The sequence below is a fragment of the Erinaceus europaeus genome, chromosome 2 (genome assembly GCF_950295315.1).
Source record: "Erinaceus europaeus chromosome 2, mEriEur2.1, whole genome shotgun sequence".
NCBI classification, from domain to species: domain Eukaryota; kingdom Metazoa; phylum Chordata; class Mammalia; order Eulipotyphla; family Erinaceidae; genus Erinaceus; species Erinaceus europaeus.
In genome coordinates, this window is record NC_080163.1 from 4,286,566 (window position 1) to 4,692,568 (window position 406,003).

General features: G+C 53.0%; 13 protein-coding genes and 2 long non-coding RNA genes across 51 annotated transcripts in view; 9 read left to right on the forward strand and 6 right to left on the reverse strand.

The window, feature by feature from the left end:
* Positions 1 to 718: 718 nt before the first annotated feature.
* CPT1C (carnitine palmitoyltransferase 1C) lies at positions 719 to 31,564 on the forward strand. 4 transcript variants are annotated; one of them, XM_060174379.1, is made up of 19 exons: positions 722 to 846; positions 1,354 to 1,506; positions 6,785 to 6,924; positions 9,471 to 9,642; positions 10,916 to 11,017; positions 11,107 to 11,244; positions 13,063 to 13,140; positions 13,335 to 13,442; positions 13,647 to 13,731; positions 20,283 to 20,478; positions 20,580 to 20,762; positions 24,137 to 24,242; positions 27,137 to 27,289; positions 27,863 to 28,027; positions 28,269 to 28,403; positions 29,546 to 29,698; positions 30,702 to 30,815; positions 30,935 to 31,027; positions 31,126 to 31,564. In XM_060174379.1, exons 1-19 carry the CDS (start codon positions 766 to 768, stop codon positions 31,312 to 31,314), a joined length of 2,544 nt encoding a protein of 847 aa, XP_060030362.1. In that variant the 5' UTR covers positions 722 to 765; the 3' UTR covers positions 31,315 to 31,564. The 4 variants fall into 4 exon arrangements, with proteins under 4 accessions (XP_060030389.1, XP_060030362.1, XP_007531401.2 ...); XM_007531339.3 differs by having other exon boundaries at positions 723 to 846; positions 27,173 to 27,289; XM_060174398.1 differs by having other exon boundaries at positions 724 to 934.
* A 3,540-nt stretch (positions 31,565 to 35,104) lies between these two features.
* TSKS (testis specific serine kinase substrate) lies at positions 35,105 to 52,821 on the reverse strand. Of its 7 annotated transcripts, none has more exons than XM_060174435.1 (11): positions 52,511 to 52,821; positions 50,205 to 50,430; positions 47,243 to 47,338; positions 45,287 to 45,370; positions 40,358 to 40,468; positions 39,084 to 39,373; positions 38,100 to 38,294; positions 37,567 to 37,740; positions 36,839 to 36,974; positions 35,383 to 35,582; positions 35,105 to 35,281 (listed from the first exon to the last, which is right to left on the reverse strand). In XM_060174435.1, exons 1-11 carry the CDS (start codon positions 52,678 to 52,680, stop codon positions 35,128 to 35,130), a joined length of 1,836 nt encoding a protein of 611 aa, XP_060030418.1. In that variant the 5' UTR covers positions 52,681 to 52,821; the 3' UTR covers positions 35,105 to 35,127. The 7 variants fall into 7 exon arrangements, with proteins under 7 accessions (XP_060030418.1, XP_060030427.1, XP_060030456.1 ...); XM_060174444.1 differs by having other exon boundaries at positions 40,358 to 40,441; positions 52,511 to 52,820; XM_060174473.1 differs by having other exon boundaries at positions 35,383 to 35,539; positions 40,358 to 40,441; positions 52,511 to 52,819.
* An 8,662-nt stretch (positions 52,822 to 61,483) lies between these two features.
* On the forward strand, positions 61,484 to 77,076 carry LOC103120853 (sialic acid-binding Ig-like lectin 5). The gene is made up of 9 exons (XM_060174210.1): positions 61,484 to 62,357; positions 62,435 to 62,785; positions 64,696 to 64,968; positions 67,860 to 67,907; positions 71,195 to 71,452; positions 71,706 to 71,987; positions 72,172 to 72,268; positions 73,888 to 73,972; positions 76,447 to 77,076. Exons 1-9 carry the CDS (start codon positions 62,321 to 62,323, stop codon positions 76,726 to 76,728), a joined length of 1,713 nt encoding a protein of 570 aa, XP_060030193.1. The 5' UTR covers positions 61,484 to 62,320; the 3' UTR covers positions 76,729 to 77,076.
* Positions 77,077 to 81,331: 4,255 nt separating this feature from the next.
* Positions 81,332 to 120,987, reverse strand: VRK3 (VRK serine/threonine kinase 3). Of its 2 annotated transcripts, XM_060174232.1 has the most exons (16): positions 120,915 to 120,987; positions 118,053 to 118,110; positions 112,646 to 112,782; positions 110,630 to 110,776; positions 110,109 to 110,198; positions 108,600 to 108,791; positions 106,175 to 106,239; positions 101,897 to 101,963; positions 100,063 to 100,147; positions 99,859 to 99,964; positions 97,726 to 97,818; positions 93,603 to 93,735; positions 91,567 to 91,687; positions 89,077 to 89,135; positions 86,322 to 86,470; positions 81,332 to 81,686 (listed from the first exon to the last, which is right to left on the reverse strand). In XM_060174232.1, the coding sequence occupies exons 3-15, from the start codon at positions 112,779 to 112,781 to the stop codon at positions 86,322 to 86,324; spliced, it is 1,443 nt and encodes a 480-aa protein (XP_060030215.1). In that variant the 5' UTR covers position 112,782; positions 118,053 to 118,110; positions 120,915 to 120,987; the 3' UTR covers positions 81,332 to 81,686. The 2 variants fall into 2 exon arrangements, with proteins under 2 accessions (XP_060030215.1, XP_060030206.1); XM_060174223.1 differs by lacking the exons at positions 118,053 to 118,110; positions 120,915 to 120,987 and adding an exon at positions 112,945 to 113,067.
* Positions 120,988 to 121,532: 545 nt separating this feature from the next.
* On the forward strand, positions 121,533 to 164,601 carry ZNF473 (zinc finger protein 473). Of its 7 annotated transcripts, none has more exons than XM_060174336.1 (7): positions 121,542 to 121,662; positions 122,483 to 122,616; positions 124,213 to 124,394; positions 135,239 to 135,411; positions 136,003 to 136,129; positions 141,105 to 141,188; positions 142,698 to 145,387. In XM_060174336.1, the coding sequence occupies exons 4-7, from the start codon at positions 135,403 to 135,405 to the stop codon at positions 145,070 to 145,072; spliced, it is 2,595 nt and encodes an 864-aa protein (XP_060030319.1). In that variant the 5' UTR covers positions 121,542 to 121,662; positions 122,483 to 122,616; positions 124,213 to 124,394; positions 135,239 to 135,402; the 3' UTR covers positions 145,073 to 145,387. The 7 variants fall into 7 exon arrangements, with proteins under 7 accessions (XP_060030350.1, XP_060030302.1, XP_060030312.1 ...); XM_060174348.1 differs by having other exon boundaries at positions 124,307 to 124,394; XM_060174367.1 differs by lacking the exons at positions 122,483 to 122,616; positions 124,213 to 124,394 and adding an exon at positions 161,681 to 164,601 and having other exon boundaries at positions 121,533 to 121,662; positions 142,698 to 142,823.
* A 3,136-nt stretch (positions 164,602 to 167,737) lies between these two features.
* Positions 167,738 to 178,932, reverse strand: IZUMO2 (IZUMO family member 2). 3 transcript variants are annotated; one of them, XM_060174710.1, is made up of 6 exons: positions 178,701 to 178,932; positions 178,522 to 178,596; positions 174,333 to 174,419; positions 171,636 to 171,716; positions 168,710 to 168,833; positions 167,738 to 167,866 (listed from the first exon to the last, which is right to left on the reverse strand). In XM_060174710.1, the coding sequence occupies exons 1-6, from the start codon at positions 178,930 to 178,932 to the stop codon at positions 167,824 to 167,826; spliced, it is 642 nt and encodes a 213-aa protein (XP_060030693.1). In that variant the 3' UTR covers positions 167,738 to 167,823. The 3 variants fall into 3 exon arrangements, with proteins under 3 accessions (XP_060030693.1, XP_060030701.1, XP_060030690.1); XM_060174718.1 differs by lacking the exon at positions 174,333 to 174,419; XM_060174707.1 differs by lacking the exons at positions 167,738 to 167,866; positions 168,710 to 168,833; positions 171,636 to 171,716 and adding an exon at positions 171,766 to 174,140.
* A 13,785-nt stretch (positions 178,933 to 192,717) lies between these two features.
* Positions 192,718 to 219,451, forward strand: LOC132536898 (uncharacterized). Of its 2 annotated transcripts, none has more exons than XR_009548432.1 (3): positions 192,718 to 193,176; positions 208,415 to 208,555; positions 219,410 to 219,451. It is a non-coding gene; the product is annotated as an uncharacterized LOC132536898 (long non-coding RNA). The 2 variants fall into 2 exon arrangements; XR_009548431.1 differs by lacking the exon at positions 219,410 to 219,451 and adding an exon at positions 216,041 to 216,250.
* A 1,454-nt stretch (positions 219,452 to 220,905) lies between these two features.
* On the forward strand, positions 220,906 to 315,469 carry MYH14 (myosin heavy chain 14). Of its 6 annotated transcripts, XM_060174749.1 has the most exons (43): positions 223,040 to 223,166; positions 228,951 to 229,352; positions 241,308 to 241,464; positions 245,751 to 245,778; positions 245,900 to 246,002; positions 246,922 to 246,945; positions 250,149 to 250,241; positions 250,625 to 250,688; positions 251,061 to 251,159; positions 252,454 to 252,594; positions 258,951 to 259,046; positions 262,121 to 262,239; positions 262,717 to 262,869; positions 263,582 to 263,755; positions 263,822 to 263,995; positions 267,697 to 267,811; positions 270,774 to 270,872; positions 271,450 to 271,637; positions 273,411 to 273,532; positions 275,737 to 275,806; positions 275,881 to 276,041; positions 277,239 to 277,347; positions 277,791 to 277,922; positions 278,721 to 278,927; positions 280,248 to 280,385; positions 284,728 to 284,851; positions 286,016 to 286,187; positions 287,708 to 287,920; positions 288,307 to 288,451; positions 291,329 to 291,535; positions 292,504 to 292,608; positions 292,703 to 292,855; positions 294,926 to 295,174; positions 300,688 to 300,900; positions 302,524 to 302,736; positions 304,285 to 304,446; positions 304,581 to 304,709; positions 305,989 to 306,077; positions 306,161 to 306,284; positions 309,667 to 309,875; positions 311,021 to 311,129; positions 313,390 to 313,562; positions 314,713 to 315,469. In XM_060174749.1, exons 2-43 carry the CDS (start codon positions 228,954 to 228,956, stop codon positions 314,870 to 314,872), a joined length of 6,114 nt encoding a protein of 2,037 aa, XP_060030732.1. In that variant the 5' UTR covers positions 223,040 to 223,166; positions 228,951 to 228,953; the 3' UTR covers positions 314,873 to 315,469. The 6 variants fall into 6 exon arrangements, with proteins under 6 accessions (XP_060030719.1, XP_060030728.1, XP_060030732.1 ...); XM_060174736.1 differs by lacking the exons at positions 223,040 to 223,166; positions 270,774 to 270,872 and adding an exon at positions 220,906 to 220,927; XM_060174727.1 differs by lacking the exon at positions 270,774 to 270,872.
* On the forward strand, positions 263,047 to 263,549 carry LOC132533428 (uncharacterized). Its single transcript, XR_009545306.1, has 3 exons — positions 263,047 to 263,175; positions 263,248 to 263,361; positions 263,456 to 263,549. It is a non-coding gene; the product is annotated as an uncharacterized LOC132533428 (long non-coding RNA).
* A 4,825-nt stretch (positions 315,470 to 320,294) lies between the features above and the next one.
* On the reverse strand, positions 320,295 to 336,705 carry KCNC3 (potassium voltage-gated channel subfamily C member 3). Of its 9 annotated transcripts, XR_009545300.1 has the most exons (6): positions 335,827 to 336,705; positions 330,007 to 331,108; positions 327,493 to 327,684; positions 327,148 to 327,273; positions 322,268 to 322,327; positions 321,382 to 321,460 (listed from the first exon to the last, which is right to left on the reverse strand). XR_009545300.1 is itself a non-coding variant. In XM_060174806.1 (5 exons), the coding sequence occupies exons 1-5, from the start codon at positions 336,457 to 336,459 to the stop codon at positions 321,324 to 321,326; spliced, it is 1,968 nt and encodes a 655-aa protein (XP_060030789.1). In that variant the 5' UTR covers positions 336,460 to 336,599; the 3' UTR covers positions 320,295 to 321,323. The 9 variants fall into 9 exon arrangements, 8 of the variants coding, with proteins under 8 accessions (XP_060030789.1, XP_060030746.1, XP_060030774.1 ...); XM_060174806.1 differs by lacking the exons at positions 322,268 to 322,327; positions 327,148 to 327,273 and having other exon boundaries at positions 320,295 to 321,460; positions 330,007 to 330,859; positions 330,956 to 331,108; positions 335,827 to 336,599; XM_060174791.1 differs by lacking the exon at positions 322,268 to 322,327 and having other exon boundaries at positions 321,322 to 321,460; positions 327,148 to 327,243.
* Positions 336,706 to 340,427: 3,722 nt separating this feature from the next.
* LOC103120847 (napsin-A-like) lies at positions 340,428 to 353,813 on the reverse strand. 2 transcript variants are annotated; one of them, XM_007531332.2, is made up of 9 exons: positions 353,687 to 353,813; positions 348,434 to 348,566; positions 348,224 to 348,347; positions 347,927 to 348,045; positions 346,656 to 346,855; positions 343,266 to 343,388; positions 342,002 to 342,146; positions 341,413 to 341,511; positions 340,430 to 340,904 (listed from the first exon to the last, which is right to left on the reverse strand). In XM_007531332.2, exons 1-9 carry the CDS (start codon positions 353,752 to 353,754, stop codon positions 340,674 to 340,676), a joined length of 1,242 nt encoding a protein of 413 aa, XP_007531394.2. In that variant the 5' UTR covers positions 353,755 to 353,813; the 3' UTR covers positions 340,430 to 340,673. The 2 variants fall into 2 exon arrangements, with proteins under 2 accessions (XP_060030814.1, XP_007531394.2); XM_060174831.1 differs by lacking the exons at positions 347,927 to 348,045; positions 348,224 to 348,347 and having other exon boundaries at positions 340,428 to 340,904.
* A 1,636-nt stretch (positions 353,814 to 355,449) lies between these two features.
* Positions 355,450 to 363,346, reverse strand: LOC103120846 (napsin-A). 2 transcript variants are annotated; one of them, XM_007531331.3, is made up of 9 exons: positions 363,252 to 363,346; positions 361,603 to 361,735; positions 361,391 to 361,514; positions 361,094 to 361,212; positions 359,701 to 359,900; positions 356,915 to 357,037; positions 356,567 to 356,711; positions 356,009 to 356,107; positions 355,450 to 355,863 (listed from the first exon to the last, which is right to left on the reverse strand). In XM_007531331.3, the coding sequence occupies exons 1-9, from the start codon at positions 363,317 to 363,319 to the stop codon at positions 355,630 to 355,632; spliced, it is 1,245 nt and encodes a 414-aa protein (XP_007531393.3). In that variant the 5' UTR covers positions 363,320 to 363,346; the 3' UTR covers positions 355,450 to 355,629. The 2 variants fall into 2 exon arrangements, with proteins under 2 accessions (XP_007531393.3, XP_060030835.1); XM_060174852.1 differs by lacking the exon at positions 356,009 to 356,107.
* A 12,630-nt stretch (positions 363,347 to 375,976) lies between these two features.
* On the forward strand, positions 375,977 to 384,497 carry NR1H2 (nuclear receptor subfamily 1 group H member 2). The gene is made up of 9 exons (XM_007531298.3): positions 375,977 to 376,113; positions 376,501 to 376,562; positions 376,635 to 376,766; positions 377,024 to 377,314; positions 377,405 to 377,673; positions 377,826 to 378,005; positions 379,001 to 379,100; positions 383,498 to 383,706; positions 383,942 to 384,497. The coding sequence occupies exons 2-9, from the start codon at positions 376,520 to 376,522 to the stop codon at positions 384,086 to 384,088; spliced, it is 1,371 nt and encodes a 456-aa protein (XP_007531360.1). The 5' UTR covers positions 375,977 to 376,113; positions 376,501 to 376,519; the 3' UTR covers positions 384,089 to 384,497.
* Positions 384,498 to 385,571: 1,074 nt separating this feature from the next.
* Positions 385,572 to 404,589, forward strand: POLD1 (DNA polymerase delta 1, catalytic subunit). Of its 3 annotated transcripts, none has more exons than XM_007531296.2 (27): positions 385,572 to 385,676; positions 392,086 to 392,291; positions 392,374 to 392,487; positions 393,078 to 393,224; positions 393,291 to 393,416; positions 393,506 to 393,674; positions 393,766 to 393,847; positions 393,981 to 394,110; positions 394,831 to 394,997; positions 395,122 to 395,226; positions 395,315 to 395,455; positions 395,545 to 395,655; positions 396,098 to 396,289; positions 396,373 to 396,461; positions 396,553 to 396,669; positions 396,753 to 396,866; positions 397,398 to 397,545; positions 398,332 to 398,427; positions 398,494 to 398,631; positions 400,976 to 401,151; positions 401,560 to 401,712; positions 401,798 to 401,900; positions 402,233 to 402,365; positions 402,927 to 403,040; positions 403,210 to 403,262; positions 404,015 to 404,112; positions 404,430 to 404,589. In XM_007531296.2, the coding sequence occupies exons 2-27, from the start codon at positions 392,090 to 392,092 to the stop codon at positions 404,533 to 404,535; spliced, it is 3,324 nt and encodes a 1,107-aa protein (XP_007531358.2). In that variant the 5' UTR covers positions 385,572 to 385,676; positions 392,086 to 392,089; the 3' UTR covers positions 404,536 to 404,589. The 3 variants fall into 3 exon arrangements, with proteins under 3 accessions (XP_007531358.2, XP_060030866.1, XP_007531357.2); XM_007531295.2 differs by having other exon boundaries at positions 385,601 to 385,676; positions 392,089 to 392,291; XM_060174883.1 differs by lacking the exon at positions 404,430 to 404,589 and having other exon boundaries at positions 403,210 to 403,368.
* A 730-nt stretch (positions 404,590 to 405,319) lies between these two features.
* Positions 405,320 to 406,003, forward strand: part of SPIB (Spi-B transcription factor) — a 14,232-nt gene continuing 13,548 nt past the window's right edge. The window contains 2 exon segments of the mRNA XM_060174951.1: positions 405,320 to 405,358; positions 405,975 to 406,002. Coding sequence (XP_060030934.1) covers positions 405,336 to 405,358; positions 405,975 to 406,002 — 51 coding nt within the window. The 5' untranslated portion in view covers positions 405,320 to 405,335.

Consider the following 406,003-nt stretch of genomic DNA (forward strand, 5'->3'; position numbering starts at 1 on the left):
GCAGGGTGAAGCAGGGTTGCAGGGGTCTCTCTGTCTCTCTCCCTCACCATCTCACCCTTTCAATTTCTGGCTGTCTCTATCCAATAAGTAAGTAAAGATAATAAAAAAAATGCAAAAAGAGGGAGTCGGGCACACATTGCACGAAGCCCAAGGACCCAAGGACCAGCGTAAGGATCCCGGTTGGAGCCCCCGGCTCCCCACCTGCAGGGGAGTCGCTTCACAGGCGGTGAAGCAGGTCTGCAGGTGTCTCTCCCCCTTCTCTGTCTTCCCCTCCTCTCTCTGTTTCTCAAGGTCCTGTCCAACAATGACGACATCAATAACAACAACAAGGGTAACAAGGGAATAAAAAAAATCTTTTTTTAAAAAAACAGGATGTGGTCTGGGAGGTTTCGCAGTGGTTAAGGCACTGGACTTTCAGGCATGAAGTCCCCGGCAGCACATGTACCAGAGTGATGTCTGGTTCTTTCTCCTGTCTTTCGCCTGAATAAATAAATCTTAAAAAAAAAAAAAAAGGACACGGCTCAAGTAGTCAGCGCGGTTCAGGCTCTGCCTCCCAGCCCCCAGCCCGGCTGTCCCGTCGCTGCAGACAAAGAGGCGGAATGGCCAGGATGGAGGCAGGGGTCCAGCGGAGGTTGGGGACGGGACCCGGACGTCGGGATGGGGGTGCGGGCGGGCGGGGCGGGGCGGAGATTGCAAGGGGCGGGGACAAAGCCGGGGCTCCAATACCCCGCCTGACACCCGCCAGACAGAAAGCGGGGTTCCCGGATGGTGGGGGGGTTGGGCGCGGGCAGGAGCCCCGGAGGCCCATCGGCTCAATCGTGGGGTTCTGGCCCCCGGGTTGCCCGGGTGCGAGTGGCGGGCGGGGGTGTCCGCGCTCTAGGCTGGGGGGTCCCCGGGGCAGGTGCATCGGGCTGGTCTCCGGGCTCCGAGCGCGGTGAGTATGCTGGGGGGCGGGGGGCCCGCTCGTGGGGCGCTGGGCGTGCGGCCTCCATCCTGCCCCCCCGCACCCCCCCGAGCAAACGCGTCTGTGCACCGCGCCCCCATCCCCCCTGCACCCCTGCACCCCCGCCTCCGGACGGGAAGCCGAAGTGGGGTGCACCCGGCCAACGTCCTGCAGGTGCTCCTTTCAGAGGGGCCTGGGGCGAATGCAAGCACCCCATCTTCAGCGCAGCCCGGGGGGCGGCCAGGCCAGCGTGCGCTCCCTCCACCTCCCCCCTTCTCTCCGGCCGTTCAGAGCCCCCCAACTGATGCACCACCCGGCCAGGACCCTTATATGCACCTCGGGGTGCTCAGGAATTGGGTGTCTGGGGTCTGGGAGGAGGGGCCCGGGGATGACCCCTGTCCACCCCCCAGGACTCCGGCGCCATGGCTGAGGCGCGCCAGGCCGCGGGGTTCCCGTCCTCGCTGAGCCCGGACGGGGCGGACGTGCTGCTCAGCGCCCCGGTGCTGCGGGACATCTGCCTCTCGGGGCTGCGCTCCTGGCAACGGCACCTCTCCAGGTTCTGGGTGAGCAGGACCCACCCCTGAGACCCTCACACCGCCCTACCTGGGCATGTCCTCGTCCAAGACACCTTAAAGACACTCATTTCAAGGTGGGGAAATTATGCAGACAGACTCGATGGCGGGAGGCTCCTGGGTCTCAGGTTCAATCCCCAGCACCACCATCAGCCCGCGCTGAGCAGGGCTCTGGTAATGACAATAAATATGAAGCCTTTCGTTTGTCTGTTAGTCCAGGTGTACCAACTGGGACCCCCTGCTCTGCCCCTGCACCCACGTCCTGGCCACCCACCCACCCGCCTCCCCTTTCTCTACACTCCTGAAGCCAAGCCCCTCCCTCCCACTCCAGGTCATAAACACAGTGCTTCCCTTTGGACCTGATCAACATCTTGGGGAGACAAAAGACTTTTTTTTTCTAATTTCCTTTTTGTTGCTTTTGTTTTTATTGTTGTAGTTATTGTTGATGTCATCGTTGTTGGATAGGACAGAGAGAAATGGAGAGAGGAGGGGCAGACAGAGAGGGGGAGAGACAGACAGACACCTGCAGACCTGCTTCACCACCTGTGAAGCGACTCCCCTGCAGGTGGGGGGCCGGGGGCTCGAACCAGGATCCTCCCGCCTGTCCTTGTGCTTTGCGCCACGTGCGCTTAACCTGCACTACCACCTACAAAAGCCTTTCTATCAGGAAAAGGGGGGGGCAGGTGGTGGTGCAACTGATTGATCGCTCACGTTACAATGTGTGAAGACCCAGGCTTGAGCCCCATTCCTCACCTGCAAAGGAAGAGCTTCACAAGTGGCGAATTAGGGCTGCAGTTGTCTCTCCCCCTATGTCCCCCTTCCCTCTTAATTTCTGACTGTCTCTATCCAATAATTAAAGATTAAAAAAAAAAAAAGCCAGGAGCTGGGCAGTAGCGCAGCCATTACACGCACATGGTGCACAGCGCAAGTGCCGGTGTAAGGATCCGGGTTCAAGCCCCTCAGCTTCTCACCTGCAGGAGAGTCGCTTTGCAAGCGGTGAAGCAGGTCTGCAGGTGTCTATCTCTCTTTCTGTCTTCCCCTTCTCTCTCGATTTCTCTGTCCTATCCAACAACAACAGCTATGACAACAATAACAACTACAAGTGCAACAGCAAAGGCAACAAAATGGAAAAAATGGCCTTCAGGAGTAGTGGATTCCTAATGCAGGCGCCGAGCCCCAGCGATAACCCTGGAAGCAAACAACAACAACAACAAAAAACCTTCCTCCTACAAAGATCTTGGGAGCACTTGTTGGATCTGGCATTGTTGGTGGCACCAGGGAAACAGACACAGCAAGGAGCAGGACAGGCAGATTCCTGCTGTCCCGGAGCTTGTGATCAGATCAGATGGAGGCAGAAGACAGGATAGTCAGTGCCTGCAGGGGACACATGGCCCCTGGAGGAGGCAGGCTGGGGGGCAGGGCACAAGAGGTCCTGAGGTCCATCCAGGCATCACAGGTACCAGACAGATGCTCTGCTTCTCTGGCCTTTCTCTCGCTAAGAAAATATTTTCTGGGAGTCCCGGCGGTAGTGCAGCGGGTTAAGCGCAGGTGGCACAAAGTGCATGGACTGGAGTAAGGATCCCGGTTCGAGCCCCCGGCTCCCCATCTGCAGGGGAGTCGCCTCACAGATGGTGAAGCAGGTCTGCAGGTGTCTGTCTTTCTCTCCCCCTTTTCTCTCCATTTCTCTCTGTCCTATCCAACAACGGTGACGTCAATAACAACAATAATAACTACAACAATAAAACAAGGGCAACAAAAGGAAATAAATAAACAAATTAAGAAAACATTTTCTTTAAAGATTTATTTACTTATTTTTATTGATTATTTAAAAATATATATTAAAATATTTATTAATGAGAAAGATAGAAGGAGAGAGAGAAAGAATCAGACATCACTCTGGTACATGTGCTGCCAGGGATTGAACTCAGGTCTTCATGCTTGAGAGTCCAGTGCTTTATCCACTGCACCACTTCCTGGACCACTATTTAAAAATATCTTATCAACAAGGGCAACAAAATGGAAAAAATAGCCTCTAGCAGCAGTGGATTCATGGTGCAGGCACTGAGGATCCCTGGAGGAAAAAAAAAAATCTTACGTATTTATTGGATAAAGGAGACTGAGAGAAACTGAGAGGAAGGGGGTGGGGGAGAGAAGGAGAGACACCTGCAGCTTCATCGCTCGGGAAGCTTTCCCCCTGCAGGTGCAGGGCAGGGGGCCTTGAACCCGGGTCCTTGAGCATTGTAACAGATATGCTCTGCTGGGTGTGCTACCCCCAGGTCTCTTATTTAGTTGTGAGGGAGAATCTGCATCATTCTGGCAGACCCAGTACTGGGGATAAGGCCTGGCACCTCATGTTTGAGAGTTCAGTGCTCTAGCCACCTGCCAGCTCCTGGGCGGCTAAACAAACAAACAAGTATTTGTTTTCCCAGAGCACTGCTCAGTTTTGGCTTATGGTGGTGTAGGGAATTGAACCTGGGACTTTGGAGTCTCAAGCCTGACAGTCTCTTTGCATAACCATTATGCTAGCCACCCCCATCTTTTTTTTTTTGTCTCCAGGGTTATTGCTGGGGCTCGGTGCCTGCACTACAAATCCACTGCTCCTGGAGGCTATTTTTTCCCCCTTTTGTTGCCCTTGTTGTTGTTGTTGTTATTATTGTTGTGTTATTGCTATCGTTGTTGGATAGGAGAAATGGAGAGAGGAGGGGAAGACAGGGAGGGGGAGAGAAAGACAGACACCTGCAGACCTGCTTCACCGCTTGTGAAGCGACTCCCCTGCAGGTGGGGAGCCGGGGGCTTGAACCGGGATCCTTAACGCTGGTCCTTGAGCTTAGCGTCGTGTGCACTTAACCTACTGCGCTACCGCCTGGCCCCCTGCCCCCATCTTTTTTTTTAATGTAGAGTATGGTGGATGGTGACCCCAATAAAGCAGGCAGGGAGGAGGGAGCGGGGAGCCATCACTCAGTGAGGAGAAGGCCGGGGTCCAGGATCAGCTCCTGAACCTGTACCAGCTGCAGGTGTCATTTTTGAAGAGACGCGTCTGCTGTCGGGGTCAGGTACCCAACCCTCCAAGCCCTCAGAGAGCCTCTTCACCCTTCGGCCCAGGCGCTGCCGCAGGACCTCTTGCCGGCTGGGCCGAGCTCAGCCTGCGTGGCAGCAGAAGACACGCGCCTCCTCAGCAGCACATGGGGCAGGGGGTGGCTCTCTCGGTAGGGTGGCCAGGACTCAGGATCCCTGGAGACCTGCAGGAGGGAAGCTTCATGAGCAGCGGAACCACAGCCTGGCATCTGTCTCTGTCTCCTTCTTAGTCTCTCGCCCTCAATTAATTTAATTCAATATTTATTCCATATTATTGTTCTTATTAAATCTTTATTTGTTGGATAGTGACAAACTGAGAGGGAAGGAGGTGATAGGGGAGAGAGACAGACACCTGCAGCCCTGCTTCACCACTTGTGAAGCTTTCTCCCTGTAGGTGGGGATCGGGGGCTGGAACCTGGGTCCTTGTGCGCTGTAACATGTGCGCTCAACCAGGTGCGCCACCACCTGGCCCCAATTCATTATTATTATTTCCCCCCAAAACGCTCAGCTCTGGCATATATATGGTGGTGCTGGCGATTGAACCTGGGACCTTTGGTGCCTCAGGCAGGCATGAAAATCTTTTTGCATAACCACTATGCTGTTTCCCAGCCTTAATGTATTTGTAAAATATTTTATTTATTATATTTTTAGAGAGAGAGAATCAGAGAGAGAGAGAGAGAGTGTGTGTGTGTGTGTGTGTGTGTGTGTGTGTGTGTGTGTGTGTGAGACACCAAGCACTGCTGAGTTCTGGCTTCTGGTGCTGCTGGGGATTGAACCTGGGACCTCAGAGCCTCAGGCATGAAAGTCTCTTTGCAGAACCATTACACAGTCTCTCCAGCCCTAATATATATATTTTGCCTTCTGGGTTATCTCTGGGGTTTGTTGCCTGCACTATGAATCCACTGCTCCTGGAGCTTATTTTTTCCCATTTTCTTGCCCCTGTTGTTATTATTGTTATTGTTGCCATTGCTGTTGTTGCTGTTGGATAGGACAGAGAGAAATAGAGAGGAAGATGGGGGAGGGGAAGAAAGAGAGACATTATTTATTTATTATTTATTGCTTCCAGAGTTATTGCCGGGGCTCGGTTCCTGCACCATGAATCCACTGCTCCTGGAGACCATTGTTTCCCCTTTTGTTGCCTTTTTTTTTTTTTTTTTTTTATCATTGTGGTTATTGTCGTTGTTGTTGTTGCTGTCCTTGGATGGGAGAGAGAAATGGAGAGAGGAAGGGAGACGGGGGGAGGGAAAGACAGACTCCTGCAGACCTGCTTCACTGCCTGTTAAGTGATTCCCTTGCAGGTGGGGAGCCAGGGCTCGAACCGGGATCCTTATGCCGGTCCTTGCGCTTTGCACCACGTGTGCTTAACCCGCTGCGCTATCGCCTGATTCCCTATTTATTTACTTCTTTTGAAAAATTTTTTAAATTACAATTTTTTATATTTATTTATTTTCCCTTTTGTTGCCCTTGTTGTTTTATTGTTGTAGTTATTATTGATGTCATTGTTGTTGGCTAGGACAGAGAGAAATGGAGAGAGGAGGGGAAGACAGAGAGGGGGAGAGAAAGACAGACACCTGCAGACCTGCTTCACCGCCTGTGAAGCGACTCCCCTGCAGGTGGGGAGTCGGGGGGCTCGAACCAGGATCCTTCTGCCGGTCCTTGTGCTTTGCACCATGTGCGCTTAACCCGCTGCGCTACCACCTGACTCCCTTTATTTATTTTTTCACCAGAGAACTGCTCAGCTCTGGTTTGTGGTGTGGGGGACTGAACCTGAGACTTTAGAGCCTCAGGCATGAGTCTCCTTGCATAATCATTGTGCTGTCTACCCTGCGCCCAGTGCTTTTTATCTTGACCACCAACATTATCTGTCACAGAGACTTGGTGTCTGCATCACTTCTGGTAGCTAAAGTTTTCTTTCTAATGGAGACAGAGAGAGTAAAAGAGACACCTGTGTCACTGCTCCACCGCTCCTGAAGCTTCCCCCCTGCTGGTGGGGACTGGGGGCTCGAACCCTGGTCTTTCTGCATGGTGGTGTGTGCACTTGATTGGTGTGCCGACAAGAATCACTTCATTCCAGACTTCATCTCTGTTCCCCACAGGGTCTTGAGCACCCAGCTCAGGACTCAGCCCACACTGGGGACTCTGAGCAGTGCTCAGAGAAGGACGGAGTGTTTGAAGGACCTTTTTCTCCTCACAGAATGACTTCCTCACCGGCGTGTTCCCCGCCAGTCCCCTCAGCTGGCTGTTCCTCTTCGGTGCCATCCAGCTTGCCTGGTTCCTCCAGCTGGATCCTTCCCTGGGCCTGATGGAGAAGATCAAAGAGTCACTGCCAGACTGGTGAGCCCCCAGTAAATGTCTCCATTGGTGTGCTATGCCTGCTGATACAAGGTCACCTTGGAGGTCTAGTCTGATCAGGGGCCGGGTGGTGACGCCCCTGGTTAAGTGTACGTATCACCACGCTCAAGGATACAGGTTTGAGGCCCCAGTCCCCACCTGCAGGGGGCAAGATTCACAAGTGGTGACGCAGGTCTGCAGGTGTCTCCTTTTCTCCTCCTTTTTCATCTCCCCCTTCTCTCTCTATTTCTCTCTGTCCTATTAAAACAAAAACAAAAGGCCACCGGGAGTGGTGGACTTGTAGTGCCGGCACTGAGCCCCAGCAATGACTCTGGTGGCAACAACAACAACAACAACAAATGAATAAAAAGAAAAAAGGTAAGAGCATTGTCACTACAGAGGCGGTGATATCTTGAGTCCCACCCTCTGTCTCTGTATTTTCCATCCTGCCACCTCCCTGCTTGGAGGCGTGTGAACAAGCTAGAAAGCGCCCAGAGGGAGTCGGGCGGGAGCAGCGGGTTAAGCGCACGTGGCACAAAGCACAAGGACCAGCGAGAGAATCCCAGTTCGAGCCCCGGCTCCCCACCTGCAGGGGAGTCACTTCCCAGGCGGTGAAGCAGGTCTGCAGGTGTCTGTCTTTCTCTCCCCCTCTCTGTCTTCCCCTCCCCTCTGCATTTCTCTCTGTCCTATCCAACAACGACGACATCAATAACCACAACAATAATAACAACAATAAAACAACAAGGGCAATGGGAATAAATAAATAAATTAAAATAATAAAAGAATAAAGTAAAAAAAAGAAAGCGTCCAGATAGGGGCCAGGTAGTGGCGCACCTGGTTAAACACACACATTATAGTGCACAAGGACCCAGGTTCAAACCCCTGGTCCACCCACCCGCATATACATGCGCTTAACCAGCGGTGCTAGCGCCCGACTACTCCCGACATTATTATTAATTTACTTGACAGAACAGAGAAATGGAGAGAGGAGGGGCAGACAGAGAGGGAGAGAGAAAGACAGACACCTGCAGACCTGCTTCAACGCCTGGGAAGCGACTCCCCTGCAGGTGGGGAGCCGGGGGCTTGAACCGAGATCCTTAAAGCCGGTCCTTGTGCTTTGCGCCACCTGCGCTTAACCCGCTGCGCTACCGCCCAGATCCCGTTTCTTATTTTTTAATCACATTTATTTATTGGATAGAGACAAGCAAAAATCAAGAGGGAAGGAGTGATAGAAAGGGAAAAAGGGGAGTCGGGCGGTCAGCTGCAGCCCTGCTTCACCACTTGCAAAGCGTTCCCCCTGCAGGTGGGGACCCGGGGCTCAGACCCTGGTCCCTGTGCACTGTAATATGTGCGTTCTACCAGATGCGTCAACACCTGCCCGCTCTATTTATATTTCTTTATCGCATAGAGACAAATTAAATGGGAAGAGGGAGATAGGGGGAGAGACACCTGCAGCCCTGCTTCGCCACTCATGAAGCTTTCATCCCTGCAGTGGGGATGGGGGCTTGTACCTGCGTCCCCATGGGGTAACACGTGGGCTCAAGTAGGTGCGCCCTGCGCCAGCCTCTAACCGCAGCAGAGGCAAGAGGAGAAATAGAAACCAGAGCACCACTTCGGTGTTTGTGGCGCCTGGGACCAGGAACCTCAGGCATAAGAATCTTTTTCAGGGAGTCGGGCGGTAGCGCAGCGGGTTACATACAGTTAGCACACAGCGCAAGGATCGGTGTAAGGATTCCGGTTCAAGCCCCCGGCTCCCCACCTGCAGGGGAGTCGCTTCCCAGGCGGTGAAGCAGGTCTGCAGGTGTCTGTCTTTCTCTCCCCCTCTCTGTCTTCCCCTCCTCTCTCCATTTCTCTCTGTCCTATCCAACAACGAACAACATCAATAACAACAACAATAATAACAACAATAAAACAAGGACAACAAAAGGGAATAAATAAATAAATAAATAAATAATTTTAAAAAGAGTCTTGTAGAGCCATGATGCTGGTTCGCGCCCCCCCCCCCCTGCCCCCCAGTCCCAGCCCAGGGATCTGAGTTCTGTGGTGGGGAGGAGGGGGACAGCATGGTGGAGGGTGACTGTGTGACACCTCTCCTGGGGAAATATACTCCTGTGACAGGGAACACAAGCAGTACGATCAGATGCCCCTGTAAAGTGGCAGTGACACTGAGAAAGAAAAAAGAGTGGTCTGGGAGGTGGCGCAGTGGAGAAAGCACTGGACTCTCAAGTATGAGGTCCCGAGTTCAATCCCCAGCAGCACATGGACCAGAGTGTTATCTGGTTCTTTCTCTCTCTCCTCCTATCTTTCTTATTAGTAAATAAATAAAATATTTAAAAAAGAAAAGAGAGAAAGAAAAAAGAAAGAAATTCAAGGTAAAGCAACGTTGAAGAATGGGGAGGCTGAGTATAGCTAACGGGTCGTGTAAGAGCTACCTCTGAAGTCAGAAGATCAGGGTCAGAGAAAGTTAAGAAGGACAGGCTGGGTGGGCCGGAGGGGAGGGGGTTCTGAGGCAGAGGGGCCTAGGCCCACCCAGCCTTTCTCTCCCCCAGTGGTGGGCAGCACCACCGGCTACGGGGGCTCCTGGCAGCTGCGCTGTTTGCTTCGTGTCTGTGGGGAGCCCTGGTCTTCACGCTCCACGTGGCCCTGAGGCTGCTCCTGTCTTACCACGGCTGGATCCTCGAGTCCCCCAGAGCCATGTCCTCAGCCACCAAGACCTGGCTGGTATGTGAGCGGCTTTGGGCTTCTCTGCCCCGTCTCTCTGAGCCCCTCCCTGGGTCTCTGTCCTTCCTCTCTGGGTCTCTGCCCCCCTGGGTATCTATCTCTCTCTGGTCTCTGTTCCCCTTCCTCTCTGGGTCTCTCTTCCTGGGACTCTGTCCCCCTCTCTCTCTGGGTCTCTGTCCCCTTCTCTCTCTGTGTTTCTGTCCCCCTTTCTCTGGGTCTCTGTCCCCCTCTCTCTCTGGGTCTCTGTCCCTCTCTCTCTCTGGGTCTCTGTCCCTCTCTCTCTGGGTCTCTGTCCCCCTCTCTCTCTGGGTCTCTGTCCCCCTCTCTCTGGGTCTCTGTCCCCTTCTCTCTCTGTGTTTCTGTCCCCCTTTCTCTGGGTCTCTGTCCCCCTCTCTCTCTGGGTCTCTGTCCCTCTCTCTCTCTGGGTCTCTGTCCCTCTCTCTCTGGGTCTCTGTCCCTCTCTCTCTCTGGTTCTCTGTCCCCCTCTCTCTCTGGGTCTCTGTCCCCCTCTCTCTCTGGGTCTCTGTCCCCCTCTCTCTCTCTGGGTCTCTGTCCCCCTCTCTCTCTCTGGGTCTCTGTCCCTCTCTCTCTCTGGGTCTCTGTCCCTCTCTCTCTCTGGGTCTCTGTCCCCCTCTCTCTCTCTGGGTCTCTGTCCCTCTCTCTCTCTGGGTCTCTGTCCCTCTCTCTCTCTGGGTCTCTGTCCCCCTCTCTCTCTCTGGGTCTCTGTCCCTCTCTCTCTCTGGGTCTCTGTCCCTCTCTCTCTCTGGGTCTCTGTCCCCCTCTCTCTCTCTGGGTCTCTGTCCCCCTCTCTCTCTCTGGGTCTCTGTCCCTCTCTCTCTCTGGGTCTCTGTCCCTCTCTCTCTCTGGGTCTCTGTCCCTCTCTCTCTCTGGGTCTCTGTCCCCCTCTCTCTCTGGGTCTCTGTCCCCCTCTCTCTCTGGGTCTCTGTCCCCCTCTCTCTCTGGGTCTCTGTCCCCCTCTCTCTCTGGGTCTCTGTCCCTCTCTCTCTCTGGGTCTCTGTCCCCCTCTCTCTGGGTCTCTGTCCCCCTCTCTCTCTGGGTCTCTGTCCCCCTCTCTCCCTGGGTCTCTGTCCCCCTCTCTCCCTGGGTCTCTGTCCCCCTCTCTCCCTGGGTCTCTGTCCCCCTCTCTCTCTGGTTCTCTGTCCCCCTCTCTCTCTGGGACTCTGTCCCCCTCTCTCTGGGTCTCTGTCCAATTTTCTCTGTGGGATGTCTGCCCCCCTCATGTGTTCAGCCCCCCGACTCCTGCCTCTTCCAGGCCCTGGTCCGCATCTTCTCGGGGCGCCACCCCGGGCTCTTCAGCTACCAGCGCTCCCTGCCTCGCCAGCCGGTGCCCTCGGTGCAGGACACGGTGCGCAAGGTGGGCCTCGCACCCCGGGCTGGGCGGAGGCGGCCGGAGGGCTGCGGGAGGGGGGCTTGACCTCCCAGCTCTTGCTGCCTCGCCGTCAGTACCTGGAGTCTGTGCGGCCGGTGCTCTGCGACGAGGACTTCCGCGGGCTGTGCGGCCTGGCGCAGGACTTCCTGAGGCTGCAGGCGGCGCTGCTGCAGTGGCACCTGCGGCTCAAGTCCTGGTGGGCGTCCAATTACGTGAGTGCCCCCAGCCTGCGGCCAAGCCGGCGCCCACGCCCCGCCCCCAGACACGCCCCCAGGGCCAGGCTCTGCGGTGATTGGAGCAGCGGGCAGGCGCCCGCATTCTAGCCCCGCCCATGCCAGTCATTCTGGCCCCGCCCCCGTCCCCAATGCCTTTTCCTATTTGTTGTTGTTGTTTTCATTTCTGGGTGGTGTGTGTGTGTGTGTGAGCGCAGCTAGAGCACTGCTTTGTCATTTGCGGTGGTGCCAGGGCTTGAACTCGGGCCCTCGGCATATAAGGAATGTGTTTTCCGGGGGCCGCGTGGTGGCGCACCCGGTTAAGCCCACATATCCCCTTGCCCAAGGATCCGGGTTCGAGCCCTGCCCATCCTTCACATGCAGGGGGGACGCCAGTGAGCGGGGAAGTGGGTCTGCAGGTGTCTTTCTCTCTCCCTCTCTGTGTACCCTTCTCTCTCAATTTTTCTCTGAGTTGTCAAAGAAAAACAGTGAAGAAAGAAGGGGAGGAGAGTGCCCCCCCTGGGAGCAGTGGATTTCTACTGCTGGTCTGGAGCCCCAGCGATAACCCCCGTGGAAAACAGAAACAGACAAGCTTGTGCGTCCCCACTCCTAGTTATTTGTTTATTTATGTGTGAGAGAGACTGAGAGGATCACTCTGGCATGTGTGACACCTGGGAGTGACCCCATGCTTGAGAGACCAACACTGTGCCCCCTCCTAGGGGCACTCCATCCCCTAATTCTCTTCTCTTTTCCACTCTATTCCTCTTCTTCCTCTTCCTCTTCCTTCTTCAGTTTATTTATTCATCAATGAGGAGGTGAGAGAGGGAGAGAGAACCAGAGCATCACTGTGGCACACACAATGCTGGGGATTGAACTTGTGACTTCCTGCTTGAGAGTCCAATGCTTTCTCTGCTGCACCACTTCCTGGGGCACTCCCTTCCCTAATTTTTTCAAACGTCCACCTCCCTTTTCCTCCTGAGATGGAGCCAAGAACCTCAGACATAGAAGTCCTCTGTTCTGCCAGCTGAACTATGCTAGTTTCTCTTTTCTTTTAATTTATATTTATTTCTTTTCCTTTTTGTTGCCCTTGTTTTTTTATATTCATTCATTTATTTATTCTCTTTTGTTGCCATTGTTGTTTTATTGTTGTTGTCATTGCATAAGACAGAGAGAAATGGAGAGAGGAGGGGAAGACAGAGAGGGGGAGAGAAAGACAGACACCTGCAGACCTGCTTCACCGCCTGTGAAGCGACTCCCCTGCAGGTGGGGAGCCGGGGGCTCGAACCGAGACTCTTACGCTGGTCCTTGCGCTTCGTGCCGCGTGCGCTTAACCTGCTGCACTACCGCCCGACTCCCACTATGCTAGTTTCATATATAGATATTATTGGATAGAGAGAGAGAGAGACTGAGAGTAGAGGGAGTTAGAGAGGGAGAGAAGTAGACACCTGGGGGCCAGGTGGTGGAGATAAGGGCTGGCTGGTGGTGCACTTGGTTGAGCGCACATGTTACAATGCACTGGGCTCCAGCCCTTGGTCCCCACCTGCAGGGGGAAGGCTTTGCAAGTGGCGAAGTAGGGCTGCAGGTGTCTATCTCTCTCTCTTTTTTAATTTCTTTATTGAGGGGTTAATGGTTTATCTTTTTTTTTTTTTTTACCCGGCCCCACTCTGGCCTTCACTCGTGATGGACTCCAACATCAAGCTCCAGACTTTCCTGTTTGACCCAGCAAGGTGTTGGGGGGGCCTCACCCCGCCACGGCCCCTCCCCCCAGCCTTTGGCCCCAGGCACCCCAGCTGAGTGTCTTTCTACCCCCACATTCAGGTCAGTGACTGGTGGGAGGAATTCGTGTACCTGCGTTCCCGGAACTCACTGATGGTGAACAGCAATTATTACATGATGGTGAGAAGGGGAGGTTGGCTGGTGAGGGGGTGGGGCTCTTAGCTCCTGGTGCTCTCTCGTTGGGGATGGGTAGCAGGTGGTGTCTGGGGGCAGCCATCTGAATCACTTACCCTCTAGGGGATCAGGACGCGTGCTGGACGGTCAGTGCTGGCCTCACCCCCATGTGTTTCTCTCTTTCCCCCACGGACACCCAGGACTTCCTGTATGTCACCCCCACACCCCTGCAAGCTGCCCGAGCGGGCAATGCCGTGCACGCCCTCCTTCTGTACCGCCACCGCCTGAACCGTCAGGAGATTCTGCCGGTAAGAGGGATGCAGTCAAGGCTAACGAAAATGGGGGGGAAGTGGCCTCCAGGAGCAGTGGATTTGTAGTGCAGGCACCCAGCGATAACCTTGGAGGTAAAACTAAGTAACTAACTAAAAGGAATGCAGTTTGCAGGGGATGGAGAGGTGTGTATGGGGGGGTGGCCCTGGAAGGCAGGTCCCCCCAGCCCATCGTCTCCTCAGACCCTGCTGATGGGAATGCGGCCCCTGTGCTCTGCGCAGTATGAGAAGATATTCAACACCACGCGCATCCCTGGGATCCAGAAAGGTGAGTCCGTGGCAGGGGAGATGACATAGTGGTGGCACAGATTGCCCGCGATTCTGAGGTCCTGTGTTCAACCCCCAGCACCGCCATAACCAGAGCTGAGCAGTTCTCTGGTAAAACAAACAACAAGAAACAACACTTCTCCGGTGAGAGACGGAAGGGTGTAGAGACTGAGGACATGCTCCTTATTCTCTAGAGCCATCCCACATGCATTCAAATCCGAGAGCCAAGGCTCCCTAGATGTGTGGGCAAGTTAGAAACCCCTCTAAGCTGGGAGTTGGGCAGTGGTACAGCGGGTTAAGCGCACGTGGCGCCAAGCGCAAGGACCGGAGCAAGGATCCCGGTTCGAGCCCCCGGCTCCCCACCTGCAAGGGAGTCGCTTCACAGGCGGTGAAGCAGGTCTGCAGGTGTCTGTCTTTCTCTCCCCCTCTCTGTCTTCCCCTCCTCTCTCCATTTCTCTCTGTCCTGTCCAAGGACAACATCAATAACAACAACAACAATAATAATACTACAACAATAAAACAAGGGCAACAAAAGGGAATAAATATATAAATAAATATATATATATATATTTTTTGGAATTATATTTATTTTTATTTGTGATTTAATGTTTACAAAATTACAAGATAACAGGGAAACTATTCCACACTGTTCCCACCAGCAGAGTTCTGTGTTCCCATTCTCCTTGATTTCCTCTTTGACCCAGAAGTTGTTAAGAAGTGTACTGTTGAGCTTCCACATTTTGGGACTGTTACTAATCTTTTGTTGATTGTTAAGTGTTAGTTTAATTCCACTGTGGTCTGAGAAGATGCTTGGGATGATTTCAGTGCTCTTGAATAGGCTGATGCTGTCTTTGTGGCCTAACATATGGTCTATCCTTGAGAATGATCCATGTGGACTTGAGTAAAATGTGTATTCCAGTTTCTTGGGATGAATGACTCTGAAAATGTCCAATAGTTCTAGTTTATCTATCTCTTCATTTAGCTCCCTTATGTCTTTACTGATTTTCTTCCTGGATGATCTGTCAAGTTGAGATAGTGGGGTGTTGAAGTCCCCCACTATGATTGTGTTACTGTTAATATATTGCTGTAGCTCTTTCAGTAGAAGTTTGATGTATTTAGATGGCTTCTCATTGGGTGCATAGATATTAATAATTGTTAAGTCCTCTTGATTGATCCTCTGAGCATTAAGTAGTGTCCATTCCTATCTTTTTTAATCTTATCTATTTTAAAGTCTATCATGTCAGATATGAGAATAGCTGTTCCTGCCCTTTTTTGTGGGCCATTGGCTTGAATGATAGTTTTCCATCCTTTCACTTTAAGTCTGTGTTTGTCTTGTTGCGTTAGGTGAGTTTCCTGTAGACAACATATTGTTGGGTTGTGTTTTCTGATCCATCTTCCTACTCTGTGTCTTTTAATAGGTGAATTCAGGCCATTGACATTTATTGATATCAAAGATTGAAGATATTTTAACGCCATTCTTGTAGAGTTTTAGAGTGTTTTGATATATGTCCTATTTGTGGTGGTCTGACTATTTATAGGAGACCTTTCAGAACTTCTTTCAGGGCAGGCTTGGTGATGGTTGCTTCCTTCAACTGTTGCTTGTCTGAGAAGGTTTTGATGCTTCCATCTAGTCTGAATGACAATCTAGCAGGATATAGTATTCTTGGCTGAAAGCCTTTCTCATTGAGCACTCGCTAGATATCTTGCCATTCTCTTCTGGCCTGTAGTGTTTGTATGGAGAAGTCTGCTGCTAATCTTATGGGTTTTCCTTTGTAGGTGACTCTTTGTTTTTCTCTTGCAGCCTTGAGGATCCTTTCTTTATCCTTATTCCTTTCCAATCTAAGTATGACATGTCTTGGTGTCTTTAGGTCTGGGTTAATTCTGTTTGGGACCCTCTGGGCTTCTTGAATCTTTATGTCTTTGGTGTTGTCTAGACTAGAGAAATTTTCAGCTATTATGGCCTGGAGAATGCTTTCTTCCTCCCCTTCTCTTTCTTCCTCTGGTAAGCCAATAATGCGTATATTGTTTCTTTTGAAGTCATCCCATAGGACTCTGTTGTTGTTTTCAGCATCTCTTAATCTCTTTTTGAGATCTCTTACTTCTTTTTTAGTTGTCTCTAATTCATCCTCAATCTTGCTAATTCTGTCTTCAGCCTCATTGATTCTATTCTCTCTGCCCTCTACTGCTTTCTGGAGTTCATCTATTTTGTTGCCCTGCTCTGATACTGTTTTAGCTTGTTCAGCTAGTTGCCTTCTTAGCTCAGCGATTTCAGCTTTCAGTTCTCTAATAACCATGAGATTATTAGAATTTTCTTCCATATTCTCATTTGTTTTTCCTGCATTTCTGATTACAATTTTTTCAAATTCTTTACTCACTCCTGTTATTATTTCCTTGGCTAATGTTTGGATGTTGAACTCGTTGTTTTGTGCTTCACCCTCTGGAGGACTTTTAGCTGGACTCTTGTCCTGGTTCAAGTCTCCAATATTTTTTCTTGTTGTTTTAACCATTTTATATAAGTTAACAGTTTTTTCAATCCCTGAGTTGGAGCTCAGTGGTGTAAAAGCCTTTTTTTTTCCCCCTGTAGGCTATGGGAGCCTGAGGGCTTTTAAACTATCAATAGGCTTCTTAGCTTAATCACTGACTCCTGACCAAGAGATAAAGCAGGGTGTGGCAGAGATAATCTAGTGGTTATGCAAAGAGACTTTCACAGCCCCTCAGCTATGCCACCAAGGTATAGGTCTTCTTCTGAGTTTCTCGGTTAGATCTCTATCCCCTGGTGTCCCTCCCTGTTGCTGCTCCAGATTCTGAGGGTAGTAGCAATGGAGACTCAGAGTTGCACTTGGTGAGTCTCTGGGGAGTCCTTTCCTCCCTTCAGCTGTCCCCTTGTTGGTGGAGCAGACTGGAGGTGGTGTCTCCACTGACAAACTGTCGAACTGTTAGCAGTCACTTAATCTCTCCTTAGGCCCCTCTCTCCTCTCTGTCACCAGCCACGCGTGTTTGTACTCACGGGTGATTTACTGGGTTTCTGTGGTCATTCTAGTCCTGTCTTGTTTCGGTCCGGGTGGTCTCCTTTGGTATTCCTAGTTGATCCGGGAGAGGAGAGGAGAGGAGAGAAAGCGATCTGCTGCTCGTAGCTCCGCCTCCGGAAGTCCATAAATAAATATTTTTTTAAAAAAAGAACCCCCTCTAAGCTTGGGGGCTGGGCATTGGTGCACCCAGTTCAGTGCACACATCCTCTGGGCAGGGACCCAGATTAGAGTAATGAAACAAGTCTAAATCTGTTTGTCTCCCTCTACTCCCTCTATCTCCCCTCCCCTCTCAGTTCTCTCTGTCCTTTCAAGTATAATAGAAAGAAAGAAAGAAAGAAAGAAAGAAAGAAAGAAAGGGGAAAAAAAAAGGGGGGAAATGGGCATAGGGAGAGTTGGCAATACAAAATAAACAAACAAGAACCCTCTCTAAGCCTTGATTTCCTCATCTCTAAAATTGGGTGATTGGGCTGGGGAGCTAGCACCATGCCGGAGGCTCCAGTGTCCCAGGTTCAATCCCTAGCCCTACCATAAGCCAGATCTGAGCAGTGCTCTGGCTAGTAATAATAAGTGATGAGATGGGATAGATTACTTTGGGGCTGGGAGGTAGCTTACCATGCCCAAGAGGCTGAAGATTCCAGCCCTGGCACCACATGGGAGCACCGTGAATAGCACTAGAGGAAGCCGTGAGTGGTGGTGGGGTGCTGTGCTGCTTCTCCCTCTCCCCCTCCCTCCCTCTCCCCTCCCCCTCCCTCCCCCTCCCTGCCCTTCTCTCCCTCTCCCCTCCCTCCCTCCCCCTCTCTCCCTCTCCCTCTCCCTCCCTCCCCCTCCCTCCCCCTCTCCCTTTCCCTCCCTCCCCCTCTCCCTTTCCCTCCCTCCCCCTCTCCCTTTCCCTCCCTCCCCCTCCCTCTCCCTCCCTCCCCCTCCCTCCCCCCCTCCCTCCCCCTCCCTCTCCCTCCCTCCCCCTCCCTCCCCCCCTCCCTCCCCCTCCCTCTCCCTCCCTCCCCCTCTCTCCCTCTCCCTCTCCCTCCCCCTCCCTCCCTCCCCCTCCCTCCCCCTCTCTCCCTCTCCCTCTCCCTCTCCCTCCCCCTCCCTCCCTCCCCCTCCCTCCCCCTCCCTCTCCCTCTCCCTCTCCCTCCCTCCCCCTCCCTCCCCCTCCCTCCCCCTCGCTCCCTCTCCCTCTCCCTCTCCCTCTCCCTCTCCCTCTCCCTCTCCCTCTCCCTCTCCCTCTCCCTCTCCCTCTCCCTCTCCCTCTCCCTCTTAAACATACTGAAAAAGTTAGCCCAGGAATGGGCGTATTGTAGATTTGTATGGCTCTGGCTCTGTTTGGCTTATTAATTAGTTTTGGGACAAGGGGCCAAGTGGTGGTGCACCTGGTTATGTGCACACATTACGGTGTACAAGGACCCCGAGGTTCAAGCCCCTTCTCCCTACCTGCAGAGGAAAATCTTTCTCTTTTTATTTATTATTTATTTATGTATTGATAGAAACAGCCAGAAATCAAGAGGGAAGGGGGTGATAGAGAGGGAGAGAAACAGAGACACCTGCAGCCCTGCTTCCCCACTCGCAAAGCTTTCCCCCTGCAGGTGGGGACCAGGGGCTCAAACCCGGGTCCTTGCACATTGTAACGTGTGTGCTCAACCAGTTGCGCCACCACCTGGCCCCAGAAAAATTCTTTCTATATATATAAAAAAAGTCTGAGGCTCCGAAGTCCCGGGTTCAGTCCCCCACAGCACTAAAAAAAGAAGACAGACAGACAAAGAAACGGAACAGTAGGCTGGGGACATGGCTCAACTGGTAAAGCAGTGAACCTGGACACCTGAGGTTCCCGGCTTCATCCCTGGCACTGCATATATGAAGCCTCTCCTCCACTGTGTGTTCTCTCTATCTCTTGCCCTTTCTTTAATATTTTATTTACTTATCTACCGGGCTAGCTTTGCGGGCGGGAGAGAGAGACGACCAGAGACTCATGGCTGAGTGGTACACAGTTCAGTCTTTATTCATGTGGAACGCAGGGCAATCTAAGCCAGCTTTAATCACAACCCTGTCCTTATATATATACTCGCCAAGTAGGGTGGAAACAGGATGTGTCGTAGAGAGGCTGAGCGAAAAGAGACTGGTGCAAATCAGGGTGACAAGAAGAGGGGGCGGAGCAAAAAGACATCATGAACCAGTGAGGATTAAACCAATGCCCTGCAGGCAGGCGGTGCTTAGTTAACAGTGGTTATGTAAATAGAATACAGTGTTAAGCAGGGGGGATTAAACCAATGAAACAGAAGGGGTTTTAGAAGCAGAATTAGAAGCAGACCAACATTGGGAGTCGGGCGGTAGCACAGCGGGTTAAGCGCACGTGGCGCAAAGCGCAAGGACCGGCCTAAGGATCCCGGTTCGAGCCCCCAGCTCCCCACCTGCAGGAGAGTCGCTTCACAGGCGGTGAAGCAGGTCTGCAGGTGTCTGTCTTTCTCTCCCCCTCTCTGTCTTCCCCTCCTCTCTCCATTTCTCTCTGTCCTACCCAACAACGATGACAATAAGAATATCTACAACAATAAAAAAAAAAAAGAAGCATACCAACAATTATCAGAGACAGAGAAATTGAGAGGAAAGGGGGAGATAGACCAGGAGAGACAGGGGCCAGGTGGTGGGAGACCTGGCTGAGACCTCACATTACCATGTGCAAGGACCCAGGTTCAAACCCCAGGTCCCCACAAGTGGTGAAACAGGGCTGCCAGTATCTGTCTCTCTCCTCCTCCTTCTTTCCCTGCACCTCCCCTTCCCCCTTTTCCTCTCTCCCTCTCTCTTTCTTTATTAGTGATTTGATATTGATTTACAAAATTAGGAGAAAACAGGGGTATAATTCTTTTTTTTTAATTAAAAATTTTTTCAAAGATTTTTAAAATTTATTTATGAGAAAGATAAGAGAAGAGAGGAAGAACCAGACATCACTCTGGCACATGTGCTGCTGGGGATTGAACTTGGGATCTCATGCTTAAGAGCTCAAAGCCTTATCACTGCACGACCTCCCGGACCATAAATAAATAAATAAATAAATTTATTTATTTATTCTCTTTTGTTGCCGTTGTTGTAGTTATTATTGTTGTTATTGATGTCGTTGTTGTTGGATAGGACAGAGAGAAATGGAGAGAGGAGGGGAAGACAGAGAGGGGGAGAGAAAGACAGACACCTGCAGACCTGCTTCACCGCCTGTGAAGTGACTCCCCTGCAGGTGGGGAGCCAGGGGCTCGAACTGGGATCCTTATGCTGGTCCTTGACCTTGGTGCCACATGCGCTTAACCTGCTGCGCTACAACAGGGGCACCATTTTACATGGTTCTCACCACCAGACTTCTGTATCCCCATCCCCTCTGTTGGAAACTGCAGTAGTTCTCCCAAGGCCACGGATAAGGGCTGACTCCGTATCTATAACTGTCCGTCTCTGTGTGTATAGAGATTCCTGCCCTCACTTCCATTCGCCCTCTTCTTTTTTCCACCGACACCCTTGCGCCCCGCTTCTGCCCACCTGCCCCTAGACCACATCCACCACCTGAGTGACAGCCGCCACGTGGCTGTCCTGCACCGGGGCCGCTTCTTCCGCGTGGGGACCCACTCCCAGGGCGGCCTGCTCCCCCCGCGGGCCCTGGAGCAGCAGTTCCAGCGGATCCTGGACGACCCCTCGCCCGCCAGCCCCCAGGAGGAGCACCTGGCCGCCCTGACCGCGGCCCCCAGGTGAGAAGGCGGGTGGTGGGGAGTGGGGTGCGCGCTTTAGCGCGGGGGTGCGGGGAGCAGGCGGTGCAGGGCCAGTCTGGGCTCAGGAGTGTCCCCCACAGGGACGTGTGGGCCCAGGCGCGGGGGGCCCTGAAGACGCAGGCGGAGGCCACGCTGGAAGCCGTGGAGGGCGCCGCGTTCTTCGTCTCCCTGGACTGCGAGCCCGCCGGGCTCAGCAAGGAGACCCCTGCCGCCTCCCTGGACGCCTACGCCCACGCCCTGCTGGCCGGCAGGGGTCACGACCGGTGAGTGAGCTAGCCAGGGGTGTCCCCCACCAGAGATCCCACAGCCTGGGAGTCTGGACCCCCTCCCCCCAGGCCCCAGAACTCTCCAGATCCATCTTCCCCCAAGACACCCAAGGACCCCAGACTCTTAGTCCAGAAACCCAGACCTGGCGACCCCAGGTCAGAGGACCATCATGATCTAGACTTGGATTTAAAAAAAAAATTATTTGATTTTATTTATTTTAATGAGAGAGAGAGAACAAGAGCAAAGAGCCAGGCGGTGGTGCACTTGGCTAAGCACACACGTTATAGTGCCCAAGGCCCTAGGTTCAAGCCCCTGGTGCCACGTGCAGGGGGAGCAGCTTCATGACTGGCGAAGCAGGGCTGCAGGTGTCTGTCTGTCTGTCTTTCTATATCTCCCATCCCTCTTAATTTCTCTCTGTATCTGTCCTACAACAAATACATAAGATGTTGAAAAAAATACAAAAAGATCAAGCAGAGCCCTGCTCAGGTCTGGCTTCTGGTGGTGCTGGGGATGGAACCTGGGACCTTGTAATCTCAGGTATGAAATTGCTTCTATAGTCATGATGCTCTCTCCCCAGTCACTGGGCCAGTCTTCTTTCTTTCTTTATTGGATAGAGACAAATAGGGGAGGATGAGACAGAGAGAGAGAGAGAAACATCTGACAAGCAGAGGAGACAGCATAACGGCTATGCAAAAAAGCCTTTCGTACCTAAGACTCCAAAATCCCAGGTTCAGTCCTCAGCACCACTGTAAGCCAGAGCTGAGCAGGGCTCTGGGGGAACACACACACACACACACACACACACACACACACACACACACACGACTTTAGAAGTCGCTCACCTGCTTGAGTGCACGTTTTTTTTTTTTTTTTGCCTCCCCCAGGGTTATTGCTGGGGTTCAGTGCCAGCACTATGAATCCACTGCTTCTAGAAGCCATTTTTTCCCTTTTGTTGCCCTTGTTGTTTATCATTGTTGTTATTGCTTTCGCTGTTGGCTAGGACAGAGAGAAATGGAGAGAGGAGGGGAAGACAGAGAGGGAGGGAGAGAAAGACAGACACCTGCAGACCTGCTTCACCGCCTGTGAAGTGACTCCCCTGCAGGTGGGGAGCCGGGGGCTCGAACCGGGATCCTTATGTCACCAATCCTTGCACTTAGCGCCGTGTGCGCTTAACCCTCTGCGCTACTGCCCGGCCCCCTTGAGTACACATGTTATGATGCTCAAGGATCTGGGTTCAAGCCCCTGTCCCCACATGAAAGGGGACCACAAGGCAGGGCTGCAGGTGTCTGTCCCCCCTTTTCTCTCCATTCCTCTTCTGTATGCATTAAGTAAATAAATAAAATATTTAACAAAACAGAAACAAACTTGAAGCACTGCCTGGACAGTTGTGAAGCTTCCCCCCTGCAGGTGGGGAGGGGTTTGGACCCAGGTTCTTGCGGGTTGTAGCATGTGCACACAACCAGGTGTGTCACTGCCATGCCCCGACTTACATCTTTAGATCCTGAGACCCCACTGTTCCAGAGTCAGAACCCCACGCCTGGGAACCGCAGACCTGATTCTGCAGTGTGCTGGGCTTGCCTGGTAGGGTGTGTGCCTGCCTTGTCATCCGTGCCTGACCCGGAGTCGAATCCTGGGGCTTCATGGGAGGGAGCTGTGGTGTTATGGTGTCTTTTCTTCTGTTAGTGTGAAAAAAGCAGCCCAGAATGGTGAAATGGTGTATGTTTAAGGCCCGGTTCCGCAAGGGAAAAAAAAAGGGGTGTGTGGTGGGGGCTCCTTAGTTTTTATTTCAGGCCCTCCAAGCCCAGAGGTCTCTCACAACTAGTGATCCTCAGACAGCTTCTTAGATGCCCATCAGGGTCACTCAACTTTCTGAGGCCCCAAGAAGAATCCTTGAAACCGGGATGAAACCGGGAGTCGGGCGGTAGCACAGCAGGTTAATGGCAGCGGGTTAAGCGTATGTGGTGCAAAGCGCAAGGATCGGCATAAGGATCCTGGTTTGAGCCCCCGGCTCCCCACTTGCAAGGGAGTCGCTTCACAGGCGGTGAAGCAGGTCTGCAGGTGTCTGTCTTTCTCTCCCCCCTCTGTCTTCCCTTCCTCTTTACATTTCTCTCTGTCCTATCCAACAACGATGACATCAATAACAACAACAACTACAAAAACAATGAAAAACAACAAGGGCAACAAAAGGAAAAATATTTAAGTATTAAAAAAAACCTTGAAACCTCCTAGCACATTATAAACTCCCCTTCCTTTCTTTCTTTCTCTCTCTTTCCTTCCTTCCTTCCTTCCTTCCTACCTTCCTTTCTTCTTGTCTGTTGTCACTGGGGTTTCACAACTTCAGACCCACTATTTCAGATAGAAAGACAGTGACCGGGCTGGGTGGGGGCACACCCAGTAGAGAGCATATGCCCTCATGTTGGAGGACCTGGGTTTGAGTCACCTGAAGAGGGGACGCTTCTTGAATGGTAAAGCAGTGCTGCAGATATCTCTCCTTCTCTGTGTCTCCCTTCATCTCTCCTTCTTTCAAAAAAGAGGGAAAAATGACTTCTGGTAGCGGTGGAGTCCTGCAGGCACTGAGCCCCAGCAATAATTCTGTTAAAAAACAAACACAACGGAGTTGGGCGGTAGCGCAGCGGGTTAAGCGCAGGTGGCACAAAGCGCAAGGACCAGCGTAAGGATCCTGGTTTGAGCCCCCGGCTTCCCACCTGCAGGGGAGTCGCTTCACAGGTGGTGAAGCAGGTCTGCAGGTGTCTATCTTTCTCTCCCCCTCTCTGTCTTCCCCTCCTCTCTCCATTTCTCTCTGTCCTATCCAGCAACAACGACACCAATAACAACAACAATAATAACTACAACAATAAAACAAGGGCAACAAAAGGGAAGATAAATAAATAAATATTTTAAAAAAGAAACACAAATCAAAGAAGAAACGTGAAGGGAGTGGCACTGGAGAGAGAGACAGCACAACACTGAAGCTTTCTTCAGTATGGTGGGGACCAGGCTTACCCCTCATAAACCTTACTGCTTTATTGCCTTATTTATTACCACAGCCCTGCTCAGCTCCGGCTTATGGTGGTGCGGGGGATTGAACCTGAGACTTTGGAGCCTCAGGCGTGAAAGTCTCTTTGCATTACCTTTGTGCTATCTCCCTAGCCTGAACCTCAGAAACGTTGGACCTTTCTCTGTACGCTCTTGAGAAATTTACCAACCCTCCAGTCTCCACACATCATCTTTCTTATCCTCCTAGACAGCCCCAGTGCAGGACCCCAACCCTTCTCCCCACTCTGAAGCCCCCCCCCCCCCCGAGAGCACCCTGGCCTGGAGCCCTCCTGCCCTCCGTCTTTGGTGACCAGTGTGCCCTCTCCCTCGGCAGCTGGCTCGACAAGTCCTTCACCCTGATCGTCTTCTCCAACGGGAAGCTGGGCCTCAGCGTGGAGCACTCGTGGGCAGACTGCCCCATCTCAGGACACATGTGGGAGGTACGGTGCTCACCCCTCAGCCAGCTTTTCCACGGCTTAGGGGTCAAAGTAAAAGAAGGCTCAGAGAAAGGCGGAGCCCAGCCTCTGGGGTCACCAGCAGAGAGATGGGGCTGGGGGTTGGGAGACAGTTCAGCTGGTGGAGCTCAGACCACGCGTGATGCCTGGGTTTGAGCTCCGACCCCAGATGGGAGCTCCTGGATGGTGGTGTAGTGCTATGCTGTCTCCCTCTCTCTCTCTCTGTGTGTGTGTTTTGTTCCTCTCTCTCATTCTGTTTTTTTTTTAAAAAGATTTTATTTATTGATGAGAAAGATAGGAGGGGAGAGAGAAAGAACCAGACATCACTCTGGTACATGTGCTGCCAGGCCTTGAAATCAGGACCTCACTTCTGAGAGTCAAGCACTTTATCCACTGCGCCACCTCCTGGACCTCTCTCTCTCTCTCTCTCTCTCTTTCTTTTTAAAGATTTTATTTATTTATTCATAGGCGGAGAGAGAGAAAGGACCAGGTATCACTTTGGTACATGTTCTGCCAGGGATTGAACTTGGGACCTCATGCTTGAGAGTCCAATGCTTTATCCACTGCGTCACTTCCTGGACCACTCTCTCTCTTTTTTTACTGTCACGGGGTTATCACTGGGGCTCTTTGTTAGCACTAAGAGTCTTCAGGTCCTGGTGGCCCCCCTTTTCTCTCTCTCTCTTTCTCTCTTTCTATTTATTTATTTTTTAAATATTTTATTTATTTTATTTTTGAGAGAGATGCAGAGGGAGAGAGAGAGAAACACCAGAGCACTCTTCAGCTCTGGCTTATGGTGATGCGGGGGATTGAACCTGGGACTTTGGAGCCTCAAGCATGAGAATCTGTTTGCATAACCATTATGCTATCTACCCTCCGCCTATCTACTTTATTTTTATTTGACAGGACAGAGAGAAATTGAGAGGGAAGGGGAGATATATAGAGAGAAAAATAGACACCTGCAGGCCCGCTTCAGCGCTTGTGAAGTGTCCTCCTTGCAGGTAGGGAGTCGGGGCTTGAACCCAGGTCCTTGTGCATGACGATACGTGCGCTTAAGCGAGTGTGCTACTGCCCAGATCCAAGTTCCTTTCTCTTAGGAAAAAAAAAAAATTAGGGAATCTGGGTTGTGACACACCTGGTTGAATGCATGTTCCCATGCACAAAGACCTGGGTTCAAGCCTCACGCCTTACCTGCAGGGGGCACACTTTACAGTGAAGCAGCTCTCTCTCCTCCCTCCCCCCCCCACAATTTCTCTTTTTCTTTCTTTTTTTTTTTGGCCTCCAGGGTTATTGCTGGGGCTCGGTGCTTGCACCACGAATCCACTGCTCCTGGAGGCTTTTTTTTTTTTTTTTCCCTTTCGTTGCCCTTGTTGTTTATCCTTGTGGTTATTATTATTGTTTTTTGATAGGACAGAGAGAAATGGAGAGAGGAGGGGAAGACAGAGAGGGGGAGAGAAAGACAGACACCTGCAGACCTGCTTCACCGCCTGTGAAGCGACTCCCCTGCAGGTGGGGAGCCGGGGTTCGAACCGGGATCCTTATGCCGGTCCTTGTGCTTCGTGCCATGTGCGCTTAACCCGCTATGCTACCACCCGACTCCTGAAAGATGTATTTTACGTATTTCATCAGTGAGAGGGAGGGAGAGAGAAGCAGAGCATCACTCTGGCATATGTGATGCTGAGGGTCAAACTCAGGACCTCATGCCCGAGATCTCGTCCAGTATTTTATCCCCCAGGCTACTTCCCAGGCTGTTTATTTCTTTCTCTCTCTCTCTCTTTTTTTTTTTTTTTAAAGATTTTATTTATCCCCACCTATGAAGGGGGGAATGGTTCACAAGTGCTGAAGCAGGTCTGCAAGTGTCTGTCTTTCCTTCTCTTTCTCCCCTCTCAATATCTTTCTGTCTTATCAAATAAAATAGAAATGGAATTTAAAAAAAAAAAAAAAGGACAGAATAGTGGTCCGGGAGGTGGTGCAGTGATAAGGCTTTGGACTCTCAAGCATGAGGTCCTGGGTTCGATCCCCGGCAGCACATGTGCCAGAGTGATGTCTGGTTCTTTCTCTCTCCTCCTATCTTTCTCATTAATTAATAAATAAAATCTTTAGAAAAATGCTTATTAAAAAAAAGGGAGTCGGGCGGTAGCGCAGCGGGTTAAGCGCATGTGGTGCAAAGTGCAAGGACCGTCATGAGGATCCCAGTTTGAGCCCCCGTCTCCCCACCTGCAGGGGAGTCGCTTCACAGGAGGTGAAGCAGGTCTGCAGGTGTCTGTCTTTCTCGCTCCCTCTCTGTCTTCCCCTCCTCTCTCCATTTCTCTCTGTCCTATCCGACAATGACGACATTACAACAATAACTACAACAGTAAAAACAAGGGCAACAAAAAGGAAATAAATAAAAAAAAGGACAAAATGGTCACTGGGAGTGGTGGATTCCTAGTGCTGCCACTGAGTCCCAGTCATCACTGTGGTGGCAATATTTTTTTAAATTTGTAAATAAGAGAGATAAGAGGAAAGAAAAAGAACCAGACATCACGCTAGTACATGTGCTGCCAGGGATCGAACTCAGGACCTCATGTTTGAGAGTCCAGCACTTTATCTGCACACCCAGTTAAGTGCACATAGTACTAAGTATAAGAACCCGCACAAAGATGCAGGTTCAAGTCCCCGGCTCCCCACCTGCTGGGGTAACACTTCACAAGTGGTGAAGCAGGTCTGCTGGTATCTCTCTTTCTCTCCTCCTCCCTCAATTTCTCTCTGTCCTATCCAATAAAATGGGGTGGGGAGGAATGGCCAACAGGAGCTGTGGATTTGTAATGCTGGTACCGAGCCCCAGTGATAACCCTGGAGGCAAAAAAAAAAAAAAAAAAAAAAGCTGTCTCTTGCTGTAGAGGGTGAGGGAGGGACTCTGGCCACACTGTGCGCAGTTCACTCTGGCCACTGAGTGCTTTCAGCTGGGCTACGCTGCAGACGGTCACTGCAAGGGAGACCCGGATCCCATGCTGCCCCCGCCCCAGCGGCTACACTGGGACCTTCCAGAGAAGGTGAGGCCTGGTTCGACTCTCAGCTCACACCCCGACACCGATCTCAACCTCAGATCAACCCTACTCCTGCCCCGCGTCCTTGCCTCCATATTGAAGCTGACTCATGCCCAGCCTCAACCTCGACTCTAACCCTGTTCCAACCATCAGTTCCATCCTCGCTATCATCCCAACCTGATCCGACCCCAACTTTATTCCTGCCCCAGACTAACCTCCAACATCAGCATGGCTAACCTCAAGCCCACCCTCAGCCCGATCCCATCACCAAGCCCACCGCATCACTGCCTCTCACCCGGTTCTGTGCCATGACCGATTTTAACGCAACATCAGTGTTAAGCCTAACCCAACCCACCTCATACCCAACTTCACCCCTGACCCTTTCCCCTGCCAAACTCCAATCCCACTCCGCCCTTCCTACCATCTCTGTCTCCATCTTGAATCAAGCCAGCCTCCTCTCTGTCCTCATTTCCAGATTCCACTCCCAGCTCCACTTCCAGCCCCGATCTCAGCTGACCCCAGCCACCCCACCCCGCCATCTGTAACACGAGCCACTCCTCTTCCCTCCTTGTCTGGCAGATCCATCGGTCCATCTCTCTAGCCCTGAGTGGAGCCAGGACCTTGTCTGGAAACATGGACTGCCACGTCTTCCCCTTCTCCCACTTTGGCAAGAGCTTCATCAAACACTGCCACCTCTCCTCAGACAGCTTCATCCAGGTGGCCTTGCAGCTGGCCCACTTCCGGGTCAGTTGGGGGTCCCAGAGCCTGGCTCCTTCTAGGTATCTTGGTTGCTCCCAGCCCCCCCCCCCCTTCCTCTTCAGCTCTTTCCCTGGTTCCTCTCCGTCATTGCCATTGTGGGTCCGCCGTCTTGATTCCTCTCTCCCAGCCACACATTCCTGCGTGGGAGGAGGCTGGAGGTCAGGGCAGAGGAGAGGCTTGCTGAGCCCAGCTGACAGACTCCTTTCTGTCCTCCTTGCCCCTCCAGGACAGGGGTCAGTTCTGCCTGACGTACGAGTCAGCCATGACTCGCTTGTTCCTAGAAGGCCGGACAGAGACTGTGCGCTCCTGCACCAGGGAGGCCTGCAGCTTCGTGAGAGCCATGGAGGACAAGGAGAAGACGGTGCGTGGGCCCTTCCTCGGCAGCCCCCCTCTCCTCCCCGGTCTCACTCCAGTATTTGCAGTCGCTTCCAGTGTTTACTGAGGGCCAGGTTCCCGGATGGGCAGGAAAGAGAACTCCCTGGAATGGACCACACGGGAGGTGCCGTGGTACAAGGGGAAGTTCTGGCTCCCTTATCTTTGTCTCTCTGCTTGATATTTTATTTTATTGATTGATTTTTTTTGGGGGGGGATAGAGACAGAAACAGAGAGGAGGGGGAGGTAAGGAGAGTGAAGGAGAGATACCACCACTTGTGAAGCCTCCCTCCCTGTAGGTGGGGACCCCGGGGCTTGAACCTGGGTCCTTGTGCATTGGAGCATGTGCTCTCTACCAGGTGTTCCAATGCCTGGTCCTCTGCGTCTCTTATTTGAATGAAAACGCAGCCTGGGAGAGGCCCCGGGAGACAACTTTACCCCACAGAGCACTCGCTTTACCATGCGCGAGGATCTGGGTTTCAAGCATCCCAGAAAAGGGAAAGCTTCGCTATCTGCTTCTCTCTATCTCTTATCTTTAAGAAAAGAAACAAAACGGGCTGGGCAGTGGCACCACACCCAGTTGAGCGTACATAGTACTAAACACAAAGACCCAAGTAATGACAAGGGTTCGAGTCCCTGGCTCCCCACTTGTAGGGGAGGGGGGCAGGGAATGCTTTACAATAGGTGAAGCAGGTCTGCAGGTGTGTCTCTCTCTCCCTCTGTCGCTCCCCCTCTATCAATTTCTCTGTCTTATCCAATAAAATGGAAAATTTGGCTGCCAGGAGCAGTGGGTTTGTAGTGCTGGTACCGAGCCCCAGCCATAACTCTGGAGGCAAAAAAAAAAAAAAAGGAAAAGAAGCAAGCCAGGGTCAGTTGGGGAGCTGTGGAATCGTGTGTGTGTGTGTGTGTGTGTGTGTGTGTGTGTGTGTGTGTAGGCTGCAGAGTCAGAGCTGGAACCCTCCTGGTTTTGCTTTGCTGTGTGATCCAGGACAAGTTCTCCTCTCTGAATCTCAGCTTTGTCTGCGCTGTGCAAGCTGGACTGACCCCAGGGGTGTGACCGATGCCAATTGCCAGTCCATTTCCTGACCTTGCATGACCTGTGACCTCTTCCCCCGACCCGGGGACCCCCAGGTTTCGCAGTGCCGCGCCCTGTTCCGCCTGGCTGTGGACAAGCACCAGACTCTGCTGAAGGCGGCCATAAGTGGACAGGGGGTCGACCGCCACCTCTTCGCGCTCTACATCGTGTCCCAGTTCCTAGGCCTGCAGTCGCCCTTCCTGGCCCAGGTCGGGGCGCAGGGGAAGGGATAGGGACAGAAATAGGGGCCAGGGGAAAAGGGACACTCTTCAGGGCATGGAGGAGGGGCTGGATTAAAGGAGGCAATGGAGGAGGGGCTTGAGGTGGTGGGGCCAGAGCAGGAAGCAAGGAGAGGGGCAGGGAGGGGGGGAAGGCGGGGAGAGTTGGGGCTGGGGAGACTGCATCATGGTTCTGCAGGTCCCAGGTTCAGTCCAGGTTCTGTCCCCAGCACCGTCATAAGTCAGTCAGTCTGTCCGTCTGTCTTATGTATCATATATCTGTCTGTCTGTCTATCTACCTAATCTACGTATCTAATTGCTAAAGTAAGATAAAATATTGAGGGAGTCGGGCGGTAGCGCAGTGGGTTAAGTGCACGTGGAGTGAAGTGCAAGGACCCGCATAAGGATCCCGGTTCGAGCCCCCGGCTCCCCACCTGCAGGGGAGTCGCTTCCCAGGCGGTGAAGCAGGTCTGCAGGTGTCTGTCTTTCTCTCCCCCTCTCTGTCTTCCCCTCCTCTCTCCATTTCTCTCTGTCCTATCCAACAACAACGACATCAATAATAATAAGCACAGCAATAAAACAAGGGCAACAAAAGGGAATAAATATTACAAAATTAAAATATTGAACAAGAAAGTGGAGGCAGGGGCGTGGCCAGGGAGCAGTGAGAAGCCGTGGGCACAGTGGCGAGGTGTGGTCACATGTGATTGGATGGTGCTCAAATGGGCGTGGCCAAGAAATTAGCTGAAGTGACTGTCGGGCGGTAGAGGGGCGTGGTCGAGTAGCTGATTGGGTGGTGTCAGGAGAGGCGTGGCCATGGAGGTGCGAGAAGGGGTGGGGCCCCAGGAGTATAGCCCAGGTGGAGGGCTGACTGCGCTCAGACGGGGCGGGGGGGGGGGGGGTGGGGGGGGAGTAGATTTAGGGGAGTTGGGACAGGGGGGTTCAGTCCAGGCAGTCCCGACCATGGATGGGGTCCGTGTGTCTTTCTGTCCCGCAGGTTCACTCGGAGCAGTGGCAGCTGGCCACCAGCCAGATCCCAGTTCAGCAACTGCACCTGTTTGACGTGCACAATTTCCCCGACTATGTTTCCTCCGGGGGCGGCTTCGCGCCGGTGAGTGGAGCCGGGCACGCCTGGACCTCCCCTCGGGGTGCGGAGGGAGGAGGAGCCCGGGGGCTGTGGGGTCTCAGGGAACCAGGGCCTGTCTGGGTGCATTCGCCCCTTCTCTCCAGGCCGATGACAACGGTTATGGCGTGTCTTACATCTTCATGGGAGACGACCTCATCACCTTCCACATCTCCAGCAAAAAATCAAGCACAAAAACGGTGAGGCAGACCACCACGCCCCTGTCCCCTCCTCGCTCAGACCCAGGGGTCCTCCCACCCCCCGGCTGTCCCAGGACCTGACGCGATTCTCCTCCCAGGATTCGCACCGACTGGGGCAGCACATCGAGGAGGCCCTGCTGGACGTGGCCTCCTTGTTCCAGAAGGGGCAGCGGAGTCTGGCTTGTGGCTTCCGAGGGCGAAGCGAGGACGACTCGGGGACGGGGTGTGGACCTCCGCCCGGCCTCCACAGCGGCTCCCCAGCAGCTGCCACACCCACCGGCTGTTGACCCCCCTCCATGGGGAGCTGGCCTCCCCGGACACTTAGGTCTCTGTGGCTGGGCTGGTGCAGCGGGAGCAGCCCGAGTCTGGAATTCCTCCCTCGGTCCAATAAAGACGTGTGAGCGGGGTTTGTGTGCCGTGTAGCCGAGGTGGACGGCTGGCCGTACCAGCCACACTTCGGGATATTGCACAGGGCCCAGCAGCCAAGCAGGACCTTTCTCAGAACGTTATTGAGTAAAAGTTGATTTGCTAAAATCAGTCGGCACCACAACATCTTTTTCTTTTCTTTCTTTCTCTTTAAATTGTATTTATTCCCTTTTTGTTGCCCATGTTTCATTGTAGTTATTATTGATGTCATCATTGTTGGATAGGACAGAGAGAAATGGAGAGAGGAGGGGAAGACAGAGAGGGGGAGAGAAAGACAGACACCTGCAGACCTGCTTCACCACCTGTGAAGCGACTCCCCTGCAGGTGGGGAGCTGGGGGCTCCAACCGGGATCCTTATGCGGGTCCTTGCACTTCACTCCACGTGCACATAACCCACTGCGCTACCGCCCGACTCCCCCCTTTTTTTCCTTTTAAAAATATTTTATTTTTTGGGAGCTGGGCGGTGGTGCAGTGGGTTAAGCACACATGGTGGAAAGTGCAAGGACCGGCACCAGGATCCCGGTTCCAGGTGAAGCAGGTCTGCAGGTGTCTATCTTTCTCTCTCCCCCTCTGTCTTACCCTCCTATTTCTCTCTGTCCTATCCAACAACAATGACAGCAACAATAATAATCACGATGACAATACAAGGGCAATAAAAGGGAATATTTTTTTATTTTATAATTTTTTTAATTAAAAAAATTTATTCCCTTTTGTTGTCCTTGTTTTATTGTAGTTATTTTTTAAATTTCTTTATTGGGGGATTAATGTTTTACATTCAACAGTAAATACAATAGTTTGTACATGCATAACATTCTCCAGTTTCCCAGATAACAATACAACCCCCACTATGTCCTCTATCATCCTTCATGGATCTGTATTCTCTCCACCCACCCATCCCAGAGTCTTTTACTTCGGTGCGATATGCCAATTCCATTTCACATTCCACTTGTGTTTTCTTTTCTGATCTTGTTTTTCAACTTCTGCCTGAGAGTGAGATCATCCCATATTCATCCTTCTGTTTCTGACTTGTTTGACTTAACATGATTTTTTCAAGGTCCATCCAAGATCGGCTGAAAACGGTGAAGTCACCATTTTTTACAGCTGAGTAGTATTCCATTGTGTATATATACCACAACTTGCTCAGCCACTCATCTGTTGTTGGACACTTGGGTTGCTTCCAGGTTTTGGCTATTACAAATTGTGCTGCCAAGAACATATGTGTACACAGATCTTTTTGGATGGATGTGTTGGGTTCCTTAGGATATATCCCCAGGAGGGGAATTGCAGGGTCATAGGGTAGGTCCATTTCTAGCCTTCTGAGAGTTCTCCAGACTGTTCTCCACAGAGGCTGGACCAATTGACATTCCCACCAGCAGTGCAGGAGGGTTCCTTTGACCCCACACCCTCTCCAGCATTTGCTGCTGTTCCCTTTTTGATGTATGACATTCTCACAGGAGTGAAGTGATATCTCGTTGTTGTCTTTATTTGCATTTTTCTGACAGTCAGAGACTTGGAGCATTTTTTCATGTGTTTCTCAGCCTTTTGGATCTCTTCTGTGGTGAATATTCTGTCCAAGTCCTCCCCCCATTTTTGGATGGGGTTATTTGTTGTCTTGTTGTTGAGTTTGGCAAGCTCTCTATATATGTTGGTTATGAAACTCTTGTCTGATGTATGGCATGTAAAGATCTCCCATTTTGTGAGGGGTCTTTTGGTTTGGGTAGTGGTTTCTTTTGCTGTACAGAAGCTTTTAAATTTGATGTAGTCCCATAGGTTTATACTTGCTTTAGTCTTCTTTGTAATTGGATTCATTTCATTGAAAATGTCTTTAAAATTTATGCGGAAAAGAGTTCTGTCAATATTTTCCTCTAAGTATCTGATAGTTTCTGGTCTAACATCCAAGTCCTTGATCCACTTGGAATTTACTTTTGTGTCTGGTGAAATACAGTGATTCAGTTTCATTCTTCTGCATGTTTCAACCCATTGTTTCCAACACCATTTGTTGAAGAGACTCTGATTTCCCCATTTAATAGTCTGGGCACCTTTGTCAAAGATTAGATGTCCATTGGTTATTGTAGTTATTGATGTTGTTACTGGACAGGACAGAGAGAAATGGAGAGAGGAGGGGAAGACAGAGAGGGGAGAGAAAGACACCTGCAGACCTGCTTCACTGATTGAGAAATGACTCCCCTGCAGGTGGGGAGCCGGGGGCTCGAACCGAGATCCTCACGCTCGCCCTTGTGCTTTGCACCACATGGACTTAACCCGATGTGCTACTGCCCGACTCCCAATTTTTTATTTTAATGAGAGGTCAAACTACACACACCAGAGCAGTGATGCAGATCACATTTTGACGCACCTTCAGGCATGAAAGTTTTTGTTGTTGCATAATCATTATGCTCTCTCCCCAGCTCTGTTTCTTTCAGTATTTTTAATTTTTTTTTTTTTTGCCTCCAGGGTTATTGCTGGGGCTTGGTGCCTGCACTATGAATCCACTGCTCCTAGAGGCCATTTTCCCAATTTTGTTGCCCTTATTTTTTGTTATTGTGGTTATTGCTGTTGTTGTTGCTGGATAGGACAGAGAGAAATTGAGAGGGAAGTGAAACATAGACACCTGCAGATCTGCTTCACCTTCTGTGAATCGACCGATTACCCCCCCCCCCCCCCCCGCAGATGGAGAATCAGGGGCTCAAATCGGGATCCTTACACCAGTCCCTGGGCTTCGCACCATGTGCTCTTAACCTGCTGCAGTACTGTCCGGCCCCCATTTTTTAAATTTGTTTTAATGAAACAGACCAGAGCACTGTTCAGCTCTGGCTTATGGTGGTGCTGGGTATTGAAGCTGGGTCTTTGGAGCCTCAGGCAGGACGTCTCTGCATAGCCATTATGCTGTCACTTCTGGCCTCTTTTAAAGTTTTTTTTTAAAACCAGAACACTGCTCAGCTCTGGGTCATGGTGGTGTGGGGGATTGAACCTGGGACTTTGGAGCTGCAGGCATGAGAGTTTCTTTCCATAATCATTATGCTATCTACCCCCACCCTTTTTTTTTTGCCTCCAGGGTTATTTCTGGGGCTCGGTGCCTGCACCATGAATCCACTGCTCCTGGAAGCCATTTATTCCTTTTTTTGTTGTCCTTGTTGTTTTATGGTTGTTGTGGTTAGTATTATTCTTGTCATTGTTGGATAGGACAGAGAGAAATCGAGAGAGGAGTGGAAGACAGAGGAAAGAAAGAGAGACACCTGCAGACCTGCTTCACCACTTGTGAAGCGACCCCCCTGCAGGTGGGGAGCTGGGGCTCAAACCGGGATCCTTAGGCCGGTCCTTGCGCTTCATGCCGTGTGCGCTTAACCCGCTGCTTAACCTCCTCTTTTTTTTAGATTATATTTATTCTGTATGTTTTCCATAAGATGCATGTGGTACCCAGGATGGAGCTGAGGACCTCACACACATGCAAGTCTGACGTTCCACCAGTGCAGCCACTTCCCCCAGCGCTCTGCCTTCTTTTGCATGAGCTGCGCCATCGCCCGGGCTTCTCTGCAAAGCAGGACACCCACCTGCTGAGGGCTGAGCACCGAGGCCGCCAGGGGTGGTGGTGGTGGTACCGGTGGTGTGTGTGATGTATTTTTCCTCTTTGGTGTCACGAAGGAGACGGAATTCATGCCAGCATGAGGGGCCATTTATTGTTCAGGGGTTGGGCCCCCACGTTTTGGAGGGGTCCCCCCGCCACTCCCTCCCATTGTCCCAGTGGACCCCTCAAGTGGCAGGCTGCTGAGTTGATCGTGGAGGGAACACATTTTCAAATGCAGATAGTCCAGAGTGGCCGCCTTCTCCCTGTGCGGGGCGGAGCAGAGTGGGGAGCTGGTGTTGATGGGACCCACTTCGCCTGGGTCAGAGTTGGCGGCGGGGGTCAGGCCCTCTCCCCATGACCTCACCCTCCTCCCATGCCCTCAGCCTCCTTCCTCACTCCGGCTTCATCTTGTCCGTCAGCAGCAGGTTCTTGGCCCGCACGGCTTCGTCTTGGGCCAGCCGAAGGGTGGAGCTCAGGGCCTCTGCCCTGACGTGTTTGGCCAAGGCCTGCCGCTCCAGCTCCTGGGGAGAGGAGTGTAGGCGCAGCTGGGCTTGCCTGACTGGGCTGGGGGGGTGGAGGGGGAGCTGGATCGCGGAGGGCAAGGGGCAGGGTCCCGTGGGGCCCATCTCCCCCCACCCCAAGGACATCCCATCAAACCTAGAGTCTGAGACTGACCCCAGCACCCCACAATGCACTGGTGCACTAAACCTGTGTCTGTCCCCTGGCGCGGTGGCCTCCTGCATTCCAGCAAGCAGCGCACTCACTACCCACCAGCATCGGGTATGTGCCAGGCGTCTCTGTGTGTGACCTACCTCCCCTAACCTACTGGACCCCATGTTCTTGTCTGTGAGACCCGAAGCTCTGTGCTGACACCTGTCCTAAGTGCTTTAGTCTCTAGATCCCAGAGTGCGCCAAGCCCAACATTCTGTTTAGCTCATCAAAGTCCCCCGTGTTAGGTCAATATCCCATACAAAAGCTTTTTTCCCCCCACTATCACTCCAGGACAACTTTTTCATATAGAAGATGAGGCCAGGGGGATAGCTCCAAAGTCCCAGGTTCAATCCCCAGCACCACCATAAGCCAGAGCTGAGCAGTATTCCGGTCAAGGTCTCCTCTCTCTATCTCTGTCTCTCTCTCCTCTGATGCAAGGAGGACAGGTTTGAAGCGAACTTAAGCGTATGACAAAGCATGTATACTAACCAGGTGAGCTAACTTGTCTGCCAGGACTGTCTGCTTCTGGTCTATAGAAAATTAGACTCTCGGGAGTCGGGCGGTAGCGCAGCGGGTTAAGCGCAGGTGGCACAAAGCACAAGGACCAGCCTAAGGATCCTGGTTCGAGCCCCCGGCTCCCCACCTGCAGGGGAGTCGCTTCACAGGCGGTGAAGCAGGTCTGCAGGCGTCTGTCTTTCTCTCCCTCTCTCTGTCTTCCCCTCCTCTCTCCATTTCTCTCTGACCTATCCAACAACAATGGCATCATCATCAACAACAATAAAACAACAAGGGAAACAAAACAGACTAAGTATTAAAAAAAAAATTAGACTCTTGTTCTCAGAAGTCTTAGACTTGTTCTGTCTCTTGTGTCTCACAGTGCATCAAAACCAGGGTCCCAATACGCTGCACCCCCAAGTCTATACGGCCCAGGACCCCATAGTGATTGACCTGTGTCTCACCACCCCCCAAGCTGCTAGCCCTGCCTTCCCAGCCCCTGCAGCCCACAGCTCCGCCTGTCCCAGTCGGCCACACACCAGCTTTACGCCCGGGGCTCCCCTCCCTCTGCTCTGATAGAAAAGTGGGGCATGGTGACCCGTGGTTCCTGGTACCAGAATCTTCTTGTGGAGCCTCTGGCAGCTGGGGCAGGCGGGAGCCAGGCCCCTCTGCTTCACCTCGTCCACCAGCGGCGTCAGCGCTCGCTCTAGCAGCTGCTGCAGGGACTCTGTGGACAGCTGCTGCCCTTGGCTGAGGGGAGGGATAATCACTAGATAAAAGGGTGCATACTCACTGCGCCCCTGGAGCCCCAAACCCGCCAGCCCAGGCCTCCTTTCCCACCAGCACGGGGTCCCACCCAGTGCATCAAGGAATCACTGGTGACCCCAGTATAGGGAGTTTTCATTCTCAGAGGACACGAGACAGATAGCCTTTAACTCACCAAACATTCCTTTGATTCTCCAATGCATTAAGGTCTAACAATGCAACTGAGAAGCCCGGGCTCCCACCAGCTACTGCACTCCACCCCGTCCCATAATGTACTGGAAAATCTAAGATATTTGAAGTGGCATTCCCCCAAGTTTGACCCCTGGTGTTGCATATAGCAGAGTGATACTCTGGTTTTCTCTCTCCTTCTTTCTCTCATAAGTAAATAAATACATGGAGGCAGAAACGTGGGTCCCACAATGCATTATGATTGGTCCAGGGCTACAAGGTTCAGTGGCGACCCTGTTCTCCACACTGGGCCTCCCCCATTCTCTCCAGTGTCCCAGCATCTTCCTTTCAATGCTTTGTCCTCGGTGGGACCCTTGGATGCCCTTGGAGGCGGCCGGCTCCCTCTTACCTGGCACAGCGGGCACAGGACCCCTGGGAGCCCCGGTCCAGGTTTACGGAGAAGTCAGACCCCCTCCGTGAATTCTGAAATTGCCGCCCCAGTTCCTCAAGAATCGGTTTCACTGGGCCCAGCCCTTCCAGCTCGCTCCTCAGGGAAGCCACAGACACCGCGGACCGCTCCACCCTGGCGTGGAAGCAACCCGCAGGTCACCCGCAAGGTTCCACCTGCTGTCCAGCCTGTCTCCACCCCATCTGCCCAGTCCCGCCCTCCTCTACCCTGATTGGCTGGAGTGCCCCCTGCCTGTCCTCCGATTGGTTGCCCCTCTTCCACTCGCTGCCTCCCAGGCCCATTCCCAAGGGGAGGGGTTCAGAGTGGCCACGCCCACGATCCCTTATTAGGCAATGCCCGCCCCCTCCTCCTCGTTCAGTGGAGCTTCCTCCTGTCAGTACACGCTCGGCCCCCGCTGATTGGCCCAGCCCTTTCCCACCCGGGCGGCTCTCCTGCCGCATGTGCCCCGCAGGCGCACTCGCCTTGGCGCTTACATGGTGCACAGCTCGTCCGCCCGGCCCCGCAGCTCCTGCAGGCCCCGCGCTGTCTGCGCCTGCTCGCGCTGCGCCCGCTCCCACTGGCCCAGGAAGCCGTCCAGTCTGCCTCCCAGGCCCCCGAGCAGCCGCAAGGCCTCCTGCACCGCCCCTTCCTCCTGATGCCACCGGGCGGTCAGCGAGGACACCTCCCTCCTGGGCCAGCAGAGGGAAGGAACAGGTCAGGGCCGCCTCTCCTGGCCATGGGGTCCCGCCTCTGGGCCCGTGATGCCTTCCTTCTTCCTGCCCTCCAGCAACACACTAGCGCTTGCACACAGGGCAGCTCACTCCACCAACCTGGTCCCATGGAACTTCCAAAGGAACTGCACCCCTGCCCCCTTTTTTATTTCTCCGCTCAAAGCCACTCTCCCTCCGGCCAGCCCCCAATTCAGTTCTTCACAACTGCCACCTTTCCGGGTAGCTCGCTCCAGGCCTTATGGGGCTCCCTCCACCCCGGCCGGCTGCCCCTAAGTGGCCCAGCGCCACTTAGGTCCTCGCCACCTCCGGATCCACCTCTACGCCCGGAGCCCACCACCCAGCCCGAGGTCCCGCCTCTCAGCTCAAGATGCAACCCTGATCTCACCACCCCTTGCCCTGCAGACTCCACCCCGGAGGCCCTAGCTCAAGGCTCAGTCTCACTTCTCCTCCAGGTTCCACCACCAGGACCCCGCCTCCCCTCGATGGTCCACTCCTGGGATTCCCCTCCTGCCCCCAGGCACCTCCAGACTCGCATCTCCGGACGCCCTTCCGCTGGAGACCCCACCCCCAAGACCCCTCCTCCCCTCTGGATCTACCGCCTGAGCCCCCTGGTCACCTCCAGACCCCACCCCCCAGCTTAGGCTCCACCCGCAGGACCCACGGAGGGTCCAGGCTCCGCCCCCTGGGCCCCCTGCTCCCCCCTCCCCCCAGTTCCAGGGTGGCCCCGGCCCCCCCCCACCCACGCACCTCAGTTCCTCCAGGCCGGTGGAGACCTTCTGCATCTCCTGCTCGCTCACGAAGGGGCCGGGGCCGGGCCCCTCTCCTCCCCGGGGCCCGGATCCCCAGCCTCCGGGGGCCAGGCTGCGCTGCCTTGGGGCGTCTTCGGGATTCCCTGGGGTGCCGGCAGGCTGGGTGTTGGGGCCCAGGCCTTGCCGGGAGAGGCCGGCCTCCAGCTTCTGCTCCAGCTCCTGCAGCTCAGCCTCCTGCCGCCGCGGCGTCTCGTCCTGCAGTTGTTGCTGGAGGTAGCGCAGCTTCTCCTGGGGTGTATGGGGGGGAGGCTGCGGTTCCAGCCAGACCCAGCCCCCCACCACCAAACACTTGCACCCCCAAACCCACCCAGCCCCGAGGTGTCAGGGAGTAGATATGGAGGGAGTTCAGCTGGCTGGGATGTCCAATTTGAAGTGGAATGGGGCCTAACTCCCCTTCACCTCCGAATGTCACCTCCTGGGCCCCAAAATGTCCTTCAAAGTGTCATTCCTCCCCCCACCCCCCACTGCTTTAGAAGAACCACTGAAGCCTTTCCAGTTTTAGACATGAAAATAAGTGGGCCGGTGAGCAGGGCATTGACGTCCGACCTGAGTCCCTCTGTCATGTGAATGTGACATTGCACAGGGAGGAGTAAATATGACAGGGGGGCCGGGTGGTAGAGGCCCTGCTTGAGCGCACATGATACAATGTGCAAGATCCCGGCTTCAAGCCCCTGGTCCCCACCTGCAGGGGGCAAGCTTCACGAGTGGTGAAACAGGGCTGCAGGTGTCTCTCTCTCTCTCTCCCTCTCCATCTCACCGTTTCAATTTCTGGCCGTCTCTATCCAATAAATAAGTAAAGATAATAAAAAAATGCAAAAAGAGGGAGTCGGGCGGTAGTGAAGCAGGTTAAGCGCACATGGCACGAAGCCCAAGGACCAGCGTAAGGATCCCGGTTCGAGCCCCCGGCTCCCCACCTGCAGGGGAGTCGCTTCCCAGGCGGTGAAGCAGGTCTGCAGGTGTCTGTCTTTCTCTCTCCCTCTCTGTCTTCCCCTCCTCTCTCCATCCTATCCAACACTGACATCAGTAACAACAACAACTACAACAATAAAAAACAACAAGGGCAACAAAAGGGAATAAAAAAATACATTTTTAAAAAATGTAAAAAGTATGACAGGTAGGAGGGATGGGGACAGGGTGGGAGGCCCCGGCTGAGTCTACGCCTTACCCCTCAGCCTCCCTGACTTCCGAGGGAACGCACCCCCAACCCCTTACCTCCAGTAGGGCAGAGTTCTGTTTCAAGACATTGGTTTTGATCTCAGCATCTTCCACAGAGCGGGTGACCTTCCGGCAGTTCTCCTGGGTGGGCACACCAGGGCGAGGGCCCTGCCTTCCCATTCCAGTCCCCCCTGCACCCCTGAGGACCCCTCCTACATACAGGCACACCCCCAACCCACTTCTCCCCAGCATCCTCCCTCTACTCTGGTTCCCCCTAACCAGTCCGGTCTCCAGGGGCTAAACACCTGACTTCATTTACTTATTTTTACTTTTGTTGTACTGGGACTTCATTGCTCTGGGATGACTTTTTTTTCCTTCCATGATAGAGACGGAGACAGAGAATGAGTGAAAGAGACCACAGCACTAAAGCTTCTTCCAGGGAGTCGGGCGGTAGCGCAGCGGGTTAAGCGCACGTGGCACAAAGCGCAAGGACCGGCCTAAGGATCCCGGTTCGAGTCCCCGGCTCCCCACCTGCAGGGGAGTCGCTTCCCAGGCGGTGAAGCAGGTCTGCAGGTGTCTGTCTTTCTCTCCCCCTCTCTGACTTCCCCTCCTCTCTCCCTTTCTCCCTGTCCTATCCGACAACGATGACATCAATAACAACAATAACTACAACAACAATAAAAAACAAGGGCATCAAAAGGGAAAATAAATAAATATTAAAAAAAAAGAATACTCTTTAATAAAAAATAAGCTTCCTCCAGTGCAGTGGGGTCACACACGTGGCAAAGCAACACGCTACCTAGGGGAGCTTTTTTGCCGACCCTTAATATTCATTTATTTTTATCACATAAGTTTAAAAGATTTATTAATGAGAGAGAGAGAAGCAGAGCATTACTCTGACATGTGATGTGCTGGGGACTGAACCAAGGACCCCGTGGTTGCAAGTCTAGTGCTTATGCATTAGGCCACCTCCCAGCCACTTATTATTGCCATCTCCAGGGCTTAGCACTCTGAGCCAATTTTTTTTTTCAGGTAGAGAAGGGGGGGCAGTCGTGGGTGGTGGCGCACTGGGTTAGCACACATTGTCCAAGGACTCGGGTTCAAGTTTCTGCTTCTCACTTGCAATGGGGACACTTCACAAGTGGTAAAGCAGGTCTGCAGGTGTCTTTCTCTCCTCTGCTCTACCTCCCCCGGCCCCTCAATCTCTCTCTGTCCTATTGAATAAGATGGGGGGGGAGAGAAAAATTGGCTGCCAGGAGTTGTGACTTCATGGTGCCAGCACCAAGCCCCAGTAATAACCCTGGAGGCAGAGAGAGAGAGAAAGGAGTCAGAGAGACAGCATAATGTCCGTATAAAAAGACGTTCATGCCCGAGGTTATGATGCCCTAGGTTCAAACTGTAGCCCCACCATAAACTAGGGTTGAGCAGTGCTCTGGTGTCTGTCCGCATGTCCATATAGAAGGGAGGGCCTTGCACACCAGTGCTTTCACAGTTCCTGGACTGACTGCCATCTATTCTTTTTTCCCATTCAGACAGACTGAAAGGTGACACAGTGAGGTTCCAAGTTTGGTCCCCAGCTTCTCATGTGCTACAGTGATGCTCTGGTTCCTTCTCTCCTCTTTCATAAATAAATAAGTGATCTGGGAGGTGGTGCAATGGATAAAGCACTAGACTCTCAAACATGAGGTACTGAGTTCGATCCCCGGAAGCACGTGGACCAGAGTGATGTCTGGGTCTTTCTCTCCTCCTATCTTTCTCATGAATAAATAAATAAGTTTTTAAAACATTAATTAAAACATTTCCCCATTTGTTACCCTTGTTTATTGTTGTTGTTATTGCTGTCATTGTTGTTGGACAGGACAGAAAGAAATGGAACGAGGAGGGGAAGACAGAGACGGGGAGAGAAAGATAGACACCTGCAGACCTGCTTCACCGCCTGTGAAGCAACCCCCCTGCAGGTGGGGAGCTGGGGGCTTGAACCAGAATCCTTGTGCTGGTCCTTGGGCTTCGTGCCATGTGCGCTTAAGCCGCTGTGCCACCCGCCCGGCTCCCATAAATAAATAAATACTAAAAAAAGAAGATAGGAGAGAGAGAGGTGGAGACAGACAGCAGTACCAGAGTTTTCACTGGTGACACGGAACTCCCTCAAGGATCTGGGGAGCTTTCTCTCCAGCCCTTCTTCCTCTTTCCATCTCTCCTTCCTCCTCTCTCATGCTGACTTCTCCCTTTTTTTTTTTCCTTTTAAAATGATAAACCACAGAACTTGCTGCCTGAGTGTTCCATTTAAGAAAATGTTTCATTTATTTGATCTTAATGAGAGGAAGATACAGAGACAAACAGGCAAAGCAAACAGAGCTCTGGCTGATGGTGGGGCTGGGGATTGAGCCTGGGAGCTCAGAGCCTCAGGCAGGAGAGTCTCTTTCTTTGTAATATATAATTTACTGGGGGTTGGCTGGTAGCACAGTGGGTTAAGTGCAGGTGGAGCCAAGTGCAAGGACCAGCCTAAGGATCCCAGTTTGAGCCCCCAGCTCTGGCTGCCCACCTGCAGGGGAGTCGCTTCACAGGCGGTGAAGCAGGTCTGCAGGTGTCTTTCTCTCCCTCTCTCTGTCTTCCCCTCCTCTCTCCATTTCTCTCTGTCCTATCCAACAACAATGACAGCAATAACAACAACGATAAACAAGGGCAACAAAGGAGAAAAATGGCCTCCAGGAGCAGTGGATTCATGGTGTGGGCACTGAGCCCCCAGCAATAACCCTGGAGGCTATACATATATAATTTACTTAATGAGAGAGTTAGATGATAGATGGATAGACAGGAGGGAGGAGGAGGAGGAGGAGGAGAGAGAGAAACAGACACCAGAGCCCTGCTCAGCTCTGGCTGATGGTGGTGCTGGGGATTGAGTCTGGGAGCTCAGAGCCTCAGGCAGGAGAGTCTTCTGCAGAACCACAATGCTGTCTCCCCAGCCCACTTTCTTTTTTTAAACGAACATGTGTTTATTATTTTATAGGAAAATCACTGAACTGGCTGTGTATCAGACTTTCATGATGGAGGTTCCTGGCTCCGTCCCCAGCAGAGCTTTGGCTTCTCTGTCTTGTGTGACTCTCTCTCTTCCCCCTTCCTGCCTTCCCTCCATCTGTCTCTCTCTCTCACTAAGTAAAGCAAATTTATTTATTTATCTATCTGATTATTATTAGGTAGAGACAGAAAAATTGAGAGGGGTGGGGGTGGGTGGGGAGATAGGGAGAGAGACACCTGCAGCCCTGCTTCACCACTCGAGAAGCTTTCCCCCTGCAGGTGGGGACCAGGAGCTTGAACCCGGGTCCTTGCACACTGTGATGTGTGCTTAACTAGGTGTGTGACTGCCTCGCTTCAAGTAGAGTAAGAAAGATTTAGGCCAGGCCGTTTTGCCCCTGGTTAAGCGCACGTTACTCTGCAGGACTCGCACGAGGACCCGGCTTGAACCCCCACTCCCACCTGCAGGGGGGAAGGCTTTATGATGGTGAAGCAGGTCTGCAGGTGTCTCTGTCTCCCCCTCTTCTCCCAATTTTTCTCTGTCATATTGAATAAAATAGAAAAAAAAAGGCCACCAGGAGCGGTGGATTCATAATTCCAGCACTGAACCTGGCTATAACTCTGGAGGCAAAAACAAACAAACAAACAAACAAAAAGATTTAGGGGCCATGCGGTGGCACACCTGCAGAGTGTACCACATGCAAGGGCCTGGGTTCAAATCCTTGATCCCCCCTGCAGGGGGAAAACATCATGAGCGGTGAAACAGGTCTGCAGGTGTCCCTCTCCCTCCCTTTCTTCTTAATTTCTCTGTCTATATATAAAAGGAGAGGGTGTGGCCAGGCGGTAGCGCAGCGGGTTAAGCGCAGGTGGCACAAAGCACGAGGACCGGCGTAAGGATCCCGGCTCGAGCCCCCCGGCTCCCCACCTGCAGGGGAGTCGCTTCCCAGGCGGTGCAGCAGCTCTGCAGGTGTCTGTCTTTCTCTCCCCCTCTCTGTCTTCCCCTCCTCTCCCCATTTCTCTCTGTCCTATCCACAACAACAATAACAACAATGATGAAAAAACAAGAGCAGTGGATGCACAGCGCAGGCACCGAGAGCCCCAGCAATTACTCTGGAGGCAAAAAAAAAAAAAAAAGAGAAAGAAAAATGAAAGAGAGAGAGAGAATGAGGGAGAGGGAAGACAATAAAGAAGAAGGGAGGGAGGGGAGGAGGGAGGAAGAGAAGAAAGAAAAGAAAAGGTTGCTGGGAGTGCTGGCAGTGATAACCCTGGGGGCAATTTAAAACAATTAAAATAGGGGGGCCGGGCGGTGGCGCACCTGGTTGAGCACACACATTATAGTGCGCAAGGACCCGGGTTCAAGCCCCCGGTCCCCACCTGCAGGGGGAAAGCTTCACAAGTGGTGAAGCAGGGCTGCAGGTGTGTCTCTCTGTCTCTCTCCCTCTCTCTCTCTATCTCCTCCTTCCCTCTTGACTTCTGGCTGTCTCTATCCAATAAATAAATAAAAATAATTTTAAAAATATTAAAAAATTAAGATACTTCAGAAAGTATGTGTTACCTAAATACCCCTCATCAGATGACTGGCTAAAGAAATTATGGGATACATATTCCATGGAATACTACTCTGCCATCAAAAAGATGTATTGTGTCCTTTGAGACAAAATGGATGGAAGTGGAGGTGATGGTGATTAGCCGAATAACGCGATGAAAGACAACTACCAGATGGTTTTACTCATATATGGACTCTAGAGATCTGATTTACATGAACTTGCCAAAAAGAAAAGAAAGAAAAAAATATATATATAAGCAAACAAATTGTTTGTAAAACATGTAAGAACTCTGGTGGGAAAAGTAAGTATTGATGAGAGAGAGCAAGACAAGCTTTACTCTGGCCGCTGCAGGGCCTGGGTTCCGACTGGCAGCTCGAGCTTGCACGCCCTCACCACCGGCCCAGCCCGCAGCTGCGCCCAGGCTCACCTTGAGCTGACTGCAGTACCCTTCCAGCTCCTCAGCCTCTTGGCGTCTTCTCTCCAGGTTCTCACTCAGCACCGAACACTCGCTCTGGGGAGGGAGGGAGGGAGAACAGACGACAGCCCATGGGAGTGAGAGAGTGGAGCCTCAGGATGCCCCTTTCCCTCCTGTTCTCTCTCTCGTTTATAGAGTTATTTACTTATTATTTTTAAGTTTTATTTTATTTCCTTCTTGACTTCTGGCTGTCTCTATCCAATAAATAAATACAAATAATTTTTTAAAATATTAAAAATTGGGAGTCGGGCGGTAGCGCAGCGGGTTAAGTGCCCCTGTCACAAAGTGCAAGAACTGGCTTAAGGATCTTGGTTCGAGCCCCCGGCTCCCCACCTGCAGGGGAGTTGCTTCACAGGTGGTGAAACAGATCTGCAGGTGTCTATCTTTCTCTTCCCCTCTTCTCTCCATTTCTCTCTGTCCTATCTAACAAAGACGACATCAATAACAACAGTTAAAAACTAAAAACAACAAAGGCAACAAAAGGGAAAATAAATAAATGTAAAAAAATTTTTTTTAAAATTAAAATACTTCAGAAAGTATGTGTTACCTAAATATCCATCATGAGATGACTGGCTAAAGAAATTATGGGACATATATTCCATGGAATACTACTCTTTTTCTTTTTTTTTTTCCTTTTTTTAAAAAAAATTTATTTATTCCCTTTTGTTGCCCTTGTTTTATTGTTGTAGTTATTATTGTTGTCACTGTTGGATAGGACAGAGAGAAATGGAGAGAGGAGGGGAAGACAGAGAGGGGGAGAGAAAGACAGACACCTGAAGACCTGCTTCACCGCCTGTGAAGCGACTCCCCTGCAGGTGGGGAGCCGGGGGCTCGAACCGGGATCCTTCAGCGGGTCCTTGCGCTTTGCGCCACTTGTGCTTAACCCGCTGTGCTACCGCCCGACCCCCAAGGCTATTTACTTATTAGGGAGACGGAAATAGGGAGAGACTGGGAGACACACCGGCAGTCTGCTCCACTGCTTGTGAGGCTTCCCCTCTGCAGGTGGGGACCGAGCTGGAACCTGGGTGTGAGTGTGGCCACTGATTGCCCACTGCCCTCCGCTGCGTGTGTTGTTTTGTGTGTTGCCAGCGCTTCGGCGGCCCAAACTAACTTTTTCAGATAGAAACAGAGTGACAGAGAGAAGGGAAAGAGATCACAGCACCAGGGCTTCCTCCAGTGCAAATCAAGGGCGTGCATAAGACAAATCGGGTGCACTGACCAGGTGAGTTAGTGGTTTTTGTGTTTTTTTTTTTTTTTGCCTCCAGGGTTATCGCTGGGGCTTGGTGCCTGCACTACGAATCCACTGCTCCTGGAGGCCAATTTTTTTTTTTTTGAGCCCTTCTTGTTTATTGTCCTTGTTGTTGTTGTTGTTGATGATGTCGTTGTTGGATAGGACAGAGAGAAATGGAGAGAGGAGGGGAAAACAGAGAGGGGGAGAGAAAGACAGACACCTGCAGACCTGCTTCACCGCCTGTGAAGTGACTCCCCTGCAGGTGGGGAGCCGGGGGCTCGAACCGGGTTCCTTACTCTGGTCCTTGCGCTTTGCACCACCTGCGCTTAACCCGCTGTGCTGCCGCCCCCGCCCTTTTTTTCCCTCCAGGGTTACTGCTGGGATTTGGTGCGGCATTACTCAATTCATCTCTCCTAGCGGCCATTTTCCCCCACCACAGGTTGGCTGCAGGGGCTTGAATCCTGGTCCTTACTCGGGTCCCTGTGCACAGTACTATGTGAGCTTAACTGGGTGTGCCACCATGAGCTAGCTCTGCACCCCTTCCCCTTTCCCGCCGGAGCCTCGACCTCCCCAGCTGGGCTTGGGGTACCCTGTGCTGGCGGGAGGCTTGAAGAAGGGTGCTTGGCCCTGGGGAAGAGGGCGGGGGTGGGGTGGGGAGGGTGGGGGTGTCCTCACACCTGCAGTGTCTGCACGTGCTGATTCACTCGGGTGGTCTTTTCTTTCAAGCTGGTGATGGAGTCTTTGGCCCGGACCAATCCACTGTTGACCCCATTCTGGGGGAGAGAGAGACATGGGGAGAAGGGGGTGGCCCAGTGTCAGGGGTATGAGAGCAAACCCTGCCCCAGAGCTGTGCGGAGGCTGGGCTGACACCTCGGTTCTGTCGGAGAAGAGCTGTGTAGCCGACTTGAAATCAGAGATGTGGCCTCTTTGGTGTTCGGTTTTCCTGTTAAAACCTGGCTGGGCTGGCTGGGGAGACAGTGCAGTGGTTATACAAAAGACTTCCATGTCTGAGGCTCTGGGGGCCCAAGTTTAGTTCTCAGTACCACCATAAGCCAGAGCTGAGCAGTGCTCTGGTCAATAAAATCAGTAAATACACTATTTTAAAAAATTAAGAAGAGGGGGTCTGGTGGTGGCGCAGTGGGTTAAGCGCATGTGGCGCAAAGCGCAGGGACCTGCTTAAGGATCCTGGTTCGAGCCCCCCCGGCTCCCCACCTGCAGGGGAGTCGCTTCACGGGCGGTGAAGCAGGTCTGCAGGTGTCTGTCTTTCTCTCCCCCTCTCTGTCTTCCCCTCCTCTCTCCATTTCTCTCTGTCCTATCCAACAATGAACAACATCAACAACAGCAGTAATAATAACCACAACGAGGCTACAACAACAAGGGCAACAAATGGGGGAAAAATGGCCTCCAGGAGCGGTGGATTCATGGTGCAGGCACCGAGCCCAGCAATAACCCTGGAGGAGAAAAAAAAATTAAGAAGAATGAGAGAGAGAGAGAGAGAGAGAGAGAGAGAGAACTAGAGCATCCCTCTGGCATCTGTGCTGCCGGGATCGATCTCTGGGCCTCATGTTTGGGAATCCAGTGCTTTATGCACTGCACTACCTCCCGGGCTGCACCCAGCTGACTTATTTTTATTTATGTTTTTACTGAGGGGGTTAATGCTTCACAGTGCTTTCACTGACATATAGATACTGTGTACCAGGCCTTCCTCTCCTCCTCCCCTTCCACTCTCAAAGTCCTTTGCTTTGGTGCAATACCCAGCTGACCTTTAAAGATTTAGTATATTATTTATTTACTGGACAGAGACAGATAGAAATCAAGAAGGGGGAGTAGGGCGGTAGTGCAGCTGGTTAAGCATAGGTGGTACAAAGCGCAAGGACCGGCGTAAGGATCCCGGTTCCAGCCCCCGGCTCCCCACCTGCAGGGGAGTCGCTTCCCAGGCGGTGAAGCAGGTCTGCAGGTGTCTGTCTTTCTCTCCCCCTCTCTGTCTTCCCCTCCTTTCTCCATTTCTCTCTGTCCTGTCCAACAACAATGACAATAATGACTATAACAGTAAAACAAGGGCAACAAAAGAGAATAAATAAATATTAAAAAAAGAAATTAAGAAGGAAGGGGGACATAGAGAAGAAGAAAGGGGCAGGTGGTGGCGCACCTGGTTAAGTGCACACAGTACAGGGCACAAGGACCCAGGTTCAAGCCCCTGGTCCCCACCTGCAGGGGGAAAGCTTCCTGAGTGAAGTAGGGCTGCAGGTGTCTCTCTTTTTTCCTATCTCTGTTCTCCGCCCCTTTCAATGTCTGTCTCTATCCAATAATAAATAAAAAGCTATAAAAGAGACAGAGGGAAGGGGGAGGAGAAGAGGAGAGACCTACAACCTTGCTTCACCACTCATGAAGCTTCCTCCTGCGGGTGGGACTGGGGCTTGAACCAAGGTCCTTGTGCATCTTTAAAAAAATTTTTTTATTTATTCTTATTTTTGTTACCCTTGTTTTATTGTTGTAGTTATTATTATTGTTGTTGTTGTTGTCATTGCTGTTGGATAGGACAGAGAGAAATGGAGAGAGGAGGGGAAGACAGAGAGGGGGAGAGAAAGACAGACACCTGCAGACCTGCTTCACCGCCTGGGAAGCGACTCCCCTGCAGGTGGGGAGCCGGGGGCTCGAACCGGGATCCTTAAGCCGGTCCTTGTGCTTCATGCCACCTGCGCCTAACCCGCTGCACTACCGTCCAACTCTCCAAATATTTTCTTTCTTCCTTCCTTTCTTTCTTTCTTTCTTTCTTTCTTTCTTTCTTTCTTTCTTTCTTTCTTTCTTTTTTCCCTCCAGGGTTATTGCTGGGGCTCAGTGCCTGCACCATGAATCCACTGCTCCAGGAGGCCATTTTCCCCCCTTTTGTTGCCCTTGTTCTTGTAGCCTTGTTGTGGTTATTATTGTTGTTGATGTCATTCCTTGTTGGATAGGACAGAGAGAAATGGAGAGAGGAGGGGAAGACAGAGGGGGGAGAGAAAGACAGACACCTGCAGACCTGCTTCACCGCTTGTGAAGCGACTCCCCTGCCGGTGGGGAGCCGGGGTCTTGAACCAGGATCCTTAAGCTGGTCCCTGTGCTTTGTGCCACGTGCGCTTAACCTGCTGCACTACCGCCTGACTCTCCAAAAATTTTCTTTAAAAAAGGAGACAAAAAAAAAAAAAAAAGGAGGGAGTCAGGTGGTGGGCCCTGGGTTAAGCGCATGTGGTGCAAAGCACAAGGATGCCTGTTCGAGCCCCCAGCTCCCCACCTGCAGGGGAGTCACTTCACAGGCGGTGCAGCAGGTCTGCAGATGTTTGTCTTTCTCTCCCCCTCCCTGTCTTCCCTCCTCTCTCCATTTCTCTCTGTCCTATCCAACAACGACATCAATAATCACAAGGGCAGCAAAAGGGAAAATAAGTAAATATTAAAAAAAAAATAAAAGGAGATATCACAGCTTCCTCCAGTGCCCTGGGGTGTGGTCCTGAGCCATGTGCACAGAGCCGAGTAGGTGCACTCTGCACGCGAGCTATCTGCCCACCCTGATCACAAACTCCCCTTTCCCCACCCTCAGAACCTCCTCCCCCACGTGAGATCACTTTTCTTCCCGATGGTGGTAGGTGGTGGAGGGGCCCTCACCAGTATTTCTGTGATGTCTGGGTCATCGGCCGCCCAAGGCGGCGTGGGGAAGGCGGGGGGCCCGGGCAGTGCGAGGGGGGTGCTGTCATCGGTGATGGAGTCTGTCCCTGAGGAGTCTGTGGGCTCCACGGCCGCCAGGTTGAGCAGCGACACGTTGGTGCAGGCTGAGGAGCGTTTGAGGTTCAGGCACCAGTGCATGGGCTCATGGGACATTCGAGGCTCGACCCTGGGGGGGGGGCAGACAGGAGAGTCCAGACCAGACCCACCCCCAGCTTTGGAGCCAGGTCCTCCTGACTCCTGCCACCCCCAGTGTGCTGAGGGCAAGCTCTCTGCCCACCTCCTCCCTCCTCTGCCTCTCTCTCAACCTTCCCCATCCCTCCTGATTTCTGACTCTATCCAACAAATAAATAAAGATATTTGGGGGCTGGGCGGTAGCGCAGCGGGTTAAGTGCACATGGCATGAAGCCTAAAGATTGAGTAAGGATCCCGGTTCGAGCCCCCGGCTCCCCACCTGCGCAGGAGTCGCTTCACAAGCGGTGAAGCAGGTCTGCCTGCAGGTGTCTGTCTTTCTCTCCTCATCTCTGTCTTCCCCTCCTCTGTCGATTTCTCTCTGTCCTGTCCAACAACAGCAACAATGGCAACAATAACAGTAACAATGGCAACAAAATGGGAAAAATGGCCTCCAGGAGCAGTGGATTCCTGGTGCAGGCATCAAGCCCCAGCAATAACCCTGGAGGCAAAAAAAAAAAAAAATATATATATATGATTAAAAAGCGATATGTTTTTAAAAAGAAAGAGATCACAGCATCACAGCTTCCCCCAGTGCCCGCCTTCTCCCCTTTCACACTGCTCCCTTTCTTCCTCATTCATCCTACTGCCTGCTTTTTTTTTTTTTTTTTTAAATGATAGTGGTCGGGAAGTGGCACAGTGGATAAAGCATGGGACTCTCAAACATGAGGTTCTGAGTTCAATCCACGGCAGCACATGGACCAGAGTGATGTCTGGTTCTTTCTCTCTCTCTTCTGCTATCTTTCTCATTAATAAATACAATATTTGAAAAAAAAAAAAACCCTCGAACATTTAAAAAATGATAGAGACAGAAACTAAGAAGGGAGGGGGAGATAGAGAGGGAAACAGAGAGACACCTGCAGCCCTGCTTCAACACTCGTGAAGCTTCCCCCCTGCAGGTGGGGACCAGGGGCTTGAACCTGGGTCCTTGTGCACTGTGATGTGAGTACTTAACCAGGTGCGCCACCGCCTGGCCCCTTACTGCCTTCTTTCTTGTTCATTTTCAATCTCTTTTGTTCTTTCCTTCTATCCATCCTTCATTCCCCTCTTTTTTTTTTGCCTCCAGGGTTACTGCTGGGGCTCGGTGCCTGCACTACGAATCCACTGCTCCTGGAGGCCATTTTTTCTCTTTTGTTGCCTTTGTTGTTAACCCTTGTTGTTGTTGTTGTTATTATAGCTGTCATTGCTGCTGTTGTTGTTGGACAGGACAGAGAGAAATCGAGAGAGGAGGGGAGACAGAGAGAGAAAGACAGACACCTGCAGACCTGCCCCACTGCCACGATCCCTAAACCTGTCCCTGTGCTTTGCGCCATGTACGCTTAACCTGCAGCGCTACCACCCGACCCCCCCCCTCTTTTTCTCTTTTATTCCCCTCCCTTCTTTACTTATATTTTCTTTTTGTTAGGACAGAGAGAAATGGAGAGGAAAGAGGGAGAGGGATAGAGAGAGATCTCCAGCACCACTTGTGAAGCTCTCCTGACAGGTGGGGACCAGGGACTTGAACCCAGGTCCTTGCGCATGGTGATGTGCGCGCTCTCCTGGGTGTGCCACTGCCCAAGCCCTTTCTCTCTCTCTCCCTTCCCTCCTCCCTCCCCCTCTCCCTCCCTTCCTGTCTGTCTTGCCTCCAGGGTTATCACTGGTGCTTGGTGCCAGCTCCAGGAATCCACTGCTCCCCACAGCCACACTTTTCCATTCCCCTCCCCGTTCTCTTTTATTTGATAGGATAGAGAGAAACTGGGGGGGGGGAGACAGGGAGAGACAGAAAGACGCCTGCAGCACCACCTGTGAAGCTTTCCCTCCTGCAGGTAGGGAGCCGGGGCTTGAACCCGGGTCCTTGTGCATGGTAATCTGTGCCCTCAACCAGGTGCGTCACCGCCAGCCCCCTCAGCTGCCTTTCTTCCTCCATCACTCTCCCTCCTCTGACTTTCCCCCCTTCCCCGTATCCCCTCTTCCTTCCGCCCGTTCTCCCTCTCATCCTCAACGCCGTGAAGTCCTGCTCCCAGGGTGCCCGGACCCACCCGTGGAACGACACGGCCTTCTTTTTCTTGGTGATCCCCTTGGGTGGGCTGGCCACTCCCCCGGGAGCCTCGGGGACCAGCTGGGGGCGGCTGTCCATCCCCGCGGGGGGGTCCCCGGCCTCGTGGATCTCTTTGGACTGCCAGATCGTCTTCACCACCACGCTCGCCATGGTGGGTGGGGGGGTCCTGCTCCCAGGGGCTCCTTCTGAGACTGTCCACCTACTCTGAGCTCTGGCTCTCCACGGCCCAGTCCCCTCACGCCTGCCTCATAAAGGACCCAACCACTGGGCCCCAGGGTGGGGGGCGGGTGAGGAGAGGTACCAGTCACCCCGAGGGGGTCTCAGAGAACTCTTGTCTGGGATTCTGCTCCCCACCCAGGGCCCCCCCCCCCCTAAGAATGGCAAGGGATCCGTGCATTCCAGCACAGAACACGCAGTGGGCGGCCCACTGGGTCTTGGGAAGGGTCCCACTGCCCTCTACCCCAGGCCTAATGTGGAGTCACCAGCACCAGCCCCCCCTCCATACTCTGCTTTATCTGTTAATTTTTTAAAATTTTATTTATTTATTCCCTTTTGTTGCCCTTGTTGTTTTATTGTTGTAGTTATTATTGTTGTTGTCGTTGTTGGATAGGACAGAGAGAAATGGAGAGAGGAGGGGAAGACAGAGAGGAGGAGAGAAAGATAGACACCTGCAGACTTGCTTCACCGACTGTGAAGCGACTCCCCTGCAGGTGGGGAGCCGGGGTTCGAACCGGGATCCTTATGCCGGTCCTTGTGCTTTGCGCCACCTGCGCTTAACCCGCTGCGCTACAGCCCGACTCCCTATCTGTTAATTTTGTCGGAGCTTGGGACAGACACCTGACAAGGCAAATAGGGTGAGCTAGCTCTTCAGGCCCCATACTTAAAACAACAAAAAATTATTGTGATGGGGGATGTGGTGCAGTGGGTAAGCTGTTGGACTTTCGAGCATGAGGCTGTGAGTTCGACCCCCAGCTCTGCATGTGCTGGAGTGATGATTTGGTTTTCTCTCTGTGTGATAAAGAGACATTTCTTTATCTTTGAAATGTTTTATTGACTTAGAAAGAGACAGGAAGAAATTAAGAGGGAGCGGGACAGACATCTGCAGCACTGCTTGACCACACAGGAAGCTTCCCCTGGAGGCTTGAACCCAGGTACTTGAACCCAGGTACTTGAACCCAGGTACTGTAATGTGTGTGGGCTTGTTACAACCCTGCCCTTAAGCCTTTCTGCCTTTCTTTCTTTCTTTCTTTCTTTCTTTCTTTCTTCTTTCTTTCTTCCTTTCTCTCTCTCTCTGTCTCTCTCTCTCTCTCTGTTTTTAAAGATTTTATTTCTTTAGGGGGCCAGGTGGTGGCACATAGTTAGGTGCACAGAGTACTAAGCTCAAGGACCTGTGCAAGGATCCGGGTTTGAGCCTCCAGCTCCCCACCTGCAGGGGAGTCGCTTCACAAACAGTGAGGCAGGTCTTTCTCTCCCCCCCCCTCTCTCTCTTCCTCTCTCAATTTCTCTCTGTCCTATCCAATAAAATGGAAAAACTGGCCTCCAAGAGCAGTGTATTTGTAGTGCCGGCACCGAGCCCCAGTGATAACCCTGGAGGCAAAAAAAATTGTATTTGGGGGTTGGGCTGTAGCGCAGCAGGTTAAATGCATGTGGCACAAAGCGTAAGGACCAGCGTAAGGATCCCGGTTCAAGCCCTCAGCTCCCCACCTGCAGGGGAGTCGCTTCACAGGCTTCAGGGTGAAGCAGGTCTGCAGGTGTCTGTCTTTCTTTCCCCCCTCTCTGTCTTCCCTCCTCTCTCCATTTCTCTCTGTCCTATCCAACGACAACCACCGCAATAATAACTACAACAATAAAACAACAAGGACAACAAAAGGGAATAAATATTAAAAAAAATTAAAAAAAAAGAAGAGGCCTGGCATCTGTTTCTTTCCTTTTTTTTTTTTTTTTTTTTTTCCTATTTTCTCTCTCTTTTTCTGTGGTTCCAGGACCACATGCAGGTGTGATCTCATTGCTCTCAGGCTAACTTCTTCTTTTATTTTTCTTCCATTTCTGTCTAACAGTTTCAGGTAAAGACAAAGATATACCACAGCCCTGCTTCACATAGGGGTGCTGGGGGTCAAACCTGGGGCTTTGAGTATGGTCAAGGGCTGTGTCTTACTGAGTCAGCCATTCTGGGCCTATGGGATCCTCCAGAGAGAGAGAGAGAGAGAGAGAGAGAGAGGACATCTGCGTGTGTGTGTGTGTGTGTGTGAGAGAGAGAGAGAGAGAGAGACAGAGAGACAGAGAGAGAGGGAGAGGGAGAGGGAGATGGAAGCAGCAGAGCAGTGGGGCTGGGTGGTGGCGCTCTTGGTAAGTGCTTGTGTCACACTATGCAAGGATCTGGGTTCGAGCCCCTGGTCTCCACCTGCAGGGGCAAGGCTTCACAAGTGGTGAAGCAGGTCTGTAGTTGTCACTTGCCCTCTCTATCTTTCCCTTCCCTCTAGATATCTGGCTGTCTCTATACAACAAATAAAGACAATAGAAAAATAAATAAAAAAAAAAGCCACAGCAGTGAAGAGCTTTCTCTGCCAGAGAACAGCCATGTGGTGTGGTGCTGGGGCTCAAATCGGAGCCGTGGTTATGGCCACGCAGACGCTGAACCTGGTGAGCTGTCTCTTGTTCTAAGATCTGTTTGTTTTCCTTCTGCTTCAGAGATGGGGGGTGGGAGGGAAGAGAAGGGGAGAGAGAGAGAGGAGAAAGTGAGAAGAGGGAAAGAGAAGGAAAAGAGGGAAGAGAAGGGGGGAGAGGAACGACAGGGGGAAAGAGGGGAGAGGGGAAAGAGAGGAGAAAGGAGAGGGAAGAGAAAGAGGAGAAATGGGGAGAGGGAGACAGAAGGGAGAGAAAGGGGAAGAGGAGGAGAGAGAGGAAAGAGAGAGGAGAGGTGAAGGGAGAGGGAGGAGAGGGAGAGAGAGAAGAGAGAAAGAGAGAGAGAGAGAGAGACCAAAGTTTCTTCCAGCACGGTGGGGGCCAGGCCTGAACCGGTGTCGTTCACATGACAAAGCAGTGCACTGTTCCCATGAGGCATTTCGGCGGCCCCGAAATCTGTTTCTTACACTTGCTGGTTCATGGCGTCGGCTTGCCAAGGGGTTGAGGTCCAGGTGACCTAAGGAGCTCACAAGCCTCCACAACAAAGCACCCACAGCCCCAGCAGTAAACGGGTAGGAGGAAGAGCTGCACCAGCGCTGCACCGAGAGGACGTGACGCTGAACAAGGGAACAGAGCATGTGGACTCAAGGCAAATGCAGAGCCAAAGCCACAGAGACGTGACTCCCTGGGGGACGGCCTGTGGGAGACTGGGAGACTCTCCACAAATACAAAGGGAATTTCCTGATGACCCTGCAAAACTGCTTTTGGGAATTTATCCAAAGGACATGCAAATACTAATTTATTTTGCTGTTTTTGCCTCCAGGGTTCCCGCTGGAGCTCGGCACCAGCACAACAAATCCACTGCTTCTGGAGGCCAGATTTTCCATTTTATTGGATAGAACAGAGAGAACTAGAGGAGGGGGAGATAGAGAGAGAAAAAGATAGACACCTGCAGAACTGCTTCAGCACTTCTGAAGCGACCCCCTTGTAGGTGGGGAGCAGGGCTTTGAACCTGGATCCTTGCACGGGTCCTTGCACTTGGTACTATAGGCACTTAACTGGGCCCCAAAACACTAATGAGAACCCCATGTTCATAGCTACATTATCCAGAATGGCCCAGAGACTGGAAGCAGCCTAGATGCCCATCAGCAGATGACCGACTGCAGGAGTTATGGGCTATATATATGCCGAGGAATACTGACTACTTTGCAGTCAAAAAAGATGATATTGTTTCCTTTGGGACGAAGGGACTGGAGGTGATGATGCTTAGTAAGTAAAGAGATGAGAGACCGCTAGCAGGTGGTTTCAGTCCTTTGTGGGACCTAGCGTTCTGAAACACCCAGACCCCAGATGCTCAAACACAAACAACTCAGGAGGAAATCAGTGTCTCAAGGACTTTGTGAGGACTCTGGTTGCCAGACTTGCTTCGTGGGCGGGAGACAGAGACTCCTGGCTGAGCTGAGAGCGCAGTTCAATCTTTATTCACGAGTGGGGATGTAGTTCAAAAAACTAATCTCTTCTAATCACAACACAATTCTGTCCTGCATCTGTCTCCTCCAGCGGAAGAGTCAGGAACAAAGGAAGTAGGTACGATAGGGGCGGGGAGAAGGAAAAAGCAGGAACCCTCGAGGACTAAACCAAATGTCCCAGAGGCAGGGGGTGCCCAGCCCACAGTGGACATGCAAACAGAACACATCGCAAGCAACACAAGCGAACCCAATGTGATGATAAAAACAGAAGGTCTCACAAGCAGAATCCAGAAGCAGACCGACACTGGTGGTCACCTTTGGGAAGGTGGGGCACAGAATTTTGGTGGTGAGTGTAGGGTAGAAATGCACAGCTATAATCTACAGTCTTGTAACCCACTATTAATCACCAAAAAAAAAAAAAAAGTGACTCGGGAGTCAGGTGGTAGCACAGCAGGTTAAGCACAGGTGGCACAAAGCGCAAGGACCAGTGTAAGGATCACGGTTCGAGCCCCCGGCTCCCCACCTGCAGGGGAGTCGATTCCCAGGCGGTGAAGCAGGTCTGCAGGTGTCTGTCTTTCTCTCCCCCTCTCTGTCTTCCCCTCCTCTCTCCATTTCTCTCTGTCCTATCCAACAACAATGATATCAATAACAACAATAACAACAACAACAAAAAGACAAGGGCAACAAAAGGGAATAAATAAATATTTTTTTAAAAAAAAGGCCAACATACTCTACCACTCGAGGAAGATGGGTCCTGCAGTGAGTGCAGCCTGGAATATTCCCAGCTGTGAACACAGACTGTGAGCTCCGCCCTACAGGGATGCAGAAGTTACACAGCCTCCTGTGCTGAGTATGGGCCCCAGATCAGGTTGATGGGGTTTACAGTTAACAGCATTCATAGACTTTTCCCATATTTGGGAGCTACTCTTCTCCCTGATGCAGCTTTCTAGTCCTGTTTCCAACTCTGACACCATTTCCCCAGACAATATCATTATCCCACCTGCATGTTAGCTGTTGGGCTCAGGCAAAAATTAGTTAAGTCATGAGCCCCTTGGAATATACCTAAAATAGCTTTTTCCAAAATGGAGACCCCCAACCTTCACTTGCTATATTCTTACCTTTAGGTCCTTAATTATTAAACTATTTGTTCTGCTTTATGTATTAATGCTTTTCAGCCACCAAGTTGCAGATGCTACCATGATGCCAACCTGACCCTCTCTCCCCGGCAGACGACCTCACCAATGTGTCCTGGAACTTCACCTGCCTAGATCCCCGCCCCACTAGGGAAAGAGAGAAGCAGGCTGGGAGTATGCATCAATCTGCCAATGCCCATATTCAGTGGGGGAGCAATTACAGAAGCCAGACCTTCCACCTTCTGCATCCCACAGTGACCTTGGGTCCATACTCCCAGGGGGATAAAGACTAGAAAAGCTACCAGGGGAGGGGATGGGATACGCAGTTCTGGTGATGGGAATTGTGTGGAGTTGTGCCCCTCTTATGCTACGGTCTTGTCAATCATTATTATTTTTTTTTTTTAGAAAAAAAGGTTGGAGGCCGGGCAGTGGCACACCTGGCAAGTGCACATTGTACTAAGCACAAGGACCTGAACAAGGATCCAGGTTTGAGCCCCCAGCTCCCCACCTGCAGTGGGGGGAGGGACTCTTCACACAAGGACAAACAGGCCTGCAGGTGTCTGTCTTTCTCCCTCCCTCTCTACCTCCCCCTCCCTGCTCAATTTCTCTCTGTCCTATCCAATGAAATGGAAAAACTGGCCTCCAGGAGGAGTGGATTTGTAGTGCTGGCATCAGGGCCCCAGGGATAACCCTGGAGGAGGAAAAAAAAAGGTGTGAAACAGAAGGTGTTGGTCAGGCTGTGGAGAGACGCAGAGCTGCGTGGAGTTACTCTATCTTGGCATCCAGCAGTTACACACTTGGGACATCAACCTGCAGAGCACAAAACACTCAAAAGGGAGGCAAAGGGCACTCATATGCTGCTCACAGATGTGCTCTTCCCAACAGCCGGAAGTCGGGGATCAGCCAAGCGTCCGTGAGAGCTGAATGGACTAATGCCCTGGTGGGCCAGGCAGTGGCCACACTTGTAGAACACACCTGTTACCAGGCGCAATGACAAGGGCTCAAGCACCCACCCACCCAGTAGGATGGAAGCTTCATGAGCTGTGAAGCAGGGCTACAGTTCTCTTTATCTTTCCTTCTCTGTCTCCCTATTCCCTTACAATTTCTTTGTCCTGTTTTGTTGTTAGTCTTGTTGTTATTGTTATTATTGTCATTGCTGTTTTTGTTGTTGGACAGGACAGAGAGAAATCGAGAGAGGAGGGGAGACAGAGAGGGGGAGTGCTGGTACTCGTGTGGGTGTCCTCACAGCAGAAGTAAGCCATTCTACTGGCCTCTCGTGTTAGCTCCGGTGGCTAACAACAGGAAAAGACCAGGAGACCACTCAGTCACAAACGATCTATCTATTGTACAAAAGGCAGGGTTTAAACAGCAGAAGGGAACGAAGGACATTTTTCACATGTGGCGGTAAGGGTGGGCTTTGGAAGGTCAGAACCCCCATGGTGAAGCTTCCAAGGAATTGATAGTGGTAGAGGGCAATTGGCTAAGAGTCAATTAGCTGAAGGTATTTAGAAGAACATGTTAATTATCTCAGCAAGGGAGAAGTAGACAGAGAGGAGCCTTGAAGGAAGGTAGAGGAGTTAGATCAAACTGGAGGAAGGGTTTAAGGACATAGGAAGGAAGAGCCTTTTGGTCAAGGCAGAGTGGTGATATATAGAGTATGTGTGATCACAGCAGGTGAACTGTAGTGAACTTTAAGCAGGCAAACCATCTAGTTTATAACAAGGAAATGAGTTAAGTGTTAGGGGGTGTAGGTTCTTGTGATGCTTGGGAGACTGACAAGGGGAAACTGAGTCAGGAAAGCTTTTCCCTCCATGCTCGACCCCTGGAAGGGAGAGACTGACAGGTGGGGTATCTTTTCAGACCTCTGTCTTTATGATGGGAGTTCCCCATGCTCTTATCATGCTTTCACAGTTATCCCCACAGGGGAGAGAAAGACAGACACCTGCAGACCTGCTTTACCACCTGTGAAGCGACTCCCCTGCAGGTGGGGAGCCGGGGGCTCGAACCGGGATCCTTATGCCACGGGTTCTTGCGCTTTGCGCCACGTGTGCTTAACCCACTGTGCTATCGCCCGACCCCTGTCTTTTTTTTTTTTTTTTTAGAAAGTAGTAATCTTTATTTTTTATTTTAATTTATTTGGATAAAGACAGAGGAATTGAGAGGGAAGGGGGAAATGGAGTGGGAGAGAGACAGAGAGATACAAGCAGTGAAGCTTCTCCCCTGCCGGTGGCTGACCGGGGCCTTGAACCCGAGTCCTTGCACATGGTGATATGTGCACTCAGTCAGGTGCACCACCACCCACTCCCCTCTCCCCCATCTCTCATTTGATTCATACATCTCCGAGGAACAAATGGTCAACACGCGATGGACCACTCCTCAGCTGTGAAAGGAGATGGTACCTGGCATTTTGCTGCCACAGCTTAGGGCTGGAGGAAGTTGTGGGGAGTCAGGGAAGCCAGAAGAAGGACAGATGCTGCGTGAGCTCACACTTGTGCATGTGATGAAGAAACACACAAAAGGAACAGAGCTGAGGGAGAATGAGGCTTGGGGTTCCGGCGGACGGCAGGCTGAGGCCCCGAGGGGCTGTCACAGCAGACTCGTTCTCTCAGGACGTCACTGTCTCAGGACTGCCTTTTCAGGGAGGGAGGATCAGAGAGAGAGAGAAGGAGAGACACCGACCCACCGGAGCTTCTCCCAGTGCTGTGGTGCTCCCATGTGGTGCCCGGGCTCAAACCCAGGCCCTGCATGGCAAGGCAGGCGTCCTCCCAGGTGGGCTATTTCTCTGGACCTGACTTTGATGGTAGGCGTGGTGTAGTGACAGATATTGGGAGGAGGTGTGACACTGTGCCTCTGAACGTACAGCCTTATAAACAAAATTCCTTCCATGAAAAAGAATAAAGAGGGAGTCAGGTGGTAGCACAGCGGGTTAAGCGCAGGTGGCGCAAAGCACAAGGACCAGCGTGAGGATCCCGGTTCGAGCCCCCGGCTCCCCACCTGCAGGGGAGTCGCTTCACAGGCGGTGAAGCAGATCTGCAGGTGTCTGTCTTTCTCTCCCCGTCTCTGTCTTCCCCTCCCCTCTCCATTTCTCTCTGTCCTATCCAACAACAACATTCATAACTACAACAATAAAACAAGGGCAACAAAAAGGAATACATAAATAAATAAATAATTAAAAAATAAACAAATAATAATAAAACTTAAAAAAGAAAGAAAAAGAATAATAAAGGTAAGTATGCCTTGGAGCCCCGCTTCCCCAGATCCCTGCCCCACTAGGGAAAGAGAGAGACAGGCTGGCAGTATGGATCGACCTGTCAACGCTCATGTTCAGCGGGGAAGCAATTACAGAAGCCAGACCTTCCACCTTCTGCATCCCACAGTGATCCTGGGTCCATGCTCCCAGAGGGATAGAGAATGGGAAAGCTGTCAGGGGAGGGGAGGAGATATGGAGTTCTGGTGGTGGGAATTGTGTGAAGTTGTACCCCTCTTATCCTATGGTTTTGTCAGTGTTTCCTTTTTATAAATAAAATTTAAAAATTATGATAAAAAAATTAAAGGCAGGATGGGGAGAGAGCTCAGCCTGTTAGGACTCACATGCCTGAGACTGCAGGGCCCCAGGTTCAATCCCTGGTACCACTTTATTCCAGAACTGAGTATAGTCCTCTCTCTCTCTCCTTCTCCCCCTCCCCCTCTCCTGCTCCCTCTCTCTCTCTCTCCTGCTCTCTCTCTCTGTCTCTCTCTTCACAGCACTGCTCAGCTCTGGCTGATGGTGGTGTGGGGGATTGAACCTGGGACTTTAGAGCCTCAGGCACGAGAGTCTTTTGCATAGCCATTACACTGTCTCCCCTCTGTCCCCCTTTCTTTTTCTTGCTCCCTCTCTGTCTCCCCCTCTTCTCTCAATTTTTCTCTGTCCTATCCAATAAAATAGAGAAAATTTAAAAAGAAAGTAGCTACCGGGAATGGTGGGTCTGTAGTGTTGGCATCAAGCCCCAGAAATAATTCTGGTGGCAAAATACATGTATTTTAAACATAAAAAAAATTCATTAGAGACATAGAAGATAAATAAATTTAAAAAAATTAAAAAGAGATATAGGGGGAGAGAGAGAGAAAGAGAACCAGAGTATCACTTTGTCCATGTGCTGCCAGGGATTGAGAGTCCAGTGCTTGACCCACTGTGCCACTTCCCAGACCACAAGAAAAAAAATGAGTATTTTAAAAAGCACACAACACTTGTTTAAAAACCCCATTTTGGTTGGGCAGGGGGTTCAGTGGTAGCACAGGGCTTGGCTGTGTCAGATAGCTCCCTGACCCCATATCTCTGCCTGGTCTGTCCGGACAGACAGCTGGGCGTCAGAGCACAGGCCTGCCAGAGCTGGTCGCCTCTCCCCTTTGCACTTGGGGGAGAGCCCCGCACCCACTCTGAGAAAGGGGAAGTAGAGAGAGGGGACCTTCCAGGACATTCAAGGCGTCCAGTTCCCCCTTCTCTGGAGGTCATTGCCCAGAAGCTTCCTGCAGTTCCTCACTGGACCCCGGGACACACACACACACACACACACACACACACCCAAGATGTTGCCATTGCTGCTGCTGCTATTGCTGTGTGCTGGTGAGCGGGTGTGGGCTGGGGTCCCCGGGCGGGGTATGGGGCTGGGCTGGAGCTCGGCTGAGCCTGTGTCCCCCCAGAGTCTCTGCAGAAGAAGGAAGAGAAGATGCTGTGGCTGAACGTGCAGAGGTCGGTGACGGTGCAGAAGGGGTTGTGCCTCCGGGTCCCCTGCTCCTTCATCCCCCCGGGAGACAGCTCCGAGCCCACCTCTGGCCACTGGTACCGGATGCCCCGAAAGAACATGATTGAGCAGACCAAGAGTGTCACGACCAATTCTTCACTGCAGCTCCTCGGGGACCCTGGGGCCGGCAACTGCACCCTGGGTATCATGAGTCCCAGGAAGAGGGACACTGGCAGATATTACTTCCAGCTGGACAGGGGTCCTGCTAGATACAGCAACAGAAATGACTCTCTCTCTGTGCAGGTAACAGGTACGGAAGGTCCCAGAAACAGACACCAGAGAGCAGTGGGCTGGCCTCTAGGGGCAGGGGAGAAGCCCATGTCCCCTCAGTTTTGTTTTGCTTTTTAATTTTTTTTCAGATTTATTTATTTATTGACTGATTGATTAATGGTAGGGAATTGGAATAAAGGGAGCTAGCAGGGTGACAGCACCCTTGGTTGAGCACACACATCACCAGGTCTTTCTGTCCCTCCCTATCTCCACCTCCCCTCTCAATTTCTTTCTTTCTTCCCCCCCACCAGAGCACTGCTCAGCTCTGGCTTATGGTGGTGCAGGGGACTGAACCTGTGACTTTAGAGCCTCGGGCACAAGAGTCTGTTTGCATAGCCATTATGCTATCTACCCTCTGCCCTCATTTTTTTTTCTGTTCTATCAAGTAAAATAGAAAGAAGAAAAAAATAATAAAAGGGAAGGGAGGCAGTCATTGGTGCACCCAGTGAAGCACATATGAACTAAGCATAAGGACCCAAGTTTGAGTCTCCAGTCCTCACCTGCAAGGGGGAAGCTTTCAGGAGCAGTGAAGCAGGTGTTTATCTTTTTCTCTCCCTCTTTATCTCCACACCCAATTTCTTTCTGTCCTATTGAATAAAATAGAAAAAAGAAAAAAGAAAGAAAAAGTGGCCCCCAGGAGTGGTGGATTTTTATAATGTCAGCACCAAGCCCCAGTCATAACTCCGGTGGAAATAAGACAGTAAATCAATCTTCTTCTAGCGTTTGCCCTTCTTCCGTAGCCAGTCAACAGCGTCAGGTTGAGCCTGATGTCAAGTTTCGAGACCTCCTTTGAATCTGGAGAGGTGGCAGTCGTTGGCTATATGGGTCATAGTCTGTCTGGAGCCGCAGGGGCAGTTCGGGTCGTCTCTGGCTCCCCAGCGATGGAACATAGCGGCGCACCGGCCATGGCCTGTTCGATAGCGATTGAGGAGGGCCCCATCATAACGTGCTAGGTCAAAGCCGGGTTGACGCTTGCAGGGATCTGTGATGAGGTGTTTGTTCTTTACCTCAGCTGACTGCCAGCTCTGTTTCCAAGAGTCTGGAACAGAGAAGTTCAGTGTAGGCGTAGGGGACCAGATTGGGTGACGAGACGTCAAGCATTGGACAGGGTGGGCAAAGATATCGGCGTATATTGGCAGGTCCGGTCGAGCGTAGACGTGGGAAATGAACTTAGATGATGCCGCATCCCGACGAATATCTGGCGGGGCGATGTTGCTAAGAACTGGCAGCCATGGAACTGGGGTGGAACGGATGGTTCCAGAAATGATCCTCATGGAGGAATATAATTTGGAATCGACCAAGTGGACATGGGGGCTACGGAACCATACTGGGGCACAGTATTCTGCAGTGGAATAGCATAATGCCAGAGATGATGATCGTAGTGTGGAAGCGCTCGCGCCCCATGAGGAGCTGGCCAGTCTTGCAATGATGTGATTCCTCGCGCCCACCTTTGCTGCAGTTTTTATGAGATGTTCGTGAAATGACAGGGTGCGATCGAGAGTAACGCCAAGATAGACTGGCTGGGCTTCATGCCGGATTCTCATATCGCCAAGCTGCACATTAAGCTCACGCGAGGCCGAGGCATGGTGTAGATGGAAAACAGATGATACCGTTTTTGCGGTGCTAGGGATTAGTCGCCATTTTTTACAGTAATCAGATATCAGACACATGTCTTTTGTAAATCAATAAAAATGAGAGAGAGGATAACACTAGAGCATCACTCTGGCACACACCATGCTGGGATTGGAACTCTGGACCCCATGCGGGACAGTCTGGGGCTTAATCCACTGACCCCTCCGCTTTTCTGCAGTGCTGACACACAGTGGTTCCGGGTTTCGGTGTCTCTCTCCCCGACAGGTACCTAACCCGCTTCCCCCCTCTCCTCTCCAGAGCTGACAGAGCTCCCCGACATTCGCGTGCAGGAGCCCCTGCAATCGGGTTCCCCCAGCCGCCTGACGTGCTCCCTGCCCGGAGCCTGTGATGGGGCGTGGGCCCCCACCATCTCCTGGACGGGGGCTGCCCTTGGGCCCTCGGGAGTCTATGAAGCCAGGGAGATCCAGCTCACCCCCCGCCCACAGGACCATAACACCAACCTCACGTGCCGAGTCGCCTTCCCAGGCACAGCTCCCAGCAGAGAAAGGACCTTGCGGCTCCAGGTCTCCTGTGAGTGACAGCTGGGCGGGGACCCCGGGGCCCTGGGCGGGGGGTCTGCAGACACCTGCTCTGCGCTGTTTCTGATTCTTCTCTCTCTACCTCTCGCTTTCGCTTTCTCAAGACTTTTAAAAATAATTTTTCTGGGGAGTCGGGCTGTAGCCAGCGGGTTAAGCGCAGGAGGCGCCAAGCACAAGGACCGGCGTAAGGATCCCGGTTCGAGCCCCCGGCTCCCCACCTGCAGGGGAGTCGCTTCCCAGGCGGTGAAGCAGGTCTGCAGGTGTCTGTCTTTCTCTCCCCCTCTCTGTCTTCCCCTCCTCTCTCCATTTCTCTCTGTCCTATCCAACAACGACAACAACAATAACTACAACAATAAAACAACAAGGGCAACAAAAGGGAATAAATAAATAAAATAAATTTAAAAATAACAATAATTAAATAATAATAATAATAATTTTTCTGGGGGCGGGGCGGTAGCGCCGCGGGTTAAGCACAAGAACCATGAGCCCCCGCCTCTGGTTCCCCACCTGCAGGGGAGTCGCTTCACAGGCGGTGAAGCAGGTCTGCAGGTGTCTGTCTGTCTCTCCCCCTCTCTGTCTTCCCCTCCTCTCTTCACTTCTCTCTGTTCTATCCAACAATGACAAGAATAATATTAACAACAACAACATAGACAACGAGAGCAACAAAAGGGAAAAAATAGCCTCCAGGAGCAGTGTATTTGTAGCGCAGGCACCGAGCCCCAGCAATAACCCTGGAGACAAAAAAAAAAAAACTTTTATTTATTTATTTATTTATTTATTTATTTATTTATTTATTTGATAGAGACGGAAATTGACAGGGGAAGACAGAGAACGACGCCTGCAGCCTTGCATCTCAGCTGGTGAAGCTTACCTCTCCCCCAGCCCCTAGCAGGTGGAGACCTGGGAACTTGAACTGGGGTTCTCGGCTCAGCTGAGGGCACCACTACTTGGCCCCTCCCATTTCTCTCTATTTAAAAAATATTTAAAAAATATTTATTTACTTATTTTCCCTTTTTTGTTGCCCTTTTTTTATTGTTGCTGTAGTTATTATTGTTATTATTGATGTCTTTGTTGTTGGATAGGACAGAGAAATGGAGAGAGGAAGGGAAGACAGAGAGAGGGAGAGAAAGACAGACACCTGCAGACCTGCTTCACCGCCTGTGAAGTGACTCCCCTGCAGGTGGGGATCCAGGGGCTCGAACCCGGTTCCTTACTCTGGTCCTTGCACTTTGCACCACATGCGCTTAAGCCACTGCGCCACCACCCATCTCCCCAAAATATTTTTTATTATGCAGGTGGAATATTGAATATTTTCAAATTTTAATACAGTACAAACTTTTAAAAATGTATTATTTTATTTATTTATTGGATAGACAGCCAGAAATCAAGAGTGAAGGGGAAGATAGAGAGGGAGAGAGAGGGGAGGCAGTGCACCGGGTTAAGCACAGGGTGTGAAGTGCAAGGACCCAAGGAGCCTGTTCGAGCCCCGGCTCCCCACCTGCAGGGGAGTTGCTTCACAAGCGGTAAAGCAGGTCTGCAGATATCTTTCTTTCTCTCCCTCTACCCCTCTCAATTTCTCTCTGTCCTATCCAACAACAACAATAATAATAATGCAAAAAATGGCCACCAGGAGCAGTGGATTAATAGTTCAGGCACTGAGCTCCAGCAATAATCCTGGAGGGAAAAAAAAAAAGGAGAATTAAACAAACAAAAAACAAAGGGAGAGAGACAGAGAGACACCTGCAGCCCTGCTTCACCACCTGAACCAACTCCTGGTCCCACCTTCCTCTTCCTTCCTTTCTTTCTTTCTTTCTTTCTTTCTTTCATGTTTTTATTTTATTGAGAAAGAGTAGACACAGAGGGAAAGATACAGAGACAGAGACTAGAGCACGGCTCAGTTCTAGTTATGGTGGTGCTGGGGATTGAACCTGGGACTTCAGAGCCTCAGGCTTGAAAGCCTTTTGCATAACCATTATGCTGTCTCCCCAGCCCTTGTTGTTATTTATTTATTTATTTATTTATTTATTTATTTATTTATTTTGCCTCCAGGGTTATTGCTGGGGCTCAGTGCCTGTACCATGAATTCACTGCTCCTGGAGGCCATTTTTCCCCTTTTGTTGCCCTTGTTGTTGTAGCCTTGTTGTGATTATTATTGTTGTTAATGTCGTTCGTTGTTGGCTAGGACAGAGAGAAATGGAGAGAGGAGGGGAAGACAGAGAGGGGGAGAGAAAGACAGACACCTGCAGACCTGCTTCACCGCCTGTGAAGTGACTACTTTGCAGGTGGGGAGCTGGGGGCTCGAACCAGGATACTTACACCTGTCCTTTTGCTTTGTGCCATGTGCGCTTAACCTGCTGCACTACCGCCCGACTCCCCGCCTCCTTTTTCTTTAAAGAATATTTATTTTTTTGAGAGTGAGAAATGGTGCCGGGCGGTAGTGCACCCAGTTAAGCTCACATGAAGGAAAAGGACCTGAGCAAGGATCCAGGTTCAAACCCCCAGCAGGGGAACACTTCACGAGCAGTGAAGCAGGTCTGCAGGTGTCTTTCTTTCTCCCTCCCTATCTCCCTCTCCTCTCTCAATCTCTCTCTGTCTTATCTGATAAAATGGAAACAATGGCCTCCAGGAGCAGTGGATTCATTGTGCTGGCACTGAGCCCCAGTGATAACCCCGGAGGCAAAGAAAAAAAAAAGTGAGAGACCAGAGCACTGCTCAGCTCTGGTATAAAGTGGTACCAGGGATTGAACCGGGGACCTCTGGGACCTCAGGCCTGCAAGTCTGGTGTTCTTCCCCCAGTTTCCACGTCCCACCTCTGCGTCACCTGGGGGTGGGGTGCTCTGACTTCTAATCTGACCCCACCCCGAGCATGTCTCTCTGTCCTAGACCCTCCCCAGAGCCTGACCATCCACGTCTGCCAAGGCAACCGCACAGGTAGGATGGGGTGTCTGCACCTCCGGGCTGGGGTGGGAGGGCGGGGGTGGGCAGAGCAGCAGAGCACGGGATCAGCACCCACCACATCCCGGTTCAGTCACGCACCAGAGTGGTGCTTTGGTTTCTCATAAAAGTAAATCTTTTATTTTGGATAGAGATAGAAACTGAGAGGAGACAGGGAGAGAGACAGAGAGACAGCTGCAGACATGCTTCACTGCTCATGAAGCTTCCCCCCTGCAGGTGCGGAGTGGGGGCTTGAACCCTGGTCCTTGCATCTGGTAATGTGTGTGCTCAATGAGTGTATCACCACCATGCCCCAAATTAAGTATTTATTTTATTTTTTAAATCTTTTAACCAGAGCACTGTTCTGCTCTGGCTTATGGTAGTGCAGAGGATTCAACCTGGGACTTTGGAACCTCAGGCATGAGAGTCTGTTTGCATAACCATTATGCTATCTACCCTCCGCCCAGTATTTTTATTTTTATTGAATATTTATGGGATAGAGACAGAGAGAAACTGAGAGGGGGTGGGGACATAGGGAGAGAGACCCCTGCAGTCCTGCTTCACCACTCATGAAGCTTCCCCCCTGCAGGTGGGGAGCAGGGGCTTGAACCCGGGTCCTTGTGCTCTGTAATGTGTGAGCTTAACCAGGTGTGCCAGTGCCTATTCCCCTTCCCCCTTTTTTTGAGTGGTGAGCCCCTCCCCACCTTGCCCTCTAATAGCTGGGTCTGACTTCACTAGTCACTCTGCACAGAGACTGAGTATTACGTAAGTGGTGATGGTCCTTATAAAACCAACACAATCTGATCCCCACCACCCAACTTGAGGACAGAAACTCTGTCTTGGGAATTTTTTTTTTTTCATTCTTTTCTTTCCTTCTATTTGCTTATTTATTTCCTCGCCACTAGGGTTCTCGCTAAGACTCTGTGCCAGCACTTATGAATCTGCTCCCAGTGGCCATTTCTCTCTCTCTCTCTCTCCTTTTTATTTGATAAAGACAGCCAGAAATCAAGAGGGAAGGGGAAGATAGAGAGGGAGAGAGACAGAGAGACACCTGCAGCCCTGCTTCACCACTCGCAATGCTTTCCCCCTGCAGGTGGGGAGCAGGGACTTGAACCCAGGTCCTTGCACATTGTAATATGTGCGCTCAACCAGGTGCACCACCTCTCTCTCTTTCTCTCTCTCTCTCTCTCCCTCTCTCTCTTTTCTATGTTTTTCCTCCAGGGTTATTGCTGGGGCTCGGTGCCTGCACTAGGAATCCACTGCCCCTGGTGGCCATTTTTTCCCCCTTTTGTTGTTGTTGCTGTTATTGTTGTTGGACAGGACAGAGAGAAACCAATGGAGGAGGGGAAGACAGAAGGGGAGAGAAAAGTCCATACTCCCAGAGGGATAAAGAATAGAAAGCTATCAGGGAAGGGGATGGGATATGGAATTTTAGTTGTGGGAATTGTGTGGAGTTGTACCCCACTTATTCTATGGTTTTTGTCAGTGTTTCTTTTTTTTATAAATAAATTAATTTTTTTAAAAAAGAAAGATAGACACCTGCAGACCTGCTTCACCGCTTGTGAAGTGACCCCCCTGCAGTTGGGGAGCTGGGAGCTCAAACCAGGACCCTTGCGCCAGTCCTTGCAATTTGAGCCATGTGCACTTAACCAGCTGCACTATCGCCTAACCCCCTTTACTAGTTCTTTTTTTTAATTTTAAAAATTATTATTACTTTTTAAAATTAATTTATTTATATTGTTGCCCTTGTTTTTTATTGTTGTAGTTACTATTGATGTCATTGTTGTTGGATAGGACAGAGAGAAATGGGGAGAGGAGCGGAAGACAGAGAGAGGGAGAGAAAGACAGACACCTGCAGACCTGCTTCACTGACTGTGAAGCGAGTTCCCTGCAGGTGGGGAGCTGGGGGCTTGAACTGGGATCCTTCCACTGATCCTTGTGCTTTTCACCATGTGCGCTTAACCCGCTGCGCTACTGCCAGACTCCCTTAAATGATTTTTTTATAGGGAGTCGGGCGGTAGCCCAGCGGGTTAAGCACACGTGGCAAAAGCACAAGGACCGGCATAAGGATCCCGGTTCAAGCTCCCGGCTCCCCACCTGCAGGGGAGTCGCTTCACAGGTGGTGAAGCAGGTCTGCAGGTGTCTGTCTTTCTCTCCCCCTCTCTGTCTTCCCCTCCTCTCTTCACTGCTCTCTGTCCTATCCAACAGCAATGACATCAATAACAACAACAATAATAACTACAACAATAAGACAAGGGCAAAAAAGGAAATAAATAAATAATTTTTTTAAAAATTATTTTTTATATGTTTTTTTGCCTCCAGGGTTATTGATGGGGCTCGGTGCCTGCACTACAAATCCACTGCTCCTGGAGGTCATTTTTTCCCATTTTGTTGCCCTTGTTACTCTTGTTGTTGTTATTATTGTTGTCATTGCTGTTGTTGTTGTTGGATAGGACAGAGAGAAATGGAGAGAGGAGGGGAAGGAATGTCGGTTTATAAGGCTGTACATTCAGGGGCACAGTGTCACACCTCCTCCCAGTGTCTGTCACTACACCATGCCTACCATCAAAGTCAGGTCCAGAGAAGTAGCCCACTTGGGAGGGTGCCTGCCTTGCCATGCACGACCTGGGTTTGAGCCCGGGCACCACATGGGAGCACCACAGCACTGGGAGAAGCTCTGGTGGGTCGGTGTCTCTCCTTCTCTCTCTCTCTGATCCTCCCTCCCTGAAAAGGCATATTGATGGAGCCACATAAAAGGAAATTGGGGAGGGGTAGGCAGTGGCGCACCGGGTTAAGCGCCCATAGTGTGAAGCATAGGGACCAGCACAAGGATCCTAGTTCAAGCCTTGGCCCCCCACCTGAAGGGGGGTTGCTTCATAAGCAGTAAAGAAGGTCTGTAGGTGTCTGTCTTTCGATCTTCCTCTCTATCTCCCCATCTCTCTCCATTTCTCTCTGTCCTATCCAACAACAACAACAGCAGTAACAATAATAACACTAACAACAAGGGCAACAAGGTGGAAAAGGTGGCTTCCGAGAGCAGTGGATTCATAGTGTAGGCACCGAGCCCCAGCCATAACCCTGGAGGCAAAAAAAACCAAACAAACAAACAAACAAAAAAGACAGAGAGCTGTAAATGCAATTGTATGATATGCAGATTCTATCTCAGTGACACCACGTAGACTACTTGAGGGGACCTGGCTGAGACTGTCAGAGCCACAGGCTCAGTGGTGGCCACCAGTGGATGGATACCGAGCTGAAGGGCGTCCTGGCCTCTCTCTCTCCAGGACCAGAAGCTCAGGGAAACAGCTCATCTCGCCTGGTGCCGGAAGGGGCGGCCCTGTGCCTGGTGTGTGTGGCTGACAGCAACCCCCCCTCCAGGCTGAGCTGGGCATGGAGGAGCTGGGCCCTGAACCCCTTGAAGCCCTCGGGCCCTGGGGTCCTGGAGCTGCCCGGGGTGCAGTGGGACCAGGAGGGCGAGCTCACCTGCCTCGCCGAGCACCCCAGGGGCAACCTGAGCGCCTCCATACACCTCTCTGTGTTCTGTGAGTTGGGGACGGGGCCTCTGAGCCTCTGCTTGGTCTGTGGGTGAGGGAGGGACCCTGGGGGACATCAGGGTTCTGGGGGAGCCCTGGGGTGGACCCTGAGGTCCCGGGAACAGATGGGGGCTTACCTTGTCCTCTGAGCTTCTCTGTGGTCTGTGAATTGGGGGTTGGGGATGTGGGGAGCCCCGTGGTGGCGGAAGACCTGAGGCCCTGGGGAAGGAAAGGGTGCCCTGACCCCCCTCTCTCCCCACAGCCACCCCCCACCTGCAGGGCCTTTCCTGCTCCTGGGAGAAGGAGGTTCTGCACTGCAGCTGCTCCTCCCGGGCCTGGCCGGCCCCCACCCTGCGCTGGCAGCTGGGGGACTATACGCTGGAGGTCACCTCCAATGATACCGTCCAGGTCACCACCAGCTCCGGGGGGCCCTGGGCCAACAGCACCCTGAGCCTCCACGGGGAGCTGGGTGCCAGCCTGAGACTCAGCTGCGAGGCCAGGAACGCCCATGGGGAGCAGAGAGCAGGGGTCCTGCTAATGCCAGGTGTGGGCGCTGGGGACAAGGGGGCGTCCTCCTGAGGGGGCTGGGGCAGAGAGGGGCAGGTCTGGGTGAAGAGCTGTGTGGGGGGCTGGGGTGGCAGCTGACGACCTGAGTGCTCTGGGCCAGTGGGATGGAGGGGGCACGGGGTCCTGGAGGGGAGCCCCCCTAAAACCTCTCTTACTTACAGGGAAGCGGGAGCTCAGAGGTGGATTCGTTCTGGGCTCCATGGTGGGAGCTGGGGTAGCTGGCCTGTTGGCTCTCTGCCTCTACCTGACCTTCTTCCTGTAAGTGTGGGTGTTGGGGAGGGGGCACCCTGAGTCCTGGGGTCCCTGGAAGGTGGGGTCTGGATGGCGCAGGGGTCGCTGTTGAGAGACTGCGACTTAGGCTCCTGTACCCAGCCTGCAGCTGAAGTCAAACACAGTAGCAGGGAGAGAAGGTGTGTGTGTGGGGATTGGGGGTGGTTGAGCCCCGTCTAGAGACAAGAGTTTCTCAGAGATGCCGTCTGAGCAGTACCTTGGTCTCCCTCCTCACAGATGAATAAAGCTATAAAGCTTTTTTGTTTTGTTTTGTTTATTTAATTTGATAGGACAGAGAGGAAGTGGGAGGGGAAGGGGAGGGAGAGAGGGAGAGAGAGAGACACCTGCAGACCTGCTTTACAGCCTGTGAGGCATCTCCACATGACGGAAGTGAGTCATTTTGCTGGCCCGTCATCAACCCTGCAAACAAGTGAATGGGGCCAGAGAGAAAGCTCACCAGCAGGGCACATTCACAGCCCAGCTGGGAGGCTCGGTACCCACATGGCAGAGCTGCTGGCACCCTACCCAGACAGCTGGAGTGCTGGTCCTAGGTTCTTAAAAAAAAAAATCAGGTACCAATAAAACGGTTCACTTGGACAGTGCGCTGCCTGCCTTGCATGTGATCCAGGCTCCAGCTGGCCCCCACCACACTGGAGGAAGCTTACTTAGGTGCTGTGGTCTCTCTCTCTCTCTCTCTCACACACACACACACACACTTTCTCTCTGTGTCTCTCTGCCTGTCTCTATCTAAAAATAAGCAAATAAATAAATAAGATTATTATCACGAGAGAGAGAACCAGAGCATCACTCTAACACATGTGATGCCAGGGCTCAAACCCAGGAACATGCTTGAGAGTCCAATGCCAAGACTCTGAGAATTTTTCCCTTTCTTTTTAGAGAGAGAGAGACAGAGAGAGAGAGAGAGAGAGGAAGAGAGAGACCAAGACCAGAGCACTGCTCAGCTCTGGCATATGGTAGTGCTGGACTTCTGCAACTCAGGCATGAACTATGCTGGTCCTGTGCTAGTTCCCTGACCCTTACTTTTATTTTTAAAAATTAGTTATTTTTCTTTTAATGAAATAAAGACGGAGGGTTGGGAAGAGACCTGAACACTGCTCAGCATTGGCTTCTGGTGGTGCTGGGGATTGAACCTGGTTGACCTCAAAGCCTTAGGCTTTCGTCTTTTTTTGCAGAACCTTGATGCTATGTTCCCAGCTCCTTATTTACTGTTAATGGGAGAGAGAGAGAGAGAGAGAGACAGACATACACACAGAGAGAGACAGATAGATAGACACATGCACGCACACACAGAGAGACAGACAGACAGACAGACAGACAGACACACACACACACACACACACACACACACACACACACACAGAGAGAGAGAGAGATGCCTGAGCACTGTTCAGTTCTGGCATACAGTGGTACCCGGGATTGAATGTGCAGTCCTGGGGCCTCAGACATGCAGGCCTGGTGCTCTGAGAGGCTGAGCTGCCTCTCCTCCCAGGCTCTTAAGCAGGAGCAGCAGTCAGCGCTCTCTGGGCTCTGATCAGCCAGGCTGCTGCTCCCGCACCCCTTTGCCCTCTGTCCCCCGTCCCCCTCAGAGTGAAGACCTGCAGGAAGAAGGCCCCCAAGAGGGCGGCAGGCCTGGAGGAGGCCCCATCCACACAGCAACGACACGTCTCCTGGGTGAGCCCCTCGGGCCCTCGGGGGCCGTCCACTCTCTGTACTGTCAGGCACTGTGCACGGCTGACTCTCTGTACCGTCAGGCACTGTGCATGGCTGAGCCTGTGCTCAGGTCTCTTCTCCGTAAAGCGAAAACGGGGGCTGGGCGGTGGCGCATCTGGATAAGTACATATATCACTATGCGTAAGGACCCGGGTTTGAGCCCCAGCCCCCCACCCGCATGGAGGACACTTCATGAGTGGTTAAGCAGGTCTCTCTATCTCTCTCTGTTACCCCCTCCCTCTTAATTTCTCTCTGTCCTATCAAGTAAAATAGAAAGAAACAGGAAAAAAGGCTGCCAGGAGCAGTGGATTCATAGTGCTGGCACTGAACTCCAGCGATAACCCTTGGGCAAGAAAATAACAACAGTAATAATAATAAGTAGAATAAACCAAAAACAGTTGGGAACAGCCGAGGGCCAGGTGGCAGGGCTACCCTGTCATGACTCACTTTATAAAAAATATTTCATTTTTATTTTTTATTTTTTTGCCTCCAGGATTATTGCTGGGTCTCGGTGCCTGCACTACAAATCCACTGCTCCCGGAGGCCATTTTTTCCCCCATTTTGTTGTTGTTTTTATTGTTGTTGCTGTTATTGTTATTGTTGTTGCATAGGACAGGGAGAAATGGAGAGAGGAGGGGAAGACAGAGAGGGGGAGAGAAAGATATAGACACCTGCAGACCTGCTTCACCGCCTGTGAAGCAACCCCCCTGCAGGTGGGGGGCTGGGGGCTCGAACCAGGATCCTTGCACTTCGTCCTTGGGCTTCGCCCCACGTGAGCTTAACCTGGTGCACTACTGCCTGACCCCCCAAAATATTTTAATTTTATTTATTGGTTAGAGAGAGAAATTGAGAAGAAAGGGGTAGCTAGAGAAGGAGAGTGGAAGAGAGAGACATCTGCAGCCCTGCTTCATCACCAATGAATTTCTGCCCTGCAGATGGAGACTGGGGACTTGAACCGGAGTCCTTGAGCATGGCAACATGTGTGTTCAACCAGTTGCGTCACTGCCTGACTCCAGACTCCCTTCTTTAAAAATAAAAATTTGGGGAGTCGGGCAGTGGTGCAGCGGGTTAAGCGCATGTGGCGCAAAGCGCAAGGACCGGCGTAAGGATCCCGGTTCGAGCCCCCGGTTCCCCACCCACAGGGGAGTTGCTTCACAGGTGGTAAAGCAGGTCTGCAGGTGTCTGTCTTTCTCTCCCCCTCTCTGTCTTCCCCTCCTCTCTCCATTTCTCTCTGTCCTATCCAATGACAACAACATCAATAATAACTACAACAATCAAGCAACAAGGGCAACAAAAGGGAAGATAGGTAAATATATGTATATATATGTATATATATATAATAAAAATAAAAATTTGGGAGGCAGTTTGCCAACAGGCCTGCCTCTGCCTCAGCTTTGGGCAGTTATCTTCTTTTTACTCTCCACCCTTCTCCTCTCTTGGTCATTTTTTTTTTTTTTTTGTGCCTCCAGTGTTACCACTGGGGCTCGGTTCCTGCACTGTCTACTGCTTCTGTGGCCATTTTAAAATTCTTTTTTATAGGACAGAGAGAAATGGAGCAGTTAATTGGATGTGATACTGCCTGGCCCCCACAACTTATTCTTGTTTATTACAATATACTTAAAAAAAATAAAAATTTTGGGGGTCTTCCCAGAGGTAGTTCACACGGTAGAGTGCTCACTTTACAAAGCCTGAGGACCCAGGTTCGAAACCTCGGCCGCCACCTGGGAGCACTGTGCAAAGGGGAAGCTTCGTGAGTGGAGGAATAGTGCTGTGGTGTCTCCCTCTCTATCTTCACCTTATGTCTGGGTGGGGGGATTTATCTGGACTGATGGTTTTGCGCAGGTCAGAAACCCCAGCAGGGACCTGGGAGGTGTTGCAGCAGGTGGTAGAATCCAGTCCGGAGTTCAGTCCCTGGCCTTGAATGTGCCAGAGTGATGCTCTGACTCTGTCTCGTGAGATAAATATTTAAAAAGTTGCCTCACTGAGGGGCTGGGCGGTGGTGCACCTGGTTAAGCTCACACATTCCCATGTGTAAGGGCCTGGCCTTGGGCCTGGCTCCCCACCTGCAGGGGGAACCTTCACAGGCAGTGAAGCCAGAACTGCAGGAATCTCTCTGTCTTTCTCTATCTCCCCAGCCCCTCTTACTTTCTCTCTGTCCTATCAAAGGGGGGGGGGGGAAGAAAGAAAGAAAGAAAGAAAGAAAGAAAAAAGAAAGAGCATTAATTCACGGGTGGTGAATTAATATCGAAGGCACTGAGCCCCAGTGATAACTTTGGTGGAAAACAAAGCAAAACAATAAATAAATACATAAAAATAGGGAGGGAAAGAAGGCTCGCGGGATGGGACCCAGGGAGGGCCTCCTGGGGGTGAGGCCGTCTTTCCACCTGAACTCCATCCCCAAGCCCTACCTGACTCCCTTCTCTTCTCCCCCCCAGGACAACCAGCTCAAGTGCTCACCTAGCAGCCAGAAACACCCCCCATCCCCTGCTTGGGCTGCCCTCACCCCAGCAGAGAAGGAAGGGGAGAAAGAAAAGGAGGAGAAGGAGAAGGAGAAGGAGGAGGAGGAGGAGGAGAAGGGGGAGAAGGGGGAGAAGGGGGAGAAGGGGGAGGGCCTCCACTACGCCTCCCTCAACTTCCTGGAGCTGAGGCCCCGGGAGCCTCCGGGCCAGGACGCCCTCAACAGCACCGAGTACTCTGAGATCAAGACCAAGCAGTGAAGACCTCCAGCCGCAGCCACACCTGCCGCTGTGAGCTGTGAGCGTGGGGGACCTGGCCTTGCTCTCAGCCCCAGCAGGTGATGACGTGGGCCCAGCAAGGCCCTGTCCTTCTCAACCTCCCCCCTTAAAAATGGGGCTGGGGAGCGTGGGCGTGTTGCATCTGCTTAAGCAGACATAGTACGAAGTGCAAGAACCTGCTCAAGGATGTGGGTTTGATTCCTGGCCTCCCACCTGTGGGAGAGGGGGGGTCACTTCACAAGCGGTGAAGCAGGGCTGCAGGTGTCTGTCTGTCTCTCTCTCTGTCTGTCTCCCCCTCTCTGTCCTATACAATAAAATGGAAAAAATGGCTGTCAGGAGCAGTGGACTCGTAGTGCTGATACTGAGCCCACAACAATAACCCTGAGGAAAAACAAAGAGTTGGTCCAGGAGGTGGCACGGTGGACAAAGCATTGGGCTCTCAAGCATGAGGTCCTGAGTTCAGTCCCTGGCAGCACATGTCCCAGGGTGATGCCTGGCTCTTTCTCTCCTGTCATTTCTCATGGATGAATAAATAAAGTCCAAAAAAAAAAAAAAGAGAAAAAGAGAGAGAAAATGGGGTCGGCTCACTCATCAGGGCTGCTGGGGGACAGTAGGCAGAAGTGAAGCTGAAGCTCTGTGGAGGTTCCAGGCAGAGAACACTGGGCCTGGGGAAGGGCAGGGGAGCAAAGGGGAGGGGAGGGGGAGAGGAGGGGAGTAGAGGGGAGGGGAGGGGAGGGAAAGTAGCAGACAGTGGCACACCCGAGTGCATACATCACCTTGTTCAAAGGCCTGAACTCCAGATGGGGACCAGGGGGCTTGAACTCGGGCCCTTGCACATTGTAACACGTGTGCTCAACCAGGTGCGCCACCACCCAGCCCCTCAAGGGCCTGGGTTCAAGTCCCTGCTCGCCATCTGCGGGGGAAGCTTCACTAGCACTGAAGCAGGGCGGCAGGTGTCTCTCTGTCTCTCTCCTGCTCTATCTTCCCCTCCCCTCCCAGTTTCTGTCTCTGTCCTAAATAAAAATACAGAAAAAGGAGGCAGGAGTAAGTAGCATAATGGTTCTGCAAAGAAGCTCTCATGCCTGAGGCTCTCAAGTCCCAAGTTCTATCCTCCACACCACCATAAGCCAGAGCTGAGCAGTGCTCTGGTATAAAATAATAATAGGGAGTTGGGTGGTAGCATGGCGGGTTAAGCGCACATGGCACAAAGCGCAAGGATCCTAGTTCGAGCCCCCGGTTCCCCACCTGCAGGGGGGTCGCTTCACAGGCGGTGAAGCAGGTCTGCAGGTGTCTGTCTTTCTCTCCCCCTCTGTCTTCCCCTCCTCTCTCCATGTCTCTCTGTCGTATCCAACTACGACGACATCAATAACAACAATAACTATAACAACAATGAAAATCAACAAGGGCAACAAAAAGGAAAATAAGTAAATAAATATAAAATAATAAAGGGAATTTTTTTTTCCCTCCAGGGCTATCACTGGGGCTCGGTGCCTGCACTACAAATCCATGGCTCCTGGAAGCCATTTTTTCCCATTTTTGCCACCCTTATTATAGTTATAGCTGTCGTTGCTGGATAGGACAGAGAGAAATGGAGAGAGGAGGGGAAGACAGAGAGGAGGAGAGAAAGACAGACACCTGCAGACCTGCTTCACCGCCTGGGAAGCGACTCCCCTGCAGGTGGGGAGCCGGGGGCTCCAACTGGGACTTCTCATTCTTCCCGTCATATGTGGTTGATCTAAGACACTCATCCACACTCCAGAGGCATGTTCACCCCCTTTTGATTTTTTTCTTTTTTTGCTTCCTGGGTTATCACTGGGGCTCGGTGCCTGCACTATGAATCCACTGCTCTTGGAGGTTTTTTTTTTTTTTTCATTTTATTGGATAGGACGGAGAGAAATTGAGAGGGGAAGATAGAGAGAGGGAGACAGACACCTGTAGACCTGTTTGTGAAGCGACCTCCCCTAATGGCTGCCCTGCAGGTGGGGAGCCAGGGGCTTGAACCGGGATCCTTGTGTGTGCTTCTCCTGGTGCACCACTACCCAAGTCCCTCTTGATTTTTTTTTTTTTTTATTTAAGAAAGGAGACATTAACAAACCATAGGATAAGAGGGGTACAACTTCACATAATTCCCACCACCTGATCTCCATATCCCGTTCCCTCCCCTGACAGCTTTCCCATTCTCTATCCCTCTGGGAGTATGGACCCAGGGTCATTGTGGGATGCAGAAGGTGGAAGGTCTGGCTTCTGGAATTGCTTTCCCGCTGAACATGGGTGTTGACTGGCTGATCCATACTCCCAGTCTGCCTCTCTCTTTCCCTAGTGGGGAAGGGGCTCTGGGGAAGCAGCGCTCCAGGACACATTGGTGGGGTTTTCTGTCCAGGGAAGTCTGGTCAGCATCATGCTGGCATCTGGAACCTGGTGGCTGAAAAGGGAGTTAACACAAAGCCAAACAAATTGTTGAACAATCATGGACCTAAAGGCTGGAATAGTGCAGATGAAGTGTTGGGGGGGGGGTACTCACTGCAGACTATTGTGTACTTTTGCTTTCAGGTATATATTTTGCCCTAGTTTATGGATACGTGTGAACATATGCCCTATCTCAGGGGACCTGGTCTATATCTAGGTTTTGGGACTTTGTTAGGAAGTGAACCGCCTGGAATAGAATTAGAGAATACTATTGACAGGAAAGGTCTCGCCCGAGTGATGAAGCTGAAGGGTTGTCCTTCCACACCTGAAGTCTCTGGACACGGTCTGAAGTGAAGCCTGCTGGGGTGGCACTCGCTGAGTTACCCCTCTTGATTTTTAAACTTTATTTTGTCATCACTGGGGTTTTGACACTCTGGGCTGTTTTTTTTTTTTTTTTTTTTTTTTCCTTTTAGAGAGACCCAGAGAGGTGGAGGCAGATGGAGGGAGACAGCACAGGTACTGTGCTGTGAGTTTGAACCTGGCTCGCACAGGGTAAAGCCAGTGCCCGCCCCCCGCCCCAGTTGAGCTATTTTGCTGGTTCCCAACTTTCTGGTTTTGCTTATGTGTTTAATGAGAGGGAGCGAGCCAGCCAGAGGATGCTGGCACATGGGGTGCTGGGGAGGGGGTCTGGGACCCCGTGCTACAACCTCCTTTCCCCTTCCCAGCCCCTCCCAGCTCTGACGTCTCTCCCCAGGCCTTCCCGGCTGCGTGGGCGGCTGTGCTGGCTTCCTCCATGGTCTGTGTCCAGGTCCTCCCCCTGCACTATGGAGTGCTGGGCAGACCAGAGGCCCCCGGCTGAGCAGAGCTGCAGGCGCTGAGCCTGGGACCCTCCTCATGCCACAGGCTTGGGAGGCAGCAGTCGCCAGGCGGGGAGCTGCCTGCTGGCCAGGTGCTGACTGGAAGAGGGGTGGGTGGACGCATGGAAAGGGGCAGGATGGAGGGATAAGGAAATGGGGGAATAGACGGATGGACAAGTTCATGGAAGGATGGATGGATGGGTGGATGAGTTCATGGAAGGGTGGACAGATGGACCAAGATGATTTTTGTATATGGCAGGATGCAGGTACAGGTGGACAAGCTTAAGGGTGGATGGATGGGTGGCTGAGCTGGACAGCAGATGAAGGGATGAATGAATGGGTGCAGGAATGAACGGCCAGGCTTCCTCTTGGGCTGTCAGCCCTGCCCCCCTGCCTCCCTGCCAATTGAGAGACGAGTGAATGAGTGAGCAGGGGCCAAGCAGTGGTGCACCTGGTTACCAGCACAGGGAGTCGGGTGGTAGCGCAGCGGGTTAAGCACACATGGCGCAAAGCAAAAGGATGGGTGTAAAGATCCCGGTTCAAGCCCCCCCGGCTCCCCACCTGCAGGGGAGTCGCTTCACAGGCGGTGAAGCAGGGCTGCAGGTGTCTGTCTTTCTCTTCCCCTCTGTCTTCCCCTCCTCTCTCCATTTCTCTCTGTCCTATCCAACAATAACTACAACAACAATAAAAAGGGCAACAAAAGGAAAATAAATAAATATTTAAAAAAAATATTACCCAGCACAAGGATTCAGGTTCAAGTCCCTGCTCCCCACCTGCAGGGGTGACGCTTCACAAGCAGTGAGGCAGGTTTGCTGGTTTCCCTCCCTCTCTCTTCTCTTACCTCCAGGGTTATTGCTGGGGCTTGGTGCCAGCACTATGAATCCACTGCTCCTGGAGGCCATTTTTTCCTATTTATTAGATAGGACAGAGACATTGAGAGGAAGGGGGAGACAGAGAGGGAGACAGACAGACAGACACCTGCAGACCTGCTTTACTGCTTGTGAAGCGACTCCCTGCAGGTGGGAGCTGGAGGCTCGAACCCAGATCCTTGTGCTTAGCACTATGTGCGCTTAGCTGGGCGCACCACCGCTCCCCCCTCCCCCCCTCGCTCTGCCTCTCTCAATTTCTCTCTGTCCTAGCTGCTAACACAGATTAGGAAGGAAGGAAAAATAAAAGGACACTGAGCCCAGCAATAACCCTGGTGGCAAAAGAAAAGAGTGAAGAATTAGATGAAAGGCTGAAGGGATGGATGGATGGATGGATGGATGGGGAGCCAAAGGCACACAACCTTTTCCAAAAGGAATTTCTCGTGCAGGCTGGAGTCTCCACGCTCTAAAGAAACAATTTATTACCAAAGCACAGCGGTGCCAGTGGTGGGAGGAGGCCCCACGCAGAGGGCCGTTCCAGGCCTCCTGTGTGAGCTGGGGGGCTTCTCTCTTCACATCTCATGGCTGGTGGGGAGGGGCGGTGGGAGGAGGGATGTCACAGTGTCTGGAGCGGAGCTGCCGGGTCCCGGAGCCCCAGTGTCTAGAGAGGCCGTGGGTAAGCGCGCTGCTGGGATCTTCCTGGAGGCTGATCTGTGAGTCTGCTGCACGTCCTGAGTCACATTGCTTCTGTGTATTTTTTTTTGAATTTTTTTGTTGTCGCTTTTCCTACTTCAGACTGTGAGTTCAAATTCTGGAAGACAATATAAACGGTTGTTAGTCTGATTTCAGGGGCATGTGCAGCCCTGTGTTCATAGCCAAAGAGTGAAAGCAGCCTCGGTGCCCGTCAGCAGCTGACTGGTTGTAGAGGAGAAGGAATATATACCCCCTGGGATACTACGGAGCAGTTAAAAATAATAAATAAAAAGGCATTATGTCCTTTAGGACAAAATGGTTGGGACTGGAGGTGATTGTCCTCAACGAAGTAAGTACAGAGCTAAAGACAACTGCCAGACAGCTTCACACAGAGGAGGAATCTGGAGATCTGATACACATGGACTTGCAAAAAAGAAAGAATAAACAGAAGCAAGCAACTTGTTTCTAGGACTTGTGAGAGGGGAGTCGGGTGGTAGCGCAGCAGGTTAAGCGCAGGTGGCGTGAAGTGCAAGGACCAGCAGAAGGATCCTGGTTCGAGCCCCCGGCTCCCCACCTGCAGGGGAGTCGCTTCACAGGGAGTCGCTTTCTCTCCCCCTCTCTGTCTTCCCTGCCTCTCTCCATTTCTCTCTGTCCTATCCAACAAGGATATCGACAACAGTAACTACAACAACAATGAAAAACAACAAGGGCAACAAAAGGGAAAGTAAATAAAATAAAGAGACTTGTGAGAACTCTCGTGGTGAATCTTTGGGTGGTGGGAGGACACAGAACTTTGGGGGTGGGTGTGTGTGGGACTCGACATACTATGGCTATATAATCTTGGAACCCTCTATAAACCACAAATAAAAATGGGGGTGGGGACGGAGGCTGTTAGCATTTAATCACCCTCCTGTGACCGTGCTCATGCCTCACAGCGGACAGACAGCCTGCAATACAGGAGTGAAGGGACGCTGCCCGTCAGAGGCCAAGAGGGAGAGGGATTCTGCAGGAGGCTGGCAGCCAGACAGCACTGCTCAGGCCCGGGCTTCCTCAGCTGCGTCCCCCATGGAGCTCCGGTTCCAGCCCTCCATGGCCAGAAGTCATGCCTCCAGGAAGAGGGGAGGATTGTGTGGAGATATGCCTCTTCAGGGCCTCGAAGAAGGGCAAACGCTAGAAGAAGAAGAAGGGCCTCGAGGAAACACTCACAAAAGACATGTCTCTGATATCTGATTACTGTAAAAAATGGCGACTAATCCCTAGCACTGCAAAAACGGTATCATCTGTTTTCCATCTACACCATGCCTCGGCCTCGCGTGAGCTTAATGTGCAGCTTGGCGATACGAGAATCCGGCATGAAGCCCAGCCAGTCTATCTTGGCGTTACTCTCGATAGCACCCTGTCATTTCACGAACATCTCATAAAAACTGCAGCAAAGGTGGGCGCGAGGAATAACATCATTGCAAGACTGGCCAGCTCCTCATGGGGCGCGAGCGCTTCCACACTACGATCATCCTCTCTGGCATTATGCTATTCCACTGCAGAATACTGTGCCCCAGTATGGTTCCATAGCCCCCATGTCTACTTGGTCGATTCCAAATTATGTTCCTCCATGAGGATCATTTCTGGAACCATCCGTTCCACCCCGGTTCCATGGCTGCCAGTTCTTAGCAACATCGCCCCGCCAGATATTCGTCGGGATGCGGCATCATCTAAGATCATTTCCCACGTCTACGCTCGACCGGACCTGCCAATATACGCGGATATCTTCGCCCACCCTGTCCAACGCTTGACGTCTCGTCACCCAATCTGGTCCCCTACGCCTACACTGAACTTCTCTGTTCCAGTCTCTTGGAAACAGAGTTGGCAGTCAGCTGAGGTAAAGAACAAACACCTCATCACAGACCCCTGTGAGCATCAACCCGGCTTTGACCTAGCACGTTATGATCGGGCCCTCCTCAATCGCTATCCAACAGGCCATGGCCGGTGCGCCGCTATGTTCCATCGCTGGGGAGCCAGAGACGACCCGAACTGCCCCTGCGGCTCCAGACAGACTATGTCCCACATAGTCAACGACTGCCACCTCTCCAGATTCAAAGGAGGTCTCGAAACTTGACATCAGGCTGAACCTGACGCTGTCGACTGGCTGCGGAAGAAGGGCAAACGCTAGGAGAAGAAGGGCCGTGGGGCGGCTTTACCAGAATGAGCTATGGGGCCTGGGAGTTGGTTCTGTGGGTGGAGTGCCCGCCTTCCAAGAGTGAGGGCCAGGGTTCAGCCCAAGCAGTACAGGGCAGCTCTGTGGCGCTTTGACGTCTCTCTTCCCCACACCCCCTCGTCACACAGGTTTTTAACGTGGCGCCAGAGAATGAGCCGAGGCCTCAAACTGCTGGCCTCTTCGGCCTGTTTATAGATTCTATCTACCTAGAGTGACCTGGGCAGTCAGAAGCCTCAGCTGTGGATATTCTGTGCCGACAGGGAGAGGCTGTAAGAAATACGAGGGGCCAGGTAGGGGCTCACTTGGTTAAACACGCATATCACCATGTGCAAGCACCTGGGTTCAAGCCTCCTCTCCCCACCTGCAGGGGGGACACTTCCCGAGTGTGAAGCAGGTCTGCAGATGTCTCTCTCTCTCTCCCTCTTAAAATTTCCCCTCCCCTCTCAGTTTCTGTCTTGTCAAATAAAAATAGGAAAAAACAGTGACTGGGAGTGGTGGATTCATAGCATCACATTAAGCCCCAGCAGTAACCCTGATGGCAATTAAAAAAAAAAAATCACAAAGTAAAGAGAGAGAGGCTCAGGGCAGAGACAGTGCCTGGGGGGGCTCTGGGGAGCCAGCCCACAGGTCAGCAGAGCCCAGAGGTGGAGGGCTTAGGAGAAGGACAGAGAGAGGCAAGACCTCCCATACTTCCTTCCAGGCCCAGATCCACGTGTGTCTGAATCTCCCTCCGTAGAAGTTTCCAGCCCCAGAAGCCAATGGATTCTTCATTCTTTTAAAGTCGATTTGAATCATCTCTGCGATTCCTGGGGGCTCTGGAAAAATTCTCAGGAAACTTTTTATAAATAGCAAATGATGGGCTGGGGAGATAGCATAGTGGTTCTGCAAAAAGACTTTCATGCCTGAGGCACCAAAGGTCCCAGGTCCAGTCCTCAGAACCACCACAAGCCAGAGCTGGGCAGGGATCCGGGGACAAAACACAACAAAACACAGCCAGTGGCCTCTGGGCAGCCAGGGAGGTGGCTGGGCAGTGGGCAACAGGATTTGAGGACATGAAGCTTTGGTCCTGGCTCCAGATCTGCCCGGAAGATGCTCTCGGGCTGGCCGGCAGGGGCGTGGGTTAGGGAGCTGTGGCCACACCGCAGATGGAGAGCCAGCAGCTTTAAGAGAAGATCTTGTGTTTTTGCCACAACACAGAGGGAACTGGAGGGGACTGTGCTAAGTGGGAAGCATCAGGTGGAGACGTTGAAGGACAGGTTGTTTCTACTCGGAGGTGGGGCTTAGGGAATGAAGTGAGAGGACAGACAGGATGAAACAGCTATGAACCCTTAGCCTGTGGGGCTGGAGAGATAGCCTAGTGGTCTGCATGACAGGTTTTCCATGCCTTAGGCACCAAGTTCCCAGGTTTGATCCCCAGGATGTCTATAAGCCAGAGCTGAGTGGTACTCTGGTGAAAGCAACACTCTTAGCCTATGTGGATCTGAAGTCACTGTGCAGGGAGGCGATGGTGTCAGTGTGTGTGTGTGTGTCTCTGTGTGTCTGTGTGTGTGTCTGTGTGCATCTGTGTGTATGTGTGTCCCTCTGTGTGTGTCTGTGTGTCTCTGTGTGTGTGTCTCTGTGTGTATCTGTGTGTGTCTGTGTGTCTCTGTGCATCTGTGTGTGTGTGTGTCTCTCTCTGTGTGTGTGTCTGTGTGTGTGTCTGTGTGTCTCTGTGCATCTGTGTGTGTCTCTCTGTGTGTGTTTGGCTGGCAAGGCTCTTCAGGGGTAACAGATTGGAAAGCAGTCATTTCCTCACAAAAGCTAAAGACAGTGCTCTGGACCCATCCTACTAGGGAAAGAGAGAGGCAGACTGGGAGTGTGGACCGACCAGTCAACACCCATGTTCAGCAGGGAAGCAATTACAGAAGCCAGACCTTCTACCTTCTGCAACCCTCAATGACCCTGGGTCCATGCTCCCAGAGGGATAGAGAATGGGAAAGCTATCAGGGGAGGGGGTGGGATATGGAGATTGGGCGGTGGGAATTGTGTGGAGTTGTACCCCTCCTACCCTATGGTTTTGTTAATTAATAAAAAAAAAAAAAAAAAAAAAAAAAAAAAAAGACAGTGCTCTGGGTGGCAGCACAGCGGATAAAGCACTAGACTCCCAAGCACGAGGTCCTTACTTCAGTCCCTGGCAGCACATGTGCCAGAGTGGTGCTCTGCTGTTTTCTCCTTCATTTCCTCTCTCAGTGATAAGAATTTTTCCTCTTTGATAGGACAGAGAAAATCAGAGGATCGAGACGGAGAGAGACAGAGACACTTGCAGGACTTCCTTGACTGCTTGTGAAGTTTCCTCCCTGCAGGTGGGGAGTGGGGGCTTCAAGCCGGGTCTCTGTTCCCTGTGTCACGTAACCAGCTGCCCCACAGTCTGGTCCCCAAAGAAATAAAATCTTAAACAACAAACAGACCAAAAAAATAAATAAATAAGAAAAGGCCACTGGGAAGCGGGAGGGAGAAAGGGGAGAGCAGGAGGAGTCACAGCCCCCCCACGACGGGACCCACCTAGGGCGCCATCTGGAGGTCCATGGGGTCATAGGCCGACAGCCGGAAGTCCTGCAGCAGGGCTTCGAGGCTGCTCCTCAGCGTGGCGTAGGGCGGCTTCTCGTCGTACTTCAGGGCCATCACCACCTTCAGGTACTCCTGCAGGGTCTCTGCGGGCAAGACAATCCCCACCGACAGGGGAGCCCAACTTAGAGTGGGGGGCTGTGCTCTGAGGGTCTCGGCCCTGGTGCTTTAGCTCGGGGCTCCCCCAGCGCCTGGCACCACCACGGGCACCTCAGGTTTTTGCGCAGGGACCCAGGCTAAAGCCCCTGCTCCCCATGCGCAGGGGGGCAGCTTCATGAGCAGTGAAGCAGGTCTGTAGGTGTCTCTCATTTCCTCTATCAACTTCTGTCTCTATCAAATAAAATAGAAAAAAAAGGGCTGCCAGAAGCAATAGGTTTCTAGTGCCAGCACCAAGCCCATGTGACAACCCTGGAGGAGGTGATAACAACAACAACAACAATAATAATGAATATCTCAGAACAGTATCATTGACACCCAGTACAAGCCCCTGGCTTCAACGGTGACTGTGAACTCACAGCCCTTCTGTGAATTGTTGCTTGAAGCCACTCCCTCTGCCTCCAACTGCTTGACCGAAGGAAGGAAGGAAGGAAGGAAGGAAGGAAGGAAGGAAGGACAGACCCTGGTGGTATTGCCAGGGCCTCACGCACACAGGATTCCACTGGTCCCAGGCTGATCTTTTCATTTCAGATAGAGACCAAGATGATTAAATGGGGAAAAGGGAGTCTCTTCAATGGGTTGAAACATGCAGAAGAATGAAACTGAACCACTGTATCTCATCGGACACAAAAGTCAACTCCAAGTGGAGCACAGACTGGGATGTCACACCTGTAACTATGGGGTACAGACAGAGACCAGGGGCGGGAGAGACACACAGAGAGGGAGACACCACAGCTTCTCCCGCCATGCAGGGAGCTGCCCCCGGTGCCAGGTGCTTGCGTGTAGCACCGGGGCTCAGACGGGCTGCACAAGTCATGCATTCTGCTCGGTGACCTATTTCCTGGTCCCATTAAAAAGGGGGGGGGCGTGGCAGTGCACATAATCTGAAGCGCAAGGATCCTGGTTCGAGCCCCCAGCTTACCACCTGCAGGGGAGTTGCTGCACGGGCGGTGAAGCAGGTCTGCAGGTATCTGTCTTTCTCTCCCCCTCTCTGTCTTTCCCTCCTCTCTCCATTTCTCTCTGTCCTATCCAACAGCAGCAGCAGCAACGAAAAAATAAAAGGTTGCCAGGAGCACTGACTTCACAGTGTAGGCACTGAGCCCCAGTGATAACCTTGGAGGCAAAACAAAAACAAAAGACAAAAAACAAAACCAACAAAAAAACAAGGTGTGGAACCGGTCAACGCCCATGTGCAGTAGCGGAGAAGCAATTACAGAAGCCAGACTCCCACCTTCTGCTTCCCATGCAGAATCTTGGTCCACCTTCCCAGAGGGATAAAGAATAAGGAAGCTTCCAATGGAGGGGATGGGGCAGGGACTCTGGTGCTGGGAACTGTGTGGAATTGTAACCCTGTTATCTTACTATCTTGTTAATCCTTATTAAATCACTTATAAAATAAACTAAAAAAAACCAGGGCCAGGTGGTAGCACATCTGGTTAAGCACACACTTCACAGTGTACGAGAACCTGGGTTCAAGTCCCCCCTCCCCAACTGCAAGGGGAAAACTTCATGAGTGATGAAGCAGGGCTCTATCTCTCCTTCCTTCCCCTCTCAACTTCTGTCTCTGGCCAATAATAGTTTTTTTTAAAAAAATATTTATTCATTTTTGTTGCCCTTGTTTTACTGTTGTAGTTATTGTTGTTGATGATGTCGTCGCTGTTGGATAGGACAGAGAGAAATGGAAAGAGGAGGGGAAGACAGAGAGGGGGAGAGAAAGACAGACATCTGCAGACCTGCTTCACTGCCTGTGAAGCGACTCCCCTGCAGGTGGGGAACCGGGGGCTTGAACCGGGATCCTTATGCCGGTCCTTGCGCTTTGCGCCAACCTGCGCTTAACCCTCTGTGCTACCGCCCGACTCCCTATAATAGGTATTTTTAAAAGCAGAATCCTTCAAGCAAACACCCCAAATCTCCAGCATACACTCCTCCTAAGTGAGACAAGGGAAGTACATAAAATGTGACGCCCTTAAGAGAGGCTCCCTGTATCTGTGGATGGTGTGTGCGTGTCTGCTTTCTTTTTTTAAATAAGGACATTAAAAAAATCTCTTTATACATTATTGGACAGAGACAGAGAAGTTGAGAGCAAAGGGGAAGACAGAGAGGGAGACAGACAGAGAGACACCTACAGCCCTGCTTTACCACTCGTGAAGCTTTCCCCCTGCAGGTGGGGACCAGGGGCTTGAACCTGGGTCCTTGCGCCCTGTAATGTGCGCTCAGTCAGGTGCACCACCGCCTGGTCCCCCATGTGTGTCTTCTTGTTCAGAGATACTTTGCAGTTTGGGAGAGATTACTACTCTTACTACTAGGGCTTCACTGCTCTAAGCCAACTCTTTATTTTCAGATAGGACAGATGGAGGAGGGAGGGAGGGAGAGAGAGAAGACACATCTGGGTCTGAATCTGAGTCGTGCACAAGACCGAGCAGTTGCACTCCCCAGGTGAGCGCTTGCAGTTCCAGAGATTCCGGAGACGAGAGTGCAGGGCCGCACAGGGCAAACCCAGGGCCCCCCCGGCCCACCTGCCCCGCTGGGGGCCTACCTGAGGGGCTGATCCAGCGGCTGCACTGTGCCATGAGGGCCTCCGGGTTGTCCACAAACCTGGCAGGACAGAGGGACATGCAGAGGGGCTTTTAGGGGAGGAAACCAACCTCTGAAGACAGAACAGTGAACAGATGCCCAGTGGGTAGTGGTGTGGGGGGGGGGGGGGCACGCGCTCTGCCACTGGGCCAGGCAGCCCAGCCCCCGCCTCTTGTTCTGCAGTTGCGGGTGTTCCCCGGGGCCATCTCCAGCACTCAAAGAGCAGCTTCTGCATTCTTATTTTTGATTTATTTTTGATTTTTTATATCTATTTATTTTCCCTTTTGTTGACGTTGTTTTTTTATTGTTGTTGTAGTTATTGTTGTTTGATTGTTGTGGTGGTTAGTATTGTAGTTGTTAGTGATGTCCTTGTTGTTGGATAGGACAGAGAGAAATGGAGAGAGGAGGGGAAGACAGAGAGGGGGAGAGAAAGACAGACACCTGCAGACCTGCTGCACCACCTGTGAAGCGACTCCCCTGCAGGTGGGGAGCCGGGGGCTCGAACTGGGATCCTTATACAGGTTCTTTTACTTTGTGCCATGTGCGCTTAACCCGCTGCGCTACTGCCCGACTTCCTGTCTAGATTTTTAATGTAGGGCAGATGAAATAGCTCATCTGGACAGGGCACGGCTTTGCTCATGACACAGATACAAGCTTCACCCCCACTGCACTGGAGGGAGCCCCATCGCTGCGGTCTCTGCTTCAATCTCTCTTACTCTGCCCCCACTCTACACACACACACACACACACACACACACACACACACACACCTATTTATAACAGTGAGAGTTTCACATGAGACACAGAGAGAGAAGTCAGAGTATCATTCTAGTACACGGAGTGCCAGGGGTTGGTTTGGAACCTCAGACAGACTTTTTTTTTTTGCCTCCAGGTTGTTGCTGGGCTCGGTGCCTGCTCTATGAATCCACTGCTCCTGGAGGCCATTTCCCCCCTTTTGTTGCCCTTGTCGTTTATTGTTATTTTTGTTGTTGTTGAGTAGGACAGAGAGAAGTCGAGAGAGGAGGGGGAAGACAGAGAGGGGGAGAGAAAGACAGACACCTGCAGACCTGCTTCACCTGTGATGTGACTCCCCTGCAGGTGGGGAGCTGGGGGCTCGAACCGGGATCCTTACGCCGGTCCCTGCGCTTCGTGCCTTGTGCACTTAACCTGCTGTGCTACTGCCCGGCTGCCCTCCCTTTTTAATGTCTATGTATTTATTTAGTTGGATAGAGAAAGAGAGAAATACAGGTGAGGGGAGAGTAAGAGAGAGAGGTGCAAAGCTCACTTGCAGCCCTGCTCCAGCACTCGTGAAGTTTCCCCTGCAGGCAGGACCTAGGCTCAAACCCGGGACCTTGCACATTGTAATGCATGTGCTCAAGAGAAAGAGGAAGACAAGAGGGGTAGACAGCGTAATGGTTCTGCAAAGAGACTCTCCTGCTTGAGGTTCCAAAGTCCCAGGTTCAATCCCTGCACCACCACAGGCCAGAGCTGAGCAGTGCTCTGGTGGAAACAAAAAAGGGGGGAGGGAGACAAGGAGAGGCACCGCAGCACTGCTCAAATGCTCATGAAGCTTCCCTGTTCAGATTCTCCCATGTGGTCATGGGCTCAAACCCAGGTCTTCAAAACCGTGCTCTCTTTCAGGTAAGCTACCTCCTCCTCCCGCCCCTGGTCACATTTTCATCTAGACAGAGAGGCAGAAAGAGACCCCACAGTGCTGGAGTTTTCCCCGGTGCTGTGGCACTCCCATGTGGTGCCGGGGCACAACCTGAGCCATGCATAGCAAGACATGGCCCTGCCCGTTGAGCTCTCTCCAGACAGTGCACTTCAGACACAGGTAGCCAACCATCTCCCGCCAGAGCCCTGCCTGCCTGGATGACACCTATCCTTCACGGCTATCCCAGACTTTCATTCCAGCCTCCAGACCCTTGTCGACTTGTCTGCTGCGCTGGGTGCTGGAACCAGAGGGCGAGCACTTCCTGTGAGCACACCGCTATCCGCGGTGCTGAAAACACAGCAGGCCCCACCTGTGAGCGCGTCTCCCACCGCCGGCACGGTGCTCTGTCCGTGGTGCTGAACACCTAAACTAGAACCGGCAGAGGCTGAGGGGCGGGTGGATGGGGTGAGGCTGAGGACATAGACATAGATGCTACTGGGTCCAGGCCCAGGCCCAGTCCTAGTCCTCTGCGGGGCCCGCATGTCCGTATGGAATGAGTAAGGACAGTGAGGTTTGCACCCTGAGAAGCCCTGCATCTTCCGTGGCCTAGATCTGGGTGCTAGCACGATCCCCTCTAAGGACTTGTTTAGAGGCTAAGCGACACGGAGTGGGGAGCACAGCACATGCCTGAGAGCCAGAGGCCTGGGCTCTGCCCGGCCCTCCTCCCCTCCCTCCCCATCCCTGCTGGCTTCTGTGGGGGGCCCTGCCTGCAGGGGTGCCAGGCTGGCTCTGACTCACTTCTGCTTCAGCTTCATGATGTCCTCGGTGTTGGGAAGGCACTTTGTCCACGGCAGGGAGCCGTACAGCCACTTGAGCATGCAGTAGCCCAGGCTCTGCAGGTCGCTGCGGCGAGATGGCCCTGGGGGCAGGGGCGGGGGGAGCGGGAAGCCGCTCAGTTCAGAGGGTGCAGCGTCCTGTCAAGACGTCTGTCCACGTCCCTTCTTTCCCTCACACGCACTCACACACTCAGCCATCCGGAAGAAACCGAGCGCTCCCACTTGCTCACACGCCGGCTTTTGCCTTTTTGGTTGGCGCTGAGGCTTCACCACTCTGGTCTAACTTTCTCAGGGAGACCGAGAACCAGGTGTGGGGGTGGGGGGCACAGCAACAGAGCTCAGAGCTTCTTCCAGTGAGGAAGGTCGAGCCTGGGTCGTGTGCATGACACAGCTGGTGCCGAGCCCAGGCGAGCGGCTTCGCCAGCCCCCCGTGCGCCTGTTATCCTGGCACTGGGGCTCCGGCTGTGTGTGCTGGTGCCGAGCCCAGGCGAGCGGCTTCGCCAGCCCCCCGTGCACCTGTTATGCTGGCACTGGGGCTCCGGCTGTGTGTGCTGGTGGCAGACTCTTTCATTTTCCTCTCAGTATTTTTTTCCTTCTGCCACCAGGGTTACTGCTGGCACTTGGTGCCTGTATGACAAATCTGCAGCTCCTGGTGGCTCTATTTTCCTTTAAGAATTTTGGTTATTATCTTTATTTCTTCATTGGGTTGACAGAGCCAGAAACTGAGAGGGAGGGGGTGATAGACAGAGAGACACCTGTAGCCCTGCTTCACCGCTCATGAAGCTTTCTCCATTGCAGGTGGGGACTGGGGATTCAAAGCCGGGTTCTTGCACACGTGTGCTCAACCAGGTGTGCCACCACCTGGGACCCTATATTTCCCTTAATTTGTTTTTCTTTTCTGTTCTACTAGATAGGACAGGAAGAAACTGAGAAGGGGGGATAGAGAGGGAGAGAAAGAGACACTCCTGGAGACCTGCTTCACCACTTCTGAATCATACCCCCCCATAGGTGGGGATTGGGGGCTCGACCCAGGTCACCTGTGGACTCAACCAGCTGAGTGATCCAGCCCCGACCCCATGTGCTTGCTTTTTGCCTAATTTCATCCCCCCCGCCACAAGTCTCTCAATCACTTTTTTATTCCCTTCTGCTGTACCCCCTCAGGCTCACTCCTTCTTTCCTGGTCATTCATTCATTCATTCATTCATTCAATCATTCAGCCCTCAGAGCTCCAGGTCCCTGGCTCCATGTTCTTAAAACTCCAGACCAGAGTTTGCTTGGGCCCTAGACACTGACAGACAGGTGGGGAGATGGAGTTGGAGTGGGAAGTGGAGCAGGGGCAGAGTGCACATTCGAGCATGCCCCAGCACCAGGCTTCAAGCCCATGGGAGGTTTTCTAAGTGGTGAAGCACTGATGCAGCAGGTGTCTGTCTGTCTTTCATTTCATCCTCCCCTCTCAATTTCTGTCTCTAGCCAAAAATAAATTAAAAAATAACATTAAAAAAAACAACAACCCAACAGCTTCTTATAAAGAGGACTAAGGAGATAGCTCAGTGCTTCTGCCAGAGACTTGTGTGTGGGAGGGCCCAGGATCTTATCTGACACCACCAAGGGCTGCTCTGGCCAAGAAAAAAACAGAAGAGAAAGGGTGGGCTCGAGCCCACACAGGCGCATCATTCAGAGGGGGAAGCTCCGTGAACGGAGGAGTGGAGCTGTCTCTCTCTCTGCAGTTCTGACCTTCTACCTAGAAACAAGGGGAAACAAGCCCGCTGGAGTGGAGGAGGCGCCAAGCCCTGGCAACAGAGCGAAGTGAACGAGACAGCGGCTGGGACAACAGCTCAGCTGTGAAGAGCCAGGCCCTGCAGGTCTGAGGCTCCCTCCCGGAGTCTCTGGGGCCGCGCGGGCCGGTGTGCTGCTAGGTTTCTCTCTCCCTCTCTCGCTCAGAAGGAATGAACAGCGTCGAGGAGGGAGGCGTGTCTCCTGCCGCCCTCGGGTGCTTACCGCATCCATTGTGCAGGTCCACGCTCATGAACTCGAGGTCCCCCTCGTGCGGGGTCCTGCTGCCCTCCACGTAGGGCACGTGCCGGCCGCCGGGGCAATAGCGGAAGGTGAAGCCGTAGCCCGTCAGGGTCACCTGTGTGGATATGGGCACGGGGAAGGAGCTGTACAGAATCTGGAGCCAGAGACGGCAATCCCGGAGGGAGTGTGAAGCAACCACGGGCTGGGCCAAGCAGGACAAGTGGACGCAGAGTGGAAAGAGCCCAAAGCAACCATCACTATCGCGCCCCGACCCCGCTAACCTGCTGACCAGAAGCAGCTGCTGACGATTGTCTCACGCATAGTTTTAAACTTAAAAAAAAAAATTTATTCTTTTGTTGCCCTTGTTGTTTTATTGTTGTTGTTGGATAGGACAGAGAGAAATGGAGAGAGGAGGGGAAGACAGGGGGGAGAGAAAGACAGACACCTGCAGACCTGCTTCATCGCCTGTGAAGCGACTCCCCTGCAGGTGGGGAGCCGGGGGCTCGAACCGGGATCCTTCTGCTGTTCCTTGTGCTTTGTACCACGTGTGCTTAACTCGCTGAGCTACTGCCTGACTCCCTTAAGCTTTTTTTTTTTTTTCCCCTCCAGGGTTATTGCTGTGGCTCGGCGCCTGCACTACAAATTCACTGCTCCTGTAAGCTTTTTTTTTCTCTTTCCCTTTTTGTTGTCCTTGCTGTTTTATCGTTGTTATGGTTATTAATATTATTGTTGTTGTTGTTGTTGGATAGGACAGAGAAATGGAGAAGGGAAGAGAAGACAGCGAGGGGGAGGGAGAGATAGACACCTGCAGACCTGCTTCACTGCCTGTGAAGCGACTCCCCTGCAGGTGGGGAGCCGGGGGCTCGAACCAGGATCCTCCCGCCGGTCTTTGCGCTTTGTGCCATGTGCGCTTAACTGACTGCGCTACCGCCTGACTCCCACTGGTCTTTTTTTTTTTTCCCTCCAGAGTTATTGCTGGGGCTTGGTGCTGGCACTAGGAATCCACTGCTTCTGAAGGCCATTTTTTCCACTTTATTGGATAGGACAGAGAAAAATTGAGAGAGGAGGGGGAGATAGAGGGGGAGTGAGAAAGACACCTGCAGACCTGCTTCACTGTTATGAAACAGACCACTGGAGGTGGGGAGCCGGGGGCTTGAACCTGGATCCTTGCACAGGTCCTGTGCTTGGCTTTCATACGTAAAATTTTGTTCATTTCATTTTTTCTTATTTATTTATTTTGCCTCCAGGGTGATCACTGGGGCTTGGTGCCTCCACTACAAATCTACTGCTGGTGGTCATTTTTTTTTCCCATTTTATTGGATAAAACAGATAAAGTGAGAGGAGGGGGCGACAGAGGGGGAGAGAAAGACAGACACCTGCAGACCTGCTTCACCCGCTTGTGAAACGACCCCCTTGCAGGTGGGGAGCCGGGGGCTGGAACCGGGATCCTTGCGCTTCATACCCTGTGCGCTTAACCTGCTGTGCCACTCTGTTTATTTCAGTGAGACGCGCCAGGTCACTGTTTAGTCTTAAGCAGGAGAACCCAGCGTGCTGCCTCCTGAGCCCACTTCGTGCACCTTAATGGTGCTTGAGGGCACTGACTTTAGGCCGGAGAGATCAGGCAAAGTTTGTACTCTTGGGCTGGAGAGACAGCGGGAAGATTCTACAACAGACTCTCAGGCTTGAGGCTCACAACTCCCAAGTTCAATGTCCACTAAGCCAGAGGTGAGCAGTGATCGGGTAAAACAAACAACCAGACTAAACAACAACAACAATCAAAACTGTTCTCCTGGGGTAAGCTACTCCAGCCCCTTTAAAGTTTATATCTATTCTTATTACTGTTATAGCTTTTTTTTTTTTTTTTTTTTCCTTCTCCTGCCATCAGAGCTTCTCTGGGGCTTTGTTCCGGCAAGATTCCACACTCCCACTGGACTCACTCTTTTATTTTGCTCTACTTATTTTTGGATCGAGACAGGGAGAAACAGAGAGACACCTGCAGCCCTGCTTTACCACTCGAGAAGCTTTCCCTCTGCAGGTGGGGACCAGGGGCTTGAACCCGCGTCCTCGCACGCTATAATGTGTGTGCTTAACCAGGTGCGCCACTGCCTGCCCCCCACTGCTCTCAGATAGACAGAGACACTCATGCTGCTTGTGAAATTTCCTTTCCTTTCCCTTTTTTTCTTTTTTTCAGAACACGGCTCAGCTCTCGCTTATGGTGGTGCAGGGGACTGAACCTGGGACTTCGCAGACTCAGGCATGAAAGTCTCTTTGCAGAATCATTCTGCTATCTACCCCCGCCCCTTGTGAAGGTTCCTGCTCCCCCATCCAGGTGCTTGTAGGCAGGGCCCAGGCCTCATACCCAGGTCGTTACGTACGGTAGCCTGTACGCTCTGCTGACCTCCTTGAGATTTCAGGTCATGGGAGTGCGAGAAGCACTGCTCTGTCACATGTGGTGCTGGGGACTGAGCCAGGGGCCTCAGCCGTGCAAGTCCTGCACTCTACTGCCTGTGCTTCCCCCCGCCTGCCTCCTTACATCTTCTGTCAGCTACAGACACTGTCGCTCTTCTGCTGTTGTAAAAAGAAGTGTGTTTTTCTGTGACTACAAGGGAGGCTTGACATCCTTTAACGTGTCTGACCTAAGAATTCCTCTTTATTATAAACTGCTTTTTTATATATAAATTTACTTATCCCCTTTTGTTGCCCTTGTTTTTTATTGTTGTTGTAGTTATTATTGTTGTTGTTACTGACGTCATCGTTGCTGGACAGGACAGAGAGAAATGGAGAGAGGAGGGGAAGACAGAGAGGAGAGAGAGACACCTGCAGACCTGCTTCACAATCACCGCTTGTGAAGCGACTCCCCTGCAGGTGGGGAGCTGGGGGCTCGAACCGGGATTCTGATGCTGGTCCTTGTGTTTTGTGCCACCTGCGCTTAACCTGCTGCACTACCGCCCGACTCCCTATAAACCGCTTTTTTTTTTTTATAATCTTTTTTTAATATTTATTTTATTTATTTATTCCCTTTTGTTGCCCTTGTTGTTTTTATAAACCGCTTTTTAAAAGTTTTTTATTAGCTTTATTTATTAGATAGAGACAGCCAAAAATCAAGAAGGAAGGGGGTGATACAGAGGGAGAGAGACAGAGAGACAGAGAGACACCTGTAGCCCTGCTTTACCACACGCAAAGCTTTCCCCCTGCACTCAACCAGGTGTGCCACCACCCGGCCCCATAACCTGTTTTTGAAACTGCTTTTTTAAAAAAGAGTTAATTTCTACTATTTTACTTATTTCTAATATTTTACTTATTTACTTTGGATACAGATAGAGAAATTGAGAGGGAGAGAGAGAGGGAGAGACACCTGCGGACCTGGTCCACTGCTCATAAAAGTTTCCCCCCTTTGTAGGTGCAGATCAGGGGCTTGAACCCGAGTCCTTGTGCATGATATATGTATTCAACCAGGTGTGCCACCACCCAGTCCCTTAGGAGCTGCTTAAAAATGTGTGTGCATACACGCACACAAACGCAACACACATATACACGCACGCGCGCGCGCGCGCACACACACATACACACACACGCACACGCGCACACGCACACACACACACACACGTTAACATAAGAGAAAGGAGGAGAGGGAACCCCAAAGCGTCACTCTTACGTGATTCTGGGGACTGAACCCAGGACCTTATGCTTGAGGATCCAGCGCTTCCCCCATTGCCCCGCCTCCTCATCCACCACCACAGTTGTTCCTCTTATTCTTCGCCCACTTTTCTACTAAGTTGCTTATCTGTTCTTACTTTTTCTGAGTTTTGTTTTTTTTTAAATTTCTTTATTGGGGAATTAGTGGTTTACAGTAAAATACAATAGTTTCTACGTGAGTAACATTTCTGTTTTCCACAGAACAAGTCAACCCCCACTAGGTCCTCCTCTGCCATCATGCTCCAGGACCTGAGCCCCCTCCCACCCAGGTCTTTATTTGATGGCCAGCAATCCTGTGTCTGCAATGAGCTGCGTGACAGAGAAGTGGGCGGTTTGCAGACAGAGGAGTCTCTGAGCCCGGCAGGGCCCTGGGTGGTTCCTGGTCGGGAGCGAGAAGCCCCGGTCTTACCTGGCTCAGGTCCTCTGGATTCACAAAGATATTCTCAGCTGTCACATTTCCATGAACATACTCGTTCTCGTGGATGAACTCCAGGGCATCCAGCTGGGGGAGCAGAAAAGTGAGGAGCAGCTAGGCAGGCAAGGTCCCGACACCCAGGCCGGTCAAGGAGCCCCAAGTGCGGAGCCTGGGGTCCTTCGGCGCTGCCTGCCTTTCCTGAGGGGAAGCTCTAGGAAACTGATGGCGACTCAGCTAAAAGGGCTGTCTGGTTAGGCTTAAGAACCAAGGACAGGGGAGTCTGGCAGTAGCACAGCAGGTTAAGGGCACGTGGCGCAAAGTGCAAGGACCGGTGTAAGGATCCTGGTTCGAGCCCCCGGCTCCCCACCTGCAGGGGAGTCGCTTCCCAGGCGGTGCAGCAGGTCTGCAGGTGTCTGTCTTTCCCTCCCCCTCTCTGTCTGCCCCTCCTCTCTCCATTTCTCTCCTATCCAACAATGACATCAACAATAGGAACTACAATAATAAAACAACAAGGACAACAAAAGGGAATAAATAAATAAATACATTTAAAAAAAAAGACAAGGGCAACAAAAGGGAAAATAAACAAAATTTTAAAAAAAGAACAAAGGACAGACATCTGCACCGAGACCCAGCAGATGGCTCAGTGGGCCAAACACACGCCTTAGTGTGCTTGAGGCCCTGGGTTCTGAGTCTCGGCATCATGGGAGCACCTTGGCCAGTACCAAGGATGCTAAGTGAATGGCGGAGTGGCGCTCTGCTGCCTTCCTCTCCCTCTTCACTTTACTTCTGATACATTTATGGGAGGGGGAGACAGCATAATAGTTATGGAAAAAAGCTTATTATTATCATTAGTGTTCACCAGGGCTTCACCACTTCCATTTTTATTTTTCAGACAGAGGCAGAGGCAGAAAGAGAAAGGAAAAGCGACCACAGCACTGAAGCTTCCTTTCAATGCGGTGGGGCCCGGCTCGAACCCGGGTCATGCACGTGGCAAAGCAGCAGGCTGTCCAAGTGAGCTATTTTGTGGCCCCCGTTTTTATTTATTTATTTTTGTTGCTGCCAGGGTTATCGCTGGGGCTTGGTGCCAGCACTAGGAATCCACCGCTCCTGAAAGCCATTTTTTCCCTTCCTTCCTTTTCTTTCTATTTATTTGTTTGACAGGACAGAGAGAAATTAAGAGGGAAGGAGAGATAGAGAAGGAGAGACAGTCTATGGCCATACCACCCTGAACACGCCCGATCTCGTCTGATCTCGGAAGCTAAGCAGGGATGGGAGGAGGAGAGAGACACAGAGACCTGTAGCCCTGCTTCTCCGCTCCTGAAGTTTTCCCTGCAGGTGGAGAACGGGGGTGAGCCCAGAGTCCTGTGCACGATGATATGTGTGCTTAACTGAGTGCCTGTCCCTCACAAAAATTTCTTTAAACCCCCCCCAAAAAAAAAAAAAAAAAAAATGATATGAGAGGCAGCAGAATAGTGATGCAAAGACTTTCACGTCTGAGGCTCCAAAGTCCCAGCTTCAATCTTTTTTAAAAAACATTTTATTATCTTTATTTATTAGATAGAGACAGCCAGAAATCGAGAGGGAAGGGGGTGGTAGAGAGGGAGAGAGACAGAGAGACACCTGCAGCCCTGCTTCACTTGTGAAGCTTTCTCCCCTGCAGGTGGGGACCAGGGGCTCGAACCTGGGTCCTGGCACATTGAGACACGTGCACTCAACCAGGTGTGCCACCACCTGACTCCTCAATCTTTTTTTTTTTTTTGCCCCCAGGGTTATTGCTGGGATCTCGGTTCCTGCACTACAAATCCACCTCTCCTGGAGGCCATCTCCCCTCCTCCACTTTTCTCTTTCCCATTCTGATAGGACAGACAGAAAGTGGGAGAGACAGAGGGGAAGACAGAGAGGGAGAAAGATAAGACACCTGCAGACCTGCTTCGTCACTTGTGAAGTGTCCCCCCTGCCAGTAGGGAGCTCGAACCCTGGTCCTTGTGTGAATCCTTGCAGCGCCACTGCCCACCCCCCCCCCCCCAGCTTCTATCTCCAGAGCTCTTGGTAAGCAGAGCTTGGCTGGCTTCCTGGTGCTGGCAGAGGCGACCCCCGACACACACACACATCCCGCCAGCTACATACCAGCCGGCAGGCCACCTGGAACACCGGCCTCACGGGCAGCACGTGCTTCGGGTTGTCATCGATGGCTGACTGCAGGCTCCTCCCCAGGCCGGGGAACACCAGGAACCTGGAAGACATGGTGCCCGGGAGGTGGGAGAGCTGAGGGCCACAGGAGCAGGGCACAGGCCAGCCAGCACGGGCCCGGGCGGCCTCTGAGGGGCTCACCTGTACTTGTCCTGGTACACGCCAAAGCCCACGCACGTGGGGACGGCCAGCAGGGGCGTCGAGTACAGCTTCTTCCACTTGTTCACTGCGGGAGGGAGGCAGGGGCCTGGGAGGTCAGAGCCCACCGGGCCCTGGCCCCACGGAGCCGCTGCCCCTTCTCTAGCCAGAAGTGGGGTTTGCCTGAGCCCGGCCCAGCCCCCGCTCCCCTAGGCATTGGCGGCCTGTCTGTGGGAAAGTGACACAGAGGAGGGGGGTGGGAGGGGGCTGAGCGGGAGGCCGAGAGCGTGGAGGCGCCATGGACTGCCCCACCATCCACGGAGCTCCCCAAGGGCTGTCCCTGGTGCTCCCATGTGTCTCTGGGGCTCGAACCCAGGGCTTCCTGTCCAGCAGGGCGTGGGCCGAGCTACCCCTTAACCCCTTAGCTTAGTCTTTATTTATTTAGCTTAACTGTCACATGGGTTGTGATTGCAAGCTGTTTTGATTAACATTTTAAAAACTGGGGCTGGCGAGACAGCATAATGGTTAAGCAAAGGCCTTTCAAGCCTGAAGCTCTGACATCCCAGGTTCAATCCCCAGCACCACCTTAAACCAGAACTGAGCAGTGTTCTGCTCTCTCTCCCTCTGTATCTACTCTTTCTTATTAAAATAAATAAAATATTAAAAAGAAACATTTAAAAAACTAATAGCTATGGGGGCCGGGTGGTGGCATGCCCAGCTGAACTCACATGTCACCATGTGCAAGGATCTGGGTTCAAGCCCCTGGTTCCCACCTGCAGGGGGAAACTTCAGAAATGGTGAGGTAGAGCTGCAGGTCTCTCTCCCTATTTCTCTCTCTCTCTTCTTTATAAAAAATTTTTTTTTACATTTATTTATTTAGTTTCCCTTTTGTTGCCCTTGTTGTTTAACATTGTTGTGGTTATTGATGTCATCGTTGTTGGATAGGACAGAGAGAAATGGAGAGAGGAGGGGAAGACAGAGAGGGGGAGAGAAAGACAGACCCCTGCAGACCTGCTTCACCGCCTGTGAAGCGACTCCCCTGCAGGTGGGGAGCCAGGGGCTCGAACTGGGATCCTTATGCCGGTCCTTGTGCTTTTTGCCACGTGTGCTTAACCCGCTGTGCCACCGCCTGACTCCCCTATCTCTTCTTTAACCAGAGCACTGCTCAGCTCTGGCTTATGGTGGTGTGAGGGATTGAACCTGGGACTTCGGAGCCTCAAGCATGACAGTCTCTCTGCAGAACCATCATGCTATCTAACCCCCCCCCCCGTGTCTTTCTCTACCCTTCCCCTCTTTTATTAATTTATTTAATAGGACAGAGATAAAGTGAAAGAAAAGGAGGAGAGAGAGAGACATGGGGGGTTGGGCAGCGGCTCACTGGGCTAGATGCACATAGTGCTAAACGCAAGGATCCCCTCAAGGACGGGTTCGAGCTCCCGGCTCTCTACTTACGGGGGTGGGGGGTTGCTTCACAAGCAGTGAAGCAGGTCTGCAGGTATCGCTCTCTATCTTCCCCTCCCCTCTCAATTTCTTTCTGTCCTATCCAAAAAATGAGGGGGAAAAATGGCCTCCAGGAACAGTGGATTTGCAATGCTGGCACCAAGCCTCAGCAATAATCCTGAAGGGAATGAGAGAGAGAGAGAGAGAGAAGATGCAAGCATAACACCTGCAGCACTGCTTCACTACTCATGGAGTTTGCCCCTGAGGGGCTCACAGCACACACACACCTGGGCCTTGAACCTCCACCCTTCCCGCACCTGCAGGGGAAACCCAGCCCAGCTCTTCAGCCCAAGACGCGCCCCCGATGGCCCCTCTGTGCCCGTGTCTCTGGGCATACCTTGCAGTGGCTTGGCGGCCCGCTGGAGGAAGTTCTGCTCGTTGAATAAGCGTCCGTCCTTGGTATCCTGGTGGGAGACGGGGTGGAGGGGCTGTCACACACTGGACTCTTTACAGGAAGGATTCCATGTCCCCACTGGCCACGTGCCACTCTAGGGTCACCCTCATCAGGACCCAGGCTCCCCACCAATTGACTTTTCATTATCACCGGAGTTATTACTGGGGTCGGGTGCCAGCACCATGAATCTGCTGCTTCAGACCACCTTTTTCTTTCAAAGACGAGACACTTGCAGACCTGCTTCACCACTCGCTTGTGAAGAATCTCCCCTACAGGTGGGGGGGGGGGGCTGGAGCCCAGAGCCTTGCTTGTGGTCATGTGTGTGCACCACCGCTCGGCTCCCATAGTTATTTTTTTAAACTTTTATATTTTATTTTCCTTTTTGTTGCCCTTTTTATTGCCGTAGTTACTGTTGTTGATGTTGTCGTTGTTGGGTAGGCCAGAGAGAAATGGAGAGAGGAGGGGAAGACAGAGAGGGGGAGAGACAGACAGACGCTTGCAGACCTGCTTCACTGCCTGTGAAGTGACTCCTCTGCAGGTGGGGAGCCGGGGGCTCGAACCGGGATCCTTACGCCGCTCCTTGCGCTTTGTGCCACATGCGTTTAACCCGCTGCGCTACCGCCCGAACCCTCCCATTTTAATTCTTATTATTGGTTAGGATAGAGAGAAACTGAGAGAGAAAGAGAGACATCTGCAGACCTGCCTCACCACTTGTGAAGTGACTCCTGCAGGAGCTGGGGGCCGGGCCAGTCCTTGTGCTTTGTACTATGTGCACTGCCGCCTGGCCCCCAATCACCAAGTCTTTTACAGATCCATTATACTGTCTCCTCTGTTCTTTTTCCTTTTAAGATAGAACCTCCAAGTGTCCTGGACATGAAGCCTTCAGCTAAAAACGACATTTCCCAGCCTCCCTCACAGGAAGGAAAGCCTACATGACCAACATCCACCATTGGGAAACTGATCCGACCCAGATAGAAGGGGCAACCTCCAGGTTATGCTCTCAAAAGGCCTTGGGGGCGGGCCCTCCCCATCGCATGGTCCAGTTGGCTGGGATGCAGATGTCATGGTGGGGCTCCAAGCAGCCCTCCGAGTCCATGAGACGGACGTCAAGGTTGAGGATATTAGTCCCACGAGAGGGACCGCCAGCACATCAGCCCTGGATCACTGCCGGGACTCGCGAGACTGCTCACTTGGACAGAGCGCTGCTCTGCCATGCGAGAGACACAGGTTCGAGCCTGGTCCCCGCTGCACTGAAGGAAGCTTTGGTGCTGTGGTCTCTTTCTCTGCCTGTCTCACTCTATTGGGAACAAAAAAAAGTCAACCCGGAGTGGTGAAACTCAGGAGGTGACTGCCCCCCACCCCCAAAAAAGGTATTTTTGGCATCTTCACTGCTCCGGGTTGACTTTTTCAGGTCAACAGACAAACCAAAGCACAAAGACTTCCTTGGTCATGTCCCGGGCCTAACAGAGCACTAGTCAAGTGGCTTTTATCGGCTTATTTCCTTTATTATTATTTAATGTTATTTGTTAACGAGACAAATAGGAAGAGAGAAAGAACCAGATGCCACTTTGGGAATGTGCTGCCGGGAATTGAACTCAGGGCCTCATGCGTAAGAGCCCCAATGCTTTATCCACTGCGCCACCTCCTGGACCACTGTAACTATTATTATTATTATTATTTACTGCTCAGCTCTGACTTCTGGTGCGGGGGAGTGGGCCAAGGACTTAAAAGCCTCAGGCATGAGTCTCTTTGGAGAACCATTATGCTATCTACCCCTGCCTCCAGCTCATTTATTTTTAAGTTTATTTATATTTATTTATGTTGGACCAAGAGACATTGAGAGGGATGGGGGGGGGGAGAGACAGCTGCAGACCTGCTTCAATGCAGAAGCTTCCCCCCTCAAGTGGGGAGCGGGGACTTGAACCCAAATCCTCATGCATGTGTGATGTGTGCTCCCCAGCCATGGCCAGTCTCGTTTATTTATATCTGGCCACTGGCACTACGAATCCACTGCTCCTGGTGGCTAGTTTTCCTTTCAATTTTATTTGATCGGACAGAGAGACATCTGCAAACCTGCTTCACTGCTTATGAAGCTTCCTGGTCTCTGTGTGTGTCCAGGTAAACAAGAGGAAAACAAGTGCCACCCACAACCCCAGCACTCGGGTGACACGGAGGCAAGAAGCTGGACAGCGTCCTATTAAGAAGCGCGGCTCCACGCCTGAGGGCACAGCTAGCTTCACAGAGTGCCCTCTCTTCTTTTGAAGACCTATTTACTTTATTTACTTACTTACTTTTTTTTTGCCTCCAGGGTTATTGCTGGGGCTCAGTGCCTGCACCACAAATCCACTGCTCCTGGAGGCCATTTTTCCCCCTTTTGTTGCCCTTGTTGTTGTAGCCTTGTTGTGGTTATTATTGTTGATGTCGTTGTTGGATAGGACAGAGAGAAATGGAGAGAGGAAGGGAAGATAGAGAGGGGGAGAGAAAGACAGACACCTGCAGACCTGCTTCACCATCTGTGAAGCGACTCCCCTGCGGATGGGGAGCTGGGGGCTTGAACCGGGATCCTTACGCCGCCGGTCCCTGTGCTTTGCGCCACGTGCGCTTTACCTGCTGCACCGCCGCCTGAGCCCCCAGACTTATCTACCTTTTAAAGATCTTCTTTATTTATTTCACAAGAGACAGATTTACAGCGAGGAAGGAGAGAGGCCCAAGCAGCACTCTGTCATAAGCGATACCGGGGATAGAACTCAGGACCTCACACCTCAGAGTCCAAGGTTGTAGCCTGTGCACCACCTCCCGGGCTGCTCGAGTCATGAGTTTATTAATATGGGGTGGTCATGGGGTGCGACATCAGAGCATCACTCTGGCATGAACGGTGCCAGGGACTGAACTCAGGACCCCGTCCTCGTCATCTGTCCAATGCACCACTGCTGGGGCACTGTTCTCCTTTCTAAGTCAGCGCAGAGGAGAGAAGGGGAGACAGAGAGACACTTCAAGCAGGTACTCCAGACCGACATTTTCTTCTCTTCTTTTCAAAGATTGTTTTTATTTTGTTTATTTAGGAGAGAGAGAGAAATTGCGAGGGAATGGGGGAGGGAGGAGAGGAGGAGGGGGGAGAGGGGGAGAGAGAGAGAGAGAGAGAGAGAGAGAGAAAGAGAAAGAGAGAGAGAGGGGGACCTGAAGCCCTGCTTCACCGCTAATGATGCTTCTGTCCTGCAGGTAGGGACTAGGGGCTTGAACCTGGGTCCTTGTGCACTGCAGTGTGTGCGCTCAATCAGGTGCATCCTCACCTGCCCCCAGCCTCATTCTTAGGTTTTCTTTTTTTTTTTTTTTTTTTTGCCTCCAGTGTTATCACTGGGGCTCGGTACCTGCATTACGAATCCACTGCTCCTGGAGGCCGTTTTTCCCGTTTTGTTGCCCTCGTTGAACCCTTATTGTTGTTATTGTTATTGTCATTGTTGGATAGGACAGAGAGAAGTGGAGAGAGGAGGGGAAGACAGAGAGGGGGAGAGAAAGACAGACACCTGCAGACTTGCTTCACTGCTTGTGAAGCGACCCCGCTGCAGGTGGGGAGCCGGGGGCTCGAACCGGGATCCTTACGCCGGTCCTTGTGCTTTTAACCCGTTGGTCACTTCCCAGCCCCCAATTCTCTAGTTTTTCCAAAACTGGTATTTAATTTTGCAGAGCCAGCATCTCACACAAGTGCTAGCACTGCCCTGGGTAATTTAGAGAATTTAGAGGACAGTGGAGCAGCTCCCCAGGGCTGCCTATGGTGCTCTCCTGCCGGGGGCCGGGGCTCTGAGCCCAGGGCCCGTGCACAGCAAGGCCTGTGCTCTACCCCCCCCTCCCGCCACTCGCACTGTCGCACTGTCTTACTCTCTCCCCGGCTGCTCCCCAAGTGCTTGCTGTCCCAGGCCAAGGCTGGGCACGTGACTCCTGGGGCAGGATCCCCTCAGACGGGCTCTGCTGGACCCTGGCGCCCAGCCTGGGACACACAGCCGGTGCTCCGTGAATGCCCGAGGTGCCTGCAGTGCTTGCAGAGCTGAAACTGAGTCCCGCAGGAGCCGGGAAGCACCCAGACTTCCTGGGTCTGACGGAGGCTGAGTGAGGGAGACTGGGGCCCAAGGTGAGGCTGCCCCGTGCAGGCCGAGGAGGTCAGGGTGCAGCTGCCTAGACCCCAGGGCCTCCCCCTCAGGCCTGGCCCCCACACCGGGTACTTACCAGTTTGAGTGAGAATCTCTGCTTCTGGGAGCCCGAGGTGCAGGCTGAGGCGACGGCTGGCTCGGCTGTGGACATACGGGGGGGGGGGGGGGGGGGGGGGGGGGGAGGGACACACCTTCAGCACTTGTCTTTCTTAATTTAAATCTTTTTTTTTTTTTTTTTTGCCTCCAGGGTTATTGCTGGGGCTCAGTGCCTGCACTACGAGTCCACTGCTCCTGGAGGCCATGTTTTCCCTTTTATTGCCCTTGTTGTTTATTGTTGTTGTTGTTATTACTATTGTTATTACTGTTGTCGTTGTTGGATAGGACAGACAGAAATCAAGAGAGGAGGGGAAGACAGAGAGGGGGAGGGAAACAGAGACACCTGCAGACCTGCTTCACTGCTAGTGAAGGGACCCCTCTGCAGGTGTGGAGCCAGGGGGGTTTGAACTGGGATCCCAGCATTGGCCCTTACGCTTCACACCATGTGCTTAACCCACTGTGCTACTGCCTGGCCCCCTTAACTTAAATTTTTGCATTTTTATTGCCACCAGGGTTATCACTGGGGCTTGGTGCTGGCACGATGAATCCACCACTCCTGGTAGCCATTTTTTCTTATTCTTTTTTGTTTTAAATATTTTATTTAGCTATGAGAAAGACTGGAGGAGAGACGGAGAAGCAGACATCACTCTGGTACATGTGCTGCTGGGGACTGAACTCGGTACCTCGTGCTTGAGAGTCCAATGCTTTATCCACTGCACCATCTCCGGGACCACCCATATTTTCTTTTTTTAACCTAATATAATTTATTTATTTTAATGACAGAGATACAGAAAGAGAAACACACCAGAGCACACACCAGAGCACTGTTCAGCTCTAGCTTATGGTGGTACTGGGGACTGAACCTGGGACCTTGGAGCCTCAGGCATGAGGGTCTTTTGCAGAACCATTCTCTTTCCAGCCTTTCCGATTTTATTTGAAGGAACAGAGAAAAATTGAGAGGGGCGGGGGATGTGTGAGAGGGAGAGAGACAGAGAGATACCTGGAGACCTGGTTCACTATCCGTGAAGCGACTCCCTGCAGGTGGGGAGTGAGGGCTCGAGCCTGCGCGCTGCCATCTGACACCTCCCTGACCCCGTCCTCATCACAGAATAAGGTTTTAGGAGGTGGCTCAGTGCTCCCTCACATGCCTGGGGTCTGGACTCGCTCCCTGGCAAAGCACTCCACATGCGTGAGGAGAGGCTGGGGAGGCAGCATCATGGTCCTGCCAGACTTTGATGTCTGAGGCCCTCCCAGTCCCCAGCACTGGCCAGAGCTGAACCATACTCTGGCTAACAAAGAAAAAAGAAAATAAAGTTTGCTGCTCAGCAGGATTGAGGGAGGAAGGAAGCTGCCGCTGAGAGCACGAGGGCCCGGCAGGCAAAGGTGGCAGAGCTGCTGCGGCTTAGGCCTGGCTCATCCAGAGCCTCCCGGCCTATACCCTCAGCATCAGGGGCCGAGCGGTGGCGCATCTGGGTGAGTGCACCTTGCAGCGTGTAAGGACCGGGGTTCAAGCCCCAAGTCCCCATCTGCAGGAGGGAAGGTTCACATGTGGTGAAGCAGTTCTGCAGGCCCTCTCTCTCCTCCCCCCATCCTGTCTCAATTTTTGTCTCTATCCAGTAAATAATAATAATAATATAATAATCTGTCGGGCGTTAAGCCAGCTCCCCCTGCTCCACTCTGCACTCCTGATACTGTGGCCCATCTACATAATCACTAGTTTTCCTGAAAGATCCCCACCCACTCCATTCCTTTGATCTCTCTTCTTTCTACCTCGAGACCCTCCCCGTTCTCAGGGTCACATTAATCCCACCAGTTAAACCCTCGCCACAGTCGCTAAGGAAGTCTCTACCTTCCCAGTCTGAGTTTGCCTTTCTCCACCCCCTTTCCTAGCCACTTCCGTTTCTGACTTGCCACTTCTGGTTCTATCCTATGAAAGCGTTGTCTCTCTGATCAATAAAGACATTGCATTACCACTCCGCCACGAGTTCAAGACTCTCTCTCCTGCGTCGCTGAGTGAGTAGCAGCCCAGGCTGGCTCTGGTGGAGTTCTCTCCAACCCAGAGAGCACGTGCCTGGGAAGAGGCCCCCCCCACGCCAGCCCGGCAGTGATGGGGGGCAGTGTTGCTGCTGTTAGTTCTGCACAGGGCACCACTCAGCTCGGAATGGAACCCGGGCCTCGGGCATGCAAGTCCGGTGCGCTCTGGCTGCAGACCCTTCCAGGCTCCCGGGACAGCGGGCAAGCTAGGCCCCTGCCTTCCTGTGTGCATTTGTGTGTGTGTGTGGGGGGGTGGGCACATAGCAATGTGCTCGAAGTTAGGAGAGCGACCCTGAGACGGGTGAGCCAGCAGCCGGGCACGGACCCTGGCCGTTTTTCAGAGGCCCCTCCCTGCAGCCCGGTGCACATACCTTCATAGAGGAGGCCCTGGTCGTCGCGGGTCTGGAGGAAGCCCAGCCTCCAGGACTGCCCGCTCTTGTCCGTCAGCACGGTTCCCGTGGGCAGAGGCTCGAGTGCAGCTGTCGCCCGGCTGCGCCTCCGAGTCTGAGGGCTTTGCCGGGGAGTCAGGGGGCTCCTGGGGGTGGGGGGCCTGCTGCAGAGCCCTGGGGGGGGGGTTTGGGATAGAGAGAAGAATTGGGGTGGCATCCTGGGGCAGGATGGGGTGACGGAGGGGGAGCCCACACTCCTCACACGTTGCTTCCTGGGGGCCTTGTCCCTGTGTGATGAAGACTGAGGCCCTAGGGGGCCGGGCGGTACGGGTAGGGTGCACGTGTTGCCATGCACAAGGACCCAGGTTCAAGCCCTGGAACCCACCTGCAGAGGGGAAGCTTCATGGGGGTGGGGGCCTTATGAGCAGTGAAACAGGGATGCAGGTGTCTCTCTACCTCTCTGTCTGCCCTTCTCTCTTAATTTCTCTTGGCCTCTATCTAATGAAAAGAAATGATAAAAAGAAAAGTATTGAGTCTGTGTCGGGGGCCTTCAGAGGGGTATGACTGCTGGGGAGAAATCAGGGCTGGCTGCCTGGAGGAGGGGGGTATTCGAGAGGGTTCTTGGGGCCAGAGAGACAGATCACCTAGTAGGGCAAATGACTCACCATGTGTGCAGCCCAGGTTCGAGCCCCAGCACCAAACAGGAAATGCTATGGCACTGGAGTCTCTGGCACTCTGCTGCCTCTCTCTCTCTCTCTCTCTCACTCTCTCTCTCTCTCAGTGAAAAAGTGGGGCCTGAAACTGTGAAATAATTCCTGGGGTCCAAGTTCCAGAAAAATCAATCAGGGAGTCAGGTGGCAATGCAGCGGTTAAGCGCAGGTGGCGCAAAGCACAAGGACCAGCGAGAAGATCCCGGTTCAAGCCCCCGGCTCCCCACCTGCTTCTCAGGTCTGCAGGTGTCTGTCTTTCTCTCCCCATCTTCCCCTCCTCTCTCCATTTCTCTCTGTCCTATCCAACAACAACATCATCAGTAACAACAACAGAAATAACTACAACAATAAAACAACAAGGACAAATGAATAAATATTAAAAAAAATAAAAAAAAAATAATCAATCAATCAAAAGATGGGTCTTGCTGCATGAGTAGGTGTTTGCTGGCGGAGAGTCGGGACATACACTTGGGGCAACTTCTGCAGAGGATGTACACACAAGCTGCGTCAGGGCCCGAGCTTCTGCTGAGCGTCAAGAGTGTGCAGAGACACTAGGCCTCTCCCAGGAGGGCATCTGGGCCGGGCGCAGGGACAGCCATCACCACCTCCATTCTCCCCCTGCCCATCGTCCACCGCAGGCATGGGGGGGGGGGAGGAGATGGTGAGCCCAGGGGGTGGGGGGACAAACAGGCTGTGAGGGTCCTGAGGAGGAGAGGGGTGCGAGGCTCTCAGGCCCCTCACACTTGCAGGTGGGCGGGGCTGGGCACATGGCCGTGCCTACCTGGTCTCTGGTCTTCTGAGCGCTGGGGAGGTGGCGACGTGCCAGGCTGGTTGCGTTCGGGGCCCAGGGAACAGACCTGGTGAGGAGAGGCTGCCGGCCAGAAACGGTGTTGGCGCAGGGGTGAGGGCTTGGGCCGGAGCCCAGAGGGGACCGAGCCGCTCAGACTCCAGAGTGGACGGAATGGGGGTTGGGTGGGGGTGGGGGTGAGGCGGTCTTGGTCACAGACTGGGAGGGGGCTTGGGGGTGATGATGCTGGCACAGAGGTCCAGGCGGGGCCAGGAGAGGCCTGAGCTGACCCTCCCTCCTGCTCCGCTCCCCTCCCCCCCTTGTCTAGTTAGGCTGTGTGGACGCTCCTTCCCATCCCTTCCCTTTCCTGCAGAGCTGGCTTGGAGGTGCAGGGGGCAGACATCATAGCACCTCCCAGGTGCTGCCAGGGTTTGTACCTGGGCCATGCGCTTGGCAAGGCAGGCACCCTGCCCACTGAACAGCTATGCCTCCAGCCCCTGGGTCCTGGCTCTTACCTGTGAGTCTCTGATAGGGACTCAAGTTGTCTTCAGACGCTGACCTGTTACAGTCTGAGGAGACAGACGACGAGGGAGAGATGGAGCTGGACCATTTCACTTTCTTGGGGGAGACTTCAGGACTGGCCTTCCGCTCCCTCCGGGAGCCTGGGGACAGGTGGGTGCAGGGCAGATTGGGTGACGGGGGCCCTTTCCCGGAGGGGCCTTACAGCACACGCTCTTGAGGGCAGACTCAGAGATGCCTGCTTCCCTGTCTCTCTCACAGCCCGCCCGGCCTTGCTCCTTTGGTCACCTACCAAAGCAGATCATTCCTTCCTTTTTAATTTTTTTGGTATTATCTTTATTTATTGGCTAGACAGCCAGAAGCCAAGAGGGAAGGGGGTGATAGAAAGGGGGAGAGAGAGAGAGACACCTGCAGCCCTGCTTCACCACTTGTGAAACCTTCCACCCGGGTCCTGCACAATGTAACATGCGCACTCAGCCAGGTGCGCTGCCACCCTGCTCCCAGACTGCTCATCTCTGCTTAGTATTTCCTTAAGACTTCTTTTATTTCGCATCTGATAAGGTTTTACGAGGGGGGGGGGGCAGAGGAGGAGGGGGGAGAGAGAGAGAAGAGCCAAGCATCGCTCTGACACACGCAGTTCCAGGGATCAACCCAGAACCCCAGAACCCCAGCCCTAAACAGTGAAGGGCATGAGTACTACCAGGAGAACTTTCTCCCGCCTTCCTGCTTAATTCTCTTCTTCTTCTTGAGAGAGAGGAGAGAGAGAAAGCAGAAGCAGAGCGTCACTCTGGCACATGTGATGCCAAGGGTCGAACTTGGGACCTTGTGCTTGAGAGTTCAGAGCTTTACCCACTGCTCCACCTCCCAGACCACTCAATGGACTGCGTGTGTCTGTCTGTCTTCCTTTCAGTCACAGATAGACACATTTGTGAGAAGCCCAGGAAGAAGGTGCCGGTGACACTGGAGAGGGAGGTGGGCCAGGGTGGCTGCAGAGGGCCAGGAAGCAAGCGGTCTGATGTGGCAATTTGTAAAAGTGTTTTAATTATTTATTACAGAATAGAGACAGAGAAATCGAGAGGTGGGGGAAGACAGAGGGAGAGAGACATCTGCAGCCCTGCTTCTCCACTCATGAAGCTTCCCCCCTGCAGGTGGGCACCAGAGGCTTGAACCCTGGTCCTCGCGCACTGTAGTGCATGTGCTCAACCAGGTGCGCCGCTGCCTGGCCTTCACTTTTCCCCCTGACGAGTAATGTTTATTACCTCGCGGGAGGGAGAGAGACTTTCAGTGGAGACAGAGAGAAGCAGAGGGCCACTCTGCACACAGGGTGGGGAGCCAGGGAGTGGGCACCGAGCTCCAGGCGAATGATGCCCATGCTCTACCGGGTGAACCTTTTCCCCAAAGACCTTTTCTTCTTCTGTTACTCCTGGCAGAGCCCTGCTTAGTTCTGGCTTATGGTGGTGCGGGGAACTGAACTTGGGCCTTTGGATTCTCAGGTGTGAGAGTCTCTTTGCAGAACCATGACGCTGTCTACTCTTGCCCCATCACTTTTTTTTTCTTAATGGTGCCAGGGAATGAACCCAAAGCCTCAAGCATAATTCTGAGCAGCCTCCAGGGTCCAATCTTTACTTTGAGGGAGAGAGAAAGAGGGAGAGGGAGAGGGAGAGGGGGAGGCAGAGGGAGAGGGAGAGGGAGAGGCAGAGGCAGAGGCAGAGGGACAGGGAGAGGGAAAGGGAAAGGGGGAGGGAGAGGGAGAGGGAGAGGCAGAGGGAGAGGGAGAGGGAGAGGCAGAGGGAGAGGGAGAGGGAGAGGGAGAGGGAGAGGCAGAGGGAGAGGGAGAGGGAGAGGGAGAGGGAGAGGGAGAGGGAGATGGAGACTGACTTGCCGACCACAGCTCCACTATTCATGGCTTTCTCGTCTGTGAGGTGTTGGGACTTGAAGCCCAGGGCTTGCCACTGACAAGGCATGCACTCTAGCGGGTGGGCTGTCTCCGGGCCCTGAGTCACAGCCCTTACCTCGGAAGGAGGACAGAGACGGTCTGGTGAAGGACTGGGCCCCGTCATGCTCCTTCGGCAAGTGTTTTCCACAGTAAGGGCAGAATCTGAACGTTGCTTCCAGATACTTGCTACAATCTGCACAGAAGGTGATCATCCTAGCAGTGGAGAGGAGCGGGAGGAAAGAGGAAGTGGAAACGCTTGTTTTGTTGTTTTTATATTTTATTTACTTATGGAAGTGAGGGGAGGAGGAGAGAAAACCAGTACATCTGGTACACACAATGCTGGGGATTGAACTCAGGACCTCTTGAAAAGTTTACTTGAAAGTTCAACTCTGGGGGCCGGGCAGTAGCGCCCCAGGTTCAGTGCACGTAGTGTGAAGCGCAAGGACCCGAGCAAGGATCCCGGTTCAAGGCCCCGGCTCCCCACCTGCCTATTTTTCTCTCCCCCTCTCCTCTCAATTTCTCTGTCCTATCCAAAATAAATAAATAAATAAATAGGCTTCCAGGAGCAGTGGATTTGTAGTGCAGGCACTGAGCCCCAGTGATAACCCTGGAGGCAAAAAAATAAAAATAAGATAAATAAATAAAATAAAATAAATAAAAAAATAAGAAAGGTCAACATTGTGCCACCCAACCTCTGGAAGAATTTAAAAAAATTATTTTATTTTATTTATTTATGAATGAGAAAGATAGGAGAAAGAACCAGACATCACTCTGGTACATGTGCTGCCGGGGATTGAACTCAGGACCTCATGCTTGAGAGTCTAGTGCCTTAGCCACTGCGCCACCTCCTGGACCACTGGAAGAATCTTATCCACTGCTGAGTAGCTACTGACTGTGTTTTCCTCATGGTGCTGACAAAGGGACAAGGGAAGGAATCTGGCCACTTCTTTAAAGATTTTTTTTCTTTATTGGGAGATTAATGCTTTATAGTCGACAGTAAATATAATAGTTTGTACATTCATAACATTTCTCAGTTTTCCACGTACAGCCCCCACTAGGTCCTCTGCCATCCTGTTCCAGGACCTGAACCCTCACCCTGACCCAGCCCAGAGTCTTTGACTTCGGTGCAATATCTTCTCTAAAGATTTACTTACTGTGGGCTGTGTGGTAGCGCAGCGGGTTAAGTGCACATGGCACGAAGCCCAAGGACCGGTCTAAAGATCCCTGTTCGAGTCCCCGGCTCCCCACCTGCAGGGAGGTGACTTCACAGGCGGTGAAGCAGGTCTGCAGGTGTCTGTCTTTCTCTCCCCCTCTCTGTCTTCCCCTCCTCTCTCCATTTCTCTCTGTCCTATCCAACAACAACGACAACAACAAACAACAAGGGCAACAAAAGGGAAAAATTATTTAAAAAAAGATGTATTCACTATGTAGAGACCAGAGCACTGCGCAGCACTGGCCTGTGGCGCTGGGCACAGAATCTTCAGCCACAGGCGGGTGAGTCCCACTCCCTGTCACTGAGCCAGTTCCCTGCCCCCAGAGCTGCTCAGCTCAGGCTGATGGTGGTGCAGGAGATAGAACCTGGGACCTCAGAGCCTCAGGCAGAAGAGTCTCTTGGCAGAACCAATATGCTGTCTCCCATGCCCGTGGCCACTTCTAAGATGACTTTTCAGGGGCCGGATGGTAGGTAATTCGTCTAGTAGAGAGAGTGCTTCCCTATGCGTGTGGCCTGGGTCCTAGCTCCAGCTCGACACGGGAGGGTTAAAGCACCAGGTGAGGCGACACAGATGGTGGAGGAGTCCTGCGGTCTCTCTGTCTTTCCTTCCCTCTAAAGTGAAAATGAGAAGTCTGCCTGGGAGCGGCGGAATCGTGTGGGGCCCCACTGCTAAAAGGAGGGGAGAGGAGTCTCCTGCATTGCCTGGCCGCTAGCCACCTGGCTGAGCGCACACACTACCGTGTGCCAGGACTTGGGTTCAAGCCCCCCTGCCCTGCTGCCCATCTACAGAGGGGACGTTTCACCAGTGGTGAAGCAGATCTGCAGGTATCTTTCTCTTTCCCACTTCCGTCTCAATCTCTCTCTGTTCTATGACATAAAACAGAAAGGAAAAGGGAAACACGGCCCTTGGGAGTGGGTGGATTTACAGTGCTGGCACCAAGCCCCAGTGATAACCCTGATGACAGAAAGAAAAAAAAAAAGAAGAAGAAAATTAGATCAAGCACTTGAGAAAAGGGCCTGAGGCCCAGGGGGCCTGCGTGACACTGCTTGTTATTCCGGCATCACGCCCTGTGGCTCCCTGGACAGGGTCACCGGACAGCGTTTCCACTCCGAGCTTTTTTCAGACAGACAGAGAGACTTCACAGTCTCACTCCACCACCCTCAGTGCTCTCATATAGTGCCAGGGCTTGAACCCATGGCCCTATGCATTCAGGGCGTGTCTCTGGCTCCCTTTTCGCCTTTTTTGACTTGATTAAGTTCTGGGTCACTGGGGCCTGTCCACTTCCTCTCGGTGTGGGCCTGTGAAAGTCTAGTGCCGCCCGTGCAGAGAGCTGCTGGCGGGAGGAATCTCAGCCAAGAAGAAAGGCTTCCTCTCTTTTGAAGCCCACAGAAGAGCCGCGACCGCACCGTGCCGCGAACACCCTGCTGCTATTTCATGCTAAGCACATTTAGGGTATTTGCGATCGGTGGCCTGGGAGGTAGCCCAGTGGATGAAGTGTTGGACTTCAAAGCACAAGGTCATGAGTTCAGTTCTCAGCACTGCATGAGCCAGAGGGATGCCCTGCTCTGGTTCTCTCTCCCTGGCGCACCTGGTTGAGCGCACACGTTACAATGTGCAAGGACCCGGGTTTAAGCCCCGGTCCCCACCTGTAGGGGGAAAGCTTTGTGAGTGGTGAAGCAGGGCTGCAGGTGTCTCTCTGTCTCTCTCCCTCTCTATCTCCCCCTTCCCTCTTGATTTCTGTCTCCAGTCAATAAATTAAGATAATAAAAAAAAATTTTTTTTAAAGGAAGTCTGTAATTCTGGGCCAGGAGACCGCCCCCCTGGTAGAGTGCATGGCTCAGCACCACAGGGGAGCTCCGTGGGAGATGCTGGAGCTGTGCTGTCTGTCCTCTCTCTGTCGCTCTCTCCTCTATATTCTGATTGGTTGTCTGACTTCATTACTTTGTTGTCTCGGTACCAACTTTTTTTTTTTGCCTCCAGGGTTATCTCTGGGGCTCGATGCCTGCACCATGAATCCACTGCTCCTCAAGGCCATCCCCCCCCATTTTATTGCCCTTGTTGTTACTGATGTTGTTGTTGTTGGGTAGGACAGAGAGAAATGGAGAGAGGAGGGGAAGACAGAGAGGGGGAGAGAAAGACAGACCCCTGCAGACCTGCTTCACCGCCTGTGAAGGGACTCCCCTGCAGGTGGGGAGCCCGGGGCTCGAACTGGGATCGTTAGGCTGGTCCTTGCGCTTTGCACTTAACCCGTAACCCACTGTGCTACTGCCCGGCCTCTGGTACCAACATTTAAATGGCCGTTGCGCTCTTCTGAGAGGTTTAACATTGGGGAGCACCTGCAGCTGGGGAGCTGCTGTCACCTGTCCTTTAAGCTGTGCCTGTCGGGGCGGGGCCCGTGTGACCCTGAAGCCGCGAGCTGCCTGAGCGCACTGCCTGCTGACTGTCTGCCGTCCCAGACATGGGATCAGCAAGCAGGGCGCTTGTGTCTGTATCGAGTCACTGGACTCCAGCTGTCACGGCTGCAGTTCAGCCCAGCCTAACACACTAGACCGTCGTGGGCTACTCAGGTAAACAGAGTCTGAGGGGCCGGGGGTGGGGTGGGGTGGTGTGGCACAGTGATAGAGCACATGCCTTGTAGGCATGAGGTCCTGGGTTCAATCCCAGGCACTTTATAAAAACAGAAATGGCAAAAAAAAACACAACCACGTTCTGGGGGAGTAACTCAGCGGACAGAGTGCAGGACCTAACCAGGTTTGATCCCTGGTGCTGTGTGTAAAGAGTGGGGCTCTGAGGGGCCAGGTGAGGGCGCACCTGGTTAACTGCACATATAACAGTGCACAAGGACCCAGGTTCAAGCCCCCAGCCCCCACCTGCAGGGGAAAAGCTTCACGAGTGGTGAAGCAGGGCTGCAGATGTCTCTCTGTCTCCCTTGCTCCTCTCAACTTCTGTCTCTATCCAAAATAAACAAGTAAAGAAAAACATCAAAAAAAAAAAGTGATGTTCTGCAGCCTGGCAGATGGAGTAGTGGATAAGGTGCTGACTCTCAAGCATGAGGTTCCAAGTTTGATCCCTGGCATTGCTTGTGGTGGTGCTCTGGTTCTCCTCTCTCTCCCTCCCTCTCTCCCATAAATAAATATTATTAAGGGGGGGGGGGAACACAGTGCTCTAATTTCTTTATCTCATATAAAATGAACCTTTAAAAAAGCATAAGGGGCTGGGGAGACAGCATAATGGTTCTGCAATAGTTTTTCATGCCTGAGGCTCTGAGGTTCCAGGTTCAATCCCCAGCACCACTGTAAGCTGGAGCTGAGCAGAGCTCTGGTCTATCTGTATCTCTCTCACTAAAATAAACAAACAAATAAATAAATATTAAGAAAGACTCATTGGTGCACTGCACCAAAGTGAAAGACTCTGGGGTGGTGGGGAGGGTTCAGGTCCCGGAACAGGAAGAGAAGGACCGAGTGGGGGCTGAACTGCTGTGCGGAAAGCTTGGAAATGTCAGGCATGCACTAACTATTGTGTTCACAGTCAGCTGCAAGCCATCAATCCTCCAGTAAGGAAATAAAAATAAAATTAAAAACAAAAGACTTCTCCCTTAAAAAAAAAAGCATCAGAAGGGGCTGGGGAGACAGCATAGTAAATGACTATGTAAATGACTTTCATGTCTGAGGCGTCAGTGTCCCAAGTTCAATCCCCAGCACTACCATAAACGACAGCTGAGCTGTGCTCTGGTTTAAAAAAAAAATCATAATAGTAATAATAAGGCATCATAAATGAAGGGCAGAAAAGGGCTCTGCCTCTCGGGTATGTGTCAGGTCCCCTGCACTGAGGGTGCTTAGGTGCTGAGCTGGGCCCCTTCCCCCTTGGCCCAGGGAGCTTCCGGAGGCGGGGCTGTGAGCAGCAGCCTCTGTGTTTTGCTTTCCCAGATCAACTAGGGAACGCAACCCCAGAACTCAACAAGACCTTCAACAACCCACCAAGCCACGGGGAGCGCGAACACGTGCGGCTCGGGGACAGAGGCAAAGAGGCCCAGGGTGGGGAAGCAACAAACAAAACCCTGGCCTGTCGGGAAGCCTCACGGCTCTGCTTTCTGAGGAAGTTCCCCAGACGCCAACAGTCCTTGGGGAAAGCCCCTCTGGCCCAGGTGAGGGTCCTCCCCCTGGGGAGTGAAGCGTGGGAGCAGCCACAGAGGAGGAGGGGCAGGAGGCAGTTCTGGGGGTGGGGGGAGAGGCAGGGGCCCAGGGGCCCAGGGGGTGGAGGGGGTGGTACCTTCACGGCCAGCTGGCTCTGGGCTTCACTGCGCTGGCAAGTCCATCTTAACGCTGTCCTGCAGGGGACAAAGGCAGAGGGGCTGAGGCTGGCTGCTCCCCACATACGGGGAAGCCGACAGTCAGTGTCACCGGCACACGGCGAGCTCGTCTGTTCAGTAAGAACATGTGGCCCGGGAGGTGGTGCGATGGATAAAGCACTGGACTCTCAGGCACGAGGTCCCGAGTTCAGTACCAGCCTCGGGGGACACAGCAGCAGACAAGACACACGATGTTTTGCTTTGCTGCTTCCAGGCTTGCTGCTGGGGCTTAGAGCCTGCTCTAGGAACCCAGCTCTCCCGGTGCATTTTTTCTCTTTATTTGATAGGACAGAGAGAAACTGACAGGGGAAGGGGAGAAAGAGGAGAGAGACATCTGCAGCACCACTTCACCAACTGTAAAGCTTCCCCCCCAGCAGATGTGGGGGGTGCGGGCTCGAATTTGGAGCGTTGAGTAGGTAATGTCGCGCCTAACCAGGTGGGCTGTCGCCTGGCTCCCTACAGTGCTTTTCTAAAATACGTGATTTAATTTAAGTCCTAGGAGAGATTTATTTACTTACTAATTTACTTTTCACGTGGGCACCACAGGTCTGGCTTATGTCGGCACAGGGGACTGAACCTGTAACTTCAGAGCCTCAGGCATGCAAATCTTTTGCAGAACAATTGTGGTGTCGTCCCCCAGCCACGAGAGAAGTTTCCACATAAGAGGGAGAGGCTGACTGGACCAGGAGCCTCTAGCTTGCTCAACCAGTTGAGCTATTTCCCAGCTGCAACAAAGTTTGATGTGGAAACTTGTTCTAGTAGCTGATGAGGGGACACATACAAGATTAAGGGCCAGGGCCAGGAAGTGGTGCACTCGGCTGAGCTCACACCACAGTGCTCAAGGACTCAGGTTCAAGCCCCTGCTCCCCACCTGCAGGGGGAGGAGAAGCTTCAAGAGTTGGTGAAGCAATGCTGCAGATGTCTATCTTTCCCCTGGCCCTTGATTCCTCTCGTCTCTACCCATATTAAGGGAAATAAGGGGAAAAAAAAAGGCCACATGGAGCGGTGAATTTGTCATGTAGGCACCAAGCCCCAGTGATAATCCTGGTGACAAAAACATAAGTAAAAGGCAAGGAGTTGTGGATCAGGTTAGCTGCAGACGTGCTATGGTGAGTGCTCAGTGAGCTGGAGAGGTGGCGCTGTGGTTGAACACGACTTGGGTGACCCTGAGGTTAATCCCTACCACTGGGAGTGATGTCCCAGGTTGCATGAAAAGGAGGTAATTGATTTCATTTACGATTTTCACGAGGAAGAGAAGTCAGAGCACTGCTCTGGAACACGCTGTACTAAATAAACCTCAATATATATATATATGACGGAGGTCGGACTGGCGTAAGGATCGCGGTTCGAGCACCTGGCTCCCCACCTTCAGGAGTCGCTTCATAAGTGGTGAAGCAGGTCTGCAGGTGTCTGTCTTTCTCTCCTCCTGTCTTCCCCTCCTCTCTCCATTTCTTTCTGTTCTATCCAACATCATCAATGGCAACAATAACAACAAGGGCAACAAATTGGGAAAAAATAGCCTCCAGGAGCAGTGGATTCATAGTGTAGGCACCAAGCTCCATTGATAACCCTGGAGGCAAAAACAAAACAAGCAAAAAAAAAAAAAAGAGAGAGAGAGAGAGAGAGAGAGAGAGAGGAGACCAATAGCATAGTGTTTATGCAGAAAGACCTTCTGCCTTCTTGAGCTGGAGTTGGTGTGCTGCACCAAAGTCAGACTATAGGGTGGGTGGGGGTGGTTAAGAGTTCAGGTCCTGGAACATGATGGCAGAGGACCTAGTGGGGGTTGAATTGTCATGTGGAAAACTAGGAAATGTTATGCATGTACAAACTACTGTATTTACTGTCGATCGTAGAACATTAATCCCCCGATAAAGGGGGGAATAAAAAAAAAGACGTTCTGCCTGAAGCATCAAAGGCTCTAGGTTCAAACCCCAGCACCACCAAAAGCCACTGTTTAGTCGTAAAAAAACCAAAAAAACAACAAAAAAAACCTTTTTTGTTCTGGTTTTTTAAAGGTAGCCATCTGCCTGAGGTCACAAGGCTAGAGCTGAGCTTTCATCAAGCCTCTATCACTCAGGCAGTCTTTCCCATGCATTTCTTTCTTTTTTTGGAGCTGGGGCCTGGTTCAGGGCCAATTGCACGGGTCAGTGCTGGGGCTGGAGCTGGGTCCCACACAGCGGCAAGGCATGCGCCCTACCAGCTGAGCTGTCTCTGCACATCTGCCACGCTTGCTGTATTCTGCATTTTTTTTTAAGTTTTCTACCTGTGCGTCTCCACCGCTAATTTTTTTTTCCAGCTAGAAGGTGAGACAGCGCAGACTTCAAGCCTCCCCTTTGTTTGGATTCCATGTGGCGGCCCGGGGCTCGAACCCGGGTCCCTGTGCTCGGTAAAGCGCGTCCCTAGCTAGGGCAGTCCTCTCGGGCCTCCTCACTCAGCAGGACTATAAACTAGACACGTGCAGCGTTGCCTAAGCGATAGAAGCCACGCCCACAGACGACGTCACACGAAGCTGCCCCGCCCCCGGCCCAACAGCGAGGGGCGAGGACGCGGCCGCCGTAGACCCCCCTCCCTCCCCCGACCCCCTCCCCCACGAACGCTGCGCTGACGTCACACCGTCACACTTGGCGGCCAGACCGCGGGTGGCGGCGCCGAAGACCGCCCGCCGCCCCGCCCGCCGCCCCGCCTCGCTTTCTTCCCCTCGCCGCTCGAGTGGGTGAGCGAAACGGCAGCCCCAAGAGTCTGCAGCCGGACCGTCGGCACGTCCGCGGGACGCTGAGACTCACCTTCTCGGTCGCCCCGCGGAAACTTCCGCTGGGGCTCCGGCGCTGCGCGCGCATCTTCCGCCCTCCCGACTGCCCTCGGGGTGGCGCCCCACCTAGAACTCCATTTCCCAGAGGCCTCCGCGGCAGACCCGGCGGGGACACGAAGCCGAGGGGGCGGGGCGATTATGTTCTCATTGCCGCCCACAATGGGAACCCCTCCCCATCCTAATGCGCATGTGCGAGAATGAGCCAATCGGGAGGAGTGAATGACAATGACGCAACCCCCCCCCTCCCCGGCCAATCAGTGGGAGGGAATCACAGTCTCGGGTCTGCCGCTTCGACCCCGGCCCTTTCAAGCACTGGGGAAACGAACTCTGGGGCCGCTCGTTTCCATGGCAACACCTAATGGGCTTCCTAGACAAGAAAAAGCCTCTCGGTCTTCCCGAGTTAGCTAGTCAGGTGGTCCTTCGGCAACATCAAAAGCAGCCTAGACTAGCTCTGCGCCCCTAGGGCCCGATTCTATTTGGACTCGATTTCCCAGAATGCTGCGCGGGGTGGGCTTTTTTCAGTGGGGGGCGGGGCGCCCGCACGGCCCTCTGGGAGGCGGAGCCTCGGCGCGGGGGCCGCTGGGAGCGGCGCTCTGAGGAGACGCCGGTGGTGGTGGCGGCGGCGCGAGGAAGGGAGGCGGAGGTCTCCGCTCCGACGGGGCTTCCCTCGCGGTTGGGCGCGGCTCCCCCTCCCCCGATGCTGGCAGACGGGCGGCAGGGAGGTGAGGACCCGCCGGGACGCTTAGAGGCCGGCACAGGGCCCGCCCGGGCCGCCTCAGGAAAGCGGGCGGGGGCGCGGGCGGGGGCGGCCGGGTCTCTCCTCCGGCAGGAGCGGCGGGCGGTTGGTGGGGACCGTCGCTCCCCGCGGCGGAAACGCGAGTTTTTTTTTTTTTTAAATCATTTTTATTCATTTACTTTTGGACAGAGGCGTTGAGGGGGGGGGGGAGAGAGAGAGAGAGAGACACCTGCAGCCCTGCGTCACCGCTCGCAGAGTTTCCCAGCCGCAGGTGGGGGCTGGGGCTCGAACCCAGGGCCTGGCCTGGAATTTTCTCCCAGACCAGACGCCCCGGCGGGCGGGCGACTTGCGGTGCCGAGGCCTTCGGGGGCTCGGGGACGTCCAGAGGAGCAGCCGCGGTGCTTCAGTTCGCGCCTCCATTTTTTTTTTGTTTTTTTTTTTAACATTTATTTAGGTGCAGCCAGCAAGGGGTTAACCTCTCACAGAAAATGCGGTTGGCGGCCATTTTCTCTCCTCCCGCATGCGCGGGGCTTCCCGCGGGCACTCCAGGGGCTGGGCGTGGGGACGGAGGACCCCCAACCCCGGGCTCGGTGTGAGTGACTTGGGGGAGGCCGGCAACTGCCGCATCACGAACGCGGCGCCCTGCGTTCAGGCGGAGAATCCACCGCCGCGGACACAGACACCTGCGTCCCCGCCTCACCACCCCTGCAGGTGGGGACGGGGCCTGAAACCTGAGTCCCTGTGCACCGGGATGTGTGCGCCCTCGTCTCTCTGACGCCACCTTTTCCCCTTTGAATGGCTTCCAGGCTTATTGCTGGGGCTTCTCACTAGCACCTTGAATCCACTGTTCCTGGTGGCCGGTCCCCCCGCCCCCCATTTTATTGTATAGGACAGAGGGGAGAGGGAGAAAGCCACCTGCAGACCAGGAGCACTGCTGCAGGTGGGGAGTGGGGGCTTGAACCCGGGTCCTTGTGCGTGTCGTTCTGCATATTACTGTGTGTGCTTGAGTTGGTGTGCCATTGTCTGCCCCCATCATTTTTTTTTTTTTTTTTTTTTTTTTAGATAAAGGGAGACTGCAGAGCGGAAGTTTACTCTAGTGCAGTGGGAGCGGGGGCTCGACCCTGTGTCGCATGCATGGCAAAGCGGCATACTATCCCAGTTCTTTTTTTTTTTTCCCTTTTTATTGCTCTTGTTGTTTAAGATTGTTGTGGTTATTGATGTCGTCGTTGGATAGGACAGAGAGGGTTAGAGAAAGACAGACACCTGCAGGCCTGCTTCACCGCTTGTGAAGTGACTCCCCTACAGGTGGGGAGCCGGGGGGCTCGAACCTGGATTTTTTTTTTTAATATTTATTTATTTATTTATTTATTTTTGAAGCTTAAAATGGAAATTTTTTTCTTTTTAATCACAAAAATGGGTAGTTTAAAGAAAAAAAACCCCAAAACTCAGTGATCTAATGTGAAGGCCGGTTTCCAAGCATGGGCTTTTGTTACGCCATGAGTCCTGATGTTTATCTAGTACAATCTGAATACATACAAATAACTTTTATTTATTTATTTATTTTTTAGCCTCAGTATACTTTTTTTTCTTTTCTTTTTTTTTTTTTTTTATTTAAGAAAGGATTAATTAACAAAACCATAGGGTAGGAGGGGTACAACTCCACACAATTCCCACCGCCCAATCTCCATATCCCACCCCCTCCCCCGATAGCTTTCCCGTTCTCTATTCCTCTGGGAGCATGGACCCAGGGTCATTGTGGGTTGCAGAAGGTAGAAGGTCTGGCTTCTGTAATTGCTTCCCCGCTGAACATGGGTGTTGACTGGTCGGTCCATACTCCCAGTCTGCCTCTCTCTTTCCCTAGTAGGGTGGGTCTCTGGGGAAGCTGAGCTCCAGGACATATTGGTGGACATAGTATTTATTTTATTTATTTATTCCCTTTTGTTGCCCTTGTTGTTTTATTGTTGTAGTTATTATTGTTGTTGTCGTTGTTGGATAGGACAGAGAGAAATGGAGAGAGGAGGGGAAGACAGAGAGGAGGAGAGAAAGCTAGACACCTGCAGACCTGCTTCACCGCTTGTGAAGCGACTCCCCTGCAGGTGGGGAGCCCGGGGTTCGAACCGGGATCCTTATGCCGGTCCTTGTGCTTTGCGCCACCTGTGCTTAACCAGCTGCGCTACAGCCTGACTCCCCGAACCTGGATTCTTAAGCAGGTCCTTGTGCTTTGCGCCACGTGTGATAAACCCGCTGTGCCACCACTGGACTCCCACTATCCCAGTTTTTAACCCCAGTTGATGCTCAGTGCCTACCTACCCCCTTATCCCAGTTTTTTCCCCCAGTTGGTGCTCAGTGCCTACCTTTTGCTTTTTTTTGAGCTCGTGGAAACTGAGGCACTGAGCTGGTGGACAGTTCAGCCAGGGCCTAGTGCTCAGGGAACTCCAGGCATCTGGGCCATGAGATTATTGGGTTCGAGTCTGTGGGACTGAAGAATGGAGCAGGGGCTACACACCTTGGTGGGCTTTCTCTTCCTTTGGTGAAGAGGGTGCAGCTGGCCTATGGCGATGGCCATGTAAAATCCCCAGACAGAGGTCAGACGGTGGGGTTCTCTGAGGGTAACCCTTCTCTCCCACAAGTGAATCTGGAAGCCCAGGAGGTGGTGAAATGGATGAAACATTGAACTTTCAAGCATGAAGTCCGGACAGTTCCTGGCATCAGTGTTGTGTGAGCATCAAGGAGCTCTTGCCTTATCTAAGTGAAATCACTCATAAGGAGTGAACCTGGATTGCCTGATTTGACTCTCTGTTGGGGGTGTGGTGTGTCCTCATTCCCCTCCCCCCCTTCAGAAATTAAAATCTCAGCTCAGGACCAGTTCACAGGGTCATGGCTCTGTCAACTCATACATTCTCACTCTCTCACTTTTTAAATACATTTGTAAATAGCTCTCTGGCAATGCAACCTCAGTGTGTGGCCAAATTATCAACAACTGGAATTAAAACTACAGGTGGAAACAAAATTTACAAGTGGAAGTTTTCAGGGAGTTGGGTGGTAGTACAGTGGGTTAAGCGCAGGTGGCGCAAAGCTCAAGGATGGTTGTAAGGATCCCTGTTCAAACCCCCAGCTCCCCACCTGCAGGGGAGTCACTTCACTAGCGGTGAAGCAGGTCTGCAGGTGTCTTTCTTTCCCCCTCTGTCTTCCCCTCCTCTCTATTCTCTCTGTCCTAACAATGACGACATCAACAACAGTAATAACTATAGCAATAGGAAACGAGAAAGGGAGTCGGGCAGTAGTGCACTGGGTTAAGCACATGTGGCATGAAGCACAAGGACCAGCATAAGGATCTGGTTCAAGCCCCCCAGCTCCCCACCTGTAGGGGGGTCGCTTCACAGGTGGTGAAGCAGGTCTGCAGGTGTCTGTCTTTCCCCCTCTCTGTCTTCCCCTCCTCTCCATTTCGCTCTGGGCTATCCAACAACGATGACAACAACAACAATAATAACTACAACAATAGAAAACAAGGGCAACAAAAGGAAAAATAAAATATTAAAAAAGTGGAAGTTTTCAAATTTCAGATTACTTCAGAGAATTTCCTTTCCAAGCATTCTAGCTTAGGTGACCTGGGAAGTGGTGTAGTAGATAAAACATTGGACTTTAAAGTATGGGATCTCTGGTATTATTTGTGCCAGTGATGCTATGATTCTCCCTACCCATTAATAAAGTTTAAACAAAAGAAGGGGGCTCAGCAGTGGCATACCCAGTTAAGTGCACTTTATGATACACAAGAACCCAGGCAAGGAACTGGTTCAAGCCCCCACTCTCTACCTGCAATGGGGATGCTTCATAAGCAGTGAAGCAGGTCTGCAGGGTTATCTTTCTCCCTATATTCCCTTTCCCTCTCAATTTCTCTCCTATCATAAAATTGGTTTAGGGGGAGGAAGAAATTACCACTAGAAGCAGTGACTTTGTAGTGCTGGTGCAGAGCCCCAGCAATAACCATGGAGCAGAAAAACAAAAAACACCCAGAGACTTCTGGTGGTGTGCTTATGGAGTAACAGCAGTTGCAATTTGCTCTCCCCAACAACTAGGAAAAACAACAGAAACCACCTGAAAACTCAGCAAAATATGACCAGGATCTCCAAAAGCAGATGAGTACACATATGTGTGTCATTGACAAAAAGGGATGAGGGAGCATTTTCCAGGACTAAAAGGTTGTACTCAGGAGCAGTTGGCAGCATCAGACTAGGAGTTGGGCAGCTGAGACGTACTACTTCCAGGTCCGAGTTGAAATTATGGTTTAGAAAAAGGAAAGAGAAAAATAACACCTAAGGTATACTTAAGGACAGAAGGTGCATGAGTGATTCCCAGGACTAAATAGTGCTCAGAGATGGCAGGCACCAAATTAGATTGGTGTCTGAGATGCATCACTTCAGGTCTAAGTTTTAGCAACAAAAAGACAAGAAAAAAAAAAAAGAAAGAAAAACCACCGAAAAGTTCATCAGTTAATAACTGACTTCTTGAGTTTCCATTCTGCTGCTGTTGCCTCCACAAAGATGAACAGCAGCAGAATTACAAGTACAAGGGGGAAAAAAACCCAGAACTGCAGGGCCTAAAGTAACTTTGAATGTAGTTCAGGTTGAGATAAGAGGCCTCGAAAGTAGACTTAATCATTGGAAAAGAGAGCATCAACACTAGAATACACAGCCACCACACTGAATTTAAAACTCTTGGGAAAGGGAAAGTTTAGGAGAAACTAAGTAATTCTCAATGAAATAGACTCAATCAGAAAGATGAACAGCAAAGTTATTGGGTCCCCTGAGGAAGAAGAGAGGAATAGTGAATATTCAAAGGAATTCTAACAATTTTCCATACATGAACAATGTTTAAAATATAGATATCCAAGAATGTGGACGCACAACTAAGTTTTCAAATTCAAAATGACAAATATTAAAACATGTTATTGTAAAAGTATCCAAAACTAGGGACAAGGAAAAATATTGCAGGCTATCTGGGAAAGGGAGAAACTCACATACAAAGGTAAAACAATCAAGCTTCCATCAGATTTCACATCACAAACCTTAAGAGGCAAGGTGGGACTAGAATGGATATTCAAAGTACTTAAAGATAAGGATTTTGGGAGTCGGGCGGTAGTGCAGTGGGTTAAATGCACATGGTGCAAAACGCAAGGACTGGTGTAAGGGTCCCAGTTTGAGCTTCTGGCTCCCCACCTGCAGAGGAGTCGCTTCATGGGCAGTGAAGCAGGTCTGCAGGTGTTTATATTTCTCCCTATTCTGTCTCCCCCACCTCTCTCCATTTCTCTGTTGTATTCAACAATAATGACATCAGTAACTACAACAATAAAATAACAAAGGCAACAAAAGGGAATATTTTTTAAAAAGGATTTTAAGCCACCAATTCTGCTAAATTATCCTTCCTTCAAATATGAGGGAGAAGTGTATTTTCAAACATTCAGAAACTGAAGAAATTTGCCACTACCAACCCTCCTTTGCAGGAATTTCTGAGAGGAGTCAACGTGAAAAGAAGCAGCAAAGGAATCCTACCTTTTAATGTGATCATCAGTATTTGAACCAGGGACACAACAGAAAACTAGACATAGGAAAGGGACACAGTATAATGTTGGTGAACCAAGGCCAACTTGAAAAGGACTTTTGTAGATGTACAAAAGAAGCAAAAATAAAAATGTGGGCCAAAGAACGAAAAAGACAAGTTTTCTAAATAAAAAATACATATAATCCACAGACATGAATAAATGGTTCACTTGTTAAATGCAATTTAAAGCTCTGATGAGATACTATCTTATGTTGGTCTGCTTCTAAGACCCCTGCTGTTGATCGTCACCTTAGGCTCACTTGCATTGCTTAACGCTATGGTCTATTTACATAATCATTGTTTTGTTTGAGACCCGCACTGGTTTAATCCCCACTGGTTCACACTTTTTCCAATCCGCCCCCTCTCCTAGTCACATCCTATTTTCCACCGTTTAATCCCCACTGGTTCACGCGCTTTTTCCTTCTCCCCTCCCCCTATCCTACATACTTCCTCTTCCTGACACTTCCACCTCAGGAGATATAAAGGACAGGATTTTCTAATGAATAGAGATTAGATTGATTGCACTGCATTCTCACTCATCAGTAAAGACTGAACTGCGTTCCCAGCTCAGCCATGAGTCCCTGGTCATCTCCTGCCCACAAAGCTAGCCCGGCATTTGGCGCCCAAACGGACCGGCATATGGCACACCAACGTGGGACCTAACTCGCCCATCCCCCAGATAAAAGTAAATGCTGCTTGGCTACTCATCCACCATGGGCTGCCTTTCTACTTATAAGAGGTTTCCCAAAGCCTCTACTCTTTCTTCACAAGACAGTTTCTCTGTCTCTGGAACATTTTGCTCTGGGTCACACTTTGGTTCCTTATGACCATGATCGTAGAATTTGGGATATGCGCGGAGATTTCCCCTGGGACTTTCTGGACTCCCTCTCCCATGTTTCCCGTGGAGGACTACTCTTAACTTGAAGAGCATTCTCCAGTACCCTGTCAGTCCCCAAGAATGGAGACACGTGGTTAGTTCTACCCTCCTGATTTGATTCTTCTTCAATGGGAAGACGTTTTTAAAAATGGGTGCCTGCAGTAATCCCGCAGGAACTGTCAGAAGATCCCTAAATGGAATTTTGAGGAGCTTTTTGGACTAGGATGCCCTCTGAGGACTCATGATGTGACATAGTGGAATTTAAATAATCTGGTTCAAGGTGAAAAAAAAAACCTACCTACCACTTTTCTCTTGCTTCCCCCCTCGTTGTTCTCTCTGAATACCTTAAGTTTGCTGTCTGCTTTCAGTTGTGTTTTGAAAGAGTGATTTGAATGACTGAATTTTTGTACGACCCATTTTTGCTCTGAGTATTTGGAAAACTTAATTGACTTTATAAAAAAAAATGCTGGACACAGCCATGATTTCTGGAGATGTCCAGAAACAGTCCAAAAAAATATGTTTCTTTTCCTCTTGATTTTTTTTTTTAACGTCGGTATAAATGTGAAATGTTTAATCTTGAAAACTATGAGTTATGGGCGGGCTAGATAGTGCAATGGTTATGCTAATGATTCTTATGCCTGAGGCTTCTAACCATGCTCCTTCTGTTTACCTTTCTATATCTTATTGAGCTTAAACTGTTTAAACAACCTTAAAATCATACTAGAAAGGACTTCCAAAATTATAAAGGTATTTAAACCAATTATAATCAATTATAGTAAACTTCTAATCTGCTACAAGTTTTGTTTCACAAGTAAGTGAATTAAAGCTGTCAAGTCTTAGCATGAAAAAGCATCTGCTCATATGGAATCTCTTGAAATCCATTTGGACCCCTGCCCTCTGACATCGCCCACAAGATGCTACGACTACAGCAGCCCCCCCCCAAAAAAAAACCAACGATGTGACCTGGCACGGCCTGAAAAAACTGATTCACAGACTCCAAAGCTCACTCTCTACAGAAAAGCGGAATTAACAGTGGTTGACCTTCCCCATCAAGACAGACATGCAGTGTTTCATCCCCTGGCATTTCTTCCGTGGTCATCTGCTTTGGATTGATGCTTCTATCAGACTTGCTGGTACACCTTTGGACACTCCTTTTACGCTGCTGGATTTCTCAAGGACTGACCACAGCAGTCATGGACTTTGCAGCCAGCTGCCTTGGGACTCTATAGGCCACACCCCCTCACCTGCAGGCCCTGCCCCCAGAGACAGGAAACCCCCCCTCCTTACTAGGCCCTGCCCCCAAAGCCCCAAAGGCAGGAAATGCCCTTTGAGGCATGAAACGCGCCCCAGAGGCAAGAATTGCCCCTAGAAGCAGGAAACGCCCTTTCTCCTGATAGGCCCTGCCCTATGAGGTAGGAGACGCCCCTTCAGGCCTCCCCTTGGCATCACACTGGTTCTTGTTGCTCTCCTACTTGTTCCTCCCTGTCTTGTGCCAGTTCTTTTGAAAATGCCTGCATGATATAGGTTTCTGTTCACACTCCTGATACTATGACCATTAGTTAAAAAGAAAGGGGAAATGTTGCTCTGCTTCTAATTCTGCTTCTAATACCCCTTCTGTTTTGATCATCACCTTAGTTTCACTTGCATTGCTTAATGCTGTGGTTTATTTACATAATTATAGTTTTGTTTGAGACCCGCACTGGTTTAATCCCCACTGGTTCGCACTCATTTTCCACTACACCCCCTTTCCTAGTCACATCCTGTTTTCCACCATTTAATCCCCACTGGTTCACGCGCTTTTTCCTTCTCCCCACCCCCTATCCTACATACTTCCTCTTCCTGACACTTCCGCCTCAGGAGATATAAAGGACAGGATTTTTTTTTTTCCTCCAGGGTTATTGCTGGGCTCCACTCCTGGAGGCCATTTTTTCCCCTTTTTGTTGCCCTAGTTGTTGCAGCCTTGTTGCGGTTATTATTGCCATTGTTGACGCTGCTTTGTTGTTGGATAGGACAGAAAGAAAGGAGGAGGGGAAGACAGAGAGAGAGACGGGAGAGAAAGATAGACACCTGCAGACCTGCTTCACCGCCCGTGAAGCGACTCCCCTGCAGGTGGGGAGCTGGGGGCTCGAACCGGGATCCTTACGCCGGTCCCTGTGCTTTGCGCCACGTGCGCTTAACCCACTGCGCCACCGCCTGACTCCCAGGACAGGATTTTCTAATGAATAGAGATTAGATTGATTGCATTGCATATAGCAGTCGATGAAGCTGCTCGATTCACCATCAGTGGATTCGATTTAATATGCTATAATCTCCATCCTAAACACGGCCGAGCCATCCACGCCAAATCGTGTCTTGCAAACGTTTACCACACGGCCTCTTCGACCTTCTACGACTCCATTACTATTGGAACTATTCAGCTCGTCAACGTATATAAGCCTCCCAGTGCCTTATGGGATAATGTGGTCCTGCCTAGCCCGAATCACCCAGCCGTTTACGTTGGAGACTTTACTAGTCATCACCAAGACTGGGGATATTCCTCCACTCGTGCTGATGGCTCTGTCTTAGCCAACTGGGCTTCAGCAAATGACCTCTCCCTGTTATACGATCCCAAACAGCCAGGCTCTTTTCACAGTGCTAGATGGAATAAAGACTTGTCACCCGACCTGTGCTGGATTAGCACAGTCAACGGCCAAGCCTTTCCCGCTATGAGACAAGTTCTCAAGATCTTCCCGCACAGTTATCACCACCCAGCTATCATCCACATTGGTCTCCAGCTCCCACTGATTCTGTGCTCGGAGAAACTAAGATGGAACTTTCGGAAAGCAAATTGGCGTCTGTTCAGTGATCTTACCAACAAATATATTCCTGCAATTCCAATTAACTCTATCCCCTCTGAAGATTCCTACAGGCGCTTCCGCCAAGCCATCTTCAAAGCAGCTTCCCAAGCCATTCCTCGTGGGAGACGTGCTAACTATACGCCTTGTCTTGATGCTGAATGCGAGCAACTACTAAAGCAGTATGATGAGTCGGGCGACCCAGATGTGGCTGACCATCTCATTGCCTCCCTGGATGCAGCACGCCAAGCCCGCTGGCAACAACTCACGGAAAGTCTGAACTTCACCCACTCAAGTAGGAAGGCCTGGAAGCTTCTTCATAGTCTGGGTGCCGGTAGCCAGCCCCCTCCCGTCGCCCATCCTCCCGTATCTCCAAACTCAGTGACCAGTCACCTAACTCAAGTTGGACGTGCTAAGATCCACCCAGTCTGGAAAAGAGAAATTTCCCATGAGTGGTCATCCCACTTCCGTTTATCTTGTCCATTTCCAAAACTCTCTCCCTTTACACTGTCTGAACTGGAAGACGCTTTGAAGAGGGTTAAACCGGGAACGGCTGCTGGCTATGATAACATCACCCCAGAACTCATTCTAAACTTGGGCCCCGCGGCAAAGAAGTGGCTCACTTCATTCCTGTCCCACATCTTGGAATCTGAATCTATGCCCAAAATTTGGCGTCGTGCGAAGATAATAGCAGTTTTGAAACCAAAGAAAGACCCAACACTGGCTGCCAGCTATAGACCAATTTCTCTCCTCTCCGTGTGTTACAAACTCCTTGAGAGGCTGCTTCTGTCACGTATTTCTCCTCTTACAGAGAAATTCCTATCACCCGCCCAAGCTGGTTTCCGCCCAGGAAGATCTACCTGCGAACAAGCCCTGGCCCTCTCAACTTACATTGAAAATGGATTCCAGAAGAATTTAAAGACGGGTGCTGTCTTTGTTGATCTCACAGCAGCCTATGACACGGTCTGGCACCGTGGTCTCCTAGTCAAGATCTCAAGATGCCTGCCTCCATGGGTGGCCAACACTATATCGTTTCTTCTCCAAAACAGAAGATTCTGGGTGCATCTGGGTGACAAGTCTAGCAGATGGAGACTTGTCTCAAGTGGCTTCCCCCAGGGCTCTGTTCTGGCTCCTACGCTATTTAATATTTACATCAATGACCTCCCAGAAACTTCTTCAAGGAAGTTCATCTACGCCGATGACATCTGCTGTGCAACGCAGGCATCCAAGTTCGACATCCTCGAGGAAACACGAAAGACATGTCTCTGATATCTGATTACTGTAAAAAATGGCGACTAATCCCTAGCACTGCAAAAACGGTATCATCTGTTTTCCATCTACACCATGCCTCGGCCTCGCGTGAGCTTAATGTGCAGCTTGGCGATACGAGAATCCGGCATGAAGCCCAGCCAGTCTATCTTGGCGTTACTCTCGATCGCACCCTGTCATTTCACGAACATCTCATAAAAACTGCAGCAAAGGTGGGCGCGAGGAATCACATCATTGCAAGACTGGCCAGCTCCTCATGGGGCGTGAGCGCTTCCACACTATGATCATCCTCTCTGGCATTATGCTATTCCACTGCAGAATACTGTGCCCCAGGATGGTTCCGTAGCCCCCATGTCCACTTGGTCGATTCCAAATTATATTCCTCCATGAGGATCATTTCTGGAACCATCCGTTCCACCCCGGTTCCATGGCTGCCAGTTCTTAGCAGCCCCACCAGATATTCGTCGGGATGCGGCATCATCTAAGTTCATTTCCCACGTCTACGCTCGACCGGACCTGCCAATATACGCGGATATCTTCGCCCACCCTGTCCAACGCTTGATGTCTCGTCACCCAGTCTGGTCCCCTACACCTACACTGAACTTCTCTGTTCCAGACTCTTGGAAACAGAGTTGGCAGTCAGCTGAGGTAAAGTACAAACACCTCATCACAGACCCCTGCAAGCGTCAACCCGGCTTTGACCTAGCACGTTATGATTGGGTCCTCCTCAATCGCTATCGAACAGGCCATGGCCGGCGCGCCGCTATGTTCCATCGCTGGGGAGCCAGAGACAACCCGAACTGCCCTGCGGCTACGGATAGACTATGACCCACATAGTCAACGACTGCCACCTCTCCAGATTCAAAGGAGGTCTCGAAACTTGACATCAGGCTCAACCTGACGCTGTTGACTGGCTACGGAAGAAGGGCAAACGCTAGAAGAAGAACTGCATTCTCGCTCATCAATAAAGACTGTACTACATTCCCAGCTCAGTCATGAGTCTCTGGTTGTCTCTCTCCCACCTACGAAGCTAGCCCGGCATTTGGTGCTCGAACAGGGACCGGCAATCTTACACCTTAGAATGGTTTACATCAACAAACCAGGAAATGACAGGTGTGAAGAAAAGGCAGCTCTGCTCCACTGCTAGTGGAAATGCAAACTGGTACAGCCCCTTTGGAAGACTGGAGAGTCCTTAAAAATGGAATTGCCAGGTCCAGGTGGTGGCGCACCTGGCTAAGTGCTCACATTACAGTACGCAAGGATGCAGGTTCAAGCCCCTGGTCCTCACCTGCAGAGGGAAAACTTCACAAGTGGTGAAGCAGGGCTGCAGGTGTTTCTCTGTCACTCTCCCTTTCTATCTCCCCCTCCCCTCTTGATTTCTGGATGTCTCTATTCAATAATAAATAAAAAATTTTTTAAAATGGAATTACCTTATGACCCAGCAATACTGTTCTTGAATATTTATCCAGTGGACACTCAAACACTAATTGTTCATAGCTGCATTCACAATAGCCAAAGAGTGGAAGCAACCTAAATGCCCATCAACAGATGATTGGCTAAGGAAGTTATTGGATATATATTCCATGGAATACTACTCTGCAGCCAAAAGTGATACTGTGTCCTTTGGGACAAAATGGAACTGCAGATAATTATGCTTAGCAAAATAAGTAAAGATATGAAAGGGAACTAACCAGGTGGTTTCACTCATGTGGAATCTAGAGATCTGATTTACATGAACTTGCCAAAACAAGTCAAAATAGAAGCAAGCAAACTGAGAATTATGGTAGTTGTTTTTGTGAGCTGGGAGGGTGGGGCTGCAGAAGTGGTAGGTGTGGTGTGGAGCTATGCATTGTAATCTTACAATCTTGAAACAAACTAATAAAGGAATAGCTTTAGAGGATGTGAGGGTGATCTGGCTGTGACATGTCACCCTATTGATCGCCAGGGATGATTCGGCTGGTTTGGCTGGCTAGGCAGGTGTCCCCTTCCTCACCGCTCCATGTGCGTCCCTCCTGAAGCTGCATGCTCAGTCAAAGAGGATGGCCTTCCCCAAACAGAGATGGACCATTCTTCAGTCGAGGGTATACAAGTAGCTGCTCTCCCCTGCTGGAACCTCCAAACAAGCTCTCAAGGAATAACTTTAGAGACTGATTTAACTTGGGATTTTTGCTAGATAATAAGCATTGTCTCAGAATTTCAGTTAGACATTCCTGTTGTATCATGAAATACTTATTTTTAAAGATTTATGAGACTAGAGTACAGTTCAGCTGTGGGATATATGATATAAAGTCAAACTCAGGGTCTTACACATGCAAGGCCTGTACCCTACCCACTGTGTTACCTCCCCATGTAAAAATAACTAATTTTGGAAGCTATTTATTTAATGAAGGGGTAGGGGAATGTCCTCCCTTTGGGTTGTATATGGCGTGGTCTGACTTTACCAACACAACTGCAGACATGACTTGAAATTCATTGAATCTATTCCCCATTCCAGCACTGATAAGCTCTGGTTTATAGTGGTGCAGGGGATTGAACCTGGGATATCAGAGCCTCAGGCGTGAGAGTCACTTTGCACAACTATTATGCTATTTACCCCCCTCCCTCTAGGAGCTTTTTTTCATAGCAACATTAAGTGCTAGTTTTTATGTTGATAACTTTGGCCCATAAATGATGTTACATGTATGCAGATGGCCCTTGGCAGAAAAAAGTTTCCCCACCTCTTGATTTAATGAGATAAGACCAGAGCACCACTCTGACCTGGGTGTTTAAATGCACCTGTTGTATGCTGTGCTAAGACACAACAGGGAGCGAAATGGCCTTTCATGCAAGTCCCTCCCTCCAAGTATGTACTGACATTGATAAGTATCATGGACACTGGTGGAAACTTGTAGGCTCTGAAACCATAGATGTGTGGGAACTGGGGTAGTTTTAATAAAAACAACTGTGATTCCTGCAGGGAGATTCACATTCTGACTGACTCTAAGGATATTTTGGAGACTCATCCATCATGACCAGGGAATCAGCCCTAGGAGGAACAAAGACATCTTCCCAGTCCTTCTGGCCTTCCTGCAAACATACCAGCCAGAAATATGGAGGGAGAGGATCAGGAGCTTAAACCAGGACTGTGACCTCAGGCTTCCAATCCACTATGACTGAGGTGAGTTAAGATTTCTCCTGTCAGAACCCCAAAGGCTGGATAACTGGCCTGTCTTATGGTGGCCCCGGAGCCATTTTCTTAAGTTTTTCATACAGTTGCTATCTTGTTTGGTCCCCTTTCAGCAATCCTTATTGCTTACAGCATGAAACCCAGATCCCTTCCTCTTTCCTGTATTATCTCCCTCTGTTGTTTCTCTATACCATCTTTGCTGTTTTGTCTCACAACTGATCCTTCTTGGCCAGGAGGCAACATATTAGTGTGAGTTCCAGCTTTGCTAATTGCTTCACTCTGGCTGGTAATTTGCTTAACAGCCTTCAAGATGCAGTTCCACCTCCCACATTCTGGGGGCAGACAGCTCTCCCCTTCTCTGGTCTCCTAGGGCACCCCTGCTGCCTCTGCTTTAGCACATTTCCACCTGACTGACTGTTCCCACCCATATCTCTCAGTTCAGTTTATTCTCAAAGTCCTCAGAACATGTTTTCTGTGAAGGCCTGGCACATTGAGGTAAGCGCAATGGCTGGGCAGTTGTCCCCCCACCCCCCACCTCACCCCCACAGCCCCAGAGTCACTGGCAAGTGTGTTGTATTTCAGAAAATTCCAATCCTGAAGGGTGTGGCCATGGACTTCACCTTGGAGGACTGGGGACAGCTGGGGCTAAACCAAGGGGACTTGTTCTGGGACAAGGCACTGGACAACTATCAGAACCTCTTCTTACTAAGTGAGTACCCCAGCTCCAGGGGTCCAATCACTGACCTGATGGGTAAATCACCCAGATTCCCTCCCCATTAACCACAGAGTGAGTTAAATCAGAGTCTGTGTGACCTAGCCCAGCATTGCTTGACTGACTGATTCTACCGATGGGATAGAATTATAATGCTTGGTGACAGTTTTGACGGTCTCCCCTTGAGTTCATGGGCATATTGTTGCAGAAATTATCCCCAAACATGAGACTTGAGCTAGGTGAGGTGAAAAAGAGAGGAGCATTTTTAATACACTGGTGTGTTAGAGAAATGGATTAATTACAGGAAGATTCTCTGCACCTCTCATAGGGTGACTTCCAGCTTTATAGGATTTTATAAGTATGGTTACATTTCATTTACACACAAGCAGGACAAGATGAATTAATTTTCACAGGGATCCATTCAGGGTTAATGTTTTACATTGGCACAATGCAACTCAGCTCTGCAGCACCAGGGGATGGGATGCCAGGGATGGAACTTATCTCTTCCATCCAGGCCTGAATTCCTCCCTGGTACTGGCCAGCCTGTATTCCTTCTTCATATATATAAAAGTATTTTATAAGTATATATAAAAATATATATATTCTCTTTTGTTGCCCTCGTTTTTTATTGTTGTTGTAGTTGTTGTTGTTATTGATGTCATCGTTGTTAGATAGGACAGAGAAATGGAAAAAAGATGGGAAGACAGAGAGGGGAGAGAAAGACAGACACCTGCAGACCTGCTTCACCGCCTGTGAAGGGACTCCCCTGCAGGTGGGGAGCCGGGGGCTCGAACCAGGATCTTTATGCCAGTCCTTGTGCTTTGTACCACATGCGCTTACTGTATTCCTTCTTTTTTTTTTTAATATTTATTTATTTCCTTTTTGTTGCCCTGTTTTGTTTTTTTTTAAATTATTGTCGTAGTTATTACTGTTGTTGATGTTGTCGTTGTTGGATAGGACAGAGAGAAATGGAGAGAGGAGGGGAAGACAGAGAGGGAGAAAGACAGACACCTTCAGATCTGCTTTACCACCTGTGAAGCGACTCCCCTGCAGGTGGGGAGCTGGTGGCTTGAACCGGGATCCTTATGCTGGTCCTTGTGCTTTGTGCCACGTGTGCTTAACCTACTGCGCTACCGCCCGACTCCCACTGTATTCCTTCTTAACAACTCTTATCTCACACTGATAACTTAGGCTGTTCTGCTTAGGAATGTGGGGGTGGGTGCAGCAGCAGCAGCTGCCTCTAATTGTCATAAGGTTCATCAGACAGGAGGGGAATATGAACACAGGTTATGACAAAGGAATGTGCATCTATTTTTTTTAAAGTAATTGTCATTTTAACATTTTAAAAATCTGTTTATTATTGGATAGAGACAGGGAAATTGAGAGGGGAAGAGGAGAAAGAGAGGGAAAGAGACAGAGAGATACCTACAGACCTGCTTCACCACTCATGAAGCTTTCCCCTTGCAGGTGGGGACCAGGGGCTTGAACCTGGGTCCTTTTGCACTGTAATGTGTGTAGTTAACCAGGTGCACCACTGCCTAGTCTCTATGCGTCTATTTTTCTGCTTTAATACAATCCTGGACATACTAAGTCTTGCCTGATTGTCACCACTTGGGTTGATGGGTATATGCTACTCATATCTAGTGAATAGAGCTACTTACATGCTAGCATATGAGAAGACTTCCATCCCCTTCCCCCTGACCCCCAACCAAGGTTTATCCAACCTCACCTGTTAAAGAATGCTGTGATGGAGAATCTCTGATCCAATCCTTGCCTAAACTTTTGCACATTTGTCATTAGAGTCAGCCTTTAAGCCATGGGGCTGTTATGTTTTCTCTTCCCTTGGCCTGGAATTTTAATCCCTTCCCTGCACTAAGCTTTCTTTTTTAAAAACTTAAACAACAGGGGCTGGGTGGTGGTACGCCGAGTTGAGTGCAAACACACCATGTCCATGGACCCAGGTTAAGCCCACAGCCCCCACCTGCAAGGGGGGGGAGCTTCATGAATGGTGAAGCAGTGCTGTAGGTATCTCTATTTCTATCTCTGCTATATTTCTCTATATATCCTAAATTACAGCCTCATTAGCACTTTTTCTCTCTTGCTCAGCTTGTCTAGTGCTTCTTCTTTTTAACACATCTCTTCAGGTGGGTGCCTCCTGTGGGCAGGGACTTTTCATCTATTTTGTACACTGGTGTGTCTACAAATGACAGCACCTTCTGCAGGGACTCAGTGAATGAATGAGTAGTAGGAGTTATCAAGGCATAAACTAGGTTTGAGGGGCTAAGGGTGAGCACTTCCTTCTGACCTGTAGTTACTCCACAAGAACATCTGACTGTTTTGTGGAACATTTTGAAACAGGCTCAAAGAAGGAAAGTTACCTTCCCAGCTATTTTGGAGACCAGTGGAACCTCCAGACTTGGTGTGATTTGCTATGAACATAAGACTCAATACGTAATTGTACTTATGACCAGGATCATCATATTAAAATACAGTCAGTAAAAGGAAAGAATAGAGGGTGGAGATCAGTGCCCACTCCCTAAGCCCCATTTCCCTGTAGAGTTAACATGGAGCACACTCACTTCCCCCAACAAGAAAGTGTGAACTATTGTCTACCCAGGAAGCTTAGAGATTCAGTTTCGGGGACTGGGTGGTGGTGCACCCGGTTAAGTGCACAGAGTATGAATTGCAAGGATCTGGGTTTAAGCCCCCAGGCTCCCACCTGCAGGGGAGTAACTTCACCAGCGGTGAAGCAGGTCTGTAGGTGTCTCTCTCTCTATCTCCTCCTCTTTCAATTTCTCTCTGTCCTATCAAATAAAAAGGAAAAAATGTCCACCAGGAGCAGTGGATTTGGAGTGCCGGCACTGAGCCCCAGCGATAACCATGGAGGCAAAAAAAAGGGGGGGACTTAGCTCCCAAGGTTACACTGACACCTCCTGCTTGGCATATCCCTCTAGTTCCAGATTCCCAAAAGGAAAGCAGGTTCCATAAGAACTGGGGAACTAATTTATATCAACTAGAGATTTCCAGGAATCATCCCAAAATGTAGCTTCAGAGATACCAGTTGAGGGCCAGCTTTGCAAGCTGTGTTACCCTGCAGGCCTTCTGTGGGAACAATTCCCACCTGACTGAACTTCAGCACTGCTAGTCAGCAAATGGCAGGGACTTGTGCAGCTCCAAAGCCATGCCACTGTGGCTGCAATCTACACCCCCTGATGCGGGTCCTTTCATTCCTCCTCCTCTGCTTCCTTGTTTCCTTTTTCCAAAAGCAGAAAAGCAGTTTATTCTGAAAATTGGGGAACTTGTTACATGTTGGGAATTATCAACTGACATGCTTTTGTTATATTAGGGCAGTCTTTGCCCTTCCTTCCTTCCTTCCTTCCTTCCTTCCTTCCTTCCTTCCTTCCTTCCTTCCTTCCTATCCTCCTTTTTTTATTGCCACCAGGGTTATTGCTGGGAACTCAGTGTCTGCATGAAGAATCCACTACTCCTGGCACCTTTCCTCCTCTGCCACCTCCTAAATGGATAAGAAAGGGAGATAGAGATATACTTGCAGCACTGTTTTACCTCTTATGAAGCTTCCCCCCTGCAGGTGGGGCCTGGGTGCTTTAACCTGGATCTATATACCCACAAGATGATGTGTGTGCTTTACCAGGGTTACTACTGCCCAGCAGTAGTAACTTTTGGGGAAAGTTTTCTGCAAATTTGACTCAAATGTGTATTATAAAAGTAGCTTATGAGGGAGTCGGGCTGTAGTGTAGTGGGTTAAGCGCAGGTGGCGCAAAGCACAAGGATCGGCATAAGGATCCCGGTTCGAACCCCGGCTCCCCACCTGCAGGGGAGTCGTTTCACAGGCGGTGAAGCAGGTCTGCAGGTGTCTATCTTTCTCTCCTCCTCTCTGTCTTCCCCTCCTCTCTCCATTTCTCTCTGTCCTATCCAACAACAACAACAACAATAATAACTACAACAATAAAACAACAAGGGCAACAAAAGGGAATAAATAAATAAAATAAAATAATAATTAAAAAAAGTAGCTTATGAGCAATCTGATTTCATTGTCTTCAATTTATAAACTGCAGTTCATAGCTGGAATAGGTTTGCTCTGGCTATTTTTGTGTGCATGTAAAAGTGATGCACATTTATACATTACTTATTGGCAGGGATGTGTTCTGGATATACGTTGTTAGATGCTATGGTCATTGTGTGAACGCCATAGAATAATTGCATGACTATAGATGGTTTAGCTACTACATACTTAGGCACTGTGATGTAGCTTATTGGGACTATCTTATATAGTCCATCGTTGACTGAAATGTTATTATGCAGCAGGTGGCTATTTAATGCCTACAGCTACTTTTATAAATTCTACAAAGGCAATGACTTGAAACAGTACATATTTACAGTTTTGGAGGTTGGGCAAATAAAATGGATTGAACTAGGCTGATATCAAGCTGTTGGCAGGTATTCTTAGGGCGACTGTGGGAGAGCTCTTGCCCTTTCTCAGTTTCTAGAAACCACCTGCATTGCTTGTCTCATGACCTCTTCATTTTTAAAGTCAGCACTGACTTTTCCTCTATTGAGGCTTGTTTCCCTGGGATTTGTAGTTCTGTGATCCCTTCCTTGAGTTTGTCTGTAGGATGGGGCGGGACTACTGTGGCTCTAGTATTTCTGTCACAGGGCCTTGTCCTGGAGGCCTCAGGTTATATGGTTCCTCAGGTGAATCATATTGATCTATAACTGAGTACAGGCCTCTCTACCTGATGAAATCTCTAGCCCTGGATATTACAGCTTTAATCACCTTGGACTGTGATTCTCTTCTGGTGAATCTAGATCTCTTCAGGGCTAGTTTCCCCAGAGTCAGCCAGTGTACCCTCTAGGGCCGGTGCTCTGGTTAATGTATCTGACAGTCAGGAGAGCCAGAACTGCTGAATGCCCCTCTGTCTTGGTTGATGACAATGCTGTTCTTTTTCTGCAGACCCCCTCAGATCCAGCCTGACCTCCTGTCCAGATGGTGTGGAAGAGCTGGAGGTGAAAGGAAATCCAGAAGTGATGGGCCCTGGTAAGTGGGTGGAGAGGAGTCCTCAGTATCCTTTGGAAGGACACTGGCATCACATGAAGTGAGTCTTTGCCCTTTGTCTTCAGAACCACCATCTAGATATCACAACACCTAGTTTCTGAGCTTTACTTTACCATTGTCTTCTATCTCTTCATCCCTGCAGAATCTGCTGCCTGCATTGTTAATCAGTCTTCCTCAACTTTCAGCACATTACTTCTTTGATGACTTTTCATAGTCTCTTCAGTCCTTCCAGATTCAACAAGGGGACACCTTCTATGCCTTAAGCTGGAGCTGGTCTCATAATTTTCCTGTTTTGTGATACCTTTTGAGCCCCCATGGGACCCTCTGGTTTACATTTTTCTCTCCCTTTTGTATAGTTCATCTCTCTTTCCTGACCACATCTGTCCATTAAGACCAAACTAATTTTTTAAGAGTATTATCTCTGCCCTCTTCCAAGTCACTATCTTTACAAGGGGACTGACTGTGTTAGTCAAAGAGGAGTGTCAGGGTGTGTTATCCTGGCTGAGATATCTCCAGTGGGAGAAAGCAGAGGCAGGAATCTCATCATGAGCAGATTATTAACATGAGAATGACCCCTGATCCAGAGGCCATGGAGTACTAGTTGCAAAGATTGTTTCAGTCTCCACCCCACCCGGTTTGCAGCTGTGTTCTAGGCTCACCTGTTCTGAGTTTGTAATGTGAGCTCTCTCCAATCTCCCATTCAGCACACCCATGCTTGGGTTTATGTGACTAACCCAGGCATAGATTCTTGGAACCCTAGATTTGCTTGTTTTCTTTAAGAAAGATTTTATTTATTAATGAGAAAGATAGGAGAGAGAACCAGACATCACTGGTACATGTGCCGCCGGGGATTGAACTCAGGACCCCATGCTTGAGAGTCTAGTGCCTTAACCACTGCACCACCACCTAGACCACAGATTTCTGTTTTTATCACTTCAGTAGGTGGGTGCTCTGTGCAGTCAAGCCTTTAGTAACAACCAAATGTGTCTTCCATTAGTAACTGTAGCTATTTCCTCTTGAATAATGCAATTCTCAGAAATAGGCCTTAGCTATTGAGGGTGGTGAAGAACTCCTACTGAGAATGTCTATTCTCTTTTGAGCCCTTGCAGTTGCCCAGCTCACCTCTGAAAACTATATTTACTTATTAGTAAGGGTGGTGTTAAAGAGAGAAAGAACCAGAGCATCACATTGGTACCTGTGATTCTAGGGACTAATCTCAGGACCCCATGCTTGAGAGTCCAGTGCTTTATCCATTGCATCACATCCCTGGCTCCCAGTTTCCTTCTTAGCCTTACTTAAAATGAGCTGTTTTTTTCTTGTGATGCCAGGTCCAGCTACATCATCACTCCGGCCCCTTCTCTGTTGTCCTTTAGATGTACAGACTGGACTCAAGACATAACATCTATTCTCCTTGTTTGTGTTCTCACCCTATAATTCCTGCCTTTTCACCCTGGGGAACAGGAGACATTTGTACTTTCCCTATTTTTTCAGACAAAGCTGAGACAAAGAAAACTCTGCTGGAAGACTTTTGGGAAGATGAAGAACTCTCCCAGGGGATCGTGGAATTGTTTTCCAAGGATGACCTTAGGAACTCCAGTTTGGAAGAAACCCTCATAGGTGAGAACTGGTTAGATAGTTTGCTAGGAGATTCAGAAAGTTTGCTGAGGCCTGACACTGTTACAACCAAGGAAAATCATGCAGAATGCAAAAGGTACAAATTCAAGAGTGGTCTCAGTTCTGAGTCCCTCCTTTTCACAGGAGAGGATTCAGTGATGCCTGATTTTCCCCAAAAGAACCTGACACCAACTACGTCTCAGGAATGTCACGTTGGCTTCTATTTAGACCAGAGTCAGCAGGATACCATTCAGACAGAGGAGAAGTCATATAACTGTAGTGAATGTGGGAAGAACTTCAGCCGGAGTTACCATCTTATCCAGCATTGGATTATTCATACAAGGGAGAAACCCATTCGTTATCAGGAGTGTAAGAAAGGGTCCAACCAGAATTCTTGTATTTCTGTGCATCCATTAGCTCATACAGGCTACAAATCCTGTGTTTCTGATGAATGGGAGAAAACGTTTAGTCAGGACAAACACCTTCTGTGGCAACAGAAAATTCACAATGGAGAAAAACCACAAAGGAGTCAAGATAATGATGGCTTATTGGGTCACAGCTTGCAATCTGAAGAGCATCAGAAAACCCATACATCTGGTAAATCCTGCAAATATAGTGAGAATGACAAGACTATTGGCCAGTCTTTTCATCTTATTCAGCATCAGAAGACCCACACCGAGCAATCCTGTGTATGTTCCAAATGCAAGGCAACTTTCAACTCTAGCAAATGCTTCCTCCAACATCAGAAAACTCATGTTTCAAAAACTACTTCTGACCGTGAGGAATGTGGGGAACCCTTCAGGCAGAGCTCATCACTTGTCAAACACCAGTCTATTTCTACCAGAGAGAAGCCTTATAGATGTGAAGAATGTGGGAAATCTTTTAGCCATAGCTCAACCCTAAAGATACACCAAAGGATTCACAGTGGAGAGAAGCCTTACAAGTGCACTGAATGTGGGAAAGCATTCTGTCGGAACACGCATCTCAGTGAACATCAGAGGATCCACACTGGTTACAGGCCCCACAAATGCCACAGATGCGTCAAGAGTTTCAGCCGGCCCTCCCATCTGATTAGACATCAATCTGTTCATGCTACAGAAAAACCCTACAGCTGTGCTGAATGCAAAGAGACCTTCAGCCACAAGGAACATCTTTTTCAACACCAGAAAATACATACTGTAGAAACTCCCTATGAATGTCAAGAATGTGGGGAGCGCTTTGTTTGCCAGTCAACCCTAACTTGCCACCAGAGTATCCACACTGAAGAAAAACTAGGACTTGAGAACAGTAAAATCTTGAATCTGATCTTGGAACAGAGAGATGAGAAGCACTTTAAGTGTAAGAAATGTGAAAAAACTTTCAGGCTCAAGAAATACCTAACTCAGCATGAAAGAATTCACACCAGGGTAAGACCCTTTCAGTGTAGCCGGTGTGGGAGGGGCTTTAACCAAAGTTCACAGCTTATTCACCATGAAAAAGTCCACACTGGAGCTAGACCATATGAATGTAAGGATTGTGGGAGAAAGTTCATACACAGTACCTCCCTTGCCAAACATCAGTCTGTCCACATTCTTGAGCAGCCCTTCAAATGTAATGAATGTGGAAAGACTTTTAGACTAAGGACCAGTCTCCTGGAGCATCAGTTGAGTCATACTGCAGAGAAACCCTTTAAGTGTAATAAGTGTGACAAAGTCTTTGCCCACAGAAACTACCTTATTCAACATCAGAGAATTCATGCCAGGAACAAGTCCTTTGAGTGTAATGAATGTGGAAAAATATTCCGCCAGAATTCGTGCCTTTCTAAGCATCAGAGGATTCATACTGGTGAGAAGCCCTATGTATGTGTGGACTGTGGGAAAGCATTCAGTCAAGGTTCTCAACTCATTCGACACCAGAGAGTTCACACTAGAGTTAAGCCTTATGTTTGCCCGGAATGTGGGAAAGCTTTTAGCCAGAACTCATGCCTTACTGTTCACCAGAGAATTCACACTGGGGAGAAGCCCTACCTGTGTACTGAATGTGGAAAAGCCTTTGCCCAGAAAGCAAATCTGAAACAGCATGAGAGAGTGCACACTGGGGAGAAGCCTTATCCCTGCAACGTATGTGGCAAAGCCTTTAGCTTCAATGCCCACCTCACTCAGCATCGGAGAATCCACACCCAAGAGAAACCGTATCAGTGTCAACTTTGTGAGAAAGCCTTTCGGTGTGGCTCAGGGCTCAGCAGACATATGCGAGTTCATACTCATAAGTAACGAGGCAAAACCAACTCTGAGAGGCAACAGGGTCCCAGATATCTGACTAGGTATTTAACTGAAGTCTATAAAGTTGAAACTATGACATTGCAAGCTTCTTCCTTGACAAATACATCTCTATGTATTAGAATAAGAAAATGGGCACACAAGTTTCATGGAAAGAAAACATAAAGTGAGAAGCTGTGTAGAACCAGAATTCAGAGGGACTCCTAAGGGTCTCTGAATTAAATCCCAGTTTTGCCCTCTACTACCCAAGTGACCAGGGGAAAGGGCGGGGCAGGGTCATGGACTCTCAGAGCCTGTGTTCTCATTTGTAAAATGGGAATAATAGTTAACCTACCTCAGTGAATTGTTGTGAAGATTAAGTAGATGGAACATACTTGGAACTGAGTGCCCAGCACATTATAAGTATTTACTAAATGTGAATATAACATAAATAGTATTTTCTTTTGAATGGACAAGACTAGTTAGTAGCTTACATCTATTTACTATGGTTGGCTTTTATTTATTGATTTTTAAAGATTTATTTATTTAACTAGAGAACCATGTGATGCCGGGGACCAAACTCAGGACCTCACACTTGCTAGCTATATGCTCTAACTTCATGCCACCTCCCCTGTTACCAGTGAATACTCTTATTATATATGTCTTTAAACATTTTTTTCCTCCAAACTTTCCTTGGCTTACTATGGTTCTTCAAACCCAGCATCTCACTTTTGCTTATTTATTTATTTATTTATTTATTTATTTATTTATTTATTTATTTATTGTCTTTGTCTAGCCTCCTCCCTCCCATTCTTCTGACTTGTGCCTAATACATAGAAAACCAAGAGGAGTGGTCCATGAGGTGGCTGGCTCATTGGATAAAGCATTGTACTCTCAAGCATGAGGTCCTGAGTTTGATCCCCAGCATCACATGTGCAAGAGTGATTTCTGATTCTCTCTCCTCCTATCTTTATCGTTAATAAACAGATACAACTAAAAAAAAAAAAAAAAGAATACCAAGAGGAGCATTCAGTTCTTAAATGATTAGACTTTTTTTTTTAACCACTAACCTTCCAGACTCCTCAGTCATAAACATCCCTTCTCATATACAGATGCCACGTCTTCTAGTCTCACATTTCAAGTTAGCTAGATAGTATAAGACCAGTCTGTTCTGAGAATTAGTGATACCGAAAGCACAGATTCAGTTAGGGAAGCTACACTGACTTCCATCACAGTTAACACAGTCACAGAAGAGGAGCTTGGTGAGCATAGTGACATCTGGAAATGATTGTTGTTTCCTCATTCATCGTTGTTGAATATGGCCACTTACAAGACACTACCAGGCTCCAGGGTGGAGAATACCAGTGTGCTAGTAATCTCTGTTTTGTCTTAAAGCTTCTGGAATCAAAAGGAAATGGATATCCCATTTCTTATAGATCAGTGTTCATTGAGCAACATGTTAACTGCCTCATTCTCTCAGGTCATAGCAAGTTTTGGCACCACCAAGGATTATTTGGGGGTCCTAGTAAGAAAATAACTCTGTTAAGTCTCCGTGCCAGCACTCACACCATGACCTGCAGTGGCAACATTTCAGGAAACCCCATGGGCATCCCCCTTTTGATGGCACTTCCTCAACTCTAGACTGTTGGGTCCTGCTTAGCCAGGAACCCAGGAATCCATGCATTGGCTGGAGTGGAGACAATTGTATGAAGTGTCTTTTGTACTCTGGGGTGTTTGAAAATACTTTTGAATCTGTGTTCTTTGCTTATAAACCCTTATTTATAAACTTTGATTTCTGCTGGTTTTGTTGAAACATGTTTTTATTGACCAACTATTGGGTCCAAACTGCATGTCTAATGGTTTTGAATGGCCAGATGCTTTGACTCCCTACCTTGGGAACTCTGTCTAGTTTAGATGACATACCTGTTAACCTTTCAGATTGTTGAAGGCTGGGATAAGACAGTAACTCAGATTGTTAAGTATGTGTTCAGTGAGCATTTTGATCAAAGCTCAATGGCCCTGTGAAAAGCTGGTTACCATTATACGTGCGGAAGCCTGTAACTAATGGCCTTATGGCTATGAGTCAATGTGGAGAAGGCTTTTGTGTATGTTGGTTCTCTCATTAAAGTTTTGAGTCAGAGCATCTGTTGCTTTTCTCTTTGTGGTGCCACACATTCAGCCAAATGTCTGGCATGCTGGGTACCTGTGTGCCAAGTGCACACGTTCAGGAGGGGCACAGGGGCCTTGTAATACTGAGCAGCACCCAGTCAAAGGGTATCAGCAAGTGTCCTCCCAAAGTCTGAGTGGGGCAGAGACCATCAGGACACCAAAGCATTTCATCTGACCTTCAAATAATCAGATGTTCTGCCTTTTAAAGCAGTGAGCAAAGACATGGGCAGCATGCTGTATACTCCTTTTTAATAAACACATCAGGCTCCAGTCTTGGGCAGTAGCAGGAGACATAGATACATATCCCTGGGTCTGGGAGATAGCTCACCTGGGGTAGCTCACATTTTAGCCTTACGTGGACCTGGATTCATACCCCAGGAAGCACAGGGAGCACTGTGCACAGCATCAAGGGAAGCGGACAGTTTAAATAGTGCTGTGGTATATCTTTCTCTCCTCTGTCTATATGAAATTAAAGGGTGGAGGGAAGAAAAAGTGCCAGAAGTGGTGAAAATGTGCAGGCACTAAACCCTAGTACCAAAAAAAAAAAAATAATTTTTTTATATACCTCGTGCTTCCCCTCCCCCAACAAAAGATGCTAGTTTCCTGCTTGTGGTGGTAGTAAAATGTTCTCTTTAAAAACAAAAAACTTGGGGCCAGGCAATAGTACATCTGGTTAAGTGTGCACATTACCATGCACAAGGACCCAAGTTCAAGTCCCTGGTCCCCACCTGCAGGGAGAAGCTTCACATATGGTGAAGTGGACTGCGGATATCTGTCTCTTTCCTTCTCTAACTCCTCAGTTTCTTTCTGTCTCTATACAATAATAAAATTAATAAATTAAAAAAAAGAAAAACCTTGACTCACCTTATAAAAGAACTGACTCATAGATAGCTCACCTGAGGAACACACTTTACCATTTGTGAGGATCTGGGTTTGAATTCCTAACCACATATTCTCTTGTCCAGAACTTGTCACACTATCTCACTAACAAACATGAAAGGTCTTTCCATAGTGGTTTTTAAAAAATATTTTTTTATTTAATATATTTTTAAAATATTTGTTTCATTTTATTGCCCTTGTTTTATTATTAGTTATTGTTGTTGTTGATGATGTTGTCATTGTTGGATAGGACAGAAAAATGGAGAGGAGGGGGAGATGAGGAGAGAAAGACCCCTGTAGACCTGCTTCACTGCCTGTGAAATGACTCCCCTGAGGTGGGGAGCTGGGGGCTCGAACCAGGATCCTTATGCCAGTCCTTGCATTTGTGCTACCTGTGCTTAACCCGCTGCGCTACTGCCCGACTCCCTAAAATATTTTATTTTTAACGAGAGAGAGATGCAACAGTGCGCTGCTCAGCTCTGGCTTATGGTGGAGCTGGGGAGTGAACTTGTGAGTGTAGAGCCTCAGGCATGAGAATTTTTTTCTTTATTTCCTTTTGTTGCCCTTGTTTTAGTGTTGTAGTTATTATTGATGTTGTTGTTGGATAGGACAGAGATAAATGGAGACAGTAGGGGAAGACAGAGGGGGAGAGAAAGACAGACACCTGCAGACCTGCTTCACTGCCTGTGAAGCGACTCCCCTGCAGGTGGGGAGCCAGGGTCTTGAACCGGGATCCTTATTCTGGTCATTGCGCTTAACGCCACCTGCACTTAACCCACTGCGCTACCGCCCGACTCCCTAGGCAAGATAATCTTGCAGAAACACTATGCCATCTCCCCAAACTTCCACAATAGTTTCTCTTTTAAAAAAAATTTTTTTTTTTTAACCAGAGCACTGATAAGCTGTGGCTTATGGTGGTGCACGGTGAACCTGGGCTTCAGACACAATAGTTTTTCTTTTTTTATACATTATTTATTTTACCTTTTGTTGCCCTTATTTTTTATTGTTGTAGTTATTATTGTTGTTATTGATGATGTCGTTCTAAGATAGGACAGAGAGAAATGGAGAGAGGGGAAGACAGTGGGGGAGAGAAAGACAGACACCTGCAGACCTGCTTCACCGACTGTGAAGAGACTCCCCTGCAGGTGGGGAGCCAGGGGCTCGAACCGGGATCCGCTGCTCCTTGTGCTTTGCACTGCATGCACTTATCCCACTGTGTTACCGCCTGGCCCTGGCCCTCTGTCTCCTCATTTTTTATTTATTGTTATTCACTTTTGTTGCCCTTGTTTTATTGTTTTAGTTATTATTGTTGGTTATTGATGTCGTTGTTATATAGGACAGAGAGAAATAGAGAGAGGAGTGAAGACAGAGGGGAAGAGAAAGACAGACACCTGCAGACCTGCTTCACCACTTGTGAAGTGACCCCCTACAGGTGGGGAGCTGGGGCTCGAATCAGGATCCTTACGCCGGTCCTTCCACTTCGCTCCCCGTGCCTTAACCCGCTGTGACACTGCCCGACTCCCTGCAGTAGTTTCTTTATGACGAAGTTCCTGTGACATTTCAAGCTTTCTTGGCCCTTCTACTTCCGAGTCCTCTCTTGATATCCTTTGCTTGCTGAGAAAGGCTGAGACTTGCCAGGGGCCTCTCCCAAGTCCCTGATGGCCCAGACCTCTCTCCACACACTTGTTTTCCTTGGGAGTAGTAAGCAAACAACCCAAATGTCTCTTGTGCTTCCTTGGTCCTCCAATTGTGGACAACATACCTGGGCATCTCCCACATTGGCATCTTCAAGCATAACCCTTAAAACTATATTTTTCCGAACTGGGAAGGAAAGCTATAAATTCTACAGAAACATTATTTTTGGAAAATATCTCCAGAGGTGGTCCAAGAAGTGGTGCAGTGGATAAAGTATTAGGCTTTCAAGCATGAGGTCTTGAGTTTGATCCCCAACAGCACATGTACCAGAGTGATGTCTGGTTCTTTCTCAAATAAATAATCTTTAAAAAATAAAAATGCAGTCCTAAAAAGAAAAAGAAAACAATTATCTCCAGAGTGTTCACAGAACTTGTCTCCAAGTTTGAAAGAAACAGAAAAATATAGACGTTGTCTGTTCCAGGATTAATGAAGCAGACTATGTAAGGCCAGCATTATGAATCTCAAAAGGAAAGATCTCAGGGGAGTGGAAGATAGCTTGTCCAGTAGAGTGCACACTTTACCATTCATGAGGAATCAGGCTCAAGCCCCTGGCCATCACCACAGCAAGTGGTGGGATAGTCTATGGTGTCTCTCATGTTCTCTTTCTGTGTCCTACTCTCTGAGTAAGTGTCCACCAAGAGCAGTGGAATCACACAAGTCTAAAGTTGAGTGAAACCTTGATGACAGAGAAGAAATAAGTTATATCAAGAGGTAAGAAAGATACAGTCATGTTATGACATAGGAGAATTATCTCAATATAGTCTAGGATGAAAGGATTTATTGATTTATCTTTTTTTTTTTTCTCCACGGTTATTTTGGGACTCAGTGCCTGCACCACAAATCCACTGTTTCTGGAGGCTATTTTTTTTCCCTTGTTGCCCTTGTTTTTTATCGTTGTTGTGGTTATTATTATTACAGTTGTGATTGATGTTGTTGCTGGATAGGACAGAGAGAAATGGAGAGAGGAGGAGAAGAAGAAAGAGGGGGAGAGAAAGACACCTGCAGACCTGCTTCACCGCTTGTGAAGTGACCCCCCTGCAGGTGGGGAGCCGGGGGCTCGAACCGGGATCCTTACACCGGTCCCTGAGCTTTATGCATGTGTGCTTAACCTGCTACGTTACCACCTGACCCCCTGGTTTATTATCATCAGAGCACTGCTCAGTTCTGGCTTATAGTGGTAGTGATTAAACCTGGGGCCTCATTGCCTCAGGCATGAAAGTTTTTTTTTTCCATAAACATTATGCTATCTCCCTAGCCTTTAATAGAGTCTAGAAATTTAAAGAACCATTTTGCAAAATAATTTATATAGGGGTCCAGGCAGTGGCACAGCTGGTTAAGCACATATATTATAATGCACAAGGACTCAGGTTCAAGCCCCTGGTCCCTACTTGAAGGAGGAAAACTTCACAGGACTGCAGGTGTCTCATATCTCTGTCTCCTCTTCCTCTCAATTTCTGGCTGGCACTAATAAATAAAAGATAATTTATTAAAAATAATTTCTATGTACAAAGGTTTTTTAAAATTCTTTATTGAGGGATTAACATTTTACATTTGACAGTAAATACAATAATTTGTACATGTATAACATTTGTCAGTTTTCAACACAATCCAACTCCCACTAGGTCCTCTGTCATCCTTTTTGGACCTGTACTCTCCCCCCACCCATCCCAGAGTCTTTTACTTTGGTGCAATACACCAACTCCAGTTCAGGTTCTACTTGTGTTTTCTTTTCTGATCTTGTTTTTCAACTTCTGCCTGAGAGTGAGATCATCCCATATTCATCCTTCTGTTTCTGACTTATTTCACTTAACATGATTTCTTCAAGCTCCATTTTTGATAGCTGAGTAATATTCCATTGTGTATATAGACCACAGCTTGCTCAGCCACTCATCTGTTGTTGGACACCTGGGTTGCTTCCAGGTTTTGGTTATTAAAAATTGTGCTGCTATGAACACAGGTATACACAAATCTTTTTGGATGGGTGTGTTGGGTTCTTTAGGATATATCCCCAGGAGAGGAATTGCAGAATCATAGGGTAGGTCCATTTCTAGCCTTCTGAGAGTTCTCCAGACTGCTTGTCTCCACAGAGGTTGGACCCATTTACATTCCCACCAGCAGTGCAAGAGGGTTCCTTTGACCCCACAACCTATCCAGCATTTGTTGCTGCTACCTTTTCTAATGTATGACATTCTCACAGGAGTGACATGGTATCTCATTGTTGTCTTTATTTGCATTTCTGTGACAAAGACTTGGAGCATTTTTTCATGTGTTTCTCAGCCTTTTTTATGTCTATGAATATTCTGCCCATGTCCTCTCCTCGTTTTTGGATGGGGTAATTTGTTTTGTTTTTCTTTCTTTTTTTTAAACATTGTTGTTCTTCTTCCCCCCCCCCTTCTCCTTCTTCAGATTTTATTTATTAGTGAGAAAGATAGGAGGAGAGAGAGAAATAACCAGATATCACTCTGGTACATGTGCTGCCGAGGACCGAACTCAGGACCTTATGCTTGAGAATCCAATGCTTTATCCACTGTGCCACCTCCTGGATCATTTGTTTTTTTGTTGTTGAGTTTGGCAAGCTCTTTATATATTTTGGTTATTAGTCTGTCTGATGTATGGCATGTAAAGATCTCCCATTCTGTGAGTGGTCTCTTTGTTTGGGTATTGGCTTCTTTTGCTGTGCAGAAGCTTTTTAATTTGATGTAGTCCATAGGTTTATACTTGCCATAGTCTTCTCTGTAATTGGATTCATTTCATTGCAGATGTGTTTAAAATTTATGCAGAAAAAGAATCCTGCCAATATTTTCCTGTAAGTATCTGATAGTTTCTGGTCTAACATTCAAGTCCTTGATCCACTTGGAATTTACTTTTGTATTTGGTGAAATATAGTGGTTCACTTTCATTCTTCTGCATGTTTCAACCCATTTTTTCCAACACCATTTGTTGAAGAGACTCTGCTTTACCCATTTAATAGTGTGGGCACTTTTGTCAAAGATTAGATGTCCATAGGTGTGGGGGCTTACGTCTAGGCTCTCAATTCTCTTCCACTGGTCAGTGTGTCTATTCATGTTCCAGTATGAAGCAGTTTTGATCACAGTGGCCCTATAATACAATTTGAGATCTGGGAGTGTGATGCCTCCAGTTCTGTTCTTTCTTCTCAAGATTGTTTTGGCAATTCTAGGTCTTTTCTGGTTCCAGATAAACATTTGTAGCATTTGTTCTATTCTCCTAAAAAATGTGCTTAGGATTTTGATGGGGCTAGCATTAAATTTGTAGATGGCTCTGGGTAGTATATTCATTTTAATAATGTTAATTCTTTCAACCCATGAACATGGAATATCTTTCCACTTCTTTGTGTGTCTTTTTCAATCTCCTTGAGTAGTGACTCATAATTTTCAGTATACAAGTCTTTCACTTCTTTTTTTTTTAATGTTAATTTTTTTCCCTTTTGTTCCCGTTGTTGTTGTTCTTGTTGGATAGGACAGAGAGGGGGAGAGAAAGACAGACATCTGCAGTCCTGCTTCACCGCCTGTGAGGCAACTCCCCTGCAGTTGGGGAACTGGGGGCTCGAACCAGGATCCTTACGCTGGTCCTTGCACTTCTCGCCACGTGGGCTTAACCCACTGCACTATCGCCTGGCTCCCAAGTCTTTTACTTCTTTGGTTAGGTTTACTCCTAGATATTTTATTGTTTTTGTTGCTATAGTAAAAGGAATTGATTTCTGGATTTCATCTTCTTCTAACTTAGTGTTTGCACAGAGGAATGCCACTGACTTTTGAATGTTAATTTTGTAGCCTGACACCGTACTGTATTATCTGATGATTTCCAAAAGCTTCTTGCTGGATTCTTTAGGTTTTTCTATGTATACTATCATGTCATCTGCAAATAGGGAGAGTTTGACTTCTTCTCTTCCAATCTGCATCCCTTTAATTCCTTGCTTCTGCCTGATTGCTATGGCAAGAACTTCCAATACTATGTTGAATAGTAATGGTGACAGTGGGCAGCCCTGTCTAGTACCTGATCTGAGGGGAACTGCTTCCAGTTTTTAACCATTGAGTATGATGTTGGCTGTAGGTTTGCTATATATAGGCTCCACTATCTTCAGGAATTTTCCATCTATTCCCATTTTTTGTAGTGTTTTGATCATAAAGGGATGTTGGATTTTGTCAAAGGCTTTCTCTGCATCTATTGATATAACCATGTGGTTTTTGGTCTTGCTTTTGTTGATGTGGTGGATCATGTTGATTGATTTACGTATATTAAACCAACCTTGCATCCCTGGGATAAACCCCACTTGGTCATGATGGACAATCTTTTTAATATACTGCTGTATCTTGTTGGCTAGAATCTTGTTCAGTATTTCAGCATCTATGTTCATCAGAGATATTGGTCTGTAGTTTTCTTTTTCAGTTGTGTCCTTGTCTGCTTTTGGTATCAGAGTGATGTTGGCTTCAAAGAAGCTGGAAGGGAGTATTCCTGTGTCTTCAATATTCTGGAAGACTTTTAAAAGTAGAGGTATTAACTCTTCCTTGAAGATTTTGTAGAATTCATTTGTAAAACCATCTGGTCCAGGAATTTTATTCTTGGGAAGGTTTTGGATAACTGTTTCAATTTCATTGGCTGTGATGGGCCTGTTCATATTATCTAATAACTTTTTATTTAATTTTGGAAGTTCATAGGTATCTAGAAAATCATCCATTTCTTCCAGGTTCTCTAGCTTGGTGGCATATAGCTGTTCATAGAAGCCTCGCATGATATGCTGAATTTCTGCAGTGTCTGTTATGATATCTCCTCTTTCATTTACAATCTAATTTATTTGGGTCTTTCCCTTTTTTATTTTGTGAGTCTCGCTAAAGGTTTGTCAATTTTGTTTACTTTTTCGAAGAACCAACATTTACTTTCATTGATCTTTTGTAATTTTTTTTTTATTTTCAGTGTTATTTATTTCTGTCCTAACTTTAGTGATTTCTGTCCTTCTGGTTGCTTTAGGGTTCCTTTGTTCTTCTTGTAGGTCTTTTTAAGTTGTGCAATGAGGTTGTTTATTTGTGCTTTTTCTTGTTTCCTAATGTGTGCTTGTATGGCTATGAACTTCCCTCTCAGTACTGCCTTAGCTGTGTCCCAGATATTTTGATAGCTGTACCTTCATTTTCGTTGAACTCTCAAAACATTTTGATTTCTTCCTTGATTTCCTCTTTGACCCAGTAGTTGTTAAGTAGTGTACTGCTGAGCTTTCACTGATCTTTTGTTGATTGTTTAAGTGTTAGTTTAATTCCACTGTTGTCTGAGAACATGCTTGGGATGATTTCAATGCTCTTGAATTTGCTGATGCTGTCTTTGTGGCGTAACATATGGTCTATCCTTGAGAATAACCCACGTGGACTTGAGTAGAATGTGTATTTCATTTTCTTGAGGTGAATAATTCTGAAAATGTCCAATAGTTCTAGTTTATCTATCTACTTGTTTAGCTCCCTCATGTCTTCATTGCTTTTCTGTCTGGATGATCTGTCAAGTTGAGAGAGTGGGGTGTTGAAGTCCCCTACTATTACTGTGTTGTTGTTAATATATTGCTGTAGCTCTTTTAGTAGATGTTTGATTTAGATGGCTTTTCATTGGGTGCATAGATGTTAATAATTGTTACATCCTCTTGATTGTCAGTCCTCTGAGCATTGAGTAATGTCCATCCCTACTGTTTTAATTTTATTTATTTTAAAGTCTATCGTGTCAGATATGAGAATAGCTGTTCCTGCCCTTTTTTCGGGCCATTGGCTTGTATGATAGTTTTCCATCCTTTCACTTTGAGTCTGTGTTTGTCTTGTTGAGTTAGGTGGGTTTCCTGTAGACAGGATATTGTTGTGTTTTCTGATCCATCTTCCTACTCTGTGTCTTTTAATAGGTGAATTCAGGCCATTGAGATTTATTGATATTATAGATTGAAGATATTTTAACACCATTCTTGTAGATTGTTAGAGTGTTCTGATATATGGCCTATTTATGGTGGTCTGACTGTTTATAGGAGACCTTTCAGAACTTCTTTTAGGGCAGGCCTCGTGATGGTTGATTCTTTCAACTGTTGCTTGTCTGAGAAGGTTTTTATACCTCCATCTAGTCTGAATGGCAGTCTAGCAGGATACAGTAGTCTTGGTTGAAAGCCTTTCTTATTGAGCACTCAGTAGATATCTTGTCATTCTCTTCTGGCCTGTAGTGTTTGTGTGGAGAATTATTCTGCTAATCTTACGGGTTTCGCTGTGTAGATGACTCTTTATTTTTCTCTTGCAGCCTTCAGGATCCTTTATCCTTATTCCTTTTCATCCTAAATATGTGTCTTGAAGTCTGGGTTACTTCTGTTTGGGACCCTCTGGGACTCTTGAAGCTTTCTGTCTTTGATGTTGTCTAGACTATAGAAGTTCTCAGCTATTATGTCCTGAAGCACGCTTTCTTCCCCTCCCTCTCTTTCTTCCTCTGGTAAGCCAATAATGTGTATATTGTTTCTTTTGAAGTCATCCCATATGTCTCTGTTATTTTTTTCAGTATCTGTTAATCTCTTTTTGAGATCTCTTACTTCTTTTCTAGTTGTCTCTAATTCATCCTCGATCTTGCTAATTCTGTCTTCAGTCTCATTTATTCTATTCTTTCTCCCCTCTACTGATTTATGTAATTCATTTGTTACCCTTTTCTGATACTGTTTTAGCTTATTCAGCTAGTGTTCTTAGCTCAGCTCTTTCACCTTTCAGCTCTCTAATAACCTTGAGATCATTAGTGTTTTCTTCCAGAGTCTCATTTTTTATGCATTTCTGATGACAATTCTTTCATACTCTTTACTCACTCCTGTGATTATTTCCTTACCTACTGTTTGGATGTTGACCTCACTATTTTGTGATTCAACCTTTGGGGGCTTTTAGCTGGACTCTTGTCCTGGTTCATTTCTCCAGTATTTCTTTGTGGTTTTGTGGAGATTAGAATGTAGAGAGTAGAAACTGTTACTTCTTAGAGACTGTTACACTGAAACCAACTGTTACTTGTTAGAGACTTTTACATTGAAACCAACAGTTCCTTGTTACAGCCGTTAAAGTGTTAAAGCTATTAAACTGATACCAACCGCTCTTGTCCTGTGTACTATAAAAAGCTGAGAGCAACAATGTTGTGGGGTCGTCAGCAGCAGACTCTCCCCTTGTGTGGAAGGGTGTTGGCGGCCCAAGCTTAAGCTTGCTAATAAAGGCTCTTGCTATTGCATGTGATGCTGGTCTTCCTTGTGTAAGATCGGGACTCGAACTTCTGGGCACAACATTTGGGGGCCTCGTCCGGGATCCCCATCTCACTAGAAGAACGCCAGCCTCACTGAGCCTTCTGGACCGGTCTATCTGTAGCAAGAGACCCTCGGAGTCGAAGGCGGACGCGCTGGGCGGCTTGGGGTCAGGGTCCTGGGAGATGTCTCAGGCCCTGCTGTAGGGGATTGGATCCCCCTTGAAAATTTGGAAGGGGAGAGGGTTGGGCGGTGGCACAGTGGGTTAAGCGCATGTGGCGCTAAGCGCAAGGACTGGCGTAAGGGTCCTGGTTCGAGCCCCCGGCTCCCCACTTGCAGGGGAGTCGCTTCACAAGCGGTGAAGCTGGTCTGCAGGTGTCTTTCTCTCCCCCTCTCTGTCTTCCCCTCCTCTCTCCATTTCTCTCTGTCCTATCCAACAACGAACAACATCAACAATGGCAATAATAATAACCACAACGAGGCTACAACAACAAGGGCAACAAAAGGTGGGGAAAAAAATGGCCTCCAGGAGCGGTGGATTCATGGTGCAGGCACTGAGCCCAGCAATAACCCTGGAGGGGAAAAAAAAAATTTGGAAGGGGAGAGTGGGTCACTCTCGTGAAGCAGCGAAAGGCTGTTCTCCCATCTGTAGGGAAGTGGCGGTGAGAGGCCATCCTCCCATCTGTAGGGAAGCGGCAGTGAAAGGCTGTCCTCCCATCTGTAGGGAAGCAGTGTGAGAGGCTGTCCTCCCATCTGTTGGTTCAGAGTGTTGGCGACTGGGCATCTAGAGTTTTCTTTAAAAATGTCGTTGTCTGGGAGTTGGGCTGTAGCGCAGCAGGTTAAGCGCAGGTGGCGCAAAGCACAAGGACCAGCAGAAGGATCCTGGTTCGAGCCCCCCGACTCCCCACCTGCAGGGGAGTCACTTCACAGGCGGTGAAGCAGGTCTGCAGGTGTCTGTCTTTCTCTCCTCCTCTCTGTCTTCCCCTCCTCTCTCCATTTCTCTCTGTCCTATCCAACAACGATGACAACAACAATAATAACTACAACAATAAAACAACAAGGGCAACAAAAGGGAATAAATAAAAAATAATAAAAAAATGTCGTTGTCTCTGTATTCTCTTTGTGTATGTTGTCTCTGTATTTTCCTTGTGTGTGTTGTCTTTGTATTCATTATCAGTTTTGTCTTTCTTAAGTCCAAAGTCAGGAGTCAGGCTACTTCGACTCCTCTGACTATGGTCCTGGATCATTTCAAAGAATTCAAACAGAGAGCTCACAGTTTAAGTCTAGGAGTAAAACAAGACCGGATGATCACTTATTGTCAAGATAAGCGGCCAACCTTCTCTACCAGTTGGCCCCCAGAAGGAACATGAAACCTGCCTACTATCTGTGCTACCAGAGACGTCATCTTCGGACACCCAGGACACCCAGACCAGATTTCTCATATCCTTACTTGGCAGGATCTGGTAGAGAACCCCCCTCTTAGCTAAAACCTTTTCTTCCTCCACAGGGTTTGAGACCCACTGTTCTTGCTTTAAAGAATTCTCGTTGTCAGCCTACTGCCCCCTCCATGCCCCCTCCCACTTCCCCCTCCTACCCTATTTTCCAAGGTGGTCCTGAAGTAGACCTCCTAGAGTACCCTCCTCCCTACCAACTTCAACTTCCCCCAGCCCCACAGGAACCCCCAGCAGCAGGCCAGGACTTACGGAGCCCTCCTCATACGAGAGTCCGTACAGCCCAGAGAACCAATTCAGGGGCCCTGCCCCTCCGAGCAAAAAGAATGGCGAACAATTGATGCAGTATGGGCCGTTTTTCACTAGTGACCTTTATCACTGGAAAATGCAGAACCCTAAGTTTTCAGAAAAACCAGCAGCACTCACTGACCTGTTAGATTCTGTTATTTTTACCCATCAGCCAACCTGGGATGACTGCCAGCAGCTTTTACAGATTCTTTTTACCACGGAAGAAAGAGTAAAGATCCTCTCAGAAGCCTGAAAATTCATGCCCGTGGTAGACGGGAACCCGCCTTAAACCCAGCCCTGATAGATGCTGGTTTCCCTCTGATAAGACCCACCTGGGATTTTAACTCACCTGAAGGTAAGGAGAAGCCCCGGGTCAGTCGCCAGACTCTAATGGGAGGTCTCCAGGTGGCTGCATGCCAACCCATCAATTTGGTTAGTAGTGTGCAACAGGAAAAGAGAGAAACCCCAACTGCCTTCTTAGAAAGAATTATGGAGGCATATCGAATGTTCACCCCCCTAGATCCAGAAGCTCCAGAGAGTAAGTCAGTAGTAATTATGGCCTTTGTAAACCAGGCTGCCCCTGATATCCAAAAAAATCTCCAGAAAATAGATTAGAACTACAGGCAGTAGTAGAGAAAGTCTTTAGCAACCGAGAGACCCTTCAAGAATGCCAATTACGGACAGTGACAGCAGCTAGTAAGCGACAGACTCGCAATCTCACTAAGGTATTGTTGGCAGCTACCGCAGAACGCCCTCAGTGGAAAGGCCGAGAGGCCCATCCTCCCCGAGGGTTTGAAAAGAGCAGAGGTATACTTAAGATACCTACTCCCACGACCCAACAGGCGGTAAGAGAATTCTTGGGGTTGGTGGGATTTTGCCATCTGTGGATCCCCAGTTTTGCCGAAATAGCAAAACCCCTTTATGAGGTGACCTGAGATGGGAAGCCTTTTAAATGGACTGAGGCTCACGAGAGTGCCTTTAAACAACTAAAGCATGCCCTTTTGTTGGCTCTGGCCTTGGGACTGCCTGATGTGACTAAACCCTTTCACCTTTTCATAGATGAAAAGCAAGGAATAGCAAAAGGGGGCCTAACACAAACAGTAGGGCCCTGGATGTGGCCAGTAGCTTATTTCTCAAAAAAGCTAGACTCAGTGGTGGCCGGATGGCCACCATGCCTCCGCATCATAGCTGCTATGGCTATGTTGACAAAAGACGCTCAGAAATTGACTCTCAGTCAGAAATTGACCGTGACTACTCCTCATGCTGTAGATGGAATCCTTCGACAACCTCTTGACAGGTGGATCAGTAATGCCTGGTTAACTCATTATCAAAGCTTGTTGCTAAACCCACCTGTCATTCAGTTCGCATCCAGAGCATCCTTGAACCCAGCTACCTTGCTCCCTGACTCCGAATTAGACGCTTCCTTACATGACTGCTCTGAGATTCTGAGCTGCACATCCAGCCTCCGTAAAGACCTGAAAGACCAGCCTTTAAAAGGAACAGACGTGAACTAGTATACTGATGGGAGCAGCTTCATCAGAGATGGGGTAAGGTATGCTGGGGCCACGGTAACTACTGAACATGAGACTGTGTGGGCAGCCGCCCTGCCCGCAGGGACTTCAGCCCCCAAAGCTGAATTAATTGCCCTCACAAAAGCCCTCAACCTAGGAAAAGGGAAAAGACTTCACATCTCCACCGACAGCCGCTATGCCTTTGCCACAGCCCACATCCATTCTTCTTCTAGCGTTTGCTGCCCACATCCATGGGGCTATATATCGAGAAAGGGGACTGCTCACAGTTGAAGGTAAAGCTATCAAAACCCAACAAGAAATATTAGACCTATTAGAGGCTATCTGGATGCCAGATGAGGTGGCCATAATACACTTCCCTGGACACCAAAAGGGAGAAAGTCCTGTGGCACGGGGCATCCACCTAGCAGATACCACAGCCAGAAGTAGCATTAGAAAGAACTGACGAATTAGCTCTTTGCCGAACCCTGGAGAGCCCACCCTACCTGACAAGCCAGAATATACACCAGATGATGAGCTCCAGATAAAAAAAGTTACCTCTTGCTGACAAGCGCGGTAACTGGTGGGTGACAGCTGATGGTAAACTCATCTTACTCCAAGCCGTGGCCAGACACCTGCTACAGCACATACACAGAACCACCCACCTGGGGAGAAGGAAAATTGCTGAACTTTTGCAAGAAGCCAGTCTGAACATCCACAACAATAGCCAACTGATTAAGGAAATAGTTGCAGAATGCAAAGCCTGCCGACTTGCAAATGCTAGCAACCAGCCTAGAACTTCTGGGGTGCTTGAGAAAGGAACCAGATCAGGTGCCTACTGGGAGATAGACTTCACTGAGGTAAAACCAGGAAATACGGGTACAAATATATGTTAGTGTTTGTAGATACCTTTTCAGGATGGACTGAAGCATTCCTGACTAAGAGAGAGACGGCCCAGACAGTGGTGAAGAAGCTACTCGAAGAGATTTTTCCCAGCTTTGGTACGCCCCTTCAGTTAAACTCAGATAATGGTCCAGCCTTTGCTTCCCAGGTAACCCAGAACTTGGTAGGTGTCCTTGGGGCAAAATGGAAATTACATTGCGCCTATAGGCCCCAAGGCTCAGGACAGGTAGAAAGGATGAATAGAACTCTAAAAGAGACCTTAACAAAATTAACTCTGGAGACTGGCGTAGACTGGGTAACTCTCCTTCCCTTTGCCCTCTATAGAGTCAGAAATACCCCCTATGCTGCAAGGCTGACCCCATTCGAGATCATGTTTGGTCGTCCCCCTCCCATAATCCCAGCCTTGAGATCAGACTTGCTCACTGATATTAATGCTCAGGAGGCAAACGCTTAGAAGAAGAAGAATGCTCAGGACATGCTTGCCTCTTTACAGACAATAGCTCAGGTCCAAAAGCATGCATGGCCAAGACTGAGAGCAATATATGAAGCTGCACTTCCTCCAGACCCTCATCCCTTCCAGCCCAGAGACTTGGTCTTGGTGAGATGCCACCAAAGAGAGACACTCGAGCCCCGGTGGAAAGGACCTTATACTGTCATCCTAGCCACCCCCACGGCTCTGAAGGTGGATGGTATCGGCGGGTGGATCCACCACTCCCACGTCGGTGCAGCAGAGACAGAAGAGTTACTCTAATCTTCATTCCTGTTACAAAAGTTACAAAAGACAAGGGGGGAATGTGGAGATTAGAATGTAGAGATTAGAAACTGTTACTTCTTAGAGACTGTTACACTGAAACCAACTGTTACTTGTTAGAGACTTTTACATTGAAACCAACAGTTCCTTGTTACAGCTGTTATAGCCGGTAAAGCCTTACAGTTAAACTGAAACCAACGGCTCTTGTTCTGTGTACTATAAAAGCCAAGAGCAACAATGTTGCGGGGTCTTCGCAGCAGACTCTCGTGTGTAAGGGTGTCGGCGGCCCAAGCTTAAGCTTGCTAATAAAGGCTCTTGCTATTGCATGTGATGCTGGTCTTCCTTGTGTGAGATCAGGACTCGAACTTCTGGGCACAACAGGTTTAACCATTCTATATAGTATGTTATGAGGTCCCTCTCTCAGTACTTTTCAAATTATCACTCTTGCCTGGATTGACTTGTGTTTAAGGTACTTAAAGAGTTCACAGTTGTGGAAATTATCAGTTGCTTCAATATTATTTCAGGCTCTGAGTTGGAGTACAGTGGCTGTTAAAACCTCTTTTGTTCTTTTTCTTTCCTGTAGGCTATGGGAACCTGAGGGCTTTTAAACTATAAGCAATCTTCTTAGCTTAATCACTCACTCTTGATCAAGAGATAAAGTAGGGTAGGGGAGAGATAGCTAGTGGTTATGCAAAGAGAGTCTCACACCCCAAGGATCCAACGTTCCAGGCTCAATTCAGCTTCTCTGCCAAGCCAGGCATCACTGCTGGGCCCTATGAGTTTCTAAACCAGTCCCGTTTATAGTCTGTAGTTTTTGAGGCAATTATTCACCACGTTCTCACCAGGAGAACAATGTGGAAAGACTCCCACTATACAGCCCCACTGCTTGTCCACCGAGTTGTAGCTCTTCTCCTGAGTTTCCTGGCCAGTTCTCTGTTCCCAGATGTCAGCACAGAGCCTCTCCCCTGCTGCTTCAGCCTCTGAGGGCTGTAGCAACGGAGACTCACAGTTGCATTTGGTGAGTCTTAGCGGAGTCTTCTCCTCCCTTCAGCAGTCTTTTGTTGGTAAAGCCTACTGGAGGTGGTGCTTCAGCTGGTAAACTGCCAGACTGTTACCAGCTGCTCAATCTCTCCCTACGTTCCTCTCTGTCCACGAGCCACACATGTTTGCACTTACTGGTGAGTTAGTGGGTTCCTGAAGTCATTCTAGTCCTGCCTTGTGGTCCCAGGTGGTCTCCCTTGGTATTCCTAGTTGACCCGGGAGAGGAGAAGAGAGAAACACAGCTGCTGCTACTCCATAGCCCCTGCCTCCAGAAGTCTCCTACAGAGGTTTATTAGTCATAATATATAGTAATTTTTACAAATCAACAAGAAAAGCATGGACAATAAAAAAATGCAAACCACGAACAGGAATCAACAACTTGTGGAAGAGAAAGAAGTGGCCAATAAAAAGTGTGAAAAGATGCCTACCATCAGCAGTGGCCCACATAATTAACTTGAGGGGTCCAGGTGGGGGCACACCTGGTTAAGTGCACGCATCACTGTGCATAAGGACTTGGGTTTGAGCTCACGCTCCCCACCTGCAAAGAGGTGATTCATAAGCAGTGAAGCAGGTATGCAAGTGTCTTTCTCCCTCCTCTAATTCCCTCTCCTCCCTCTCAATTTCTCTGTTGTCCTATCCAATAGAATAGGAAAAAAAGGGGGCGGCATCTGGAGTGGTGGATTCATAGTGCTGGCACCAAGCTCCAGCAGTGAGCTTGGTGGCAGTAAGAAAGAAGAAAAGAAAAACCTTTCAGGCTGGAAACTATTACAGCTATCAGGCGCCCAGCGCTGGCAAGGGGTTATAGGAGAAGCATGCTCCCACTATATTGGTGGCAGGGAATGAGGAAAAAGTTGAACAGAGAAGGTTTATTTCATTGTTTATCTCCGTAACTGTGGCAATGTCTTGAACAGATGAACCCTATTCTCCCAGAGTGGTTAACCTAGTTAGTAGTTAACAGTTTTCTGGGTGAGTAGACAGCAATGGAAACAAATGTTGTGGTCCCTTCACTCTGATGATGTTTGTCAGCCTGGAGAGGGCTGGAGAGGAGGAGCCAGAGCTCGGGCTGCTCTCTCCCCAGCCCGTCAGGGGCCTGGTCCCAGTAAGTGATCATAATAGCTGCCATGAAAAGTGTTCTAGCCGGGGCTCACTGTGTGCCAGGCCGCGAGTGGCCGTCAGCACCGTTAGTTCATTTATCCTTTCCAACTCCATGGATCTTACTAGAGCCACCCTATAAGAGCTCTCTCTGTCCCTTAGTGAGAAGATGCAGCTATCATGCCATGGGACCCATGTGACAGGGCCCTAATGTGACTGAGACCCTGCTACGTTCAAAACAGGTGATTTGCATGCAATGCCATTTAAAAAAAAAAAAATTTATTCCCTTTTGTTGCCCTCGTTTTATTGTTGTAGTTATTATTGATGTCGTCGTTGTTGGATAGGGCAGAGAGAAATGGTGAGAGGAGGGGAAGACAGAGGGGGAGAGAAAGACACCTGCAGACCTGCTTCACCGCCTGTGAAGCGACTCCCCTACAGGTGGGGAGCTGGGGGCTTGAACTGGGATCCTTCCACCAGGCAATGCCAATTTTTAAATAGGTATTTGTTGAAAGAAGTTAGAAAGTCTATTTTAGATATATTCCACTTTCTGCACCCCATAAATAAAGATCTTTGGTCCATACTCCCAAAGGGAAAAAGGATAGGGAAGCTTCCAATGGGGGGGACGGGATACAGAACTCTAGTGGTGGGAATTGTATAGAATTGTACCCCTCTTATCCCACAATGTTGTCAATCATTGTTAAATCAATAATAAAATTTAAAACAATATAAAAAGATGTTTATTTACTTTCACCACTGCCAGGGCTTTATCACTCTAGGCCAGCTCCTTTGTTTCCTTCAGCCACAGGGGGAGACAGCACAGCGCCAATTCCCTGCCCAGGGGCGCAGGGCCTTCAACTTGGATTGTACACATGGCACAGCCTTTCCAGAGAAGCTGCCACACCAACCCTAAAGCCTAAAGATGTGTGTGTGTGTGTGTGTGTGTGTGTGTGAGAGAGAGAGAGAGAGAGACCAGTGCACTGCTCAACTCTGCCTTATCTCTGCTGGTGCCAAGGACTGAACCTGCAGCCTCTGGGGCCTCAGCCCTGACAGTAACGAAGACTCTCTCCCCCCCAGAGCTCTGTGCCTCATGGTCTGGAGGGACCAGGATGTGACTCAGGAAGGCAGACACGGCTCACTTAGAACAGCAGCCTCTGCTGTGGGAGTGTGTGGGGCCTGGCTGGATGTCTGTGCCCCTTCCAGTTATTATTTTATTATTTATGAGATGGATGTGGGGTAGCAGGAGAGAGAAGCAGAGTATCACTATAGCATATGCAGTGCCGGGGGTCGGGCTCTCATGCTTCTACCCATGGCGCTAACTCCCCAGGCTGCTCCTGACCCTAATTCTTTTTTTATTTTTTATTTTTAAGCAATTTTTAAAATATTTATTCCCTTTTGTTGTCCTTGTTTTATTATTGTAGTTATTATTGATGTTGTTGTTGAATAGCCCAGAGAGAAATAGAGGAGGGGAAGACAGAGAGGGGGGAGAGAAAGACAGACACCTGCAGACCTGCTTCACCGCCTGGGAAGCGACTCCCCTGCAGGTGGGGAGCCGGGGGCTCAAACCGGGATCCTTATCTGCACCATGTGTGCTTAGCCCACCGACCCTAATTCTTAAGTTGGAATCATGCTGCCCAAGTGCCACAAGAGCCAAACTCTCACACCAACTTATTTTCTTTTTATACATTTTCAAAGTATTTATTTATTTATGCTCAGCTGGTGTGGGATCTGGAGAACTGACATATGGGAGTTTGCCAAACACCAACTGACCAACCCATCAAGGAGACAAAATTGTCTCTAATTCTCTGTGAGACTCTGGGGGCTATCACTGGGAATGGGGGCACAGAACTGGGGGCGGATGGCCTGTGGAACTATCCTCTATCTTCTCACACCAGCATTTGATGTGGGGATCTGCTTTGCTGTCACTTCAAGGTGCAAGTGGGGACAGACCTGCCTGTCTCTTTGTTTTAGGGATGACATTATTATTATCTATTGGATAAAGGCAGCCAGAAATCGAGAAAGAAGGGGGTTACAGAGTGGAAGAGAGACACCAGCAGCACTGCTTTCACCACTCACCAAGCTTTCCATCTGCAGGTGGGAACTGGGGGCTTGAACCCAGGTTTTTATGCATTGTAACAAGTGTGCTCAACCAGGTGCACCACCACCAGGCCCTGGAACTATTCCAAAATCTGCATTTGAGTCCACTGAGTGTCATAGAGGGGGGAAATTTAGAGCTTGGAGAGCTGGGCGGTGGTGCACCGGGTTAAGTGCATGTGGCACAAAGCACAAGGACCGGTGTAAGGATCCCAGTCCGAGCCCCCGGCTCCCCACCTGCAGGGGGTCGCCTCACAAGCAGTGAAGAGGTCTGCAGGTGTCTATCTTTCTCTCTCCCCTTCTCTGTCTTTCCCTCCTCTCTCCATTTCTCTCTACAACGACAACATTAATAATAATAACTACAACAACAATGAAAAACAAGGGCAACAAAAGGGAATAAATATTTTTAAAAAGGCCTCCTGGAGCAGTGGATTTGTAGTGCAGGCACTTTCTTCTAGCGTTTGCCCTTCTTCTGTAGCCAGTCAACAGCGTCAGGTTGAGCCTGATGTAAAGTACCGAGACCTCCTTTGAATCTGGAGAGGTGGTAGTCATTGACTATGTGGGTCATAGTCTGTCTGGAGCCGCAGGGGCAGTTCGGGTCGTCTCTGGCTCCCCAGTGATGGAACATAGCGGCGCACTGGCCATGGCCTGTTCGATAGCGATTGAGGAGGGCCCGATCATAACGTGCTAGGTCAAAGCCGGGTTGACGCTCGCAGGGGTCTGTGATGAGGTGTTTGTTCTTTACCTCAGCTGACTGCCAGCTCTGTTTCCAAGAGACTGGAACAGAGAAGTTCAGTGTAGGCGTAGGGGACCAGATTGGGTGACGAGACGTCAAGCGTTGAACAGGGTGGGCGAAGATATCCGCGTACATTGTCAGGTCCGGTCGAGCGTAGACGTGGGAAATGAACTTAGATGATGCCGCATCCCAACGAATATCTGGCGGGGCGATGTTGCTAAGAACTGGCAGCCATGGGACTGGGGTGGAACGGATGGTTCCAGAAATGATCCTCATGGAGGAATATAATTTGGAATCGACCAAGTGGACATGGGGGCTATGGAACCATACTGGGGCACAGTATTCTGCAGTGGAATAGCATAATGCCAGAGAGGATGATCGTAGTGTGGAAGCACTTGCGCCCCATGAGGAGCTGGCCAGTCTTGCAATGATGTGATTCCTCGCGCCCACCTTTGCTGCAGTTTTTATGAGATGTTCGTGAAAAAAAAAAAAAAAAAAAGTGCAGGCACTGAGCCCCAGCAATAACCCTGGAGGCAAAAGGGAAAGAAAGGAAAAGAAAAGAGTTTGCATAGAGAGGGGAACCTGTATTATGGGGGGAGGCCCCAATGGGCCCCTGTGGTGTCATTCCTTTTCAGAGAGTCCCCCACCCTCAAAACTGGATAGACCCTCCCCACCAGCCCTCCCCTTGGGTTTCCCTCCCAGTCCTGAACTTCCAAATCCTGTCTGCTCTGAGTCAAGGTGGCGGTTGTGTGAGATGAGCCTTGAGGACCACCCACTCAGGTAGCAAGAGCCAGACACCCCCCCGGGAAAAGCCCCCTCCATCAGACACGGACAGACACTTCGAGAAAAGTCTCCAACTTTAATTTAGCTTCTCTCCCTCTCCCCTCACAGCCCCTTCCTCCTCCCACGGCCCCAGGATGCAGTCCTACTTCAGCAGGAGTTTGCGGTTCTCCCTGTAGGTGACGGCCCTGCTCAGAGAGAGGACAAAGCGGTAGGTTAGGAAGTGAGCTTCAGCCCCTCTGCAGAGGACGACCCCCCTGCCCCCGTCCCCAGAAATACACCCCCACTCAGAACATTCCTGAGACGAGAGCGAAAGACTGTGACCTCATTTGCCTGTGGTTTCACCACTCTGGTCTGGTTTTTCACTCTGATAGGAAGTCAGAGAGAGAGAGAGAGAGAGAGGGAGAGGGAGACGGAGAGAGAGGGAGAGACAACACTAGATCTCCCCCAGTGGTCTAGCACGTTCCATTTGGTTCCGGAACTCAAACCTGGGTGATACACGTGGCAACAACGTACTCAGTAATCTGTCCTTCCAGGTGTGTATCTGTCTGTCTCTGTCTCTCTCCCTCTCCCTCTCCCTCTCCCTTTGTTTTCCAGAAAGAGGCAGAATTGCTGAGGCCCCAGAGAAGACCATTTGATGTCCAGAAGCTGAGGAGGAGAGAGGAGAACTGAAGCAGAGGAAGATGGGGAGGGAGAGCACAGGAGGAGGAGAGGGTGGCAGGGGAGAGACAAGAACAAAGAGGACCAGAGACAGAGGGGGCAGAGGGACATCCACGGACGCGCTGCCATCTCTGTGTTTGCTGCACCCGTGCAGTGCCGCCGCTCCCAGGGCAGCTTCCTCAGTCTGTATTTTAGAGCGAGAGGAGGAAGACCAGAGGAGAGGGGGACACAGAGGTGCTCCCCTGGCGCCGTGCCCGGTGATCCCAACCCAGGTCCTCAGCATGGCCGGCCCGGTGCTGCTCGGCCCGGTGGGCTCCCTCCCGGCCTCCAGGGGCGCAGGGACTTGTGAGGGCGGGGCCGGGGCGACTCACGAAACCAGGATGGCCACGAAGAGCAGGGCGGCCAGTGCCACGGAGATGACCATGCCGAGCAGGACCTGGCTGCGCGGGCCTCTGCCCTCCTTGTACTGCAGAGACATGCGGGGCTGCCCGTCCACTGCGGGAGCGGGGCACAGCGAGACCCCGGTCACCCTCTGCCGCTTTGCACCCGCACCCTGGGCCACGCGGGCTCCTCCCTGCCCGGCCTTGTCCTCTCTTGGGATCTGACCTTCCTTTCTTCCTCTCCCCTTGCCTCCTCTCCCCTTCCTTTTCTCCTTCCTTCCTTAGAAGCAGACGGAGAGGGAGAGAGAGGAAGAGAGAGAGACCAAAGTTTCCTTCAGTGCATTGGGTCTGGGCGGCCTCCAGGGTTATCACTGGGGCTCAGTGTCAGTATGAAAAGTCCACAGCTCCTGGCGCCCATTTCTTCCCTTTTTTTTTTCTTCCCCATTTGTTATTCAAAAGGATGAGAGAGACAGAGAGAGACAGAGAGGGGGAGGGGCCAGGTGGTGGCGCACGTGGTTGAGCGCGGATGTTACAATGCCAAGGACCTGGGTTTGAACCGCTAGTCCCCACCTGCAGGGGAAAAGCTTTGTGAGTGGTGAAGCATTGTTGCAGGTGTCTGTCCGTCTCTCCGCCTACATCCCTCTTCCTTCTCACTTCCTGGCTGTCTCTATCCAAGAAATAAAGATAACAAAAATATATAAATAAAAAAAAGAGAGAGGGAGAGAGGCCGGGTGGTAGAGCAGCGGTTTAAGCGCACATGGCCCGAAGCACAAGGACCAGCGTAAAGATCCCGGTTTGAGCCCCGGGCTCCCCACCTGCAGGGGAGTCGCTTCCCAGGCAGTGAAGCAGGTCTGCAGGTGTCTGTCTTTCTCTCCCCCTCTCTGTCTTCCCCTCCTCTCTCCAATTCTCTCTGTCCTGTCCAACAACGGCATCAATAACAGTAAACAACAACAGTAAAAAACAAGGGCAACAAAGGGGAAAAGTGGCCTCCAGGAGCAGTGGATTTGTAGTGCAGGCACCGAGCCCCAGCGATAACCCTGGAGGCAAAAAGAGAGAGAGAAGGAGCGAGAAAGACACAGACTTGCGCCACCACTGCAGGTGGGGCGTGGGGGTTCAAGCCCAGATCTTTGCATGGGTCCTTTCTCATAGTATCACGTGTGCTTAACTGGGTGAGCCACTGCCAGGCCACCCTTCCTTGATATTTTTTTAAAAGATCTTTTTTTTATTTAATTTTATTTTTGCCACCAGGTTTTTTGTCTGCACGATTCACTGCTTCTGGCAGACTTTATTATTTTTTTTCACTTCACAACTATTTTATTATTACTATTTTTACATTTGCTGGCAGACTTTTTTAAAAAAAAAGTTTTGTTGCCCTTGTTTTATTGTTGTAGTTATTATTATTGTTATTCATGTAATTGTTGTTAGGAAAGAGAGAAATGGAGAGAGGAGGGGAAGACAGAGAAAGGGGGAGAGAAAGACAGACACCTGCAGACCTGCTTCACCGCCTGTGAAGCGACTCCCCTGCAGGTGGGGAGCCGGGGGCTTGAACCGAAAGCCCTACACCAGTCCCTGCGCTTCGCACCACCTGCACTTAACCCGCTGTGCTACCACCCGACTCCCAATACTTTTTTATTTTAATGAGAAAAAGTGTGTGTGTGTGTGGGGGGGCGACCACACTGTTCAGTTCTGGCTTATGGCAGAGTCAAGGACTGAGGGAACCACTGTGCCATGCTCCCGGCCGCTGGTTGGTTTTTCTGTTTGTTTGTTTGGTTTTTGTTGTTTTTTAATTACAGACCCGGGGCCACATGTGTATGATTTCACTGCTCTCAGACCACTTTTTCTTTTTCTCCGGGGTTACTGCTGGGGCTCAGTGCCTGCACTACGAATCCACTGCTCCTGGAGGCCTTTTTTTTTTTCCAGTTTTATTGGATATGACAGAGAGAAACAGAGAGAGGAGGGGGAGACAGGGTGGTGGTGGAGACACACACACACACACACCTGCAGACCTGCCTCACCACTTGTATGGCGACACCCACTGCAGGTGGGGAACTGAACCAGGATCCTTGCACCAGTCCTTGTGCTTTGTACTATGTGCACTTAGTACCCGGTGTGCCACCACCTGGCCCCCTCCCAGACCACTGCTTCATTCAGGTAAGTAGACACAGGAACATGGAGTCCCCACCACGCTGGAGCTTCCCCTGTGGTGCTGGGGGCTTCAACCTGGACTGCAGGCATTCAAGGCAGGTGCCCCGCTGGGTGAACTCTCTCTCTGACTCCTAAATCCTCGTTCTACAGATGAATTCCACTTAGTTCATATGAAAGACAAGGAGAGTTCCACATTGGCCCAGGGTGGGGGGAGGGCAGTCAGAGGACCCCTCTGCTACATGCAGTGCTGGAGACTGAGCCCAGGAGCCTTCACAAATCCTGTGCTCTACCAGCTGAACTCCCCTCCTCCCACCCCAGTCTTTGAGCTATCGCCCCAGGCTAGACTCTGCTGGGAGTCATGTGGCCCAGCCCTCGGCACCTGCATCACCAGGCACAAGAATCTAGTGGTTGAGCGCACATGTTACAGTGTACAAGGAGCCAGGTTAGAGCCCCAGGTCCCCACCTGCAGGGGGAAAGCTTTGTGAGTGGTGAAGCAGTGCTGCAGGTGTCTGTCTGTCTCCCTCCCTATCATCCCCTTCTCTCTTGATTTCTGGCTGTCTCTATCCAATAAATAAATAAATAAATAAATAAATTAATTAAAAAAAAAAAAGAACCTAGTGCCAAATGCCTCTTCTCAAAGGGGGAGGAGGCCTGGAGGATGGACTTCAACTTGAACTTGAACTTGGAGGGAGGGGTTGGTTGTGAGGGAAGCCACCTGGCACCTTAGTGACTGTCTCCCTGCCCCGTGCCTCCCCCAGCCCTGGGCACCTACCAAAGCAGTATTTGTTTTTGATGCACATGGGACTGGTCTTCTGGCAGTGTAAACAGTCTAACACCTCTTCTTTCAGCAGCCCTGGGGTGGGGGTGGGGTCAGGGAGGAGGGAGAGGAGAGAGAGGTGAGAGGAGGCAGGAAAGAAGGAGAAAGAGGAGTTCCCTGCCCTTTCTGCATTTGCACCAAGCTAGCTGAACAAAATGCCGCGATTTCCGTTAAAACTATTTTCAGGGGCTGGGCATTGGGCATACATGCACAAGGACCTGGGTTCAAGTCCCCGCTCCCCACCTGCAGAGGGGAAGCTTCACAAGTGTGATGCAGGCCTGCAGGTCTCTCCCTCTTCCCTTCACTACCTCCCCACCCATCTCAATTTCGCTGTCCTATCTAGTGAAATAAAAAGGAAAAAAAAAAAAAAAAACGATGTCTGTAATCAACGTTTATGTCAGCAGAGCTGGCAAGAGATCGACAGCTCCCCAAGATAGTGCACCCGCTTCACCGTGAGCTCTGAGGTCGGCCCCACTGCCCCGGAGGAAGCTTGTGTGCGCTGTGAGCCTGTGATCTCTTTCCCCTTCTGTCTCTCTATCTCTGTCTTCTTCTATCTCTGTCTCTTTATTTGAAAAAGTCAATTTGGAGTGGTGAAGTCGCAGGGACAACAGGATTTTTATGTGCCGTCAAAAAGCTGAATTGAGTGGGTAAAAAGCATTGGACTCTCAAGCATGAGGTCCTGAGTTCAGTCCCAGGCAGCACATGTACCAGAGTGATGCCTGGTTCTTTTTCTCTCTCCTCCTATCTTTCTCATTAAATAAATAAAATATTGGGAAAAAAAAAACTGAGTCGGGTCATGGTTGTCCCGTTGACCTTAATGCTGGGCCATCACTTTGTGAGACCTTTGCTGCAGCTGAGGTGGCGACCTGGGACAGAGCTCTGCAGGCCCGAGGTCCTGGGTTCGAGCCTCAGCACCACATATGCCAGAGCAATGCTCCGATTCCCTCCCTACATCTTTCTTTTTCCATCCTTCTTTCTTTCTTTCTTTCTTTCTTTCTTTCTTTCTTTCTTTCTTTCTTTCTTTCTTTCTTTCTTTCTTTCTTTCATCAGAGCATTGCTTAGCTCTGGCTTATGGTGGTGCAGGGGACTGAACCTGAGACTTTGGAACCTCGGGCATGAAAGCCTCTTTGCATGCAAACCATGATGCTATCTACTGTTTGTCCCTCTCTACATCTTTAAAAACAGATAAAGTGAGCAGAAGAGATAGCATCATGGTTATGCAAAAGGACTTTCTTGCCTGAGGCAGCAAGGGTCCCAGGTTTAATCCCGAGCACCACCATAAACCAGAGCTGAGCAGTGCTCTGGTAAAAAAAAGTAAATAAATAAAGGATGGGAAAGCAAAAATAAATAGTAAAAAATACAGTGTAACTGACTGAGATGGCGGCCACTCTTCCCTTCCCTCAGAGGCTGGCTGTCTCTGCATCTGGCTTAACCTTGCCCTGCACTCACAGGAAACTACATTTCCCAGACGCCCTTGCTGTAGGCGGCACATCACGTGACTAACTTCTGACCAATAGAAAGTGGACAGAGAGGCGTGTCTGTCACTGCCCCAAGCCATAAAAGTGTGTCTGTGTCTTGGGGGGGGGAGGTGGTAGCTCAAGGACTAGAGGGAGGATCCCGGTTCGAGCCCCCCAACTGCAGGGGCGTCGCTTTGCATGCGGTGAAGCAGGTCTGCAGGTGTCTACCCTCTTCCCCATCTCAGTTTCTCTCTGTCCTTTTCAATAACAGTGGGAAAAGAAAAAAAAAGTCCTGCAGGGGCAGTGGATTCCTAGTGCAGGCACCGAGCCCCAGAAATCACCCTGGAGGCAAAAAATAAAAATAAAAATAAAAATAAAAATAAAAGGACTCGTTCATCTCACCGTTTCAGAGATTCCTTTATAAGCCACAGCAGGTGCGGTTACCACCTAGTGACTCGGACGCACATGGAACAGAATTCAGTGTGAGCCAAGCCAGTCTCTCTCCTGCCAAAAGGCGGAGACAGGAGGATCTCCGCAGAGCCTTTCCCGCCCCCACCCCCACCCACCAAGGTGTTCATTTTTCAGAACTATGGCCTCTAGCGTCTTCAGTATCACTGCTCCCAGGCTAACCTTTTATTTCAGGGACAGAGAGAGAGAGAGAGAGAGAGACACTTCAACATTTTTCCTAAAACTCATGGACCCCCCCCCCCCCAGCCCTGTGCCTTGGTGTTCGCAGTAGGGATGGGATTTGAACCCCCTAAGGCATTTTGAGGTGAGCTTTTTTTTTCCCCTTCCAACCCCCAAATATATAGGCAGGCTATGACTATTCTCACAACGCCATAAATATCAGATATCATCAGGCAACATGCCAACTGGGGGAGGAGGGGAACCACCCAATGGAAATATGGTAGCTGAGCTTGATTTGGGGGGGCCAAGTACAGAGGTGTAGGTGGGAGGGCCAGATCATAAACCCAGGACTCACGGCAAACTTTGGGGTCACAGGCTGCAAGAGAAAAGAGAGCCGGAGTGAGTGAGGGAAGGCAGAACAGCAATTTGAGTTTCCTGGGGGAGGGAATGGGAAAATGGGGAGGAGGGAGGTTAACCCTGGAGGAGAGGCGAGGGGGGGCCTGGAGGGAACCCAGTGACTGAGGAGGGAGGAGGGAGTGGGGCTCGGTGCCTGGAGAGAGACTCCCACCTTTTAATTCGTAGGACTTTAATACTTTCTTCAGCTCTTTGACGACCCTCTCCCGGAGCGTCACCAGTTCATCAAGCAGGGGCATGTCTGAGGAGAGAGAGAGAGTCTTGGGGTGCTGGGGGGCAGTCAGTGAGCCCAGGCGGGAGAGAAGGCACATGAACGCTGCACTTCATTTCCAGGACTCACCACCAGCAGGTATTTCTCAGGGCCCACAGGGCGGATCTACCGCCCAGGAAGTCTCTAATTTAAAAAATCTATTTTTTAATAAAGGGCAGCTTGGAATGTTCCTACTCATGACCAAAGATTGTGAGCTCAGATCTACAGGGACGCAGAGGTCACACAGGCTCCTAAGCTGAATATGGGCCCCAGATCACATCAAATCGATGGGGTTTACAGTCAACAATATTTGTATCCCTTTTCCATATTAGGGAGCTACTCTCTTCCCTTATCCAGCTTTCTGGTCCTTTTTCCAGCCATGACATCATCTCCCCAGACAATAACTTGGATTCTCCTGCATATCAGATTTCAGGCGCAGGGGAAAAAAAAAAGAGAGAGAGAGAGAGAGAGAGAGAGGAAAAAAACAACTAGTCTAGCCACAGGCCCTTTGGAATATAACTACAATATGCCTACTAGCTATCTACAAAACAGAGACCCCCCCCCCCAACTCTTCATCTGCACTATTCCAGCCTTTAGGTTCATGATTAGACAACAATTTGTTTGGCTTTATATGTTAACACTCTTTTCAGCCACCAGGTTCCACATGTTAGCATGATGCCAAGTGGACTTCCCTGGATAGACGACCCCACCAATGTGTCCTGGAACTCTGATTCCCCAGAGCCCTGCCCCACTAGGGAAGGAGAGAGGCAGACTGGGAGTATGGATCGACCAGTCAACGCCCATGTTCAGCGGGGAAGCAATTACAGAAGCCAGACCTTCCACCTTCTGCATCCCACAATGACCCTGGGTCCATGCTCCCAGAGGGATAGAGAATGGGAAAGCTACTGGGGAGGGGAGGGGGTACGGAGATCTGGTGGTGGGAATTGTGTGGAGTTGTACCCCTCTTACCCTATGGTTTTGTCAGTGTTTCCTTTTTATAAATAAAATTTTAAAATCTATTTATTGGGGCCGAGCCACGGTGCACTTGGCTGAGCGCACATGGTCTAATGCCCAAGGACCAGGGTTCAAGCCTCTCTGGTCCTCAGCTGCAGGGAAGAAACTTCAAGAGCCATGAGGCAGAGTCACAGGTGTCTCTCTCTCTCCTTCTTCTTTATCACCCCTTCCCGCAATTTCTTTGTCCTCTCAAATATCAGAAAAAGATAATAAAGCAAAAAAAGATATATATCCCTAGCTGAGACATTAATTTAAAAAACTGATTATTTTTTAAACATTTTAATGTTAATTGGGGGATTAATGGTTTACAATAAATACAGTTGATGATACATGTGTAAAAATCTCTCAGTCACTCTCACCCCCAACCTAAGGCCTCTTCCACCATCTTGTACCAGGGCCTGAAGACCCCCACCCCCCACCCCAGAGGCCTCTGTTTCGGCGCAGTACAGCCTGTTATTTTATTTTATATTGCTTGTCACTGGGACTTTTTTTTTTTTTTTTGCCTCCAGGGTTATCATGGGGCTTGGTGCCAGCACTACAAATCCACTGCTCCTGGAGGTTATTTTTCCCATTCTGTTGCCCTTGTTGTGGTTGTTATTGTTGTTGTTAGATAGGACAGAGAGAAATTAAGAGAGGACGGGAGTCGGGCTGTAGCACAGCGGGTTAAATGCAGGTGGCGCAAAGCACAAGGATCGGCATAAGGATCCCGGTTCGAACCCCGGCTCCCCACCTGCAGGGGAGTCGCTTCACAGGTGGTGAAGCAGGTCTGCAGGTGTCTGTCTTTCTCTCCCCCTCTCTGTCTTCCCCTCCTCTCTCCATTTCTCTCTGTCCTAGCCAACAACGACAACAACAATAATAACTACAACAATAAAACAACAAGGGCAACAAAAGGGAATAAATAAATAAAATAAATAAATAAAAAGAAATTAAGAGAGGAGGGGAAGACAGAAAGGAGAAGAGAAAGACTTGCAAAGCTTTCCCCCTGCAGGTGGGAACCAGGGGCTCGAACCTGGGTCCTTGCGCACTGTAATGTAATGTAATGTAATGTGAGCACTTAACCAGATGTGCCACTGCCTGCCCCCCGCCCCCCCACTGTTAAATTTCTTAGGGACACTCTAGTAAGAGTATAGTTCCCCTTGTCTTTATATGGTCTTGCTGAAGAGCCTAGCATCGAAGGCTTACTCACAGACAGCGGGTGTACACACACACACACACACACACACACACACACACACACACACCGCAAACATACATAGTGATGAGTTGAAGCTTTGGCAGATGGAATGCAGGTACTCATTGAGCTGTCTGTGCAACTCTGCTGACCATCTGACCTTTTTTGCTAAATAGAAAAGGATGGAGAAGCAGGCAGGGGGGATCTGGTTGAGTGCACAGGCCCAGGTTGGAGCCCCTGCTCCCCACCTTAAGGTTGGGGAAGCTTTACAAGTAGTGAAGTGAGTCTGCAGGTCTCTCTCTCTCTCTCTTTCTCTTTCTCTCCCTCCCTCCCTCCCTCCTCTCTCAATTTCTCTGTCCTATCTAATAAAAACAGAAAGGGGGGAAAGAAAAAAAAAAGCCTCCTAGGAGCGGTGGATTCCTAGTGCTGGCTCTGAGCCCCAGCGTTAACCCTGGCAGCAATAAAAAAATAATTAAAAATGGGGGCCACAAAATAGCTCACTTGGACAGCCTGCTGCTTCGACCCGGGTTCGAGCCGGGCCCCACCGCATTGAAAGGAAGCTTCAGTGCTGTGGTTGCTTTTCCTCTCTCTTTCTGCCTCTGCTTCTGTCTGAAAAATAAAAATGGAAGTGGTGAAGCCCTGGTGAACATTAATGATAATAATAATAATATAAAGGGGCCAGGCGGTGGCACACCTGGCTAAGCACACACATTACAATATACAAGGACCTGGGTTCTAGACCCTGGTACCCCCCCTGAAAGGGGAAAGCTTCATGAGTAGTGAAGCAAGGCTGGGTAGGTCTCTGTCTCTGTCTCTCTGTCTGTTTGTCTCTCTCTTTTTGCCTCCAGGGTGATATCCAGCTCAGTGCCAGCACTACAAATCCACTGCTCCTTTTTCTTTGGGGGGGGGGGGATAGGACAGAGAAAAATTGAGAGAGGAGGGGGAGGTTGAGAGGAGACAGACTTGCTTCACTGCTTGAGAGTCGATGTTCAGCTTCACTAGGGGAGGGGGGTCCCGACACTGTCCTTTGGTGGTGGGAATGGCGTTGATGTACACTCCTATTAACTTGTAGTCTCCTAAGGCCAATCTCCCTGCAGGCAGGGAGCTGGGGGCTCGAACCCAGATCCTTGAGCGAGTCCTTGAGCTTTGCATTATATGCACTCAGTCTGGTGCATTACTGCCCTGGTCCCTCTTTCCCTATTTCCCAATTTCTCTGTCTCTACCCAATAATGAATAAAAAAATAATATCAATATAAAACTCAGAAGTGGGAATTGCTCAGCTGCGCAGAACAGGACTCGAACACCTAAAGCTCTCGGTTCCATTCCCAGCACCGTCTGCGCCAGAGTGATGCTCTGGCCTCTCTCTCATGTGAGACTCAGATTTCAGGTGAAATAAACAAAACCAGCTGTGTGTGTGTATCCTGGTGTGCACTGTGGCGTCCTGGGCAGCACAGCACATCCTGTGTGGGGAGAGACACATATGAGGTCTGCCGTCAGGGGTTTCGGGTTCAAATCCTCAGCTGTCTTTTCCTAGCCGTGTACCTTCAGGCTTGTGGCCTGACCTCTCTGAGCCCTGGTCTCTCTTCAGACCATGAGATGTCGGGGCATTTTTTCTTTTTTTAATATTTATTCCCTTTTGTTGCCCTTGTTTTATTGTTGTCGTTGTTGGATAGGACAGAGAGAAATGGAGAGAGGAGTGGCAGACAGAGAGGGGCAGAGAAAGACAGACACCTGCAGACCTGCTTCACCGCCTGGGAAGCGACTCCCCTGCAGGGATCCTTATGCTTTGCGCCACCTGCGCTTAAGCCGCTGCGCTCGCGCCTGACTCCCGTCGGGGCATTTTCTATGGGAAGCTCTTCCATCCTGGCCAGACCTGGCAGGTCGTGGCCCTTGCTGTCAGGAGCCTACCTGTCAGAGGGCCCTGCCTTAACTGCGTGGTCTGGTTCTTGGTGAAGGAGGCCACCAGCTCCAGGTCGTTGAGGTCTGGGGGAGAGGTGCGGAAAGGCCAGTGGTCAGCTGGACTCCTGGCTGGGGAGGGGACAGCCCCACAGCAGGGCGTCCCTGGGCAGCCCCCCTCCCCCACTCACCCACTTTCCCCAAGAAAGCGTTGACCGCGTAGTCGCGGAAGAAGGGCCCCTCCATGGCCAGCAGCAAGGCCTGGGCGCGGGCCTGCAGCCGCTCCAGGTGGATGCGCTTGGGGCTCAGCGCGGCGCGCAGCTCGCCCAGCGCCTGGCGCACCGAGGGGTCGCACTGCAGGCAGCCCCGCGCCCCGCGGGCGCCCAGCGCCAGGAGCAGCAGCAGAGCCAAGGCTGCAGGCATGGCGGGGGGGGGGGGGCTGTGACGTCACAGAGGGCGGCCCAGGCGGCGGGGGGCGGGGCAGGGGACTAAGCACCTACTATGTGCTGGGCGTGGTGCTGAGAGCTAGTGGGGAGGGGTCATCCAGAACAAAGAAGATCCTCCCCTGCCCTGTTGGATCTCCATTCATTCATTCATTCACTCATTCATTCATTCGATATTTACCAAGCACCTACTATGTGCAGGGAGCAAGAGGCACCCCAGAAGACAGGAAGGTTCCCCTCTGCCCGTTTGGATCTCAGAGTCTTTTAGTGGACATTTACCAAGCTCCTACTACGTGCTGAGTATGAAGCTGGGATGTATGTGGGGGAGGGATGCTGAAGATTTCTTCCCTGCCTTCTTAGAAATTACATTCAGTCAGGGAGTCGGCAGCAGCGCAATGGGTTAAGCGCAGGTGGCACAAAACACAAGGACCAGCATAAGGATCCCAGTTCAAGCTCCCGGCTCCCCACCTGCAGGGGAGTCGCTTCACAGGCGGTGAAGCAGGTCTGCAGGTGTCTGTCTTTCTCTTCCTCTCTCTGTCTTCCCCTCCTCTCTCCATTTCTCTCTGTCCTATCCAACAATGACGGCAACAATAATAATTACAACAATAAAACAAGGGCAGCAGAAGGGAATAAATATTTTTTAAAGGAAAAATTATAAATAATTAAAAAAAAAGAAATTACATTCAGTCATCCAAAGGGTATTTACCAAGCACCTACTATGGGCTGGGTGTGACACTGGGATCCAGGGGGAGAATCCAGAAAAACAAGCTTCCTCCCAGATCCCAGATCATTCACTCAACATACAGAGCACTACTGTGTGCTGGACAGTTCTAGCAGGGGGAGATTTCAGGAAAACACGAGGGTTCGTTCCTGTCTTCTTGGATCATTCACTCATTCATTCAACCAACACATATCTTTTTAAAAGCTTTTTTATTTTATTTTATTTTATTTATTCCTTTTTGTTGCCCTTGTTGTTTTATTGTTGTAGTTATTATTATTGTTGTTGTCATAGCTGTTGGATAGGACAGAGAGAAATGGAGAGAGGAGGGGAAGACAGAGAGGAGAAGAGAAAGACAGACACCTGCAGACCTGCTTCACCGCCTGTGAAGTGACTCCCCTGCAGGTGGGGAGCCGGGGCTCGAACCGGGATCCTTATGCCGGCCCTTGTGCTTTGCGCCACCTGCGCTTAACCCGCTGCGCTGCAGCCCGACTCCCAACACATATCTTTTAAACTATGTACAGCCAAAAAAATAAATAAAAGTCCTTCATAGCTCCTAGAGCCTAATGTGTCATTAACTTAAACCCTTAGTTCTCTTGGTTTCCAGCATAGCACTAATCACTGTCGGGCAGCCCCCCTCTCCATTGCTGAGACTGTGGCCTATTGACATAATCATTGTTTTGCCTGAAAGATCCCCACCCATTCCTTTGATCTTCTTTCTTTTTTTTTTTTCCTCCTGGGTTTAGAAAAAAAAAGTTGTCATTTTTTATTTACAGTGCAGTTTGATGAAATCTTTTATTATTATTATTATTTTTATTTATATTTATTTTATTTTTTATTTTTTATTTTATTTTTTTTTAAGAAAGGATTAATTAACAAAACCATAGGAGGGGTACAACTCCACACAATTCCCACCGCCCAGTCTCCATATCCAACCGCCTCCCCAGTAGCTTTCCCATTCTCTATCCCTCTGGGAGCATGGACCCAGGGTCATTGTGGGTTGCAGAAGGTGGAAGGTCTGGCTTCTGTAATTGCTTCCCCGCTGAACATGGGCGTTGACTGGTCAATCCATGCTCCCAGTCTGCCTCTCTCTTTCCCTAGTAGGGTGGGTCTCTGGGGAAGCTGAGCTCCAGGACACATTGGTGGGGTCTTCAATCCAGGGAAGTCTGGCCGGCATCCTGATGACACCTGGATTTGATCTTCTTTCTACCTCAAGACCCGCCCTGCCTGCAGGGTAACATTAATCCCGCCAGTTAAAACCCCAGCAACCATTGTTACAGAAGCTTTCTGCCTTCCAGCTCTCTCCTTTTCTCCACCCCATTTCCTAGCCATTTCCTTTTCTGACTTGCCACTTCCGGTTCTAAATATATAAAAGCGTTGTCTCTGATCAATAAAGTCACATTGTGTTCCCACTCCGTGTCCCACGTCTCTTAGTAAGCAGCAGCCCAGGTTGGCTCCTGTCGAGTTTTTTCCAATCCAGAGAGCACGTGCCCGGGAAGGAACACCCTCACCTTCCCGGCAAATCACATGTGAACATTCTTCTTTTTTTTTTTTTTTGCATTCACCCTTGTCATCATCCCAGAAACCTCTCCCCCACTTAGCTCATTTTACTGGGAGAATGACTCACACACTGGCGGCACAGGAGGACAGTTTCACATCTCCCCCTGCCAGGTGTCAGCACAGTCCACCCCCCACCAACTTTTCCTCTTCCTCCACTACAGGGCAGTCTGTGCCCACTGAGACCCCAGATACCATAGGTTCAACCCCCAGCACCATCACATGCCAGAGCTGAGCAGTGTTCTAGGCTTCCTTGATCTCTCGCTTTGAAATGAAAACTATATATATATATTTTTTTTATTTTTACTAGAGCACTGCTTCCTTCCTCCCTTTCTTTCCTTTCTCTCTCTCTCTTTCTCTTCCCCCACCCTTTCTTTCTTTTAAAGATTTATTTTGTGATCCAGGTGGTGGCGCACCTGGTTAAGGGCACACATGACAGTGCACAAAGACCCAGGCTCAAGCCCCTGATCCCCACCTGCAGGGGGAAACTTCACAAGTGCTGACGCAGGGCTGCAGGTGTCTCTCTGCCCCTCTCTCTGTCTTCCCCTTCTGTTGGGAAATTGTGCAGATATGGTTGAGTTAGGCAGGGCCCACAAACACCCATGGCCAGTCCCTCTATCTGCGTACCAGTCTTCTGTTTGTCTTATAAATAACTAAAGGTCTCCTCCCCACCACGTTACCCCCTCAGGGTATTGCTAATTCCCGCCAGCTAAAACCATAGCAATGGTAGCTAAGGAAGTTCCCAGCATGCCTTTTTCTTTTCTCTACCCCCTTTCCTAGCCATCTCCCTTCCAACTTGCCACTTCCCGTTTGATCCCATAAAATCCACTTTTCTTCCTGGTTTCACTCTCCTCCTCTTCTTTTTCTCCTCTCTTTTCTCTCCTGCGTCCGACCTGGAGAAGGGCTGGCATGCAGGGCAGGCGACCATTGTGGTTTGGCGCCACGTGGCTTAACCTGCTGTGCTCACACCCGACTGGGGCTTCTGTTGTATGCTTTACATTGGTTTGTTCTAGCTCTCCCCCTGCTAAGAAAATTGGTTCAGTCCTGCTAGTTTCACGGGCCGCTTGTCCCCACCCCAAGGAACCCCGAGAGGGTTCGAGAGTTCTTGGCGCCGCCATGTGAGAAGGAGGCAGGAGAGTTCTGTTTGGTGATTAGTTTGGGTTAGTTTATGAATCGTTGTTTCTGAATAAAGAAATACAGCTTCCCTGCCCAGCCGTGTGTCCTCGAGTCTCTGTTACCCGCCCGTGAAGCCAGCCCCGCCAGCTGGAGCCTCCGAATTTTAACACCAGGCTTCCGCATGAATAAAGATTTGTGTTGCTGCCGCCACGAGCTTGGGTCCTGGATCCATCTCTCCTGCCCACGAAGCTAGCCCGGCACCTTCCATCTCCATGTCTCTCTGCCTCTAGCCAATAATAAATAAATAAATAGGTAAATAAATAAACAATATTTATTTTGTTGTTTTTCTCTAGGGATTTACCAAGGACCAGTTTATTTATTTGAAAAACAAGAGCATCACTTGGGCACATCGATTCTAGTAACAAAACTGAGACTTTATGTTTGAAAGACCAACACGTCACTGACCGCACCACCTTCCAGGCTGCCTCAGCTTCCTCTCTTCCATTCCTTCTCTCTCTCTCTGTCTCTGTCTCTGTCTCTGTCTCTCTCTCTCTCTCTCTCTCTCTCTCTCTCTCTCTCCTGCCTCCAGGGTTATTGCTGGGGCTCAGTGCTGGCAATACAAATCCACTGCTCCTAGTGGCCATCTTTGCCTCACTGTTGTTGGTACTGCTGCTGCTGTTGGATAGGACAGAGAGAAATTCAGAAAGGAGGGAAGACAGAGAGGAGGAGAGAAGTGATCCTCCTGCCAATGGGGAGCTGGGACCTGAACCGGGATCCTTAGACCAGTCCTTGGGCTTTGTGCCACGTGCACTTAACCCTCCCCTCCCCTCTCCCCTCCCCTCTCCCCTCCCCTCTCCTCTCCCCTCTCCTCTCCCCCTTCTCATCTTCTCATCAGGGTTATCACTGGGACTCTACTGCCCCAGTGGCCTTTTTTCTTTTTCTTTTCTTTCCTTAGAGATAGGAGGCTGGGGGAGAGAGGGGGAAGAGTTGCCCATGGTGTTCTCTCTCTTCCTTTCTTCCATCCTTCCTTCCTTCCTTCCTTTTTTTCTTTTTTCTTTGCCTCCAGGGTTATTGCTGGTGCTCAGTGCTGACACTACAAATCCACAGCTCCTGGTGGCCATTTGCCCAATTTTATTGGACAGGAGACAGAGAGAAATGGAGAGAGGAGGGGGGAGATCGAGAGGGAGAGAGAAAGACAGACACCTGCAGACCTGCTTCACCGCCTGGGAAGTGACCCCCTCGGACCCGGATCCTTGTGTGGGTCCTTTATGTCTGGCATGATGTGTGTTTAACCAGGTGCACCACTACCAGGCTCTGTTGTTTTTCTTCATTTTCCTACAGAGACAGAAGTAGGGATAGAGAGGAGAAGAGGAAATAGAGAGGAAGAAGAGAGACACCTTGTCTCTCCACTTGTGAAGCTTCCTTGAACTTGGGTCCCTTGAAAGTGGCAATGTTTTGCACTTAAGTGGGATATGTCACTGCCTGCCCCCCCAAACCCCTCAAATCACCACCATTTTTTTGTTCTTAAATCGGAGCACTGCTTAGCTCTGGCTGTTGGTAGTGAAACTGGGACCTCCTGCGTGCAAGTCTGGTATACTGCCACTGTGCTGTCTCCTGGCCCTGTGCACTATATATATGTGGGCTGGGCACTGCTGATCTGCATGTAGGTGGTGCCTGGTGTACAGATACCATCTGAACTGAATACAATGCTATTAAATTAGTGTCTGCAACTTGGTGGCTGAAAGGCAGTAAGATATAAAGCAGGACAAATTGTTATTTTAAAAAGCATTTTTATTTATTATTGGATAGAGGCAGAGAGAACTTGAGAGGGGAGGAGACAGAGAGGGAAAGAGGCAGAGACACCTGCAGCTCTGTTTCATGATCCATGAAGCTTTCCCCCTGCAGGTGGGGACCAGAGGTTTGAACCCAGGTCCTTGAGTACTGTAATGTGTGCACTTAACCAGGTGCACCACCGCCTAGCCCCCTGACAAATTGTATAATAAACAGGAGCCCAAAATAGGAACAGAGCAGATGAAATTAAGAGCTCTTCAGAAAAGCTTTTGGCATGTCCCAAGGGGCCTGTGGTTTTAGTAATTTTGTTTGAGCCCAATACCTAACCTGCAGGTGGACTAAAAATTTTATCTGGGAAGATGGTGTCAGAGTTTAGATTAGGGATAGAGGGAGTCGGAAGGTAGTGCAGTGGGTTAAGCGCACGTGGTGCAAAGCGCAAGGACCGGTGTAAGGATCCCAGTTTGAGCCCTGGCTCCCCACCTGTAGGCTTGTGAAGCATCTATCTTTCTCTTCCCCTCTCTGTCTTCCCTTCCCCTCTCCATTTTTCTCTGTCCTAACAACAACGACATCAATAATAACTACAACAACAATAAAACAAGGGCAACAAAAGGGAAAATAAAAAATAAATAAAGTAAAATAAAAATAAAAAATAAAGTGTTAAAATATTAATCTTTGAAAAAAGAAAAAGAATAAGGCTAGAAATCTGGATTAGGGCAGAGGGCAGCTCCCAAACATGAGGAATGTATATAAATACCATTAACTGTTTACTCCGTCAGTCTGACTGAGGGCTCTTGTCTATTCATATTTTGCACAGGAGCCTGTGCGACCTCTTCATCCCTGTCAGTCAGAGCTCACAGTCCCGTGGTCACAGCTGGGAACATTCCAGGCTGCCCTCATTTCAGGTCCAGTCTTCCCTGAGTGGCAGAGCAGGCTGCCCAGCCTCCCTTTGGAGAGTGGAGCTGTCCCTGCCATTGCAGCTCTGCCGGAGGGCAAGGTCCTGGAGAGGCCCACAGGAGGGCTTATGATGATGGTCCTGATGGAAGTGACCAGTGATGGTGGAGAGAGGGACCCGTTAGAGGACTAAACTCACCATATTTCAGACAAGCTCACCAATGTGTCCTGGAACCCCATCTCTCCAGAGCCCTACCAGGGAAAGAAACAGGCTTGGGGTGTGGATCCACCCGCCAACGCCCATGTCCAGCAGAGAAGCAATTAAAGAAGCCAGGCCCCCCACTTTCTGCACCCCATAAATAATTTTGGTCCAGACTCCCAGAGGGATAAAGAATAGGGAAGCTTCCAGTGGAAGTGCTGGGGTATGGGACACTGATGCTGGGAACTGTATGGAATTTTACCCCTGTTATCTTACAGTCTTGTTCGTCATTATTAAATTAATAATAAAAAATTGAAACAAGGGTCTGGGCGGTGGCTCACCTGGTTGAGCACAGGTTATACTGTGCTAGGATCCGGGTTCAAGCCCCTGATCCCCACCTGCAGGAAGAAAGTTTCACGAGTGGTGAAGCAGGGCTGCAGGTGTCTTTCTGTCTCTCTCCTTCTCTATCTCTCCCTCCCCTCTTGATTTCTGGCTGTTTCTATCCACTAAATAAATAAAGAGAATAAAAAATAATAATAAAATGAAATGAAAAAATTGAAACAAAATTAAATGGAGGCGATGGGTCATCAGAATGTAGTGGGGCATCGCGGCCACCAGGGGGCGACCGTCACCTGAGCCTCACCTGTGGCTTCCTGCAGCTCTGGCTTACCTGTCCCAGAGACCTTGAGACACGAAGCTGAGCCTCTCCTCCCCGCCGCACCCCAACGCCACCCCACCCACCCCAGCCCCACAGCTAGTCCGGGAGTGTGATTTTGCTTTCTGGAGGAATCTGCTGCTAACAAAGGCGAGAGAACAAAGGCTGCGGGTTCTCCAGCTCCCAAGCCCCAAGCCTCAGGTCCAGGTGTGCGGCAGCAGGCAGCAGGCAGCAGGGCGGGTTGTGTTTCCCCGTGAGAAGGAAATCTCTGCAGGTCTGGCCGCTGAGCGGGGCCCCTTTAGGGGCAGAGGCTCGCGGGCTGCAGGCATCCCGGGCTTCTCCCGCGCCCATCCTGGGGGACTCCATGCTGGGGGTCTCCAGGGCCACGGTTTCTGCAACAGCAGACAGATTCGATTGTCCACAGATGGTCGAGCATGGACGTGAGAGGAAGCACTTAGAAATGCCAGACCGAGGCCTGCCAGCAGAAACCACTGGTCGAAATTAAAAATATGGCAGCCTGCATGTAGGGTGGCTCAGTGGTGGAGCCCAAGACTTGCAAGTGTGAGGGTTACGGTTGCCTTGACGATGCTCTGATTTCTCTCTCTCTCTCTCTCTCCCTCTCCCTCTCCCTCTCCCTCTCCCTCTCCCTCTCCCTCTCCCTCTCCCTCTCCCTCTCCCTCTCCCTCTCCCTCTCCCTCTCCCTCTCCCTCTCCCTCTCCCTCTCTCTCATAGAAACTAAATCAATCTAAGGGTCGGGGGAGAAGCACCAGAGGTAGTGCTCCAGGCTTGCGTAGTCGAAGCTCTGAGGGCCCAGGTTCAGTCCCCAGCACCACCTTAACCCACAGCTGAGCGGTGCTTTCTGCTCTCTCTCTCTTTCTCTGACAACAGTAAATTAAAAGTGAGCAAAAGAATTTATTTTATTTTGATTTATTTATTCATGAGAGTGTGAGGGAACCAGAGCATCACTCTGGCACATGTGATGCCAGGGATTGAACTCAGGACCTCATGTCTACAAACTCAATGCTCTAGCCACTGTGCCACTTCCCAGGTTGCTACTTGTTCTATGCAGTGAAAAACCAATAATAAAACCACATGCTCTGGTGGGTGGGGAGGTGGCGCAGTGGCTGAGCTGTTGGACTCTCCGGCTTAAGGCCCAGCCCAGGGCAGAATTACCACCAAGCTATTAGCTGGCATAGTTCCAGCATGCTCTCATGCAGGGCCAAGGGACCTGGGGCTTAAAGTCTATGTCATGAAGACTTTGTTCCAGAAGTGGGAGCTGGACATGACTGAGAAGAGTCACGTGGGAGTCACTAAGACATTTTTTTGGGCAAGATGGAAGCATAGCCCAGCTGGTAGAGTGCAGGACTTGTGAGCCCAAGGCTCCCGACTTGATCCCTGGTGCTGTCTGTTCCACAGTGGTGCACTGGCTTCTCAGTCTCTTGTGGGAAATAAAATTTAAAATATGTTTTGTTTTGTTTAAAGGAAATTCCATTGGTGAAAACCCAACCCCCTTCCACACCCTCTTGTCCCTCCCTGTCCGCCCTGTCTCCCTGGTCCTGTCTATTCCCTGCAGAGTCCAAGGCTGCCCCTGCCCCTTCCTGGCTTAGGGCCCTCAGGGCAGGGTCCACCTGGCACTGGGCACACCGGATGGAGTGCACAACTTCACCGCCTGAACTGTGAGGCGTGGCCTGATTGACGAGAGAGAGAGAGAGAGAGAGAGAGTGTGTAGATAGTGGGGGGCTCACACAGGCATGTTTTCATCTGTCTGGAGTACTTTTTCAATCAGAGAAAGAGAGACAGAGGGAGAAAGCCCATAGCACTAGACTTTCACCTCCCCATGTGGTCCTGGGGCTCAGATAAGGGTCACATGTTTGGCAAGGCAGGTGCCCTTTTTCCAGCTTATTTATTTATTTACTTTTACCACCAGGGTTATTGCTGGAGCTCAGTGCCTACATATCAACCCCACTGCTCCTGATGACTGTTCTCTCGCTCTCTCTCTTTTGGAATAGAGACAAAGAGAAATTGACAGGGAGGGAGAGGTAGGGAGAGAACAAGAAACCTGCAGAAATGCTGTGCTCTTCGACCCGAACCTCCTATCCAGGAATTTCACCTTCAGATAAGATTTGAAGATGAACTCACACATCAGGGAGCGGACACATTCACAGCTGTTCTGCTGCTCTGTAGCAAAGAGGAGCCGACCTGGGTGCCCAGCCAGGGAATGAGCGATCCTGGCCCGCCATCCTGGCCCGCAGGAGGCTGCGAAGCCCAGGAATGTGACACCCCGACTGGCAGAGGGAGCCCGTTCAAGACCTGTCACTAGAGGGCTTGGATTCAGCATGGTGCTTATATAAAAGGAGACAACCAGGTTCAGCCCCCAGCACCTACACAAGCCACAGATGAGCGGTGCTCTGGTTAAAGAAAGTCACGGGGGTGGGGGCAGTAGCACACGAGGGTAAGCACTCAGGGTAAGTGCAAAGCGCAGGGGCCAGGGCACGGATCCCTGTATAGCGCCCCCCCCCCCCGAATCCCCACCTACAGGGGGTCGAGGTGAAGCAGGTCTGCAGGTGTCTGTGTTTCTCTCCCACTGCCTTCCCCTCTTCTCTCAGTTTCTTTCTGTCCTAACAACAACAACAACAACAACAATCGAAGAAAGATGGCCACCAGGAGCTGTGGATTGGTAGTGCAGGCATGGAACCCAGCAATAACCCTGGAGGCAAAAAAAAAAAAGTCACTACTTTTTTTTTAAATTTCTTTTTTTTTAAAATAATTTATTTCTTTATTGGGGAATTAATTTTTTACATTCAACAGTAAATACAATAGTTTGTACATGCATAACATTCCCCAGTTTCCCATTTAACAATACAACCCCCACTATGTCATCTATCCTGCTTCATGGACCTGTATTCTCCCCACCCACCCAGCCCAGAGTCTTTTACTTTGGTGTAATACGTCGTCACTAGTAGTTTAATGAAGGGAGTGAACTCGCACTTCTAAATGAGCTATAGTCTTATAAAACAAGGGTAGCCCCAAAGCAGATAAATATTTTAAATATTTTTATTTATTTATTTTGGTGAAGCAGGGCTGCAGATCTCTCTGTCTCTCTTCTTTCTTTCTGCTTTTTCCTCAGTTTATCTCTGTCATATATATCACATTCCTCATTTAAAAAAAAAAAAAGATTCCCTTTCCTGAGACTCCCAGGTCCCAAGTTCAGTCCCCAGCACCACCATAAGGCAGAGCTGAGCAGGGCTCTGGTAGCTTTTTGTTTGTATCTCTGTCGTCAAAGGACTCAAACTGGGATTTTTGTGCTGGTCCTTGCACTTTAGGCCATGTGTGCTTAACCTGGCCCCCCGCCCCAAATGTATATTTTTATAAACTCAAAGATCAAAGGTGTGATTCCATAAGATAGCAGAATGCATAGATCCCAGGCCTCACCATGTATGAAGCTCACATAGGAGCATGGGGGCGGGGAGCTCCATGAAGGGTGGAGAGGATTATGCGTTCTTCCTCTCTCTCTCCCTCTCCCTCTCCCTCTTTCTCTCTCCCTCTCTCCCTCTCTTTCTCTTTTAGAGAATAAAATAAAACATATGTAACAGGGATAATATACAACTTGAAGACTTGAATGTGCATGGCCCTTTACAGGAAAATCTTAGTGGTCCGGGAGGTGGCGCAGTGGTAAAGCTTTGGACTCTCAAGCATGAGGTCGCAAGTTCAATCCCCGGCAGCACATGTGCCAGAGTGATGTCTGGTTCTTTCTCTCTCCTCCTATCTTTCTCATAAATAAATAAAATCCTCCTCTCTCCATATATATATATATATATTCCCTTTTGTTGCCCTTGTTTTTTATTGTTGTTGTCGTTGCTGGATAGGACAGAGAGAAATGGAGAGAGGAGGGGAAGACAGAGAGGGGAGAGAAAGACAGACACCTGCAGACCTGCTTCACCGCCTGTGAAGTGACTCTCCTGCCAGGTGGGGATCCAGGGGCTCGAACCGGGGATCCTTATGCCGGTCCTTGTGCTTTGTGCCACGTGCACTTAACCTGCTGCACTACCGCCCGACTCCCTCTTCATTTCTTTCTGTCCTATCCAGCAATGATGACATCAACAACAACAACAACAACAATAACTGCAACAATAAAACAACAAGGGCAACAAAAGGGAATAAGTAAATATTTTTAAAAATAAAAATAAAATAATAAATAAATAAATATTTTAAAAAAACAATCATCAAAAAAGTTTTTCGTGATATGACTATGGTAGTGACTCCAAACAGGAATCACAGCAAAGGCCAGCCAAGCGTGACGGTCAGAGACGGTGCTGTCTGCGCAGTGCAGTGGCACCGGGCAGGGCTTGCTGAATGCTTTCTGCTGAGGTCACAGGGGAAGTGCCTTTAGTTTCTGGGCTGCCTGGTTTCTGCTGGAACCATTGTAGTCAACAGAGAGCCACGCAGGACAACAAATGAAGGTATCCTGGCTGTCTTCCAATAAACCTTCATCTGTACAGGCAGGCGGCAGGCAGCCATTTGACCCCCGGGCTGTGAGCAGTTCACTGATCAGCCCTGGGACATGAAGAGTAAACATCACAAGCCCTGGGCAGGGAAATGTGACATCAAGAGAGACCCGGGCAGGCCGCGCACTTCCTCCTGTGTTCACTTCCTCCTACAAGAGCGGGAAGGAATTTCAGGTGTTTGAAGTGAGGGCTGGGGGCACCTTTGTGGGAAGGGGAACAAGGAAGACCGGGGTTTGTTTGTTTGTTTTTGTCACTGGGACTTCATCACTTTAGGCTAGTTTTCCCCCCAAAATAAAAGACAGACAAGGGGGGTGCTGGGCAGTGGCACAGCAGGTTAAGCACACATGGTGCAAAGCGTAAGCTTAAGGATCCCGGTTTGAGCCCCTGCAAGGGGGGGGGGGTCGCCTTACAGCCGGTGAAGCAGGTCTGCAGGTGTCTGTCTTTCTCTCCCCTTCTCTGCCTTCCCCTCCTCTCTCCATTTCTCTCTGTCCTATCCAACAACAACAGCAATGGCAACAATGATAAACAAGGGCAACATAAGAGAAAAAATAGCCTCCGGGAGCACTTCTTCTTCTAGCGTTTGCCCTTCTTCCGCAGCCAGTCAACAGCGTCAGGTTGAGCCTGATGTCAAGTTTCGAGACCTCCTTTGAATCTGGAGAGGTGGCAGTCGTTGACTATGTCCAGGAGCACTGAAAGAAAGAAAAAAGAAAGAAAAAGAAAGGGAAGGAGGGAGGGAGGAAGGAAGAAAGGAAGAAAGAAAGAAAGAAAGAAAGAAAGAAAGAAAGAAAGAAAGAAAGACAAGGGCCATGCAGCGTCGCAGCTGGTTAAGCGCACACATTAACAACGTGCAAGGGCACAAGTTTAAGCCTCCTGTCCCCACCTGCAGGAAGCTTCATGAATGGTAAAACAGTACTGCAGGGCCTCTCTCATTTCTCTATTCCGACCTCCCCTTTCTTGATTTATTTGTCTCTACTCAATAAATAAATGAAATGAAAAAGGGCAGAGACAGAAAGAGACCACAGCACCAAGCTTCCTTCAGGTGGTGCCAGACGTGAACCTGAGCCATGCGCACCGCAAAGCTAGCGCCCTTCTCCCCAGCCTGGGATTCTGCTGTTTACAGAAGAGCCATTCGTCTTCTCGATAAATCTCTGCAGCCTCCTGGGAACTGGCAACATAGCTAAAGATTGGACTCTCCAGCTTGGGGTCCTGAGCTCAATCCCCTGCATCACCTGCGGCAGTGTGGTGCTTTTCTCTCTCTTCCTCATGAATAAATAGATGAATCTTTAAAACAAATCTCGGGGGTCGGGCGGTAGCGCAGCGGGTTAAGCGCACGTGGCGCCAAGCGCAAGGACCGGTGTAAGGATCCCTGTTCGAGCCCCTAGCTCCCCACCTGCAGGGGAGTCGCTTCACAGGCGGTGAAGCAGGACTGCAGGTGTCTGTCTTTCTCTCCCCCTCTCTGTCTTCCCCTCCTCTCTCCACTTCTGTCTGTCCTGTCTAACAACGACGACATCAGTAACAGCAATAATAACTACAACGACAATAAAAAAGACAACAAGGGCAACAAAAGGGAAAATAAATAAAATTACAAAAATTTTTTTTTAATTTAAATTAAAAAGACACACACAGATCTCTAGGGCCGGTAACATAGCTCACATTGTATTTTCTTTTCTTTTTTCTTTTTCTTCTTCTTTTTTTTAACCAGAGCACTGCTCAGCTCTGGCTTATAGTGATGCAGGGGATTGAACCTGGAACGTTGGAACCTCAGGCATGAGAGTCTCTATGCAGAACCATTATGCTGTCTACCCCGCCCCCATAGCTCACTTTGATAGTGTGCTATTTTGCCATGTGTGTGACCAAAGCTCGAACCTGACCCCTCACCTTTTGCCTCTATTTAAAGATATATAAATAAATAAAAATACTTCTCTATTAAAGACAGAGAAGAGAGGCAGAGAGAACCAGAGCATGACTGTGGCACTCTTGATGCCGGGGATCAAACTGGGGATCTCACGCACGAGGGTCCAATGCTTTAGCCACTGCACTACCTCCCGGGCCATTATTTCTGAAATTGTCTGAGAGACAGAGAGACACAGAAGCACACAGCACAGTCTGAGAGAGTGACCGGAGCCGTGGCGTACAGCAGTCCCGTGGATCGAGCTGGGCTCTTGGGCATGCAGTCTTGCACTCTAATGCCCTGAGCTGTCTCCCGTTCTGCTGTCAGCCTGGCTCCACCGGCTGTGCTGTGTGATAATTCAGTGAGTCCTTCGCTGGGCGGGCCCTGAGCCCTCTCTATTGTGTGTGTGTGTTTGGCTAAATAAAGCTGTGTTGGCGTTGGCTGTGACCGCCTGGGAGCCGGCTCGGCAGCTGGCACACCCTCAGGGCCCCGACCTCGCTGGCAGGGCACCCGACTGTTGTGTCAGCCGCACAGCTGTCGGGGCCTCTCAGAGCCGCTGATGGAGCGAATCCGACATGGCGGAAACATTCTCAGCGTCGCCCAAGCTCCACGCCCCCGTGGCTGTGCCCTCTCTCTTAATCTCACCAGTTCCCAGCAGGAAAAAAAAAAAAAAAAACAACCCAGCACCTCCCACATGCGGGGGCACACTTCCCGGGCGCCTGGATGGCTCTGCTGCCTCCCTTCGGGCTGTGATCCAGGCGTCCCTGCCCCCAGGGACCGGTTCTGCCCAGACCCCCCCTGCCTACCCTCCTTCTCTGGCCAGAAGGTGAACTGACCCCAGGGCTCGGAACCTGCCCTCTGTGAGAATAGCTTCACAGCAGACGTGGATCAGATTGTCAAGGTGTGGTCACGGAGGAGCTGGGTGGGTCCCTGGACTCCGATGTATCCTTATAAAAGGTGTCCTTGGGAAAAGTAGGCCTTGGGCTGGAGAGATAGCTCACTGGGTAGGGCACCTTCCTCGTCTTGGGTGTGGCCCAGCTTGCTGGCACCACGCGCAGGGGTTGGGGGGACGGGGTGGTGGAGGGAGGGGGCCATGAGAGGAAGGATAGCTTCGTGCTGTGGGTGTCTGTCTGTCTGTCTATCTGAGTGAAAAAGCAGGCCAGGGGTGGTGAAATCACACATTCTTCAGACCCTGACTCCACAAAAATAAATAAACAAGGAAAAAAAAAAAGAAAGAAAGAAATGATTTTTGAAAATCTACCAAGACAGAGAGAGAAAGACAGGGTGGGGGGGGAGAGAAAGAGAGAGAAAACTGTGACAGCAGAGTTGAAGATGGGGGGTGGTGGTGGTGGTGGTGGTGGACAAGGACCCCAGAGGTCCCCACAGCCACAGAGGCAGAGGCCTGGCAGGAGTCCCCTCTGCGGGTTGTGTGTGTGTGGGGGGGGACACAGCACACACCTTGGTTGAAGGCTGCTACTCTGGAGTGGGAGACAGTAACAGGCCCTTTCTGTTGCCCTAAGATATCCAGTTGGTGCTGCTTTTTATTTCTTTTTCTTTTCTTTTCTTCTCTTCTCTTCCTTCCTTCCTTCCTTCCTTTTTTCCTTCCTTTCTCTCTTTTCTTTTCTTTTCTTTTCTTTCTTTTTGCCTCGGGGGTTATCACTGGGGCTCAGTGCCTGCACTATGAATTCACTGCTTCTGGAGGCCTGGAAGCTGTCTTTTCCCCTTTGTTGTCCTTGTTTATCATTGTTATTGGATAGGACAGAGAGAAATGGAGAGAGGAGGGGCAGACAGAGAGGGGGAGAGAAAGACAGACACCTGCAGACCTGCTTCATCGCCTGTGAAGCGACTCCCCTGCAGGTGGGGAGCCAGGGGCTCGAACCGGGATCCTTACACCCGTCCTTGCGCTTTGCGCCACATGCAAATCTTTATTTATTTTTTGGATAGAGACAGCCAGAAATTGAGAGGAAGGGGGGATAAATAGGGAGACAGAGAGACGCCTGCATCCCTGCTTCACCACTTGTGAAGCTTTCCCCCTGCAGGTGGGAACCGGGGGGCTTGAATCTGGGTCCTTGCTCACTGTGACATGTGCGCTCAACCAGGTGCGCCACCACACAGCCCCAGAAAATGTTTTCAAATGTTCATTGTCAGCAAGAGAAAGAGATCATCAGAGCATAATTCTGACAAGAACAATGCTGAGGATTGAACTCAGAACCTCAGGCTTGCAAGCCTGGTGCTATTTCCTTATTTACTTACTTGAAATAAAGTAATAAGAGGAAGGAGGATGCGAGATCAGAAGATGAGGCTTGTGGGTGGAGAAAAGTCTCAAGAGAGAAGGGGGGATAAGAAGACAGGCCACAGCCTTGTGCCCTGTCCTGTGACTTCCACCAGAGGCCCTGGGGAAAGGCCAGTGTCAGGAGGGGAAGTAGCAGGGGCTGTCTGGAAGATACGGAGCCGTGAATTAGCTTAAGTTCCCCGACACCTCACCTCCCATGAGTGTATACGACTGGGAACGAGTGTGATTCCACAACTCCTAGACTATTATTTACTTATTTAAATTTTATTCTTATAGTTTCCTCCAAGGTTATCCCTGAGGCCAGGTGCCTAAACTGGGAATCCCCTGCTCCTGTGGCCATTTTTCCTTTCTTTTTTTTCTTTTCCTTTTTGATAAGACAGAGAGAAATTGAGAGGGGAAGAGAAGGCAGAGAAGGAGAAAGACACCTGCAGACAGACCTGCTTCACTGCTTCTGCAGAGACACCCCCCCCCCCCCGCAGGTGGGGAGCCTGGGGCTTGAACTGGGATCCTCGTGAGGGTCCTTGCGCTTCTTACTATGTGCACTTAACCTGGTGCACTACCGGCCAGCCCCTTATTTGTTTGTTTATTTATTTACTTTCAGAGCTCTCTGTCGTGCACATGAACCCTGTTTGAACCCACTTCCCACTACACTGGAGGCAGTTTCGGTGCTGTGCAACTTCTCCCTGGTCTCGCTCTGAACATGTCAGCCCACAAGGGGTAAAGCCCCAGGAGCAACAACAAAAATGTCAAATAGAGGAAAACACACACACAGAGGGAGCCATTACAGCACTGCTTCACTATCCAGGGCTCGAACCAGGGGCTTCACACCGGCAAGGGCTCGACCGCATGAGTTACTGCCCTCCCCCTCCAGCCCTCTATTCTTCTCTGCCAGGGCTAGAGAGGGAGACAGGGACAGAGACAGACAGACAGACAGACACATAGGAGACAGGAGAGACCACAGCATGGCTCCACCATCCTTGGGACTTCCCCCAGTGCTGCAGTCCTCCCCTGCGGTGCTGGAGCTGAAACTAAAGACCTGGAGCTTGGGAGGGCATGCACCCTACTGGGTGACCTACCTCCCCGCACACCTGAAAGAGTCTGTCTTCCAGGATGACTGTCCCCAAGAGATCCACCCCCCATCCCCAACCCTTTGGGGAAGAAAGGACCTAACCAGAACACCTTCCTCTCCTGCACTTCCTCTTTCTCTGTGAAGAAAACCCCCAGGACTGAGGACTGGGTAAACACTCATTAGACGGCAATTAAGGCTGTTTTTTTTTTTTTTTTTAAAGTCCGGTGAGTGCTTACAAAGTACCGGGAGATTATTGTTTTTTTTTTTTTTTTCTTTAACCTCCAGGGCTATTGCTGGGGCTCGGTGCCTGCAACAGGAATCTACTGCTCCTGGAGGCCATCCCTTCCCGCTTTGTTGCCCTTGTTGTCATCATTATTGCTGTTATTATTGCTGTCGTTGTTGTTGTTGGATAGGACAGAGAGAAATGGAGAGAGAAGGTGAAGACAGAGACGGGGAGAGAAAGACAGACACCTGCAGACCTGCTTCACCGCCTGTGTAGTGACTCCCCTGCAGGTGGGGAGCCAGGGCTTGAACCGGAATTCTCCTGCCGGTCCTTGTGCTTTGTGCCACATGCGCTTAACCCGCTGCGCTACCGCCCGACCCCCAAGGAGATTATTGTTATCATCATCTGGTGGTGGTTCTCATCCCCACCCTTCCTTTGCTGTTTTCACTCCTCCCCACCCCCGCGCACCCCCCACCCCCCAATGGGAAGAGTTGTGAGAAGTTGGGAAAGGAAATCATGACTGCTGAAGACAGGTTGGTTTCCCGGAGATATTTCTAGAACGTTCCGTGCTGATGGAGGTGTGGCAGCTCTCCTGTTGTGCTGGGCATGTGGACCGGGGGTCTGTGGGTAATTCGCTTTTCATTGGACCGGCCCCACTGGCTAGACGTCGCCAGCACTGAGCTTGCTCTCAGAAAATATCAGGTGGTCCGGGAGGTGGTGCAGTGGGTAAAGTACTGGATTCTTAAGCATGTGGTACCGAGTTCAATCCCCAGCAGCACATGTCTCGTTCTTTCTCTCTCTCCTCTTATCTTCCACCACGTGTGCTTAACCCGCTGCGCTACTGCTCGAGCCCGTTTCCTCTTATCTTTCTCATTAATAAAGAAAATCTTTTTGAAAAATTCAGGATGAATCCCCAAAGCCACAAGGATTCTGAGCATCAGGGAGGGTAAAGGTGCAGTGAGAAGAATAAAAGAGAGGGGTGAATTCTGAAATATCTCTGGGGTCCAGACAGTGGCGCACCCGGTTAAGTGTTCACACTGCAGTGCACAAGGACCCGGGTTCAAGTCCCTGGACCCCACCTGCAGGGGGAAGGTTTCACAAGTGGTGAAGCTGGGCTGCAGGTGTCTCTCTGTCTCTCTCCTTCTCTAGCTCCCCCTCCCCTTTCCATTTTTCTCTGTTGCTATGCAATAATAAACAAATAAAAATGTTTTCTTTAAAATACAAGTAGAACCTGAACTGGAATTGGCATATCGCACCAAAGTAAAAGACTCTGGGGTGGGTGGGTGGGGAGAATACAGATCCAAAAAGGATGACAGAGGACCTAGTGGGGGTTGTATTGTTATGTGAAAACTGAGAAATGTTATGCACGTACAAACTATTGTATTTACTGTCGAATGCAAAACATTAATCTCCCAATAAAGAAATTAAAAAAATGTTTTCTTTAGGGAGTCGGTGGTAGCGTAGAGGGTTAAGCGCAGGTGGTGCAAAGCACCAGGACCAGCATAAGGATCCCAGTTTGGGCCCCTGGCTCCCCACCTGCAGTGGAGTCGCTTCACAGGCGGTGAAGCAGGTCTGCAGGTGTCTATCTTTCTCTCCCCCTCTCTGTCTTCTCCTCCTCTCTCCATTTCTCTCTATCCTATTCAACAACAACAACATCAGTAACAACAACAATAGTAACTACAACAGTAAAATCAACAAGGGCAACAAAAAGGGAATATGTAAATAAATATCTAGAAAAATCTAAAAAGAAAAACGTTTTCTTTAAAAAAAGTATAGGTTTGTGTAGATGGCAGGGTCATGAAATAAAGTCGTCAGAGTAACGCGGGGGATGTCTCTCCAGGAAGTCAATAAGCAAAAGATAAACAGGCCAAGAGCTAAACAAGGCTGGCCTTGTAGTGTGTGCTCTGCTGTACACAAGGCCCTGGGTTCAAGCCCCGGCACAGCATGAGAGCACCATGGCATGAGGGAAGGGCCCCTCATGCTGTCATCCCCTTTGCCCCTGTTTCTTGATCCCTCTGTCACCCTCTTCTCATCTCTCAGATAGAAGAACGAGGTAGAGCACAAGCCTGCCTGTCTGTGGCCCTCAGGCTGTCCTCACATGGGAGCACCAGTGTGTTGGGGAACCCGGAGGGTGGAGTGGTGCTGGGAGGGTGTCTCTCTCTTCCCCCCCTTTTATTTTTCCTCCAGGGTTATTGCTGGGATTCAGTGCCTGCACTACAAATCCACTGCTCCTGGAGGCCATTTTTCCCATTTTGTTGCCCTTGTTTTTTATTGTTATTGTTGCCATTGATGTTGTTGTTGAATAGGACGGAGAGAAATGGAGAGAGGAGGGGAAGACAGAGAGGGGGAGAGAAAGACAGACACCTGCAGACCTGCTTCACCGCCTGTGAAGAGACTCCCCTGCAGGTGGGGAGCCGGGGGCTCGAACCAGGATCCTTATGCAGGTGTTTGCGCTTTGTGCCAAGTGCGCTTAACCCGCTGCGCTACCACCCGACCCCCTCTCCCTCTCTTTTTAATTGCCACCAGGGTAATTTCTAGGACCTGGTGCCTGCACTACAAATCCACCGCTCCTAGTGACTGTTTTTTTTCTGTATTTATTTTATTTATTTATTCCTTTTTGTTGCCCTTGTTGTTTTATTGTTGTAGTTATTATTGTTGTTGTCGTTGTTGGATAGGACAGAGAGAAATGGAGAGAGGAGGGGAAGACAGAGAGGGGAAGAGAAAGACAGACACCTGCAGACCTGCTTCACCACCTGAGAAGCGACTCCCCTGCAGGTGGGGAGCCGGGGTTCGAACCGGGATCCTTCTGCCGGTCCTTGTGCTTTGCTCCACCTGTCCTTAACCTGCTGCGCTACAGCCCGACTCCCCCGCTCCTAGTGATTGTTTCATTTTTTTTCTATTTTATTTGAGAGACAGAGAACAACTGAGAAGGGAGGGCGATGAAGAGGGGGTCAGAGAGACACCTGTTTCCCTGCTTCAGCATTGCCTTTGCCTGCAGTTGGGAAGCAGAGGCTCGAACCCGGGTCCTTGCACATGGTAATGTGTGTACTCAACCAAGTGTGCCCCACCACCTCCCCTACCTCCTCTTTTTTTTCTATCTCATCTGTTTTTAAAGTCAGCTTGGAGTGAGTTTCAGAACTATGTGTGTGCAAGACCTTGGCAGCACAAATGCTAATAAAACAGAACAGCAAGAACACTATGCCAGGGAGGCTTCTGAGTATGCACTGCGTCTGCATGATGTTCCAGCCTGGCTTAAAAAAGTCACGTGGGGGGCCAGGCAGTAGCACAGCGGGTGAAGTGCACATGGTGGCGTGAAGTGCAAGAACTGGCATAAGGATCCCGGTTCGAGCCCCCGGCTCCCCACCTGCAGGGGGTCTCCTCATAAGCGGTGAAGCAGGTCTTCAGGTGTCTATCTTTCTCTCCCCTCTCTGTCTTTCCCTCTTCTCTCCATTTCTCTCTGTTCTATACAACAAAAGCAATAACAATAACAACAATAAGGGCAACAAAAATGGAAAAAAATAGCCTCTGGGAGCAGTGAATTCATAGTGTAGGCAGTGAGCCCCAGCGATAACCATGGAGGCAAAAAAAGAAAAAAGAATCCACACAGGAGGCCAGGTGGTGGCGCACCTGGTTGAGTGCACATGTCACAGTGCGCAAGGGCCCGGGTTCAAGTGCCTGGTCCCCATCTGCAGGGGGAAAACGTCACAGGTGGTGAAGCAGGGCTGCAGGTGTGTCTCTGTCTCTCTCCCTCTCTATCACCCCTTCCCTCTCGATTCTTAGCTGTCTCTATCAATGAAAAAATAAAGATAATAAACAATTTAAAAATATTCACATGGGGGGAGGTGGGGAGGAGGGAGGGAGAGACATGCAACCTGACTCAAGTGTATTGGGTCAAAGACCTGTGGAGACATTGATGGAGGAGAAAGTACAGAGGGTGATATGCACTTGGGGGGGGAAGTACTTAGCATGGTGAGTCATCAGGGAGGTGCAGACTGAAACCACAGAGAGACCGACACGCCTGGCTCATGACAGATATCTCTCTACTGACAGGGCTGGACAGCTCACAGGGGAGGGTTCACGCCTCTGTGCGTGGCCCAGATTTCATCCCTGGCTCCACATGGGAGGTGCTGTGCTCCTGGGGGAAACTTTGCTGCTGTGCTGTCTCTCCTTCTCTGAGTCTCTCCCTCTCTCTCCCTGAATAAGTACGTCAGACCAGGATGGGTGGAATCATATATTTGCAAGGTCCTAGCTCTGCAGGAAAAAAAGTATTCTTATGTAATAAAATCATAATAATCTATAACACATAATATAATTACTAAACAAGTAAAATAATAACTATCATTAAAATATGGTCCTGTTATCTCAACAGAGCAGAGATAAGAACATACCCCCCCCCCACACACACACACATACACACTTTCTGTTTATAACACTAAAACCCTGGATCTTGGATGTTGACCGACACTGGGTTGTCTAGAACTCTGTGCCTGCTGGTGGGAAGGCAAAAGACAGAAGACTGACCCTTCAGAGATGCCCACATCTGCCGCCCAGAACCTGACACGTTTCCTTCCCCACCAAAGGCAGTCTGCAGATGTGCTGGAGGAGCCTGATGTGAGGACATGGTCCTGGACTAGCCAGGGGGTCCAGTGTCATCTCAGGGAGCTGAGAAGAGGGGGGGCAGGAGGGTGCAAGGCAGATAGGGAGCTGTGACCACAGAAACAGAGATCAGAGCAGTGAGGCCACAAGCCAAGGGAAAATGGCAGCCTAGACAAGTTGCAGGTGGGTTGACAGTAGTGTCACCCTCAGATCTCCCGGAAGCAACACAGTTTTGCTGTATTTTGATTTTTTTTTTTTTTTAGTGTGTGTGTATGTGTGTGTGTGTGTGTGTGTGTGTGTGTGTGAGAGAGAGAGAGAGAGAGAGAGTCCTGGAGCTTCCTGGCTGAGTGATTCTACCACTGCCAGTAGCTGTGGACTCTTCTTAAAAGATTTAGTTATTAGTGGAGGGAGAACATAACTGTAGCATTTACAGTGCTGGGGATTCAACTTAGGACTTTGGAGTCTCAGGCAGGAAAGTCTTGTGCAGAACCACTGTGCTAGCTCTGTGGAGCGTGGGCTGTTTTTAAGCCACTGAGTTGATAAGAAAAAAATAAGGCCAAGCTTGGGGGTGGGGGATTCTGACTTGTCTTTTTTTTTTTTCCCCTTGTTTTTATTTATTTTTTTTTATTGTTGTAGTTACTATTGTTGTTGTTACTGATGTCATTGTTGTTGGATAGGACAGAGAGAAATCGAGAGAGGAGGGAAAGACAGAGAGGGAGAGAGAAAGACACCTACAGACCTGTTTCACCACTTGTGAAGCGACTCCCCTGCAGGTGGGGAGCGTGGGGGGGGGGGACTCGAACCGGGATCCTTCCGCGGGTCCTTGCACTTTGCGCCACCTGCGCTTTACCCGCTATGCTACCACTCGACTTCCGACATTGTCTTATAAACACAATCTGAACTATGAGAAAGCCCTAGCTCAGTGGATAGAGTATAAACCATCTGATGGGGGGCCTGGGAGGGGGGGATTCCCAGGTCTGGTGGGGTCATGCTGCTCTCTTAGATGACCTCCACGGGCCTCCAAGGCAAAGACTCAGGACACCACAGACAGGGCCCACGAGGCCCAGGGCCCAGGCTCTTCACAGGCTGCTGGCTGACACAGACCTACGTGGGGGCAGGTCGGCCCCTTCTGCTATTGAGCCCCAGGCTACACCTTCAGCGGGTGGGCATTAGTCATCCCATCCTCTGCTATTGGCTATTTTATGGTGCCTTATTTGCATATCAGAATCCATAAATAAGCTGGCAACCCTCCTGCCAGGGCCTGCTCCTGTCCTAACACTTAGCTCAAGCCCTGACCCCTAGGGGCACCAAGGACAGAGCTCCATGGATGGTGAGCAGTGCTGTGTTATCTCTCCCTCTCTTTCAGGATACAGAATAAGATTGGGCTAGGTCAGGGCCAGGTGGTGGCGCACCGGGTTGAGTGCACATGTTATAATGTTCAGGGACCCGGGATCAAGCCCCCAGTCCCCATCTTCAGAGGGAAAGCTTCACGAGTAGTTTTTTTTCACGAGTAGCTTCACTTCTTCTTCTTCTAGCATTTGCCAAGTAGCTTCACTGAAGTAGTTTTGCAGGTGTCCTCTGTCTCTCTCCCTCTCTGTCACCCCCTTCCCTTTCCATGTCTGGCTGTCTCTAGCCAATAAATAAATAAAGGTAATTTAAAAAATGGTTGGGCTAGGTCACCAAGTTGCAGATGCTACTATGATGCCATCCTGACTTACCTGGGCAGACAACCTCACCAAATGTGTCCTGGAACCCCAACTTTCCAGAGCCCCGCCCCAGTAGGGAAAGATAGAGACAGGCTGGGGGTATGGATCCACCTGCCAACACCCACGTCCAGTGGAGAAGTAATTACAGAAGCCAGACCTTCCACCCTCTGCATCCCATAAAGAATTCTGGTCCATACTCCCAGAGAGAGATAAAGAATAGGGAAACTTCCAATGGAGGAATGGGACATGGAACTCTGGTGGTGGGAACTGTATGGAATTGTACCGTTGTTATTTTAAAATCTTGTTAATCATTATTAAATCACTAATATTTTTTAAACTTATTTTTTATTTAAGAAAGGATAAATTAACAAAACCATAGGGTAGAAGGGGTACAACTCCACACAATTCCCACCACCCAATCTCCATATCCCACCCCCTGCCCTGATAGCTTTCCTATTCTCTGTCCCTCTGGGAGTATGGACCCAGGGTCATTGTGGGTTGCAGAAGGTGGAAGGTCTGGCTTCTGTAATTGCTTCCCCGCTGAACACGGGCGTTGACTGGTCGATCCATACTCTCAGTCGGCCTCTCTCTTTCCCTAGTAGGGTGGGTCTCTGGGGAAGCGGAGTTCCAGGACACATTGGTGGGGTCTTCAGTCCAGGGAAGCCTGGCCAGCATCCTGATGGCATCTGGAACCTGGTGGCTGAAAGAGAGTTAGCATACAAAGCCAAACAAATTGTTGGGCAATCATGGACCCAAAGGTTGGAATAGTGGAGAGGAAGTGTTTGGGGGGTACTCACTGCAGACTATTGTGTACTTCTGCTTTCAGGTATATATTTTGCACTTGTTTATGGATACATGTGAACATATGCTCTCTCTCACAGAACCTGGTCTATATAGGTTTTGGGACTTTGTTAGGAAGTGATCCACCTGGGATGGAATTAGAGAATACTATGAAAGGAAAGGTCTCACCCGAGTAATGAAGCTGAAGGGTTGTCATTCCACATGTGAAGTCTCTGGACACAGTCTGAGCTGAAGCATGTTGAGGTGGCAATCGTTGCGTTAATATATTTTTTTTAAAGATTGGGACTGAGGTGGGGGAGACGGCGTAATGGTTCTGAAAAAAAGACTTTAACGTCTGAGATTCTGAGGTTCCAAGTTCAATCCCCCACACTACGACAGCCAGAGCTGAGCAGTGCTCTGCTTTAAAAAAGTGGGGTCTAGGAAAATCACTTCTGATGTGAATGCACAAGGCTTTGGGTTCATTCTCTGGCATTGCGTAAGGAATCCCACTTGTGAGCTCTGGGGGGAAGAGTCCCCTGCCACAACTTGGGTGAGTCTGCAGAGGGAAACTTCACAGAAGAGCAGTGCTGTAGTATCTCCACTCTATGTCTCTTGCTTCTATATATAAAAAACAAACAAACAAACAAAGGCTGCTGTAAGTAGTGGAACATGCAGGTGTGGAGCCCTGGATAAACCCTGGTGGCAATAAAATAAAATAGCTCCCCCCCCACCCAGTGTTTGTGCAGCGGTAGAGCCTAGGGCTTGCATACGGGATGTCCCAGTTTTGATCCCTGGTGCCACCAATAGCCAGAATTGAGCAGTGGTCTGAAGGGAAAATAAAAGTTAAAAATCTGTTTTGGGCTGAGGAGACAGCATAATGGTTATGCAAAACAAACAAACCAAACAACCACAACTCTAATGCTGGGGTGGGTGGGTGGGGCTCACCTGGTTGAGCAGGCATGTTATAGTGTGCAAGGACCTGGGTTCAAACCCCTGGTCCCCTCCTGCAGGGGGAAAGCTTCACGAGTGGTGAAGCAGGGCTGCAGGTGCCTTTCTCTCTCTCTCTCTCTCCCTCTCTATGTTCCCCTACTCTCTCGATATATGGCTGTCTCTATCCAATAAGTAAAAGTGATAATAATAATAATACTCTAATGCCTAAGGCTCTGAGGTCCCAAGTTCAATCCTTAGCACCACCATAAGCCAGGGCTGAGCAGGGCTCTGTTCTTTCTCTGTGTGTCTCTCTTTCATTACAATAAATACGTATGTTAAAAATCTGAGCCTAGTAATTTTCAAGAGTTTTATTTTAAAGTTATGAGGTTAAAATTTTTTGTTTTTATATAACAAAAAAATCAAACACTTAAAATTACTATTTTATACCCACTACAGAAAGTAACAGTTGACTGAAAAGAGCCCTATAAGACGGGACTTTGAAGATATACTCTATATCCTAGGAGTAGTAGACGGACCTAGTACACATTGCCTGTATTTCGTATTAGTTCCTCAAGTTTACTGATGTGAAATGGTGCTCCTCTGTAATTTTCCCCAAACAGGCTTCCAACTTTCACCTTAAATACAAGCCCATCACTGCATGGATGAAAGTTCTTTCTGTGTTCAGAACTGATGTGGGTTTGGTTGTGAGGAAAGAGGGAACAAACAAAGAAACATCAGGTATTTCTCCTCAGCTTCAGTGGGGGGTAGGATGTATTATTGGATGGTTACAAGGGGAGAGATATATTGAATGGTTTCAGAAGAGAACCTTATGCCACAGTGGGAGAGATTTTCACCACCTTTAGAATGTAAAGTAACAAGACACTGGACTGTGGAGGTATCTGTTAATATCTTGGTGAAATAACACAGCACTGTCTCCTGAATGGCCCTTATTATCTTAATATATTATCTGATGGGGCTGAATACTTACCCTAGGTAAGTGGAAATGAGAGGGGGGGGGGAGAGAGAGTGAGAGAGGAGAGAGTCTGGGAGGCGGTGCCGTGAATAAAGCGTTGGACACTCAGACGTGAGGTCCTGAGTGTGACCCCAACCCTGACAGTGTCAGCGTGATGCTCTGGCTCTGTCTTCCTTCTCCTTATAAATAGATCTCTAAAAAGAATCTGTTTCTAGCCATGGCCAACTCCACCCTTAGTTCTGGCTAAGAACTAGAATATGATCCACTGGCAACTAAAATAAGTGAAAAAAAATGGGGGTCGGGCGGTGGCGCAGCGGGTTAAGCGCATGTGGCGCAAAGCGCAGGGACTGACCGGCGCAAGGATCCCGATTTGAGCCCCCAGCTCCCCACCTGCAGGGGAGTCGCTTCACGGGCGGTGAAGCAGGTCTGCAGGTGTCTGTCTTTCTCTCCCCCTCTCTCTGCCTTCCCCTCCTCTCTCCATGTCTCTCTGTTCTATCCAACAACAAAACAACGTCAAAAATGGCAATAATAATAACCGCAACGAGGCTGCAACAACTAGGGCAACAAAAAGGGGGAAAAATGGCCTCCAGGAGTGGTGGATTCATGGTGCAGGCACCGAGCCCAGCAATAACCCTGGAGGAAAAAATATATATATATATAAATATATAAATAAATAAATAAATAAATAAGTGGGAAAAAAAGCTATCTTGAGCTCATGTTTCTACTTCACCAAGCTGTTTCCCCACATCTCTGTAAGTTTTGAAATGTCCCCCCAGTGAGACACTGAGGAACAAAGCACTGTCCCCACAGGCCACCAGGCCTGCTAACTAGCATCTGTCCTAGGCAAAAACAATCAGCCTGTGTTCAGAAGAAGACAGAAACCAGAACATTCTCCCTGCCCCCTCCCCACCATACACACACATACAGGCACACGCGCGCGCGAGCACACACACACTTCCTGTTGAGAACAGCAAACAGGGAGCATCTCGGCGCCCGTCACTGTCCAGCTGTCTAAGGTCACTGTGGCACAGCTGCTGCTGTTTGCGCAAAGGATTTGTTGATCCCTGTGCACCGCTCAGCTCGGGCACTGGGTGGTATCAGGGATTGAAGCTGGGGCTGCAGGCTCGCTCTCAACCTGGCCTGGTTTTGTCTCTAGTGAGGAAGCCGGGGATGGACCGACACAGAGATCTTTGCCCGAAGACCCAGGCAACGGGCAGGGTCTGAAGCGGGTCGGGGCGGGGAGGCAGGGAGGAGGGTGCTGTCCTTTGTTTTGATTCAGTGGTCACCAGGCTGTCAAGACTCAAAGAGGTCAGGGGGCCAGGTGGTGGCACGCCTGGCTAAGCACTCACATGACAGTGTACAGGGACCCAGGTTCAAGCCCCTAGTCCCCACCTGCAGGGGGAAAACTTCACAAGTGGTGAATCAGGGCTGCAGGTGTCTCTCTCTGTCTCTCTCCTCTATCTCCCTTCCCTCTCCATTTCCCTCTGTCTCTATCCAATAGTAAGTTAAAAAAAAAAAAAAGACTCAAAGAGGTCTGTACTGGGAAAGTGTCTGCTACCTGGTGTGGAGAGAGGCTGTGGGCACTTCATTCCGGAGCTTGTGCCATTATAACTGTATGTCACAGTCAAATTCTAACCAAGGCAGATACGTTTATATGAACATCCACTCGTAGTAATATGCTATACATTGCTTTATAATGCTCTCTCTCTCTCTCTCTCTCTCTCTCTCTCTTTAAAGGATTTTTTAATATTTATTTTCCCCTTTTGTTGTCCTTGTTTTTTTTAATTGTTGTAGTTTTATTATTGTTGATGTTGTTATTGGATAGGACAGAGAAAAATGGAGAGAGGAGGGGAAGACAGAGAGGGGGAGAGAAAGACAGACACCTGCAGACCTGCTTCACCGCCTATGAAGCGACTTCCCTGCAGGTGGGGAGCCGGGGGCTCGAACCAACCCACTGCATTACTGCCCAACTCCTTTTTTTTTTTTTTAATGACCATAACACTGCTTAAGTGTAATGGTGCCAGGAACTGAATCTGGGACTTCAGAGCCACAGACATATAACTGTTGTGTCAACAGCTGTGGTATTTCCTCTAGTCCAAGATGTATTGTATTTATCAGTGTGAAATAGTTTCACACAAGAGAGGTTAGAACGCCACCCTCGCATAAGCAGTGCTGGGAAATTGAAGTCTCTACTTGGGTGACAGGTCTTGAACTGTACCCTCCCACCTGCCTGCCCAACTGCAACAAATGTTTAAAAACATTTTATTTATTTACTTATTTATTGGATAGAGACAGAGAGACATCAAGAGGAGAGAGGGAGATAGAGACACCTGCAGCCCTGTTTCACCACTCGCGAAGCTGTCCCCCTGCAGGTGGGGACCAGGGGCTCGAACTTGGGTCCTTGCGCACTATAAACATGTGTGCTCAACCAGGTGCGCCACCACCTGGCCCCACAATTTTTTCTCTCATTAAAGTCTTACTTATTTATTTTGTGTATGAGAGTGAGGGATACATAGACCAGAGCACCACTCTGCTCTGGTAAGTACAGTGCCAGGGCTGGAACCCGGGGCCTCAAGCATGCTAGTCCTAAACTCTACTTCTGAGCTCTCTCCTTGGCCCTACACCTTTGCACACGCTCCCCAGGTGATAGCTTAGCGGGCACACAGAACGTCGCACCATGCATGGAGCCCCGGGGGTGACCCACCACGTGGAAGCAACAGGGACAGCACCTAAGACCTCCGTGATGGTGGAGCCGGCCTGTGGTGGCTCTTCCTCAAAATACCATCAAAACAACATGTAAAGAAGTCAAGCTGGGGGTCCCCGGTAGCTCGGGAGTCCGGCGGTAACGCAGAGGGTTAAGCGCACATAGCGCGAAGTGCCAAGGACTGGCGTAAGGATCCCGGTTGGAGCCCCCGGCTCCCCACCTGCAGGGGAGTCGCTTCACAGGTGCTGAGGCAGGTCTGCAAGTGTCTGTCTTTCTCTCCCCCTCTCTGTCTTCCTCTCCCCTCTCCATTTCTCTCTGTCCTATCCAACAACAACGACATCAGTAACAGCAACAATAATAACCACAACAACGATAAAACAATAAGGACAACAAAAGGGAAAAGAGAGAAAGAAAGAAAGAAAGAAAGAAAGAAAGAAAGAAAGAAAGAAAGAAAGGGAGAAATTTAAAAAGAAGAAGTCAAGCTGGGGATTGTGAGGGACTCAGTGGAACCACGTGCGGGCGAGACTCTGGTTCACTCCTCCAAAGCGCGCGTCTTATATTTTTAATAAGAGAGCAAGAGACGCCCCCATCAGCAAGGAGCCCCTCTGTGTGGTGCTGGGGTTCAGGCATGGGCTCTACCCACTGCACCACCTCAGTTTCTCTCTGTCTGTTGCTAAAGAATAAATAAAATCCAAGAGAGAGAGAATGAGAGTGAAAATGAGAGAGAGAGAGAAAGAGAGAGAGAAAGAAAAGAAAAAGACACTGGCCTGGGACTCTAGGGGCACAGACGGTCTCTGCCCTGTCACTGGGCCCACAGAAACCCGCCCCTCCTGTTAATGATACACCTGCCTTATCTCCTTCCCAGCCCGCACCCCATTCAGACGGGCAGATGATTCCAGAGGTCTTGGGGACACCAGCTACCATGCAGGGCTCCAGGGAACCCCACACAACACGACCTTGGTCCCTGCCCTCAAGGAGTGTCCGGCCCAGCCCAGGAGACCAACAGGTGAGCAGATGGTGTTCACACCTGGAGGAAGAGGGTGTGAGGGAGGGGCCGTAGGCACTGGCAGAACTCACTACTGGAAATCATGGAAGACTTCTTGTAGAGGGAGGCATAGGGGAGAGAGTGTCCAAGCTCTGCCTGTAATAACAGTAGTCAATGGAGGTGTTTCTGGAGTGCTTCCCTGGGCTAAATCACCATAGAGCGCACAGAGGGGGGTCCCAGCCTCCAGGCAGGATGGAGGGTCAGGCAGGGCTCCTCAGAAGTGATGTCCTTTGGGGGCTAGGTGGTGGCACACCCAGTTAAGCGCACACAGTACAAAGCACAAGAGAATGCACAAGGATCTGGGTTCAAGCCCCCGGCTCCCCACCTGTGGGGGGGGGGGTGCTTCACAAGCAGTGAAGCAGGTCTGCAGGTGTTTATCTTTCTGTCTCCCTCTACCTCCCCCTTCTCTCTCAATTTCTTTCTGTCCTGCCTCCAAAATGGAGGCCACCAGGAGCTGTGGATTCATAGTGTAGGCACCGAGCCCCAGCCATAACCCTGGAGGTTAAAATAAATAAATAGATGCTATCCCTCCGCAGAGGGTGGAGTCAGGCACGAGGAGTTCCTGTGCGTTTTCAGTTTTTCTCTGTCTCTCGCTTGTCCACACCCTGATATTGCATCCCTTTTGTCTGTCCCCTCTCTCTTGAGTCCCCTGGCCCCATCCTTTCTTCCACCCATGAGTGAAGCCCAGCGTCTCTGGGCTGTGAAAGTAGAAACGGACCAGGGAGTGTCTGATGTCGCTCTGGCCAGCGAGAGCGGGAGGATCTGAGTGACGGACGGGTGCAGGCAGGGGAGGCCGCAGGTTCACGGCAAAGACAAGTCAGGACACAGTTTGGGGACAGTCACCGAGGGGAAGACGGGCATTCGGGGAAGGGCCAGCTGCCCACTGGGTGCTGGGCAGGGCCCGTCTTGATGCCCATGACGCCCATGATGTTCGGGTCAATACTGTTATCCTTTGGAGGTTGCTCGAGAGAACTGCTTCCTCCACGCCATCTCCTGTGTGGAGTAGGATTCTTTCCATCCGGCCTACAGGGGGTGGGCCACAGCCTGGGGCAAAGACGGCAAGTTCTCCGTCGAGGTGGACGGCAAGTCTCGCTGTCCTGAGACATTCCCGGCACCCGTCTTGGGAGGTTTTGATCCCAGAATGGTGTGTGTGTGTGTGTGTGTGTGTGTGTGTGTGTGTGTCCAGCTTTGCTGCTCAGACCGCCCACCTGCCACAAGCCGCAGCTCTGGATCTGTGCCTGGCAGTATGGCTTTGCCCAGCTGTGGCTGATGGGGGTGGTTCTGGGGACTGAAACTGAGGCCCCAGAGCCCCAGGCAGGAGAGTCTTTTGCACAGCCGTTGTGCTGTCTCCCCGCTACACATGTCTCGAATCCTGTGACACAACCAGTTTGCTGCTTTTCCCAGTCGGTATCTGAGGGTCTCTGTGTCCACATACGTAACTCTGACTTGTTGCTTCTAGAATACAGAGTGTGTGTGTGTGTGTGGGGGGGCGCTCTCACCTGTGCAAACCACAGACCCCATGCTGGCCCCATATGCTCGTCGCTACCCATGGTGCTCCCTGGGCCTCCCGGAACATACCCTCTGATATCGGCTGTGCTGGCTTTCCTGGGAGCAGCTGCTCAGCTCGGAAACAAGACTGTTGGGCCGTGGACATGTGTCTAGTTAAAGTCCCAGAGCTCCGTGGGGTGGGAGTGGGGTGCTGGGAGACAGCTCGCCTAATAGATTGCAGACTTTACCATGTTCCAGGACCCGAGTTCAAGTCCAGGCCCACATGGGAGCAACACAAGTAGCTCCAAGGAAAGTTCTGTGAGTGGTGGAGTGGGGCTGTGGTATCTCTCTCTCTCTCTTATTGCCACCAGGGTTATCACTGGGGCTTGGTGCACAAGGAGTTTCTCTCCTCTCCTTTTCTTTTTCCTTTTTTTTTTTTTTTTTGATAGGACAGAAAAAAGTTGAGAGAGACAGAGAGAGACTTGTCGTACTTGCGTTACCACATGTGAAGCTTCCCCTTTGAAGATGGGGGTGGGGACTTGACCCTGGGCCCTGGCACCTGCTGATGTGCGTTCCTAGCCAGGTGTGCTGCCACCTGGCCCTCTTTCTGAAATTTCTAACTGAAATTGAAAGCAGGTAAAAGTCCATGGTGACCCATCGAACTGTGCAGGTTTGGTGCCCCGGCGACAGAAAAGATCCCCCGCGGGCTCACTTGCGGTGGGCAGGGCAGGGTGGGGAGCGGAGCAGGCAGCACTGAGGGTGGAGAGAGTTCGCCCTACGGCGTCCCGGATCAGGGAACAAGGGCACGGGAGCCCTTCACAGAACACCTGTGTCATAAGTACCTGGCTGGACAGGCTTTCTCTGCATTTTCTTTCCTAAAAAGGAAGTCAGTCTTCTGGCGGGTGACCGTTGGGCACCTTCTATTAAACTCATAACTGCGTTGGCCCCAGCCATGTCCTGGCGTGAGCATAAGGAAGCAGAGGGAGGGTGTTGGCTCCACTGTGGCTGGCAACGGTGAAGGAAGATAGAGGGGACAGCTAGGAGCTCCCTCGCCAGGACAGGAGCCAGAGGCGCCAGTCACGGGCCATAGGATGGAGTCTGGGTAGCCGCCGGCAGCGGAGGCCTGAGGGGTCAGGGGCACACGGCCCTAGAGTGAAGGGTCTTTCCACTCAGGTCCATGTATTGCGTTCTGGGATGGGCTTCTCAGCATGACCCCTGTGTCACTGTACAAGCTGTGGAGTCCTGTGCAGGCCTAACAAATACCAAGACTTTGTCTTTCTTTCTTTTTTTTTTTTTTTCACATAACCAGGACCTCACACATATGTGACCTCACCCCATCCATGGGCAGCTTTTTCATTCAGAAAGAGATAGAGACAGAGAAAGGAAGAGTCTGGAGCTCCCGTGACAGCTGTGGCTACCCCCCATATGGTGCCAGAGTTTGAACCCAGGCCATGCACATGGCAAATCGAACTGCCTACCAAATGAGCTATTATTATTTTTATTATTATTATTATTAGCCTCCAGGGTTATTGCTGGGGCTTGGTGCCGACACTATGAATCCACTGTTCCTGGAGGCCATTTTTTCCATTTTATTGGATAGAACAGAGAGAAATTGAAAGAAGGGGGTAGATAGGGAGAGAGACAGAGAGAGACACCTGCAGACCTTCTTCACCATGTGTGACGTGCCCCCCCTGAACTTGGGGAGCTGGGGCTCAAACCCAGATCCTTGTGTGAAAACTTGCACTTCTTACTCTGTGCTCTTAACCAGGTGCACCACGGCCCGACCTTATCAATGAGCTGTGTGTCTGTGTGTCTGTCTCTGTGTGTGTGTGTTTGTGTGTCTGTGTGGGTATGTCTCAGGTGGCTTTAAGGGCAGGAGCACAGAAAGTTCCCATGACCTCTTGCTAAGTGGGAAAAGCAAGTTGCAGTCACACACACAGAGCATCATCTCATTTCTCCAGGACAAGAAGTCTCAGGGAATACTTCTCAATGACTCCCCTTTGTATGTGAGTCCAAGGTTGGTACACTTGTCTGGAGTCCAATCGAAGAGAGCAAGGAAGTATTTTCAAGTCAGCATATCATGCCTTCTCCAGCTTCACTCTTGCTCTCTGCTGTGCTGCTGGAAAAGCTGTCAGAGGAGGGCCAGGTGGTGGCGCACCTGCTTGAGCGCACATGTTACAGTGCGCAAGGACCCAGGTTCAAGCCCCCAGTCGCCACCTGCTGGGGGAAAGCTTCACAAGTGGTGAAGCAGGGCTCCAGGTCCCTGTCTATCACTCCCTTACCCCTCAATTTTTGGATGTCTCTATCCAATAAATAAAGATAATAAAAAAAAGAAGCTGTCAGAGGCAGCACAGAAACCAGCACAATTGTTTATGCCATGTGCGCTTAGCCCACTGCTCTACCTACTGCCCAGTCCCCACTTACCCATCTTTTATTTACTTTTTTTAAAAAATGAATTTATTTTATTTATTCATGAGAAGGATAGAAGGAGAGAAAGAACCAGACATCACTCTGGTACATGTACTGCTGGGGATTGAACTCAGGACCTTATGGTTGAGAACCCAATGCTTTATCCACTGTGTCACCTCCTGGACCACTTTTATTTACTTTTTAAAGGTTCTAGTATCTATTTATTTGTTTATTGCCTTTTGTTACCCTTGTTGTTTTATTGTTGTAATTATTGATATCATTGTTGTTGGATAGGACAGAGAAATGGAGAGAGAAAGGGAAGACAGAGAGGGGGGAGAGAAAGACAGACACCTGCAGACCTGCTTCACTGCCTGTGAAGCGACCCCCTGCAGCTGGCGAGCCGGGGGCTCAAACCGGGATCCTTATGCCAGATCCTTGCACTTTGCGCCACGTGCGCTTAATCCACTGGGCTCCTGCCCCTCGACTCCCCTTACCCATCTTTTAATGTGTCCTGTTGCTTACACATCCACCTACTCATTTGATTATTCTGTGTCCACTCCAGCTGCTGCCTCCTCGGGGAAGACTTCCCTGACTCCTTTCTTTTATCTTTTTTTTTTTTAATTTTCATGTACTTATTTGTGATTAATACTAGGTAATTTAAAATTTTGTTTATAGTTCTTTCCTCTGCCACCCGGGTTACTGCTGGGGCTCAGTGCCGACACTGCACATCCACCACCCCTGGTAGCCATTCATTTTTCTTTTTTATTTTATTCGACAGGACAGAGGGAAATTGAGAGGGGAAAAGGCAGAGAGGGAGGGAGATGCCTGCAGACCTGCTTCACTGCTCCTGAGGCGTCCCAGGTCTGTGTACATGGTCTGTGTGCGATTCTCTGGGTACTCCGCCACCCAGCCCCCTCCCACTCCCTCCCTTATGACGGCCTTTTCTTTTCCTTTCTTTTTTTTTCTTCTTCTTCTTCTTTTTTTTAACCAAAGCACTTATTAGCTCTGGCTTATGTTGATGCGGGGGATTGAACCTGGGCCTTTGGAGCATCAGGCATATGTGTCTCTGCATAACCATTATGCTGCCTACCTCCACCCCCTCTACCTTTTCTTCACAGCTCTTGCCCTGACTGCCCACTGTGCTCTGTAACTGTACGTTCACTTGCTCAGTCTGTGCTCACTGCCAGAATGCTCTCGCTCCTCCAGCAAGTATGATTCACTGAGCAGCTGGCAGGTGCCAGGCTACAGACACCCCTCCCCGCAGAGCTGGCATGTTAGCTGGGGGCATTGCACAAGAAAACACTATGTGTAATGAGTGAGCGATTGGCAGTTGGAGGATGATATCCCTGAGAGGTAAAAAAACAAAACAAAAACAAAACAAAAATGTCTGTCAGGAGTCCAGGGGATAGGTACACAGAGAAGACCTCCCAGAGACGCGATATTTGGGCAAAAACTGAGTATTTGCACGAGCAAAGGTCCTGGGGTAGGACTGAGCCTGGTGTGTGTCTGAGAAGCACTGGGGAGGTGACTGGAGCAGAGTGAGAAGGGAGAGAGGAGGACTAAGCTTTAACTCCAGGTGACAGCGGCAAAGTCCTCAGCAAACTCTGAGTGCTGGCCAGCACTGGGGTCTGACAACTACCCCTCCCCAGCCAAAGCCTCCCACTTGCTGTCTGTGCAAATAAATCTTTATTGACACACCATGCCCTCCTCCATTCCATTTTATCATCTCAGGCAACAGGGGTGAAGAGCCAGAGTCGTATCAGAGACCATCTGACCTGCAAAACTGAAAATATTCCCTATCTGCACTCTTCCAGAAAAGTCTGCGAACTAGATCAGATCCGGGACAAAGTCTGGCACGTAGTAGGTCTCAGTGAGTAGTCACTGTTTCAAAACTAGACCCGCGACTCACCCATGCCTCTCACGCCACCAGCTTGCTCTGTTTCCCAGCTGCTCCCAGCTCTCTGTCAAACGTGGGAAGACGGCCCAGGGACCAAAAGTAAATCCAACAGAGCCGTTCAAATCCGTGCCACCAAGAAAATGCCCAGGAAGCCTCAAAGTCAGGACCCTCAAGCTCTTTGTCCCTTTCTTCTCCTCTATTGAAACTCACTCCCCTCCCCAGAAGCCCCGCCAGGCAAGGAAGCTGCTCCCCAGTTTGTTTTCTTGTTTAAAAAAAAAAAAAAGAAAGAAATCCTTCACACTCCTTCACAGAAAAGCCACACACACACACACTCACACTCACACACACACTCACACACACACACTCACTCACACACACTCACACACACACACACTCACACACACACACACTCACACTCACACACACACACACTCACACACACACTCACACTCACACACACACACACACTCACACACACACACACACTCACACACACACACACTCACACACACACTCACACACACACACACTCACACACACTCACACACACACACTCACACACACACACTCACACACACACACACTCACACACACACACACACACACACACACACACACACACACACGCGCGCTTCTCTTGTCCCCTCCCTCTCAGCAGGGACATTTCTATCTTTGTAAATAAAGCGGGTGCCCTGCTCCTGCTCCCTTCTGGCTGACCTCTCCCCACACTCCCACACCTGTTCTTTTCTTTCCTCAGGCCTGTGTATGGAGGCGGGGTGGTTAGGAGTTTGGAATCAGTGACCGGGAAATGGCTTAGTGGCTAGAGACGCACCTTATCACACATGAGGAACCTGGGTTCCAATCCCAGCAGCACCTGGGAGCACCATGGATGGTACTGGGGCTGTTCCATAGATGGTGAAGTGGTACCTTAGTGTCTCTCAGAATATAATAATAATAATAATAATAATAATAATAATAATAATAATAATAATAAGCCAGGGAGGCATCTTGGCAGTATTGTGACTGCACAAGGCTCTCAACTAATTGCCCTGCCCCACATTTAAAAAAAAAAGAGGGGTGGGGTACAGAGAGATAGCATAGTGATTATACAAACCGACTCTCATGCCTGAGGTTCTGAGGTCCCAGGTTCGATCCCCAGCACCACCACCAGCCACAATGATGGTGACGGTGAAAATAGGGGGATAGCAGGGGTAGGGCGGTAGCGCAGCGGGTTAAGTGCAGGTTGGTGCAAAGCGCAAGGACCGGCGTAAGGATCCCGGTTCGAGCCCCCGGCTCCCCACCTGCAGGGAGTCACTTCACAGGCGGTGAAGCAGGTCTGCAGGTGTCTGTCTTTCTCTCCCCCTCTCTGTCTTCCCCTCCTCTCTCCATTTCTCTCTGTCCTATCCAACAACGAACGACATCAACAACAACAATAATAACCACAACAAAGCTAGGACAACAAGGGCAACAAAAGGGGGAAAAATGGCCTCCAGGAGCAGTGGATTCATGGTGCAGGCACTGAGCCCCAGCAATAACCCTGGAGGCAAAAAAAAAAAATAGAAAAGAAAATAGGGGGATAGTGTACCAGTTTCCTCTGCAGACTCAGCCCTCACACCCCCACTTCCTCTCCTGCCCTCCCTCCATCCCTACAGGCTTCATCCCAAGTCCCCTCTGCCCCAGGACCACACTGCACCCTGGAGACTTCACATGACAAAGAGTCTACCTCATCTTGACTCTGAGAATACAAAAGATGAGTTTCTCTGATCAAGGACTTGCGCACCGCTGGGTGAAACTCTCAGTCACAAAGGGGAGCAGGGCAAAGGACTGAGCCGAGGCCCAGAGCTCCCTCTTGCCCTCCAGGGTTGTCCCTGCCTTAGCTCACCCGCATTCCTAAGCTGTGAGCAGTTTCTCCAGTGACCTTAGTTCTCCTGCCATGGCAACACTTGTGGGAAGAAACCTTCTCTGGGCACACTGAGGAGAGCCTCGCTGGGTTGATAGCTCAGCCCACTAGAGCACCAGCTCGAAGCCCTGTTCTGAAGCCCTGAGGCTGCAGGTCCAAGCTCAGGCACCACCTTATGCCAGAGCTGACTGCTGCTCTGGTTTCTCTCCCAGATAAATAAATAAATCTAAAAAAAAAAAAAGAGAGAGAGAAAGAGAGAGAGGTGGTCCAGTGGATTGGACTGTCAAGCATGAGGTCCTGAATTCAGTCCCTGGCAACACATGTATGGTGTGCATGAATGGTGTCTGGTTCTCTTTTTTTCTCTCTCTCTCCTCATATCTCTCTTGTTAATAAATTATTAAAGGACAAAGGACTGGGGAATGGCTCACTTGTAGCGCACACAGTTGCCATGCTTAAGAACACAGGTTCAAGCCCCTGGTCACCATGTGGGAGCCCCACGCACAGGGGAGTAGTAAGGCAATGTTGTGTTGTCTCTTTTTTTCTCTGTCTCTTCATCTCTGACACGCTCTATTTGAAAAAATAAGTCTTGAAGAAGGGGTGGAATCATCTAAGTGTAAATCTGAGAAAGACAGAGAGGACAGAGAGAGGAGAGAGAGAGAGAGGGAGGGAGGAGAGAGAGAGAGAGAGAGAGAGAGGAGAGAGGAGAGAGAGAGAGAGGGAGAGAAGCCTGACCCTCAGGAGGAGGATGGAATGGAATTATGTAAGGAACTGGAATCAGGCCAGGCACACAGCACGCCAACACCCTCAGTCAGAGGAAGGTGAGGATCACTTGTGGTCACTTGTGATCACCGTGCAGTGAGGCCTTCAATCATCCCTGAGACGAGGCAGAATGAAAGACGTCGCCAGTTCATGGGTGACTGGGATGCTGTCTGGGAATGATGACATCACTGATTGGGTAGATGCCACCCTAGATGGGGTTGATGACATCATCAGCTGACAGCCAGATGGTGGTTAGAATGTGGGTGCCAGCATCCTCTTTCCTGTCTGAATTTATTTTTTTAGATTTTTTTTTTATGGGACAGTAGGAGATAACATAATGGTTATGCAAAAAGACTTTCATGCCTAAAGCTCTGAGGTCCCAGGTTCAATTCCTCCCACCACTATAAGTCGTGCGGAGCTCTGGCTCAAATATATATATATATATATATATATGAAAGAGTGAAAAATGTAGAGGATGACAGGGGACAGCACCACTCTGGCACCTACAGTGCTGGGGATTGAACCAGGACCACATGCAGCTCTACCCACTGAGCCACCTCCTTTGTCGTGTCTTAAAAAATATTTATTGATGGGAGTCGGGCGGTGGTGCAGCAGGTTAAGCACACGTGGCGCAAAGCGCAAGGACTGGTGTAAGGATCCCGGTTCGAGTCCCCGGCTCCCCGCCTGCGGGGGAGTCGCTTCACAGGCGGTGAAGCAGGTCTGCAGGTGTCTGTCTTTCTCTCCCCCTCTCTGTCTTCCCCTCTTCTCTCCATTTCTCTCTGTCCTATCCAACAACGATGACATGAGTAACCACAACGTTAAACAACAAGGGCAACAAAAGGGAAAATAAATAAATTTAAAATTTTTTATTGATTTAGTTTCATGAGAGGCAGAGCAGACCACTGCTCAACTCTGGCACACGCAGTACTGGGGGTAGAACCCGGGGCCTGTTGCATGTGGGTCTTGTGCTCTGTGTCATCTCCCAGACCCTTTGTTGGAATTTCTGTTGTGTCCCAGCCACGTTCTACCCTGCTGCCCTTAGGTACAGGATTTCAGTCTTTTTTTTTTCTTTTAAAAAATAGTTATTGAGGAGCAAGAGAGAGGGAGAGAACAGAGCACCTCTCTGGCATGTGTGATGCTGGGGATCGAACTCATGACCTTCAGCTTGAAAGTCCAGTGCTTCATCCATGGCACCACTTTCTGGGTCCCTTTGACAGAGAAACCTGGAGCCTAGATCTGCCACCAGGAGCAGGCAGCAGACCCTAGGCACCATGGTGGCCTGGTCAAAGTCACAAGAAGTGGGGCACTGCCAGTCACCCAGGTCACAGGGCCAAGCTGTCAGCACTCAGCAAGATCTCATAAGAAGTCTTGGGTGCTGCGGCCACCTCAGAACACAATGTGCTATTGTGGGGGAAGGTGTGGGGGCCTGAATGCTCGCACCTGAGTCTCAGCACCCAACCCCAGCTCTCTGCTGCTGCCTCTTGATTTCCAATCTTTTTTTTTTTTTTTAAGCATGCATTTATGTGGCCTGGGAGGTGGCACAGTGGATAGAGTGTTGGCCTCTCAAGCATGAGATTCCAAGTTTGATTCCTATTTACAGAGGCAGGAGTACGTAAAACCTCACTAAAAAAAAAAAAAGTAAAATAAAATAAAAAGGCACCAAGTGCAAGAACCAGCATAAGGATCCCAGTTCGAGCCCCTGGTTCCCCACCTGCAGAGGAGTCGCTTCATAAGCGCTGAAGCAGGTCTGCAGGTGTCTATCTTTCTCTCACCTCTCTGTCTTCCCCTCTTTTCTCCATTTCTCTCTGTCCTAACCAACAACATCAATAACAACAACAATAACTACAACAACAAAACAACAAGGGCAACAAAAGAAGGGGGAAGCCAGCTGAACTGATATAGCTTTGGATTTGCAGACCCGAGGCTCTCAGCTTGATCCTCTCCCCTCACCAGTACCAGAGTGGTGCTCTGGCCTCTCTCTGTTCTTTCCTTCTCTCTTTGTTGTTGTAGTTACTGTTGTTATTCTTTCTTTAATTTCTTTCTTGGCACCTGCACTATGAATCCACTGCTCCTCGAGGCCATTTTTTCCTTTTTGTTGCCCTGTTGTTTATCATTGTTGTTATTGCTATCGTTGTTGTTGGATAGGACAGAGAGAAATGGAGAGAAGAAGGGAAGACAGAGAGGGGGAGAGAAAGACAGACACCTGCAGACCTGCTTCACCGCCTGTGAAGCAACCCCCTGCAGGTGGGGAGCTGGGGGCTCGAACTGGGATCCTTATGCTGGTCCGTGGTCTTTGTGCCATGTGCACTTAACCCGCTGAGCTACCATCACCCCCCCTCCTTTTTCCCCTTTTATTTGATAGGATAGAGAATACTTGAGAAGGAGGAAAACAGGGACAACTTCACACCCATGTCTGCAGGGGCCGCACGGGTTTGAAATCAGGTCCTTGTGCATGGTAACTGCACTCAACTGTATACACCACCAACTGACCCCTTCTCTGTTTCTTTCTATCTCATGTGACTCTCTCATATGTAATAAAATTAAAAACACTGATTTTTTTTTCATTTTAAATTTTATTTGATAGGATTGAGAGGGAAGTGGGAGAGAGGAAGAAAGAGACAGACACTCGCAGCACTGCTTCACCATTTGTGAAGCTTTCCCCCTGCAGGTGGGGACTGGGGGCTTGAACCCAGGTCCTTGTGCATGGTTAACACGTGCACTTAATCTGAAGCGCCACCACCAGGCCCCTAAATGTTTAGGTTAATTTTTGTTACAAAGGTTATTACCAGGGCTAGGTGTCTACGCGATTCCACAGTTCCCAGAAGCCGTTTTATTTTACTGTAGAGGGTGAGAGATAGATGTAGAGAGGAACAGAGATTCTTGCAGCAGGACTTCACAAGTCGTGAAGCTTCCTCCTTGCAGGTGAAGACAGGGGCTTGAACCTGTGTCCACGAGCATGGTGATGTAAGCCACCACCAGACCCTGAGATTTCCTTTTGTTTTTTTTTTTCATTGTAAAGATTAGCCGTGAGCCCAAAGACACAGCGCTGGTGAGCTACAGAGCCAGCCTGGCACATAGGTGAGGGCCTGGATGAAAGAAAAATGGGGGTGCTTACAAAGACCCCAGTGCAGAGCCCCCGGCAAAGGGCCAGCTGCAGACTTGACATTGGGAGGCACCAGCCAGCTCTGTGACTTCTGGCCGTGCACGTCATCTCTCCAGGCGTGCACTGACCTCACCTGGAGCTACAAATCTGAATAAGCTCAGCTGCAAGGGGGAGCTGCTAGGCTGTCAGTCCCAGACTGCCTGGCACACACCGGGCCCCCCCAGAAATGGTGGCGAGAGTCCATGGCAGGGAGTCCGGGGCGCGGTCGGCGTGGCAGTGACACAAAAAGCGAATTCTCCTCGGTCCCCCGTACCCCCCACCCCAGCCGCCGGCTCTCCGGGGACCCAGGCATTCCGGCCTCCCGTTCCCCCCCCCCACGCCGGCCCGCACAAAGGCCCCCATTCAGGTCCCGCGCACAAAGCGCCGCATTCACCCCGGGGCCCTGGGGCCTCCCGCCCCCGGCCGCCCCCCGCGCCGCGCTATTGGCCGCCCTCGCTGCCCATCAGGCCTCGGGCCCAGCGCACGACCACGCTGCCAGCCCCGGGGGCGCCTCCTGCGGCGGCCACCTTTTCCCACGGCTGGCAACCTTAGCAACTTCTGATTGGACCCACCCTCCAGCGGCTCCTGGTGATTGGCTGACTGGCCTTCGTGGGCGGGGTCGTGGCGTGCCGCAGCGAGCGCCGATTGGCCGGAGCTGCGCTCGTGTGGGCGGGGCTTCCCGTGCGGCCCCGCCCTCGTTCGCCCCAGGCCGAAGCCTCCGGACGGCCCTGGGAGCCGGTGAGTGACCGCAGCGCGCTGTCCCCCCGGGGCGGGCGGAGCGGGCCCGGGGCCCGGGAGGCCGCAGCCCGGGGACTGCGGTGACGGCCGCGGAGGCCGGTGTGAGCGTCCGGGGAGGCGGGGGGGGGGCGACACTCCTTCACCTTGGGGGCTGGGGGGTGTCTCCCTCTGCACCCGCACTCCGATGCCTCCTGCAGCGCGCCCGCCTGCTCCCCACCCTCGCTGGCCGCCCCGGGCCTGCCGTGCAGCCGGGGAAACCGAGGCACGTCTTCGGCACCTTGGACCCTTTAACACCTGAGTCATTACCTCGGAGCCCCCGCGCCCGAGGATGACACCGTGGGTTCCCGCTGCTAGAAACCAGACCCCGGTGGAGGGGTCTGGACCTGCCGAGGCGGGGTGGGTGGGAAAAGGCACTTTAGAGCACCTGCACAGGTACCTGGGTGATGCTGCTTTTATGAGTCAGTAACTGCCTTCGATGAGAGCAACTGGACGTGGTTGTAGATTTGAGCCCTTTTTTTTTTTTGCAGAGAGGGCAGAGCTGACCGAGCAGAAGCCCGGCTGCGGGGGGCACTGGGCTGAGCACCGGGCTGGGCACCCCCCGGAGACCAGCTGCGTGCAGGGTCCTTCCTCCCTGGCAGGACTGACCTGGCGTCTGTGGACGGAGAAGGGGTACAGGCCCCTCTGGCTTACACTGGAGGCGGGTTGAGAGTGAGCCAGGCATTGTCCCCTACTCCCTTCTTTACTTTTGTGTTTAAAAGTTTTATTTATTTTGTTGCTGGGATTCCACTGCTCTGGATCGACTTTTTCAGATAGGTAGACAGAGAAACAGACAGACAGATTGGCCATAGAACTGAAGCTTCCCCCAGAGCGATGGGGGCTGGGCTGAAACTTGGGTTGTGTGCATGACAAAGCAAGCGTATTGTCCAGGTGAGCTACGCTGCTGGCTCCAGCTAATTTATTTTATGAGAAAGAGAGGGAGAGAGGGAGAGAAAGAAAGAGAGAGAGAGAGAGAGAAGGAGGAAGAGGAGGAGGAGGAGGAGGAGGAGGGATCAAGCAACACTCAACTCCGGCTTATATACGGTGCAGTGACCTGAACCTGGAACTCCAGGCATATAAATTGTATGCACTACCTTTGGGGAATCTCCCAGGTCCCTAATTCCCCCTCCAATACCTTGAATTGTTTTCATTATTAACGAGAGAGAGGGAGAGAGGAAGACACCAGTCAGTGCATCACCCTGGCATATGCGATGCCAGGGACCAAACGCATGCCGGCTGCATCAGCTCCTCAGAAGACAGAGAGGGGCTGAATTTGAACCCCAGCTTTTCCTCCGTCAGATCATATTGCCTTGGGGTGACTTCATCTCTCCGTGCCTCGGTTTCCCCGTTGGGGAAATGGACATATTGACCGGGTCTACGTGTTTGCGATTAAGGGATTATCATTCTACCAGTGGAAAAGCACTAGGTGCACAGGGAGACAGCATAGTGGCTACGCAGAAGGCTCACGTGCCTGAGGCTCTGGGCTCCCAGGTTCAATTCCCAGCCAGAGCTGAACAGTGCTCCGGTAAAAATAAATAAATAAATAAATAAAAGCAGTAAATTAAATTTTTAAAGGAAGGAAAGAAAAACACTAGGCGTCTCGCAGGTGCTCTAGTCACTATTTACATCTGATTTCGGTCATCAGACTGGAAGTTCAGTCCCCCTTCCCCCAACCTAGAGTCCTCACCCCGTGGCCTCCCTCCCCCAATACTGGGAGCATCTCCTGGCCTTCTCTGGTGCTCCCGGGACTCTGTGGGCCATACTGTGTCATTTCCAGCAGTGGGGAAACTGAGGCACGGAGGCAAGGAATGATGCGGTGGGGCATCGCTCGTGTAAACCCTAGACTGGACACTCGACTCGGCATAACCGTGTTTATTTCTCAAAGGGGAGAGCTGAGGTCCTGAGAGCCGGAGCGGGGATTCGAACCCGAACCCGCGGAGTCCTCAGCCCTCGCCGTGGGTCCTTGACCCCCCCCCAACCCCCTACCCCTGGCGCCGCCGCCGCCCACCTGGCCACCGGCTCGTCCCCGCCCCTCCCCCCGCAGCTGGCAGGTGCGGTGACATCAGAGCCCGCACCCTCCCGGCGCCGCGACGTGGCCCCGCCCCGCGCTGGACCGCCGAGTCGCCCCACCGGAGAGCTCGCAGCGCTGGGGTCCCGCACCCCGCCCAGCGCCTCGCTTCCTGGAGCCGGCGGGCGCCCCCAGGTAGCCTGGAGGACCGGCGGGGGAGGGGGCGGTAGCCCGGAGTTTGGGTGTGGGGACAAGCGGGTGGGAGCTCCCGGATTCCGGGATCCTAGGAAGGGGTTGGGTGGGGGCGGGGGGGCGTTGCTGGGAGCCCCCCCCCACTTTAAGACTCCTCTGGATCAGAGGAAACTCTATGGGACCTGGACCCTGGGGCCAGGACTTGGATTCAAAGGCCTGGGGGAGGAGGGGCTGGGGGACCCCTGGGTGTGAGGGAGGAGGGGCTGGGGGACCCCAGGGTGTGAGGGAGGAGGGGCTGGGAGACCCCCCGGGTGTGAGGGAAGAGGGGCTGCGGACCCCTGTGAGATGATAGCTATTTCTGTAGTACCAGGTTCCAAGAGAGGGGATGGGGACCCAGTCTGGGGTGTGGGATGGTAGCCAGGCAGGGCCCTGTAATCCGGCTGAGGTCAGAGGGCTGGATGCCCAGGGTGGGCCCCTGGCGCCTTTCCCTTGTGCAGCCCTGCAGCCTCTGCCCCTCCCTGGGCAGGTGCTTTCACCTGCCCTGGTGACAGTAATGAGCCCTGGCAGAGACGCCAGCGGGTGGGGCGGGCATGGGGGCGGGCCAGCCCTTGGCACCCTGGCGGCAGGCTGCCCCATCCGGCCTGTCGTCCATGCTCAGAACCTGGGTGTCCCGGCCATCCGGTAACCCACAGTGAGGTGAGGAGGGCAGATTCTGGGGTCCAGGGAAGGACAATGGGTGGTGGTGGGGAACTCAAGAAGACTCAGGAGTCTGGGGGTGCAGGGGGCTGGGACCCCACTCTGGGCTGGGGGGGAGGGGAAGCCCCAGCCTGGGCTATTGCAAAAACCCTCAGGTCAAAGGCCGTGGGCTAGAGAGGAAGTGGGTGGGGGGGGGTAAAGTCCCAACATGGAGTGTGCGGTGTGTGGACGGGGCCTCGGGCCTTCAGCTGTTTGGGGGCGAGAGGCAGCCTGCTGTCTGAATGTTGGGGGGCCCAGGGTTTGCCTCTGGGGCATCATCACCAGGGCCTGACATTTCTGGGGCTTGGGAGCAAGTGGGGTGCATGTTCTGAACCCGGGTTTCCTAGTGAGACAAGGACTGGGGATACAATGGTGGGGGCAGCCCCCCAAGTGATACAACTCTGGGAAAAGGCGGGGGGTGACAGAAATGTTGGGGGGAGCAGGAACAACCTGGAAGCCCACTCTTCAGGAGCGGGGATGAGGGGGAAACCCAGGAATATTTTTCCTGACGGCTACTTGGGCAGCTCTGGAATCTCCCCTGCGTACCCCTGACCAGAGCAGGCAGGAGGTTCCACTTTTTGGTTCACCTGGATTGGAGGGGGCGAGGAGGTTGAATCACCCCCAGACCAGGAGCCCGGCCAGTCAGGGCCCTGTGTGACTCACCTCAGGCTCCCCTGGGGTCTTGGATGCTGAGCCAAGGGCCAGAGAAGAGAAAGAAGTCAGGGAGGGTGGTTCAGCGCAACACGGGCGGACGTGCCTCAGCTTTCTCTGGGGATAAAGAGAGAGTGAGAGAGAGAGGTAACTTTGCAGGATAGCTCACCTATGTAGGGTCTCTACTTTGCCAAGTGCAAGCTGGGTTCAAGCCCCTGGCACAGCACGGGGAAGCACTGTGGCACTGGGGGTGTGTAGGAGGGGGCTTTAGTGGTGGTGTTGCTTTCTGTCTCTGTATGAAGACATGTCAGAAAGGGAAAAAAGGGAGAAAGAAAGAGGAAAGGAAGCCTAGTGGAAGGGAAGAAAGGAAATATTGACGGAGAATTGAGAGCCCAGACTATTCTGTAAGCCTGGGGTAATCCGAAGGGGCCACGGGCCCTGAGTGACAAAATCCAGTAGCTCTTCTCCCCGATAAGAAGTGGTGGGCCTCCCTGCAGCCCCTCTGCCCCTCCGCTCCAGGCCAGGGTAGAGGGGCCGCTCAGCCTCCCAGCCCGCCTGCCTGGCCTCGAGACATTCCCACGGCCGGATCCCTTCATCCCTTTATTTCACGGCCACATCAGAGAGGCCCTGCCAGCCCCCGCAATTAAAACCTGTGCACCCCTCAGCCCCAGCACGCCCCGCTGTCTCACTTCATTCTTTCTGCATGGCGTTTCTCACTGCTGAGCCTCACCGTGTAATTTACCATTTATCTTTCTATCTGGCTCCCAGGGGGTAGTGCATGGGCCCATCCAGTAGAAATATGAAGCCAGCCTCACGCACCCTTTGAAACATCCTGGTTTGGGGGCCGGTGAGGCAGCTCACCTGTGGAGGCCGGCTGTGCCGCGGACACAAACCCGGGTTGGAACCCAGCCTACCACCCCACACCATGGGAAGCTTTGATGCTGTGGTGTCTCTCTCTGTCTGTCTGTCTCCCTCTGTCCCTCTTTTTCTATTGGAAAAAATGGACCCAGAGTGGTAAATTCCCAGCAATGACCAAGAAATAAAAAACAAGAACTAAAGATTCAAAAATCCAGATTCAAATTAAAAATTCATTCAATTAAAAAATGTTAATGTATTTACTAGATAGAAACAGAGAAACTGGGATCAGGGGTAGCACAGTGGGTAAAGCACACGTGGTGCGAAGTGCAAGGACCAGTGTAAAGATCCTGGTTCGAGCCCCCGGCTCCCCACCTGCAGGGGAGTCACTTCACAGGCGGTGAAGCAGGTCTGCAGGTGTCTGTCTTTCTCTCCTCCTCTCTGTCTTCCCCTCCTCTCTCCATTTCTCTCTGTCCTATCCAACAACAACGGCATCAATAATAACTACAACAATAAAACAACAAGAGCAACAAAAGGGAATAAATAAATAAATAAATAAATAAGAAACAGAGAAACTGTGATTGGATGTTGGCACATCACACTGAGCACACACGTTATCTTGCGCAAAGATCTGGGTTCAAGGCCCCAGTCTTCACCTGCAGGGGGGGGGGTCTCTTCACTAGTCGTGAAGCAGGTCTGCAGGTGTCTTTCTCTCTGCTTCACAATCTCCCTCTATTCTCTCAATCTCTATCTCCATCCTAAATCAAATGTAGGGGAAAAAAAAAATCAAACAGATGAAGACAAACAAGAAACTAATTGAGAAGGAACAAAGAGAAACACCTGCAGCACTGCTTCATCGCTTGTGAAGCTTCTGCCCTGCCTGTGGAGACTGGGGACTCGAACCCATATCCTTGTCCATGGCAATGTGTGTACTCAACCAGATGCGCCACTGCCCACCCACCCCACCCCCATTCAGTCTTTGTTTTTTGAAGGAGCCAGTAACACTGATGAGGAGGATGTATTTGATATAACCAAGGAAAATATATTTATATTTATATAAGGTGTTATTTACAACATCTCATAGATGCTGGCATTAGAGCATTAACTCGGGAAGTGGCTCAGTGGCAGAGCACTGGATTTGCAGGCCTGAGGACCCGAGATTTCTCCCCCCTCAACACACACACACTGTATGAACCAGGGCAGAGCTGTGATAAATGTCAGGGCTGTGTGACTGTGAAGTGGGTCGGGGGAGGCCATCCTGCGTAAGGTCGCAAGTTCAAATGCTGGTGCCTGCGCGCTCCAAAGTGATACTCTTTTTCTCTCTCCTTAAGGTCAGTAATTCTTTTGGGTGGAGGAGACAGCATAATGGTTCTGCAAAAAGACTTTCATGCCCGAGGCACCAGAGGTCCTAGGTTCAATCCCCACCAGGAGCTGGAGTTGAGCAGTGCTCTGGGAAAGTGATGATGATATAATAAAATTCAGAAATCTTTTAATTTTTTATTATTTGACCATTGCTGGGGCCTCAGCATTCCAGCACACACAGAGAGACAGACAGACAGACAGATGCATACAGACAGACACACCACAGCATGGACACTCCCCTCAGTGCTGGAGTATTCCCACCTGGCGTATAGGGGATTCCAACCTGGGCCAAGTTCACAGCAAGACAGGACTCCTCCCTCCCAGATGAGCTATCTTGTCAACCCAAAGCAAGTCTGTGTGTGTGTGTGTGTGTGTGTGTGTGTGTGTGTGTGTGTGTGTGTGTGTGTTCTTTACTGGGGCCGGGGAGAGGTGGGCAGCCAGGAAGGTGAGTGAGTTGGCAGAGCCCAGGACTTGCATGCCTGTGGTCCCAAGTCAATGCCTGGCCTGTAGGATGGAACAGGTGCGCTGGGCTCTCTCTGTCGATAAACCAACCAGTAAATCTTTTAAAGGAAAATAAAAAAGAAGGGGCCCAGCAAGACAGCTCACCTGGGCCGTGCTCCTGCTTTGTGGTGTGGTGGCCCGGCTGAGCCTGCCCCCACTACATGATCTGCTGTCTTCCCCTCTCTCTCTGTCTCCCTCTGGCTCTGTCTGTCTCTCTCTGTCTCTATCTGAAATAGTCATCTTGGAGCCTGGGGCCCCTGTGACAACAGAAAAGAGGGGGAGGAGGGTCTTTTTCTGATACTTTCTTTACTTTATTGCCAGTGCCTTGAATTGTGCCTGGTTTACACTGGCTTTTTAAATTTTCTTTTATGTTTATTTATTTATTTTCCCTTTTGTTGCCCTTGTTTTTCATTGTTGTTGTAGTTATTATTGTTACTGATGTTGTCGTTGTTAGATAGGACAGAGAGAAATGGAGAGAGGAGGGGAAGACAGAGATGGGGAGAGAAAGACAGACAGACACCTGCAGACCTGCTTCACCGCTTGTGAAGTGACCCCCCTACAGGTGGGGAGCCGGGGGCTCGAACCAGGATCCTTACACCGGTCCTTGTGCTTTGTGCCATGTGCACGTAAGCCGCTGTGCCAGTACCTGACTCCCTACACTCTGACTTTTTAATAATTTCTGGATGGATGGGCTGGGGGGGAGTGCATGAATGGGTGTGGGGATGGATGGGTGAGTGGGTGGGTGCATACATGGGCGGGTGGAGGATGGATGGATAGGTGGGTGGAAAATGGATGGGTAGGCACAGGTGGATAAATGGATGGATGGATGGGTGGATGATGGATGGATATTGAATGAATGGATGGATGATTGATGGAAGGATGGATGGTAGGATAGATGGATGGATGGACAGATGGAGGATGGATGGGCAGGTAGAGGATGAATGGGTAGATGGATGGATGCTGGATGGAGGATGGATGGTTGTAAGATGGATGGATGGATGGATGGGGTGGATGGATGGATGTTTAATGGATGGTGGATGGACAAAGAATGGAGGATGGACGGACGGATAGGAGGGATGAATAGATGGATGGAGGATGGATGGATGTTAAATGGATGGATGGATAGATGGATGATGAATAAATGAGAGATGATGGATTGATGGGTGGATGTTGAGTAGACGATGGATGGATGTTGGGTGGATGATGGATTGATGTTGGATGGATGATGGATGGATGTTGGATGGGTGTTGGGTGAATGATGGATGTATGTTGAGTAGATGATGGATGTTGGATGGATGGGTGTTGGGTGGATGATGGATGGATGTTGGATGGATGGGTGTTGGGTGGATGATGGATGGATGTTGAGTAGATGATGGATGTTGGATGATGGATGTTGGATGGATGGGTGTTGGGTGGATGATGGATGGATGGATGTTGGATGGATGGGTGTTGGGTGGATGATGGATGGATGTTGAGTAGATGATGGATGGATGTTGGATGGATAGTTGTTGGGTGGATGATAGATGGATGGAAAGTGGATGGATGGATGGAGAGGTGGTTGTGTGGGAGGACCGCCCCTCCTCAGCCTGCTGTACAGAATGTGTGGTGGAGCCTGGAGTCCCCTGGGTGCTGGCCTGGTCGCCCTGGTTGCCCTGACCGCCCCCATCCTCCTGTGCCCCGCAGACCATGGCAGCAATGACGATGACCGTGCCGGGGCGGAAGGCGCCTCCCAGGCCAGGCCCGGTGCCCGAGGCGGCACAGCCCTTCCTGTTCGCGCCCCAGGGCCCCGGCAGCGCAGGCGTGGCGGGCGCGTCCCCGCAGGTGGAGTGGACGGCGCGGCGCCTGGTGTGGGTGCCCTCGGAGCTGCACGGGTTCGAGGCGGCGGCGCTGCGCGACGAGGGCGAGGAGGAGGCGGAGGTGGAGCTGGCGGAGAGCGGCCGGCGGCTGCGGCTGCCCCGGGACCAGATCCAACGCATGAACCCGCCCAAGTTCAGCAAGGCCGAGGACATGGCGGAGCTCACCTGCCTCAACGAGGCCTCGGTGCTGCACAACCTGCGGGAGCGCTACTACTCCGGCCTCATCTACGTGAGTGGGGCCCGGGCCCGACGGGGGGGCTACCTGGGGGTCTCCTGCAGCGAAGTCGCCTGGGAGCGCACGGGACTCTCCTGCCCGAGGCCCCAGAGGCCCAGGTTCAATCCCCAGCACCAGCAGGGCTCTAGTGTCTCTCTCTCTCTCTCTCATGAACCTGAACACATGCATCTTTCTTTTCCCACCAGAGCTTAGCATGTGCACAACTGCACCGCTCCTGGCGGACTTTCTTTATTATTATTATCATTGCCTCCAGGGTTATCTCTGGAGCTTGGTGCCTGCACTATGAATCCACTGCTCCTGACAGCCATTTTTTTTTAAAAAAGATTGATTAATTTTCCCCTTTGCTGTCCTTGTTGTTCTTCATTGTGGTTGTAGTTATTGTTATTAATGTTGTTGTTGTTAGACAGGACAGAGAGAAATGGAAGACAGAGACAGGTAGAGACAGACAGACACCTGCAGACCTGCTTCACCGCTTGTGAAGCGACTCCCCTGCAGCTGGGGAGCCGGGGGCTCGAACTGGGATCCTTAGCCCGTCCTTGTGCTTTGCGCCACAAGCGCTTAACCCGCTGTGCTACCACTCGACTCCCGACAGCCATTGTTTTTAAAGTTGGATAAGACAGAGAGAAATTGAGGGAGATGGGGAGATAGAAAGGGAGAGAGAGAGAGACACCTGCAGACTTGCTTCACCACTTGTGAAGTGTCCACCCCCCCACGCGGGTGGAGAGTCAGGGGTTCAAACCAGGATCCTTGCACTTCCTACTATGTGCATTTAACCCGCTGACCACCCCCCAGACTCTTTATTCCCCGTCCCCGCCTCCTAATTTCAGAGAGAGAGGAGGAGAGACACTATAGCACCACTGACAGTTGGCAGGCTTACACACACACACACACACACACACACACACACACACGCCTGCCCACCACAGAGTGTGGGCTGCTCCCCTGTGCTTTTGAAAGGCTCGGACCCGGTCCCTGTGCGCAGTGGCAGAGAACAAAAAGGCAGTGTGGAAACACCCTGAAACACGGTGCCTCGCCTGTTTCCACGGGCGACAGAACTGGGTCTGTGGTGAGTGAGCTGTCTCCCCACCCCGCAGAAAGAAGTGTCTAAAGAAAAAGGCTGGGCTGGCAAAGTGGCTCCCTCGGATAGTTCGGATAGTTCGGATAGTGCGCTGCTGTGCCCTGTGCAGGACCCAGGCCCGAACACAGCCCCACTGCACTAAAGGAAGCTTTGGGTCTGTGCTCCCTTTCACTTTCTTTCTCTCTGTGCTTCTCTGTCTATCAAAAACAAAAACAAAAACAAAAACGGGAGAAGTCAGGCTGTAGCACAGCGGGTTAATCACACATGGCACAAAACACAAGGACCCGCGTGAGGATCCCGGTTCGAGCCCCCAGCTCCCCACCTGCAGGGGAGTCGCTTCACAGGCGGTGAAGCAGGTCTGCAGGTGTCTGTCTTTCTCTCTCCCTCTCTGTCTTCCCCTCCTCTCTCCATGTCTCTCTGTCCTATCCAATAGCAACAGCATCAATAAGAACAATAATAACAACGGCTACAATGATAAGATAAAAAGGGCAATAAAAGGGGAAAAAATAGCCTCTAGGAGCAGTGGATTCATGGTGCAAGCCCAGAGCCCCAGTGATAACTCTGGAGGCAAAAATAAAGAAAGACAAAGAAAAAAGAAGTAGAAAGAAGGAATAAAGAAGAAGGAAACTGATGAGAGGCCAGTTAGTTCCCTGCCAGGCTTCCATTAGGCCCCTGCATCTGAAGGTAGAGCTGCGAGCTCACAGACGTGGGACCACAGGCTGCATGGCAAGAGCAGTAGCCCAGGAGGTGGCCCAGTGCCAGACTTACAAGCATCGGGTCCCGAGTCTAATCTCTAGCATCACATGTGCCCGAGAAATGCCTTGCTTCTCTCTGTCTCATGAGTAAACACATTTTTATAAAGGGAGGGTGCAGAGCACACAGTCAGTGTGTGCTTGAAGCATGCCCCTGCCATCAGCACCCAGCATCAGCACCCAGGCACTCAGACCCTCCCTCCAGTCGGCACACAGTCAGCGGCAACCAGGATCTGTCCTGTGGTCAGCTTGAAACTGCATGTGGACAGAAGGCCCCTCCAGGAAGGGCCGTCAGCCCCCTGGCTTGAAGGCTGTGCAGGCCTCACAGAAAGCACGTTCCAGGTGGGAGCTGTCCAGAGGTCCCCAGCACAGCAGATGCACTGACGCCTTCCGGAGAGACCCTGTGTTTAGCTTTGAGGAAACAGGCAGCCAGAGGCTTTTTTTTCCCCTCTAGTTCTGCCAAGGACAGCGGTGAGGAGGGAGAGGTTTAGAAAGCGGTTTCTGGTCCGCGTCAGCCGGACAGCCTCAGAGCCCTGGGTGGGTGCCTTTTAATATTAGGCATCCCAGGCACCTCGCTTCTTCCCATGGTATCGGCCGTTCCGGGTTCTCAGACGCAGCCACCGGGAAGGGATGTCTGTAAGGACAGCCACGGGCTTGCGAAGCCCACACGCCAGGCTTGGTGCTGCAGATGCCTCCCGTCTACAAACTCCTCTCACCTAGAGCGAGGGGAAGCCTGTCATTAGTTGCATTTCGCCTCACTGGAAATGAAGGCCCCGGGGAGATTTAATGCCAGTGAAAAGGAAGCGTGGACCTGGCTCTCGGAAACACGTTGCCTCACCTGCTTTCACAGGGGCACAGCGTCGGGTCCCCCTCATACGGGTGGAGAAACCGAGGCAGGGAATGGCCTGAGATCAGTCAGTCGGGCAGGGCAGAGCAGGGCAGACCAAACTCTGTCACTTTGTTGTAGAGCCTCTTAAGATGAGGACAGGTTGGGCCAGGAGATAGCTTACCATGCACGAGGCTGTGGGTTGGAGGCCCAGCACCACAGGCAACACCTGAAGAAACTTTGCGAATGGTAGAGCCGTGCTCTGGGGGCTTTCTGGACCCCCACCCCTGCCTCCAGGCTAATCGCTGGGACTCGGTGCCGACACCATGAATCCACTGCTCCTGGAGGCCATTTTTTCCACTTTATTGGATAGGACAGAGAAAAAGTGAGAGAGGAGGAGGAGATAGAGAGGGAGAGAAAGATAGACACCTACAGACCTGCTTCACTGCTTGTGACGCATCCCCCTCCCTACAGGTGGGGAGCCGGGGGCTTGAACCCGGATCCTCGTGCGGGTCCTTGTGTTTTGTACTATGTGCATTTAACCCAGTGCACCCTGCCCAGCCCCCTCTGCCTGTCTCTAAAGCAACAGAATGAGACCGACAAAGGAAGACTCCTTGGCAGCAGCATTGAGCACATGTGAGGCCCAGGCTTCATTAAAAAAAAAGGGGGGGGGGGAGTGGGGCAGTAGCGCAGCGGGTTAAGCGCACATGATGCAAAGCACAAGGACCGGCATAAGGATCCCGGTTCGAGCTCCCCGGCTCCCCACCTGCAGGGGAGTCACTTCACAGGTGGTGAAGCAGGTCTGCAGGTGTCTTTCTCTCACCCTCTCTGTCTTCCCTTCCTCTCTCCATTTCTCTCTGTCCTATCCAACAAAGATGACAGCAATAACAACAACAATAATAACTGCAACCATAAAACAACAAGGGCAACAAAAGGGAATAAATAAATAAGTATTTTTTTTTAATGTGGGGGAGCTGGGAGGCATCACTACCATGCTCAAGGACTCAGGTTCGAGCCCCCTGGGAACACCAGGCAAAGGGGGAGCATCAGGTGCTGTGGTGTCCCAGGACACATTTCTGCACACTGACTTTACGTTACAACCACCTGGGGGAATTTTTCAAAAATGCCACCCCAGCACCGCACCCCAAGACCATTTGCATCGGGCCCCTGGGGGTTTGACCACGGGTATTTTTCGTAAGTGTCCAGGGTGTTGTACAGAGAGCAAACAGGATTGGGGAGATTGACAAGAATGTCAACAGTCATGGAGAACAGTCCTAAAGGGGTGCCCAGCAAATATTTACCCAGCACTGCTGATGTGCCAAGGGCCGTCCCGAGTGTTGGCTGGGGGTTCTTGGTACCCTTGGAGATACTCAGGAATGTTAAGTGACAAGGGCCCGGGTCACAGCTGTGGGTGACCGCATGGCCCCCACAGTCTGGCTGTGACTTGGCAGTCTGGGCCTTTTGGCTCATTTAAAATTTGCCTTATTTATTTATCTTAATGAAAGAAACACATAAAGGGGGGGAGAAAGAGAGAGATAGATAGGGGGGAGAGGGAGAGGCTGACACGATCCCTGCTCAGTTCTGGCTGATGTTGGTGCTGGGGATTGAACCTGGGACCCCAGAGCCTCAGGCACGAAAGTTCTTCTCTGCAGAACTGTCATGCTGTCTTTCCGGCTCTAAAATTTATTTTGTTTCATTACTGTCCTGTTTAATGTGGGGGTCTACGCCTCACACACACCCACCTTCTCATCATTTTTATTTTAGAGAGAGACACAGAGAAGGGGAGAGACCACAGCACCATCCTGTCTCCTCTGAAACTCCCCCCAGACGCCCCCATGTGGTGCTACAGCTCAAACCCAGGCTTGAACCTGGAGCCTCTCATAGGATAAGGCCCGTGATCTAAGGGATGCACTGTTTCCTGGTCCTTTTACTTTTAGGGTTTGCTTGTTGGTTTGTGAGGCAGCGTTTGCTCAGCTCTGGCCTGTGAGGTGTTTGGGGCTGAACCTGGGGCTTCTGCCATGCGAGTCCTGTGCTCTGTTGCTGAGCTATCTCCCTTTCCCTCATCGCTCATGGCAACTGGCCTCACAAGAAAAGCCACACACCAGGGTGGTGCACCCGGCTAAGCACACATATTACCAAGGGCAAGGACACAGGTTCGCCCCCCACCCCACCCCCCGCTCCCCACCTGCAGGAGGTCCACTTCCGGAGCAGTGAAGCAGGTCAGCGGGTGTCTGTCTTTCTCTTTTATTTTTTAACCTTCTCTTTTTAACTTTTATTATCTTTATTTGTTGGCTACACTACAGACAGAAATTAAGAGAGAAGGGGGAGACAGAGAGGAAGAGAGACAGAGAGGCACCTGCAGACCTTCTTCACCACCTGCAAAGCTTTTCCCCTGCAGGTGGGGGCTGGGGGGCTCAAACCCGGGTCTTTGAGCATTGTAACATGTGCGCTCAACCAGGTGCGCCACCACCCAGCCCCTCTCTCTATCCTCCTGTCCTCTCTCAGTTTCTCTGTCCTATCTAATAAACACACACACACACACACACACACACACACACACACACACACACCAGGTTCAAGTCCCCTGGTCCCCACCTGCTGGGGGGAAAGCTTCACAAGCAGTGAAGTAGGTCTGCTGGCTGCAGGTGTTTCTCTGTCTCTCTCCCTCCCTCTCCCTCCCTCTCCCCTCTCAATTTCTTTCTGTCCTATCAACTAAAGGAAAGAGAAAAAGAAAAGGAAGAAGAAGAAGAAGGAAGGAAGGAAGGAAAGAAGGAAGGAAGGAAGGAAGGAAGGAAGGGAGGGAGGGAGGAAGGAGCCACACAAGGCACTAATAAGGAAATGTGTTGGTTATGTATTTTGGAAGCTTTAGTAAGAGTAAGGAGAAAGCTGTTTGGATAAGTAAGGACAGAGCCCCAAACCAGAGCAAAGAGCAGTAAACTGGTTCACCCTCCACCGTGGTCACAAAACGCAGGGTTAGATTTATCTGTCTACTTACTTTATTTTTATTTTTATTTTTATTTTTTGACTCCAGGGTTATTACTGGGGCTCACTGCCTGCATTAATCCACTGCTCCTGGAGGCTATTTTTTTCCTTTTGTTACCCTTCTTTTTTATCATTGTCGTTGTATTGCTGTCGTCATTATTGGATAGGACAGAGAGAAATGGAGAGAGGAGGGAAGACAGAGAGGAAGAGAGAAAGACAGACACCTGCAGACTTGCTTCAGCGCTTGTGAAGCGACTCCCCTGCAGGTGGGGAGCCAGAGGCTGGAACCGGGATCCTTCTGCTGGTCCTTGCGCTTCGCACCATGTGCACTGAACCCACTGCGCTAGCTCCGGGCCCCGCTACTTACTTGTTTCTGAGGTATATGCGTTCATAAGAGAGAAAGCAGAATATCACTCTGGCACATGCAGGAGCCTGAGGTGGAACTCAGGGCCCAGTGCTTACAAGTCCTGCTCTCAGTTACTTCACACAATTCAGGATCAAGATTCTCATGGGAATTCTGCCTCCTGCCTGGGAAGGATCCTGCAGCCCACGGAGGTCCCACTGGCTAGCCCAGCCCAGGCCCTTCTGCTGCTGCCAGCAGACACGGGGTGCCCCCTCGAAACTGGCACTTTCTCGTTCCTCACCTGCCTTCTCACGTCCTGGGGGACGCTTCTGCTCGAGCTGTTCCCTGGAGCCTTATCAAAGGGCAAGGACTAGAGGACCCTAACATATTGAGTAGCCCTTGGCTTTTTTTTTTCCTGACGGAAGGGTGACCTCAATGTGATTTCACTGCTGTGAGACACTTTTTCATTCCCAGAGAGAGGAAGACATCACAGCACTGGAGTTTCCTCTGTTGCTGTAGCTCCTCACTTGTGGTGCTGGGGCTCAAACCCAGGCCACATCACGGCGAGGTGCACACCCTAATCGGTGAGTTGTTCCTCTGCCTCCACAAGTTTCTTTATTTCTTTATATTCTGCGGTCAGAAAGCACAGCAGTTGGCACAACAAACTCATACTTGAGGCTCCAGAGGCTGCAGGTTCAATGCCCAGCACCTCCATAGAGAGGCCAGAGCTGAGCAGCACTCTGGTCAAAAGAATAAAAATACGTCTTTTTGAATTACTCCTTTTCAGGATGTATTGAAGGGCCAGGGAGGTCACGTGGCAGACATGCATGCCTGAGGCTCCAGAGGCTGCAGGTTCAGTCCCGAGCTTCACCTTGTGCTAGAGCTGAGCAAAGCTGCGGTCCTCTGTCTTGAAAACAAGGAGCTTTCTTCTCTTCTTTCATTTCTTTCATTTTTTTTCTTCTTTTTTGCCAGTAGAACTTATCTGGGGCCTCATGCCAGCATGGTTCCCCCACTCCTGGACGACTCTTCTTTCTCTTTTCCTGATAGAGGAAAGAGTAAGAAATGGGGAGAGAGAGAGAGAAGAGAAACACCAAGCATTGCTTCAACTCCCCTGTGTATGGTGCGCCCATGTGGTGCTAGGGCCTCACACCTGGGCCCTTCTGCATGGTCAGATGTCCACTCTACCAGGTGTGCTATCTCCTGGCCCCCAAATAATTATATTTTAATTAATTTTTAAATTTTATTTATTTTTGCCAGAGCACTTCTCAGCCCTGGTTTATGGTAGTGTGTGTGTGTGGGGGGGGGGGGGGTTTGAACCTGGGACTTTGGAGCCTCAGGCATGAAAGTCTCTTTGCAGAACCATGATGCTATCTACTCCCACCCAATAAATGTTTTTATTATTTATTTATAAAATGGAAACACTGACAAGACCATAGGATAAGAGGGGTAGAATTCCACAAAATTCCCACCACCAGAACTCTGTATCCCATCCCCCCCTTAATAGCTTTCCTAGTCTTTTTTTTTAAATAAATTAAGTTTTTATTTATTTATTTATTTTCCTTTTTGTTGCCCTTGTTGTTTAACATTGTTGTGGTTATTAATGTTGTTGTTGTTGGATAGGACAGAGAGAAATGGAGAGAGATGGGGAAGACAGAGAGGAGGAGAGAAAGACAGACACCTGCAGACCTGCTTCACTACTTGTGAAGCGACTCCCCTGCAGGTGGGGAGCCAGGGGCTCGAACTGGGATCCTTACGCAGGTCCTGGCGATTTGCGCCACGTGCGCTTAACCCGCTGCGCCACCGCCCGACTCCCAGCTTTCCTATTCTTTAACCCTCTGGGAGTATGGACCCAAGGTCATTGTGGGATGCAGAAGGTGGAAGGTCTGGCTTCTGTAATTGCTTCCCTGCTGAACATGGGTGTTCAAAGGTCTATCCATACACCCAGCCTGTCTCTCTCTTTCCCTAGTGGGGCAGGGCTCTCTGAGGAAGTGGGGCTCCAGGACACATGGTGGGGTTGTCTGTCCAGGGAAGTCTGGTTGGCATCATCTGGAATCTGGTGGCCGAAAAGAGTTAAGCTATAAGGCAGAACAAATAGTTGACTAATCATGAACCTAAAGGCAGGAATATTGCAGATGAAGATTTCAGGGTCTCCATTTTGGAAAAAGCTAGTAGGTCTATTTTAGGTATCTTTCCAGGGGCCCCTGACTTTACTAGTTTTTGCCTGAGCCTGACAGCTAGCATGCAGTGGAGAGTGAGAGATGAGAGTGCTCCTCAGCTCTGGTGTATATAGCAGGCAGACTCGGGGGTTCCACCCAGGGCTTGGGCTCCCAAGTTCATACTCTAACAGCTGAGCCTATTCCTGGAACCCCAGGAAGCCCATTTTCAGCTGGGGGCCGAGTTGCTCTTCTGGTATCTGCAGCAGGAAGGACCCTGTTCCTCTTTGTCCTCTCTCAGGCCCATCTTTGTGTTCTAGAATCCTTCTTGGTGTTGGGAGGAGGGGGCCTCAGGGCCTGGTTTCCCAGGGCTGGAGGCTCAGGGAAGCTGAACTCCTGTTTCCAGGGTCCCCCACAGCCCTGGGCTGCCATTCGGAGAGCTGGAGCTGCTAGGGCTTTGCACCCCGGCTCCCAGGCCCCGGGGTAACGTGAGACTCCCAGGCCTGCATTGCGTGCCCCACCTGGCCCCCACCCCCCTCCCGCTGGCTTCCTGCTGTGAGCTGCCTTAATCCCCAGGCTCCCCAGTGAGGCTGGAGAATTTCGGGGAGGAGACCAAGGCAGGAGGTGCATGGAAGTGCTGCCTCATGAGCTCCCCAGTCCCCACACCACCCCATCCCGGCTTCCCCAGCTGTGCCCTGGCCACTCAGAAGCCCCCCAGTCTCCCCTGGGCGCCCCACCTCTGCCCTTTGGCAGCCAGCTGAAATGCACCAGGCAGAGGCTTGCAGGGCCGGGGAGGGGCGGCGGTATGGGGAGTGGGCTCCTCCCCTAGCCAGGAGTGGGGGGTCAGGGCGCCAGGAGGCATGAGATACCCTCTTGGGGAATGTGGTCCGGCCGCCCCGCCCACCCCGCCAGGAGCTCCAGGAGCAAGGGGGAGGCGGCAGGAGGCGGACACCCAGAGAACCAGTTGTTCTGCTCCTCCTCCTGGGAGCCACCACCCACCCACCTCCGTTAAAAGGCTGGCACTCTGAGCCTGGTGGCCACGCCTGGTCTGAGCAGCACCCGCTGGGCTGCAGGGAGGGACCCCCAGAGCAGCCCTGTGACCATCCTCCAAGTCCTTCTTCCACACGGCCTGCCCACCCCAGGCCAGCAGAATGGCCGCCCTGCTGGCTGAGCCCCTGGGGCCCGGAACTGTTACAGCTCACCGGGCAGGGTGTCTGCTTTGCCAGGCATGCCAACCAGATGTGACCCCACAGCTGGAGGTGCTGAAGAAGGGGGCGGGGTTGGTGCTGTAGTCTCCCCCCCACCTCTTTCTCTCATTTGTTTTATTTTGTTATTATATAGTTTGTTACAAGATTGTAACCCCCACCACCAGAGTTCTGTATCTCCAGCCTCCCAAAGAGAATAACCAGAGTTCTCATAAGTCTTGCAAACAGTTTCTCTTGGTTTTATTTATTTTTGTTTGTTTTTATTTTATTTGATAGGATAGGGAGAAATTGAGAGGATGGAGGAGATAGATAGATAGATAGATAGATAGATAGGAGACCTGCAGCCCTGCTTCACCACTCATGAAGCTTTGCCCCCTGCAGGTGGGGATCAGGGGCTCAAACCTGGATCCTTGTGCACTGTAATGTGAGCCCTTAACCAGGTGCGCCACCACCTGGCCCCCAGTTTGCTTGCTTCTGGTGTTTGTTTTTGCTTTGGTTTTTGACAAGTTCAGCTGTATCAGGTCTCTAGATGCCACATATGAGGGAACCATCTGGCAGTTGTCTTTCATCTCTTTACGTATTTCACTAAGTGTCATCGCCTCCAAGGCAGAGAGAGAGAGAGAGAGAGAGAGAGAGAGAGAGAGAGGGATGGAGAAAGGACAGCACAAAAGCTTGTTTCAGTGAGCTAGGGGTCAGGCTTGAACCTGAGTCACGATTGGGGCAAAGCAGCACACTAGCCCAGTGAGCTGTCTCTGTAACCCCAGCACTTTTTAAAGATCTTATGTATTTTCTAAGAGTGGACCAGTAACCCAGCCCAGGATTGAACCCAGAGCCTCACACATGCAAGTCCTGCATTCTCCCCGCTGAACCAACTTCCTCCTGACCCCCCAGAACAACACTCTTTTTTTTTTTTTTTGCTTCCAGGGTTATTGCTGGGGCTTGGTGCCTGCACTAGGAATCCACTGCTCCTGGAGGTTATTTTTTCCTTTTATTGCCCTTGTTGTTGTTATTGCTGTCGTTGTTGTTGGATAGGACAGAGAGAAATGGAGAGAGGAGGGGAAGACAGAGACGGGGAAAGAAAGACAGACACCTGCAGACCTGCTTCACCGCCTGCAGGTGGGGAGCCTGGGTCTTGAACCGTGATCCCTACGAGGGCCCTTGTCCTTAACCCGTTGCACTACCTCTTAAACCAACTCTTAAACCATTTCAGGGCCCTGCACTGTGGGTCTTAGGATTGTGAGAATAATTTCAACATGTCCAAGAACTTGAAGGCAATAATAATAACAATAATAACAGCGTAACAATACACCACAAACTCCATGCACCTGGGCCGTGAGATGCGAGATTCAGCACTTCCGCCAGTGAGCCCCGTGGAGCAGACCCGGGGAGTCTGCGTGACCTGTGGGTCCGTGGGTTCAGTCGACCGTTTCCATCACAGTATTCTTTCTCCCACACCTTTTTTTCCCTCCTCTTTTCTCTTTTCCTTCCTCTGCCAGGGTTTGTTTGTTTCACTAGGTCCTCAGGTTGCACTCGAGAACCATGTGCAAGGACCTGGATTCGAGCACCCAGGCCCCCACTGCAGGGGGAATGTTTCTTGCGTGGGGAAGCAGGGCTGCATATCTCTCTCTCTCTCTCTCTCTCCCTTCTCAATTTCTCTCTCTCCAAAAGAAAAGGGTGGGAGAGAAAGGGGAAAAGGAAGAAGAAGTAAGAAAAAAGGAAAGGGGAGGAATTCCACCAGGAGCAATGGATTCATTGTGCAGGCACTAAGTGTCAACAGTAACCCTGGTAGTAATAATTTAAAAAACAAACTTTTTTTTTTTTAATGAAAATCCAGAGCATTAATTACTCAGCTCCGGCTGATGGTGGTGCTGGAGGTGAAATCTGGGATGGTGGAGCCTCAGGCATGAAAGTCCTTTTATTACACTATTTCTCCATCCCTTTGGGCCCCCCTCACCCCATTTTTTGTTGTTTGTTTGTTTTTCTAAAGGGTGAGAGATAGACCTAGAGAGAGGTCACCGAGCACAAACTCCCACACTAGGAAGCTTCCTCCCTGCGCTGAGCCCATGTGGCCTTCACACATGGGAGAGTGAGACCCACCCTGACCACCTCCCCGCCCTCACCCCTTGGTCTCTTAGCAGGCAAGACGTGGGCACGTGTGCATGTGCATAAACACGTGTACATACATACGTGCATACACACTCGTACTACACACGTACATAAACACACATACATGCATAAACACTCGCGCGTGCGTGCATAAACACATGTACGTGTGTACACAAATGCGTGCACGAGCATGCGTACATACGTGTGTGAACACGGGTACACACGTGCACAAACACCCGTACACACGTGAATCATGTGGCTCAGTGAGTGAAGTAAACATTGAACTTGTGCCTGAGTTGGATGCCCAGTGGCACTGTGGCTGGCTGTGTGTGTCTCTCTCTCTCTTGTTCATAAGTGAATGGACCTTTCAGACAATTAGTGCAGAGCGAGCCAGGAGACCCAGAGGAAAGAGAGAGACCCCAGCGCTCCCCTCATCCCTGCAGCTCCCCGTGGGGGGTCGGGGGCTCGAACCCGGGCCCCGCTGAGTGTCCCTCCCACCCGCAGACCTACTCCGGCCTCTTCTGCGTGGTCATCAACCCCTACAAGCAGCTGCCCATCTACACCGAGGCCATCGTGGAGATTTACCGCGGCAAGAAGCGCCACGAGGTGCCGCCCCACGTGTATGCGGTGACCGAGGGCGCCTACCGCAGCATGCTGCAGGGTGAGCGGGGCGGGGTGCGGGGTGCGGGGGGTGCGGGGGGGGGCTGCAGGGTGAGCGGGGCGGGGTGCGGGGGCCTGCAGGGTGAGCGGGGCGGGGTGCGGGGGGGCTGCAGGGTGAGCGGGGTGAGGCTGCGGGGTGCGGGGGGGCTGCAGGGTGAGCGGGGCGGGGTGCGGGGTGCGGGGGGCTGCAGGGTGAGCGGGGTGGGGCTGCGGGGTGCGGGGGGGCTGCAGGGTGAGCGGGGCGGGGCTGCAGGGTGCGGGGGGGGGCTGCAGGGTGAGCGGGGCGGGGTGCGGGGGTGCGGGGGGGCTGCAGGGTGAGCGGGGTGGGGCTGCGGGGTGCGGGGGGGCTGCAGGGTGAGCGGGGCGGGGCTGCAGGGTGCGGGGGGGGGGCTGCAGGGTGAGCGGGGCGGGGTGCGGGGGCGGGGGTGCTGGGGGCTGGGGTTGAGCGGGTCAAGCGGCTGGGCTCCCGGGTGATCTTTTGGGGGTGGGGTGGGGGGGAGGGCTGCGGGTTGAGGCCGGTGCAGGGGGCTGCGGAGTGGACGGGCCGGGGGACAGAGCTGCAGGGCAAGCAGGGCAGAAGGTGGAGGGCTGCAGGGTGGGGAGTCATAGGGCGGGGTGAGCTGCAGGGTGCTGCAGCCTCTGGGTGGAGGGCCAGGGATGGGGGTGCCCTGGGGTGGTGGGCTGGAGGGTGGGGGTGCTGTAGTATGAGCGGGGGAGCAGGATGAGGGGGTGGGGTGTGGGGCAAGAGAGGTCTTCCTAGGGCGGTGGGGTGAGGACCTGGCTCTATGCCAGGACCAGGTGACAAGTCAGGGGACCCAGACTCAGGCCATTGGGGTGGTGATAGTTGGGGGGAGTGGGTGAGAATTTGGGGTCCTACCCTGAAGCCTCTCCAGAGCTGTCTCCCCTCAAGTCATTCGCATGCCAGCTGGTCCCCAGCTTCTGCATTAATGTCGGGAGAGATTCTTGGAACTTTCATTTAAGTCTGTCAATTGAAAAACACACAGAACATACTTAAGATTAAAAAGACAGTAAGAAAAAGACTCATATATTAATGAGAAAGAGAAGCAGAGCATCAAACTCAGGACCTCATGCTGGGGATCAAACTCAGGACCTCATGCTTGAGAGTCCTGGGCTCATACTTAAAGGCATTAGTAGTAGTAGTAACAGCAGCAGCAGTAGCAGTAGTAATAGTAGTAGCAGCAGTAGCAGTAATAATAGTAGTAGTAGCAGCAGTAGTAGTAGTAGCAGTAGTAGCAGTAGTAGCAGTAGTAGTAGCAGCAGCAGTAGTAGTAGCAGCAGTAATAATAGTAGTAGTAGCAGCAGCAGCAGTAGTAGTAGCAGTAGTAATAGTAGTAGTAGTAGCAGCAGCAGCAGTAGTAGTAGCAGTAGTAATAGTAGTAGTAGTAGCAGCAGCAGCAGTAGTAGCAGCAGTAGTAGTAGTAGCAGTAGTAATAGTAGTAGTAGTAGCAGCAGCAGCAGCAGTAGCAGTAGTAGCAGTAGCAGTAGTAGCAGCAGCAGCAGTAGTAGCAGTAGTAGTAGCAGCAGCAGCAGTAGTAGCAGTAGTAGTAGCAGCAGCAGCAGTAGTAGCAGTAGTAGTAGCAGCAGCAGTAGTAGCAGTAGTAGTAGTAGTAGTAGCAGTAGTAGTAGTAGCAGCAGTAGCAGCAGTAGTAGTAGTAGTAGCAGTAGTAGTAGTAGTAGCAGCAGTAGCAGCAGTCGTAGTAGTAGCAGCAGTAGCAGCAGTAGTAGTAGCAGTAGTAGCAGCAACAGTAGTAGAGTAATAGTAGCAGTAGCAGCAGCAGCAATAATAGTAGTAGTAGCAGCAGCAGTAGCAGTAGTAGTATATTATTAGTGATGATAATAATCTTCTTCTTCTAGCGTTTGCCCTTCTTCCGTAGCCAGTCAACAGTGTCAGGGATACCAAAGCACTGCTCAGCTCTGGCTTATGGTGGTGCTGGGGATTTGTGCCTGGGGCCTCTGGTCCTTCAGGCATGAAAGACTTTTTTTGTTTTACTTTTATTAGTGACTTAATAATGATTGACAAGATTGTAAGATCACAAGGGTACAATTCCACACAGTTCCCACCACCAGAGTGCTATGTCCCTCCACTGGAAGTTTCCCTGTTCTTTATCTCTCTCTGGGAATCTGGACCAAAATTCTTTATGAGGAGCAAAAGTTGGAAGGTCTGGCTTCTGTCATGGCTTCTCCACTGGACATGGGTGTTGGCAGGTGGATCCACACCCCCCAGCTTGTTTCTATCTTTTCCTAGTGGGGCAGGGCTCTGGGGAGGTGGGGTTCTGGGACACCTTGGTGAGGTCGTCAGCCCAGGGAAGTCAGGATGGCGTCATGGCAGCATCTGCAGCTTGGTGACTGAGAGACAGCTAGATGGCAAGCAAAACAAAATGTTCAATAAACAGGAGCCAAAAAGTAGGAATAGAGCTGCAGAAAGTAGAGGTTTTAGGGTGAAAGAAAGCTAGAAAGTCTATTTGTGGAATGTTCCTAGGAACCTGTGTCATAGTCTTTGCTTAAGTTTCACAGCTGGCATGGGAATGGACTAGAAACATTGGGAAAAATATTTTTTTTTGCATCACCTTTATGCTACCTCCCCAGCCCCATACTTAGAGAGTTTTAAAAAAATGAGCTTATTCAAGAGTCAAACTGGGGCTTCATGACTGATGCAGCAATGCTGGGTATCTCTCTGTCTGTCTGTCTGTCTGTCTGTCTTCCATCCCATCTGGGGAGAAAGAAAAAAAGCAGGAGACAGTATCATTCATGACTTAAGTGTCATCTCTGCACTGATGGCCTCAGTCTTGGGCTTCCTGCCTGTGGGACACAGAGATGGAGAGAGAGAGAGAGAGAGGGAGAGGGAAGAGACACCCCGCTTCTTGCCCCTGTGCATGGTGTTCACTCAGTGTTGGGCCTGAGGGCTTGAACCTGGGTCCTCGCTCTCCTGGGCAGTCTCCTGTGTTGTGGGTGTAGTCCCCCACCTGCTCTCAGCTGAGTGCCAGCTGCTTCACATGCTGGACCTCACGGCAACCCCGAGCCCTCTCCTTGGCCCTGGTTTCCAGGTGGGGAAACTGAGGCAGACAGCTGCGAGCTCACTGTCACTAGTCCATGCCCTCACTGAGTATCTGCTTGAGAGGGGATGGAGAGCACAGACTGGGGAATGTACCTGCTTTGTCCTGTACGCAGCCCAGGTTCGAACCCCAGCACCACATGGGAGGTGCTGGGGAAGCCCCAGTGTTGTAGTCTCTCTTTTTCTTTTCTTTTTTTGTTTTAAATTTATTTATTTATTCCCTTTTGTTGCCCTTCCTTGTTGTTTTATTATTGTAGTTATTGTTGTTGTTGGATAGGACAGAGAGAAATGGAGAGAGGAGGGTAAGACAGAGAGGGGGAGAGAAAGACAGACACCTGCAGACCTGCTTCACCGACTTGAAGCGACTCCCCTGTAGGTGGGGAGCCGGGGTCTCGAACCGGGATCCCGAACCGGGATCCCTACACCAGTTTTTGCGCTTTGTACCACATGCACTTAACCCGCTGTGCTACTGCCCAACTCCCTTTAAAAAAAAAATTATTTATTCTCATTTATTGCCCTTGTTGTTTTATTGTTGTAGTTATTATTGTTGTTGCTATTGATGTCATCCTTGTTGGATAGAACAGAGAGAAATGGAGAGAGGAGGGGAAGACAGAGAGGGGGAGAGAAAGACAGACACCTGCTGACCTGCTTCACCACCTGTGAAGCGACTCCCCGGCAGGTGGGGAGCCAGGGCTCGAACCGGGATCCTTATGCTGGTCCCTGCGCTTGGCGCCACCTGCGCTTAACCCGCTGCGCTACCGCCTGACCCCCTGTGGTCTTGGTCTCTTTTTTTCTCTCCCTGAATGAAAAAAAAAAGCAGTGGTGAAATTATACATGCATGAGGCCCCAGCTCTGTGAGACAGAGGCAGAGAGACGGAGAGAAAGTGCAGGCGGCTGGCCAGGTGACCCTGTGGAGGCTGTCACCACCAAGGACAGTCCTGCAGGTGTGAGAAGACTCTGTGAGCCCCCCATAGCCAGGACCACCCCCCCACAAACAGGGTCAGCAGCCCCCAATGCCAGCTGCTTCTCCCTGTGGTCACACAGCCATCAGGGGGCTGACTTAGGGAGGGGAGTCCCAGCAGAACCCCAGCTCTGCCTCAGCCCTAAGGAACGGTTGAGGGGAGCAGCCAGTAGAAGTCAGCCAGCCGGGGCCCAGTGACCCTCCCTGGTGACACGCAAACCAACAACATACCTCTTTTTTTTTTCCTTTACAGATCGAGAGGATCAGTCCATTCTCTGCACGTGAGTAATCTCGAAGGGACTTCCCAGATGGGACCGGCAGGCCTTGGAAGGGGTGCGGCGTACCTCACACGTCCTCGCTGACCTCTTTCCCTCCCCTCGTTCCCCTCAATTCTCTCTGTAGTGGGGAGTCTGGGGCCGGGAAGACAGAAAACACCAAGAAGGTCATCCAGTACCTCGCCCATGTGGCCTCCTCACCCAAAGGCCGGAAGGAGCCGGGCGTCCCGGTAAGTGACCGTGGGTAGCACCCTTCTCTCAAGGTTCCCAACCCCCAGCTCCACCTCCTTCCCAGAGGACCCTGGGCCTAGGCCTGGCAACCCGTGTTAGCTGTGCTCTGTCTGGGGTGGGAGTGAGGCGGGGAGGCGGGGGCCCCTTCCTGGACCAGCATCCAGCACACAGTAGGTGCTTATTCTGCCGGGCACCTACTGTGCGCCAGCCCCAGGGCTGCTCTTTTCCGTTTTGGTCAGCTCTAAGGCTTTACTGCCTCAGGCTGACTATTCAGAGAGACAGAGGCCACAACACTGAAGCTTCCTCCAGTGGGCAGGGGGCCAGGCTGCAGCCTGGGTCACGTGCACGGCAGTGCAGGTGTCTAGCGAGCTATCTCGCTATCTCACCGGCCCTGCAGGGTTTGCCTGGCCGCAGAATATGGATGCCAGGTGGGCTAATCCTTCTGCTCAGAGGCACTCGGTGGTGGTGGTGTGGGTAGGGGGCGCTCCTCCTGTTTCTTTTAAATATTTTATCTATTTATTGGACAGAGACAGAGAAAAATTGAGAAGGGACAGGAGAGAGACGGAGAGAGACAGATACCTGCAACCCTGCTTCACTGCTTGGTGAAGCTTCCCCTCTGCAAGTGGGGAGAGGGAGCTTGAACCCGGGTCCTTGTACATCGTAGCATGCGCTCCACCAGGTGTGCCACCACCCGGCCCTGTCCCACCCTGGGGGAGCCCCGGGTCACACACTGAGACCCCCCCCCACCTGGGCACCGTGGTCCCCTGGGCCAGCCCATAGCCCACGGCCTGTGTCCCAGGCCCCTGGTCTCTGCCCTACCCCCCGCGGTTCACCTGTGCCTGTCCACGTTGCATGTGCTGCGTCCTGGTCCTGTCCCGTTCCGTGTCCCGCTCTGTGTCTCGTGTCCTGTGACCTCAGGCCTCCGCCAGCACCTTGTCTTATGTGAGTAGCAAGGGGTCACCCCAAGTCTCCCCAGCCCACGGTCTCCCTGGCTGTGGAGTCCCAGACACCATGACCACACTTGCCACGGAGAGCCACACTGGCCTGGGTGTCAGTCCTACTGTGTGCATGCCAGCCCTACTGTGTGCTCTAGCCCAGGGCTCATGCTAGCAAGCAGTAGGGCTGCCTTGTTGTGTGATTCAGCCTCCTCACCCCCAGGATTTGTGTTAAACCTACTGTGTGCATGCAGACTGACCCCAGATGCCAGCAGGGCACTGACACAGGCCTGCGTGTGTTTACCTGTCGCTAGGAAGGAGCAGGGCTCTGCTTGGTGCTGTGTGTGGTGGTGCCAGGGCTGGACCTGCAGGTGCCCAGGGCAGAGCCCCCCACCCCTCACCAAGACTGTCCCATCTCGGCCTGTGTGACTCTGTTTGCAGGAGTCTGAAGAGTCGGGCGTGTGCTGGGCCCCATGGTGCAGTCTTCGAGCCTTGTCTTTTGTTTCTGTTTCTTCTTGTTGTTGTCACAAGGGCTTCACTGATGAGTTTTTTATTTTTAATTATTTTAAAAATATTTATTCCCTTTTGTTGTCCTTGTTGTTTTATTGTTATAGTTATTATTGATGTCGTCGTTGTTGGATAGGACAGAGAGAAATGGAGAGAGGAGGGGAAGACAGAGAGGGGGAGAGAAAGACAGACACCTGCAGACCTGCTTCACCGCCTGTGAAGCGACTCCCCTGCAGGTGGGGAGCCGGGGGCTCGAACTGGGATCTTTTATTTTTAATTTTTTCCCTAGTTCTCTCTCCCTCTCTCTTGTGTTAATAAATAAATACATCTTTGGCTGGGGAGATAACATAAAGCTTATGCAAAGCGACTTCCACGCAGCAAAGGTCTGGGGTTCAATCCCCAGCACCACCATCAGCCAGAGCGGAGCAGGGCTCTGGTCTCTCTGTGTTGCTATCTATCTCTCTCCTTAAATAAAATATGCAAAAAAGAGACAGAGACAGATAGATGATGGAGCTGCAGCCCTGCTTCACTGACTGTGAAGCTTTCCCCTCTGCAGGTGGGGACTGGGGGCCTGAACCCGGGTTCTTACGCATTGTAACATGTGTGCTCAACAGGTACGCCACCGCCCGGCCCCTCTTAAATGTTTTTGGTTTTGGTTCATGAATGAGAGAGAGAACCAGAACAGTATTCTGGCCCATGTGGCATCAGGGTTTGAACTCAGGACCTCACTCATGCAAGTCCTGCCCTCCAGTGCTGAACCACCCCTCAGGCCACGTCAGATATTTGCTGTGTCCCAGACACTTGGACACTTTGCTGTGGGGCGACCTTCTTTTTTTCTTTCTTTTTAACAGGTTAGTGATTTTATTTTCATGGGTGAGATACCGAGAGAAAGACAGAGAGCTCTGGCTTACAGTGGTGCTGGGGACTGAACCTGGGAGCTTGGATGCCCCGGCATGAAAGTCTTTGGAAGAACCACTGTGCTGTCTCCCCAGCCCCTGTGGGTCTGTTTCCCTTTTCATTCAGATTCTGCGAGCACAGCCGGGGAGGTGGCTCAGTAGCTCAGACACAGGCTTTGTGGGCGTGAGGCAGGAGGCAGGATTCCAGCTCCCATCAAATAGAGAAATCCTAAAGGAGGAGAAGGGGAATCCTTGCTTGTTTTTCCTTTCTATTCTCACTGGATCTGACAGAGAGAAACTGAGAGGGGTTAGGGAGGGAGAGAGGCAGAGAGACACCTGCAGCCCTGCTTCACAGCTCGTGAAGAGTTCTCCTGCAGGTGGGGATGGGACTCAAACCTGGGCCCTTGCACCTGATAGTGTGTGTGCTCAACCAGGCATGCCGCTACCCAGCCACCGAGGAATTATTGTTATTGTTGTTGTTATTACTGTAGGGCCCATCAAGATAGAAGGTCCCATGTCACTAGAAGAAGCTCTGGTGTGATAGCATCTCCCTCGCACTGTCTGTCTATCTTCTATCTGTCTGTCTGTCTCTCTCTCTCTTTCTCTCTCTCTCTCTCTCTGTGTGTGTCTGAATGAGAAAGAGATTCAAAAGGAGAAACCATGTACGCACAGGGCCTCAGTTACACACAAACGCACACACACAATTCCACACTACACCCATCACAACAGTCGGGTGCAGTGGGATTCTCCCCCCTCACCCCCTGTGCTGGGGAGTGGCCGACCCCAGCAGGTGGGGACTGTGCTCCCAAGTGTCTGCACATGTGTCTGTGCTCTTGAAAGTGAGAGTCTTGTTATGAGGTGATTATTATTATTATTATTATTATCTTTATTTATTGGATAGAGATAGCCAGAAATCAAGAAGGAAGGGAGAGGGAGACCCCTGCAGCCCTGCTTCACCACTCGTGAAGCTTCCCCCCTGCAGGTGGGGACGGGGGGCTTGAACCTGGGTTCTTGCACATTGTAACATGTGTGCTCAGCAGATGCACCACCGCCCGACCCCGTATTTTTCTTTTTATTATGATTTGTAGGAACGGGACAGGATGGCAGCATAGGCCTTGTCCAGTAGGTACTTGTGATGGTTTTGTCACCAGGGCACCGACATGATTCCACTATTCCCAGTGGCCGCTCTGTTTGGTAGAGGGTGAGAGACAGACGTAGAGAGGGAGAGGGAAATAGAGAAAGAGAGAGACACCTGCGACACTGGTCCAGCACTCACGAAGCCTTGAACCTGCGTCCTTGCAGGTGTAACGTGCACTCTATGGGCTATGTCTGTTGCACACGGTGTCTCTGGGAGATGCTGCCTTCACTGAGGAGGGGAGCCAAGGGAGTCGGGCGGTAGCGCAGCGGGTTAAGCGCAGGTGGCGCAAAGCGCAAGGACCGGCATAAGGATCCCAGTTCGAGCCCCCGGCTCCCCACCTGCAGGAGAGTCGCTTCACAGGCGGTGAAGCAGGTCTGCAGGTGTCTGTCTTTCTCTCCCCCTCTCTGTCTTTCCCTCCTCTCTCCATTTCTCTCTGTCCTATCCATCAATGACAACATCAATAACAGCAACAATAATAACTACAATAAAAAGGGCAATAAAAAGGGAAAATAAGTAAATAAAAAAGTTAGCCTAGACTTATTCCTCCATAACTTATATAAAAAAAAGAGGGGAGCCAAGTCCTGGATGCAGGGAAGTGGCAGCACCCCCCACTCAGACCCCCCACCCCTCACCCTCACCCGCGGCCTCTCACAAGCCCCCACCCTGCAGGGTGAGCTGGAGCGGCAGCTTCTTCAGGCCAACCCCATCCTGGAGGCCTTCGGCAATGCCAAGACCGTGAAGAACGACAACTCTTCCCGATTCGTGAGTGGGGGGTGCAGTAGAGGGATGCCAAGGGCTGGGCAGGAGGGGGCGGGAGGCTACGGGGGCAACAGGATATGTGGTCTGTGGAGGGAGGCCCCTGCGTGTGAGGGAGGAGGGGCTGGGGGACCCTGGGTGTGAGGGAGGAGGGGCTGGGGGTCCCTGCGTGTGAGGGAGGAGGGGCTGGGGGACCCTGGTTGTGATGGAGGAGGGGCTGGGGGACCCCTGAGTCTGAGGGAGGAGGGGCTGGAGGTCTAGACCTTGCATTGTCCCAGTAGCTCCTACTTGGCACCTGATGATTGGGGGGCTTTAGTGGGTAGGGAGAGCAAGCCTGTGGGTGTGCGTGTGGGGAGCAGACACCCTCAGGGAAGCCCCCTCTCTCACAGGGCAAGTTCATCCGCATCAACTTTGACGTGGCCGGCTACATCGTGGGCGCCAACATCGAGACCTGTATCCTCTCTCAGCCCCAGGCTCCCAGGCTCCCAGGCAGATGGACAGCAGGCACCCATGGGACCCAAGCTCCCTGCTGGGTGGGACCCAGCCATGGCTCCTAGGACCAGGCCAGCTCAGTCTGGCTGCGGGGGTGGGTTCCCAGGTCTGGGGGAGCCTCCCCACATTGTAACGATGATGGGTACACAGAGGCTGGCGGGTGGGGGGTTCAGACATGGACAGCGTCCTGTCTGCCTTCAGTCCTGGCCCCGTGGGGCTCACACAGGACAGGTGTGATCCCCCCCAGCAAGGAGAGGTGACGACCAGGTGAAGGATGCGTGGGGGCTGGCGTGGGGTCCCCGCCCCTCGCCCTGGCCCTTGACTGTAGCGCAGACCTGCTGGAGAAGTCGCGGGCCATCCGCCAGGCCAAGGACGAGTGCAGCTTCCACATCTTCTACCAGCTGCTGGGGGGCGCCGGCGAGCAGCTCAAAGGTCAGCGTCAGCCGACCCTGGGGTCCGGGTGGGGGCTCCCTCCCTCCCCCTGCCCCTCCTGGCTCCTCTCCTGAACTGCCTCATACCTGCACCCCACGGCTCTCCCATCGGCACCCCAGCACGGCCGCCGGGCTCCCCGCTGTCTCTGGGGACGGTCCCCCTTGAGTGTGGCTTTGACTGCTGCCCCCACACCTGCATTTTCCTCAGGCTCCTTCCACCCCATGGCTTCTGACCCTCCATGCTCACTGCTGCCTCCCCCCATGATGGGGCTCCTGGAGGCCCCTGCACCCCAGCGTTTCTGCCAGGGGCTGGTTCTCACTTGCTCTAGGAAAGCAGAGCGTGTGAGGGAGGAGGGACTGAGGGACCCCTGAGTCTGAGGGAGGAGGGGCTGGGGACCCCTGGGTGTGAGCGAGGAGGGGCTGGGGACCCCTGGGTGTGAGCGAGGAGGGGCTGGGGGACCCCTGGGTGTGAGCGAGGAGGGGCTGGGGGACCCCTGGGTCTGAGGGAGGAGGGGCTGGGGGACCCCTGGGTGTGGGGGAGGAGGGGCTGGGGGACCCCTGGGTCTGAGGGAGGAGGGGCTGGGGGACCCCTGGGTGTGAGGGAGGAGGGGCTGGGGGCCCTGGGTGTGAGGGAGGAGGGGCTGGGGGACCCCTGGGTGTGAGGGAGGAGGGGATGGGGGACCCCTGGGTGTGAGCGAGGAGGGGCTGGGGGACCCCTGAGTCTGGGGAAGGAGGGGCTGGGGACCCCTGGGTCTGGGGAAGGAGAGGCTGGGAGACCCCTGGGTCTGGGGGAGGAGGGGCTGGGGGACCCCTGGGTCTGAGGAAGGAGAGGCTGGGAGACCCCTGGGTCTGGGGAAGGAGGGGCTGGGGACCCCTGGGTCTGGGGAAGTGAGGCTGGGAGACCCCTGGGTCTGGGGGAGGAGGGGCTGTGGGACCCCTGGGTCTGAGGAAGGAGGGGCTGGGGACCCCTGGGTCTGGGGAAGGAGAGGCTGGGAGACCCCTGGCTCTGATGGGGGTGAAGCTGGGGGATGCCTGGGTGTGAGGGAGGAGGGGCTGGGGGACCCCTGGGTCTGAGGTGGGTGGGGCTGGGGGGCCCTGGGTGTAGGGAGGTGACTTTGAGGGCCCCTGGGTGTGAGGAAGGAGGGGCTGGCAGTCCCTCTGGAAGGAGGGGAGAGGCAAGGATGTCTCACTGGTAGAAGGGGAGGCCAGGTCTCCTGCGGCTGGAGGGTGAGCTGCCCTGGGAGGGCGGCCCTGACTGGATGCTGACCTTGGCCTCCCACCCTGCCCGGCCGCAGCCGACCTGCTTCTGGAACCCTGCTCCCAGTACCGCTTCCTCAGCAACGGGCCGTCCTCCACCCCCGGCCAGGAGCGCGAGCTCTTCCAGGAGACGCTGGAGTCCCTGAGAGTCCTGGGCTTCACCCACGAGGAAATTACCTGTGAGTCGCAACCCCTGCCCCCAGCCCCCTCCCCCGGTGGGGGGACCCCGCCTTTCTTGCCTCGGGTTGACATGGAGAGGGCAGAGGAGGGGATGGGGCACAACTTGGAATTGGGGTCTGGGGCTGGCAAGATGGCTTCCTGGAGAGAGCGTCGCTGTGCCCTGCAGGAGGCCCGGGGTCCAGCACGGGCCTCGTGGCACCATGGAAATGCCGAGCTGTAGTCTTTCCTCTCCCTCTGTCTCTGTCTGGTCTAGTTGTTTCTTTGTGGGTTTTTTTGTTTGTTTGTTTTTTGTTTTTGTCTTTTAATATTTATTTATTTCCTTTTGTTGCCTTTGTTATTTTATTGTTGTAGTGATTGTTGTTATTGAGGTTGTTGTTGTTGGATAGGACAGAGAGAAATGGAGAGAGGAGGGGAAGACAGAGAGGGGGAGAGAAAGACAGACACCTGCAGACCTGCTTCACCGCCTGGGAAGCGACTCCCCTGCAGGTGGGGAGCTGGGAGCTCGAACCAGGATCCTTACGCCGGTCCCTGCGCTTTGTGCCACCTGCGCTTAACCCGCTGCGCCACCGCCCGACCCCCTGTTTCTTTGTTTTTTGTTTTCCCCAATCCACTGCTCAGCTCTGACTGATGAGGGTGCTGGGGATTGAACCTGGGACCTGGAGCCTCAGGCATGAGAGTCTTTTTGCAGAACCACTGTGCTGTCTCCCTTGCCCTCCCGCTGTCATTCTGTCTGAAAAAGTCAGCCCAGGCAGTGAAACCCAGGAAATGGGACATACACAAAGGAAAAAATGAAAGAAAGAAAAAGAAGAAGGAGGAGGAGGAGGAGTGAGGGAGGGGGAGGGAGGAAGAAAAGAACAGAAAAGAAGGAAGAAAGAAAGGAAAGAAGGAAGGAAGGAGGGAAAAGAAAGAATTAGAAAGGACGCACTTGCAGGCCTCACACATGGGTTTGATCCTTGGTTCTCTCCCACCCCTTCTCCCCCCTCCCCAAATAAAAAGGAAGAGCCTTCTGATGATAGTGAGGTTGGAGCAGGGGCCTGGGTTTGCCAAGGAAGCAGAAAGAACCATTGAGGCTGTAGGAACAGCCTGTGCAAAGGCCCTGGGGCACGTCAGGCCTGCTGGAGGAACTGAAGCTTGTCAGTCTCATGGAGCCGAGGAGGAAATGGAGCTGCAGAGACAGGGGAGGGGGAAGGGCCGGCGAGAGGAGGCCCCAAGGCCAACCTGGGGTGCAGCTGGGAGCAGAGGAGGGCCGGGTGAGCTCTGGGAGGGCTGCAGCCAGGGGGCACCCTAGGCCTGGGGTTGGGGGCAGAGCCTGCCCTGCCCTGCCTGGTGGGGCGCACTGAGCAGCTTGTCTGGTCACCCTAGTGGCTGCTCTGTTGTCCCCCGCCACACACACACACACACACACACACACACACACACACACACCTTCTCCTGTGGTGCCAAGGAACAAACCCAGGGCCTGAGTAGAGGCCTCCCTGGCCCATTTCATAAAGATTTATTTGTTTGTTTGTTTATTTATTTATGAGAGAGAACAGAAAAGAAAAAGGCAGCAGGACTCTGGCATCTGTCATACCTGGAATCAAACTCAGAGTCTCATGCTTGAGAGTCTAAGGGTCCGTCCACTGCGCCACCTCCCGGGCTGCAGCCCTGGCCCCTTTCTGCTTAAATCCTTTAGTGGCGCCGCAGGTGGCACACCAAGTTGAGCGCACACACCACAGGGCTCAAGCCCCCGGTCCCCACCTGCAAGGGGGAGAGCTTCACGAGTGATGAGGCAGAGCTGCAGGGGTCTCTGTCTCTTTTTCTTTCACTGTCCTCCCTCTCAATTGCTCTCTGTCCTAACAAGTTAAATGAATTTTTTTTTTAAGATTTTAAAAAAATATTTATTTACTCCCTTTTGTTGCCCTTGTTGTTTTATTGTTGTAGGTATTGTTGATGCCGTCGTTGTTGGATAGGACAGAGAGAAATGGAGAGAGGAGGGGAAGACAGAGAGAGAGGGGAGAGAAAGACAGACACCTGCAGACCTGCTTCACCGCCTGTGAAGCGACTCCCTTGCAGGTGGGGAGATTTTTTTGTTTTTTTTTTTTGTTAAATCCTTTACTTAGAGAAGGAGTAACAGTTTGGGAAATAACACAGGACTTGCACGCCAAGGGTCCTGGTTCGACTCCTCTTGCCGTGTGTACCAGAAAGAAGTTCTGGCTTCTCTCTCTCATGTGAGACTCACATGCTATCTTGTACAAAGTAAACAAAATACAAAACAAAATAAATAGACAAAACAAGGGGGCCGGACGGTAGCGCAGCGGGTTAAGCGCACGTGGCACAAAGCACAAGGACCTGTGTAAGGATCCCAGTTTGAGCCCCCGGCTCCCCACCTGCAGGGGAGTCGCTTCGCAAGTGGTGAAGCAGGTCTGCAGGTGTCTGTCTTTCTCTCCCTCTCTCTGTCTTCCCCTCCTCTCTCCATTTCTCTCTGTCCTGTCCAACAACAATGACAGCAATAACTACAATAAAACAACAACGGCAGCAAAAAGGGAAAAATAGCCTCCAGGAGCAGTGGATTTGTAGTGCAGGCACCGAGCCGCAGCAATAACCCTGGAGGTAAAATAAATAAATAAATAAAACACAACAAATATATATATATATATATATATATATATATATATATATATATATATATATATCCTTTTTTAAGAGAGAGGTAGAAACAGAGAGGGAGAGAAACCCAGCACTGCTCCACCATCATGGAGCTCTCCCTGGTATTGTGCATGGTCCTCCCATGTGGTGTCAGGATTGAATCCACCTGCAAACAAGTCATCTCTTTTTTTGTTTGTTTGTTTTCACCTTTCTAGTCAGGCTTGTAGCCTACCTAGGGGCTTTTTTTTTTTTAATTTAAGAAAGGAGACATTAAAAAACGTAGGATATGAGGGGTACAACTCCACACAGTTCCTACCACCCAATCTCCATATCCCATCCCCTCCCCTATAGCTTTCCCATTCTCTGTCCCTCTGGGAGCATGGACCCAAGGTCATTGTGGGATGCAGAAGGTAGAAGGTCTGGCTTCTGGAATTGCTTCCCCACTGAACACGGGTGTTGACTGGTGGATCCATACTCCCAGTCTGCCTCTCTCTTTCCCTAGTAGGGTGGGTCTCTGGGGAAGCGGAGCTCTAGGCCACATTGGTGGGGTCGTCTGTCCAGGGAAGCCTCGCCGGCATCATGCTGGCATCTGGAACCTGGTGGCTGAAAAGAGAGTTAACATACAAAGCCAAACAAATTGTTGAACAAAGGAGCTATTTTTTTAATGTGGTTTAAAATAAAGCCATTTTGGGGGAGTTGGGCGGTAGCGCAGCGGATTAAGCGCACGTGGCGCAAAGCACAAGGACCGGGGTAAGGATCCCGGTTCGAGCCCCCAGCTCCCCACCTGCAGGGGAATCGCTTCACAGGTGGTGAAGCAGGTCTGCAGGTGTCTGTCTTTCTCTCCCCCTCTCTGTCTTCCCCTCCTCTCTCCATTTCCCTCTGTCCTATCCAACAACAACAACATCATTAACAACACTAATAACTACAACAACAATAAACAACAACAAGGGCAACAAAAGAGAAAATAAATAAATATTAAAAAAATTTTTTTAATTTAAAAAAGAAAAAAAAGAAATCCATTTTGTTTCACCCATAGCTATGCAGTTAATCTACTGTGGTGGCACAATTTAGAGGAGGAAATAATTTAGTGCTGTTTACTGTGGATAACGGTGTTTTCATTACATGGAAGGCCTTTATACTCAAATAATTGTACTAGGTAGTTAAGACTAGCAGTCTCCCTCACATATTATGAATATTTCCCTCTTTTAAAATTTTGTTTACTGCATAGAGAAATTGAGAAAGGAGTGAGGGAGACAGAGAGGAGGAGAGAGGAGAGACACCTGCAGCCCTGCTTCACCACTCGTAAAGCGTCCCCCCTGTGTGTGGGGAGCAGGGGTTTGAACCTGGGTCTTTGTGCCTGGTAGCGTGTGTGTTCAGCCGGGTATACCACTCCCTGGCCCTCTCTTTCGCTCTCTTAACCCTTATTAATGTAGCATTGCCTCATGGCGTTATATTGGTTTTGAATATAGAAACTCTTAAACAGAAGTATTTTTGTATTTTGTATGAATTTATTGTTGGATAGAGACAGAGAGAAATTGAGAGGGGTTGGGGGAGAGGGTGAGAGAGACACCTGCAGCCCTGCTTCACCACTCGTGAAGCTTTCCCCTCCTGCAGGTGGGGACCAGAGGCTTGAACTTGGGTCCTTGCGCACTGTAATACGTGCGCTTAACCAGGTGCGCCACCACCCGGCCCCTTCAAAATAAGTGTTTCATTTTGATGAGACACACGGGAGGTGGCACAGCGCTCAGCTCTGGTACATGTGGTGCTGGCGATTGGACCTGGGGCCTCTGGGATGCAAGCCCTGCACTCTGCCCACTGTGCCACCTCCCTGTGTGGGGTGTTCACCAACAAACCCCCCCACACTTTTTTTTTTAATCAGTCATATCAGACGGATTAGAGGCCCGCTCCCGTCCTTAGAACCTCCTCGCAGACGATTATGTGAACACAGCCCAAGGCACAATGAGATCACCAACGCTGAGGTTCTCAGAGTTCTGGGAGTTGAGACTTGAATATGTTAATTTTCTTTTTTTTTGGGGGGGGGAGGTGGGGGCGTGGGTAGTTATTTGATCCCCAAAGACACATCGTCCTGACTTTTTTCCTGCCTGGTGTCTCGTTGTCTGGCTGTTCCTTCTCGCCAGTCCAGTGGAGACACAGTGGATTCAGGAGAGCGGGGCACCACCAGGGCGCGGCAGCCTTCTCGCCCTCTGTGCTTGGCCACCTCCCCAGGGCCGTGTTGACACAGGGCCTCAGCTTGTGTAACCTCAGCTGCCTCCTGCGTGTCTCCTTCTCCCCTGCAAACAAACCCAAAGACACTTGGTCCCTTGGGTGTGTCCCCCACGTCACCCTCTGCCCAGACACCCCAACACTCAGTCACCCCCAAGGCCCGCAGTTCCAAAACCAGGATCTGACAGCAGTCTCTGCGTGCGGCAATGAGGCCAGAATAGGACTTCAGCCTGGGGCTGGGAAGCGGCCTCTCACTGCCCCCACCTCCACACATACACACCCAGCCTTGGGTTCAGTCCCACTTCCTGCCTCTCCTTCCAGAACGGTTGCCAACCTTTGAGAAAAGACATCTTTTTCCTATGAACAGAGGCAGCCTTACTGCTGTTATTTTGTTTCTTCCCTTTTTTGGGGGGGTGGGGGGACTCAGTGCCTGCACTACAAATCCACTGCTCCTGTGGCCACTTTTTCCACTTTTGTTGTTGGATAGGACAGAAAGAAATTGAGAGAGAAGGGGAAGACAGAGAGGGGGAGAGAAAGACAGACACCTGCTTCACCGCTTGTGAGGCGACCCCTGGCAGTGGGGGAGCCGGGGCTCAAACCGGGAGCCTCGTGCTGGTCCTTGTGCTTCGTACTATATGCACTTAACCCAGGGTGCTGCCACCCGCCTCTCCCCGTTTTCTATCTGTTATACTTTATAGGACAGAGAGAAATTGAGAGGAATAGAGAGACAAAAAGGGAGAGAGACAGAGAGATACCTGCAGGCTTTCTTCACAGCACAGCTCTCAAAGCTTGCTCCTGCAGGTGAAGGGGCTCGAACCTGGATCCTTGTATGTAGTGAAGTGTGCACTTAACTGGATTTGCCACCGCCCAACCCCAGGGGTTTTGATTAGTTTGTTTGAAGGGCTGAGAGAGGACTCCCCCCACCCCCGGGTGTGTGTGCCCTACCCAGCACAGAGCCCTGGCTGCAGCAGGGGCAGATCTGTGACGAAACACCAATGCCCCTCCGAGTGTGTGTCTGTCCGTCCATCTGTCCTCCACTGCTCCCCCCCAATTCCTGGGGTCTTTATGCTTTTGCTGGAGCAGCAGAGCGTGGGGTCTCACAGTAGTTTCACCTTCAAGGGGTCTAGTGTTCAAGGGGTCTAGTGGGGGGGTGGGCAGATGAATGGAGTGGTGACCCTGCTGTGTGTGTAGGGGGGTAATCAGGGCAGCCCCTGGAGGAGGTGGTGCTGTACTGAGCCCCCAAAGCCAGGGGGAAGATGCCAGGTGTAGATGGTTGGGGAGGCTGCCTCTCTTGCCATCCGTGCCAAGGATGTTGCCCAGGGCCTCACGCAGGCAGAGCGGAGCCGGGAGACAGGTGTCAGCACACCCTCGCCTCCACCAGCGTTTGAGTTCGAGCAGAGGCTCAGTGTGCCTCCTCCCTGATGTGCCCAGAGCTCAGTGACCAGCGGGGTTCACTGGAAGCTCGGGGTCCCAGCCCCGAATCACACGCCCCCCTTTCTCCCAGCCATGCTTCGGATTGTCTCGGCTGTTCTCCAGTTTGGCAACATCGTGCTGATGAGAGAACGGAACACAGACCAGGCCTCCATGCCTGACAACACAGGTACCCCCACCCTGCCTGTTGGTGGGCTCCGGGACCCCCTTGTCCAAGCTCCGACCCTGCCTGTTGGTGGGCTCCGGGACCCCCTTGTCCAAGCTCCGACCCTGCCTGTTGGTGGGCTCCGGGACCCCCTTGTCCAAGCTCCGACCCTGCCTGTTGGTGGGCTCCGGGACCCCCTTGTCCAAGCTCCGACCCTGCCTGTTGGTGGGCTCCGGGACCCCCTTGTCCAAGCTCCGACCCTGCCTGTTGGTGGGCTCCGGGACCCCCTTGTCCAAGCTCCGACCCTGCCTGTTGGTGGGCTCCGGGACCCCCTTGTCCAAGCTCCGACCCTGCCTGTTGGTGGGCTCCGGGACCCCCTTGTCCAAGCTCCGACCCTGCCTGTTGGTGGGCTCCGGGACCCCCTTGTCCAAGCTCCGACCCTGCCTGTTGGTGGGCTCCGGGACCCCCTTGTCCAAGCTCCGACCCTGCCTGTTGGTGGGCTCCGGGACCCCCTTGTCCAAGCTCCGACCCTGCCTGTTGGTGGGCTCCGGGACCCCCTTGTCCAAGCTCCGACCCTGCCTGTTGGTGGGCTCCGGGACCCCCTTGTCCAAGCTCCGACCCTGCCTGTTGGTGGGCTCCGGGACCCCCTTGTCCAAGCTCCGACCCTGCCTGTTGGTGGGCTCCGGGACCCCCTTGTCCAAGCTCCGACTCCCAGCTCCTTGCCTGATGAGTCTCTAGGGAAATAAAAAATGGGGGGACATCAGTTAAGCGCACACACTTCAGCACACAAGGTTCTCGAGTTTGAGCCCCTGCTCCTCACCGGCAAGGGAGATGCTTCGTGAACAGAGAAGCAGGTCTGCAGCTGTCTGTCTTTCTCTCTTCCTCTCCCTTGTCCCCTCCCCTCTCAATTTCTCTCTGTTCTGTCAAAACACAAAAAAGGAAAAGAAAGAATACGACAAAAAAAAATTAGGATGAAAGAAAAAAGCTTGATGAGGAGGGAGGTGGAGGCTGGGAACCAGAGCATCACTCTGGCACCTGCACTGCTGAGGCTAGAACTCCAGACCTCATGCTTGAGAGCCCAGCACAATATCCACTGCACCACTTCCCGGGCGCCTGGCCTGCTGAGTCCTTCCCAGCAGAGGCTCTTCCACTTTTTTCCTGACTGTAACATGTGTGTGTTGGCACCTTTCCAGGTGAAGTATTTGTTTATTTATTTACTGTAATAGTAGACAGAGAGACCAGTGCACTGCTCAGCTGTGGGATAGGTGGCACTGGGGAATGAACCTGCAGCCTATAGGGAGCCTCAGCAGGCCAGTCTGGTGTGCTGCCACTGTCACGTATCTCCCCAGCCCACAGAGTCACATTTAATTTAGTTTTAAATTTCTTCTCATAGGGGTAGGAGAGACAGCATCATGAAAGCAAAAAACTTTCATGCCTGAGGCTCTGAGGTCCCAGGTTCAATCTCCAGCACCACCATCACCCAGATCTGAGCAGGGTTCTGACAAAAATAAATAAAAGTCTTTGCATATGCAACATTAGAAAAATTAACATTGGGGAGTAGGGGCGGTAGCGCAGCGGGTTAAGCGCACGTGGTGCAAAGTGCAAGGACCAGCAGAAGGATACTGGTCAGAGCCCCCGGTTCCCCACCTGCAGGGGAGTCGCTTCACAGGTGGTGAAGCAGGTCTGCAGGTGTCTGTCTTTCTCTTCCCCTTCTCTGTCTTCCCCTCCTCTCTCCATTTCTCTCTGTCCTATCCAACGACATCAACAACAACAGCATTAATAACTACAACAATAAAAATGGCAACAAAAGGGAAAATAAATAAATAAATATAAAAAAAGAAAAATTAACATTGGGGGAGTTGGGTGGTAGCACAGCTGGTTAAGTGCATGTGGCGCAAAGCGCAAGGACTGACAGAAGGATCCCGGCTTGAGCCCTTGGCTCCCCACCTGCAGGGGAGTCGCTTCACAGGTGGTGAAGCAGGTCTGCAGGTACTGGGGATTGAACCTGGGACCTCAGAGCCTCAGGCGCGAGAGTCTGAAACCACTGTGCTGAAAGCATTTTTTGAGAGACCTGTTGTGTGGCTGCACTTGCCCGTGTATCTGTCCCTCCTCACCCTCTGCCCCCCTCACCGCTAGACTTCTGTCGGCATGGCAATTGGAGTCTTTTGACCAGTTGGGTAGTTAGGTGGCATTTCCCTCTTTTTTTATACCACATAGAAGATCAGTTGATTTATTTTTATTTTTATTTATTTATTTTGCCTCCAGGGTTATTTCTGAGGCTCGGTGCCTCCACTATGAATCCACTACTCCTGGAGACTTTTTCCATTTGTTGTTGTTGTCATTGTTGGGCTATTGTTGCTTTTGTTGTTGGATAGACTATCGAGAAATCAAGAGAGGAGGGGAAGACAGGGGGGAGGGGGAGATAGACACCTGCTTCACCACAACCTGCTGGTCCTTCTGCTTTGCGCCACGTGTGCTTAGCCCGCTGTGCTACTGCCTGGCCCTCGACATAAAATAAATCTTAAAAAATAAACTAAGGGGAGCCAGAAGGTGGTGCAACAGGTTAAGTGCACATGGCACAAAGCGCAAGGACAGGCATAAGGATCCCTGTTTGAGCCCCCGGCTCCCCACCTGCAGGGGAGTCGCTTCACAGGCGGTGAAGCAGGTCTGCAGGTGTCTGTCTTTCTCTCTCCCTCTCTGTCTTCCCCTCCTCTCTCCATTTCTCTCTGTCCTATCCAACAACGACATCAATAAAAACAACAATAAACTACAACAATAAAAAAAAAGCAAGGGCAAGAAAAGGGAATAAATAAGTAAATTTTTTTTTAAAAAAAAAAAAGAAGAAAAAGCACACAGGACAGTAAAGGAGCAGCTGTCCGCTGCTGGTCCCACCTGAGCCCTCTGAGCACACTGGGCTGCTCCGGGGATTGAACCTGGCACTTCAGGGCCCTGTGCTCCAACACACGGAGACCTGCTGGGCCAGAAGACACACAGCCTCTGGCAGGGCGGCCAGGCCCCCCATCTGTGCGGCCTGCAGGGGGCTGGGGGTGGGGGGCTCGCTTCCCGGCTGATGGGGTCCTGGTGCCTCTCGCCCCCAGCTGCACAGAAGCTCTGTTGCCTCCTGGGCCTGGGGGTGACCGACTTCTCCCGGGCCCTGCTCACCCCCCGAATCAAAGTCGGCCGAGACTACGTGCAGAAGGCGCAGACCAAGGAGCAGGTGGGCCGGGCTGGGCCCCTCTGTTGTCTGTCCTGTTTGATTTTATTTTCCTCTCTTAGTCGCTCAGTTAACCTTTGCTTGGGCGCTGAGAGTAACAGCAGACAGAAAGGCCGGGCCGTTGCAGTGAGGCCATGGGGGGCCAGGTTATATAGGGAGGAATCAGCAAGCAGCAATGCCTTCTATGAAGGAAGGGGCTTGGGTGGTCCTGGAGGGCCTCCCTGTGGAGGTGACATTTGACCACAAGCAACCTAGGTGCTTCCAGACACAGGGGCCAACATGTGTCAAGGCCTTGGGACAGTTGGGGACATTCAGGTCAGGGAAGTTGAACTGGGCTGGAGGGGGGGGCTGGGGTGCCTGTGTGAGGAAAGGGTCTCCATGGCCCCAGTGAGGAGGTGGAGAGTGTCACCGGCCCCTCGCCCAGGGCCTGGGGATGGGCTGCAGCCCCTGTGCTCACAGCCCACCCGGCCCTGCCCGCAGGCTGACTTTGCACTCGAGGCCCTGGCCAAGGCCACCTACGAGCGCCTCTTCCGCTGGCTGGTGCTTCGGCTTAACCGCGCCCTGGACCGCAGCCCCCGGCAGGGCGCCTCCTTCCTCGGCATCCTGGACATCGCCGGCTTCGAGATCTTCCAGGTCTCTGCCCCCCCGAGTCTCTGCCCCCCCTTTGGATCTCTCATACCTTCTGTCTCTTCCCCCTGTCTCTTATGCTCCCTCCCCGTCTCTGTCTTTCCCCACTCTGGGTCTCTCACCCCTCACCCATCTCAGGTCTCTCCTGTTTGCCAAACAGGTCTCTCCCCCCAGGTCTCTCCCCGTCTTTGCCCCCAGGTCTCCCCGTCTTTGCCCCCAGGTCTCTCCCCGTCTTTGCCCCCAGGTCTCTCCCCGTCTTTGTCCCCAGGTCTCCCCGTCTTTGCCCCCAGGTCTCCCCGTCTTTGCCCCCAGGTCTCTCCCCGTCTTTGCCCCCAGGTCTCTCCCCGTCTTTGCCCCCAGGTGTCTCCCCGTCTTTGCCCCCAGGTCTCCCCGTCTTTGCCCCCAGGTGTCTCCCCGTCTTTGTCCCCAGGTGTCTCCCCGTCTTTGTCCCCAGGTCTCCCCGTCTTTGCCCCCAGGTCTCCCCGTCTTTGCCCCCAGGTCTCTCCCCGTCTTTGCCCCCAGGTGTCTCCCCGTCTTTGCCCCCAGGTCTCCCCATCTTTGCCCCCAGGTGTCTCCCCGTCTTTGCCCCCAGGTCTCCCCGTCTTTGCCCCCAGGTGTCTCCCCGTCTTTGCCCCCAGGTGTCTCCCCGTCTTTGCCCCCAGGTCTCCCCGTCTTTGCCCCCAGGTCTCTCCCCCCCTCACGCGTGTCCCCCCCCCAGCTCAACTCCTTCGAGCAGCTGTGCATCAACTACACGAACGAGAAGCTGCAGCAGCTCTTCAACCACACCATGTTCGTGCTGGAGCAGGAGGAGTACCAGCGCGAGGGCATCCCCTGGACCTTCCTGGACTTCGGCCTCGACCTGCAGCCCTGCATCGACCTCATCGAGCGCCCGGTGAGCCCCGCCCCGCCCCGCCCCCCCCTGCGTCCGCCGGCGGCCTGACCCACTGTCCTCCTGCAGGCCAACCCCCCGGGGCTCCTGGCCCTGCTGGACGAGGAGTGCTGGTTCCCCAAGGCCACCGACCGCTCCTTCGTGGAGAAGGTGGCCCAGGAGCAGGGCGGACACCCCAAGTTCCAGCGGCCGCGGCAGCTGCGCGACCAGGCGGACTTCAGCGTGCTGCACTACGCGGGCAAGGTGGGCGTGGCCAAAACCAGGGAGGGCGTGGCCAGGACCCGGGCTGGTGGGCGTGGCCAAGACGGGGTGGGGCCAGTACTAGGGTGGGTGTATGGGCGTGGTCAAGACGGTGGGCTTGCGTGGTGGGCGGGGCCAGATATGGGCGGGTGGAAGTGGTCAAGACGAGGTGGGTGGGGCCAGTACGAGGGTGGGCGTGCGGGCGTGGCCAAGACGGTGGGCGTGCGTGGTGGGCGGGGCCAATATGAGGGGCGGGGCGGTGAGGAAGGCAAGCGCGAGTGGGCGGGGCCGTCAGATGGGCGGGGCTAGCGTTTCTAGGCGTGGCCAAGATGAGTGGGAGGTGCCGGGCTGGGCGGGGCCAGGGCGGCGGAGGCGCACAGGACTGGGGAGACAGCGGCCAGTTCCAGCCCCGCCGCCACCCGCAGGGCTGGGTTCAAGACAGAGGATAGATGACGATGACGGGCAGATGGAAAGCAAGTGGATTACTATTTGAAGAAATAAAAGGCTGGGTGGTGGTGTACTCAGGTGAGCGCACATGTTCACAACGTGCAAGGACCGAGGATCAAGCCCCGACCTGCAAGAGGGAAGCTTCATGAGTGCTGAAGCAGGGCTGCAGGTGTCTCTCTTTCTCCCTCTCTCTCTCTCTCTCCATTTCCCCTCTCAGTTTTTCTCTGTGTCTATCCAATAAACAAGTAAGTAACTAATTTTTAAAAATTTTAATAAAATTCATAGAAGTATGAGATGAGGGATTTGGGTGGTAGCACAGAGGTTAAGCACATGTGGTGCAAAGCACAAAGACCAGCGTAAGGATCCTGGTTCGAGCCCCCGGCTCCCCACCTGCAGGGGAGTCGCTTCACAGGCGGTGAAGCAGGTCTGCAGGTGTCTGTCTTTCTCTCCCCCTCTCCGTCTTCCCCTCCTCTCTCCATTTCTCTCTGTCCTATCCAACAACGACGACATCAGTAACAGCAACAATAATAACTACAACAACAATGAAAAACAAGGGCAACAAAAGGGAAAATAAATATTTTTAAAAAGAAGTGTGAGATGAAAAGAGAAGTAGAGCACAAACAAACAATAGCATTTTTTTTTTTTTCTGATTGTGTGTGACAGTTTCACGGGAGAAGGAGAAAGAGTAGCCAGAGACCCCTGTCTGCCGCAAGTGGTGCTGGGGATGAAACCAGGAAGCTCGGCACAGAAATCTAAAGCCCCATCAGTCGGCCCATTTTCTGGTCATTGTCCCTTAAAACCAGAGCCCTGCTGCCCAGCTGTGGCCTATGGTGGTGCTGGGATTGAACCTGGGACCTCACGAAAGTCTTTTTCCTCTCCTTTCTCCTTCCTTCCTCTTTTTAGATAGGTAGAGACATGAAAGCAGAGAGAGAGAGAGAGAGAGAGAGAAACATACCATAGCATCAAAACTTCCTTCACTGCAGTTGAAGCCAGGCTCCAACTTGGGCAAAGCAGCAAACTACACAAGTGAGCTGTTTCATTAGCCCAACTTTTTAAAAAAATCATTCACCCCGTAGAACATATATATTACCATGCATGGGGACCCGGTTCAAGCCCCTGGTCCTTACCTACTGGGGAAAGCTTCACAAGCGGCGAAGCAGTGCTGCAAGTATTTGTCTGTCTGTCTCTGTCTCTGTCTCTGTCCCTCTCCCTTTCCCTGCCTCTCCTCTATTTCTCTCTGTCAAAAAACAATAAATAAATAGAGCTGCCAAGAGTGGCAGATTTGCCATCCAGGGACACAGCCCCAGGAATAAGCCTGATGACAGATAAAAAATAAAAGTTAACAGAAAGGGGGCCAGGCAGTAGCACAGCGGGTTAGGCACATTGCGTGAAGTGCAAGGACTGGCGTAAGGACCCTGGTTTGAGCCCCCAGCTCCCCACCTGCAGGGGAGTCGCTTCACAGATGGTGAAGCAGGTCTGCAGGTGTCTGTCTTTCTCTCCCCCTCTCTATCTTCCCCTCCTCTCTCCATTTCTCTCTGTCTTATCCAACAACAATGACATCAATAACAACAACAATAATAAAAACAACAAGGGCAACAAGTGGGAAAATAAAAATAAGTATATATAAAAATTTTTTTTTAATTAACAGAAAAAGGAGCTAGGTGGTGACACACCTGGTTAAGCGCACACATTACAGTACACCTGGACTCAGGCTGAGTTCCCACTTGCAGGATGAAAGCTTCACGGGCAATGAAGTAGGGCTGCAATTGTCTCTCTCCCTTCCCCCCTTTCTCTCTGTTTCTGTCTCTATCCAAAATAAATAAATGCATATACATATATATATTAAACAGAAGGAACTCATAGATGATAGACCTAATAGATGAGAGGGTAGATAGAAGACAGAAAGATAATAGTTAGGCTTTTAAAATATTTTTTAATATTTAATTTATTTATTCCCTTTTGTTGCCCTTGTTGTTTTATTGTTGTAGTTATTATTGTTGTTGTCATTGTTGGATAGGACAGAGAGAAATGGAGAGAGGGAGGGGAAGACAGAGAGGGGGAGAGAAAGACAGACCCCTGCAGACCTGCTTCACCGCCTGTGAAGCGACTCCCCTGCAGGTGGGGAGCCGGGGTTCGAACAGGGATCCTTAGGCCGGTCCTTGTGCTTTGCGCCACCTGCGCTTAGCCCGCTGCGCTACCGCCCAACTCCCGATAGTTAGGCTTTTAAACCAAAGGCCAGAACAGGGTGACTCCTCTGTGGACTGTGGCCTGTCACAGCAGGTTCAGAGACTCAGAAGGGGAGAAGGGCCACTAAAAGGAGGCCGGGGACCTAAGTCCCTCTGGTGGAGGGTGAAATATACTGATATTTATCTTGGGAAAATGTAGAAACATGGCCTTGTGACTAAAATATCCTATAAATCAACATTTTCTCAATAAGGTGATATTGGAAATTGGAATAAAAATAGATTTTCAAAAGTAAAGACTTAGATTCACACAATAGATAGATGATAGGTAGGAGAAAGAGAGAGAGAGAGAGAGAGATTGGTTTCAAGAAAGACAATTCAGGAGTCTGGTGGTAGCTTAGTGGGCTAAGCATACGTGGTGCGAAGCTCAAGGACCGGTGTAAGGATCCTGGTTCGAGCCCCCGGCTCCCCACCTGCAGGGGAGTCGCGTCACAGGCGGTGAAGCAGGTCTGCAGGTGTCTATCTTTCTCTCCTCCTCTCTGTCTTCCCCTCCTCTCTCCATTTCTCTCTGTCCTATCCAACAACTAAGACATCAATAGCAACAACAATAACTACAACAACAATTTTTTAAAAAAGGCAACAAAAGGGAAAAGAAAGAAAGACAATTCCCCGGGGCCAGGCATGTGTCTTTCTCTCCTAAATCTCTATTTCTACCTCTGCATCTATCTCCCTCTCCCATCTTGATTTTTCTGTCACTGGCCAGTATGTTTTTTAAAAAAAGAAAGAGAATTCCCTGTGAAAAATCCCAAGTCACAGGCGCACCGGTGGCAGACCCTGAGGCGGCAGTGGACCAGCAGAGGCTGGGGTGGGGCTGAGGAGGAAGACAGTGCTGGGGTCAAGGTCCCGGCCTTGGCCAGCTGCGGCCACATCTGGCTGCAGGCAGGCGGCCTGGCCGCGGTGGGTGCAGTTCAAGATGTGGACACCAGGTGGCGCCGGCTCCCCATCCTCCTCGAGCCGGGTGTCCAGGCTCAGCGGTAGGCCCCCGGTCCTGAACCTACAAACCCTCCCGGGCAGGTGGACTACAAGGCCAGCGAGTGGCTGATGAAGAACATGGACCCCCTCAACGACAGCGTGGCGGCGCTGCTGCACCAGAGCACGGAGCGGCTCACCGCCGAGATCTGGAAGGATGGTGAGCCCCAGTGCCCCGTGCACCCAGCCCCCCTCCAGCCCTCGGGGAGCTCCCGGGTTTTTTGTTTGTTTCTTTCTTAAGATTTTAAAAAATATTTATTTATTCCCTTTTTTGTTGCCCTTGTTGCTTTTTATTGTTGTAGTTATTATTGTTGTTGTTGTTGTTGGATAGGACAAAGAGACATGGAGAGAGGAGGGGAAGACAGAGAGGGGAGAGAAAGACAGACACCTGCAGACCTGCTTCACCGCCTGTGAAGCGATTCCCCTGCAGGTGGGGAGCCGGGGGAACTGGGATCCTTACGCCGGTCGTTGTGCTTTGTGTCACGTGGGGGCTTAACCTGCTGCGAACTGCTGGACCCCCGAGTTCCCGGTTTTTAAAAAGGGGACTTCTGGCCCTGAGTTGCCTGCTGCAGTACAAAGCTGCAGGCCAGCTTCTTTATTATCTTTTTATGATTTTATTTATTTATTCATGAGAAAGATAGGAGGAGAGAGAGATGGAACCAGACATTCTGATCCATGTGCTGCCAGGGATTGAACTCAGGACCTCATGCTTGAGAGTCCAGTGCTTCATCCACTGCGCCACCTCCTGGACCACCAGAATTATCATTATTATTATTTGTATTAACCTACACCGCGGATTGAAGCCAGGACCATATGCTTGAGAGTTCAGTGCTCTGTGTCCTGTGCCATCTCCGCCTGGGGCCTCCCTGTTTCCAGTGGGCCACTGACTGGCGGGTGGGCTGACCAGTTGATTCTCTGGCCTCTCCAGACATGCAAATCTGATCACACGATCTTCCCTGATCACAGACTGGACGGCGGTGCCTGCAGCCAGCACCTTTTGGGTGCCACCCGTTTGGCATCCTGTGCAGTCAGAGAGGAAAGCTGAACTAGCACAGAGGAAGGGGGACTCTGTGGCTGGCCCGGGAGCCCCATGACAGTGGAGGGCGTCTGCAGCCCAGGAGGTGGGGCAGCGGCCAAGGTGTCGGACTCACAGGCATGAAGTTGTGGGTTTGCCTCCCGCGTCGCCTGTGCCAGAGCCACACTCTGGTTCTTGCCGCATCTCGTGTCGTGTTAATAAACAGTTCTTTAAAAATAAGTCCAGAGGGAGTCAGGCGGTAGTGCAGTGGTTAAGCGCACGTGAAACAAAGCACAAGGACTGCCGGAAGGATCCCGGTTCGAGCCCCTGGCTCCCCACCTGCAGGGAAGTCGCTTCACAGGCGGTGAAGCAGGTCTGCAGGTGTCTGTCTTTCTCTCCCCCTCTGTCTTCCCCTCCTCTCTCCATTTCTCTCTGTCCTATCCAACAATGACAACATCAATAACAACAATAATAACCACAACAATTATAAAAAAAGGGGGGGAATAAAAGGGTAAAAAATAGCCTCCGGCAGCAGTGGATTCATAGTGCAGGCACCGAGCCCCAGCAATAACCTTGGAGGAAAAAAAAAAGTCCAGAGCTTCAACTGGAAAGGAACCAACAGAAACAAGAGAACTTAGAAGATGGGTGATTCTAGAAAGATTTCATTATTAACTCAGGAGAGAGAGAAGCAGGGTATCACTCTGGTATAGGCAGCGACACCAGGGATCAAACTTGGCACCTCCTGCTTTGAAGGCCAAAGCTCTAGCCACTACACCACCTCCCGGGCTACACAGGGCACCATTTCACAGGTTAATGCTGAGCATTCAGGCTTTGCTCTCTCTTCAAGACCCTAAGGAATGAGTGAGGGGTAGGTAGCATAATTGTTATGCCGAGACTCTCATGCCTGAGGCTGCAAACTCCCAGGTTCAATTCCCATGCACCACCATAAGCCAGAGCTGAGCAGTGCTCTTGCAAAAAGAATAAAGAAAATAGAAAAGTTTCCATTAAAAAAATAAATAAATAAACCCTCTGGAAAAAAGAAAAGATCAACACAACAGGCTGGGTTCCATCTCTTAATGTTTCGTGCAGCCGTGGGGGTGGGTGGTGGTCGTGGTTTGTTTGCACTGAGGGCTTGGTGCCTCCACAGCACTGCTCAGACACTTCCCAAGCCCAATTAAATATATACATATATATTTATTTACTTATTCACTATTAAACAGAGAAATTGAGATGGGAGGGGGAGGTCAAAAGGAAAAGAGAAAGACAGACACCTGCAGACTTGCTTCACTTGTGAAGCTTTCCCCCTGCAGGTGGGGACCAGGGGCTTGAACCTGGGTCTTTACACACTGATGTGTGTGCTTAACCAGGTGCACTAACACCCGCTCCCCTTTTTAAAAATTAATTGGCTAGAGACAGAGAAATCTACATGGAAGAAGGAAACAGAGGAGAGAGAGGGGGGGGGGACCTGCAGCCCTGCTTCACCACTCAGGAAGCTTTCCCCCTGCAGGTGGGGCCAGGGGCCAGAATCCAGGTCCTTTGCACATGGTAGTAACCTGTGCACTCTACCAGGGGCACCACCGCCCGGCCCTAAGCCTTATTTTGTTCTATTCTAGACACTTAGAGAGGGAGAGAGACATACAGAGAGAAGGGAAACACCAGACACCACCTCCCCCCTCAGGCATAGGCAGGGCCCTCTCCACCCAGCACCCCCTGGCCCGGGTGTGGGTTTGAGAGCCGGTCCTGGTGACCCTCCCAGGTCAGAGGCGGCTGGGACCTCTCTCACGGGGTCCCCGGCTTCTCTGGGTCTTGTCTGCTGGCTGGAACCTGGGCCAACTCACCTGCACGGTGTGCTGCTTTGCCAGCTGCACCGCCCAGGCTGGCGTCTGGCCCCTGGCCCACTGCGGGAAGCTTCAGTGCTGTGCTGTCTTTCCGTCTGTCCCTCTGTCTCTCCCTCTCTCAATCTGGAAAAGTACCAGAGTGGTCACTAGGTGGTGTCATCGCTGTGTCCTGTCGACTAATCATGCCCCCTCTCTCTCTCCCTCCTCATCTGTCCTCACATGCCCCCCCAATCCATCTGTCACTCCCCCATCTGTCCTCACCCCCCCAGACCCCAGGGGCTTCCAGCAGTCCCCTTTCCTGGGTTCCTTCTCTCCGTCGGCCCCAGGACCTGCAGGGAGGCCCTGTCCCGCAGGCTCTCCGGCCGGGGGCGGGTGCTGCCAGGCCTCCATGGGTGAGCAGTTGCGGCCAACACGTCCCCTAGCCCGCTCTCCCTCCTCCCTCCTGCTGGCGTTCCGGGCTGTGCCAAGCTCTCCGCTTCTCGCTCTGCTGTGGTGACTAACCGGGAGAAGTCCCCTTCACACGGGGGAAGGGGTCTGCGAGGTTCCGTCACTTATTTGAGGTCATACCACCAGCCAGGAAGTAGCCGAGTTGGGATTTGAACTCCCAGAGCTTTAGCTCCTCCCGGCGGAAATCATCGTTGATCACAGCCGGGAGTCTGGGGTTCGGGACAGAGGAGCAGCCCGGGAGGGGGTGTGGTGTCCGCGGCTCCTGCTACATGTGGGACCTTGTGCTTATCTAGTCCCCGTCCCCTCCCCAGGATTGGGAGCATGGGGGTATCCATCTGGGCCCCGCTGCCGGCTCCCGGGGACCCCAGCAGGGCAGGGGGTCTGGGACTCGGGGGAGGGAGGAGGGGAGGAGGCTCTCTGCTAAGCGGTCACCGCACGCTCCCGTGGTACCCGGCCTCTGGTGGCTGTGCCCTTGACCCCACGCTGCTCTCTCTGCAGTGGAAGGCATCGTGGGGCTGGAGCAGGTCAGCGGCCTGGGGGACGGGCCCCCCGGCGGCAGGCCGCGCCGAGGAATGTTCCGCACGGTGGGCCAGCTCTACAAGGAGTCCCTGAGCCGCCTCATGGCCACCCTGAGCAACACCAACCCCAGTTTCGTCCGCTGCATCGTCCCCAACCACGAGAAGAGGGTGAGCGGCCTGTCTGCCCACCCCTCCGGGAGGGGCAGGTCTGGTCCAAGATGCTTCTCCTCTGGGACTCAGTGCCCCCCACTGGGGAAACCCTCGTTCACTGGGCGTCACGGTCACTGAGCACCCACTAAGCACTAGAGGACATCAGGGCAAGGGCCCAGGCCGTCCGCTCAACCCCCAGAGGAGTGGCTGGTGGGATGTGGAGAGTGGGGCTGGGGAGACGGCGTCATGGTTCTGCAAAGAGACTCTCCTGCCTGAGGCTCCAGAGTCCCAGGTTCAGTCCCCAGCATTGCCACAAGTCAGAACTGAGCAGGCTCTTTTGAAAAGAAAGAGGAGGAGGAGGAAGAGGAATTTGTATGGAGAGCACCTGTGAGATAGAAGGTTCTAGAAGTAGGGGGCTGGGCTGACTACTCTGAGGGACCTGGGAAGGCAGCGAGAATTTACTTGTGTGCTTATATCCTTTTTTCCCAGACAGGGCTGACGGGGTGGGCGTTAAGGAGCTTCCTCCAGTGCGGTGGGGTCCAGGCTGGAGCCTGGGTCTCGTGCAGCTCTGAGCAGACAAGTCCGAGCTGCCCTGCTGACTCAGGGCAGGAGGTCTCACTCAGTGTGAGGCATCTGCATGTTTGTACCCTTTAACCATTTACTGTTGTGCATTTTAAAGGAAGAAAAAGGGCAGGTGGTATTGCACCTGGCTGAGTGCAAGTTACAATGCAGAAGGACCCAGGTTCAAACCCCCCAGTCCCCACCTGCAGGGAGAAAGCTTCGTGAGTGGTGAAACGGGGCTGCAAGTGTCTCTCTGTCTCTCTCCCTCTCTGTCTCTCGCCTTCTCTCAATTTCTGGCTGTCTCTAATAAATAAATAAAGATAATAAAAAAAAAGAAGAAAAAGAAAAAGAAGAAAAACAGCAATGAAAACAGATGCCAAAGGGCCAAGCGGTGGTTCACGTGGCAGGGCATGCACTCTACCGTGTGTGAGGACCTGGGTTTAAGACCCCCCCCATTCCCACTGCAAAGGGGGAAGCTTTACATGCAGTGAAGCAGTCTCTCTGTCTCTCCCTCTCTCTAGCCCTCTATTTGAAAGAAAGAGAAAAATGGCCACTGGGAGCGATGGGGTGGCCCAAACACCAAACCCCACTGATAACCATAGTAGAAAAAAAAAGGGAAAGAAAGAGATAAAGAGATAGACAAAGAAAAAGGAAGAAGAAGAAGAAGCAAGCTCTGAGAGGCCAGGAGATGGCAGAAGCCTCACCAGTGGTGAAGCAGGGCTGTAGGTGTCTGTCTCTCTCCCTGTCTCCCCCTTCCTCTCAACTTCTCTCTGTCTCTGTCAAATACAATAGAAAGAGAGAAAAAGAAAGAGAGAAGAGAAAGCCTCTGGGGCAGTGGATTCATCCTGCAGGGACTGAGCCCCACTAATAACCCTGGTGGCAATTTTAAAAAAAAAAAAGGAAAAGAGAGAGAGAGAGAGAGACTTGCTCTTCCAAACCATCTGTGTGCTTTCCGCAGCCCCGAGAGCAGACTGACCACTCCTGTTGCTTTTTTCTCCTTTGCCATTTCTGCCCTTCACTGCTTTTGGTTTTTCTTCTTGCTTCCACTGCTGAGGGTCTCCCCCCCCACCCCCAGGATGTATTAAGTGCTCAGTGAACCACAGGTGGGGTGGTAGGAAGCGGTTCTGTCCCTGGTGCCTGCCGGGGCCTGCAGGCTCCCCGGCGGGTCTGTGCGTGGCGCCCCCGTGTGGCCGCCGCCGACCCTGCATGTCCGCCCGCCCGCCCTCACAGGCCGGGAAGCTGGAGCCCAAGCTGGTGCTGGACCAGCTGCGTTGCAACGGGGTCCTGGAGGGCATCCGCATCTGCCGCCAGGGCTTCCCCAACCGCATCCTCTTCCAGGAGTTCCGGCAGCGGTGAGCGGGGCGGGGAAGGGGTTGGGGGAGGGGGGCGGTGCGGAAACCCCTGACCCACAGCCACCGCCCCCAACAGTGCCATCTGAGTCCCGCTCTCACCCCGTGGTTCCATTATAAACGGGAATAGTGCGAGTGGCACAAAGCGCAAGGACCAGCAAGGATCCTGGTTCAAGCCCCCGGCTCCCCACCTGCAGGGGAGTCGCTTCAGAGGCTTCACGGTGAAGCGGGTCTGCAGGTGTCTGTCTTTCTCTCCCCCTCTCTGTCTTCCCTCCTCTCTCCATTTCTCTCAATCCTATCTAACAACAATAACAATAATAACTACAACAACAATGAAACACAACAAGAACAACAAAAGAGAAAAGAAATAAATAAAATATTTTAATAAAAAAAAGGGGGGGATAGAACAGACAATGCAGGGGCCAGGCGGTGGCGCACCTGGTTGAATACACACACTACAGTTTGCAAGGACCCGGGTTCAAGCCCCCGGCCCTCACCTGCAGGGGGAAAGCTTCACAAGTGGTGAAGCAGGTCTGCAGGTGTCTCTCTGTCTCTTTCCCTCTCTATCTTGATTTCTATCGCTATCCAATAACAAATAAATAAATAAATAAAAATACAATAAAAAAGAACAGAAAATGCAGGAGAAACAGTGTGGGCCCCAGAGAGGACTCCCCTGCTGGAGTGCACGCGGTGGAGGGACACCTTGCACCAGCAGTGGTGGAGGGGTGCGGTGGTGCCTCTCCTCTCTCTGAGCCCCTCTCTCTCCCTCGCCATCTCTCTCTCTCTGATACTGAAGGAAAAAAGTATGCTGGGAATGGTAAGAATATTCAGGCAGTAAATAGCCCCGGTGGCAAATATAAATATCCATGTGTGTGTGTTCAGTTGAGTGCACACGTTACCATGCACAAGGACCCAGGTTCAAGCCTCCCAGTCCCCACTTGCAGGAGAGGAAGCTTCATGAGCAGTGAATCAGTGCTGCAGATGTCTGTCTCTCTTCCTCTCTGTCTCCCCATTCCCTCTTTATTTATTCCCTTTTTTTGTTGTTGTTGCCCTTGTTGTTTTTTATTGTTGTAGTTATTATTGTTGTTGTTATTGATGTCATTGTTGGATAGGACAGAGAGAAATGGAGAGAGGAGGGAAAGATAGAGAGGTGGCGAGAAAGAGAGACCCCTGCAGACCTGCTTCACCGCCCGTGAAGCGACTCCCCTGCAGGTGGGGAGCCGGGGGCTCGAACTGGGATCCTTATGCCGGGCCTTGCGCTTTGTGCCACGTGCGCTTAACCCGCTGCGCTATCGCCTGACTCCCTCCCCACTCCCTCTTGATTGCTGTCTGTCCTATCAAATACAAACACTAGCAATCTGGGAGGTGACATAGTCGATAAAGTGTGGGGATCTGAGGCATGAGGCCCCTGGTTGGATCCCCAGCGTCGCATGTACCAATAGTGTGGGGATCTGAGGCATGAGGCCCCTGGTTGGATCCCCAGCATCGCATGTACCAATAGTGTGGGGATCTGAGGCATGAGGCCCCTGGTTGGATCCCCAGCGTCGCATGTACCAATATTTCATGTTCTGGTTCTCTGTGTCTCTCCCTCATAAAGAAACAAATAAACTCTTTTAAAAAATAAATAAATGAAAGGGTCGGGCGGTAGTGCAACTGGTTAAGTGCAGGTGGCACAAAGCGCAAGGCCCGGCATGAGGATCCCAGTTCGAGCCCCCGGCTCCCCACCTGCAGGGGAGTCGCTTCACAGGCGGTGAAGCAGGTCTGCAGGTGTCTGTCTTTCTCTCCCCCTCTCTGCCTTCCCCTCCTCTCTCCATTTCTCTCTGTCCTAGCCAACAACAATAATAACTACAACAATAAAAAAGCAGGGGCAACAAAAAAGGAAATAAAAAAATCTTTTACTGTATAACATTAATTCCCCAATAAAGAAATAAAAAAATAAAATAAAATAAAATCTTTTTAAAAAAAGTTTCAAAACATATTCAAACAGAAAGCACAGCACTCACGCATGCTCGTACACGCCAGGACACCGGGAAGTTTCTGGGCCCCGCTGTGAATACCCTCAGCCCAGCGTGGGGTGCTCTACAAATGCCCCAGTGCCTCTTCTCCTTCCTGCTCTCGCCCTGTCAGAGAGCTTGCTGTGCTCTATCCACCCTCCACCACACACACCTCTGTGTCTGCAACCCTCCACGCCCCGCCCCTCCCTGCAGGTACGAGATCCTGACACCCAACGCCATCCCCAAGGGCTTCATGGACGGGAAGCAGGCGTGTGAGAAGATGGTGAGTGTGAGGCATCCAGCCGGGGGCTTCCCCCGCCACGGGCCTCCTCCATGCCGCCCCCTCTCCCCTCGCAGATTCAGGCCCTGGAACTGGACCCCAACCTCTACCGTGTGGGGCAGAGCAAGATCTTCTTCCGGGCGGGAGTGCTGGCCCAGCTGGAGGAAGAACGGGACCTCAAGGTCACGGACATCATCGTGTCCTTCCAGGCAGCCGCCCGGGGGTACCTGGCACGCAGGTGGGGCCCCACTCTCCCCGGGGGAAGTGTCGGCTCCAGTGTTGGGGCTGGGAGGAGCTGGCCAGTTGGCCTGAGCCTTGGGGGCCTCTGAGACAGCAGAGGGGCTGAGAAGCCAAAGGTGAAAAAAAAAAAAAAAAGCCCCAGATGCCCAGGCTCCTTGGCTCCACGGCCCTGAGCGTCACCCCACGGGCCAGGCACCGTCCCTCCCGGGACACAGGCGAGCCGGACTCTGCCACTGGGCAGCCCTGTCACCCCAGTCCACCCGACATCCGGAGGTTCCTCGGGAGCCTGGTTGGCAGGAGTGAAAGAGAGAAGACCCCCATTTCTTGAGGGACCCCAGTCTAGGACGCAGGTCGGGGAAGCAAAGCCTCACAGCCCCGGAGGAGGGGAGACAGCCTTTGAGGAAGCATAGAAGAGTGTGTCGGGCCCCCTGCTGGAGGCCAGGTGTCAGATCACACCTGACGGTCAGACCAGGAGGGTCAGGATGGGAGGGGGCTGCCTGAGCACAGGGTGGGAGGTTGGGAGGGTCTCCTTCTTCCTCAGTACTGGCCTGGAGGGAGTCGGGCGGTAGCACAGCTGGTTAAGCGCACGTGGCGCAAAGCACAAGGATCCCAGGTTCGAGCCCTCGGCTCTCCACCTGCAGGGGAGTCGCTTCACAGGCGGTGAAGCAGGTCTGCAGGTGTCTGTCTTTCTCTCCCCCTCTCTGTCTTCCCCTCCTCTCTCCATTTCTCTCTGTCCTATCCAACAACAACGACATCAATAACAACAACAATAGTAACTACAACAACAATAAAAGGACAACAAGGGCAACGAAAGGGAAAATAAAAAAAATAAAAACTGGCCTGGAGGAGAGACCCAAGGACAGAGGGACCCCAAAACACCAGACTGAGGGCCAGGAGCCTTGTCTGGGGGTGCAGACGGGGCACAGGAGAGCTGTGAGCAGGAAAGAGGCAGGCTGACTCTGGGTGCAGGAGAACCCCCCACCCCCAGAGCAATGGGAACAGCCTAGAGGGGGCGACTGAAGGCCAGGAGGCCAAGGAGGCTGAGGCCTGGGCGGCGGGCAGGAGGCGGCTCCGGCCGGGGACAGAGAGCCAAGGGGGCAGCCCGGGCACGCGGTGCTTGCCCGCACTGCAACACGCGTGGAGAAGAGGGCAGGGTGGAGAGGCCGCGCTCCTCGCCTCCCTGTCTGCCCCCCAGAGCCTTCCAGAAGCGGCAGCAGCAGCAGAGCGCCCTGAGGGTGATGCAGCGCAACTGTGCGGCCTACCTCAAGCTGCGGCACTGGCAGTGGTGGCGGCTCTTCATCAAGGTCGGGGCTGCGGGGGTGGCGGGGGTCGTGGGGAGGCAGCCAGGGTACGGGGGAGGGGACCCCCCTGGCTTCCGGCCACCCCTTGAGTTGGGGCCTTGGTTTTCCTCGCCTCTGCAATGGGATGACGGGCCTCGCCCCGTCCGCCAGGATTCTGTAGGCAGCAGAGGGGCTGGTGGTTCTGTTAGGCTGTCACTTGATGGAGGTGGGGGGAGCATCTGAACCCCACAACATAAGCCTCATCTCACTGCAGACCGAGGACCCTGAGAAACGCCTGCCGCCCGCTCACTCGGGCTGTTGCTAGGCCCGCAGTTCTAGAGGCCAGTGTAGGTGGCGGGGCCGGTAGGATTCCAGGAATTCGCACCCCGCTCGGGGAGGGGAGGGGAGGGGAGGGGAGGGTGGGAGGCAGCCATCCCACCCACCGGGCCCATGATCCTTCCTCCCAGGTGAAGCCGCTGTTGCAGGTGACCCGGCAGGACGAGGTGCTGCAGGCGAGGGCGCAGGAGCTGCAGAAAGTGCAGGAGCTACAGCAGCAGAGCGCCCGGGAGGTGGGCGAGCTGCAGGGCCGAGTGGCACAGGTGAGGGGCGGGGCCTCCGTGGGGGCGTGCTGGCGGCGGGATCCCGAGTTGGCTGGGCGGGGCCTCGAGGTGGGTGTGGCCTGCGCAAGTCTCAGGATGTGATTGGCTGTGATGGGGCCGTGGTCTCTATGGGGCGTGGTCGCGGGAACGAGGTGGGCTGAGTCTTGTGGGGCGTGGCCTGCCTGTGGGCGTGGTCAGAAGGCGGGGGCGGGGCTTCCTTCTGAGCTGGCCACCTCGGGGGCCGGCGGAGAGAAGCGGGCTCTGCGGTGGGCAGTCATCCCAGGGGGCCCGGCCGCGCACCATCTGAAATGTGCGCCTGTGCGGGGAAACTCACCTGAGATGCCCCGGGGTGAGCCAGAGCCCCGGGACGCAGGCCATGGGCTTTCCCCCTCGTTTCCAGTATTCCTGGCACCATTGAGACTAACTCCCACTTGGTAGCCTTCCTGTTTGCTTTTCCTGCATCGTTCCCCTGGGTTGCGCTTCTAGGCGTGGGAGTGTCTGCAGGGGCTGGGAAGGGAGAGGCTGGAGGCCAGGAGGCTGGGATGGGCGGTGGGGTAGGGGGCAGGCCAAGCCTGCTGGGACCAGGGGGACCGAAAGCACGAGGCTGGAGACGGGTGGTCGGGGAACGCTGTGGGGTCACTGAGCTGGGGACCTGGAGGAGGAGCAGATGGGGACACGGTGCATCTCGCCCACACACGCCCCCCCCCCAACTCACAGAAAGCAAATGGGGGCGGGGGTGGCAGGAGGGACCCAGCAGCCCGGGAGCCCGCTGACCCCCACCCCACCCCGTTGCCCCAGCTGGAAGAGGAGCGCGTCCGCCTGGCGGAGCAGCTGCGGGCAGAGGCAGAGCTGTGCGCGGAGGCCGAGGAGACGCGGGGGCGCCTGGCAGCCCGCAAGCAGGAGCTGGAGCTGGTGGTGGCGGAGCTGGAGGCCCGCATGGGCGAGGAGGAGGAGTGCAGCCGGCAGCTCCAGTCGGAGAAGAAGAGGCTGCAGCAGCACATACAGGTGCACCTTTTCCGCGCCCACCTCTACCTCACTGCTGCCCGACCTGTCTCTTCAGATCGTGAATTTGCAGAAAACTTAACTTTTAGGGGGGACTAAGCAAAAAATAATATGTGTGTGTCCAGTTGGGACACCCCAGGTGAGCTTCAGGTCCAGCTAGATCAAGGTGCTCAAGTGCGGTCAGTGTCCTGAGCCCACCTGCTGGCTTCCTTTACTTCTCTGTGCTCTGGGTTAAGACAGTTTTTATTTAAAATTTATACGAGGAAAGGTTATAGGAAAGAAAGGAGAGGAGAGAGACATCTCACAACATTCCACGCCCCAAAACTCTCCCTTTGGTGCGGCTGATAGAGCTGCTCTGTGTAGTGAGGACCCTCACTCGGAATCTGACCCACAGCAAAGCGATTCCAACCTCTAAGCCGTCCCTGAGTCCCTGGTGTGTTTATCTACTATGACGTTAGTACTAGACTTTTTTGTTTGCCTCTCTCTCTCTCTCTCTCTGTCACACACACACACACACACACACACACACACACAGGAATGTAACTTCCACAGGCATAAAGATTTTTGTCCGGAGGTTGAGGGGTAGGGGTTTTGCCAAGGTCATAACCCCAGTTAGAGCTTCCCCACCCTGGCTCCACATGGAAGTCTATATCTACGTGAAATTAGAGAGAGAGAGAGAGAGAGAGAGGGGAGAGAAATATCCTAGGAGTTTGAGATAATGCACTCATGAGGTCGTGGCACCACAAAGAGAAAAAGGAAAGTATTCTTGTCCATCCCTGGTACCCAGATGCACCGTATTCAATAAAGACTCATTGCACTAGGCAGTGGAGACAGTCTAGTGGTGATGCAAAACGCCTGTCCTACCTGAAGTTTGGAGGTCTCAGGTTCAATTCCCAGCACCACTATAAGCCAGAGCTGGGCAGTGCTCTGGTAAGTACAAATGAGAGAGAGAGAGAGAGAGAGAGACCTGGTGGTGGCGCACCTGGTTGAGCACACACATCACAGTGTGCAGGGACCCACGTTCATGCCCCTGGTCCCCACCTGCAGGGGGACAGCTTCGTGAGCGGTGAAGCTGGTCTGCAAGTGTCTCTCTGTGTCTCCCCCTCTACTTCTCCCTCCCCTCTCAATGTCTCTCTGTTCAATAATACATAAGATCAAAAATTAAAATAAAGAGAGAAAAAGAAAAAAAGGAGGAAAGGGCAAACTGCAATCCTAATGAATGAAACTGGAAATGGTCTGTTGCTCCCCAGTTTGTGGGGTGTGGATCTGTCTGGGGTCCCGCCTCAGCCCCAGGGTCCTCACCCGCCCACCCCCACTCCCCAGGAGCTGGAGACCCACCTGGAGGCTGAGGAGGGAGCCCGACAGAAGCTGCAGCTGGAGAAGGTGACCACAGAGGCCAGGATGAAGAAGTTTGAGGAGGACTTGCTGCTCCTGGAGGACCAGAACGCCAAGCTGAGCAAGGTGGCCGCTGGTGGGCACCGGGGGCTGGGGGAGGGGCCGCTCTCTTCTCCAATGCCGGCCCTGGCCTGGAGGGCTTCTGTGCAGCTGTGTGACTGTTTTGTTTCTGTGGGTTTATTTTTCTTCTTCTTTTTTAAATTATCATTTTATTTATTTATTCCCTTTTGTTGCCTTTGTTGTTTTATTGTTGTAGTTATTATTGTTGTTGTTACTGATGTCATCCTTGTTAGATAGGACAGGGAGAAATGGAGAGAGGAGGGGAAGACAGAGAGGGGGAGAGAAAGATAGACACCTGCAGACCTGCTTCACCGCCTCTGAAGCGACTCCCCTGCAGGTGGGGAGCCGGGGGCTCGAACCAGGATCCTTACGCAGGTCCTTGCGCTTTGAGCCACCTGTGCTTAACCCACTGTGCTATCTATCGCCCAACTCCCATTCTTCTTCTTTTTAAGTTTTATTTCTTTTGTTACATATGAGAGAGGTCCACATGAGGCAAAGAGGAGGAATGAGAGAGAGAGAGCAGAGCACCACTCAGCGGCATGTCAGCACCAAGGGAGCACTTGGAGGCAGAGCCCTGCCCAGCCAGAGCACAGGTCCCACAGGGAGAGGGGAGCCAGCCACCTCACAATAGCCATTTTCCATTCTACCCTGCCATGGTTTCTTCTTTGTTGTTAATTTTTAAGAAATGACTGATTTATTTATTTAGGACAGAAAAATTGAGAGGGGAGTGGGAGAGCAAAAGGGAAATGCTGGTTCCTGTTCAGACGCCAGATGCCTGGCTAGCTTTGGGGGCGGGAGCTCAGCCTGCCCTCGTTTATTGGATCAGATACATCGCCTTTTATGCATCTCTTCACCGGAAGTGGCAAGGGGAAAGGAAATGACTAGGAGAGGGGGCGGAGCAAAAGAAGAGCGGGAACAGAACATAGAAAGCTTCCATCTAGCCAGTGGGATTAAACCAACACCCTGCAGGCAGGGCGGGTCTCAGGCAAGACAGTGATTCTGTAAATAGACCACAGCATCAAGCAATGCAGCAGACCTGGCGTAATGACCAACAGGGAAGGAGAGACAGAGACACCTGCAGCACTGTTTCACCCCTTGTGAAGCTTTGCCCCTGCAGGTGGAGACCAGGGGCTTGAACCTGGGTCCTTGTGCATGGTGACATGTATGCTCAACCACTTGCGCCCTATTTTTCATTTTGTAAAAGACTTACTAATTAGTGAGCATCACACTGGCATTTGCAGTGTCAGGGATCGAGTTGAAGACTTCATGCTTGCAGAGCCTGACACTATCCACTCCAGCACCTCCGGGGTTTCTCTTACCTTCCTGGAGGCAGCTGTGTTCACCACTGTTCCACCAACGCTGCTATGACCCTAAGGGTGGTGTCCACCTGCTGCTCTGATTCCCAAGTCACTTAGCATCTGAGAAGTCGGCCCCTCACCCCCCACCCACACACCTGGCTTAGCACCAGGGCTTGGCGCCTGCAGAGAATCCACTACTCCTAGCAACCTTTTTTTTTCTTTGTCTTATATTTTTCCCAGAAAAAAAAATTTTTCTCAGACAGAGAGAAGTCTAGAGGGGAGGGAAAGGTCGAGGGGGAGAGAGACCTTGCAGACCTACATCACTGCTTGTGGAGAGTCCTCCTGCAAAAGGGGAACAAGCGGGTTAAGCGCACGTGGCACCGGCAGAAGGAACCCAGTTCGAGCCCCCGGCTCCCCACCTGCAGCGGAGTCGCTTCACAGGCGGTGAAGCAGGTCTGCAGGTGTCTGTCTTTCTCTCCCCGTCTTCCCTTCCTCTCTCATTTCTCTCTGTCCTATCCAACAACAACAACAGCAATAATTAAAAAAAACAAACAAGGGCAACAAAAAAGGGAAAATAAATAAAATAAATATGAAAAAATTAATTAATTAAATAAAAGAAGGGGCCGGGTAGTGGTGCACCTGGTTAAGCGCACACATTACAGTGCACAGGGACCCAGGTTCAAGCCCCTGGCCCCCACCCACAAAGGGAAACCTTTATGAATGTTGGATGTCTCTCTCCCTCTCTCTTTTAATTAAAAAAAAATCTTGGGAGTCGAGCGGTAGCACAGCGGGTTAAGTGCACTTGGCGCAATTCTCAAGGACCGACATTAGGATCCCGGTTCGAACCCCAGGTCCCTCCCTACCTGTAGGGGAGTCACTTCACAGGCGGTGAAGCAGGTCTGCAGGTGTCTGCCTTTCTCTCCCCCTCTCTGTCTTCCCCTCCTCTCTCCATTTCTCTCTGTCCTATCCAGTCACGACGACATCAATAACAACAACATTAATAACTACAACAATAAAACAACAAGGGCCACAAAATGGAATAAATAAAATATATTTTTTAAAATCTTGCCATACAGGTATTTTTTTATTAAAGGTTTTTTTAAGACTTATTTATTTATTTATTTCCTTTTCGTTGCCCTGTTGTTTCCATTGTTGTTGTACTTATTGTTGTTGATGAGGTTGTTGTTGTTGGATAGGACAGAGAGAAATGGAGAGAGGAGGGAAAGACAGAGAGGGGGAGAGAAAGACAGACACCTGCAGACCTGCTTCACTGCCTGTGAAGCGACTCCCCTGCAGGTGGGGAGCCGGGGGCTCGAACCAGGATCCTTATGCTGGTCCTTGCGCTTTGCGCCACGTGCGCTTAACCCGCTGCGCTACCGCCCGGCTCCCACCATACAGGTATTTTTATTTTTTTTATTGTGGTCCAGGAAGTGGTGCAGTGGATAAAGTACCAGAGTCTCAAGCATGAGGTCCTGAGTTCAATCCCCAGCAGCACACGTACCAGAGTGATGTCTGGCTCTTTCTTTCTCCTCCTATTTTTCTCATTAATAAATAAATAAAATCTTTTAAAAACTATTTTTATTATCTTTATTTATTGGGTAGAGACAGCCAGAAATTGAGAGGGAGGGCACAAACCTGGGTCCTTGAACATTGTAATGTGTGCTCAACCAGGTGCACTACCATCTGGCCCCTATTATTTTTCTTTATTTATTGCACAGAGACAGCCAGAAATCAAGAAGGAAGGGGGTGATAGAGAAAGAGAGAGACAGAGAGACACCTGCAGCCGTGCTTCACCATTTGCAAAGCTTTCCCCCTGCAGGTGGGAATAGGGGCTCAAACACAGGTGCTTATGCGTCGTAACATGTGTGCTCAGGGGAGTCGGGCCGTAGCGCAGCGGGTTAAGCGCAGGTGGCACAAAACGCAAGGACCGGCGTAAGGATCCCGGTTCGAGCCCCCGGCTCCCCACCTGCAGGGGAGTCACTTCCCAGGTGGTGAAGCAGGTCTGCAGGTGTCTGTCTTTCCCCCTCTCTGTCTTCCCCTCCTCTCTCCATTTCTTTCTGTCCTATCCAACAATGATGACATCAGTAACAACAACAAATAAAAAACAACAAGGGCAACAAAAGGGAATAAATAAATATTAAAAAAAAAGAAACATGTATGCCCAATCAGGTGAGGCACCACCCTGCCCTTGTCTCTCTACCTTTTTTTTTTTTTTGCCTCCAGGGTTACTGCTGGGGCTCGGTGCCTGAACCATGACTCCACCGCTCCTGGAGGCTTCCCTCCCTTTTGTTGCCTTTGTTGTTTATCATTGTTGTGGTTATTAATTACTATTGTTGTTATTGCTGCTGTTGTCGGATAGGACAGAGAGACGTGGAGAGAGGAGGGGAAGACAGAGAGGCGGAGAGAAAGACAGACACCTGCAGACCTGCTTCACTGCCTGGGAAGCGACTCCCCTGCAGGTGGGGAGCTCGGGGCTCGAACCGGGATCCTGACACCGGTCCTTGCGCTTGGCGCCACTTGCGCTTAACCCGCTGCGCTACCGCCTGACCCCCTCTACCTCTTTATTTCCCCCATACCTCTCAATTCCTTTCCGTCTCTGTCCAGAAACAAAGAAATATATTTTTAAATAGTAAAAAACAAAAATAGGGAGTTGGGCGGTAGCACAGTGGGTTAAGTGCACATGGCGCAAAGCGCAAGGACCAATGTTAAGGATCCCGGTTCGTGCCCCCGGCTCCCCACCTGCAGGGGAGTCACTTCACAAGCGGTGAAGCAGGTCAGCAGGTGTCTATCTTTCTTTCCCTCTCTCTATCTTCCTGTCCTCTCTCCATTTCTCTCTGTTCTATCTAATAAAGACATCAATAACAACAACAATAAAAAACAAGGGCAACAAAAGGAAAAATAAATAAATATATACATATATCCCATGTCAAAGGGCAAATTAAAAATGAATAAATAAATAAAAATAAATGCTGATGAGGTCTCTGAAGATGAGCAAGCCCCCCCTGCCCTTCTGTGACCGCCCCCCCCCCCCCCGCTTCTTTGCGCCCCAGGAGCGGAAGCTGCTGGAGGAGCGGCTGGCCGAGTTCTCCTCCCAGGCAGCCGAGGAGGAGGAGAAGATCAAGAGCCTCAACAAACTCAGGCTGAAACACGAGGCCACCATTGCGGACATGGAGGGTGAGTGCACCTGCCTGGAGTGCGGCTGGGCCTGGGGCCACAAGGCTTGGAGGCTGTTCCTCTGTCACCAGGTTCCCTGTTCCCTCTCCCCCCCCCCCCAGTCACCTTTCTCTCCATCCTTGGCTCTTCCCTAAAAATACACTTATGGGGGGACCAGTCAGATAGATAGCTGGGGGTGGGGGCTCTTTGCCGTGCTCATGACCCAGGCTTGAACCCCTGACGCACCACATCAAAATTTAGAGAAACTTTTTTTTTTAATCTTTCACTTATTATTGGATAGAGTCAGAAAGAAATTGAGACAAGAGGGGGAGACAGAGAGGGGAAGAAAGAGAGACTCCTGCAGCCCTGCTTCACCACTCGTGAAGCTTCCCCCCTGCAGGTGGGGAGCAGGGACTTGAACCCAGGTTCTTGTAATGTTGCACTTAACCAGGTGTGTCACTCTCCCCCCACCCCATCTCTCTAGCAGCCCTGGAGGTGGCACAGTGGTTAGAGTGTTGGACTCTCTCGTGTGAGGTCCTGAGTTTCATTCCTGGCACTGTATGTTCCAGAGGGATGCTCTGGTTCTTTTTCTCCCCCCCCCATGTCTGTCTGTCTGTCTGTCTGTTTCTCTTCTTCTTCTAGTGTTTGCCCTTCTTCCGTAGCCAGTCAACAGCGTCAGGTTGAGCCTGATGTCAAGTTTCGAGACCTCCTTTGAATCTGGAGAGGTGGCAGTCGTTGACTATCTGTTTCTCTCATGTTAATAAATTGCATATGTAGTATGAAATAAGCCACTGCCTTGTGGGAGGTCCAGGTTCAAGCCCAGCTCTACTGAAGGAAGCTTTGGTGCTGTTGATATCTACCTTTCTCTCCCGCTCTCTCTCACGTGACCGTGGCACCCGCAGTGCCTGGCAGGGAGCTGGGGCCGCCAGTCCTGCACCCTGTCCACCATCGCACCCCACTCAGTCAGCAACAGCTGGGAGAGGCTGGGGGGCCCGGCAAGGGCCGGGGGGCAGGCGGAGGACACGGAGAGAGAATGGGGCACGCGGGGTGGGGGTGTCCCTGGGCGTGAGGAGGTGAGGACAGCAGAATGGAGGTGTGATCTAGGGTTTGGGGACACTGGGGCCCGCGGGAGCGGGAAACCGAGGCCTGGAGCGTGCCGCCCCTCACAACCCCTCGCCGCCCCAGATCGCCTCCGAAAGGAGGAGAAGGGCCGCCAGGAGCTGGAGAAGCTGAAGCGGCGGCTGGACGGGGAGAGCTCAGAGCTGCAGGAGCAGATGGCGGAGCAGCAGCAGCGGGTGGAGGAGCTGCGCGCCCAGCTGGGCCGCAAGGAAGACGAGCTGCAGGCCGCACTGGTCAGGTGCGGGGCACGGGGGATCCGGGGACTCCAGCCCCGCGCAGCGCCGGCCCGCATGGACGCCACGCCTCTGCGCCTGGGCCAGGCCGGGCAGAAGGGAAGGGGCGCAGGGAGCGGCCAGGGGCGCAGCCGGAGCCCCGCAAGGAGATGCCTTTGCTTCCCCGCCCCCCAAGTCCCCCAAGTCCCCAGCCACTGTGGTTCTGGTAGCCCAGGCACACCAGACAGGTCAGAAGTCATCGCTAATTTATTTCTTCTTCTCCTTCTTCTTCTTCTTCTTCTTCTTCTTCTTCTTCTTCTTCTTCTTCTTCTTCTTCCTCTTCCTCTTCCTCTTCCTCTCCTTCTTCTTCTCCTCCTCCTCCTTCTCCTCCTCCTCCTCCTTCTTCTTCTTCCTCTTCCTCTTCCTCTCCTTCTTCTTCTTCTCCTTCTCCTTCTCCTCCTCCTCCTCCTCCTCCTCCTCCTTCTCCTTCTCCTCCCTCTCCCCCTCTCCCCCTCCTCCTCCCCCTCCTCCTTTTCTATTTTATTTGATAGGACAGAGAGAAATTGAGAGGGGTGGGAGAGATAGAGGAGAGAGAGAAAGATTTTTTTTTCTTTCTTAGCCTCCAGTGTTATTGCTGGGGCTCGATGCCTGCACCATGAATCCACTGCTCCTGAAGGCCATTTAATCCCCTTTTGTTGCCCTTCTAGTTGTTTATTATTTTTATTGATGTTGTTCATTGTTGGGTAGGACAGAGAGAAATGGAGCAAGGAGGGGAAGACAGAGAGGGGGAGAGAAAGACATAGACATCTGCAGACCTGCTTCACCGCCTTTGAAGCGACTCCCCTGCAGGTGGGAAGCGGGGGCTCGAACCGGGATCCTTAAGCAGGTCCTTGCACTTTGCACCACATGCGCTTAACCCGCTGCGCTATTGCCCGACCCCCCCCCCCATTTCTTTCTTTCTTTCTTTCTTTCTGACCAAAGCCCTGCTCATTTCTGGCTGATGGTGGTGCCAGGGATGGAATCTGGGACCTCAGAGCCTCAGGCAAGAAAATTTTTCTTGTAGGCAGTGGGGGGAAGGCGCAGTGAGTAAAGCTGTGGGTTCTCAAGCATGAGGTCCTGAGTTCAATTCCCCACATCCCATGTGATGCTCTGGGTTTCTCTCCTCCTCCTCCTCCTCTTTCTTCTTCTTCTCTCTCTCTCTCTTTCATAAATAAATCTTCAGAAGATAAAGAAATGGGAGGCAGGGGGTCAGAGGGATAGCATGACAGTAGCACAACAGACTTTTTCGTGCCTGAGATTATAAGGTGCCGGGTTCAACCCCCAGCACCGCCATAAAAGCCACAGCTTATGCGGAGCAGGGATCTGGTGAAATAAATAAATAAATAAACTGGATAGACAGGAAAGATGGAGGGAGGAATCAGAGGGTCAGAGCCCCGAGGGAGCTGCTCAAGGGCAGGAGTAGGATTTGAACCCCGGACAGGCCACCCCGAGGTCCACCTCTGGCCTCACCCCGCGGGCTGCCAACCCCTGGACCGTGCACCCCCAGGGCGGAGGAGGAGGGCGGCGCCCGCGCGCTGCTGCTCAAGTCCCTGCGGGAGGCGCAGGCGGGCCTGGCCGAGGCCCAGGAGGACCTGGAGGCCGAGCGCACGGCCAGGGCCAAGGCGGAGAAGCAGCGGCGGGACCTGGGCGAGGAGCTGGAGGCACTGCGGGGCGAGCTGGAGGACACGCTGGACTCCACCAACGCGCAGCAGGAGTTGCGGTGAGGCCCCCCCGCTGGGGAGGGGTGAGCGGGGACTTGGGGGCCCGGCGTCCAGAGCTCAGGTCTCCCCGTCTTCTGGAAAGATGGGGTAGGTTTGAACCAGAACACAGCCGTGCCGGGCATTCTGGGTGGCAAGACACCTCGTCCAAGTCTGTCCAGGAAGACTTGCATGAAGAAGGGCTTTTTGAGTAGGGCTTTGAGAGAGGTGTAGGAGCTCCTGCCACAGCCCTATAGAGAAGCCGCCCAGATCATGGGGGTGAGGTGGGGTGGGATGTGGAGCGTGGAGCCCCCATGTTTGCAGAGCATTACAAGGAGGCAGCACCCCAGCACCCTCCTTCCTCTCTGAGAGGCCGTGCCCTGCCCGCCTCCCTCCCTCCAAATCATAGGTCCAAGAGGGAGCAGGAGGTGACGGAGCTGAAGAAGACTCTGGAAGAGGAGGCGCGGGTCCACGAGGTGGCAGTGCAGGAGCTGAGGCAGCGCCACGGCCAGGCGCTGGGAGAGCTGACCGAGCAGCTGGAGCAGGCGCGCAGGGTGAGGGGCGGGGCTCCGCGTGGGCGGGGTCTGTGGGCGGGGCTCCAGGTGGGTGTGGCTCCCAGCGGGGTGGGCGGGGCTCCCGGGCCCCAACTTGCTGGGTAGGCAAGCTTTCACCAAACACGGCAGGTCCTGGGAAGCATCTTCTCTCCCCTTCTTTTTAATGCCCTTGTTACTTGTTTGCCGTGAGAGAGAGGCTCTCAGAGCACCATCTTGACACCTGCGGCGCCAGAGGCAGAATCAGGAGCCTCAGGCACGGAAGTCTGTCCCTCAGCCTTTGAAGTTACTGATTTGTTTTATTATTTTTTAAATAGAATTTATTTACTTATTCATTCATGAGAATGATAGGAGGAGAGAGAGAAAGAACCAGATATCACTCTGGTACATGTGCTGCCGGGGATTGAACTTGAGACCTCATGGTTGAGAACCCAATGCTTTTATCCACTGCACCACCTCCCGGACGACTTATTTTTAACTTGTATTTATTGACTTGTTTTAGCAACACACTGATCAGCTCTGGCTGATGGTAGTGCTGGAGACTGAACCTGGGACCTCAGAGCCTCAGGCAGGAGAGTCTTGTGCAGAACCACTCTCCCTATTCCTGTTTTTAATGTTTTGTTTGTTTATTTATTTATTTTGCTTCCAGGGCTATCACAGGGGCTCAGTGCCTGCAGTACAAATCCACTGTTCCTGGAGGCTGCTTTTTCCCTTTTATTGCTCCTGTTGTTTATCATTGTTGTATAGAACAGGGAGAAATCAAGAGAGGAGGGGAAGATAGAGAGGAGGAAAGAAAGATAGACACCTGCAGACCTGCTTCACTACTTGTGAAGTGACCCCCTTGCAAGTGAGGAGCTGAGGGCTTGAACTGGGATCCTTGTGCTGGTCCTTGCGCTTTCCGCCATGTGCACTTAACTAGCTGCACTACTGCCCAGCCCCTATATTTATTTATTTATTTATTTATTTATTTATCTTACTTAGAGATACAGAGAGCTCAGCTCTGGCTGATGATGGTGCTCAGGATTGAACCTGGGACTTCAGAGCCTCAGGCATGCAAGACTTTTGCAGAACCATTATGCTGTTTCCCAATCCCTTTTTTTGTCTCTTTTTTCTTTTGCCTTTTCCTTTTTATTTTTTCTTGCGGAATTATTAAGCAGTTGATTAAAACACAATGCAGACTGTATTTGGGAAGGGACTCCCTCACTAGGCAAATGAGATGTTTACATGAGTCTTTCATTTGTAAAACACTTAATTTTGCTAACAATTGTCCAGATTTGTGCTCTATTTGATAATCACATCCGGGATTTGAGGCAGGATCATTTATTGAGGAAACAGAAAATGTTTCTGGAACCATGAGCACAGCTTAAGGAACTCAGAGGATTTGTGCTACTGTGAACATACACGTATCTAAAACATAAGTCCTCACACACAGTGCTGCTGTGTTCTAAGCGCGCAGTGGTGAACAAAATTGGGTGAGTCTCTTACCTGATGTTTGCAGAGCTGAGATTAGTAGTGGAAGTGACATAATAAAAGCAAATCAGTAAAGTATCTACCTTCTGGCAAGTCATAAACATTATGGATAAAACAAACAAGAAATTTAGTAGTGGACAGGATTCTTGACAATGCAACAATCCAAGCCCTGTTTGTTTCTAAGAGAGCAGAACACTACCCAGTTCTGGCATATGGTGATTCTGGGGTTTGAACCTGCAGCCGCTGCAAATCCTGTGCTTTCTCCCTGGCCCCTGGTCTCTCCTGAGAGATAGAAAGGAGAGGGACTGGTATGGTGGTGCACCTGGTGGAGCGCACGTGTTGCAGTGAGCAAGGACCTAGGTTCGAGCCCGAAGTTCCTACATGCAGGGGGGAAGCTTTGTGAGTGGTGAAGCTGTGCTACAGGTGTCTCTCTGTCTCTCTCCCTCTCTGTCTCCTTTGCCCTCTCAGTTTCTGACTTACTCTATCCAGTAAATAAATAAAGATAATTTTAAAAATGTTTTTAAAGCTAGAAAGGAGAGACACCCAAGCACGGTCCACTGTGTATGGCCTTCCCATGTGCTGCCAGGTCACGGGGCTTGGTAAAGAAGTCGCTTACCTCTGAGGTGCTGGGGTGTGGTTTAAAACAGACCTTGGAGGCACTGTCCCATGAGAAGGTGACATCCAAGGCAAAAACAAAACAAAAAACAAAACAAAAAACAGGGAATCGGGCAATAGCGCAGCGGGCTAAGTACATGTGGCACGAATCACAAGGACCGGCGTAAGGATCCCGGTTCAATCCCCCGGCTCCCCACCTGCAGAGGAGTCACTTCCCAGGCGGTGAAGCAGGTCTGCAGGTGTCTGTCTTTCTCTCCCCCTCTCTGTCTTCCCCTCCTCTCTCCAATTCTCTCTGTCCTATCCAACAACGACAACAATAATAACTACAACAATCAAACAACAAGGGCAACAAAAGGGAATAAATAAATATTTTTTAATTAAAAAAAAAGGGGAGTCGGGCGGTAGCACAGCAGGTTAAGCGCACATGGCGCAAAGCGCAAGGACTGGCATAAGGATCCTAGTTCGAGCCCCCGGCTCCCCACCTGCAGGGGAGTCGCTTCACAGGCGGTGAAGCAAGTCTGCAGGTGTCTGTCTTTCTCTCCTCCTCTCTGTCTTCCCCTCCTCTCTCCATTTCTCTTTGTCCAGTCCAACAACAACACCATCAGTAACAACAACAGTAATAACTACAACAGTAAAACAACAAGGGCAACAAAAGGGAATAAATAAATAAATATTTAAAAAAAAAACAACGGAGGAGATGGAGAGAGGGTAGAAGGGGCAGCAGGTCCCAGGCAGAGGGAGCAAGCTCTGGGGCCAGGGGCTGGGGCGAGTCACAGCCGTCTGTCTCCCTCGCAGAACAAAGGCGCCTGGGAGAAGACGCGGCTGACCCTGGAGGCCGAGGTGTCTGACCTGCGGGCCGAACTGAGCAGCCTGCAGACGGCCCGCCAGGAGGGTGAACAGCGGAGGCGGCGGCTGGAGGCCCAGCTGCAGGAGGTGCAGGGCCGGGCGGGCGACGGCGAGCGGGCCCGCTTAGAGGCCTCCGAGAAGCTGCAGCGCACCCAGGTGAGGGGCCCGGGCCACAGGGCTGGGGTCCCCCTGCTGTGAGGCAAGGTGTCTGTCCTCTCTGGGCTTCTGTCCGGCCAGGGCATCTCTGCTGCCCCTTCCCCAAGCTCAGACACGCGTGTGTGGCTGGCATCTGGTAAGCGGTGACTCTGTCTCTCCGTCCGCCCGCCGTGTGTCACCTGCCTCTCCTTAGAGGCAGGCACATGGAGTTTATACATTGCATTGATTTGGGGGGCTGGGCAGTGGCACCCCTGGCTGAACACACCTGTTACCATGCTCAAGCACTTGGGTTCAAGCCTTCAGTCCCCATCTACTGGGAGGAAGCTTCATGAGCCGTGAAGCAGGTCTGCAGGTGTCTCTCTGCCTCTCTCCCTCCCTGTCTCCTCCTCTCTCAACTTCTCTCTGTCCTATCCAATGAAATGGGAAAAATGGCCACTGGCAGCAGCAGATTCATAGTTCTGGCACCGAGCCACAGTGATAACCCTGGAAGAGAAAATTAATAATTTAAAATATCGATTTTGGGGTCAGGTGCTGGCACATCTGGTTGAGTCCACCTGCTATCACTCACAAGAACCCAGGTTCCAGCCCCCATCCCCAGTCCTCACCTGTGTTGGGGGGCTTCATGGGAGGTGAAGCAGGGCTGCAGGTGTCTGTCTTCCTCTCTGCCCTCCTCTCCCCCCTCCCCTTCTATTTCTTTGTCTCTATCAAATCAAAGAAAGAGAGAGGAATACTGGCTTCCCTGTTAGAGGAGGCGGGAAAGCCGGCGGAGAGCATCACTTCAGCACATGCTGAGCCGGGGACTGAACCTGGGACCTCAAGCCCAAGGGTCCTTCTCTCTCTGCTGCTCACCCGCCATCCAGCTTGTACTGCAGAGGTGGGATAGTCGGGTGGCGTGGTGCCGAGCCCCCACTTCTGGGTGGAAGGCGTCACCCGGGGCCCCCCCCCCGGCCCTCTCCCTGCACCCACAGGTTGAGCTGGAGAGCGTGTCAGGGGCGCTGAGCGAGGCCGAGTCCAGAGCCATCCGGCTGAGCAAGGAGCTGAGCAGCGCAGAGGCCCAGCTCCACGACGCCCAGGTGAGCCCCCCATCCCGGCCCCCGGCCCCACCACCCTCACCTCCCAGCCCCATGGGACCTCCCGGTGTCTGTCTGTCTGCCCCTTGGTCCACAGGAGCTGCTGCAGGAGGAGACCCGACTGAAGCTGGCCCTGGGGTCCCGGGCACGTGCCCTGGAGGCTGAGGCGGCCGGGCTGCGGGAGCAACTGGAAGAGGAGGCGGCCTCCCGGGAGCGCGTGGGCCGAGAGCTGCAGGCGGCCCAGGTCCAGGTGAGCCAGGCAGATGGACAACAGATGGACGGGCGATGAGGACATCGTCCCTGCCCTAGCTCACCTGCTTTCCCAGAGCCCTGCTCAGCCGTGGTGTACGGTGGTGGTGGTACTGGGGGACTGAACCCAGGACCTCAGAGCCTTCAGGGGGAAGCCTTCATGAGCGGGGAAGCAGGTCCGCAGGTGTCTCTCTCTCCCTGTCTCCCCCTTCCCTCTCAACTTCTCTGTCTCTATCCAAAATAAATATATTGGGAGTCGGGTGGTAGCGCAGCGGGTTAAGTGCACGTGGCGCAAAGCGCAAGGACCAGTGTGAGGATCCCGGTTCGAGCCCCCGGCTCCCCACCTGCAGGGGATTCGCTTCACAGGCGGTAAAGCAGGTCTGCAGGTGTCTGTCTTTCTCTCCCCCTCTCTGTCTTCCCCTCCTCTCTCCATTTCTCTCTGTCCTATCCAACAACGACGACATCAACAGCTACAACAACAATGAAAAACAAGGGCAACAAAAAGGGAAAATAAAATAAAATGAAATAAACTTTAAAAAATAAATATATTAAAAAGCGATGGCGAGACAGAGCAAGAAAGGCCCCACTGCTCCATTACTCCTGAAAGCCCCCTTCCTCGTGCTCCAGTGTGCTGCCGGGGGCTCCAGCCCGTTCCGGAGCCTGGGAAGTACAGCGTGCACTCTACTGGGTGAGCTGTCTCCCTCCCCCCACACACACACCTCCTTTAGCTGCCCCAGTCATCCGCCCATCTCACCTCCCCCACATCTCCTGGGAACATTCTGTTCCTTCTTTGGGACTGAAGCACCAGCTGCCCTGTTGGGGGAAGCCCCCAACACCCTCTCTGAGTTCCCCTAAGCCCTCTTTTCTCTCCCCACCCTGCTGCAGCCACCCTAGGCTGGGTGTGCCCCCTACCCCGCCCCCGGTCTCCCCTCCCGGTGCAGGTGGGGCTCTCTCTGAATTCTGCCTGAGGCTCCCGCTCTGGCAACCACCCCTGGCCCACGGCGATCGCGCCCCTTCAGCGACCTGCAGCCCAGCAGAGAGCGCCGCCTACAGGAGGCCTTCAAAGCAGGTGCCGGGAGACTGAGTGGCAGGCGCATGCCTGCAGATTCTTCCTTCCATCTCTTTCTTTCTTTCTTTCTTTCTTTCTTTCTTTCTTTCTCTCCCTCTCTCTCTCTTTCTTTTCTTCTTTCTTTCCCCTTCCTTCCTTCCTTCCTTCCTTCCTTCCTTCCTTCCTTTTCCAACTGATAGGTTCCTGTGCATACAAGACCCATCTCAAACTGGGCTCCTCCGGGAAGTCTCTGGAATGCTCTTAAGGGACTCCAGTCCCCCCGCAAGTCCCTAGGGTTCTGTGCCGCTTTAATCTCAGTCTGACTGGAAGCAGAGAGACTTGCAGCACCGCTTAACTGTCTGTGAAGTTTCCCCGCCGCAGGTGGCGACCGGGGGACTTGAACCCAGAGATCCTTGCACACTGTAACGTGTGCTCTGCTGGGTGCGCCTCCACTCAGCCCCCGTTTTACTTTTAAAAGAGAAAACCAGGGAGTCGGGCGGTAGCGCAGCGGGTTAAGCGCACGTGGCGCCAAGCCCAAGGACCAAGGACCGGCGGAAGGATCCCGGTTTGAGCCCCCGGCTCCCCACCTGCAGGGGAGTCGCTTTATAGGTGGTGAAGCAGGTCTGCGGGTGTCTGTCTGTCTCTCCCCTTCTCTGTCTTCTCCTCCTCTCTCCATTTCTCTCTGTCCTATCCAACAACGACGACGACATCAATAACAATAACAGTAACAACTACAACAACAACAACAAAACAAACAAGGGCAACAAAAGGGAAAATAAATATTAAAAAATAACAAATAAACAAATAAAAGAACCAGAACACGAGTCAGGCACATGCAAAGCTGGGAACCAAAACTCAGGACCCCAAGCTTGAGCGTCCAAGGCTCTAACCACTGCCCCATGCCCCGGGCTGCCCAGCGGGAATGATCAGACCCTCCCACAGAACCCAGCCCTCGGCCCCCTCGGGGGTAAAGAGCCCTGCAGAGGTGGCGCCGAGGTGTGACCCCCCACCCCCCACCCCCAGCTGGCAGAGTGGCGGCGGCGCCAGGAGGAGGAGGCCGGGGCTCTGGAGGCCGGTGAGGAGGCGCGGCGCCGGGCGGCCCGGGAGGCCGAGGCCCTGAGCCAGCGGCTGGCGGAGAAGACGGAGGCGACCGAGCGGCTGGAGCGGGGCCGGCGGCGGCTGCAGCAGGAGCTGGACGACGCCACGATGGACCTGGAGCAGCAGCGGCAGCTGGTCAGCGCGCTGGAGAAGAAGCAGCGCAAGTTCGACCAGGTGGGCGCGGGGTCTCCGCCAGGGGCCGGGCCGGGCCGGGGGTGGCTGGAGCGGCTCCCTCTGAGCCTTGAGCAGGACGGGCCTCGGGCCTCGGCCCAGCCGCTTGTCGCCATGCCTCTGTCTCTGCTGCAAGCTGCCTTCATTCTACGCGGATCTGGAAATAGCTCAGCGGGTGGAGTGCTGGCCTTCCCGGGGTAGCCCAGCGGGTGGAGTGCTGGCCTTCCCGGGGTAGCCCAGCGGGTGGAGTGCTGGCCTTCCCGGGGTAGCCCAGCGGGTGGAGTGCTGGCCTTCCCGGGGTAGCCCAGCGGGTGGAGTGCTGGCCTTCCCGGGGTAGCCCAGCGGGTGGAGTGCTGGCCTTCCCGGGATAGCTCAGTGGGTGGAGTGCTGGCCTTCCCGGGGTAGCCCAGCGGGTGGAGTGCTGGCCTTCCCGGGATAGCTCAGCGGGTGGAGTGCTGGCCTTCCCGGGGATAGCCCAGCGGGTGGAGTGCTGGCCTTCCCGGGGTAGCCCAGCGGGTGGAGTGCTGGCCTTCCCGGGGTAGCCCAGCGGGTGGAGTGCTGGCCTTCCCGGGATAGCTCAGTGGGTGGAGTGCTGGCCTTCCCGGGGTAGCCCAGCGGGTGGAGTGCTGGCCTTCCCGGGATAGCTCAGTGGGTGGAGTGCTGGCCTTCCCGGGGATAGCCCAGCGGGTGGAGTGCTGGCCTTCCCGGGGTAGCCCAGCGGGTGGAGTGCTGGCCTTCCCGGGGTAGCCCAGCGGGTGGAGTGCTGGCCTTCCCGGGGTAGCTCAGTGGGTGGAGTGCTGGCCTTCCCGGGATAGCTCAGCGGGTGGAGTGCTGGCCTTCCCGGGATAGCTCAGCGGGTGGAGTGCTGGCCTTCGCGGGCAAGAGGCCCTGGGCTCCAGTCCTAGGAGCTCAGAGCAAGTTCTGTGGGTGGTGGCCATTGCCGTGATGTCTCTCCCTTCTCCTCTCAAAAAGAATGAAATGGGGGAATGCGTGGCACACCCGGTTAAGTGCACATATTCCCATGCTCAAGGCCCTGGGTTCAAGTCCCCACTTCCCACCTGCAAGGGGGTGGGGACACTTCACAAGCAGTGAAGCATGTCTGTGGATGTCTTTTTCTCTATAACTCTATAACTCCTCTATAACTCCTCTTCCTCTCTGATTTTCTCTGTCCTATCAAACAAAATAGAAAGAAAGGGCAGTAGATAGCATAATGGTTATGCAAAGAGACTCTCACATTGAAGGCTCCAAAATCCCAGGTTCGGTCCCTATACCACCATAAGCCAGAGCTGAGCAGTGTTCTGGAGGGAGAAAAAAAAATAATTAATTAAAAGAGGGGGGAGAGGACTGGTTGCTAGGAGTGGTGGATTCATAGTTCTGGCAAAAAAAAAAAAAAAAGCCAGCAAAGTAGCTAAGAGACATAACCAGCACATCACTCTGGCACATAGGACGCAGGAACAGCCTTGGAACAGCATGCTTGAAAACCCAGTTCCTTATCCACTGTGCCTTCTCCAGGCCCACACGTGGTCCGTTTTGACTTAATCACCGTGCCTGGCTCCAGACTCACGGACTGGCTTGTGCAGACATATCGAGAGCCAGGTGGTGTGAGGCCTCCGGCATTTCCATCTTTGCCCACAAGTGTCTTGCCTCTTACAGATTCCTTGCGTTTCCGTGCGTATTTTAGAACTGCCGTGCCGTTCCTACACACACACACACACACACACACACACACACCACCCCCGGAAATGGCAAAAAATCTGTTTCAACTTGAGAAGAATCAACACTCTTGACTATTGAGCATTTTTCTGGCCCAGGAACATGGTACACGTGTCTGTTTATCTCTCTCTCTCTCTCTCTTTGTCTCTCAGTCTCTCTCAGGAATGTTGGATAGTCAGCACTGTACATCTTTTATATTTCTACCAGATTTACTTCCAGTTATTTTTAGCCACTTTAAACTGTACTGCTTTTACTGCGATGTCTGATTGGTTGGTACTTTTTTCTTGATTTTTTTTTATCTTTATTTATTGGATAGAGACAGCCAGAAAGCAAGAGGGTAGGAGGTGATAGAGAGGGTGAGTGATGGGGCAGAGGTAGATATGCAAAGAGACTCTCATGCCTAAGGCTCCAAAGTTCAGTCCTCTGCACCACCGTAAACCAGAGCTGAGCAGTGCTCTGGTGAGAGAGGGAGAGTGAGAGAGAAAGAGAGAGAGGCCTGTAGCCCTGTAGCTCTGTGTCACCACTAGTGAAGCTTCTTCCTTGCAGGTGGGGATTGGGAGCTTGAACCTGGGTCATTGTGCTACCACAGCCCCCCCCCCCATATGGTTGATTCTTAACACAGGGAGTTAGGGGTACTAATAAGCTTATACATAACATTTGATCTCCCAAAAACGGAATCACAGTCGTTCTATGATTTCCAGAGGGTTAGTTCCAGACACAGATCCCACGCCAAAACCCCGGGCTATGGTCCTTGTTGCCAGTTCTCCACACCTGTTGTTCCCTTATTGATGATTCACCCAATGTCAGGTTCCAGATAAGGAAAAAAAGAATCCACAGCATTGGTGCTGTCCACGGTGCTGTGGCAGTGTTTCTCCCTCTCTGGCTCTGGCTCTCCCTGAAAAAAAAAAAAAAAAAAAGTAACCCATAAATGGTGAAATCACCGAATTTGAGTCCCCAGCTCCAGAAAAAAAAAAAATCACATGTAAGTCGACCTGTGTGGTTCTAATCATGTTGTTCAAGGGTCAGATATATGCATATACAAAGAAAATCAAGGCTGGGGCCAGGCAGTGGCACGCCCGGTTAATTGCACATAATACGAAGCATAAGGACCCAGTACAAGTATCCCGGTTCAAGTCCCTGGCTCCCCTCCTGCAGAGAGGTCTCTTCACAAGCGGTGAAGCAGGTCTGCAAGTGTCTATCATTCTCTCTCCCTCTCTTTTTTTATTTTTTAAATATTATTTATTCCCTTTTGTTGTTGCCCTTGTTGTTTTGTTGTTGTAGTTATTCTTACTGTCATCTTTGTTGGATAGGACAGAGAGAAATGGAGAGAGGAGGGGAAGACAGAGAGGGGGAGAGAAAGACAGACACCTGCAGACCTGCTTCACCGCCTGGGAAGCGACTCCCCTGCAGGTGGGGAGCCGGGCTTGAACCTGGGTCCTTGTGCATTGTAACATGTTCGCTCAACCAGATGCACCACCTCCCGGCCCCCTTCTCTCCCTCTCTATTTTCCCCTCTTCTCTCAATTTCTGTCTTATCCTATTTTAAAAAATGGAAGAAATGGCCACCAGGAACAGTGGATTCTTAGTGCCAGTACCAAGGCCCAACAATAAACCTGGAAGCAAAAGAAGTAATAACTAAAGGGAGTCGGGTGGTAGCACAGTGGGATAAGCGCAGGTGGTGCAAAGCGTAAGGATCTCGGCTCCAGACCTCAGCTCCCCACCTGCAGGGAAGTCACTTCACAAGCAGTGAAGCAGGTCTGCAGGTATCTATCTTTTTCTCCTCCTTTCTGTCTTCCCCTCCTCTCTCCATTTCTTTTTTTTTTTAATGAAATTTTTATTACTTTATTTTTTTATTTTTGATTATTGGATAGAGACAGAGAGAAATTGAGAGGGGTGGGGAGGGAGAGAGGGAGAGAGACAGAGAGATACCTGCAGCCCTGCTTCACCATTCGTAAAGCTTTCCCCCTGCAGGTGGGGACCAGGGGCTTGAACCCAGGTCCTTATGCACTGTAATATGTGCACTTAACTAGGTGCACCACCACCTGGTCCCCTTCCTCATTCCATTTCTCTCTGTCCTATCCAACAACGACGACACCAGTAACAACAATAACTACAACAATGAAAAAATAACAAGGGCAACAAAAGGGAACAAATAATAATAATATTAATACTAACTAAAATCAAGGTTCACCTATTGACATTGAGCTCGTGCATCCTGCAGCCTAGCTAAGCTCGCTCACGGGTGCTAGTCAATCAGTGTCTCGTAGACTTCACTGCTGTGCCTGTGCTCTGTGACTACAGATAATTCCTCTCCTTTTTCTTGACTTTTCTTCTGGGACTCCAAATACAAGTATGTTTGACTGTCTAGTACTTTCACATGGTCTCCCAGTCCTGCCTGTGTGTTGTTGTTGTTTGTTGTTGATGTTTTGCCGGTCTAGCTTCACGGGCTGGAGAGAGATGACCAGGGACTCATGGCTGAGTGGGACGCAGTTCAATCTTGATTGATGAGGAATGCAGTGCAAGCCAAGCTAATCTAATCTCAATCCTGTCCTTACATATCTCCTGAGGCAGAAGTGTCAGGTCCAAAGAGGATGTACGTAGGATAGGGGGTGGGGAGAAGGAAAAGCACGAACCAGTGGGGAATGAATGGTGGAAAACAGGGATTGACTAGGAGAGGGGGCGGAGTGGAAAGGAGCTGGACCCAGGGAGATTAAACCAGTGCCCTGCAGGCGGGGTGGGTCTCAGGTAAGCAGTGATTATGTAAATAGACCACAGCATTAAGCAGAGGGGAGCAGAGGGGAGCCGGAGTACTGCCCAACAGTGTTTAACCCTCTTTCTTTGTTGTACTGAGATCATTTCTACCAACCCTTTCCCAGTTCACCACCTCTCCCAGTTGTGTCTACTCCTCGACCTGTTTCAGCGGGTGATGCTTTGACACTTTATACTGTGTTTCTAGCTGCTTCTCTCTGGTAGCTCTGAATCCTTCTCTTCAACACCCCCTCCCATACCCATCCTGTCCTGGGACCAACTCCCCGCAGCTAACACCCTCCTGTGATAATCCAAACAGCTAGGTCACCCGCGGGTCTGTTAAGTGGACTGGTTTTGCTCTTGATTGTGAGTCTGGTTTTTGTTTGTTTGTTTGTTGGCATGTTTGAATATCAGTGACAGTGTTTTAGGAGTAAGCAAAAGGTGATGATGTACGCTGAAAAAAAAAAAGATTGGGGGCGGGAGTAGATAGCATAATGGTTATGCCAAGATACTTTTATGTCTGAGGCTCCCAAGTCCCAGGTTCAATCCCCCCACAACCAGAGGTAAACAGTGCTCTGGTTTAAAAAAAAAAATCTGCTCTTGAGAGGGGCTGATCAGTTTGAGCCCTAAGATATGAACCGGGGAGTCTGGCGGTAGGGCAGCGGGTTAAGCGCAGGTGGCGCAAAGCGCAAGGACCTGCTTAAAGATCCAGGTTCAAGTCCCGGCTCCCCACCTGCAGGGGAGTCGCTTCACAGGCGGTGCAGCAGGTCTGCAGGTGTCTGTCTTTCTCTCCCCCTCTCTGCCTTCCCCTCCTGTCTCCATTTCTCTCCTATCTAACAACCACGACATCAATAACAACAATAATAATAAAAAACAAGGGCAACAAAAGGGAATAGAGAGAGAGAGAGAGAGAGAGAGAGATGAACCTGTTTGGGACTCCGTTGTCTCCTCCTCTCATACCTCTGTGTCTCTGGCTGTTCCGTCTCCCCCACCCCCTGGCACAGCCCTCGCGGCTAACCTGTGACCCCCACCCCGTCTGTCTCCCTCAACCCCAAGCTCCTGGCAGAGGAGAAGGCGGCCGTGCTGCGGGCTGTGGAAGAGCGGGAGCGCGTGGAGGCGGAGGGCCGGGAGCGGGAGGCGCGGACCCTGTCGCTGAGCCGCGCCCTGGAGGAGGAGCAGGAGGCCCGGGAGGAGCTGGAGCGGCAGAACCGGGCGCTGCGGGCCGAGCTGGAGGCCGTGCTGAGCAGCAAAGACGACGTGGGCAAGAGCGTGAGCGGGGCCTCCCCACACCCCCTACACCGCCCCGCACCCCCCAGTTCCAGCAGCCGCAGGGGGAGGGGGAGACGGGGGCGGAGCCGTCTGTCTGTCTGGGTTACAGGGAGAGGAGAGCAGGCCAGGCGAGCAGCTTGTGGGTCCTTGCAGGCACAGGACAAAGGAGAACCCTCTACCCCAGGACCTGGTGCTAGGCACTGGGTTGAGCACATGCATTACAGTACACAGGGACCCGTGTTCAAGCCCCTGGTCCCCACCTGCAGGGGGAAAGCTTCACAGGTGGTGAAGCAGGGCTATGGGTCTCTTTCTCTCCGTCTCTCTCTCTCTCTTTCCCTCCCCTCAATTTCTCTCTGTCTGTAGGTAATAACATTAAAAAATAGAATAGTAGGAGGCTGGGCGGTAGTGCAGCCAGTTAAGCGCATGTGGCACAAAGCACAAGGACCGGCGTAAGGATCCCGGTTCAAGCCTCTGGCTCCCCACCTGCAGGGGAGTCGCTTCACAGGCGGTGAAGCAGGTCTGCAGGTGTCTGTCTTTCTCTCCCCCTCCTCTCTCCAGTTCTGTCTGTCCTATCCAACAATGATGACAACAATAATAGTAACAACAACACTGATAAACAACAAGGAAGGGCAACAAAAGGGAAAAAATGGCCTCCAGGAGCAGTAGATTCGCAGTGCAGGCATCGAGCCCCAGCAATAACCCTGGAGGCAAAAAAAAAAAAAAAAAGAATGGTAGTTGACCCCAGTTCGATTCCTGGCCAACGCAATGCAACACTATTTTGGGGCCAGGTGTTGGCACACCTGGTTGAGTGCACACATTACAATGCACAAAGACCCAGGTTCGAGTCCCGGTCCCCACCTGCAGGGGGAAGACTTTGCAAGTGGTGAAGCAGTGCTGCAGAGGTCTCTCTGTCTCTCTCCCTCTTGATCTCCCCTTTCCCTCTCGATTTCTGGCAGTCTCTATCAAGTAAATAAAGATAAAAAAAATAGAATGGGGGCCAGGAGAGAGTTCACCTAGTAAAGCTTGGCCCTTACCACATGTTAAGCCCTGGGCTCAAGTCCCAGGACCACATGGAAGCACATGGGCAGCACCAGGAGACACTCCATGGATGGTGGACCCATGATGTGGTGTCTCTCTTCTCTCTCTGCCTCTACCTCGCTCTCTCTGTCACTGTGTGAAATAAAGTGAAAGAAATGCAGCCCCAAGAGGGATGCAATTACACGTGCGCAAGGTCCCACGGCTGCCGCTGCTACTACTAATAACAACAACAATAATAAAGCAAGGCATTATGATGTCAAAGTTATTAATGCAGTGTGTGGTAGACGTTCAGGAAGCTAGCACAGTGCTCTGCACAACAGATTCTCCTGCCTGAAGCTCTGGGGTCCCCGGTTCAATGCCCCGCACCACCACAAGCTAGGGCTGAGCAGGGCTCTGTCAAGAGGAAAGGAAGGGAGGAAGGGAGAAAAGAAGGACAGAAAAATGGTTTAGGATGATTCACAGACCCAGCAGGTGCCCAGTCCACGGGAATGAACAAAACAGAACAGATCTAGACCCTGGCCTCCCCACCGTTGCGGACCAGGTGTCTGACACTGTCCCCGCCTCCCCCACCCCCACCCCCACCAGGTGCATGAGCTGGAGCGAGCCCGCCGGGTGGCCGAGCAAACGGCCAGTGACCTGCGGACACAGGTGACGGAGCTGGAGGACGAGCTGACAGCCGCCGAGGATGCCAAGCTGCGCCTGGAGGTGACGGTGCAGGCGCTGAAGGCCCAGCACGAGCGGGACCTGCAGGGCCGAGACGAGGCCGGTGAGGAGAGGCGGCGGCAGCTGGCCAAGCAGGTTGGAGCTCCTTCACTCTCCCGCCGAGCCATCCCCCTAGGGTCAGGGAGCCAGCTCAGCCTGTTAGAGCACCAGCTTGCACACCCCAGGCTCTGGAGGCCGCAGGTTCAATCCCCGGCACCAACTTATGCCAGAACTGAGCAGTGCTCTGGTCTCTCTATATCTATGTGAGAGATAATCATAGGACTGGGTGGTGGTGTGCCTGGTAGAGCGCACGTGTTACCCACCATGTTCAAGCCTCTGGTTCCCACTCGACAGCAGAAGCTTCACACACAGTGAAGCAGTGCTGCCTATGTCTCTCTTTCTCTCTCTCTGTCTCTCCTCTCCATCTCAATTTCTCTGTCCTATCAAGTAAAAAAAAAGGGGAACCGGGCGGTAGTGCAGCAGGTTAAGCACATGTGGCACAAAGCGCAAGGACCAGCGTAAGGATCCCAGTTCAAGCCCCCTAGTTCCCCACCTGCAGGGAAGTCGCTCCACAGGCGGTAAAGCAGGTCTGCAGGTGTCTGTCTTTCTCTACTCCTCTCTCGATTTCTCTCTGTCCTGTGCAAGAACAACAATAGCAATAATAACAAGGGCTACAAAATGGAAAAAATGGCCTCCAGGAGCAGTGGGTATGTAGTGCAGGCACTGAGCACCAGCAATAACCCTGGAGGCAAATAACTAAAAGTCCAGAAAAAAAATTAAAAATTAGTCATCCTCTGCCCACCCCACCAGCTAGCCCACAAAAACCCTTGAGCCCACTGGCACACCCGCATACCCAGCCAGACACAGTCTGTCCACCAAAGCACCCCTCCACCCGTCTCCCACCCCACCTGCCGACACCTGCCACCACTCAGCCACCCACCTACCACTACCTGCAGCCACCTTCCCTCCTTCCAGCTGCCTCTTCCAGGCAACCTTCTCTGTCTTAGGCTCCCACCCACCCCTGTGCTTGCTTCTGGTGCACCTGCTGTCCACCCCTTACTCCTCCATTCACCCACCATGGGGTTCTCTCCTCTGAGAGACCGGAAGTAGGTGCTGGACTGGACTCAGAAGTGAAAGGAGGGGACTGGAAAGAGAGGGGACCCAAGGCTGGGTTTTCTCCTCTTCTCTCTTTGCCTCCAGGGTTATCGCTGGGGCTCAGTACCATGAATCCACAGCTCCTGGCAGCCCTCTCACATCCCCCCCTTTTTTTCCTTTCTATTTTATTTGATAGGACAGAGTGAGAACTGAGAAAGGAGGTGGAGGGGAGATAGGGAAAGAGACCCGCTTCACCCCCCCCCCAGGCGGGAGGGTTCCTTTGGATGGTTTCATTTATTTATCGGCTCTCCCTAACGCCCCCCCGCGCCCCACTGACCCAACGTGGATGAGTATCCAGGACTTTGTCCCTGGGGCCCAGGAGAAGCTGGAGCACCGTCCGTGCAGAATACAGATGTGGGGGAGCTGGAGGGGAGAGGTGTGAGCAGAGAGGAGGCTGAAGTGGGGATGGGGTGGAGGGGCGCTCGTGAGGGAGCCCGGGCCCTGAGCCCCCTGCGCCCCCCGCCCTTCTCGCGCCCGCCCCGCACGCAGCTGAGGGACGCGGAGGTGGAGCGGGACGAGGAGCGCAAGCAGCGCGCCCTGGCGGCGGCGGCGCGCACGAAGCTGGAGGCCGAGCTGGAGGAGCTGAAGGCGCAGGCGGCGGCGGCCGGGCAGGGCAAGGAGGAGGCGGGGAAGCAGCTGCGCAAGATGCAGGTGAGGCCAGCCTCCTGGGCCCGCAGCAGCCTCAGTCTCCCTGTCCGCACACGGGGGCTGGGTGGGGTGGGTGCAGGGCCGCGGAGAGGGCTGCACCCCAGGAACCCCGCTGAGCCGCTGGCCGCCCCGTCCAGGCTCAGATGAAGGAGCTGTGGCGGGAGGTGGAGGAGACCCGCACCGCCCGGGAGGAGACCTTCCTCCAGAACAAAGAGAACGAGAAGCGCCTCAAAGGGCTGGAGGCTGAAGTGCTGCGGCTGCAGGAGGTGAGGCTGGATGGGCGGGGCCTGGGTGGGCGGGGCCGCGGGAAAGTGGGTGGGCGGGGCCTGTGGAGGGTACGCAGGACGAAGGAGAGCTGGGCGGGGCCTGAAGAGGCTGGGTGGGCGGGGCCGCGGGAAGGTGGGTGGGCGGGGCCTGTGGAGGGTACGCAGGACGAAGGAGAGCTGGGCGGGGCCTGAAGAGGCTGGGTGGGCGGGGCCTGGGTGGGCGGGGCCGCGGGAAGGTGGGTGGGCGGGGCCTGTGGAGGGTACGCAGGACGAAGGAGAGCTGGGCGGGGCCTGAAGAGGCTGGGTGAGCGGGGCCTGGGGAAAGTGGGCGGGATCTTGGGAGGTTGCATGGGCGGAGCCAAGGGAAAGATTGGGCTGGGGAAAAGGGGCCTAGAGAGGCTGGGTGGGAGTGGCCTGGGGATGGTGGGCGGGTGTTAGCGTCTGGGTGGGCGGGACCTGAGGGAAACTAGGTGGTGGGCCCTGGGGCAGGGTGGGTGGGTGGAGGGGTTGAGTGGACCCCTCCTGGGTAGGAGTGGGTGGCTGAGGCGTAGTGTAGGCTGGTTGTGTGGAGCTGGTTGGTGGGAGGCTGTGGGACCTCTTGGGCTGTCAGCATTCAGTAATGCAGGTCTTGTGGGGCACTAGGGCATCCTCGGTTTTTTTCTTCTTTCTAGATGTATTTTATTATATACTACAGAGATTCCCACGAGGCACAGAGAATAAAAGAGAGAGAAACCAGAGCAGCACTCTAGTAACCTGCAGTGCCAGGGATCAAACTGGGGACCTCAGGCCTGGAAGTCCTGGGTGGCTTCAAGCCAGTGCGAGTGCAGTCAACGCGGACCTTGAGCAGGGTGGACTGGAAGGTGGAAGGGGGTGTCTGGAGGCTGGGGAGACAGGATGAGGCCTGAGCTGGGACTCAGAAGAGAGAGCGAGGTGGAGCATGAGGCAACATTGTGTGGTGAGGAGGCAAAGGAAGAGGGAGGCATGGGGGATCTGGCACAGTGTTTGGAGAACTTGGATGAGCAGAGTCGGAGGAAGCCGGGCGGTACTGAGGGGCCTGGGCAGCAAGTGAGCGGTGGGTGTAGTCAGGGCTCAGGACACAAGCTGGAGGGTCCAGTGCCTGGGCACTGCTGTGTGTGAGTGGCGGGGGGGGGGGGGTCTCTCCACAGTTCCCCCAGGCCCTGTGTGTCCCCAGAGTCGGGAGGTATGAGGACCTCGAGGCTGGCGTCACACTAGCCTGCCCCCCCCCCGCCCGCCAACCACTTTCTTTCTGTCCCCCCAGGAGCTGGCCGCCTCTGACCGTGCTCGGCGCCAGGCCCTGCAGGAGCGGGATGAGATGGCGGACGAGGTAGCCAACGGCAGCCTCAGCAAGTGAGCTCCGTGCCAGGTCCCGGTGGCTGGGGGTGGGGCGCCCCCCTGGCATCTGCTCTCACCTCCCCTGCTCCTTTCCCCAGGGCGGCCATCCTGGAGGAGAAGCGCCAGCTGGAGGGGCGCCTGGGACAGATGGAGGAGGAGCTGGAGGAGGAGCAGAGCAACTCGGAGCTGCTCCAGGATCGCTACCGCAAGCTGGTCCTGCAGGTGAGCCGGCACGACCCCCACCCGGCTGCCCGCAGCCACCCCCAGCAGGCCTGGCTCCAGTGTGTCGGTCCCACCTCCGCGTCCCACTGCAAGGAGCCCACTCACAGGGGACACAGCTTCCACTGCCGAAGGGCATGTGGCACACGGCCTGCAAAGTAAGCTCACTTGAAGAGCGTGCTGCCTGGCTATGTGCTATGACCCAGGTTCACTCTGGAGGGAGCTTTAGTGCTGTGGTCTTTTTCACTCTCTGTCTCTATTGAAAAAGGAAAAAAAAAAAAAGAGGAGGGAGGAAGGATGGAAGGAAAGAAAAAGAAGGGGGCCCGGCAGTGGTGCACCAGATTAAGCACACGTAGTACGAAGTGCAAGGACCCATGCAAGGATCCTGGTTAGAGGCCCCCCGCTCCCCATCTGCATCACCTCACAAGCAGTGAAGCAGGTCTGCAGATGTTTTTCTCTGTCCATCTTCTCCTCCCCTCTCAATTTCTCTCTCTGTTCTGTCCAATAGAAAAGGTAAGGGGATGGGGGCTAGGGAGCCGGGTGGTAGTTCAGAGGGTTAAGCGCACATGGCGCAAAGCGCAAGGACTGGAGTAAGGATCCTGGTTCGAGCCCCGGCTCCCCGCCTGCAGGGGAGTCGCTTCACAGGCAGTAAAGCAGGTCTGCAGGTGTCTGTCTTTGTCTACCCCTCTTGGTCTCCCCCTCCTCTCTCCATTTCTCTCTGTCCTATCCAACAACAATGATAAACAACAAGGGCAACAAAAGGGGGAAAAATGGTCTCCAGGAGCAGTGGATTCATAGTGCAGGTACCGAGCCCCAGAGATAACCCTGGAGGTAAAAAAAAAAAAAGAGAGAGAGAAAAGAAAAGAGAAAAAAAATGAAAATAAGAAAGCCAGCTGGCGTGGCCGAGTCAAGAGCACTTAGCAATCATCCAGTGAGGCTCCTACCGCCCCCCAGGGAGCAGTCGGAGATGCAAAGAAGACAGTCACAGCTGGGTTCAAAGGCCACAAAGGCGCCGAAACCCACAGACAGGTTTTCATCCTGTAGCCCCGGGGAGGCCCTCGGGGTCTGGTGCACACTTTAGGACCTTCAGGACTCCAAAAGCGAATGAGAAAAATCGCCCCCACCCCCAAAGTCTAGTATTTGGGGGAAGAGACAGGGGCATAGCAGTTGGGTTCGTGAAATGGGTCCAGGAGCTGCGTTTCCTGACCTGGGAGGGGGTGACCGGGTGCTGGTCTCTTTTTTTAAAATTTATTTCTTTATTTTCCCTTTTGTTGCCCTTGTTGTTTTTTTTATTGTTATAGTTATTGTTGTCGTCATTGTTGGATAGGACAGAGAGAAATGGAGAGAGGAGGGGAAGACAGAGAGAGGGAAAGATAGACACCTGCAGACCTGCTTCACCGCCTGGGAAGCAAGTGCGCTTAACCTGCTGCGCTACCGCCCGACTCCCTTGGATGCTGGCCTCTTAGGAACACTAGGGGTCACCTTTGGACTTTCTGAGCAACCACTTCACAATTAACCGAAGTTGCGAGGGCTGAGGGGGGGCAGTTGTTAATCGCCGCCACGTTGCCAAGTTCCTGTGAGGATGATTCAGAGGGTTCTGACTCACTTCCAGGTCCCCAGCGCCGGGCCAGGCTTGCTAGAGGCTTCAGTAAACGGGAGTGTGGTCCGGGCTGTGTGGTCAGGGCTCTTTCCCCCAGGGGCGTATGTATCAGAAGGGGCCCACAGAAAGCTTATAGCGGCCCCCACCCCGCAGATGCTGGTTGAAAACTCCACTGCAAGGAACCCAGCCCGCACCCCCTAGGGAAATGCTGGCACAAAGTAGGGGTGGGGGGAGCTGGGTTTGAATTGCTTTCACGCAGTCCCAGGTGATTCTGATGCAGACCAAAATGTGAGAACCTCCGGAACAGACTTGTTCACAGTCAGAGGTGGGATTCAGAGCTGCATCTTTGATTAAAATAGCTGAAGCTTGAGCTGCTTGGCTCAGCTCACCTGTGTAGTGCGCTCGACCCAGGTTCAGCCCACCCCCTCCGCCAGCAGAAAGCTGCAGTGTGGTGGTGTCTGTCTTTCCTTCCCTCCCATTCCCCCTCCTTTTGGCTCTGGTGTCTGAAACAGTTGGCCTGGTGTGCTGATAAAGAATGAGATAGAAGGGGAGTTGGGTGGTAGCACAGTGGGTTAAGCGCAGGTGGCGCAAAGCGCAGGGACCTGCAGAAGAATCCCGGTTCGAGCCCCCGGCTCCCCACCTGCAGGGGAGTCGCTTCACAGACGGTGAAGCAGGTCTGCAGGTGTCTGTCTTTCTCTCCTCCTCTCTGTCTTCCCCTCCTCTCTCCATTTCTCTCTGTCCTATCCAACCATGATGGCATCAATAACAACAACAATAATAACTACATAATAATAATAATAATAACAGCATTAAAACAAGGGCAACAAAAGGAGGGAAAAGCAAATTTAAAAATAAATAAAAATTTTAAAAAGTGAGGCCGTGCGGTAGTGCAGTGGGTTAAGCGCTCGTGACGCCAAGTGCAAGGACCGGCGTAATAATCCCATTTTGAGCCCCCAGCTCCCCACCTGCAGGGGAATCGCTTCACAAGCGGTGAAACAGTTCTGCAGGTGTCTGTCTTTCTCTCCCCCCTCTGTCTTCCCCTCCTCTGTCCATCTCTCTCTGTCCTATCCAACAACAAATGACGTCAACAACAACAATAATAACCACAACAAGGCTGCAACAACAAGGGCAACAAAAGTGGGAAAAATGGCTTCCAGGAGCAGTAGATTCATGGTGCAGGTACTCCCAGCAACAACCCTGGAGGCAAAAAAAAATTTTTTTAAGTTAATTGCATAACTATTATGCTGTTACTCCAGCCTCTTTATTTTATCTTAATGAGAAACACACACACACACACACACACACACACACACCACAGCTCTGCTCAGCTCTGATGGTGGTGCTGGGGGTTGAACCTGGGACCTCAGAGCCTCAGGCAGGAGAATTTTTTTTTTTTTTTTTTTTTTTTTTTGGGATTTGAACCTTTTTTTTTTTAAGTTTTTTTTTAAATTTATTTATTTATTTATTTTCCTTTTTGTTGCCCTTGTTGTTTAACATTGTTGTGGTTATTAATATCGTTGTTGTTGGATAGGACAGAGAGAAATGGAGAGAGGAGGGGGAGACAGAGGGGGAGAGAAAGACAGACACCTGCAGACCTGCTTCACCGCCTGTGAAGCGACTCCCCTGCAGGTGGGGAGCCGGGGGCTCGAACTGGCAGGAGAATCTTTTATGGAACCCTGGTGCTGTCTGCCCAGTTCCTTTCTAGTATCCGTGGGCACCGAGCAGGGAGTGGGCTGTGCTGCCCTGGCCCTGAGGCCCCCTGACGCCACCTCTGTCTCCCCCCAGGTGGAGTCCCTGACCACGGAGCTGTCAGCGGAGCGCAGCTTCTCAGCCAAGGCCGAGAGCGGGCGGCAGCAGCTGGAGCGACAGATCCAGGAGCTGCGGGGGCGGCTGGGGGAGGAGGACGCCGGGGTCCGAGCCCGCCAGAAGATGGTCATCGCCGCCCTGGAGTCCAGGCTGGCCCAGGCCGAGGAACAGCTGGAGCAGGAGAGCAGGTGGGCAGCGTGGGGCCACAGCCCACCCCACTCCATGAGGACGCCAGCACGCTGAGGCTGACGCCTGGAGGGGATGGCTCAGAAGTGTCAGGCTAGAAATGGTAGCTGGCTTCCTGTGCCGTGGGGTCCCAGCAGTCACTCGGGCTGGCTGGTGACGGCTCACAGCTTTGCCACCTGGCTGACTCAGGTTTCAGCATGGTCCCCGCCACGTTGAAGGAAGCTTCAGTGCTGTGGTGTCTCTCCCTCTCTCTCTCTCTGCTTCTCTGTCTCTATTAGAGAGAGAGAACACATTATGCTGGGGAGACAGCATAATGGTTCTGCAAAAGGCTGTCTCCTGCCTAAGGCTCTGAGGTCCCAGGTTCAGTCCCAGCACCACCATCAGCCAGAGCTGAGCAGCACTCTGGTAAATAAATATAGAAAGGGCATGTGGAGAAGGGGGCCAGGTGGTGGCACACCTGGTCAAGCGCTCACATCACAGTGCACAAGGACCCAGGTTCAAACCCCCGGTCCCTACCTGCAGGAGGAAAGCTTCACAAGTGGTGAAACAGGGCTGCAGGTGTCTCTCTGTCTCTCTCCCTCTCTATCTCCCCCTTCCCTCTAAATTTCTCTGTCTCTATCCAATAATGAATAAATAAATAAAACAAAAGGATTTTTTAACAAGAAAGGGCATGTAGAGAAGGAAGCCTCCAGGCCAGGGAGAGGGGAGGCCAGGCAGAGCAGGACATCCAAGTGCAGTTAGCACCAGGGGCAGGGCGAGTTCAGGAAAGAGGGCCCTGGATTCCAGGTGCTGAGAATTTGGGGGATGGAGGGGTGGGAGCAGAGGGAAGAGGTGAGGAGGGAGCCTGACCGGGGGCCGGGTAGCCAGTGGGTCAGTTCCTGAGAGGTGGGAGATGCAGTTGTGCGGGGCAGCACACAGTGGAAAGCTGGTGACACTTACTTTGGAAACAGGGGCCCTGCAGTACGGGCAGAGGACAGGACACACACAGGAGGCTGGGGGCAGTGCCTGTCCTGAGCTGGGGCTGGAGGGGGTGGAGCAGAGAGGGCTGGACCAAGAACAGAGGCCAGTACCCCACCCCCAGGAAGGCCGCTGTAGGACAGGGCCTCGGGGACGCCTGTCCTCACGTGTTGCCGCCCGTGTCCCTCAGGGAGCGCATTCTGTCCGGAAAGCTGGTGCGCAGGGCTGAGAAGCGGCTCAAGGAGGTGGTGCTCCAGGTGGAGGAAGAGAGGAGGGCGGCTGACCAGCTCCGTGACCAGGTGAGCACCTGAGGGGGCGGGGCTCGGACCCAGGAAGAACACTCTCGCCATCTCTGGGGAGGGTGCTGTGTAGTCACCACAAGGGTGGGGCCTGAAGTAGAACCTAGTGGAGACACACACACACACACACACACACACACACACACACCCGTGGCTGGGGCTGGGGACACATGCAGACTGTGACCTGCGAAGATTGGAATCCCGGCCAGGAGGGGGCGCAGTGGACAGAGCGCTGGATCCTCCAGCAGATCAGTCCCAGCACTGCACATGCCAGAGGGATGCTTTGGTTCTGTCTTCTTTCTCACTAATAAATAAATAAATACCCCTTTAAAAAGATAAAGAGGGGAGCTGGGCAGTGGCGCAGCGGGTTAAGCGCAGCTGGCGCGAAGCCCAAGGACCGGTGTAAGGATCCCGGTTCGAGCCCTGGCTCCCCACCTGCAGGGGAGTCGCTTCACAGGCGGTGAAGCAGGTCTGCAGGTGTCTGTCTTTCTCTCCCCCTCTCTGTCTTCCCCTCCTCTCTCCATTTCTCTCTGTCCTATCCAACAACAACAACAATAATAACAACGACAATAAACAAGGGCAACAAAAGGGGGAAAAAGAGAAAGAGGGGCCAGGCAGTAGTACACCTGGCTAACTGCACATTATCCTGGTTAAGGAACCAGGTTCGAGCCCCCGCTCCCCACCTGTAGCAGGGAAGTTTCAGGAGTGGTGAAGCAGGTCTGCAGGTGTCTCTCCCTAGCTCCCTCCCCCTTTCAATTTCTCTCTGTTGTAACAAGTAGAACAGAAAGGAAAAAAAAAAAAAAAAAAAGAAAGCAAGAATGGTCTCTAGGAGCAGTGGATTCACAGTGCTGGCACTGGAGCCCCAGTGATACCCCTGGAGGCGATAAAAAATATGAGGTCAAGGAGTCGGGCGGTAGCGCAGTGGCTTAAGCGCACGTGGCACAAAGCGCAAGGACCGGTGTAAGGATCCTGGTTCGAGCCCCCGGCTCCCCACCTGCAGGGGAGTCGCTTCACAGGTAATGAAGCAGGTCTGCAGGTGTCTTTCTCTCCCCCTCTCTGTCTTCCCCTCCTCTCTCCATTTCTCTCTGTCCTATCCAACAACGACAACATCAATAACTACAACAATAACAACAACAACAATTTAAAAAAAGGGCAACAAAAGGGAAAATAAGTAAATAAAAAGAAAAAAAAATTAAATGAGGTCAGAGGGTTGGCAGATATGTTGCCTCCTTGAGGGGAGGGAGAGGAGGGGGTCTCAGTGAAGGTGGTGTGAGAGTCAGTGGGATTATGGGAAGCAGGGTCTGGAACGCCAGGGACTGGAACCATGTCTCGGGCACTGGGGAGCCATGGCTCTGAGCAGGAGAAGAGCATGATGAGCTCTGGATATAGAAGAACCTCCCTTTTTACTTTAAAAAAAAAAATTTAAATATTTATTTATTGCCATTTGTTGCCCTTGTTGTTTTATTGTTGTAGTTACTGATGTTGTTGTTGGGTAGGACAAAAAGAAATGGAGAGAGAAGGGGAAGACAGAGGGGGGAGAGATAGATAAGACACCTGCAGACCTGCTTCACCACTTGTGAAGCTTTCCCCCTGCAGGTGGGGAGCAGGGGCTTGAACCTGGGTCCTTGTGCACTGTAGTGTGTGCGCCACCTCCTGGCCCATTTACATATATGTAATTTTTTATGTATTGGATATAAATTGAGAGGGAGAGAGAGAGAGAGAAAAGGAGACAAAGAGACACCTGCAGCACTGCTTCACCACTCCGAAAAGCTTCCACCTGCTGTGGGAACCTGGGCCTCTGTGCACTGTGACACGTGCAGGCAGCCGGACCCCCCCACCCAGCCCCACCCGGCCCCTAGAAGGACCTTCCTGAGGAGACCTGAGAAGTGCTAAAGGACTTACAAGCATAGGATTTATTTATTTATTTTTACTATTTTGTTTATTCATTAGACAGAGACCAAAAAGAAATTGACAGGGTAGGGGAGACAGAGAGAGAGAGAGAGAAACTTTCCTCCTGCAGGTGCAGACCGGGGGACTTGAACCCTGGTTCCTGTGCAGTGTAGCATGTGCGTTCGACCTGGTGCACCACTAGTTTGACCCAGATGCACTCGGGTCTCTTTCCTGCTGGTGGAAAAAGGAGGGAAGAAGCTCCTGGAAGGAGGCGGGTCGGCGGAGAGGAGCGGTCCGGGCGGTGTGGGGGCAGCAGGGCGAGGGGCGAGGGGCGAGGGCCGGGCTGCAGCTGTGACCCCCCACCCCGCAGCTGGAGAAGGGAAACCTCCGTGCTAAGCAGCTCAAGCGGCAGCTGGAGGAGGCGGAGGAGGAGGCTTCGCGGGCCCAGGCCGGGCGCCGGCGGCTGCAGCGGGAGCTGGAGGAGGTCACCGAGTCGGCCGAGTCCATGAACCGCGAGGTGGCCACGCTGCGCAACCGACTGCGGTAGGCGCCGCCCCCACGCTGTCCGGCTGTCTGTCTGTCTGTCTGTGTCTTGCCTGCGTACGGGGACTGGGGCACTTGACCACCACCCCAGGGGCCTATTTCCCCCTCCTCCTACCCTTCCCCCTTTGTCTCTTGCACCCCCTTTTGTGCCCCTGCCCTCCACTAGTTGCCCTCTGCTCTCTCTCTCTCTGTTTCCACATCACCTCGCTCCCCATAGGCATTTCCCTCTTTGTCTCCCCATGTTTTCCTTACTCTCCCTGGTGTCTCTGTGCTTCTCATTTATTTTAGTTTTTTTTTCTCTTTTAAAATATTTATTTATTCCCTTTTCTTGCCCTTGTTTTATAGTTGTGGTTATTATTCTTGTTGTTGTTGCTGCTGTTGTTGGATAGGACAGAGAGAAATGGAGAGAGGAGGGGAAGACAGAGAGGGGGAGAGAAAGACAGACACCTGCAGACCTGCTTCACCGCCTGTGAAGCGACTCCCCTGCAGGTGGGGAGCGGGAGGCTCGAACCGGGATCCTTATGCCAGTCCGTGCACTTTGCGTCACCTGCACTTAACCCGCTGCACTACCACCTGACTCCCTATTTTAGATTTTTATGGATTGATTTCTGGATTATTGGGAGGAAGGGAGGAAGAGAGAGAGACAGAGAGAGAGGGAGGGAGGGAGGGATGCACCTGTAGCCCAGCTTCACTGCTTTTGAAGCTTTCCCCCTGCAGGTGGGGGACCTGGACCTTGAACCCGGGTCCTTGTGCTTGTTAATTATCTTTTATATTTATTTATTTTCCCTTTTGTTGCCCTTGTTTTTTATTGTTGTAGTTATTATTGTTGTTGTGATTGATGCCGTCGTTGTTAGATAGAACAGAGAGAAATGGAGAGAGGAGGGAAAGACAGAGAGGGGGAGAGAAAGACAGACACCTGCAGACCTGCTTCACCGCCTGTGAAGCGACTCCCCTGCAGGTGGGGAGCCGGGGCCTCAAACTGGAATCCTTACCCCGGTCCTTGCGCTTTGCGCCATGTGCACTTAACCCGCTGCGCTACCGCCCGACTCCCATCCTTGTGCTTTTTGATGCTGCGCTCAACCAGGTGTGCCACTGCCTGGCTTCCCTGCTACTTTCATTTAATCTCTGATTCCGACCCTGGCCCCCCCAGGCGCGGCCCCCTCACCTTCACCACGCGGACGGTGCGCCAGGTCTTCCGGCTGGAGGAGGGAGTGGCCTCTGACGAGGAGGCTGAGGAGACGGAGTCCGGGGCAGGACCGCAGCTCCCAGAGCCAGAGGGACCCCAGGCCGAGCAACCGCCACCGCAGTGACCCCACCCTGTCCCGGCCGCTGGGGGAACCGTCCCCCCCACCCAATTTCTGGCTGCAACCTGCTCTTGAGAACCTGCCCTCTCTGGCTTCTTGCACTTTGGAAAGGGTGCCTCCCTCTAGCGTCACAGCACTTAACCCCCCCCATGCTTGACCCCCGAGGCTCCCTGTGCACCCCTTAAACACAGTGGAGCAGGCTGGCAGGGAGGCGAGGACTGGGGCTCTGTAAATGGGGAGAGGGGTCCAGTGTCCCTGAGAAGCTGTGACGCCCACCGGTTCCCAGAGGTTGGAGATCTGGCGGTCGCACCCCTCGCCCAGGAACCAGAGCTCCCTTCCCATCTCTCTCTCCTCAGCCACTCACCCCAAACGCCTGAGTCCTGGGCCCCTACCAGCCGTTGATCCATGGGGGAGGGGGCAGAATAAAGGGGACCCTGTCTCCCCTCTCATATGCCTCCCGTGTTTTTTGTTTTTGTTTTTTGATCGCTCTTGTCTGATGGTGTGGTTGGCATTTGCGGTGTGGGCTCCCCTGGGGGCTGGAGAAGTCCTTCTCACTCTCCCAGCATCCAGGCTCTAGCAGAAATAAATTCCAGCCCCACTGTCCTCTCTGCTGTGTGTTCCTGGGGGCCAGGGATCTGATGGGATGGGGGTGCACCAGTGCATGTACCCCAACCTTTCAAGTGAAAGAACTCCATGCACCCAGCCTCATCATAGAGATGAGGAAACCGAGGCTCAGAGCCAGTGCTCTCTGGCCTGTCCCCAAGTTTGTGCAAGAGAAAGGGTCTAATGACTGTGCTGGCCTTCCGGGTCCGGCCAAAGGCAAACCTTCCAGGCTAGCGTGGGGGTGCCTCTTCCCGGGAGCGTACTCTGGGTTGGAGAGAACTCGACCGGAACCAGCCTGGGCTGCTACTCACTGAGCAACGTGAGGAAGATGACTCAGGAACCAAACACGTGGCACGAGGCAATGCAATTTTTTATTGATCAGGGAGCCAAGACTTTTAAAGGGCAGACCCAGAAGTGGCAAGTCGGAAATGGAAATGGCTAGGAAAGGGGCGGAGAAAGGCAAACGGGGCTGGGAATGTAGGAACTTCCTTAGCAACTGTTGCAAGGGTTTTTGTTGTTAAAATTCGTAGGCTCTAGCTGGGCAGGTTGGCTTCACGGCGGGTAACAGAGACGCGGAGACAATGGCTGAGCAGGGAAGCTGTATTTCTTTATTTAGGAACAACGATTCATAAACTAAGACAAACTAATCACCAAACAGAACTCTGCTGTCTCTTTGCGGCGGCACAAGCACTCTCTCTCTTACTCTGGAACTCAGGAACCCAGGAACTCTGTCTCTCTGGCACTCTCTCTTACTCTCTAACCCTGAAACTCTCGAACTCAGGAACTCTCTTTTCTCTCGAACTCAGGAACTCAGGAACTCTGTCTCTCTGGCACTCTCTCTTACTCTGTAACCCTGAAACTCTCGAACTCAGGAACTCAGGAACTCAGGAACTCTGGCACTCTCGAACTCAGGAACCCTCTCTCTTACTCTCGAACTCTGAAACTCTTGCACTCTCGCACTCTCGAACTCCGGAACTCAGGAACTCTGTCACTGGCGAACTCAGGAACTCTCGGACTCCGGAACCCTCTCCCAGGGTCCCTTGGGGCGGGGACAAGCAGGCCCGCGAAATTAACAGGACTCATCCAATTCTCTTGGAGGGGGAGGGCTAGAACAAGCCAATGTAAAGCATACGACAATTCCCCCTTTTCTTTTTAACTAAATGACTATAGTATCAAGGGTGTGGGGGGAAGGCAGGAGGGACAGTCCAGAATATTGCTGAGTTCTGGCAACTGGTCTTGGTCTATGGGGATCCCACCTGAGACCTCAGCTCCCTCTCTCAAATGAAAATACATGATAGATAGATAGATAGATAGATAGAGTCGGGGGTTGGGTGGTGGCGTGGCACACTGGGTTAGGCACACATAGTATGCAATGGGAAAAATACACACACACACACACACACACACACACACACACACGCATACATATTCCCCTCCCAAATTATTGCTGGGGCTCAGTGCCTGCACCAGGATTCCACTGCTCCTGGAGTGTTGTTAAAATTTCGTAAAATGTAAAGCATACGACAGGTTTTAACTGGCAGGATTAATAATACATTGTGGGCAGGGAGGGTCTTGAGGGTAGAAAGAAGATTGATCAAAGGAATGGAATGGGTGGGGATCTTTCAGGCAAAACAATGATTATGTAGATAGGCCATAGTATCCGGAATGCAGGGTGGAGCAGGGGGAGCTGGCTTAAGGTTTTAAGGAATGCCAGGCTCCTGGAGGCAGAAAAATGCAGGGTGCTTTGTGAGGCTCCTCACAATTTCCTGACACAAGCCCTTCTGTCCCAATGCTTGGCCCAACCCCTAGAGGTTCAGACTTGTTATTTATAAATAAGGAGATACAGAGCATCACTATGACACATGAAATGCCAAGGATGGTGTCAGGGATGACGCTGCTTCCCTTCAAGGATTTGAATTTTTTTTTTTCTCAAGAGAGAAGAGACACCATAGGACACCTCCACCATCTGAGAAACATTCCATTGGTGCCACCAGGGCTTGACCCCAGACCGTAGGACATAGCCAGGTGCATGCTCTCCCTGCCTAGAGGATTCCGTAGCTTTCCAGAATGCCGAGCTGTCCCAGTGCACAGCTGGCATCCAGATATTTGCTGAGTGAACAGATCAGCCTAAACACGACCAGGGAGGCTGAGACACCTGCCTGAGGGTTTAGAACTACTGAGAAGTGGACCCCCCTCTGTCTGGCTCTTGAGCTCCAAGCCCACCGCCTGTGATCCAGCAGCCTCCTCCATACCCCATGTTACCCACATACCTTTACAGGATTCCCAGTGAGGAGTGTGTGTCCACCTTTTTTTTTTCTTGTTCTCCTCCTGGGTTATCACTGGGGCTTGGTGCCAGTACTATGAATCCATTGCTCCTGGCAGCTCCCCCTTTTTTCTGTATTTTAATTGGATGGGACAGAGAGAAATAGAGGAGAGGGAGAGAGAGGGAGAAACACCCACAGACTTGCTTCACTGCTTGTGAAGCAACCCCCCCCCCCCGCAGGTTGGGAGCCGGGAGCTTATCAAACTGGATCCTTGTGGGTGGGGGGTTCTTGCACTTGGTTCTTATGTGCACTTAACACAGTACACCACTGCCTGACTCCGCTCCCTTCTCAAAAAGCCTTAATTATTTTTAGATTTTTAAAAATATTTATTTCCTTTTTGTTGCCCTTGTTTTTATTGTTGTAGTTACTATTATTGTCATCATTGTTGGATAGGACAGAGAGAAATGGAGAGAGGAGGGGAAGACAGAGAGGGGGAGAGAAAGACAGACACCTGCAGACCTGCTTCACCTCCTGTGAAGCGACTCCCCTGTAGGTGGGGAGCCGGGGGCTCGAACCAAGATCCTTATGCCAGTCATGTGCACTTAACCCGCTGCGCTACCGCCCGACTCTCAAGCTTTATTTATTTATGAAAGAGAAGAGAACCAGAGCATCTATTCTGGCACTTGTGCTGCTGGGGATCGAACACAGGACCTAATGTTTTAGAGCCCAACACCTCATCCAGCGTGCCCCCTCCACTTTTATTATTATTTTTTTACCAGAGCACTGCTCAGCTCTAATGGTGGTGCTAGGGGTTGAACCTGGGACCTCAGAGCCACAGTCATGAAGCGTGATGTTATCTCCCCAGCTCCTTTATACCCACTTTCATCAGGGGGGAAACTGAGGAGGGTACTCGACCTCACTCGCAAGAACTAGATGGCGTGAGATCCAACCAGTGCCTGAATCCCCAAAATTCACACCTTTGCTACTTAAAACACCAGCTGGATTTTTGAAGCCGGAAGCCCGCCCTCATTCAGCCCCACCACACCCCCAATCTCTTAGCCCCCCCCCCCACACACACACAGGAAAGTCACATTTAAATGAAAAGGTAACTTTTATTTGGGGGGAGGGGGTTTGAGAAAGTGGGTGAGCAGGGGGCATGACACTTTTTCTTTGGGGAGGGGGCTCGACATGCGGCAGCTTCTGCATCGGGCGGTTCATGCACCCGGGTGGGCGTGGGGGCGGCGTGGGGGAGGGGCCACGGCCCCCCCTCCCTGCCCTGGGGTTGGGGGGGTGGGCTGAGAAGACCCGCCGTTAGCACCAGAGTTGTACGATTTGCAGACCTCCCCTCTCCACACCGACTCCGGACCCCGCGCCCCCTCCCTGAGAGCAACCCCCCTTGCAACTCCCCTCCCCCCAAATCGAACAGGCCAGGCTGCCCCGCCCACCTTTGAGTGAGAGAATTTATTGCTGTGTGTGTATGTTGGGCAGAGGGTCCCCATGAGCTCAGGAAGACCCCCGCCCCCGCCAACCCTTCCTGCCCTACCGCCCCCACCCCGCGCTGTGTCCGTGCGGCCCCGGGGTGCGACATGCGAGTGGGGGGCGCGGCGTGCTGCGCATGCGTGTGGCAGGCACCCCCTCCCCGCACCCCGCTCGGTCACCCTGAGGGCTGGGACGGTGCGGGGCGGAATCACGGTTTTCTGAAGTTGGTGATGAAGGTGGTGGTGTGTGTGTATGTGTGTCGGGGGGTATTTTCCAAAAGCTGAACTAAAAAGCTGTGTGTCAGACTGGCGAGCAGGGGTGTGGGGGACACGCTGGGAAGAGGTCCGTGCCCATGGCGGGGGGGGGGTGGGAATCTGCGCTCTCCCTCCCCCCCACCCCCAGTTTGGCTTCTGCAAGGATCAGGAGAATCTGGGTTTTGTTTTTTGTTCTAAGAAGTGAAACCCTTTGGCAATAGAATCAGGCCCCGCCCCTGCACCCCGCGTCCGGAGCCCCTAGCCCTTTGCCCCTCCCGCCAGAACCCGGCCCCCCCTCGCCCCTGACTCGCCAGGGTTTAGGGTCCGAGGGAAGGATGGGGGGGGACTCCAATGCCCCCCTTGCATAGGAATCGTTGCATCGAGAATCGTGCTCAGTGACACCCCCCAACTCTCGGGTGGGGGGTCAGGGGGTTCCTGAGGCTGTGGGGGCAGCGGTTGCCAACCCCAAGGGGGCCCCCCAGTTCCCAAGAAGGGGTGGGTGCGGGGGTCCTTAAGGATCCTGGGCCCCCAGTGGTACCAGCTTGGGGGAGGTAGCGCTGCCTGGAGCCGAGAGGAGAGAGGAGGCGAGGTGGGGTCCCAGCCCCGGGGTGGTGGGGGCGCGGTCGCCCCAGCTCCTGCTTGCAGAGCCCGCGGACAGTCCAGCCGAGCTGAACCTGCAGGGCCCCGCGCCCTTGGGTGAGAAACACCTGCAGCCCCACGCTCGGCACGGCACACCTGGGGGTGCAGACACGGCCTCCCGGGGCACCTTTGGGGGTGCCGCTGAAGGTAGGAGCTGGGGGCGGGGTTCTGGGAAGATCTGGTCCCCGGGCAATGCAGATAGGTCAAGCCCATCATGGAAATTCGGGTGTCAGGGGAACCTGAGGTGGATGTCTGAAATTTGGAGGGGGAGGAGCAGGCCTGAGGATATGGGAGTGTTCTAGTTCTGGGAAGGAATTGGCGCATCCCAAAGGCGGAACGGTGAGCTGAAGAAAGGGCGAGGCCCAAGTCTTGGGAGGATTGGGGGGGGGGGTGTAGGGATTGGGTGCAGTCTAGGAAATTGAGGTGGGGGTGTTTTTCTGGGTGCAAGTCTCATGTCCTGGGAATGGGGGCCCGGGAATTTCGTGTGTAGGCGAGGGCCAGATCATCCGCCCCAGCAAGTCCAAGGAGGAAGTCTGATTCCATGCAGCGAGAAGAGAGGCTGGCAGCTCCCTGCTTGGGGGTCCTGGGGGGCTGGCAGAGTGGAATCCACCCGCAGCAACTGCCCCCCCATTCTGAGCTCCCAGTGACTGTTCCTTCTGCCCCCACAGAGCTGCTTATTTTTTGTGGGGTTCTTGTTTTATGAAATCAGTGCATGGTGGGTTGCCCTTGGGGTGGGGGGGCTAGAGGCAGGAGGCTGGGGACCTCCCCCCACCCCCGCCCTGGCCAGCGCGCCTCCTCAATCAACGCGGCATGCAGCCCCGGGCAGGTTACTGCTGAGGCGGAGCTGGGGGCGCCATCCGGGCTGGGGGTCGTCATGCAGAGGGGGGACAGAGGCGCCCCGAGATGTGACTGGCGTCCTGGGTGGGGGGGTATATTTACACGAGGTGATGGGGGAGGGTGTCCTATGGCTCGTGGAGACCTGAGAAGGTTTTATTTTGTTCGTCGAGAAAGGGAGGAGGGTTGGGGGCGCCCAGGTGGGGGGAGTACGAGGGGCCCGGGGGTGTCTGCTGGCATCGGCGTCACGGTTGCATATTAATAATGTACTTTTTTGATTTTTTTCTCTTTAAAAAAAATAAACCTTTCCCCCACCCCCCCAGCTCCTTTGACCTTCTTGCCTGTCACCCCCGAGCCCCCCACGCGGGGGAGGGAGAGGGAGCGCTAGAGGATGGAGGGCAGGGTGGGGGGGGCGCGGCGGGCGGCCCTGGGGGAGCCGGGGGGCGTGGCAAGGGGCGCGAGCCGCAAGGACACCCCACTCAGGCCTGCGATGCTGCCGAGGCTGCGAGATTTCTCGTAACCTGGGGGGGAGGACATGGAGACAGAGAGGTGCAGGGGGAGGGTCCCACAGACAGAGACACCCCGCAAGGCAGAGGGAGCGGGGGCGGGGGCGAGACAGGAGAAAGAAGAGGAGGCCAGAGACAGACGGACATGAGGAGAGGCAGAGATGGACAGGCGGACCAAGGAGAGAGAGGGAGAGAGATGAACAAATCGCAGTCAGTCGCATTGGGAGAAAGGTTCAGACAAGGGGAGGGGGGAGAGACTCAGGGTTAGGGGGCGAGGTGGCACCCACCAAGCCTCCCCTCCCCCCACCCCACCCCTACTTCCCCTCTTGCCCTCCCCCATTGGCCCCCTCATCTGAGGCAAAAAGGAAGGGGCAGCGAGGCAGATGGTGGGCGCGCGTGGGCATGGGGTGGGGGAGCTCGGGTGAGATGCATGTGGGGGGAGCAGCCAGTTGGGGGTGAGACCTAGATGTGGGGGGAGGGGAAGGGGGCAGTGGTGCCCACGGGGCAGAGAATGAGGACATGCTCTCAAGGGCTGTCATTAAAGGATGCAGGAAGCCTTGGGGAAGGGCCTATAAGCATCTCCCTCAACGAGGGGTCTGACCCAGGGGCCTGGTGTGGTCTGCTGAGAGCTCAGGGGTGCTTCGGGGTGTGCTGAGCCCGGTGACGCTAGACTCTAGGTGGGTGTCGGGGTTGTGCATAGGCTCTAGGGTCTCCTAGGCTGTGACAGGGGGTCTGTCTGAAGGAAAGAGGAGCCTGGGAAGGGGGTCGTCAGAAGCCCAGTATCGTAGGGGGATCCCCTCCCCACCATTCCCAATTGCTAACCTGGGGGGAAGGGGCAGGGGGGGACCGAGGGTCTCGCGAGGTCTCAGGCGGTGACAAGAGCTGGGGACAGAAACACAAGAGTCACGCAGGGGAGAAAGGCAGTTAGAGGGAACCCCCCAACACGGCCTCACTGTTGGGGGACAGAGAAACGCCGGCATCTCTTCCTCCTCTCCTCTCTGGTGTTTTCCGGAGGGAAAGGGAGCAGTGAAATGGGGGCCAGAGACATCAAATATGGAAGGAGCTTTGGGGTGACTGACGGGGGCGGGGTGGGGGGCAGAGGAGGGAGAGAGCAGGGGGAAAGGGAGACTAGAGGCAAGGGTCGGGTTGGAGGGAAAATGGGGAAGAGAGGGGTCTTGGGGTGCAGGGAGACTGGTCAGGGGAGGGGTCTTGGGTAGAAGGAAGAGACAGGAATGGGGGGGGTGAGGACCCCAGCAGCTCCAGCCATCATTTGAGTTCAATGAATGGGTTTTGGCATAAGAGGCAAGAGAAGCAGAACTCTCCCCGACCTGCACCCTCCATTCCCCCCCTACTCCCTCTGTCCTTCCATTCCCACGGGGTCCCATCCACATTTGGGGTGAAGGAGGCCAAGGTCAGGAAGGAGACTGGATACAAGCAGTGGGGAGGGGAGAGGGTGGCAGGGAAGGAGGGTGATGAGATGAACATGGAGTATGACTGGTGATTCCACAAGAGCAGGGATGGGGGTGTGGGGGGGGAGTCTGGGCCTCCATGAGCTCCTCTAAAAGCTGGGGAGGCTAGACAAGCTGTCCCCAGAGGGGGCCCCCCATTCCGCTAAGCTGTAGGATGTCTCCTGTGTTTCTAAGGAAGTTTCTGGGTGTTCACTTAGTGACTGTGACAGGTCAGACTCCTTCACTAGCTTTCACTTTTCAGATAAACTCCAGGGGGGCTAGATGGTAGCACAGGGCTGGATGGAAACACAAGAACCAGACGGGTGCAAGGAACCTGGTTCGATTCCCTGGCTCCCCACCTTCCAAGTGGGTCATTTCACAAGTGGTGAAGCAGGTCTGCAGGTGTCTTGTCTTTCTCTCCCCCACCTTCTCAATTCTCTCTGTCCTATCCAGCAACAATAATAGAAATAACAGCAAAACAATAACAGCAAGGGCAACAAGATGAGGGGAGAAACGGTAAACTCTGTCCTCTGAGATTCGTGCAGCTCTGGGACCTCAGGGCCCTTGCAGCTGTTGTTTCTCCCATTTTGCCGGAGGCTCTACAAACACCAGCTCCACATGCCCAGGAGTGATGCGCTAGGTCCTGGGTCTCCTGTGAAGCTCTTTCCCATACTAAACAAGATAAACTGAAAAAACAAAAAAAAAGTGTTTGCAGAAGTCCTGATGCAGCCTGAGTTAGTTATCAGATCTGTCTTTTTTACTTGTTTAGAATCACAAGTCAATTGAGGGTAAGGGGAGACAGCTCACCCAGCTAAGCTTTTGCTTGGAAATGTACAAGCATCCCCCACCCCCAACCCCACCCCATGAGAGCAGCTGCACAGGGCAAGCTTCCTGGGCTGTGGTGCAGGCCCTCTCTCCCCTTGCCACTCTCTATCTTCAGGGAAAAAAAAAAAAAAAAAAAGTGGTCCAGGAAGTGGTGCAGTGGCTAGGGCACTAGACTCTCAAGCATGAGGTTCAGAGTTCAGTCCCAGGCAACACAATGATACTCTGGTGCCACCGTGATACTCTGGTTGTCTTTCTCTCTCCTCCTATGTCTCTCAATAATAAATAAATAAATAAATAAAATCTTAAAAAGATTGAGCCAATGAGCACACACATTATCACTCACAAGGACCCAGGTTCGAGTTCCTGCTCCCGACTGCAAGGGGGATGCTTCAGGAGCAATGAAGCGGGTCTGCGGGTGTTTCTCTCTTCCCCCTACTCCCCTTTCCCTCTCAATTTCTCTCTCTCATATCAAATAAAAGAAAAAGGTAAAAATGGCCACCAAGAGCGATAGACTTGTGGTGCCAGCACCGAGCCCCAGCAAGAACCCTGGTCTCAAGAAAGAAAGGAAAGAAACGGGGAATCAGGCGGTAGCCCAGCAGGTTAAGTGCAGGTGGCGCAAAGCGTAAGGATCCCGGTTCGAGCCCCCGGCTTCCCACCCGCAGGGAACTCGCTTCACAGGCGGTGAAGCAGGTCTGCAGGTGTCTGTCTTTCTCTCTCCCTCTGTGTCTTCCCCTCCTCTCTCCATTTCTCTCTGTCCTATCTAACAACAACGACATCAATAACAACAACAATAACTACAACAACAAAACAACAGGAGCAACAAAAGGGAGTAAATAAATAATTAAAAAAAAATTTTTAGAAAAGAAAGGGAAAAAAATAGGGCAGGGTAAATAGCATAAAGGTTATGCAAGGACACTCTCCTGCCTAAGGGTTTGAAGTCCCAAGTTTAATCCCCTGCAACACCATAAGCCAGAGCTGAGCAGTGCTCTGGTTAAAAAAATAAATAAAAGGGAGTCGGGCTGTAGTGCAGCAGGGTAAGTGCAGGTGGCACTAAGTCCAAGGACCAGTGTAAGGATCCCTGTTCGAGCCCCGGCTCCCCACCTGCAGGGGAGTCTCTTCACAAGCGGTGAGCAGGTCTGCAGGTGTCTCTCTCTCCCCCTCTCTGTCTTCCCCTCCTCTCTCCATTTCTCTCTGTCCTATCCAACAATGATGACAACAACAATAATAATAACTACAACAATAAAAACAAGGGCAACAAAAGGGAATAAATAATAAAATAAATCAATCAATTTAAATAAATAAATAGGGGGTCGGGCGGTGGCACAGCGTGTTAAGCACATATGGCGTATAAAACGCAAGGACCAGCATAAGGATCCCAGTTTGAGGCCCCGGCTCCCCACCTGCAGGGGAGTCGCTTCACAGGTAATGAAGCAGGTCTGCAGGTGTCTGTCTTTCTCTCCCCCTCTCTGTCTTCCCCTCCTCTCTCCATTTCTCTCTGTCCTATCCAACAACGAACGACATCAACAATAACAATAAAAACCACAAGGCTACAATAACAGAGGCAACAAAAGATGGGGAAAAAATAGCCTCCAGGAGCAGTGGATTCATGGTGCAGGCACTGAGCCCCAGCAATAACCCTGGAGGCAAAAATAAATAAATAAATAAATAAATAAGTGGTCCTGAAGTTGGCACAGTGGCTAAGGCACTAGACTCTCAAGCATGAGGTCCTGAGTTCAATCCCCGGCAGCACATGTACCAGAGTGATGTCTGGCTCTTTCTCTCTCTCTTCCTATCTTTCTCATGAATAAAATAAAAATAAATTAATAAAATTTAAAAGAGCCCTCCAGGAGTGGAGAAACTCTAGGCGTGGAGCCCAAAGGATCACCCTGGTGGGGAAAACAAAATGCCCTGCCATGACACACACACAGGGCCGCGGGGCCGCGCCAGCCTGATGTTGCTCAGCTGTGAAACCACCTGGTGGCACAGCCTCAGATGTGACCCCTGAAGTGACAGTATTTGTGCTTCTCCCACCGAGGGAAGCAGGGGGCCACAGTCTAAATCATTTCCAAGTCCGCGGCCCCCTGCATCACTGTCAAGTTTTCCCACTCTCCTGCTCTGTGACCGTGGCTGTGTTCCAATAAAGCTTTATTCACAAAACCGTGGGCGGACAGAGTGACCCCCTAGCGCAGGGGTCCCTGCTCTGGACTGTGAGCCCTGTGACAGCTGCATATCCGAGCCAGGGTGGGGCCCCGACACACTGGTTGCTGAGTGGATAGATGGAAGGATGGGTGGATGGACGGATGGACAGAGTTGGAGTTGTGAAGACAGTGCTGCCACATGCCCTCTCTCTCCTGCCTCGTACTCTGCCTACCCTCCACTCCCAGCCCTGGCTCCCTCCTCCTTTTCCCCTTCTCCCCAGGGCCCTCATCTCTTCCTCCAGTCCAGGCCCACAATGCCCCAGGCCTGAGCTGCCGCCCCAGCCAGCTCCCTGGACTCCATCCTGACCCTTGAAGGCCCTACCGGCTCTCGGCTCGGCTCGGCTCAGCTCTGCATGTGCGTCTGGATCCTGTCTTCCCTCCTGCATGCCCAGGGGGATACAGTGTCTGCCTGTCCCTCCCAGCAGAGCAGGGGCTTCAGGGCTGGAGAGGCCACTGGCTCTGCTCCCATTGCATGGCCAAAGCCCAGCACAGTGCTTGGGGTACTAGTGACTGGGATGGCTGGCTTGGTGGGGGGGTGATGACTTTCCCAAACCATCTTGCATCTGTGCCTGGGTGTGCACCTCACTTTTTTTTTTTTTTTTGCCTCCAGGGTTATTGCCGGGGCTCGGTGCCCGCACCATGAATCCACCGCTCCTGGAGACCATTTTTTCCCTTTTTGTTGCCCTTGTTGTTGTAGCCTTGTTGTGGTTACTATTATTATTGTTGTTGTTGCTGTCACTGGATAGGACAGAGAGAAATGGAGAGAGGAAGGGAAGACAGAGAGGGGGAGAGACAGACAGACACCTGCAGACCTGCTTCACCGCCTGTGAAGCAACTCCCCTGCAGGTGGGGAGGCAGAGGCTTGAACCGGGATCCTTACGCCGGTCCTTGAGCTTTGCGCCACGTGCGCTTAACCCGCTGCGCTACCGCCCGACTCCCGCACCTCACTTTCTTGATTGTGTTTAAAAAGGGGTGGTGGGGGAGGCAGGCAGGGGTGATGAGGATGGGGGTCAGTCGTGAAGGCGGGCAGCGGAGCAGGGTGGGGGTTAGTTCCGGGCAGGCTGGGGCCTGGTCAGGCAGGTGTAGGGTCCGAGTCAGGCCAGGTCGGGTGTGGGTGAATGCAGCTGCTGGCAGTGAGTAGACGGGAGTCTCAGTCAGTGGGGGGTGGGAGTGCGTGTTCTCAGAGGGGTTAGTCAGGAGGGAAGGGGGCAGAGGGGTGGGGGCTACTTACCCCGGGGGAGGGGGCTCGTCCGCTAGGGGGCTATCCAGGCGGCGGCGTTGGCGTTGAGGTCGGGCAAGAAGCTGGGGGGGCCTGGCTTACGCCAGTCTGGGGGGGGCAGTGGGGGAGCACCGGTGGCTGGGGGTGGGGGGAGAGGTCAGAGGATGGGGTGGGGGGAATGGAGATGGAATAAAGACAGGTGAAGGGTCAGTGGTGAGGAATTGGGGGGCTGGGAGGGAGGCGGTATGGGGACAAGGGATGGGCAAGTCCGGCACCTCCTCCCCCACCCCTCTCCACCCCTCCCCGTGGGGAGAGGGGGAGGGGGAGCACCCCAGGGCCCCTCAGAAGGTGCCTCACCTTTCCGGATGGAGCCATCAGGGGAGGGGGCGTAGTCGGTGAGGAGGAAGCAGGCGCGGTCCCTGCTGTAGCGGCCACGGCTCCCAGGGGTGATGGGGCTCTTGTCTTCCGGGGACATGGCCGGCTGGTCGATGGCCGGACAGTCCTCGTGGGCCAGCGCAGCTGCCGCTGGGTCCCCATTGGGACGGGAATCTGTATCCCGGGGAGACAGACAGGACAGAGTGAGGAGGCCGCTGGGGTGTGGGGGACACAGCAGCAGAAGTGGGTGATGGGGGGCGCAGCCAGGAGCATGGGCACTGGGCTTGGGGTGCTGAATGTTGAAGAGGACACGTGGCCGGGGACAGGGGCATTGTGGTGGCAGAGCTCTGGGTCTGCAGGCCTGAGTACCAGGGTCATCGTGGGGAGGAAGGGGAGAGTGGAAAAAGAAGTTAGGAGAAAGAATGAAAGAAACAAAGGAAGAAAGAAAAGGGCCTGGTGGGGGTCGGGCGGTAGCGCAGCGGGTTAAGCGCACATGGCGCGAAGCGCAAGGACCGGAATAAGGATCCCGGTTCGAGTCCCCGGCTCCCCACCTGCAGGGGAGTCGCTTCCCAGGCAGTGAAGCAGGTCTGCAGGGGTCTGTCTGTCTCTCCCCCTCTGTCTTCCCCTCCTCTCTCCATTTCTCTCTGTCCTATCCAACAACAGCTACAACAATAAAACAACAAGGGCAACAAAAGGGAATAAATAGATATTTAAAAAAGAAAAGGACCTGGCAATGACCCACCTGGTTGAGTGCATGTGTTACAGGGCTCAAGGACCTGGGTTCAAGCTCCCGGTCCCCACCCGCAGGGGAAAAACTTCACAAGTGGTGAAGCAGGGCTGCAGGCATGTCTTTCCTCCTCCCTCTCCTATTCCATCTCAATTTCTTTCTGCCTTTATCTGATAAATCAAACAAAGCAAAAAACCCCTAAAGGGAAAATAAAGAATGGAAGGGAGAAAGTAAAGAGCAAAAAGAAAGGAAAGACAAGAAAGAAAAATGGGAGAAAAATGAGGAGGCAGGCAGGAAGGCAGGAAGGCAGGAGGGGGTCATGAAAGGGAGTGGTCCGGGGGGTGGCGCAGTGGCTAAAGCACTGGACTCTCAAGCGTGAGGTCCTGAGTTCGGTCCCTTGGCAGCACATGTACCAGAGTGATATCGGACTCTTTCTCTCTCTCTCCTCCTGCCTTTCTCATTGATAAATAAATACAATCTTTTTAAAAAGAAAAAAAAGGAAGAAATGAAGGGCAAAATAGAAAAAGGAAGGAAAGGATGAGAGGCGATGGGAGGCCAGGGGAGGCGTCTGAGTGGGTGTGACAGGCGTTGGTGGCGTAAAGGGTGGAGGTGGATGCTGGGCCCACAGGGTGGGTGGGCTAGTTTGGAAGGCCAGCTGCGGGCGGGTGTGTAGGGGGGCAGGAGGGATATGGGGCACTGGGAAGGTGACAGGTGAGGGAGGGGCAGTGGGGGTCCCCCAGGCTCTGACTTGAGCTATTTTTAATTGGTGTGAAACTGGGTCAGCAGTCGAGGGAGCAGTATGGGATGGGACCAGGCGGCCCAGCTCCTTTTGTTGACCTACTTAAGGTGTAGTGGTGGGGGGTGGGGCCCCCCAGCTTCTTCCTCCTCCTGGACACCCAGATCCCTCTCTGCCTCTGAGGGCCAGACTCCCCGGGGTGAGTCCACTTTCTCCTCCCCTCTCCAGTCCCCTTTGCTGATGCAGGATGCTGGGGACCTGGGGTTCCCAGCTGCCACATGGCGGGTCTGGTCTCTTAGTTCTGAAGATCTGCCTCTTCATCTCACTCTTAAACCTAAACTCTGCACCAGGGACTCCCGTCCTCCTCCGTCCTTCCACATCTATTCCCTCTTCTCTCTGCATCTCACTCGCTGTGGCTCCTCGGAGCCTGGGACACTCCGGCTAGAAGTCCATCCCAGGTCTGTCTCTTGTGGACACACCACTCCCAGGAGTCTCTCTCTGCCAGGGTCTCTCAAACCCCTGTCTCTTCCAGAGTTTTTTTTTTGTTGTTTGTTTTACCAGAGCATTACTCAGACCTGGTTTATGGTGGTGCAGGAGATTGAACCTGGATCTTGAGAGCCTCAGGCATGAGTCTCTGTATATTCATTAGGCTGTTTACCCCTGCCCTTTTTTTTTTTTTAATGAGATAACAGAACACCACTCAGGTCTGGCATAAGTTGGTGCTGGAGATTGAACCTGCAGCCTCTGGGGCCTCAGGCCTGCACCTCCTGTGTTCTAACAGGCTGACGGTCCCTTCTCTCTATTGAGGTTCCTTCCCCACAGGGCCGAGGACCCCTCCTTCCTGATGCCCCTGTGCCCCTTGGCATCGAGTCTCCTAAAAAGTGGCCCCCTCCACACTGCTAGCTTCTCTGCCTGGCTCCCCACAACAGCCTTTTCTAAGGCCTCCCAACCCTCTGAACTTGTAAAACCTCCCTGCAAGCCCCTCCCACAAACTGCCGGGCCTGCGCCCCCCCCCCCCCCTGCGCCCTCTCACCTGCCCGGTTGATCTCAATCACTTCCTCCTGCGCCAGCGGGCAGGGCTCCCCGGGGGCCGGCAGAGGAGGCAGCCCCATGATCCCCAGTCCCCCCGCACCCCCCCTAAGCAGCCCGGGGTGCGCATGGGGCCCCGGCGGGTAGGCCCCGGCCACAGTCACCCCCATGGAGGGTGGGGTGAGGGGTGGGGGCGGGCTGATGCCGCCGTGGTGCGGGTGGGGGGGCGGCGGGGGCGGCGGGTCGGGCTTGCAGTAGTTGGGTGAGCCGGGCTGGGGGGGCCGGGGGATGTGTTTGTTCTTCTTCTTGGGCAGCTTCTGCTTGGCCATGGCCAGCGAGTAGTACATGCCGAAGTTGTTGACGATGACGGGCACCGGCATGGCGATGGTGAGCACGCCGGCCAGCGCGCACAGCGCCCCCACCAGCATGCCCGACCACGTCTTGGGGTACATGTCGCCGTAGCCCAGGGTGGTCATGGTGACCACGGCCCACCAGAAGCCGATGGGGATGTTCTTGAAGTAGGTGTGGTTGGAGCCCAGGATGTCGTCGGGGTCGGCGCCGATGCGCTCGGCGTAGTAGATCATGGTGGCGAAGATGAGCACACCCAGCGCCAGGAAGATGATGAGCAGCAGGAATTCGTTGGTGCTGGCGCGCAGGGTGTGGCCCAGCACCCGCAGCCCCACGAAGTGCCGCGTCAGCTTGAAGATGCGCAGGATGCGCACAAAACGCACCACGCGCAGGAAGCCCAGCACGTCCTTGGCTGCCTTGGACGACAGTCCGCTCAGCCCCACCTCCAGGTAGAAGGGCAGGATGGCCACGCAGTCGATGATGTTCAGGCTGTTCTTGAGGAACTCCACCTTGTCGGGGCAGAAGGTGATGCGCATGAGGAACTCGAAGGTGAACCACACCACGCACACGCCCTCCACGTAGGTCAGGAAGGGCTCCGTCTCCACCTCCACGTTGGTGACGTTCTCCGGCGGAGCACCCGGGATGGGCGAGGCCTGCGTCACCGTCTTGTTGCTGATGTGGATGAAGCCCTCGTGCGTCTCCAGGCAGAAGGTGGTGATGGAGATGAGGATGAAGAAGAGGGAGGCGAAGGCCACATACTGCGGGGGAGAGGGGGACAGGTGACGCCAGCGCCTGGCCAGCGGCCAGCTCCCACAGGCTCTCCAGGGACCCCGGCCTCATCTCCGCCTCCCCGCCCTCCCTCTCCCCTGGGACTCCATCACCTCCTGTGTCCTGTTCTCTCCTCTAGAGTCTGCAAAGGGAGTGGTCCCGGAGGCGGCACAGCGACTAGAGCGCTGGGCTTGCAAGCGTGAAGTCTCGAGTTCGATCCCCGGCACTGCATGTGCCGGGATGATGCTTTTATTCTCTCTCTTTCTCCCCTCTCTCATTGGCAAATAAGATAAGTGTCTTTAAAAGCAATGATAAAAAGCTTGCGAAGCGAAGGACAGGACTGAAGGCAGCATTAGCAGAAGTCCACCCCCTAGTAGGACAATTTCTCTCCTGAAAATGCTGCTTCTGCTTCTTCTCTGTGATCTCCCTCCTGCTCCCTACATCCCATCCCATCCCATCCCAGGGAGCTCCACCCCGCCCCCACCACAAGAGTTCTGCTAATGGATGGATGGGGGTGGGGGGGTTATGTGACCAAGATCACACACCCTCAGTCTCAGAGGCTCTGAAGCGCAGGGAAGGGGAACAGGACAGGGTGGGCCGGGAGGGAGACTCTGGAAGAGCTTCAGAGGAACAAAGCCTGGGTCTGGGGCCAGGTGGTGGTGCACCTGGCTGAGCAAGGACCCAGGTTCAAGTCTCCAGTCCCCACCTGCGTGGGGGGAAGGGACATTACAAGCTGTGAAGCAGCGCTGTGGGCCTCTTTCTTTCTCTTTCCCTCCCCTACCATCCCTCTCAGTTTCTGTCTTCATCCTATAAATCAAATATTAAAAAGAAAAGCAGGCAGGCAGGCAGGCAGGGCTGGGTCTGAAGCAGTGTGTCGCCACCCCCCCCCCAACTTGGCAGAGGTGAGGCTTCCTGAAACCCTAGCTGTCTGCAGGGTGACCGGGAGACTGACAGTAGGTGAGTGCACACAGGGCCCGGTGTTGGCTGCTGCAGCCACTGCTTGGCTCAGTGCTGCAGCTCAGGCTCCGGAAGCAGGTCTGAGCCAATCGAGGACACTGGGGCGGCAGCGGCAGCGAGAGCCAGGCAATGTCAGGGCCTCGGTCGGGGGCCAGAACTGAAGGGCCTTCACCTGGAGAAGGCAGAGGGGGTGGATCCAGGGAGCGAAGGAGGGGTGTGAGGGCCCTGGGTAAGTGATGTGCCAGAACTTCAAAAAGGAGGGAGGTGAGGAGGCGGCTCACTTGGTAGCCTTGTGCTGGGACCTGTGTTCCAGCCCCCAGCACCACACGGAACGCTGTGCACAGCACCCAGGGGGAGGGAGCTCTGTGCGAAGTGAAGGGTGTTCTGCTGGCTCTCCTCTCTCCCCCTCTCTGCCTCTCTTTCTCTTACACCTTCTGTCTCTATTTGAAAATAAAAGAGAAGAAAAATTAAGGCGGGGGGGGGGTGGGTGCAGATGGTGGTATCCCTGGTTGAGCGCACGTTACAATTCGCAAGAAATCAGGTCCAAGTCCCCACGGGGGGGGGGGGAGCTTTGTGAGTGTTGAAACAGGACTGCAGGTGTCTCTCTCTCCCTTTCTATCTCCCCTTTCCCTCTCAATTTCTGGCTGTCTCTATCAATAAATAAAGATAATAAAAGAGTCGGGGGGGCAGGTGGTAGCACACTAGATTAAGCGCACATAGTGCGAAGCACAAGGATCCAGGTTCGAGCCCTAGGCCCCACCTGCAGGGGATCACTTGAAAAGCATTGAAGCAGATCTGCAAGTGTCTATCTCCGCCCCCTTCCCCTCCTCTCTCAATCTCTGTCCTATCCAACAACAAAAACAACAGCAACAACAGTGGATTCATAGTGCAGGCACAGAGCGCCAGTGATAACCCTGGAGGGGGAAAAAAAAAATCCAGCAGGAGCAATAAAACAGTGCTGGCGTGAAGCCTCTGGAAACAAGAGTTTTCCGAAGAAGACGGGAGCGCTCAACAGTACAGCTCAGGATGACTGGGTCCCAGGTTCAATCCCCAGCACCACAAGTGCAGAAGCTGAATGTATATATATATATATATATATATATATATATATATATGCTGCTTACAAATAAGTGGAGTGGAAATGAGAGCAAGTGAGGGTCAGGGCATGGAGGGACGGCGGGGTTACTAAGATCAGAGACTTGGGTGAGAGGGGGACTTGGGTGAGGAGTGCTGACTGGGGGTGCCTGGGTCTTTTCGGATTGGGAGGGTGAGGCCTGAATTCTCTTGAGTTCTGAAGGTGGGGAGGCTGGTGGAGCTGGGCCCTGAGGGTGGTCACGGGCTTTCTCGGACAAGCAGAAGTCAAGGGTTAAGCTCGGACTTAGCCTGTGCGGAGGAAGGGGCCCGGTCTAGGCGGAGGGGGCTTGGGTCAGCTGAGCAGAGAGGGGCCCAGCCGAGCAGGGAGGCTAGCGCGACCCTCGGCCCCGCCCCCGTTTCTCCGCAGTGGCTCCCAGGCCAGGGGGCCGCAGGGCGCATGCCCGGCGAGGCTGCGGCACCGCAGTGGGGAGGGGGGTGGGGGTGGCCGGCCGGGGGCGGGGCCGAGGGCCAGCACCGCGGACAGCTCCCGCCGCAGTGCGCAGCCGCAGCGGCCGGCCGCCTCCCCCGCCCCGGCGCCCCGGGCCGCGCGCAGCCGCAGAGCCGCGCTCCGGCGAGGGGAGGGCAGCGCTTGTTAACTCCTTCCCTGCCGGCCCCAGGGGAGGGGGGCGCCCCGCCCGCCGCAGTGCGCAGCCGGACAGGCCGGCCGGCGTCGGGTCTGGCTCAGCCCCTGGGGCCCGAGCTGGCTCAAGAGTAGAAGGGGTGGGAGAGCATGGAGTCCCTGCAAGAAGGAAAGGAGACATTAAGGCGCGGGGAGGGGAGAGAAGGGGGCAGGCGAAGACCCCCCGCTTTGCATCGTCCTCAGCTCCCAACCCTCAAGCTGTCTCCGTTGCAGGCTGGAAAGCAGCACGCTATGGGCATTAAATTTTTTTTTTTTTTTTTTGTGGAGGCGATGAGTAAAGCACCCCCCCCACACACACACACACCCCACTGGCTGTCCCGGGCCCCTGGGCCTCACTCCAGCACCCCTCAAAGGGGTCAGGAGGAGGAAGGGCGTCCGCGCCCCTGGGGAGGCCCGAAGGAGCATCTAGGGCCACGTCCCTTCATCACCTCCGCCGCCACTATCACACCCCCCCATCCCCATCCCCAATCTCGCCAACTCAGCGCTTCCCGGGACCAAACTTTCTGCGGAGCCTCCCCCCCCCCCCCAATGCGGCACTGCGGCTCCGCGTCCTTCCCGCCCAGGACGCGCTGGGGGGGGCGGGGCCCGGATCCTCCCGCCGGGACCCCCGGGCGGCCCCACTCCCTCCTCTGACCCCCCACCCCCGTCTTTCCTCATCCTCCCAGCATGTGTCCAACTGTCCTCCTGTCTTTCCAACACCAGGAGAAAGTCAGGAGGAAGGGGTGCCTGTCAAGCCTGGGAAATTACAGACGTTTGGAAGAAAGTTTTATGGGGGGCGGAATGAAGGGGATTTGGGGGAGAAATGTGGCTTTGAAAAGGAGAGCAAATTGGGGTGTGTGGCTCACTCTGGGGGCGGGTGTAGTGGGGCACAGTTCTGGGCGTCTTTTTTTTTTTGGGGGGGACGACGAGGTTTGGGAAGGAGGTACCCAAAGGGGGGAGGGTCGCTTGTGAAAAGATATCAGAACTGGATTTAAAAAAAAAAAGCGTTGGGAACAGAAGGAAGTTGAGTGGGGTGTGTGTGTGTGTGTGTGTATGTGTGAAGCTGAGGCGAGGAGGTGTCCCAGGAATCGAGGTTAGGTGACATTCTGGAAGGGGGGGAGTGTCAGCTGACTTCCTGGCGCGGGGCTGGGAGGCTCTGGAGAGAGGGGCTCGGGGCAGGACGCGGGCTGTGCGGGGCGGGGAGGAGCCGCTGCGGGGGCAGCAGCTGGGGGTGGCGGGGAGGGCAGGCAGGGGAAGGGAGCTCAGAGCTTCTGGAGACATGGACAAGTGGGGAGGGCCGCGTCCTGACAGGGCAGGTTCCTGGACTTGGCGATGAAGTGGACGAAGCAGGAAGGGACAGGAGAAGATGGGGCAGAGGGTTCCCGGAGGGAAGACACCCCGAGTGCTGCACGGAGGGGCTAGGGAAAGTGGTTTTCAGGTCGGGGGAGGCAGCGAGGGGAACTTCCGAGGCTCTGGAAAAAAAATAACAAAAAACAGGAGAAACCCAAACTTTCCGGGACATTCAAACTTGGAGAGAGGGAGAGGGGGCAGTAAGGGAGGGCAGAGGGAAGACGGGGTGGGGGAGTGGGGGTGTTGGGGGGCCCTCGCGCTGGAAAGGGGGGAGGGAAGGAGGCAGCGTCCCGGGGTCAGGCCATGCGGAGGGGCGGGAGGGATTGTCCGAGGAGCAGAGGGCCAGGGAGGGGGTCCGCCAAGAAAGGGGTGCTCAGGTATCTGAGACGGGAGGTGTCTTCTGAGGGTCTTGAAGGGGTTCAGGAGGTGTATGGGGGGAGGTTGAGGCTGCTCAGAAGTCCAGCAGATCCATGCAGGGACCTTGCTGAGGGTCTAGCGTTGGCCAGAGGAGGCGGGGCGCGGTTCGGAGGGATTTGGGGCGAGGGGGTGGGGTTGCTCAGAGGTGCAAGGAGGCTCGAGACGGGGGTGCAGAGGTGCAGAGGAGGCTCGGAGAGACCAGGAGGGGAGGGGCCCCGAGTGCACGCTCACCCTGGCCGCCCGCGACGAGTAGGGGTCCTCGAAGAGCGCCCACACGCGGGGCTGCCAGCGGCGCCACCACGAGCCGCCCGCGCCGCCTGCGCCCCCTGGCGGCCCCCCGGCGCCGCCGCCCGCGTCCTGGAAGCAGAGGCGCTTGAGCTCGCCGCCCGCACCGTCCAGGCCGCCGCCGCCCGCGCCCGCCTCGTCGTCCAGGCCCCCGTCGTGGGCGCCCCCGGCGTTGGCGGCGCCGGAGGAGTCGGGAGCCTCGAAGGAGTCGAGCGCCTCCTCGGCGTCCCGGTGCTGGCGGTAGGTCATCCAGCAGCAGGCCTCCACGTCGGTCTCGTCGATGCCCCAGAAGCCCAGCTCCTCCTCGAAGAGCGGCCCGCACACGTCTGCCGGGCAGTGCAGCTTGCCGGTGCGGTAGTAGTTGAGCACGTAGGCGAAGACGCCCGGGTGGCGGTCGAAGAAGAACTCGTCGGCGCCCGGGTCGTAGTCGAAGCGCGCCGCCGCCTCGGGCTCCGTCAGGCCGGCCAGCCGCGTCCCCGGCAGGGTGCGCAGCGTCGAGCGGTACGTCTCATGGCGCACGCCGCCCACGTTGATCACGATCTTGCCGCTGTCGCCACCGCCGCCGCCGTGCCGCCCCATGGCCGCCGCCGGCAGCCCGGGGCATGGCTCGGCGCGCCGGCCCCCGGGCCCGCGGGGTGCTGGGGGGCCCGCCGGGGACGCGGCGGGGCCGGGCTGCGCAGGCGGCGGCGGCTGCGGCTGCTGCTGCAGCGGCGGCGGCGGGGGCAGCGGCGGCGAGGACTCGGGCGGCTGCGGCGGCGGCGCCGGCTGCTGTTTGCTGGCCCCCTGGCGCCCGCGGAAGGACGAGACGCAGACTGAGCTCAGCATTGGACGGGGGGCGGGGCGGGGGCGGGGCTCCGGGGCGCGGGGCGGGGCCGCCGGGGAGAGGCAGGCGTGATTGGGCGGGAAGGGGCGACGGGGGCAGGGGCGGGGTCTCTGGGGGCACGGAGCTAGGTGATTGGTCGGGTGCGGGGACGGGGCGGGGCCACAAATGCGGCACACCGATTGGGTAGTGTCAGAGGGGGCGGGGTCAGGGGCGGTGTTTAAAGAGGCGGGGTTCCCCCCAAACTGGGAGGGGGAGGAGCCAGTTGTGAACAATAAATATGATTGGACTAAGAAAAGGAGGGGGGCGGGGCAGAGAAAGGGGACCCGTCCAAGCTATTTAAAGAGGCCTGCGTGTAGGCAAGGGGGTGGGAGGAGGAACTGGACCACTATGAGGGGTTGTACTCTGTGATCCCGATCTAAAGCGCTGGGGGCAGACAGAGACCGCTCGGTGCGATACCTAACTTACTAGGAGGCCGGGCGGATCATAAGAAGAGGCAGAAAGAAGAAAGCTAGAAACAGTTCTGGCTGGACTGGGAAGAGGCACTGGACTATCATTGGAACTTGAACTCGGCTGGACAGAAGGGGGTCGGGGCGAGGGGAACGGAGACTGAGATCCAATGAGAAGGGGCGGAGATGAGCGAGGTCTGGAAACCCGAGTGTCTGAATAGGATTGAGGGACCGGATGAGATGGCTAATGGGTTGGAGGTCAGAGCTGCACCGGGTTAGAAGGGGATGGATGGGGAGGAGTAAAAAAAAAAAGGCAAAAACGTCTGGAATAGGTGGTGGGAGGCTAATCTAAGGAAAGGGGGCTCGAGGGGAGCTAACGGACTTGAAAACAACCAAACTTGGGGGGGGGGTGTGCAGGCTACGAGGACAGAGGAACAGAAATGGTCCTTTATGAAGGGAAGATGAGACATGGAAAGCCCACACTACTACTGGACTGGAAGCTGAGTTGGGACCTGGGACGGGATGCCTTGAGGGAATCAGACTCCCAAGGGTCAGTGGGGGCTTAGAGGGAGAGGAGAGGAGACAGAACTAAGTGATGGGTGAGAATGGGTGAACTGGGTGCCCCAAGGGCCTTAGAGGGGAGAAATCAAGAGGCCTAGAAGCCCCTTCTGGGCTGAGGCAGTGGGCGGGACCAGCGGGCGATGGGGCGGGGCCTGGAGTGCGAGCGGCCCAGTGGGGAACGTTGGCGGGTTGGGGGCGGGGCTAGTGGAGGGGCGGGACCAGAGCGAGGCGGCCCGCCCCAAGCGAGTCCGGCCCCGCCCCCGAGGCAGGGCGCAGGCGCGTGGGCAGTGCTGGGGCGGGGCCAGCGGCTGCGGCGGGGGCTGCGGCGGGAGGAGGCGGGGCCTGTGGGAGCGAAGGGGGCGGGTGAGGGGCTGCAGGCCTCGGGGCTTTGCAGGGTCCCTGGCCCGTCGCCTCCCTCTGCAGGTGCGGCGGCCGGTTAGTATGGACTCCCACCACCCCACCCCCGCTCCTGCTTCTGTCTCTTCTCGCTCTTTCTCCAAGTATTTGTCGACCTCCCCCATGTCTGCTTCCACCCCTCTGCAACTCTGCCCTCTCTTTTCCAAGGCTCTTGGCCTCCCTCTGGGTCTCTGCCCCCTTGTGCTATGGATATGTCCCCTCCTGACTTTTTTTTTTTGCCCCTTCTTCCCTCTAAGCCTCAGCCCACCCTCTCCTGACTATATCTCAGATTTGAGCCCCCCCATCTCCTTTTCTCCTGTTGCCTGTCTCTTGTGCTTCTGTTCCTCCCAAGTCTCTCTCCTATTTGTGTCTCTGTCCTCCACTCCCTACCTCTATATGGAGCCTGTCTTTGGAATCTGGGTCTCTCTACCCAGCTGTCTCCCAGTGCCTTTCCACCTTGTCTCTCTTCTCTCCCCCCACCCCCACCCCATGTCTCTTTCATCTCCTTTCTGAGTCTTTGTGACCTTCTTTCTGGGTGTCTGTCCCCACGTCTTTGGAACTCTGTGATGCTGCCCTTTGGTGTCTCTCCCTTTCTCTTTGGATTTCTCATCCTTTCTCTCACCCACACCCCCCGTCACCCCCTCTAACACTTATCCTGGCCAGGACTCTGGGCTGCGACACTGCAGAGGCACTTGCAGAAGTGCAGCCTGTCCTGCAGACCAAGGAGGTAGTTTCCCTGGATTCCCCAGACCCTAAATTCCCTCTGTCTCGGAAGGTGTCCTCCCCCCTGCCCCAGCCCTTGATGAGACTCTGGGAAGGCAGAGAAAAGACATAGGGACTTTTGGCTTCTCTCTGCCCCAATTCTATTGTTTCCCCCAGCAGAAGCAGTGAGTGCTGAGGTGAGGGGCAGGGTGTGTGTGAAGTGAGACTTTTGGGCCAGTCGGGGATAGGGGTGGAGAGGCTGGGAGTGGGGGCTGGGGGAAAGGATCCGTGGTCCTCCCTTCTGCCCTCTGCCTCTTCCCCCCCAACTGTACTTTTCTGCCTGCCTTTGACAGCAGCCAAGCACCAAGCATGGGATCAAGTTACAGAATCAGCTGTTTGTTGCAGAGATCAGAAAGTGAGGGAGAAGGTGGGGGCAGGGCAGGGGATGCTGGGGATGTGATGGGGATGAAAGAGAGTAGAGGTTAGAGACCATGGTGGGGGTGGGGGTAGAGGGGCTGAGTAACAGGCTGGTCCAGTTCCATCGGGCCCTAGGAAATTGGGGTGCCGACTGTCACTGATATGGGGGTGTGGGCAGTTATAGTGACACTGGACCCCTCGGAGGATGACAGATATCCAGTCCAGCAGACGAAACGGGGGGGGGGGGGGTGGGAACCTGATTTTCGTAGATGGGGCAGGAGGTGGCCGCTCTCTGTCCATATCTTCAACCGCTTTCCCCACCCTTTCCTACATTTGCCCTTCCCCAGTATTGTCCTCAGCATTTTCTAGAGCTCCAAACTCCTCCGTCTTCCTCAGCGCCCACTGCCAACTCCTGGGCCCTACTCCCCGCCCCCCAGCCCCCGCCCTTGAATAGGGGAAAGGTCTCTTCCCTTTTCAGATTTCTAAGAGCCCCTGTCTTCACCACCCCCCGTTTCTATTCTAAATCTAGGAAAGGGGGTCTCTCGGACACTACCACCCCGAATATGGGGACTCTGCTAGGCTCTTTCGTGCCCTAGACCCTCCAAGTACCTGACCCTGTCCCCCCACAAGCTCGTTATCGAGGGGAATCTCTCCGCTGTCATCGTTGGGTGCCCGTCTCTCCTGTCTCCAAAACTGAGATTGGGGATGTCTTCCCGCCCCCGGACCCCGAGCCTTCTCTCCCTCCCCCGTACTCACCCCAAGTCGAGGCGGGGCGGGGATGGGGGATCCCGGGCTGGCGTTGGGGGGAGGGGGGACCCAGACCCGGCAGCTCTGGGCAGCAAGAAGCTACCGAGGGGACAGTGACATCATTACCGGAGGAGGGGCCGTCCAGCTCCCCCCAACACGGGGGCTTCAAGCCCCGCCTTTATGGCGGACCCAGGGGTCCCGGAATCCCAAGAGAAAAACGGGAGACACGGGATAGGAGCTACGCGATGGGCTTCCGCTCCCGTTAGAGCAGGGGTTGACAAACCCTTTACGACTCCAGCCACCCCCCCCACGGCCACCTGTCGCTGCCTTAGCGACCTGTCGCCTCCCACGCGTGTTGTGGCTGCGCCCGCCCCCGACAGAGCGTGAACGGGGTTTGGACTACAACATCCGTGATGCTCTTCGGTGCCGCGCCCCTTTGACGCTAGGAGGCGCGGGCGAGGGGCTTCATGGGATTTGTAGTAGAAGCACCGCACCCCGCGCGTGCATGAACCCGGCAGGAAAGCAATGCCACCCTCTCCTTCCTGGACTCCAGGGTTCAACCCTCATGCTTCTCACTAAGAAGTGTGTGATTTATAAAAATAAAAATAAAAATAAAAATAAAAGAGGGCCGAGGAGAGTTTGCGGGAGACTGGATCTTTACTGAGTAGCCGGAGTTGCCCTCCATCTCGTTGCGCAGGCGCCTAGCCCGGCCGCCCCCCGGGGAACTGCGCCTGCGCGGAGCCGCCCCCCGCCCCCCGAGCTCGAGCGCGCGCCAGGCCCACGCGGGCGCCGCCCCTGGGGTCCCCGCGGTCGAAGACAGCGACGTAGGCGCCCAGGAAGACGTCCCCGAGGATCCAGAGGGGCCCTGCCGGCGGGGGCACGTCCAGAGCCAAGAAGCCGGACACGCAGAGGCGGACGCCACCGCGAACAATCTGCAGGGGACAGAGGGCCGCTGGGTGTCGCGCCCCCTTCATTCCCGGCCCTCAAAGATTCACCCCGGCGGGCTAAGCGCACGTGGCGCAAAGCGCAGGGACAGGCACAAGGATCCCGGTTCGAGCCCCCGGCTCCCCACCTGCAGGGGAGTCGCTTCACAGGCGGTGAAGCAGGTCTGCAGGTGTCTGTCTTTCTCTCCCCCTCTCTGTCTTCCCCTCCTCTCTCCATGTCTCTCTGTCCTATCCAACAACGACATCAATAACCACAACAATGTTAAACAACAAGGGCAACAAAAGGGAAAATATTAAAAAAAAAAAAAAAGAAGAAGATGGACCCCGTCCACCACCGCCTGCCCGAGAACTCTGAAGCCCCTGCTCAGCCCTAGAGATGTGTCCTCCCCGGCCCCAGCTCCAGCCACCCGAACCACGGAGCTCCGCTCCGCCGCCATGTCAGTTTGACTCTGACGTCATGGCGCATCACTTCGGCGTCATCGCGAAGGTCGCTTACCTGGATGACGTAGTCTTGGGCTGTGAGGTTAAACCAGGTCCCCCCCAGGAGGAAGGAGACGGTGGGGAGTTTGGGGACTGAGGAGCACTCAATGAGGTACTGAGAAAGAAGAGAGGGCAGGGGAGGGGGAGACAGCATCATGGTTGTGCAAACAGACTCTCATGCCTGAGGCTCCTAAGTCCCAGGTTCAAGTCCCCCCCGCACCACCATAAGCCAGAGCTGAGCAGTGCTCTGGTGTTTCTGTGTGTGTGTGTGTGTCTGCATCTCTCTCAAAAATAAAATTAATTAAAAAAATTTAAGAATAATAATAAGATTTTTAAAAAAAAAAAAAAGAAGAGAAAGAGAATGGAGATGGGGGTCTTCTCGGTTCAGGTCTGGGGGTGGGTGGTTCCCCATGTGGGGCCATGTCCAGACAGGCAGCTGGACACTCAGCAGTGCTGCCTGCCTGCCTCTGCCCCTCTAGAGTTGACTCCACTGGGGAGGTGTCCTTGGCTTCCTGACTCTGCCCCCAGCCTGCCACTCAGCAGGGCCCACCATCGACCTCCACCGCCCTCCCCAGGTCGCATCCATCCATCCGCTTAATCCTCACCTCTCCAGCCAGCAGGGGGATGCCCCCAAGGGCTCTGTTGAGAGCCCGGATGTCCTCGCTGGGCCCTGTGATGAGGGATGTGCCTGTGTCCAGGATGGCAGCGCAGCCGTGGGGGCAGAAGGTCAGCCCCGGGCCCGCCGTCACCCTGCAAGGGCGGGCGGTCATTAGAGCAGCGGATGGGAGTCCAGATCTCCGGGCACCTAAGCCCATTCCCTCAGGTCCAGGGGCAGCCCAGCCTCTTCTGCCCAAGACTCAGGGTCCCCCCAACTTCTCCCTCACACCTGGGGGTCCCCTAGCCCATCCTCCCTAAGATCCAGGGGTCCCCCAGCTTCTCCCTCACACCCGGAGGTCCCCTAGCCCATCCTCCCTAAGATCCAGGGGTCCCCCAACTTCTCCCTCACACCCAGGGCCCCCCCAGATCCCCTTTCATACCTAGGGGTCTCCCAGCCCATCCTCCCTAAGACCCAGGGTTCCCCCAACTTCTCTCTCACACCCAGGGGTTCCCCAACTTCTCCCTCACACCCGGGGCCCCCCAGATCCCCTCTCATACTCAGGGGTCTCCCAGCCCATCCTCCCTAAGACCCAGGGTCCCCCAACTTCTCCCTCACACCCGTGGGTCCCCTAGCCCATCTTCCCTAAGATCCAGGGGTCCCCCAACTTCTCCCTCACACCCAGGGCCCCCCAGATCCCCTCTCATACCTAGGGGTCTCCCAGCCCATCCTCCCTAAGACCCAGGGTTCCCCCAACTTCTCTCTCACACCCAGGGGTTCTCCAACTTCTCCCTCACACCCGGGGCCCCCCAGATCCCCTCTCATACTCAGGGGTCTCCCAGTCCATCCTCCCTAAGACCCAGGGTCCCCCAACTTCGACCTCACACCCAGGGGTCCCCTAGCCCATCCTCCCTAAGATCCAAGGGTTCCCCAACTTCTCCCTCACACCCTGGGGTACCCATCTTCTCCTTCACGCACAGGGGCCCCCCCAGACCCATCTCTCATACCTAGGGGTTGCCCAGCCCATCCTCCATAAGACCCAGGGTCCCCCAACTTCTTCCTCACACCCGGGGGTCCCCTAGCCCATCCTAAGATCCAGGGTTCCCCATCTTCTCCCTCACGCCCATGGCCCCCCCAGACCCCCTCTCATACCTAGCGGTCTCCTAGCCCCTGCTATGTGAGAATCAGAGTTGGGGTCCCCAGCTCCCTCCCCCTCCAGCACACTGGGGACCCAGCACGCAGCCCCTGCGCCCACCCGGGAGCAGCCTCCTCACCGCTCCATGGAGATCTGCCAGTAGGCAGGCAAGGTGACCGGCAGGAAGGTGAGTGGGGGGACGTAGTGCGCGGGGTCCACGCCTCCCAGAACCAGCTCCCCTCCGCTGGCTGCCTCGGGGTCCCTGCACAGGCAGCAAGCAGTCAGGACCCCAGCCTGTCCCTTGGGGGCACCCAGGGTCTTGAAAGGAGCCGCCAGTCTGTGTGCGGGTGTGGGGTCCCTCTTAAGTTCTAGGCGGTCATGGCGCTCTAGGGGAGCCTGCGTGTTGAGGCTGCAGTAGAGTTGTAAGTGATAAGAAATGGGGCTGGGGGGTCGGGCGGTAGCACAGCGAGTTAAGCACACATGGCGCAAAGCGCAAGGACTGGCCTAAGGATCCTGGTTCGAGCCCCCGGCTCCCCGCCTGCAGGGGAGTCGCTTCCCAGGCAGTGAAGCAGGTCTGCAGGTGTCTGTCTTTCTCTCCCCCTCTCTGTCTTCACCCCCTCTCCATTTCTCTCTGTCCTATCTAACGACGACATTAATAACAACAATAATAACTACAACAGCAAAGGCAACAAAGGGAAAAATAAATATAAAAAAACTTAAAAAAACTTTTTTTAAAAAGAAAGAAATGGGGCTGTATGGTGGGGGGGGTTGATTTTAGGGTGTTGGGTTGTTGCTTCGGGTAAGTGATGAGACTTTCTTTTAATACATTCATCACCTGGGCTTCACTGTTCCAGGCTAACTTTTACAGATAGAAAGAGAAACGCCTGGAGTCGGGCGGTAGCACAGCGGGTTAAGCGCACATGAGGCGAAGTGCAAGGACTGGCAGCAGGATCCCGGTTCCAGCCCCCGGCTCCCCACCTGCAGGGGAGTCGCTTCACAGGCGGTGAAGCAGGTCTGCAGGTGTCTGTCTTTCTCTCCCCCTATCTGTCTTCCCCTCCTCTCTCCATTTCTCTCTGTCCTATCCAGTAACGACAACATCAACAACAACAACATAAAACAACAAGGGCAACAAAAGGGAAAATAAATAAATATTAAAAAATTAAAAAGAAAAAGAGGGAGTTAGATGGTAGCGCAGCGGGTTAAGTGCATGTGGTGCAAAGCGCAAGGACCAACGTAAGGATCCCGGCTTGAGCCCCTGTCTCCCCACCTGCAGGGGAGTCGCTTCACAGGCGGTGAAGCAGGTCTGCAGGTGTCTCTCTTTCTCTCCCCCTCTGTCTTCCCCTCCTCTCTCCATTTCTCTCTATCCTATCCAACAACGACAACATCAATAACAATGATAACTACAACAATAAAACAAGGGCAACAAAAAGAAAGAAAGAAATATTAAAAAATAAATAAATGAAAAAGGATAAAAAAAGAGAAACACCAGACTGGGAGAGACACCCCAGTACCCACCGACCTTCCTCAGTGCTGGGTGCTCCACGTGGTGACCCGGCGACTCGCACCTTCATTGCGCACATGGCATAGCAGGTGCCCTCCCAGCTACTCACTCACCAGTCCCTTTCAAATTTTGTTTTTAAGAATGTTTATTTGTTTTTATTTGTTTTTTCTTTTTAAGAGAGAGACCGGGCTATTGCTCAGGTCTGCAATACGACAGTGCCGGGGATTGAACCTGGGGCCTCTGAGGCCTCAGACATTCCAGTCTGGTGCTGTGGTCTCTAAGCTGGAATTGTGGGTTTGACTACAGGAGGCAGAATACGCGTCTGCAGGGTGGGGTTCCGAAGTGGTCCTGGGGTGTGGCTGTGAAAGGAGGGAGTGGCGTGGTGGGTGCTGAGGCTCTGTGAGCTGTGGTTTCAGTTTTTACGGGTGTCTGACTTGCCGAGTTGCCTGAGAATGTCGGGAGGAGGAGTCACCAAGGCAGCCTGAACACTGAGCTGCTTCCGGGAGGGAGTGGGAGAGCTTGAGACGTGAGTGTGTGTTCCTGGCAACTGAAGGGGCCTAGGACTGTCTGCCTTGAGTAGGGACCTAGTAGATTTGGGGTCAGCTTCCTGAAATGTGTGGGGGACTTCTGAATGTAATGGTTTCGTGAAAATCATAGGACTCTCATATGCCTGGGGGTCGAAGGTCCCAGGTTCAACCCCAGCAACACGATAAGCCAGAGCTGACCAGTGCTCTGGTAAAAATAAATAAGTAAATAGATAAAAATAAAAAAGGAGAAATAACAAAGAAATATTTAAATCGCACCATTCCCAATTCTGGTGTTTGCTTTTAAATGGAATCTGAACTTTCTTTCTATCTTTCTTTCTTTTTAAAGATTTTATTTATTTATGAGAAAGATAGGAGGAGAGAAAGAAAGAACCAGACATCACTCTGGTACATGTGCTGCCGGGGATTGAACTCGGAACCTCAGGCATGAGAGTCCAATGTCTCTTTTTACATTTTTTAAAATCTTTATTTATTCCCTTTTGTTGCCCTTGTTTTATTGTTGTGGTTATTATGGTTGTTATTGCTGGATAGGACAGAGGGAAATGGAGAGAGGAGGGGAGGATAGACAAGGGGAGAGAAAGACAGACACCTGCAGACCTGCTTCACTGCCTGTGAAGAGACTCCCCTGCAGATGGGGAGCCGGGGGGATCGAACCAGGATCCTTACACCGGTCCTTGTGCTAACCCACTGTGCTACCACAGACTCACTGAGAGTCCAATGTCTTATGCACTGTGCCACCTCCCGGACCACTCTTTTTTTTTTTTAAAGCTTTTCAAGTTATATTTATTTTTATTTGTTATTTATTTCTAAATATTTATTCCCTTTTGTTGCCCTTGTTTTATTGTTGTAGTTATTATTGTTATTGATGTCATCGTTATTGGATAAGACAGAGAGAAATGGAGAGAGGAGGGTCCCTAAATGACATATTTGATTGGTTAGAACGTGGACAGTTCTGGTTTCACTTGGAAGCTGGAGATTATTTTTTAAATTTATTTATTTATTCCCTTTTTGCTGCCCTTGTTGTTTTACTGTTGTAGTTATTATTGTTATTGTTATTGATGTCATAGTTGCGGGATTGGACAGAGAGAAATGGAGAGAGGAGAGGAAGACAGAGAGGAGGAGAGAAAGACAGACACCTGCAGACCTGCTTCACCACCTGTGAAGCGACTCCCCTGCAGGTGGGGAGTCAGGGGCTCGAACCAGGATCCTTACGCTGGTCCTTGCACTTTGCACCACGTGCACTTAACCTGCTGCGCTATCGCCCGGCTCCCAGCTGGAGACTATTTAAAGAAGGGTGAGTTTCCAGAGTAGATGTGAGCATGGCTTCAGTCCAGTTAGCTGTCTGTCCTACTGGAGAGGTGACATCCTAAACAGAGTAGAGACCATCATGGTGACTTCCTCACTGGGTAGGTGACTTGCAGAGGGCAGACAGAACTCCCCCCTGGGACAAGGACTCCCAGACAGGTAGATGGTCCCCCGTTACCTGTTGAGGTAGAAAGAGAAGACAGGCTTGTCCAGGAGTCCCTGATCCACCAGGGCATCCAGCGGGGGCCGGACTCCTCCCACGGCCAGAATGGGGAAACCGAGGCCCAATATTCCATCAAATTTGGCAAAAGTGAAGACCAGGCTGGGCTCCCACAGAGCCTCCCCGAACATCACAGATGCTCCGGAGATTCCTCCGATCTAGGGAGACAGTCAGTCAGATCACCAGGACACGTCCTGTTTCTCTCTGGTTTTATTTTATTGGATAGAGACCAGAGGGAAACTGAGAGGGAGGGGGGGAGGAGCGTATGGAGAGGGAGAGAGAGACCTGCGGCCCTGCTTCACTGCTCATGAAGCGTCCCCCTCAGGGGCTTGAACCTGGGTCTATGTGCTAAGTAATGTGTGCGCTTAACCAGGTGGCCACGCCCGGCTCCTCTATGTCTCTGTTTAAATATTTATTTATAAACACAAGAAACGGAGGGGAGAGAAACAGAGCATCCCTCTGGCACGCTCCCTGGGGATCAAACTGGGGACCACGTGCGTTTCACTTCCGTCGTGGAGCCACTGCACCACCTTCCCGGCGGTGGCTTTACCCGAGGGGGTAAATCCCGGGGGTCCCTGTGGTGGCACACCGGGTGAAGCACACATGCTACCATGCGCAAGGTCCCAGGTTCACAACCCCGTTCCGCACCTAAAGGGGGGAAGACACATGAGTGGTGAAGCAGGTGTCTGTCTGTGTCTCTCTGTATCGCCCCTCCCCTTTCAGATTCTCTCAGTCCTATCAGGAGAGAGACGGAGACAAAGAGACACCTGCTTCACCACTCACGTGTCTTCCCCCCTGCAGGTGCGGAACGGGGTGGTGAACCTGGGACCTTGCGCATCAAGATATATATTCCAGGACTGTGGACATAGGGAGACAACTCCAACAGCTGAGAGAGCTCAGCCTCCTCCTAGAAATACCCGCCCTTTAGCACCTCCCCTTGATAAGTAAGTAGGAAGCCATGCCCCTCTCCCAGCAAGAGCTGGAAACTACACCCTGCTTGGGAACAGCACCACTGCACTCAGGAGCTCACGCCCCTGCTTTGTAAACCACGCCCTTTGCTCTGGAAGCCACGCCCATTGTGTACGAAGCCACGCCCATTGCCCAGGGAAGCCACGCCCTTTGCTCAGGGAAGCCCCTCCTCTTCAAGCCCCACGCAAAGCCCGCTCAGCAGGGCCACTGGGGGGGGGGTCTCCCTGGCCCAAGCCCCCCTGGGGCCCCAGGCCACGCACTGTCAGCTTGTCCTCACTCAGGATGCCACTCAGCCTCCCGGTCCCGTACTGAATGGCAAACTTGGTTCCATTGGGCTTGAAGGAGCTGGAAGCTTTGGGGTTGAAGCGGTGGTGGAACCCTGAATCAGAAAGTCAGGGAGGAGGCCCAGGCTTGGTGAGGGGTGGTGGGGTCTCCCCAGTGCCTGCTGCCCTCTGCCCTTCTCACCCCTGGTAAAGAGCTTAAGCAGTGCCCCATCCAAATCCAAAGGTCTCTGCCTGCTTCCCCGCTCCCCAGCACCCTCCCCTGTGCCAGCTCACAGCAGGGCAGGCTGAAGAAATGGCATCTCCTGGACGGCACCCAGAGATTGGAGGAGCCCGTGTCAAAGACGACAGAGAAGATCTGTGGGGGCGTCCCCAGCCCAATGTCCCCATAGTACTGGACCTGAAGGCACAGCAGGAGAGAAGTGAGACTCTGAGGGCGGGAGGGGTGTGTGTCGGGGGTGGGGGAGGTGAAGGGTGGAGACTCACGTTGATGTAGTTGGAGAGAGGCACCGAGATGAGCTTGTCCCCAGGGGATGGAGCCCCCATCCTGGGGGGCTCTCCTGGCTGCCCCCATTCCCGCAGTGGGTTCGGGGCTCCTTGTGCCCGGCGAAGAGGGATCCTGGGGGTGGAGGGGCAGGGGATGCTGACAGCTAGGAAGCTGCTCTTCCTGGACAATGTTACAACAAACTTTCCTAGCTGACATACAGAGACCGAGAGACGACTCCTGACCCGAGAGCAACGCTATTAGAGAAACCCAGGAGGACCACAACACCATCTCATAGCGCTTTTATTTACTACATGGGACAGAAAGTATCCCATGACAGGAGAGAGAGAGAGAGAGGGAGAGAGAGAGAGAGGTGCCACCATTCTCGTGAATTCAGTGCTGGACAGTGAACTGGGAATCTCAGACGTGAGGAGGACTCGCGGTTGGTTAAGTACACATAGTACTAAGTACAAGGATTTGGGTTCACAAGCGGTGAAGCAGGCCTGCAGGTGCCTTAATCTTTCTCTCTCCCTGTCTGTCTCCCCCTCCCCCTCTCCATTTCTCTCTGGCCTAGTCAATACAATGGAAGAAATGGCTCCAGGAGCAGTGGACTCATAGTCAACAACCCTGGCGGTAAAATTGGACTCTCAAGCATGAGGTCTGCAGTTTGTTTCATTTTTTTAAATCTTCATTATGATAGAGACAAAGGGAAATAGAGAGAAAGAGAGAGAGGCAGGCAGGAGACACCGGCAGCCCTGCTTCAACACTCATGAACCCGCCCTGGCAGGTGGGGACCAGGGGCTCGAAGCTGTGTCCTTGAACCTGGTGTTGTGGTTATTGTTAGTGTTTTTATTGCTGTTGTTAGATAAGACAGAGAGAAATAGAGAGAGGTGGGGAAGGCAGGAGGAGAGAAAGACAGACACCTGCAGACCTACTTCACCACTTGTGAAGCAGCCCCTCCTACAGGTGGGAAACCGGGGGCTCGAACTGGGATCCTTATTCCTGTCCTTGTCCTTTGTGCCATGTGCACTTAACCCGCTGCTCTACGGCCAGGTGCTCATAAAATTTATTTTTAAATATAATTTTAAAATTTTTGTTTACTTATTATTAGAGACAGAGAGAAATTGAGGAGGGAGAAAGAGAGTGAGAGAGACAGAGAGACATCTGCACTCCTGCTTCATCACTCATGAAGCTCTCTCCCTGCAAGTGGGGCTCAGGGTCCTTCTGCACCATAATGTGAGCTCTTACCTGACCCTAATAAATCTTTTAAATTTTTTTAAAAGATTTTATTTATGAGAAAGACAGGAGGAGAGAGAAAGAGCCAGACATCACTCTGGCACATGTGCTGCTGAAGATCGAACTCGGGACCTCATGCTTGAGAGTCCAAAGCTTTATCACTGTGCTACCTCCCAGACCGCTTAAACTTTTAAAAATAATATTTCATGTTTTCTTTTTTCTTTCTTTATTTATTATTGGATAGAGACAGGGAGAAATTGAAAGGGGCAAGGGAGATAGAGAGGGAAAGAGACAGAGAGACCCCTGCAGCCCTGCTTCCTTACTTGTGAAGCTTTCTCCCTGCAGGTGGGGACCAGAACCTTAAACTTGGGTTCTTGTTCGTTGTAATGTGTGGGCTTCACCAGGTGTGCCACTGCCTGGTCCCCCAAATATTTTACTTACTTAGTTACTTATATAATAGAGACAGAGAGAGGGAGGAGGAGACAGAGAAGGAAACAGACGCCTGCTGACCTGCTTCATGACTTGCAAAGCTGGTGGGGGGAAGGGGCTTGAACCCAGCTAACTCCGTGTGGTGACAAGTAAACCCTCCTCGGTGCATCACTAACCACTCCCCCTTCTCTACTTACTGATTTTACCAGAGCACTGCACAGCTCTGGCTTCCAGTGGTATGGGGAATTGAACCTGGGTCCTTGCACATGGTAACAGTGCACTTAACAGTGTTCGCCTCCACGTACCCCTACCCATAAATCTTTTTTATTAAAAGACTTTCTTTTTTTAAATATTTATTTATTAATTAACTTTTTTGTTGTAGTTATTATTGATGTCGTCATTGTTAGATAGGACAGAGAGAAATGGAGAGAGGAGGGGAAGACAGAGAGGGGGAGAGAAAGACAGACACCTGCAGACCTGCTTCACCGCCTGTGAAGCGACTCCCCTGCAGGTGGAGACCGGGGGCTCGAACCGGGATCCCCTCAGTGGATTTGTAGTGCAGGCACCAAGCCCCACTGATAACTCTGGAGACAAAAAAAAAAAAGAAGAAGAATGTGTCTGCTTTAAAAACCTGAACTGGGGACCGGGTGGTGGCGCACCTGGTTGAGCTGTTACAGGGCTCAAGGACCTGGGTATGAGGCCGCCAGTCCCGACCTGCAGGGGGAAAGCTTTGCAAGTGGTGAAGAAGTACTGCAGGTGTCTCTTTCTCTCTCCCTCTCTATCTCCCCTACTGTCTTAATTTCTGGCTGTGTCTATCCAATAAATAAAGATGATAGGTCAGGCGGTAGCGCAGCGGGTTAAGCTCAAGTGCGCAAAGCGCAAGGACCAGCATAAGAATCCTGGTTCGAGCCCCCGGCTCTCCACCTGCAGGGGAGTCGCTTCACAGGCGGTGAAGCAGGTCTGCAGGTGTCTGTCCCCCCCCCCCCCCGTCTTCCCCTCCTCTCTCCATGTCTCTCTGTCCTATCCAACAATGACGACATCAATAACAACAACAACAATAATAACTACTACAACAATAAGACAACAAGGGCAACAAAAGGGGGAGAAGTAAATTAAATTAAAAAAAAATAAAGATAATAATAATTTTAAAAAAAACACCTGAACTCAGCGGCCAGTAGCGGGTGTGGTTTGGCTCTGGTATGGAACACAGAGTGAAATATATTCTGCTAGTTCACACAGAGCAAAGGACACACAGTGCTGGCTGGGGCCTGTCTCCTTGTGGCTGAAACAATCACCCGGAGCAGTGGCGCAGCACCGCACACCCAGAACACACACGTTACGAGAGGGAGGACCAAGGTTCAAGCCCCCGGGCCCCACCTGCGGGGCTGGGGGGAGCCTAACACACAGTGGAGCAGGTCTGCAGGTGTCTGTCTTTCCCTCCTTTCTCCATTTCTCCCTGTCCTATCCAACAACGACAATGATAGTAACAACAATACCAATAAACAACAAGGAAGGGCAACAAAAGGAAAGAAGTGGCCTCCAGGAGCAGTGGATTTGTAGTGCAGGCACTGAGCCCCAGCAATAACCCTGGAAGCAAAAATAAATAAATAAAATAAAAAATAAATAAAATATTTAAAAAGAAAGAAAGGGGGGGAAAGTTGGCCCCTGGGAGCTGGCACTAAGCCCCAGTGACAACCTTAGTGACAGATCAATGAATCCAGTAGAGCCGGGGGAGAGGGAAGACATCTTAGCAAGACTTTGCAGGCCGTCTGTCTCTTAATGGCCACATCACTCCGCCACCAGGTCATGGAAGCTGCCACAAACAGCAGCGAGTGAACGTGCAAATGAGTGAGCACGGCTTGAGCCCAGTAAACTCTGTAAAAGCAGGTGGCAAGCGACTGGGGAAATAGCTCACAGCTAGAGCACTGGACTTGCATGCCTGAGGTGCCCAGTTCCACCCCTGGCATTGCATGTGCCACGGCAGTGCTCAGGCTTATCCCTCTCTATTACTCTGTGTGTGTGTGTGTGTGTGTGTGTGTGTGTGTGTGTGTGTGTGCGCGCGCGCATGTATTTCTTTACCTGATCTGAAACTCTCACATGTAAAAAAAAAAAAAACTCTTAAAAAGAATGGCAGATTGGATGTAGCTCTTGAGTTGTTTACTGAGCCCCAAGCTAGAGGGCTGGGCAACATTCAGGCCTTTTTGTCTCCACAAGAGCTGGTCTGGAGTGGAGCCCAAGAATTTGCATTTTTAACAAGTTCCTAAAACACAACCCTGCTGATGGGCCTGGAAGCAGGGCCTGGGACGTGAGCTCTGAGAACCACTGCTCTTAGCACCGATAAAGAATTGCCACGCTGTCTCTTCTCTTCAGTTCACAGAGCAGCTTAGCAGACCTCTTAGCTGCCGTCCTGCCACCCTGGCTACATCCTGCCTGCCTGTAGCTGGCCCTGAGCCCCCCCCCATGATTCAGTGTTGCAAAGGCTCAGGAATGTCAAGTGGGGAAACAGCCCCTGGAAGAGCCCTTCCTTTCTCTCCTCAAGAGTATCCCTCCAAGGGGCCAGGTGTGTGTGTGGGGGTTAAGGCACATGGTATGAAGCCCAAGGATCCAGCAATTCAAATCCTGCCTCCTCACCTGCAGGGCAGTCCCTTCACAAGCCGGTGAAGCAGGTCTGCAGGTGCCTATCTCTTCCCCTTTCTATCTTCCCCTCCTCTCTCAATTTCTCTGTCCTACCCAATAACAACAAGAAGAAAAAAAAAATGGCTGCAGGAGCAGTGGATTCATAGTGCAGGCACTGAGCCCCAGAGTTAACCCTGGAGGCAAAAAAAAAAAAAACTTTCCCTCCCAAATTTCAGGTGTTGAGAAGAGAGAGAAGGATGAGATTGGAGAAGAGGTCTGAGGAGACAGCATAATGGTTCAGCAAGAGATACATGCCTGAGGCTCTGAGGTCCCAGGTTCAAGCCTCAGCTCTACCATCTGCCAGAGCTGAGCAGGGCTCTGCTATAAAGGGATCTGGAGAAGCACCACAGGGGGCAGAAGTCATCATCCCAAGCTGGACTTCTTGAGCCTGGAGACACTAATCCAGAGCCAGAGAGAGAGAGTATAGCAGAGCACCTCCATCTTCCGTGACGGAGGCTCCAGAGATACTAATCTTGGGGACTGGAGCAGGAGGGAGGTCCCCGCTTATTCATCTATTTCAACAGGGTTTTTGAACCTGGGACTAAATGGTGCAAGTCCTGTGCTCTACCACTGAGCTATGTCCCTGGGCCATGTCCTTTCAGTTTACAGGTCACAGATCGGGGTCTCCAAGATATGGGGCACTGAGAAGTTTGCATGTTTGGAGACCCCAGAACCAGACTATCAAAGGTCAAGGTGGGATCAACAGGCCACACACACACACACACACACACACACACCAAAAAAATCCTAAGAGTAGGAGAGGGTCCCCAGTCACAGGTTTCAGATTTGAGAATGCCAGCAGAGCCAGGAGGCAAGGGTTCTGGGGTGCCAGGTGGGGAGTCCCTGGATCCAGGAGCCCCAGACTCAAAGTGATGGAGGGGGAATCTGGGCTCAAGGTGTGGGGGCCCCAGTACCGGATCAGCGCGGCCCCCAGGGGCTCCAGGCTCAGCAGCAGAAGCAGCAGCGGTGGCAGGGGAGACATCTCTGAGGCCCCATGTCCTGCAGCCCCTTTTCTTGGCTTCTCTCCCCCAGACTCCGCCCCTCTCTCCACCCACCTCCTGGGCCCAAGGCGCCCCGGGACTCTCAGACTCTCAGCCAGGTGGGTGAAGAGGGGGAGGAGAGGGCATCTGTCTGGAGGGTGCAGGGTCTTCTGCAGGGTCCCCAAGCACCATCCTGTGTCACAGCTGTTCCTCCCTTCCGGAGGGGGGTCGTGGTGGTGTGGGGTCTCCTGCCCTAGAAGCCCCCCACCCCCACCCTTTAGTGCCTGTGGCTTTTGCTCTCCCACTTTCACTTCACTCTTCTGAGACTCATTAACCACAAGGATCTCTTGGGGCTAGTGAAGGGGTGGGCGGAGACTTTTGGGAAGGGTCTTGGAGGGGGGGCAGGTCTCACTAGATGCGTTTGCAGCACCACCCGTCACACCTCTCCCCTCTCCCCCTTCCTTTCTTGAACTATAAGTCTGTGTCTGCTCTATTTAGCTCAGCTGTTTTCTGCAGACCACATGGAGTGAAAGCAGACCTGTTTATCTTGCACTAACTGTGGTGGTGACCGCAGGGTTTGGCCTGTTGGGCCCTGGCGTGACCTTGCCTACAGGCCATGTCTGTCTCCACTCCCCCCCCCTCCGTGGGCACTCAAGTTGTCTCTGACTCTTGGCTTGGGTGACTCATGCTGTAATGAGCTCAGGAGTGGTGCTGCCACGGCTCAAGTGTTGGACTTGGATAAGTGACACCCTGAATCCAGTCCCCAGCCTCGCTCGCGTCATAGAGTGAAGCTCTCTCTCTCTCCTCCTTTGTCTCTTTCTCATCAAGAAGGATATGTTTAAGGGAATGAAAAAGTTGACCTGGGAACAGTAGTAAAACGTGTGGGAGAGGCTCTGGGGCCACATTAAAAAAGGAAGCAGCAGCCTAGGGCCAGGTGGCGGTGCACCTTGTAGAGTGCACACATCACCGTGTACAAGGACCGGGGTTCAAGCCCCCGGCCGCAACCTGCAGGCGGGAAGCCTCAAGAGTGGTGAAGCGGTGCTGCTGGTGTCCGTCTCCCTAGTTCCCCCTTGCCTCTCAGTTTCTCTCTGTCTCTACTCTGTACCCAAAATAAGTAAATAAATGAAATTTAAACCAAATAAATATTTTCCCATTTTTGTTGTCCTTGTTGTTATTGTTGCCATTGCTGTTGTTGTTGGATAAGACAGAGAGAAATGGAGAGGAGGGGAAGACAGAGAGGGGGAGAGAAAGACAGACACCTGCAGACCTGCTTCACCGCTTGTGAAGCGACTCCCCTGCAGGTGGGGAGCCGGGGGCTCGAACTGGGATCCTTATGCTGGTCCTTCCGCTTTGCTCCATGTGTGCCTAACCCACTGCACTGCCCAGCCCCCCAAATATTTTTAAGCTATTAAAAAAACAAGGGGGCCGGGTGGCGGCACACCTGGTTGAATGCACATGTTACAAAACACAAGGATCAGGATTTGAACCCCGAGTCCCCACCTGCAAGGGGAAAAAGCTTTGTGAGTGGTGAAGCAGCGCTGCTGGTGTCTCTTTCTCACTCTCTAGCTCCCCCCGACCCTCTAAATTTCTGCTTGTTTCTATCCACTAATAAAATAAAGATAATAAAGAAAAATTAACACAAAAAACCCCGAGACACCCAAGGGCTAGCTTGCTAGAAAGGCTGGATTTTTCTTTTCAAATATACATTTATTAATGAATGAGAAGGAGAACCAGAGCATCACTCTGCAATGCCAGCGATCAAACTCTGGATCTCTTGCTTGAGGGTCCGACGCTCAGAAATTGGGGGGATTTACTGCAGGTGTATGTATGGGGGGGGGTGGCCGCTGCAGGGGCCGCTGCTCGAGGTGCGCAGGCGCCTAGCCCGGCCGCCCCCCCCCGGGGAACTGCGCCTGCGCGTGGTCCGGCCCCGCCCCCCGAGCTCGAGCGCGCGCCAGGCCCACGCGGGCGCCGCCCCTGGGGTCCCCGCGGTCGAAGACGGCCACGTGGGCGCCCAGGAAGACGTCCCCGAGGATCCAGAGGGGCCCTGCCGGCGGGGGCACGTCCAGACCCCGGAAGCCGGACACGCAGAGGCGGACGCCACCGAAAACAATCTGCAGGGGACAGAGGATCACTGGGTGTTGCCACCCAACCCCCGCCCAGCCCACCTCCGTTGTCAGGTTGCTTCGCGCTGACGTCATGGATTTTCCCTATCACGTCACGACGCATCCCTCTGACGTCACCGAGGAGGTCACCCACCTGGATGACGTAGTCCTGGGCTGTGAGGTTAAACCAGGTCCCGCCGAGGAGGAAGGAGACGGCGGGGAGCGTCGGGAGGAGGGAGCACGGGATGAGGTACTGCGGGAGGAGGGGGAGTGGAGACGGGGTCCCCTCTGCTCGGGGCTGGGGGCAGCACCCAGGGCCTGGTCCAGAAGGGCAGCTGGGCACTCGGGACCCAGGGTGCTGGGACCCCCACCCCCTCCCTGTGCGGTGCACGGTGCTCCCATGTGGTGCCAGGACTCCAATCCTAAGGGATGTGCGCTACCAGGTCAGCCATCTCTTTTTGCTTGGCCACTTTGCAGGGATCCAAGAAGGGGAACACTTTTTGAGAGTTTTTTTGTTTGTTTTTCTTGCAAGGGAATGTGAAGTGCCATGAGGGAGGCCAGTCCAGCAGACAGGATCCCACCCAGGTGACCCTCAGCACCCCGAGACAGAGATACCTGCCCCCACCTGCACCCCCAGAAGTGCAGCGACTGCCCGGAGGAAGTGGCGGGCAGGGCCCACGGTCAGCCCCCCATCAGCGCCCCAGAGCCTCACCGCACCAGCCGGCAGGGGGGCGCCCCCAAGGGCTCCGTTGAGAGCCTGGATGTCCTCACTGGGCCCAGTGATGACAGGTGTGCCTGTGTCCAGGACGGCAGCACAGCCCCGGGGGCAGAGGGTCAGTCCTGGACCCACGGTCACCCTGGGAGGGAAGGGCAGTCACTGGAGGCCAGACCTCCAACATTCTTCCCTCAAACGCAGGGTTCCCCCAACCCCTCCTTTCTCAGACCCTGGGGTCCCCCAGCCCCTCCTCCCTCAGAGTTGGGGTCCCCAGCTCCCTCCCCCTCCAACACACTGGGGACCCAGCACGCAGCCCCTGCGCCCACCCGGGAGCAGCCTCCTCACCGCTCCATGGAGATCTGCCAGTAGGCAGGCAAGGTGACCGGCAGGAAGATGAGTGGGGGGACGTAGTGCGCGGGGTCCACGCCCCCCAGAACCAGCTCCCCTCCGCTGGCTGCCTCGGGGTCCCTGCACAGGCAGTGAGCTGTCAGGACCTCAGCCCCCTGCCGAGGCAGCCGCGAGAATGGACAGAAGAGGCAGGGACTGAGGTCTCTTGGTAAGACAGGCCCTGAGTGAGAAGACTGCAAGCAGGATTCAAAGTAAAGAGGAACGGGCCCAGCTGTGGTGCACCCAGTAGAGCACATGTGCTCAGGGATGCATGTTCAAGGCCCTGGTCCCCACCTGCAGGAGAGAAGCTTCACAAGCGGGGCTGCATGTTGGGAAAACACAGCGCCTTTATTGCTGTTGACCTAAGCTGGCTCTGTTCTCAACGACTGAAATACCCAGAACAATAGGTTCATGGTGTTCTGCAAACAGACGTCCCTCTCTGAAGGCTCACCTCAGAGAGAATGAACTTTCCTGGCCATCTGGAGGCAGGCCACAGATGCCTACCTGTTCTGGGAAAAGGTCCTTGAGAGCAGACACAGTAAGGGTTGATGGTAAGCATAAGTTACTTATAAGGCTTAACTAAAAACGTATTGTTAGGATCAACGGTCACATCTTGACTTTTTGTGACAACCATCTTGCTCTATATGAGCTGTTAACAAAACCCAAGCAAACGCCTTCAGTCCTTCAGACTATTGATCTTCCACTGAAGTTTCACAGTCATTCCCCATGGCTCTTCCCTCCTCAGACCCAGAGAAAGATAATGCCAACAGTTGCAAGTGTCTGTCTGTCTCTGTTCCTCTCTGCTTCCCCCTCCTCTCTCAAGTGCTCTTTTGAAATTCAAGAAAATAGTGAGAGGGGGCTAGGCGGTGGTATACCGGGTTAAATGTGCTTAGTACGAAGTGTAAGGATCCAGGTGCGAGCCCCCAGCTCCCCCACCTTCAGGGGGTTGCTTCACAAGCAGTGAAGCAGATCTGCAGGTCTCTCTCTCTTCCTCTCTCTCTCTCTCTGTGTGTCTCCCCTCCCTCTCAATTTGTTTGTCCTATCCAATGAAAAATGGCCACAGAAGCAATGGATTCATAGTGCAGGCACTCAGCCCCAGCAAGAACCCTGAAGGCAAAAAAAAGAGAAAGAGAGAGAGAGAAAATGGGGGTCTGTGGTAGCAGATAGATATGGGAGTGTAGGTAGGGGCTTCTTGAAGAGGTGATGGGAGTTCTTGATTTGACGGTGGGACGTAGAGCATTTAGGGGACATGTATGTGGAGCATGAGGCTTCTGAAGTGGTCTGGAAGCATAGAATGACTTCATGGTGGGTGGTGAGACTTTTTTTTTTTTTTGCCTCCAGGGTTATTGCTGGGGCTCAGTGCCTGCACTATGAATCCACTGCTCCTAGAGGCCATTTTCCCTGCATTTTGTTGTCCTTGTTGCCTCTGTTATTGTTATTACTGTCATTGTTGGATAAGACAGAAATCAAGAGAGGAGGGAAGACAGGCAGAGGGAAAGATAGACACCTGCAGACCTGCTTCATCGTTTGTGAAGCGACCCCCTGGAGGTGGGGAGCCGGGGGCTCGAGCCGGGATCCTTATGCCGGTCCTTGTGCATGTGTGCTTAACCTGCTGCACTACCACCCGGACCCCCCTTTTTTAATTTAAAAAACATCTGTAGGGACTATTTGGTGGTATACCTGGTTGAGTGCAGGTGTTACAATGTGCAAGGACCCAGGTTTGAGCCCCCCCAACACCTGCAGGGGGAAAGCTTTGCAAGTGGTGATGCAGGGCTTCAGGGGCCTGTCTATCTCCCATTACCCTCTCAATTTCTGCCTGTCTCTATCCAATAAATAAAGATAATAAAAAGTTATTAATAAGAGAAAGTGAGGAAGAAGAGGAGGGAAGAACTCCACTCTGGCACACGAGATGCTGGGGATCAAACTCAGGACCTCATGCTTGAGCGGTCACTGCTTTATCCACCACACCACCTTTCAGGTTTCCAGGAGACCTTATGAACTGTGCATCTCAAAACTCCAGAGGCCTGTAACTTCCTGCATTGGCTGAGCGTGCCGGGAAGAGGAATGGGCTTTCCTGGAACTGGGTGGGGCTTCTTAGATTAAATTGGCCAGTTCTGGACTTCAGGTGTATGTTCTCAGATGAAATCTGGACCCTTTTTGTAGTAACGAGGGGCTTCCTAAATTGAATAAAGGATTAAGTCTGGGTGGTGGTGCACCAGGTTGAGCTCAAGGACCCAGCTTCAAGCTTCCAGTCCCCACCTGCAGGGGAAGCTTCATGAGCTGTGAAGCTGGGCTGCAGGTGTCTCTCATGTTCTCATCCTCTCTATCTCCCTCTTTCCTCTCAATTTCTCTTTGCTTTGTCAAAAAAAAAAAGTTCTGTTTTTAGGCAGAGGCAGAGAGAGAGTGAAAAAGACCACCACGGAAGCTTCCTTCTGTGCAGTCGGGGCTGGGCTCGAACCTGGGTCTTGCACACGACAGACAAAGGAGTGCACTATCCAAAGTTGGGTTTCTTTGCTGAGCTTAAAGGTGTTTGGTGACTGTGACTTCTGATTAGCGTATGTGGGTTATTCATTTTGAGGAGGCGAATTCCACCCCAGAAGATGGGACTTCCTTCCGGAGTTGAATCACTGTCTGAAGGGACAGTAGCTGGGGTTGGAATTGCTCTGAGGAGGTGACTTGCAGAGGGCAGACAGAACTCCCCCCTGGGACAAGGACTCCCAGACAGGTAGACGGCCCCCTGTTACCTGTTGAGGTAGAAAGAGAAGACAGGCTTGTCCAGGAGTCCCTGATCCACCAGGGCATCCAGCGGGGGCCGGACTCCTCCCACGGCCAGAATGGGGAAACCGAGGCCCAATATTCCATCAAACTGGGAAGCGGCAAAGGCCAGGCTGGGCTCCCACAGAGCCTCCCCGAACATCACCGATGCTCCGGAGACTCCCCCGATCTAGGGAGACAGTCAGGTCACGAGGACGTTACCTATATTTCTTTCTCTGAGGCAGAGAATGACAGAAACCCCAGCACTGAGGCTTTCTTCAGTGTGGTGGGGTTGGCTTCAGTCCTGGCCCTCACACGTAGCAAAGCTACACTTGCACAGTTCCAAGTGAACTAGCCCAGGCCAGCCCTACATGTTTCTCTCTCCCGCCCTTTTTAGTTTTATTTGTTTAGGGCTTATTTACTACAAGATAGAGGACAGCAGTAGAGCGTCACTGGCACATTCGATGCCACACATTGAATTCAGGACCTCATGCTTCCAAGCCCAACGTTTTGTCCAGTGTGCCACCTTCTGGGCTGCTACCCACACGTTCCGATTTTATTTATTCATGAAGAAGACAGGAGGAGAGAGAGAGAGAGAGGGAGTGAAAGAAAGAACCAGACATCACTCTGGTACATATGCTGCCAGGGATCGAACTCATGCTTGAGAGTCCAGTGTTGTACCCACTTCACCACCTCCTGGACTACTTCTTTCTTTCTTTCTTTCTTTCTTTCTTTCTTTCTCTCTCTCTCTCTCTCTCTCTCTCTCTTTTCTTTTCTTTTCTTTTCTTTCTTTCTTTCTTTGTATTTCTGAGATTCCTCAGACCAAAGTGTGCACCCCTGGATTGATGCTAGGATTGTGGACATCTGGAATCAGCTCCAACTGCTTACAAAACTTTGCCTCAACAGTTGGAAGCCGTAATCTCCTGACAATTATCTCCCCTCTGAATCAAAAGCCACACCCAGACAAGGAAGCCCCACCCCCGCATGAGAAGCCCCACGCTGATGTGTGAATCACAGCCCCCTAAGGAAACTGTGCCCAGAGCCCAGGAGGTCCCGCCCCTAGTGTGTAAGCCACGCCCCTGCTGTGCAAACCTCACCCACATCCTAGAGAACCACACCATCTGCTCCTGCCTGTTATGGAAGCCACAGCCCAGGAGAGAGAGCCACACCCTTTGCGTGTTGGGAAAGCCCCGCCCCTTCATATAAACCACGCCCACACCCCAAAGCCCTCCCCTTGGTATGTAAGCCACGCCCACATCACTGAAGCCACGCCCTTTGCTCAGGGAAGCCCCTCCTCTTCCAGCCCCACAGAAAGCCCGCTCAGCAGGGCCGGGGGGGGGGGTCTCCCTGGCCCAAGCCCCCCTGGGGCCCCAGGCCACGCACTGTCAGCTTGTCCTCACTCAGGATGCCACTCAGCCTCCCGGTCCCGTACTGAATGGCAAACTTGGTTCCATTGGGCTTGAAGGAGCTGGAAGCTTTGGGGTTGAAGCGGTGGTGGAACCCTGAATCAGAAAGTCAGGGAGGAGGCCCAGGCTTGGTGAGGGGTGGTGGGGTCTCCCCAGTGCCTGCTGCCCTCTGCCCTTCTCACCCCTGGTAAAGAGCTTAAGCAGTGCCCCATCCAAATCCAAGGGTCTCTGCCTGCTTCCCCGCTCCCCAGCACCCTCCCCTGTGCCAGCTCACAGCAGGGCAGGCTGAAGAAAAGGCATCTCCTGGACGGCACCCAGAGATTGGAGGAGCCCGTGTCAAAGACGACAGAGAAGATCTGTGGGGGCGTCCCCAGCCCAATGTCCCCATAGTACTGGACCTGAAGGCACAGCAGGAGAGAAGTGACACTCGGTCTGAGGGCGGGAGGGGTGTGTGTCCGGGGTGGGGTGGGGTGGACGGAGACTCACGTTCAGAAGGTTGGAGAGAGACACCGAGATGGACTTGTTCCCAGGGGATGGAGCCCCCATCCTGGGGGGCTCTCCTGGCTGCCCCCATTCCCGCAGTGGGTTCGGGGCTCCTCGTGCCCGGCGAAGAGGGATCCTGGGGGGGCAGAGGTGGGAGGAGAACCTTGGCAGAGTCCTAGCTGCCCTTCTTGGAGAAACCCCCATCCTGAGCCTCCAGCAGGGCCACTATAGCAAGCCCGCAGTGATGCCCTCCCTGCAGACCTTAGGAAGCCACGCGACAGACTTGCCTCAAGACTCTGTAAACAGAGCAAAGCCCTCTCTGGAGTCCTGAAACCAAACCACCGGAAGGAGACAAAATCAGCCTTCCCCAGGGAACAGTCTTCGCAGAGATTTCTGAAGACTGTAACAGCCTTTGCCAAAATCGCTTCACACCTCCATTAATGGTGCTGGAACTTGCCCCACCATCGGGTAAAAGTAAAAAGTAAAAAAATAATAATAATAAGCGCCTCAGTTTCACTCTCTGCACTAAAATGCATTCTGGGTCTAGCAAGGACTTAAGGTAAGATATGAAATTACAGGGGATGGGCATGGGGTAGGTAGCATAATGGTCTGCAAAGAAGACTCTTATGCCTGAGGCTCTTAAGTTGCAGGTTCAATCCCCTGCACCACCATAAGCCAGAACTGAGCAGTGCTCTGCTTAAAAAATAAATAAAAATAATAAAACCAGGACCGGAGCCTCATTGCCAGGCACCAAATGATCATTTTTCTTTTTCCCAGAGCACAGCTCAGCTCTGGTGGGTTTATATAGCCGTCCTGGGGAGGCAGGGGGTGGTAGCACATTGGGTCAAGTGCACATAGTACAAAGCACAAAGACACGTGCAAGGATCCAGGTCCAGGCTCCCTATAACTCCCCACTTATAGGGACATTACTTCAGCAGGTCTTCAGGTGTCTATCTTTCTCTCCCCCTCTCTGTCTCCCTCCTCTCTTAATTGCTATCTGTCCTATGCAATAAAAAATGGGGGGGGGAATCAACAATAAGGACAACAAAAAGGGGAAAAAATTGGCCTCCAGGAACAGTGGATTCGTAGTGCAGGCACTGAGCCCCAGAGATAACCCTGGAAGCAAAAATAATGATAATAATAATAATATAAGTAAAATTGGGGTCCTGGGACTGACCCTGGGGCCTCACAAAATCAGGTATCAAAGTCTCTTGCAGAACCATTATGCTACCTCTCCAGCCCCCTGAAACGATTTTTTGAAGCCTAGAGATTGTAAAGATCTGGGGTGTTTCAATTTACAGGTCTCAGGCCAGTGTCTGCAAGATGGGGAGGGTAAGATGGTCAAATGCCTGGAGACTCCAGAACCACATCGCCAGAGTTCTGGGTGGGGTCAACAGGCCGCCCCTGCCCAGTTATCCTGAGAGTAGGAGAGGGGACCCCAGTCACAAGTCTCAGATTTAGGGGACTTGGACTGACAGGGATGGGGCCTTAGATATTGAGGTGTTGTCCTCAGATGAGAGCCTATTTTGGAGATGTGGGACCCCAAGGACCAGGAGTTTTTGGGTGCCAGGTGGGGAGTCCCTGGATCCAGGAGCCCCAGACTCAAAGTGATGGAGGGGGAATCTGGGCTCAAGGTGTGGGGGCCCCAGTACCGGATCAGCGCGGCCCCCAGGGGCTCCAGGCTCAGCAGCAGAAGCAGCAGCGGTGGCAGGGGAGACATCTCTGAGGCCCCATGTCCTGCAGCCCCTTTTCTTGGTTTCTCTCCCCCAGACTCCGCCCCTCTCTCCACCCACCTCCTGGGCCCAAGGTGCCCCGGGACTCTCAGACTCTCAGCCAGGTGGGTGAAGAGGGGGAGGAGAGGGCATCTGTCTGGAGGGTGCAGGGTCTTCTGCAGGGTCCCCAAGCACCATCCTGTGTCACAGCTGTTCCTCCCTTCCGGAGGGGGGTCGTGGTGGTGTGGGGTCTCCTGCCCTAGAAGCCCCCCACCCCCACCCTTTAGTGCCTGTGGCTTTTGCTCTCCCACTTTCACTTCACTCTTCTGAGACTCGCTAATCACAAGGCTTTCACGGGGAAGTGGGGGTGGGGAGGGGTCCGGGGTGCGGAGAGAGTCAGGCAAGGTCCCCTGCTTTTCAGATTTACCGTGGGGCTTGCTGGAGAGTCAGGAAGCAGTGTTGGTTTGTTTTTATTTTACTTATTTATTTATTTATTTATTTATTTTCCCTTTTGTTGCCCTTGTTGTTTTTCGTTGTTGTTGTAGTGATTATTGTTGTTGTTATTGATGTCATCCTTGTTAGATAGGACAGAGAGAAATGGAGAGAGGAGGGGAAGACAGAGAGGGGGAGAGAAAGACAGACACCTGCAGACCTGCTTCACCGCCTGGGGCTCGAACCCGGATCCCTACTCCTGTCCTTGCGCTTTGCGCCACGTGTGTTTAACCCACTGCGCTACTGCCCAACTCCCTTAGGGCCCAACGTTGAATGTTCTGCTAGGAAAGATCGACACACACACATGCACACACACACACACACACACACACACACACACACACACACGTGTCTTCACTGGCATCAAAAAAGGCGCAGGGACCATGAGGTGACTCACTTCTTACTCAGTCTGAAGCCCGGTTTCAAGTCCTAGGGCCTCATGGGAGCAACACAACACCAGAGGCAGCTTCGTGGATAACGTTGCTGTGGTGTCTCTCCCCTCCCCTCCCCTCCCCTCTTATCCTCTGAACCACCCCTCTTCTCTCCCCTCCCCTCCACCCTTCTCCTCTCCCTAGCCCTGCTGCCCTGCCCTCCCCGTCTGCTCTCTTCTCCTCTCTGTGTCTCTGAGATAAAAGGAAGCCAAAGGCCAACCCAGGTGTGGTGGAATCGTAAATATAGGAAGCCTAGTGTAGACTGAAGGAGGAGGGGGATGGAGGGGAGGAGGAGGGGGGGAGGGGGAGGGGAGGAGGAAGGGAGAAGGGGGAAGAGAAGCAGGAGGAAGGGAGGAAGAGCAGGAGTTGGAGGGGGAGGAAAGAGGAAGGCTAGGGGTCGGGAGATGGTGTAATGGTTCTGCAAAAAGACGCTCATGTCTGAGACTCTGCTGTCTAAGGTTCAGTTCCCAGCGCCAGTATAAGCCAGACCTGAGCAGTGCTCTGGGAGAGAAAGGGAGAGGGAGAGAGAGGAGGAGGAGGAGGAGGAGGAGGAGGAGGAGGAGGAGGAGGAGGAGGAGGAGGCAGCATTGTCAGCAAATGGCTCTGCTGGTAGCAGGCCAGCCTTGCATGTCTGTGGTTTTGTTCAGGCCCAGCTGTTGCAGGCTCTGCAGTGAGATTCTCGCTGCTCTGCTTCCCTCACAAGAAATTCTGTCACATGAAAGAAAACTAAATCTTTAAAAAGGGGAAAAAAAACCCAAAACAAAACCAAAAATAGTTCATAGTGCCTGCTGGCCTGCTTCCTTTCTCCCTAAATAAGAAGCATCAGAAAACGGAGTCAGTGTGCAGACCCAGTCCAGAACTTCACCGTCGGTGACAGGGATCTGAGAAGACGTAGGGTCTCAACTCTTGACCTTGGGTTCCTGACAGATCTGAGCAGAACCGTGGGGTGGAGTGGTGGTGGGATGTTGGGATCACCCGTTCCATCCTGGACTCAGTGTCCAGAGTGATGGTCTCCCTCTGTCTCTGTCTCTCTCTCTGTCTCTGTCTCTCTCTCTCTCTCTCTCTGTCTCTCTCTGTGTGTGTGTGTGTGTGTGTGTTGTCACCAGGGTTATGGCTGGAAGTTGTTGCTGGCAGTACAAATCCTCGGCTCCTGGCAGCCATTTTTTTTTGTACTTTATTTTTATTCTATAGGACAAAGAGAAGTTGAGAAGGAAGGAGAGAGAGAGAGGGAAGAGAGAGAGAGGTGATCCAGGAGGTGGCACACTGGATAAAGCACTGGACACTCAAGCATGAGGTCCTGTATTCAAACCCCAGCAGCACACCTATCAGAGTGATGTCTGGTTCTTTCTATCTCTCCTCTATCTCATTAATAAATAAAATCTTTTAAAAAATTAAAAAGAGAGGGAGAGAAAAAGATAGATACCTGCAGACCCGTTTCACCACTCATGAAGCATCCTCCCTGCATGCAGGTGGGGAGTGGGGGGTCTGAACCCCGATCCTTGAGCGGTGAGATAGGCACTTAACCAAGTGCACCACCCCTGCCCCACCCAAGTAAATTAGTTTTTCTTCTTTTAACCAGAGTACTGCTGTGCTCTGGTTTATGGTGGTGCTGGGGATTGAACTTGAGGCTTCAGAGTCTCTGGCGTGGAAGTCTTTTTGCATAACCATTATGCTGTCACCCCTATTGTTAACTCATGAAATGATTATTATTATTGTTTCAAGAGGCTACTGCAAGGACCAGAGGGATGGTTGCCAAGTAGAGTGCATGCCTTCCTATGCTCAGGGCCCAGGTTCAAGCCCCAGCACCTTACGGAGGCCAAAGGAAGATGCGGCCTGAATAGGAGCTGTGAATCATTCATGCTCTGACTGGGTCTGGGGGAAAAATGCTGTAGCAGGAATTTTTCTTTTCTTTTTTCTTTTTTAAAAATATTTATTTATTCTCTTTTGTTACCCTTGTTTTTACTGTTGTAGTTATTATTGTTGTTATCAATGTCGTCATTGCTGGATAGGACAGAGAGAAATGGAGAGAGGAGGGAAAGACAGAGAGGGAGAGAGAAAGACAGACACCTGCAGACCTGCTTCACCGCTTGTGAATTGAACCCCTGCAGGTGGGGAGCCGGGGGCTCGAACCGGGATCTTTACACCGGTCCTTGTGCTTTGCACCACCTGTGCTTAGCCCACTGCGAGGAATTTTTCTTAATTAGAAGCCTAGGCAGAGATGCCAGCCTCCAACCCCTGGGCTGCGGGGTCAAATCCAGCAGCTTGGGCATTCTGAAAGGGGGAAGCCCAAAGGAACAAAGCCACGGGCCACACAGAGAAGGCTGCTTGAGAGAAAAGGAAGCTGCAAGGAGGACTTTTTTTCTTTGTTATTTACTCCACTAGACAGAGTTGTCTGAGAAGTGAAATAGAGACAGAGACACCTGCAATGCTACTCACAAAACCTCCCCGCTGCAGGTGGGGTCTGGGGGCTCAAACCCTGGTCCTTATGGATGGTAAGCTTAATGTGCGCGCTTTCCCAGATGCACCATCACCCAGCCCCAGGACATTTTGTTGTTGTTGTTTCCTCCAGGGTTATTGCTGGGGCTCGGTGCCTGCACTGCAAATCCACTGCCCCTGGAAGCCATTTTTCCCATTTTGTTGCCCTTTTGTTGTTGTTATTATTGCACTGCTGTTGTTGTTGTTAGGACAGAAAGAAATCAAGAGAGGAAGGGAAGACAGAGGGGAAGAGAAAGATAGACACATGCAGATCTGCTTCACCGCCTGTGAAGTGACCCCCCTGCAGGTGGGAGCTGGGGCCTCGAACCAGGATCCTTATGCTGATCCTTGCGCTTTGTGCCACATGCGCTTAACCCGCTACGCTACCACCCAGCCCGTAGGACCTTTTTGTTTAATGGCACCTGGGAATAAACTGAGGGCCTCAAGCAGATATGATAATTTCTTTTGTTTTTATTTTATTTATTTTTTTGTTATCTTTATTTTTATTTACTAGATAGAGACAGCCAGAAATCGAGAGGGAAGAGGGTGAGAGAGAAGGAGAGACTGAGAGACACCTGCAGCCCTGCTTCACCTCTTGCAAAGCTTCCCCCTGCAGGTGGGGACCCGGGGGCTCGAACCTGGTTCCTTATGCACTGTAACATGTGAGCTCAACCAGGTGCGCCACCACACGGCCCCAGGTATGATACTTTAAGCAAGCTCCCAACCAAATATTCTTTTTTTTTAAAATATTTATTTATTTACCCTTTTTTTGTTGCCCTTGCTTTTTTTGTTTGTTTGTTGTGGTTATTATTGTTGTTATTGGTGTCATCGTTGTTAGATAGGACAGAGAGAAATGGAGAGAGGAGGGGAAGACAGAGAGGGGGAGAGAAAGACAGACACCTGCAGACCTGCTTCACCGCCTGGGAAGCGACTCCCCTGCAGGTGGGGAGCCGGGGGCTCGAACCGGGATCCTTACGTCGGTCCTTGCGCTTTGTGCCATATGCGCTTAACCTGCTGCGCTACCGCCCGACTCCTCCGACCAAATTTTCATTCTACATTTCTTGGAGGGAAACGGACACACAGAGTGAGGCTCCACAGCATCCCTCCGCCGACCACAGAGCTCCCTTGGTGCTGTTCATGGCGCTCACATGTTGTCAGGGGTTGGAGCATCTGCCCTATGCTAAGCCACCTCCAGGACAAAGGGACGAAGTTTTGAGGGGGGAGAGGAGGAGGAGGAGGAGAAGTTCAGGGACTGGCCTGGCACATCAGTGTGAATGTGGCCTTGGTAACGTGTGTGCTCTACCCAGTCTACCACCGCCTGGCCCTGTGAATGTGGTCCTATGCCAGACAGCCCTGCGGGGATCTGGACGCGGCAGGGACGGGGTGGGGAACAGGGCTGGGCCTTCTGAGTTCTCTGACGGAGTGTGTTCGCCTGTGTTTCCATCAAAAGAAGAAGTGAGAGTGAAGCTGGGCTGGGGGAAGAGGTTGAGGTTGACAGAGAAGGTGAACGGGCACTTTCGCAGAGAATGGGGAAGTGAACCCCAGACCTCGGGCTCTGGTTCTGAGTGAGCAGGGACACATCCGAAGGGTGTCCTCTCACAAGCTCAGCTGCAGGGGATCAGGCCCTGAGGAGGTAGTGAGGAAGGTGTGTGGGGGCGGACAGGGACACACCCGGTTGAGCACACATGTTACAAGGCACAAGGACCCGGGTTTGAGCCCCTGCTCCCCACCTGCAGGGGGAGAGTTTTGCCAGTGGTGAAGCAGGGCTGCAGGTGCCTGTCTCCCTCCCTATCACCTCTCCCCTCTTGATTTCTGGCTCTCTCTTTCCAATAAATAAAGATTATTTAAAAAAAGAAGAGGCCCCCACACCTATGGATATCTAATCTTTGACAAAGGTGCCAGACTATTAAATGGGGAAAGCAGAGTCTCTTCAGCAAATGGTGTTGGAAACGATGGGTTGAAACATGCAGAAGAATGAAACTGAACCACTGTATTTCACCAAATACAAAAGTAAATTCCAAGTGGACCAAGGACTTGGATGTTAGACCAGAAACTATCAGATACTTAGAAGAAAATATTGGCAGAACTCTTTTCTGCATAAATTTCAAAGACATCTTCAATGAAACGAATCCAATTACAAGGAAGACTAAGGCAAGTATAAACCTATGGGACTACATCAAATTTAAAAGCTTCTTCACAGTAAAAGAAACCACTACCCAAACCAAGAGACCCCTCACAGAATGGGAGAAGATCTTTACATGCCAAACATCAGATAAGAGTTTAATAACCAACATATATAAAGAGCTTGCCAGACTCAACAACAAGACAACAAATAACCCCATCCAAAAATGGGGGAGGACATGGACAGAATATTCACCACAGAAGAGATCCAAAAGGCAGAGAAACACATGAAAAAATGCTTCAAGTCTCTGATTGTCAGAGAAATGCAAATAAAGACAACAATGAGATACCACTTCACTCCTGTGAGAATGTCATACATCAGAAAAGGGAACAGCAGCAAATGCTGGAGAGGGTGTGGGGTCAAAGGAACCCTCCTGCACTGCTGGTGGGAATGTCGATTGGTCCAACCTCTGTGGAGAACAGTCTGGAGAACTCTCAGAAGGCTAGAAATGGACCTACCCTATGATCCTGCAATTCCTCTCCTGGGGATAGATCCTAAGGAACCCAACACACCCATCCAAAAAGATCTGTGTACACATATGTTCTTGGCAGCACAATTTGTAACAGCCAAAACCTGGAAGCAACCCAGGTGTCCAACAACAGATGAGTGGCTGAGCAAGTTGTGGTATATATACACAATGGAATACTACTCAGCTGTAAAAAATGGTGACTTCACCGTTTTCAGCCGATCTTGGATGGACCTTGAAAAAATCATGTTGAGTGAAATAAGTCAGAAACAGAAGGATGAATATGGGATGATCTCACTCTCAGGCCGAAGTTGAAAAACAAGATCAGAAACGAAAACACAAGTAGAACCTGAAATGGAATTGGCGTATTTCACCAAAGTAAAAGACTCTGGGGTGGGTGGGTGGGTGGGGAGAATACAGGTCCATGAAGGATGATTGATGACATAGTGGGGGTTGTATTGTTAAATGGGAAACTGGGGAATGTTATGCATGTACAAACTATTGTACTTACTGTTGAATGTAAAACATTAATTCCCCAATAAAAAAAAAAAGAAAAGAAGAGAGGAAGGTGTGTGTGTGTGTGTGTGTGCAGGGAAGGATGGGAGGAAGGTCAGGGACACAGACAGACAGACAGGTGCACAGAGATATATGCAGTCTGTCTGACACCAGCAGCCATGGAACACCCCCTGATGCCATGGTCCTTCCATTTGGTGCCTGGCTCAGTGTATTTGCACATGGTGAGAATCAGATCCTACTGGATGAACTATCTCTCAACCCTATTTTTTTTTTTTTTGCCTCCAGGGTTATTGCTGGGGCTTGGCACCTGCACCACAAATCCACTGCTCCTGGAGGCAATTTTCCCCCTTTTTTGTTGCCCTTGTTGTTTTATCACTGTTGTGGTTATTGTTGTTGTTATTGCTATCACCGTTGTTGGATAGGACAGAGAGAAATGGAGAGAGGAGGGGGAGACTGAGGGAGAGAAAGACAGACACCTGCAGACCTGCTTCACCGCTTGCGATGCGACCCCCAACTGCAGGTGGGGAGCTGGGGGCTCGAGCCTGGATCCTTACACCAGTCCCTGTGCTTTGTGCCATGTGCAGTTAACCCACTGCGCTACTGCCCGACCCCCGCCTATTTTATTTTTATTTAAAAACTACTTATCTTAGGGAGTTGGGCGGTAGCACAGCGGCCTAAGTGCACGTGGCACAAAGCTCAAGGACGAGTGTAAGGATCCCAGTTTGAGCCCCCGGCTCCCCACCTGCAGGGGGGTCCCTTGACAGGTGGTGAAGCAGGTCTGCAGGTGTCTGTCTTTCTCTCCCCCTCTCTGTCTTCCCTTCCTCTCTCCATTTCTCTCTATCATGATGACATCATCAACAACAACAATAATAACCACAACAATAAAGAAACAACAAACGGGAAATAAATATTAAAAAATATATCTTAATGAGAAAGATGTAGAGAGGGCAGGGGTAGCTAGCAAGACGGTCATGCAAAGAGACTCTCATGTCAGAAGTTCTGAAGTCCCAGGTTCAAGTCCCCCACCACCATAAGCCAGAGCTGAGTAGTGATCTGGTGAGAGAGAGAGAGAGAGAGAGAGAGAGAGGCTGAGGCCAGACTACTGCTCAGCTCTAGCTTACAGTGGGACTGAGTCTGCAGAGCCCCAAGCATGAAAGTCCTGCAGAACCATTATGCTATGTCTCCCAGCCCACTATTTTGAAGGAAATAGTGAAAAAAGGGAGAAGGGTCAGGTGGTTGAGCACACATGTTACAATGCACAAGGACCTAGGTTCAAACCCCCAGTCCCCACCTGCAGGGGGACAGCATTGCAAGTGGTGAAGCAGGATTGCAGGTGTCTCTCTCTATCACCTCCTTCCTCCTTCTCAATTTCTGGCTGTGTCTATCCAATAAATAGTTTTTTTTTAAAGCAGCTTGACTTTAAAAGGGGGCGGGGGGAGGAGAAAGGCGGGTGCATCACAGTACCCCTCCACCACCCTGAGTTCCCCCTGTTTCTGTTGTTAGTGCTCCCCTGTGCTGTGGTTGAGCCCAGGGCCCGGGGAAGGCAGGCACTGTGCCGCTGAGCCTCACTCCTGCCCCCCGTAGATGAGCCGGCTACAAAGAGTGAGGGACTTGTGTGTTAGCACCACAGCTTGACACCCAGCAAGAGCCTGTGGAGTGCTTTGAAGCACCCACTGAGCACCAGATAGTCTCCCCAATGACCATCAGCCCATGGCCCCCTCTTCCTCTCTGCTTCCAAATCACTCAGAACACTCCCGCCCCCAGCCACCTGTGTCCTTGCAAGTTTGCAGAGCCTGCAAATTCCTATGCGGCCGCATGGGGGCGGTGTGAGTCTGTTTTCCCGCCGGCATCCGCTCTTTTCCCCAACCGCTGCCATTGCCGCTTTTTAAAATTTTTATTTGAATTTCTTTATTGGGGGAGTCATGGTTTACAGTCGACAGTCAAATACATTAGTTTGTACATATGTAACATTTCCACAGAACAATACAACCCCCACTAGGTCCTCTGCCAACTCCTAGTTCAGGATTGATGCAAACTTTATGACCCGTTCCCTTTAACAGCTGAAATTTTAAAGCCCTGTAATTGTCTTCCACTTAGTACTAGAGAGAGATTTTCTTAGGATTCTATTTTCCATAAATCCTAATAATAGCCTGAAAGTTTAAGTGCATTTTATATGACTACTATCAAATCTGAAGTAACAATTATAGTAGACGTTATAAAAGTGGCTGACTCTGCACAGAATGTTTCTGTATTAGCGATTGCATTTTAAGATTTTTTTTTGCAGAACTTGAGCTCACATATGCACAATTTCACTGCTGTTTTTTTCATTCGAAGACAGAGAAAGATACACCACTCTTCTGGTGATGCACGTCATACTGTAGCACCTCCATCAGACCTGGCCCCCAAGCACGGCAAGGTACACACTGTACTTGGTGACCTATTGCTCTGACATTATTATTCTCATTATTATTACAGCCCTCCATTATTATTATTATTATTATTATTATTTTAAGTATTTTATTTTAAACAGTTTTTAAAATATTTATTCCATTTTGTTGCCCTTGTTGTTTTATTGCTATAGTTATTAATGTTGTTGTTATTGATGTCATTGTTGGATAGGACAGAGAAATGGAGAGAGGAGGGGAAGACAGAGGGGGAGAGAAAGATAGACACCTGCAGATCTGCTTCACCGCCTGTGAAGTGACTCCCCTGCAGGTGGGGAGCCAGGGTTCGAACCGGGATCCTTAAGCCTATCCTTGCGCTTTGCGCCACCTGCGCTTAACTCGCTATGCTACCGCCCGACTCCCTGTTTATTTTATTTTTGAGGGAGATACAGAGAGAGAAAGACACGGAAACACCAGAGCACTGCTCAGCTCTGGCTTATGGTGGTGTGGGGGATTGAACCTGGGACATCTGAGCCTCAGCCATGACAGTCTCTTTGCATAACCATTATGCTATCTACCCCTGCCCCCTATTATTTTAATTGACTTTATTATATTTTGTTCACCAGAGCACTACTCAGCACTGGCTTATGGTGGTGTGAAGGATTGAACCTGTAGCCTCTAGGGTCTCAGGCATCAAGTTTGTGCTCTAATATACTCAACATTCTCTCTGGCCTCAGCAATGCTATACTTCATTATTTTTTAAATATTTATTTTATTTATTTATTCCCTTTTGTTGTCCTTGTTGTTTTATTGTTGTAGTTATTATTATTGTTGTCGTTGTTGGATAGGACAGAGAGAAATGGAGAGAGGAGGGGAAGACAGAGAGGGACAGAGAAAGACAGACACCCGCAGACCTGCTTCACCGCCTGTGAAGCGACTCCCCTGCAGGTGGGGAGCCGGGGTTCGAACCGGGATCCTTACGCCAGTCATTGCGCTTTGCGCCACCTGCGCTTAACCCGCTGCGCTACAGCCCGACTCCCGCTATACTTTATTTTTAAAATTTATTTACCTGTTTATTTGAGAAAAGAGAGAGCAAACCAGCTCATCACTTTGGCACATGCTGCGGGTAGAACTCAGGACCTCGTCCTTGAGAGTCCAGTGCTTTATCTACTGCACCACCTCCTGGACCGCTCACCAAGATGTGCCCCCTAGCCCCATCAGAGGACCGCTCAGCTCTGGTTTATGGCGGTGTGGGAGTTTGAACCTGGGACTTTGGTGCCTCAGGCATGAGAATTTCTTCTCAGAACCTTTATGCTATCTTTTTTTTTTGCCTCCGGGATTATTGCTGGGGCTCAGTGCCCGCACCATAAATCGACCGCTCCTGGAGGCCATTTTTTCCCCCTTTTGTTGCCCTTGTTGTTGTTGCCCTTGTTGTGGTTATTATTGTTGTTGTTGATGTCGTTCGTTGTTGGATAGGACAGAGAGAAATGGAGAGAGGAGGGGGAGACAGAGAGGGGGAGAGAAAGACAGACACCTGCAGACCTGCTTCACCGCCTGGGAAGCGACTCCCCTGCAGGTGGGGAGCCGGGGGCTCGAACCGGGATCCTTATGCTGGTCCCTGTGCCTTGCTCTACTTGCACTTAACCAGCTGCGCTACTGCCCGACCCCCATCTTTATGCTATCTACCACCACCCATGATGGAACACTCTTTTTTTTTGGTTATCTTTATTTATTTATTGGATAGACACAGCCAAAAATCGAGAGAGAAGGGGGAGGTAGAGAAACAGACACCTGCAGCCCTGCTTCGCCATTCAGGAAGGTGGGGGCCTCTTGCAGGTGGGGGCCAGAGGCTTGATCCCTGGTCCTGTGTACTGTAATGTGTGCGCTTAACCAGGTGCACCACCACCCAGCCCCCACAAAGGCTATTTATTTAGTTAATTATTCATTTGTTTATTTATTTTTACCAGAGCACTGCTCAGCTCTGGCTTATGGCAGTGTGGGGGATTGAACCTGGGACTGAGCGCCTCAGGCATGAAAGTCTCTTTGCATAAAGTCATTAGGCTATACCCCCACCCGGTAAGGGTTATTTTAAAATGATGTTTTCCAACTTATTTAAAGCTAATGAGCAAACAAAATACTGCTTTTATTTTATTGTCGCCAGCACTTTGCTGGGATTTGGAGCCTGCATAATTTCCAGACGCCTTTTTCCCTCCAGACTAAAGGAAACAGAGAGAGACAGCAAGGAACCGTGCACTTCTGGCGGGGGTCCGGTGCAGGGGCTCGATGGCCCGTCCTTGCACAAGGCAAAGCGTGCTCTCTGCCGGCTGAGCTATCTCCTGGCTCCACAAAAGGATTGATTGAAAAAAAAAAAATTGTTTTTTAACCAGAGCACTGCTCAGCTTTGGTTTATGGTGGTGCAGGGGACTGAACCAGGGACTTGAGAGCCTCAGGCATGAGAGTCTCTGTACATAACCATTATGCTGTCTACCCTTGCTCCATAAAAGGATTCTTAAAGAGCAGTGTACCGTCAAAACCAGAGGACGACCAGACTTTGGACAGAGCGAAAGGGTGCTGTTTGGGGGGAAGATTTAGGTCGAGTAGATCATGGGTGTAAAAGGCAGTAGCCTTGAAATTCCCTTTTTATGCAGTTGTTTGTTAAGTGCTTTTAGTATGAGTTGCTTGTAGTATGAGGTGGAAAATTCCTTGCCCCTTCCCCCTTGAATAAGCAGGACCTAATCAGTGAAGGCCACCCATTGTTCGAAGGACCCTGCCTGGGGACAAGCCTTATCAGGACCTCATCAGTGAAGGCCACCCATTGTTCGAAGGACCCTACATGGGGACAAGCCTTATCAGGACCTTTGAACAGACTTTGTGGTGTGCTGCCTACCGGATGGGTGGTCATAGCTGATGGCAGGAGGATGTGGCGACCCTGCCTGGTTGAATTCTATTGGTTGTGTGATCTTACTATATTTGAAAATAGCCCGCGCTTTGCTTTGTATGGAACCCGCTTTTTGCTAAGTTTGAAATGATTGGATCTTGTGTTTGCTATAGCCTGTTATTGGATGTAGGTTGATAAGGTGATGTGCTCCCCCTCCCTGAGTGTAGTCTGAATTCCTATAAATTGTATGGTTTGAGCCCTGTTCGGGGTCGAGCTTGGTAGACTGCTGCCAGTCTCCATCTCGGCCCGGATTGCAATTCGTCAATAAACATATTTGCTTCCTTACAGTGGATGGTGGTTTGATTTATGCTCGCTAACAATGGGCTCTGAGTCCAAGGAGGCGCAGCTGAGCCGGGAAAGAGCTGCCCGTCCGCCCAGACATCGCTGGTCACCACGGGATCGGAACCCTTCTACCAGTCCCACTGTGAAAGCACCCGGAAGATCGGACTTCCGGTGACCTGAGCACTTCCGTGCGGGGCAGTCGATGGGGCTCCGGCCCCCACAGACCGGAAGTCCATCATCTCTTACACTCCGCCCTTTCCGGAAGTGATGCGCGTTGGGGTTGCCGGAAGAAGTGGCGAAGTTACTTTTGAGGGGCCCGGAGCCGCGGTGGCGTGCCCGGGATAAGAAGAAGGAAGACGAGAAACATCCAGGGGACCGAGGCAGGTGCACTGGAGTGTGGGGAGACGCAGAAGGGAGCCCTGGGCCCGCGCCTTCCCGGCGTCCCCCGCGCTGCTCCGCTCAGCCCCACTTCTCTCCTGCCACCCCCTCCCCTCTGTAGCGCGCGCGCCGAACTCCGGCTGTTACCAAGGCAACGGGAGCCGGCGACCCCGCGAGAGGCCGCCCACGAGACCCTCGCGCGCAGCCATGAGCCCCGCCCCCCACTGGTGTTTGGAGAGGGGCGGGACCTGGACTGAGGTGTGGGCGGGGCTTGGAGGGCGGGCGGGGCTGTATGTAGATTAGGTGGGCGGAGTCTATGATATAGGGGCTGGGCAAGTGGGTGGGTCGTGTGTGATGGGCGGAGCGAGGCGGGAAGCAGGGGGCGGGGCGTACGAGGGGAGGCGGGGTCAGAACCAGAGATGGGGCGCTACCCCAGCAGAGATGGGGTACACCGGTGGGAAAGAGCAAGTGACGCCTCGCCTAAGAAGCTTGGTGGGGCCGGGGCCGGAGAACAGAAGGGGCCGGGGTCTGTGCTTGGGGGCTCAAGACGTGAAGTCACCCTCAATCACTAAGACCTGAGACTGGCCTCCCCCCACTCTCCTGGGACCCCATAAACTCAGTCCAGCCCCTCCCCGTGTTCTGCAGGCTGCATCGTGACCTCACCATGTCCACCCCCACCACGAGTTCCCCGGACCACCCCTTGCCTGGTGAGTGACCCCCCGTTCCCAGCCCTGCGCCCGCCGCACACTCAGGAGAGACTCACTGTGCGCCTCTCCCAGGAGATGACCCCCCTCCGCCCAGCGCCCCCTCTTCCTCGCCCGTCGTAAAGGAGGAGGGTCTGGAGCCGTGGCCCGGGGGCCCCGACCCAGATGTTCCAGGCACAGATGGGGCCGGCTCAGCCTGCAGCGTGGGTGAGGCGGGCCCCAGGGTGGGATCCAGAAAAGGGGACCGAAGGGAAAGAAGCTGGGGGAGTGGGAGGCCCCGCTTTTGCTTCTGTCTGTCCACGGCGTCACACTTTGGCCTTTCCTCGGGGTCCCCGACACACCGTTCCCTCGGCTCTGCCGTCTCCCCGGGGGGCCACCCCCGGCCGTTCCTCTGGCTTGCTGTGTTTCTGTCTGTGTCTCTGTCCCTCCCGGCGGCTGACCTCACCCCCCACCACCCTCCCCAGTCGTCCCAGACCCAGGCGAGGAGCCGGAGCGCAAGCGGAAGAAGGGCCCAGCTCCCAAGATGCTGGGCCACGAGCTGTGCCGAGTGTGCGGGGACAAGGCCTCCGGCTTCCACTACAACGTGCTCAGCTGTGAGGGCTGCAAGGGCTTCTTCCGGCGCAGCGTGGTCCGCGGCGGGGCCGGGCGCTACGCCTGCCGGGGCGGCGGAACCTGCCAGATGGATGCCTTCATGCGGCGCAAGTGCCAGCAGTGCCGGCTGCGCAAGTGCCAGGAGGCCGGCATGAGGGAGCAGTGTGAGTGCCGGGCGGGCGACTCTGGGCCTAGACTCCGGGAGGGAGGCCCGAGCATCACCCCCCTCCCTCCTCCTCCTCCTCTCCCCACAGGTGTCCTCTCTGAAGAGCAGATCCGGAAGAAGAAGATCCGGAAGCAGCAGCAGCAGCAGCAGCAGCCGTCACCCTCGGGACCCGGGGGCAGCAGCAGCTCCGCCTCGGTGCCTGGGGCCTCCCCGGGGGGCTCCGAAGCAGGTGTCCAGGGCTCCGGGGAAGGTGAGGGCGTCCAGTTGACGGCGGCTCAGGAACTGATGATCCAGCAGTTGGTGGCCGCCCAGCTGCAGTGCAACAAACGCTCCTTCTCTGACCAGCCCAAAGTCACGGTACTGGCCCGCCTGCGGGGTCGGCCCGGGTGACGGAACCCCGGGAGGGAGTGAGGTTCCCGCGGCGGAGGACGGGGCTCCCAGAGTGCACGCTCTGCCTGGGGGTCCTGGGAGGAGCCAGGAGTCACGCCGCCTCCCTCCCGTCCCGCCAGCCCTGGCCCCTGGGCGCAGACCCCCAGTCCCGTGACGCCCGCCAGCAGCGGTTCGCCCACTTCACGGAGCTGGCCATCATCTCAGTCCAGGAGATTGTGGATTTCGCAAAGCAGGTGCCCGGCTTCCTGCAGCTGGGCCGAGAGGACCAGATCGCCCTCCTCAAGGCGTCCACCATCGAGGTACCACCAGCCGGCCGTCCGCAGCACGGACCCAGGGGCGGGCCAAGCCCCGGACGGTGGGAGCACACCGCTGAGCAGACCCCCTCCGGTCCCGGTCCTTGCATGCCGGCACCTGTCAGGCACTAAATCCCTGGGACCACAGCTTCCCGGGAGAAACCAGGGACAAAGCCACAGGCCGAGAGCAAGGATGAGGCGTGGGCCGGGACACTGTGCCTTTGGCTTGTTTACAACCATTGTTTGAAATATCAGCAGAGCTGCTACTGGCGCTCTCACGGCAGCCTACCTCTCCTCGTGGCCATTATTTCCTCCTTTTTTTTTTTTTTGCCTCCAGGGTTATTGCTGGGGCTCAGTGCCTGCACCACAAATCCTCTGCTCCTGGAGGCCAGTTTTTCCCCCTTTCTGTTGCCCTTGTTGTTGTAGCCTTGTTGTGGTTATTGTTGTTGATGTCGTTTGTTGTTGGATAGGACAGAGAGAAATGGAGAGAAGAGGGGAAGACAGAGGGGGAGAGAAAGATAGACACCTGCAGACCTGCTTCACCGCCTGTGAAGCGACTCCCCTGCAGGTGGGGAGCCGGGGGCTCGAACCGGGATCCTTAGGCTTTGCACCACTTGCGCTTAAACCGCTGCGCCACCACCCGACCCTTTCCCCCCCCCCCCGTTTGTTTCCTCCGAGAAATTGAGAGGGGAGTGGGGAGACAGTGAGAGAAAGAAAGATACCAGCAGACCTGCCTCACCACTTGTGAAGTTTAAACCCTGGAGGTGGGGAGCAGGGGCTTGAACCAAGGCCCTTGCACATGGTGACATGAGCTCAACCCGATGTGCCACCTTAGTAATGCTGGGAAGGTGGATCGGGGGCGCTGACCTTCAGCCAGAGAGATCCCAACCTGGGCAGACCTGACCCCACGGCAGTGAGCCAGACGGGCAGCAGCCAGGAGCAGCCGGGGAGAGCAGAGCAGAGCAGAGTGGCTGGGGGTGACGGGCCCTCCCTGCTCTCAGATCATGCTGCTGGAGACGGCCCGGCGCTACAATCACGAGACGGAGTGCATCACCTTCCTGAAGGACTTCACCTACAGCAAGGACGACTTCCACCGCGCAGGTACAGACGGAGCCGTCTGACGCGGGGCTCTGCCGATTCAGCCCTTTCCCAGCCCCGGCTCCTGGGGCCCTGGCTGTGTACCGTCCCACTGCTGAGGGGCCCCCTTGGCCCAGTGTTTGTTTATTTTAAAGACTTAGGACACGAGAGGGAGAGAGAGAGAATGAATACCATGACAGTGAGTGCCAAGGGACCCAGGAGGTGGCACGGTGGATCATGCCAGTGACCTGTGGCATTGTGCGCGCGGGTGTGTGTGCGTGTACGTGCACGCGTGCGCGCGTATGCATGCGTTCCATTTTCTCTCCACTGGGTCCCATCTCTCTCTTTAAATATGTTTTGACAAGAGGCTGGATAGACAGCATAGTGGTTATGCAAACAACTTTCAAGCTTGAGACTCTGAGGTCCCACGTTCAGATCCCTGCACCACCGTGAGCCAGAGCTGAACTGTGCTCTGATCAAAAAGCAAACAGCTTCTCTTCAAAGAGACAGAAGCTGGGCGTCAGGCGGTAGTGTAGCGGGTCGAGTGCATGTTCACGCAAGGACCCGCATAAGGATCCCGGTTCGAGCCCCCGGCTCCCCACCTGCAGGGGAGTCGCCTCACAGGCGGTGAAGCAGGTCTGCAGGTGTCTGTCTTTCTCTCCCCCTCTGTCTTCCCCTCCTTGCTCCATTTCTCTCTGTCCTATCCAACAACGACGACGGCAATAACTACAACAATGGTCAACAACAAGGGCAACAGGATGGGGAAAATATAGCCTCCAGGAGCACTGGACTCGTAGTGCAGGCACCAAGCCCCAGCGATAACCCTAGAGGTGAGAGAGAGAGAGAGAGAGAGAGAGAGAGGGAGGCGCGCGCTCAGGTACATGCGGTGCTGGCGATCAGACCAGAACTTCAGGCCTGCAAGTCTCACAAGCTACCAGTGGAGCCATTTCCCTAGCTGCTGGAGTTTGTTGTTGTTGTTTTCAGGCTCAGTGTCTGCCTGGCTCCACCATTCTCAGCAGCCACCTTTTTTCTTAAATCGGGAAAGACAGGAAGGGAGGGAGAGGATGAGGAGAGACCCCTGCCACACTGCTCTACCACTCGTGAAACTCCCCTGCCTCCCCCGACAGGTGGGCACCTGGGGCTCGAACCTGGGCCCTCGTGTGTGGTAATGTAGTGTCCTGACGGGTGAGCCACGCCGTGGCTCCTGGCCCACTGCTTTGCCCCTGTCCGTGTGCTTAGAGAGACCAGGGTGACAGAGAGCAAGAGAAGAGAAGACCCAGAACTGCTCCCCAGACTGGCGCTCCTGCTCTGTGGTGCTGGGGCTCGAACCTGGAACCTCTCGCACAGTAAGGTACACTCTTTGTCTGCTGAGCCATCTCTGAGCACCACAGTTTGGATGTTTTTCCAGAGCCCTGCTCAGCTCTGGCTTGTGGTGGTGCTGGGATTCAGCCTTGGATTTGCTCTGGTTTGGCAGCCACACCACCAAGGTCTCAGTAACCTCTCCCAGAGCACTGGCAGGGGAGGCGGGGAGGAGGCAGGATAAGGCGAACTGGCTTTCTGCCTCCTCCCCTGCCCATCTGTCTGTCCATACAGAATTCACAGGGCCCTACAGATACCGTGATAGTTCACATCCCTCCTCTGGCTCCCATCTCACTGGGGGAGGAACTCCTCAACCGTCCCCATAGGCCACGGCCCCGTTTCCTCTGCTCTGATCTCTGCTCTGCCCCTCACCGAACCACCCTCCCTTCCTCAGCAGCACTGGCTTCCGTGTTCTCATTTGAACCCACCAGACACACTCCAGTCTCCGGCTTGTTGTATTCGTTGGGCCTCTGCCCAGAACTGGGGTGACAAGTTCGTCTCACTCCCCTGGGACTGTCCCTGTTTTGACCCTGAAAGCCTCCTGATTCCGGAGGGCCCTAGCCCTGGGCAGACACACAGTTTGTGCTCCGCCTAGAACCTTCTCAGGTCCTTGTCACTGCTTTCCTCCTGTTTGGTCATTCCCCCCCCCCCCTTGCTTCTTTTAACTTATGAGAGAGAGCCAGAGTATCAATCTGGCATATGTGATGCCAGGAGTGAACTAAGGCCCTCATGTCTAGAAGTCCAATTCTTTAAAAAATAAATAATTTAAAAAAGTAATCTTTATTTACTGGCTAGAGACAGAAACTGAGAGGGAAGGGGGTGATAGGGAGAGAGACAGAGAGACACCTGCAGCCCTGCTTCACCACTTGCAAAGCTTTCCCCCTGCAGGTGGGGACCAGGGGCTAGAACCTGGGTCCTTGTGCACTGTGACATCTGTAACATGTACTCAACCAGGTGCGCCACCACCCAGCCCCCTGGATTCTTTTTATTTATTTTATAATTTTTTAATTTATTTATTCCCTTTAGTTGTCCTTGTTGTTTTGTTGTTATTGATATTGTTCTTGTTGGATAGGACAGAGAAGTGGAGAGAGGAGAGGAAGACAGAGAGGGGGAGAGACAGACAGACACCTGCAGACCTGCTTCACCGCCTGTGAAGCAACTCCTCTGCAGGTGGGGAGCCGGGGGCTCAAATGGGGATCCTTATGCTGGTCCTTGCGATTCAAACCATGTGCGCTTAACCCGCAGCGCTACCGCCGGACTCTTTTTTATTCACTTTAAAAAAATTTAGTTGTTTATTTGTTTACTTGGATAGAGATAGATAGAAACTGAGAACAGAGTGCAAGAGAAAGGCAGCTGCAGCCCTGCTTCAGCACTCACGCAGCTTCCCCCGCAGGTGGGGAGCTCGAACCCAGGTCCTTGCACCTTGTAATGGGTGCGCTTAGCCGGGTGCTCCATTCCCCAGCCCCAAGACTCCAGCTCTGTCCTCTGTGCCACCTTTCCTTGTCTTTTTATTCTATCTACTTAATTTTTTCCAGAGCACTGCTCCGTTTTGGCTCATGTTGCTGCTGGGGGTTGAACCTGAGAGCTCAGAGCCTCAGACGTGGAATGTGTTTGTGTAGCCATCTGCTATTTTCTTTCTTTTATTTTTATTTATTTATTTTTATGCCTCCAGGGTTATCGCTGGGCTTCAGTGTCAGCACTACAAATCCACTGCTCCCGGAGGCCATTGTTGTTGGATAGGACAGAGAGAAATGGAGAGAGGAGGGGAAGACAGAGGGGGAGAGAAAGACAAGACACCTGCAGACCTGCCTCACCGCCTGTGAAGCGAGTCCCCTGCAGGTGGGGGGCCCGGGGGCTCGAACCGAGATTCTTGTGTTTTTTCCTATGTGCACTTAACCTGGTGTACTGCTGCCCAGCCCCCACCATTATGCTATTTCTCCAGCCCCTCTTGTTAATTTTATTTATTTTTCCTTTTGTTGCCCTTGTTGTCTTTTTTTTTTTTATTGTTGCTGTGGTTGTTGTTATTGATGTTGTTGTTGTTGGATAGGACAGAGAGATGGAGAGAGGAGGGGAAGACAGAGGGGGAGAGAAAGACAGACACCTGCAGACCTGCTTCACCACCTGTGAAGTGACTCCCCTGCAGGTGGGGAGCCGGGGGCTCCGATGACGATGACAAAAACACAACGAGGGCAACATAAGGGAATAAATAAATATGTTAAAAAAGAAAGAAAGTAATGACAGGGTAGTTTAGGGCTAGCGAGAGAGTTCACTTGCCTTGTCCTGGACATGACCCAGGCTGGGGCTTCAAAGCTGTGGTGTCTTTCTGTCTCTCTGGGCCCTGAGTGGTGAACCCCGCTGACAACAACAGATGTCTTTGTGTGAGAAAGGCAGCAGCGGAGACCTGCAGTTCCGTGGCTCCGATTCGGGTCCTCACGGTGAAGCCGCCGCCTAGGCCGCCCTCCTTCCGGTCTTAGCTTTCCGGCAGGCCACCCTGTGTGATCGCCTTGTTTTTCTCAATTAATTTATTCATATTTTCTATTGACCAGAACCCTGCTCAGCTCTGGCTGATGGTGATGCCGGGGATCAAACCTGGGACCTCAGAGTCTCAGGCCGGAGAGTCATTTGCAGAACCGCTTATGCGGTCTCCCCAGCCCCATGAATGACTTGCCTTTCGGTGGTGGCTGAGACTCCCAGTGGTCACCGTCACCATTCCCTTGCTCCAAGATGCTCACCCCTGTCTCGCAGGCGGGATGAGTATTTATTTCGCAGTTATCTGTCCCCTCAGTCCCCGTAGAGATGTCCCCAGCCGGCAGAGACTCTGCCCTGTTAAGAGGACTTCACCTCCCTAAAGTCTGCTGAGTGAGTGACTGAGCAGAGGAAGCTGGCACAGGGTGACAGAATGTGACCTAGACAGTCCCCAGGCAGAGCCGGCCTGTGGGGAGGGCACACGAGGGTCCCCGCCGGGGGCGAGGGGCCAGATGCATGGCACCCGGCCTGTGCGGGCAGTGGCGGGGTCACGGATCCAGTGCTGAGGCCCCCCCTCCCCGCCTGCGCGCCTGTAGGCCTGCAGGTGGAGTTCATCAACCCCATCTTCGAGTTCTCGCGGGCCATGCGCCGGCTGGGCCTGGACGACGCGGAGTACGCGCTCCTCATAGCCATCAGCATCTTCTCCGCCGACCGGCCCAATGTGCAGGAGCCGGGCCGCGTGGAGGCACTGCAGCAGCCCTACGTGGAGGCGCTCCTGTCCTACACACGCATCAAGAGGCCACAGGTACGGCCCCACCCCAGTGCCCCACGACGGGCCGGGCCGGAAGTCGGAGTGGGGGTCGCTTCCTCGTCTGAATCTTTGCAGCGGTCTGAGCCCCCGTCCCCCTGGGCGAGGTGCACCTGGTCCCTGCACCGGGAGCGGGGAGCCCTGGCCGACAGCCCCCCACAAGCAGCCCAGGGGAGGGACCCTTCTAGAGCTTATGGCCAGAGCCTCACCGGGTCCCCCCCGACACCCCCAGGACCAGCTGCGCTTTCCCCGGATGCTGATGAAGCTGGTGAGCCTGCGGACGCTGAGCTCCGTGCACTCAGAGCAGGTCTTCGCCCTGCGGCTCCAGGACAAGAAGCTGCCACCGCTGCTGTCTGAGATCTGGGATGTCCACGAGTGAGGGGCTCGGCCCCCGCCCCCCGCCCCGTAGCCCTGCACCCACCAACCAGAGGACACTGTAGCCCCTTCCTCCTCCGGGGTCGGGAGGGGGCCCGGGCTGGCCTGGGGTCCCACCTCGTGACTCGGAGCCCAGCGCCCTGCCCACCAGCCTTCGTGAGGGAACCCGGCTCGGTCGGGATCCAGCGACCCCTCTTTGCCCACTAAGTCTTCCTGGGAGGGGTGGGTGGGTCACGGGCCCCTCCACACACTCCGAGCTGCCCTCCCGCCCAGCTTACACCTCCCCCACTGCGCTAAGCACCTTGACCAGAGGGAGGTGTGGGCCTGTGGTTCTTTCTCCCTGAAGGCCCGGGAGATCACAGGCCCTCCTCTCCCGCTGCTCCTTTTATTTAATAAAAACTAAAAAAAAATAATAATAATAAGAGAGAAAAAATAAAATATGAATAGAAACCTCGGCTGAGGTTCCCCCAGGCCTGACTCAGCAAGAGGGACCAGGAAGATCACTGGGCTTGGAGGGCGGTGGGGTCCCCTTGAAGGGCCAAGAGGGGACTGGGACTCCCCATGGAAGCCTCTCAGGGCCAGGCCGGCCTCCTCTCCTGCCTGAAGTGTCTGCTGTGAGTTGAGGGCAACCCCAGGCACCGGAACAGGACCTCTCTGGAGGGGAGGTTGCCACCAGCCTGGGCTGACGGTTGTGGGGCAGGGCAGGGCATAGCTGACCCGATAAAGCTCTGGCTTTTCCTGGACACTGGCCTGGGTTCAGGCCCTGGGGGCACCACACATTGGGGATGCTTAGCAAACACGGGGGCTGTCTCTCTTCTCTGGAAATCAAGGAAGTTCTCGGGCTGGGGAGACAGCATAAGGACTGTGCAAAAACAAAATTGTCATGCCGGAAACACTAAAGGTCCCAAGTTCAATGCCCAGCTCCTCCAGAAGCCAGAGCTGAGTAGTGCTCTGGGAAAACAAACAAATCTCCAGGAGGAGCCCTGCTGGCAGCAAGAAATGCTGGGGGCCAGCAGCAGGCTCGAAGGCACACAGCCTCCAGGAGGCTGAGTAGCTTCGGGCTCCAAACCATGAAGAGTCGGTGTGCTGGACCCCTCCCGCCAGGTCCGGAAGGCGAGAGGCCCGCCGGTGCATCCAGAGAGAGCGCCGCAGGAGCCCTGTGCCAGGCCCTGCGGGGACACTGAGCTGGACAGAATGTCCCAGTTCAGGAGAGGAGGTGGGGGTGGCGGGAGTCGACCCTGTGCCCGCCCAGCGCTGGAGCCAGGCGACTGGAGGGGAAACCCAGGCCGGGAGGCCACGGGGGCTGCGCGCGCACCCGCCCAGGTTCGGCAGCAGCCGCGCTGTACCCCTACGGTCGCCGGGGAGGAGGCGTGGCTTCCGCGCCATCCCCCACGGGGGCGGGGCTAGGCGGGAATGTGCCTCCAGGAGGCGTGGCCTCTCCCCCTCCGCGAGAGGCGGGGCGTAACCCGGAGTGGGCGTGGCCTTCGGGAGGGGGCGTGGTTTCGCAGTCTCTGGGCTGCTCTGCGCCTGCGCGCGCCGGGGTCGGAGGTCGCCGCGCCGTCTGCTGTGGCGGGAAACGCTGTTTGAAGAGGGTGAGTCGGGGAGGGGACACGCGGGGGCCTCGGCCGCGGGGGACGGGGCTGGGGCGGGGGGCGCGTAGCCCCTCTTGGCCCCAGACCTGAGGATCCGCTTCGGGAGGTCGTGTGGGGCCTGTCGGCGGCGGGAGGGCTCGCCTGGTCGGGGGCCGCGTGGCCAGGTGTCAGGGACCCCACCTCCACCCCTGTGTCGGGGACCCCCCTCCATCCCTGTGTCGGGACCCCCCTCCGTCCCTGTGTCGGGGACCCACCTCCACCCCTGTGTCGGGACCCCCCTCCATCCCTGTGTCGGGGACCCCCCCCTCCACCCCTGTGTTGGGGACCCCCCTCCATCCCTGTGTCGGGACCCCCCTCCGTCCCTGTGTCGGGGACCCCCTCCATCCCTGTGTCGGGGACCCCCCTCTCCACCCCTGTGTCGGGACCCCTCTCCACCCCTGTGTCGGGACCCCCCTCCATCCCTGTGTCGGGGACCCCCCTCCACCCCTGTGTCGGGGACCCCCCTCCATCCCTGTGTCGGGGACCCCCTCCATCCCTGTGTCGGGGACCCCCCTCCGTCCCTGTGTCGGGGACCCCCTCCATCCCTGTGTCGGGGACCCCCCTCCATCCCTGTGTCGGGGACCCCCCTCCGTCCCTGTGTCGGGGACCCCCCTCCATCCCTGTGTCGGGACCCCCCTCCGTCCCTGTGTCGGGACCCCCCTCCGTCCCTGTGTCGGGGACCCCCTCCGTCCCTGTGTCGGGGACCCCCTCCATCCCTGTGTCGGGGACCCCCCTCCATCCCTGTGTCGGGGACCCCCCCCTCCACCCCTGTGTCGGGACCCCCCTCCGTCCCTGTGTCGGGACCCCCCTCCGTCCCTGTGTCGGGGACCCCCCCCTCCGTCCCTGTGTCGGGACCCCCCTCCGTCCCTGTGTCGGGGACCCGCCTCCGTCCCTGTGTCGGGGACCCCCCTCCACCCCTGTGTCGGGGACCCCCCTCCATCCCTGTTTCGGGGACCCCCCCCACCCCTGTGTCGGGGACCCCCCTCCGTCCCTGTGTCGGGGTGCAGTGTGTCCTTCCCCCCTCTCGTCCGACATGAAGTTGGGGTGCAGCCCCCACCCGGCCCCTGGGCACGGACAGACAGACAGACAGCAGTGGACACACAGAGGAGGACAAGCTTCCGTCCCCAGGGGACCAGGCAGCCTTGTCCTCCGCCCAGCGATGGGGACAGTGACAGAACAACAGAAAGAAAGACAGCAGGACACCCACACCTGCCGGGGCCTGTGCGGCCGCTCTGTCCCCCGGGACCCAAGTTTGATCCCTGGCTCTGCATAAAACCGTATTTATTGGGGGCCAGGTGTAGGCGCGCTTGGTTGAGCTCACACTGCGCATTATTAAAGATGGTTTTAGAAGTTTTAATATATATTTATGATTGATAGAGACAGCCAGACATTGAGGGGAAGGGGAAAGTAAGGAGGGAGAGAGACGCCTGCAGCCCGAGGCTTCCCCCCTGCAGGAGAGGACCCAGAGCTCGAACCCAGGTCCTCGCGCACTGTAACATGAGTGCTCAGTCAGGTGCACCGCTGGCCCCTCGGTGTCTGTCTGTGTCTGTGTGTCTGTCTTTTGTAAGACGCAAGCTGGGCTGGGGAGACAGCATAATGGTTTTGCAAAAGACTTTCATTCCTGGGGCTCTGAGCTCGCAGGTTCAACTCCCAGCACCTTCATAAGCAGAGCTGAGCAGTGGTCTGGTTAAAAATATTATTAGTGGGGAGTCGGGGGGCAGCGCAGCGGGTTCAGCGCCTGTGGCACAAAGCACAGGGACAGGCGTAAGGATCCCGGTTCGAGCCCCCGGCTCCCCACCTGTCACTTCCCAGGCGGTGAAGCAGGTCTGCAGGTGTCTGTCTTTCTCTCCCCCTCTCTGTCTTCCCCTCCTCTCTCCATTTTTCTCTGTCCTATCTAACAACAACAACAAAAGCAATAACAACAACAACAATAAACAACAAGGGCAACAAAAAGGGAAAATTTTTTTAAGTATATATATTATTATTGATGAAAAATGTAAGGTCCGGGCTGAGGAAGCAGCAGGTGCAAAGGGCCTGAGGTAGTTAGGGCCTTGGAGTCCAGCAAGGTAGTGGGGTGTGGGGGAGTCTGGGGGACGTGCCCTGGGGGGTAGGGGAGCCCCGGAAGCCCAGCCTTGGGATTCACCTGTCAACTCAGGCTCCACGGAGAGGCGTCGGAGGGGTGGGAGCAGGGGGAAGGGGTGACAGGTGGAGGGAGCCTCAGGCCAGGTGTCTTTGGGGAGGGGCCGTCAGGATGTTGGGGTGCGGGGCAGCAGAGCCCAGGCAGAGCTGGCCTTCTGGTTGGAGCAACAGGCAGTGCAGCCAGCTGAAAGGGGAGCGGGTTTGGGGGGTCGGGGGGCCGGGTGGTGTGGAGGCTTGGCCACCCCCCCCCCCACAGGAACCTGCAGGTGGACAGTCTCTGTTCTCTTTGCTGCACCGCACCTCCCCTGGCCTTTGGACAAACCCCCACCACCACTGGCCTCCGCCCCGAGCTCCCCTCCTGCTGCGGTGCCCACCCCCCTTGAAAAAGATCAATTGATCGATGATTGATGAGAGAGCCAGAGCGTGGCTGTGGCACATGAGTGCTGGGGCTCAAACTCGGGACCTCGCACTTGAGAGTCCAGTGCTTTAGCCACTACTCCACCTGCCGGGACTCTCCTTCCTTCCTTCCTTCCTTCCTTCCTTCCTTCCTTCCTTCCATCCGGAAGATGTCTGTTGGCACCGTTGATAGCCAGGTCTTGCCCATGTGTGGGGACCTCGCTTCACTCCGCAGCCCTGCATCAGAGAGAAAGCAGCTCCGGGGCTGGGGAGAGCAGGATGGCTCTGCAGAGACGCCCCCGCCTGAGTCAGCAGAGCCCCCAGATTCAGTCCCAGCACCACCATCAGCCAGCGCTGAGCAGGGCTCTGGTGTCTCCCTCCATCTCTCTCATTAAAAATAAACGAGTGACGGGTTAAGCCCACGTGGCACAAAGCGCAAGGACCCACTTAAGGATCCCGGTCCGAGCCCCCGGGCTCCTCGCCTGCAGGGGGGTCGCTACACAGGCGGTGAAGCAGGTCTGCGGGTGTGTCTTTCTCTCCCCCTCTCTGTCTTCCCCTCCTCTCTCCATTTCTCTCTGTCCTAGCCGACAGCAACAATAACTGTAACGATAAAACCACAAGGGCAACAAAGGGGAATAAATAAATAAAAATTTTTGAAAAAGAAGAAACAAAAGGAGGGGCCAGGTAGGTGGTGGCGCACCTGGTTGAGCGCACACATTACAGTGCACAAGGACCCAGGTTCGAGCCCCCTGGTCCCCACCTGCAGGGGCAAAGCTTTGCAAGCGGTGAAGCAGGGCTGCAGATGTCTCTATTTCTTTCCCTCTCTGTTTTAAATACATATTTTATTTATTTATTAATGAGAAAGATAGAAAGAGCCAGACATCACTCTGGTACACATGCTGCCAGGGATCGAACTCGGGACCTCATGCTTGAGAGTCCAATGCCTTAGCCACTGCACCACCTCCTGGCCTCCTTCCCTCTGTATCATCCCCTTTCCTCTTGATTTCTGGTTATCAAATTTAAAAAGACAGAAAGAAAAAAGAAGAAAGCAAACAGAAGAGGTCAGAGAACATGCACGCGTCACTGCGAGGCCTGAGGGGGAGGGAGCAAGGAAGGACGGCTGAGAGCACTCGGCAAAAGAATGACTGTGTAGCAGAAGGCACAGCCCGTGCCGGGGTCCTGGGGCCCGACCAGCCTGGTGTGCTTGCGAACAGGGCCCTCCGGTAGGGAACCCAGCTTTGCAGGGCCTTCTGGACCAAAAGGATTTTAGTAATTTATTCTTTGAGTGAAAGGGGCAAGGTAGTGCACTATGGGGGAGTCTGGGGGGTAGGGGAGCCCTGGAAGCCTAGCTGTGGGGTTCACCTGTCACCCCAGGCTCCACAGAGAGGGGTCAGAAGGGGTGACAGGTGGAGGGAGCCTCAGGCCCTGCTCAGAGAGAGATCAGAGCACTGCTCAGCTCCGGCTCAGTGGTGGTGCTGGGGACCGAACCTGGGACCCCAGAGCCTCAAGCCGGAAAGTCTTTGACATAACCATTACTGTAGCTTGTGGGGTCAAGAAATAGCTCAGCCGGTAGAGCACACACCTCCCCGTGGGGGTAGGGGGTAGAAGCCCAGGTGTAACACCAAGCACGGCACCGAGAACCGTGAGGATTGCGGCAGTGTTGGGGTCTCTCTCCGCCCTCTCAGTTTCTTGCCCTCTCTGTCTGAAATTGAAAAGGAAAAGTCTGCTGGGAGTAGTGGGATTGTGCAGGAGCAAAGCTGAGGGGTGCGTGCGTGCGTGCGTGTGTGTGTGTGTGTGTATACACACCCTGAGAGCCACACCAGCCAGTGACCTGGGGCCAGACATGCAGCTCTGTGAGTGTGAGGGCCTGGCTTCCACCCCTGCTGCCCGCCTCGCAGTGCGCACACGCGCACACACACAGACATACACACACATCCCCTGGCTTTATTATTATTAGTGATTTAATATTGATTCACAAAATTGCAAGATAGGGCCCAGTCCCACACTGTCCCCCACCAGAATTCTGTGTCTCATTCCTCCACTGGAAACTGCGGTGGTTCTCCCAAGGTCACAGATAGGGGTTGACTACTGTAAGTGTCTGTCTGTCTGTCTGTCTGTCTGTGTGTCCATTTTTCTCCATGGTCCTGTCTTCCTTTCTGTCACACCTACACCTGTCACTACTCCTGAATGTCTCTCCTTTTCTCTCTCCAGGTCCTGATGGAGTTGGGGTTCAGAGCCCTCTGCTCACCTTCCCCTAACATCTCTCCCCCTTTGGGAGGATGGACCAGAATTCTTTTCAGGGTGCAGAAGATGGGAGGTCTGGTTTCTGTAATTGCTTCTCTGTTGGACTTGAGTGTTGGCAGGTCAATCCGGACCCCCAGCCTGCTTCTTTCTCTAGCTTTTTTTTTTTTTCTTCCCTACCCATCAAAGTCGCCGTCAATCCACTGTCTGCACCGTGCTTCCTCGGCTAACAATGATCCCTTTGAGGGCCCTCCCTCCCAGAGCACAGTGTGCTTCCTCATTCCTTTACACAGCTGCATAGTACTCCCTGGAAGGGAGTGCCCATCTTTTATTTAAACAGTCCCTCGGGGAGGGCATTTAGGTGGTTTCCAGCCTTTTGTGAGGGCAAACAATGCCTCCGGAAAAACCCGTGTGATAGCTGTCCCAGGAGCCCCTGTGCTGGCAGCCATTAGATATGGGGAGCACCGCTCGGCTCCTCCCCTGCCCGTCTCTCCCACCTGGAGCAGCCGCTGACCTGACTTCCAGCACCGGAGACTGGCTTAGTCTGCCCAGAACTCCGTGTGAATGGCACGGTTACAGGCCAGACAGGCAGCACAGTGACTGACACAGCAGAGTCTCCTGCTGAGCATCGTGGTCCCAGGTTCAATCCCCAGCACCACCACAAGCTAAAGCCAAGCGGTGCTCTGGTGGTGTTTTTTTTTTTTTTTTTTTTTTAATATTTATTCCCTTTTGTTGCCCTCGTTTTATTGATGTGGTTATTGATGTCGTTGTTGTTGGATAGGACAGAGAGAAATGGAGAGAGGAGGGGAAGACAGAGAGGGGGAGAGAAAGACAGGCACCTGCAGACCGCTTGTGAAGCAACTCCCCTGTAGGTGGGGAGCCGGGGGCTTGAACCAGGATGGTGTTCTGGTTTTAAGAATAACTTATTCGAGCTGGGGGCTAGCACACCTGGTTGAGCGCACATGTTACAGTGTGTAAGGACCCAGGTTCGAGCCCCCGGTTCCCACCTGCGGGGGAAAGCTTCACAAGTGGTGAAGCAGGGCTTCGGGTGTCTCTCTCCTCTCTCCCCCATTTCTGGCTGTCTCTGTCCAATAAATAAATAAAGATAATAAAAAAAAACTCATTCCAGGGGTCAGGTGGTGGAGCATCTTATGAGTGGTGAGCTGCAGGTGTCTGTCTGTCCCTCTCTCTCTCTCTCTCTCTCTCTCTCTCCAGCAATAAATACAGTGTAAAAAAACTAAGAAGGTAGAGACCACAGCTCAGTGGGGGCCGACTCACATGTGGGCCAGGTGCCGGGCAGCAGCACAGCACCCAAGGGCGCTGTTTCACAGCCTTTTTCCTGTTGTTAATGACCGGTGTATGTGTGGGGCGGGGGACCAGGATGTGTAACTCGACAGATCTGCAGCCCGGCTTCGAGCCTTGGCACACTGGAGGTGCCACGGGCCTGGAGGAAGCTCTCCTTTCCTCTTGTTTCTTTGACGGGGAAACAGCAGCCGGGGGTGAGAGCCTGGCTCCCCCACAACCTGTGTGCGGGGCAGGGAAAGATGGTGTGGGGGTCCCGGCACCCCTCCTCACATACCCCCCCCACCCCCAGCAGGATGAATGGCCAGCGCAGGGCCGGGCCGGGCCCCGGGGTGCCCCCAAAGCGGGCGCGCATGGGCCTGTGGGACGAGGACGAGACCCCGCAGTCGTTGCTGGACGACGACCTGGCGCTGATGGAGGAGATGGAGGCCGAGCACAGGCTGCGGGATCAGGAGGAGGAGGAGGAGCTGCAGTCGGGCCTGGAGGGCGGCGCGGACGGTGAGCCCCCCCCTCCCCCCACGGCCAGCGGCTCCTGGGGGTGGGGCCGCTCCTGAGCGAGGACCCCCCTCTGCACCCCCAGGGCACTTCTCCCCCACGGCCGTCGACCCCCGCTGGCGGCGGCCCACCCCGCCCTCCCTGGACCCCCAGGCCGACCCCCTCGTCTTCCAGCAGTTGGAGATCGACCACTATGTGGGTGAGTTCGGGGCGCAGAGCCTGGGTGGGCAGGCGGACACGGAGGCCAGGCAGAGCGGCCAGGGCTGGGAGAGGAACGGGGTCAGGGGCTCGGAGGGCTTCCTGGAGGAGGAAGCATCTGCCAGCCAGGCCTCTTGGAAGTAGAATGAACCGGCCTCTTTAGGGGATGGGGGGAGGAAGAGGTATGCTGTAAGGGCTATCAGTCCATCCGTCTGTCTACCCAGCAGTGGGTGAGGGGGTGTAGATGGAGCCCCAGTTGGTGGGCTGTGCATCTTGGAGGCTCGGGAAGGTTCCGCCCCACCTCTGCCCAGGGGAATGGACGGAGAACCTCACCATGAGGAATATTGTTGGGCTGTCTCCTCAGCACAGTGTTTTTTTTTTTCATTCCATGGCCTTAGAAAGGAGAGAGAGGGGAGGAAGAGGAGGGGGCCGCCGCAGGGTCCCTGGAGCTCCCCCAGTACTCGGTGGTGCTCTCACGTGGTGCCAGGGCTCCTCTCATCCACAGCAGAGCATGTGCTGGCGGGGCAGCCCTGGGCCAGTCTGGGGGGAGAGGGGCTGGCCGGCCCCTGCCTGAGCCTGCGACACCCCCAGGTGCAGCCCGGACCCTGCCCGGGGGACCCCCGGCGTCGCCCAACCCGGTGCCCGTGCTCCGCGCCTTCGGGGTGACGGCCGAGGGCGTCTCGGTGTGCTGCCACATTCACGGCTTCGCGCCCTACTTCTACACCCCGGCGCCTCCTGGTGAGTGAGCGAGCCCTCCGGGGACCCCTCGGCCCCTGCCGCCTCTGACCGGCCGCCACCCCCCAGGTTTCGGGCCCGAGCACCTGGCGGACCTGCAGCGGGAGCTGAACGCCGCCATCAGCCGCGACCAGCGCGGCGGGAAGGAGCTCAAGGGGCCGGCGGTGCTGGGCGTGGAGCTGTGCAAGCGGGAGAGTGAGCGCCCTCCCGGGCGGGGGCGGGGGCGGGGGCGGGGCGGGTGCGGGGCCGGGGCCAGGCCGGTGCCAGCAGCCCCTCTCCCGCAGGCATGTTCGGCTACCACGGGCACGGGCCCTCGCCCTTCCTGCGCCTCACGCTGGCGCTGCCCCGCCTCCTGGCGCCCGCCCGCCGCCTGCTGGAGCAGGGCCTCCGCGTGCCGGGCCTGGGCACCCCCAGCTTCGCGCCCTACGAGGCCAACGTGGACTTCGAGATCCGGTATGGCCCCCCGCGCCCCGCCCCTGCCCTGCCCTCCATGTCCCCCCCTGCCACGCGTTGACCTCTGACCCCTGCCACCGCCCACCCCCAGGTTCATGGTGGACGCCGACATCGTGGGCTGCAACTGGCTGGAGCTGCCGGCTGGGAAATACGCCCTGAGGCCTGCGGGGAAGGTGGGGCGGGGCCTGGGGGAGGTGGGGCGGGGCCTGGGGGAGGTGGGGCGGGGCCTGGGGGAGGTGGGGCGGGGCCTGGGGGAGGTGGGGCGGGGCCTGGGGACGGGGCGTGGTCACAGATGCCGTCCCGCAGGCCACGCTGTGCCAGCTGGAGGTGGACGTGCTGTGGTCGCACGTGGTCAGCCACGCGCCCGAGGGGCCCTGGCAGCGGATCGCACCCCTGCGCGTGCTCAGCTTCGATATTGAGTGCGCCGGCCGCAAAGGTCAGGCCCCCTGCCCTCTGACCTCGGGGACCTGCCTGTGGGCGGGGCGGGGCAGAGTTCTGGCTTCTCTGGAGCTTTGCAAGAAGGACCACGTGCGAGATCCAGGGTTCGAGCCCCCACCGCCATGGATGGTGTGGGGGGGGCTGTGTTATCTCTTCTGTGTCTCAAAACATAAGGGTGGGAAAGTAGCCAATGTGCGTTACCCCCAGCCGCCAGTTCCTGGCACTGCAGAGAATGATGTGGGGAAAGGGGGGTGGGCTGGGGATGCTCGGTGCCACAGCGCCTGCCTGTCTGTCTGTCTGCCTCTCTCAATACTTGATTTATTCAGTTATGAGAGAGACACACAACACAGGCCCTGCACACTTGATACCCCCAAAGGCCTGACTTCTAGATTCTGTCCCTGGCACCATCTATGCAGATAAGCACACAGCTTTTAAACTTTTTTAAGGGTTTATTTGTTCGCATTATATGAGAGAGTTTCACGGGAGACAGACAAGCTGAAGTGTCGCTCTGCCACTGGTGGCGCCAGGGGCCTCAGACACGCAGGCCCCGCACCGATCAGTTCAGCCATTCCCCCAGCTGTTTTGCTTTTTTTTTTTTTAATTTCTTTTTAGGGAACGCTGGTGGGGTGCGGGGCGTGGGGGGGTCAGGGCGGGAGATGGAGGAAGGGGCACCCAGGGCGGGAGGAGAGCGCCGGGGCTCAGGGCCCCAACTCCGCAGGCATCTTCCCCGAGCCCGAGCGCGACCCCGTGATCCAGATCTGCTCGCTGGGGCTGCGCTGGGGCGAGCCGGAGCCCTTCCTGCGCCTGGCGCTCACCCTGCGGCCCTGCGCCCCCATCCTGGGCGCCACGGTGCAGAGCTACGAGCAGGAGGAGGAGCTGCTGCAGGTGACCCTGCCCCCCCACACACACCCCATTTCCTCAGCCCCCGCGGGTGGCCGGGCTTCTGGGCCACTCCTGCTTCCAGAAGGTTCTGGGACTGGGCCAGGGTGACCCCGAGTCTCTCGCCCAGGCCTGGTCGACCTTCGTGAAGGCCCTGGACCCCGACGTGATCACGGGCTACAACATCCAGAACTTCGACCTCCCCTACCTCATCCAGCGGGCGCAGACCCTCAAGGTGGGCGGGCGCCCCTCCCGCTCCTCCGCAGCGGCTGCCAGGACCGGGCGCCCCGGCCCCTCACCACCCCCTCCCCACCCGCCCCCAGGTGCCAGGCTTCCCCTTCCTGGGCCGCGTGGCCGGCCTGCGCTCCAACATCCGGGACTCCTCCTTCCAGTCGAAGCAGATGGGCCGGCGGGACGGCAAGGTGGTCAGCATGGTGGGCCGCGTGCAGATGGACATGCTGCAGGTACGTGGCGGGGTGGCGGGCCGGCGGGGTGGAGGAGGGGGCGTTCCGACAGCCGGGCCGCACCCTCACCGGCCACGCGCCACCCGCAGGTGCTGTTGCGGGAGTACAAGCTGCGTTCTTACACGCTCAACGCAGTCAGCTTCCACTTCCTGGGCGAGCAGAAGGAGGACGTGCAGCACAGCATCATCACAGACCTGCAGGTGCCCCGCACCCCGGGCCCGGTAGACAGACAGCACAGTCCTGGGTCTTCCCCCGGTGCTGTGATACCTCCCGTGCGGTGCCAGACCTCAGGCGGGGGCCACGTGCTAGCCAGGCCCAGGCCTTTGCAGGCGCATTGTCTCCCCAGCATCACCAGACCGACTCACTGTCCTCACTGGCACCAACTCTTTCACTCAGAGATAGGGGGGCAGGGCGGAGACAGCATAATGGCTCCAAGGTCTCGGGTTCAACCCCCTGCACCACCGTGTGAGCCGGAGCTGAGCAGGACTCCGGTGAAAGGTAATAAATAGATAGGGAGAGAGCACAGCATCGGAGCTTTCCCCAGTGCTCTAAAGCCTCCCGTGTGGCGCTGGGGCCCCGCAGACAAGGCCGGCTCCCCACCCAGTCAGCCATCTCCCTGACCCCCGGCCCTCCGCTTCCCAGAACGGCAACGACCAGACCCGGCGCCGCCTGGCCGTGTACTGCCTGAAGGACGCGCTGCTGCCGCTGCGCCTGCTGGAGCGGCTCATGGTGCTGGTGAACGCGGTGGAGATGGCGCGCGTCACCGGGGTGCCGCTCGGCTACCTGCTCAGCCGCGGCCAGCAGGTCAAGGTGGTGTCTCAGCTGCTGCGCCAGGTCGGTGGCCCCGCCCCCTCGGCATCAGGCCCCGCCCCTCGGTCTCAGGCCCCGCCCCCACTCACGCCCCTCCCCTGCGCCAGGCCATGCGGCAGGGGCTGCTGATGCCGGTGGTGAAGGCCGAGGGTGGCGAGGACTACACGGGGGCCACCGTCATCGAGCCCCTCAAAGGGTGAGGCTCCGGGCGGGGGGCGGGCTGTGCGGGGGTGGGGGTGGGTGGACAGACCCCTCAACCACCGACCCGCCCGCACCTCCTCTGCCAGCTACTACGACGTGCCCATCGCCACGCTGGACTTCTCGTCGCTGTACCCGTCCATCATGATGGCGCACAACCTGTGCTACACCACGCTGCTGCGGCCCGGCGCCGCCCAGAAGCTGGGGTGCGCCCCTCCCCAGAGGCCGGGCGGGGGCGGCAGGGGGGCGGCAGGGGCCTGCCTCACCCCCTCTGGGTCCCGACCCCCAGGCTGACGGAGGAGCAGTTCATCAAGACGCCCACGGGGGACGAGTTTGTGAAGGCGTCGGTGCGCAAGGGGCTGCTGCCGCAGATCCTGGAGAGCCTGCTCAGCGCGCGCAAGAGGTGGGCCCGGCGCCCCAACACACGGACGCCCCCGCCCAGGCCCAGACCGCAGCCCCTGGTGCCCAGACACATGGACGCCCAGGCCCGGACCCAGATCGCAGCCCCGGCGCCCCAGACACAGGGATTCCCCCCCCACCCAGGCCCAGACCATGGCCCCCGGCGCCCGGATATACGGACACCCAGGCCCGGACCGCGGCCCCCGCACCTCGACACACCGACGCCCCCGCCCAGACCCAGACCGCAGCCCTCGGCGCCCCAGACACACGGATCCCCCCCAGGCCCAGACCATGGCCCCCAGCGCCCGGATATACGGACTGCGGCCCCCGCATCCCGACACACCGACGCCCCCGCCCAGACCCAGACTGCAGCTCCCGGCGCCCAGACATACGGATCCCCCCAAGGCCCAGACGGCGGCCCCAAATAGACGGACGCCCCCCCCCTAGGCCCAGATCACGGCCCCTGCGCCCCCAGACACACGAATGCTCAGGCCCGGACCGCAGCCCCCACCTGAGCCGCCCCCCACCCCCCCAGGGCCAAGGCCGAGCTGGCCAAGGAGACGGACCCCCTGCGCCGCCAGGTGCTGGATGGGCGGCAGCTGGCTTTGAAAGTGAGCGCCAACTCCGTGTACGGCTTCACCGGCGCCCAGGTGGGCAAGCTGCCCTGCCTGGAGATCTCGCAGGTGAGCGCCCTCCTGAGAACCGGGCAGCCTGCCGGCGCCCCAGAGCTGGTCCCCCGGGGAGCTCCCGTCCTCGGGCGGCAGGCCAGGCCCCACATGCCCCGGGAGAAGGGGAAGAATAGCCCGTGGGCGGCCCCTGCCAGCCAGAGACTCCGTGGAAGGTCCTTGCAGCAAAAACGGACTAGATCAGTCGGGTGTGGTGGCTTCACAGACGGTGGGGCACTGATGTGGTCAGCCTTCCTCCATCTTTGCAGTCCCGGGAGACAGACAGACATCTCTGTGAGCAGAGGGCTCCTGCAGACACAGTGCAATGGTAACCCCGATAGCAAAAACAGACAAAAACAAAAGCTTTCTAACTGGCAAAAAAAAAAAAAAAAAAAACAGCAAGTGTCCCGTGTTGCAGACGCAGAAACTGAAGCGCCTGCCTGGAGGCGGCAGTAGGCGGCCCTCCCCCTCCCCCAGGCTGCCTCCTCCTCCCCCAGGGCCCCCACACTGCCCCCTCCTCCCCCAGGGCCTCCACACTGCCCCCTCCTCCCCCTCCCCCAGGGCCCCCACACTGCCCCCTCCCCCCTCCCCCAAGGCCTCCACACTGCCCCCTCCTCCCCCAGGGCCTCCACACTGCCTCCCCCTCCCCTCCCCCAGGGCCTCCACACTGCCCCCCTCCTCCCCCTTACCTCCCCCAGGGCCTCCACACTGCCCCCTCCTCCCCCTCACCTCCCCCAGGGCCTCCACACTGCCTCCTCCTCCCCCTCCCCCAGGGCCCCCACACTGCCCCCTCCTCCCCCGCAGAGCGTCACGGGGTTCGGCCGGCAGATGATCGAGAAGACGAAGCAGCTGGTGGAGTCCAAGTACACGCGGGAGGGCGGCTACAGCGCGGACGCCAAGGTGGGGGCGCGGCGCCCAGGGCGGGGTGGGCACCCGGCAGCAGCCTCTCACACGCCCTCCCTCCAGGTGGTGTACGGAGACACGGACTCTGTCATGTGCCGCTTCGGGGTGTCCTCGGTGGCAGAGGCCATGGCCCTGGGGCGGGAGGCTGCCGACTGGGTGTCCGGCCACTTCCCACCACCCATCCGGCTGGAGTTTGAGAAGGTACGTGCCCCCTTCAAAATGAACCCACAGCAGGGCGAGTGGCCCTGCGACATCCAGCACACAGCCCAGCTCCATGGAGGGTGGGGCTGTACTGTGGTGTCTGCCTCAAAATAATGAAATGGGGCCAGGCACCCTGATGAGACACACGTTACCACATGAGGACCTGGGTTCGAGCCCCCACTCCTCACCTACAGAGAGAAAGCTTCACAAGCAGGTCTGAGGTATCTCTCCATTTCTGTCCTCCTCACTCAATTTCTACCTGTCTATGAAATAACAGAAACAAGGGGAATGACCGCCAGGAGCGATGGATCTGTCATCCAAGCACCGAGCCCCAGTGATAGCCCCGATGGGAGGATAGAGAATTGGGCCAGAGTGGCCCAGGAGGTGGCCCAGTGGGTAAAGCATTGGACTCTCAAGCATGAGGTCCTGAGTTGAGTCCCCAGCAGCACATGTATCAGAGTGATGTCTGGTTCTTTCTCTCTCTCTCCTTATCCCTCTCATTGATAAATAAATAAAATATTATTTTAAAAAAAGAGAGGGAGAGAGAATTGGGCCAGGAACAGTGGATTTGTGGTGCTGGCACTGAGCCCCAGCGATAACCCTAGAGGCAAAAAAAAAGAGAGAGAATTGGGCCAGGGAGGCTAGTCAGTGGGACCGTAGTGACACGAGGCAGCAGCCAAAGGAGATGCAGCTGGGAGATAAGTCCAAAGGTTCAATCCCCAGCAACGCCGTAAGCCAGAGCTGAGCAGTGCTTTGGTAAAAAAAAAAAAAAAGGGGGGGGGTGTGTGTGGCCATGGTGTACCTGGTTAAGCACACATAGTACTACTCAGAAGGACACAGCATAGACCCAGGTCCGAGCCCCGGCTCCCCCCCTGCAGGGGTCGCTTCTTAAGTAGTGAAGCAGGTCTGCAGGTGTCTTTCCTTTGTCTTCCCATCCTCTCTGAATTTCTCTCTGTCCTATCTAATAAGGGGTGGGGGGTGGTGATGGCCCTGGGTTAAGCGCACACACGCATTACGGGGCACAAGGACCTGAATTCCAGCCCCTGCTCCCCACCTGCAGGGGGGAAGCTTTGTTTTGTTTTTGTTTTGTTTTTTAATATGGGGGGAAGCTTTGTGAGTGGTGAAGCAGGGCTGCAGATGTCTCTTCCTCCACCTTCCTCTCCCCTCTCAATAGCTCTGTCTCTATCCAGTGATAAATAAAAAAATATTCAAAACAAGAAACAAGCAGGGAAAAAAAGGTTGCCAGAAGCAGTGGATTCTTAGTGCCAGCAACTGGAGGCAAGGAACAAAAAAAGGGCGGAGGAGGCTGAGAGCTCGTAGGTGGGATGTGGGCCTTGACGTGTGCTCGGCCAGGCTCAGCCCCAGCGTCACACACGTGCTGGTGGACTGGGGTGAGCTCAGGTGCTGGGGTGTCTGTTTCTCATCAGAACGACTAGAACAGCCTGGAGCAGTGAAATCACTGCAGCGGCAGACACTGGGCTGTGGGCCCTAAACAGGCAGGTCGGGCCGTTCCTGTGTCCCAGGATCTCCATTACGGGGTACCTCAGTCAGAGCTCTCAGCACTTCTGGGGTGCTCCCGAGTTCTGGGGCCTTGGATCAGGAGCCTACGGGGCCCTGGGGTTTGCTAGCAGGATGTTGTCTGTCTTCTGAGAGGCTGTCAGTCTCTGGATTGGGGGGGAATGAGTCCTGAGACCCTCGGGCGGGGCCTGTCCTGAATCAGGGCGCCATGATCCCAGGCCCCCAGCGAAGGTCTAGAAGCTGTTGTATTTCACTCCCAGGGGGTGGGACCAGGGGGGCGGGTCTCACGCTCCAGGCTCCTTTCTTTCCGTTTCAGTCAAGGTTATGCTGAGGCTAGGTGCCCACACTATGAATCCCCTGCTGCTGGCGGCCAACTCTTCATTTTATTGGGTGGGACAGAGAAATTGAAGGAGGGGGGCAGAGATAGACACTTGCAGACCTGCTTTACCAATTGGGGGGCTGTCCCCTGCAGGTGGGGAGACTGGTGCCTGAACCCTGGTCCTTGCACATGTCCTTGCACTTAGTACTGTGTGCGCCTAACCGGGTGCACCGCGCCCCCACAGGCTGCTCTCTCCATTCAGAGAGACAGGAGACTCCAGCAAGTCAGAAAGACAGGAGCCTTCCCACAGCCCCAGTGCTGTAGCACCTCCATGGGGCGGCAGGGTTTGGGGCCAGCGAGCTCCGTCCCCCACCCTCTCCCTGGGGTCTCCAGGCCCCTCGCCCCGCAGGCGTGTCAGTGTCACGCGGAGAGACCATGCTGCCTGCTGTTTCTGGGCTAGGACTGGGCTGGTGTTCCAGCCTCCTCCGAACCCGCCCCCGCCCCCAGGTCTACTTCCCCTACCTGCTGATCAGCAAGAAGCGCTATGCCGGGCTGCTCTTCTCGTCCAAGCCCGATGCCCACGACCGCATGGACTGCAAGGGGCTGGAGGCCGTGCGCAGGGACAACTGCCCCCTGGTGGCCAACCTCGTCACTGCATCGCTGCGCCGCCTCCTCATTGACAGGTGGGGGGGTGCGCCCCAGGGCCAGGGCCGACACCTCCCTCCTCCCTGGGTCCCAGGACCCCCCCCTCAGGCGCTCCTCCACTCCCATGGCCCCTCCCACTAATGTCCACGGGCCCGCAGCCCCACCTACTCCACACTCGGGTCCCCCAGCCCCTCCTCCCTGCACCCATGCTCCCCCCCCAAGCACCAACCCCCTCATACCCCGGGGTCCCCCAGCCCCTGCTCCCCTGGGGACCCAGGTGCAGGCCGCCTCCCCCACCCACCGTGGTGGAAAGTGTGCGGCTGTGCAGCTGCGTGTTCGGGCTCCGCCACTGGCCCCTGTGGGCAGCCTCTCCCGCCGCAGCCCTGCAGCTCCCGGCCTCCGGCCTCCCCCGTGGGCTGCGCTCAGCCGGCGCCCCCTCCCCGCAGGGACCCGGAGGGTGCCGTGGCGCATGCGCAGGAGGTCATCTCGGACCTGCTGTGCAACCGCATCGACATCTCGCAGCTGGTCATCACCAAGGAGCTGACGCGCGCGGCGGCCGACTACGCGGGCAAGCAGGCGCACGTGGAGCTGGCCGAGAGGTGCGGGCCGAGCCGGGGAGACCCCCACTCCCACCCGGGGAGACCCCCACCCGCGGCCCCCCGCCCTCACCTCCCCTCCCCACAGGATGAGGAAGCGGGACCCCGGGAGCGCCCCCAGCCTGGGCGACCGCGTCCCCTACGTGATCATCAGCGCCGCCAAGGGCGTGGCCGCCTACATGAAGTCCGAGGTCGGCCAGGCCCACCTGCCCGGGCCCAGCGGCTCTCACTTCTGCTTTCCGCCTGCAGGCGGGGAGGGAGCTTCCTGGGGGGGGGGGGGGAGGACTAGAGCAGCTCCCAGGCCTCCCCGCCTTCCGGAGGCCCCGCCCGGCCCCATGCACGGTGTCCGTCTGTCCATCCCCATCTGTCCCGGGAGTCCTCTAGCCCGAGCCGTCCGTGCTTACGGAGAGCCCGGGATGGCGCCCCCAGCTCCCCGCCCGGGGGTTGCGGGTCTGAGCCCCGGGGCCCCACCCACGGCCCCCGCCCCAGGGCGCCCCCCCCAGGCCTGACCCCCGCCCCGCAGGACCCCCTGTTCGTGCTGGAGCACAGCCTGCCCATAGACACGCAGTACTACCTGGAACAGCAGCTCGCCAAGCCCCTCCTGCGCATTTTCGAGCCCATCCTGGGCGAGGGCCGCGCCGAGGCCGTGCTGCTGCGTACGCGGGGGCGGGGGCGGGGGCGGGGGCGGGGGCGGGGGCGGGGCCGGGGTCGCGGTGGGCACAGGGGTCGGGGTCGGGTCGGGGTGAGCACAGGGGTCGGGTCGGGGTGGGCACAGGGTCGGGTCGGGGTGGGCACCGGGTCGGGGTGGGCACAGGGTCGGGTGGGGGTGGGCACGGGGACCGGATGGGGTTGGGCATGGGGGTCGGGTGGGGGGGCACAGGGGTCGGGTGGGTGTGGGCACGGGGCCGGGGTGGGCACGGGGCCGGGTCTGGGTGGGCACGGGGGTCGGGTGGGGGAGCACGGGGGTCGGGTGGGGGGGCACGGGGGTCGGGTGGGGGTGTGCACGGGGGCCGGGTCGGGGTGGGCACGGGGGCCGGGTCGGGGTGGGCACGGGGGTCGGGTCAGGGGGGCACGGGGGCCGGGTTGGGGTGGGCACGGGGGTCGGGTGGGGTGGGTATGGGGGCCGGGTGGGTTTGGGCACCGGGTCGGGGTGGGCATGGGCTCTGGGCACCGCCCGTCCCCCACCCCCGCCCACCCAGCGCTGCCCTGACCCCCAGGCGGCGACCACACGCGCTGCAAGACGGTGCTGACTGGCACGGTGGGCGGCCTGCTGGCCTTTGCCAAGCGCCGAGACTGCTGCATCGGCTGCCGCTCGGTGCTCAACCACCGGGGTGAGGACCCCTGCCTGGGGCTTCCCCCCCCCCCCCCCCCCCCCCCCCCCCCGCCCGGGACTTTTCCCTACACACTGCTGCCTTGTTCTGCTGGGACTTTTGGGGTGGCGGGCGGGGAAGGGATGGTGGGGGCTGCCCAGCTCAGCTCCAGTCCTTATCGATCCCCCAGGAGCCGTGTGCAAGTTCTGCCAGCCCCGAGAGTCAGAGCTGTACCAGAAGGAGGTGAGGAAGGAGCTGAGCACACATTCCAGTCACAAGGGCCGGGGTTCAAGCCCTCACTCCCCGTCTGCAGGGAGGAAGCTTCACAAGTGATGAAGCAGTGCTGCAGGTGGCTCTGTCTCTCTCTCTCTCAGATTCTCTCTGTCCTCTAAAAAATACACTAAAGGGAGTCAGGCGATATAGCACAACGGGTTAAGTGCAGGTTGAGCAAAGTGCAAGGACCGGCGTAAGGATCCCGGCTCCCCACCTGCAAGGGGAATCGCTTCACAGGCGGTGAAGCAGGTCTGCAGGTGTCTGTCTTTCTCTCCCCCTGTCTTCCCCTCCTCTCTCCATTTCTCTCTGTCCTATCTAACATTGACACCAATAACAACAACTATAACCACAACAATAAAAAAAAAACAAGGGCAACAAAAGGGAAAAAATAAATATAAAAAAACTAAAAAACAGTGAAAAGGGCCACACCTGGTTAAGCGCACACGTTACGTTGTGTAAGACCCCAGGTTCAAGCCCCTGGTCCCCACCTGCAGGGGGAAAGCTTCAGGAGTGGTGAAGCAGGGCTGCAGGTGTCTCTCCCTCCCTGTCTCCTCTCTATTTCTGTCTATCCAATAATAATAAACAAATGTCTTTAAAATAATTCTTTAAAAAAAAAAAGAGGTAGGGGCTGGGGGCAGGGACCAGGTGGGACACGCTGACCTTCCACCTACTGTCTGTCCTTCCCCCATGGGTCTGTCTGTCCCCGCCCCCCCAACCCCCAGGTGTCGCACCTGAACGCCTTGGAGGAGCGCTTCTCGCGCCTGTGGACGCAGTGCCAGCGCTGCCAGGGCAGCCTGCACGAGGACGTCATCTGCACCAGGTGCGCCCCCCGCAGCGGCCCCCAGGGTCCCCGCGTCCCGGCCCAGGGGTCTGGGGGCGCCCCACCCCTCCGCAGGGCGCGCCGGGGCCGGGCTTTCCCCAGGGAACGGGCGGGCGGGGCGGGTTCCCACGCCAGGTGACAGGTGATATACGGCCCCGGCCCCCGCCGGCCGGGCACCCGCTGTTATCGGCTCCCCCCTCCCCATGCCCGCTGAGCAAACAGTCCGCCTGGGAAGGGGGGCGCGGGCAGGGGCGGGGGGCCAAAGTCCTGAGAAGCGGCCGCCTGAGCCCGCCCCCGCCCGCGCCCTGACCCCGCAGCCGCGACTGTCCCATCTTCTACATGCGCAAGAAGGTGCGCAAGGACCTGGAGGACCAGGAGCAGCTGCTGCGGCGCTTTGGGCCGCCGGGGCCCGAGGCCTGGTGACCGACTGCGGTGGGGGGCGGGGGCGGAGACAGTGAATAAAGTTCTGGCTTTTTGGAACCTGGTGTTGTGTGGTCTTGGGGGGTGGGGGGTGGAGCTGCCTGCAAAGATCCCAGGGCCGAGCCCCTCTGCTCTCAGGCCACCCAAGCCAGGCCTGCCACAGTTTTCCCAAAGCCCGCCCACCCATCAGGACCCGGCCGCCCCCCCCCCCAGGTGTCAGCTGGTTTCCTCTGGCCTGGGGCAGCCCCCGCCCGCTGCCCACGGTGTTTCCACCTGGGGTCTTCGCCAGCTCCAAGGCGACCACCCCCCCACCCCCAGTCTGCACCCACTTCTGAGCACCCTGGGGACCCCATCTGCCCGGACGCCACCCACATCTAAGCGCTGCTTTGCAGATGGGTCCGAGGCCCTGGAAACCACTCCCCTCTGGGGCCAGGACCCCCCCCTGCCCCGCTCTGACAGCCCCTTCAGCCTGCTCACGGCTCCTGTTTCAGGGTTCCCCAAGTCTGGCTGTTCCCTATTTCCACCTCGCTGGGTCAGCCTGCTCCCTCCATCCCACACACACCCTCCGACTGAGGGGATCCCCAAATTCAGCCGGGCCCTGGGTCCCACCCTCCCCATCACGTGACATGGGTGTTGTGCAACCCAGCCCCCTCCCCCGACCCCCTCCCCGAGGGGAATTTCGAGGAGGGCCGAGTTCACCCGGGCACCCCAGCTCCCCCCCCCCCCAGCCACCAGGGGGCCGGGCCAAGGTATAAATAGGGCTGCGGGTTCTGCTCCTGCCAGTCCGCCAGCCCGGCACCACCATGCTCGCCCTGGAGGCTGCACAGTAAGTGGAACCTTCCCCATACCCCCTGGGGCCCCTCTGCCCAGGGCACCCACCACCCCACAGGGCCACGACCAGGACCAAGGCGGCCCAGGGCTTCAGGAACTTTCACTCAGCTCCATCCCTGTGTCAGCTGGGGAGCCTCTCTGCCCCCCCCCCCCCCCGTCCTTAGTGGCTATTGGGGGGTGGGGGGTCTGGGTCTCTTCTCTCTAAGTCTCTTTCTCCTCTCCTTCCTCTGCCTGTCTGTCTGTCTCCGAGACTCACTCAGTTCTCCCTTTGCCTCCTGGATGTCTCTCTCCATTGCCCCCCCCCCAGACCCACTTCGCCCTGCGGCTCCCTGAGCCCCTACACCTCTCCGGGGACTACTTTCTCTCACTTCCCTGCCCCCCCAGCCTCGGTCTATGCAAATCCCCAGGGAGGGGGGTCATTTGCCTGTACCCCCTGCGCCCCACTTCCTGTCCCACTGAGGGGGGGCCAGCTCGTTGGGGCCGGTCTCACGGACACAGCGGCGGGTGTGGTGGTCACAGCTGCAGCCGCCTCCCCCCAGCGGCCCCCCGACCCCGGGCCACGCAGGTGGCTGAAGGCTCGGTGACATGCCCGTGTGTCTCTCCCCCGCCAGGCTCGAGGCGCCTCACTTCAGTTGTCTGG

Bases quoted from the DNA above. Each gene is read 5' to 3' on its own strand.
- CPT1C (XM_060174379.1), top strand. From the start codon at position 766: ATGGTGGGGGGGTTGGGCGCGGGCAGGAGCCCCGGAGGCCCATCGGCT. The intron at 6,925-9,470 runs GTGAGCCCCCAG...TCTCTCCCCCAG, and splicing joins AAAGAGTCACTGCCAGACTG to TGGTGGGCAGCACCACCGGC. The intron at 30,816-30,934 runs GTGAGTGGAGCC...CCTTCTCTCCAG, and splicing joins CCGGGGGCGGCTTCGCGCCG to GCCGATGACAACGGTTATGG.
- TSKS (XM_060174435.1), bottom strand. From the start codon at position 52,680: ATGGCGAGCGTGGTGGTGAAGACGATCTGGCAGTCCAAAGAGATCCAC. The intron at 47,339-50,204 runs GTGAGGGCCCCT...TCTCTCCCCCAG, and splicing joins CAGACATCACAGAAATACTG to AATGGGGTCAACAGTGGATT. The intron at 45,371-47,242 runs GTGTGAGGACAC...CTCCCTCCCCAG, and splicing joins AGCACGTGCAGACACTGCAG to AGCGAGTGTTCGGTGCTGAG.
- LOC103120853 (XM_060174210.1), top strand. From the start codon at position 62,321: ATGTTGCCATTGCTGCTGCTGCTATTGCTGTGTGCTG. The intron at 67,908-71,194 runs GTAGGATGGGGT...CTCTCTCTCCAG, and splicing joins CTGCCAAGGCAACCGCACAG to GACCAGAAGCTCAGGGAAAC. The intron at 71,453-71,705 runs GTGAGTTGGGGA...CTCTCCCCACAG, and splicing joins CATACACCTCTCTGTGTTCT to CCACCCCCCACCTGCAGGGC.
- VRK3 (XM_060174232.1), bottom strand. From the start codon at position 112,781: ATGATCACCTTCTGTGCAGATTGTAGCAAGTATCTGGAAGCAACGTTC. The intron at 108,792-110,108 runs GTAGGCACGGCC...CCCCCCCCCCAG, and splicing joins CTCAGAAGACCAGAGACCAG to GGCTCTGCAGCAGGCCCCCC. The intron at 97,819-99,858 runs GTATGTAGCTGG...CTGCTCCCCCAG, and splicing joins TCCAGGTGGCCTGCCGGCTG to CTGGATGCCCTGGAGTTCAT.
- ZNF473 (XM_060174319.1), top strand. The intron at 136,130-141,104 runs GTGAGTACCCCA...CTTTTTCTGCAG, and splicing joins TCAGAACCTCTTCTTACTAA to ACCCCCTCAGATCCAGCCTG. The intron at 141,189-142,697 runs GTAAGTGGGTGG...CTATTTTTTCAG, and splicing joins TCCAGAAGTGATGGGCCCTG to ACAAAGCTGAGACAAAGAAA.
- IZUMO2 (XM_060174707.1), bottom strand. From the start codon at position 178,932: ATGCCTGCAGCCTTGGCTCTGCTGCTGCTCCTGGCGCTGGGCGCCCGC. The intron at 178,597-178,700 runs GTGAGTGGGGGA...CCTCTCCCCCAG, and splicing joins CGCTTTCTTGGGGAAAGTGG to ACCTCAACGACCTGGAGCTG. The intron at 174,420-178,521 runs GTAGGCTCCTGA...CTCTCTCCTCAG, and splicing joins AAGGCAGGGCCCTCTGACAG to ACATGCCCCTGCTTGATGAA.
- MYH14 (XM_060174749.1), top strand. From the start codon at position 228,954: ATGGCAGCAATGACGATGACCGTGCCGGGGCGGAAGGCGCCTCCCAGG. The intron at 250,689-251,060 runs GTATCCTCTCTC...ACTGTAGCGCAG, and splicing joins GGGCGCCAACATCGAGACCT to ACCTGCTGGAGAAGTCGCGG. The intron at 286,188-287,707 runs GTGCGGGGCACG...GTGCACCCCCAG, and splicing joins CTGCAGGCCGCACTGGTCAG to GGCGGAGGAGGAGGGCGGCG.
- KCNC3 (XM_060174763.1), bottom strand. From the start codon at position 336,705: ATGCTGAGCTCAGTCTGCGTCTCGTCCTTCCGCGGGCGCCAGGGGGCC. The intron at 331,109-335,826 runs GTGAGCGTGCAC...TCTCCCCCGCAG, and splicing joins ACTCGTCGCGGGCGGCCAGG to TATGTGGCCTTCGCCTCCCT. The intron at 327,685-330,006 runs GTGAGAGGGCGC...CCCGGGATACAG, and splicing joins GATTGAGATCAACCGGGCAG to ATTCCCGTCCCAATGGGGAC.
- LOC103120847 (XM_007531332.2), bottom strand. From the start codon at position 353,754: ATGTCTCCCCTGCCACCGCTGCTGCTTCTGCTGCTGAGCCTGGAGCCC. The intron at 348,567-353,686 runs GTACTGGGGCCC...CTCCACCCCCAG, and splicing joins CTGGGGGCCGCGCTGATCCG to GATCCCTCTTCGCCGGGCAC. The intron at 341,512-342,001 runs GTGAGGATTAAG...CTTCTTTCTCAG, and splicing joins TCCCCCTGCTGGCTGGAGAG to TACCTCATTGAGTGCTCCTC.
- LOC103120846 (XM_007531331.3), bottom strand. From the start codon at position 363,319: ATGTCTCCCCTGCCACCGCTGCTGCTTCTGCTGCTGAGCCTGGAGCCC. The intron at 361,213-361,390 runs GTGAGCTGGCAC...TTTCTGATTCAG, and splicing joins TTTCTTCAGCCTGCCCTGCT to GGTTCCACCACCGCTTCAAC. The intron at 356,712-356,914 runs GTGAGGAGGCTG...CTTCCCTCCCAG, and splicing joins TGGCAGATCTCCATGGAGCG to GGTGACCGTGGGTCCAGGAC.
- NR1H2 (XM_007531298.3), top strand. From the start codon at position 376,520: ATGTCCACCCCCACCACGAGTTCCCCGGACCACCCCTTGCCTG. The intron at 377,674-377,825 runs GTACTGGCCCGC...CCGTCCCGCCAG, and splicing joins CTGACCAGCCCAAAGTCACG to CCCTGGCCCCTGGGCGCAGA. The intron at 378,006-379,000 runs GTACCACCAGCC...CCCTGCTCTCAG, and splicing joins TCAAGGCGTCCACCATCGAG to ATCATGCTGCTGGAGACGGC.
- POLD1 (XM_007531296.2), top strand. From the start codon at position 392,090: ATGAATGGCCAGCGCAGGGCCGGGCCGGGCCCCGGGGTGCCCCCAAAG. The intron at 393,225-393,290 runs GTGAGTGAGCGA...GCCACCCCCCAG, and splicing joins CTACACCCCGGCGCCTCCTG to GTTTCGGGCCCGAGCACCTG. The intron at 404,113-404,429 runs GTGCGCCCCCCG...CTGACCCCGCAG, and splicing joins GAGGACGTCATCTGCACCAG to CCGCGACTGTCCCATCTTCT.